The sequence below is a fragment of the Falco punctatus genome (assembly GCF_963210335.1).
Source record: "Falco punctatus genome assembly, chromosome: 9".
NCBI classification, from domain to species: domain Eukaryota; kingdom Metazoa; phylum Chordata; class Aves; order Falconiformes; family Falconidae; genus Falco; species Falco punctatus.
In genome coordinates, this window is record NC_137589.1 from 32,067,452 (window position 1) to 32,644,167 (window position 576,716).

Consider the following 576,716-nt stretch of genomic DNA (forward strand, 5'->3'; position numbering starts at 1 on the left):
TGGTAAAGTTGTACTTTTCCTGCTTTTTTTCCTATTTCACTTCTGCTTTCCCCACTGAGGCTGATTAATTCTGGTGGAGTTTCAGGCAGATGCATTAGATACTTTTAGGCTGAGTTTTAAAACCAGCTTGTTAAATAAATGTTTTTGGTTTTCACTGTTACTGCCAAATCACTCCTACTTGGATCTTGCCATGCTCCCGAAGGAGTTCTGAAGGCTGGCAGACAGTGGTCCTGTTGAAACAGGAACTCAAACTTTATGCCCCTGAAAAAGAGAAATTTGTAGCTTTAGCTTAGTGACAAACAGTCCTTCAAACTCTGGAACTTCCTCTGGTGTTTGACTCGGTGTTTGATGTTTTTTCTATAGAAAGAAAACAACCTAAATCATGTCTGGAGATGTCTCCAGTTGATTAGTTGTGGGTATTTTTACTCCCTCTGAGCCTGGTTTTATTTCACTCATGGGAACCATTTATACAAGCAGAAGAACATGCATGCTCTTGAATTATTTTTGTTTAGCTAATATCTCTAAAATATTTTTGTAACTGTTTGAAATATGACCTGTGCAAGTACAGGGTGATAAAAAGATTTGTGTGTCATTTTGCATCTTAGGCTAACAGAGCAGGCCAGAAGACTCTTTCTATTGCATCAGATATTCTCACCTCCTTGGTCTCTGTCAGTGCCAATGAGTGCTACCTCACTAACTGTCAAGCCTGGGAGTGCACTTGCATCTCTCAACATATTGTTTCTAATCTGGTGTTTTCTAACATACTATTTTCACCAGCCTTTACCAGTTTTTTTTTTTCTTTTTCATACTAAGGTGGTCAACGTTGTATTTAAGAATCAGTTACTGACTGCAGTTCTTCATAGTTGTCATTAAAGAGTGATGACTTCAGGCCAAAATATTGTGAAGTTAGTGAAAGTCTTGACATTGATTTTCATGCTTTCCAGTGTCTGTGCTATGTATTAATTTCAATGAACATTGGATCAATCGCCTCAGAACACTCTTAACATTAGCCAAAAGTGGAAATAAGGTACCATGGAAACAAAAGATTTGAACATAAGCCATAGATGAGAACTTCTTGTCGCAGATGAATTTACTTAGTTGACTTTCATAGAAGCACAACTATTAGAAAAGGCACGTTAACCTAGGTGTTAATGTAAGGGTGGTATATTTTTAATTAGTCTACAGTGTATAAGAAAATTAGTCTAGTAAATATTTCATTGGTAACTGTAATGAAATATTGATTCTGATTTCTCCATTAATCCATATTACTTTGATTCTGTACTCTTTTGAATTTTAATAATTTAGCAAAATCTTTTAGTGGGCACATCCCCCTCTAACTACCCCAGGACAGGGGGGAAAAAAAATCACTGTGGGAACATTCTTTTTTACCTTTTTTTCCCCCCTCCCTGTGCCATCTCTTCTAATTTGGTAAATTACACAGCATGTCATAACCTCTGTTTTTTGGGGATTTTTTTAGATACTAATATGAGTTAAGCTAATCTTTTATGGAGGAAAACCTTGAAAACCTTTCCCTAGACTTTTAAGCCTCCAGAATGACTGTTCATAGCATGAGCTGATTAGCACAAAGTCATATTTCTGAATGATGGTTTGTAAAAGAACCCAAATCCCTCTTTGTGGGGGGGAGCAAAGCATTCTTATTTCAGGCAGAGGATGGCCTGCTTCAGTGAGGCTAGAAGCTTGAAAGAAAAGCCAAAGCAACTGCTAGAAATAAAGGAGGATACAGAAGTTGTTAGTTATCAAAAATCTTGTTCCTTTGCCTGTTAGCTTGTAAATATGGTTATGCATTAAGGTTAACAATCAGTATGTCTTCTTATCCTCATACAAATCTTTCCAACAATAACTAGATTTTCTTTAAAGCAGCTGAAATCAAAGCAGTGCTTTGACTAAGTATGCTGACCATTTACCTCTATTTGTAATTGCAAAGTATGGGTTTGATCTCATAGTATTTTCAGTAGTACATCAGCTTTTCTTCTTTTCTTTTCTTCTGGAAAGTCAGAGTACAGAGTGGCTCTACCAGTTCCTCAGTGGCAACTATGTAATTGCATGTCAATAAACACATAATGATTAAATAATAGTTAAATACTGAGTAAATGCCTGCAAAATGTATATCCAGCTTGATCTTCTAAAATCTGGTGTCAATGGCCAGTGGTAATTTCCTTGCGCTTTATTTTCCTGGAAGTAATGAGCTTATTCTTTAGTTCCTCTCAGTGCTGGAGAAAACTGCCGGCATCTGAAGTATTTACAGTAGAAACAAGACAAATATGGAAGCAAAGACATTAACAATACCAAAGTCTTACTGGCAAATCTTTGGCATAGCATTTATGGCACACTCTTGGTCATCAGACCAGTGAAAGTAGTAGCTAATGACCAATGTAGCAGCTAATTTCTGTCACATGGATATTTGTTTGAGAAATTAGCCTGGGACTGAGCCAGCTGCTATTGAACAGTTTCACTAACTTTGCAGCTCTGTTAGTTTGAAGTCAGGAGCGCAGACGTGGCCTTGACAAGCATATGATTCTGTGCTGCACAGCCTGTCCTGGGAAGCTGTTCAGTTCTTCTATATTTAACAGATGAGAATGTCTCCAGAGTTCATCAAACACATACTCAAGATATCTCAAGCTGCAGCTGGCAGCTGTGAGCTTTGTAGTCCAAGGTGAATGGGACACTAATTAGTAAGTATATAGAGATAGCAGCATGCACAACACCCACTTTTTGAGCAGAGAAAATTAATTAATAGTCAAGAGAAGGAGAGTCCTTCCCCAGCTGCCTCCAGCTCCACTGCTGCTCTCTGCCCACAGCCTACCCACATGCTTCCAGGAGAGGGCTGGAGAGCTCCGGCAGGCACAGCTGTGAGCACCAGGGGAGCCTTTCAGGGGTGGCTGGCATGGGGGAAAGCCAGGTTACCCCTGGAGAAGGTCAGAGTGAGACTCTGGACTGCTTTGTCCCCTTCCAACCACTTCAGGTGCTGTGAAAGCCTTGTAATGTGGCAGCCACGGGTTATGGGAACTATCTTAATGCCAGAGAAAACTAGCAGAGAGCAACACCCAGCTGACAAGCAACCTCTCTTCTGGTGTCAGCAGAAACTGAGAGTAGAAGAGAAGACAGGACTGAAAACTGCTTGAACATCCAGTGGAATGAAAAGCAGGGAGTGACCCTTCTTAAAGTGGGAAAGAGCAAGATTAATGTGCATTTTACCAAGAGATAACACTTTTGCAATGACTATTAAGTATCTAGAAGTCCCTAATTCAAAATACTCATACTTTAACGTAAATCTTTCCACTGACTGCCATATTTTCAGTAACTCTTGGCTGTATGTTTAATAGCTGCAAGAGAAATTCTGTTTAATGTATGTAGAATCACACCCTTCTCGAATATTTTCTTCTTTCAAACAGCCATTCTTTCTGGACTTAGAAACCCATTTCTTTGGGTAGGAATCCCATCTGTATAATTTTGAATTATCCAAGATAAGCCTGGGGGATAAAATTAAAAGCAAGGTTTGATGAGGCTGGTTCTTAACTTCCTTGTCATTTGGTTATCAGGGACATTGATTCTTTAGGTGGCTTTAAGTCTGACAGCTCATATTCCTAGTAAATCCAGAATTAGTAACTCTGTGTTCACAGAGATCTCAAACTAATTTTTGTCAGAGACTTTTGAAAACGTAGGTTACACAAACTCATCTGTGATTCAGTAGCTTTGCTGTCTCCTCCTATAAATGAGCTTTTCATTCTTACCCTGCTGATTTTCCAGTGCATTCATCCTACTACAATATATCCTCCTTAGTTTCCACTCAGGCATTCGCAATGAATGGGAGGGAAGGTGAAAGCTTCACGCATCACCAAAGTAGCGTAAGAAGGGATGAGTTACTCAGATGTCTAAGCAAAAGGATAGTACAATCATCTGGGAATATTCAGAAAAGTGTATGGAAAATCACAAGCTGAGGTTCTGTGGGTATAGAGGAAAGTGAAGCTGCCCTACAGTGGGGAAAAAAAGACAGCTGTACTCTTTACTCATTACTATAATATTGCTTGAGGAATTATTTCAGGTTATGCTGCTAATAAAAAAAGACAGCTCTGCTCTCTTAGACTTCTTTTATAAGCCAGGAGTGGTTCTGCTTCTCACAGGATTGTTCTCAGAGATGAGGCTGAAGTGTTAATGGTACTAGCCAAGATTCATACATGTAAATTTAAGTCTTCAGGCCTCGGAGAAGGACTGCCCTGATGTGACCTACACTGAGTCCTACTCCTTAAAGGCTGACCTCTGGAAAGGACCACACAACATTCTGGTGGTGCTACAGCACATATACATGCCTGAATTGTGAAGCAGCTGACACCAGGTAATCTGTCATGAAAAGATGAAGGGGAAAAGAAAGGTCCAAAATGGTTTCACATGAACACAATGAGTTCATATGAGGGTACATAGTTCTGAACTGTGAGGGACCTAGTCAGCTGTGACGGCGAGCAGTGCAAGGTGGTGTGCAAAGATGGGTGGTACCAAAGCCTCCACCACCATCTGAGGTCTCAAAGTGTCCAAGTCTGCTGGTGCAGATGGGAATCCTGATAAACTGACAGACGTGCCATAAAAGCTTTACCTGTGGATCTTGAATCTCAGTTTGGGTCACTGTCCAAAGTACCAGATCTCTCTCTTATGGCCCAACGTTAGCCTTTCTCACACTGCTGCATCACTGGGGATTTTCACTTTTGTTGGCTGTTTGTCTGACAAATCAATTTATACAGCCACAGGCAGAAGTAGAACTAAACACATCCAGGGGCTGTTATGCTGCTGGCATTCCAGAAGCATGGATGGACTCCAGGCAGAGGCATTCCATTCTCTGTGGGATGGATGTGGCTTTGAGCTTGAGGTGAAGACGACTTTCAGTCCAGATGATGCAGTTCCAGCTTTCTCCTACTGAGGTTTAATTAGCTTCACAGAAATGCAAGTAGTGAAACTGCAAGCCTGAGATGGTTGCTTGATAAACCTTTGGGATGCTGGGATTCGATAAGTGGAATGACCCAGCGACATTACAGCAATTTTCTTTGCTGGAAAAGCACAGCCATAGTATTCTTAACTTATAACACTGAGTTGCTTTTTAGAATGTCTCTCTAGTTAATACCAAAGTGCAAAGTGATGTTAACCATGATAATAAGATAGCAAATACTGATGGAAATTTGATTGCAAATGAGCGATTTGTGTAGCAAATAAGAATTAGATACCCTAATGTGTTAACCAAATAAGAATCAGGAAACACTTGGGAAATTAATGTGTAAAGTAGGCAAAATAAAGGATTCAAGGCATGCTGGTTCCTGGAAGTTTCTTTTTCTTTCCCAGTTGTCAAGACATAGGATGAAGTTTATAAGGGAAGAGAGACCCCACTTCTTTTGCCTCAGGTTTGTTCGCAGGAAACTGTTTTTAATTTTAGAAATAAACCACACCTGAATTTCCAGAGTAAGCCTGTAGTTCTTGTAACCACCTCAGACAGATGTACTCATTCAGGCATTAGCAAACATCAACCCCACAGCTGTAGTTGTTTCCACAGTGTTTCCAGCTATGTTCCCCAATCTAGTTTAAAATATGCTGTCACATTTGAACTCCTGAGAAACTCTGAAGTACCTTTTCTTGTACTGTTATTTGTATCTCCAAATAGCAGAATCCTGTTATCTTGGTAGCTAAGCAAAGTCAATGTCCTACTGCTGTAAGCACTGAATGAATGCTTGAAATGAGACCCTGACCTCCCGAAACAGGCTACAATTTCAAGGGACCAGGCAGAAAGAAAATGCTACCTTTGTCACGTTTAATACAGGATTAATTGCATGAATACATAGTCTAACTGATATGGAGAAATAGTGTGAAATGGGGACGCTTAACACCGACTGTGATTGTATATGTCTACTCAGAAATGTGGGTATGGTGACTAGTCATGGGTGCGGTGTCTGGTCACATAGGCACACAGCTCTGAGGAGACAACTACAGTTTTTGAGGAGACGCCTGCCCCTCTTCCTCTAACAAAGGGGAGACGCCTGCCCTTCTTTCTCTAACAAAAGGGGCTATTTAAAAGAGAATGAGAGAAGATGAGAGGCATTCAAATGCTATCTAGAGGGAGGGAGTGCTAAGTCTCCTTGCTGGAGAAGATTGGATGGTCACAAGGACATGAATCACCTTTCCTTGCTGAAAAAGATTAGATGGTCACAAGAACATGAATCACCTACAAACCTGCAAGACCACCACATTCCAGGAAACGGACTGATAAGCTAATTAACATACGAAGCGGGGTTTAGGTAACAAATATGTATAGGCGCTAATTGAATATTCATTTGTTTCATTGTATAAATGTGGGATGGTTCGTCACTTCGGGCATGCACGCTTGTGGAGGAGCGATCCCCCGTGCATCTGCGCGCAATAAACATACCTACTTTATAACTTTCGAGTTACAGAGTCTAATTCCGTACGTCATAACTTCCTCACAGCAGGTAGGAAACCTCTGGCAATATGGGCACGGCACGTAAACCTCCTGAGCCCCAGTCCAACATTTTATCTATTCCTCCCTCATGCATCTCCTGTTGCCCTTTATCAGAGGTCTTTGTTCCTTAGACAAAAGCAGGGAGGGGTTGACTTGACAAAGAAGGCAAGTCATAAGGTTTAATTTGTAGTTTCCCATTCTTCTTTTCCTTTTACTTAATAGTATATAAAAATTGTTTTAGAGCCTCTTAATGAATCCAATACTTTATATAGTGCTGTAATTACTTTGATGTAAGTGTCTAAAAACACAGCCAATCTGTCTTTTACATGGTTTAAATGCAAGTGAAGCACTTATTTCTCCAGTAAATCTGCTCTTCTAACAGAAACTGATTTTCAGCTAGGTAGGGGAGGGAGGGGGGGAAAAAAAGGTCATTGATATTCTTACAAGCTGTCTGCAAAGTATTATTATGAAAATAATTGCATTTTCAGCTAATCAAAGATGTGTTTAGGAGTACTTGGGCTGCAGGGATTACACATTCAGAATTCAGACAGATTTCAATAGCTGTATGCCCGAATCTTTCAAAGAGGTCGGGATATGCTTATACAGTACAACAAATTCTTATTTTCTGTTAGAAAAATATTAGACTTAGAGTTGCTTTATCAGATTAACCAGTCCTTTCCACACCTCTCTCCTCTTGAGATAAGGATTATTAACTTTAAAAAAGGAAAAAAAAAAGAGGGGAGAAGAGAGGTCAATATCTGTAATAAAAAAACAAGAAAGAATTTGAAAAACAGAAGATGTTGGTTAAATTTTTACAAACAATTAACAAAACATGGCCACTAGAGAAGGTGGCTTTGGGTGGACATAAATACATCATTTTTTACAATACATCAAGCTGGGGCACAAGAAGATAAAGTCAATGAGAACCAAATGGTTGATGAGACTGAACAGAAAATTACTCGAATTATGTGTGAATTATCCTAATTAACATATGAAAAGATCCACCCTTGAGCAAAGAAACCCCCTACTAAAAGCCCCCTCCCCACAAAATGTGTAGTGAAAAACACACCACTGTACCTTTAAATGGAGACGAGGCTCGTAAGAACCGATGAGAATTAATGTGACTAAATGTGATTGTAAACAATTGTTTGAAGTGTATTTAAAGTATTACCATGTGTTAGCTCTGCGGATTAACCACCTAGCACCGGTCTCTGCACAGGCACACAATAAAACCAACCTCTCAACTCTGTGTGCGGATCAGCTCTTGCACACCGGGTGAAGAGCCTGGATTTGGGATAATGCCTTCACTGCTGGTACTCAGGGTGATGGAGGAGGTTAGTGATGGATAAACATTAAAATTAATTTAATCCCATGTGATGTCTGGCAGATGTTCATCTGCAGATAAACAACCCAAATTTCATTCTGAGTGACTGTGATTTTGTGGTTTTGGGGTGTTTTTTTTTTTTAAGTGTTCTAGATGATAGAACGATGACCTCCCAAAGCCACCAAAAATGATCTGGAGAATCTTCATCATCAGTTGTTTCCTTTCTCTATTCCTGGGACCAAAGAGATTCTCTCAAAGCAAGGACAGTCAGTTCACTGACAAACTCAGCAGCAGCATGACAGGAAAGTACTATGGTGCTGGGCAAGGCAAAATTAGGAGACCTACCTACCTCCTGTTTAGCTCCCTCAGGACTTGCACACCAGTATCAGAACAGTCCAACAGAGAAACTGTGTTGTTTCCTGGGCCCATCTAGTCCTCAGGATCATTCTGCCACAGGATTTTGCGTGATGGTAGCCCTACAGTTACATGTTCATTAATATTACCCGGAGATAGAAATGTAATATATGCTGATCAGAAGTTCACTTCCCTGCTGTTTGCTCTCTGACAGTTTAACAGCAATGATAATCCAAGTTTAGGCAGGCATTACAATGGAAATCCTCCAAATGAAACACAGGGATTAGTGGCTCCTGAACAGATAGCTGTACAGACGTTTCTTGTGATCATTACAGCAGAGCACTCGGCATGAGGGGAGTGTGCAGGGAAGTGCAGTGTTGCCACTTGCTTCCCTCGAGTAAGCTTTGCTGGCAGTTCGCTCAGTCTGAAATTAAGTTGTGATGTAAGTAACTTAAACAAGAAGACTTAATTTTAGCATCTTCAAAATAGCTTCTTTAAACAGTCTTCCAAGGTTCGTGTTTGGTGCGTCTGAAGGAAGGGCTGCGGAGTGTGTGTGGGTGCTTGCCGTGCCACCTTGCTGTGCTGAGCAGCACCCAGAGTTTCAAAGAGACTGGAATATCCAATAACTGAATTGAAAAGCCCTCTTCATGTGGTGGTAGTGTATAGAGTAGATTCTTCTTCAGAGCCAACATTGTCAGCAAAATTTGAACCTCTGCTCTCTGGGCTGTTACCTCCTCCTAGTACTAGAAGATAAGGTTTGTATTTTGTCCTCCCTTTCACACAAGGCAAAATATGACAGCAGTGAAATGCAGGGTGAGCGTTCCCTGGTGTTCCACTTGCAGTACCATGAGAACTATAGAAATGCTCCTCCTGGTCCTGCGCAACCTGTCTAGCTGCCGGAGTAGCTCCAGCTGAGACTGGAGCCGTACAGAGCCGTGCTTTTCCTGTGAGCTGCAAAGGAGTGATCAAACAAGCCTGAAAGGGTGATCCTTCCTTCTCTTCTTCATGGATAAGGCAAAAGTCACCTCTGGAACAAAAGGACTAAAGACATAAGGCAGCATTGAGTGACTTATTCTGTAGCCTCTGAAGTGTCTCCAGCATGCTGCCTTGGCATGCTACGTGTTGCTGGCACTTCTGGAGGCATGTGGGTGGGAGGGGACACACGCAGGGCCCTGCTCTGGTCAATGTGCAGCCCCATGAGCACATGCCTTGGCTGCACCACTGCTCCGGTTCTCTGCATGACTGTTTAGTGGATCTGTTGATCCACTTGAACACAAAACCACAGAGCCCAGGAAAGGAAATTGAAGCATGCAGAAATTCAGGTGGTCTTGGGGGAAATAAATTGTGAGCCTTTTCTTTCACATGTAAGATCCTCCAAGTTTGGTTGTTGGGGGTTTTTCTTTGGTGTTTTTTTGTTTTGGTTTGGTTTTTCTGGTGTGGTTTTTTTTTATCACAGTTTCTTCTGTTGCAGAGGGACAACATCAGACCTCAGAGACCTGCTTCATGCAGCTAAGCTTGAGGAAATATCTTCATAAGAGCAGTTTTCAATAAGTTGTTTTTCAAGACCTGTTAAATCAAAGTGGGTGGCAGGAAATCAGAAGCTTGTGTGTCCCAGCTTTAATCTTCCAGCTCATCTGCATTGGTATGAAGGGTAATGAGCATTCGTGAGTCACCTCATTCACATTTCAATTGTACTTGCGTATAAAAGTACAGGGTCCGTTTATTGCTAATTAACAATTACTTTATTATATAAAGCTAGTTGAAATTTACTCACAGATCAAAGTTGTATCTTGTAAATAATTATTTAATAACTATTTTATTTAGTAAAACTTAGCTAGAAATTAATTTCAAGTGCCTTTACTTGCGGGGGGGCAGAAATGGAAAGACATAATGTTCTCTTCAAGCATTCCGGTCTCAAGATAGCTTTTTCAATAGTGGGGAATAGTCAAAAGTAAAACATTTTAGAAGTCTTAAAAAGCTATGTTCCCTTTTACTGTATGAACTGACCCACAGAGGCTTTATAAGGTTATGGCAGGAATGATGAATGGTCTTGCTTTTTATTTCTATATAATTATTTTTTAAAAAAGAGATTTGCCTATGTTATGAGTTGACCAATATTTAAGGCTTGCAGGGCTATTTCTTTTAAGTGGAAGCACTGATGTTATCAGTCAAATAACCTTTAGCTATTTCTTTTTTTATTAACCTGAGTACAGCATGTGTGGAAGAACAGTGGTAGGCAATTTCTTTGTGCAGAAATCCCCACCTGTGTGTCTCTAGTGAGCTCAGTACCCGATGAAGTAACCTCCCTTCTTCCTGCAACCTTCTTCCTTGCAGCTTTTTCTCTGTCATCCAACTTCTTGCTAGCTCTCAGATGTTACCTGAACCACTTATTACAGTCCACCCACATAACCAACTGTTCACGCCTTGAGTGATGATCTCCTCTTTGTAGGTTTTCCTACTGAACACAGGCTTTTTGAACATGAAAGCAAGACCTTACTCAATTATTTGATGAGTTAGTAGGATCTTTGATTCTCCAACTGCTATTTGCATAGAGGTAAATGGCTTTTATTACTGAATAAAAAGCAGTTGTTGAATTCGGCACCTTCCACCATAATATTTTTTTTCTTATGTATTGTCTATCCTACTTGTATAAGGCAGAGTTATAGATCTGAGAATATTATTCTGATTGCTGAATGTTGGCTTGAAGGGTGGTACCAGGGTACCACAAATGTCCATGGGATAGTTCTTGGATGTTTAATTATTTTTGCTGGGTAATGGGACTGAATAAATAAATGAAACAACAGTGATCAAATAGATTCAAATCTTACACAACTGTTATCAAAATAAAAGACAAATGTTAAACGTGGTGGGGCATTTCCGTGTTGGGCATAGGGCTGATTACATACTGCAGTAGAATGTCTGTACTTTCTCTTGAAAAGTCTTTTTGTTTGTGATGCTGCTTTTTTCTGTTCTTATCTATTTCAGTTACTGCATCTTTAAATCTGCTGATCTGATGTATAGTTTTGGAGGGAGGCTGAAAATTTACAGTTCTGACAGAAAGCAATGCTTTTCCTGGTAGGGTAAATAATCCAAAAGCACAGCAGCTCTTACAGCAAACACAAAAATTTCAAATTCAAGAAGAGCTTGCTTTGACCTGCATGTTCTTAATGTAGTTTAAGAGCCTTGGAAGCAAGAGAAGAGCCCTTTTCTGAAAACTAAGCACCTGAGGTAGCTAAAATGCCTTCAGTTTTGATATTTGCAAGTAGAAGTTCACTTTTCTCAAATCTTAGTCAAAGGCGCATCACAGCATACTACTTACTCTTCTTTTTTACCCAGTAAAAGATAATCTGTGTCACTTTATGAGTGGAGGAGATATTTTTAGATTTAAATTACCTGCCCCTTGTATCCCCTTCCCTGTATATGAATCAATAAGTAATTTGAAAACTAAAACACTAGATCTGGTTGAATGGTTTGTATACAACAGCTGTGACAAAAGACAAAGAGAAAATGACCTGGAAACAGTCAGCTCGGAAAATCCTGAACTGCAGTTGCACCTAATTGATTCAATTGGGTCTGCATTTGGTATAGGTTAGCATTCAAACTGATCCCAGGAAGTTTTTCACCTTTCATAGCATGTATTTAATGTTATACACATGATTAGGTTGCAAAAAGACAGACTGATGTATGAGGGCTGAACAGCAGGACAGAAGAGGAGTTCCCATCCACAGGCATGGTTTCATCCATTATCTGCTCCCCAAGGCATGTTGCATTTGTTACTGGCAAACTTTAGGCCACCCAAAAGGGTCAGGGATATGGACTAGTTCTGGTATTGCAAGTCACAAACCTCCCAGATGATGAGGGAGCTTGTATCATAAAGCAGATTAAAGATCATGAGTTCTAAAATGTGACAATGAATTCAAAATCTCATTTGTCTCTGCCTAGTATAAAGCAGATGAGCTTTCTACTGATACTGTTTCTTTTCACGTTTGGTTGTTGTTTTCTTTTTTTTCCTACAGGTCAGGAAGCTCAAAACACTTCAGTAGATTTACTTTTTTAAAGAGAACAAAGTTAATGTATTTAATCACAAAACCCAAGGAACTATTGCTTTGGAGGGAAAAATGCAACAGAAAACAAAAGACCTCTGTCTCACAAAGGTAATAAAATAGTTGACTAGACTATAGCAACTTTAGCTCATGCCAATCTGGCTCAGTCATATAATTCAAACATTTTTACAAACAACGTAATAGGAAAGTACACTGCAAGAACTTCAATAACAGAGGAGAGGAAAAAATAAATTAAGCAGAAGGGATTGCAGTGAGATTTCTGTATTTAACCTGACAAATTTTCAGGATATCACAGGTCTCCTGTACTAAAATTGATTTGAATTAGCATAATCCTGTTTTATCCATGAGTTTACTATTCTTGTTACTGTCTGTCAGCCTGTCATTCATTGGTTCAGCTTAGGAAGATCTGAGCTGGGGACACCTGATGCTGGGTGGTGGTGGATTATGCTTCTTTTCTTTTTTATTTTGGTCTGTCTGTAACTTATGAAAAAGAGTATGGGGATGTGTGATGACAGAAAGTAGCTACCATCCCTGCATGTCCCCAGAGCTCTGCCAGTATGGGGTGGTGGTCAGCCTTACTTCAAAGACTGAGCATAGATGTTTATGTTTGTAGCAATGTGGATTACCTTGAGAATTTTTAGGTAAAAAGCTGAATAGAGGAAACCGGATGACATTTGTATCTTTTGTACTGGTCCTACAAAATCCTATAACTGGAATATACAATCTGGAGTTGATCCTGATGGTAATTAATCTGTAAATTAAGTACTTACTGAGAGATACTTCAGATGCAGACCACACTTCTGCCCTATAGCAGCAGTGAGTATGTTTATTTTTTTTTCCCTAAGCTTCTGTGGAATTCTGTGGGAGGCCTGTAGCTTTTTTAAAAAATAAAAATACAGCCTGAGTTGTATTAAAACGATGTCCAGAGGAGACTGGATGTATGTGTAGGGTGTAGGCTGCTTTCTAGTCTCTCTGTTCTTTGCTGGGAAACCATAAAATAACTTGCAGCATTTAATGCTGGACCTTTATCTATGCCTTGACCAAGATGGTGACAGTACACATAAGCACATGGCTAAAGCAGTGAGAAGTGAATGCATCACCTTGATTTTATTGAACTTGGAAGGGGTTATAAACAACGGTATATATGAGGCTCAGACTGAATTTATGCAATAGGCAAGCACTATCAAAGTCTTGAGATGAACATACTGGCCTGCAAGATCACCTTTTTCAGTTTTTCTTCCTTCCTGTGAGATTCCCTAGTTTCCTTCTTTCTTACAGGAACATATTCAGCTCTAAGGTTGACTGATGGAGGAAAAAATGCTAGAGGTAACAGAGGTGCTGGTATTCTAACGGCAATAAGCACACGCGTAACTTTGATATGCCCATCCCAAGTCAAATCTCATCATTGGACCACAGTGGTCACTGCAGCAGAAAGGACTATATTTGTCTAGAATGAATGGAGTTGACAGGTGGAGGAGATCTATTTGGTGATATTTGTCATTAGAGGTCTGTAGGACTATGCGGGACCATGGCATTGTTATTCTCTGAAGAAAGCAGTAGATGCATCTTGTCAGTGTGATGGATTCAAGGGACAAGGATAATTCAAAACCACTTCTGTTTTCTCTGCTGTAAGAGGTTTTAAAAAGCCTAGTTGAAATCTGACATAATTTTTGATCTGCATTATTCTAGGGAAGGAATAGAAAGGAATGCTTTATCTGGTATACTTTATTGTAGGAAATACAGGGACTGTAATTACAAAATGAGCTAAAAGTGGATTTAGGGGTGGTAAAAATAAATCACGTGGGTAGACTGCTTTTACTGCTATGTCAGTCTCATTCGCATTTCATTTTCAAAAGACTCACATTCTCTTGTGTTTTGTTTTCCCTCTTCCATAAGCTTTAACACACTGTTTGTCTAGAGGTCCAATCCTGTAAAGATCTGGGGAATGATCACGCATATAGAATTTCCCTCCTTATCGTTCAAATATAGCAATTCATAAGATCCATTCCCAAAAAAGGACACACAACTGGGACACATCAGGATGCATTTAAAATAAATATGGGGCAAAACTCCTTTGCATTGAGGAGAAGGAAAATAAATCATGTAATGACAGATTTCAGGAGTTTCCACAGACTGTGTTTGTTTTCGTTTTGGTTTTTTTTGCCAATCAGTACTATTCTGTGAATCCAGGAAGCACTTATGAGACAGATTTGCTGCAGCTAGAGATCACCTTCTGTTAAGTGTACAGGTGGCTACTCTTTGCTAACAGGGATGGTAATAAACAATTTTCCTTCTCTCCAGGGAGTTTAATTTCTCTATTTATTTATTTTGCAAGGAATTTGTATTTTTAGTGGCTTCATTATAAATGCAAGCCTGTTTGAACAATCCATGTTGATTAAATGAAACACTGGGAAACCTATTAGCATAACTGGCATGTATTAGTTGTGAGACTGCTTTGGCTTTAGGAACCTGAATAAGTCTTGTTTGTGCTGATCTGTTGTTCTAGCAGCTGAAATGGTTCCCTCTGTAAAGCTGATGTCAGAAAAGATTAAATGTGTGCACAAACTAATGAGGCTGAAGAATTACGGCCAAGCTTAAAACCAGGTCAGAAATGAAGTTCTGGTCCTCTTTAAAAACTCTCCCTGCAGAACAGTTGTAGAAATGTGAAAAATGCTCTTTGTTACTTCCTTTGTCAGATTTTGCTACCACCTACCACCATCAAATGGTAGACTTTTTTTAAGAAGGAGAGTTCCATTCATCGTTTCCTTAAAGCATTTACTTTTTATTAAGAAAACTTTAGTGACTGGCATATATTCTTTAATTCCTCCTACTTTGCATATCTACCTGTATTCACCATTTTGTTGAATTCAGCACAGCCATGAATGGAAAACAGTTGTCTTGGGAAAGAAATACTAAAGCTTCCCTCGACTAATCACTTGGATAGCAATTCTTCACCCACAGTCTTCAAAGCCACAAAAGTCTGTCATTATTAGGACTTTTCCAAGCCAAACTGCAAACTGTTCTCTTGAGTAGTCTTTTTAAGAGTGACTTGGTAACCTAAGTTTCCTGAAAAAAAAAAACCACAAACCAAACAACAAAAAAACCAACAAACCTGAAACCAAAGTTTCAAGGGTTTCTGTGATTACTGCTGGGACAATGGAAGATGGACTTGGTCTCTGCAGGCTGTTGCTTGGAGATGTCAAGCTTGAGGATGAACGTTAACATTTTGCTTGCTGATGTTAAATCCCATCTTTGCAAGAGGATGGAGTTACACTCCAGAAAGCATATCCTTCAGCCTCTGAGACTTTGCAAGCTTGCAGCCTGACAAAACAAATCTGGTCAGTGAGGAATCCCCAGGCATTTCTCCAGCACAACTTGTTTTTAAAAGCACTTCTCTTTCCTTACTGTCCTTAACTCCTAACACATGTGGGCAACCCATTTTCAGTTAGATCAAAATAATTGTCTGTAACTCAGGCCATTTTTTCTGTTCCTTCCTTTTTTCTTTTTTTTTTTTTTTCCCCTTTCTTCCTTCCCTCCCCAGAGTTACTAGCTGGCAGTGTGCCTCTGCTCCCTTGTGCTCTGGATTGAAGTTCAGGAGTGCCCTAGAGCTACTTAGCTGAATTAATGATGTCCAATATGACCTGTTAGTTTGAGGGTGAGAGGGAATTTTCCAAGATGATGTATACCACACAAGCTCTGTTCTTTTGTAAGTGCCCCATTATGATCTTAATTAAATGGTTATAACATCCTGGAAAAAAAAAAAAAAGAGTACCGCATTACTGTAACTTCCTTCTTTATATCCCTATTGCTGGGAAATGTTCAACAACTTCCCTGTTGTTGACCTTGTAGGCTCATAATGTGGAACTTCTCATGACTCAAGGGAAACGGTTTAAGTAGTAAGCCAAAGGAGGAGATGGTTCTGTCCCATTTTAACATGTTCTCCTCTGTGTGAGGTGGTGACATTGCACATTTTCAGTATGACAGGTTATGTGCTGGAGAGGGGTGCCAGGTGTCAATCTTAATGTCATTCAGAAACATACCTTTTGAAATGTAGGAAAAAAGTCAGTAAAAAGAGAGAGGGGTATAACTGAGAGTTTTAAAATACATGACATTCAATGCAATGGTAGTGGATAGTTAGAAAGCTAAGACTGCAATAGGAATCACGGTCCCAGCTTTAGAAGAAATGTAAATCTATCATGGGAATGCTGATCTGGAGTCTTTGTATAGACATTAGTGATGATATGATGGTCTTGATGAGATAATACTGCTGGCAAGCAATTACACCTCTACTGATAACAGAATTGCAATACCTACATCTGCCTCCTTTCTTAAATTCATATATGAATCATCCCATGCCAACATCAGAGGAAAGGCTTTGGGGTTTTGGGAGATTTGCAGTAGGGAGATGTTGTTTTTCTTGTCACTTTTCCTCCCTAAAGAGAAGAAGTTTTAAGTATTCAGAGCTTAGAACTCTTATTTTATTTTTCTATTCAGTTGAGGTCCTGTATATCAGACTTCTATGTTGGGAACTGTAAAACCAGTGGTGAAATGGCTTGGTGGAAAATACTACACCAGACTTACTTCTCAGAGCATCCAGCCTATTCGTAATTTACGTGTTACCAATTTTAAGATGCAGAGTTTTAATAGACTTCTAAGTTTCTTCCTGGCCAGTGTATAAATATTCACAAAAAGGAAGAATTTATTTCAAAATCACTGTTTCTATTTGTTGCAGGGATTTAAATAACCTCATCACAGACAAATATCAATGTATCAGCAATGAGAAAATAAGAAAAAAAACCTCTGAATAGCATCTTTTAGATGGTGCTAAATTCTATCCTAACAATATTATCCATCTTATCCCATCTATGAATGAAAAATGTCTTTGCCCTCAGAAGAATATGTAACACTCCCCTGCAGTTTGAGATTGATCACACAGGGCCTTTGCAACCTGCAAAATTAATCCTTCAAGGCTTTGTTGTCACATTGCGTTAAAAATCTTCTGCATGTGTATCATGAAGATCTTCAGGTTGGAAAATACCTTTAAGGTCATCAAGTCCAACTGTTAACCCAGGACTGACAAGCACATCACTAAACCACGTCCCTAAGCACCACATCTACACATTTTTTTTAAACACCTCCAGGAATGCTGCGACTTGAAGCTGCTTCCTCTTGTCCTGTCGCTTGTTATCTGGGAGAAGAGACCGACCCCCACCTGCCTGCAACCCCCTGTCAGGGAGCTGTAGAGAGCAACAAGGTCCCCCCTGAGCCTCCTCCTGGCCAGGCTGAACAGCCCCAGTTCCCTCGGCCGCTCCTCATCAGCCTTGTGCTCCAGCCCCTTCCCCAGCTCCGTTGCCCGTCTCTGGACACGCTCCAGCCCCTCTGTGTCCCTCTGGCAGTGAGGGGCCCAAAGCTGAACACGGTGTTCCAGGTGCGGCCTCACCAGTGCCCAGTACAGGGGGACGGGCACTGCCCTGGTCCTGCTGGCCACACTGTCTCTGATACAGGCCAGGATGCTGTTGGCCTTCTTGGCCACCTGGGCACTGCTGGCTCACGTCCAGCCGGCCATCAGCCAGCACCCCCAGGGCCTTTCCTGCCCGGCAGCTTCCCAGCCGCTCTGCCCCAGCCTGTAGTTGCTTGGGGTTGCTGTGACCCGTGTGCAGGACCCGGCACTGCTCCTGGCTGAACCTCATGCAATTGGCCTTGGCCCTTTGGTTCTGCCTGTCCAGATGCCCCTGCAGAGCCTTCCTGTCCTTCTGCAGATCAGCGCTCCCTCCTGCCCAACTTGGTGTCACCTGCAAAATTTCTGAGGGTGCACTCAATCCCCTTGTCCAATTTTTTTATAAAGGTGTTAAACAGGACTGATCCCAGCACTGAGCTCTGCGAACGCCACTTGTGACTGGTTGCCAGCTGGATGTAACCCCATCTACTACCACTCTTTGGGCTCAGCCATCCAGCCAGCTCCTAAACAGGCCAAAGGCAGCCTTCCAGAAGTCCAAGGTAGTAGTTCTGTTGACCCCCATCCTTACTTCTTCAAGGACTGAAGACACTATCATTTCTATGCCCAAGGCAGCCTCCAACTATCACATCACCCACTAGTCTTTCCCTACCTTTCCTGGGGTACAGCCCAGTAAACAACTTGCTCTAATAACTTGGATATTAGAATGGATGATTTCACTGGCTTCCACAGGTATTCGCAGAGAAAATACTGACCTAGCATATGTGCATGTAAAAACTAACGCTGAGATGCAGTCAGGATGTGAGAGGTCTTCAAATCCCAACACTGAGGGTAGGTGACTGAAATATGCTGGTGGCAGCACAAGTAATTTGTTCCAACTTTTCATGTCTTACTGTGTTCTTTGTACCTGAGCTAAACTATACCTTAGGTACCAGTGCTGGAGGACTTTTTCTTCCTGGTGCAGTAGTTCTGCTGCACGACTGTTGCTAAACAGTACTCGTCCCAGTTATCTAACACACGTAAGAAAAGGTTATTCAGTGTATGTATTCATTTGTATGACAATTTTCAGAGCTATTAATGAGTCAGTTATTTCCATGGGAAAAATATTTCCTCATAAAAATTCCAGTCAGATCTAAGGATTATTTTTCTTCTTAAGACTAATTGTTCCTTGATTGAGTCATTTTAATACTAGCATCAAAAATGATCACAGATAGTACAGAATTTCAAAAAGAGAACTGAGACTGCTCAACTGAAGCTGATCACACCAACCAGCTGTTAAATGGCCAAGTTGTCTCAAACTAGTCTATAGCTGTTCAGATGAGAAAAATTTAGAAACTTCTGTTCAATTTCAGATTCTTTCTTACAAAGAAAAATTAAGTTGTGGAAATCACGGATGTGAGACATCCCATAAGAAAAAGAACTTGAAAAGGAAATTGGGCCTTTGTTTGGGTAACAAAAATTATCACTATGAAGTATAGCAATCTGATTAAATCTATTAAATCAGATAAATCACAGATTGACTGTTCCCCTGAAACTTTTTAAGATAGTGGGGCAGACTGAGCCTGACACAGCAGCCCCAGTTTTACTCTCCAGCACTTCTTGTGAGACCTTCTTGGAAACCCACCTGCAGCTTATCAGGGGCTGGGATCTAAATCTTTACAAGTGCTAAGATTCATCAGTTACAGTTTTCCATTTAGGGAAATGTTAATCAAATCTGCTTTTATCAGGTGCGTACAAAACAAAAGAAACATAAAAACAGGCTCTGGGTTTAGGCAGGCAGATGGCACTTTTACTCAGTTCAGCAGAGAAAGACTAGAATTCGCAGTTGTGGAATAGATCTTTTGTGAATTGCTGACTTCTATACAGCCAAGTGACACAAACTCCATTGATCAAAGGCAGTTTCTGCTGCTTGGAAATGCTCTTTCATGTCCTGAGGAGGATGAGCTGATGGCAAATCACAGGAGTGGAGGAGGTAGTAGAGTGCTGCATATTAGAATCAAGCAAATCCAAAGTCACTGTGACTTATTTCTCTTTTTAGTTTGTTTTTTTTTGGGGTGTGTGAGGGAATGCTAACAAAGGATAGTGAAGAAAATTAATGTGGGTTTAGTAGGTTACAGTTTTCTACCAGGCCCTTGCAGACAATCAGTCTTCTGCCAGGACTGTCATGTTAACAAACCTTTGCTATTTTAAGTGACAAAGTTTTGATTTGGTACACCAAGAGGTTTACGTCATCTGTTCAACGTACATGTGGAAATAATATGGTTAAAGAGCAGGTACATGACTGAACACAGTATCTCACATAACAGATGCAAATTGCTTCTTTCCTTTTGTAATATCTAAGTTTTCTGTATCCCTTTGTTTTAGTTGTTTCAAAAAGGTATTGAAGTAGTTCTGGTGATCTATCTTTTCATCTGCCTATCTACATTTTCTGGCTTTTATCACAGTAATATTTGATTATAGGATCTGACTCAAAAGCTCCCAGATATTAAAAGATGTCTTTCCCTTGGCTCAGAGGCTTCCTGATCAGCTCCTGCAGCCGGCTGCAAGGACTGCAAAGTCCTGATTCCTGTAAACAGAGCAGAGCCAGGGAACTAGATCCACCCAGAGTCCCACCAAAGCTCAGTGTCACTCAGGTTGTCAGATGAGAAAGATTGTTACAAACTACCAAGCTCTGCAGCTCCCAGGTGAGCTCGCTCTTTGTGTGATGATGCTGAGGTTTCTGTATTTTTTATTTTCCTATCCTTAGTGGATAAAAAAGGAATTTAAAAAAACTCTTTATAAAATAAAATCACAAAAAACCTCATAAGGAACTGCACACAAAACAAGCTTCACTTATCTGGCTCTACCTTCTTCCTCAGAAGATTTTTTTTAATCGGATAAAGTAAAAAATAACAATGAAAATTAAATTCAGCAGAATAATCTTTTGATAGAGAAATCAAATTATTTAATGTCAAAACTGCTGAAGCAGGATGCCTTGAGATTGTTAGATTTTCCTCCCAACACACACACACAAATGTGTATGCATATACTTATCTGAAATGCAGTTCTGGAAAAATCTAGCAGATTTTGCATTTGTTGTATTTTGCGATAGGAGATGATTCCTTTAAGGAAAGTGCTTTTCTTTGTGGGTTTTTTCTTCCTCTTCTAACCAGCTCTACTCAGACTGTGCAGGAAAAACTTGTGTTCACTTTCCCTTGAGTAACTGAGGTTGTTCCATGAGATCATGCCCAACATTTATGAAGAGCTAACACTTGCCACCAGTTTTAGACCTCAGCATGGATCTGTTATTTCCTTAGAAAAACAAAGCAAAGGGAGATCTGAGGGAGCTCATGAGAAGTATAGGCAAAAGGCGTTAACATTTCATTCACCGGCGTGCATGAAAGGCCTGAGGTACATCTCCTTACCTGGTGACCGAAGGACATCCATGCTTGTCCTCTGGGGCATGAGGGCTCCAGAATGAGCAGTAGCATGTGAATCCCTTGACCTTATATCTACCAGCGCAGCAAATGTTCTTTCCCTGCAAATTTTCCTTAGAAGGCCTCCAATGCATATACTCTCCTCAGCTTCATTGGGAGAGATTTATTTCTGCATGGCAGGGAGTGATGAATGCATCTCCCACCACCATACACATATAGCTAGCTGTGGTCTGTAACATCTTTTCTGGTGCATCCAAGAATGATTATGTGTCATGGTTTTCTTGCCAGCTCCATGGCTTGCGACTAACAACAATACAAATGTGACTATTAGGTGTATCACTTTACAGCTTTTTGATCTCAGTTGCATAATTGGGGTGACCATCTTCTTTTCTTCCTTTTAAAAATAAATCCTTAACTTACCCTGAACTTAATTTTATGCCTGAGACACTATGTATTTCGTGGATGCTGTTAAGTGCTCAATGCAAAGAAGCGGCAGTGTGTGTAACTGGAGGGTTATGGTGTCATCTGCGTGGCTGTTCCTTTTGCTCTGTCTGTGGTTTGTGATAGTTTATAACACATATGGAAAAGCTTAGGGAGCAATTAAGCTATTCCATCAAAGTAAATAACATAGATCGTGTTTATCTTATTTAAATCTTTGAAATGTAAAATAGAGACAGCTTAATGGTTACAGTCCAGTTTGAACATAAAACCCAACTAATAAGCAACCCTCTAATCTCTGATTTTAAAGAGAATTACACTTGGTTGTTAATAAAGTAAAATAGACTTTAACCTGGCCTGATGTGGTCGAAATCACATCTTGATGGTAATCCAATACAGAAAGGTAATTTTTGCTTCTTTTCTTGAATTTATTTTGAGGGCAGATGAATGAATTTTATTTTTCTCTGATCAGAACATTCACATTAAATAAAGCAACTTCCTGAACTCCAGAATTTTGAATCTGCTTCCAAAAGAATTGATTTTTTCCAAACCAATTCATTCAGTTTGACTGTGAAATCGAAAGATCATTTTATTCTTGCAGATCTAATTTGGGGTGTTGATTGTTATTACTAAGGTTATCACTAATCTTTCTAAACTGGGACTTACATGGTTGGCAGCTGTTACAAATGTCAGGAGTCTCCATATGTACATATAGAATAAGATGTCCTGGAAGAAGTCTTATAAGGAAGCTCTGACTTTCTTTCATTGACTTTCATTTCACCTTAGAAAAGTTTTAAATCATGTACTTCCCTGTAAACCAAGGGAGTCAGAAGCACTTTTTTGATTAAGGATGGGTTTATAAGTATACAGTTGTCCTCCCATACCATGGCAGTTTTGGGTTCAAAAAGTCCATTAACATTTCTGTTCTTTCAGATGTTTTCATCTACAAACAACATTACATTCCTATCTCCTATGTCTGAACTTTTGAGCATGTTAAATAAAAAGGTGCTGTGAGGTGCCAAATATCATGGGTTAACACTTTCAAAATCTACAAAGGGTTAGAATAAAAATAAAATAAAATAAAATTCTACCAGGAATACTAAGCTCTTTGTAGCCTTTGATTTCTCCTACCTGCATCAGCTCATCCTGGGGACAAGCACAGGGTTGGCCTTTTTAAGACCTGAAGTTGGCTGGTCAAGAACAATAAAGGTTAGAAATTAAAAGATTAGTCAAACTCCATGAGAGCTGTAACAAGTCATGCAGATCTATTTTGTTAACAGTCAGGACTGCTTTGCCATCCAGGTGTGCCTGGTGGGTAAATGCCATCCTTTCTTCCGTAGCCAGCCTAATGTTAAAGTTTTAAAGGAAATCTGTTACAGGGAAATGCTGCATAAACCCCTCCTTTGCCTTCTGGGGATCTCAGTTTACGTCCAAATGGAAGGAGACAAAGTTCAGCCATTTCTAATACATTACATGTTGGTTTTGAATGCCCTTTGTGATCACTCTGCAAACAAAATCTAGGCATTATTCCAGGTTGGTATAAATCCTGAAGTGTCTTGTGTTTAGCTAAGGCCTTGTCTCCTGATTCTCCCCCTCCCCATCTCTTCTGAGGGAAAACTGCTCCTCGGATCAGCCTTCTGTAGGTCTGGTGAGGGCAGGACTGGCTGGGCTGGGGCAGCTCCCCCCAGGGACAGGGTCCTGTACCTCTATGGTGGCCACCAGTCTGAACGTCCTTCCCACAGAGAAGGAAGCAACATCTAACAAGACCCCAAAGGAACTTTAACTTTACATTTGAGATGTGCTGTATCACCAGGCAGCTGGAGTCAGTGGTCCTCGAGCACAGGGCAATAGCAATCCTGGACAAGTGCACTCTGTGCCTTAGCCCTGAATGACTTGACAGGCTGCAGAAGGGGTGAAGCAGGGAGGGCATACAGAAAGACATAACTAATCCCACCAGTGCTTAAAACACTGCTTTGAGAGGTGATTAGAAAAGTTTGAGGCTATGCTTTCCTCCTCGTGTTTAAAATCTCTGCACTTTCACACAATGGCGTTTTCTCCATTTGCTGCATTGCTTCTCTTCTGCTTGGCTGTTGGTATATTTGAAAGTTAATGGGATGTTGAGCCTATAAGAGAGGAGAGGGAGGAAAAAGAAGAAAGGAAATAGGGCAAAAAAATCCAGGGACAGATTTTGAAATCCAAATCCCGTTCTCAGACTGATTTTTCTTTTTGTTTGCTCAGCTGCTTTTCACAGCCGCCTTACTGGCACAGACAAATCTGAACAGCTTGCAGAACAACATGACAGGAAGATGGAAGGATAATGTGTGTTTAAATATCAGTGACCAGCCTCTCTCTTGTCATTCTCAGCATGAGGAAAGCTTGTTATATACTGCCTCCTTTAATCATCTCAGACAGGGCTTTTCCTCCTGCCTATCTATCAAGAGGAGAGAGGATCTTCCTCCAATTGTTAGTTGGAGTGACGGACAGGTGAATTATTAATATTGTTTGCCGCTGACTTTCCTTGTTATTCTTATTTGTTAAGTCCCCAGCCGATGTGACCCCAGGTTTTTTTCAGTCTGCTGAAAGCCTGACCCACTCAATCACATGCAGACTGCACGTGATGACGGAATTAATTTGAATTTGAGAGGTTTTGAAAAAGCGCAGAAAAAAGGAACAACTGTGGCACATGGAGCCCAGTTAAACAGAGCAGAGAGGAGCTGGAGGAAGGCTGATAATGCACAGCCTCCAGTTAATGAACTTGCTGCCAAGAAATTCAGTGTCTACTGTCTCCTTGGGACTCTGATGTGTGTCAAAATAAAAATCATACACCTTTGGTAAAACCAGACCTTTGTTACAGCCAGCATCTGAGATGATTAAAATTTAAGCACAGAAAGGACTGTGATAAAGAGAAAAATGGCTCTACCCTTAATTGGACATTGTGTTTGTCTCTTGTTTCCCGATGAAGGAGGTTTTTTATTTCCTCAGGCAGATTTTGATCTCTATGCATGCATGCGTGTGTGTGTATACAAGCTTACCTGCACAACATACACAAACAAAAAATCCTATATGAAAAGATGGAGTGATTGACTGTAAATCAGGAACCACTGGCTGAAGGTTTCACAAACGAGTATAATTTTGCTCCTTTCAGACCAACACAAAGGTAGGCTTTTCCTTCTTATTTAGTATTGGAGCCAGTTAAAACTATGAAGTGCTTATTTCCATGTCGCATTTCTGGAGTAAGAGACATTGAAACGTCAATTTTACTGAAAATAAATTGAAGTGTGGGGGAATTGTTCATAATTTAATTTTTAAAGTAAATGAAGCTACCAATTTTGAGTGCTCATGCATTCAGAACTGGATTCAGCCTTCCTACCTGTAACTCACATCTGAGACCCTAGGCTAAGCGCTGAGGCTCTCAGTTCAGGAGGAAAGTGTTCCAAGAGGATGAGAGGTTTTTCCATGAATGAAAAAATCCTCGAACTATCCCAGGGGAATTCCTGGCTCCTCTGGGTGGGAATCAGGGTAACTGCAGAAGTCTAAGTGCCTGTTCCAGAAGTTGGGGTCACCATAGTTTCCCACCTAAGTGGTTGCCAGATTTATTGTATTCTATTTTTTGCATGAAAAGAATGAGCAGTTGTGTGTGTATGTGTGTCTGTGAATGGGGAGGCTTTTTTTTTTTTTTTTTGTATTCTTTTTTTAAATCAAATTAATCAGTTTTCCAGACTCTTTCCCCAAAGGATCAGTTTGAGGTAGGTGCCCAACCTAAGGCATTAAACCAGCTGAACAGAGGTCTTACCTGTCTACACTAAAGCAAATATTTTAGGTAAAAGTATCAGCCAACTTTAACAGCTATCTCTGTTTAGAAAAAGCACTTAAGCAGCCTAATGTTAAGCATATGCTTATGTAATTTGCTGAATGGGGGACCGTATGCTGTAAAACGCATGTGGAATAGGAATGTGAAGTGGGTAATAATAATAATGAACATTTGCATAACCTTCTACACTTTCAAAGGGATGTAGGAGCTGGAAGTACAGAGAGCATCAGGGACAGGGAGATATGAAAACGTAAGGTTGTATATTTAAGCTTCCTTTTTTGCCTGGCTAAATCCTGCCTTCAGTTACAAACCTTCTAACCTCAGTAAATGCAATCAAGCTGGGTTTACTAGCTAGGCAGGAAGAGTAATTCAGCCCAGGGTCTTGTATGTAGGCAAAGAGCTCTTCCAAAAATGAAAACCACCTCTCTGTTATTATTAGTTATTTCCATTTTCCTCTTAACGTACTGCAGAAAATATTGCTTTACCATGATGGTGTTCTGTGCTCCAAAATAGATCGATCAAATCAAGTCAACCAAAGATGGTATTCCTGACCCTGGAGAGTGATTTACACAAATCCACAGAGGAAAAAATCTGGAAGCAAAGGGAGGGAAATAAAAACAACAAAGATTTTAAATGATATAGACACATAAATTAGCTTTCTTATGGACAAATGACTATATGCACCAAACCTTAGAATCAGTATTTAATTAACCTCTTTTTAAAAAAACATTAAGTCCACTGGTGTGTGACAAACAGGAAAAGGAATTAAGGTTTGGCAAGATGTCAGGCAACAGCAGAGATACTTTAGAGAGACGAGGTTGAAGTTAAAGGGAGAATTTTGCTTTAGGACAGTGTCTTGTTAATGGGTCCTATTTCATGAGCATGGTAAACAGGAACCTGGGATTGGTTTCACTGAGCCAAGCCCTGGGGGGTTCATAAATAGCTTCTCAGGCTAACTGGATGCTGTGACTCAGTCTCCTCATGGAAATTAAATGAGGCAGCTCACAATGTCTGCTGCTGGCCATGGCTGGAGGTAGGATATGGAGTGGATGGACCAGTCAGGTTTATGTGGAAGCATGAGAGCTTGAAACAGAGAGACCAATTCATATCGCTCCACTTGAGAGGTTGAGCTCCTCCTTCAGCCACTATCAAACATGCCACACTCACTGATGGTTAAACTTCATTTGGAAAAATAAAAAGGATCTTAGAATTTAAATTCTTTGTGTGGCTTTCTAGAGCAGTTTCTGTCTCTCTCTTCACTTCTGCTTGAATCTGGTTTCCTAACGTACCTCCTGAAATTATATGCTTGAAGTGCAGCAATAACAAAACGAGTTAGTATTTGAATTTGAGGCATTGAAGTCTCAGTTGCACAGTGTAGCAAAAAAGATTAAACCATTATTGGCAGCCCATCTGTCTGCCCAGCATCCTTGAGGGCAATGAGGCTATCTGAAGTGTGCCCCCATTCCTGGTTGAAGGACAATATAGGAGACAAAGGACTGCATAGGTTCATGCTGTGCTGGGCAAGTTCATGAAAAATAGATCCACTGATTGTTATTAAATACACAGAAACCATGCCTGGCTCAAGAATACTCCAGCCATCTGATGGTTAGAGAATGGAGATTGTTTTGGGAAAGCACTCTGCTTACCTTGCTTTTTTGTTCTGTAGGTTTCCAGCCAGTGTCAGAGACAGGAGAGCAGTCTGCACAGCCCCTGCTGTGATTCACAAGGGCTGCACTTTCTTCTTTCTTGTTCTAGCCTTAGGATCCATCCCAAAACAATTCACAAGGGCTGCACTTTCTTCTTTCTTGTTCTAGCCTTAGGATCCATCCCAAAAGACTGCACTGAATTTATCAAATGAAACTTGTTTTGTTTTGTAAAGAATAGGCTGTGCCTGATGTTCTCAACGTTAGCAGGAGATGTTACTCTGGAAAGCAAAAGATCTTTGAGTTAGAGAGTCAGGTTCAGCAAAGTCATGTTTTTAGCAAACTCTGCTCAAGTCACATATCTGGGGAAATTCCCCCTTCTGGACATGCCCTGGGCAAGAAAGAGGGTAAACAATTGCAAAGGGGAGGGAAAACCTGCTGCTGCAGACCTGTACTCTCCCACATTGCTGTGAGTGAGGCTGTGCAGTTCACAGGGACTCAGCAGAGTGGAAAGCAATGCCATGGTCCCCGCATCCCCAGAACAGGCTGGTCACACAGCCACTGCCACGCTTTAGATGAAACCACCAGCAGCTGCATTTGACACATCGACAATGCGCTTGTCCCTGTCGAGCAGGGATTTGATCTTTTGTCAGCATGGAAGAAAATTTTCTAAAGGAGGTTAATTAATAAATCAAATCAACCCTGAGGCATCTAACAAGTGTTGTTGTATTTAACCTGTATTAATCTGGCAAATACTAAATAGCACATGAGTTTTATTTCTTTAATGACTGTTAAAAAAAACAAAAACAAGGGGAGTTGACTATGTCAGGTTAACAACATTTAATTAAAACGAGGGAAGAGGTAGCTGTAATTTGCAGCCACCACAGAAAGGAACCAGATAGGAGAATACTGTGCAAATGTATGAAGTGCTCCAGCTTTTAATTAAAATTGCAGTTCTTTAAGATAGCTGTGTGTCAAATGGATTCTGGTTAATTGCTGTCATTCCTGCAATACAGCCAGCAGGTTTCTTCAGTGGCTTCATGTCCTTAATAGAAACCTATATGTCAAGGGACATCTTTGTTTAAGGGTACGTGCTGGATGGGTCATGTGAGGTCCCCATCCCTCACTGAAGGTGATACAGCACATACGAATAATTATACCGTAGCTGTCTCTCAGGAAGGCACAATCCATAGATGGGATAAAGGAGATGCTGTTAGTTAAGCAAGCTCCATGTCCCTTCATTTGAGGACTGATATTTTAGCTATGAAGGCAAAAGACAGTTTGCACTTTGTCGTGATACTGATGCTCACAGAGCTGTTGGAAAGCTTTTGGCAATGATCTGGGGAGTCAAGAGACCTCAGCTTTCTCATGGTTGATCTATTAATTAGCTGCAGCTCTTGGTCACCTCATCTTATTCACACCCCTTTATTATCTCCTGTGAAATAATGATCCATACAATCCTGAAGTGGTGTTTGAGATCTACACATACAACTATCATACTGGTAAAACTGGCACATCTGCAATGTCCTACGAGCGCACACACACACACACAAGCAAAATGTGAGGGAATCAGGTAAATTCACTGCAGAAACAAATAGTTTGTGAACAATTTACAGTGTCTAGAAAATTCAGAGTTGTCTAAGGTACTTTTCAGTAAGCTATTCACAAAGCAGTAACAAAGTGCAACCAAGCAAGAAAGAGATGACATCTGCTTAGTGCCAAGAAACAGATAGATGACACTTGTTAAATTCACTGTCATGCACATATTGGTAACTACTTGTACCAATACAGTTGTTACTGTTTCTTAAGCTACCAACATACACAAATATATTTGGAAAAAGTTAATTTGGAATTTAGAAAAAAAATATCCAATTTGTTAATAGGATTGTGCTGATTCAAACAGTGTCAGGCAAAATCTGAATTTTAGCTCATGGTATCTTCCTTTACAGGTGACTGCAGTCTCTCTTGAGCTGTCCTTAGTGGTTTGGTGGGGTTTTTTGACATAAAATCTCCTAGAAGTTTTAACTTTAGCTGCCCTAAAACCTAGTTATTTGCCTCCTGTCTCTGCGTTCTCACACTTTTACCTCCTTGGTGTTCAGTTATCCACAAAGAAAAGAAGGTGGGTTTTTACAGATTTCATACTGTGCTGGAACAAAGGAATTTTCTCATTGCTAGAGACAGAGGATGCATGAGAAGTACATTCACTACCAGACTCACTTAATTACTTTATTTCTCTGGGAATCGGTCCACATCTGTTAACTATGGTGTTAGGGTCGCTCCCACGTTTTGTCTTCTGTCATTTTAGGCAAGAAAGTCTTCTAGGCTATTATTATATAAAGATAAGATACTTACATATTGTGGCCTTTATCTCAGTTCACTGCTGCAAAGAAAAGGAGTATTTCCTACTGGCTAACAAACACTTTTTGTTTAATAAATAGCTAAACAGTATCAACAACTATTCTAATGAATGTTACCTGTCAATTAAATTATGAGACCATAAACCATAAAGAAGTCTTCAGCTGCAGAAAATTACTTTCAGGTATACTATTTCACATGTTTCCAAAGCTTGCTTTTCTGTTTTTAGAGCAAATGTCTTGAGGCAAACCCAGGCCTTTGTTGTTTATCATAAAGAAGCCAAAAAGCAAAAATAGAGCGACATCTATTTAAATTTAATTTGCTTGTCCCTTTCTAAGCAAAGATTTTATATATATATATCTTTAAATAATGCATTTTCTAAGAAGCTAAAAAATCCCATACTGCTCTGGGATAGCTTCATTAGACTGCACTTTTAAATCCCTTGGTCAGATTCTGCTCCCACAGACATGGCTGTAAACGTGCTGTAAATTCACTGAAGTGCCTGTTCATTTAACTCGATCTCACAAAGCTGGAACTGGCCACCAAATTATTTATTTATGGATATCACAACCCCATCGTCACTTAAAAGTAGATGTTTTTATTTCATGTTCTTGATTTTCCTGATTTTTAATCATTCATAGAATATCATCAAATATTGATGTTCAATCTATTAAAAATGCCATAAATAAATAAGTTATGTATACAGGCCTGACCACAAACAGCATGGTCCGATATTCCAGTTCTGTACACCAGAAACTGTCTTCTGTTTGAAGTATTCGGCTGAGCCTGGAAGGTTGTGGGTAGATAGCAGACCTCTATCTTAACTGCTGTACCATAAACATAAGACGACCTTTCTCTTGCTTCTTGGTTAAAATAACTCAAAGTATCTCTGGAAGGGAGTATGAATAAACTTACTGGTTTTCATCTCAAAAACAAAAAATGAAAAAAAAATGCTAATGACCTTTTCTTACTTCCTGCAGTCTAAATGTTGTGTCTTGACACATCTTTGGGGAAAGAGAAACCTAAAAGCAATTAAATCACTGAGGCTACTTGAATGCCCAATTCTGATCTGTTATTACTTTGTGAAGTTGCGGGAGGAAAAATCTCGGTTAAAACCCAACATTTTTACATTAAATAATCTTAGAAGAAAAAGGTTTATTCCTATTTTCAGTTCAGAAGTCACCCTTTAAAAAGAAAAAGAATAAGTATACACTCAGCACAAATATTTAGGTTAAAGTTTTATTCCTTGGAGGGGTGTTTAAGAAAATGGGTCCACTCACAGCCCTGATGTTTTACTGTTTGCATTTTTACCACCTGCAAGCTGCCATAAGCCAAAGGACCTGCCAGAATCAACACCAGCTCATGATAAGGTATAACCAAGTATGCTGTCTCTTTTGCCTTCTCCCTAAAACACGTTTTTAAGCGGAGTTGGCTCCATGCTTCTCAGAACAGCTGTAGGAGACAGGAGATGTTGTTTTGTCAGGTGCGTAGCCCCTGGGCTGGGAAACCCCTGCCATAGCAAGGGGCTGGGGGAGGTCTGGTATGGTCAGCAGGGTCCGGCTGCTCCCTCTGACACTGTGTAACGGCGGGGACACACACTCGCCCACTGCAGTTAGCAGGGGAACAAATTGTCACCTGAATGGCTGTGGTATAGCTGCTCGCTGTGCCTGCATCCGGGAGGCAGTACAATAAGGAGTGGGTGAGGAGAGCCCATCACCATGGGTTCCTTGTTAATTCCGACATGGAATCGATCACATCCCACCATTCATATGAGATCACCCGAGAGCCCTGGCTCTATTGCCGTTTGATGTTTTAGGAAGAGCACAGGCTGTTGGGGGAAACTTTTTGGCTGCTGGGTCTCAGTTTACCTAAAAAGTGCCCAGATCAAAGAATTCTTTGCTATTGCAGTGACCGACTTGACTGTTAGGGGTTTGGCCTTGAAGTAGAGTCCTCTGTCCTTGTTGGTGTGCCCAGGGCCATTCTGACAGTGCCTGTGGGAAGTGGGCATGTGGGGATGACATGGGCTCAGCTGAAGGGGTTCACCGGAGAGAGCAGGCTCAGAGCCCCATTTCCTAAAGAAGGAGGCTCATGCAGCCACTCAGTGCTTGTGGGTATGGTTCTTTTGATTTCTCTCTTGCCCTTTATTTTTTATTAATGAAGCTGCTGGGCAATTCCAACCATGCTCGACAAGTCTCCAAGAAGCAATTTCTTATAAGCTTAAGGCAAATAGGTGGTTGGGCAAAGAAGAAAGTCCACACACAATGTGTCTTTCCATCCTCTGCCCCCAAGGTGATCACAGACTGGGTCACTCTTGGAATGGCACATCTGCTGATACACGGCTTCATGAAAGAAGCTTTGATGTGCCCTCAGTTTCCTTCTCCATAGGCTGGCTCAACTCAAACAGTGGTGAGAAATTGTGGACGCTGGGCTTTTCTCTTTGGCAGGTTCTCTGTCTTCACAAGAAAGTGAATTAATAAACCTGTGAAACCCTAGGCAGCTGGCGATGTGGGCTCTCTTTGTGCCCTTTGATCTATGCACCCATGGCTCTGTGGTGATGCTTACACGCTGACAGGTGATTTGCTGGGGTCTCTGTTCTTTGTCGTGCTTGGTCTTGGCATGAAAATTTCACAGCTGTTAATGAGATACATTAGCCACGGAAATCCATCCCCTGTGCATCAAGTGCTAATTAGTGCCAGCCTGTCACAATAGCAAGATGAGTTGCAAAATAAAGCCATCAAGTCCACTCTGATTCTGATATATTACTTATTTTCCTGTCACTGTGGCTGAACAATAATAATTAAAAAAAAAAGTCAGTCTGGCCTCTTTGGCTTCATGTACTGTGGTGATGATTTCCCTGTAATTAATGAGGTGCATTATCTAACTCCCTCACCTTGCAGTTGGAAGAAAAGTCCTTTTTTCACACTTTCATTGTTTCCAAAGAGAAACTCCCTGAAAGCCTCGGGAAAGCACAATCATGCAGAGCGAATGGCCTAAAAGGCAGGCTACATTCATGGTTCTGCACAATCCAGGGTCCTTTTGTTTGTCAATTTAATTAGATTTAGTGTTGGTGTCCCTACCCACATCAGTAAACACAGCATCGACATTTCAGGTCGATGCGAAGGAGGTTGTGAGACAGGTTGTTGGGGCCTGATCCTTTCCCATCTGGGCCCCTTTCCACAGTTCTGTCCTTGCAGAGTTGAATTAACTGCTGCAGTTTTCTAAGGCGGCACAAAATTTCCCATATTAAAGTTAGCTTTAGAAACAAACCATGTGTGTGGAAGAATTTTAGAGAATGGGTCTTTATCACAGTTTTACCTGGAACAAGCCTGGTGACAGTTGTCTTGCACTTTCAGACTTTGAGATGCTGAGGCTGAGATCAGTCCCACTCATCTATGCATTACTGTGCCAGACATTTTTTCTCTAGGAATATTCATCTGTCTCCAGCAGTAAATTTTTGCAAATGGCTCGATTCATATTTATTGTATTTTGTAGACTCTGTCTAGAGAGTAATGATTGTGATTAGAGTAAGTATCCTACTATTAATAATGAAGCAGCAAAATGAGAGTTGGCATAAAACTCATGTGTGTCCATTCATCTGTGTGTGACTTGAATTATCCAGCAGTAATGGGAGAAATACTTTCTTTAGTGCCATCTCTTTTCTCCCTTTCTCTCACTCTTTTTCTTCTTTTTTTTTTTTTTTTTTTTTTTTTTTTTTTTTGAGCAGTATTTATGAGGTGATAAAGTTGTACAAATATTGTAGGAGGGAAAATAAGAATGATCTAGATCAGGAGAAAATGGTGAATTACCTTTTAATACCATTCTCTAGTCTCTCCCTCAGGTTTCTTTCCAGTAGGATTATGCTTAGCACCATTGAATAATCAGTGTTCTGGCTGCTAATTATACTTATAATTGAAGACTGCTTCTTATAGTGGCCAGGTTTTTTAGAGCACTAGCTTTTGTGCTCAGCTCAGTAGGACCAATGTACTTTCTCACACCTTAGCTTAGAATGGTCCTGACCAGTGGTGTTTCAGCTGTAATACTTAAAAGGAAGCAATAATAAATTATTGTATAGGATACCCTATTTTGGAGCAGATCCCTTAGCCTAGAAAGCTATGCCTCACGGCATTTCAAAGTCAAGACTAATGCTACTAATTTTTTTTTTCACTTCAAATGATTTAATTTGGTGTGGAGCCTGTTCACAGGGTAGGTAGGATCTGGCTTTTTGTTGGATAGTTTGCCTTTCTCTGTTATCTGCATTGGGTAATTGGTATGATTTAGACCAGTAGCAGAGAGGCCATGACAGCTTCCCCAGCTATTGCTTGTTTGCAGTTTTCTGGTCTGTTCTTCCTTTGCAAATAGGTCACTTCTCAGTCATGCACCAGCAGGCTGTCAGCAGTAGCAAAGGGCTGTGTTGAACTTCTCACATGTAAGCTATGGAGACTGTTGAGAAAACAACCTCTCTGAAATGAAGAGGTGAAATGAGCACAGTAGAGTGGAAGATCCTCAAGCTCAGCATACTATTTCCACCTTGCTCCCACTCCCTGTTTTTGTTCCCTCCAACTCCTTTGAGATGTTTTTTTTTAGTTGGTTGGTTGGTTGGGTGTTCATTGGTTTTTTTTTTTTCCGTTCTGTCATGGTTTAACCCCAGCCAGCAACCAAGTACTACACAGCCACTTGCTCACTCCCCATGCACGACCCCCCACACCCACAAACCCACCCCCTGTGGGATGAGGAGCAGAATCTGGAAAAGGTAAAACCAGTGTGCTGAGATAAGAACAGTTTAATAATTATAATAAAATTAGTAATAGTAATAATAATAATAATGACAATAACAGGAAAGGGGAGGGAGAGAGAAGAATAGAACTCAAGGGGGAAAACCCAATGATGCACGGTACAATTGCTCACCACTGACTGATGCCCAGCCAGTCCCCCAGCAGTGATTAGGGGCTCCTGGCCAACTCCCCCCAGTTTATACCCCAAGCATGATCTATGGTATGGAATATCCCTTTGGCCAGTTGGGGTCAGCTGTCTCAGCTCTGCTCCCTCACGGTTTCTTGCACATTTGCTTGCTGGCAAAACATCTGAAAAGTCCTTGACTTAGAGTAAGCCCTACTTAGCAACAACTAAACCATCAGCACGTTATCAACATTATTCTCATACTAAATCCAGAACAGCACTGTACCAGGCACTAAGAAGAAAATTAACTCTATCCCATCCAAAACCAGGAAAAGTTCTGATCAAACAGGGGGGGCATGATTTTTATTGTTACTGATATTTTTGATGGGGGGTGGTAGTTGTGGTGGGTGTTTGTTTGTTATTTGGTTTTTTCTCCACAGAGGGCGGACTCTGTCAACAACATCTCATGTAACAAGTTCATAACTGGAAGTGCTAGTGTGTCCAGGAACTTTTCTTCAGTAAGTTCTTTTTCTTCTTCATGCTGCATACAGCTGCTAGAGTAGCAAGGAAAGCAGAGAAAGGTTTGCAAATCTGAAAGCTCTGTTGCTCACTGTTGTCTGTCTCTACTTTAATATGGAGTTGTATTTATTTAAGGACCTAAATGCCATGCCAGGTTCCTTGAGTTTTTCTTGTTGTAAAATTCTTCAGAAAATTTCCTAAAATTTCACGTCCCCTGCAGGAACTGACTAGTGATGTGCTATCTTTTGTTTTCTTTTATTTATTGTTTTATAAATAAATAAATGGGAGAAATAGCTATAAAGTAGGAAGGTAACGTAATAGTGGAGTAATTGTAGAAGAGGCAGATTGGAAGTTGAATGTAATTGTCAAGATCATACAGTTTTTATGTAACCTGATGTAGGTCAGATATCAATAGGGTTATAACTTTAATATTTATTTTTTTAATCTATTACCTCTTGCCTTAGAAAAATGACATGACCAAGGTCACACAGGATCCTGAAACATAGCCAGGTCACAAACTAGGAGCTCTTGTGTCCCTCTCCAGTTGTTGCTGTACAAATTCACCTACCTTAAACTGTGTTATGCCATTATGCAACCCTTTATGATCCTAAGTTTTAAGATCTCATTGGATAGTTTAGTTTACAGTTATTTTGTTTGGGTCATATTGAGTCTGAAAATGCTCCCTCAGTTGTCCCTCTGAATCATGAGAACCCATGTGCTGAAAAGCCTACAAAATGGGAAGTGAATGACAAAAGGCCTACGCCTTTATTTTTGTCTGCATTGGAATATGTCTTAAAGGAAGGCCTGGTCACTCTTTAGGCTGCGTCTACTAGTTATTTTATATAGCCTTTCATATTCAGAGCTTCAGGGTGTGTGACAGATAGGTAAATTTATAGAAGACATCTGTGCAAAAGCATGGCTTTCTGAAATGATAGGAATTTTTCCCGTAAGTAGGTCAGAGGAAAAAGCAATCCAATGTGACAGTCTTTGTTTAATTGTCTAAAAACAATCTGACTGATTAAAAGAATGAGAGCATACAACAAAAAAAAATCCCACATGACAGAATAAACAGCATTTGAAAGAAGGCAGTTTGTTTTTTAATATATGCTTTAGTTTTTATCATTTATGGCCCCCAAAGTTGTACCCCTTTGAGTTAATTTAGCTTTCAAAGAACACAACTTGTTTTGTTAATTCAATCTGTTTACATAAAACACTCTAGCAAAGGAGTTTGGCAGAGTTTGTGTTGTAAATACAGGGATCTTTTCTGTTAATTATATGCAAATCAGCTTTGTTAACAAACACTTAAATAACTCTGCCTTGTCTTCATTAGCCTGGGAGATACAGTACATTTCTCAAGGAACTAGGCAAGGAATATTAATCAAAGCAGCTTGTAAGCTTTAATGAGCTTATTAATTGTTGACCTCTGTATTTGCAAGAACTGGTATTAAAAGTGAAAGATAACTGAGACATTTTTGTGCAGAAATATTATGCAGATATATATGGGGAAAAATGCCACGGTCAAATCTGGGTCATGCAAAATAAAACTGCAGTTTAACTTCTAACATATTGATAACTCATGTTTTCCTAAAAAAAACCCTATATGCTGGTTGATGGGAGTTTAGTGGCAGAAACATTCTTCCTGCACTAAAAAAGTTTCAACATTGTAGAGGAAGACAAGAAAAAATGGAATAAAGTTCACTTTTGTAGTTTCCCAGATGAGGGTTTTTAACTTTCAAGGTCAATACTGAGGCAGTCCTGAATTTGCTTTCTAAATAGACCTCTTGAATGTCAGGTGATTATAGCTATTAGTTCTGGGTTTGGACAACATCTTAAGGCAAAAGTAATCTTGAAAAATACAAAGAGAAAATGAGCATGGGAGCAAGGCTGGGAAAGATCTCTGTCTTCCATGGCTGGTTGACCTTGTCAGAATCTGCCCAACAAACCCATTAACGGTAAGTGGAAGGGTGAGACCCAGCCTGGGGAGTCTGGTGGTGAAGTTCACTGATCCCTTCGTTGAGTGGAACCTTTAAGTCTGACCCTCAGCAGTGATCAACCCTCCTTATCATGCCTCCTAAACAGAGGAACATATTGCTTCACACGTTAGCTAATCCTAATGTTGTGGAAAAAGATTAAGCCCTCTTGAATTTCCTTCTGCTGTTTTTCTGACCTCAGTGCTGGCAATAGCCTTTAATGCTGTGTGCAGGAGCAGACTTTGGTGTAATTAATCCTCTAATTCATTCTAATAGCTGCCTAGCCATGTGTCAATAAACAAGGAGGACACATGACAATAAAAATATTTTTCAGGGTAACATGCAACGTTGTTTCAGAGAGAGACAGACAAGAAGGGAGGGAGATGTATAAAACAAGAAAGAAAAGAAGGCAAACCACGGACAAAGATTAAGTGGCATCTTAGCAGAAGAGGCAGATCTTGTGTTGCCACCTGATCTTCCCCAATTTGATTTGGTCATTTCTGATTCTGAAGGATGAATGAGTTTCTAGGGTGGGAGGATGAATAGCTGACAATTAGCTTCTGGTATCTGAGTTGCTTTGGTCTCCAGCTCTGACCCTTCTATGGCAACAACAGGTGATGTCACCTATTTCCTTTCTAGCACTGCTGTCCACATGGAGGCATCATAAATCCTTATAGACTCATTCATCCAAGAATCTGTACCTGTGTAGCAGCGAGTGACAAAGCTGGCCAATGAAAATAGTGGAAACTAGACTGTACCTCATTTGGTGCAGCAGAAACAAGGATGAAACTTAAGAAAATGTTCTGCTATCAGCTAGTAAGCTGTTCCAGAATTTTTCTGGCCAAACTTTTATGAGATGGGGAAGAAATTAAGATCAAACAGTTCTTATGACCGCATTTCAGTTTTGAAGAGAGTTGGAAATATCTTGACCAGTTCTACTACACTCATCATGGATGAGAAGGAAAAAAGAATTGAAGAGAATTATTTACTGAGATATTTCTAAATCCTGGAACATCAGAGACTCAGAAAAGCTCGGGTGACCATCACATTGCTCAAGCAGAAAAGAGCTGCAACACCAGCCCATCATATTCTTAGTTAGTCTTTGTCTTCTTATTCCAGTTCTTTCAGGGTTTAGATATCTCCTTGAATTTTTGAGCCAGACACTCGTAACAACTGCAACTACTCTCAGTTTCATGTCTGCAAAGTGCTTGTGGCAATAACTCTGAGCGACATAAACCAGACCAGTTGCATGTGGTGGTTTTGGGGTGGTTTTGGTTTTTTTGTTTTGTTTTTCCCCTGTGAAAAAACATGCTGCTCTCAACCAGTCATAGACTGTCTGGTAACTCTAAAAGGGTAATTCAGTCTCTTTCATTTTAAATCTCTTCAATCAGCTCTTTCTTCCCACCATCCCTACTGGCATTGATTCATTTCAATTAAGATTCTTCTGTTCAAGTACTATAATTAGCCCCTTTCACTACTACTTCTCATTCCCTTGGATTATATAGCTAGAACTAAAATCCATGTGGACTAGTTCAGCTGTATTTGTTCACCTGGAAACTGGAAGAGAAAGAGCCCAAAAGTCCCTAGTGAGGCTTACTTGGGACCAGGAAAATATTTCAGTGCCTGTCTCACTGAATTGATGGGTCTGTGTGGTTTGATTTGCGTTACATACTTTCTTCCGATGTTATTTTCTACAAATCTTCCTGCAACCTTCTCTGAGGAATAGAAATGAACCTAAAAATAGCTTTCTGTGAGGTCCCAAAGGGGTCTAATATGGATCCATTACTCAGAAGTGGCTGTAAGTTTCCAAAAATGGTTTTAAAGTGAGTTGTTAAACATGCTTTTATCCTTGAAAGTAAAGAGTGTAAACAATACCAGCTAACCCAGGTAGCTGTTATGCCAGAAAGCCTTGACCATGCTTCACTACATGCCAGACCTTCAGTGATGCTATGAGATACCCATCATGTGCCAGATTTCTCTTCATGACAGTTTCCCTACTTATACTCCTTGCTTTAGGGAACTGCAGTTTGATGTACCCATGCAGCTACATTAAAGCTCCTGAGAAAGGTGGCTCCTACTCACTCACGCAGCAGCGTGGGTATGCAACCACATCAACTAAAGCAAAGCCAAAACAAAAGGCACACAATTATGATGTTCACAAGAAACACACAAAATCTGATGGAAAAAGACAATAAGGACATGTCTGCTTTTAATTATTTTTTTTAAATGGGATACTTTTAGAGCTTGATGTCCATATTTTAGTTCCACTAGTTGGTTTTTATCTTCTTTGCTTACAAAAGCTGAGAAATAATACCTAGAATGCCATACTCAAACAAAGAGGCAGGAGGTGGGTGCCTTGCCTGGTCTGAAAGCCCACACTGTTTGATATAAGACCTTTTAATGGTCAATATGAATGCATTGCCTCTCCTGCCCTGTAATAAAAAAGCCACTAAAAGGCAACATGGGAAAATATGTACCTTAAACTCCTTGTACTCATATGCACACAGAGTTTATTGTAAAATCTGGAGTAAATTGTTACCAAGCTTTGTAAACATGGAATTTAGCACCACTACATCTAAGTCTTGCATAAAATGTTTGCAAAAGGCTCTGGTAGTCCTCAGGAAGAAGGCTGTATACATTATAAACGGTTAATGTTTCACAGGACAGAAATTCATTGAAGCACGAAAGTGCTTGTTTGATTATGTTTTGCAGTTTTTTTGGTTTGGGATTTCTTTTCAGGGTTTTTGGTTTGTTTTTTTTATTATTTTTGCTTGTTGTGGTTTTTGTTTGTTTGGGTTTTTTTGTGTTTGGTTTTTTTTTTTTTTTTTTCCCCCCTATGAGGCTCTGGAGGCTCACTCTTGCTGGGAGTTAAGGGAACTGGAGTTTGATGAACCATAACCTATTTTAGACCTTGAACATTCAGGTTCAGTGCTGCTAGGGTTTGGGATGCCTTTTACTTTAGCTGAGCAGGTGGGATGAGTCTTGCACCTTAAGATACTTTTCCAGACCAGTGACTTGCTAAAGAGATAAGGAAACCTGTAACCTTGATTGGATTAAGAAAGTGACAAATAACCTTTCACCTCTGTCTGATCAGCTTTCTGTATCAAAATGTGAACATGAAAATAAGAGCATTAAATTCTGAGCCTTTCCATCCATGATCAGAAAAGCTTGCATGCACTGAAGAGACATTCTGTATCACAGAAAGCAGCTGTGTTTGAGGCCTGGGATTAGGCATCATTTGGGAATATTTGAATCCAGAACACATTTTTTTGCTTCTTTCAGTGTACACAGATCTGATATTCTGAATCAGATGAGGAGAAAGACTCAATTTTTTCTCTAAACACAGCAATGTTTTAATGAAAATAATGGGAAAAGCTTCTCTGGTTTACACATTTCAGTGTAATTATTCAAGGTATGAAATAAACTGAAATTAATTGGAAAATTTAGTCAGGCAAGAGACATCTAAGTGCTTGTACTGCTTATTGCCAGTTTCTTACTGAAGCCACAAGTCTCTTATTAAAGTTAACACGTAAAATATACATATTATATATATACATAAAATAGCTCACATTTTAAATTGAGAAGTTGTCCGTCACAGTGAGTCAACAGAAGCAGGATAGACTGGACTTTGATCCAGCCAGAGTCCTTTTGGTGTCAGAATAGTTCAGTGGTTAGCAGGGAAGAGCAAATCATGTCCTTAGCCATGTGGCCAAAGAAGGGATTGAGGGTTTTTTTCATGTTCATGGTCAAGTGTTCAAGGACACATTGGTTTAAAAGGCATCAGAGTAGCCACAGATGAGAAACCAGGGTACCTTCTTCTAATAGGAAAGATGGCAATCATTTTTCTGGGAAGGTGGAAATCTACATCATTGCAGACATTAAAGAACTGCTTGCACTGATAATTATAAAAAATGCATTACATATAACTGATTCTTACTTCCTGAATCTGGGTGGGGGAGGTAGTCATCCTGAGGTCTCTTTTGACTCTTTTTCTATATTTTTAATAATTATGTTATAGAAAATGACTCATTTTCTGACAGTTAAATATGAGTGTGTCTGTGTGTGCACATGCACAGGCAGACAAATGTGAAGAGTGTGAATACAAGTGCCTGCTGTGTGGTTTGAAATTTAGAGTGGAAGAACTATCCTTCAAAATTATGATCAAATTAGGCTATCTCATGAAAAAAGCAGCTTGGTGTCCTGCATCAGCAAACTACTGGTAGAAGGAAATACTAATAAAGAAACAATAGGAACACCAGAGCTACTCAAAAGAGTTAAAAAAGCTTTGGAAAGCTCCTACTTTCACTCCGCCTGTATTGCAAATGAATGCAGTGAGGGAAAGGGCAGCAAAATACTCTTTCTGCCACAGCTGTGTGCAGTTACATTTAAGTGAATGCCCAGAGCTGCAGCTGTTGCTGGCCCTGGTGGGCTGAGGATGTGGGTTTATGTCCTGCTGTGGGCACAGCATGTGCCTGGACTGGCCAAGGAAGAAATTTTCAGAGCAGCGTGGAGCACAAGCTATGATAGCACCCACTTGTCTCACCCACAGGTAAGGTTTATAGCTCAGTCCTGTGCTATGCTGGCTCCTGGAGGGAGCAGGTCCTATGTGTTACTCTGCCAGGGGAGGCACAGGAGGATGTAGCATGGCCATGTTCTTCTGGCCTCTTCCTTCTTTTGGCTTCATCAAACCTGGTATAGCTGTGAAGCTGTGTTTCCATCACCCAGCCTTGCCGGGGCTGGCACAGCCAGAGACCCTTGTGAAGGTGCAGTGAACACCTGGAGGAGGAACTGCTTCTTTTATTTCTTTCTTTTAAGTGTTTCTGTTTAGTGGTATTCATTTCTCCATGACCTCAGCGAAACGGAAAAAGCTCTTCTCCCTGGGGAAAGAGCAGTCCCATGGGAATTCTGTGATGTGACCCTGTAGGTGTGGCATTGCTGCTTTTTTTCTATGTTCATCATAAAAAACACATCTGCAGAAATGTGTTGAGAAGGGAATTTATATTTGCTATCTCTCCTAAACCTGGATGGGATGCCCATAATTCATTATTTTTTTTAGTTTGTGGTGGCAATGAAATTTCAAAGTGAACAACTCAAGGCAAATGGTTTTGCATTTCACAATACAGGCAGAATTTCCAGTATTTTCCCAACACTGCAACTACCTCAAGATTGTATCTTTAATCCTGCCAGTTTGGAAGTAGGACACAAAAAGCAGAGTTCTCCAGTTGATGGGAGGTTTGATGCCTTCCTCAGTCTTTTACCTGCTTGGAAACAGTAGCTATAGAAAGCTCAACACTGGCTCCAGTCAGCAATAAGACATTTGTACCAGGACTTTAGATTCTCTTTCCAAGTTCCTGTCCAAAGTATGTGAATTTCTCCATCTTCTCTCTTTCAAACATATCCTTTCCTGCAGCACCACAGCATTGATTTACAGGCTAGATTTTCTCTGCAGTGTAAGGCATGACTAGAGTTTAATACTGGCTCCTTTTTCTATTTGACCGTTCTTGAAAAGAGTATTTATCTGAGTGTAAGGGAGAGGCGTGCAAGGCTAACTGGATTGATGAAAATTCAAACCCTGTTTTTCCCACCTTAAATCTGGTTTTATCTGAGCCTGATAGAAAACTGAATGGTGCCAGTTCCCAGTGATGCCTTTTGCCAGCTGTGAACCAGTGCTCTATATGTGATTTTCGCTCACTATATGTTGCGTCCTGTGCCCTCTCTGCATGGGCATGCACAACCTTGATTCTTAGCAAACCTGCCTTTTTTTGCTGCAGATGTTGGTCTGTGAGTCCATTTGCTTTAAAAATAATAATAATAATAAATCAGTTCAGTGCAGCACTTCCAAGCCTGATATTATATGCAGGTGCCTCCGGCTAAGGTTCGCAGACGAAAACTCTAGAAGGTGTCAGTGCCCTATATGCAACCTTTGGTATAGCATCAGATTCTTTCCAGCTGAGGAAGCTAGACTCATTAGCACAGCATGCATGTGTTCCTGCTTACCTTTGAACTCGGGCCAGTTTTGATCAGATGATGATGGAAGTGTGGATATCTTGAATATGTTTATTTTTTTTAACCTATCAGATAGAGCAAGCAAGCACAAAGAATACAGGAAATTCCTTTCAAGATGTGAATCCACAGGCAATCTGACTGCAATAGTTCTGCCAAATCATATGAACTCCTCCGTAAAACCTTTGATGCTATATTTGCTTTATGTTCCTTTGCATGAGGAAAACAGACTTTACCCTAATTACAGAGCTTTAATGATGAATATCAAAACAGACATTCATTTCAAACTCTGTAAACATCATATTCTTTACTCCCCTTTCCCGGGATTTCAAATATACACATACAGAGTTTTGAGAGTTTCCAGAGGAATTTCCACAAAGCTGATGCAGATGGACACCTGTATGTATACTCAGGTCTTCTTGGAATGTAAGGAACTGCCACCATCGCCCAATGGCATCATAAAATCTGTCAGACAGTGCTGTGAGAGGAAGCAGAAATAGTTTTGCTTCTTTTTCACGCCCCCCCCCAATCTTGTTCTGAATGCCCTGTCTGGTTGCAGTCCAGGTAAAGACAATGCAAGCTCTGAAAGCTGAGCATATCTGAATTTCTGCCTTTGCACTTCTGATAATAATAATTAAATAAGTTAGTGTGACTGAGTGTGACACTGAAGAATCCAGAACAGAAAGAGAAGTAGCTCTTCTGAAAAACTGCTGGACTGAAATGAATGTCAGATTCCCACAGCAAGTAGATTCCTCAGTAAAAGGTAACATGAAAATCTGTACTTCTGCCTCTCTTCCACAGTTGCAATAGCAGCACGTTTTCATTTCCTTGGCCTGGAGTTCAAGAAGAAGGTTTTTTCTGGGTTTTGCTGGCAATTATAAAAGGTGCAAGTGTTGTAATTAGCTATTAAAATGCATACTAATGTCAGGGCTTTAGATGATGTGCTCCTGTGATTTGTTAATTCATTTCTGATGTGGAAAATCAGATGGAGTTTTTTTGTTTTGTTTTGTTTTTTTTTTTTAAAGGGGTCTGTGGATCATTACCTAATGAGTTGGCTGGATCTGCCTGGCCATCATACCATTTCACCTTTCATGTTGCTGGACCCTTTTCGCAGGACTGAATCTGAATGACAGAAGTCACGGGTGTACTGCCCTCATAATGAAAAGGTCCTGGATTTTATTCCCTGACTCCAGCCCTCTATATTGCAGGCCAAGTTAGATGAGCTTCTGACCTAGGGTTTGTTCTCACCGAGGTGTCACTAGCTGTGTGTGATGAGGAAGAAGTGAAAAGTTCAATCCAGCCTTGTCACAGGTGTCAGTAGCAGCCAGAGAAAGATGAAGATTGATTCAAACTTTATCTCTTGCTTTAAGTGCTTCTTATGACTGCTCAGCCCATAGTGTGGATCTCCTCTCTGCAGTTTATCTCTGATCATGTTAATGATTAAGTAACAGCAGAAGATAGTTTGTGCTTTCTCAGCATCATCTAGCTCTGCTGTCAAGGTGGGCTGCTTCAGCTTGATTTCTTTTTCCTTTGTTATTGGGTTTTAGAAATGACTGTTATAGAACAGCCAAGCAACTTTTGTTGTCTTCATACTCCAGTGAAGTTGAGACTCCCATATAGACCACTGAGAGCCATAGGGTAAGTCTGTCCTTAGGTGAACCTACCCTAGCTGATGCTACAAGCAGTTTTTCCATATAAAAGTAGCTCTTTGGAACAGAGAAACAGTATGCCTTCCAGAGCTGGATACAGCAAGTCATAAACAAATAAGATAACTTTGATTGATGCTTAGTGTTTCCTTAAGAGAATGATTGGGTGGATTTACAGCATAAACTACGTTTGATTAGGTTTGTATCCTTTTGTGCTATTTAAAATTTCTTTGCACTTCAGTGTTGCAAGAAAAATGCTCTAAAATATTTCAGTAGCATTAACAGAGCTTATAACAGAATGAACCCAGCACTACAGCATTATTGGTTTATTAGATTTGCCTCATTTTAACTTGTGTCCTCTTCCCCCTCCCAGTGATACATCCATTGTCAAATGTCAATATTAATATTGTTTCAGCTGAAGTGATATAGTTGTGCAACAGGAGTATAGCCTTGTCAATAGAACTGGAATTTGCACTTTCATTCACATGCATGAAAACCTCAGAGATTTAATTTTCAGGTCACATGTGATTCTATTGATTGAAGTCTACAGGGGTCAAAGAGTAATCTACAATTTTTGTCTCCTGTGCCTGTGTTAGAGGCCTGTGCATTGTAGAGAGGATAGTGGGGGGTAAATAAATACAGCAGCTGGTAGAAAATTCATGAGATTCTTCTCAGAGTTTCTTGTTCGGTTGGTTTTTTTGTGCTTTCCCCCCTTTAATATCCGTTCCAACTCTGAAACTAGGAGATATTGATCATTTCCAAGTAGGTAAGCTTGCTGATTCCTTCAGAACCGTAAATGGTATGGTAACAGAACTGTATATTTAGATTGGCCTTGTGTGAAAAATTATGTCAGGAAAGAAAATTATTTTCTTCCTCAACAAAAAGCCTAACTTGCCCTCCGAGCCTTTAAATCTTATCTTTGCTATAGCAAAGATGCAGACCGTAACAGTTTAGGTTCTGTAGCTTTAATTGCTCATGCTGTGTTCTCACCCCATCTTACATGTTTAAGTTGAGTCAGAAAGGGTCTGTTTCTTCTGAAGGGAAAACCTAGATGCTTCAGAGGTCATTTCTCTTCTTTTAAGCTGATTGCTGAACTAAGATACTACCCTGCAGAACTGAAGGCACCTGCAGGAAATACTGTTTATTTGACAGGTGGATGTAATACTGCATCCCTGTCTACCTCTAGCTGTGATAATCTGCCTCCACTGTCATCTTCCTAAACTTGAATTTTGCATCTGGGGTAATAGTAGAACCTAATTTTTCTTTCCCTTTCAGTGATAATTCTTCATTCCTGCTACTTTTTAACATATACTTTGCTACGTAGTTCCACTGCAGCAATAACTGCATTTCTGTTTCAACCAGGTGTTTGTTTCATGCTTTTTCCATCAATAACTCTGTATCTATCAGTATCCTAGTGAATAATGTGACTAATTGGTTTGGTGCTGCTTTTTCTACCTCCTACTTGGTTTATGTCTTGTCTTATTCTGATAGTGGTTTGAAGGAAAAGGAAAACTTTACTCATTTATTTAAATTAATATTTAAATTAAAAATATCCATGTAGCTCTTAGTTTGTGTTAGAAAATTGTAATGTCAGATAGTGTGAAACTGGAGGAGAAGAGGGGATTGTTTCTGGCAGTCCCCAGTTTCTAGTATAGTTCATTATGCAGCCTTGGGACAGGACCTAAAATAATTAAGTTCTGTGCAACAGCAACCTTTGCCCTTTTGAAAGAGTCATTGCACTAGAGGAAATGCTACTATAACTGTTTGCGTGCGACATCTATTAGCTGTGTTACTGTCTTGGACCTGAAGCAATGGACTGAATTGTGACTTCAGAGGATCATAATATAGGAACAGCCACCTGCTTTGCCACATGCTGAAAGAAAGCCAAGTTGGAGAGATATTTATTTGGAATTGCTATTTTACTGTGTTCCTAGTATAAATTAAACTTGCAGTATCAGAGAATAAACTAGGACAACTAGGATATGGCAACAAAGCTTCAGTAACTTTTAATAACAGGGACCACAGTAATGAGTAGGAAACCTGGAAACAGGAGATCTTAACCATTCAGGTATATTCCATTGATTTTTGTTCTGGGAAATGAAGAGTAAGACTGAAAGGTAGTGGTGGTGTACCTGGGGGGGAGGTCTGAACTGGTTGCTGGTCTTCTATGGGCTGGAGAAGACTGGAGCTGGAGATCCCTGCCATAGAAGAGACAGAGACTTCTGTGGCAGCTTCCTTTCTGCTAAAACAGAGACACAGCCTCATTTAATCTTTGAGAAAATGCATCTTTTTCAGTTTCCAGATTTTAAAGTTGTAGAGCTCTTGAAGTTAATGAAGATCTTGGCCCTTTTATTCAAGTTTTTTATTTCTGTAATGGAGTAAGGAAGAATGAAAAGGAAAGGCAGGGATCTTTGTTTCTTGTTGGTGCTGTCGTCTTGGAACAGGCTGGATTGAGGTGGGATTCTTGAAGCATGGGACTAGTTCATATTGTTATCTCCCCAAACCCAGGGAGAGCTAGCCTGGTGCAAAGAACATGTATGAGCTTTGGCTCTTCTTTAGAAATAGACTCCCCTAGCTTAGTGAGGAGATGCAATATGAATGTATAGCCATAGATGAATATTTTAAAAACAGCATTCCAAGACTGGAAGATTTAAAAAAATAATGTTTCCACATCTTTCCCTCCATCCACCTTAAGTAGGAAGTAAATAAATCCAGAACATATTTTTGGAATTAGTTTCAATATGGTTTTTGCTGCTTCGTATTCTAAGTCACACCTTCATGAAAAGGTACTGTCATGGCATTCTAAGAGACTCTAGTGGCTTATCTTATTTAATGCTGCTCCATCAAGTTTGCCATGTGAACATAATCTTGTAAATGAAGGAGCCAAGGCAAAGATGATCAGTGTCAGACTGTGACATACATTACATGCTTTTCTGATCATCTTTCCTCCATGGAGATCAAAGGCTGGAATATACTGCCAGATTAGCAAGGACCATCTACATTTTATTCATTCATTTATTTACAGAGATCAGAAGAAAATGAAAGGTTGCTTAAAAAAATGGCTATAAAAGTAATTGAGTATACTTTTTTTGGTTAGTGTGTGGAGTTTGAGTACCCCATGATGAAATGCTAATGCAGGAATCCCAAGATAAGAGTAATGTCCAACACAAAGCTATTTTATCTGTGTATCAAAACATTTCTTTGCTGTGTGCAAGAGAGTGCTGCAATGAGAAACTGCAAGAATTGCACAGCAAGATGAAATCTGTAGTCCTCAATGTTTTAGTATTTGCTGGCTCAATTTCATTTTCATCAGGGACATGAATGCTGCTTTTGCCAGGATGTTGCCCAGTTACATTTTATTCATGTCAGATTGGGACTTGCATAATGAACTCTCACCTCATACTACTGTGTGTGTTTGTAGTCCAGTTTGTTTCTCTGGGAACAAGAAACACAACTGGTCAGTCTGACCTGTGATCTGGTGACCAGATTTGATGAGGGAAAGTGTGGATAAGAGTGATGGTGAGACCCATGGGATGCCCAAAAGATCACCTACAAAGGTCAGTCCAGCCATCATCCTGTAACCTGATGTTACAGCTGCCTACTTGCTATAGGATCTGGACTTTTCTTTGGGGCACTCTCTGACATATTGGAAAGGAATTTACTTAAAATACTTGGTTATATCTACACTAGTAAATACCATTAATTTTTTGTAATTATATACACAAGAAAATTGCATATATGTTGCACGTGTAATAGCAAGAAAAACTTCTTACCAGTAAAGGTCAGAGGTATTATTAGCTGTTTCTGTAACAGAACAGAACTGGTGACTTGGGTTAGCTTTCTTTTGTTTTATTTCCTAGGATAAATTTAATCCATGCTAAGAAATTATTTTAGGATCACTTTCTTTGGAAACCTTTTAAATTAAGGTAAGGTCATAGAGATGCATCAAAACTGAAGACTGAGAATAGTACAGCTTATCATGAAATGAGATAAATTCATAATAATACACACAATTTATACAATGTCAGAGATGTTCAAACTCTGTACAGACATTAACTCATTAAATGGGACAATGATTACAATCTGCCACAGCTTTGATTGATAGAACTTGAAGCCACACTCAGTTTAATTCTAAATAGACTAGAAATTCAACTTCCTTAATCTGTGGAAAAGGGTTTTTTTTGTGTGTATATATGTGTGTGACACAAACCCCACATAATTGTGTGTGAGAAATATTACTAATGGTTAGTAGATTATGAAAGGGAAAGCTTTAAAAATGAGATCCGTAGCTGTTTATTTCCACATCCACACATAACTGTCGGAGGGTCACAACATAAAAAGCAAGGAAGTCTCTCTCTGCTCGCTTTCTATGACTGGACCAGAGGAAGAAGGCAAAGCATCATGTTCCTGAACCATCCAGAGCTGATTTTGGAGGGAGAAGCTGATTCTGTAGTTTGCTTTTTAAGTTCAAGTGGTTGAAAATTCTGAAAGTCAAGTCTAAGATGTGATCCCAGGACGTGTTTTACAAAAAGGCATGAGTGGGAGGAAGTCTTGGATGACTCAGCAAGTTGCCCATGGGCCATCAGTGTGCCCTGGTGGCCAAGAAAGCCAATGGGTTTCTGGGGTGCATTAGGAGAAGCGTGGCCAGCAGGTCAAGGGAGGTGATCCTCCCCCTCTCCTCTGCCCTGGTAAGGCTGCATCTGGAGTGCTGGGTCCATTTCTGGACTCCCCAGTTCAAGAGAGACAGGGAGCTGCTGGAGAGGGTCCAATGGAGGACTGTGAAGATGATTAGGGCATCAGAGCATCTCTCTTATGAGAAAAGGCTGAGGGAGCTGGGCCTGTTTAGCCTGGAGAATAGAAGACCAAGAGGGGATCTTACCCGTGCCTACAAATATGTTAAGGCAAGTGTTAAAACGACGGGGCCAGGCTCTTTTCAGTGGTGCCCATTGACAGGACAAGGGGCAATGGGCACAAACTGCCACACAAGAAATTCTTCTGAATATAAGGAAGAACTTCTTTACCTTGAGGGTGACAGAGGACTGGAACAGGCTGCCCAGAAGGGTCACGGAGCTTCCTTCTCTAGAGCCATTCAAAACCCATCTTGATGAAATCCTGTGCAACCTGATCTAGGAGAACCTGCTTTAGCAGGGGGTTGTATGAGATGATCTCCAGAGGTCCCTTCCAACCCTGACCATTCTATGATTCTGTGAATTATCTCAATTGTGTGCGTTTGCAGGAGAGAGATCTCCATCTGAGCGAGTCTCCCCAGACTCACTGATAGTCAATAAAATAAAATAATGGCTACTCTGGCTTAGCTTCATCTGGCCTCTTAGAAACATCTGTGGATTTTGTGGGTTTGTTGGGGTTTTTTGTTTTGTTGGGGGTTTGGGGCTTTTTTTTCAGAGCTGTGTCTTAGGAGATTCATTTGCCTATTAACTATAAATGGATCTTGAAAATGCTTAAACAAATGTCTACCGATCAGCCTCTGGTGTTGGGTGACATTAAGCCCACTTCTGTTTACCAGAATTTTGAAGGTTATTCCCTACTTCCAATGAGACCTTAACATGAGGTACACTAAACAAAACCGACCTATCTTTCACTGGCTTTTGTGACTGTTCAGTGGAAATCCCAATAAGCCTTCTTTTCCATATTGTTTATAAACCTAACTCTATCGCCAACACAGAACAGCATCTTCTCCCCTGATGAAAAGTAATGTGGTGTTTGAAAATACTAAGAAAAGCAGTGTGCCGTTTCTCCTAGCACCAGTGCTATTGCCAAATGATGCCAAATGTCCTGTTAGCCACAAACTGCCCTTACCTGCCCTAGCAGCTGTAGTGTAAGATCTGGAAGCTGTAGTGATGAACCCTCTTGGGTGCTGAGGTCTGTTGAGTGACTTGGGGCAAGTTGTCCTCTTGATTTGTCTGAGAGAGCAGAACATATCCTGGTGGTGACTGTTGCAAAGCAGGTTTGGGGGAAGGTGGCTAAGAGGAGGTGAAAGACATGGCTGAAAAATAGGGGTGCTTGGGTTGGGGGTTAAAGGGCATGGGGAGAGGGAGAAAACCTCAACATTAGTCAAATTGAAAGGCTGACGTGCCTCAGGCAAGAAATCAACAGTGACTAGAAACAGGGCTGCTTCTCATAGCAAACCTGCTGCCTGCTTTCTCCAGCTATATGATCTTCACAGCTACTGGCCTCTTGTATATTGTGAAAAACTCAATGAAAAGGTGTGTCCACTGTCTCTTGAACCCCACTACCTCTATTACTGCAAATATCCTGTGAACAACTTCTTAATGGCTGACAAGTTGCTGGTTGTTCAGAAACTGAGTTGAGAAAATCTCTAAATAACCCTCTAATACAAATAAATTGCAATTATTGACTTTTAAGGATATTGACAACACAGTTTGACCCCAAATGGCCAGAAGACATAGTAATCTGTCTTTGTCTTATCAGTTGGGTTTTTTTCTTGTCCTTTTACTTTCCAGCCTTTTACCGTCAGTTGAGAAATCTCAGGAATATTTGATTTTTAAAAAGACTTGAGTATTCATGTGGAGAGTTGCCTCTTCATCCTTCTTCAGCATGTTAGGCAATTTGAAAAGCATTGAAAAGTAAAATAGTCCTAAAAAGACTATTAGCACACCGTCTCACCGGAAGCTTCCTACTGTATTTTGTTGATGTGCAAAATGCCAAAAAAGCACATTTGTTGGCAAAGACAAGCACTACCACATGCTTTTGGAAACAAAGTTTTCTTATCAATCTGCACATGATAATTTCACAACTGGAGAGCAGCTTCTCTTGTGTGTCAGTTCTGGTTAGTGTGGATACAGCCATAAAACAGGATTTTTGTTGTGCCTGATGAACAGTGGATATGACAGTGCTGTTTGGAGGAGCCAGGAAAAAACAAAGTCTTTTTGTCTGTTCAAGGTATACCACTAAAAGTATGTTTTTCTGGGTGTGCATTGTGATCCCTGGGGATTATGGCATGAGAAACAGGAAAATGATAAAAGCCAAACAGTTACTGATACTGTTTCTACTGAAGAGAGCAGATGTGTATTTCGGCAACATCCAAGAAAATAAATATGCCTGAAATAAATAAAATAGCTTTTTTCACTTTCCTGGTCAACTTAATCAGGGAGAACAGGACCCATCTACATGCTCATCTTGTCTGGAAATGCCTTTCATTGGTTTTTGCCTGCTTGGAGGATAAACTCCTTTAACTGCCTTTGTTTCCTGAGTTGCTTTCAGCAGTTGATAAGAATTTCCCTAATCTCCTGCTTTAAAAGCACTCAACACTGCCCATAAGCAATCTGATCCCTCTGAAGTTTCCTCTTCTCATGTGCACCTCATATCTCAGCATCAGTGAAGGGAAAAGAGTTATCTGCATTATTTCCATACAGATGACTTTAGCTGAAACTTTTGGCTATAGGGCACAACAGCTCAGATACCACAAGATGCGTCCAATTTCCTGGGCTTGTTTTGCTTTGAAGAAATAGCAGCTTTGTGATCATTTTAATCCTCGGAATTATTTGTTCCTCCCAGCTGCAGGAGAATGTGGCAGTGGGGAATATGAAGTCAGGTTCCCCTTGCCACCATAAATTGTTGATGATCACTGCTATGGAGGAAGGATTGTTCCCTCATATTTACAGCAGGCATGGGAAAGATGGTGGAGAAAGGTAATCTGTACTTTTTCATTGTCTCCCCATTTCTGCTGACAATCGTGTTACTTTGGGCAGGTCCCATGCAGACTCTGTTCTGAAGCTCACTCCCAGCACAGCAGAGCTACTGACTACAGCTCTCCTGGCATCCTTTCACCTTGCCCAGAAATGCCCTGAATGGCACTGCAAAGATTGGAAGGTGTTACTTCTGGATTGGCCCTTGCTAGAAGTGGGGGAAAAAAGTAACAAAGGTGAGCAAAGGAAGTCTCAAATACATAGGCAGCACTAGAGTCTCCTCCACATACCCAATCTGAAACCTTCCAGCTCAGTTAAGAGGAGTAAAACTGTAGTGTGTTTTGGTGCCTATCTAGTTTGTGGTTTTCTTGCCCATTGGGTGAAACACACAGTAAAGTTGTTCTTTTTCTGTCCCTTTTAGATGTTAATCACTCTTGAAAATTTGCTGTGTAGCTGTTTGCTTCAATAGACTGATACATGTTTTGAATACCTGGTCTCCACAGTGGGGTTTTGTAATGTGGAAAACTGACCCTCAAGTTTTTGGAGAGGCCAACCTTCTGTGTGCATATATCCATTAATAGTTCATTTGATCTGTCTGTGTTCCTTCATCAGGTGTTTAACTGCTGGCTGTTGATCTGTGGTCATTCATAGTTGAAATTGAAATAAAAAACAAACAACAACAAAAAAACGCAAAAGAGAAAGAGCAAGTAAGGGAGAAGAAAGAATGTGCTTAACATGCTGGTAGTTTGTGCTGCTTCAGGGTTTCCACACCATTTGACCTAGCTGTAGGGAATGGAGATGATTCAATGGATTAAATATATTTACAAAAGGCTGTCCTCACATTTCAGGCTTCTTTACAATAATATTAGATATTAAAACACCAAAGCCAAAATACAGCGAGAAGAGAGTTCTCCCTCTCCCCACTGTATGTTTTCAGACCCGTTTGCAGCCTCTCTCCTAAGCTACCCTGACCTCTTCAGGTGGCTTTCTGCAGCCACTTTGAGCCTGCAGAATAAAACAAAACGTATTCCCACTTCAACGAGGGTTAGCTTTTGAATATGTATGTGTAAATGTATATGTGCCTCTCTGGGGCACGGCAGCAAAACACAACCTTGAGTGTTTGTTTGCCAGTGATGTCTGCGTGCTGAGAACTGAAAGGTCCCACTGCATTCAATAAAATACATGTTTTGGGCTGAGGGCATCATTAGCAGCTTGGTATTGCTCGTGGCTGGGAGTGGAGCTGTTCGCTGCCATACGGTGTGTCAGTGGGGATCATGCTAATGATCTGGAACGGCAGGGCACGCTGGGCACTTGGAGGGATGTCATGCGTTTTGGGCAAGGCTTTGGGGAAGACTTGCTTAAAATGGAAACACCACTGCAGCAGCACTACTTGAATTTTGATAAAAACATATAAGTTTCAGAAATCTGTTTTATTGATATTTACTTGCTTTTCAGTGCACAATATTGTGATTTGTGTATGAAATGTATACTTTTCTTGTAGTAGCAAATATGTAAAAGCATCTTAAAATCCTACATTTTCTCAATATTTTAACTTTGATGGAAAATGTCTTATACTGTTCATTTATGTAAATTTTACATGAACTGGATTTCTTTGCTTCCAGCAGTCTAGGGTGGATGATGGATAAAGCAAGTATGGATTTCAGTGTGGCTGTTGCCTGTCATTCCAGGTTCCTATGCGAAGCCCCAAAGGTCAAAGCTAATATTTCCCTGTGTCTTCAGATGTGTAGTATTCTCTAGAAAGTTACCTGATATACGAAAAATGGAGATGGGGAAAGAGAAACAGTGCCAGGGAAAAGTCTGTTGATTTTTTTTCTTTTTTTTCCCCCCAGTAAAACTGGTACTTTCCAATTAAAAAATATCCAAAGCATTTCCACTTTTAATGTACTCCTAACTTTTTGTTTGTTTTGGTTTTCCCTACTCACTAATGGGAAGAGAGCAGAACCAGAGAGAAACTTCTTCATTCATCATTTCATGATTTCTCGCTTATGGAAAGAAAATTTTGAATGTATACTCATGAGCACACACACACTAACAAATCCACTTGCACAAAATTGGCACATTTCTGGAGTTTATTTTTAATTTTTAAGTCATTTTTTTTAAAATAATCTCGACCTTCAGCAGCAAATCGCAGCTTCTGACTAGCTCTGTGCAACTGATCAAATTCGTACCTGTCCATTGCAAGCTGGACAGTGAATCACCTGTGGGGCAAGTGAAAGGCTCCAACCTTTCAGCCAGGCCAGAAACAATCCAGTCCAGATATTTCTGCCCTGTTCTCTCCATAATGTGAAAAGGTGAATGGGAAAATAATGAAACAAGTGCCAGTTTCCCCTAAGCTGTGTCAGCCTGGTTTGAATCTGAAGCCAAATTTTGTATCAGAGCTAGCTTCTAAGGTAATGCAAATCCAAATAGCTTTAATGAGTTCAGTTTACAATCTGGTCTTCAGTTATTATTTAATCTGGAGAAGCCAGCTTGTCTTTGCTAATTACACACTACAAATACCTTGCCATACTTTGTTCATTAAAGCAAAGAAAGAAGTTCAATACATATAGGTTAATGACTTTTGGATCTGTTCAAAAGCTTGTCCTACAAATGCTTTGAGGTCAATGGGAGGTTTCTCTGTGCAGTCAAATTGCTGGAGGTTGGACTTTGTCAAGTAATAAGAAGGAAGAGTAATTAACAGATTATCTAAACTAGCAAAGCAGGGACAGGTTCTGAATCTATCCTTCTCTATCAGATCAGGAGTGATTTGGCAAGGGCTGGAGACATCAGAAACTGGTTCTGCTTTGTCATCCTCTGCTGATGCTTTGCCACATCAGACCTGCAGAGCAACAGGCTTGTAAACAAATATGTTTACATTGCCACCTTGCAAAACAAAATGCTACTGGCTTCAATTTAGATGCCATTAAATCTTCAGCTGGAGACTGCTGTGTGACATTTTTGATTTTGCATGCATAACATAGTGTAACTCCACAACAATGTCTGCTCTCCCTATCGTTCTTGAGCAAAATAGCTCTCTTAGCTATGTGGGTGTTGATGACAGATGTTTCAGATCAATCACTGGAAAGAGATAACAGGAGTGTCTTGGATCATTACAGGACATGAATCTTTAAAAGTAATTATAGGTGGTAACAACCACTATGACAATTGAGTCCCTCCAGCCTGCGTTTCACCGGAGAAAACAGCTACGTGTGATATTTCCCTGTAGGAAAGTGCTGCTGACTGCCAGATCCTGCTGGTTTTTGATGTGAAGTCACATTGTGCATGCTAAAAAGGAGAAATGTTCTTAGCACAAGTTTGTTGTTAGCATAGCAGATCTAATTGGAATCTAAGGAAGCTGGCAAAGCAATTGGATGCTAATTTTCTCCTTTTTGCATAATTGAAAAAGAAATGTTCTTCTCTTTGTGTGCTATGCTATTGAACTGTCATACTTGGCATGTCATACATCCATGATGTATTTTATATAATCTTTCTTAACAGGAATATAATCTATACTTATTCTTTGAGAGCTAAATTCCTGTTGGTCTCTGTTGGATCTGAATATAGACAGATTAAACAATAAGGAAAGACTTTAGGATTTGGCCTTTTCAATATAGAAAGATAATACTGAATCTAAATGGCTCTTCAGAATTTGAACTCAGAAATTGTTCTACTTCAGTTTGATCACTTCAATTTGATTGAAACACTGTAGCATCTAGTTTGTCTACCTCACTAGAAACCATTTATAAATTCTGGTTTGAAAATGAAGATATCCTGGTGTGCCGCAGTGTAGGTAGAAGCTATGCCTGGAGTCATCTGCTCTGTATCCTTCTTCTCTCATAAGCTTCAACTTCAAGCAGAAGCACCTTAGGGTAATGAGTTTACTCTAAGAGATCCATTGCTCCAGCATCTCTGTAGTGGGGTTACACTAAAGTGAACATGCTCAAATACAGAAGAAGCCAAGAACTGATGCTAGCTTTCAAGATCACTGAGGCTAGCGTGGGACAGGGAAGCTACAGAGATATGTAGGAGGTTTGGACAGTAAAGAGAAACATGGTATTGCAATGGGAGTATATGTCTTAGCTGTGAGACTTGCTGTCAAGGGGTAGTGCCCATAACAGTCTCCAAGCCAGAAGTTTTAGCAGAAGCCAGGACAAAGGTAATGAGCATTACTTTCACTCAGACCATGGGTGCACACGACTTGGAACTGAAACTGCAGCAGCTGATTTAGCATCTAGTAGCAAAGCTACCAATCCTTTTTGCAACAAGGGGGACTTTGCTGCATTTCATGATATTAATTTCAGCTTAGTTTGTCCAGCAGTTGAAGTAATTTTGGATTTCAGTCTTCCTGAGCCTGGAGGCATCCATGAAAGTTCAGCCCATCTTCTGTTCAAGGCATTTAGAAGAGTGTCACCTGGAACTATTGGGACAGATCGCTTTCTGTTTTGTTTACAAACCTGTCATAACTGCTTTCTGAGAAGTTTTGGTTTTGTTTTTTTTTGCACCTGTCTTCTTTTAATTTTAACCTGACCATATTTTCTTAGGTGTCTGATGAGAACATCATACGAGACTGAAAAAAATAGTCTTCATTAAGGTCCATGTTTATTAAATACACTTTCTGCTACTTTTTCACTAACAAGAATATTTCTGACAAACAGTGAAATTAGACTGGTTTGATATGGTCCAGTTTTGATAGAACCACTAGGACAATAGGCTTTGTTATCTTCCAGTGCTTGCAAACAGAATGTGCAATACTTTGTCCCAATATCTTTCCATGTTCTCTCAAAGACAGCATGACCAGTTTGTAACTCTTTTAGCTGAATAAACTATTCAGTTGCCATTAATGTTGTGAGATATCTGCCCTCCATGATTTGTCACACTAGTCACTGAAGATTCATTCAGTGAGTCCCCCAGATAGTTTAAGGTTATTTTTTGAAGACCTTGATGACGTGCATGAATGCAAGTTAACTAAAGTGATCTTGAATTCTTCTTACCTGCTTCCTGTAAATATGGTGGGCAAACTAAGTTAGTCTCAGTTACTGTTAGTTAATATTCTCCTTCTCTTTTCCTCTACCTGAAAAGTACTTTAACTTTAGAATAACTTTTTGCCCTTTCAAGCAGTCTGCATGTTGTTGCAGCCCTTTTCTCCTGTAGCATGCCTAGCATCTGGAACAGCCTTGCTTTCATCTCTGCTTCATCAACTCTTTCTTCCTTTTTTTTTCTTTTTTTTTTTTTTTTTTCTTTATTTTCCCAGCTTCCCTGGAAGGCTGTTTATTATTTCTGTCTTTACTCTTTGCTTTATTTTCCTCTTCGTTTTATTATTGGACTTTTAAATAATCTCATTTAAAATTACAAAATACAATGGATTTTTTTCCCTCATGACAGATACCAGAATAAAGCTGGACTGCCTGGTGAAAACTGTGGCTGGTGATCTCTCCCTTCTACTGACATAAAGCTTAATGTTAAACATAGAATATATCAGACAGATTTCACTGAAGGCATCTTAGCCTTGTTAGTAAAGCTACCAGTTTTATCACATAACACAATCAGAATGGGAGAATGAACACAGTCTGGGGAGCCTTATGCCTCAGAGATGCAGAAATACGGGGGAAACTGTTGCTCTGCCTGGAAAAGAAACATTCCTGAGAAAAGAGGCAGGCACAATAACCACATTTGAGTTGCAGGGAAAGGCATGCAGAACATGCTGTGAATCAGGGGAAATCATATACAACAATAAAGTATCCAAAGTCAGGGGCACAGATGAACTTGCATCTTTAAGAAAGCTGAGGTAATTTCAGTTACTGTAAGATAGGGATAAACTGGAACTATGTTTTGTTTACAATGATTTGTTCACAATGGAGCATATGCTGGCACGGGTTGCTTGAGGAAGGAAAATTCTGAACAAAATAGGGGAGATGTTCATGCAATGTAAATTGGCCTTGATCTACAGAGAGAATGGGATCTTTGGAGTGAGACAGAAGTCTTGAAGTGAAATTGCCCGCTGCAACAGGTGCCACAAGCACAATACACACAATGTGTCTCATATTGTCCCCTTATATGCCCTATGGCCACAGAAATCAAGGTGCTCTCTTAGCTTTGTCTAAATAAACAGGATTTCTTCCTTATGTTTTAGGGCCAGTTCTCAGTGTTTCCTACTTCCCTTTGGACTTGGATCCATGTCTCACAGTGAATCTAGTTTCAATTATCTACCTAGGTTAGATTAATTATACTTCAAGTATCAATGCCAAGCTTTTAATTTAAATTAGAAAAAGAGGAAAAAAGATATCTAGAGGAGAAGCTTTGCAGCAGGCTGCATGTTACAGGCTAAATTGCTAGGAGGCAGCTAGAAGGCTTCAGGAAATATCTCTGGGCCTAAATTACTCAATCCTGCTCATTCCCAGTAAATTCACACCATCAGGAGTCTGATAAGAGGCAGTTTAAGTGACTCCTTAATGAAGTGCTTCAGCAAGTGACTAATAGGGAAATCTGCGTGCTGCGTTAGCTTGCACAGGCTGACATTTGGTGACACGGTATCTGCAGGCAAATGCACTGGTGTCAGGTCAGGGGAGGAGAGTCTGTGAACATTTCTGGAATGGTCTCTAAGCATTGACCTTATCCTGAATAAATGCTGTTGTTTAACATTAGTATTCAGGAGCAGCAGAAGTATCCGTGGTGCTCTCAGCATGCTGAGAAAGACAAAGACCCTTCCCTTGGTAATGTAGTATAAATTTTTGGGTACTAGACAAACCCACTGTGGATTTAGTACTAAATCACCTTGTCACAAACGGCGTTGTGTGTCAAGGTAACACTAAGTGCCAGGCTACTATAGAGCTGTATAAAAGAACTGGTAATGAATAATTTGTAACCTCTCTTTTTTTTCTGCCTTACTGGAAAATCTCATAGCCTGACAAATGTCTCCAACAGGTATTATTATTTTAGTAATTTTATTCAGCCAATAACATCATCCAACAACTTTTGTTTGGAATCTAACACCACCCCTGGAAAAATGGTGTTATTTTTGCTCCCTGATTAGACTGAGGGGATTTTCAGGCAAAGTTTGTATGAATACTTGTGTTTGCCAGACTAATGTTTGTTTTTTGTTAGATCTTTCTGTAGCTTTAGCTTAAACGCTGCAAGAGGGTTTTTGCTTTACTAAACAACAAATATTCCAGCCAGACAGCTAACCCACAGAAAAAGCCCACAGTCTTTCAATAATAATAATCTATGGTTGAATGAAAGTAATTTTAGACATGTAAATATAGAGTGTAAAACAGGATTCCTTCATTGTTACATAGGCATATTTTAATGAAATGTGAATCAAACACATATTAATCAAGTCATGTTGTGTATTCTACAAGAAGGATTGTATTTCTGCTTGTTACAGAGCTGGCAAAACCAGTTTGTCTACACGGGAAGTATTCCTTTCCCTATCTCCTGTGGTGTTAAGAAGCTGCTCTGATGTGACTTTCCAGGTGATATTTACAGCACAGGTATCACTAGGAGGGACAGAGCAAAACCAAGAACAACAATAGAAAAAAAGGCAGGAGGTAGAAGAGAAAGAAAGAAGACATAGGGATGAAAAACACCATCTGAAGAACAGGGAACTAAATCAGGAAACACTTGCTTCTGCATACTGGAACCCAAGCAGAAGGCAGACTTCAGTTTCATCACTTCGTGCATTGCTAGCTTTTGAAATATATGGGAAATTATTTTCCGTGTATATGGGAATGTCTACACAGAGTAATCTGGAAGATTTCTTGCCACTTCTCCTACTTTAGACTATCTATGAAATCTAATGCTAGGTTTCTGCCTGGAAGTGGTGTATTATAAAATTTTTTCAGGTGTCTTGGGTTTTTTTTTTACCTGATTTTTTCCCAGCTCTGGATTACATCTACATCTGTGATAGGTGCCTGGTGTACTCTGTGGGATTACCATTATGTAAAACTGTGCTCATTGTGCTGTGGCTGTTGTTAACACTCAGTGAGAGACAAGAATTTTTAGTTCCTAGCAGCTGTAATAGTTTAGCATTATGCATTTGGGTTCAACACAGTCTTGCTTAAAGGACGATGGCCTTCTAATTTCCACACAATGCGGGGGCAGACAGGATGCAGAAAGAGCAGCAAAAGTTGGTTTGAGACCCCAGCCTCCAAAAATGTCAAGGTGTTGGTATTCCTATTCAGGTCCCTTTCTTTTCAACAGATGGACTGTCCTTGGAAGATAAGAAAAGATGAAGGTGGACATGTCCTTATATACAACTGTGTTGGTGGCTATTCAGTAGCCAGGTTGTAATGGCCAAACTGAAATAGATCCCTCAAAGTTGGTGATTCCTTTTTGACCAAAGAAATTAAATAGCAAGAGGGATGGTCTAAAACCAGTCTGATTCTGCCCTTGAAATACAAGAGATTTATTCCAAAACTCAGAAATATACTTTACCAAAACTTTGTACCACATCTCTTCAGTCACAATATCCTTTCCTAGTTGCTCTTACAGTAGATACACATCACCTCAGGGTGTATATAAAATAATGAGTTAGCCTGAAAGGAACAGTTTCCAAGAAAATACAGCAAGCTGATGATGGACAGCATATCAAGCCTCTGTTGGCAGCAGGCCCCTGAGGTGTTCTGAGATCTAATTGTCCTACGGGTTGAGCTCTAAAGAAAACTTTCTAAGCTCTATGAGAAATTTCCTTCTCCTTAGACAACACCTTGCAAAACACTTTTTTGGAGTGTTAGGCCAAAGCTTGTAGGGCCACACTAGTCACAGATATACAACCTCAAGCCTGTTTACAGCTGTACTTGTGAGAGAAGTTTCTTGCACTTCACTAAATTAAGGTTTTCCTTTCACTGTTAGGGATTTCCTTTTTCTTTGCTGATTCCCCATGATACATAGGGAATAGAATCCATTAAAATAATCAGTTCCATGCAGTTTGACTCTAAAGCTCAGTGGATATTTTATTGTGTCATTCAACCAACATCAACTGAAGATCATTAATGACCTAATACAAAATGCAGGAAGCAGTGGGCAACAGAAGAGCAGTTCTCATCAACTTTCCCAGCCTCTGGCTCAGTCTGCAATGCTCACTCTTTAATTTGTTTCCTTGCTATCAGAGTGAATCTTCTCATTACTGTGTTCCTGGATGAGCTTTTGTAGAACCACATTGCTCAAAAACACCCCATCCTTTCCCTGACCCACCCCCCTCCCACCCACCCCCCCCCAAAAAAAAAAAAAAAAAAAAAAAAAAAAAGGCCCCAAATAAGCAAGGACAGCTGGTAGCACAGCTGACTGGATCAATGTCAGAGAAGAGCTCATTGTCCATTTAATTTTCCAGAAATTTGCAGATGCTGTGACCAGGAACAGATGCACTAAAGAATGGTTGAATCTGGAAGTAAAATGAGTCAGCAGCTCTGAAACGAGATGAAAAAAGTGTTACTCGAATTTGAGAGCATGTGTCTGATTAAGTTGTTGAGGGAACCTGAGTTCATTTAAGTTGATCACCAAGTTCCAAAGACTCCTGTTATGGTCTCTTTGAAAGAGAAAGAAGGATAGGAAAAAATATCGAGTGATATTGGAAAAGTAAATTAATCCTAATGCAATAACTTACTAGTATCATTGACTTTATAAGCACATCAATGCTTCTTGCCCACCCGACATCCTGAGTCTCTTGGTCACTGAGGCCAGGGCCTGACGGTTTTAATTGTTTTTTTCACTTCCAGCATCCTTGTGTCTTACAGAATGAAGCCTTGTTTGGCTAAAGAGATGACAAATACAGACTGCTCCTAAATTCAGGAGAAAAGCATTCTGCTTTGACATCTGATTAGAAATAAGGGACAGAGGCAGAGGCACAAAATATATTAATGGTAAAATATAGGCTTTTCATAGCCCAAGACCATCTTGTTCCAGCTCCTCTGGGTTCAAGCCATATTCCAGGTCAATGTCTGGGTACCCCCTCCAGTGCTGGGCTTGAGTTAGACAGCCCTGAGTGTATTAATTTTGGTGGTTGAGTGTATTATTTTGGGATTAACATTGGGTAAGGGTACTTTTGTACATTACAGCTTGCAAAACAGGCAGATCAAACACAGGATTAGAAATAACTGGTCACTGTAAGAAGCAGGGAGCTCCACAAAACAATTTCAGGCATATAGTCAGTCTAGCTTTGAATTATTCTGTAAAATGAATCTGAAAGCCCTAGGAGATCAATAGTGAAAGGCAGTCTCAGCTTATGTTTTTAGAATTATTTGAATGTATTTTGTTTCTTTTGTTGTCTTTATTTGTATGGGTGTTTTCTGAAAATAAAGTTAGAAATAAGGAGTCATTATGAGACAAAGAACAACATAATCCCTTTTGTTCTGATTTTTTTTCCTAAATGTAATTTCAGCTACATAGTCCCATCTAAGGAAAATTTTGCTGTTGATGGTTAGTTCTTTCCAACAAAGAATAACTGAATTTAAATAAAAACAATTTTGACTACTTTAGAATTTAAATTCCTGTTGTTAATGCCATGCCCAACACCTGTTTGGATGGAGTGTGTGACAACACACTGAACAGAAATGCAAGTGACTCTTGGGATTCATGCCTATTAATGGATTTAATTCCTTTTGGGTTTGCTGAGCAATTGCAATTTCCCAATTCTGTTAAGATCTAGCATAATCTTCAAACATTAAGATCACTGCCAATAGGGATGTTACTTGGCTTCAGTTTAGAAAGTTCTATTGGATTTTAAAAAATGCTATGAGTCTGTTTAGTATTTGTAATTATTTGTGCTCTTGTTTGTGCAGTTCTTTATGGAATTGTTTTACAATATCCTTGTGCTGTGTTTGGTTACAGTCAGAGCACTGTAGTTCATTGTAGCATCATATGTATGTGACAGCTTCTTGGATGTGCCCTGTTTTGTTCTACTTAATTGGGAGGTGGATAATTTACAGCCTCTGGGTCATCTGTGGCTTGTAATTTTGTTTCACAGACCCTGTGGTAGATGATAATTTTATTCTGGATGACACCAAGTTGCATATTAATGGAAGGTCTACCAAAGACGCTTGAGAGGCCTGTCTGGATGAGGAAAAATGTCCTTATCCTAATCCAATGTAGCGTTCAAAGAAGTAATAATGGCAGGAAAACAAAAATTTTGTTTTGTGCATTGCTATGTTTAGATGTGGATGAGGAATTTCCAAGTATAATCTCCATAGTAATTTAGACCAGCTCTCTTTCTGCTACGGTACTAGAAATCTGCCATTAAAGGACTTTTAAGATGTCCTTGAAGCTATTAGCTGGTACCATAATGATAAACGATAATGACTCTGATGGCTGTCAGGTTGTGTTGCCATAGCTGTGTCTCTGGGAGTGTTCCTCCTGTGGTTTAGGTCTGCTGTCATGGCTATCTGGTAAGGGGGCAATGTTTTTAGCATAAATGTCACTTGCTCTTCAAATTGTCATGGCACATGGACTTCCTGCAGAGGTGCCCAAAGAGTCTATGGTAAGATTTGTCCCTGCCAGGATGAAAAAATAAAGAAATAATAATTAGCTCCTGAAATCAATACTGGGAGGGGAGGGCCACAAATACTGGTGTTTACCCCCATGAAAAGCACATTTAGGAACAGCCAAATCCCAGTAGCATCACAAGGAACAACCAAACACTGCGACACTTCACCCTTCTTTCACATACCCCCAGGCTGGGCTGTGGCTGGAGAAATACCAGCTGTTCACTGAATCACTTGACCTCTCAGTTTTTGTCTATTTTCTTTCCCCTATACCCAAACCCACACAGGGGAAGCTGCTGCCTCTGCGCAGCCGCCTGTGTGGGTTTCAGGTGACAGCAAAGCAGTAGGAAAGAGATCTCAGGACTGACACATGGCATCTTCCCCCGCAGTGACCCAATGAGAAGGTACTTTTGGAGCAAGTATTACAACAAGGACTGGAAGACTTCAGTTCAGTCCTTGCTGCTCAGAGAAGGAATGGGTATTACCTTTTTCCCCAGCAATTTTTAATTATAGTAGCAGTTGCAACTTCAACAGATGGTTTGGCTCATAGAAATTCTCCAAAGAAATTAAAACATCACAGGTTGTTGAAAGAGGTAACTATCACCAGCAGATGAGTATTAGGACAGACTTAATCAAATTTCTTTTCCTAGCACCCATCAAAACCTTTGTTTTGCCTGTTGCAACAGTTCTAGAAATTTCTTAATATCTGGCTTTACCCATTTTCCTGATCTGAAACCCTTGGAAAGATGGGCACCTTCTTTTCCCACACTGGTCCTGTTTTTTCCACAGCAGTGGTGCTGCATTCTTCATTTGTGGGTTTCAAAGCAGAGTGCTGTAACTATCTGTGCTCAGGGCCTGAAAACAGACAATTTAGTGCATCGCAAATCAGTTTCACACTCCATTTCATTAGCAGCACCCTTGGACTGCAAGTTATAAATAATTCCAACAATTCTAAACATCAAGAATGCTATGAATTATGAGCTTTTCATCAGAATAACATGTAGGATCAATAGAAACAGAAGGTGTCTAGATAAGCACATTTCATAATTACTGCTTGGATCTGCATAAATCAATTTACTAGCACACTTCTGGAAAAAAGTTCATTTTTTTAAGATGTATTAAAATAATGGTATCTTGATGGAAGGTTACATCCCATCTCCCTCTTAATAATACCTCTTAAGAAATTTAATTTCAGCTTCAAAAGGAGCTACATTAAATATCAATCCTGTATAAATGGATCTGACAGATTTATGTTTCATTATTTTATTTTATTCCCTCCCCTCCCCCAAAGGAAATGAGCCAATCATTTTGTTACTCTTCAGTTCATCTTCCTTTTTCTTGTACAAAGCTATCTCCTTGAAATAATCAAGCCTCTCTGACAATCAGTTAATAAACAGACACTTAAATATTCTTTTCTTGCAGCTTAATAGGCAGGCAATGAAGTTGAAAGACATTGCATAGTGCACAGCATACTTGTTCCTTTTCTCAGATTAATCTCATAAACCCTCAAGCTCTCTAGTACTTTAGAGATTTATTTCAACTGTCTAATCCATCAGTTGAAAACAAGATATGAAAATTCAGTAGTTTAGATGGAAACTTTCTTGTGTTGATAAGTTTGATCATTCTTTTTTGGGATAAGTCCCATTTGATTGGGCTCAAAATGGAGAAATATCGCTGTATCATTCTATATGGAAATGGCCAAGAGTAAGACTAGTTTTTCCAAGGAATTTTGATTTCTAGAAAGTTATTTTCCTTAGTCTGTTGTGTTAGGAGGTGGTAGCGTAAGACTGGAGAGGAACAAATAGTGCGTATTTGTTTAAGAAGTGGAAAATGATGATGCAGGCCTATTTGTCAGTTCTTTGTAGCCTTCCAGTGTTTAAAATGCTTTTGTAGAAAGAGTAATTCAAGATGTCAAAATAGCTGAAAAATGAGATCAAATAAAATATGGGTTTCCCAAAGGTAGATCACACAAGACTAACTCAATAAGTATATTTGATGAGGGAATTTCCCTTCTAGGAAAGACAGGTGTTCTTGTCTTTATAAAAGCATTTTATAAGTTCCAAAGAAGAAAAAAAAATAGAGAAGGACAAGAAAAGGGGAAGATTAAAAAAGAAATGCTGTGGTGGAGGAATAAGAAATTAAAAGATAATAAGCAGTGTTGAAAGGAGGTATGTGAAGCTTGAAAAAAGTAACCAATACAGTTCATAAAGGACACATTTTGGAATTGATTGTACCTAATATTTTCAATAATAACCTTGTATTAACACACTGCCACTTCTTAGGCCAATATGCTGATGAAATGAAGATAGAAAGTGTTGTTAACACAGATGGTCAGTTTATTGTACAGAAAGAATTTGAGGACTAGAGTCTTAATGTTGGGATGGAATCAAGAATACAAAATGTATTTAAAAATACATATAAAATTTATGTGTTTAGAAACTAAGAATGGGAAAAAATTTGGGTTTCTCAGATGGAAACACCACAAGGAACACACGAATACACTCAAGAGTCAAGTATAACTGTTAACCAAAATGGTGCTGCACATTAAAAAGGCAAAAATCCTAGGAGTTAGGTACCAATTCTGTTATATAGAGATTGCTATCTAGTCCAGGTTGTAAAAGGAGTTCACAAAGTTTTCCTTTTTCACATGTGCAATATATATATAAAAGCTCTTGGTTGTTTTTTTTCTTCCTTCTTTCATTATGGGCTCAACAAATGAAAGGAGCTGTGTCACTGCTGCTCTTTCACAGCTGAATTCGCCACCTGCTGACCCCTTGAAGGGAAAGGATGGTGTGAGGTTTTGGATGTTGAACCAAACTTTACCTCCTTATATAATATACTTCACTGCTACAAGGGAAAAATCCTCAGAGGAGGAGGGAAAAAGTCTCAGCTGCCATGTTTTTTCCTCTGGCTATTGTGCCCTATTGGTTTTTGGTTTTGGCTTGGCAAACAGTTTACATGGCCCTTTTAAGCGTGCTAAGTGTTTCTCAGGATCAAGAAAGAAGCACAACCATAAAACAAATGTCAGGCAAAGTATTTTCATTCTGATAATAAGAACAGGAGTGAAAAAGTTGCAAAATATTAGACAACATTTGTTTTTTCATGATCTTTCTTTTTTGCCTTTGTATGCCTGTCTGTCTTTCTCCTACCTTGCACATTAACTACTTAGATTAGGGAAAAAAAAATCTTACTAAATGTCCTTACAGATATCTGGCTATGGTTTATAGCTAATATTTGTAGGTACATATAAACTAGCATTAAGAGTAATAGTTCAGTCTATTATTCTTCAACTCATGCCTTTTGGCAACGTTTTGTCCTGAGTCTTTCTGACATCGCCTATGGCATTAAGAAACAATCAAGTTAAAATCAAGATTGGCAGGAAAAGCAATGTGATACTGCCTGTGTGGTTATTTGTTCAGTAGTATTGTACCAGTGAAGGCTGCCAAGCAATTGGATTACACCAATTTCCAGTCAACCAAGTTGAAGTACAGTTTGTTGCAAGGCCCCAGTTCAGCTATAACCTGTATGGTTTTTTGAAAGGGTTCTTGAGGAAACTGCAAGATAGAGATAGGAATAATTAAAATGTGCAGTTAAGTCACTTAGAAGTGTGCATAATGAGGTTGCTCCAAATCTTAAAAGATTATCTTTAAATTATCATTCAGAAACTTCCTTATCATGCAGTAACAGCCTCTTCTCCCTTACCACTTAGGAAGAGCTCTTGAAAAAATGCACCACTCTAGAGAATTACACACTCCTTTCAAATAAAGGAACAACCTGTGTATATATGTGTCCTCTGTGAATGTATCTTGGCATCCTTAAAATGCATATGTTTTCACATGACCTCTTTAAGACAGAAGGAACACATCCAAGGCATTGTTTATGAGGCCTGGGTTGTGTACTCGCAAAGCATGGGGCTACTGTGGTATAAGACCTATCCCATTCAGGTAGTCTATGGGATCTCTGTGCCTTTCTTTGCCACTCTGCACAGTCATGCTATGACAGATATTTCCTGCCACAAGCTACCTCAGTGGAATTGAGATCATCATACCCTCCCCATGGACACCAGCAACTGTTCTAGCACTTAATTTTTCATGCCTGAGCAAAACACGGCTGCTGCCTTTCTTTTTCTAGCCCATAGCACCTGTAAAATACTGCAGGCTGGGGAACATCATCTTCCAAGACCTGGATTTAAAGCATGTTTGGTAGGAAGCTTTCCCTCACAAAGATACAGCCTGTCTCTGGGGTCCCCTTTATGTGATGTATGTTCACCTCAAGCTTCACCATTGTGACATATGTATATGGGTGCTTTAGCAAGACAAATTCCTTTGAAGCCCCTTTTGCAGGAGGACTGCTTGAAAGATGTCTCTGGTTGGGACAAAGCATGTCTACAAGGCTTCAGCATGCATCTGCTATAGGACAGTCTTCTTGTTGTTATTGCCTCCATGCTGTAAACTCTTCTGAGCAGCAAGTAGATTAAGAACCACATGGTGCTTTGGGTACTGTCTTTGAAAGAGATGATCCAATCCCTGTGTGTGGTGAGCATTTGGGGGAAGAGGACTTGGGGGTAAATGATTTGGCGAATTTGGCAATGCAAACATACCTGAAGAATTGAGTCCAGAGGCACCAGACACTTTGGTGTCCTTAAAACACTGGTATAAAGATCTAAATATGTCTGACAGTCCCAGTCATCTAAGATCATAGGATCGGTTTGGAGAGCTAGTGTTTGTCTCACAAACGCAGGCTGCTGCTCAAACCACAGGATCCTTCTCTCTCTTAAAAGAGTCTCCTTTTATACAGAAATCATGTTTTTGTGGACCAGGTTTTATTCTTTTTTTCATTTGCAGTGGGCAGAAATGGACCCCTGTTTTACTCAGATTTAAGAGTGTAGAAAGGCCATTAATTTCCCCATGGACTGTAGTTCAGTGGTACAAGCAGTGAACCTGATTTTCAAAGGCTTCATCACTAGTATTGACTGCCTGCAAGCACTACTCAAAATCAGTGTTCTTTCATGCCATCTAGATCATAAAAAAGGCACTACAGAGAGAATTTTAACTATTCTCTGCAGGTGTGGAAATGACAAAACTGGGCACTACTCTTCCTAAAAGGGACATTTTTCCACATGGATTCAGCTCCCACCATGTTAGTCAATGGCCAATATGTTATAATGACATGTCCTGTGGAAATTATTAAGTCAGAGCAATCATACAGCAAAGAAATTAAACTCAATTCATGTCAGGCTTCGCTGATGTGTTTTTGGGTTTTTTTTTAGGGGAGGGATTTTTTTTTTCATTTGAGCTCTGCAGAATACATGTTTTATTTCACTGGCATTCAGAGCAAATCAGCAAACATCATGATGCCTTGACAAGGGGAAGGAAATGGTGAAGATTCTAGTATGTATATTTAGGGGGATCATTTTCAAACAGAAGGGGGAGTTCATGAAACTACTCTGCTTCTCTCCTGTCACCTAGTATTTTACTCATTCCATGTGAAAAATGACCTTCTGAAATAGCTCCTGCTGCTGACACTCATGAAAATCACACCAAATGGATGCAGGGGGGAAGTAACTTGCAGCCAGGGAGGAATACATTTGGTTGAGGCTTGTCAGCACCAGTGTATTTTCAAAATATTCTGGCTGAGCAGGTCTCAGCCTCCTGAAGATTTGAGAGATGGAAGAAAAACCCGAATTTTGACTCTCAGACATTCTGATACCAGAAATTGGGGGTAGGAGGAAAGGGAAGGAGGAAGGACAGATACAGGAAAATTAATAAAGTTGAATATAAAACTAGCAAGGTGGTGACTGTAGCACCCGGCATTAAGGCACTGAACCCCAGAATCCTTAACCAGGAGAGAAATTCTGCAAGCCAGTCAATAAGTTCCTTCCCCAAAACCCTGTTTATGTCAGGCAAGCCCATCCATTTTTCATCAGCTACTGCAGGCAACTATTTGTCAGGAATGATTTAGTCTTACTGAAAGACATGCTGATGCAGGGGTCTCAGACTGTAACTATTGGCACACCAGGATATGCCAGAATACAAAACACTACAACCAATGCTGATTTAACCTACTATCTTCTGTGGTGACAAATAAAAGAAAGGCCTGGAGCTCTGTGATCCAGGGCACAAAACTGACAGCCAGGGAAGGCTGTTCAGGTACTGTGTGGGATGGCTGTCCCCAAAATGGTAGGGAGGCAGGCTGGATAAGTGTATGATGAGGTCTTGCTTGGAATTACAGCCCATCTGGTATCAGCTCCCTGAGTTCGGAGAGTACCTGTGGGAGTGACTTCTTTGAATCATTTTATGGTTCATTGACTCAGGAGAAAAGTGTGGCTCCTCACCTGTCTCTGTTGATTTGGACACTGTGGTCCCTCACCTTGCTGGTGTCTCAAGTGTCAAGCAGAAGTAATATGTGTATTCCTGTGCATGTGCCTATGTATACATTTATGTGTACATATCTCTCTCCATATATGTGTGTGTGTATATGCATATACATGTGTATTTATTTAGACTTCTATGATAGACACTGTTGCCTACTATGAATCTACCAACATAATTTTTAATGCAGTATTTTCTACAAGGTCCTTTGGAAGTCTGTGTTGCTTTTTAACGCTCTTCTGAGTCACAAATGACTGGTTGAAGATGGCTTCAGTAAAACCTCCTCTTGAATATGCTGTGTCAAGTAGAGGCTAATAGCAATGATGTCTGCACATGGTATGCTCAGTGGACTTGAGTCTCAAGTACTGTTCCATAGATAACTTTGATTGCAATTCTGAGAGAATCTGGAGAATCTGAATCTCCCAGTTACCTGAATCTTAGCTTTGACTGGAACTGTGTTTATCAACAGTTTTATGAGGATGAGCCAGGCAGTTACTCTGCCATAGGACTGAGACCAGAGGCTGCCTGAATAGTTTTATGGAAAAGGTACATCTATCCTGCATGCCCAGCTCATGTCTGAGCCAGAATTTGTGCTGATGGATCCCTCTTTTATTCAAAAGTTTTTCCCTTAAGCAGGGTTGTGGCACTGTCACGATCATTGTAGTCAGAGAAGCACTAATCTGCTGAGTTCAGTCACAGGTCTTCCTGGGAGTGGATAGGTTATGGAGACCAGAGCCCTGACAGGGTACATACAATTTCTTTTAAGGTTAACATCATTTTTAGCAGGTCATTCACTTCTTTGAGAGAAAACTTTAGATTTTGTCACTTTCCAGAATAAAAGTACATTCCTGTGTCCTTACTTGGTGGGATCATGCTGATTTTCTGGCTCCTGAGGATCAAGGCCAGAGATGAGATGGTTTCCACAGCTGTGGAGTGCACATCCCCATGGCTCTCTCTGCCTAAGCATCACCCACCAGCAAATACAGGCATATGCAAATAATTGGGCTTTCAGATAGGCATCAATTCTGACAAGGGTACATTTATTTTTTTCAGCTGACTTCTGTAGAAAAGAAATTCTTCCTGGTGGAGAAATTCTTCCTGGTGTTGCAAGAAGCTGCTGTCTGTGGACAGCTAAGTTACAGTCAGTCCCTTGGGCTTGATTCTGACATAGGGGACTGTTATTCCATGGATAATAGAACTCCTTTCAGCATTAAGAACATCGATGTATCTGGGTTTGGGCAACATTTTACCCTGAGCATGAGGCCATAATCAGTAACATGTAGGTAGTACTTACTAGCTGTGGCAATAAGTCCTTCTGAAATTACAGGAATGTTCCTGCAAATAAACATAACATGGCTTATATTTTTAGTGCAACCTGTTGAGATATCAATGGCTTTCTATGACCAGACAAATTAATTTTCATTAGCTATTCAGATGGATAGTTTCTTGACTATTACAGTTCTGTAGCTTTTTCAGCTTGACAAGTATAATATATTTCATCTAAGCACATGTGCAAAATAGTAAAATTTAGAACACATGTTGAGTCTAATTTCACTTTAAAATTATAACCTGCTATCTTTACACTAAGACAGGACTGTCACTGAGGCACAAGCCTGCTAGGAAAATCAGTTCAAATGAAGCACAAGTCTTTTTTCATCAGCAATCTTGAATCCAGACATGAATTCTGTCTGCCTCTTAATTTTTCTTTTATTTATTTGTTTTGTCCTTCAGATATTGAAGAAGGGTTGCCAAAAGCTTTGTTAATCATTGGAATGTGAGGAGCTAACCTTATCAATCTGTTTCCTGTGTTCAGAAGAGATATCATATGCCTGAAGTAACAATGTGTTACAGAGTCCATTTCCTTGGATTGAAATATGGTAAATAGCCACTGAAACAGATCAATAAAAACCTAGTGATTTTGAAGAAAAATGCCTTTTTAACAAAACAGATTATTGCTTTTCCAATAATCAACTTTTTAGCTAAAAAATTTTAGTTTCAATCAAAACCCTCACAACAATTCATCTTCTTCCTTTCATCCCAAATCCAATCTTTATGTGAAAGAAAATTTCTTCAGAAATTGTTGATAATGAAAACTATCCTTGGATATAATTCTAATTATGAAAAATCCCAACAGTTGCTCAAGTAGTTCTAAGGAATTTCCTTTCTTCATCAATATCCATGCTAGTGATGTAGGTAGTAAGGAGAAAGCAGTCAACTTAAAATACAACCTGAATTTAAACAGTTATTGAGCTGAATTTGCAAACTAGGGACCATTTTTTTTTTTGCTAGAAATTTATGATTTACATACAAATGCTATGCAATTTCCTGTAATTTAAATACCAAAGTGAAAATACTGTATCTAGAGGTTACAATACGATACTTGAGTGTAAATGAGGGGAATTTTTTTTGCCCATTTAAAAGGAATATGAAAAAAGATTGTTGATAAACTCCAATTGAATTGTTTAGTTTGAGTTGCAAGACCAGTCTAAGATACTATTTTTTAACTTCGTGTCCAAAAGACTTTGGAAATAAGGTAAATGTACAGTGTCCTTGATAAGACAAACTACACCTATAATACACCCAGGTAACCTCCTGAATTACTGCATCAGTTATTCTGCCTTTTAAATATAGGCTAGTACATTTTAGCTGTGGCTCATCAAAATTCTGATTTTATGATATGATTATCAGAGGTAGAAGTGGGAGCTTGAAAGTCAGCTCTCCCTTGCTGGTGAGCTATCACAGGCAAGAATGAGCTGAAGGCCTCCTTTATCTCCTCTGTAGTGTAGCAGGACAGCTCAGGGTCTGAGCTCTCGCAGCCTGATCCTCTGTGAAGAGGAGCACATTCCTGTTTACTCTACTTTCTGCCTTCCATCACTGTAATGGAAATTATGAGGCTGAAACCCATCAAACTAAGACGGTATTCATTCTTTTTTGGACTGGGTGGAGGAAAGGACTGCATCCAATTTTTGCATCTGTAAGGCTGAGTTCCTCAGAGGACTGGCAGAGGAAAAAAGTCAGCAGACTTCCATTTCCATTTTTTAATGGCAGGTGAAGAATGACTTAGATGTGAAATGAGTGGGTTGGCATCATCCCAGTTACTTGCAGCTTTGGGTTTGTGTGAGGAAAAGATGTAAGAATATCAAGGTGTGATTCATTATCTCAGCCAGAGCATCACTGACGAAGGTGTAATAATCTCAACTAGCTCTGAATAGCGTTTTTTAATAATAGTTCACAATTGTTGCAATGTTTTTACTGATGGGAAATGCAGTTAATGAGAAATTTCTGGTTTTCCCTCTGAAAAAGTGATAATATGAAAACTCCTTGCTGGCTAAAGCATAAAATATAAATCTAGTTTGTTCTTTCAACATACAAAAAATGTCCATGGCATGTTCTGATGATGGTGACAGTGACAATTCTATAAAACACATGTTGATAATTATAATGCTGTGTCTTGAGCTTACATGACATGATATGGATAAATAATGACCTGTCTTACCACTGTGACCCAGATATAGGGCTCAATGTTCTGTGAATGTAGTGCAATAATGACTAAGAACATTCCAGTAATAGTATAACAAAAAGAATACAATAAAAGAATAGCTGCGTGAGGTCAGGCAAAGCCCCAGCCATTCTCTGGGTTGCTAACAGCAGATGATGCTGGATACTTTTGAAAATATTTGTGATATACCCCTCCAGCTTTTGACAACACTGAACTGGAGGTTATATCCCTTTTAACAGGTACCAGTGAGGCCGTATCTTACTTAACTTCTACATTAATCCATCAATACTTTGACCATCTACAAAATACTGTGCCAACAAGGTCCACAATTTAGTTACATGATGTTGGGAATTGTTCTGTTCTCTTTCTTTATTAGTGGCTACAGGAAGCACCACAAAGGTTATACCCTTGGTGGCTTAAATTGTTTTCCTTTTTTTTTTTTTTTGTTTTTTGTTTTAAAAGAGAAAGTAGAAAAAGAAGGAAGTCTAGCCTGACAATGCTATCTGCATGCTATTTTAGGCAGTGAAATTTATTTATCTATTTGTCAAGACTTTTTAGACACTTTTTTTTTTCCCTCCAATGCTATTTCAGATACAACAGAAACACAACTTTCAAAGACAGGAAATATAGGTGATGTACACAGATTTTCTAGGCCAAGTATAATTTCATTATGTACTTTCAAATGCAAATTTAAAATACTTAGATAGAGATGGATGGCCAGATTAGACATATGTGACAGACAGACAGATAATTAGCAATAATAACTGCTGTATAGAAATGAACAATTTAGCCAGCCACTGTGTGACAGTTCTGTAGATGAAGTCCTGAACTTGCTTTAGAAAAGAGGTTTTTTTGTTCCCTCTCACCTGCTTCCACCACTGCCCTCTAGCTTAGAACCAATAGGCATGAAATGATGTTCCTTGTTTGAAATGAAACTAGAGCAGCTTCATCCTTGAAGCTACTCAGAAGTAAACATTTAAGATTTAAACTACATTTACCTTGAGAGCTAGAAGTAGTTAACACAATTTAAAGACTTGAAATAGAAACCAAAATTAAATGTACTGCTTAAAGGATTAGACCATCATCTTCCTGTACAAACAGCATAAACAAGGAAATCGTATTAGCTCTTAATGTAATTAGCTGAACCCAACAGTCTATGGATAAAACCTTTCTATGCACTGCTCAAAAAAACAGGGCAATCTTGGGAGGACTTAGAACTTGACAATTTGCATGAATTTATAATGAAACAAAATTCATTGAACTGATTAAATGAAATTCTTCCTGTTATCTAATCCACATAACTGTTAGCCCAGAAGAGATGAAAGCTTTACCTTCTTCCACACTGAGAAAAAGCGGCAAAAAAGAACAAAAAATCCATATCCACACCGTGACCTCATTTTTTTTCCCTTCTGCTAAATTACATAATAACTGGAATTGAATTACTTTATTTCTTATTGAGGGCAGCACAACCTTGGGAACATTTTCAAGCTAGATAAATACACCAGGTACCTGATCCAAAGGCCACTGAATTCAAAGAGAATTTCCAAGGTTTTCAATAAGTCTGCATCAGAAACACATTTCATGATATTTCCTCACCTGTTAGATGGCATCATTCATTAATTGTTATCAAGAGATTTATCTGAAGAGGATGATGTAGGTTATGAAATTATAAATAGTCAGATACAAATGTGATTTTTAAGTAACTATATAATCACAGCTAGACTAATTCAGGAATCGGATTTCTCCTCTCATAAAATTCATGTATTTTAATTCATGTTTTTATCCTAATTGGGAAAAAAAGACAAAGCACTGAACCCTTTCTTGGAACAATTTTTTTTTTTAACATAATCCCATTTAAAAATGTTTAATTTTTGTTTGGAGTAGGTCCAAAATTAAATTGTCTTAGCTGTAACAGTGCAATATGTGGGAACATCTCAGCAGCAGTGACTGTTCATGAGACAGGTAGTATGGCCATAAAATCGGTTCCATGGAAAAGAATGTGAGGAACATTTATGTGAAATACATTTTCCATTAGCTTAGGCAAATTTAACCCAAATTAAAAAATGTTTTGTTTCTATTTGGCTTTCCTGCCCAAGGGTAAAATTGAAAATAGTCGTAACTAATAACATTGAGCAAAATGAAACTGCAATTTTGCAGAAGCCAGCACTTGTAATGAACTAGTTCTTACAAGCAATAGACCTAACAAGGTCTGTTTTTCTATGAGCTTTACATTTGACTGTATTGGATTTCCTACTACATCTTCTCCAACCTCACATCCTCCTCAAGTCAATAGTTTATCTCCCTTTAGACTACTTGAAAGCCTTTGGTTTCCCTACTTGATATGAAAAAAACTTACAAGTACCAAACAGATTTGTATGGAAGTTCAGGGCAGACATAACTGTCCCTTGAGAGTATTATTGACCCACACCCTGTAGGGGTGCTGAGTGCAAGAGTCCTATGTCTCATCAAAATAAGTTGAAGTTGGCCAGCTGATGAAAATTAGGTAGAAATGGCAAACCCAACAGCTCTGTCATATAGTTTTCATATTCCATAACCCTTATCAGGTTTGGGGAAGAGATTTTGGTGAAATATTACTGATCCAACAAGACAGGATAATCTGCTGTTATCCATTGCCTTGCAGAATGTACACATTACTCATCAGGAAATACTGAAGTGAAGAGCAGCACTGTAAGTAAAAATAGTGCTGAGTAAAACACCATTGTCTTTGACAGGATTTTTCCCTAGAAGAATAGGTGGAAAACTGAATGAGCTGCAATTGCAGAGAGACTAATGGTCATTTTGTCTAACTAGACAGCTGTTGAACTACCATTGCCTAACGCATTGCTTTTTTAAAGTGTTTGGAGTAGGAGTGAGACAAGGACCACTCTTATTTTATAGGGTTGGGGATGTTTATTATCCACCACAAGGTACAATCATCATATTTCAGGTAGCCAACAAGTAGCCCGGTGTTGTGTGAACATTTATGTGAGAGAAGAAATATAGTGATGGAAACACATTTTGCCTTTACAGTCCAGTCTTGTATATTTGACTGTATACAGTCAATGTGACATGATCAAGCTCTTCAAATTTACTCCAAAATTACTTCAAAATTACTCCCACTTCCAGTGTCTTATTCCCTTTTATAAAGTAGGGCTGGACTTGAATCAGCCAGAGGAGGTTACTTCTGCATCTCTGCAGAAGCAGAAAACCACAAAAAACAGTAAATTCCTCTCACAGTGGCAAAGTGGTGCCAGGTGCTGCTGTCATTGGATGACAGGGGACATAGCTGGGGGTGGCTTAATGCCAACAGCCCCAACAGATCTGCCTAAACCTCCTGGGCTGGGCCTGCCTGGGAAAATGCCCGAGTTAGAGGAGTAGTCAGTGGAGATGGGTTTCCCTCAGCAGGAAAGGGGATCTGGGAACAAGGGAAGCAGGCAGTAGAAACAAAGCCTAGAACAAATAGCCAAACATGATGATTGACACTAAACAGGGAGTCTGTGGACATTGCAAAGTCTCCTGCAAGGTGCAAGAGAGGCTAGGAAAAGCTGTGACTAGAAGGGATTTTTTAGTATGGCAACTGCAACACAGCAATCCCTTGAGTCCAGAGACGGATGCAGTTGCCTCGCTGCATCACTCCCACTTGGGGTCTGTAAAGTTCATTGGCATGAACTCCAATAAAGGACAGAAACCACAGGGGAGCACCTATGATTCCCAGGTTTGCTGTCTGGCATGCGTTTGGCCTGAGACAGTCAAGTAACAGCTTTCAGGTTGCCCAATTGCTTTGCAGAGCTCAGATCCTCACACAAGAGTGACAACGTGTTACACTTTACCCCTTCATAACAATTCAATTCAGCCCATACGATGGAGCTCTAAATAGACTGAGACTATTATTGCATGGAACTGCATGTCTCCTTCTTATTTATTAACCCTGTTGAATTTCCTAAATTTGATCTTAACACTATCATGATAAGGAGCCTCTTGTTATGAATCACTGTAGATTATTAGGTACTCTGTAGACATATTACAGGGCAATCCATACAGTGCTGACTGTAGCGCTGAGCTATTGCCAAGCAGAGCGAGATAAAGCATACTGTACATCCTGGATACAAACCGATGGCTTGTCATAATCTCTAATTTATCATGGCTGGGGACAGCTGTTTTTTCTTCCAGTGGATGTCAGTCTCAGCAAGTGAAAGAACTATTTAAAAAGTTTCTGTTCCAACAAGTAATGACATATTAAAAGCATTACGACAAGGGTGTAATTCCAATTGCTAATTTAGCATTGAAGTAATTTTATGTTCTGTGGCAACTACTGTGTGCGAACAGTAATTCCACATCTAAAGGAAATAAATACATATATTTCAGAAGGGCAGGAATCTTACCCAGTTGAAATGGCACTGTTTTTTAAGTTGCATTACAAATTGGATTCCAATAGGAAGAACATGGAGGGGCAAAATGAAATAGAATAATCAAATGGAGTCCTTTGGCAAAGAAGTATGTAAAATCACAAAAGGTGTAGCTGCTGTCAGTGGTGATGGAAATATATCAATCTTTGCAAAGATTTAGCTCTGAGCAAAAGCAGAAAGAAACATGCACAAGCATGCTGTTTGTGGGTAGCAAAAATGTTAACCTGAGCAATTATACCAGGCTTTCCATAGTTAGTTCTTTGGGGTCCTTCCCCACCTCCCTGCAGAAACACATAATCGGTTAAAGCAGATTTTAACAACAGTGAAATCCTGTCACTGCTTATCACTAAAGAAAGATGTTGGGTTTGATAGACAGAATGAATCTCCTGTGTGATCTTCCTTCACGATGCAGAGTAACAAATTTCTTCAGGTAATTTCTCCCCTCTCCCACCCTGCTGAAGCATGCTGCTGCCAGCTTAGTAAATACATCTCATTAAAAAAACACTCAGACTTGATTTAAAATTTTCAAGTGGTGGAATATCTGCTTTGTTCCATGGTAAATTGTGCAAATGATTGGTTATCATGACTGTTAAAAATAAAATCAAGGCCTGTTATGAGAGTAAAACTGTCTGGCTTTGACTGCCAGTCTCTAGCTTTTGCTCTGCCTTTTCCAGGATAATTTAGAACTCTCTCAGGTGTGAGAAATATAATTTCTGTATGTGGACCAAATTCTTAGGTACTTACTATGTGACCTAGCACTCAGATGTAGTAAAACCACACAAACTTTTAGGGAGTTTAGCTTGTTTAACAGTTCAGATTAGTGTAAAAAGCAGACCCCCTTGGAACTAAACTTGTGGTTTTATTTAATAAAACAAAAAAAAAGTATATCAAGCTTATTTAACTGGGTTCTGCTTTTCTCCTACTAAATAAACAACTAACAACTGTGTCTTTCCCAACTGAATTTTGCTTCATGCTCATAGTTTGCTCTAGGATTTCCCTACCGTTTCAGATAAGAATATAATTTTTCTGTAGATTCTGTTAAAACTTTTGAAAGCAAATTTACAAAGTGTGGATAGTGAAGCAAGGATGAAGCATTAGGGTCTGCTTCTTCTGTTACTGAGTCTCCCAGAAATATCACCTATAACCCTGGATCCCTTTGTCTCCTCTGGTGTATGGAGACAATAATTTTTCACTACCTCCTTTTATGAAAATATTTCTATAATTAATCCAGAGCTATATATTAATGAGGCTCATAAGATAATCTAATCAGAGATGCATGAATATTTCAGATTCAAACAAACACATAGCGATTATTGTATACTGTGTATTATCATAGAATCGTAGAATCACAGAATGGCTTTGGTTGGAAGGGACCTTAAAGGCCACCCAGTTCCAACCCCCCTCTCACAGGCAGAGTCACCTTCCACTAGACCAGGTTGCTCAGAGCCCCATCCAGCCTGGCCTTGAACACTGCCAGGGATGGGGCACCCACAGCTCCTCTGGGCAACCTGTGCCAGTGCCTCACCACTCTCATAGTGAAAAATTTCTTCGTAATACCCAATCTAAACCTACCGTCTTTCAGTAAGACATTAACTCTTGTCCTATCCCTACAGGCCCTACTAAAATATCTGTCCCTAGCTTTCTTGTAGGCCCCTTTAGGCACTTGAAGGCTGCTATAAGGTCTCCTTGGAGCCTTTTCTTCTCCAGGCTGAACAACACCAACTGTCTCAGCCTGTCTTCATAGGAGAGGTGCTCCAGCCCTCTGACCATTTTCATGGCCCTCCTCTGGACTCATTCCAACAGGTCCATGTCCTTCCGATGTTGGGGGCCCCAGAGCTGAATGCAGTAATGCAGGTGGGGTCTCACCAGAGCTGAATAGAAGAGAAGAATCGCTTCTCCTGACCTGCTGGTCAGGTTTCTTTTGATGCAGCCCAGGATTCGGTTGGAAAACTCTTTAAATGTCATTTGTTCATAGCTTACATAATTCTGATGAAAATAGAGTAGCTATTTGCTACACATTCAGTTTCAATGGCAAGTCTTGGAGAAGGTTTTTTCACCTTGCAATATATTAGGGGTGGAAAGCAACTGGAGAGTCATTGTAGCTCAGATGCAGCAGAACAGCATGTCTAAGGGCGCCCTTGAGGCAAGCATTTTGTCTGAACTAGGCTGAACAAGGACATGAATTTGGGTTTCCCCTGTGCTGACCTAAAATTCTCTCCCAAATCCTAGAAAACTTCCTGTCCAAACTGAAATTAATATCCTTGCACAAAGTTCTAACTTCAGTGGCTTTGCACACTCCAACAGCTAAAAAAAATGTTTTTAATGGAAATTCTCGACTATCTGTATTCATAGACATTCAATTCAGAGGGAAGTTCAGAACAAAAACTATCTAAAGGGACTTCTAAATATTATACAAAACCAAGTTTCTACTCCTTTAAAGGCAACTAATGGGAAAAGGAGAAAAATCTACTTCTGAATGGTTTTCTTAGCACTATTTGCATTTTGCCAAGTTCATACTGTATTGTAAGAGGATTCTCATGTTATCAGAATCAAATAATTCACATCCTTGTTCAGCACACATAGTGAAGAGTACTGTCTATAAATCCCTTTGGATTACCACATGGCTTTGAGCATGCAATAAATCTTTTCCCCTATCCCATCACCTCCTAATCTGCTAAAAGTCTTCCAAAAGATCAGAACCATTAAGATGTCATTTTATAATGGAGGAATTATAGCCTAATTTAACAAACCTGTCCTGAGGTCTATAAACTAGGACTCAAAAGTGAGAAAGAAATCCTGTGCTGAATTCAATCACTGCTTGGGATTCGTTGCCATGAGAGCCTGTTCATTGGCTGACTAGCTGCCAGCCTTGCAAACTGGCTGATTTTCCTTACCAGGTTTGAACTGATCTGTTCCAATAACTATTGCTTTTTGGATTTTTTTATTATTTTTTTTTTGTCCCACAAGTGAGCCAAAATGCAGAACCTTCTTGCAAATTCATTTCTATTAAAAATTAATAATTCCCTCTGTAGGTTAGATTTGTCCTTTCTCAACATGTTTCAATGTCCAAAACTTGTACACAAAGGTTTGTAATTTTAAAAATGGCTGTTAAACCATCTGGAAGCAGTCTTCCAGCTTAGAAATTCATAAATCTGGCCTTTCTTCTAGTGCTCTGTAACTTGAATATAAGGAGGTACCTCATTTCACATAAATGTATTTGTATGGCATGCAGTGCTGGCCGAGCCTCAGATACATTTAAAGTATATAGTGCTCCTTACAAATAACTACTTGGGCTCGTATATACTTCTACACCCTATGATTTTTATGCAGTCTTTACCTCTTTCCACCTTTCATTTTCATTAGAGTTAGTTGACTGGATGGGAGTGTAATTAGGATGAAGGTATTAGTGGCTAGTAAGGGGGCTAGCAAGCCCCCAAGGAGCTCAGAAAAACAGATCACTCCAATATCCCTTTCCCATACACAAGTGTACGTTCATGTACACTGACATGTACAGTCTGGCAATTGCTCAGTTTTCCATGGAAATTATGGAAATTGGACCAGCAGTAGCTGCTTATCAAGTCTGAATTCTTTCCATTTACAAATGCCTTTGCCTAAGGTAGCAAAACAGTAAAGCCTGCCCTTTTCTTCTCTCTCTTTCTGTCCTTCTGTTTGGCACCACTCTCACCCTGCAAGAGCCTGAAAGAAACATGTGCATGTGTGGGAGAACTTTCTGCTCGAGGAAAATCAATAAAAAACCCTTGGTGACTTCATGAAGGATTGGACCCTGCCTGTGGTACCACTCACCAAATCGGAGGGTGACTGTTCAGCCCTCAGCATCCATAGCTTGGAGGAGGCAGTTTCAAATACCTTCTTACAATGGTAGCTTTTTTCTCCAAAGTATGAAAATTGATTACTCATGCTTAAAGCCTGCATAACTGTAAGCTATGGTAGGGGTCATATATTATTAGTCCCTTCCCAGATTTGAGCTACTGTGTTTGACTAGCTGACCTCCCATGAGACAACAGTGAAGTATTACCTGAGCCAATGACACACAGCACAGCAAGCCTCTCCTGTTAATCTCTTCTAAATTTCCCAGCAATTAATTCCACTGAATAACCTCTTTATTACAGTATAATCTTTCCTTAAATTTATAATAAAAAAGTTCTAGGAGCAAAAGCAGAAAATGAAATCGCAGCTTCAGCCTAAAAGTAGAAGTGACTGCATTCCTGCAGTATCATTTTTGTTCAGGTTTCTCTGCCCTGTTCAGGTCCTGAATGAAACCTTACATTAGTTTATACCTACTTTAAGGAGCGAAACTAAGGAACACTACTTAGAGAAATAGTTCAGGTGCTGAGATTCCTTGGAATAATTCCTCTCTATCTTACTGTTTTTTCTGTGATGTGACAAAACCTTTCATGAGACCATGGGCCAAATGGGTTTAGTCCAATATGTTCCCTGCAGAGTTGCTTTCTCTCCACCTCACTGATGCTAGGGCACTTGTATCCTGGTGACATCCCTTTCTTGCAGTGCTTTGCACTGTATGACACTGAATCCTGCTGTACTGAAGCACAAATAACGGGTATGCCCAGTACAGGCCATACAAAGTATGAGCAAAACATATAGGATTTGCTGTCAAAGCAGGGAATGCAGATCAAGTTATATCTTGGGAAGCAATGGCATGGTCAAGTGTATGTGAGGGGGCAGTGAGAAGTGCAAAGTGGGGCATGGTATATAACTGTGTCCTCACACTCAGGACAAACTTCTAATAGCTACAGGAAGCTGGAGCCACCTTCTGTGCTGTGATCAGTGTGGGAGGCTTGGTGGCATTGTCAAAATTCTTATCTGTACAGCACAGCCAGGTGGCATCTTGAAATTCCTGTGTGCTACCTTCCTATTTCCTTTTCATTCCTTCAATTCTCACCTTCTCGAAGGAGCTGCCATCAGAAATTGTTGATGCACATTCACTGAATGATGTCATTATTACTTTTATTATTTTCTGACTGGGACTTTAATTGAAGTTGATGGATCTAGACACCATAATCTCCTGACATGTAGCTCCTGTTTCTCTGAGTTCACATTTCTATTGTTGGTGTCTGGGTAATTAATAAGAAATACTGTATATATTATTTATTCAGTATTCTCAGTACAGCTATCTGGCACTGCTTGATGAAGGGCCAGTTATATAAGGCAAAAGTACATTTTTTTTTAATGCCATAAAATACTTATACCCATATATATATATATATATAATTGTAAAATAAACATTACCAACAACAGGTGGTTTCATGCAATTTCATTAAAGTGTCACTGCTGTGTAGAGTTATTTTACCCAGTGTCTGGAGTCATGTTTATGAGCTTAACTCTTGCAAACTATTTCCAACATACCTATAGGCATATATGTGGTTCAAATCTTGTTTTCCACCACTAGTTATCATCAGGTTTCAAAGCTTTTCAACCACTGTGTTCAAACAGGACTCACTCTTGTGATGCAGTCATAAGCTTGGTCCCATGCACTTAACTTTAACGGTAAGAACAGTTTCATTGCCTTCAAAAAGCACTTCTGTATTTTCCCTATTTCTGCAAATATCTTACAAATTTTAAAAATCTATTGGAGGGCAGATATTTTCTTCAGTTTGATTCTTCTTTAAAACATTTATGTGTATCTCACTTCCCTCAATACCACCCTTAGACCTTCAGATATTCACTTTTCTATTACATGGACAACTCTAATTGAATAACTTCTGCAGAGATGTTTTAACTTGAGGTACCCCTTCTGTCTTACACTTCCTTCTTATATCTCAGTATTCGAATAATTCTTGTATGTTGTATTAGACTGAAAAAAAATTCAAGAGTAACTACAAAATAATAAAGACTCATTCAAACAAAAGTTCAAATGGGCTAAGTGAAGTGCAATGAAAATTTGTCCTCTGCATTTGATTTCTTGATTGATTAACAAACACTAATCATACCTCCTCTTCAGCAATGAGGAGCCTTTCAGTGGAGAACTGCCCACTTGGGTTCTTGGGTTGACTGTGTGAATCTTCCTCAGCTCTTATAAAGCAGGTGAAACAGCTTAGATTAGCCATGTCTGAAGGTTATTTATGCTGTCCTGCATGAATTTAAATGCCACCACATTAAAAGTGTTCACACAGTTAGTCCTTTTCAGGTTTTAGAAACCAATTACGAACAGAGGTTGACAAAAGCAAAGCTTCTCGTGAAGGCAGTTAAAATTAATCAAATACACAGAGTAGCTGGGTGAAATGAGGTGTCTTATAAAGTACAAAGGGCAAACCTAGAACTAACCTTAGATATAATTTCTGAATCTGTCCTATCAACCGTGGACTGTTTACTACCTATGGGAAGATCCTATCAGAGTAGTGGGAAAAGCAGGTTTACTGCTGTGTGTAGGAGAAAGCTAAAAATATATTGGCCACAGTTGAAGAATATGTTGAGGAATGGTAGGAATTACAGAACATGGGAGACATCCTTGCTGATCTTCAAGGATATGACATGCTTTCCAGGTGTATACATGCTGCCAGTTGTTACAGGTCTCAGCAATAGTGCAATAGTCCCCAGGCAGCCAACTTATGGTACATATATGGTACTCATGGTACATATTAGAGGACTAGGACGATGGCTGTCGATCGTATGCAAGTGAGAGTCTTAAACTGGAATTAAAAGGTAGTTTTTGTTCCATTTTCTTCTCTACATTGCAAAACTCACTCAGGTACTTTTGTAAAAGTTCCTGGAAGCCATCCATTATATCTTCATTTTCAAACCGTGCTCTAGGTCTTGAGAAATCTGATTCTCTTCCTATCACTTGGATTTCAGCCTGGCCAGGAGTATCATGAGGAAAGACCACGGTCCCAGTTCAGCTGCCCAATACAGATATCAGCAAACACTAATCAAGATGAATAATCTGTCTTTCCACAGTGAAATAAACCAACTTTCCACAATGTCTAAAAGAGGTTTCACTTTGGCTTGATTCTGAACTAGAGGTCTTGGGTTATTTATTACTGAGAGTGGTCTGACCTATCCTCTTCCAAATTATCACCTCACTGCTTCACTCGAAAATCTTTAAATTGCTGTGGAAACCCTTTTGTTTTCTTCTTGCCCAAGATAAAACAACAGCCATGTGTTGTAGAATACCAAATGGACTCCAGGCTCTTGTAGTAAAAATCGCATCATAAGAGGTGATGGCAGCGCTGAACTCTCAGATATGTCAGAAAAGGATGGCAAGGACAATATTCTTCCCTCATTACACCTCATCAGGTCACATGGTACTTAGCTCACAGGCTTTTTGTGATAGCAGCAAACCAGCTGCCCCTCAGAAACCTCAATTTTGATTGTGAAGAAATCTGACAAGCTGGGACAGAGGTAGGCAGCCTGAAGGAATATCACAGCTGGGGAGTCACATTGAGGGTTCTATGAGTATTCTTTCACCAGTCTAGTCTTGGAAAAGTGCATTTGCTACAATGAACATGGAATGGCTGAGAACAATTTAGGTGGCAACAGGTAATAAAACCAGATTTCCTATGGAAATAGTTGTAGGTCTATAAGCTTACATTTTTATTAACATTTGAGCAGTTTCCTCAAATAAAAGGTATTAGCTTTCCCCTGCCCCCCACCTGCAATGAGGAATTCAGTGTTGTATTGGGTTTGTGTGACAATGCTTTGGTAGCATAAGGTGGAACTGCAGGGGTGGCTTCTGTGAGAAGCTGCTAGAAGCTCCCCCTGTGTCCGACAGAGCCAATGCCAGCTGGCTCCACGATGGACCCGCCACTGGCCAAGGCTGAGCCCATCATCGACAGTGGCGGCACCTCTGGGATAACGTATTTAAGAAGTGGAGAAGAAAAACAAAACTGTGCAACTGCAGCCAGAGAGAGAAGTGAGACTATGTGAGAGAACAGCTCTGCAGCCACCCAAGTCAGTGCAGGAGGCCAGAGGGGCTCCAGGAGCTGGAGCAGGGATTCTCCGGCAGCCTGGGGTGAAGCCCATGGCAGGGCAGGCTGTGCCCTCTGCCCACGGAGGCCCACGGTGGAGCAGATCCCCCCTTCAGCCCATGGAGGTCCATGGTGGAACAGATCCCTCTCTGCAGCCCGGGCAGAGCCCCCCTCCGGGGCAGTGGGTGCCCGCAGGGGGCTGTGACCCGCGGGGGGACCCACACCGGAGCAGGGCAGAGTGTGAGGAGCCCCCTGAGGGGGCAGGAGCAGCAGGGACAGTGTGTGAGGGACTGACCCAGCCCCAGTCCCTGCGCCGCTCAGGGAGGACGGGAGACACGGTGGGTGAAGTTCGGCCTGGGAAAAAGGGAGAGCTGGGGGGAAGCGGTTTTAAGATTTAGTTTTATTTTTCATTATCCTACTCTGATTCGATTGATAATAAGTTACATTAATTTCCCCCAGCGGTGTCTGTTTTGCCCAGACGGTGACAGCTGCGTGCTCTCCCTGCCCTTATCTCCACCCAGGAGCCTTTTTCCCGCCCCTGCCCCGCTGAGGAGGGCAGTGACAGAGCAGTTTTGGCGGGAACCTGGAGTCCAGTCAGGGCCAACCCACCACAAGTGTGCAAGACATGTACAGAGAAGACTCTCTAAGACTGGATGTGGGGCATCTGGAAAGACATGAGAGAAGTCACAATAAAGAATGATTATAACAAAACCTTTCCTAATGTATAGTTCTCAAATATTTCCTTGAATGTTGTTTTTAATCTGAACTTGATTTTTCTCATAACTTACAGGAAATGACAGCAAAAATTGTCAGTTTTCTGCAAAAAAAAAAAAAAAAAAAAAAAATCTCTTCTTCTTAAGAAATCCTTCCTCAGATTATATTTTTTATTTTTATTTTTATTTATTTTTATTTTTATTTAAAATGTTTAATGAAAACAAAAGTGGTTCTTAGGTACATCTAGCAGAATTAAATGAAAAAGACTAGACAAGACTAATCCATCTCCCTGTGTTCCTAGTAGCTTTATTTACTCAAAATAAACCGGCTTATAGGAGATGTTCATAAACACAATCTAGATAATAATCTTTCTAGGATCTTCAAAGCATGAAATAAAATTTTCAGTTAACAATTCAGGCCTCTCTTTTTTTACTTCCAGCAAGCAACTCTCTTCTTCTGTGAGGATGTGAAGTTGGATTTAGAGGCTAAGTGGCTGAAAGTAGAGAGATCAGACACCCCCTTATCTTGAGCTTCCAGCCTTGTGTTAGGTCATAACTGAAATAATGTAACAGTGAGCCAGTTTAAATTGCCCCAGAGGTGGCATGTTGCCTGTAGATCGTTCTTCTGGTGCAGTCTTAGCAGAAGAACAGTCAAAAGGCCCTATTTTGTCATATTCTATACAATCTAATACATAATATTGTTGAAGTTCTGCCAGAATAGCTTTATTAGAAGCATCTTGGTAATGATAAAGAGCAGCAATATCAGCTGAGAATATGGGGGAAATAGGGAAAACGTTTTTGCATCAAAGGGTCGAGGTACTATGCTTGTTCTGACATATTCTGTAAGTATCTAGAGCACTGGTTAAAAAGAAGACTCAAGTGGGAGAGTGCCGCATATACCTTAAAGTCTTTGTCTTACAGATCTCTAAACAGATGGGACAAAAAAAAAAAAAAAAAGACCACCATGCCTGTCTAACAGATATCTGAATAAGTAATGTCCTGCCTGTACCACCCAGGGAGTCCATAGAATTTGAAATTAACTTAGACTGCCTCTGAGTTTCTGTAACCACAAAGACACACTATGTTTAATCTCACTGCTGAACTCTTTTGAATAAACACGGATACAATGTTTTTCATTTATTCAGGTTGCTGTCCCATTTGCTGGACAATTTTTAGGCCATCTAGCCCAGACTATGGAGATTTATTGCACCAGTACAGATAGATTAAAACATGTTATATGTCCAAGACCTCAACATTTGTAGCTCTATTTTCCTTAGCGGGTTCACAGTTCACTTTACCCTGGATCTGAAGAGTAAGAAGGACACTTTGCTAGTGTCATGATCCCACGAGGTCTTCCATACCTTGTTTTATAATTAAGAGGCTCACAGAGAACACTCAATTACCATCCCTTAGAAAAGGCAGATGATCCAGCTAATCTCTGTATCTCAGGGATTCTGGGACACCCTGGAGAAGTTCTGAATTCCTTGTCTTTTCCTCAAGCCTTCTTCCATTATTTTTTTTTAACCTTCCCATTTTGCTGCTATTCCCAATAAGAGGTTCTGCTAGAAGTTATGTGCTGGGCTTCCTGCCACTGAGCTGAGCTCACATGGTGTTTTCCAACATTTGTCAGGAGCTGAGGTAACATGTGATTAAACTGTTTCCTTTCTTTATAAATAATCAAAAGTCTTCCAGAATGATATTATTATGAAAACTAGTGGGAATCGGAATGCGAATCTGTTTAAAAATGACAGTGATGAGTTTTGCATTGCACTAGATCCAACCTGAGGGTAGAGGGTTGCTCTATCTCATTTGTACTCGTACAGCGCTGAGGGAGAGCATGTTTATACATGATGATGACAGAAGCCCTGTGACAAACTCCTTTTACTATGCTGCATCTGCACCACTCCCACAGTTAAGATATGTGTCCTTACTTCATTATACCACCAAATGGAATTTCCTAAACTAGAGCAGCTAAGATCAGTAACTGCAAATATACCCATAATCCCTATTTAAAACACTCCAAGTGAGCTCTTGCTTGCTGCCACTGCTTATAAAAGGAAATTAACATAGAAATATCTTCACCTTACCCTCTGCTTAGACACCAGGAAGACTCTTCTTTCATGGCTGGCTCAGTGCCATTGCCTGTTTGGCTGTCTTTGGTATTGGTCAATGACCATACCTACTGACAAATATCATGAGTTCATTCTTCTCAGCTTGATCAAATATTCAGAAGAAGAGAAAGGGAAAGGAGCACTTCCTACAGCTCTTCAGGTCATTTTGTAAGATTCACGTACTTACCCCAACAGTATAAGAGGAGGATATGTCTCTGGATCTCCTGAAAGAAAGGTAAACTCCAGCCTCACCTTTTCCTATATAATCCATGTTGTAGAATTATCTATGTGGGGGTGAGTGAAGGGAGTGCCACTTTCTTTTCCACAATACAGGGGCTCTGATATTGATATTATGTTCACCTAACTCCACTTGCTGTCAGGAAATTCACCTTGAAAAGAGTAGTACCTACAGTGGTATATCAACAAATTTTAACTGCTCTTAACATGGAGTTGTAATCATGTGATTCCCATACCACCACACTGTCAGAGGAGAAGTTACATTATATCATGGTAGATATAGACCAGGTGGTGAAATCTACCTTTTGGAAAGAATTTAATTCAAGATTGGTCCACTATGACTCTCATGGGGCTTTGAGATATCCTAGACTGCATTTTCCTGATTGGAAACAGTAGTCAATGTGTTATTACAGTTCAGCTAATAAAAATATTACCTTCAGAGAAGTCTGAAAATACTTGGTTTTTTGTTTGTTTTACTAAATTAAGTAAAAACAAAATAAAAAACCAAAAAAACCCAACAACAACAAAAAAGACACACATACACCACCCCACCACCACCCCAGATTTCTGTAGGAAAATACTATCTTATAGAACTTTTTCCATCAAAATTTATTTTGTCTCAAATTTTCCAGCAAGTTTCATTGCTCAAGCTCATGATTTAAACTTTTACCTAAGCCTTGCTCAGCAGTTGCAAGGTGGTAAATTAACTGTGAGTTCCTCTTGGAGAAGGTCCCATTACTAGTTTTACTCTGACACTATTTTGTTAGGAAAGTATTTTGAACCAGAATCCTAAGTAGCATAAATCAGCATAGTTGGGATCCTGCTAATGAATTCAACTGAACCCTATGAATTGGTCCTGCTGTCATACACTACACTTCTTGCTTTAAATTCTTCACAGAAAGCTGTTTTCACTTGTTTCTCTTTTGCAGAAACAATAGCACCAACTAAGTGCCTTGACAAGAAAATTTCAGTGCATTTTTGCTAGATCCTTAGTTTCCTGATAGTACTACAGATGAAAGCAATGTGTCCACAGAGCATGAAGTCACTTGCTGGGTTCCTCCATCTTAGCCCGTTCTGCTTGTATTTGAAACCTGGAGTACCCTGCTTCCACATGCAGAAGAAAAATGTACACTGAGAATCTAAGCAGTTAGGATAATAACAGTGCAATATTTGTACCCAGCCAAAGCAAAATCCTTATTGCTGCATGGCTGCTTCTTGTTGATCAAGATTTGATCATGGGGGTGGACTAAAGGACCTCTGACAGTCCCATTAGTGTCTTTTGTGATTATAGACTGCTCACTGCTTCCTTTTGACTTTATATTTCTCCTTTTTTCTCCCTTGCTACGATATTTATCTCATTTTCTGGTGCTATGCTGTATAAATGATATTAACTATAACAGAAATTCAAATATTTGTGTGCTGACCCTGTGTGGTAAATACCCAAAATGTTGTGAAACCCAACCTTAGACTGCCTCAACAGACAGAAATAAGGACTTCCACAGGGTGCCTCATTCCACCCTAAGGTCCTTGTTTAAGACAGAAAGAACAAATTACCATGTAGGGATTCCTACTACTCTCACTGACTGTTTAGGGAGTATAGGTGTTTAACGTTTAGACACATATGATTAGATGAAACAAATCCTCACCTGAACTTATCCCCCACAATTTCTCTGTAGTCAATGGAGGGGAAAAAGGAAGGGAATACACATAAAATGACTTAGTCTGAAGTGAGTCCTGAGTCAAGAAGAATTGCTTTCTGCATGTGCTTACCTCTCATTGATTGTAGAAGTCAGTCCAGGTCTCTGATTCAGACTAGATACTCCTTGTTTTGGTGGCTCAGCTCAAATCAGGTGAATTGTGCCTGAAGAGAAATACAAAATCACACAAGCCAATTATAGTTCTTGTAACTGAGCCAACAAATGTAACTCTTAAATGGTTTCAGGTACTAGACCATGACATGTGCCGCATACCTTTTTTTTCTGCAATCCTGACTTGAAGGACAAGGGACACTGTGATTGAGAGAGACGTTGAAAAGTGGCTGCTGAGGGCTGTGAGAGAAGAAAGTCAGATAAATCCTCTGGCTTAAAAGCTGAGACTGACAACTGCCTTTAGAAGCTCCTCAGCCCTTCATGAAATGCGATGCTTGGCTCTCCAGCCAGGCAGCGCAGCAGCGTGAGAAGAGTTGATAATGTCACTGCTCTGTGGTGGCAAACGGGAACACACTGAGTGTCTTCTCCCTACAGCCCTCCAGATCTCAGTGGAGTAGAGCTGAAAATATGTTATCTTGGGGGATTAATGGTTCCCTCACTTTTTAATGCTGCTGAACCCAGTTATTTCAGTTCTGTTCCTGCTACTTAACTTATTCTCCAAAGAATTATTCATTCATGGCTTTCTGTAGACCTATAATGCGGTCTCAGAAAGCATTTCAGGAGGATAGGGATTTGATTAGGTTGATGCATTTCAAATGTCAGAGGTCTCTCCACCTCATCTAGAAGAAATGGATAGAGTTGACAGATGTCTTCTGTGATAATGGGAACAGCATTATTCTTACAACATTTTTATAAACTACCTCTGTTTATTTTTTCCTCCCCCTCTCCCTTTATTTTTCTCTCTCCTGGAATAAACACTGGAACAATACAGGGAAATAAATAAGGAAATAGACTTGACCTGGGTCACCTAACTTAGTTTTTTATTATTAATTTTTTGTTATTTACATAATCTTTTCCCCAACCGTTCTTCTGTAAGACCACACAAATATCCACATGCATTTTCTGGAACATTTATTGATCTGCATAGCCAAAATTCTAAATTCTTCATGAGATAGTAATATTTTTTCTTATCCTCTGAATAGCCCAAATATGGCTAGAAAGTAATGTATCAGGCCATAAAAACTGGTATGGTTCTTCTAGAAAAGGATGCAGCCTGAAATTTCTGGGGAGGGTATATGGGATGACTGGAATCTCAGAGAGGACAGACAATTGTTGTGAAAGCTGTATTACCAAAGCAAAGGGAGGTTTCTGCAACAAGAAAATCTCTAAGGAGCATCAGTTTTCATTTTCTCATTTGATTTTCCAAGGGGAATCCAGAGCCCATCTGATGGCTCTGAAATTTCCAGTACAGCAATCTAATCCATGAGACAAAAGCTGCACATATATTTAGACTCCTAATTCCCTCTGATTTTTAAATATCTACATGCCACCAGGGACCTCGGCTTAATAGTCTAGCACTAATTCTCTTCGTAGTTTATTAGGCTCATTTGTCTTTCATGCACCTGCCAGTGGCTCTAGGCTTCCTACAATTCCTTGGCAAGGTTACATCTGTGCTTTGGCAGTGTGTTGCTCTCTGCAGCCCCGCAGAAAGGACAGTCAGAGGATACCAGGTGACCTGGTGAAGCTGAGACTTACCTTCTTTGTGTTGACCAATATCATAAAGTTATGTTGCTAACTTAAAAGAACAAACACGGGACCAGCTGGTTTGTCTTTATGCCCTTTCCTCCTTCCAGCCCCAGGGGTCTTGCCCAGTAACAGTACCTTGTTATGCCAACTTGAAGCCTTTAGGTAGCTCAGAAGACGCAGCCTTCACCCAGGTTCAAATAATAGTGGAGGGTGTCGAGTAAACGTTGAGTCATTTCTAATTTTTTTGTTGCAGGTATAACTACTAGAAAATAGTAATTTTTTAATGCTCAGAATTCCCTGTAACTCTGTGGCCTGTTTTTCTGGGTAATTTCTCTGGTACCATGGAAAAAAATCCTTAATTATGACCTGTTTCAGTAAATTTTTGACATTAACTCTTCACTTTGAATGTTGACCATGTTACAACAGCATCCTAAGATGCGTGCTACAAACTGATCCAGACATTAATTATGTTGCAGCCACATTAACCAGTTCCATAGGTATGTGTTATATGAGAGGTGAAAGTATTAGGAGAAACAACTTTTTATGAAGGCAATGTACTTTTATTCCTATCTATTATATAAAAGGGAGCCTCAGCCACCAGCAAGTGGCTTGGTAAAGAAGAACACTTACAGGCAAAATATAATGTAGCAAGTGTTTTTAAAAAAAGACATTTTAGACCACCAGGTAATCAATAAGCTATTGTGTAGTCCTCATTTCAGAAGGAGGTTTCTCATCTGTTGCCACAGACCAGCCTGCCTAAAAGCATAATGTGCTGCAGCTGGAGGCTGTAATTTGTTTGATAATCAAACAGATACAGTCATCCTTTCATCTTGCTCAGGAGTTCCTTATAAACATGTGCAAAACTGTCTTGTTAACCTTCCTCAGGCTCTTTCCTAATCCTTTCTTCTTGGTTTTTAAACAAGAATATAAAAGATTTACTTCCTAGATTTTCATAATCATCTTGTTTTAGTATATCACAGTGAACCTTGATTTACAGCAAAAGTTTATTGCCAGAGCTGTAATAAAACACTTGGGCAATGATAGCAACAATTATCCTGCTCCTTCTGCCACTCTCCTCTTTCTCTCTCTTTTTATTAGCTTGGCTACAAGCATCTGTTGTGAGAGCGATCTATAAAGCCTGGGAAAAGGAGTATTTTCTTCCCTGACTTTCTCTGGTGCTCTGTGATTGAGCCTGTCAAGCCCCAGGTCTGTATGAGACTGAGCTTTCCTTCTTAGCTTTATTCTTCTGGCTCTGTGCTATATTCTGGTGCTTGGGGGTAGGTGGGCTTTAGTTGTGTTGTGTTGTTTTGTTTTCAGGTGAAAACTTTGATTGCTTTATCAAAATATGATATTTGGGTGGGACAAAAGAAGTACATTCTCATCTTGTGGTTTTTTTTTTTTGTTTGTTTTGTTTGGTTGGGTTTTTTTATGGCTGTTCTGTTGGAGGAAGAAATGCCTCTTGCTTTGTGCATTTGTTACAAATCTGTGAACTGGATTCTTTTAAGGTTTAATTTTTAAAATACTGTCTTTTATTAACACAGTAAATGACAAGACTTCAAAGGCAATGCTTATGCAAAGTAAGCACGTTACCTCTTTGGAAAGCAAGGTGATGATAGTTGCCTTGCATTCAACTACTGAAATCCAAAGACTCAGAAATACCTATGTAATTTTTTAATGTTATTTTTAAATGCGGTTTTGACCAATTCTTTGTCTTTGCTTTGACCAGCTTTCCAAGCTAGTAAGAATACTGTATTGATACCTGGCACAAAGACCATCTGTGTTGTCATAAGACTGTCTTTTCCTTCTCAAGACTTGCCTAATTTAGCATTAAATTTAGTTAAATATAAATATTCTAGAAGCTTAAATAATAGTAGCTGTAAGCTGTAGCAAAGATAATGTGATGTTGATAGGCAAACAATGTCAGTAGAAGAAATTTGATTGTTAGACTAGCTAGCATATTTGAAAAAATAGAAAACCATTTGGGTGCACAAATGCCTTCTAGAAATGCAGGTATTGATAATGATAAAAAATTTTTTAACACTTGTCCTGCATTCCTTCCACTGTTTAATTGTGTTGGATTGCCTTTGAGGCAGATGCTGTCTGTTGGCACTGCATCTTACAAACTGCTTAGCACACTGGTGTTTGTGAGGTTCAGGGCAGCAAGGAAATGGACATAATAAAAAAAGCTTGTACTTTATGTGCCACTATACTTTTGAAGCTTATGCTTTCCCTGGATTTTCATCCACTTGTCTTGGTAGTTATGTAGGCTGCTTTAGTTTGTAGGATTTTCCAAAGATTTTTTGGAGGAGGGGTGTTATCTGTTTTTGTTGTTGTTGTTGTTGTTTTTAGATTTCCTTTAAAATTGGAGGAGATCGTTAAACCAGGCATCAAGCTGCCAGGATGGTCCAGAAAAATTGTCAAAGATGGTCAGAATACTTTTGCACTTCTTTATTCAGCTAGAATAAAACTTACTCCATTTGAAATCTTCTTTCCCACCCACACCCCTTATACAGGGAGTCAGGTGGTTTTGAAAAAAGTGTTTTTAATCTAGCTACAGTAGAAACACAAATGAAACCAAGCAACTGTCAGTTTTCTAGCAGAGAAAAAAAGCAAAATGTCACAGAACCAGCATCAAAACCAATAAATGCATTAATTCGATTACATTCTTTCCACTGGGATAACAGAAAAGGGTACTAGCATAACAGGAATGAAAATAATTGAGGTCTGATTGAAAGAGCTACAGCCAGGATGTTAGAAAGTAATTCCAATAGGTGTGTCTGAAGAAAAAGGGAAAGGATTTTGATCATGCATATTTTTATTATAAGTGATGTCCATTTTTTTAATTTAAAATCCAAGTGCTCAAAAAGTCTAGTATTTCTTTTTATATATACTCCCATGGATGCCATCACCAGCTGCATAATACTGAGCAGTTGTGTGGCCCAGCTGGTGCTGCAGCCCCAGAAGCAGTTGTGCACTCAGTGTCATGGTGCAGGGGGGAGGGCAGTAAATGCTGAGAGTGTCACCCATCACTGGAGTGATGGGGTCTCCAAAATCCCAGGCTGAGATCTGAGAGCTGGCTGTGACTGCTTGTGGTTTACAGTAAGCTCCAGTACTGCAGTAGATGGACTAAATTAAGGTCCAGAATACCAGGTTTCTGTACCTTGAAAAGACCAACAACACGGATGTGAGGAGGTGATAGATATGAGTTCACTATAAGCTCAACATGCACTTCTTTTGGTGTCCTTTGTGAAAAATGTTTCTTTAAAGCTTGTAAACCTCTGCTCATGGTTGCCAAATGAGGATTTGCTGTTAAAGATCTCTGCCAATCAACATTTGGAAGTTAGAATACAAAATCTGCTGAACTTGAAGAATACTGGTGCTTGGATTTCTTCAGGCACTCTGGGACCAGCAAACTTAATGTACCGTCTCTTACAGCTATAAAGCTGGATAGATTTATTCAGCTTCCTAAATGGCCCTATAGGTAGGAGGAGGATCCTAATGATGTATGACAAGCCTTTCATTACCAAATAATTTCATTTGCTTCATGTGTGTTAAAGCACCTTATAACTGCTCTGGAAACTTGAAAATAGGTTTTAAGCAGGTTTTAAATTAAAACAGATGGGGGGATTGGTTATTTCAAGATTGGAGGTTCTTTATAGCCCTAATTCCACAAGCCTTGAATTTTTCTTCAATTGATGGAATTCCTTATGCTAGGAGAAGATAAAATATTTGCATTAAATACAAATTGTAGTTGTATTTACATGTAGTATACAGAAGGCAAGTTTAAGCAAAGATAGTGTGGAAAAGTACTATACTCAGCTATAGTACAATTTTTTCAGTATCTTTGAAAATATTCTGTAAAGGAGGCAAGTGTAGCTGCTACACGTGTGTAATTGAAGGAAAAGGGGAGAAGCAGGAATCTGCAGACCTCATGCTGGAGATTAGTAGCAGCATCTGGAACAGTACTTGGCTCTTACCGCTGTGAAAAGTCATCCCCACCACCTGTTGCACACTATTTTGTGACATTACTACATGCCAGGGAGGTGGTGGTGCGTGTCATCGCACAGTAAGTACAGTTAGGATCCCATACCTGGTCCAAAGAGTTAAAATCAAACAATCGTGTCAGCAATAAAGGACACTTTAATCCAGTCTTTCTAAGAGACTGAAAACAGAGCATTTTTTACTCAAAGAAAAACGCCTACTTCAAGCAAAGATTATGTCCTGCACTGGGTAGGTTTTATAGGGAAAAGAAAGATTTTAGGAAGAGGATATTGACCAAAGAGAAAGCTAGTCTAACCATATGATAGAATTTTTTTTCTTTTTTTAACCATTGGAACAGGACTGTTCTGGAGTCTACATCCGATAACGGGGGAAACGCCTCTTTAATTCAAAGATGGAGTTGGTCTATAGATGTTATCTATAACTGCAGAGACTAGGCTCAGTGTGCCACACTGTTATCTTTTGATGAATTGCAATTGAAAAATTGCAGCCAACATAGATATGATGCTGAAGAAGACATGTCCAGACCATCCGTGAGAGTGCTGTGCCTCACCTCTATCCACATGGCTGCCCAGCTAATACAGCCCTTGTGGAGAGGGGTTCCTAAGGTGTTAACTCACCTTGTGGGCTGTGAGTATGTGAGACCCAGCTGCCGCTCTAAGCGTGTGCTGTGGAGGCTGTATTTTGAGGCTAGCTCACAGTTTCCAGTGAGGCTGGTCCCTAGTGCATTTCTGGGGCTGTCCTTGTGAGCCAGCGTGGATAAGGCTGAAAGGAGCTGTACCAATCCAATATTTCAAGACTGGGCTTTTCCAATCAAATGCTTCAGAGGCAGGGAAATGATGACCTGGCAGCAGTGTCATCTTGGTTAAGGAATCTCGTCGACGACTACTAGTTAGCCTTCTATGTCCAAGCTTTATGTGCTGTACTAGATCAGCAAAGGAGGAACAGGCAAGCCTCAATTAGTCCCTTTGGGGCACACTGTTATGCCCTGTAAATTGTCACAAAAGGCTATGGTGACAAGCCAGAAAACTTCAGAGTCCTACACATTTGACTAATGGTCCCAATTCTGCTACAACTTCTTCCCTGAGTGCTTCTGTGGTTCCAAACCAAACTGAATCTCGGTCTCCTTGGAAATGAAGGGGAATGATGCTGTTATACAGGTGCTTGAAGAGCAATCCAGGACAGACCTAGGAATAAGTTTTCGGTTATAATGAAGCTGGCAGGTTGCTGCATCATCAGTCCCATGATTGCTGGAGTGCTGTCTTTGCTTAATTAAAAATATTACTCAAGAAGCAGTACTTCTCTTCCAATGAGCTAACGCCAAGCTGTTCCAGCAATCCTAAATAGGTTTATTTAAAGGGCAGCTCTGATGGCATTGCTCCCTCTGGTGGCTTTCTTGCAGACGGAGTCATTTCACAGTGAGGATATTTCCCATTCCCAGTGGCCCTTCTGTAAGAGCAGCAGACTAAATTTCTTCTTAGACACTTTGGATCCCCACCAGAGATCACAGAATCATAGAATCATTTAGGTTGGAAATGACCTTTAAGGTCATCAGGTCCAGCTGTTTACCCAGGACTGACAATTCCCCCACTAAACCATTTTGCCAACCGTCATCTAAGTGTTTTTTTAAATGCCTCCAGGGATGGCGATTCCACCACCCCTCTGGGTAGCCTGTTCCCATGCTCGATGACCCTTTCAGTGAAGAAATTTTTCCGATTATCCAATCTAAACCTCCCCTGGAGCAACTTGAGGCCCTTCCCTCTTGTCTTTTTGCTTGTTGTCTGGGAGAAGAGACTGACCCCCACCTGCCTACAACCTCCTGTCAGGGAGCTGTAGAGAGCAGCAAGGTCCCCCCTGAGCCTCCTCCTCTCCAGGATGAACAGCTCCAGTTCCCTCAGCTGCTCCTTATAAGCCTTGTGCCTTGTGCTCCAGCTCAGTTTCCCTTCTCGGGATGTGATCCAGCACCTCTGTGTCCCTCTTGCAGTGAGGACCCCAAAGCTGAACACAGTATTCGAGGTGAGATGCAGCAAAGGATGCTCTAGACCTGAAGTACAGGGAGGAAGGAGAGAAGGGGTCTCACAAGGAATTTGATTTTGGTGCCTAATCAGGCCTGGGTCTTCAGCATTATGAGGAGGAGCTGTTAAAAATCAGCTTGGGATGCTACACTTCAGGAAAGAAAGATATATTTACAATGTGCTGTGAACATGCAAAGACTGTCTCACCACAGCCCTTTGTATCTCTGAAATTGGCAGTTCTTTTTCTGCCCATAAACCCATGTTGGTTTTTCTGGACAAGAATACCACAAGGACTTGCATACAGAGTTCTGAAGTATGTTACTTAAATGCTCAATTTTGTTCATCTACTTTCTGCATCAGTCTTAAACCTTTATGCTTATGTGTACATCTGTACTCTGTCAGTCCTATCTGTCAATCAGATCTATCATGTATTCATTTATGTTGCCATCTTTTCAATAATAACATAATTATGAAAGTTATACTGTTGGTATCATGAGGCTTTCCAGGTATCTTATCAAAATGGTCACTGCTCTGAAAATCTGGGAATGAGTCTGTTTACACAACAGTCTAACATAAAATCACATCCTTATAATCCTATTCCCCAAAAAGTGTCAGGTTATGCTTTATTTCTTAATGAACAAAAAACCTACATTACACTATATGAGTAAAACCAAACTGAAATCAACTTACCCATAATTCATTTATTTATGTCACAGAGCTCTCTAGGAGACCTAGTAAATGAAGAGCTTGTCTATTGCTCTTTTGTTTGCTTTATGTGATTTGGTTTAGTTTAAATTTCCCAAATGCTACCTTGGTGATACATGTGCTTTCAGGGCTTTTCATGTATAGCCAGCATATTCAGAGGTAAAAATGGCAACAACATTGTCCAGGCTTTGGCAGTAGACTCAGGTGTGCTAAAAATTCACTTGAAAGGTGTTCTGACCCTCCCTGTGACACCTCGGAGCAATTCTGCTCACCAGCAAAAAAACAGATTTTGTAGAAAGCTTTCTAATCTCTGGTGAAAAACTCCAAGGAAGTGGCATTCAGTATAACTATGAAGACACTGTCTCCAAATTTCAGATTATTTCTTCTGAATTAATAGAGACCAGGGTTGGCCTTGGTTTGCACAAGTGCTCTGTGTCAGAGCTAAGACTTCAGATCTCTTGAGATAAAAGGCATGAGATACTGATGTTACAGGAAAATTACAAAATGGTACAGCTGGGTCTTCATTTGAGGCTAGGACAAACATTAATAGATGAGCTGTAATTTTGCCTGAGACAGTTTCTCTCTGGAGTAATGTGACTGGCAGGCTCTCCCTCTTCTCTCAGTAAATGAAAATATTTTTCTTGTCAAACAAAATGAATACATTCATTTTGAATGGAAAGACTTTCTGTTCTCTTTTTGATATATGCTCCACTCTAAAAATAAATAAATAAATCAATGTTAATTGAAAACTCAAAACAAAAAAGAAATATTTCACTTAGGATAAAATAAGCCCTCCTACTTTTTAGTTTTCTGATTTTTAAAACTTATTAAATATTTTCCTAACATGAAAGCGTCTCGGTCTCTCAGTTGAGTCAGTGAGCCAGTCACACCTGTTGCTCCACTGTTTATAATGCTGGAACAATTTTATTTTCAGTTCTTTTTCTTTTCTCTTGTTATTTTGCAGCGGAATACTTGCCTGTCATTACAAGAATTCATAGCATATTTTCATGAACCTGAAACTAGTTTCCTTGTTTTAAAAAAAAAAAAGAATGGTTTCAGATAATAAAAAAAGAAAAGGAATTCAGAATGCGCAATAAGACCTTCAAAGTTTCATGCATCTGACCCACCTATAACCGAAAAGAGGAGAGTTCATGCCAGACTTCAGATGCAGAAGCTGAAGTCTCCCAATGTCACTGAAGTAAATCAAAGAAAGCCTTGAAAAGCTGGCAGGGAAAGTTGGGCATCTTTTCAGGCCAAATAAAAGCTTGGCTCAAGAGGGACTTGTGAAAATGAATATTTCATATTCTGAAGGCAACATACATTTACAGAAAATGAAATCTTGGTTAAAACACTTTTTGAATCATGTTGAAGTGTTCATTGTAAACTCAAAAGGTCTTTCTTGATTTACTTGACTCAATTTCTGAACTTTTTTTTCCTTCTGTTAATGGCAACCCATCGATCATTTGAGCTGTAATCAGATTTTGCAGAAGGCCACGGGCATCATTTTCAATCATTTAAACTTTGCCAGACTGCCTCTATTTCTTATGAATCACAGGGATTAATGCCAAAAGACTTTTCCCCTTTTAAAAAAATTAGCAAGTGTTGATTGCTTCTTTCTTATTACACCTGACCCACTTATCACCAATTAACTGTTACATGGAACCATAGAATGGTTTGAGTTGGAAGGGACCTTAAAGGTCATCTAGCTCCAACCCCCCTTCCATGGGCAGGGACACCTTCCACCAGACCAGGTTGCCCAAAGCCCCATCCAGCCTGGCCTTGAACACTGCCAGGGATGGGCACCCACAGCTGCTTTGGGCAGCCTGTGCCAGTGCCTCATCACTGTCACAGTGAAGAATTTCTTCCTAATATCTAAGCTACATCTGCCCTCTTTCAGTTTAAAGCCATTACCCCTTGTCCTGTCACGACAGGCCCTACTAAGAAGTCCCTCTCCAGCTTTTTTTGTAGGTCCTTTTAGGCACTGGAAGACTGCTTTAAGGTCTCCCTGGAGCCTTCTCTTCTCTTTTTTTACAGCTCAACAGACAAATGGATGCTTGATAGTAAGAAACAGTCACATCCAATTCTAGCCTCATCTACAAAATTACCTATGCGTCAGAACCTCAAAAATTATTTGGGTGTCTAAATTCCTTTGAAATCAATAGGAGATATTTGCCTAAACTATGAATGTGTGGGTGAACAGTGTGAGTTTATAGCTAGAGGAAGTATGGTGTGTGTGTAAAATAAACTCCCAACAATATTGTTAATAGTAGTTATAGCAGTGGTAATTTGCTATTAGCTAACTTAGATGTAATATAAACGTTTTGCTCAAACCATTGTGTCAGTATAAACAGATCCCTGGAAACTTACAATTAGAGTCTTTGTTCACAGATCACTATAACTTCATGCTACTACTACATTTGTTGCAAAAGCACAGTTAAGTCGTCACTGAGTGTTTGTATGTGATGCTCATGTAATGCTTGACAGCTATGTTATTATCGCCTCTTAAAAATCAGAAACAACATAGTTAAAATAACAGTCAGATGAGACTGACTCTGTCTCTCAGATGACTGATACCAGAGTCATCCATATAAATGATTACGAGTGGGGAGAAGTAGCTTTTGAATGTGCTGGTTAGATCATTCAGGTAATAGTGATGCAGCAAACAAAACCAAAACAAATGTACAAGGAAGTGTTTACTTAGAAAAGATGGTGGATGACTTTGACTTTTCTCTGAGCATGTGTATCTGAACACAACATAGACCAAACTTTGCTAAGATTTGGTCACTTCTGGCCAGTTTTAGTGGTTACATCCTCCCTAGTCTTTTCTCTGGTTTGGGAGAGCGATGGCATGGAATTAGTTGAATGATGTTCCTTAGAAAAAAAACAAGACATCATCTCTGTTTAATGCACAGAAAACAGGAGGGAAAGACATTATGCTCTATTCTCTATCCATTGCCATTTTCACCTGTTTAAAGATCTCCTTCCTTTTCTAGCCATGGGTCAGCTCTGGGTGAATTATCTGATGTCCTTTCTCTCAGGTGTCTACACCTTTATGAAATAAGTTTCACATCCCCTGCAGAATGGGAACTCACAAGTGTTCCTCCTTTGTGGGCCAGATCCATGTCAGGAAAACTCTACCTGTGCTTTGAACCACTTTGTTCTGGGTCTTGTCCCTGGCTACAGAAGTCGCTGTGTAGAAGGGCTGTTTCAGTTGTAAAACAGTCATCTATGGAAGAAGGCTAGCAGAGGTAAGGACAATACAGGGTTTATTTTCACTATATTGTGCCAAATAATTTCTATTCAGATCCTGAGAGAAAAGACTGTATTTAAGCATTTGGAATAGAGATGACTTCATACATCAGGACTTAATTCCCCTAGTCCTCCAGGGACAGTAAGTTTCTGGCCTGAAATGTAAAACTTGATTTTGTTTATATCTGGTTACTCAAGGAAAATTACAAGATTTAAAAAATTTTGTTAATTAACAAGAACATCCAAGAATTAATTATATAATCCCAGATATTTTAACCAAGTTCTAACTTTCCAATAAGTGGCTTCTCAAGTCAAAATCCACATATGCTATCCTTTTAAACCACACTGCAAATACAATCTTAAAATGATTACACAAAATGCTGCTTTTCAGCTGATGTGTTTTTAAAGAATTTGAATCAGATGGCCTTTGCACTAGCGAAATGAGAAAGTAAGGCAGTCAGCTAAGCCATAGCTTTTTTTTTTTCTTCTTTTCAGTACATGTAAAATTATGATTGCACAGGTAGAATATCAGCTGTATGTGTCAGGGTGATCAGTCACACAATCAAATGCAGGATCATTCTTTACCATAAATGCATTAAAAGAAAATCAGTCACATAGATTCGGCTTTCAACAGAGCAGCAGGCTGAGTTCTATTCATAACAAATCAGCTCACGCTTTGGGGGAAACTACAAATCACTCCCACAGCATTATGCATTAGATTGTCCTTTGCATCCCTCCAAGGAAGACCTAGTTTGAATTCACATGTATTCTCTCCGCTGTTGGGCTAACAGCGGCAGGTGGGGGCGGCAGAAAGGAGTAATCTCCTTGGAAGGACAGCTTGGTTTCTTTTCTGGGGGATGGGGTGGTGGGTTTTAGTAAGCAGGTTTTTGTATTTGCTTTTTGTGGCAGGCAAGCATTGTAATTGAATGCACGGTAGGTTATCCAGGTTTAGGTTTATTGAATTTATTATGATTTAGCTGGAAATCTCCGCTTTCTATCACTATGAATTCATCATTAGTATTGCTAAGGCATAGTTTGTATTAGTGGCGGTGCATAAAACTCCTCACTGAACTTAGGACCAGTTGTACCAAGCATTAGGCAGCAGAAAATAGTAATAAATATTCAGTAGGAAACTGAAATGGTCAGGTCTCAGTCTATGCCTTAGGAGAGAGAATCAAAAGAGTTTCAAAATTCCCCCAAAAGCCATGGTTGCCTAGGAACATACATGCCTCCACCTTGAACAAGCAAAAGGATTATATTCATTTACATCTTGTAACCAAAGAGGCTAAATTCCTCCTCTTCCTCTGCCTGCTCTGCAGCCTCAGCAGGAGAGTGCTGCTGTGCCCTGGCCAGCTGCTGGCCCCACACAGCTTAGAGGAACTGAGGAGAAAGATGGAGATTTTGCTGGCCGGTCTCTGCTGAGCTCTTGCTGCCTCAGTCATCATGCTCACAGTATTTTTTTAGCTACTTTAAAGCTAGCTCTGGTGCAACACCTCCTAAAAACATAGAATGAAGGACCAGGTGATGGCACAGCAGGCAGAGGTTCCTTGAGCATTGGGATGGGCTGTTGAGAAGGCTGTGGCTTCACTGCTGTGGCACAGCTACAGAAATCCCTGCTCGCTGCTGAGCGGGACTGGGGTGTGCAGACCCATGGCTGTGCTGAATGTGGCTTCTCACCATGTCACTCATCCCACTCTCAGGAGAGCTGCAAAAACAGGCAGCACAGCTTTGTGTGTGTCTCTAACGCCAGGTGCCTGTCTCAGTCCGCCTTCCTTCTTCCTCTCTGCTTCCCAGGACAGCAGAGGGCTGGCATCACTTTTCAGCCCAGAGGGGTAACATTTACTTTTGCTTCCACTGCTGAGAAAACTTGAGCTGGCTCTGTGAACCCTGCGCTGTCCATGGGAGGGATGGATGTAACCTCCACAGATTTAGGCACCTCTCCAGGTGGACACTGAAGTGAATACATCAGGCTTTGAATTGCAGAGGCTCAGAGGTGGACACATCATTCGTTATGCTGCCTCAGCTAAGAGGGTGATGAAGTCTGGTAGAAAGGCAGAGTGGGCAGCAGTCAGCGCTTCTCTTGGGCACTGTTTCAGTGCCAATCACTAGAAGCTGCAAGTCTAAATTCAACTGTGTCAGCTACTTTGCAAAAGACTTTGCATCAATTACTGGATGGAATTTCCCTCACTGCTTTCTTAAACCGTGCACCTAACATCCTCTCCAGGTGCTGACCTCAGGTTTATGATGTGGTCTTCAGAAGGCGGCTTGACCACTCTTTTCATCAGATCTTCTGGCTGAGAAGCCTTTTCTCAGTCTACAATCTGCAACACAGCTGAGACACCCACCAACAGGGAGATTTGAATTTGTTACTGTTCCATCAAGAATACATGAAGTGGAAGATGGGAAGTAAACATCTCCTTTGTTCGGTATCCTTACCATGAGACCCTCCTTTTCCAGCCAGTTCAAATAACTCCTAAAGTGAAGATCTTGCACTTTAGATTAATGACGTGATGCAGACAGTAGATGAAATTAGTAAAGTAATAAGCAATTCCTGCAAGACCATCTGACCCATCAAATATGTGCCAACTGCACAGAGGATGCAGCTTCAACTTTATTTTCTCATTAACTCTCTTTATGGCCACAATGAATATGAAGCTAGAGCAAAAACATTGTTGACTGACACAAAGAAGCTACGGGTTCAATTATTCAGCAATGCCCCTATGAACTTCTGGAACCTGAACTTTATGGAAAGTAACTGATAGATCTGGTAATGTTAACATAAATATGTGACATAAATCCATGTGCAAGAAATTATCTCCATCAAGCATCAGAACATGGATTTTTCTTCCAGATGGTTCTTGACTTATCAGGAAAAATGGTAGCATCAGAAAATCAAGCTATCACTGCAAGCTGATATAGTTTTGCAAAAAATTCAGGTACTTAAAGGTCAAACTGCCTCAAAAGGTTAATTTGTTAGAACAGTAAACTTAAATGACATGTCTAGATTTGGGAATATCAGTATGTTTATTTTTTTTTGGTAAAACTGTTTTGTTTTCCAAATACTATCTTCTCTACATATGCATTTATCAACCTTTTAAAGATACTTTGATTTTTATACCCACACACATATCCATAGAATACAAATAAGAAAAGAAAGAAAATTTATTTTCACCTGTTCCAAATATCAGAGGAAATAAAAAGGTGATAGTTCAGAATGTTTCAAGGAAAAAAAAAAATCACTTTTTACTTTAACACAGCATTAGATCAGCATCTGGCTCTCCTCTATGGAGGCAGCTGATAATTTCTAACAGAAGACAACCTCACATGCCCTCCTGGCATTCACTGGCTTAAAAACCAGACATGTCAAATTATTTTTTTTGTAATGTGTTTCCCTCAAATATTTAGAAATAAAAGTCAAATAGAATATATCAAACACTAACTTTAATTTTGTACAGCTCTGCCTTTGAAGACACAAACAGGGGAAGCCCTGTCTGCTTGAGTCTGTCCACATTTTGTACTGAACAAGCAGGAAGTGCTTCATGATACAAAAATGCCCAGACAGCGGTGTAATAGAAATACTTGGGTACATAACTTAGTTAGTGTCAGAACTGCTTCTCAATTGAATCTTCTTTGGTGTTTTCCATGAAACATCAGGGAATCTAAATTTCTTCCCCAGGCATTGAAATGAAATTGATCACCTACTGTTTTAAAATCACTAATCTAATGTTGTGATTATTTAAAAATCTTTTGGAAGAAAAAGATGAAACAGAAATAGATTGAAAGCATTCTGGCATCTATGTGAGTTAATTAGGAATCACAGAAAGGGGAAGTAAGTTTTTATTGAATTCTGTATGAGGCAGGTTGTAACCCTTTTTCCAGCACCTGATGGAAATAGATTATATCATTGTCCTACCTTCAAGATCAAGACACCCACCTTCTGCTCCGTGACTCAATAGCGAGTAACAAGGGGAATGAGTTATGAAGCCACAGTACCTGGCTTGACTAATGAATTCTGTTGTTGTCAGAGTGCTCCTTCCAATGTACCGTGGAGAGTGTGAGAGGGGCACTAGAGGAAGAGGGAGAAAGGAGGTGGAAGTAAAATGATGTTTTTGTTGATGAAGAATCAGAATTGTTTTACCATCCATATGATGGGCATGTTTAAGCTATGTTGCATAGACTGATATATTACTGCTTTGGAAATGAAGTAAGAGAAATCTTAAGAGGTCCTGAACATTTTGATGGAGGGAAAAGGCAACGAGGTGATCATAGTAATTTCTAATATGAATGAAAGACAAAAAATCTTTATAGGCAATGAGACTCCAGCTGCTTAATCAGCATAAATTTTTTATGCCTGTGCATGGCTAATATTTGTCAGTAGGATGTCTTCTCTTCTTTAGTACGTGAAGGTGTTGAGTAGTGAAGAGTAATCTTTGTAATAGTAAAACTGAAGAGCACAGTCACCTGTTCAGACCGCCACCAGTCATGACTCATGCATTTCAATCCTGTTTCAGTAGCATAAACTGAGCTCCTAGGACAGTCTTCAAGAGGCTCAAATGCTTCTTGAAACAGTTTCAGCCACTACAGGCCAATGCTTTATTATAGCTACAGATAAGATCAAAGTGGACTTATCTGAAACACCTTTCCAGCTTTGCCCAGGTTATGGGTTGTCATGGTTTAACCCTAGCTGGCAACTAAGTACCACGCAGCTGCTTGCTCACTCCTCCCTTACCCAGATGGATGGGGAGGAGAATTAGAAAGGAATGTAAAACTTGAGGGTTGAGATAAGAACAACTTAATAAGTAAAGCAAAAGACATGCACACAAGCAAAGCAAAACAAGGAATTTGTTCACCACTTGCCATTGGCAAGGATGTGTTCAGCCATCTCCAGAAAAGCAGGGCTTCATCATGTGTAACAGTTACTTGGGAAGACAAACGCCATAATGCCAAAAGTCCTCCTCTTCCTTCTTCCTTCCCCAGCTTATATATACTCAGCATGTTGTCCCATAGTATGGGACACCTCTTTGGCTAGGTCAGGTCAGCTGTCCCAGCTGTGTCCCCTCCCAATTTCTTATGCTCCTCCAGTCCCCTCACTGGTAGGGCCTGAGAAACTAAAATGTCCTTGACTTAGCGCAAACACCACCCAGCAACAGCCAAAACCATTGGTGTATTATCAACATTGCTTTCCCACCAAATCCAAACCACAGCCCTGAACCAGCTACTAAGAAGAAAATTAACTCTATCTCAGCCAAAACCAGGACATAGGTGACCCCACACAGATGGACTTGCAGTTTCAGTTGCATTAACGCAGACAGACCAACCAATGCCAGACTCCAAAGTGGAAGCTGACAGGCTCCCAAAGCCCATACCTGGCTGTCCTGGCCGAGAGCCTAGGGATTCATATGGGACTCCTGTGAAGTCTGGCACAGTAGGAAGGCTGCCAGGCCACACAGAGAAACTCTGGATGCTTTGCAGGACCCTATCTTTAGTGATTGTAGTGGATTTTGTTGGAGACTGACTATGTATGGGGGACCCAACACATATTGCAATTCTGTATGGCTAGGTAGTGGTGTGAATTTAAATGATGTTGCCTCATTTTTGCTATCCCTTTGTGGTAAAATAATTTGAGAGCTAATGAAGACAAAGAGGACTGTAAATGTAGTGGTCCTGGACACACATAGGATAGGCTTCTTTGTCTTTGGTGATAACACAGACTGCCCCTGAAGACTTAAATCAATGTGTAGGAGTTCCAAAGCTGAATTGGATTTGGTTGTTTCCTTTCCTCTTTTTGCCCAGTAACTCAGAGGACAGAGCACTGGAGATGTGTGGTCAGCTCTTTCCTATCCCTACTTCAGAAGTTTGTATGGGTAAGGCTGCCCAAATGCAGTATGCTTCAGTTAGTGAATAACCTTCTAAGTGCCGCATGAGTGCTGCCCAAACAGTACCAGTCCTTTTTTGGGAGGAGAGAAGGAGAAGAGCCTAAAAGAAGAACAGAACAATGGAAATCAAAGCAATTCAGAGGGGATTTTTCTGTCCACATCACAGGAACATGTCAGGCAGGTTTCTGATAGCAAAGTGTAGCAGCAGGCTGAGATAGTAACATTTCTGCTAAGTCTCATACATGAGACATGTCAAAAGGAACAAACCAAAACGAAACCAAACCACACAAAAAACAACACCCCCCCAAAAAAACCCCTACAGAGATCTTGTCATTGAAGTTCATATCATGCTAAGTACATTCATTATCCTACAAAAAAGTGCTGAGGACACTTGTTTGTGTACTGAAATTAACAATTGATTTTTCATCCAATACCCACACCAACAAATTAAAGGAAATATCAGCTCTGATAAGGTTTAATTGGGGAGGGTTATTACTGAAACAAATGGAAAAGCATGTCTTCTGTATCATACAAAATGTTCTGTTCAATCTGAAATATCTTTTTCATATTCTTGGCTCATAAGTAAAGCCAAGGAAATTGTTTGTAATATTAATAACCCACTGGAGTTTTTTGACCTAGTAACCCAGTGGATAGTACAGTCACATTGTAAACTCTATTCCTGGATTTAATCCCTTTCCATTCCCATTTGGGAATACTATAGACAGAAGGCTGTCAAGTCTGATAACTTCTTGTGTATGAAGGACAACCTGGTTCTGAGTCCTATTCGAAAACCCATGGCCAGGCAAAAGTCTCTCCCATAATACAATAAAAAGAACTCACCACTAAGAGGAAACTCATATGGGTGGGTTGACAATCTTGTCCTTAAATTGCTGTCTTCTACATCTCTTATGTCTTTGCAAATTTCCATTTCAAATTCTTATCAATAATCTTATGTATCTTGGCTATTGAGGGCTATACCATGTAAGACCTTTTCTGGGAGCAGACAAAGTCCTTGGCATCCTGTTTCCCAGCTGGGCATTCCGTACCTCTTTCTACACACCTTGTGGCTGCATCTGATACAGTGCTAAGCAATCCTTTTCTAGTGAAAGTTTTCTATTTTTAAGCATATTGCTGCTTTAAGAACAGGGAGTTTTTTCAAGCTGAACCCCATAGCCAGATGCTCAGCATATTACAAGTCAACAGATTGTCTGTAATGTTTATCAACTGACAAATGTACACTCAGAAGTAATATTGTAACCATGATTTGAAGCAGATTGAGAAAGAGAATATGCGTTGACTTTATGAAAAGGAAGTTGGGCTTGCTGTTTCATATTGTTACTATTCTGGTTTCGGTGAATCTTTTTTTCAGTGTCAGATTCTCATCTCTTCTGTCCTGTTGAATCAGACCATCCAGGTCTCAAATTACTGACACAAGTTGCTGTCTACAGTACCTTTTCTATTAAATCCCCACTAATCCTCAAAACCTCTTGAAAGGTTGTCCTTTTACCTTCTCTCTCAGAAAGTACTGCTGAAGCCAGTAGTTTGATAATTGAGGATTTTCTTTCTCTTCAGAGGAGGGTTTTATTTTTGCCATCACAACAAATGAACTTCTCTGATGAGTGCAGGAAACAAACTTCAAACAGGTATTGACCAGGAAATTCCTTCAAATATACTCCCCTGTAAGCTAGATCTTTGGCTGGTACAAATTAGCATGCTTCCTGCAAAGTCTGCAGAGCTGTAACAGCTGCAGGTCTGGAGCAGAGCTTGCTCCCACCCTTCTTAGTGAATGAAGAATTGTTCTCCACAGTATGTTCTGCAATGTTTTAGCTGCAGCTATCCTTCAATGTCTGTTTTGTGCTAAGAACAGTTTGATTATTTTTCCCCTCCAACTCCCCCCATTGATCAGACAAAGCGTTGCTTTTAATTAAGTTTTTTACTTACTGGAGATGTGTTGCAAGTATGGAATTATTCGTTACTTCTCCTATTGGGGTGCAAATCTATGGGATTTGGAGACAGTCATAAGTAAAGGACAGCACAGAGAGGTACTGGAATGCTGAAGGCGTGGAAAGAGAGAAGGTCAAGAAAGAATTTATTCTCCAGAGCTGATTGGCAAAAACCCTATTTTTTTTTGTCTTTTTCTGTAGCTGATGCTTACGCTCCTTCCAAGTATCACCATTTTTAGCTCTTTCTCAGGACCCTAGGATTTTAGCAATAGCGTATTCCCCCTTGCTCTGTTTGTATGATGCTCTGGGTTTGTTTGGTTTGGTTAGGGACTTTTTTCTTTTCTTTCTTTTTTTGGGTTTGTTTTTTTTTTCTTTAGTATTTTGACAAAGCACTCAATCGTCTGTAGTGTGTATGTGCCTGTGTGAAGGGCATCTGCTTCATTGCTGGACATTAAGTGGAGTGGTTGGGGTTTGTAGGCTTACTTTAAATCATGTGTGGGCTTGCTGATTCAGTTTGGTTTCCTCTGTGCTCATGTTCCTGTATAATTCCTCATTATATACATGAGTCACCTATTATTGTTCCCTTTTGTATACTTTCTCCACAGCAGAGAGGAATTAAAGAAAAGTTCTGGCTCAATGGAATTGCTCTTTTGATCATGTTTTGCTTGCCCACACTAAGCCCAGGGGATTCGAATGAAGGAGAGCAAGGGAGCGATGGCATTGTCCCTCCTCTTCCTGGGCCAAGCTACAGTCTTAACACAGACACTCAACATGCAAGTGTCCTTTGATGTCTTCTAGCTCTAACCACAAGCAAGGGCTGGTGATAACCTGCATGACATTAAATAGAGATTTCTTTAGGGTGGAAAGCAATGATTTTTTTACAACTCCTTAAGTTTTGAGGAGTCTTTAAGGATTTTCATCTCCGTTGAGAAACAGAAGCTGTATTGAACAAGAGGCAACTTTCTATATCTTTTCCCCATCTGCAGTGAGCACACTAAAATTTTTCTTACTAGGACCAATTGTAAACATCAAGCATAATCATATATCAACATAAGACATACTTTTGGAGCTCAGACCAGCTTCCTCAATGTTTCTGGTAGGACCCCAGAATAATTTTGTCTTATGTAACATCAGAATTCCTTTGTTCTCTGGCCACGTTTATCTAGCAGGGGGTACATGGGAAAGTCTCAGAAGTTTCTTATCTCAATTTGTATTTAGGGTCTTGAAATTCTTCTTCATTAAAAGCTGCATTGATCTTCTGGATGTAATTACATCTGTCTTCCTGTAATTATTAATTTCTTAATAGCTTTATGAAGGGCTCCTTATTCCATCTTAAGTGCCATTTGGATGCCCTTTTTCCTCTTACACAGATTGAATCAGTAATAATAAAGTTTACAGAAGTTCAGCAAGTGCTCTACAGATATTGCATGCGGTGATCATTTCACTCACCTGTGAAATGCAGCCATCTCTGGAGTGGAAGGCACTGAATATTTTAATAGAATCTTGTGAGTACAGGATGACTTTATGAAAGAACAGGGTTAAGAAGTGTAAGTAAGCAACTCAGATTTGTACTAAACTTCTGGGTCAAAGAACTTTCTTGTTGTTTCTGATCCCAACTCTGGAAATATAAGTTGGAGGCTCCTTGTCAGGAGGAGGATTTCCTTTATGGTCTGATATGTCAATGATCTATCTCATCTTAGATAACCAAAACCTGAGACATTCAACAGTATTTGTGTCTTTGTAACTATGTTGACCAGGTCAACCTGCTGATTTTATTTAGCTGTTAAAGACTGATTCTTTTCTGACTGGAAAGACCACCACATTGGACCACATGGCAACAGAAAGGTGCTTTATTCTCTGAATGGGGAAAGAGGAATTGCCTGTGACCCAGCCAGAGAGGAATGGCCCTTGTCCCTCTGCCTGTAATACGCAGGTGCTGTTTCTGTTATCAAATTACCTCTGTCAACACCCTGATGTAACTGGTATTTGTTAACCCATAATTAATGGTCTATTGCCATGTCTGTCACATAATAGTAGTTCTTTAGGGCACCTGGAGGATTATCATAAATGTTCAGTATCATTTGATAGAAAAAACACCTACGTATTGATTGACAGAATCCCTTACTTTCTTTGCCTTCCTCAAATTCCCTTCTGGTTTTTATCTGCTCACAAGAAGTCCTACTGATTTCCACTTCTGCATTTTGTTGCCCAAGGGATGAAAGTAGTCAGAGAACCTGTGAAATTTCCTTCCCTTATGTGGGCACAATACATGTCCAGTTACTGAGAAAGGGTAAAGTGTTCTCTTTTCAGGGTTTCTGATTTTCCCTCTTCCCTTGCTGTCAGCAGGAGGGTAATTCCAGTGCCCGGGCAGGCACAGCCATAACAGGCAAATACATTGTGCTTGCCCCCACACCACATCCCTACCTGGGGCAGTGATGAGGAGAGAAGCCTCACAGCCTGCTGACAGCCGGCTGCAGAAAGCACCCCTGGGTAAGTCAAAGTGACACCGATCCCCTGCCACGGCGCTGCCTTTGCAGAACGGTGTTCTTTGGCATCAGGGGGACACTTTGGATGGGCTGTCACAGGCATCAGGAAATCTCAGGGAAGAAAGAAATCTGAAGCACAGAAAGGTAGTAATCAGCTCTGGGTTGATCTGCATAGATGTGGTTCGAGGGGACAATTAATGTTACATTTTAGACGTCAGTGGGTGCTCCTTCTGGCCATGGGTGCACTCACCTTCCTGGCAAGAGCATACATTTGCAGTCAGTGGAGGTTTAAGAGGTATTTCAGTCCTTGGTCTCACTGTTAAATCTTCATTTGCGATGGCACTTCCCAAGATATAGACTTCTCTCAAAACTCTCTTGTGCCAAGAGCCCCACTCCACCTTTTCCATGAAGGGTACGGAGGGCAAGAAGATAATAAATACCCATCATACTTTCATAATTTATTAGAGACAACATCACTGGGTTTAGAGTGCCAGCAGTATAGACAGATAACATCAGTATGGCTACACTTATTTGAAATTTTTTAGATCATAAAGCAATAACAAACTACTTGCACTTGCACAGGTCCCAGCAACATGCCTGAGAAGTTGAACCTCCTGCCTCACCCTGAAATCCACAGTATGACAACCGAGTTGCTGTGTTGCACATGGAACTTGCAGCCTTAGCACAAGACTGGGTAAGCTCTGCACTACTAACCCATCACTACTGTCCAGGCTTTCTTTCTATAGAAAGAAAACAACTGCCTCTGCTGCCCAGCCCACTAAGTTTTGGGAAATGCAGCTAATGTGTATCTGTATAATAAATACCAGCTTTAGTGCTTTGAACCAGCTCAAAAAAGTTGGCAACAAAAGAGTTCTTTAAAAGTATCACTCTTTCACATACTGCAGTAATTATACAAAGTCATGACAAACCCTACATGCAAAGGAAAAGTGCAAATATTCTTTGAAAGTTCTTGCCAAACCCTACGTGCAAAGGAAAAGTGCAAATATTCTTTGAAAGTTCTTGACCTGCTTTGGGACAAATGGGTTTCCTTTTGCATCCTTTAAACAAAACAAAACTATTGCCTTGCCTTTGTTTAGCTTTCCCTGCTAATATCAGTTAGGATTTAGTCTGACTTTGATTAAATTTTCAGTGAGATTCTTTCTCTTTGTTTAAACTGTAATGAATGTAACCCCCTGGTCATTTACTGACCCATGGAACAGCACAAGGACAGGTTTCTTTTGCTGTTCCAATAGCTCCCACTCAAGCTACTGAGGTTACAGTTGCTTCTTAGGATGCTATACCTGTTTTTTCCAGACAGATGCTAGGTATTTGCCTGTGCTCTAAATACCTGCAAAAGCAGTACAGATCAGCTTTAGGGAAGTGGCACACAGGTGAGCCTGAAGGAAGACACCTTGCCATTTAGGAAGTCTTGTTCGCTTGAGCGTACAGCAACTGTTCAGCACCCAAGTTCAGAGTGCACCCAGGGAGAGCTTATGTCTGCTTGCAAAGAGCCTTTCACTCTGTTACCTGTTTGCAGCCACATTCTGTCTTGCTGAAGCTGATGGTTTTTTTGGCATGGATTAGATAGGAGTATGGTCACACCAGTGTTCTTGGTGCTAAGGTGTCCAGTAGGACTGGTAGCAGTTTTAATATGTTAAGAGACAGATTAAGAGCCTATCCTTGAAATCACGTTCTATTCCACCCTACTGACCATCTCTTAGCTGGCAGGAATTTACTTTTTTGAGCTATTTAAGCTATTTAATAAATTTAATTTTATTTTTAGTTTGAAGGTGTGTGTGTGTTATTTTGTTTGTGGTTTTTTTTTTTCTTTTTAGTGGAAGACCATTAAGCAACTGCAGTAAATAATGTCAAGATGTCGTTGAATACTAAGGGTTTGGAGGTTTGTTTTTTTTTTTCTTTAAACTGGGAATATACATAACATTTTATATGGGGGTTTAGGTGTTTTAGAAAGCCAAGACTGATGCTTGGGTTGACATTAAAAAATAGGTATTGCTTTACTTTGTGTCATGTATATCAATAATATATTTCCATAAAAGATAGATGCTTCTTTTTGTTTGCATGCAGGGTAAGGCATTGTTTTCACCATGTATTTAGATTAAGAGCATGTGTCTGTGTGTTTGAAAACAAAATGAGCCTGGACTCAATACAACTTACTTGCTTGGAAATATTTAATGGAGCTCAATGTGAGAACTGCTCCAAGAGAAGGTTTGAAAGAGGGTGTCCTTTTTCTGAACAGGTTGCAGCTGAAGCACAGGAAAGGGAGTAGCAGAAAGATGTGGACCTAAATATTACAGTAGCACTGTTCCCAAATATGACAGGCATTTAAAATCTTTCAGCTATCCCCTGATGTGAGTTATTTCCCTGTCGACATCAGCTCTGGTGCAGGATTGTAACACTGCACCTGGATTCAGGTTTTTGAGTTCTGGTCCTGTTTCTGTCGTTGATCCCGAGTGTGTACATGTAACCCAGCCTCACCCACATCCACCCTCCATCTAATCTTCCCAGCCTTCCAATGGGAAGGACCGAGCAGCCCTTTTGCAAATGTGTCAGAAGGAAGGGTTTTGAGGTAATGACTTTTCTTCTGATCAAGACTAAAACCAGAAAATGATGGGGAGAAAGGGGGTGGAATTATGTTATGCTTGGACAGATTTAAAAACGCAAAGAAGAAATAGGAGCTATTTCAGCATTCAATGTTACATTTAAATCTGCAGAATGGATGCCCAGAATTCAGTCTGAAATGAAAAATCAAAGAAGCCTTGCTCCACATTTCCATTACGTATTATCAAACCTTCCCCAGACCCTCTTCCCCAGTGAAATCTCAGCTGAACGCACATGGGGTATTTCTGTAGACAGAAATTTCATTCCCACAAAATGACATTCTGCATTTCCTACTTTATTTCATCTATGTTTTTCTTGAGCAGAGCTAATCTAATCACAGATTGACAGGACCTATAAGTATTGCCATAATAATAACAGTAACTAGAAGGACTATATCAAGTGTGTCTGCTTGTTTAGCCATACTATACTCGTAACATGTTTTAAGCCTTTTGCCATTGTCTCAATTCCTAATAGAGCTAGAAGGCAGCATCTGCAACTAAATATTTCTCAACCCTAAAATAAACTTCATGGAATGAAGCAGCAACCCTGGAGATAGCCATTTAGGTCATTTTTCAGGACTCTATGATTGGTGTTTCATCACAAAGCTTCTTGTATTTACTCCCAATATTATTTTGCTTGATTGTGTTCTTGTCATTGCAGTTCTTATTCTAATATGCTTCACATATTTTCCTTGGAATATAATCCTCTTCTATGTGGATTTGTGCTAGCAAGCTTTTCCAAATGCAATTTATTTTTCAATTGGTTTATCAAAGAGCACAGTCATCTACCTGGTTTAAATGAGCTCATTAGGAAATTAGAACTTTTAGCTGCTTTTAGAATGTAGTTTCTATTATTTTTAGTCAACTCTTTTTCTTTTTCTTCCATGCCAAACTCATTGGTCTGTAATATAATAAATTATGCACACAGACAAATGCACTGAAACAAAATTACCTTTCTTCTCTGTAACAGATTAGTTTTAATTTGTGCATACAGTGGTCTGTCTTCCTGTTGATGTATCCTGAGGATAGGGAAGAAATTTATGACAGTCCTACTGAAAAGGCTAATGGAAGTCAGAAGCATTTTCCTGCCCTGTGGCAGGTTTCTTGGAACCAAGAATAAAATTGGAAAGTGTACTGTGTTGTGATGCTGGACATTTAAAGTCAATTCCTAAGAATTTTCAGCCAAAGGACTGTACTGCCATCTTTGAAACTTTGATTGATTTCAATGACTGTGGAAGAGTGTTTCATATAAAGCATTTTTACCAAGATTTAGGCAAATGGAATTTTGGAATGAAATCATTAACAGAACTCATCTAATTTAGGAGTTTATCATATTAATCAACATTTTCCCTCTTTCCCCCCCACCCCATCCATTTCCAATGTGGTGTCAGAGTACTTTTTAAACTCTCCATGACTTATTTTTATCTTGTTAAGTTCCTTCAGCTCTAGAGAAAAAATGTTGGATCACCAGTTGTAATACTTCATTTTTAAACAAATGATACACATTTTTCTCCCCAAATCTTCTAGATTTAATCTCTTTTTCTTGTAATAAAACAACCCAACTGTATCTTATGAATCTATTTTAAGTGGAGTTTGAAATACTTCAGCAATGTGATTACTTAATCTGTGTATAATTTTACCTAGCATATTCTTCTGGACCAAGTTCAGACTGACATCTAAGCACCTGACAGTCTGAGAAAGACACCTTGGTGACAGTCAAACCTAAAAGCTCAGATGTTAAGAATGTTTCATTTACTGTAACCTTGGTAAATATGGATACCTTAGATGTATGGTAAACGTGTCCTGCTCTGCATCAGGAAATGTGAGTTTAAGTTTCACTTTGCATTTGTTTGAAGAAGAAAGCTCAGCTGCTTTGCTGGGATCCCAAAACATCACAAAGCACCTTTCAGGACTAGGACTTTTGGCCCATATTTGCTAAAATAATTCAGTGTACCTTATTCCTACTGGCAGAAAATTGTCCAAGTTTATTAGGAGCCTTCACATTATCAAAATCAGTGGGGTACTGAAGGGCTAAATAATTCCATGATCTTAGTCTTTTTTCTCTTGTTCTTCAACATCCTGTTTGGATTAAAAAAAAAATGAAGATAATAGCAGGTTTTTCTGTCACAGAAGGACTGGGAGGATAGACATGTTAAAGATTATGAGATGATCTCAGTGAAGTGAGCCCTGCAAGGTTTTTGGTTTTTTTTTTAACATAATTAACATATTCTGCAAGACAAGTATGCATACGCTCACTTTAACATGCTTTGCAGTAGAAGGAAGAATAGAATGTGTGCTTAATCTGAAGCTCATGCTCAAGTGCTTTGTTGAATCAGGCTCTGTATTAACAATCCAGCCTCTTCTAAATAGTGTTTCTCTATTACTATGTTCCTGATCAGACTGAGCAATGTACTCTTTAATTACATCAGAGACACTGAATATCAGCATTCAGCTCAGCCACAGGTAATGCTTCAGATTTCACTGTCCTCTTATCTAACAGATGTGACATCTTTACATTAGAGTATCTTATTCCCTAAATAACAAGCCTCCCTTATAATTAATTATATATGAAAAAGCAAGAAAACACAGCTCAGAAAGATATTTTTTCCAATAAAGCTGCAGAAAGAACAGAATTGCATTTTTAAATCAGACTGAAATCAGGCTCAGAATTATACATCTTCTCACTTATGGAGACACTTCATGGAAAGTGGAATGAAATTCATAAGAGCATAGCTCTTCTGATATTTCATTTAAATCAGTGGAAAACACAGGTGCTCAAAACTAGGCTGACTTGGAGACCTGTCTTTGAGTTTGGACGTCTTATTTTGCAGGCAAACAAGATGACTACTGAACTGTTTCTGTGCAGTGAGCAGGTGTCAGATCAGGGAATAAGCCTCATAAGCTGCAAGAGGCTTTCATCTGAGAGATGTCTGTAGAAATATCACCCATATCTGATAGTCAGGCAGATGAGTAAGGACTGGGTCCCTTCCCCTAGCAAGGATTTCCTGAAATGATTCCTGAGCTGACAAACACTCAGGCTCAATTCAGAAGAGTAGGGGCAGAACTGGGAAGGATTTCATGGCTGCTAGTAGAAAGAATTACTGCCCTAAAGAACAGAGGGATCTAGAGGTCAAGTGAAGGAGAAAAATATCAGCTGAAAGAAGGGACAGGAATAAAAATGACACAAACTTTTGAAGCTTACTATGGAATTTAGATACACAACTCCTGTTTGTGTCATGGGCTGCATATCTCAGGCTATGTGCACCACTGGGATGTGGCACAGGCTTTAGGTCTCATATCTGCTGTAAAAATCCTCAAATTCCACCTTAATTCAGTTTGCAGAGATTAATCAGACTTCTCCAGAGCTGTGAAAAGATCACTACTATAGCATTGAGGCTGAAAAATTACCAAACCTGCAACTTCACTTATCATGCAAGTCCTGTGCAGACAGAGAGTAAGTGACATTACTGTCTTGTTCACCTAAACTTTTCAGAAAACATTTAAAAAGAAGAAGGGTCTCACACTTGTGCCTTTAACCAAAGAGAATAGGGAGTACAATTAAAGGCAATATGAAAACAGGGTTTGAGCCAGCAGCTCGACTCTAACCTGACTTTATCTGTTGGTGACTCAAATTGGCATCCTCCCCTTGATAAATTAAATCAAGTTTTGATGAAAAATACAGATCAATCAAGTTGTGTATTTAAGGTTTCTTGTATAAGCAATGTGAAACAAGACAATGTATCCAGGCCTACTGTGCTCTTTATAAATCCTTTAGCATGTTCCTACTTGGAGGTATACCTTTTACAGGAATTGATGATTTGGAACAGGTTCATCATTCATTTCACTACAAAAAAGAGCAGGAGGGTAGATATGATAAATTGGTAACTACAGGCATCAACATATTTTTAATGCTCTTGATCAATTGCTTCCCTCAGACTTTGTCTGCAGTGCAGGGTGGTTATGGTAGTCTACAGGCTTTAATATAAAGAAGTGTTTAAACTAACAGTTGTGGGTTTTCTACATTTTACTGAGTAGATACAGTACCATTTAAAATCTACAGTATCCTTAAAAAGCCCATAATGACTGCATTTAAACTGAGATGAGACTGCACTGTCAGACTTGCACAACAATAAGTGTCTGTCACACTGTTCAGTCTTGCTGCCCCGCTATGTTGTACTAATTCCTGCTTTGTAAAATCTCTCTAGTAAATTAAGATGCTCCGTTCCCAGTTTATGGCTGAGTGGCAAGAAGCTATAGGTATGCCACCAGACTTGCTGTTGAACGATTCTTACATTTTTCATTATTTTCCTACAATGAAATCCCACCTAATAAATCCCCTCCTCTGCCAGTCTCCTGGAGATGTTTTCAGAGATATTCTGCTTTCACATATATTTCGTAAATCTTTCTCCTAAAGGCTTAAAGTAATATTCATATATGTATATTCCAAATGGCTTTTATAAAAAGAGCTTCCTTTTCTGTTTGAACCACTCCGTTTCTTTTTCAGATCTCCCCTCAGCTCGATTTCTGTCACTGTTATCAGGACACAAGGTTCATTGAAGTGAACAAACATTAAAAGGCTTTGTATTACCCCTTTCTCCTTTGAGATGACATTATCTTACCTGAATTAGGCCATGTACGCTCTAGGCAATGAGAGATGATCTAGGGGTAACAGTGGCACAGATCATACAGTCAGATTAAGAAAGTGGGACTGAGTAGTCTGCAGAAACAGAACAGAGTGTTTCAGAGACAGCATCATACAAGTGCCCCTGTACTACTTTGGGATGAAGTCTGCAGCTCTGAGCAATGTTAGGCAGTTGTATTGTGTTGGTTATTTCTAGCTCCAGCATTTGCACATCGCATACCATTGTATATGTCCCTGAGGTTTTCAGAGGCCCCTGCTATCATAACAATCTGTTTAACTCTCTGGAGCAAGGCAAACAAAGTACAGAAAATACTGTGTGCCAAGTCCTGTTTCTGAAGCGTGATTTTTTGGAAGACATTGGGAAATGGCAAAAGTTCTTTTGTATAAATAGTCTTAGGTTTTGTCTCAGCATTGTTTAAACAAAAAGGTAAGAAAGGGTACCGTGCATACAGGGAAGCTCAGTTTCCCTGTGATCCCCAAAGCCAAAACCTCCCTTGGAGCAGTTTCAACCTAGCTACACCAGTCATGCTTTGTTGTGGCCCATTGCTAGAGATGCACCTTTTTTGAGGCATCAATACTACATTCATTAGTGTGACACAGAGATGTGTGTTGCCACGAGATCTTGTGAAGGCTGTAGATACAGAGAAAAATGCTAATGTCTTATGTTGAACTACTTTCAGTTGCAGTGTTGTGAGAGTAAGAAAATGTTGCTCACATCAATGACTACTTAAAGATTGATCTTCAAATAGTCTGTTCCTTACAGAAGAGCTGAATGCATGACTCGGAAATAAATGTGTTTAAAAGCTCCTCTGCCATTTACTTGTTACAGAGCATTGGATCATACGTCTTGTGCCTACCTAAATTACCCAAGTTTGAAAGGTGAATAGATACTTTTCCAGGAAGCTAAGAATTAAACACCTCTCTCTCTCCTTCATCACAAGCTCAGTCTTTAATTCATCTTATATCCACTACTAGTCAGGCACATGCCAAAGTGAAATGCTCAGTTCCCACAAATGCACTTTATTTCATAAAGTCATATGGTTGGAAAAAATTTCAAGTGGTCATTTAATTCATCCATCTGTGCTAGTGTTAAATCTAATGAGAGTTGTCCAGTCTGCCCTAAAACACTTTCATCCTTGTTACCTTCCCAGGATGTCCACCTCAGTCCTTCATCTTCCTTTCTGTTGGAAAGTTCCTCTTTAAAGGTAATGTGAATCTCACTTACCCAGTTCACATGTTAACTTTCAATGTGGAGAACATACTCTTTTTTTTTTTTTTTTTTTTTTTTTTTTCCCACAATAGCTTTTTAGAGACTGCTACTCTATTTCCTCCTCAAAATTCTCAAACCTGCTTTTTTCCATTAGAGACATGTTTTTATGTGTATTCTTCTCAGATGATAAATATTTTTTTCATTCATTGCTGAAAACTGCTCAAAGTATTCCTGCTGAGCAGTGTTCCTGCTGTATTGAACGAAGGAGACTGTCTTCACAAATGGTGGACTTTCATGTTTATATGTGCTGATATTTGTGGAAGGGGCTGATCATAAATGACCTTGAAACTGTTATCTTCCTCTGAACTATATCTTCTGTTCAGAGAGCTTGTAAATATAATCTCATTTACCCTATTCTGAAGTTATTAATAATTTGCAGTTTTCTTAAGTGTCTTGTGTCTCTGTCCCTGTCTCTCCACCTCTTTGGGGACCTGTGTTTGTTTGGAGCTTTGCTAACTTATTATGTTAGTGTTCTCCAGGATGGCATGTTCCAGCACTTGAAAACTCACAGGATTTGCGTGAGAAGAGTTTCTCAGCCTGAAAATCAATGGCTTAGGTGCATAAAACACAATCAATCAACATATGCAGGAGATGTACCTGTTTCTCCAACAGTACATTAAAACCAGCAGAGTTTTTGAGTCTGTAACTATGACCAGGACAAAGGAAAAGTCTGAAGAGCTATGAAGACTTCTTCCCACAAGGGTTGATCACTGTCCATGCAGATGATTTGTTTCTGAGGCAGATGCTGGTTTCTGAGAGGAAATAGCGCAAGGAATCATCAAAAGGCCACTGGTATACAGTGCTTAAGGGTTTGCCTTCCATTGTAGCACTGCTTAGGTTTTACATATGCAGCTGAAGAAATATGTATTTCTGGTGGCTCTGCGATTCAGTGAGGATGGAAATAGCATTTGAAATTTTGAATACAAACCCCAACAGAAATGACATCCCAGTGTGAAGCAGGCGCATTTGTTATTCATTACTGGCAAGCTGGATATCTGCTACCTCACAGCTTTGACTATTAACAGTGAGCTGCTTAACTGAAACAAGACATGCATGTGAGCGGATGTCAGTTTTCTTTTCCAGTCTGGAAATGCCAACATTTCCCTCAACTAATTTCTCTGGCTGGGTAAATTTACAGCTTAATTTATGCCTAGACAACAATCAAATTTTGATTCAAGGTGCTAACTTCTTTCTCCTGCCACTCTCTGTAACTCTCCACTCCTGACAGAGGAGGAGATATTAGAATCATAGAATCATTTAGGTTGGAAAAGACCTTTAAGATCAAGTCCAACTGTTAACCCAGGACTGATAAGTCCACCACTAAACCACGTCCCTAAGCACCACATCTACACATTTTTTAAACACCTCCAGGAACAGTGATTCCACCACCTCCCTGGGCAGCCTGTTCCAATGCTCGATGACTCTTACAGTGAAGAAGTTATTCCTAATATCCAATCTAAATCTCTTCTCGTGTACCTTAAGGCTGTTTCCTTTTGCCCTATCACTAGTTATCTGGGAGAAGAGACCGACCCCCACCTGCCTGCAACCCCCTGTCAGGGAGCTGTAGAGAGCAACAAGGTCCCCCCTGAGCCTCCTCCTGGCCAGGCTGAACAGCCCCAGTTCCCTCGGCCGCTCCTCATCAGCCTTGTGCTCCAGCCCCTTCCCCAGCTCCGTTGCCCATCTCTGGACACGCTCCAGCCCCTCTGTGTCCCTCTGGCAGTGAGGGGCCCAAAGCTGAACACGGTGTTCCAGGTGCGGCCTCACCAGTGCCCAGTACAGGGGGACGGGCACTGCCCTGGTCCTGCTGGCCACACTGTCTCTGATACAGGCCAGGATGCTGTTGGCCTTCTTGGCCACCTGGGCACTGCTGGCTCACGTCCAGCCGGCCATCAGCCAGCACCCCCAGGGCCTTTCCTGCCCGGCAGCTTCCCAGCCGCTCTGCCCCAGCCTGTAGCGCCGTGTGGGGTTGCTGTGACCCGCGTGCAGGACCCGGCACTGCTCCTGGCTGAACCCCATGCAATTGGCCTTGGCCCTTTGGTTCTGCCTGTCCAGATCCCTCTGCAGAACCTTCTGCCCTCTGGCTGATCAACACTCCCCCCCATCTTGGTGTGACCTGCAGACTTGCTGAGCATGCACTTGATCCTCTCATCCAGATCATCAATAAAGATATTAAACAGGGCTGGTCTCAGCACAGAGCCCTGGGCAACACCGCTTTACCAGCTGGATGTAACCCCATCTACTACCACTCCTGGGACTCAGCCAGCCAGCCAGCTTTTAACCCAGCATAGAGTACACCGGTCCAAGCCATGAGCAGCCAGTTTCTCCAGGAGCATGATTTGGGAGACAGTGTCAAAGGCTTTAACTGAAGTCTAGGTAGACATCATCCACAATCTTTCCCTCATCCACTAGGTGGGTCATTATTCATTACATGAATAGAAAGGAGTTATTTCAAAAGTCCTTTTTGGCTCCCCAAGATGAAGTGTTCTTCATGTGCCCCACTTGTTCTCTGTTTTGTTCTTTTGGCTCCATCAGCACCAAAATGGAGGTATCAGAAGCATTTATTTACCCAAAGAGTATATCATGTCCAGCAGTACTGGCTTCAGAGTCTCTAACAGTGGAGCAGGGGATGTCACCCAGTGGCTGCAAGTCACTGGTCTGAGCATAGAGCAGCCCTGAAAATATTGTGTGGGCAGTTCGGTTTTGCTTAAACCTGTGATACCACCCCATGTTGGTCACCTCTTCCCCGCTGCATCCACCTATGTTCTCCACTCCTAAAAGTCTCCAACATCACTTTCCCAAGTAGGGAGATGTGGGGGAGTAATAGTAGCACATTAAATATGCCTGGGAAGGAGGAAAAATACACAAGGAAGAAATTCTTGGGGAGTTTTTATGAACAGAGTTTGTGTCACAACCCACAGTCTGCAGGAACACCTTGCTTATTTTCATGCTTTGATCTACATAAATTAATCCAGCATAGATCTGGATCCCAGAATTTTAGGAACACATCTAGCATTCTGTGTCCATGTGGTGCTAAATCATTAGTTTTGCTTTTCTTTGCAGTAAAATTAAAACTCAGCAATGTGTAGAAGTAATTCCTTGTACTCTGCAATTGTGACATTTGCCTTTTTGGCTGAGACAGGAGATTGAAATGGAGATGCTAAGGAACGTGGCGTTCACAGCAAGGAACAGCTAAGGTCGTCTGGGGTTCAGTGTTGTGAAGGCAGAATTTGTAATGTGTTACTACTGGGTTTCATATTCATTAGTGTTTGCACTGACATTATGCTGCCCAGTTTTTTAACCTTATCAAGTTTTTCGCAACTTCCAAGCAATTTTCTTTCATCAAAAAAAATAAAAAAGTCATCCTCTGTAAATGTTGCTAGTTCAGTATATGATCTGTAGAAGCACAGATTTTAAGTCTGTTCTTGTTGATCTCCTAAGCTGCACAATCCAAAGAACATCACCTAATAATTCTTGCATCAAACCTTACATGTGGCCTAAAACAATACATGTCAAGAATGTGTCATTGTAATGTGGAGACCTGAGTTGCTGAACAACTGTAATATTTTCCCCAATATGCAGTTTTTGACTAAAAGTAGTAATACTGAACTGAATCTTATTAAACACCTCATTTCACTTTGAAAATGTGAAGGCATTTGAAAAACACTTCATACAACCTCCTTAAAAACACATGTACTGTTAAGCATCGTGTAGTAAGATAAATTTCAAGCACTCCAGATTGACAGTAGATATTTTTTCTATGCATCTAATAAATTTTTAGTGTGATATAGTAGATAGTGATATTGGTAGAGGAACATTTAGATTAATTGTTACTAAGGGAGTAGTCTTTCTCAAGAGATTTTTATAAGCTTCTTGTACTTGGGCTGAAAATACCATGAGAACATCCATGCTTGTGAATTTTGAAATGTTTTCTTCTACTTCCAAAAAGGACTTCAGAGTACAAAGGATCTGTATTATGAAAAGTGTTATATTCAAAAGCCTTCTTTTATGGGCAAAAAGAAAAAACACCTCACATATGTATATATATAAAACCAAGAGTTTATTGTTAATATAATAGAATCTTCACAAGTCTTTTCATTAATAGTCCTGATCTAACTATTACTGAAAAAGAAAGGATAATAATATAGTTAGAATTGTTATACATACACTTCCTGCTTTCTACCCTTTTCTTGGTGTTATGCTTCCCCTTTCCCTGCTCCTCAGGGTGCTGAGATCAGTGGTTTCATTCTGGCATTGGCGCTGCTGGGATGTTGTAGCAACTTGTCAACATCTGGAGACGGAGACCTTTGCAGGGTGGGATGTCATTCGTATTGGTGGCTTCTGTCTCCTCAGTCTAGGATCCACTTGTAGTCATTTATATGGTTTCTAACAGAAGTTTTACACCTCTTACACACTTTTACACATAATACAGGACTGTGCACCTGGCCATGCCAGAATATTTCCTCAATATTCCATTTCTGCACTGGCTGAAATGTCTTTTCTTCGACATGAACGTAGGAAAAAAGCTGCTCTTGTAAGGACCCCCTCTGAGAAAAGGCTTTGTTTGTTATCTGGGTGCCAGGTTGGTGTGATTATGTCTTAAAATGCAGTGCTCTGAGATCACCTGCAAATCAATTCTGTGCACACCTGTCTGCAATGAGGGGCATGCCCAAAGCCTCCCACAGCTTAAGTATGGGGGAAGAAGATACCTTCTCAGATGAGCATGGAGCAAGTGGACAGCCTGATGGAGTGTGAGCTGGCTGCAAAGGTGATTTGCCATAAGTAGGCATTTTCCAGGGCAGAACTTGGGTGGATAAGCAGTTGTATATAACCGGTACTTAAGTATGCAAAAAGGTCTTACCTGGGGTCTGTGCCTTCCTATGCCACAACTCTTGCAACCACTTATAGAAAGAAGAAATGTTTTCCTGGCCAGACTAATGTGACTTGCTCACAATGGCATGAAGAGCATGGGCTCCAGAGTTCGAGTCAAGAAGAAATTAATTCCTCAGGCACATTAGCAGTGGCCATTGGAGTTTTTAATTTATTTTTTTTTTTTTTTTTTTTTAGTGTGGGAAATACTGCATTTTGTATCAACATCTGGTTATTTGCTCCTAATGAATGTCTTCATCCTGCAGGCCCAAAGCATTGGTTGTGCCTTTGAGATCTCCTGTGATGCACAGTACTAGAGGAGTTTGTTTTTGTTTTGGTTTTTTTGTTGTTGTTGTTGTGGTGGTGGTGGTTTTGGGGTTTTTTTGGGGGGGGGTTGGGGGGAGGTGTGTGTGGGGTGTGTGGTACTAGCAATCTAAAATCTTACTGTGCTTGGAAAAGGAGGAGTCAGGGGTTGTTCTGGGCTTACTGGAGGGGCAGCTGATGTGCTGTTGGCCCTCTGGAATTAGTTAGTAAATGACTAGAAGCAATAACCCATGTGGCTGATGCTCTTGTATCTGTGTCCTGGCCAGTAATTATAGTCATTCATTGGTCAAAGGCACGAAAATTATTCCAACAAGAATGTGACTGAACAACTCTGAGGCTTTATAACATGATTCAAAAGAAGGAAGAATAAGATTAAAATGTTTCTATGGCAAATAACAGGCCATTTCCTTAATATGCAAAGCATTTATTTTTATGCAAGCTGTGTATCTGTGGTTTCTCTGGACAGGAATCCAAAGCAGCTGTGCTTTTCTATTTGAAGTCCTCCGCAGGTTATAATGAAGCATGCTCCCAAACTACTGAACAGCATTTAAGGCTCTATTTTTAATCTTGTCATTCTTATCTTGTTCCAAACTGCCCAAGTTTGTACCTCATGCATTTTAAGTCACCACCAGAATTAATAAGGAGGAGGAAAGACATAATTCTGTTGTTCCATAATGCAGCCAAATTCCCATTATTTTCTTCTTAACCACGCACTGGAAGTAACTGCCCTCTCACTTTTTTTTCATCTGTGAAGGGTATAAAAGCAGAGAAGCTCTCACTAGAGCAAAGAAGCAATCAAAGATACTGAAAATGCCCAGAAACCATATCTGTGTGGGTAGAAAGAATGTGTCCTAGATCCTGTTCTGTGTGATTCCAGTGTGTTAGTAAAAGGCTGGAGTCAGGTGAATAATGAGGGGAGTTGGTTCATTGCCGGACTGAAAAACTACTGCCATAAAGAAAAAGTCTCCTTTCTTAAAAGAGACATTTTCTGAAATCAAACGTGCCATTTTAAAAAAGCCTGAATGCTTCATTTAGAAAGGACTAGAATGAGATGGTCTGGTTTATCAAACTGCAGTGTCTGGGTGTGAAAATACACAAAGTATATGGGACGGTCCTCAACACAAAATCACAGTAGGGCTAGAGAATAGACCATCTGCCTAAAAATTAAAAATAAAACCATCGCCCAGCTCCAGCAGGGCTAGGTGCAACCATAATGCTGATGAGGAAGAGAGCTGGAGGAAGGGACTCTGCGGTCCCCTTCACCTTGCAGGGAATCTGTCCCTGTCCTGTTCAGCTCTCCTGGCCTGCCTCAGGGTGTCCTAGGGCTTCTCAAATATCCTTGTGTCCATTTTCTAACAGCTCCAAACCAGGAATCAGCTGCTCTATGCTTTCCCACTTTTTCTTTCTCATTGCAGGTCTGATCTTGCAGGGAACTAGGAAGACATTTCAGCTCTGTGGAAACTTGCACCACATCAGGATAAGTCTTTGGGAGAGAACAGCTAAGGACTTCCTGATGCAGAGGCACAGGGCTGATCAGACCACTTCCAAAAGAGGTATGTTCATCACTGATGTGGTGCCCAGTGTCATCTGTCTCCAACATTTACTCTTCTCCACTGACAGAAGAAGATTAGTTCTTGCTGTAGCAGCAAGGACTGTACTGCGAAGGATATAAATTAGCATTTCATCGTGCTTACCTGCCATATCTCACCTCATAAAAACTCAATTTCTTTGCAGTGTTTCCCTTTATTTTAGTGGCACTCTTCCCTTCAACATATACAGGTTTTACCATCACAATATTGCATCTTATTCCCTGAAGCATTTATAGAGCGTGTGTCACAACTTTAATGGATCAGGAACATAATTATTCTTATCATATTAAAACTTTGACTGATGGCACTTGGCCATTTTATTTTTTACTTTTTTTATTTTTTATTTTTAATCAATAAATTGCAACACAGAAAATATTTTAAAACCTACCACAACCTGACAGGCCAGAATTCTCCTGTCAGCTACATCTCAAAATATCAAACTTTACTGACATTTTGCTTCAATTTCTTGCTGGGTGAGAAATGCCTGGGAGCAAACTGAAATGATCTTCTAGCAGAAAGTGCTAGTTCCCTGCTGGGATTTGTACATTTTTAGGGTCTTAATCTAATATACTGTATAATCTAACAATTTGTTTGTGTGTGAATGTAGAATTTACTTGGACAATGGGAGAGGAAGATTGTTAATATGTTTTGTACAAATATGGGATCAAACAAACTGACACGGTGTAATTTCCTTGACTGAGAGAGAATATGTTGCATTGGGGTGGAAATTTTTGTTACTGTTTTTTCCAGAAAATATTTCTTTTTAAATTGCTGGTTTAGGTTGGTTGAATTGGTGACACTGAATGATAATGGCCAAAATCTTTCAGATTGTAAATGGGAAGAAAAAAATAGTAAACCCTGAAAAATAAAAACAATTTAGTCAGATATTTCCAAATGAATAAATACATTTTCAAAAGCTTTGAGATGATATCCTATGTTGAAAATTGTCAGGAACGTAATACAAAGGAGGGGTAAGAAACAGGTTAAAGATACACCCCCGCAAAACAGAGGACAAAAAACTTTCTTTAGAAGTGATTATAGCTGTCATTTGACTGACATTTTTCATGTTCTTTTTTCTCTCATTGCATAACATTAAAATAATTGAGGATCAAACCCAAATATATAGTTGTTCAGGGGTTTTTTGGCATCTAATAGTTAAATTCAATTACTTGCTGAGTTTCCCTGGGAGATCAATGGATGCTGTAAACCCTACAGAGTGGCTGTGATCATGACATATTCCTTAACAAATGAAGTTAATAACTATGCACTGATATATAGAGATTTTTTCCTAGGGAGGCAGCCCCATGCTGTTTCCTGTTTTCTGTATGTGTTGCCTCCATGACTGAGTATAGCATTAGTCTTTAAATTTGCAGGGATGAATTGAAGTATATATGATAAATACCGCAGATGATGTATAACCATGAGCAATACTTTACTACCCAAAGGATATCTACCAGCTAGTGAAGGGCCTGATAAGTTGAAGTAGAAAGTCAAACCCAGAGGAAACTTTCAAAATAATTTAAGAGCATTACATGCATTCATCCACGTACTCAGAAGACATGTAGTTTTCCCCCATGCCTGCTGATATAGTTCAGGGATGCAGTTCATCCTGGCTAACTAGGTGAACACATCTCAAAGGAATTGGATACAGTTTCTGAATAGAAACTCCCTACACACCAGCTTTCACCTCTGGAAAAGTCATTGGCAGCTTCCAGAAGGAAGATGTAGCTGGAATGTGGCAGTACTAAGGAGGAATGGGAACAGGGAAGGATATGTATGTTCTGATTGCAAATACAAACATGAAATTGCAAAAGAAGAACGCCAGAACCAGCCTGTCACTGGCATCAAATGCAAATGGAGCTGATGGTTTTCTCAGCCCTGCTGTTTATCAGGTATAACGAAACCTTTGACCTTCCCTGTTTCCCAGAGGGCAGTGACTAGGGATGTGGTGGATCACATTATAGCAAGCAAGCCTCTTTGATTCTGCTGGGATGGCTCAATGTGTCAGGGTATATTAAAGCTAATGAGCTTGAAAGGAAGGCAAAGGACTGAAGAGAAAAAGAGATCCCCTTACCCCACCTCTTCTCATCTCAACATGATTCTCTTTTATGGCTTTTTTGTCTCAGACTCCCTGTTTGCCTGCCTGCAGATAAACCTGGGTCTCTAATAAACAGTATTTCCAGGAGGGAGTCAACGGCTTAATACTTTTTTTATTTCCCATGGTCCTGCTTGCCTTGCCAGTCCGCAGCTAATGAACAGAAAAGGCTATTTCAGTTTTCGTATCTCAGAAACTTCTGAAATGTAAGCATCTGAGCATTTCTTTGTTGAGTTTTGTGGGTCTTTTAATAATCAGAAAAAACAATCCTTTTCACTTTCCCTTTTGACTTAGTTAAAACATTCGGACTGGGATTAATTTCTTCTCTTATCTGATTGAGAAACACCTGTTCTAGTTCTCATCTAAATGATGTTCAAGGAGCATGCAAACTCCATGTATAAGGGCCAGTCACAATAAGGCAAAGTATTCTATAGAAAATTATGAAAAAAGAATATCCTGAAACAGAGATAGGTATGTGCAGTGTGGTCATTCACAACAGCTAGCAAAAGATTCTAGCCAGCCTGTTCAACTAAAAAGCCTATCACCTACTGTATAAGTTATTTGGGTCTAATTTTTCTCGAATAAGATGATCAAAATATTTACATTGCATCTATTACCTATGGTTTTCTGTTTTCGCATTTCAGAATTTCATTTGTAAATATTTTTTTTTTTCTCCACTGCTTGAACAGTTCTGAAGTCAGGTAGCAGTACTGGGAACAACAGTATAACACATCCAATGAACTCATCGTTCTTTCTAGTTGTTAAGCAGGATTCGGAAGCATCTCCTGCTCACCTAATACACTTGTTGAAGAACCACTTATCTAATGAAAGCAAGAAGTAAGTGTCTTAAAGTTTTGTTGGAGTTCTTCCCAGAAAATGGCCTCATCTTGAGGCTTCTAAGTGAGCTTTGTTTCCCCTGAACAGGCCTTTGAGGGCAGGACTAGTTTTCCACTTGAGAAAAGACTACATGCCTGTGACAGTTACACTTCAGCTGGCAGGCAGTAGAGGAGTGTGTCAGAGCTAAAAGCATATACTGCTGCTTGAGTTCAAGAGAAGCTTCTGCAGCTGGCCTCAGACTTTGGAAGCATGTTCTTCTGCTCCCTTTCCTTTCCATGAGTGTGGCACATGGAAGGCATAGCAGTCCTCCAGAACGTACTCCCCCTTGTACAGCTATCCACACACCCACAACTACCCACTCAATCCTCATAAAGGAAGAAAGGACCAGCTTAATAGAACTGCTGGAGGTGTGTAAAGAAACTCATGTGCCTAAATTATTGATAGAGGATTGCAGACCTTTATGTAAAATAGACACACATACATTTTTAAGCTTTATGCCAGCTGTTAAATATTCATGATTTTTTTTTTTTATTTTAAAAGCTTTTTATCAATTTAGCCCTGGTTATAGAACCCTGAAGGGAGGAAAAAAAGAGTACAAAGTTGTTAGGATTTTCTGGGTGATCAGTGATGCTGTACGCAAGAGACAATAATCCTAGTCTCAAATCTCAGTCCTCAGAGTAAAGGAAGAGGCCTAAACTCTTCCTTTCCAGCCATGGCGTGGCACGCTGCCAGAAAGCCACACAAAAAGAGCACAGAGTCCTTTGTAGAGTATCTTCAATGGCCTGCATGCACAGATTAGAAATAAGGCAAGCTACAAAGCAGACTTTTCCAGAGGGGATGGAGGGCTTACTTCTTGCTGTCCATTTTAGCACTGTGGCACTAACCTATGGATGTGGGCTAGCTCCATTCAGAGGAGGACTGATCAGATTCTTTAGCAGTCTAGCAATTGTCAGGAACCTGTAGCTCCAAGCAGCTTCAAGTTGACATTAATCTTCTTGAATGGTCTGCTAAAGGTTTGCAGCAAAGGCTCCAGAGTATTCTAGCCAAAAGGTTGTGGTTTGTTTGTTGTTGGTTTTTTATTTTTTCTAATGCAATTAACACCACTATCCATTTGTCCCTGGAATGTTTTCCTGTATTGTACTGTCCTGCCATCCTGGTGTTTTTACTGCAGTGTCTAGTTAATTAGCACTTGGTCTGTCTTTCTGATACTTTGATTCCAGTCTCATTACATTATGCAAATCTGCATCTTGCTGAATCTGCTGTGTTTTAGGCCACACGCTGAAATAATCAAACCCCCTCTGCATCCTATTGTTGTTGTCCTCTCTATTTCTGGGTTTTATTAATTTCTGTGCATATGTGCGTGTATGCGCATGCATGATTCCTAATTTACAAGCAATTGAAATCTTAATTTCAGTTCTCATCTAAACAGTAACATTGCCATTCTAAGTAGATGGCATGAAAAGACCAAGTTTCATCTCCTAAGCATTTCTGACTGAACCTCCTATTTTGCAATATATATTTATCAGTCTCGTACTGAGTATTGTGTCCCCTCATTTGTTGGTGCCATTTTTTTTTCTCCCGGAAAGAAATGTCTGAACTAGACTGTGAGCCTGATCTTGCAAACTGAAGTAAAAAAACCCCCAACATTATTTCAGCATCTAAGAATGAAATATAAAACTGAATTATAAATCTGAAGCTTGGAGCTTGAAATTTAAGCTTAAATAAGCAACTCTGGGAAAGCAGGCATATGCTGTCACTCCATCACCTGCATACAGTAAGAATAAGAACTAATAATAAATAATAAAATTATTTACACTGAGATCTCCAGTGTGATGGGAATGTTCAAAATACCTGAGAAAATTAATTCCTCATTCAAAGACTTTTTCGGTCAGGAATGCTTACAGACAGACCGTTGCATACATACTCCCTAGAAAGACCGAGATCTTGAGAGGACTTCACAACTGGAATTGTGTTTGGGTTTTTTTGGTGGTTTGTTTGGTCTTTTGGTTTTTTGGTTTTTTCTGGTGGTTTGTTTTGTTGTTGGTTTTTTTTTTTCCACAAAAATGTCGAAACCATGTTCTTGGCAGTCTAGTGGACTGTAGGATATCCAATATTCAGCTGATTTCTCTGGTTGTTAGTCAAATGCCATAAGAAGGTTGTTTAAGATCAGCAGGATAACTGGGATTGCAGGTAAACTTGCATTCCATAATTCCACGTTATATTTTGCTTTATTAGTAATGACAAATGCACCTAGAAACCTTCATCAGTGAAAAGAGAACACTTTAAAATATGGCTAACGCAGAAAATCATCTGTCCATCAGAAATAACTGCTGTGAGTTAGACCTGTTTTCTTGGCCGCTAAAAGCAGATCTTTTAATTAGCTGTTAACTAGTGTATTCTCTCCTTTTACCCTCCTACCCTTTGGGAGGCCCTTAGAGAGGAGCAGATGCTGGGTGAGAAGGTCCTATCTCTTCTCCAGGCCAAAAAGGGTGGTGTTGGAAGGTGGGAAAATAGGCAATGCGGTTCACTTGCATATAGTCAAGAAAGATATTTGCCCTCAGCAATGCCATTTTGTTCTTCATACTGAAAAAAGATCACAGGGGCTTTTCTCTTCTTTACTGTGCCTGTTATCCAACAAACACTAATTCTTAGATTCTCTGGACCCTGGCAATATCAAAGTAGTATTTGTTTCCTTTTCTTTCTCCCTTTGAGCTGTTACAAGAGAAGCAACATTTTGAAGGCAAAGATGAAACAAATTTCATTTCCTTATTTGTCTTATTAGAACATCTCTGAACAGAATGGATCAAACTCTTAATTAAAAGTCAGCTTATGCTCAGAGATTAAAGAGAAATTGTTACTGTGAGAGGAGACTTTTCATGCATCTCCCCTTTCCAGAAAAACTGCAGGGCATACCTAAATGAGAAAAATGGAGTGAAATGACACAGAACATGCTCCATGTTGGAGATTTGTAGTGATCTATGATGACGAAAGCAACAAGGTCAGTGGCAGCCAGACAAAAATGATGATTTGCTAATTCTCTGGACTGGTTTGACAGTATTTCCAACTCCACAGCAGACATTTCAGACATTTGAATGCAAAACTTACCAATGCTACCTCACCATGGGAGGTCAGAAATTTGACTCCAAACAAAAGCTCATAAGGTCACCCTGAGCTGAGCTGAAATTTGACAGAAAGCACCTGTTAGAATTTCTTTGAGAAACTCAGTATCAGCTTCTTTCTCATGTAGCTGTCTAAGAAAGCCTAAAGGTTTAAGAATAATTAAGAAAGATTAGAATCTTATTTATTTTCTTCACCATAGTTCTATCATAGCTGAAGTACAATGAAAGTTTCAGAAGCAACACAGAGACATTTCTTAATAGCATGTAGGCAGCTGCCTGGTTAAAAGTTTTCGAAGAGGACAGTGCTTGCTTTTCTTTAGTGTTCAGTCTTTCATACAGAAAAAAGCATTTGCAAAACTTGTACATTCTTCTGATTGATGTAAGGAGGAATCTATGTTCAGACATCTCAGTACCTCAGTCAGCAGAAAGGAGGAAAGTATCACTCCTTACTGGTCAACCTTTAATCACTGGGTTTTGGAGCATACTTCAGACCTTTGCTAATTACCTGCAAAAACACCCAGATCAGTATGTTTTTTTTGAACTATTGCCTTTCTTGTTTCAAAGAGAAGAACAAGCATTCAGAACACCTGGATTCTATTCCTAGTGTTTTCCTCACTTTCTTTGTTTGGTTTTTTTTCTGGTGTGCATCCTTTCACACAGGATTTGATCTCTCCTCGCAATAATCCTGTAAAGCTTTAGTGACTTTTCTGATGCATTAGGAACATGAGTTAGAACTTGTAAGTTATTTGAGATCTCGGGTATCATTTGCAACTGTCCTGAGAAGCCCCTGAGAGTCATTGGGCTGAACTAAATACTCATGACTCCATTAGGAGCATCTCTCAAGGGTGAGAATCAAAATCCACTTTGAAGCATTGTCACCCTGTTGTTTTCAGTGATCTTCTGCAGCTATGAGCTCAAAAGAGATGCAGCCACTGACATTACAACAGACAATGTGTTTTCTACCATGGTTTGGGCAAGACTCTTGTTGAGATTAATATTTTCTCACCACAGGAGATGATACAGCTGAGGGAGAAAGGGAAGAGACAGATGAACTCTTGGCCAACTCGCTTGTTGAGTGAAACTGGGATTCTGACAGAAGCAGTTAATTAGGAAATCATTTATGAAGTGATTATCAGTGCTGCCTGCCTAAAAACACAATGCAGCACTTGTACTGAAGCAAGCAGAGTGTAACTTTATAGTGTACTTGTGTTGTCAATTACTTGCCTAATAGGCTTATAATTGAAACCACTGTTATCATGTAGTTTCCATAATAAGCAATAAACACCGTAAAATAATGCATAAAGCCACTCCAAGTCTATAAAGAGCATATATAAATCATGTCATCAACAACAGCTTACTTTGTGAATCCCAAAAGTTGATTAAAGATAATGACGCTTCCCCAAGGAACTCTTCACAGAAACCTTTCTGAAGTTCAGGAACTTTTGCATGAGAGTCTGGATCTTAATGGCTTTAAGTCAGAAGTTTTAAAGCCTAATCCAAAGCATATGATCTCAATGGACAGTTTGCCTTGACTTTGTGAAAGTTTCAACCAGGCCTTTAAAAGACAAAGCATGCCCAGGTCTTGTGCAGTACTTCACACACTGAACTTCACTGGCAAAAAAAGAGGAGGAAAAAAAAAAAAAGTCTGAAACAAGCTTCACTGGCTGCCTTACCAGTAGCAAAGCAATGTTTGTCTTTCTGGTTTCATCTGCTCGATAACTTTTCCTCTCAAAGTGCTTGGAACAGGAAGAAAAGAAGGCTCAGGTGGCTGGTATTTCTCTTGCTCCATCTATTTCTAGCGAAGCAGTGGAGGTCAGGATGACCTGAGAACTTCAAAGAATCACTTTATCTTTGCATCCTTCCCACAGCATAACTGAGTTGAGAAAGCAATCCCAGGCCAGGTAAAACTAGAAAAGGGTTAGGATGTAGAGATATTTAGACATTTTACTGGCTAGGGGACTACAGTTTTAACATAATCCTCACAAATTTGGCCAACGACCATAATTAACACAAAGTTCCTCGAGGGGAACAGTGTTGCACATGCTTCAGGCTTCTTGGGATTAAATCTTGAAATTAACTGCAGGTTTTCCTCCTAGCAGACACTTTTCCTGCCTGTGAAGATAAGAATTATCTCTGCTTGTGAACCAGTTGATGAATCAAGCACTTACTCAACTTACTGGTAATGTCACAAAGAGCAGATGTATATAATACATTCTGGGAGCAGACAAAAAGGAAACATATTTATCCTCCAGACAGAATTATTGACAAGAAATCCTGACCTTTCTTGGTTTATAGAAGTAATTTAACTAGCCACTTCTTGCATCATGTAGCAGCTGCGTTAGCTGCAAGAGAAACTTGAGCCATTTTTCTCCTGAAAAGCCCAGTTAGTGACTAACTACTTGAAAGCAATCCTGATGAAACAACATGACCTCTTCCACTTTCTTCCCTCTATTCTAATACCTTCATTGAAGTGAGGAGATTTGACTTCATAGAATATTCAGTCTTGCTCAAAAATATAGGACTTCCACCACCACCACCACCACCCCCCAATCTTTATGATTAAACAGAATACCTTATTCTGCTTTGGTCTAATTTGTATAATAAATTAGCTATTTCACTGTCGATTTCTAAATTATAGTTGAGCCAGTTAGCAAGTTCTACTTCTTACTGCACAGTGAATTCTTAGCTTCAAATAACTCCTGGATGTACATTAGACTTTGATTTTTTTTTTCCTGTTTCTGCTAAAATGTCCTACCTACATCTCCTTACTATAAATGACAACAGTTTTATTTCCCTTCTGTTGCACTTAAGTCAGTATCCGTTTCTGTCACCACGTGCCTGGTTCAAGGACATTCAGCTGAGTGTGGGCTATTTTCAGGTCAGTTAGATCTGAGTAAATCCTCGATGCCAGTTTCTTCCATGGTCTTGCAGATCACAGAACCATGCTCAGACCCCTCAGATGGGCTCTGCCTGGAGAAGTAACCAGGTGGTAGCATTTGGCCTCTGGAGCCTGCCTTCCACTGCACCACGCTTCTGTAGCTTCACCGGGTGTCTGCTGGCTTCTCAGGTGTGTGTCTTCAGAGACACAATGCAGACAGAGTCAATTAAGACAGAGGAGAAAGTCTTAACAGAACTAGGAAAATGCAGCATTGAAAACACTGAAGAGTGGAAGCTTCCTAAAAAAGCCAGGTGCTGGTAAGTGCCTGATCATGTCCTGTTTTACACCTCCTTAGGAGGGTGCATTTTTCTGTCTGCATGGAAGTGGTCCTCATCCAAAGTGTGCTCCCTAAACCAGAAGTACTCTGCTTTTAAAAAACAAGCTCTTCCCATATCAAATGATCAACTTGGAAGTTTCAGTTTCTATACCTAGTCTCAACTCACAGCTTTCTACAGCTGCCTGCAAAAAAAGTTGCTTTTCCTCAGATGTGTCACAGAAACTAGGAGGGAAGCTCTCTGGGCTGGGGCAGTGGCTTGCTGTTTTTGTGGTGAATGTAATGTGTCTTTTTGGGGGGGGGTGTAGATGGCTTGCAGAAGTACAGTTGACGGCTTGGGCAGGGGCAGCGCGGATGTTCTTAGAGCATCACGAAAAGCAAATGTTCTATCTAATCTCATACAAACATATCGCATGCTGTCACAGGATGTTTGCTTATTCTTGATATTTCAAGGCTTTCCACAGTACGTATTTGCACAACTAAAGAATATGTGGACCCTAGTCTTGTCTGGGTCTTGCGCAGTTGGTTTAATTCCATTATTAATCTTGTTTGTTGTAGCCCATTGAGTATCTTGTGCCAAGTTCTGATGTGAAAGTGGGAAGTGGAAATAAGACAGCCTTTCTACCTAATCCATTTGTGACATTTGCCTCTTCCAGCTGTGACAGGCAAAGGAGTGGATCAAACTTTCCCCAGAGGTCCAGCCCATCCAGCTGGGCAGAGGTTACAAACCCCTGGCAGATGGTCTGGAGCTTTGTTGTTCTAAGGGTAAATATTTTGCACCCAGGCCAGGACGAATTTGTTCATTTGGCTTGGTTGTCAGAAAATTTAGTTTCAGAAGGGTTTATCCTGGGGGAATAGATGTAGGAAAAGGTAGGATGTAGATGCAGCCCAGTGGTGCTTTGACCTTCCTTAGAAGACAGCTTCACAGCCAGGTCCCCGTGGCAGTATGTGCTTTGCTCCCAGCTATGCTGCTCTCTGTCCTGTGCTGCCCAGAGCACAGCCCTCTTATTTAGCTCATTTAAACTTTCCCCAGTAAATCAACTGCTACAGCCCTTCTCTCTGAATACCCATTTGTCGATCTCTCTCTGGTGCCTTGGACTGAATATAATATTCCAGGTGCAGTCACAGCCAAGCTGTACAGAGGAAAATTATTGGCTTTTATTTTTGCTCCATAATGTAATGTCTCTCTGACCGTAGCCTAAGATTGCATTACCCTTCCTTTTGCTGCTGTATCACATTGCAAATACATCTATGATTTCTCGATTGCTAGCCCTCAATCTCTTTCAACGGTACTGCTTCATTCCATTGAATATAACATTAATTTGTTAGTGTTTATAGACCAGTGAGTGCTATTGTGTGAGAGGTTGGACTAGACAGTGTAGAGACAATATAATACCAATGGCAGCCAGACAAAGAGAAAATTGACGATTCAGAAATAGAAGGGAAAGGAGGAACAGGAGACAGAGTTTGGTGAATAATAGATCTTTCATTTCTGTGGTGGACCAAGAAAGACTTTAAAAATTGCTCACAGCTTAATGGCAACAAACTTTTAAAAACACAAGCATAAATCCTAAACAAACCAACAAAAAAACCCCAAACCGACTGATTTTGAATTTCACTGAGGTATTTTGTTTAATTTGAAATTAAAAGTCTTGAGACTTTTCTTTTTTTTTTGTTTGTGTACTTTTACTGTCATGTAAAGTTTTTCTTTTTCACTGTTTTCACTGTTTTTCAAGGGAAAACATTTTTAGCTTTAAAACTCCTTTGTTTTCATTCTTCCACAAAAATGGCAGTTCAAAGAGAAAAATCTGTAATTATTTTTTAATATATATTTTCAAAATATCCTCTGCTTTTCAGTTAACTCCATTAACCAAATCTGATATTAGTACCCAAGTTCCAGTCTAGTTTTTAGCTGCTTCAAGGCCAATTTTGGGAAAACTGACTGCTAATTCAATATCCACTTCAATGCATAATACATGATCAGAGAAAGGAAAGAGCTGAGCAGCTGAGGGTGCAACAAGCAAGAAATAGAGAATCAAAGGGTAGGAATACTGCATACAGAGGAAATGAGAGATGGGGGGAAATCATAAGTAGAGGAAGGATTTGAAGATTCACAGTGAGAGAAATAGGGATAATATGCTAGAGAATGGGAATAACGCAAAAACCACAGACTATAATTTCCCCCCATCTTAGGCCAGAACTGAGGTTTCTAAGTCAGGTGCCCTTCCACTGCAGGAAACAAGGCAAAAAGCCTTGACAGGAGAAGATGTGCCTGAGATCAAATTATCTCTTAGATCGATGGATTCTCTTCACTGAAGGCATAAGGTGCCAAAGGTGCCCATACTCCCTAATCAGACTTTCTGATTAGGTGCTTACAATTAGGTAGGATGAAGCCAAGTAAGGCCTTTTAAAAAGTGCATTTATAGAGTTTCATGGCCTTTTCCTCGTATGCATCTGTTATCTAAGCTTGGGGAAAAGCCTGATGAGCCAGGATGGCTTATTTACAGTGTTATATAGAGAGTTGCATCATAGGTCATGGAATAAAAGGATAAATTACATATACCCCCTCATGGTTCCTTGATGAGTTATGTAACTTGCTGGCAAGAGCACTCAGGCTACTGGCATGGTTACCTGGGCCCTGCACCAATGATGCCAAAAGACAGTGGCTCAGGTAATCATACAAAGGAAGACTGCAGAATAGGTCTGAGTGCCCTAAAGGATCAATTGACCTCAGTCCTGCTGCATTTGTGATCCTCTCAGGAAAAATATTAAACCTTCTTTAGGGTTTTGCAGTGGGACAGATGAGCCAACATCCTGGCATCTGTGCATTTTGGTTCTGGATCTTCGTGCCCAGAGGAAGAGAACAGACAGATATGCCAGCTCTTTGTTTAGCTGTGGGCTGCAATGCGGACTTGATTTGGCCTAACTGACCTGGTAATCCTTACACTTGGGCTTCCCTGGTACAAAAGCTGGGTTGCAAACAAATATATTCCAAGGTCCAGGGTATTTTCCATATCCTCTCTTCACTAGCTTTATGCCCATGATAGTGTAACTGCCATTTCCAAGTCCAATGCTTTCAAAATACTTATTCTTTGCTCACATCTGAAAAAGTCATGTGCCACCTACCACTAACCTCTCTGAAATGCAGGTATGCAGTGCGTTAATGCCACCAAACCAGCAACAGAAGTAAATGATAGTTGTTGCAGACTGCTTTGTGTGACCATTTTCTGTTCATGTCGATACTCAGTTGCAGTAATTGCCAGATCCTTTTTATTTCCAAAAGAAAGCTGACTTCCAGAATAACCATTCTGCATGCAAGTAAAATCAGAGCCAGCAGGCTGCCGTAGAGATTCAATATTCCATGCTCTGAAATAGAACAAACATTTGCATGGTATGAAGTGTTAGGGTCTTTCTTTTTTGACTGCCACAAGATTAAATTCTTAAATTGTTTTCACAAGAGCTAATGAATGATAACCCCAGAGTCAGTGCATTCCTGGGCACCAACCAATGTCAGTGGCCCACCAGTTATCTTATCAGGACCTACCAACCAAAAGCTGCAGCCTGATGCTCACAATTCCAGCATGAAAAGCTGCAGCTGCAAATTTCTGGAGGATCAGCTTATACTCATGCCCAGGGAATGCTTGCCTGGACATGCTCTTTGCTCTTACACGCAGGAATCTCTCGTCTCTGCCACTGAATCACACCATTCTCCATTCTCTCTGCTGTGACACAATGTCCATGAAGAACATTTCCCTTTAACTGATGTTGGGCCTGAAACAAGTCTCCCTTGTGTCTGTTCTGTGAATTCATTGGTCCATTGCCAAGGAGAGTATTTTTGCCAACAGATATCAAATCAGCTGATACTGAAGCTTTTGAATAAAATGAACTTAGAATCATCTAGCCATAATAACTAAATAGTTATTTTAGTGGTTATTATGTCTTTAATGTGAGACATCTCATCACAGAGGCAGATTGCATGAATCAAAGTAATTGTACGTTGTGGAGACTGGTAATGATGATTTTAGCTGCCTTCACTAGACAAACCTCTTCTGAGCTGTTGTGTGAAATATGGAGTGAGAGAGAACAATTCTGTTGTGGCTGAGGCACTGAGCAAAAAATTTCTGTCTAATGTTTTCGTTCTTCCCAGCACTTCTTTCCTCAGTGATTATATCTGCTGCTTCGTTTTTTCAAAAAATAGGGTACAGAACATCAAAGTATTTCTTTTTAGAATGTTGAAAAGTTAGAATAAGGACAAGTCTAGGAGTCTAGGCTCTTAGATCCAAAAAAAGCAGTTAAACTTCACTTCTCATCTTTAAATCAATCTGTAGCCAGTGGAGCTGAAATTTTCTTGCTTCTCAGATTGCAGATTACCTGTCAGGACATTACTTTTGCCATGGGCTGGGGCTTTCAGCTCATTCAGGCTCTTGGCTCTGTGGTGCAGGACATGGAAGCCCAGCAGGGCCCATTTGCAAGGCAATCTGAAGTTTGGCTGCCTCACTGGAGCACAAACAATAAGTAAGCATCCTCACACTTCACAAAGCAGTTTGGCAAGAAATTGGGCAGGGATCTACAGAAAGCTTATGAAAATGGATGCCACTAAGTAAATCATTTTGATTGAACAAATATTACATACCTACTTGATCATCCTTACAATACCTTACCTATGATTTTCTGAAGTCTTTTTTTAAAGTGGTGTACCTGCAGAACTGACATCCAGCTCTCCAAACTATTTCAAAAGGATCTATAACTGCAGAATTACACACAGGATCAGATCCCCATCCTGTGGTGATAATATATTAAGCTATTACAAGTCTGATTGTCTTTCCCTTATCTATACATTTTTCAGACTGTTGCATCAATATATTAATATCCATCCATGTTTATAACTTTAGGAGGATTGCCAAACATTTAGAAATATAAAGAAATTCCTCTTTTAATTCATATAAATTGTGGTGTAGCAATTTGATGTCACAGGGAGTCTTAATGCAAAGTGATCCCATAAAATTCAACCACGAACCTAGTCTAGAATCAACAACTAAAATAAGTCTAGGAAAAAGTACTATGAGTGCTCCTGAGTGATTCTTTCCTTCTATATATTCTAATATTTTTGGAAGATGTTAAAGCCCTTGTTGAACTCTGGATCAAATACAGCAAGCTGTACCTTTCTTTCTGAGTTTTTCAGTTCTCTTTGTTAAATAATGGATCTGAGCAAACCAGGCATATCTCATGTGAAATTAGATATAGCCCCTTATGGGTCATGTTCAGGCAAACCTTATTGGCAGTATAAAGTTAATATTGAAATTAATTTAGATGAGAGTATTTTAATCTATATATTTATGATTGAGCTAATTTCCTTTGCAGCTAGAGGAAAGAAAGTTCTCCAGTGATGCTTTTCTTCCATTCTGAGACTTTATATTCAAATGTCAATATGCAATGTTGCAAGATGGATATTTATAATTGCTCTGATTTCATTAGCTAAAAAGCCAGAATTAGATGGTAAAAATTAGATTTTAATGAACAATTTCAGCATGAGGAAGTTATGAATTGGTGTCTTGAGGATATCATCATGACTTAGAAATGAAGCAAATTAGACAAGTCCAATAGGAAAAAAAATGGCAAGGTTGAGAGGAGATTAAAATAACTTCAAACAGATCAGACGGGTAGAAGGAGTAGAGGAGAATATGGAACTAGCTTTAAAATCTTAATTCTTGTTTTAATACTGCAAAATAATTCTGAAAATTGTCGGTAAAAACTGGGGAAAAGACTTCAACTAGCAAACGCTGGGATGAGGGGAATAAAGATATCCAGCAGAGCAACACATGCTGCTGCTCCACCTATCACTGGTTTGGAATCAGGGAGGCCACCAGCACTGGAAAAAGCATCTGTGCAGACTGCATACATAATCCCCTCTCGTGCTTCAAAACAGGCCCGTAGTGGATTTACGCTTTTGGCCTGTGGATGAATGTGTTGGCCCTCATCTGCAAGTGAGCCTGGGCTTAGCCAGTGAGAAAAATAATATCTGACATTAACCAAGGTTTTGATGATTAGGGATGAGAGGCAGCTGTTTACACACACTAAATAAAAAGTAAATGTCTTTACCATATACTTTCCAGGTGTAACGTGGATTACAGCCACACTGTCGTAGACATTGGAGTTGGACAGCTGTTGCTGATGGTTGTATGAACTGAATGGCTGAGGTTGAGAAAGAAAGAGAAAGGAATCTGGAATCAAGAAGAGATCTGACTCCATAAAAGGCCAAACACTCGGAAACAAATCTGAGGTGTCCTGAATCTTAATGCAGTATCATCCTCGTTAAACTGTGTCATGGCCTAAAGCAAATGCTCAGTGAAACTGCATTTTTACTGCAGCCATTTTAAAATGATGGCTCTTGTGGCATACGCACGTCTCATTTGTTATATACAGTCATGCAAGCCATGCAGATGACTGTTAATGTTACCCTCTCTTCCCCTCAACTATTAAATAAACTCAGAAATTACAATGACATTAAAAACACTTCGAGCAATTTTATGTGATCATTAAGTCAGAATATTCCACTCCGGAGGCTTCTGCTATTCAGCAGCCTTGAAATTACTTAGATCAATTAAATGCATTATATTTTATATTGAATATAGGAATGTGGTTTTTCACCATTGTGGGGAAATATAAATAATGAAACAAGGAGAATCTCCAGCAATCTCTTTGTAGTCCTGTGCTGCTTTTCTCACATCTGAATGTTTTCACGTGGTTGGACTTGCTTTTTCCTTCCTTGGTGAAATACAGTTATGTATCTTTATAATCCGAACATTTTAGCAGTAAGAAAGCCTAAAAGTCTCCCTTACTCTGCCATCTCTTTTTTTCTTAGCTGATAGAGAGGAGAAATGAGCATGCATAAGGCAGGTTTTTTTAATGGTATCAAGGTATTTAACCAAATCATCAAAACTAGGAGTCTATCTACTGTGTATCCTGGAGAAGAACCTGCAAAGGGTGCTCCGTTCTACTGCAGATCTGAGCTACCCCCTTAAAAGACGTTCTGTATCCACTGACAGCACAATCTGAGAATCACCTTCACGGGACAGGTCTCTGCTGGGGGTGTGAGTGTCATGATACTGAACAAAACTACTTTACTATCAACATTGAAAAAGAAAGAAAAAAAAAAAAAAAGTAGAGCAGTAGGAGGATCAGGCAGAGAAAGTCTGAGTGATTCATTGGGGCAGGTCACTGCCAGACCTGGCAGCAAAACCCACACCTTTTACTGGACAACATCTGACGTGTAAAGTCCCTTTAGAGAGAAGGATGTAAGACAACATCACACTTTGTCATCAACTGAAGCTGACATTTTATTTATTTATGTGCTTATTTACCCATGCTATTAAGTAGTGTAATATTGTTTTTATTGTGAAAATCATATGTTCCTTTATATTTTATTCAGAAAGTGGGCTGTTTGCTGTTAATCATCATTTTACTACTAGTCATTAACTAACTAGGAGAATGTTTATAGACTCTGGTGTCATCTTGGCATATGACCTTGCAGAAAAGTAGTCATTAGCTCCTACTAATAATTAGTGTCCAGGTAGAATGATCAGCTGGTCAAGTACAAAGCAAGAGTAGCTTCAGAGAAAGCATTGCTTGCTGTAAAGTGAGAGGGTTAGAAGATAGTTTCCTGGCTTACAAGGAAGCTGATTGAAAGGCTGTGTAATTAAATCTGTTCTGTGCTGTGCCTGTCCTGCAGAACATAATAAGACTTACCCAGAAAATGGATCTGATAACCTGGCACCCAGTGCCATGCTAATTCTCATGCTGTTGTGCAGCCCAGCTACTAAATTATAGTTATGCAGGATTAATTAGTTCCATTCTCCACAAAGCTAATATTCAATGTAAATGAGGGGGATTAGCAGGGAGTTATTTGGTGACTTACGAGAAAGGAAACACACATTTAAACAAGGATCTTAGGACATATAAATTAAAACCCAAGGGATTTACGTTCAAATATCAATGGCCCGCTGCATCAGGTATGGTTTTGCTTTGCCTTGGCACTGAAATATGTTTGCAGAGATACAGCTGTGCTCCACTAGGTGCAGCTAAACATCCTTAGGTATTTCAGGAGTCATCAGCTTCTACGTTATAAAATCCAAGAGGGACCCAAAGTGAACTTCTAAGGGATTACTTGTATGATGTGGATATTCCTACATGCTTGAACTACATTCTCTTTAAGCTTCTTTTAAATAATATATTTAGGAAAGAAAACAAAATCAGACAAAACCTGTAAGCATTTGATGGCAATCTGAAATTGCCCAGTGATACTCTGAAAGCTCTTGGTGCATTATTCTAATGATTAATATCTTCCCTATTAAAAATGTGTATCTTATCACACAGATTGTTTGTTCAACTTTGGATTCTAATCCCTGGGTTTACTGTAGCTTTATCAGTTTCAGTTTCAACAGTAAACTGGTTCATTCTCCCCACTGAAATCCATATGAAATGGGATGAAGCTACTTCATCTCTTTTATAAACCAATAGATTGAATTCTTTAAATATTTGTCTTTGGGGCATGTTTTCCAGTATTTTGCTCATTCCTCTTTTCAGAACAATTGTCAATATCCTTCCTGAAATGCAGGCAGATGCCAGACCTGGACATAATATTGCTGCAGTGATCGCAGCATTATCAAATGCTGAGGAAATCTAGCATCTTGATTTCTACTCAGAATTCTCTTGTTTATGCTGTAATGCATATTTGTCCCCCGCGTCTTTTGTTGGCAACAACATGTTCACTTGATTCAAGAAAACTTATCCTTGTTTCAAACTTACTACAGGGGAATTCTTCTCTTCCCCATTTATGTAGGCTGTAGCTATGTCTAGCACCCTTCACTCCCCTTCTATGTCTGCTGGGATACATTAGTTACAATCAGACTGATTTTCTTAGGAGGTTAAGGTGCAAGGACCTTTGCAGCAGGAGCTAGACTACCAAGTAGTGTGTATATCAGGTGACTCTGAAGCTTTGTGAATGCCAGATGGCCCAAGCAGTGACTCTAAATACATTTAAGTGAACAGAAAAGGGGTATACTCTTTGTGCTCTCTTCAGAAAGGTAGAGAAATGTACCACAGATGGCTGAATATTTATGTTGTTTCTTGTATTCTACCCTAAGAATCTGTGAATGGATAATGCCTAAGACAGACAGACTGAATCTGATCCACTGCAGCGATACCTGTCTTCTTCAGGGGGAAGCAAAGGAAAGAAGTTGAAAGCTAACAAGGAGAATATGGTAAATTAAAATTCTGTCCCCAAAGTAAGCAGAACAAAAAAAAACTACAAATGAGAAAGGTGTTGAGGGGTCACAGAAATGCAGAGATATCTTCAAGTGATACTGCTCAGTCCCCTGTGTTTTGCTCAAGACTGGGCTTTGATTGCAGCCCTGCCCTCTCCAGCTGGCAGAAACGTGCCAATGGATGCATATGTACCTGTGCGCAACACTTGCCACACTAGACATTGCACCAGGGCTTGAAACGAAGACTGGAAACTCAGGTCTGCCCTAAGACCAAATGTGGCAACTATTAGAAACAGACATTTCTGTGGCAGTGGCAGAGAGAAGACTGTGGCAACTCCTGCAGACCATGGACTTGCACAGCACAAGCTTATTTCATAGAATAACAGAATGGTGTGAGTTGGAAGGGACTTTAAAGACCATCTAGTTCCACCCTGCCCTGCCATGGGCAGGGACAGCTTCCACTAAACAAGGTTGCCCAAAGCCCCATCCAGCCTGGCCTTGAACATTTCCAGGGATGGGTCATCCACAGCTTCTCTGGGCAACCTATTCCAGTGCCTCACCACCCTCAAAGTAAAGGATTTCTTTGAAACATCTACTCTTCCTAATATCTAATCTAAATCTACCCTAGTCCCAGTAGGATATACAGTTTGGAAGACATAATTCTTCACTTTGTGAAGAAGAATGGTGGAGGGATCAGAAACAAGACAGAGCCAATAACTTAGCTGACACTGCAATCAGCTTACATTTATCTCTCTCTGTACCCTGCTCTAGCTTTTTTCTGAACTGGTTCAGGGCACTTGCAATCAGAATCTCAAAATACCTCTCTCTGCCCATGCCAAGGTGTATTTAGCAATTACATTGCACAGGGTTAGTGTATTTTTCTAATGAGAAGAGGTGCTATGAAAGCTTTTATGTTGTTTTCTTTTTTATTTGGTTAATATACCTAGTGTGTGTGAATGTGCATCTGTGTAATGTTTTGTTAATGTGACATTTATTCTCCTTTCCTTCCAGCCCCTCCTCAAGCATGTCTGCAAATCAATCTGGTTTTGTGTTTAATGCAAGTTATCAATCATCTTTTCATGAGCAAATGGTTTCATATTAAGGGGAAGGAAACATTCTAATGTATTCATTCTATTATTGTTCCTTGGAAAAGATCCAGATTTGCAATAAACCAGTGATTGGAAATGCACAAAGTATTTTAATATCCCAATTATTTTGATTTAACTTCCTCTAATAGTTTAAATTGATACTGAATTTATTTAGAAGCCATTACAAAGGAATTCCCCCCGCCCTCCCGCCAAGTAGTTCAGAAACACATACTGAACTTAAGCTGAAGACAAAATACATTGTTCATATTCTAAGCTGCCAACGGTATGAGAAGGGGAAGCTTTTGTATGAGAAAGACAGGTGGAGGGAAACGGAAAAAAAAAAAAAAAAAAAAAGGCAAAAAAACCCCCCAAAAAACCCAACAAAGCTGCTATATATAATTCAATTATTATTTAAAAATTCGTCTGATTAAAAAAAAATGTTACAGTGGCAATTTTTCTGTCTTCAGGAGATGATAATCAGACACCCACTGACTTCCTACATTACTGGAACTAACACAGATTTGACTACATGAAAAGACCTACTCAAAAATTTCATCTCTCCCTGCCTACGTTTCTTTTTTTCCATGTTATCTGCATTTTTACCCTACTGTTACAATCATGCTTTGCACTTTTCACATAAATTCATCTGAGGTCTTCACAGGAATGCTTTGCTCATGTCCAGGATTTCTCAGCATCCTTTCACTTCCTGGATGGACTGAGAAGATTTTAAGGTGATAATGCTCAGTCCTCCAACAGATAACCTCAGAAACCTGAGAAGCCATCCCTAGAAGGCTCATTGCTACAATAAAAGTCCATGGGACACTTCCTGCCTATCTGCCAAGAGCTTTGTAAGGACATGTACAGGCATGAAAATGTTATTGCCAGGATCTTCCCGAACTGAAGCTGGCAATATAAACAGAAAGTGTGTCAGTCCTGAGGTACTAAGTCTTTTCTGGATCTTTCTTGGTTCTAGAGATATCAGTAACATCTACAGATGGGATCGGCGTGGCCTGTCAAGCTCCTGGTGCTACTGACACAGTAAGAAGGCATGCTTGGCTTGACAAGCTGATGGCTCCAGGCCTGGATCCCCAGAGGGACTTTGGACTACAGCAGGAAAAGCTGCCATTTCTACATTTAGGAGTCTTATTCCTTAGTGGACTGACCTGTTCAATCAATTCCTTTGCAATCTCCCTCCAACAAGAAGCAAAGCTACTACAGTTTTATATCTTTTTGACCCTAGCAGAATCCATGGCATTACATTAGCATAAAGTCAAAGGAGAGGAAAACTGAAAAAAAGTGAGTAGGATCTTTATTGTAAGTTAAGAATTTATGCCCAATGATCATTTTGAAAATAACTGTAGCTTGACAATAGCTATTGCCTGCAAACAAGCATTCTGGATACCACACAAATACTTACGAAGCAAATTCATGATGACACAGAGGTTTCTCAAAAAAATTGGCAAAACATTGCTTATTAATTTTGAAGTGCTAAATAGGCAGCATTTTTTAATGCACATTAATTCATGACATAAATTTTGACGTATTCAGAATTTTTAAAAAAGTTTAAATAGCATTGGCATTTGTTTGAGAAATGTACTCTATATAAGAATGACCATGGTTTACTGCTTTCTTTAGTTGCAAGTTAAGAGATGGGTATTTCATGTCATGCTATGTCATTTTATGAAAGCATGTGGATGAAGTCCTTGAAATTATTTACCTGTATCATCTCACCACCTAGCTTTAGGGAAAAAAGTCATACTGTTTATATTAGCTTACCTTGACAGTGAATGGTGTGAGTGGAAGAAATAGCGATTTCTGAAAAACAGTCAAGAATGTTCTTTATGCTGAAAGAACAGCCACTTAAGAGTTAGCCAATAATAATCATGAGGCACTACTTAAGACTTCCAGAAAAAAATCTACTGTTGTTGTATCCTTTCTTTTGAATTACCTCTGATTTTAAAGTGATTATTGTGGAGACGGGAAATTATGGCTCTTGTCTAGGAAGATTCAAAATCTTGATTCTGAATTGTGACTGAGTACTCTGGAAATGGGGTAAGCACTACCATCTTCTTTTTGTAACAGTGCACGCTGCACCCTGAAACGCAAAACTTGTTGTGGGGGCCACTGAGAGGAAATGTGACTATTAAGGCCAGTACTTAACACAGACAGTTAGGACAGGGGGAAATCAGATATTTTCATCCCTATCTAACAAAATCAGAAAGGAGGGGAACTACAGGGCAGATCTTCCACATCTTTCATGCATGCACTAGTAGGCAAAGAGTAGACTGTACTCAGAAAACTTGGGTTTATGTTTCACAAGCACCTGCAAGACTTTCTCAGGCAGCTCTTCCTGGATGGGCACCTTTCTCAAGGATTTTGGTTGCATTTAGGCAGCACTAAGCCACTCGGCTTCGGTCCAGACCATGCTGGCAAGATCTATGGGCTAAATGAATGTGCTCCTGTACGTATGCAGTGCTCAAACATATGCCATACAAAGGATAAAGGACTTCTTTTTTCTTCCCCCCCCCCCCCCCCCCCCGCCCCATGTTGTCCAGGAGAGCAGCCTGTGATCTCTGATGTGCTTGGGCAATACTCAGCAATCACCTTCCTGGACTGCAGACTGGGGTTAAACAAGACCTAAAGCCATTTCAGATGGAATATCTGCATCCTGGATTTTGTCATGACTATTCCTTTGTCTCTGATGAAGTGAAGGAAGAAAAGCATAATTTGTTGATGCTGTGAAAGACAGTGATGGTTAGCTAGGCTAATCACAATGCAAAGGAATTTAGTCTGGTGGTGATAACTTGAGGTTTTTTGTATATTTATCTAGCTATCTACCTGTCAGCTAAGCAAGTCTATGATTATCTGTATTTGAACTACTGAGCAATGATCTAAGTTTTCTATAGATGCAATCATCTTTTCCCAAGTCATGGAACATTTATTGAATCCCTCAAGATGTTTTAACTCAGATTCTTAATGCAAATTTTTCCTTCTTGAAACAATCAGGGTGTTGGAGTGTGTCTTTGTCCCTCTGTTCAGTCCTTTATAAAATGTAACTAATAATTGCACTATTTTCCTTTGACTGTTGTAGCAATGCCTTATCTACTCGGCATTCTCTTTGAAGAGAATACCCTCAGAATAAGGTCATTTCAGCTTTTCTTTTTTAATTCTATTGCCTAGCCAAAACAGTTGCTCGTTTTTACAGGTGTCACATTTTCATTGATACAAAAGATGGAAGCCACTGGGCTTCCCTACTGTCTAGTCCCTAAGAGATGTGGTCCTGAAGAAAGAGATGCCTTTAAGTATGTCTGATTGAGTTAAAATCAGTGATTCGGTGTACAGGAGGATTTCTTTTTTGATGCACATGTGTAACTAAACATAAACCTTGTGATTCTCTCTTTAGCATGCTACTACTGTGCATCTGAAGCAGTTTCCTTCCTTGAAGAAGCAAGGTTTAAGCTACTCACTGGAGCATCATTTTGAGCATCCTGTCTTCAAAGCAAATGTAAGATTCTCCAGATGGTAGCAGTTACCCTTGCCTGTGAGAATGGGATGTATCCTAGAACCGTAGCAGATCACAGGAAATGTGTTTACCAGTTAGTAGTGTATCTGTACAGCATGTATGCCCATAAGACGTTTCTGACTGGAGGAGTTTCTAAGCTCTTTCATACAGCATGCAGTTAACATTTCTTTCCAAAAAGAGTCCTCAGATGCATGTGTAAAACAAATTTCCAGATCCCTTCCTCAGACTATTCCTCCCTGTCTCCTTTGTCTCTGCCACTCCTTTCCCTTTAATAATAATGGAAACAATTTACATCATAAGCTAAAAACAACTTAATTTTCTTGTACCTTATAGGAAGAAAATAATGTTGAAAGCAAAATAAATGAATAGTGCATGAACTGCTGCCACCTCTTGGTTATATTCATCACTCCAAGTATTCGGGGCGTATTCATCTAAATCAAGAATATTAGGGCATTTCAGTTATTTTTCCCTTTCACCTCACATCCAGCCTTGAAAACACAAAGCAAGACAGTATATATTTTTTTTTTCTCCAGATGCTATTGCTGAAATTGTCAGTTGCAACTATTAAGGTAATTTTTAAAGGTCTTCTACCAGTATTTTTTGTGTGCTTAAGCTAAGTCCTTTCTCTTTCTTTTCTGGGGTTTAGGTTTTATTTAATTTTAATCTCCACCTTTGTTAAGCTTCGAGGCATTCAGTTGGTTATTTTTGTACTACAACAAAGAGAGTTAACTTTATTTCATTGGCATTCAGATAGTGAAAGGCATGAGGACAAATGAAGGGAAGGGTTGTGGTAGTGGGGAATTACATATGCCTAAGTGAAACAAAATGAATTTCCAATATATTTTTTTCCATGTTTAAAGAATAACACACTAATTTTATTCCTTATCCAGATGTGTGTTCTGATTAGAAGCTCACTGAAGGTAATGGCATAACTCCAGTGCACTTCAAGAGCATTTGGACGATTTCTAGTGAAAAATATCAGATTTCTATTGAAGTTGTCAGTGGAATGACATTGGTTTCTCCCACCCAATACCGTTCACCACAATTGTTGCATGTTTAATCAGTTCCTGCTGATTGCAGTAGGACATCAATTGACCTTTTCTAGGTCAATTGCAATGTGTGGACAGCTAAAATATCCTGTCTGAGCAGTCATTAGATGCCCTCTAAATGATGAGATACATGATGAATGGGAACAAAATTCTGGCAACCTCCCAATGACAGCCACCGGGGTAGGACTTTCACCTGTTCCTCACTTTTTCCCAGCCTTTGGTCCCATTCCTGTTGATGTTGTACTTGCTTATTAACGTGCTGGCTTGTAGCTGTACCTTACCAGGCTCTATGGCTGCACCGCAGCCTATCACTTCAGACAGCAACAGAGAAGGATCAGCAATTTGTACTGAAAATACAAACGCAGAAGGTCTAAAAGCAACCTAATTGAAGCACTCCTGAGTTAAACCAAAGGCTACGTTAACACCCAGGCTATAATTAGCAGATCCTCTCACTTTGCTAAGTGAGAAGGCTTATCCATGTGTCTGTCAGCGTAGAAGCAATAGAAACCACCATCAATGTGACAAGCTGTTGTTTGTCATGTCCTACTGAAAAGCCCTTGCTGAACTGAGACTTTACAAAAAAAGTTTTTTTATTTGGAAGACCAGAAATTGCTTGGTCTTTACCCTGCTGGCATGATACATCCAGTCATGGCTGAAGATCTCTCTCTTATGGGATGTTCATGATTCTGCAGTTCAGGGCCCAATGACTCTTTTATCTTTGTTGTCATAACTAAATAGTATAATTACACACAAACACAGCTAAAACCCGCAGCATTAAGTTTGAAAGGACTACAAAGGAACAGTGTCTTCCTGTGTAGCAGCTCTTGCTTCACTGGCTTTTATGCATGAGCTCGTTACATGACAACTTGCCGCAGCCTGATTTCCTTACTCACTGAAGTGATTAAAGCAATACCACCCCAGAGACCTCTTGTTTGCCTGCACATATCACTGCAACCCACTCAGCTTCCTCCAAAGCAAGGGCAGAGGCCCGGTGTGCTGGAAAATTGGCAGGGTGAGGTCTGTTCTCATTTCATAATGGAGCCATTCTGTTTCCTCTCTCTCCAGCGTTCTGAAATTTCTTCCTGATGACTTGATTAAAGGATATTTTTTTTTTAAAAAGAAAGCAGCTTATCTAGAAGAGCGTGATATATACCATGAAAAGTGCTATAAAGCAGTGCTTCACCTTCAGAGCAGTTCAGAGACAGGTAAATAAAGTGCTTTGGGCTGGGAGCTGAACCATGCTGGTTCGATGAGTGGATACCCGCCTAAGTGTGATGGATAGGCATGAAAATGGCTGCAAATGCCACTGTAGAAGCATAAGCAGGACCATCAGTGCTCAGATCCTATTACTTAAGCAGTGCTTTTCTCAGACTGCTTAGTGCACCATCACCTCCCAGAAGGAAGGTTAATGTATGGCTGATCTGTGGAACAACTTATCAGCAGGCATTCTACCTGAGGAAGCAGAATTCATAGTGATTATTGTAGACTTTTCCTTACCAATGCCCTGCCTACAAGAGATTACATGACATTGCTCAAAAAGCAGGCAAATGACATAAGCAAAACAATTTTTTTTCCAGCCTATATCTTTTTTTTTTTTTTTTACAAATCCAGCACATCTAAAAATAGCTCAGCCCTAGAACCAGGTGAGTTCACACTGACAGATTCCTTCTGGATATGAATATCTAAAGTTAAGTTTCCAAATTGCTCTTTCACTGTGGTGGGTTTTTTTGGGTTTTGGTTGTTTTTTCCCTATCCTGTCATTAGACTAAATGGAAAAAAGTATTATACCGTTACCGTTTGTGTTCAACCTCAGACAAATCCTGGTGGCTTCCAGACCTTCTCCAGGGATTCATCTTTCCTGTATATTCGCAGTGGTAGAGAAAAGGTGAGTGCTGTGGTCTTGTTCATTATCTAGTTACTGAATGGGGTTTCTGTCTTGAGGAAGCTCTGCAGAACCCTCTAGAATACCTTTTATTTTCTCACATAATTCACTTTCTTCTGAAAGTGAATATATATATATTATTATATATAAATATATGTATATTATACCAAAAAGACACAAGTGCTGTAATTAAGAATAAATGTCTTTCTAAAGGAAATGTCTCAGCTCAGCTAGACATCACTAAGCTCAAAGCAGGAATTGGAGTGAATTTTTCTAGTTTGTGATGTTTTCAGTGCTCAAGACACCCACCCCATCTTCACTCTTTCTTTGCTGGCTGGATGCAGGAACAGGCTGTGAAAGGGGATACCTTCAAGAGCTCCTGCCTCATGCCCTGATTGCCCTGGTGAGTAAGTCTGAATCAGGATGTGCCTGGATTGCCTATGAAGTCCACTTGCCATAGGAATATCTCTACAGAAAAAAAGAGCATCTTCCTCAAAATATCCCTGGACCATCCTTTCTGGATCATGTCTTGTGGTATAACCACAACAGGAGAGGCAAGAGTTGGGGAAAACAGAGCATCCCCACAAGAGAAAAACACCACTGTGGGAACCTATTCACCTTTCCTCACCTGCCCGTGCCAGCACATTGGAGCAGACCCAACGCCAACGTCCCACAGCAGAGTGCTGCATCTGCAGGGCTGCGTGGGCTTGTCCACACAGGCTTCCCAACCCTGGGGCCTGCAGCGCTGAGTTCCAGAAGGTTCCTCCTCTGTTTGTTATTCTGGAAAAGATCTCAGGCTGAACTAAACTGCTTTTGCTGCATTTCAATATAGCAGGGAAGGGTCCAGCCAGACTGACGTGAGCTCTGCGGGGCCCTCTGCAGCAAACACTGCTGGCTGCTATGGACACAGCAACAGAGATACAGACGTTACACTGTTGTTCTGCGCTGGTGAGTAAAAACGCTCTGTGAGGAGAAATAGTGATGTTCTATTCCGGTGAAACCAGCATATTCAAAACTGAACTAAGAACTGGAAAAAAATATTTTTTGAGAAAATGCCTGTCAGAATTTCCCTCAAATGAGTGTACAGTGTGGTTTCTCCTCTCCCAAAAATCTAATTCTTGGGAAAATGTACAATTTATTTAAAGCAGTAACACCAGTTTTGTGTCCCAGCAGTGAAAAGCAAAGATACAGATGTTGCTAACTATGACCTAGGTAGATTGACATAATGATGTGAGCAGAATTTAGCACTTACAGTCTGTGGGTAAATGAGGGATGCTGGTTTCCAAGGTGGCCAAGTGCTGAATTCACTTTTAGAAAAATAAATGAAAATCCCATTGAAAAGCATTTTTGTTTACTTTTTTTTTTTTTCTTTTCATAGCTGGGAAGAAAACATTTCCCTAGTTGATATAATAATATTCAAATGCAATTCCCTGAGAAATATCCTAAGATATTGAATTTGAAATTAGTTAAATGATTATTGGCTGAAACAGATTTTAAAACTAAGATCTACTTATGAGTCTTCAGGCTAAGGAGTTATTAGTGAATTTAATTAACAATGGGATTCTTTAGTAACTTCAATCTAGTAGTAACCCACAGGTTTGTCTTTTGGTAATTGTTATGTCTGCTGGTTAATAGGATAATCATGACCATGTTTGCAACAACTGAGAACTCCAATCAAACAAACAAAAAAATCGCTAATAATCATCCTTGGTGTTCACACAGGGTTTTTCTGGAGGAAGTTTCTGCCTGATTGAAACATATTATTTATAGTGATGGTATACGTATCTCAAAATCTACAAACTGTTGAACAAGATTCAGCAGAGGAGGAAGTCTGGCAGTCTTTATCAGTAAAATCTTCTGATAAAGGGAACTAGGCTTTTATTTTTCTTCTTTCCTGTAAGTGTCTTCTAAAAGGCTTTAAGATGCCATCTTAGGGGGAAAAAAACCCAAAAACAAAAAATAAAAACCAAACCCAACTGTTCTAGTAAAAAAGATATACTTTCTGATTTCTTAATAAAATAGTAATATTTTCCAGAAAAGAATGTGACAAATTGGGGTTTTGTTTAGTTTTCTCTAGTGTCAGCTCATTTTTGAAAAACTAGGACACCTTGTGTTAAAAACACAGCAATGAGGTATTTCTAATGCATGTGGATAGGGTTTTGCATGACACCTCCCAGTATTTTGCTATTTTAGCAATTAATCAGCAAAGGCCAGTGTTAAATGAAGGTCAACTGGAAAGACCAGGGAGGCATATTCTTGGCAGGAGGCCTTGAGAACAGCTTTCTGGAGGAAACTTCGTAGCAGTGCTAGAAATCAGTGACATGCTAGTTGATAGTGTTTCTGGTAGGTGAACGTGGGGTGTTCCAGGCAGCACTTCTAACAGGGAGTGCACCTCTGAGACTTCTCACCGAAAGGAGCTTTCCTGAGAACCATTTCAGCTGGACTCCCTCAGCTGGACCTGGTGCTTGCTGTTCTCTATATGATTCACCAATTTCACCACTGACCCTAGCTGGGGGTTTGCTTCGCTGCCATGGTTATCTAAAATGGTGTCAGTTCTTCCCAATGCTACCTATTGAGAACGACTTACGCTGAGGCTGGAGGAATGCCGAAAAGCTTCACACAGAAATACAATTCTGCTACAAAACTCTCGACCCTAACCACATCTCTCCATTCCCTCCGTTTTGCCCCTCATTCAGCTGATAACTGTCTAGCTACGATGCCCGTGACAAAGGAGGCTGGAGAAGATAGCACAGGGGTATAGGATGGGAAGGGACCACATGAACCGCCACATCAGGTTCCCTGACATCTCAGGCCATCGTATCAGAGCAAGACCTGGCAAGTCAATGTAGAAAGGGATTCCTGTGCATTGGGTAGCCCCCAGGACAGTCTCTGTCCCTGGAGGCCCCTTCCTTCCTTTCTTTCTGCAGATGCCTGTATGCCAACATCATGCAGCACTTGGGTAATGGAATTTATTTTTTTGCTACAGTTTTTCCATCCTGGGTTCAAGCACTTAGTATCAGTTGTAAAGAAGGTAATAAGTCCGTGTGAGTGGAAATGCTTACAAGGTAAATACTTTCATCTTTCAGATTTGCTGCCAAATTCTGCATGACAATGGGCCTTGATAACTCTGATGGTCTCTCAAAGCTGGGCTTATAACAAATCTTTTAAATTCATCTGTTCTTCAATAATAGAAAGAAAGTCTTTTTAGTTCTTTGAAAAATATGACTAGAATTCACACAAAGGGTCCTCTGTATACTTCTAAAGGTCTCCTTTTACCTATACACTTTACAGTCAATTGCAAAAGCACTGAAATATTCAAAGATGACAAAATCAAAGGCTAGCTAGTGTCCAGTTAATCTAGCCAGCAGGTGTCTGTAGATAGCTGGTGGAGATTCTCTGTACTCATGATAATGCTCTTCCAGACATCATCTAGTAAGAAAGGAAAAAGAGGCAACAAATTATTATTATTATTACTACTACTACTATTATTACTGTTATTATCATCATTATTACTGTTATTGTTATTATTGTTGTTATTTCCTCAGGTACTCAAGTCCTAGCTTCTCTATAATTTAATTTATGCATGACTTTTCATGAATACTAGGGAAAAGACAGTAAGATCTGAAAATGGGGTCCAACTGCAGAACTGGAAATTCTCATCATTTCTCAATGTTATCTATTAGTTTCTCAAGAGCTGAGGCTTTCTGCAGGTTTTGGAAAAAATGCATGTTAGTATCTTGCTATGCACAATGTGTAATTCAGAATTTTGAAAGGGAGACAATACCATAATCTAGGTTTAGAAGCTACTTCAAACAAATCAACAAAAAAATGTTGGCTGCCTGCTGCATTATCATCTCAATTAAAAAGGATAATTAAGAGAAGTATTACATAGATGAAGGAAAAGTTCAAGTAAAACTAAGGACTGAAGGTAAATAAATCTCCTCTCCCTGAAACCAGAACATTCTTTGAAATTAGGAAAAAAAAAAAAAAAAAAGGGTGCAATAATTACAGCTAAAAGAATAATTGGTTTTAATTAATAAAAATATTTAGATTAACAGGAAAGCAAAATAGATTGCTAGGGCTGGATCATAATTTCATTTTTATTAAGAGCTGCTAAATGTAATCCTCCTATATCATAACATACACTGAGCCCTTAAGGAATATCAGCAACAAAGTGTTGCTGAAAATAAACTAGTGTTTATTTCCCCCTGAAGTTAACTCCAATAATCCTGATTGTGCTTTAGAAGAAATGAGCTCTTGTTGTAACTGTATCAAAGGGCTGACAAACTTTAAGAACCATTGTAAAAGAAACAGGCACTTCTGTTTTACAGATAAACGCCAAGCCCAACTGAAGGCTGCGGGCTGTCTTTGGGTATTCCCATGCAAGGAGAGGAAGGCCCACAGCAGCAGGCAACGCAGTAAGTTTTCAGGTCAACATGGCATGAAGACGTAGGGGGAAAAATAATCCGGTAATGAAAAATGAGTCGATGTGGCTGGGCAGGTCAGCCTGTCCCATGGGGACCAGCAGCCTAACTGCAGTGCTTTGCTCTGCAGCCACATCCGAGCCCAGATGGGCATGCTGGTGCTGACCCTGCTCGGGTTTAGCTAAATGTGATGGCAACTGAGATCAATAACCAGACTGGTGTATTTTGGGACTTCAGGTGAGGAAGAAAAGCCTCTGGACTCAGGAAGGGCCTCTTTCTTGTCCATTAGGGAAATGTTTTTCAAAGCGTGAATGTCAGCTGGGAAACGAACTGCTTTCTGTGGCTTTGAAAATTTCCTCCCTGAGCTGCAGATTATTTTGGGTACAAGCTGTCTTTCATCCTGTGACAGTTAGTAATGCCAGGGCTTCTACTCACTAATAGAACATAATTAACCAAACGTACTCCTTTAAGTTCATTTGTAGTGGAAAACACTTCCATCTATACGAGCCAACACAGAAGTAGGGAAAAACTTAGCCCATGAACATCCCACTCCAAGATTTTGTTCAAGAAATCGGTGTCTCAGAGGTCAGTCTCTCCAGTCCTGTGGCTCTGTAGCAAGGTCTGAAGAAGGATTTTGCTTGTACATTTATTACTGTTTCTTCTGGATCTCTTGAGCAAGCACTTTTCGGAGACACACGTAGGTGCAGCTGTTTCAGGGCTTGCAGCTCAGACCAAACAGCTTCACCTTGCACATCAGGCCACAGAAGGAAGGGCAGAAACCTCAGAGCTCTGCTATTAACAAATCATAGCTTCAGGGGAGCATAAAGGAGGATTATGGTGGTTTGAATCTCACACTCCCTAGGTGGGACTAGGCAGGTGTGGAAAGTGGGAGAAAGAGTTACCTGTTGTGAAACAGCTGGTGCAAATATTCCACGCCATGTACAGCACCCACTTCTGTATAGCGCTGAGCCTTATCCACTCACCTGATGTGACATGAGGCAGGAATCACAATGGGCAGTCCGCCCGTGTATCTGCACATACTGGAGAGGTTAAGGAAGGTTTCCAGCTTCAGCCAAAATGTCAAGAGAAGGACTCTGCATTGACACGGCCTTAGCCCCAGGAGAGATCCTCAGTCTGGAGTACACCACAAATGCAGAAAAAGTGGAGATATGCTACATCCCAGACCCTCCTGGTGTGGAGATAAGGGTTCAGCCCACCAGTTCAGGCTTTCTCTGTGGTGACAGAATAAGGATTTTCTCCCCATGCAGGCAGAGTTAATAATCAAAGACTTTCTCCCTTAAAGCACTTTATAACACTACATTTAAATGTGCTGCATGCATTATTCATCTTTTTGCAGCAAGCAGCAAGAGCAGAGGCAGCTGCCAGTCCAATTAGTGTTTCAGAGCTCTACCCTCCAGCTGCCTCTGAGGGGCACAGCAAGGACTGAAGCGGTCCATGGGACGAGTGGCCCACGCCTTGGGGCTGGGGAGCAACTATTTGCCAGTGTAGCTGCAGTCCCAGAAACACCACCATAGCCGACTTTGTCTGGGGAAGGCTGGAGGAGGAATTTGTTATAAAAAGGGAGGGGGCTTGCTTGCATCTATCTTGTGCTGAAGGCAGGCAATCATGACACCCCTCCCAACAGCTTTCCTACATTCCTTCTTTTGGACCTTTGTCTCTCAGGGCTTCTCAATAAAAGATTACAAAAACTAGAAAACTTTGTGATTGTAGCTTATTTTCTCCGCAGTTTGGTGGATACAGCACTCTGCACGTCAGACTAATGATTCGGGTTGGGATCCTTCTATACAATTAATTTCAATATGAAGCACATCAGCAATATCCGGGCTACTATTAGTGATACTTGTGTCCACAATGTCTGGATGTGCTACAGCCTCAGAGAAGCTGAGGAAATCCAACAGATATCTGGTTCCTATTCTCTTTACGCATGGCTGAGCTTAGTGGGAGGTCATTATACAAACCTAGGCATGGCCCTACTCTAAGTGCTTAAGAGTCAAGGTTACACATTTGACTGGATCTATTTTAGTTGCACCTCTCTCCCTGCTAACAAAAGCTCATAAAATTCCTAGAGAAAACGTCATAAATTATCACAAACTTCGTAGCTCTAAGTTATCCCAGCAGAAAGTAAGCCTTTGCACAGACAGGACACCATGGAGCTACTGTCCTGGAAGGCTGGGTGGTCTCACATATGTTACTGTACCTCCTAGGACACAAACCAGTAACCCTATACTGAGTTGGGCTGTTTAGGTGCTGGGCTGGCCATATCATTGGAGCTCACATACACAGTGCTGAGTTCTCATGTAGAGAAGGTTCAGTTATGGTCCACTTGTCAAAATGACAGAAGATTACAACGTGAGGCTCAATCTGCAATACAGAGGTGGTGAGAAAACTTGTTCTTTTATTTTGTTCATTTTATCCAGTTACAATATTACCTGTATTGCTGATGTGCATACAGCACCTAGCACTGGGGTGGCTGTACCACAATGCAAACAACAAGGAAGACATCCTGAAATTCTCACATTGAGAAATACGTAACACACATTTCCTCTATGACCTGCTTTCAGCACGGTGAGCAGTACCAGATAGCCATATACCCCAGCAGGAAATTAGGGACAAGAAAAAGCTAAACTTAAAACTGCAGATGAAACATACCTTTTAGGCTGATGACCTGGTACATGATAGCACGATGGTCTTGTTATTCAGAAAACAATTTGACTTTAGTATTTTCTTCTAGGTATTATGGCCAGGACCATATCAACACTCTAAACTAAAAGGATCTGTTCTAGTTCAGTTCAAGTATTACTTATTCACATGCTTTATTATTCTGTTTCATAGAGAAATGCAAGGACAGCATCTCATTAACTGAAGGAAAATAAAGTTTTCTTTTTTATTGTAGTGAACATGGTAGCTCTGCAATCAGAGGTAATGTTTAAAACACTGAATGTACCTAGAGATATAATATGGCAAAGAAACTTTCCATGCATTCAATGAGAGATGACAGCACACAGATAAAATACTAATTCCTTGTTATCAGTTCTATGTACCACACTAAATGCAATTGTCAGAAGTTTGCAGCAGAAGTTGACAAGACCAAGACAAGGTTCATTTAGGGTCACCGGAAATTCCTGCTTAATTTGCATAACCATTTCAGCAAGTGCTGTAAGGATCTTGCTTTCCATCAAAAGTTCAAGCAATTAAACGCAGCAAACAACCGAGGCTCAGATCCTCAGAAGTATTTAAACACTAACACCTACTGATTTCCAGGAAAGGTGATCCAGCAACTTACCCCAAATTTCCTGCTAGTGAAGTATAAATCTCTCCTAGGAGCCAATATGCCAGTCTCATCCGTATGTCTGTGTTACGGCAGTTAAGATGACAGTAGAGAATCAACATCAAATTAGGAAAAAACTTGGAGGTTTTAACAATATTTTAAATCCCCACTCTTTCTGACAAACAATAATGAACTTTTTTTATTGTCTCAAGGTATGATAATATCCTCAGAGAAAATTCATATTGGATTTTTTAAGTATTTGGTATATTCTTTGTTTATTGTCTCAGTGTTCAGCCATTAGCAGTGAATCGCTGTGTTGTTATACAAACCAGAAAACAACTACAAATAACAATCAGTCTCTGCCTCGGGACACACAACAAGCTGAAGAGAATGATCTCAAAATGCTTTAGAGGTGCTTGCCAAAACCAGACTTACCGTTTATGGCCAGGACAGACGCCTGATAATTCAGGTGGGCACTTAAAAGATAAAAGCAGATTACATCTACACACACATCTCTGAGGCACCTGCACCACGACCATGGCTGTGACAGCCGTTCATCCAGGCTGAATGAAATGTGAAGAAAGGCTGCAGTGTTCACTGTAACATTTTAAGCTAGTAATTGTAATTATAGCGGGATTTTTGCAGGGTGTGAAAACAACACACTCCTCAATAAGCAAATTCATCGTTCCTGGACTTAACATGCAATACCATGTCCTGGGTTGTTTACAATACACAAACACCAGATCTTTGACTCTTCGTGTGTGTATGTAAATTCTTATATCAGGGGTATAAAAAAGGCTACAGAACCGAACTAGTAACCCATTGTAAGAAGTAGAACAAGCTGGTGGTTGCATCCTGACTTAAAAAGCAGAGAAGCTATGTTTTCTTTCCTTTTCTTAGCAACATGTCACTGTCAAGCTGACAGAAACTTCCTATGCTTCATTTTCTTCACATGTAAAACCTGATTAATCAGTAATGCAAATAATTTAAATGTTCCCTTATCAGTGTTGGCAATAGTATAGTCAAAAAAGGTATTCTTAAGGAACCTTTAACAGAAAGTGTGTATGGGGAAGGGTAACCATGGGCAGGGATTGGAGCTGGAGTTCCAGGGAACTGCTCAGAGCTCTACCATTGCTTGTTTGGAAACCTTCTGGTTTTGCAAACAGCATTGCACCTCTGCATCCCTCAGCTTTATAAAGCACTTTGACTGAGGATGCAACCTTCACATTGGCGTCTTGTTACTAGGAACTATATTTTCAGAAGCACGCGAACACCACTCTCTCCCACTTCTACTGAACATGCCTTTCTTTTTGAAGGAATCAACTTCCTACCTTTTTAATGTAGTTGGAGATCCCAGTCAGGGACAGGGAGCTAAAAAGAGTAACTTAAACACAGGCTTTCATTTAGAGACATAATCTGTTTAATAAATATGACTGTAAAAGCAATAAACAATAGCAATTATACATTACGCTACATCGTATTTAACGAAAGGGAAAAAGAAGATGAAAAAGTACATCAAAAAAAGTAATTTTAAAATTAGAAATAGTTCCAACACTATAAGAAAACTTTTTGATTGGCTTACTATAAAAATAAGTTGGCTAATGTTGGACTTCAGTGGGGAGTATTATACAGTTGTTGCCAAAACTTTCCCATCTTCCCTAAAGCTGTAGTTGCAAAGAAAACAGCAAAGCCATACAAACTGCTATGTTTCTATCTTTTAATCTTCAGAGAAACTACAGAAAGAGGCAGAGGACTCTGTACTGTGATGATCCTTTAACTGCTAGGGGTCTAATGTTCTCACACTTGGTATCGCTTTTTTTCTTTGCCAGCAAGTAGGTTGATTTGGGCTCTGCCCAATTTGTGGCAGAGAAATTCAAACCTACCACCACCACCACCACCACAGCCCTGTCCGGAGACTCTGGGAAATGCCAAGAATGCTGCTTTCTCCTGTTTTAACTCAGGTAGCCATGTACAATGTCTTTTGAACAAAACCCACTCATATTGGGAATCAGGATGCCTCCTAGGTGTGCTGCACTGATTATGAACTGGCGTCTATTTGCCTCCACCTAGCACAGTTAAGTAAGTCTGCATTGGTTACTGTCTTTCTATCTTTGCGCTTCAAACCAAAGTCCTAGTGCTGAGTTTACCTGAGTTGGGTTGGAAATCAACAGCTGTAATGACCACAGGTTAGCCAGATACCCTCTTGGGAGGACTTACTTGAGGATACTAAGCCTGCTTTTCTGCTGACGCCTTACATAGTCTACCTGAGTATGTCCTGCAGCCCCATTTCTAGTTGCAGTGTAAGATACAAGGTCATGTTATTGTGTACAAGTAATCAAATTATTATTCTGTACAAGAAATCAAATCTTGTACTAGTGTGGTTCTGTGGTGCTGGGGCTCATAATGCGTGGCAACAATCTCACACCAAATCCTCTTTTATTCTCCTTCCTCTGCCTGGAGTGGCAGGAATTTGCAAATCTGCAAACAAGGGCTGTTGCCAAGAAGGCCATAGGAAACCACATAGACCTTTCCCTGCTCCCTATTCTTTGGGCAAGGTGTCTTTCAAAAAATTGACAGGCCTCGGGGTGACCCCCAAAAGGCAGAGATCTCCTGGGACTTCCCCAGACAAATCCAAACATCAGCACTAAATGCGGCTGAGGGTGTTACTGAGGCTTTCTCTCAGCCAAAACTGCAGGTGTAAGGCTGGTACGAAGTACAGTGTACGTTCATGCTGGCAATAACCTCCTGCACCTGCAGTATGGACAGACCTCCCTGCCTGTAATGCAGCTCGTTCTGTTCCATTCAAGGTTAGGAGGCAAAAAGTTATCTTTCAATGGCGTTATCGGTGGGATGTCTTGGTGTGAGCAGGCTAAAAAAGCTGTTAAAGAGTGAGCCTGGACTTGGGGTTGGGATCATCCCCACTTGCACACAGCCTCCTCGCAGCCATGGGGCACAGGCAGCAGCTGCAGCTAGAGGAACGAAGGGGAGTGTCCAAAGAAAGACACAAACCAGACAGACCAAGAATATTTTCAGTGCCTTTAAACTCCAGTGTGATTTTTTTGTGTCCTATGAAAGTCTGCTGGGGCAGCTAGCGCTCCCGCAGCCCAAAGTGCTAAAAGAGCAGTTAAATCTAAAGCCAAGAACCCTAAATGCCCCTCCCACCTCCCCCAGCCCTTCTCCCCTGACATCCCAGCCCAACCCTCTCCCTAGAGACCCCCATGCACATTCTTGGCCTACATCATTATGAATGTTCTACAAATTAGAGACAGATCAGAAAAAAGTGGAGGGGTGAAGGGAAGGGCCACAGGAGTGAATAGTGGTACTAGTTCCTCTCCCCCCACCCCCCACTAAAATTGAACACCTGTACAATGCAGTTCCACTATGGTCTCAGTATAATGTCCACATGCACAGGCTTAAAGCTAAAAACCCTTTGTCATCTGAAGAATTAAAAAGTCCAAATGCAGTGAGTTTTCCTCCTTTTTTTTAAGATGTATATCGGTGTCCTCAGTTCAACCATTTACATAGGTAGGGATTTCTTTTGTGCTCTGGGGCTCAGCAGCTGTGGAAATACTTCCTGCGGCAAAGAAAGAACAAAATAAAAGTCAGTACATAACAAGTGTGTTTAGCCAATGAAAATGTTTGAAGGTATCACCTTGCTGGCCTTTGGGTTCAACTGTTCCAGACTGACATGTTCTTCCCAGAAATGCTTTCTCGTCATTCAAAACACTGAAGGTGATGTCCTGTTCTTTTGCTAATGAAGATGATTCACTCATGTTGAACAGAAGAAGGAGAGGCCAGAGCAGAGGGTGGAGGGAAGGAGGGGCTGAGGTCCTCAGAGGAAATGTGTAACTCATTTGCAATGATAAGGTGCTGGAAATTTCATAAATAACCTTAAGCTTTGCATTTGCAAAAGAAGAGTCTAAACCATTCACATCCAGAAAATAGGGACTGCGGGTTTTTTGCTGCCAGAGTTTGGAGAGAAAATTAAATGATCCAGGGACATTCATTCAGATTCCTCCAAGGAAGGATCCCTGAATGTTAGTCAAAGGGGTTGAAAAAACCTGGCTTCTGAACAAGCATACAGAAGAGAAACACCCAATTACAGTCTTGTTTTGTTTTCCCAAAAGAAAGAAAACTCATTAAAAAAGAAATTGCTGATTTCCAGAAACAGATGAGGTGGTTGTATAGGAAAGTGAAGAGCCTTTGCACTTCCTATTCTGTTTACACCTAGGTCCAGACCTTTTCATTTTGTCAGTGAGCTCTGATTCAGTTTCCTCATTCATCTTACTGACAGGATGGAAAAACACTCTTAGGAAGTTTGTTGGACTGATTCCTTTTGATAAAGAATTGAGTCCGTGTATCCCATATATTTACCTTTTGTGCTCGCTACTGCAGTTGTAGTTGCAAACCAAGGAATTAAAAAAGGCCAGTTTCTGATCCAATACAGTGTCCAGTAGCACAGCTGAGAAACACACAGAATGCTGGCCATTGTAGAAAGCCAGAAGTACTACAATTGCACCAAATGAAAACCTACCCCCAAAATTTACTTTTGACTAGTCTTACCCTAGAGGCTTCAAGCGTTTATTTTCCAGCACCAGGCTGCTAGCAGATGACGGACTCTTCCCACTTCAGTCACCTGTGACCTGTTTCAGTCACCTGTGACAATTTCACAGTGACCTGTGAAAACATGTTTCCCTGCCTCTGGAACAGCATGAACCATGGTCATTACACTTTTAGAAAGGTGGAGCTCAAAGCCCATCTAACTCTAGAGAAAGAGTTTCAGACCTGAAATTGGGTGTTTCTCCCTTCACATCTTACATCACTTTTGCCTTGGAGGTTTCTGGGGGAAAAAGAAAAAGAAAGCCCAAACAAACAACAAAAAAAAGAATTGTTAAAGTTTAGGACCCACCGCTCCGGGTCTTGGCTTGAAACCTCTTGGTGATCCACAAGCCTTTTGGAAGTCCTCTGTCCAGACTACCTTGGTTGCATTTCCTTTCCTTTGGTTCTGGACTGTGGCCTGGGGTTGCTCTGTATGGGGAACACCACATGGGAAGGTTGGTCCCCTCACTCCATCCTGTGTTGTGCTAAGCAGGGATGTCCAGGTCTGCTGATGAATAGCTGCTTAAAAGCTTTTAATAGCTACAAGATCTCTCCTTAGTGAGCAGGTGAGGAGAGACTGGTATTGATTGCAGTGGGGTTTCCAGCTTAGACATCAGTTTCATAAAGAGACATCCTTCTTTTTCCTCTCAAGTGTTTTTGCAGGCCACAATCTTAGCACATCACATTCCTTCCTTTAATTGCCCTTCCCCTTGCTCCCTCTCTGCAGTAGCTGTGACTCCAAGACTGCTTTAGAAAGAACTCCCATTCATTTTAGGGACATCCTCAGGTGGGATCCAAGATTTGGTTAAGCTGATGAAATTGTGCAAATAAGGGATCTCAGTTATGACTATGCTTCACTCCTAAGTCAAAACAGCTTATAAACTTTAATCTCTCTAAATTAGGTCCACGTCCTTATTTGAAGGGGCTGAGCCTGCAGAATTATCACCTCACAAGTGAAGCTGAGCAATGTCCCAGCGATGCTGGCTCTAGCAGAACATGTCCCCAGGCTGAAATATCCCTGCTCCATCCCAACACTTTTACTGTAGTCAGGGTAACAGAAAACATAAAAGCATGAGCAAACATGTGACTGATCCCAGTATGCCCGCTTTGAGTCTGTTCACTTTAGGTCCCATCAAAGTCTGCTTTTCACATTTTCAACCACAGAGGCCTGGTAAGACATCAGCCTGAGGGCAAACCCAGCTGTCCAGTGCTGAGATCCCAGGTTTTGCTCGATTTCCCTGGGAATCAGCCAGGCTAGCATTGCTGCTGGCAATAAGGTCTGGCACAGCACAAAGACCACAACAGTAAAAACATCAATGAGTATTTAGCTTTTAAATCTGACTTACCGAATCACCTGCTCACCTCCACGTTCCAGGTGAGGGTGGATGAAGTTCTCCTGGACATGGGGTTTAGCCCCGCAACTGTATCAGCCCCAGCAAAATAAATTAAATTGCCTTACAGCAAAAGTTAAGTGCCAGCAGGATTTTTGAGAAGGGGAGGGGATCTACACAGAGCAACTAGGAGAGAGAAAAAGCCTAAAGTTGTTTCCCTCCCTTTCATCACATGGCAGTGAGGGAGAGGGAAAAGTTAGCAAGGATTCCTGTAGCAAAACTACTGCTGCGGCAGAAGAGGGTGGGAGGAGGAGTGTGCAGGAATATGGGGAGGGGGGAGGCTGAGAAAAGGGTTAGCCAATTATAAGTCAAGAGTCTGACCAGCTGCGGGATGCTGCAAGTTATTTACCTATGGGCTGGACTTCCAACTTCTCATCTACTAGTTGCTCAGGGCTCACCAGCTCACTTTGAGGGACATTAGGTATGCTTTCCCTCTGACTGACTGGACTGACCATCTCTTGATCTTTTTCATTCTGCATCTGTGCATATATATTAAGGCCAGGAATCTTCCTAAAACATTAACAGAAACCATCATTGTGGGGTACTCTGGCAGATGATGTAGTATCAGCTTTTACAAACCAAGAAATAAATCACTGCAAAAAACCAAAACCCAGCAAAACAAAACCCAAACACCTCAGTGAAAGGCAGCAATGGGGAGAAGGCAACGGCTCGGGGAGGGTCATACCTTTTGAACTTGTAGATTACAAACACAGCTAGTCCCACGAACACGACAGAGAGGAGCATCAGCATAGCTGAACCACTGTGACTGGGAGTGAGGTCCACCAGGGGAGCTGCAAGAGAGGGGGAGAACGTTAGAGCCACCCCCAGCCTGGAGTGAAAGTTGCACCCTCCAGAAGCACAGTTCATTCTCCCCTTATTGCACATGTAGCAGGTCCCATCTGTCCACATGTCTCCGGGGCTTCCCACCCTTTCTAATCCACCTGGAAGTAAACCTGGGTTCAGACCACTTGGGGTGCTCAATCTACCCCTTGATGTCCAGTTCCATAGCTTTCCCCTTAGAGGCCTTTCTTCTCTGGCCTATTAGAGGACTGCCTGAAACATATTTCCTCATATTGCAGACAGTTACCTAAGGTAGTTGCAAAAGGTGTTACCTGGGTACCAAAACTGGCATTTTCTGGATGATCCTGGAGCTATCCACAGGCTAACTTGTTGTGTTGACTTTCTATTTTGTTTAGAGTTAGTGTGGACAGCTCCCAATGCCTAGTGAATAATGAGCAACTGGCTCAATTTTACTGAAGCAATGATGCTCACCAAATATATTGTTCTCTGCTCAGTCCTGTTCCTTCCTGACCAGAAGTGCAGTGCCTTCCACAGACACTGCCTTATCATGGCAAGCTCTTCTCACACCTCTGACATTTTCAATTACTTCCTTTATCCCTTTCCTACTCTTCTGAACGTGTTCTACTCTCTCCTGGTGCCCTGCTCTCTCCCACAAGTCTTCCATACAAGAGAGTACACAGGTTCAAGAAAAAAAAAAAGAACACCAAAACCAACCCTAACCAATCAAAAAGCGTTTCTGTGCTTCTCCTCAGAGTTTTGTTCACCACCTTTTCATAGCTCCTTGCAAAATAAGGCCACACAAAGCAGCCAGAAGCATGGCTCTCCCAGAAATACAAAGTAAATTGTATTAAATAGAGCTTCCATCATTCATATACACACAGAGAAACAGAAAGGCATCTAGCACGCAAAAAGGGACACACATAGGTCCAGTAGTCTCTGTTCTTCGTGCAGACACTAATAAAGACACTTAGACAGACACGCAGCTGTATCTGAGCCATTATACAGAGCTAATGCACACGGCAGATACACCCTCACTGGCTGTCTCTATCTGGCATTACACATAGAACAAGGTGTAGGTAGTGCCTTCCTCTGCAAGGCAATGAAAGTTAATTTGAACTGCTGCCATACACGTCCTCTTTCTCTTGCCCCTCTTCACATCCTCTGAACAGACCCATCCTAAACCAGAGCCAGAAGACACAAGAAAACATCCACACACAAGCAAATACTTCCTCAGGCACACACATCACACACACACAGGCTTTCAGCTGTCATGTCCAGCCTGATAAAGTCAAAATTTACAAAGAGAAGTATGAAAACTTCGCCTTCCCACACCAAGCAGGCATGAGCATAAAGCCTCAGGAAGGTTAGGCACTGGGATGAAATGATCCGTTCTTATGAATTCCTCACACATCTCCACTCTGCCCCCTTTGTGTCTGTATTTTTTGTGTCTCTGCAGTTCTGTGGGATGATAAACTGGCTCTGCATCCCATTCAGGCTCAGCATCACTCATTGTTCTTGTTATAATGCTGCAATGAGAGTCTGCTAATAAACAGTTTTTTAACTGCTTTGTGAGGAATATTGGTGTATTTTACTTTCCCTTCTAAAATTGTTGTCTTTTGAGTTGGGGACTTTGGTTTGTTTTTTTTTTTTTTTTTTTCATGAGAAGAAGGAATGAGCATGATAAATGAATTGCAGTCTGTTGTCCGTAATTGCCATAAATGAATCCCTCCTCCACTGTGGCCTGAGCAACGAAGACTAATGTATGAAATGTGCTGAGTCCAACGCCTGTCACTCTTCTGCACTCCAGGGAATGCACATGCTCACGTACAACATACACACACACACAAGAGGCTCATTTCTACAAGTTCTGCTTGAATACCCACACCAAGCTAGTTTAGATTCCTGCATTTAGGTTCCCAGCAGCTCCCCTGCTGCAGAAATTGCTGCTGTGCATGACCAGGCACACACACAGGGAGGAGCACGCATGTGCACTGGGGTGTGGGAACTTAAATGTAGGTGTATGTACACATACATATGCACTTAAAAAAACACATGCTGAGCTTTGTGGTTCAGCCAACTACAGCCCATAGCATCCTGGAGTCCAACACAGGGTCACAGTGAAAATTCTGGGAAAGAAGGGATGCAATAGACCAGAGCAGCACCTCTGGGCCTTGCGCATCCTGCTGGGTTGTGTTTTCTAGGGATTGCTTCTGGTGCTGGCTTGTGTTTTCTAGGTCTCCCTGCTTTGTTTTGTTTAATTTTTAACAAAAGTGTGGATTTCAAAAGAACAATTCTTCTTCCTTGACAACCAAAGCAATAGTTTTCGGCAGCAAAGTACCATTCTTTTGGTGTTCTGCCAAATTCTAAACCGTACCCAAATTTTCATATGATTAAATTTGGCCTTGTATTTAGACAGGGAACTAAGTCATGACCTCTGCAGCTTGATAAGGAGCTATATTCCCTCAAAGACCTCACAGTGGCTGCTCTCTGGACTTTCTAATGTCTAGTTTGGCAGTCCAGGCTCATTTTGCATTCTTACTGAATCATATTTCCGCAAGAGACAAAATCTTGTAGTGTTCCTATAGGGCAACGTGCAGCCAGTTACAGCAATCCAACAGCTCACCAGTGGTTTCAAAGAGTACAACAAAGCCCACCTTGCAGGACAAATGACTGTTTGCATCTATCACGGACAAAAAGTACTCGGTCCCAGTGTGTGTCTAAATACAAATATAAATGTTCATTTTCAGTGAGCACAACTAACATGTATTATACAGCATCTCTGAGCCAAACAGACTGTGCTTCAGCCTGAGCTAGCAAGAAACAGGCCAGCACGTGTCCAGGGGCCATACTATTATTTAGCATGGCAGTATGCCACACTGATAGATCCTGCCTTTTGGTTCATTCAGGGCAGCAGACAAGGTTTAGCAGTTCAGAAGAGTGCTACAGTACCTCTGCTAATTATTTGGCTTCAGGACAGGAGCTACCCAGCTTTTAGCCAGCTCTGAGCATGGAGGTAGCAAGTGGGGACCCTGTGCACTCCCTCATGCAGAGATGCCATAATTCCTCTCCAAGAAGCTGCAGGAGGCTCCTACATACAGCACAAAACTTGGATCTAGATTCATCTTGTATTAAAGGCAGGGCTGGATATGTGATTTTAAATGTCATCTGTTTCCACTACATGAAATCAGGAATGTCCTTTCAGTAGCAAGGGGTAAGGATGAGCCTTTCCCAGGAATATCTGATGTGATTCTTTCTAAATATAATTTTTTAGAAAACGCCTCAGGGATATTCAGAGCCAGAGTAGTCATGCCTAAATGTTCATTTGGGATTCGATCTTGACTGTAATGAACACTGACCAAAATGGAAAACATCCATGTGCATTGGCAGAGCAAATGCCCAGAATGAGCAATTGCAGGTAACTCCACATTTGAAGCTCACATTAAGATGCTTTCAGGTGTGTTTCTTTTAAGAAAGAGGCACTGAGCATTTTCTGAAAGTACATATAGTATCACTAATCATCATTGAAAATTCAGACCAAGGATGGCTTCTCTGATAACAATCACTATGTAAAATGGATATGAATTTAAATATTAAATGTAAAATCATGCAATTCTTCTGTGTCATATGTCTATTACATTTTTCTCTTACAGTCTACAGGAGAAAAAAACATCAAAGTGACTTCTCAAGCTGTTGTGGGGTTTTGTTGGTTGGTTTTTTTTTTTCTTTTCTTTAGAGGTTATTCAGCTGTGCCGTCTCTGCTGTTTCATGCTTTTGGTTCTAACATGTCTAAAAGCAAGCATCTGTTCCACAGCTAATGGAAAGCAGAAACATGTAGAAATATTCCCAGGGCAGATATTAGCAAGATCTGCTTAGAAAAAAAAATGAAATATTGCAAACACCGGGACTTACTTCTGGAGGGGTTTAAATGCAGTTGCATTATACCCTTTCCTAGCAGCCACTTTGCCCTTTCCCTTTACAGACAAGGCAGAACATGGACTAACACCAGTTCGGGCAGACCTGTTCTTATCGTAAGAAGCTGGTATAATTGAACTGAGGCTTTTGCTAACTTTGCAAGTCAGCAAAAGAAGCTGATACGAACTGATCAGAATCACCAGCAGCTCCTGAACAAAAGGAATTCCTAAGAGTCCTGAGCATGAATTTGTTCATCCCAGCTCTTGTAATAGTTAAATTGGGCCTGTGCTGTGAAATGAGGATTTAACATACAGAATAGACAGAGATGCATGCAATTAAATATCAGGACTTTGGAGATGGCTAGTTAAAGCCCAAGCTGCCTAATCTTATGTTTGTGCATGTATAAATTGACTCTAGCCTTTCAGACTGCTGAACAACTTCTGAACTGTGCTCAGCTGCTTTGAATGTTTGTTGACTCTAGAATATCTGAGTATCTCCAAGGTTAGTTGATAACCTTTGCACCCTGTGATCCAGGCTGAATACACCATGGTGCTGCTTAGCTGCTGAATATTTCAGAGACAGCCAAGAAATACACATTTGTACTGCTACTTATCTGCATTTCCAACAACAGCAGCAAATTATTGCACGTAAGTAAACAAAAGGATTAGTCATAAATGCAAAAGTCACTATATCTTTTGGGCATGATAAAGAAAGGGGAGGTGGAGCAGGCATTTTAATGTCTGCCCATACACTGAGTTGTTACTGTGAAATAAAAATAAGAAATGTTTAAAATGCAGCTGGTAGCATACTACTACCATCAAGGAATACATTGCTTTCTGTGCTACAGAGCAACAGAGAGGGTGTACACAGAAAGAGGATACTGACCTGCTGTTAAATGGGCAGCATGGACAAGGATTCGAACTCCCGGCTTCAACTCAAAATGGACCAGGTTTTGGTTCAGTTTCTGGATCAGTCTTTCTGAAATCTGGAAAAAAGGAGAAAAAAAAAAAAAATGCATTTGTTTCTTGGTCATTGGTTTAGATTGCCAATAGGTGGGTAGGAAACGGAGCTGCATGCAAAGCAAAGATTTTGCAGAGACACCAGACTTTCCAAGCACAATTTCCTGTCACCTTACAAAGAGGTAGTTTGTGAAAGCTGAACACATCTTGCCAGTAATATGTCCAGAGTGGTTTGTGTACAGTTGGCAACGACTGATAGCAACAAGTTGCCCTGTCACACCTATGTAGGAGTGGCCCAGCAGCAAAAGGGAATTGGGCCCCAAGGAAACATTGCACCCACACATGGCAGTGTCTGCAGGACCAGCCAGCAACAGCATATCAGTGAATTCCATTTACTATTCAAGCAAAGAGAAACATTTCGATAGTTAACACTCCTTTGCTCATAACAAATAACTTTTTGCCTCTTGAGTGGTTCACTCCATGACCTTAAAGCATGTTCATAATATCATATACCTGAATCACAATGATTAGTTAAAGTCCTTGGCCAAGCTTGCACTTACATTTCAAGTCCTAAAACCAAATTTCATTTCATCCATCTTTGAGTTTCAAGCCAACTGCTCCCTAATCCTTAAGTATGTATCAAAACCTGTTCAAATCTGAAAGTTTTTACTGATAACAGAGTGTAGCTTAAACAAAATGCATGTTCCATCTATTCTTATGGGTTACATGCAGAGAGAACATGCTCTTATCTCTTGCATAGGCGAGACATTCCACAGAGCTTTTATATCACTAGATTATCTGGCCATAACTCTAATGACAATAGAGCTGTAGCAGAAATGAAGCAGGTTGTTCCTCCTTAAAGGACAAAACAGAAAAGATGAGCATTTGCTCAGCTAAGACCCCATGAAATCTGTATTTTTACAGTGAAGAAGCCAAGCTTTGGTCCAATCTGTTCCTAAACATTCCTTCTTTTGTCAGTTTGTCACAATATGCAAAAAGCCATTTTCTCTATATTGCTCCTAATTATATTGAAGAAGTTCGCAGCATGTTGCCATTAAAAGCAATAAATCCAGATAGATTAATAAAGGAATGGAAGCCTATAGACACGGTGCTGATAGGTTGTTTTGAGTCTTTGGTTCATTTGCTATACATTTCATGTATTTTACATTTTCTTACAGCAGTGAACAGTTTTCCTATTGAACATAACCAATGTTCTGCATGTTGGTTTATTAGGGAGAAGTGGTTGGAAAACAGCAAAAAAATACCCCCACTGCATAATGTTTAAATGCAGTTGCTGAGAACGTTGTGTTTTTATAGCCATACCAAGATCAAGAGGAACTGTATTCTGGTGCTCACCACTTAATTTAATTTGTTTTAAATAAATCCTTATTCCTTCTTGAAGATTAATGAAAAATTGTCAGAAAAAAGAACATTCCAATAATTTTTACACCATCTTTTTCATGTTCTTCATTTTTGTCTGGTTGAATTATTTCAGTAAATGCTATCCAGATATGATTAGATGTTCCTTGGCTATCATTCATCACAGTATGAGATTTATCTGCCTCTTTTATTTTTTTAACATTCTTAATGGTTCTTTCAATACTCTTGGCTTATATACTTCATTTCTGGCTGCTGATCACTTGAATAGGTGCCTTTGGTCCAATATCAATTTGGCAGTAACTCTTACAGGCATTTTATTTATATTTTTTAACATGTCTCTTTAAAGTTTACAATTTTTTCATGGGTGCCAGAATGAGCAGTGAATATATTTCTTCCAATAGCAAGAAAAAATACCACCTGCTTACAAAGAGCCATCTGCTGATCTCAGAGCAGCAGGGATGGTGACACAAAGATGTACAGTACATGAGAGAAAGCCTGGGAAGGAAATTATATCCCTCTTTAAGAATTTGAGCATATTAATAACCAAGATTGACGACTATAAAGAGTGCTTCATCTCTAAAACTGGAGCAACAGATGCAGATCAATATGCTGTAAACAGGTACATTAATGGCTCATGTAAATAACAGGAGAAATATCATCCTGGACATTTCTAGTCCCAAACATGACTTGACAGGTCTCCTCCATACCCCTGCAGGAATTATCTTGCTTTGTGCTCTGAGATCCTGATGTTGTTGGGGCAGATGAGCCTCGAAAAAAAGCAACCACAAGACAGTAAACTGAAGGAAAGAACAACCACATTGTGTCATTCCTATTCAAATTCAACATTGTAATAGCTGCACAAAATGGTCAGAGAAACAGTAAAGGTAAAAGCTATACATGATGCCTTCTATACATAAAGAGGCTTAATGTGATCTATAACTGAGAACACAGCTAGCAAATGTTTCTGTCTAGTATTGGAGAATGGTTTCATCAAGGATTTGGGCAAGACATGGAAGAATGGGAGAACCTCAAGAAAGTCATCATGAGAAGGGACCAGAGACTTTGTTGGGCACTAGTGCCTTACAGGAACACTGACATCTCACCTAGCCTACCTAAGGACTCCTGTGGCACAGAGTGAAGAGGGCAAAACAGCAGCACTGGCAGGGGCATTGCAGGGGAGAGTTGCTGTGGCAGCCTCCCAGCAGGAAAGTTGAGTGTGTGAGAGAAAACTCAACCAATATTCTTGTCTGGCGAGCCAATGAAAAGGAGTAATAGGGAGGGAAGAGGCAGTAAGAGTGAAGTAGTAAGAAAAAGAAAGAGAGAAATAGTCACAACTGAAGTTTATTATTAGTGTATTGTATTGCTACCTGATCATGAATAAGGAGCTCATTATGCTACATCCTGTACAAATGCAACTCGGAATAAAATGATTTCTGCCTGAAACCATCAGTGACCTCAGCAGAGGCTTGAAATAGCCATCACTGTTCCAGGACTATATGCAAAATGTCAAAACAGGCAGCAACTGTTCAGGCTGCTCAGGGTATACAGCATATTTCCTTGGCTCAATTAATTATATGCTCTCCCAGTGGCTTTTTGGGTGCAGCTTTTTTGCCTGGGTCTTTACAGAATCTGAACAAGTCAAAAAATGTGTAACAGCCTGAGACCTTCAAAAGCACCAGAAGTTTTTATAAGAATAAGGCATCTGCCTTCCTCAGGCAGCTCTGGAGATTCCTGACATGCACTTCTGAGGGAAGAACAGACATGTTTTTAAAATCCCTGCTTGCTTGCTACAATATTTTCATTTCTCTTTATGTGGTAAGTTGGATTGTTTTTGATATAGACATATAGACAGTATAGAAAGAGGGAGAAAAGTGCATTTCTGTTCTCAAAAATATCTGAAATAGAAATCATACACAATGCTTTACAAAAGTCAGTATTTGAGGACAACAAGTGGGTTACACACAGCTAGAGGGCCAAATTGGGATTGAACGCTGGTCTCCAGAGTTGGACCTGACAATGTTTCTGGTCCTCAAGTGGTCCCAAGGGGATCTGTAAACCACAGATCACTCAGGCCACTCACTTTGAGGTTGGAGAATTAGATCTTCTGCCTTTCTTATTCTATCAAGTCTATTTGTAGCTCAGTTATCAGACGTTAACCTAGTTCTGACTCACATAATCTGTTTACAACATTAATAAAGTGTCTTTGAAATAAATCGCACAAAAACTGATCTCAGTCATTGAGATAATGAAAAGTTTTCAATTGGTCTTATGCTTCCCTTTATTTCTGCATTCAAAGTGGTACTGTAGATACATTTTTGTTTAAAAAGCAGATAAAGAAACACAGAAGTGCTTTGGCCTGTTTCACAAATAGCTGTGCAACTCCCGTTGAACAGGTAGACCTTCAGCTTGGGGACAGGTTGGCTTCAGGCCTGCCCCTGTTCCCCTCTCACTGCTGGAGATGCAACTAACTCAGCTGAAGACAAAACTTAGAATAGCAACCTTCTAATTTATAGTCTTCAAGAGTCTCCCTTGTGAAAATAATTAGCTTTCAGAATTAGTTTTGGTCCTTAACTGAGCCTCATTGACTTTATCTGCTTCATTTGCAGAATTAAGCATGATGTGCAAAAATAATTCAGTAATAGAAACCATTCTTCATGTATCATTTTTCATCAAAGGACACATAATGAATAATAATAACAGTCAATTTGTGAAGGAAAAAAAGAGATTCCAATTTAAAAATGGAACAAAACAAAAATTAATTTGGCTTCTCTTAGCATTTTGTCAGAACTAGGACTGTGAAAGAACCATGTGCACCAAGAAACAGAATTATCACTCAGAAGGGCATTTCCCCATACTTTTATTGAATTTTGAAACCTCTGGTGTAAATTGGTTTAGACTAATTGAATGTGATTCAACTATGCCCGTATGTACCAGCTAAGAATCTAGATAATTTTATAGATACTGTGTAAGGATATCAACTCAAGAGTGCTACACTTCAATTCATGGAGCAAATCAATAAACAACTAGGGAAAGAACTATGCACATCGATTGGTAGAAAGTGACTTGAACCATCATTACAGAAGTGAATCAAGAGTCAGGGCAAATGTGCATTACTTTAAACTGTGCCACTGGCCCTGCATAACCTTGGTTACTTCACATGAGGCCTCTAAAGCTTCCTTGCCTTAGCACTGAAAAGAGCACAATCACTGACTTACAGGGTCCAGCAGGGATTTCTTGAGATCTTTTAATGAATGGTGCTAAATTCAAGCTGCTGTGAGTATCCAGAGGTACTGTGAGAGCACAAGGCAGAGGACATTGCTATGGTTACTCTGGGACAAGATATGAACACAGAGAGAGCCTGGACATAAAAGCTTTAGATGAACAAAGGTCACCAGAAGGAGTCTTGAGAATCGAGGGCTGCTCCGTACACTGAGCAAAAGATGAAAAGGCGGGAAGGATGATGGCCACACATGGCAGGAGTTAACTCAAAGACACTAAGACAAGATATTTAGACAGCCTCTTCTGCGGCACACAAGCAGCTGATCAAGAAAAGCTGGCTAAGGAAAAAAGCCCTTGGTACAAGGTCTTCTGGTTCATGTTATTCCATTCTCTCCCTACCTGCCTTTACTACTTAAAAATGGGCCCAACCTTCCCTAAGCACCCACTGGAAGTCTTGGGCTGCATACAAAGGTATAGATGTTAAAAAAATCTCTCCTAGTAAACACTAGACGATTTAGCCTTCTTCCTGGAATTTATTTTCCAGGACTGATTGTCACCATTTTTGGTAAGATTTGAAGGCGGTCACTGTAATGATCTTGTTGCTAAAATATTTTGGTGACAGGTACAGATGAAATACATCAAAGCAAAGAAAAGTAGTGAAAGTAAATATGCTAAAACCCTAAGGCTTAGGAGGGTGGGTGGGAAAAAATGTATAAAAATAGATAGAAGCTCCATCAGCTACAATGAAGCAGAAGCAAAACTAAACCTGCTTTAAAGAAAGAATCCTAAGACATATACACATACAGGCTTCCTACTCTCTATAGTGTTAAATTCGCCAGAGGTATTTCATCTCCTCAGTTCATTACTGCCCATTTGATATTCAGTCACCCATGTAATTTCCCATCTCTTCGGCTGGATACAGATACTGGCCACAGCTGCGACATGTTGAGCACAGTTGGCTACCAACCAGCTGATGTTGCCATTTGCCAAAGACTCCATCATGCTTGCTACATCACTGATACCTCTTTTCAGAGGAAAAGAGTAATGGCCTCAAATGGCATTAGCTAGTTGCTCCTACAACTACTTTGCATTCTGCTTTTACAGTTATTTTGAGTGGGCCAGGTAAAAGCACACAAATGGAGAACTGAAGGGAAACACACCAAAACACTGAAACCTTTACTTGATATGAAAACATCACTTTAGAATTCTCATGTTCTGCTTACATCTCATTTGACTAATAGGAGATACATTTGCTGTGTTTGACAAAAAGCCTCCACTAGCAAAAAATGTGGATGGAAGATAATTTGTGAAATTCATAAATAAAAAAGATAACCCGTTAGAATCTTCCTATTGAGTAAAACCGTACACTGAAATAAATTGAGTAAGCATATCTGTGTATTTGTATCACTGCCCTCTACTGAGTTAAGAGTAGAATATCTTCCTACCATGCATTTATATTGAATAGGATTAGTGCTAAAAATTACTCAAAAATTACTTGAAATGCTACTAATTAGAGGTTTGCCCTTCACTGAAGAGAAAGAATTCAGTGCTTTTGAAGCAGCAGATCTGAATTCTGTAATCGTCACATTCACCAAGCCCATCCATAAAGATTGTGTAACAACTGCATACTGGCCCAAGCAGCCAATGGTGGTTGTGGGTGGCTGTTTTTGCAAGACTTGGGATATTTTAGTTATGCGGCAGTGACAACATGCAAATCAAACAGCAGCATTTTACAGCTGCCAATTATTTCTACATTTTTAAGCAGGTTGGTTGTCTGTCCTCAGTTACTATAAAATGGGAAACGAAGTGCTCCAACTGGGGGGAAAAAAAAAGTAAAGTCACAACATTTTGGTCATAAATACAAGACTTTAAATATGCAAAATGCTTTGGGATTCTGCAGGATGAAAGGCCTTTTGATTCTTATAAAGCTGTGAAGAGTAAGCTGTAGGTTTACACTGACTACAGAAAGTGGAGTGGATCAAGCAACCTGAAGTCCTCAGAAATTCTGTAATTTCGTATTAGGTGAAATTGTCCCATGCTGCACATTAAGAAAAATTTCCCAGGCTCGTATGTACTGGGGTTTTTTCAGCTGTAAATAGCAGTTAAACTTTTTAAAAGGTACTTTTGTCTCCCATGGGGAGACTGCATCAGGAATACAGAGTTCACATTTCTAAATGAAATCTGCAAACAGATATGACAATAATTGGTACTGTGTGTACACAGAACAAAATAATAAACCTGGGGCACTTGAATGAGAGTGGTACATCAGCTCAAGGAGAACATGACATCTAACATCTAACTGCAGTCCCAACAAGAGCATGAGATTTGCACCATGAATGATGATAAATTAGCATTTAATTTAGATAAATAAAAATTCAGTATGCTAAATGCATGCTAAAGACATGCACCACCCTAACGGAAAACTGCATGGAAATGTATATTTGTCAAGTGTGATGTAGAGCCTAGGACAGCTTCCAGTCCCACTATTACTGTACCCAACAATTCATGGCTTACTCTGATTAGATTCATAAAATATGAGTGGCACAGAGTAGTTTAATAGACTTTGACAAATGGGAAATTAAGACCTAGATTTTCAAGGGACACTGGACATCTAGTTGCCTCTGAAGTCAATGGAAACTACATACCTAGAGACCACAGCATGGCTGGACAGAGAGACCCAAAGGTGTGCTTAAGAAGCCAAATGAGTTTGTACCAGATAAAACCAGCTTAATCTGCCTCAAGAGAAAACAGCGGCAAAGTAAACCGCCATGGTTACTAGGTATGTATCACATTTTCTGGCAAATATGAAAGTCCATGAAACCACATGTACCCGTCATTGTTTTACCCATGGCAGCACAACGGTCTAGCTCAGGTGATGAAATACAGCTTGGTTAAGCAAGTTGCCCAAAACCTCACAGATGCTCTGTAAAAGACATGGCTTGCAGCAATCTTGCGAGTTTAATGTGGGGAGATGTAGTTTGAATTCCCTCTTCAGCTACTGTTTCTATCACTTTCCCCTTCTTCCCACTCCAATCAGCTGTCCTTAGCTTTGCTTGTTCTAGCTAATGAAGGTTAGCATGCACCACCTACACGATTTACATGGCTTCTGCCTTTCAAACCCAGGCTGGATGAGCAGAACATCAGGACTGCCAAGTGTCCCTTGCCTCTCTTCTGGTACCTGGCTTGTGAATATGATGGATTCAGGGTTGTATCACCACATCCATGTCATATGATTGCAACTTTAGGAGGCTCTAACAGGAGGGGAAGAAGAGGAGGGGGCTGTAGCACGCTTCATTCTCCTGTGCCTACAGTGTTCATGGTGGGTTTCACGCCCTTCTACGGTATTTCACTCAGTTTCACCAACTTCTGATTTTGAGAATGAGTTAGGTTTTCCCTCCCTTGGCTACTGAAACAAGAGCTTTTGCATAATAGAAACATTAATTTCTGTAACTCTGTCCCACCTGATCTATTCTAACTGCAAGTGTTCCAGGAACAGAAACTATTTGTCACTGTGTCTCTGGACAGACTCACCATGAGTCTCATGTTGGAGAGTAGCTTCCATGTGTGATATGACACCACGAAAAAAGCAATCTACATAATTGCTTCCTTAAGGAACCTTATTCCATCGCAGTTTGTACAAACTATTTCCACTTTGTTCCTGTACACGTTAAAGATTCTCTTCCAAATTAGAAAAAGTCACACAGAACTATAAATCCTTTGGGCGCACACCTGCAAACACACACACTCACACACATGCCTTTGAATAGCTTGTTGCTTGCTCATGAACACAAGACAGATTTTTGTTCCTATCAGAAAAGAACACTATACATTATAAAGTACCTAAGAAGCAACTTAAGCTGTCATCAGCAGAAACATCTGCTCCCAGTATTCATCCCGGTGACTTCAAGCACAGAGAGGTGTTGAATGGACTCTGAAACACTTTGGGAAAGGGATAGTGAAGGATCACAGGCCAAATGGATGACAAAACAGGAACAGTATCAGAATACACTTCAGACCTGAAGGCAGAAACAGATGTTTGGGCCCTCCTTAGGCAGTTCCCACTGAAAACAATGCCATTTTCTAGTAGAGTAATTAGGAAGGGGAAAGCAGTACCCACAGACTAGTAAGAAAAACATTCTGATCATCCTGATGGGAGCCAGGGAGATACTTCTCCACAAGAAACAGCTGGCTGAAAATGGCAAATAGTTTCTGTCTCTTCAAAGGTTACCATTTGGACCCTGCAGGATGCCAGAGAAGCTGCTGGAGTCCCACTGAAAATGACATTTCTTCTTGTCCATAAAAAGGGTCAGGAGTGCACTGTCAGGGCTTCCTTTCCCACAGCCACAGAGACCCCATTTTTACAGGGGGATAAAAGAAAAGGACAAAGAGAGGGAGTAATTGGCAAAACACAATAAGCTGCTGAGTGCCAGAGGGGAGCTGGGTCAGATATAAATTTGAAAGTTTATGGACTGGCTTCCTTGCCAATTTGTGATGAATGAAAAGAGAAGGGGGATGAAGGAGAAAAGGGAGGAAAGGTTTTGTGGAGCAGTAAATCTCCATCTTTTTTGTTTATTACATGGGTGGTGAAAATTGCAGAGGAAACTAATTTGTCAAAAAAAAGAAAAGATGATTGCTAAGGATGCTGAGCAAGGGAAAGTTTAAGAATCTGGGTGACCTAGTGGTTTCAGGCCCACAGCTAAGTTAACAAGGCCTTAGACTGCTGCAAGAGGCAGTTGCAACTGCCAGTAACAGGTCAGGCGGTTGAAAAGGTTGCTAGAAAACAAGAATACAAGGAGTGGAAGATATTGTTGATAGATGCACTGATGGGAAGACTTCACTTATTCACAAATCGAGGGACAAACCCAAAGAGAAGTGCTAAACCCCTTGTGCCATACAGTGGAGCAGCAGGCATCCAGGAATGCTGAGGATTTCACCATAGCACTGATGCTGGTATTTGTGAGCTGACAACACCCTCTACCCCAATGTTCATATAGCTCGTACCGCCATGGGGCATGTCTGCTTGAGCCACAGACATACTGTATGGAGAGGCAGAGGTAGGGTGGTGCTTCACCCACAGTTAGTTATCTTTGCCCCTGGAATCTGAAGTAATAAGCTGAGAGATATTTCAGGATTTTTGGCCAGCATAGTGTTTCATCTTTTAGTCACAATCATGCTAGGGTCACCTGGTGGGCAGGACCTTTGAGGCCTGCAGGGAGATACAGTCCTCCAGTTGTCATAGCCTGCTTCAGCCTTGCACAGAGAAAACAATTTATAGTGGCTGAACCCCACTGCCAGCATCAGGAAGAGGACAGGCAGATAATCCAACCCCATCCCTGTGCCTTAAAGTAGTGAAGTTCTGACCTGCACAGGTCTACCACCCAGCTCTGTCCTCCAGCGCTTTCTAAACTCTTGACAGCCTCATAAAGTTTGGCTTATGAGGCTACTCCGGTTCCTGTGGGCAGGAATCATCCCCTGAATCCTTCCTGCTTTTTTTCTACTTCCATGAAGTATAACAGAACTTCTAAGAGGAGAGACTTGGTATCATGCAAATTTATGTCAATTTAACATTATTGAGGAATCCAAATGGAGTCTCAGCTTCTAAATACAGCTCCAAAGTGTTTGGGCAGAGTAAAAAAAAACAAAAAACAAACAAATCCAACACCAAAAAAACAACAAAAAAACCCAAAAAGAGGCTGTAGCAGATACCACAGTCATTATATAGATGCCGATGAATCAGATGCATTTATACCACAAGTACTTGTTCTAACCTGCCTTGGAAATCCCATATATATATATATATATATATATATATATAAAAGTATATATACACAGTTGGACACAAATAGAGAAATATACACTTATCCAAGTAATGGACACAATACCTGCTCTAGGTCTGCTGCCGTTCTTTTACTTTCTCCTGTGGCATCTTGATATGGTAAAATGAAGAGTTCAGCAGAGGTGGGCAGACCAGGGAGCACTGCGACCAGAATATGCTTGCTTGAAATACCTGTTGCCTGATACACAGACAAATAATGAACAGATAAAGAGCGGGGATGGCACTGAATACTGAGAGCTTCTTTGCTCAGGCATCACAGTACATATACAAATTATGTAGGGTATATCTGGTACAACAGGGAGAAACTTGTTACAATCCACTGCAGGTAAAAAGTCAGGGATTGATAATTTCCCGATCTAAGCTATTTTACCAATGTTCTCCAGTATAATAGGCAGGGTCCTAAGGCAATAGCGATAATCAAACATGTGCTAAAAGGAGCTCCTATATAACAGTTGCATATGGCACAATTTGCTTTGTCTAAATTTAGCTACCTTAAAGTTATGACTATCCCAAGTTAGTCCCTGAGGTTCTGCATTTAGTCAGTGGTAAGAAGCTGCAAGTTAAGGGTCCAGTATATGGGCAGAACTGCACTCTGGAGGTGTCATTAGCCAAAACATTTTAAAAGCCATGTGGAGACTCAGGGAGGGAGAAGATGATGAACCAAATTTGAAACCCAAAAGCCAAACAAATTCTTATAGCTCACATCCTGAGTCAACTCCAAAAGACTTTTTTTGTTGTTTTTTTTGTGCGTGTGTTTTGTTTTGTTAGGTGTTACAGATTGTATTAATGTGCAGATTTGTATTTTTTTTTTGTCCTGTTGCCTGAAAATCTTAAGCAACCAGTTAAAACTCAAATCTCCCTTTGACATAAGTTAGCCAAAATTCAAAGTACCCCGCAGGCGTCGTTATTAGGGTCATCTCTGGTCATGGGTTTCAGCTGCTGTTACCATGACATTGCCCAGTCAGACTGCAGCGTTATTCTCCAGAAAAGAAGCCAGTTTGTCCTTCAGAAGGTTTCATGAGCCAAAAGAAGGCGAAACATAGTTTGCTGAATCTTCCTCCATTGCCTTTTTGTGTTCTGGATTATCCAGCAAATGTATTTAAATCTCAAGGTTTTTTTAATTTAAACCTTAAGTTTTGAGGTGCTGAATTTAGCAGGTCACTTTTAAAGGAGTAAAAAAAGTGCCCTCAGGTACGAGGGACAGCCCACAGCAGCCTGACGCAGCACAGAGACTCCCCTGCAGCCAGGACCTGCAGCCTTCTCACACAGTAACTGGACCTAAACCACAGGGATTCTCCCTGGTAGTTCAGGAGGAAAGACGTGGAGCAGCTGCTCATTGAAGGAAATTATGGATGGAGGATAAGGAGTCAGCAAAAACTGATTAGAAATCACTAGTACTTGAGCTAATTCTGTGGCTATCCCACGCATGACTGCTGACAGTCCAGGGAATACCCTGTGGAGCTATAAAAACTGAATGCTTCCCCTCCACTGCACAGCAAGGAAAAACCCCTCCACTGCTCACCAAGGAAAAACATGGGTTTGTTGCTGTTGTCTTTTTTTTTTTTTTTTTTTTTAATATGGATTTAGAAAAAAACCAACTGTAGCAATGTAAAGATCTCACATTCTTGACAAGTATTCTGTGAAGCCAGGGACTGCATTATTTGTGCTGGCCTAACAATTTGTTCTATGATGTCAAGAAAAAGACACAGGATTACTGGTTAATGAAAAGTGTTTGTTTTTAGAGTCTGGCAATGATTTTTTTTTCTTTCTTCCCCTCCTTCCCCCCCCAGAAGCTTTTGGCTGATCTACTCAATTCATTCTTGACTTCATCAAAAGTGGGAGACAGGACTCAGAAAATCAATGATGTGAGCAAATAATTATGATCATATATACAAAATAAGATATTCTGTGATAATATGAAAATATCCTTACTCTAGAAAGAAGCTGAGATTTTACTACAGAATTATAAATTCTTATGCAGAATTTTTATCCAAGACTATGGTACTCTGTAGTAAGAGTGTAATACTTTAATAAAAGTTCATAAATATTCTATAGCACAGCTATAATTTCCTATTGAATTATTCAGTTATTCAAATAATTTTAATACAGTTTACTTAATTTCTGTACAAATCTATCTGTTTTTTCTTTATTTTTTAAAGAAACCTCTCACAAAGGCTTGTTTAAGGTGAATCATTTAGCTATGTAAAGAGGGATAATTAGCTATCAATTTTTTATGCTTTTTTAATTCAAACAACAAAAAGATTTTGTGTTTTCACTGCTCTGCTTTTGGAATGTAGCCTTGGTACTGTAGTTTTATAATCCTTTTTTTTAATGGCTTGATTTTGTTTTATTGACTTGTTTATATTCTGAAAATTCATCCTGAAGATAAATGGATCCTTGAACACTTGTTACAGACATACATAAGTCAGAAAAACCACGTCCAGAAAAAATGTTCTTTTTTTTCCTTTCCTCCTCTCCTCCTGTCTTTTGAGGAAATTGAAGAAAAAAATCTCAGAAACAATCCAGACAAGTTTGTGTGATTAGTGCACAGTGTTTTTCCAGTCATTTTAAACACAGAGGATGCTATGAGTGAACATATAAGCTTGCTAATATAATCTACAAGCCTTGTATCCTTTCAAAAACTGAGTATCTTTATTTTTTAAAAAAAGTAGAAACCCTGATTCAAATGGTTCCTTTCACTGTTTTTCTGCTGAGCTGAGAAACCTCAACTGTTGTCTCTAACTTTTCTTAGCCTCTCAGTTTGAAATCCAAATCTTCAGCCACACAAGTATATTTTTATGACATCCTGTTCCTTGGTTAAAGGCGGCACTTCAGAGCTTCTCCACAGCGTTGACGGGAAAACCAGCATCCAATCCTGACCCGTGAACCTCATGCTATGTGAAAGACATAAAGCACTTACTGTGGTCTTCTTCTCTGTAGTAAAAATTGTTTTCTTTTTAGTCTCCTAAGTTTCCTGCAGCGTATTTGTAATTCCGTTAGAACAGCACTACTTTACACTGCTGTATAAGAATAGCAGTAAAAGAAGTAAGAATTCTTTGCAGCTGTAAAGGCATTTGTACAGCTATAGGCAGGTATAAGTAATTAGTTTTCTATATGGCCTTTTCTCAGAAATATTCCACATAATCCACTGTCATTAAAAAGAATAAACTGAAGGCTGACTCTGAGCACCAGATTGTCATAGCATGGGACAGTTTCAGCTGCCTAAAATTTAGGATTCTGGCCTCAAACACCAGTCTAGTCTCCTTTTATAGCTGGTAGAAACAGAGAGACACCTTGAGAGAACAGCTGATCCAGTTGGAACATAAAGCAGGACCACTGCAATGCAGGTTGTGCACGTTGCTTACCTCCACCACAGCTCTCTTGACTACTCTGCCAATGTCCCTCCTCCACTCTGGGATATCTGGGTTGTAGTCATCCAGGTTTGGAGAGAATGATAACCGCAGGGACTGAAATTGCTCTGTAGATACAATGACATGGTGGTGAGTAAAGAATGAAACGCCTCAGTGCCAAACGAGCGGGCAGAACCTAGTGAAACCTGCTGCAGCTCACATTTTGCTTAATCAGTCTGCAGGTGAGGCACAGACTGTCAGAGAATCCAGCAGTGTGTCTGAGAGGTCTGGAGAACCCTAGAGATTCACTGCTCCAGTGTCACAGAACTGGAAAAGGTGATCAGCCTTTATTTCAGTGGGTGACTACCACTGGAAAAGGAGCTGTGTGGGGAATGTAAACAAAATGCTACCTTAATCTCAACTTCTGAAGCAGGCATGCCCTGTGAAAGAAGTTGTGATTGTACTCTCATAGACATGCCCCAAACACTTGAAGGTTAATTGGAAGGGGACAGGGATAAACTTGGGGAGAGAACTAGCCTTGGAAAATGTACTTCTTAATCCCTGTTGCTGTTAACAGAGATGCTCACACTGATCACTATGACCACGTGTTTAGCACAAACAGCTAAAACTGGGATTCTCAGTGGTTCTCAGGCTCCATTTACACTGTGTATTTGTGTGCCCTAACTTCTTCTGAGGCCTGAGTACAATATCAAGCCAGTACAGATTTCTGTACAGAACTGCAGCACAGCATTGACTTATCTTTCATATTAAGCAGCTTTTGCAAGAGTTAAGAGGCCTCTACCAGCCAAGAAGGGGGAAAACCAGCTCCCAAAATGACCTAACATTTTGACAATCATGTAGGGTGACCAAATAGTGATAAAGCAGGTGCAGGGGGCTCTGGGAAGGAGATCAATGTTCTGCAGTCATCACAGTTTGGACTAATGTCAGAGAGTGGCCTTCAGAGATGTTATGCTGAATGGATAACACTGGAACTGAGTTTATAATCTCACTCAAAGCATCCTGGAATAAAGACCACATGTTGCTGCCAGCTAACCTGGCGCTCTAGGTCTTGAATATGGAGACTCCTATGTGAAATGAAGGCAGAAGAACTCACCATACACAGCAATAGTCTTTGTGTCCTGAAGAATTGTGTTTCCCGCTGAAACCTGAACGGTAATGGTGTTCATCCCTTCCACAGAGAATGTGAATGTGATGCTCCCTTCCAATGTGATCAGCGGCTGCAAGCATATCAGAAAAGGAGAAATTAAAGCAATTTGGCTAGAAAGGAAAAGCAAAAATGAATTTGGCGCTCTGGCCTGTCGGGATGGTTTGTGGAGTTAGTTCCAGCTTGGAAACTTAAGACCTAGAAAGGCTGCCATGACACGGAAGCCAATTTTCCAGAGAAGACCCAGCAATCCAGATGGGGATGTCCTCCTGAAGCTCAGAGTAAAGTACCTATAATTTCCAAAGGAACTAAGTTTTAAGATATCCCTGTAATTCTCTCCCACCTAGCATGCTGGCTGATCTGGATCCCATGTTCAAGTGTCCATCTTTGCTGCACTCCCCAGAGAGGTCCAGATCCTAATACAAGGGCCCACAAGACTCACTGCTCAGGTATCACACTCCTTAGAGATCTAGCTGTGATTTGTTTCAGGTGACTCAAGGAGGTTTTGAGAGAACCAGGAGGCAAATTAAGATGGCCCAGTTTTTCTCCCATGTTACCCTTAGACAAGGAGATGTTATTTTTGGAAAGTGATGGTGTTCAGAGAGGACACAAACCCCCTCAGCTTGCTTCACTCTGCAACCAGTTTATCAACAAGTTGTGTCCCCTTTCAGCAGTCTCTTCCCTGCCTTCTCTTTTCACTTATTAATGAACTCTGGCTGAGATCTTCAAAGCACCCAGTATTAAGTCAAACTCTGTTGCCATTGTAGTCTGTAGTAAAACTCTCATTTCAATGAGAACAGCGCTAGACCGACCCTGATCACTTAAGAGCTTAGCAGATCAGAAAGAAGGTTAAAAAGTGACAATTACAACCTGTAAGTACCTCTAGAGGGAGATGATTTCTGATAGTACAGACAATTCTTTAATCTACACACAAAGGTAGCTTGAAACCGAAGCTAGATAAATTCAGACTACAAGCACAGCCTATGTGTTCAACGCTCGGCATAATTAACTGTAGGGAAATAGTTGGGGGAGAGGGTAAAAAAACCGAGTAGTGTATTCTCCATCATCTGAGGGAAATTATTAATGCAAAACAACAACAAAAAGTCATGTTCTGCCTTAATCACAAAGAGTTAAATAAAGCAGAAGGTACTGATGAAACCTTTTGACCTGCATTATAGAGAAGATCACCACTTGTGGTTGAAGGTCACCCTTGGTTCTAAAAAATTTGTGAAAATCTCTCCCCTCAGAAACTAATTAGGGTCTCTGGGTACTTCAGCCACAAAGATACATAAAATAACAGTTGTAATGCCCATGCAGATTTCCCAACACAGCAAGCATAGAGGCAGCAGAATGCAGTGCATGCTGGTTTTGTATCTGAGCTGAGCCCAGAGGCAGGGAGGTGTGTTGGGAACCATTTATCCACTAGTAGCACATGATAATAAGGTCTTCATGCACATGTGGTTTAGCATAGACTGTGATGGCTCAGTATTGGGCTCAGCACATTTAAGGGGAGGCATAGAACTGATGGCAGTCTCTTCCCTTGTTAGTCACCAAAGAAATGAGGTTTAAACTCTCGGGCTATGTTAAGTCAGTTCCAGATACAAGAACAACTTCAGTTTGAAAGGTTATTATACTAAAAAGAATCCCAAACCCATAAGGTGTTTTTTTGTTGTTGTTATTGAACAATGAAGAGTAGGGAAAAACACAGTAATTCTGGATTTTTGTTCACTACATCCATTTTGGATGTAAATACAGGGACAAAGCTATTGGCAATTTGCATGAAATGGCAAGAAACCCTACAGCTAAGTCTCAGCAACAACCACAAAGCAGTTTTACATTTCACTGCCGGTATGTCACCGAACCACCAGCCTCCCAGTTTCTGGTTTATAATTTGTTGCTTGTGTGACTATTCAGAAGCATTCCCAGATCCCTCCCTCCGTCCTCAGAGGGCTTCTCCAGGATTATATTGATTTCAGTCCATAAGGAATACAAACCTCTGTGTTGTTCCCAAACCACCAGACATAAGTAAGTGTTCCCACTTGGCTTGGCCACAGTACCGCCGTGGCATTGACCTCCTTGTTCTTTGTGGTGACAAATGGTAGGGCTAAGTGAACATGTTCCAAGGGGCCTGCAGAGACAGAAGCAAGAAGTGAGTCCCCCTTCCATCAGAAATGTCAGCCTGAGGGAGAATGGAACTGAGGGGATATCCATTGGTTTAGGGGGGAGAAGTCCTCCAAATCACTGTCAGGCATGCCAGTTAATATTTCTGCTTGGTGCCATTTCTAGAGGCTGGCTTAAATCTGTTCCTCAGAGAGCAGGAGTTACCCATGTACCTGAGGCTGAAAAAGCTGGACTCTCTACTGCACAAATGGCATAAACTCAGGGACTTTATATGCAACTTCACCAAAAGAGGCAGAGCTTTGTTACATGAATATGGCCTTCACTGGGAAGACATAAGAATGTGCAGGGCAAGTGGCTTCAGTGGATATGAGGCATCTCTGCTGCTGCAAACTGCTATGATATGGTGAACTTCAGCAGTGGTGTATCCATTTATGTCAGCTGAAACTCTATCTGAAGGCAAGCTATTCACCAAGCATCTTCATTTAAATGTTACCTTATAATACCTCCTTTTCCTCAATAACTTCTTTTATTTCTTTAGTATAAACAGAACATAATTCATTCAACAAGTGACATTATGCCCAGGGTTACACATTTCCCATCTTCTGGAGACAGATGGGCCTTTGTTGTTACATCTTGTCCTAGAGATTATTTTTTTAAAATGTGTTCTGACTGTTCACTTAGAGAACAAAGCAACTGTCCTGAGAGTGACAGAGAAAGAAAAAGAAAGAAACACCAGGTGACATGGGGACATGGATTTCTTAAATAAATGAAGACCACATCTACATGTACTACATCTGCAAGCTCCCTACTCATGAGAAGCAGAGACCACAGCCTGGGAGAATTGATTGTCCTTATGGAGCTCAGATATGTTGCTAGAGGGTTTTATGTATTTCAGGAGAGGGATTTCCAGGACATAACCCATGCAAATATCACCATTTACACCTTACTTTTCAAGCTAAAGGAACACCACACATTTTGGAGCAAGCACCTCGTACCCTACACATCTCACACAGGCAGGGAGAGAAATATGAAAAAAATATCCCAAATCAAACTGCATAAATAACATCAGAATAAACAAGGGCCAGTGTTCCTGACTTATTAGCAAAATGCAGCTTTCTCTGGGCTGTAGACACAGCCGTTGCTTAACCTGAAGCAGCCCAGTTAAGACTAATCAAAGCCTGCTATAGACCAGACCACAGTGCATTTTTCCTTTTAGAATCAGCAGTCAACAATCTTCTTGAAAATTCAAGAGAAGCCAGAATTTCACCCTCATAATCTTAACAGCATTCCCCTGCTCAGATATATTTCTGTGACTGGGCTGCACCTGCTTTCAGCACGACCCAGAGACCTGAAAAACAGCAGCTTCTCAGGTTAAATATTTTGCAGCTCTGGTGTTCTTTGGGATGTTTGCCAAATGCCCAGTGTCAGCACAGCCCTTTAAATGAACAAATGTCCTAACACCAGATTTGGTGACAGCAGCGACAATGGAGCCCATGTAAAGTCTAATATACTCCAACATAACTGCATAGCTACTCTGAGCACATCTCAAATGACCCTGCACTGCAGAGAGTGCCCCAGTACCTCCTTGGACCTCCACCATATGCCTGCTAGGAAAGCACATGACAGAATGGCTCCAGGAAGCCAATTCTGCTTGAGTGCTGTGCGTGTAGCTGGGTCAGCGGCTGAAGTGCCGAACTACTGTCTGGCCAGCAGATGGCGATAGCTCACTCTGGATAGGCCCTCGGCTTGGTGCCGCTTTCTGCCAGGGAAGTTTGTAAAGCGTTCAAGAGAATTAATTCAATTCCTGAGCTTCGTGCAGGACCGTGGAGACTACAGACCTTCACCTGCCCTAGGAAAAACTGTGTACAAGTCCAAGACAATAGGAAGGGAGAAGCTTCCCAAAAGGTTCCCTTGGGTAGGGGAGTTATTCTGAAGCGTTCAGGAAAATGCATAACTATCCAGGGGAAAATTCTGACCTGTCAGGACAGTTCAGAGACAGCCTGTTGGCTGGAGAAACAGTTTATATACAATTTACTGTACATCCACCCCAAAATACTTCTACCTCACAATAGTCTGCAGTTTTGAATGCCTGGACCAACTACTATGCACTGGCCTCATGGCTGCAGAAGGATGAGGGCACAACACAGAGGCTTTACGCTCATCTTAGAGATCACAAGCACTGTGATTCAGTGCCTGCACTTTTCCCCTCAGCACATCTGCTGGCCACAGGTAGGGAAGGGTGTTGGAATGCCCAGACAGGCTATATGTGCTCATATATTAACCCCGTAGCAAGGGGTCACACAGTTCATAGCCCTTCCTGAAACTCTCTGGATGTTCAGGCTGCACACTGCTTTTCTGTGGGTCTTAGCAGCGTAAGGTGTGCGTCTATTGTAAGGACAGATATTTTTACAAAACTTCCCAAAGGCCAAGCTTATACTTCACAAGCAGAATACTCAGCAGAGAGCTGAGTAGCAATGCAAGCATTTAAATAGGATTTAGAAGCTTTTGTAAATCTGTATGTTAGGCTCTGGAGAGGACTGGATTTACTGTGCAACTCTGTCCTCAGCAAATCTAATGCTACTCTGAGTAGCACCACGCTCAGTCTGCAACCTGTTTTGAAGTCCCTAATTCTTATCATGTAGAGAAAAATGAGACATATCCCTTAGAGTGTCACTTCTCCAGGGGGTCAGACACGTATAATCTGGGACTGGCTGCAATAATCATGCAGTATTTAAGTCCTGTGCTGGCATTACTTACACAAAACACAGAAACATACACTATCAGCTGCTAAGTCACATGAATTTATCTGAATATTGCTTATTTCTCATACTGCTTAAACAATCAAAATAATTCTTAAGCTTTTAATGTCTCAAGAAAATGGATTAAAACAGCTCCTGCTTCTCTAGTGCTCCCTCATAAACCCCCAGTATTCCACAGCTACACCTCCCACTGCTCCCATCTGTTGATATGATGGTGCACCATTAAAGAGCTGCCCTCTTCCCCTGAAGAGGCAGCTGCTTTCATGCTGCATGAACTACAAAACTAGAGTTAAAGTGTATGGAATGTGCTGAATTATCTAGAAAGTATATGGAGTTAATTTGGTACAGGGTATGTGGTATTTCTGTAAGCATAACTTTAAGTTTTGGAATTTCCTGGTTTTTTACAGTAAATCTGGCACAGAGGCACACAGCTGAAAACACAAATAAGCCACAAAAAAACCACCCCACTATATAAAGAAAATGATGGCTCCACACAAAATCCATTTGGTATGTTACAAAATTTCAGTAACAGGTTGACCCTTTGTGTTCATAACCATGTCCGAGAATAAATATGAAAGAACACATTGCTGGTTTTATGTAAGGACTTGAGATACATTTCAATTGTAAATAGAGCCAGCTGAAGTATAGAAAAGATTAAAAAGAATAGCAGAAAAGCAATGTGAAGATAATATTTTTTCTTGAAATACTCTTTAACACCAGGATTTTGGTTCCTATGACAACAGGAAGACTGAAATACACTGGTTCCCATTCCAGAGGTGGTTGCATTTCATTAGAGGGCAAAACACATGTACAAAGTAAAAGTCAAGGCTTTTAAAAGTGATTAAAGATCCTGGATGTCTTTGTATTTCTGGAATTGTAAACACGCTAATGAAGGTGCATTCAGAAAGGGCTGGAGACTCCTTTGATGTGTCCCAAGGTAGAATACCCAAAATCAGAGGTGGAACATGTCACTATTGCCTGTGGCTCCCCTCCGTCTGGAGTCCTTTGCTGGAGGACAAACACTCATTATATCCCAACACGCTGCTTCCAGCTGCAAAGCCCCAAATGTTATCTCTAAGAACAAGTAATAATTATTTAAAGAACAACAGAAGCTAACAATGAATATGAACATACATACATGTTACATGCAGGTAGAGGACAGCGTTGTCAGAACCCAGGCTATTTTCCACCAGCACAGTCACTCGGAATATGCCCACATTCTGGTAGATGTGCTTGATCCCATCTTCAGTCGAGCTGAGATTGGCATACGACACAGCAATGCCGTCTCCAAAATCCACCTGAATGAGGGATCTCTGGAGGTCTCCCTGTGGTGATAGTAAAGAGAAAGGGTCAGAAAAGACTGCTTTTCTTTTGAGAGACTGGATCAGTGCAATGACCTAGACCAACCAGAGGACAGTTGCAAGGTCTGATGTTACCAGAGGAAAGGTGGTCACTTCATCAACTTGCTCAGCAGTCAGTGAAGAAAAAGTTGCACCCTCTTGAAGGTGACTCAGCTGCACTGTGAAGCTGTCCTCCAAGGTGTGTGCTGTAGCCCTGCTTTCCCAAACATCAGGGGGACCAGAGGATCTTCTAGAAAATATGCTGGCTCCTTCCCCTAAGTTTTCTTATAGGGAGGAACAGAGTTGTAGTGGGGAATGGTGTTCATCTCAGTAAGTGCTAAGGACATGGGTAGCTATTGAGATTGCCTCAGGAGTCCTTGGAATGACTCACACAGTGAGCTTTTGTATCTTGTGTCTGAGGTGCTGACCAAGATCTTATGGGTCAGGATTAAAGTGAGGGCAGGGACAGGTGACATAGGAGGGGTCTGTCTGCAACAGGGCACCGGGCCAGGAAGGCCGAGCAGGTGAGGCCCTCTATAAGATAGGAGCTGCCTCACACTCAAAAGCCCTGGTCCTCATGAGGAACTTCAACCACCCTGATACCTGTTTGAGGGACAACACAACAGGGCATAAACAATCCAGGAGGTTCCTGGAATAATTTGATGATAACTTCCTTCTCCAAGTGATACAGGAGCCAACAAGGCGAGGTGCTATACTGGACCAACTCTCACCAACAAGGAGAGGCTCGTGGGGAATGTGAAGCTCAAGGGCGGCCTGGGCTCCAGTGACCATGAAATGGTGGAGTTCAAGGCCCTTAGGGCAGCGAGGGGGGTGCACAGCAGGCTCACTGCCCTGGGCTTCAGGAGGGCGGGCTTTGGCCTCTTCAGGGATCTCTTGGTAGCCTACCATGGGACAAAGCCCTGGAGGGAAGAGGGGCCCGAGAAAATTGGTTAATATTCAAGGGTCACCTTTTCCAAGCTCAGGAGTGATGTGTCCAAACAAAGAGGAAGTCAGGCAAAAATGCCAGGAGGCCTGCATGGATGAACAAGCAGCTCCTGGATAAACGTAAACACAAAAAGGAAGGCTACAGAAAATAAAGAGGTCACTGATGACAGCCAACATGGCTCCACTAAAGGCAAATAGTGTCTGACAAATTTGGTGGCCTCCTGTGATGGGATTACAGCACTGGCAGATGAGCAACTGGTGTCATCTGCCTGGACTTGTGCAAAGCATTTGACACTGTCCTGCATGATGACATCCTTGTCTTTAAACTGGAGACACATGGATTTGATGGGTGGACCACTTGGTGGATAAGGGATTGGCTGGATGGTCACACTCAAACAGTTGCAGTCAACGGCTTGATGCCCAAGTAGAGACCAGTGCTGAGAGGCATGCCTCAGGGGCCGGTGTGGGGCCAGCACTGCTGAGCATCTTTGTCAGCACCACGGACACCGGCACCGAGTGCACCTCAGCAAGTTTGCTGATGACACCAAGCTCTGTGGTGTGGTGGGCATGTTGGAGGGAAGGGAGGCCTTCCAGAGTGACCTTGACAGGCTTGAGAGGTGGCCCCGTGCAAACCTCATGAAGTTCAGCAAGGCCAAGTGTAAAGTGCTGCACCTGGGTTGGGACAACTCCCAGTATCAATATACAGGCTGGGCAGAGAATGGATTGAGAGCAGCCCTGAGGAGAAGGACTTGGGGGTGTTGGTGGATGAGAAGCTCAACACAACCCGGCAATATGCACTTGCAGCCCAGAAAGCCAACTGTATCCTGGGCTGCATCAAAAGAAGCATGACCAGCAGGTCAAGGGAGGTGGCTCTCTCCCTCAGCTCTGGTGAGACCCTACCTGCTGTACTGTGTCCATCTGGAGCCCCCAACATCAGAAGGACACAGGCCTGTTGGAATGAGTCCAGAGGAGGGCCATGAAAATGGTCAGAGGGCTGGAGCACCTCTCCTATGAAGACAGGCTGAGAGAGCTGGGGTTGTTCAGCCTAGAGAAGAAAAGGCTCTGGGGAGACCTTATAGCAGCCTTCCAGCACCTAAAGGGCCTACAAGAAAGCTGGAAAAGGACTTTTTACAAGGGCGTGTAGGGACAGGACAAGGGGTAATGGCTTTAAAGTGGAAAAGGGTAGATTTAGATTAGATATCGGGAAGAAATTCTTCACTGTGAGAGTGATGAGGCACTGGCCCAGGCTGCCCAGAGAAGCTGTGGGTGCCCCATCCCTGGCAGTGTTCAAGGCCAGGCTGGATGGGGCTTTGGGCAACCTGGTCTGGTGAAAGGTGTCCCTGCCCGTGGCAGGGGGTTGGAACTAGACTATCTTTAAGGTCCCTTCCAACCCAAACCATTCTAGGATGATTCTATGATTCAAAATCATAAAACCCAGGAAGATAAGAGACATTCTCAGGGAAGGGTCAACTATATCGAAGTGGTGTTTTGTCAAAAGAACCGCTTCAGCCTCACATGATAACAAGAGCTTACAGCAGCTTAAGACTTGCTCAGTGGCCTAATTTAAAATGAGCTGGACTTGTATATATTTCAGAACAGCTACCAACACTATTGACACTAAGTGGGATCTTTGGTGCTTGCCTTAGAAGGGAAGGGCTAATAAATTGACAGAGCTGATTAAACTCTTCTCCTCTTGCCTAGAGATTATCCCAGCAAAGTAGGTTTGTGGTATAACTCAGACTGCCACTTTGTTACATTAGTCTCCTGGGCTGCTAATCTAGCACATTTCAGAATTGTTACAATAAATTACAATAAATAGATAATTAAATAAAAAGCCCATTTGGGAAACAAACAAACAAAACATTAGAGCAAACCAAAAGCCAAAGATATCAGGGATCTGTATTCTCCATGACAGAACAGGGATCCGCTAATGAGAAACAATCCTGAAACAGGTTTTAAACTTCCACTCCTGAAACAAGTCCAGCTTGGTGCATGCAGCATTGTCAAACTCTACGTCAATCACCCAACCCAAAAAGGCTTTTGAAACCTTTTTTCAAAATGCAATGTAATTTCCTTACCAACAAAAAGCAATTAAAATATTTTTTTTGGTTGCAAACCTGTTTAAAAGACGGAAAAGTGAGTCATGCTTCCATATAAAAAAATCCATATAACCTATGTCATACACACTAGAAACAGTTGTAAGATTTTCTCACCTCACAGTGCAGTGACATGCCTATGGTAAGGGCAGTTTCTGACAGCCAGATAGTTACACACTGACCTGTATAACAACTGTGGCTGCTAAAGATCCTCTCCCTTTCAGGTAAGATGCAAGTACCTTGTCTTAACTTTAAGCGTTCTCATGCCTTTGGAAAGTCTCCCTCTGTGGCTCTGCGTGATGCTTACGGTGGGTACGTTCACGCTGGCTGGCTGTTGCTATGCAGCAGCTCGCTCCACAGCCTGGCACGCTGAAGCAGCTGCTGCTGTCTGGAAGAATGCTGGTAAATTAATAGCCGAGGGCAGTTCATAAAATTGGCTGAAAGGACATTTAATTTACTTTGGTTTCCTTTTCCTTTTTTTTTTCTGTGGTGGTTGTTGTTGTTGCTTTTCTTTTCCCTTGAGAAAGAAATAGCCCTCTGGATGCCCAACTGGCATGAAAGGTACCCATGTAAACCATTGGTGTCAGGCAGGTTTCCACATCAGAAAGGGAAATGTGTGTGTGTGTGACTATGGGAGGGAATTGTAACATAAGCTTTATATTCCTCATGGTCTCTCAGTCTTTTTATAAACTGTTGTGAAAGCAGAAATAGCAGAAGATCGCCTGAATGGAAAGCAGAATGAGTAGAGCTATACCTGGAGATGGTTCCAAATGGATGAGACAAAAAATAACTGTGTTGCTCTGTTCTGGAGGACCCCAGAGAGAAGGATGTGGCAGGGAAAAGACATCCCTTGATGGAGGCACATGTTTGCGTATTCTCACACATACCTCGTGCCATTTCCCTCCTGGTGTCCTGAAGGTAAAGACAACCACTCCCTGTTCACTTGAGAGAACCAGTGAGGGCAAAGGAACCCTGAGGTGCTGAGGCATTTACTGAGAAAACCAACATGAGTATCCTTTTAGAAAGAAACATGAGGGTCTTGCATGTTAAATCAGCTCCAAGGTTGCCCTTGGGTAGTTCTTAACTAAGTTTCTCCAAGTAATTAACTTGGAAACATCTGGAGTTTTCAATCTGGAGTTGACATACTGTCAAACCTAAGAAAGGTGCTTGAGCAATGCAAACTAGTAAGGCCTCCACTCAGCAAAGATCTTAGCAAATTCCCCATTGGATGCTTTACTAGGAGTTTAAGCACCTGCTTACATTCTTCTTTGACACACCAATCACTGAGACAAGAGCTCCTACCTGCATAAGAAGATCAAACTAGGGTGATCACACCAGTCCTCACAAAGGGCCATTAGGAACACAGGAGATGGTCTTAAGTAGGAGTTATGTCCTTTGTTGAGCTGAGTTATTTGAAAGAAAACATCCAATTTCAAACATGTTGCAGTGATTTGGGCACTCCTGACTGCCCAAGCCAACAGAGGACATCAAAAGGCATATAACTTCACGGATAGAAGTGAACATATATGACCACCTCAGCTCTAACCGCTTTCAGAGGGGGAGTGTATTCTCTCAAGGGCAATGCTGGACTCAGACCAAAGACATAGATCTGTGAAGTACCCTAAGATGCTCTCCCAGTTCCTCTAGGTCCATCATCACTAGGGTTTTAGCCATCTTTTCTAACTAAAAATGAGATTATGTCCTCAAACAGTGAAGCCATACTGCTGGGACAAAAGCTGTTCATACTGTTAAAGCTGCACCACCACAGCGACCCTGCTGGCTTTATCATCTCTGAGTATGGCTGAGGTCATGCAGTTGAAGTCTGTTTCAGGTTGAGGTATATTCCTCTGCATATTTGAGACAGCAGCAGAAGATGAAAAGGGTGAAGCATTTTAGAACAGGCCTGTTTCTGCAAGTGTCAAAATTTATGTTTTAATGAATGTTTTTTCTCTTGTCTTCATTTTGTCCATAGTCATGAAAACCGTGGTGTCTACAGGTGCTGCCAGGGAAGGGAGCCATTTCTAAGGCATGCAAGATTTAGGTTTCAATTTTTCTTCCAAATTCCCTAGGGAGAAAAGATGCTGACAGAGACATCTGAAAATCTAATTAGAGAAGAGCTGCAGCCACTGTTTCCCCTGTCTTTTTCATTTGCCTTGGCCTTTCCTGTTTTGTTTTAAAACCCTTTGAACTGGAAATACATTTTCCATTCAGTAAGATCCAGGCTATAACACTTCTCTAAAAATGCCACATTTTGAAAAGCTGACATTTAAAATTCTAGCTTAGGAAGTGGGAGAAAAAAGTCAGGAAAACAAAAAGAGTGTGTTTTGACTTGTTCTAATGTTTTATATGTGCCAGGTAAGAGTGTGGGCAGAAAAAGACAGGAAGAGAAAGTGTGTGAGCCAAAAATCAAAACATTTCCCACACAGCCCACACCTGATCTACACCAGCCCCAGCTGCCTCTGTCACAGGCAGCTCTCCAGATCCGCTTGCAAGTGGCTATTTTACCAAGCGAAGTTTTATTCTGCAACAATTTGATGCAGATACATACATCTTGCAAAAACCTCTCCTGTTCCAGAAGTTTTTCCAGCTTCTCATCATTTTGACAAGGCCAATACCACATGATAGGGGTTTTCTGAAGCTTTTAGCTTGGATAAAGCAGACAGAAGACTCCCTGCATTACTTTGGAAGCCACAGCAAAGCACTTGGATGCTATAAGCACTAAACTTTGGGCAGCCTCTCTGGCCTTCATTGTAAGAGGTCTTTAATGCCAATGCTCTTAGGCATCAGGGGAGAAATTTAACAAGTAGGCTGCTTGTGGTGATACCTCTGCATTCAGCTCCTGTATTCTAATCACACTAAGCTAGTCAGCCAACAATTGCCATAGCTGAAAAAAATGGAAGTACTTTTGATGGATGTTTTTTACCTTGAACTAGGTATATGCAATATGCACAAGCTTGGATATAACCTGAAGTACACTGCAATCTGGATACAGGCGTTAGTCTAGCCAAAGACTTAAGCAGATGCTGAACTTTAAGCACACCAGTACTCTTTTTAGCATGAAAAGAAGCCCTGTCAATTAAAAACAAGTTTCCCAAGGCCCTGTATTATGCCCTTTACCTATACAATATTTGTTACTAAAATGTAAATCAGATATTAACTATTTTCTAAGGGATTTTCTCATTAAATGTCCAAGGGGGTTCCAAGTATACACAAAAGATTCTCCTCCCTCCTTCCCCTCCCTGCCCTCCCCAAGCCAAATGTGCATTTTACCTGTATCTTGCCAAAAGAATAGAAGTCTAGAGCTTACAGGAGACCTGGATGTGAAGCTTCCTGCATCAGGGTATATCAAGAAACAGATCATACAGTTTGTGACAATAGTTTTACACTTTGATTACTTTTATCCAGCTCTCAATATTTTAGTGTATGTGAGTGTATCCCACCTAGCAGGATTCTCTCTCAAACACTATGTTTGAATCTTGCCCAGAAGGTTGTAATAATGAATTTCCTTATTGACTTCCAGTATTTGTTTCTAAATGGAAGTAATAAAACAATGAAATACAGTTCAAGGTTTTTAATTTTGATTTGCATGTTTCAGATTCCATTTTTAAGTCTTTAGTTATGCACTGGTTTGTGCATTTTCCTTCCAGATGTTGGTAGTGGATTTAATTATCCTTTGCAAGAGACAGATACTACTGTGGTTGAGTTGTCTTCGTGAATTAATGCTTTGTGCTTTCTTTAGATTAATGCTTTTCCTGCTTTGGCATTTTCCTGTTACCATCAGAAAACATCCATCAAAGATTATTTCCATTGCAACTGAATATCTGTGCATGGGATAACTTTAGTCTAGGTCTGTTTAAAGCATATCCTTAATTTTAAACAGATATTCAAGTCCAACTTGATCAAGTACTGAAAAACATGTTTTCCCATGTAAATTCCTGCTTTCAAAGAGATGCTTTTAACTTTTTAAAAACAGAAACTGAATAGAAATGTGTCTTTTAGCAGAGAAAATAGCTTGATATTTTTCAAATATACTTCTTTTTCTACACCAAAGCAGTTAATTGTACTAATCAAATCATTCATTCTGACTGCCAGTTGTGCCAGTTCAACTCAACCATGAGCTTTTTCTGCAGGACTAGACCTGTGCTCTACAGGAATCAATAAGCACAACCTCTCAGCATTAGGCAGAACATTTCAACTTGTGTGACTGTAAGTGCATTAGAAGACTGTAGCACTGTCTGTCATCATGAAGGTGAGGTCAACTTTCATACATTTTCATGGAATTTCAGCAGTGAATTTAAAACTGCATGAAAGGCTCCGATTTTTCCCAACCAGCTTGTCATTATCAGTAATACAGAAAATGCAATTATAATTCAGATGACAGTGGTATGGAGGAGGGGATGTACTGATATTTCATCTGTGTGTTATTAACAGGAACGTGGTGGTGTTAGTGAGATAAACAGCCATGATGAGCATATGCATTGAAAGTTAGGATGAAGGTTTCGTATTTCTGTAGTCATTTCTAACTAACTTGTGATAGCAAAAGAGCTAACACAGTAGGATACCACAAAAAATACGGACTATGCTTTTAAGTACTGCTAGCCTTGCATCTTTAATTTGAGTATATCAACTATCAAAATAATCCTAAACTCATCTCCAGAGGTTTCAGCTGAATTGAACTCTGAATTGCACCGAACAACAGTGCTGAGGTGGGAAATGTTAATGGTATTGTCCCTTCAGCAGGACCTCCAAGCTCATTAAACATACCCGAGATATAACATACTTTGTACAGCCATTTATTAACATTGTCATTGCAGAAAACCATAGTGGTCTTTAGAAAATTCAGGGCTCTGTTTGTATATTCACATGGTAAGAGAGAGTTCTCTGGCCTTATGAACATTCAGCACATAAATGAAAGGCATGAAAGGCAAGAGGAAGAAAGTAAAGCTCTGTTTTCAAATGAGGGAATAAAAAACCAGAAAGGTTAAGTTTCTTACTCAAGGTCATGCAGAATGATCTCAGAGTGAGGTTCAGGAATGACTTCAGATTGCCTAAATTCTAGCCCATGGCCAAAACTGTAGGAACAAATGAGCTTTCCCCACGTATTAGTCTAATCCAAACATCATATAGCAGCAGCAAGCAGTCCAAAGCAAGCCAGAATCTACTCCCAGTGGAGTGACTTTGTCAAGTGAGAACACAGGCAGACCTGGAATGTCAAAGAGGTTTGGCTGTCATTTTACCAAGATATAAAATAAATTAGAGGAGGCAGTTTCTCTGTGAATTATCTGTAATGAAACAGCCAAAGCCCTGAACCTTTCTGCCCTCAATGTCGTTACTGTCCATTTCCTCAGCAAAGATGTATGAGCAACCAGATGAACAAGTTTGAAAGCCATTGTGTTGAACACCGTTGTTCTGGGGGCTGCAGCTTTCTGTGTCTCCGATGAAGCTGTACAGCAAGCACAAGTGTCTGATGTTCATACAAATAACTCAAACACACAAATAACAATTGGGTTTGCAAGGGGCAAGAAACCTACACGACCATGTGATGAGGAAGGCACACAGAAACAACACCTGCTTAATAACATTCCTCTGTTTTCTACAGCAGAGCAGCAGCATCTGTCGAGGACACTGGGCTGAAGAACTTCAGTAGGAAAACTGGCTTTGTGATTCCTGGTTTTGGGTTCCTTTTGTTGCTGTGCAAAAATAAAGGATTCAGGTTTAGGCTGAGAAACAACTCTGTTGTTGCAGTGTGAGAGGTACCAGCCATGGGTCTGAGCAAACAGCCCTGGCCAGGGCAAGGATTAACCTTTAAACTGGCAGTATTTTGAAGCAATAGGAAAATTTTCTTTTAAGCATAACTAGCTTTCTCCTGTGCTGCCATGTAATGACAAAGATGCTGTTGCTATTCTCCTTAGCTCAACAGAAATTTAAGAGCAAAATTACCAGCTTAAGTATGGTACTTTGCTTATTAAACACTTCCATAATGCTTCGTACAATGGGATGCAAGCTAATTAAAAAAGGAAATATTGATGCTTCCTGGCTGTTGTCACCCAGTAGGAGTATCATGATGATTATACCCAGATTAATAGGAGAACTAATCTGGACAAACCTTTCCAATAACCGGAACAAATTTATTAAGTGCAATGTGACTTTGCAAACTGTTTTTAAGAAGTCATACTGAAATCCTAAAAGGTGATAGGAAAGTCAGACCACTTTGGAAAGCATTCTTACATTCAGATCATTTAAACATGAGCTGTTGGTTGGTTTTGCTTTTAATGATATTTATATGCTGCCAGATAGAAATGCTTTACAGGCAAATTTTATGTGAGTCAGGGTTAGAGAAACTGGGACAGAATCCCATCTCTCAGAAACCAGCAATGCTCTATGCACTGCTGGGTTTTGGTGCCTGCCCCCTCTCCACTTGCACAGACTTCAGTGATTAGTTTCCTTTTGTGTCTTCTTCAATAGCAAAACACTTCTGAATGCCTTGTCCTTGTTGCTCTTCAGACAGCTTTTACTGACATTGTGTTATTGTCAGAATGACACAGTTCCAGCCCTCAGCATCACCACAGGCACAAGCAGGCTCTACAAGAAACCCATGAACTGTGGTTCCTTTCCCTGAATCCCACACCTGAATGAAAAAATCAGTTTTCTTCTGCTGCCATTTGCCTCTCCCTACGTTTTTAGTAAGCCACTACAGAGACACAGTGATTTTTCAGGGCCTCGAGTGAGTCTACCTCTGCAGCTTATTCTTCTTTTCAGACCCAGGCGGGTCTTTAGATGGAGCAGAAATCCCTAGAAAGATAATAGGAGTACAAATCTAAAACAGACTCTTGTACCTTGGATCACCAGCTTCTTTTCCTTTTTTTTTTTTTTTTTTTTTTTTTTTCCTGCAGGTCAAGTGGAGTATAGGCATGAAAAAAGAGACCTGGGAGGCTGCAGTGTATGGAACAGCTCTGCAGATCTGAAGGTTTAAACAAACTATCTCAGAGGGATACAGGAGATGTTAAGGTGCAAAGGGACTACAACATAAGCAAAGACTGCTGTTTCTTTACATCCTAAAAGATAGTAACTTTGACACAAGCGAAAGAAAGAGTCCTCACACCAGGGTGTAGCACTTAAAAATACTGATCACCACTCCAGGAGACAAAATTTGAATAGAACACACTTTCTTCATATGCAATTGTGAAAAACATCACATGCATACACAGATATATCCAGCCTTTTTTAGCTTGCCTGGTACCTTCTCTTCAGCAAAAATGGAGTGGCAGAGTTTCTGAAGATGCTAAACATCCTGGATTGTACTATGCTGTATACTTGTGCAGGGCAGAACTAAATAGAAAGTAGCAAGTTCTTCATTTATGATGCTTCTGCTTTGTTTGCAAGGGAAAGAAATTTCCCTTTCAAAAGTGGGGTTGGACTAAATCTCCAGGGATCCCTTTCCAACCTCAATTGTTCTGTGATCCTATGATAATAGTATCTATTCTAGAAAAGGGTGGTTGCTCTTTTGCTAGGTTAACTTTTCTAATGAGTGTGAATTTTTGTTACCGAAACAGTTAATTTGGGAAATGATATAGTCTATGTACAATTATGAGGCTATAACCACTGTTTATTTTCCCATAGCTTGCATACAGCTGGGCAAATTTTCTTCTTTGCTGAATATTTCTTTTGCTGCAACATCAGCCCAAAGTCATTGTCAGACTGGGTCAAATTCACCCAAAGGTTTTGTCTGTTGCTCTGTAAACTCTTTATATTGTCAAATCTAGAAGCAGGAGGTCAAGATTCATCTAGCAGGGAGAGTAATCAGAAATGCTGGAAGTTTATCAATACTATTTCAGCCCTCGAAGCAATTCCTAATGTCTTCCTTATCAGATATACTGAAAGAAGGGCCCCTTTTAGATGTTCTCAGAAGCTGACTCACTCATGAAAACATACTACTCATGAAAACATACTTCATGTACTCCCTGATACAGAGCATGAGAAAGACACCACCTAATGGAGAAGGTGTTGCTTCCAGACTCTGGAGAATACTGAAGCAGGGCTATCAAAAAAGATCAGAATCAACAGAAAAGACAGGACAATTCACAGCAGGTCCCTGTATGACAGAATGGCCAGGGTATTTTTACAGGACAGATGTGCTGAAATACAGAAGGAAGAGCAGGACATTTGTCCCAAGTTTCCCATATTGTGGGGGATTACCTCCCCCCTGACTATTGTAATAATTCTTTGATAGTTTTGTGACTGACTTCTCAGACTACCCATCTCCTTCTCTCAATCTGTTTTAAAATTTTGCTGAGAATAGAAAAGTGATACAATGAACACTTTTTTTTTTCCCCATTTTTTTTTAAAGCCTGAAGACTTTTAATCTTGTTTTGGACTTTTTATTGTTCATCTTTAAACACAGAAATCAATAATTTATCCAGATGCAGTTATATGTTTATATGTTGTGACAGAATGTACACTAGCAATGTTGTATGGCTGTCACTACTGAAATAAAGTGGCCACATTTTGGAGAAAATCAACATTCAGCTCAAACAACTGTTTCAAGTTAGCTATGATTTATTATATGTTATTGCCTTTACAAATCAGGACACCTGTTTGCTGGGGAAAGCATCAATAACAGAGATGTAAAAACCCCAACACACCCCTACAAAACTCAGCTCTAGAGGTCATCCTCATTTCTCTTTCCTCACTGCAGATGACATTTACTACAGAGAGGGTCAGAAGTAATTTCCATGAATGCTCTAAGCTGTAAAGGGATGTACGTTGTCGCCTAGTGTAAAAGCATAGTTGTTTTAGGATTTATTGGCCAGCTACACAGTAAAAAGGGCAGAAGTTTAAAGAAATTAAATTGGATAAGGAAAAAAGATAAAATAGTTACTTTGTGAATGCTATTATTTGGGCACCTACAATTAAGCATAGATAAAGAAGTGCTGAGAAAGAAAAACAGGCAAAAAGATTTTAAATGCTTTTTTCTAAGGGTTCAGAAATAGAGGGAGCAGAACAATGAAATATCTAGTTAAGTTACAGATGTAACAAAAACAAAGGCTCTGACCAGAGTCTGAATCAGCTTCATTATTTGCAATCAATTTCAGACTAAATGCTGTTGATGGCATCTTGATATTTCATCCACAAACACCTAAACAGTATGTACCAGGGACAGATCTGCACGTGTACTTTTAGTGATGTTCGGTTGAAAGCCAGCGGCAAGTAAAAATTGAAATTCCATTTCAAACACAGCAAGAAATCAAAAGCACAGTTAAGGGTGGGGATCAAGATTAAAATCTGCACTCTCCAGTTCTACTGTGAAATTCCCAAAACAAACCACTTCCCAGTTTTTATAAGCTTCTTCCAGCTATTATCCTATGTACTGCAATACTCTCATCATCTCCATGCATCATCCGTTACATTTTAGAGCAAGCTCCACCAGCTACATTGTGAAGCTGACAGACTTTATCCCACCCTCTCTTGGTCCACACCTCTTCACCACTTTGCAAACTTTGGCATGAATCAGACTCAAATAGAGCCATGGGCCCGGGATACAGCATAAAAATAGAACCCACCTCTTCCAGCTGCACCAGGAAAGTGACATTGTGTCCTTGCTCAGCTGTCAGTTTGCCATCAGATGTGATTATGCGAAGGCCCTGGGGGGCTTTGCCAGGACATTGCTGTGGTTTTGCTGTGTACCGTTCTCTCACACCATCCGTGCAGTTATTAGAAACAACTTTCCGGTATCTGAAAAGGAAAAGAGAATCTGTGGAAGATACTGACAGGGAGCATAACAGGGTTAACTGGGAACAGGGAGGCATTTTTGTGGTTTCTTTTGAATAAAACAGATTCCCAAATATTTGAGCATTTGTCTCAGCCAAGCATTCCTCATGTGCTTAACAAATAGTTAATATTGTTGTTAATGGCAGGTAATATTTTCTTGCATAGCACACCTATACACCACATTAATTAATTCCTAAATTAATGAACTGTCTAAACCATAAAATTATATGATGACCTATGTTATATATTAAATAACACTAAAGTTATAAATAAATTAAATACACATTCAGTATGAAATTGTATTCAATTATTATACTGTTAGGCATAGTTTAACAGCTTTTTTTCCACTTCTCATCAGTTGTGAGGCAACTCTAAAGATGCAACCCCCAAGAGCTACAAAAATAAGGGTTGAATTAGAAAGCAAATTCTGCCTGTCTTTGAGTGTACAAAACACCAAAACACAGCTTGTGTTCCTTTCTTTGCTTTAATCACTTGCATCAGAAATGAAGTTTGAGGGCAGTATCTTAACTTAAACTACATCTTCCACTGACTTCCAATAGGGCCAAAGAATAACCAGCAGTCAGGCTAGATGCCCATCTGTTACTTCACATATAAATCAGTTTCATTTCTTTCCTCTAATTTATCTTCCACCATTTCTCCCTCACCTCATCCCACATGATTTTAAGAGGAGTCTTTTCAGAGACTTTAGTGATTTGGCCTTTGCCTTACAGTTTTCCCCCCAAGCTTCTTTAAGGCATCATTTTTCAGAGAAAGCTCTGGACCATCCATGATGGAGATCTGGAGTGCCAGACTGCACCCTAAAAAAATCAGTGAAGGACATTCCAAGGGCTTCAGTCATCTTTGAGACACCTATAATAAATGCAATCTGTGGTTGTCATTGGCTTTAAGTTCATATGGGCGCTTTAGCTAAATAAAGTCTGGTGTGCCACTTACCCGGTGCTGTTGAGGTAACTCTGTCCGAGGCTACAGTCTTTCGATAAGGAAGATGGGTTATACCAAAATGCTGGTAAGCACTGCCCATTGCTGTGACGTTCATATCCATAATCACTGTTTTAGCATTAAAAGAAAGTGCCACACAAGAAAACAGAAGAACAGACACAGGTATTGTTAGCTCATGCTCTCCGCTATTGATACAAGTTTTGATTTTCCTCAACCCCTTTACTAGGATTTCTGATGTTTTATTGATAGAGCAGATTCTTCATCCCTCTTTTAGCTTTTTTTGGGGGCAGGGGTAGAGTCACCTTGTAAATGTCCCAGTATAAATAAGCAGAACCAGACCAGGTAGTTTATGAGCTATTGTGTTAAGCGTTCTCCCTCTACAGTCGAACAGTGCTTCTCAGGTTCAGCTCCAGATTCAAACATAAAAGCTAGAGATCTAAGCTAAGTTCAATCACTGCTGTCTCAGTCACACCTTAGAAAACTGAGGTGTTAAACAGTTGATTGTATTTGGAAAGTATATCACATGAGCTGTAGAGGAAAACATACAGCCCTGAGAGAGCTCTCAGCTGAAGGCATTAAGAATGTCTTTGGTAATGGAAAAGGAGGCTGCAATCTTCAATTCTACTTTTGTTTGAAGAGGAAATGTTAACAAAAATCAGGTATTAGAAACAATGAGTCAAACTGTAATCTTTTATCCCAATTTGGAATTAGCTATGACTAAATTTGCTTTGGTTCCACTGAACAACAAGTTCAAATTGGTTTTGATTCCAGGTAAACAAAGGATCTATAAAAACTGTTATTGTGGAACAAAGAAAAAAACAAAAAACCTCTTTAATCAGTATTCCATTCACATGTGGGTTTAGTCTCCAGCCATTGAATAATGAGGACTGTTTGGTTGGAACATAATTCTTATTCCTTTTACTAAGCTTTCTCCATAGCCATAACAGAGAAGTTAATGGGATGTCATTTCTGAGAACTGCTACACAGACTGCACCAGCTCCATTCCAATATTCCAGTTGCAATTTGATCCTTGATCTTAAAACGGCATTTCTTTGCAAAGCACTTTTTTTGCTTATTATCTTTAATGTCTTGGTATCAAGTAGCTTGATATTCTAAGAAAAGAGGATTAAGGCAACATTAGATTATGTGATTAAAGGCTTATCTCTGTGTACGTAAGAAGACAGAGAGGAAAAACAGGAGGCAGAGAAACCCCAATAACCTGATCAGAGCCAGTGGAACCTCTGACCCAGCATCTCCCAGGGCTCTCACAGGACAGCCATCAGCCCATGGCCAGGGTGAGACCTACTAGATCTTCAACAGAAGAGGTTCTCCCTAGATCACTTAGCAGGTCACTGAGTGGGATTCCTGCACACAGCGGTATGGGGCTCATTATGCCATGTCAGGGAAGAGCATCTGGTGTCTCCATGGCTGTTTTCCTGGGTGAGGAGCTATCTCTTCTCTGTGTGCATGTGGCGGTCTAGGTCTCAGCAGCCAGGCTTGGACCATGAGTCACAGGGATCCATGTGCCCACACTGCCAGCAACGGGACTGACTGGAGCGTGTGCAGACTGTGCAGGCGAGCACCAAGCCAGATAAGCCAATGAGTAGGATAAAAGACTTGGGAGCTAGGTGTTGCTGTAGTCCTAAGCCTGGGCTGGACACTAGGTCTGTGGATTGGTTATTGGAAAGACCACGAGGTCTGGGGGAAAGGCTAGTGGTGTAAAGCCATATAGGTCTGGACCTGCTTGTGAGACCTGTTATGTATGTGTCTGTCTACGCACGAGGCACCCAGGGATATCCAGTTGTCAGCAACTGGGGATACAAGGCGTCCAGGGGCTAGATACTGGACAGACCTGGTTGTCTAAGACCAGGTACTGGTGGGATCAATATTGTATGTGTGTTTATAGTGCAAACATTTTCCAGAAATGGGATTTGATCCTGATCAAACAGAGAGAGGAACAGAATGACAACAACTGGTGTTTGTGTGAGTGTTATATTTTCCATTTGTGCTGGTTTGTACACCAGACATGTACATATGTGTACAAGTACTGTGCGTGCATGCATACGTGTGCCTATCAGGAACAAACGCTCAAACTTGCTACGGCTTGTGTCAGGGGACATGGAGCTACGGGAGCCTCACCTCTATCAGGCTGCTGGATACAGCATCTCCTAATAGGCAACAGTGCAATTAATCGTATTTGTAGAATAATATTACAAGAAGAATAATGCTCAACATAATGAAGACTTCTTTCAAAAGTCTTTTTCTTTCTGTACCAAGGCATGATGGCTTAAAACAAAAATCTGATGAATCACTATAAGACAATTTTAAGAGGTCTGGTACTGATATAAGATATGAGAGCAAGGAAAAAAAGGAGAGAATATTTTGCAATATGTTTTTGTTAAAACTTCTTATGCTTGTTATCAAAATCAGAACATTGAAAAGAATTTTTTCACCACTTTTTACTCCTGAACACAATTTTTCCTTCTGAATCTAGAAAATAAATGTTTTGAGGTAATCTAAAAAAAAAAGAGAAATTAAAAAGATGACATTAAGCAAAAGCAAATTAAAACTGCATATCATGTGGGAAAACTAGACATCTATTAGACTGCATTACTGTTGCAAAGGAACATTTTAGCAGATGTGGTGCTGGGGATATCTACAACAAGTAATTGAGAACATACCCTAGGAAGCAGCAAGGAAGTAGATGACCTAAATGGTCTTTTCCTCAGCTATTTGATTGAATTTTCATCAATCTGTTTACTCAGATGCTAGTGGCTGGATGTAGTTTAATTGCTTTGGAAGCATCAGCCAGTCTATTCTTTCACTGCCATGTGCTTCTCTAATCATCCTTGTTGGAATACGAACACTATAGCTGCAGAATACACTTCATAACAAAGAATAACACCATTCTGATTTGCTTAGAGAAAACAAATATTTACATACAAGTGGGACTCCTGTATTTTCATAATTCATTTGTCAACACTCTGTAGCACTGTATTCCTAAGTTATAACGTGTCACTAATTAAAAAGCTGTAACACTGCACACCCACAATGTTCTGTAAATAGTTAGGTGAAAACAAAACAAAACAATACAGTGAAATTTGCCTCAGAGGGGATCAGTACCCACAGTCCAATTTAATGAAGTAGTATTAGTCTGGAATTTCTTACTATACACACGTCTAGACTCATGCCATAATTTTAGTCCTTACTAGTATCTGCACATCTGGACAAGCCAAGCTTGACTTAACTAGGCTTGACTATACTTGGATCGTATTTCTCAAAGACCAGAGAATGAAATCATAGGATTTTCCACAGCAGAAATAGTTCTAAGACAGAAGTTTCACAGTGTTGTTTTCAGGCTTGCAAATTGTCTGGCTCATTAAGGCCCTGCAGAAATGTCATCCCAGTAAATGACATGAATTGCTGTTCCATATCTCTCTACAGATGCATCAGCCGCCCGTTCACCTCCACAGTCTTGGAATCTAATAAATTCCTTGGCTACAGCCTGGTGCACACAGAACACTGATGTTGACAACAAATTGCTGCCTACAATTTGGCACACCAGGCTTTGTAGCAATCAACAAGCATTAGCATGAATTGGATTGCCGTAGCACGAGCCAGTATAGCAAAACCTGGAGACAGGGAAGGCATCAGCTTTAGACTGCAATCAGCTAGCTAAGCCATTGCCTGGTAACTGGGAATTGGAATTTGCATATATTGATGATATTTTGTGCCTGCCTGAAAAGAACTCAGGTGAAATAGATAATGCACCTCTCAAAAAAGAGTGGAGCATTTATCAGCAGGGTTTGTTTTATCCACATGAAGTAGCCTGTCTTACAGCTCTCACTGATGATGGTTTTACCCTGGCCAATTTTACTGGTTTAAACTGGAATCCAATTTGTCTTAGTCAAGTAGGATTGCAAATCTTTCTCTGTAATTACAGACAGATAAGAATTCATTCCACAACTTCTGTGTCCCTGCTCAAAGCCCATGGTAAATTCCCTTATCCCAAAAGATCATTTGCTGCACAGGTAGTAATAAAAAGAAAAGAAATCCCTTAAGAAAGTTTGCAGTTTGAATGCAGGCCTGACAAACTTAGTATCATGGAAAAACTGTAAATCCCTGTGAAATTATCAAAATCCCACTGTTTTAAGATACAGAAATAAAATTAAGTCAGACGAGTGAATGCTGTGCTCAGACATTCTAAAAATTGAGATAAGTTAACATGTAACAGGACTTAACACTAACAGCTTCACCTTAAGGTCAACTATGCCAGAACTGAAAATGCTACTTGTGGTTTGGTATGCTGTGCTTTGAAAGTTTCTAGACATTAAATAGGGTGGAATTGAGGTATCTGTGATTATAGTCACCTTTGAAGTGCAGTTTCCAAAAGCCCTTGTGGAAAAAAATAGCGGCAGCCACAGGCCTTGAAAAGTCTTATCGCCTTTTTATTCACTTGATACTATTGCTTAATATTGAAGTACTATGCAAGTATAATTTGTGTTAAAGGGTAGCTGTGCTTGCTTCCCCGTTCTATAGGATCTGACATGAGATCTGTCTCAGAGAAGGATGGATTCAGCTGAAGTTTAAATTATGAATCTATGAAAGCATATGATTATAACTGCATCACAGTATGTGGAGTCACGTTATACCAGCTTATGTGAACAGGGAACCTAAAATCCCCAGAATGTTTCCAGTAAATCCATGCCTGGTAGAAATCTAGGCCCCTAAAGATGCAGGGACACTTCATCAACTTAGCATAGTGAGTCTGTATTTTCCACAATAATTCAAAATTAACTAAAAATTAATTCAAAATTACTACTCCTTTAGCTAATCAAACCCACCTCAGTGATAAAGCAAAGTTAGTTAGCCTAAGGATGCAAATGTATGCGTATTTCCAAACTAGCCCCTGCAACATTGTCTGAACTGGTGAGTGGGACCACACACAGCTGACAGGCTGGTCACACTCAGTACCTGCCTCTGCCTCCCCACACTTTGTCAGGATGGTTTCTTATGATGCAGGACTCCGTAGCTTTAGCAGAAGAACCAAACCTAGCAGGCGGGTCTGTCATTTAAGTGCCAGACAATAAAAAAAGAGCAAGCCAGATCCTCGCTGATATCCGTGAAATAAATAGACCTGATTCCCAGTTGCACTAAGGCTCCTTTATGCCTCTCCGGCTATCCAAAGTCACCAGTGCCAGCATCAACAGGTTTATACTTCCCACGAAGGTGTGAGATATGGGAATACCGATAGAAGAAGCCCTCAGTATTAATGACAGTGGGTTCAGGGGAAAGACTGACGGCGAGGTGCTTAACTCAAAGTTTCTATTAAAGGGCTTGGGAGACAGGTAGCTGAAGGATGAACACCAGCAAAGATTTCCATCTGTGTCTGGGAGGTGTTTCTACTGAAGAGAGATTGCCGTAATAATGCTCAGACGGCAGGAAGGAACACAATGTAAGGAAACCGGGGAAATTAATGCTTTAATAACACACAAGTAACGGTGTCATCCATTTACCCAAATCAATGAAATGAAGAAGGACATCCTCGTTTCCAGGCCGTTGCTAGGGCAGATAGCGCAGGGCTCCGGCACAGCCCCACTGCCCCTATTCCTGAAGCTCTACTGCCCCCTGGCTGTGAGCCTCCGCCCCTGCACGGAGAACAAATCCTGCCGCTTCAGCCCCGGCCACTGCCACTTCTGCTTCCAGCCCATGGTAAGAGATCTCTGCTGTCGGCAGAGTTCGGGTTCCCAAGGCTAGATAAACTACAGTCATTTCTAATGTCACTCAGTTTTGTTGCTGTGTAAAAAAATAAACAAATGTGCCCTTTTCTCTCAGAAAGAGCTACCATGGGCTGAATACAGATGTGAAATGAACCTGGAGTTCTATATTACCAGCAGAAAAAAAAAAACAACAAACCTTATAAAATCTATATGTCTTTTATAACTGGCATTTTTTCCCACTGAACTGATAAAAAAGCACTCACAGGATTAACAGCAATAACTTTGCCCCGCCACCACTTTACTTGACCACAAAGATACATTTATTTTTTTTTTTAACTCCAATCTCTGACAAACTTAGATAATGAAATTTTCTCCATACAAATTCAGTTTTCAGATAGCAAAGAAAGTCCTACTCTGGGGCAGGGATTGTTGTCTTCTTCAATTCTGTATATAAGTGTGAGTCCTGTAACCATTGATGTTAACACAAAAAGCTGCTCAATTCATTTCAAGACTGCAAAATCAAGTCAGCAGCCAGCTAAGAGGCTTTTCCCTGCCTGGGGGATACATGTCCCCTTCAGTCTCCTTCAATTAAAAGCCCTGCCCAGCAAGAAAAGAGAGAAATGGAAAAATCAAAAGCACTGCTGAAATGTTGTTAGTGAGGATGATGAAAGCGTGTCTTCCTTTTTCAGGAAGGACCCCACGGAGGACATCCTTCCACAGCAAGAATTCATTCACCAGTTTTCCTCCAAACGCTACTTTGAATCAACTTCTGCAGGGTGCATCAGCAGTGCAGCCCAGCGCAGAGTTCAACAAGGCAGGCACTGAATGCTACGGCACAAAGCGGCAGCTTTGCCTTTCTTAGCAAAGTGAAACTGGACGGAAATTAAGTAGAGCCAGCAGAACTGCTTTTTTCTTGCCATCTCTTTTCTCCTTCCTTGGTAAACCTCCATCTTCTGTTCCCTGTGGCTTTTTGGCCCTTCTCTGGCAACTGTATGTAAAACTATGCTCCTGACTGTATTAAATAGATAAATAGGTGATTAATATTCCTGGTAAATATTTCTGAACTGGATTCTTAAAGCAATAATTCAGTCTTTTTTCCTCAGAGGTGGTGGGGAAGAAAGCTGAAACCAATAAAGTAAAAATCCGTAGCTGAGGACTGTAGGAATAGCAAGAGCTCAGAGAGAATTGGAGGGGATCAGGACAGTCTGCTCTACACCAGCAGTGATATCATCATCAGGAGGAAGGCACTTCTACGTCAGGAAGGCTTTCTACCAGTCAGCTCAGCACAGAGACCTGCAGTATTTCTGAGGGTGTTTTTCTCAGGCTGCTTTTAACAAGGTGACTTTTGCACAGTCCTAGTTTTGCCTCTTCCAACAGATTTGAAGGGTCTTGTTGGGGCATGTGAACTGCAAACGTCTGTCGTACATCCCCAACCATCCAAGCTTTCTCTTAGAGATTCTGTCACAACCCAGCAGACCTTTTGGAGAAAGTTTCCTCAAAGTGAATGCAAAAGAAATAAAAACATGTTTCCCCCATCAAATGTCACCGTGATACTTTTGTCCTGTACCTAGCAACAAAGTTTTGTAGTAGCAAACCAGACAATCCATTTCAATGAAATAAAATCATACTTTTCAGACAGAGAGAAGTTCAGGAAGGAAAGCATATTTTTATCAGAAGTGTTCCATGAGTGTCTGTACCTTACAAGTGTCAATCCCATCAGTTATTTTCTTGAGACTGAGCAGGAGCTTTGTACTGCATGTTCTACAAGAGGGTCAAAACCTTCAGGGATTTTCCTCCCTATTTGTATCTCTTTTCCAGTTGGCTGTTTTGGGTTGTTTGTTTTTTTTTTACAAGAGATATGTCAAATGGTTGAAATCCAGGACCTTTGGGCCCCCAAATGAACTACACACAGGACTTGAGGTATCTGCTCCATAACAAAGAACTCACTGGAAGATGGGGAAATCATCAGAAAACCATATTCAGAGAATCAATGCCCAAGTATGCTCATAATTCTTATTGTTTGGTGCAAGTGGATTTACATTTTTGACACATGGAAAAGCCTCCTGTGATTCTGTGTTTTTATATAGAAAAATTGGTATTACTACAATTATGGGAGGGTGAGAAGGGAAATGCTGTAAATTTCCATGGTCCTGGAGGGAACTCCTATAGCAAGAAACAAAATATTTGTGAGATTAACCTCTTCAGGGTGTCTGTTACAGATTCTGGGTTTAATTAATAACATGGCATAGATCTAGCTGAGTAAGGCACAAAGAGGGCTTACTAGCACTGCCAAAGACGCACCATTTCTCTCTTCTGAGATACTCAGGACTCTCTCTGACTTGGAGAAGACAGGTGATAGAGAGATTTCAATAATGTGGTTCCTGCCTTTTTTGTGCAAATTGCTGTGAGTCTGCAGGAATCTTGAAATTAAACTAGAAGCTGAACGTGTTATCAAGCCATTCATAACTCACCGATAGACTCTTTTCCATAGCATAAAGCTGAGGAGAAAAGGCCTCAGAAGGAGATTAAGCCAAATCATGAAGGCAATGTCTGTTGGATGCTATCAAACATGATGGTCCAGATATAACAAAGGACCCAGGAATTCCCTAGATAGCTGATTTCCAGAAGCTGAAGGCCGATTTTGTGTATGCATATATTTACTTTTACACATATATACGTGTGTGTATGCATGAAGAATTTATTTTTTACACACACTACGTATGTCTTAATTACTACTTTCACAGCATCTCTGGTCATTGTTGAGGTTAGATGTGCTAAATGGACCTTTTATCTTAATGCTGCACAGAGCTCAGATGTAACCTCCAAAACAGTCTGTTCAGCACCAGTTTTGTGGGAGCCTCAGCAGATTACAGATAGCTATTACACCTTTCCTTCTTTTGACATACCTGCACTATCAGGAAGCAACCTATTTGGCCACTTACATGTTTATTAATTTCTACTCTCTGAAAGCTCTGCATTGGTGTGGTAGAAAGGACACTGTTCTTGTGCCCATTGCTCACCAGTCGAAGTCTGCCTCTGTGCACACGCATGGCTCCGAGGTCATAGCCCCAGCATATTTTCCTTGCATGCATTTCTTCTCTGACTTGCGCTTCCTGTAGATCCTTTTTGCTCCCATGATGCAAGCTTCTCCCTGGAAACAAAACCAAAAATACCTTTCTGTGACACCCACCAGGCTATTTTTTTCACTTAGTTTTCCAAGCCTCTGCAATGGGATCTGTGACTCAAAGGAAGAGGATGGCAAGTCAAATGCCATGTCAGTACGCTGGTGCTAATTAAAGCTACTGAAGCTTTAACTGAAACTAAACCAGCTTTTCCAATACACACTAAAAAATGATCTGAGGTTGCTTATATATTTGTTCTAAAGCCAATAAGCAATTGATTCGGGCCCATTTCTCACTTATAGATTAGGTTTCAGCAAGTGAAAACACAGCCTGATCCCTCTGCAATCTAAGAAACAGAGCAGGTCTACTTCTTTGGTCTGACCTCTTTAGCAATAGTTTTGTTCAGTAGAAACTAGTAATACATGTATATGTAGATATTTTCTATGGACTATGAGTTCAGGTTTTACAGGGTTTGACTTGTTATGTGGATGCTAAAACTTCCTTGTCTTTTTCCCTTCTATCTTCAGCACCCTGCTAAATATTTCTACCTAGGGAAAAAGGCTCAGCCTTGTAATCTCAATAGAAAGCAAATGAAAAGGCAAGAGTCCACAGCAACCTTCCTAAAAATAGTTCTGCAAGCTCCAAAGCCAACATCCTCAAAGATATGCTGTAAATCCTTGGCGTTTTTGCTTATGCAAGCACAAGAAAGTAAAGAACAAATACAGTGGGGTCTTACTTGTTACTTTTTACTGTTCAAATCACTGTAGGAAAGAGAAACTTTCCATGGCTTTGATTTGCCCATGAAACAGAAGGGCCTGAATGGCAACTGGTGTAAAATACTGTGCCTCCTTGAATTTCAAGGAAACTGTACTGATTTGAACATCTAAAGATCTAAGTCATAACCGGTATTTTTAGTGCAGAGTTGTGCCTTGTGTGAGCAGCTACTCTGAGTCAAGCTACTTTCATTTCATATTCATTATTAAATTCTTGCCCAGCAAGAGATATACAGAAAGACAGCCTTTGATGATATAAATGGGTGTTTCGCTTTAGACTTCAGTAGAGCCTGTGGAGTTTATATAACCACAGGATCTGGGTCATATTTTATTCTAACTTGATATAACACAGGCTGTTGTGTCAAACTTGGCAAAGCTGGGAAGGTGCCCCAAGGCAGGTGCAGGCACTGTGCACAGCACCTTACCTTACTTAAGCAATGATTCTGGGAGTGATGCAGCAGCTGCATCCAGGATGCAAGGGACACGGCACAGGGCCCCAAGGAACTGAGGAATAAAGTGTCTTGACTCCCACAGCAGAATTACCACTGCTGGGAAAGACAGAACAAGGGTGAAACCAAGTGAGTAAGAAACGAGGCTAAGAGGGCAAGAACTGGAGAAACAAGTGTGAGAGCAACTAGGAGGACCTTAAGACACTGAGGCTCTGAGGACAGAAAGATGTTGAGGAAGAGAAACGAGGCAAGAACAGGGGAACTGGATGTGAGATGTAAGAATGAAGGAGTTCAGGCCTCTTTCACTGGCAGAGCTTCTGCTGTTGTTCATTCTTCAACTCTGCATAAGTCTGAGCTAATTGCCTACATGGACAATCAAACCCAAAAGACAGCTGTCCATCCGTCAGGGATCACAGAGTGCAATCTGTGGCCAACACAACTATGCAATAAAACAGGCTCATCCAGTTAAGAGACAATCTGATACACCAAACTAACAGGAAAAGACATTGGATCATGCTGATCTTTCCCAGCCTCCTTGCTTCTCACCTGGCTATGGAGTTGCCAAGGCCTGTAGTCCTCTTCTGCACACCTCCGATCAAAAATGGACTTGTAGTCTACTTTCACCAGCTGCCACTCCGAGCGGTGGCTGAAATGTCCAAACACTCTACAGAATACAGCAGAAAGAGCATGCAGTAAAAGGTAGAACCAGATGGAGCCTGGTAGTTACAGAAGTATGGTCACCCACAAATTTTCAACAGAGATTAATTGCTTTAGGAGTGCCAGTCCTACAGATTTTCACTTGACTGACATAATCAAAGTGAAATTTAGGCTGCTAAATATCTACAACACTCTTAAAAATTGCATGTAGCCTTTATTCTGTGGAACAAGATCCTCCTACTTGCATCAATCCCCAAATCGACTAAACATATAAGACTTGACATGGGGTTTGAGACAGTTATACCTATACGAGTTTGGTATCTCAGTTGTAAGTTTTAGGAATCCCTTCCACACAAATTAAAGTCAGAACCTGAACGGAACATCCTACATACATCTCTATTAAGTCGTGTCAGTTTCCAAACCACATGTTCTGTTTATTACTGATCAGTCCATTTTTTACAGACAGCAACTGAATTTTTCTCCTGTTTTTGCAAATCTGATCTCAGGTAAAATGTCACAGTTTCTGGCAGGGTGAATCCAGATTTATGCACCATGCAGAACTCAGCATACCACACTGAAACTAATCATAATTTTTCATGAGTCAGCCTCTTGGCAACATTTTGTCATTCATTTCTGCAAAAGAATGTCTTCATTTTTCCGTGTCTCAGTTAAATAGAAAGTAGCAGCAAAAGCACAGTTATAAAAATACCCCACCATTTTTCTTTCAAATATTCATCTGTCAAGAGTAACTCTGCTTTTAATCACCTTCAATTTGAAGAGTCAGGTTTCATGGTGGTAACCTAAGTGATAATGTTTTTGCAGCATGCAAGGAACCATGTTGTCATTCCCTCAATCATATCACAAATAAACATTGATGATTTAGCAAGAGAAGACCGCATACTCCTGGCCTCAGATCGTACTTGGTTTGGTCCCCAACCAGAAATGCTATTGTGTTGTGAACAGCCTTATAAGACATTTATCGTGCAGTTCTCATCAACAGTAGAATGGTGGCATGCTCACTTACGTCATGATGAGAGTCTCCTCTCCAGGTTCCCCTAAAACTCCATCTACAAACAGTGGGAGGGATGTGAAACTGTATTTGCTCCAAGATCTCCCTTCATCAAAACTTAACCTAGTGGAGAAAGCAGAATTAGTGCCTTCTTTCCCTACTCTCCTCCTACTTTACTTGAGGAGACTCTCTAGTCCACTACAGCTGCTATAGAGAAGTGGGAAGCAGCTTCTGTTCTTGGATACTGCATTTTTAGTCCTTTAAATAACTTTTTGGGGAAGCATTGTAAGAGCATCGATCAAGGTTGTTTGGCATTTGGCAACCCTTGGCCAATAATTAAGTGATAGAAACTAATAAAGTTACCTTAGAGATTGACGGTTTAAGGGCAAAATGTAGCCTAGGGCGAGGATATTTTAAAAATAAGCAAGTGATTTTGAGCTTCATATTTTTGGGTGCCCAACATAAGACATTTTAAGGAGGTTAGATTGCTGGAGCACAAGAGCTTTGCCTCTTCTGACCAGCAGTCTTCCCTGTAGTGGGTCTAAGTGAAAGCTTGGAACCACTCATAATTTCTTAAGACTTAGGTCTATGTGTTTCAGATGTTGATATGACACTGACTGTAGAGGAAGTGAATTATGCAAAACAGCATAGAACTATATTCTACCTACCACAAAAACTCAAAAGTGCTACCTAGCAAGGACACTTTTGCTTTATTGGCTGAATCTATTCAACAAAATTCTGGTTTGTAAGTGCTGCTTGCCACATAGAAAACAAGTTCATCAACAATTTTGAAAACAAAGAGTAATTTGGTAACTTAATAAGAGACAAAGGCATAATCCAGATACATATTACATACATAAACAACTCAAGAAATCAAGTTGTGGAATTACATTGACAATATCTCAGATCTGGCCAAGCTGAAACTATGTAAATTGGAATTGCCAGGATATCTAAGCTTTATCTGAGTTAATATTTGCCAGTATCTTAACTGATCTTTTCTAGATTGTAGTTACAGAAAACTCTAGATGCAGCCTGTTTACCTCCTGGCATTTGAAAAGAGGGACAGCAGATATTTAGCACAGATGGAATCATTACCAGAGATGTCTGATAGGCAGAGATGTGTGTTTCATCGCAACCAGTACTCCACCTTGATCCAGGTACAGAACACTGTGCTCTTCCTCAAAGATCTAGAAAACAAAGCACATATATTTAAACCTATTTTCCTTAGTATCAAGAAAATGTCATCATTCTTTGAGTACAATCATGACAGAGGACTGATATACACTGAGGAAGTTACGGAGTAGAGGAAGACATTCTGTATAGAGACAGTTCCTGGGTTTCGTTTTTTATTGTTTGGGTTTGGTTTCATTTTGTTGTTGTTGTTGTTGATGATGATGTTGTTGTTCTGGGGCTTTTTTTGGTGTTTTCTGTTAATTTTTTTGTTTGTTTTTCCAGGTCCTTGTAAAATGCATTCTGCCTCTGCTTGACAGAAAGTTAGAAACATGAATTTTTGCCAGGATCAGCAATTTCCCCCTTTCAATGACTTGGTTTTTTTAAAGAAGAACTTCATGCATTTGCACCTATCTGGCCCTGTCTCACAGAATTGACGTAGGTGGAAAGATGTGAGCTGGTCAAACACTGTAAAATATTTAGATTCTTTGAATATCAAGTATTTAAAAATACTTTATTTTCCTTTGTCTTCTTTTGTATTGGCTTTCTGCAAACATCTGCTCTCCAGTTTATATAGCAGCCTTTGTCAGTCTGGGAAAGTCACTCTTTCTCTCCATGACTTGATACGCCATGCAGAAAACAGGGTAATAGAGCTTCCAGTCCTGAAGATAAACGCATTAAAGGGTAGCAATGCTTTGTTAACAGGTTGGATTCCACTAAATATTAGGAACTGGATTTAACTTCCTCATCCAGTTTCTTTTCACAATTAATGGAGAGAGAGGTAGCTTCAGAAAGAAGATGAATTGAATTATGTCTTTTTCTCCATTAGCTTAAGAGCAAGGCAAAATAATCTGTTTATATGGACACTGAACTTTGGACAACTCAACTTCGGTGAAATGACTCCCACAGGGAGTAACGGAAAGTGGACCAGTATGACTGCTGATTCTTGGGGAAGTGTTATCATGGAAGGAGAGAAAAATGGTTTGATTGGTACAAAGGATGTACAGTAGTAAAATAAAATGCATTCTCTCCTTTTAGGATTCATATTTTAATGTGTTTTCTTTGCTACAGGTTTAAATTGAAGTTAAATTATGAGTAGAATTATAGACATAATTTTCTGTTATATGAAGTATAACAACTTAATCTTTTTCTTTGAGCATCTCTCTACCTCTCAGAAGGGAAGTTTACCCTTTTGTAAAGATCTGCAAAAAGCTACTTTGAACCAAAAGAAACAAAAATTGGCAGTTTGAATCTACATTTATGATATTTTCCTAGATTACTATTTAAAACTGTGATTCTGTGTCATTTACCTGTCTCCAAGTGTTCCCAGCATCAGAAGAAACAAACATGCTGATGTCATTGTCTGATAGTTCAGTGCCTATATTACCTGTAAGATAAGCATTGATTAGTGATGCAACACTCTAAGAAACAGTAGAATTAGCAAATCAGAGGAGTTTTTATTTAACTTTTGCAATTATAGCACTTCTAGTTTTGGTAAGAGAAAGAGCAGGAAGGGAAAGACTTTCAGTTTGAAGAAAATATATACAAAAGAATCAATCCATACAGCTCTACACACCTATATATGCAAATCAAATGCCCTGATTTGAATCTTATGTTTATGACAGTAGAGGACTAGAAGTGGTCTCCTTGGTCTTTGAAGGCCAGTTTCCTTAAAAAAACATGTCAAGTTGAAATAAGGACTAGCCTGCCCTACTTCCCAATACTGGTGGTGTGACACCCCACAAGCCACTCAACACCCTCCAGACCCATCATAAACTCAAGATTCTGTCAGTGTTTGCACATCATACACAGGCAATCTTTAAATGTTTCGTACCTGAAGCTACAATAATACTGGGGGCAGTGTCTCGACTGGCGATGTTTCCTGAGGTATAGGGATTCTCTGAGACCTTCAGGTGAAGATGAAGGGAGCAATAGGGCTATGGAGAAAGGGAAAATAAAAGTAAAAAGTAGACACAACATGAAATGCATGCTTCTCTTTCTACAGGCTTAGAAATACATAGTGCCTTTCTGTACTACTTCCTAATCGTTGCATTCAGGCACCCCTTGAGAGACATGGCCACTGTCCTGGTTTGGTTGCGAGAGCTTTGTTATCATTTCCTGACGCAACATGTTCCCACTGGGAAACTGATTCACTAAGCTGAAACCCACTCGCAAGGACAAGATCTTTGAGGCTATACCCACAAAGGAGGCAACCAGGTTTGCAAGGGCAGGTAACGGTCTGCCTGGCTCCCCTGGCTCCTAGCTTTCTTGAGAAGCAAGCAAGGTGGGAGTTATGATGAAGTGACTCTCAGAGCAGCAGTGCCCAAGCTCTCTCTGAAACAAGAAGCAATTTAACCCTATCGGTGTGATGCTGAGTCATCACCAATTAGCCATGAGAAACAACTTAATTCAGACAGTGTCATACCATTTCTTGACACATGACTCTGTTCTGCACTGCACTAGGAAGAAATACAAGAAATACCAGGACTGGAAAGTGTCAGTTTAAAAGTTGTTTAAAACAATGCTTCATCACCCCCTCTGGATGTGGCCTTTGAGATTTCAATACAAATACATCCATAGAAACCTCACCTATTTGTTATTGATTTTGTATGTCAGGTACTGGGATATGACAGGAATGGTACAGAATAAATCAGCTAAGCAACAAGGTAAGACAGACAGGCAGATTTCCAAAGTTGCCGTTACAATTCCTTTCAAATTTGTAGTGTGACAATTTCTGAAAATATTTTTATAATTTTGCTTTCTCTTGGGTTTTATTTTCAGTACTTTTTTCTTCCAAACCTCATGAAGAACCCTTCATGAAGCATTCTAAGGGAAGGGAAGTGGAAAAATACTGGCAAGAAAACCTGAAGCAAACTAACCCAGCTGAGGGGGACATCACACAGGAACACAAACATAGCAAAGCCCAAGCTTTAGCTTGCACAGCTCTGCAAGGTGAGCAGAAGAGGTTATGCAGAGGCTCTAAGGAGGCAGGTCTTTCTGTCTAATATCAGCTGCCTAAAGGATAGACCTGCAGCCCCAGTAGTTTTGTAGGCTTTATTTGCAGGACACCTAGCCCCATAAGTCACTGGAGCAAGACCACTTATTTATGCCTTCTCAAAGTAGGTGTCTATGACACTGAAAGGAAAATCCCCCTGTGGAGAACAGCAGGGGTGTTTTTTTGGCAAAGGCAAATGAGGGTGGTGAGGAGGGATGGAAACTGTCACTTATGTGAGACAGGAAAAGCGGGCATGAGTTGTGCAGAAGGGAACACAACCTGCCAAGTTGAATGTACTGAGCAGCCTAACGCTAACTGACAGCCTTGTGAGGGCAGCCGCTGGGGCAGCCCGGGGGCGCAGAGAGGGAGTGGAAACCAAATCGAGCTGACGTGCATGCAGGAAGTGGAAAAGCATTGCAAGAGCACGAATTCTTTCCTTTTACATTTTTATACGTTGTGAAAAGACTAAATACAGAACATATTTTTTAAACATACTCCAAGCCCACTTTAGCATTTTCAAGACAGTAGCTAATGGCAGCAGCTCAGCCAATTCCCCACTCTGACAGAGATTAGCCCTCATTAGACTCAAATCTATGTGCTACCAGAGGTTTTCATTTCAAATTGTCTCATTTCAAAGATATAGTACACAGAAATGGAATATATATCTGAAATATCAAAAGCCAGGTCACCTGTCTAAACAGAGCAATGGGATTTCTAGTGGCCTAACTTCTTATCGGTTGGAGTGCAGTAGTGCTTCTAGTCTCTAGTGACAATTGGATATAGTGTAAAAAACAGCGTCTCCACTCTAGTCAAACATCTAAAGTTACTTCCCATGGCCATCTCACATCCTTACTGTGGCAGCATTCTCTTCTCCATCCCTGGCGTATACCTTCTCCATCTATATCCATACATAGTTCACCTACAGATATTTATCCAGACCGGTTTGTGTTCCATCACATTGTTGGTCCCTTTGTGTTCTTCCTCTAGCTCCCACAGCTTAACTAACATACAGACATCTCAGCTTTGTTTTTTTGAATTTGCATCAATTGTCTCTATCCTTTTTTTTTGTTACCAGCAGGCTAATGAAATCATCATCATCATCAGAATCATCCCTGTCATTGCCTAGCACCCAGGTGTGCTGGCTGCTGCACAGTCACTAAGGGAAAGACCACCACTGCCATGATGCATTTACAGCCTGGATAGAAAAGAAAGTATGAGCGACATAGCCCATTGCTCTGCTCACTGCCATAGTTCTTAGAGTCATACTGGAGTTTATTACTTGCTTCCTAATATTTTCAAGCCAGCCCTTTTATGCTCCCCTCTCAGGAAGTTCATCAGTCCTTAGTAAAATTTCTAATAAATATCAACAAACCCACCTCTTGACTGTTCTGCAAAGCCCACTTGAACTGTCCCCAACAGCATGACACACACAAAACAGCTATTAGTGACTGGCCCTGATCAGGAGTGGGGTAAAGTATTACAAGGGTGATGCTAGGCACCATTCACAAACTGGGGGGGAGTCAACAGGATTGGCTCACCTGTAATAGCAAGGAGCAATGAAGAAAGACAGACACTTGTCATCTAGAGATACTAAAAATCACTTAGAAGCTTAAATTGTTCTGTAGCAGATGGCATGAATGCCCCACCACCACTACCACCCTTACAAGAAATGAGTCTCTGTCCTGAAATCCTCATAATCCATACAGACAAGACAAACAAAATGTGGGAGGGAATAAACAGATGTCTGGGGAAGGGAGGCACAGAGAAAATGAATGACTTGCCCAAGATCACATAGGAAATTTGAGATAGGTCTAAAAATTGAATCAAGAGTCTTCTGAGATTCAGCTCAGTGTTTTTTACCACAAGACTATCCTTGAAACCTAATTGATTAATTCTTCTAGACAGATGCCCATAACTTGCAAGGTAGAATTACTCCTCGGTTAACCACTTCACAGCACAAAATAAGTATCAGGCAAAACCAGCATCTTTGGGATATAATACTTTGGCAGCTATTTTATGAAGATTAAGCATATTCAGTTTAGAAAAAAAAGTGGTATAAACAAGAAAAATAAAACTTTGGGATAGATGATATTTCATTGCTTTCCTCTATCATCGTTATTCAGAGCCATCTCACAAAAATGCAAAGAAATTCTTTGAGTTGCTTTGAAAAAAACACCTCAAGCGTATTGTCAGTAGGGGGAGGGTTCCATCTGGCTCACTTGTATTTCAACCAGATTTGCTCCTAACCTCCTTAGCTGCCAGCTTAGCTGCTATGTACTTATTTCTGCATTAACTCTCCCTTAGTTTAGGTTTACAGACCAGATGCACAGAGGACACAGCATTGCACTCACAGGCTGGGGACCTTTTTGTCACTCTGGGAAAGGGCAGATCCCATTCTGCCAACAAGCTGGAACATACATCATTGCTGTGTCCCGAGCTATTGCTAGAGACAATTACGCTGAAAACCAGCAATGTGAAAGCATCAGTATCTGCCATGGAGGAAGGACGGGAGCTCAGCTAGGTATACAATGGACTATTAAGAATTCCCTTAGCTATGCCATAAGGAAAAGCAGAATCATGCCAGGAGATGTAATGTGTAGAAGGAAAAGGAGCAACCGCTGTAAGGAGGTAAAACTTCTGATGATGCAGGGGTAGACAGTGTAGCTAAAGAGGTGAGTGGAGTTGGTGAACTGTTTAAATACTACAGCTATGTCACATTGACAAGGAACAGAATTACCTCAGAGCAAGTGACAACCACTTTTCTCCATGTTTTCCCTCAGCCCTTATGGTTCCCTGACTTATTGCCAAGCATGTACATTTCCAGTGGTTTTGCGTCAAAGATTTCCCTACCACTCCCAAATTCTGTGGTCTCTTCTCTATCATTTCTTGAATTCTTCCATTCCATATTCTGCTTTAATCTTCCCCCACCATTAAGTGTGAAGCTCAAATCAGTTTCTAAATAGCTTGGCTCTCTTTTGCAGGATTGTCACTTCACTTTGTATATTTTCTGTACCATTACTCCCTTTCTTTTGCAGGCAAACTGATTACTCTTGTAAAAGACCTAACAAGTATGTTTGGTTCAGATTTCACCTATGTGCTTCCTTGCAAATTTGAGACCCTGTATGCTCAGCTGACGATCCCTGCTCTACTACCACTCCACTAGCTTGTGACAACCTAAGCAGGAAGGAGTCCTCAGGCAGGCTCAGACAGTGAAAGAGGCCTCTTGCCTGTTTTAGCTGATGTTAAGGGAAAAGGAAAACCAAACATGGCTGTAGATTCCTCTGGCCTTCTCACAGGGAAGGGCTGGCTAAGTTCCTTCCCTTCTCCTAGAAGTGCAAAGACTGAGATACATGGTTCAAGTCATTGAGGATCTGTCCCTTGCCACCCTGAAATCATGGACCCATTTCTCCAGATGCCCACAGATCTGAGATGCTTAACCCAGCCAGAGTCACAGAGCATTTAAGAAGCGGTTGCTTTCCAGTGCAAACAGGATAACAAGCCTACATTAAGGCTGCACAGGTGGAAGCATTCTCAGAGCAAGTACATGGCTGCATAGAAAGCAAAATAAAAATCAACCAGTGTTTAAACAGTCGTTTGTGCATAGTGGAGCTACAAGGATGTAAACACAATCCACAGAAGACCAAGAGCTTCTTTGGGTGAGGTCTGACTATATCCCTACAAGTGCCTACACTTCTGCCCCTGCTCATGACCCCTTGCCTGACTTGTTCAAGTTTACCATCTTCAAGGGAATTTCAGCTTGTCCAGGAATATCTGATCTAATTTTAACTGAAATGAATTGTGTTCTCAGGTGCCCATGAGTATAGTAGCAGTTACAGTACGGATGGGAAGGCTTAAAGCAGCCATAATCCCTTCTCTCCCTAAAAAACATCCAGTCCTGGTTTATACGCAGTCATACAACGACTTCCACTGGATTGTGGATAACTACAGTAGCAGCATACACTTGTATACAAAATACACAGTTCCTGCAAACATCTTTTCCATAAGGACTCCACAGAGCAGTACCTCTGATTCATTTATAGCCACAACAGCAAGTCAGATCTCTCTTGATCAGTGCACAGCAATGCCAAGAAAGACCTTTTCTCAGAACTCAAACTTCAAATTTATGCAAAAAGAATAAAGTTTACTTCGAGTGTTTACTTGCCTGCATGTTTTTTATTTCTTCTGCCTTGTTCACTCCCTAAAATATTACACTATCATATAATAAAAATCTTGGGTTTCTGACAAAATTGGTCATAAGGGTTTTACCAAATATGTTCACTTGATTTAAAATTAGATTACAATCTATTTGAAACACAAAGGCTTCTACACATGGTCCCTTCCAAAAAATTAAATTGTTTTATGTCTGCAAAGTTTTCTGAATGTCATCTTTTGGGTTTTCATCTCATAAAAAGATTTAATTTAAAAATACACTTAGTTACAATTTTTAAAAACTTAAAAGAAGAAAACAAATACAAACAAATGCTCTAAAGTAACTCTTCTGTTTCACCCCCAGTTCTCCCTATTTATTTTTTTCCAAACTGGACAGAAAATGAAAGGCTTGCATTTTGGCTCAACCAAAAAAAAAACCCAAACCATTTCTTTGAACAGCTTCAGATACCAACTTATTTATTCTTTGCTCTTGCAGTAATGCATGGGGTTCAGTTAAGAGATTAGTGCAGCATTCAGCTACTTAGCACAAAATACAACAAGGATTCAGATTCTAACAAACTTAGAGCCTCAAAATTAAAAATGACAATTATTATATATTTTTTTTTTATGATGGAAAATAACATGCAGGTACAGGACAGCAGGAGGAAGAGCAGATTAAATAGTGCCCCTGATTCTGCCTGGAACCATGTTAGAAATTGTGTGATATAAAAGCTATTGAGAATGCCAGAGGGTGGGGTTCGGAGTATTATCCCACTACTGCGTATAGATTATATCAGCTGAAAAATACATTGAGATCAGTCTAAGCTTTCTTATTTGACAGAGATCTCCAATTCTATTCACACTGCTTATATTTCACTTTCGCTGTTGGAAACAGTTTGCATATAATGTTGATTAAAGACTTGTCTGCCTGTGGATCTATATCAATAAGTATAGAGACAGATACAATATACACCCAGCACATAGATATACATATATTTGGATGAATGTGTCGATTCTGGCTTCTGAGCTTAAAAAGATAAATATTAATACTGCCAACAGAGTGGCCTGAAAGAAACCAGAGCCCTCCTTTCCTTTGGGCCTGTCTCGTTATGAGGTCCCTGGAAGTTCTGAGCTACAAAAGCTCACTCCTCCCATCTAGTGTCCAGAGAATCAACTGCGCAGAAACAGCATCCAGCCTCACCTGCCTTTTGAGGGGAGACCATCAGTTCTGCAGAAGGAAGCTGATCTACGATGATTCCTTTTGTTCCAGAAATGAAATTCAGTTAAACTACAATGCCAGCTCTTGCAATACCACCCAGCAGCCCAAGTCTTGTGTACTGCGCTTTTAATATGCAGTATTCCTTCCATGAGATGCACTGCACGGAGAGAGGTGCCCTCTCCTTCTTGTGTTACCTGGTAGAAAAAGATTGTTCTGGGACATTACCACCCCCCAAGTTCCCCCCCAGGTACTTACTAGGAGGCAGTGAATGGGGTTTCCTTTCAGATCAGTGTCCGGAGCCTGCAACAAACTCCAGTCTCTTCCTTTATTGTAGGTGATGAAAGTTTTCACTTGGTTGTCAATCTTCTTGTTAGCCAAGAACATTCCCTTTATCCCTGCTACCTAGGAAAAATTGACATGGCTGAAAAAATAGATCAAGCCGATGCAGGTTCTCTGCATGTGTCTCTCTTGCCCTGTCAAACCCAACAGAGATCTGGCGCCCGTGTCAGTACTGTAGATTTCAGGGCAAGAATTGCCAAGGAGCATCACAGGAAGGCAAACTGAGGAGCTGGGGACAAGATAAGACCATCACAGTTGGAAAGGAAAAGAAAGCTTATATTTCAGAATCAGCATGTGAACATAGTAAGATGTCAATAGCATTATCTGTAAAGTGACAATCTCTCAACTGTGTAGGCATCCTTGCCCCGAAAGACAAAATATGTATAGAGCAATCATTTGGCTCTTGCACTGCAGCAGCAGGAAACAGCAGCAATTTTGGCCTTGCACACCTATAAACTTCATGTTCTGTGCTTCTATCCTCATACAGACTGCTTAAGACACTTCATCTAAGGATCCCAATGTGTTTCATAATTATCAGTATTTCAACATGATAACTTGGGGCACAGAGGTATTTTTATTACAGTTTTGTATTTTGAGGAAGCCAAAGCACCGGTGACAAGCAAGGCAACCCAGAAAGCTAGTTACAGAGCTAGCAATGATATTCTCATCCTTTTATTTTTCCTGGTGTTTTATCCAACAGCTTTACTCCATAGACCTGCAGGAGGATTTTGTAAAGATGTGATGCTAACAGACTCACATTGGAACCAAGCCCAAAAGTGTCTTAGTGGGGAGATAAAGAGTCAACCTCAGACCACAATTCACACTGCAGAATGTTCCCATCTTCTCAGCACACTGAAAATCAATAGCCCAATAGCTGCTGCAGCTTGCGAATGAATTTGTTAAGCTGCCATTCTGCAATCTGAGTGCTGCAATAAAAAGGGAAGCGAAATCGGGAGAAGGAGGAGGAAAGTGAAAAACTTTCTGATTTCCAGCAAGTCTGTTCAGTCATCCACCCCATCTCTTCTTATGATGTAGAACTAGTGCACAGAATCATTCATCAAGACTTTTTACTCATAAAGATTATTACTTAAATGGCATCATGAGGCCAATGGTTACACAGCAGATTCAGAGGCTGTTCCAGCTCAACTGATTTAATTATGTGGCTGGATTTGTGTGCTACAGCTCCCATTGAGTAGGACTGTATTGCACTTTTGGTCACATGCTGTGGTACTGCTAGTGGACAGTGCATTGGTACAGAACATTGGTGTACTTCAAATTGTCTTTAAATTAAGTAGTTAACTAATCTATTGTTGATATAAACATAAGAAGATAATATTTTCAATTTATTAGCTGGATTGTTTGGTGCTACCCAACTAAGTATTCAGGATTTCTTTGTTGTAGCAGAAAAGCACCCTGAAAAGACAAGGGTACTTTGTCTCCCAGTGATACTGCATGAATAGACAGGGCTGGAAAAATAGCATAGTTTTGCCTTTACTACCAGAGGCCAGAGCCTATAGCTCCATTTGTACTTTTCTTTGTTGTTGTCCTGAAATAGTTGTATTATATAGTCCCTGTGAAATAGTGGCCATAAATGATTAAAGAGCATTTTATATATCAGGTGATAAATGTGGTCTGAAATCCTGTGATTTTTTCTTTTTATGATTCCAGTCATGGGCTGGGACTCAGAATCCTTTCCTGAGAAAGCAATGTAAGTTATACTGTCAGTCTTGGACAGCTTTATCTTAAGAAAAGATCACACACACTATACATGTTTGTGTGCTCTCAGTAGGAAGAGATACACCTATTGCATAAACACAACCATGACATGCACAATGATCTCTGTTCATCCCTGCTGTTCATAGAATCGTGAAAAAGAAAGACTCATTAAAGTAAGTGCATGACCAACAGTGGTCACAGAGAAAAGCCCTCCATTAGCTCCCACGTGAACATTGTAGACAATCCTCACTACCCTGAATGTGTCGTGTGCAGATAGAAATGCTGTCTAGAGTTTTAGAAAGATCCATACCAGAGACTCGAACACACAACTCAAAACACATTCTTCACTCCCCATCACCAACTTCATACATCAAACATACTTCCCATCCAACAACCATCCTGCTAAAAAAAAGTAAGTCCCAGAGTAACAGGCATATATACCATAGCTATAGACACATGTCCTCACAGTCTGTTATCTCTTCAGGTATGGATTCCCACAGGCAGGATTGTCTTCTTGCAGACCAGTCCAACTACAGAGCCAAGCAGAGCCATACCATATCAGTGGAGAGGTGCAGGAATTAGAAAGGACACTCAGACCCAATGGCCAGTGATTTTTGCTGTTCCCTTGCTCTAGGAGATGGTCAGGCTGTCTGGGACAGCCCTTTTATGACTGAAGACCCACTGAATGCTGAGTCCAGTGTGCTACTGATGAAGTGGCACTGGAAGGTGGTAGAGAGAAGGGCTATTCTTTTACCCTGCTCTATCCAACATGCAGAAGGGGGACTAGCATCCCTCTAGGAGCAGCCTCATCTTCTACAAGTTCCAGCAGCAGAAGAGCCCACAACTGAAGTAGCAAGGTCTCAGTGAAAGTCTCCTGGTGACTTACAGAAGAGAAGGGAAAACGTGATGAGGCACCATGAAAGAATTTCTGTTTTCTCTTTATGCCCAACACAATTCCTGATTGAGAAGCATTGAGCAGTTTTACCCTTGATGTAGAATCAGTTTAGGAATCTACAGACACAAACGCATTGACTACAATGCAACTAGAAGAACTTACTTGTAACACCTAACAAACATGCACACAGACACATGCACATTAAACAGGGCTTCCTCTGGCATCTTCTCAAATAATCTTGCTTTTCCAAATATATCACTGTCACCACAGGACTCAATTTGCAATCTCTTCACTTCGTTTTAATTTATCTATGGATTTTTTTTCTTCTCTCGTCTTCATTTACCCCTAGAGCATTCATCATTTGCAACAACCCTACTCAGAGAATCATGCTGGCTGGCTTTCTGTTCCCTTCCAGCTAGAACATCAAATTGAAAGGAAGGTTTGTGCCAGGTTCAGTGTCAGCCAATATTCCTTCTATCTAGATAATCAGCAGATATGACGCTACAAGTCTGATTCCATCAATTTCAATCCAGGTTACTGTATGGTGTCAGCCTAATAAAACAAAACAAAGGCTTTTCTTTCCCCCTGGGATGTAGGACACCTTTACATAATGCAGTAAAACTGCTTCTCAAGCTGACAGTAATAAGAGGCAACAGTTTTTCCATGGGCTGCCAGCGCTGCAGAGAGATTAATAGTAAAAGTCTCCAAATGACTGAAATGCCAGTGCCCATCCTCCTACAGTTCATCTGCGTCTACATACAACACTTGCACTCTCTGGACAATTCAAGGTGGTATCCAAGTAAAGGGCAGCTGAAGGCAAACTATACAGCAGAGCTAATATTCAGGCAGCGATGGGGAGATATGGGAAGCATCTTATTTGCACAGAAACTCAGATCTAGTTCATGGTCTTTATTCTAAATGGTCAGAAAACCCCCTGGAGGAGACCTGAAAAGAGAAGCTGACCCTCAAACCAGCAGCTGAGAACTGAATTTCTACTTAGCTGAGTGCTGTCTCCAGAACTAAAACAGGCAGCAGGATAAAAGATGTGTGAGGGCACATTAAAAGCCCTATTCTTAGGATCAGTTGTTATAGAAGACAATGTAAATTGGACGGTTTACAGGGGAGCTTAGGCAGAATGCACTTGTCAGAAAAAGGCTCAGAGGTAAAAGGGACATCAACATGAGGTAGGAGAGTTTCCATGCTCATGGGATAGCCCTAGAGGGCGTTTCTAAAATCACTTCATTTCCCAGAATAGTCCAAGTTGAGGAGGGTGACAGAGCTGAAAACTGCTGTCTCCCCTTACCTCTAAAACAAGAGATTAGAGGCTGTCAGAAATGCAACACAAATTGGAGAACAATGCTATTCAAAGTATTGGGAGCTTTCAGAGCCATAGGCTGGACCAATGTGGGTCAACAGGATTTTGGCTGAGAAGGCTAGAGTTCCTCTTAGGGACTGAATGTACTCTTCCATGACCTCTTCCGATACCTATCTGCCTATGCATGAAAGAGGCCTGAGCGCTTCCTCACCTGAGAACCTACACAAGGGTACGGCAGTGAATCTGTTCATAATATTAGGCTGGGCCTGAATTCAACACCTGTGTAAAACCTGGCGTTGAAACTCAGCTGGCTCCACTGAGGCCCTTAAGCAAAAGGAGGACAAAGCTATGTGTTCAGTCACTTTTTGGCTCTGTTCACATGCATATTACGGGACTGGTGCGCAACAAGGAAAGGGTACTGGCATCGTATGAGCTCCTGAGATAGGAATAAAGTGTTTGGAGTTATGACATACCTCATAGAGGTCAATCATCACATTCCCCTCCAGCCCTTGACTACTCTTGACATTTTCCAAGGCCAGGGTGAAGTACACCCCTCGGGTGTCGGAGATATACAGATTGTATGTGTCGTTCTGGTTCCACTCTTGAACAGCTGCAAACACCTGATTCTCATCTGTGCTGATAACATGCATGTCCTGGGGAAAGAAAAAGAGATGAAGGTTACTAGAGGGAGCTCTGCTCTGTCATTTTCAAGGGCACCAAAGTAATTGTGGGGATACAAGAGATATATTTAGGCTGGAGTTTAATTGGAAACTGTAGACAACTGTAGACACTCTTGTAAGCGGGTAATTCCATCCAGGAATATTTTACACCAGCTTTCTTCTGCGAATTTTCAAAGCAGTAATTAACTGATGAGGTGTTAATTGAACATTTACATTGGCAGTACAGTGTTACACAGCAGCACTTCCCCCCTCCACCAACACTTTCATTTTAATGAGTACTTTGTTTGGGGGAGGAGGGTGGTGGTTATGTGTTAGCTTTTTTTGGCACCTGAGTGATTCCACTTGTAATTGTGGAATCACAGATATTAAAAATGTGGTGGTGGTGTGGTGTGTTTTTGTTTTTTTTTTTTTTTTTAAGAAGAAAAAAGCAGCATGTGAAACATCTGTTTCTTGCCTAGCATTCAGAAACCAAGTATGCTTGGGGACTGATACAGGGAGGATCTAACGGCTTAATGTCTGCAGTCAGTGCTGCTGCTGCAGTTTATTATTTCCAATGACAGTGTCAACTAGAAGCCAAGGCCCTGGACTACTGTGCTACACACTCCCGCCACCCCAAAATATAACAGAAAGTCAACCCTAATCCTTACAAGAGGTAAAGAGCAGAATTGTAGTTAGATCACTAGTGTTATAAGCGAGGTTCTGGTTTACTTTGTTCTGTATATTACAACAGGCAGGAAGCAATGAAAAAATAGCATAATTAAAAAAACAAACAAACAAAAAAAAACAACCCACAACAAAAAAAAAACCAACAAAAAACCACAAACAACAACCAGAAACTATTAAAACTGATTCCCTCTTTCAATGCCTGGAGAAATTATTACCCTGTGGAAAAAGCCACCAAGAGAGAAACTGTTATAATGAAAATCCCAGGTTCTATGTGCCCAGCCCAGGCACCCTGAGTTCTTTGGTGCCATAAAAATCTGTGGAGGTAGGAAAAGAAATGCAGATTTCTTAGCACCAGGTGATTCCCAGAAGATTCAGCTGTTCTGTCTGTTCTGGGCAGATATCCCAAAGTTATTCTGCTCCCATGAATCTCAGCCAGAGCTTTCTATATGCAAAACTGGGAACTTCATTAGAAAATATACTCTTTGGAAGCTGATGTTACTTCTTTCTTCTGTTACTAATAGCCTTTGACAATTCACTTTGTCGTGGTTTTGTAGGGTGAATTAATACCTCCAGATGGAGCCTTGTAAAGTAAAGATGAAAAATAATATACTGAGGAAATCTGATCTATAAATTTGAAAGTGGATTCACCACCAAGTTAAGATTCAGAACAGTTGTTTCTTTGTCCAGATTCAGATGTGAGTATGGAGTGGATGAATATTCATTTGATTTACTTGCTGCTTTGAGCTGGTGAAAAACTAATCCCAGAAGATGGGCTGGTTTTGGGGAGGAAGAGATTGGCTTAAGTCCTGAGGTAACAGGAAAGGCAACATAAGGCCCGCTGCCTTCTACTAATGGTGGTTGTGAATAGATATCTTCTCTCAGCTCCAGCTGTGCTAGTAGAAGTTACTGCTGCAGCTGTTTTTCAGACTCCGTATTTCAGACTGTCAGCCTAGTCAATCTGCTGGTAGACCTACGTGAGCAAGTGTTCCCAATGTGCTTCATTGGGCAACATTGGCTAGCATAGCTCTAATCCCAAGTTTAAACTTTTGCAAACACGCATACACACAGGGGCAGACCACTCTATTCAAACCTAGGGAGAGATTACAGAGTAAAACTTGCTTTGTCTGGTGAATGTACAGTTTCATTAACTTTACATTTTAATCAATAGTTTTGCAATAACTAGGGGAGAGGTAAAAAGATATTTTGACCAACACAAAGGAAAACTAAAGGCAATTTCATAAATGCTTAAGAAGCAAACAAGTTAATCTATTCACTAGATGCTTCCTGAATTTGATCAGACCATGCCATAAGATGCAAGTCTAAAGAAGATTCCAGTAAGGGCTGGAGAAGCAGAGGCTGAGACAGAATTGTCATAATATACATATAGTGCAGAGAGTCAAAAAAGACAGTGTTCCAAATGTTTGCCTTTGGGGGTCAATTAACTTTTCCTCTTAATATGGTCTTGTCCAATAGATGCAGTAACATGGCAAAGCTTTGATAGAAATGGATTAGTATATGTACATCAAAGAGGTCTTTCACCCACATCAGGATTTTTTTGGTTTTCACACCGGGGAAATTAAAATTAGTCATTGTATCATATTTGCTTCAATTTGTTTTTTTTCAGGGTGGGGTTTGGTTTTTTGGGGGGGAGGAATAATACAAAAAGACAGCCTTCATCTTGATACAGAGCAAGAGCTTCACTGCATCTTCCACTACAACATTCATTCTACCTCTCTACAGAAAGGGAAAAGGACAGGAAAGAGAAGCAAGGCACCCTTCTCAAACTCTTGTCATCTTCAGGGGCTCCCCATGCATCTGCCTACTGAGAGCCTGAGATTTCCTCTCTCTGCTCCAGCACACAGTGGAAGTACATTAATATGCTGTTCTATTATCTGTCCCTCTTGGCTTTCCAAAGACAAAAGTAAGAGCATGATGCTGTGCATGGGTTTGATCAGGTATCTACTCAAATGACTAAAGGCCAAGGCTTTCTGAATTACTAAACATGCTTCAATTGCCCTTTTTGCACTTGGTCAGGGAACTTTTCTTCCTAGCAAGTTAAACAGCAGGCAGTGTAATGCCTGTTTTATGCTGTCAATTACTGGGACTTTTTAAGGTCTGTATTTAAGGATTTTTTTGTGTGGTTATTGCTTCTTCTGTCAGGATGTACATCCTGAGGTTGAAAGAAAGTGTTGAATTTAAAGCAGAGGTACAACATGCACCCATGCCATCAGTATTCAGCCCAGCACCAGTTAAGGACAGGTCTTTTGAAAAGATAAATCACTTGTCTTGCTTCAGTATTCACAGATGTCTGCCCAGTACATTGGTTTAAAATGGAGTGAATGTACCCTGTGTGCACCTTTAAGGTGATTATCATGAGTGAAATTAGAGTCTGTGACAGAGCCCACCTTGTGGTGTTGTGATACAGAATAGGCAGTGCCAACCCACAGATCACCATCACTGCAGAAATTAACAGGTTTCAATAAAGACTATTTACAGGTTTAACACAACCTGTATGGACATATGCAGGCATCTTATATGGGAGAGAGTTTCAAGTTAATTTAGGCTTTTAATCAAACTGGCTACCAGGCTATCAATGCCAACAAGAAGACTATTTCAGTTTTGATTTGCTAGAGGCCATTCCTGCCTGAGCAGCTGTATCGCTTGCCAAAGCTGTCTGCCGTCACGGCCCTCCAGTTCAGGAAGAGCGACAGGCAAAGACATTGATATTTCCATCTTCAGTTCCAGAAGTTGCTTAGTACTGTTTACCATGTTTAGCTCCTCTTTCTTAGCTGAAGGAGATAAAAGAGAATTTAGGCTTAAAAGAAGCTGTTTGTTTCAATTCCTTGAAAAGTATAACTTTTTGTGCATTTTTAATAAAAGCGGCTATCTTGCTTTGATAGCAGCCTCCAAGACAGCCACAGCTCCACTGTAGCTCCTCCCAAGCCAAATGTAGCTCTTCAGTCTTTAAAAATATTCCAAGATTATGACAAAGCATCTTATCTCCTTATATATCTGCCTTTTTATTTCGGTCAAATAACATGAATGTATTGCTCCAATTCCTGTTCTCCGAGAACACAGTGCAATTTAATAGTAGTACATTTTCCCTGGCTCTCCAGAGATCTCTTTGAAAAAGTGGATAGCTGGAAAAAATATGTGGGCTAAAGGAGACAACCAGTGCAAAGCAAGCCGTCTCTCTACAGATAATCTGAATCAGCTGTAAATGACAAATTTGATTGGGGTGTTTCAATAACCATGCTAAAAACACAACTCTTTTCCTAAGGGCTACTTCAAATTAACACCTGTTTAAATTGTATCTGAACTGACAGTAATTCCTTCCTGCTAGGAAAGGAAGTTTCCAACCAACCTATCTTTAAACATGACTAAAGATTTCGGGGCAGACCACAGATCCCCTGTGTCAGAGCCAAGAAGATATCATGGCTTCTGGTAGGGTCCTTGAATGTCCTGTAAACTGGGTTTTCAGGTGATCTAAACAGGAGCAAAGGGTACAACAGCACAGTAGGTCAGGTATGTCATTGAAGGCCTGGGTTTGAGCTGCAGTCTGGTTATATGAAGGTCACCTTGTCAGTCTACTACAAACAGGTCAATTGGATTGAGGAACCAAAGACAGGCAGTTGTAATATTAGCCAAATTATCCCTCTGAATATTTCCACCTACAAAATCTGTTGCGCTTTCAACTTCTAGGAACTGGCTGACCTTGCACTTTCTTTTTCTCCTTTTGACATTCCTTGCTTAATTTCTGGGAATTAATTTGTCTCCAGATGTTAGACCTCACATAGAAACCACAAGATCATTTGCTACCTTTGAGCTTAAATTTCATTTAAACCAGACTATATCAAGAATGAAGAGACCTCAAAAAAAAAAAAAAAAAAAAAAAGTAAAAATCCTCTCTTTGTTAAGAAGCTGTTAGGAGCCCAGCTGCAAAATGGCGATTTCCTCAAAACGGAGCTAACATTTTATACAGGTCTTTTAAAAAATTCAGCTCTAGAAGGCAGCAATAGCCTTTCAAGCTCCACTGCTAATTCACCATTGTTCTTAATTAGGGAAGATATGGAGCAGACACACAAAGACATCTCTTTGCTTGGTTCCCATTAAAATCTGCTAATGAGGCAAAGCACAAAAAGCAACCCACATAGGACAGGGACAGGAGAAGGGAATTTTAAGACCAAAAAAAGAGAAAAGATAGTCTACTCCAAAACTTAATTAACTAACCATAAAGAAATGGTAATTGACATGGGCCGTGGTATCAGTCTACATTTCATGCTGATGTCCTTGACTAGCCAAAGTGCTGAGCTTGTTTTCAGCCCTTTCTTGCTTGCAGTTCTGGTAAATGAGTTTTCACGCATTGTATGTCATCTTCCAGTTACTGTTACTTGTATTGGATTCAGGAATTTCTGTGCAATCAGAGTATCTGTAAGTTTATATGGGCATTCCAGCAACAGCAACCTACCTTGGGCAAGGAGTACTTTGGCAGCTTCATCTGTGTGAATGCATTCCTCCTATAAGAAACATAGTAATGTGGTCTTCCTCCTGATGTCAACTACGAGAGAAGCAGGAAAGTTATCTTCAGGATTTTGTAAAATATTTTTTTTTTATTATCAGGGAAAAACATCAAGCAAACGCTGTCAAGAGAAATACCATGGTGTTGGCGGCAATGGCTTAAAACTGCAGCTGTAATAACAGCTGATGAATAAACATTGATCTAACTGACAGTGGCTGAAAAAGAAAGCAAGAGCAATCTCATTTTCTGCAAAGAGGGACAAAGGCCAGAATTTCAGGTGAAAGTCTGGAGGAAGGAAGTCCTGACTTCACTTGGGCCATTATGCCATCTGCTGATACCACAGCTCTTCTCTGCCTTACCACAAAACACTCCTCTTTGCTGTCTGCAGAGCTGCTGTGTAGGTTGTTGGTTAGATCAGCAGACTGGCAGACATGGTGCTTGATTTCTTTTTCTGCCTCCAGTTTGGTTCCTATGTGGTCCTGTACAAGCCATCATATGTATTTGTTATAAGATCAGCTAAGCATTGACAGATCTTGAAGGCAGGAAAAGCTCAGCTGATTTGGCATTTCTGTGAATCTGGCCATTTATTCCTGTGCCCAAATACTGATGGCAAGACCTTGAAAATTCTGTGTTACAGCAATGTGAGGTTTAATTTCCTACCACCTATTAAGGGGGAAAAATGGACAGAAAAAAAAAGCTGTCAATGTTATCTGGCTTCCAGTGCTGCTGAACGTATAATCAATGTTTGTAAAGTACTTTTAAATCCTTGGATGAAAGATACTGAAGAATAAATATTCCAAGGGATTCTCCATGCAGAACTTTGCTTTAATTGCCTGATATCTGGGCTTATCAAGACTTTTCTTCAGTACTAAGTGTTTTAAAATGCACTGCAGTAGCTTCAAATGCAAGATACACAGAGGATAGATTCATACCAGATTAAGTAAAATCAGAACTATATCTTTTTCTAAAGCTCTGCAACAAAATTTTTAAAGGAATTGGGCAAAATTAGGAGAAGGAAAGCCAAAAGCATGGTTTATGAGAAAGTGTGAGTTTGTAAATAAAACACGATGTAGTGGGAGAAATAATCCCGCATTCCCTATATCCTTGTGCTTTTGAGCCTACAAATTCTCATTCCAAATGCCTTAGTTGCAGAAAGCTAGACAGAGACTGAGGAAGGTAGGGAAGGCTAGGGGAGGGTGCTCAGGGTGTTCATCTATTCTTTCAAGCCTTCACAGCCTGGTGTAGGGCCCTTCATCCTCTGAAGAACAGTGCCCGGGATAAGGCAGGCACGGTCCAGCATCTGCAACGGCATGTTATTTAGTTGTTTGTTGCCAGCCAGATACATATGTAACCACTTCAAGAATCCCATTTTGAATTAACAGCCAACAGTGAATTCACTCACTACCTTGAACAAAGCAAAGGTTGTTTCCAGGGATTATAATATTATTATTTCATACTTGTAAGCATCAATTATTAATGATTGGCAAGTAATAGCTCTTTGACTATTTATATTTATTTCTGTTTAAGAATCCTACAAAGTTTAAGGATTAAAATGGGAGCTTCCAAAATCCAAATATTATATGATACCTTCTCGAACTGTATTATGAACATGAATATAAAGGTGTGGAAAGTCCCATCGGGCATTAAGGGGAACATTTTAACAGGCTGCCTCTCCTCACATGGTCCTCCTTACAGTGCAACTAGCATACAGGTGGAACAAAGCCAAAATCTGACAGCGCTGGGAGCACTATACAACAGTTTATAGACAGAAAGAGAAACATATCAAAATAGAGGGGCTATCCAGAAAGGTTGTCAACCTCTCCAGCATTAACTTCAGATAAGGTAAAGGGGTTGGCCTTTCTAAAGTGTGTAATAGCATCAGGTCAGAACATAGAAGACTAGCAGTCTTGAAGACTACAAAACCAAGGCATCAGTTATGAAATAATGAATCAATTCACATATGAAGAAAAATTTCCCAGCTCCTGTGTCACTTGAGCCACAAATACAGTCATTGTGAAACGAGAGACCATGGCTGAACAGTGAAGCATGCCCCTGTTTTCCTTACCACATAAACATTTATTCCATTTATGCCTCAGACACACTAGGCACAAAAGCTGTTCTGGAACGTATGTCCCAGATTTATTTGTGGATGATTTAGACTGGTGCTTATGACTGAGTTCATTAACTGAAGGTAATTAGCAATCAACTCAATTTAAAATATCTGTCCTTTCTCTTCCCTCCACCCCCAAGCATGGCAGAATATAAACTGTCTGGAAAACCAGTTTACTCCTAATGATTTCCAGTTCATCTCCATGTTCCCTGCTATTCTGTTGTTATTTTTGTTCTCTTCAGCTGTAATTAAATGGACACTGGCAGCAGCTTAGTGAAACCCACTCACAGTAGTTCAGATCTATTCACCAGCTCTCACCTGGAACACAGCTTGGCTGAGTACATCTCATCTTCTGCCTTTTCACTATAAACACAACTGAGGCATAACAATAAAGCCTGATTACTACTTCTTTGGTTCTTTCTCTGACTCCCTCCTTCCTTTTCTATTTCCCTCTTACGCTCAAAAAAGCTTTCGTCTACTCCCTTTTAATAGCAGATGATTGACAGATCACTTCAAACTGGGGGGTTAAAGCAGCAACCTAGAGTGCCGATGAGATTGCAGGGAGTGGCACAGAGCACTCCACTTACATATGGTGGAGGTTCCAGTCAGGAACTCTGTTACCCTTCAGCGACAAAATACTAGAGGTAAAAGGAACATTATTAGCATTGTAATGAACAGCAACAATCCACTCAGTGTCTTTATTATTTGGATGCAGTATTATCTGATTAGTTGAGAGCTAACACACATGCACACACATGCAAAGAACTGGAAGATAAAATAGTATAATATAGAATAATAGAATATAAAATAATAGAATAAATAAGAGAAGAGGGTGTTCTGCACCTGAACAAAGACATAATCATCCTGGACGATCAAGGAGTTATGGTCAATATAGCCTGGAAAGGGTTTGTTGCGAGTGGCTTCACTGCAGTTCTGCATCTTGCAGGTGATGTATTGGGCATCTGCAAGGAAAAGAACAAAACCATGATACTTGAGATCCTGAGCTCAGATTCTTCCTAATGTCATGAACCTGTTTGCTGAGGTAACATTTCTGCTTCCCAGCCTCATGTGACATGAAATGATACGATCCATTCAGTGCAACAAAACACTTCTTTCCCTTTCACCCCTTGTAAATCCACTCTTGAACACTTTCTTCCTTTAAGTTCCTTCCTTCTTCACCTGCCTCAGCCTCCCATTATTTCTTTTATTCCACCATACATCAGACCTATACATTGCTCCTTCATACCAAGAGAGAGCCCAGTGTAACTGATCTGGTTACTCCACACCACTCTTGCAACTCTACGCTGGAAGTAGACCAGAGGCAGCATTTGAAGGTGGCACAATGTATTGCTTGTGGCTCAGGTCTGACAGAAACCTAGTCAAGGATATATGATTCAGCAGTGTTACCTGCCCTTCTGTGTTTACTTGGATGCCACCCAGGCTTAGGCTCAAAGGACTCACTTAGGAGCTGAGTGAGGGAACAAGAGACCTGTGAAGGACCCTTTACAGAGGCAATAAACAGCTCAAGTCCTCTGACCTTCAGAGTAACTATGGGTTCTGAAGAGTTGTGTCTGTGCTGCAGGACACATACTCTGTGCTGAGCCTCTACAGTTTCCCCGTCATCCCCATGGTGTGGGATTTGCTGCAGAGCATGACAGCTTGTCGACGGTCACGTGCTAAATTAATTTAGAACATGGCCAAGGATGATAGCATACACATATATGAGCATACCTTCAGACAACACTTGGCCCATAGCGTTACCACTGAGAGCCCCTTCCACAGCACATCTCTGTTTCCTACAGTAGTTACACTCTGCAGAATAATTCGGATCACCTTGCAAAGTAATTCAGACCACCTCCTGTTCAGGGATTTTACCTACTTCTCTGTTGACAGTGTAGGTAGATGCACTCTGGCAGACTTGGGCAATCATTCTACACTCTCTTGAAACCAGAGGTCTTAGCAGTTTCAGTCAGTCATATGTTTCAAATGGCCTAAATGCAGTCCTAAAGCCATCTCATCCACTGTCACAGCATGGCTTGTCCTCTACTATTCTGAAGCACTGCAGGCTACTCATCTCATAATCCATCACCTGAAGAAAAACAATTTCAATTTCTTTATGGTGGTAAATTTACCCTAAAATACAGAACCGGATCCTCACTATTCAGTTTGGGCTCTTTCAAGATCAATTAAGAAATTGCACTTTGTTTAATGACAAAGCTGATTTACAGGAAGAAGGATTTTGGCATTTTAGTATTAGCACTCATATGACAGAAACACTACATGGCATTTAAAGTGAGAACGACTTCTAATCTTTTTTCTTGTTGAAGAAGCACAGCCCCTTGTTTGATATAATTACCACCTTCTGATCAGAGAAGTAGCATTTTACACTGAAATAGAAATGGCTGGATTTTTACCACCTCATATTTAATCTTGGTTTTAATTAAAATCTATCATTTGACATTTCTTTCCTTGCTTCTAAGGGCTGTTGACTTCTGCTTGAAACAGACATGCAGGGTAACGAACCTTTAGGAAAGTTTGATGAGGGATGATTTTACCCCAGCATTTGCAGAGTTCTTGGAATATATAAGTGCTAAGTATTATCAGTCACTGCAGTTTATAACATTTTATGGTTTTGCAGCTCACTGCAAAACATTAATTAACATAGCCTGGACAGCATGATCAAAATGTATTTCCCTTTAGAGGGACATGATTTTTTCCGCGTTAGCCACGAGAGGGCAGGGAACTTACGTTACTCCCAGCCTGCTCGTTCCAGTAAGCTCAGGAAACTAGCCTTTCAGAGCAGCTCAGCCCTCTGCCCCTCTGGCCCCAGGAACAAGGGGGACAAGTAGGCCAGAGCCTCTTCCACCACCCAATAGCACTATGTGCTGCAGCATGTCCCCTCTCTGTCATAAGACGGAGCACAAGCATGCATCTCTGCACCTGCAACACAACCAGTTCCCACTCCTCCTGTTTAATTCAACCCATGATATCATGAAGGGTAACCTCCCACACCTGCCCCCACAGAATCATAGCATGGTTTGTGTTTGAAGGGACCTTTGAAGGTCATCTACTCCAACCCCCCCTGCAATGAGCAGGGGCATCTTCAACTAGATCACGTTGCTTAGAGCCCTGTCTAAGCTGACCTTGAATGTTTCCAGGGATGGGGCATCTTCCACCTCTCTGGGCAACCTGTTTCACCAACCTCATTCTAAAAAAATTCCTCATCCTGTCTAGTCTAAATCTGCCCTCTTTTAGGGCAAAACCATTACCCTTTGTCCCATCGCGACAGGCCCTGCTAGAAAGCTTGTCCCCATCTTTCTTCTAGGCCTCCTTTAAGTACTGGAAGGCTGCAAGAAGGTGCTCCCAGAGCCTTCTCCAGGCTGAACCACTCCAACTCTCTCAGCCTTTCTTCATAAGAGAGGTGTTCCATCCCTCTCATCGCTTTTGTGTCCCTCCTCCGAACCCACTCCAGCAGGTCCATGCCTTTCCTGTGCTGAGGACTCCAGAACTAAACACAGCACTCCAGGTGGGCTCTCTCATTCTCTCAAGAAGGTTCCTGAGTGAAATGCCTGGCAATCCCGATCTTAAACAAGGCAGCATTAGTTGAAACAGCTGACCCCACCACCCCCTGTCTGAGCTGCTGACATGACTAGGTGGCTTTCCACATACGGGACTGAATCACCCAGCACAGAGCTATATAGGATCAGACCTCTGACTCCTACCTTGTTTTCTTCTTTTTCCACCACCACCATTGTTACTTTTTACTTCCACAGGCACACTGGTCATCTGGGAAACACTAAGAGGAGACTGCAGCGCTGCCTTACTTCCCATGCAAATGGGTTATCTCTCCTGGGAGCACAAGGAGGTAACAAGATGGGTGCTCCTTGGACCAGCCAGCAAAGAAGATTAAGGAATCTCCTTCCTCAGAAATTTTAAAGAGCAGGCCAGACTGAAATCTGTTAGAGGCAACCGAAGTATTTTTGATCCTGTTTTGATGGAGGAATGGGGAGTATGTCTATTTCTGCTCTGATCACAGAAGTCTGTGCAGCAGTGATTGTACCATTGATGAAGATTTACTAAGGCAATTCCTGTGAACTTTTACAGTGCAATTCTCCACGGCTTCAGTTCTAAAATGCCAGTAATAACTACTAAAGGGCAGAGCACTGAAATTGCTTAAGCTAATCTCCCAACCACCCAAGCCCTGAGATGTGCACAACAAGAAAAACTCCCTCTGCTACGGGAGACAGAAAGAAGGAAAAGCAGGCTTCTTGCGGCGTGTGGATCCTGCTTTTTTCCTAAGGGAAGTTTTTCTGTGCTCACATTAACTCAAGGATTTAATTTTGGCATTTGATTCTCATGGACATTTTATGTGATTCCATTGGCAGAGCTTTGTAATTTAGCATTAATTAATGTCAATTAATGTATTCTGTTGCTAAGCTCTAGAATTAATTTCATTAGTTTTCCCGCACAGATGTTTTCCCTGCCATAGGTAATTAGGACATTATGCTTTTCATTTCCAGAACCCTCACCTCCAACAACAGCTGCTGTTTTTAATATACAACAACAAAGTCATGCTGTGCCTGGAGAGAAGAACATAGCAACTCCCAGCTCTTACACTCCCAGACACTTTGATTTTGACAGTTTTAGACACCTAGAGTAGGATTCTTCTCAGGGAACAGCAGCTGTTTCTAAAGAGGAAGCAAGAAAAGTCACAGAACACAAGAATGGAGGAGACATCTTGTAAGGGAAACCTCTGACAAAATTAATCTGTCTCAGTGGTGAAAGAGAATTGCAAATGCTAACACATAGCAAAAGTTATGAGCCAGGGAGACCCCGTCCCATTAAATACTTCAGTCTTTTCTGTTTAGCTTGAGCTCCATGCTAATACCTTCTCAAGGGAAATGCATTCAGTCTTTCCCAGAGATATTTCTTGGCTTAATTGGTGGAGATGGAAGGTTGTTAGTTACTGGAGGCTGGTCAGCCTCTGCAAAAACACACAGGAGAGTTTCAAATCCCTTCCTAAAGCAGAGTAGGGCTTTCTTCAGGACGTTTTGTTGCAGAGTGTTACTTTGGATGACATACCAAACCCCAATACCCACTGCTTTCTTGTCTAAGTTTGCATGCATATCTTTCAAAAACCTTATCTGATCACAAGAGGAGTCAGAGAAAAATCACTGTACTCACTGCAAATGTATCTTTTTTGGTTTTCTTGTCTCTAATTCATTGAGGAATGTGTCCTTCTCTTGACAAATAAATCCACTAAGGACAAAACAGTGGTTTATACAAAGAGCATCCACATAATCTATGACTTGTTTGTCTTCCAGATTTACTATGGAGTATCCCAGTTCATTACTGAGCAGCTTAGACATTAGGGATAGTTTCTGCTTTGGAAGGATGATGCATCCTGTAACTAATGAACCACAAGAACATGGTAGCAACATATCTCACTGAAAGACCCAGGCCTGTAACCCCTCTGCCACAGTGACTAATAACAGAAGCCTAGAAAAAGTTTTAAGAATTTGTCCAGGAGCCTTGGCAGTCCAAGTACATCTTCAGCATCCACAACCTGCCATGGCAATTAATTAAAAAATTTAATAATGTTCTCCCATACTTTCATATTTCTACTCTTTTTTTTGAGAAACACACAAAATGACTGTTCTTTATCCATTTCCATCTGGTCTGAATGTTGATTTGTGAAATGTTTACGATATGGGGAATATATTCGCAACTGTCCAGGACTCAGCAACTGCAAAGCAATTAACCAGTAATGAAGCTTAGTGAAATGAAGCCATCCCATTTACTAACTACTCACAAATCTGTTTTTATCCTGCTACTACTCTTTCTTCGTTTACCATTAGAGTCGGGAATCTTTCTTTACATGGGAAGTATATCCTCTGCCATTTCTGGCATAAGGCTATGATTAGAGAAACTAACAGATGTCATTCTCCAGGACAAACACTAATCATGATCAGAAAAAAATACTAATCACAATCAGGAAAAAAAAAAATCACTGCACAGATTTAGGGCACTTTAGGAATTAATTCACCACACTAGCTATGTTAGCAAAACACTGCCAGGCGAGGTTGCCTACTTGTTTTTTCCGCTGCAGTGATTATTTTATTCTTCCTAGCAATGTTCTATGAAAACAGAAATTGAAGTCCTAGCACAACTTTGCGATTGAGACACTAGTGGCCAGATGCTCCATCCCTGTTGATCAGCAAGCAGAGCACTCCTGACCCCAGGTGAGGCATTGGCCTTACCTGTAATCACAGCAGCACCTTTCAAGAAGTTGCTGTGAAAATCAGGACAGCAAAAGAAAAGCAAAGCGAACAAAAGTATTTTGTAACGATCAGAGGAACTCTTAATTTTTGTCAGCCCATTACAAAACCCATTAGTTTCTTTCATCTACACTCTAAAAAAATATTAAAATTACATAAATTAAAAACTTTACTCAAAATCAATTGGTATCTATCTACATAAGCAAATTGTATCTCATAAATATAATAGTTGGTTTTCTTTACTTGCATCTATAGAAACTGTCACTTAAACATTCTCTGAGTCAGCTTTGCCATTCTCTTGAGGGCCAGTGGGTACCCAGTTAGTCTCCAAATGCCTTGTAGGAATCCATTTTTCTAATTCTCACCAACAGTCGGGATTCCTCAATAGGCACCACCTGAATAAAAATTACCTCCCCAAGTCAATTAGCTTGAATCAGGCCTTACTGGAATAACCTTCCCTCCCCAGCTCAAAACAGATCAGGCCACTAATTAAGGATCTTTCAGGACTTGTGTATTCTTTACAAACCTTAAACTCACATGTCATTATGTTTATACAACTTCTGTAAGCACTTCAAGCTGCATTTGGGCAAACATAGATTTAACTTCCACCAGTCACTCTGCCTGCTGACTATGGTGGTGAATGTAACAAAGAGAAGCTTATCATGTAGTTAAGAACTGTAGGGGATTAATTGTCTTACTGGGGTGCTGACCTGAAATCAGGCAAAAAAAAAGTCAGAATTCCTGCTGACTTTGCTGACTTATCTTTGATCCTGTTCCAAAATCGAAGTGGAACACCAGGGACAACCCAGTGTACAAATGGAAACGTGAGATAAGGTTCATATGAACTTCTCCCAACCAGAAAAAAATTACCACTGTGCTCTCAACTCCAACTTGATTTGGATTTGGCCTGAAGCCTTTAAAAAATAAAACCATCACACCTGACATGATGAAAATTTGCCTGGTACTCTCCAAAATTTACACAACAGTATTAAAAGCATAAATGGCAATGATTAGCTCTGCAAATCTGACTCCATCAATACTACTAAATTGCACAGTCTGTACTCGGTTTGTTCATTGCTACATGCACCCCAGTTTGGTGAGACACAGTGTGCTCAGGAGTTCAGATTTTTCTGGATCATGATGGGGGAAAAAAATAAGTAGGGAGCATGTGAGCTCAGGTACAGCATTGCTAGCCAGATCCTCAACAGCTGTAAATCAACATGCCACTGAAGTTTTACTGATTTATACCTGCTAAGAGACTGCTATTTTGGTCCTTGCAAACCTTTTACATTATGTATATAAACACAATAAATAAAATGCACAGACAGACCATAATCAGGGAACAGAGATAGAGAGTTACTGGTGCTCTAGCAGGGAAAGCCCAATACTAAGGCTGTTGCTGATACATATTCCCAAACAACTCTGCCAGGGACATGGGCTAACACTATACTCTGCTAACATTTCTATTTTTTCTCACCTAAAGCTCCACTTGTACTACTCAGCTTCTGCTGGAAAAGATACCAGCACAAGAATGAGTTGTTTTTTTCTCATTTGTACTGAGTTCAACAGGTTTTTGCCCAGCCCTCATATTTCCACTGCAGAATCTTTTATTTTATTGTACAGATTGCGCAGTTGTTTCCACACCACTCCCCTTTCCTTCTTTCTCTCTGCCTTGTTTTGGCAAGTCTACCATTTCAAATTTAATCCATTTATTGAATTTTTACACTTGGTTAACTCTCAAAAGAGATATTCCAAACAAAGCATAAATAAATAAATGCAAAAATATAAAAAACAAACAAACACAAAAAAAACAAACTACAAAACACCATGAAAAAAATATTTGCAAATTACCCTTAGCTTGAAAAAAAGATACCTTTCTCAGTTCAGCACATTTCACCCCATCACCCCACTGGCAGTGACACAGCTGCTTCATTCCAGAGAAGGAATGTTTGTTCATCCATTGGAGGGTCATGGTTACTTTGTCCAGGAAAAGGAGACAGATTTAGTATTTAGAAGAAGGCTCTAGTAGCCAAGAGATCTGTATATAGCAAGTCAGTCATGGTAACTAGAGTAATGGACCATGTGCACACTCTTAGCCTGTCTCAGTCTCAAAATCCTGTGACCTGCAGTGCTACCAAATGTCTTCTGGTAAAAAATGCTGTGATATGTTCCAAGGTTACTGCTTCCAGCTACTCACTGTAGTCCCATGCCAGAGACCAATGCTTCCTGGAACAACGGGCAAAACAGAGCATGCACTTACTGAAAATCCAACACATTTTCTTATATTGCCAATGAGCTGAGCTGGGGACCTCCTGACTCATGAGCAGTTCCATCTAAATGACTGGTTTGCAAGAGGGGTCCCCACTGGCTGAAGGTGTGACACCACCACTATATTCACATTAGTACTTCTGTCACTGCCTGAACAGAAAGTCTTAATTTGTGGTGCCCTACCACTAAGCTAATATAAGCATGCAGAATCATTTACTAGAGCTCAGTTGATGAGCAATAATTTGTTATTCCACAGTTCTTTACTAATATGCCTGACTCCTCAGTGAAGGCAGTTTCATCTACCTGTTTTTCGGTTTCCATCCTAAAAGCTGTAATAAAGCTTACTAATTTGTTAAGCACTCGAGATATCTTTTGCAGAAATGTGCTATAGCTGTGTAAAATGTTCTTATTAGAGCCTAAGAACTCAAACATTCAACACATTTGGAGCATGGCATCTTCTCTGCCCACTGTGAGCTGAACATCCCTCAAAATCATCACCAGAATATAGCTCCTTAAACATCAATTGCAGTGCTTCATCTCAATAACCTCGAATTCTTAATGCCCTATAACAGTAATATTTTGTGCTAAAATATACACTGTCCTGTTAGAATAATTCATCCTCATTTAGCATGTCCCAAGAAATAGAAAGCCTCATATTCCTAGCCTTGCTGCCATGTCCAGGTAAGTGAAATTGAGAGGAGAAATAATAATCTGAGATCACAAATGATAAGAAATAGAGATAATACATCCTTTTACTTTTACTAATCTTGCATATCTTGAAATGGAGACCTTTAAAACTTTATGGTTTCTATCACAACTGTTTCTTTTCAAAATTCATCTTCCAAAAAATTCTCTTTCATGCTAAATTTCAGTGAGTTAAAAAACTGGTTACCTGGCAGTTACCTTTTCAGAGAGTTTGTAAGTTTCCAATGACAAAATACACATAATACACCATTGCATTTAGAGATACAATTCAGGGGAGAATTTTATCCATTTTTAAAGGAATTAAATGACTGCATCATTAATACTTATATATTGCAAATGGTAAAAATCTGCTTGTTATGTTGCAGCAAAGCTGCTGTTTACAGGGGAAAAAATATGAAATTACAATGATGAGATCTACGCAGTCAGGCTTTCAGTGTGACGCCTGCCTGAGGCAACCCAGTGTTGTGGAAAAGAAATACATGGACAAAGATCTGCAAAGGCAGTCAAGCTCAAAGATAAACCTTGAGGAAGCATGGATGGAAGGAGAAAAGGCTGGTGTCTGAGAGAATTTATAACCGATTTTGGCGTTGCAGATAAAGGAGGCTCCTGGAACGGAGAAAAGTACAAGAGGCAAAGCAGGGAGGGAGAGGAGCTGATGAAAGTGAAGGACAACGCCAGGACAAGCAATAACAGTGAAGAATGCACTTAGGCTGGTTGTTAAAAGGTTCCTAATGTGAGACAGATGAGGTACTTTCAAAGGTAGTACCTAAGGCAGAGTACCCCTGGTTTCTTAAAACTGCAAAGCTATGAACAAGGTGATATTTTGTACCATGTGAAATAACAGCAGCTAGATTCTGTGACCCAGGAACTTCTCTCCAATGCCATGTTCACAAGAAGAAAAATCACATAGGAAGAAAGAATAGTGTTGTATATACTAACTCCAATTACTGATTATCACATATTCTTCTTTATCATGTTCTTGGCTCCTTTCACAGCCTGTTAATCCCAACTTTTTGCTCTGATGTAAAGACTTCACTTCTGACTGACCTGGCTTAGAACTCGTATTAGGGTCAATCACTAAAAAGAAGTCAGATTTCCATCATGACATTGTTTGGTTAAAAGAATATGAGGGCAGTCCAGAACATCAAAATATTTGGAAGCTGCTGTACTTACGACCATCCGCTGTTTTTGCCTCCAGATGCACAAGATCAGGCTCTCTACCAGAACCCATCACAGACCTGTAAAAAACAGATTGACACAAAGGCATTAAAAACAACAGCTAGTGTGAACGTCTGAGATTAGTTCCACAGGAGATCCTGTTTAGCTGCACCTATATTCACACTCACAAGTAAGAGCTGATAATTTTGAAAGTATTTTGGAGTTTTCCCTAAGATAAACTTGAAAATTTGAAAGAAATTCTACCATTTTATTGAATCAATGCCAATGTACTTATGAGTTGTTTATTTCTGATCCCTTTACTTCTTTTCACCTGGAGACTTGCTTCTATTCTCATTGGCACCTGACATTTGATGTGTCTCCTGATTTGGTGAGAAGGATGCATTTCAGTTCTGGGTGGGATACAGGAGACTTTAACTGATGGGATAACAGTGTTTGCCAGCATACTAATTATTGCTGTTCCTTTATATTGGACATTTTATGCACATTTGCTTAATTGACACTCCTAATGATCAACATTCCCTCATTAATTAAGATATTTTAAAACCCCATTTCATCTTAAGACATTTTATCATTTCTGATCTAATAAAAACAGTGTTCCATTAATAAAAGAAATTTCAGATTGACTCAGAAAATGACTGTTCACTCTGAATCAACAAGCAAAAACATAAAGACATTGAGCACTGCAAATAAAGGGTTTATGGGCTCATTTTGCTGCCATTGTTGAGGTTCTCCTAGACTGGCACTGCTGGCCTTGAGAATTCCCTGGGACAGTCCAAATGACCATTGGTTTGATGGACAGTCTGAATTATGGCAGTACTGACTGCAAGTATGTGCCAATCCCATCATACAGCAGCCTCAGCAACATCTCTGGCAGTCAGTCTTGTTTCTGGTCTTGGTCTTCTCATCCAAGTCATAACCCTAGACTAAGGCTAAGGGTTAAACAAACAGTTTCTTGCTAGTTCCTGACCTCCAACTTAATAGATGCATGAGGGAACAGCATCATTCATTTCCAGTGATAGACAAATTAGATGCTGTGTTCTGTTCAAAGCCTCATTATTTTTCCGGAAATCAAAAGTGGGATTCAAACAGTGATTTAGACCTTAATTCAGTTCCTACTGACTGCAGCACCAGCCCTTAATCATAATGAGCATGAACTAATAACTATTACAAAAATGATAACAAGACTATTTGTGTCCTGATTAATCCTTAGGTTTGCTTGACAAAATCTGTAACGATTCTCTAGTTAGAAATGGTTTGGATTTTTTTGTCCTCCTTTGCTGGGAAGCAGAAGTTTCACTGAAGACTCTGAGCCAGCACTGCTTTCACCTTTTCTCCATTTTCAATAACATTTATGGCAAGGTCTTTTTCTCCTAAACATTCAACTAACATTTAAAATCTCTGCTTCCTGATAATTGACACCTAGTGGGTGGGAAGGGTGTACCTTCCTAGGGCTTTTTCCTTTTACCTGCTGTCATCAGCAGACTTAGGGGCAAAATGCTGGGCCTGCTAGTTACAATTCAGTTCAAGATAGATAGATGCCAGCGACAAACAGCTCTAAAAAAACCGCAGAACTATGTTTCTGATTTGGCATATCTCCTTTTTATTCTTGTTTATTCAAGCGGGCTTTAAGCACACCTGGAACTGGGCTATTACAGAAGACAAAGTACAGCTTTGTCAGTGCATTCCTCCTCCTGACCTCACACTGCCCCCTGGGGATGTGAACTCTCCAAAGAAACAGGGATTATATCCCACAGATTTGAACATTTTGTCTCTTCAGAGACGTGGAATAACAGTATTCAGCCAGCAAAGAACTTGTTGCCCTAGTTTAAGCCTGTGAGTCTACAGTCAGATGCTTTGTGAGTTTCCTCCTCACAGTGCTATCCTGACCCCAAGAAACAACGCTCTTGCATCTTCTCAGGCAACTTCTCTTCAGAATGAGACATCTCACTGATGGATGGGGCATCATTGTCACTGTTGTTCTCACTTGTGATATGAGCCACAATTTACATCAAACTCCTAAATGTCTTAAGAGCAGCATATAAATATCTGGACCCACCAAGCCCTGAAAGTTAGAAGGCTACAGATGTAGTGACCTGCATGTAACTTAGTCTCACACTACAACAGCCAGTATTGGGACTGCAGAAGCTTCAATTCAAGGTAGAATTAAGCCATCATTTGTCCCAAGGATGTACAGAACAAGGATGGCTGAAACATGACTGGTGATAAACATTATTCATCTTCTCAAGGGCTTCCTTTCTTTTGATGTCTCCTAACTCCTGCAAATTAGAAATATGATGACAAATTAAGAGGAAAACTACAGTCCAGAGAATCTAAGGGAGTTCCTGAAGTCAAAGAGGACATCTGAGGCAGAGGCAAGAACCATATCCAGGTTTTCCCATCTGCTAGATCTTTCTTCCTACCTTAAAAAATACACATACCATTGCTCTGATTTATAATAGGCTTAATTTACTTGTGACAGTGCAAGGTCACAGTCAGGCACATAATACTAAACGATAACATGAACAATCAGTTGCAAAGGACAGGCAAAATACAAATACATATCTGCTCAAATCAATATTAGCTGTGCACAGCTGACATCCAGAAACATATCACTCCCATCTGGATTCTGCTGAGAGCTTACGGACCAGAATTTTTGTAATGTCACATTTTCTTGTATCATGCAGTCTTGTTCTGTGGTAGCCCTGTGATATTTCTCTATACATAGCTCCATACCACCTGAAAAGCCACTTAAAGTAATATTCACCTTAACCAGTTATACACTATAGATATTTAATCCTGAGCCAGTCACAATCACACTAAACTCTCTTTGCAGGCAGTGAGGAGAAACACCCAGTTTTGCACCATGGTTCATCTGAGCTGTGTTAGATGTGACTTCATGAGAAGACAAACTTTATCCTAGAAAGGGCTGTTTTTCTCCGCTGAATATAAGAGGTCTGGACACCTACACCACAGACACCCACATGCGATCATATAAAGGTCCCAAAGCAGGTAACACAATACACCTGAAATACGTTTATTACTTATATTTAAAAACATGAATTACAGATAAACTATGGATTGTAAGTGAAGGGGAAAGAGAATGCCCTGAGATATATTATATAGCTTACCTCAGCTTTATTATTTACTACATGGCATGTGAAATTCTAGAAGAAATTCAGAAATGCAATATTGACCACAGTGAGCATAAATAGGAGAAAAATACTGTGCTCTCCGTTGAACTGCAGCTGGGAACATGCACTTTGTAGGAAGATAGACATATCCTCTTGCATGCGTAGGACAATCAGGTCTTTAAGCATCTACTGGAAATAAGGTATAGGTAACTGTGGAATATACATCAGAAATCTTAAATTTTTAGTATCTCAACCAGATCTATCACAACACTACTGAGCATTCAGCTACATTATTAGTGGGTCTTCTAGGCTTCTTCATTTGGTGGGGGGAAGGATCATCCTTAGAAGCTGAGGAGGACAATGTACTGAGTATTACTAACAGTATTAAGCCCATGGCATCAGTATGAAACAAACCTAATAAACCTAACAGATTAGAAAGACATTCCAGTCTCGACTGTTGACCGGATTTGAAGGTTCTTATACCAAAACTAGAGTGATCAATAAATACAGGCTTCACACATGGAAGAAAGAAACTACATACTGGATTTGCCCTAGATAACACTAAGCCTGAAACTCAGTGTTTCTAACTTGATATAACTGCCAGCTCTACTTCATTATCTTTTGTGCACATGGTCAATGCAACCTGGTCAACGTACACTTCCATGAGCTAAATAAGAAAAAGTGATGTGCATTCAATAGCTTATAAACTAAGCACCCTGCAAAGAACAGGGTACGCATGAACAAAGCTCTGGGATCCACTCATTTATCTCAGAAATTTCACTAAAAATAAACAGTAGCCCAAAACTTTGTCATGCCCTATTTGAGCAATTTTTTTTAGCTATGCCGGCAGCACTTTCTTCTCATATTTCTCAATTCTGTTCTTCCCTTTCAACATCTGTTCTCAAAGGCCAATCACTCATATGTCCACAAACTTTTCTTCTTGTCACAGCCTATGTTTTCACTTTATGGTAAAATGCCAGCATGCCCTTTGTCCGTCCCTTTAATCTCAGGCTTTCTGTAATACTCCCTGAAACTTCAGTACACCAGGGATATGCTTGCAACACTTGCTGCTGAACAGTGCCTATTGTATTTTTGTGATTAGCTTTTTGTGTTTGGTTGGTATAATTGTCTGGATGTTTTTAAAAAAGAAGGAGGAAAAGAGAAAAAATAGACCAAAAAAAATATTTTTTTTTTTTTGGAAAACGAGGATTTAAAAAAGCCACGGGGAGTGCAAGGCAGTGACCCCACTGCCTTTACACAGAAGATGTTCACATTATGAAAAATGTACGACCCCCACAGTCCTATTACAAAGTTGCTTCCTAAAATTTTAATCACCATCAAACTTGCTAAATAGTCATCTGCACTTGAGCACTTCACAAATCGATATCACTGGCTGCAATGCAGTAATTGCTCTGAATGCAGATTCTACATCTACCGTGAGAAGCAGCACAGGGTAAAGACCCCGAACCATCCCCTGGTTTAGAACTAGGCTGAACTAAACAAAAGCAGGCTGGCACTGCCCATTGCACAGCAAATGCTAGTTGGCATATTTCTGCAGTGACCAATCCCTTGCCATCTCTGTCTGAAACATTTCTAAAACCTTGGCTTCCTTGGCCTGTCAACTCTTCTGAGCCAAGGAAATTCAATAGAGACCCTGTTACCCTGGGGTTTCCACCTCTTCTATCTTTTTTCACTTCTAGGGACAAAAGCAATTGTTTATGGATGCTGGGAACTGATGAGGCTTGCAAGGCAGTCAGACCACTCAGAACTGCAAAAAGGCAGCATTGTGAAGATAGCAAAAGCTTCCACTTGATGTACTTAATTTCAAACTACCATTTTTCATAAACAAAGAACGTGAAGCACCGGACAATAAGGGCTCCATCTCAAGGGCTTATGCATTCTGGAAAGTAGGTTTGTGTGCCTTTGGTTTTAGGTACTTGATTTCAGACACATTCACACCATATCTGGGACTACAGGCACAAGAAACATGATAACAAACTATTGGTATATATTCCTTGTATCATACATGCTCACAGCAGCTAAGATCAAAGGTCTTTTAAGCTAGGCAATAAAAGACAATGTTATTTTACAGAATCTTCAATGTAAATGGCCCAGAATGAAAGGCTGGAAGAACAGAAATGCTACTATGCCCTTTTCACAGACAGAACCAGTGCAAATGTCATTCATTCTTCATATGCAGACAGAGACATTACGCAGCTTTCCCACATCTCAGAGGAAACAAACAAGTGCAAAATCAGGACTCCTATGACTATCCCTCTCCTTCTTTTGGAGGTAACCAGGTAAGATTTGTTCTTGCAACAAAGCATGGCAGATGAATTACAGATGACAGTATGACTCTGCTAAGGTGGGCAGGATGGAATTCACATAGTTCTGGCCGTTTTGAGCTTATTGACACCAGCACAGAGTAGACTAGAAATGGCTGCAATGCAATACCAAGCAGGAAAGTGACGCATCACTTGGAAAATCCAGTTTGACCCCTCATCATTAAAAATGTTCATTTGCCTCTGTTCCCTCTCTTCCCATTCCTGCAACCTGTCCCGATTCTCTTTCTGGACATTAGACTCTAGTTGCATTCTTCAGATGACTTTGTGCTTAATATGTTATGTGTTTTCAGATGTCTCCCAACCTTCATCATTCCTTCTTTCCAGCCCCCATTTGAGCACACCATATACCTGCATTACATAGAAAGACTAATTACCTGCAACAGACAGGCGAAAGAGAGAACATACTCTCAAAAATCCTTATGCCAAAGTTGTCCTATTAACATAAATATTCTAACAAGCTTTATCCTGTCACAATTGAGCTATAAAGTTGCTCTCTTCAGTGCATGATAATGGCTTTGTAATTCAATTATTGGTAGAATTTGCCTTTGGGGATTTATCTTCTTCCTTTAGCCTCACCACTCATGTGGATCCCTTATCGTAAATCTTACGAATGCAAAACCAGCTCCCCCATTGCCTCTGGGTCACATCCTGCCACTTCATGTCAAAAAATTGACAGCTTATTCCAACTTACAGAATGGCAGGGGTTTGGTTTTGTTTTAAAGGACAAAATGAAAACAACAGTGGATGACGTTCATGGAGTCCTCCATAGCAACAAATTTTTGGTTCCACTTCTGTAACACTCTAAATCCTAATTGCCATTCATAAAAATAGTAACATGTAGCACCGAACAGGGAGCTTTTTGTTCAAAGGATAAAAAAAATACTTGACAATCAACCTTTAAGTAACCTTCCCTGCATGCTACTGATTTGTTCAAGACCTATGGAAAAGTACAAGACCAGTAGACCAAGTTAGAAATAAGGGTTGAGGAAAATTTTTCTTCTCAGCTTTGTAGATAAACTCCACTGATTAGTCAAGAGCACAGTGACCTCACTGATTTGACCAAGATCACACAGTTGTTATGTGGCAGAGACAAAAACAGAGCCTGAAAGTCCTCTGGGCTCTTTTTTCTTTTACTACTATGTTGACTCCATGAGGACTTTGCATATACTTTCTATTGCTTTTTTGCTTGCAAAGGTCAGTGAATCTGTGCCAGGGAGCTTAGTGTGGGAGGGAATTCTTGTGGTTTCTTTAGTTCAGTCCCTATTATGTGAAATTTTTACAAATTTTACTATTCCTGGGATAGGATTTAAAGATTGCTTTCTAGCTTTAATATCTCTTAACCAGATTGCCCTGACATGTTTTAGAAACACAGGGTCAGATTCCAGACAGGCATAAATCTGCACTTCATACCTTTCTATCTGGCCAATTAATATCCCCTGAAAATGATCTAATTAGATTTTCCTTACTACATCTCTGTAGTATTCTTTCCCACATTGTACAATTAGATGAAACAACATAATTTTGTGCAATTCAACCACATCACCCACCAGTCTCTCCCTGTTTGTAAACAGCAGGTCCAGCAGAGCATCTCTCCTGCTTCGCTCACTGACCAGCTGTGTCAGGAAGTTATCCACACACTCCAGGAACCTCCTGTTTCCATTGTGCTGTATTTCCAGCAGACATCTGGTAGGTTGAAGTCCCCCATGAGAACAAGGGCTAGTGATCTTGAGACTTCTCCTAGCTGTTTGTAGAATGTTTCATCTGTCTTTTCATCCTAGTCGGGTGGTCTATAACAGACTCCCATCAGGATATCTGCCGTATTGGCCTTCCCCCTGACTCTTACACATAATCTCTCAACCCTACTGTCACCATCATTCAGCTCTAGGCAGTCAAAACACTCCCTGACATACAGCACTACCCCACCACCTCTCCTTCCTTGCCTACCACTTCTGAAGGGGTAGTAGCCACCCATTGCAGCCCTCCAGTCATGCAAGTTATCCCACCATGTTTCCATGATGGTGATTATGGCACAGTCTTCCTGCTGCACGATGGCTTCCAGCTTCTCCTGCTTGATGCTCAGACTTTGGGCACTGGCATAGATCCACTTCAGTTGCGCTATCGATCTCACCTCCAACCCTGGCATGCCACCCCCAGGCTCATCTCTAACTAGCTTGGTTTCATTCCTTTCGCTATTCAGGTGAATATACCTCTTCTCCCTATTCACAAATGGAGGACAAGACTCTAAGGGGAGGAAGGGGGCAGAGGCAGGTAAATGGTCAAGGTTCTATACAGTTATGACTTTTAGTAGAACATTCAAGTTCCTATTTTACTCCCACCTTTAGAGTCCCCATGAAAATCAAATAGGGCTGAGAACATTTTTTCCTCTTACATGGTGGAACTCTACCAAACAGGATTTGGGACTGAGGAGTTATATTTTGCTCTGACAAATCTTGATTTGACTATGAGTAACAAGTTCTCTCAAGAGACTAGTGGGACTAGAGAATCAAGTTGTTATAGACTCAGAGGACTAGAAGTCTATCAACCCCTGCTATGTGACTTACCAATATTCTCAGCCTTGTCTAGGAATGAAAGATATATACTGTGGATCTGTTTCTTAAGAACTAAAACTTGTCATAAATCCAAAGAGTCTAAATGAGCTTTTAACAGCAACAGAAAAAGGATGCTGCCTGTCATTTTTCTGTCCTTGCTGACCCACATGGGACTGGAAAGTTTCTATCTCTGGAAGCCAGAGAGGAATGAAATCCTAATTCCCCAAAAAAGTCTATGAAATTTAAACATTCATTTATACCAAAACAATAAAGCTATGTTAGGGTCCAGAAGACTGTGAACTGTAAGCAGAGATTTTCACTAAATCTATTGAAAAGCCAAGTGAGATCTTTAGCGAAAATTGCCAACCGAAAGTATGCTTCCTTGCACTCTGGCTGGGCAGGATGCAACACTGACCTTTCTGGTGAGAAAATGGTAAATGTCAGGGGCACTGAACGGTGACAAAGTGCTCTAATGTCTGCTGCTCACCATCAGCATGTTAGCAGCAGCAGCATGGTAAGGGCCAAGGAAGGGCACAGTTGCAGATTTGCTCTTTGCTCTGGTCCCTGGCAGTGTTGCTTGCCTGCAGCTCATCTGTTATCTTTGAGCTGGCAGCCATGAAGCTGCCTAAAAATATTAGCAAGGTAATAGCAGCCTGTGTTACAGAAGCAAAGAGCTTCGGTCTGACTTTCTCCCAAAGCCAAAGTGGAAGCAAAAGTGTAGTGTTCAATTCAGGGGGAAAAAAAAAAATGGCAATCAAGCAAAATTCACTACTCTTGCTATTCTCTGTCAGTCACCTGCTTAATTCAGACTTTCTGAAAACTGTCGTGGGTCTTCTGTGAACACACCCCCTCTGGCATGTGCCCATCTCCACCATATTTAAGCTATGAAATACATATATTTTTAATTACATTTCTAGTAAAATTCAATTCATTAGGTATGGCTCGTGTGTTAGATCAAGTGGATGATTTTCTGGATAAGCTGTCAGAATGCCCTTTGATTGGCTTCTTCCCTGTCAGCCTCCAGCAGTTGCCCTGCAGCGATTAAAAGGTCTTGCCCAGCAATACACAGCATTATTTGTAAACAGCCCAGATACCATGCCATTTAAATTACCTCAGCCCACCTGGGTGAGTGTGCTAATCTCACCAAGCCAAGATCTGACAAGAACACTTGGACAGCTCACCCAGCTTGCTCTGACTGCTTGAATATAATGAAGTTTTTAACAGGGCTATGACACTTTTTTTTTCCCCGGGTTTTCAGCTTTCAGCTGCTTGAATGAACACAGAGCTTTTAAAATGCAGTCTCTAGCCTCCTCTGTAAAAGAAAAGATATATACTCTATAATTCTACTTTGAAGATTAACTTTCTTTGCCATTGCTCATAAAAGAAACACATATATAGCCCTATCTACTCATCTGTCCTCCCAGCTGCTTACCAGTTTATCTTTTTCTCCCTTTCAGTGTGTGTGCGTATCTTTGTATTGTTTAAGGGGAAAGGTTGGTTGGCTGCTTTTTTACAATGTTTGCACCCATTTTCTTCTCCTTCTCACACTCAGGAAAAAAACCAAGACAGAGTGGAGCCATGGCAACATCTCTTACCAAACTGACATATCTCCTGTAAATTAAGGGAATCATTAACATCATGGACAATGATCCTACTGGAAATGAGATATACTACAGTATGTGTTTACTTCTAATCAGCCTGTTATACTTATATGGTGCATGAATGCCCTGAGCTGTATCTTTTGCCTAATTAAGACACTGTAGAATCATAGCCATGTTTGGGCTGGAATGCACTGTTAAAGATAATGTAGTCCAACGCCCTGCCACAGGCAGGGAAATCTTTCACTACATTTGGTTGTTCAAAGCCCCATCCATCCTGACCTTGAACACTTGATGGGGCATTCACAGCTTCTCTGGGCAAGTGTCTCACCATCCTCATAGTAAATAATTTCTTCCATATATCTAATATAAATTTGCCCTCTTTAAATTTAAAACTGTTACCCCTCATCCCATACCTATGGTCCCTGCACCAGCAGAGTCTGTCAATTTTTCTTGTAAGCCTCCTTTAAGTACAGAAAGTCCGCAATAAGCTCTCCCTGGAGCCTTCTCTTCTCCAGGCTGAACAACCCCAACTGTCTCAGTCTTTCTTCATAAGAGAGGTGCTCCAGCCCTCTCATCATTAAAGCTCTCTGATCTTGAAGTATAGAGTGGTATTTCTTTTATATTTCTCCTACTTGCTTGTCTGAGTGCAATAGCCAAATAAGTTAAAAATAATAAAAATCAATAACACTTAATATAGTGCTACAGTTATATATAGTTAATACATTACATACATGTATATATTGATGTATTACATACATTATATTAAATACCGTATAAGTTAATAATTGTAATTTGATGATATAATTTACTAGCTGGGCTTTTATATTGTTCATTTTATGTTAGTTTGTAAGACACCTCCGTTATTTGGCTTTATTTCTTTACCACCACCACCCCCACTAAGTTTTTCAAGGTAAGGTTATGATTAGAATTAGCTGAGAATCTTTTCAGAAAATGTCTCATTTTGCTTTAAAAACCATTACATTTTGCAGACACTTTAATGAGCTTTTTAACCTTTTATTTTTATTTTTTCAAGGCCAACTCTAATTGTGATACCTTGACTTTCAGAAAAAAAAATTCTGGTTGAAGGCATGACTTGATCTGAGGACCAGAATAAAAATCTGGCTATTAATGAGCAATTTCTGCATATATATTTTGGCCATACTGAACTATAAGAACTTTGACTAGCCTTTTTTGCAGCTACTGGTCATGAATATGTGGATTTGCAAGTCACAAGGTATCATTTTTGAACTTTGACTAGATGACTGGACCACTTTATAAAAGCAAAGTAATTCCCAATATGACTGGTTTGCCAATTGTGTTCACATTTGTATTCACTACAAACCAGCGTCCTTGCCAGCAAAATTCCATCATAGGGGTATGCTGAAAATCACCAAGTATCACAAAAATAAACTCAGAATTATTTAGATAAAGCATTTACCCAACTCTTCTAACTAGCATCTACTGTGTTCTCTTCCCCTAATGCCAACTATATTAGTAAACACTCTGCTATCAGCAATAATCCATTTATGTTAACTTGCTGTTTCTGTATTACCCTGCTGAACTAATACTGCTTAGAATACTCCTTGCTAGTAATTACAGTAGTTTCATAGAGCAGAGTTCCAGAATTACTAAGCACCTTGAAAACTTCCATGTGTTTTTCTGTCACACTACATTAAACAGCAAAATCTCAAGAACCTGCCAGAGAAGTAATGAAAAACATGAAAATTGTTGATACAGTGCAGAACTGCAGTGCCTTGGAGTTGTATGCAGTGTGGTCTTTTATGTTTCCAGCAGACACACAACATGTGATTGACTCTGAGTGGATTATGCTTTCCTCAGTATACCACTTTCACATACCTATATTATGTAGACAGGTATGTGATAAGATACCCAAATAACAGCAATAATTAGAAGTGTAAATTTTACAATAGCCCATCACTAAAGCCTGCCCAGCACAAATGTGTCCTTACAACCTCTAAATGAGGTAGAGAATTACAGATCTTTTTTTGTCTTTTTTTTTTTTTTTTTTTTAAGATAAGAAAACTCCAGTCACCTCTCATTTTAGAGGTTTGACTTTATCTGCTCATCCCCTATCTGATATCTTCCTCCAAACAGTGACATTACAATCTCTTTCATCGCAAGTGTGGATGTCAGGGCATCACTTAGAGCTGCCAGATGGAAGAATGAAAAGGGGGAACAGAGGAGCTTTGAACAAAGATTCTATTTTCACGTTAATGACTCCTCTTAATGAAACAGAGGATACAAGAACACAAAATATGTAGGAGCTACAAGGAGCTGAGTTGTCTCTACACAGAATGCTTTCTCAGAGTTATGCAGCAGGCATCAGCAGACTGCTTTAATGTTGTTCTTCAGGGGTTTAAATTTCTCCAGGGTGGTAGTAGGAGGGGATTCACAGAGCAGTCAAACATAAGCAAATGAAAAAGAAAGTTATCTTCAAAACAGATATAAGAAATGCAGCTGAAACAGATACTACGGTTTCTCTGACAGCATTTGCAGGCAGAGCCTTCCCAAGACTAAAACTAGCAAGCTCAACGGTGTTTATTCACAAGCCTTAATGTTACCCACAAACTATTCAGAAGACCACATGACAGAGTAAAACGGCAATTAAATTATCAGTGAGCAATCAGGAAAATGCATCTTTGCTTTCATCAACCATTCAAATCCAGATATTCCCTCCCCATCAGAAGAAGCAGTGTTAAGTAAATGCAGCCTCAAGAAGGCCTGATGCCAAAGGCTTTGCTTCGTGTGTTCCTGATCTTAGAAAAGTCCCAGTTTGGATAGTCCTGAAAGCAGTCTGTAACAAAGCAACTTCTCAGCCTTCCTTAGATATTGGAATATAGCTCTCGTTCTCCACAGATATTATAGCCCTTATTCTCTGCACAATACAGCTGTGCCCTGCTCGATCCCTTCAGAACTATTTGATTTAGAGAAAGCACCAGGAACAGGAGAGATTATCCCACAGTCTGCTTTCCTTGACAGCTGTGACTTGAAGACATTTTCCTTCACTATTCATTTCTGCCTTTATGAATGAGTGGAAGTCAGTCTTCCAACTTTTCAGGTTGATTAGACTCTGTATTTTTCCAAGCCAAAATGTCTAATAATTAATTAAAACAAAGCATAAACATATCGTAGGGCATTGAACAAGGCTCCACCCAACTTGTATATCAGCACTGGCTATAGAGATGTAGCTGTAGAAATTTGATTTTCAACTGTACATCTGCACCCTCTTATGTCCCGGTTCCCTTTTGCTTTTCTTGCATGGGGAGTCAGCAGTGGCCACACTCTGCATGCAGAGCGCTGCCCTTCTGATTCAGCACTTCAGTGTCTATTTTGTCCTCAGGTACTTGTCTGCACAGAAATGTAAATGCATAGAAAAGCTCAGTGTTGCTCTTTGTGGTGTACATGTTCTCAATTGCACATGCAAAGCTCTGTTTTCTACCATGGATGGCTTTAAGGACAGGCAGTGTCCATATAATTGCAGCTAACTACTTTTTTTCCAAGGTGATGGTGATCATAACAAATAAGCCAGAATGAGATGCAGTGTCTCCACAAGTTGTATTATGCTTGCCTTTGATAGCAGAAGTATGGTCTAGCTCACACCGAGGTGTGTTATGCAAGAGACATTTTGTTCAAGGTGAAAATACAAGCTTGCAGTCTCATGTTTTGTTTATGGCCATAGGGAATTAGATAGGTGGTTGGAACACCTTTTCATCTTTTCAACTTATTCTTTGCCTTTGAAGCTCCAAGCCTGAGTTCTCTTATTTGTTAGGTTCTAAGAGGCCTTCAAAGTTTGAGCTCCATGGAAAGGGAAAAATTATCATTTTCATCATTATTCTTATTGCGGGCATCCATCAGCTCAACTCACAATAAACCACTACTGTAAGTAATGATGAGAAACTTCAAAAGGTTTGGAGTGCAGTACAAGACACAGGGATCCAGGAACAGTGACATTCTTTCCAGCTCTCTGACCTGCTTCAGTGAGTACAAGTTTGTTGGATGTCTCAAAGACTGGGTCCCCAGATTTCTAGGACCTTCTTCTTTCATTAGCCCAGAAAAATCAAGTCATGTGTGGGGCTGTGTTTTTGCGTCTGACACTTTGAAACCCTGTTAGGAGTCCTGTAGGAAAGAAATAGGAGTGGTATACACATGCCTGTCTATACAAACACTCACACAAAAACAAGTTTAAGCTAAAAATTGAATTTATTTTGCAAAAGCTTCAGCTAACATGGGTTCTGAGAAAGGATTAAAAAGCAGGAGCAGCAAACAAAATCTCTGGTATATCCCTTGCAGACCAAATATAAATTCAATTTTGGAAGTAAATTTGACCTAGAGCTCTTACTTCTTTCATAAATTAAAAGAAAATATTTGACTGAACCTCTCCTGAATCTTGATATGCTCAAAACCTGTGTTATTGGCACAAACTTATATTAGAAGCTACCATGGGAGTCTCATTTTAATCATCTGGTTGAGCTCCTCCTGACTTCAAGATTACTATTTTATCAAAAGCTTCTCTTTTAAAGGCCAGATTCACAGGACATGAGCCAACTTCTGCTCACAGGTGGACTACTGCTTCCATAAAGAGCTGATGAGAAGTCTCAAAAATTTACACCAGTGTAAGCAAAAAGAGGAGTAAGGCAAAATATAAAAGTGAATTTATCTTTGACTTAGACTATGACAACCCTATTTGCAGGAAAAGTCCTGTGTCTCCTTTGTGCCTTGGCTTTCTTTTCCACATAAGTCAAAGTTACACTAATTGCCATCACGTGACAGCGTGGAGGTGTTTCAGTTAAGTATTACACTACAAGTGTATTTACAGAGCATTACAGTGGTTATGCAAATCATCACTATGGAAAGCAAATGCAAAGAGATCTGCCTGGAATCAGAATCACTAGAAGAGAATCAGTACACCAGAACCATGGGGTAAATTTGTGATGATTAAAACTGAAGGAGATGAGACTCCAAAACCAAAGAAAATTGCTAGTAGCGAACTGCAGAATAAAGTTTGGACATAGATCCAGGGGCTATTTTTCAGAGGCTGTGGCTGCTAGAAGCATCTGAATCTGAAGTCAAATCCTCCATTACAAACACCCCATATATTAAAAAATGTGAGATGCTCAGATTCTATCATAACCATGTAGGCTACAGCGCTAAGTGAATTTGTATAGTGCAAGTTAATGCAGCACAGTTAAGCTTGCATCAGTGACAAAGAGCTATGAATATTTCTTTAAGGTAACTTTGGCGTAAAACATACAAATGCTTTGCCATTGCTGTAACTGACTGACATTCAAAGAGTCAGTGAGAGGAACTCACACATGGCTGATACATATATCTTGAAATCTAACTCGAAATTTGCACTGTTACTTAGAAGCAATATTGCAGAGTATTTTAAGCTCCTAATGAAGAACTGTGTGTGAAACAGAACTAACAGCAGCTAAAAGCATTAACACCAGCCACTGGAGGATGTCCACTGTTACTAGTGTCAGAAATGCTAGTATCCTCAAAGACTGCAAGTCTTCAAGCCTTTGGCCCTCCCTGGTAGCAGTACCAGAATGATATCTTCTCTATATTTGGTGCAAAAGCAAACAAGCTTCTGCTGTACAGAGTTGCAGTTGAACTCAAAATGTTCACAGGAAATTATAGAACTCTCCCCTCCCAAATTAATGCTTTCTTCAGACTATTATTCAGTATATTTCAGTTGTGCATCATCACTAGATCAAAGACCCCATTTTCAAGTGCTGTATAAACACGTAACAGGAGGAATAATGCCCTGTTCATACTAGTTCTAAATTAATCTCAACAAATCAGCAGTGTGGATTGTATTCAGCCACTTTGCCTTCAAGCCCCCATTTCAACATTTCTGTATGTATGGAGCAGCTATGTATAGGAAATGAGGAAGGGTTTTTTGCTCTTACCAGTAGAACCTGTTCGGTGCAACTCCCTCATGAAGAAGCAGCCATCTTCTGCCAAACTCCACTGAACTGAATAACTGAGGATAAAAACAAACAGTCAGGAATCACAGTAAAACACAAAGACAATAGAGAAATTAATCTGAAGAAGCCTGCGTCACTTCTCAGATAGTGACTTGGATTTTTACATACTCCAGTCTCAAAGGGACACACCTGAGGCAGCTGAGAAGCAGCAGAGGCAATACTGAGCTGTGTGGTGTGAGACACGACTGGTATTAACTGAGGGACCACTGTACGGGCAGAGCCAGCAACCTGCCATGACTGAAATCTCACCATCTAGGTCTTCATGGCACTCCCAGAAAATAAAATTGTGCAGTGTGGGAATGCTGCCTTTTCCTTTTTCAAACTTGTGGTGGACACCAGACATACAGCAGTCTGATATCCTACCCTAGCTCTGACAACAGATATAAACAGTTGCCTTCTTTGATATTATGTTAGGAGGTCATTCTCTTTCCACTTACTATAGCTATCCCTAGAGAGCTTGTTCAATCTGGCACCAAAAAAGTGCTCTAATATGTCTAAACTTCTCTTGCAGGACTGAATGAGTTTAAAGAGCACAAGTTACTTGTACCACAGAAACCCTCAATTCTCTCTTTGCTCCTGTCCTTCTCCTGCAAACAACGTGACACCTTCTCTTATTCTGGTTACACAAACAATATTCAAACACATCAATCACTTCAGAAAATCTTTCCATGAAAAATACCAGACCAGACTGAAAAAGGTCAGCAAAAAGGCATGTTACAGGTATTATAAATACTTTGACATGTGTTTGTAGAATGATATACAAATGTTACTGTTAGAGAGCACTTACAAACAGCTGCTCTCCATAAAGGCCGCCATCAGATAATTCTCAGAAGGACAGTAGAGGGAAGGCTCACTTCGATTCTTTCTTTTGCTTTATTTAACTTCAGATTTCTCATATGGAAGCACACAGCAGCAGTCAGCCATATACTTTACTTGCAGAGTCATCTTATTTGCCCTCCTTCCCTTCCTTGGTAGGCTTGGTAAGTCCCCTTTTCTGGAAAGGAAGTTGTTGGATCCCCTTTTTGAACTGTGATCTGCCTTTTCACAACACCACTTTCAGGATCTTGTATAAAATATGAACAATCTGAATCTTTATGTGGAAACCTTGACAATTTTTTTTGTTTTGAACAAGTTGTGGCAGTGGACTGGCACGGAAGAGGAAGATAGATGTCTGTGAGAATGACTGAGAAAGAAAGAAGCTGATTTTAAAGCTTTGGGTTATGAGAAAGATGATATGAATGTATTTTAAGAATTATGAGACTGAGATGTAAGAAACCTTGAGATCTACTTCTTATTCTGCATTACATTCCCAGCACAAACCCCTATATCTCTCAGCTTCCCTACTGTAAAACCTTGGAAGGACACAGAGAAACTAATTACAACAGCTTTTTGGTAAACAGTAGACTAGCATATATTGAAATCTACTTTAAAATATGAAAACTAAAAATTCACCTCTTTTTCTCATCTCCCCTTCTCTTGAACACTGTCAAAGAAGAGAGGTGGAAGAAGGGGGAGGGGATAAAAGATAACAAGGGTAAGAAAAGGAAAACCAGTTTAGCTTTGTGGATAGAATTGCATCCACTTTTAAAGCTTCAGTAGTGAGTTTGTGCTTTTTCCTTATGTAGAAGATCCTAGACACATTCTTATTTGAAACTTCAGGAGCTCCTAATTATAACTAAGGAAAATGTCCACTTTTTAAATTAAAGAAAACCTTTAGGAACATTTAACAATTACTTTTGCAGAGTCCTCTGAGGTCACCTAATAAAGAACCTTACCATTACAGAGAGTATTTTTCCCCCTTCACATTCAAAATCCATTTCTAGACCTGCTTTCATAATTGCAGCAAAATTAAAAACATAACAATAATACTGTCAATCTCTCTCTCTAATGTCAGTGCTTTACCCCTCATGGCAAAGTAGTTTCTTCCATGCCAGGTAATACGTCTTTGACATAAGGGAGCAATCCAAACAACTCAGCAAACACCTCTGTGTTTCCAGACAAGGGATATATAGGATACAAGCTTTCCATGGACACTGATGTTCAGATGGCTGAAACCGTCACAGTAAATCTTGGTTTTCCCCTTTAGTATCTCTCATCCTACTCCTTCTCTTGTTTCCCTAAGCACATCTTTCAGCAGGTTACCTCCTTTCTGAATTTGCTGGTGATAGTAACAGTATCCAGAATGCATTAATTACAGCCTGCAAAACCTTTCTCTGTGCTTGTGTAGCATCCTCCTCCATGCCTGCTGTCCCACTGCAGCACCAGGTGGTTGAATGGCCCCAGTGGCACTGCTTCCCTCCAGCTATTTCAGCAGAACTCTTCAGAGGGGCTGTTCACCTGGTGCATCCGACAAGTCCCCCAGCAGAACAGAAGTTGTGATGCTGCACAGCACCCGGGGAGCCCTGCTTTCTATTAGTGTGTGCCCTGAATGAGACATGATTCAGGCAAAAAGTGGAGAAATGCAAGACTTCCTAAGCTTGTTTCACAGGGAGGAAACTGATATAGTAATTCTACTGTCAGGACTAGGCTCTCAAATTAGAGGCCAGTGCCCAGTGAGCTGGAGACAGTGCATGAGAAAAGGCAACAGCGCTCAAAGGGAAATATCAACTCCCTGGGAACCCATGCCCAAAGCTGTCATTGTCTTTGATGAGACACTTTAATAACCGGGCTTTAGAAGGTTTTTGCTCGTTTGCTATTATCTCAGCACCAATCTCAGCCTTTACTCACAGCAGCACAAGCAGCACTAATCTATCTTTAGCAAAGGGGCAATTCCCCATCTTATGTATCACTGCCCACAAAAAGAAAAAAAAAATCCTTTGCAGTGAGGATGTTTTCAGATATTTTATTCAAAGTATCATTCATTCTGGACTGAGTTTATTTAGTTGGACCAGAAAAAAGAAATATTTGGAGGCTAGGTTTTTGTCAAGTATCAGTTAAGATACAGCTGGGATTATTTTCCCCCATTTAGCAATTATAGTGCTTGTATGGATATTTTTCAAACCCAGCATCATATTTTTTTGTTGTTATAAAAGCCCTCTCTCTCTCCTGGGACTCCTTGTGACAGACTTACGCATGCATTCCCTTCAGAGATGACATTTTATTTTCTTTGGCAAGCACTGTTGTCTGATGACAATTTTCATTATTAGACTGAAGTTAGATAATATTCTTCGCTACACTTCTTTTTCAACCACAAATAGAAAAGGAACCTAGTACAATTTCAATGTATGTTTTCATCTGAGGACCAAGTAGTGATCTGACATTTCTGTTTTTACTGAGACAAAACAGTTATGAAGTACAAATCTTGTATTGATCTCTCAGATTTGACCCTTGCTCATCAGGGAATAATTCTCTTCTTTCTTCCTTTTCTCTTGTATATTTATTTTTCTGCGTAATACTTGAGTACTTAACAATCATTAACAGTCTGGGTTTGCTTTGTTTCTCTTTTTAAAATCCTAATATTCTGTGAAGTAGAAACCTCCCCCCTACCTCTTTTATATTGGAAAACAGAAATGCAAGGGAAAAGGAAAGGCTGTCCCAAGGTTACAAATAGCTTCTGAGGCTGAGGGATTCAAATAAACCACCTGAACTGCAAGACAATCCCCCAGCTACAGAAAGAGCCTTCTCTCAACATGACACTACTGTCTTCTGGAGTAGGGAAAGCTGACATCTGAAAACTGAACTTCTTTCCTTATCTACACCAAACACTTACCTGTATGCTACTCTCCCTTCCTCTTGTTTCCCAACCTGTGTGAGAAGTATGAGAGCTGTTTGCGTATTTCATAGTGATAGCGTAAGCTTCATCTTAAAATATTTTGGAATATCTGCATAACAGCAAGATACAATTGCCATGTAATCATCTCGTTCCCTTCTCATTTCCTGAACTTTCCAGCACTGATTTTATACTTAAGTAATTTCTTCGCATTTTGGTCTGCATTCATGGATAACATTTTCAATTTGAGATGGTCAAAACATTCTTTAATATACAGATATTTTTAAAAACAAAAAAATAGTTTGTAAACTAAGGATAACTTCCCTATAATCCAGTGAAAATGCAGAAGAAAAAATATTTTAGAAACGTTTGTAGTTGAAAAAAACAAAGCATTTGATGAAGAAGCAGCTGTATGCATAAATTCTTAGTAAAAGTAAAATATTTAACAGAAATCAGTCAAAACTGATTGGTTTATTTACTTTAGTTTGACAGTTTGCACTATAAATAATAACTACATTCCAGAAAATGTAGGGAGAAAAAATACTGTTTTTCCAAAATGTTCCATTAAGAGTAACAGGAATTTAATTTGGCTCAACTGATCTAACTGCAATATCACTTCTAGAAGGGAAAGCATGTACTAGAGGAAGAGGAAAAACTCTACACTTCCCTTCAGCTCTGGAAAATCTCTCCAAAGCAGAAAGCTCTCAAGACCTTAGCTTTATAAAACCTTCTATCTTTTGGACAGCTCTGGACATTCCGTCATGCATCCTTCTTTGCCCTTCTGCCCTGTATTTTTTCATAATCTACCTGTGTGCTAGTTCAGACCTGTAAAAGAGCTCTGGCCCCTCCCCTTCCATCATGTGATTAGATCTATTTTATTCTTCCCTCATTTGCCCATGTGTCGTACCTCCTACACACCCTTCACTCAGATTTCTAAGCTCTTTGGAGCAGAAATCATCTTCTGTAGCATGTGTTTACACAAGATAAAGATTGCTGGGGGTCTTAGTAACTATTATAAATACATGGAAATTATAAGTGCAGAGAAGCATATGGCCAAGTTTTCCCCATAATAGACATATCAGTAAAAGTTTCCATTATTCAGGATGGTGGAAATTAGACGATTTTCCTATATTACGTCTAATACTTTTGGTTGTCACCCACAAAGCAGCACAGATATCCAGGAATTTTGTACTTTCTTCTGGAACAAGGTGGCCACTGTTGGAAACATTGGATAAGATGAAACAATGGTTCTGCCGTAAGATTTCTACATTACACTGGCTTTAAAAACAGCTTTCAATAATTCACAGGACTTAGAAAATATTTAGATACCATTCATTCCATTCTTGTCATTGTTCATCAGTGGCTTATGTTTTGTAAGTCTCTGAACTACTATCACATTTGAACACCAGTATTAATATCAACAGAGTTGGTATTAACTTGTATGCTAAATATACATAAAACTTATATGTATATGTCCTATATATAGCTTATGTAAATTGACTATCAAAAGAGGATTCAGAAGGTAATCAGCTCCTTCAATAGTTCTTCCAATGGACATGTCTTAGTAAGCAATACCTCTAATAAACAAATACTGTAAAGAACACAATCTTCTCACCATCTTACAAACTGAAAAACTATAGATAAACTAACATGTAATATACAGACTCATCCTTAAAACACCTCTTCCAATGGGACTGTGTGGAAGTCACAAGTGCTATAAAACATCAGACTTTCACTCATTTTTATGGAGCTAAAACAATGATACTGAGGATTCATCTTTCTCGAATCTACCAGCAGTGTTATTTGGCTTTGGTTTGGGTTTGGTTTTTTTTTTTTGGTTGGTTGGTTTTTGGGGTTTTTTTTGTTTTGTTTTTTTTTATTTTATTATTAGTCTATGTGAATTTTAAACACTCCAAAACAAGTAGCTAAAATATGTACTTTGAGGGTCTAATGTTCTTTAGACATCAGATAAATTTGATTCATTCCAATGTAATCACCGATGGTATGAAATTATGATTTCTAGGACCCTGTTGTCTACCTGAGTTTGATTGAATTACGAAGTCGAGATATTCTGACATAAACACATCTTTAGAACAAACAAAATGAGCTGTTAACAGTTTTATAAGGTATTGCACCTGGACATACACTTTAATAAAACCGTACTGTGCACCACTTGTTTCCCTTACAAACACTGGATTTCCCCTGAGATTTTCCCAGACGAAAAAATGGCTCTTACAAGTTGAATTGTTTATTTGGCTGTTGAACCTGATGACTAAAAGAAAGCCTGGTATCAACCACATATTGCTAGTAAATGCAAACTTGTCTTACAGAGAGCAGTCACCATTCCTCCCCAGGTCCAACAAGCTCTGTGCTCCCCAGAGCCAGTGGGTAATTTTGCTACCTGCATATTCATCAAAGTCACCATACCAAAAAGTTACATTCACAGCAATCTATATATCATCAAAAGATGACAGGAAAACATTCCTCTTTTAACATCTGTCTTTGAATGTAAGGTTACTGTCCTGGGTTAACCCTGGCTGGATGCCCACCCACCAAAGCCACTCTACCATTCCTCCTCCTCGGCTGGACAGGGGAGAGAAAATATAACAAAAGGCTCGTGGGTGGAGATAAGGGCAGGGAGAGCACTCAGCTGTTACCGTCTGGGCAAAACAGACCCCACTTGGGTAAATTAGTTTAACTTATTACCAATCAAATAACAGCAGGATAATAAGAAATAAACCCCAAACTTAAAACACCTTTCCTCCAGCCCTCCCTTCTTCCCGTGCTTAACTTCAGTCCTGATTTCTCTCTGTCCTCCCTGCAACGTCCAGGGAATGGGCTGGGGCTGGGTCAGTCCCTCACACGCTGCCTCTGCTCCAGCGTGGGGTCCCTCCCACCGGAGACAGCCCTCTACAAACTTGACCAACACGAGTCCTTCCCACAGGCTGCAGTTCTTTGTGAACTGCCCCAGCGTGGGTCCTCGGCCAGCGACCCTGCCCCAGCCTGGGCTGCTCCCCGCAGGGCCACAGGCCCGGCCAGGAGCTGCTCCCTGCGGGCACCCTGTGCTCCGGGGGTGGGCCGTGCCCGGGCTGAGGGGGGGATCTGCTCCACCGTGGGCCTCCATGGGCTGAGGGGGGGGTCTGCTCCACCATGGGCCTCCATGGGCTGAGGGGGGGGTCTGCTCCACCATGGGCACAGCGTGCCTCACCATGGGCTTCGCCACGTGCTGCTGGGGAATCCCTGCTCCGGTGCCTGGTGTCCCCCCACCCTCCTTCTGCACTGCCCCCCATGTCTGCAGAGTTGCCTCTCACAGTCTCAATCCTCTCTTCTCCAGCTGCAATCTCTGTTCTGCAGGGTTTTTTTCCCCCTTAAATACATTATCCCAGAGGCACTGCCACCGTTGCTAACAAGCTCAGACTTGGCCAGCAGCGGGTCTATCTTGGAGTCAGCTGACATTGCTTCTGTCAGACACAGGGGAAGCTTCTAGCAGCTTCTCACAGGAGCTACCCCTGTAGCCCTCCTGCTACCAAAACCTTGCTGTGCAAACCCAATACATTTACACTTAATAACTACTGAAAATCTGAATGACCCACCAATTGTGATACAATGCCATTTGAAGGGTCATTATGCTACACTTTCCATCATCCCTTCTGTTCTCAAAGATTTATTTTCCCAACCAAAGATTTCTGTCATCTGCTGAGTCCCTCATAACTTCAGCTTTATTTTAACACCTATACAAACTGCTGCAGATACAAGTGACCCAGAGTGCCCACGATGTTTCATCATTCAGAATTTAAACTAATTGGATATTCTGATTAAATATTTCATTCTGATGCTTCTTCCCATACTGATCTTGAATCATGCGGTAGTTCCATGTGCTTCCTACGCTGACGAGGATATTCAATTTTATGTGCTAATTTCATCTCATGCAAAAAAACATAATGCACATACCAATTCAGAATCTGACTAAAGAAAAGGTGATTCAAATTACATGCTGGAAGTGACATGAGGCAAGTAAGCTGAGCAAGCTGGTAGTTCCCATTATTTTTCTTTTACTTAAGGAATTCCCCCTAAACAAGTTATCATGGAATATGATACGAAGTCTACCTGTTGATTGGATTTACCAACTTTGCTATTCTTAAATTCACAAAAGAAAAAGCTCTCTTTCTCTCACTTATAGTTTGCATGAAAGCATCGTTTATTCTTTCTGGACACAGATCTGACCAAAGCAATTCAACCTACGCTACAGTATTGACCTAAAAAAACATATGCAACTGGAAAACTAGCTCAGAACATCTTTGAAAGCACTGGGTTTGATTCAAATTAATCTCTAATTCCCTGAGAAGATTCCTGCTGGTCAATCCTCATGACAATTTCTTCGCATATGCTGACTTCTTGCCTCTTACACTTCCTGGTGCTTCTATGAGACCATTAAAACCAACCCTCTTCATAGTGTTTCACCATCACCCCTTCAGACTGAATTTACTCACAGAAAAAAATCTCCAAAACACCAGTGCACCTAAACCATAGATATTGTACTGATGAACCATACAGATTTTTAGAGATCAGTTTTTCCTCATCTGCAGTGTAGTTTTTTTAAGCTTATCTCAAGTTCATCAAAGAATAAAACATTCCAAAATCACAGTTTAGCTTTCTATAAAGATAACAGAGTCAAACTGGATAAAGACAACTCTTACTGAAGATGCATCAAGATAATTTGAAATAAATGCAAGCAAGTCCTTCTTATTATCCTCATTCATTTATACTGAATAAGTTCATTGCTGATAAATTGTACTTTACTACCACCACAGGTGCATTTGAAGAAATTCTAGTCTTCTACAAGGTTTCAGTCATTCTCATTGTTCACGGGGCATTATTAAAGTGATATTCCACTGTGAAAGACCGTATTTAGATATAAAACCTTCAGGAAAGCAAAGAGCAACAGGATACACACATGGATTTCTTCAGTTTGGTGATGTACTGCAGTTTAAGTCTCTCTTGCATTTCTTTGGAGTCTGCAGAATAGGATGCAGCTAGTGCACCAGGTAAGGACTTAAGATTGAACATGTTTACATAGGTAATATATAGTAGTCCTTTATGATCTTTCAGACCCTTACTTCATTGGATCTACCTGCTGGATGAAAAAATCATCACAGTAGGAAAGAAGTTTCCACAGCGGTGCTACAGACATCTCAAACCATGAAAAAGAAAGAGCAGGGACTTGGACACACACACGTGTTGTCAACATGCGTCCAGAGAAGCTTACTTGGGTATCAAATAAAGTACATTAAAGAAATTACTGCACAGGGCATTTCTTCTTCAGAGCAGTCAAAGGCTGGGAGGTATGCTGCTATTCCCTGAATCACATTATTCTTCATTTAAAAGAGCAATGGGGCAGGCTTTTCTCTTCCTACATTGAATTTAATAGAACAGTATGTTTTGTATAAACAAAGAATGTGAACTCGGGCATGGTACTTGCTTCCTAGAACAAAGTGTAAGACTCATGACCCAGGCTACAAAAATGGGCTACAGGCCTGATACTTATTTAATTCCCTGATCTCTAATGTAATTGTAAGTTCCAGTATTAAGATGTTTAAATAACCTTGAAGCAATTAAGTTCATAGGACACTGCACAGACTTTGAACATTTTAAGTTGCAGCAATGCATTAATCATGCCACACAGAAGCCATCAATAAGGTTATCCAATAATTGGTGTTTATTGAATGCTGATGGAAACACATCAGAGTGATAAAGCTTTCAGATACCTGCTTCACATCCCATTCAAACACCAGTGAGGTCTGCAGCTCTGTGGCTGCTTTTGCTAATGAACTGCACACTACTTTCATGTAGACTTGTTCTGCAATATGGTTGTAACACAGCAATTTCTTTTGTGTGTGTTCATCAGACCAAAGCATCCTGGAGATGACTCTCAGCTTTCTTCTTACCTATCCCTCAATAACTCCTCACACATGCTCGCGTATAAGCCACATCAGCTGGTGTTCTGGTTTTGTGGCAGTTTGCAAGCAACTGTATTAGCATGACGTCTCCATTGCATTCAACTCATACACTGAAAAAGTGGCAAGGAATGCGTTTTCACCAGCAGATATTTAAAGAAATCTGCCTGGCATATATGTTTTAAAGCCAGAAGGAATCACTAGTATCATCAGTCTGTTCTCCTCCTAACAGATGCTGCACAATCTTTACCACTAACTCAAGTAGTAGAGAGAATTATTCAGGCCAACAACTGATGATGGAAGTAGATTGTATCATTGGGAAAGACATCCAATCTCAAGTCCAAGGGATGATGAATTTACCACTCCTCTTAGTATGTTATCCTCAAGGTTAATTCACTTCTCTGTTAAAAAAATCCTCTCTCTGTAACAGGTAACAGGGTATCCTGCACTTGCTTTCTGTTGTATTGTGAATTTACTAGGCAGGTTCATAACTGCTTAGATACCTGCATTAAATACATGTATTTTTGTTTAGAAAATTTTCCCATTCTGATATAACACACAACAGAAAAGGCTTATTACACCAGAATTTAGAGTAAAGTGTCAGAATTCTCATGCACAGATGCATACCTTTAAAATTAAAAATAAATTATTATTAGCATTTACATTATCATTACATGTTTCTCATGAAAACCTATGGCTTCAAGTGAATTTAGTGTAGACACAAAAGACACTTTGGAGAGTATAGTCAAAACAAATGACAGACAGAGGAAGGGAGAAGCGAGTCAACTACGGAAAAGTGAAGGGAGCTGCTCAACACCACAGAGATCAGTGGCAGACCTATTGATATGGATTACATTTCGTTATTCCTAATCCAGTGAACTATCCAACTCCGATGGAAAGGAAAAATGTAATTTTTTCAAGGAAGTAGAGAAACTGGAGTTATATAGAGCACAGAAATTCCTGCAGATAAACAACACATCTACCCGTAACTGTAAGTATGCATCCAAAGATCCCAAAGCAGTGAAAGAAAATGTTTGTTGGTACAGAGGGCTGATGTTTATACAGATGGATAAGCAAGGATGTATTGATTTGCCTGAAGATGAGTGAGTCAGTGGTAAAGAGCACAGTGATTACTGCTCAAGTCTTTCCTTCTGTTTCACTGATCACACTCCTGGCCCAGAATTTTACCTTTTTCTCTGGACTGCCAGGCTGTTCCTGGGCTCTGCTAGTTGATGTTTAATTTTTATTTTTTTTTTTAATAATTATTATTTGTTAGAGGAGGAAAGAACATTAGAGATTCCTCCCACTTATAATTCCATTCTTCATTTTAAATTGTTACCCCAGCACATTATGCTTTGTGAGGTATGTAAAAGACCAATGGGTACTCTAGGAAACCATATTTTATGACATAGTTTGTACACTGGCTTATGGCCAATTAAAAAAAAAAAAAAAAGATACAATCTGACACCACTATACTTCTTACTGAGACAATGCTGAGGAATTGACTGTATGAGAAGAAAGGAGGAAAACTCCCGATAAAATAGCCAGATGAATAGTTTTGATGTCCCTTCCTTATTTATTTTCAGTATGCTTGTTGACACCAAATGCTTAGTAGTTTGCCTAGCAATAGCAAGGCGTATTTGCCAAGAGTTATGTGCAAGATGTGTTATCAGGTTGCCTGACGGGTGTCTGTGCTTAAAGTCTTCACACAAATGGTGTGCACAGCCCTAGCTACAAATGGGGATGTTTCTGTGCATGACTGATCACTTACTTGGAAACATAATCAAATGGAAAGTCTTAAAAATAGGGGTTAACATTCACAAGGCCTTTGTGTGGAAGGTGCTTTCCATTCCCAGAACAAGTGCTGGTAACCCAGAAAGGCTATCTAGGATCGTTAGGAAAGTGCAACATTGCAAAGGCTGGGACAACTTCTAATGTGGAAATTCCTTATTACTTTTCATCTTCAACAATACGCACCAAAGATAATCAAGTCTGCTGGAAAACTGGCTTGGTTGATTAGTGGTGCCCTAGATATTAACACAAATTATGTAGACCGTTGCAGGAGTAATGCCGTAGGGAAAGGGGGAGTTATTCAAGTAGGATAATGTTAGCTTTATGCAGACTAACTCCTTGGTTGTGTCTGTAGCCTGTCAAAGGAGATAGGCTTTTCTAGAGAATGATTCAAAGCGGTTAACTTACCACTCTAAAGAAGCTTTTTCCCTCTCCATCAATTTTAGACAGAATTAGCCTCCCTCAGTTAACATCAGCCCAAGTGAATAGTGATCTAAATGTTCTCATCAGTGTGGGAAACTAAACACCCCAAAATTATGTCACTTGATGTTGACAGCAGGGTTTAAAAAAAAAACAAACAAACAACCTATGATGCAATTTCCGATAAAATAAATCTGGATATTATTCCCCCTTCTCTGGTCTATGTAGGTAGTGACTGTTACCACTGAAATTGAGAGGGTGTAAACAGAAACAGACTAATTTACATCAAAAGGAGTATTTGGAGGTCTCTGGTCCGACCCTTTTCCAAGCAGAGCTACCCTCAAAGTTAGGTCCTAATGCAGTAAAATGAAAGGTTTTAGAATTATGAAGTGCATCCAAAACAGTCCATCACATCTTGAAGAGTGAATATTGGCAATTTCTATGGCAGATAGTTTACCATTAGACACAAGCATTAGACCAAACACACAGATAGATGGGGCTGAAGGTATTCTTGAGAGTTGGCCTGTTCTCTCATAGAAATATCCTGTGGCCATATGCATCCTTATCTATTCTAAGTGGATACTCTGTTATCCCTGATATAAGAACACCTTTCTCTTCTACTTGAATGCATGAGGAGTGAACCTCCTTTACTGTAGGAAAATGAAGAAGATTATATGGTTTCATGACAGTAGATAGATTGTCCCACAAGCAACAGAACCCTGATTTGCTAAACTTCAGCACTTCAACTACACAACCAAGTATCAGTCCCTAACTCATTGATCTCCAGTGTGACATGTGGTCAATAAAGGTAGACAAATGGAATCAGGTATTTGGGAAAGGCCAAAAATGAAAAAGGTAAGGGGGAAAAAAAAAAGTTAAATGTAAACCTCTTCATTTACTAGTACTGAGCTGACAGAGCTCCTCTAGTATGGGGCACCTTGCTCTTCATTTAAAATGAGAAAGGAGAAGCAACAACAATAACTCCATTTTAAACCTGCTTTCTCAGCCTCTGTTTCTGCCTTTTACTGCTTGACTGCCTTTGCACATTTATTCTCGAGCTGGGCAATTACAACCCTGCATTTTGCCCATCTGACTTGTGTTTCCCAATTTCACCTGTATTTCATCTCTCCAAAGAGCTGTTATTCACGGCTGATTACTAACCATTCCTCTGTGTGTCTGACCCATCTGAATAGCAGAAGATGTCTCCACATGAAGTAGAGGCTCTTACATCCCACCCTCTGATTACACAGCAAATCACTTTTGAAGATTACATAATAATACATAAGCAATACTCCCATAAAATACGGCTCCTCATCCTAAAAGCAAGCTGATTAAACCCACGAGAGCTCACACATACAAGACCTCCAACAAGCTTTTGCCTCACCAGCAAGGCTTTACTGTGTCTGAAGTTTTCTCCCAATTTGTAACTTCTGTTAGGAAGAAGCATGCAGTAGTTCTGCACTTAAGTGGTCAGAATCAGCCATGTAACAATTATACTTCCAGCCAGAACAATGAAAGCAATCACGAAGCAATTAGTGCAAGCGGCAGATGGTTTGCTGCTCTTTTTTTTGTCAAGACTGGCAAGAAAAAGTCATGACTGAGTAAGGGACTGTTCTGTCAGCAGTGGTAATTCAAGTCTGCTGCCCAAGGCAGAGACACAGGGGAGAGAGATGTGAACAAAAGCAACCCAGTCACTGAAGCTTAATGAGTTATTGCTCATCAGCTGAACCACAGTAATTAACCACATTCACCCACACACAACACCCAAGAAACTGGGACATAAAATGACTTCAGTTAACACACATTTCCCTACCACTGAGTAAATCCCTATTCAACCAAACAAAAAAAGATCTGTAGTACTTATCATAGTGATAGACTCAGTGGGCTGTGAAGAGATTGGGGGATGATGCTATGTGACCCATTTCCTGTTCATTACAGCTGAGCAAGGAGAGGCATGCAATAACTGTTAGCTTTGCCCTCATCAGTCCTGAATTGGACGGACAACTTCAGAGAACAAAAGCAGTCCAGACCCAATGTGATACCTGTCTCTCCAGCTCTTGCTCTTTTCACCACCTGATTGTCATGGTCCCACTTGCTGCAATGACAAGATGCAAATGGATGGCAACAGTGCTGTGGCTTCCTAGAGGGATGTAAACAAGTTTTCTAGTTGATTCCCACCTGACTGTCACCAGCAAAATTAAATGACTGAGACAATCCTAACTGCAACAATCCTAAATGCCTCTTCAGTGGCATCAAAGTCTGTGATATCAAAATGTAAATTCCTTACCATGAAGATACATTTCCCTTGCTTCCTTGGGTAACATTTCGTCAGTGTGCACACAGTGCCTGAATCCAAGGAGTAATGGGGTCTTTTTCCTTAAACACAGCCTTAGCATGAGATCGTAAAATTGCAACAGCAGTGTTGTTTGTTCCAAGCTACACCGCAGCTCCCATTGTAATTATCTAAATACAGGCAGGACCTCTTAATTATTCTGAGAAAATTCTGCCTTTGGATATACAAGCATGAAACCAATGGGAGTCATTTACACTTAGCCACAGGCCGAACTTGACCCTTAGTTTGAGTAACATTTAATTTAGTTCAAGCTGATTAATACTCTGCCTGTTGGTTACCCTCTACAACAGTTCTTTGCCAAAGTTTGTTGAATTCAGAAAATGTATCCTTTAGGCTCTCAAGTAGAAACCAAGCCTGTGACTCATACCAATACAGAATACTTTTAAAATTCTATTTTTGATTTAATTGGTGCAGATCTACAGACATTGTGCTACATGATTTTTCTCTCACAGCTATAGTACTGAATTACCAAAAGTTACCTAACTTGTTAATCAATGCTATAAAACAAAGAAATTTTACTATACAGCCTGCAGCCTCTGACCCAAAACACCCCATACACACAACTACAACATCAAGCCCATCAATTCAGATTGAGGCACAAAAGGGTCTTATGTTCTTATATCTGGATTGGTTTTCTATAGGAGAAGAGTGAGAGTTTCCTATGGAATACTGACAATATACTTGCTGGTAGACACCTGCCATAAATTAGATGAGTATTAGCTGTATGGACTCTAATTCAGAATTATTTCCTGAGCAGGCTGAATACAACAGCTGAAATTCATATTCTACTATATCCTATTTTTACTTGACAAATTTACCACCAAAAGTTTCATTAACCCTCATGATAATATATTTCCTGTTACTATCACACAGTAACTTTTGTTCCAATGGTCCTAAAAGAGAGCTGAGACCTGATTCTGTTGAGTTTCATATCAATCCAGAGAATTCAACAGCCACAAGGGCAAGGAAACATTCTGACTTTGTCTAATTACGTACTACACACCCAGAAATAATTTAAACTGCACCTTCCTCTGAACAAATTATAGCCACAGTACGCTCTAGAAAATGCTGTGAGAGGGGTGAGTGAAAAACATTCATGGAAATGCCTTTACAGGAAGAATTAGTCAGGCAAGATCCATTTCTCATAGTTGGGAAGGATATTATGGTGCAGTCCTAGAAGGATACTGGTTTTGAGTTTAAAGCACAGGACTGAACCTCTCTTCCAAAAATTCCAAGATCTTTTTGTAACTTTACCTACCTATTTAGCTTTCTTATGCCTTTATTTTCTTAGACTTAATGTAATAGTAACAACAAGCCTAATTTAGGTTAAAGGAAAATTAGCTGTTTAATGTTTGTAAAATTAATTGAAGTACACAGAAAACATCATGGAATTCAAACTTTTATGTTAATATTTACATTAATGTATAATCCAAACTATTCAGCCAATAGTTTTATTATCGGTTAGATTCAGATTCTCATAGATCCATCACATGTAAAACAAAGACAGACCACTACATTACTTTGTAGAAAGGCTTATATACTAGGTGTCAAGGTATTTCACTCTTTTACTCCATTAGGAGCTCAGCAAATTGTTTTGGTCTCTTTCCAGTTTTATTCAAAAACATCAAAACGTCAGGATGTGAAATCTGCCATTTCTCAGAGCAGTTTGCTGCAATGGCTAGTTACTTCACAGTTGAGTTTATCTGCCATTGACTGACTACTAGTCATCAATTCTTGTTAGAATCTCTTTTGCTAGGTCAGAACGCTTACCAATATGTTTTGTCTTCCCCCATGGAGATATTTATGCACAACAATATAGTTTCTCTTCCATCTGCTTTTTGGTAAACTAAACAGATTGAGCTCTATAAAGTCCTTCACTGGAAGATGACTGACTTGTGAATATTGATGTACCTGATTTTCAAATAGTTCTAACAATGAGGTCCCCTACAATCAAGTCCCATTCTGTTGTCTCAACTTGGGCAGCAAAACATCAAGGCAAATTTCACAGCATATTTATTCAGCTGATGGATTACCCATACTGAAGGAACTAGAATTCAAAGGAAATTGATTCACCATTACTTTTCTCTTAGAAAATCAAAGGCTACTTGAAAATATGCCAACCAGATAGGAACGAGGAGTGTCTTGTACTGTTCTTGGAGTTGGTGCTAGGCTGGAGCAAGAGAATTGTTAAATAAGTGGCCAAACCCCCTCATTAGAGGTTGTTATGCCAATTGTCAAGGATCATAACTGTCTTCTCTGCACATTGCCTTTCACATGATATTGCCAGGACTGATGAATAAATTCAGGCTGCCAGGTCAATCCTAGAGGGCTAGGCTCCAAAAACATAGTAGGTGACAATGTCTCTTTATTTTGCCCTTTACATTGAGGCTTACTAAATGTTTCTTGCTTGGAAATACCAATTTGGTATTTCCAAAGATTGTCCTGGTTATCACCCCAAAGAATTCACCTCTGCAGCAGTTATGTAGAGGGATCGGGAAACCCTAGGTTCTTCCTGAGCAAACAAAGAAAAATGCTACCAATGATTCTTACCTTCTGATCTTGGCTGTATGCTAAGATCCAATCTTCCTGCTTGGGGTGGAAGAGAAGACTGTGGATGTAGAAGTTCAGACGGTATTTTTGATAGGTGGCCCCTTCATCAGAACTGATTAATAAGCTGCTCTCAACTTCTGGATCAGTCAACAGCATAATCTATATGGAAAGGACAGATGAAAATACAGTGGTGAAAAGAAGTCAGATCGAAAAGTAGGCAAGCAGCTAGGAACTTCAGATAGGCTTATTAAATATGCCTATTTCAAAATGTTTCAGTGTAATGTCAAAACTAAGCATAGCCAATCTTTCAGTAAGGCAAATAGTATATTTCATCTACATATATAAACACATACTTCCCACTAATTCAAACAGACCTAAACAAAGCTATACTTAGATTATCTGACAAATCAAACCTGAAATTTGTAACACCAGAGTGCAAACTTACTAACTTACCAGACAGCCACAGTGGGCTGCTAGGGTCTTCATGAATGATCTATTGAAGTGGCAGACAAAAAGTTAAGTGTTAAGAAAGACAGGGAGAGAGTGGAGAAAGGCACATAAAATTATCTCTAATGGTAAGGTTTGTTAGACCCTGGCAGAATTTTCAGAGATTATGACAGTTTCATTGCCTGACATGTTATAACCTGGCTGTCTGCAACAAGCAATCTTGCTTTGGCAGGAGAACACATCTGATAACATGCTGGGTTCTTTCCATCTCCAGTTTCTATGGTACTGTGAAATATAGATTTGGTAGTGTACCAAAAATAATCGCCATGCAGTAAAGTTGCTTTCTAGCTTTGTCCAAGACTGTTAGTTCAGGAACGACAGAAGATATACAGCTTGCAGTTGTAGTAGCTACTTCTCCCCATTAACTGTGGCATTAATTGGCCTGCATTGCTGATGAATCAGAGAGAATAATGAGATACTCCTCTTATGTGTCTTCACATGATAGAATATATGGGTTTGAGCAGCAGAAAGAGATCGTTCCAGTATTTCAGCAAGCAACAGAGTAATAGCCCTAAGGAATGGGAATGAGTCACCATGAATGACAAACATGAAAAGCTCTGTAGCATATTTGCCTGGCAAGGTATTAAAGCCTTGAATTATTATCTTTTTTTTATTATTTATTTATTTTTATTTTTAAAGTACTGGTGCTGCTGTTGCTTTGCAAATTGCAAACACTGATGTGTTCTTAGACAAGCCTGAAATGAAATGATCAACATCTGGCATTTCTCAGAGCAAATTCTTGTTCAGCTTTGGGCACTGCAAAAATTACGCACTTCTATTCCTTCTCTTCCTTTCATTTAGGCAGGCAGAGTTGGATATAACTTAACTCACAACCTAGGAATTATAGTGTGCCATAAATCTTCATAGACATCAGATGCTGAAGATCTATTTGTATGTGAAGGTGTAAATACATACATAATCTACACAGGAAATGTCCTTCATTATTGGGTAACCGCCAGAGGATTTTAACTATCTGTAGAAATGCCCTGGGAGCTAATAATTTGGCCCGTGACTTGGAAGTTTGGGGCTCTTCAAAATCCCTGAATTTTAATATCCTGAGTTATAACCAATTACGTTACAAGTGGTAACCTGTTATGTTACCACACTATATCTCTAATGTAAAATAGGGTAATGTTTCCATTGTAGCATAAAGGTGCAGTCTCCTTTTGCATCTCTGATTTACTTTTGAAATCTTGTGATGAAAATATGTATTATTAGAATTAAACATTCTTATTTCCATTTAACACTTTCAAGTACATCAAACATACCATCAACATGACTTCTAAACTGAAGATTGCATGATAGAAGCTACACAGAAATCATTAACAATGTCAAAGTGTCAATATAGAGATCATCTATGATCCCTAAGTAGCCTATCCAGCTTCTGAAGCAAAAAATTAATTGTGGTGTTCATCAGTCGGTCCTTTTTCTTACCAGACTAATTCCTGGGACAATGTTCCTATGTTAACATTTATTTATTCAGTACTATGATTCAGGCATTATGATTTTCCTATTTTTATGACTTCCTTCTTGAGTGGACTTTGCTTATGTTGGTATTTGAAAATATCACAGCACAGCATTAATTTGGGCTACAGCAACTAGAGCAGAAATAAGAACAAATCAATGGGCTTGATCTGAGCTCCCTGAAGTTAATAAGAGCCTTGTCATTGACTTTGGATTGTGCCTCTAAGGCAAGCTGTTAATCAAGATCCACTCTAGTCTCACATATTTCCTTCTACCTACACAAGGAACTCATCTGACCTCATCACTGTCACATCCAAGCACATCACTGCCTTAACACATTTTCTGTCAGGCCACTCCTCTGAAGTGTGAAAGTGCTCTTATCTCTATTTCTTAGAAAGGGAATTAAGAGACAAACTGTTGAGGCACTGAAGCACCTAATTCCCCATTCAATCAATAAAAGCTAAGTGCCTAAACAGACTTGCCAGCACTTCTGACTTTGGCTTTAATCTGCTAACTAGCACCCTGGGCTATTACTATTGTGTTTTCAGGTATCTCTGGTCTCCAGAAGCCTTAGCTGTTGCACTGTGACAACCAGCCATTCTGTACATATGAAGTGTTTCATATGTTTTGCTATATATGTCAATAGCAATAGTGTCTTAGACACAGCGGAGATGTGCAGAACTGCTGCAGATCTATGCAAGTGCATACGGAGAGCGGGAGACAGGGGAGGGAGGTGAGAGATGACTCTAGCCACTAGCCAGATTGTTACCTGTGAGACCAACCTTCAGTGCTTTCACCAGCGGTGTCTGCTCCACTGCTGTACCCTGTACTGCAAATCACTTTGCACAGATGCCATAAAACAAAACAAGTTAGAATTGACTGGGCAGACTTAGCAATCATTACCCACATCACGGACAGCACCATGTTTCTTACAAGGTAAGAAAAGCAAATTTAATTACAACATATCTGCATGTAAATAATCAGTTCCAAGCCCAAAAGACAGCATTTATTGGATAAGTAGCAGAAACTGATACCTGTATGAAAAATCTGTCAAAACAAGAGGGAAACGCTGTGGAATCTACATGAACCTCTCAGATCAGACCAGGAGTGGGCTTCTGAAATGAATCCCCCAAATTCTGTGAGGAAACCTCTATAGCCAATCCTTACCTACTGGCTCATACCACAGTGAACTCTGAGCACAGGAACTGAATTCCCCTTCAAGGAAACTAAACCAGAATATACATTTCAGGTGTGCACCTAATGTGCTGCAGCCACTGCTGGATGGTTAATTCACAGTATCAGGTTAACACTACTCTGAAGTCAGAACCTCTGCCTCCAAAATGCCCGTATTGCAGACAGATGCCATCTCAACATCAACCATTTCATTCCACAAACCCACTTCCACTGAGCTGCACTACATGCTAACATTATTGCAGCCACATTAGCTTAGTTTTATTGCCTAAGTTGCCTGGAGCATGAATGAGAAAGGAGGAAAGTACAATTAATTTTAATGTTTTCGTTGTTGCAGCATATGAAATACAGAGTAAATACATTTTAGAATTTTCTTTGAAATAAATGAAGCCAATTTCTGCTTTGAAGTAGTCTATTACCCATTGACTTGATGCAGTTGCTTATACAGAAAATAAAAGCAGAGACATGTTGAACAGGAAAAGCATGGAAAATAAAAGCAGCAACAGTAACAAAGTGAATCTAGGTTTAGAAGTCATAAAATTGAATATCTAAGAATATCTAAGATAAGAGATTAGAATGGAACTATGTTTATAATATCCAATTTCACTGTAGAAAGCATGTTGGATTTCCTTAAATGTAAGGTCCTCAAAGAAGAGATTGTGCTCTGTTTCTGCAGTGCCTAATACAACATATTATTGCTTTCCCAGCTAACACTGGTTTCTGAACAAGTATATTCTGGACATCACTGAGGAATCAACATGACTTTTGCACATAAAAATCACAACTTAAATCTATCCAAATTCTTAGAGCCTGTAGGGAAGGAGAACTGAGCAGATGAAGTCTAATAGGATTTTTGAGGGGTTCCCTTGCCAAAGGGTCTGATGTTGTCATGGGATAAATAACCTTTCCATAGATTAATTTATGATTAGAAGATCAGCATCAAATGTTACGAAAAAATCTTTCAGTTTCCACAATGGAAAGAAATGTTCATTTTGAATTTCCCTGATGCTTTGTGCTGTTCAATGTATTCATTAACGATTTGGAAAGAAGGAAGGACAGGTAGGTGACAAAGTTTGCTGATGGCAGTAAGATATGCAGAATGATGAAAACAAAAGCCAGCTATGAAGATCTGTAAAAGGATTTCACAATACTCAGTACTCAAGCAGTAAAAGGACAGGTGAAATTCAGTGATGATGTATGAAAGAAAAACATACAGATGAGGAAAAGCAACCTCAGTGTAATAGACAGAGCAACAGGCTCCGAATAAGTAATTCCTTTCAGGAAAGGAGTTAGGGTTATTTTGTGAAAAGGTCTGTGAAAACAGAAGCTCAGTTGTCAGATCCTATCAAAAAAACTCATTACAGCAATAGGAATTACTAGGAAAGAATTAAACAGCATAACAAATAATGCTATTAGGCCACTGTAAAGAGTTCCCACAATTTTAACACTGGCTGCTATTCTCATCCTCCATCTTGGGAGGAAAAAAAAAAAAAAAAGCACTATAGTAGAAAACATGGTATAGCTATAAGGGTAATCAAAGAAAACTATGAAATATTTTTCATACAAGCAGCAAAACCCTAAACTATTCAACTTCCAAAAGACATAAATGAGAAGCAATTTGACCAAAGTCTACAAAACTATGAATGTCCTGGAAACGCTGAGATAACAATTATTCACTCTGTCATAATACAAAACTCATAAGCATCAAATGAAATTATCAAGACAGAGATACAAAACACACGTGAGGCCATAACAATGGAAGAGATATGGATGTAATCCATCTGGACTTCTCTAAGGCCTTTGACATGGTCCCCCATAACAACTTCTGTTTAAATCAGAAATACGGATTTGATGGATGGACTGGTTGGTGGATGAGGAACTGCTTGCATGGTCACATCCAGAGGGTAGTAGTCAACAGGTCAATGTCCAGATAGAGACTGGTGACAAGTGGTGTCTCTTAGGGGTCTGTATTGGGACCAGTACTGTCTAATATCTTCATCAATGACATATATTGGGATTGAGTGCACCTTCATCATGTTTGCAGACAACATCAAGCTGAGTGGTGTGGTTGACATGCCTGAGGGATGGGATGCCATCCACAGGGACCTCAACAGGCTTGAGAGGTGGGTCAATGTGAATATCATGAGGTTCAACAAAGCCAAGTGCAAGGTCCTGTACATGGGCTGGGGCAACCGCTGGTATCAATACAGACTGGGGGATGAAGGGATTGAGAGAAGCCCTGAGGAGAAAGACCTGGGGGCACTGGTGGATGAAAAGCTGGACATGACCCAGTAATGTATGCTTGCAGCCCAGAAATCCAACTGTATCTTGGGCTGCATCAAAGTAAGTGTGACCAGCAGGTTAAGGGAAGGGATTCTCCCCCTCTATCCAGCTCCTGTGAGACCCCACCTGGCGTGCTACGTTCAGCTCTGGAATCCTCAGCACAGGAAAGGCATCGACCTGCTGAAGCAGGTTCAGAGGAGGGACACAAGAACAATAAGGATGGAACACCTCTCTTATGAGGAAAGGCTGAGAGAGTTGGAGTGGTTCTGCCTGGAGAAGGCTCTAGGAGCACCTTCTTGCAGCCTTCCGGTACTTAAAGGGGGTCTAGGAGAAAGATGGGGACAAGCTTTCTAGCAGGGCCTGTTGCGATAGGACAAGGGGTAATGGTTTTGCACTAAAAGAGGGCAGATTTAGACTGGATAGAAGGAACAAATTTTTTAGAATGAGGTTGGTGAAACAGGTTGCCCAGAGAGGTGGTAGGTGCATCATCCCTGGAAACATTCAAGGTCAGCTTGGATGGGTCTCTAAGCAATGCGATCTAGTTGAAGATGCCCCTGCTCATTGCAAGGGGAGGCTGGAGTAGATGACCTTTAAAGGTCCTTTCAAACTCAAGCCATTCTACGATTCTGTGTTTTTTGGCCCGGTTAAACCATGAAACTCCTTGCTATAGTTTTCTGTAGATGTCAAAAAGTTTATATGAATAGGAAAAATTAATAGATAATGTTCCTGGAGGAAAAAAAAGAAAATAAAAAACTCCTACCAATTCAAAAATATCACTGTTGGCTGAGGAATCTAAACCACTGATTCTGAATTCTGGGAAAATATATAGGAAAATATCATTATATACTTCCCTGACCCAACACTTCCCTCTCAACAGAGAGTGCAATTAGTTAAGATGGCAGTCTGGTTTAGCATGGCTGTCCTTACGTACGTCACTGGAGAGTGAATGAAAATAACTGGTAACCACATTATCAGCTCAGGCGGGCTGATCTAGCAACTTATGTGAAGAATTGGGCCCATCATTTTTATCTTGTCAGTTTTTAAACTACCTCTGATTCCACCATTACAGAATAAAGCTATTAACGCAGGAGTAGGGAGGCATACATACCTGCCTCTCACTTCCAGCAAAGGCCCTTAGTAAAGGGAGACCAATCTCAGAGTACTTCTGGTCTGGTTTATTGTCGTCTTATGTTAAACCTAAATGAAGAATGAGGATAAGCCAAGATTCTACTTCTGTCCAGCAAAAGTAATTGCTCTCTGTTCAGTTCAGCGCTCAGCAATGATCAGAATCTGCCTACTCACACCATGCACAGCAAGCACACGCTGCACTTCCTGATGCTTCAGACTGATTCAGTTTTTTCTCTGTAAAAAAAGTCAATAAAGTCAACACAGGCTTTTGCAACGAAATTCAAGGCATCTATTAATCATCCACCCTCTGAAAAGGGAGAAACTTGATTTGCTTTTTCTAAAAGTGACAAATGAAAACCAACCATAATTTATAGATTTTAAACAATGCACACTTTTTTCACCCCTTTTTTAGTGCTAACTCCCCTGAGGCAAATTTCCCTTGACAATTGTGAGGATTTTTGCCATCCTCACAAAGAAACCCAGGAATGCTTTAGAAAAGAATTCTGATTTTGCTTCTACAAATGGAAATGTGATCCTTATACAACTGCCCTAAGTGCTACATTCAGTGGCTTAGGCAAAACAAGTCCAGAACTGCTCTTTTATTTTAGCCCAGTATATCTCTGCTTGGACCATCTTTTCCCTAACATTTTATAGGAAAGAGCATAGTGTCAGTGAAATAGAATGGTATGAAAAAAAAATACAAATACATTTCATAGATTCACATGTTCTTTTATTCACTTCTGAGGTATCAACAGATCTGAGTTATATCACCTGACAAGAAATAGGGATGAAAGTGCAAATCGGGTTTAATCTACTGAAAGAACCTTCACCTTCCTCACCTATTACATGCTTCATGCATAGACTCAACACTGATGACACACATGGAACAAGTGACATTTCTCACAGGAAAACGTAAGAGTAAAGTAAGGCAAGAGAGGAAATCAGAAAGGAAAACTAGAAATGTCCTACTCTTAACAAAACCAGGGCATTCCCTAATTAAATTCCCCGAACAGTTGCATTTTTTTCCAGTTTCTCTGCATGCTAGTTGCATCACTTTAGAGGATTGTGGGGTTTGTTTTTTTTTACATGGTAACTGATTGCAAGAGCATCAGTGCTATGGAGTCCCAGCATAATGAAATGTAATTTCTGCCACTTTACATATCACTTCTGAATTTGGATTGCCATTTACAAGGCATGAAGATTGTGTGAAGAAAGAAGCTGATTCTCCAGATACAGTGATTCACACATGCATTTTAAAGCAACATGCCCTGCTTTTAACTAATCGAACTAGTGCATTGCTTAAGCTTTTTCAAGACTTAGAATAAGAAATAAAATTAAACACGCCAAAGAAAGGATCTGCTTTGTCTATGACATTGTGAAATAAATGCAAGACAATGGCAAAGCAAATTAGACTAACTCCTTTTACAGGACTGAGTTGCTGGAAGCAGTAAGTGGTTTCAAGAGCAAATAAATTAGGGACAAAATTAGCAAAAAGAAGTAACTCAAGCATTTATTTGGCTATTAACGGAGAAAGAGGAGACTGAAGTCTTTGTGAAGTTTAATAAGCTTTACTCATGGGCTAACATCAACTGCTGTAGAATTGTGCTCGTGAGTAATGCCACCAAAATTTGGCTCAAGTCACCACTTTAAAATAAATTGGCTAATAGTATTAGCACCTAAATGAAACCATGAAATGAGCTAGAGCTGACAGTTTTGAAGCTGTCTCTAACGCCAACTAAAAAACAAGGTTAGTTGCTGAGCAATTTCATTAAGATACCATTAAAATAATACTCCAATAATTCAATCAAGGCACTATGAAGTGTTTTATTGCCAGAAGTTCTTGTTAACTCAGAAAGTGCAGTAATTCTGGGGAAAGAAAAGACTTCAGTGACAGAATTACACTTTCAACACTGAAGAAAAAGAAAAAATTGCCTTTGAATGATGACCTGGTTTGGAATGGTCTCAAAAAAAGTAGAAATGACCACTTTAATAGAAGGAAAAGTTCTGTGGACAGGTTATTTTGCAACTATAACTCAGTGACTTAAGAATAAAAAGGTTCTTATTCAACAAAGACACATAACTGAAACTCATTAAATCAGTCTCCACTTTGCTGATAGGGAGAGTAACACACTCCATATCTCCCCCAAATAAAACTATACTCATGCTTACTAGACAGTGTAATTTAAATTCAGACTCAGTCCAGACCTGGATGGTGGAAACTCTAGCCTCATGTGCCCCAAGAACTCACAGAAGGTCCATAACTGCTAGGATGCTACCATCTTCCTCAAATCTTGTCTGTTTAAAGGTAAGAGAAATGATGTGGTAAAGGGTTCAGATGGTGAATTCATCTTGTTTGCACACATGAAAGATTTAGTACTCATTGAGCGATAAGACAGTCTCGTCAGGAGAATACTAGATGGCAAAGGACTATCTTTTAAGAGAGAAAAATTATCACCTGCCAGTATTTTTGAAAGCTAGGATTGTATGCTGTTCCTAACAGAATTGTTGAGAACTGCATTTGGCATCTTGATGAATGTGGTTTGAAATAAAAAGCTGGCTAGTGGCTGGAAAAATGAATCCATTTACCTGTTCTGTATTAGCAAAGAAGTTCATTACAGGCCAAAAGTGACTGCAAAAGAAAGCAGACAATGAAAGTTCTGGTTTTTACTACGTGTGGGAATCATCTGGCTTTCTTTTACCAGACAGAAAAAGTTAATGTGTGTATCAACAGCAACATAAAAAAATAAAACAAACACTGTATAACTCCTCTTTATCCAAGCCTCAGCCAGGGAAATAAACAGTCACTTCCAAAAATCTGCTGATTGCCTCTTCAGTTGTACAGAATAATACCATTATTTAGTGAAAGTGCAAAACAATCTCAAAAGGAAAAGAAGAAATTTTGGAAGAAAGTTTTTACCTTAGGAATATGTCTGCCTCCCTGTTTTACACTTAGCCAGAAAACAGCATGCATCTATATGTGGAAGTTATCACAAAATACATGAGACATCAGTAGTTCTTCTGTACAAAGTTTTCTGTTGAAAGGCTTTGGAATACTAAAAGTATGAGAGATTTTACTAACTGTTACAGCATATGCTTGTAAGTGGCTAAGCAAAGAGCATTGAAAAGCCGCTGAACCCCACCACGTACATATGCTAACCAGAAAAACACCCAATTAAACAAGAAAAGACATTTCATCTGTTTATAAAGAACATTCCTCTATGCATCAAATGGAAAACAGCTGTCTTAGCAAACGCATGTTTTAAAATTACATTTCCAGAAACTACAGCAATCCTGTTACCCTATGCACTGAATAAGACCACTGATGGGCTACCTTGGCTGAACATGATGTTTTTGTTATGGGATTTAAGAAAAATATGGCCTTAAACACTTATAAGCTGTCCAATCCTCTGAGTTTTGTCTCTAGACCATTTTTGGTTGAGCATAATGTTTGGAGTCCTATCCAGATGCTTTTTAATGGACTTCTTTTAGTAAGTCATAAAAAGTTTTTGACTAATAACTGTGAGCTTCAAAAAAACATATTTCTGATTGTTCCAGGTGAATAAAAGTTTACTGCAGCTTACTGTTCCCTCTTCCCATCTTGACTGAAATAAGTAATATTTTGTAATAAATATATAAATAAAAATCTTTAATTTTCTCAATACCTAAATATCCAAGTTAAACAAAAACTTCTTTTTTTTCATGTTTAGGAACACTTCAGAATTACAACTACTGTTATGATCTTCAGTGATAGTCACAAGCTTAATAGCTGGCATTTCAGTGTTTCTTTTTTCAAGCATGGTACACAACAGCAGCTTTTCATTATTATGTGACTGTTGTCTGAATGCCAGTAAGTAAGTACTAGTAACCTTCTCTATCTTGAACAAAGCAAACCCAAATTAGTTTTAGTGTATTAACTGTATTAATGAACAATTGCTATTATTGTTGCTCAGCTTTCTCTGACTAATCCCAGTTCAATGTGGTTTCTTCACATTATCAGAATTTTCATACCACCAAAGTCTGAAGTGTAGGGCTGGGTCAATGCAATATAGACTCTTCTAAAACAAACATGAGGCTGAGACATCTGTGCAGATGTGATTCAGTTGTTCTCGCTGCTAATCCTACTTAATATGAATGGAAATATAAAGGAATTCCAGAGGTGCGGGGGAGAAGAGTTTTCCTAAGACAAAACAGCATACAATAACCACTCTCCTTACTTGGAACTTCAGAAAACATCTGAAGCTCCGGGTGGGATGGGACTGATCCTGTTTCTACCAACATCCAAAAGAGGGCAGTGCACCGCCACACAGCCCAGCTTGCTCCTAGCGGCTCATCTGCCTGGGGACATTCATCAAGTGGACAGGCTGCTACCTACAGCCTTTTCTCTCTGCGGCTGAGCTTTGGCAGAAGCCCCATTCTCAAAGGTGCCTCACCTTGGACCAGACTTGAAAAGATTCAGCTACTTCTTTTTCCATTAAAGGTGAAGAAGTTGCCACATCTTCAGGTTTTCTCTGCTCTGCTGAGTCACTGCTTGTGGGCTCGACTGTGAGCAGAGAGAAACATCGACCTTCACCTTCCCCAGAGTAAGCTGCAATCCCAGCAGCTAGGGTGAATTCTTAAAGTATATGCCTTTGCTTTGAGGCAATAACTTTTAACTACAGGAGGAAAAAGATGAGATGGGGGAGAAAGAGGTCCCTGAAGATTATCGTCACTTTCAAAATCTAATCTTTTAAAGTGCAGCTTCCATTTCCGTTACTCAAGAATTAAATGAAAATAAAGATTCTACATTTTGTCCTTACTTGAATTAATGCACCTAGCGTCATAATGAGGACTGTAAAAAAAGAAACAAACACATTTGCATCATCCTTATGCAAAAATAGAAATGTAATACTAAAACCAATAAAGAAAAACTTTCACTACTATAACTTCATAGACTACTGCAGGATGTTTCAGAGCTATATTTGCTTTATCTAGAATTATAAAGTGATTTATAATTTATATTATTTAATTTAGGTAGGTAAAGACCTCTGGAGGTCTTTTACTGCAAACTCCTGCTTCATAGTGAGCCAGCTTCAAAGGTACAGATAGATCCTCAGAACCTTGTTCTGTCAATATTTAAATACCTTCAAGGATGAACATTCCATAAACTCTTTGGACCTATCCAATCTGAACCTGTTTAGTTTCCATTCAGCGCTAATCTTAATTTTAAATATCTAAGGTTATAATGTCAGTTTTATAACAAACAGGAACACATTCAGTTTTACATTCCTTTTAAATTAAAGATCCATCTTAACTTAGCAAGACCTTTGGAAGCTGGAAGTGCTGTATAAGCCCAAAGCACCAAGGTTAGTTTCACCTGCCATGATCCTGTAACAGTGCTGAAAATAGAATTCGTCAGGCTCAGCTTCTAATCACGCGCATAAACATTAGCTCTGGAGCAATCAGTTCTGGGGGAAGGAAAAGATTAAGCTTCTTGGGTTTTCAAATCTCCCTCAAATCAAATTCCAGATTCTTATCTCTTTGTTCCACAGTCTGTTTGGTCTGATTTAGTAGCCTGACATGGAATCAAATTTTCCTATTCCTGTTTCATTATTATTACACACTGCTTTCTCTTCTTCTGCGTACATTTGACATAAAAAGCTTTATCACTGAAAAGAGCTTAAAAATCTATTCCTTAAAACTTAAGTAACATACAGTAGAAACTTCCATTCTGAAATAAAATCTAATTATTTACAATGATTGTATATGATTATTATATTTTGAGAAGAAATAAACTTGGGAAAGCTACAGTACTATAGGCACTTTATTTTGGACAGCGCAATCTAGTTTCAATTATTAATCATCTGTTATTTTGCAACAGATGTTCTGCATTGTACTGAATGGGGAAAAAAATAAGTGGAGACATTCTTACAGACTTACGTGCTTCGAAGTAAAAAGAAACCTCAGCTTTGTAGAGATCTGGAATGAGTTGTGTTCATACATATTGCCTGTACTTAGTTCTGTTGCTCAGTTAAGCATTCCTTTCATTAAAGAATCTCATGAGATTAATTAGTTAATTTTCACACCAACTTTGTGGTAGAGAAGGAAAGTGCACTTATCAAGCGGGAAAATTACTTGGACAAACTCCACTAATCAATCAGTGGCACAAAAAAGAAAGAAGCCACTTGCACTGTAAGCGTATTACAAACAATAGCTATCTTCTATCCCCAAATATCGGGCCCTAAGGGTCGTTAAACCTAATCAAAGCAAGAGGAGAGTTGGCCTAAAAGTATGGTAACCTAATAAAAACTACAAAAGGGACATGGAAAAGAGGAATGCTAAGAGACCAGTTAGTGATAAATTCACAGTCCGCATGATCTTTCCTCTTTCTTGTGATATCTCCTAAAATGTACTTGAACTTCAAGTGCTTTGAACTTAATCCCAAAAGACATCAAAACCAGCCTACAAGCATGGGTGACTTATACACCCTGAGATGTAAAGTTTATAGAACACATGCTTGCTGCTTATAGACAGTGTGGTGCACCCCATTATTGAGGTATAAGCAGGGATAGCCTGGAGCAGGAAAAATCTTTAATACAGTGTGAAGATGGATGATTAGATGGCTGCTCAATATGTTTCAACCCCTGGCTACAGGAAATCAGGAATTTACCTGGCCTGAGAGATTTACTATTTCAAGAGTTTTTAGTCTGTTTAATTTTATTGGGCCTCATGAACACTCAAATCTTTGCAAGACTTTTTTATCAAACCTTCAAGAGAGACTATTCCAAAGTAAATAAAGCTCATCATAAAGGAAGCTTGTCATGATACTCATCTTTCATGTCCCCGCTTTCCATATGATGCCTAGGTTTCCATTTCCCCTAGTTACGTCTCTTTTATATCCCCCTACAGTAAGGTTTCTTCTTGGGAGAGATGTTCACAGGTGTTTCACTGTCTTCAGTCAGCCTCTATCCCAAGACATATATACATGCTTTATAAAGAATGCTGTATTAAGAATGATTATGCCACTACAAGAAAGACTCAGACTCACCTAGACACAACTATTACGGTAAGAAGATGCACGAAAACAAGAGGTGCAAGCAGAGGAACAGTAATACCAGACTGGCTACCGGAATGAGGATAAATTGACAGATAAGAAAACTGCACACTTTTCAGCCCTTAAAACAGAGGAATAATAAATTATCTCCTGCTTTCTCTCAGCCTTCCATGAATTAGAACAACTGGGAGGGATAGGAGGGAGGAACATTACATTCTAATACTGCCATGTGAGGCAACAAGACCCACATCTCACCTCAAACTTTCTGGCACAGAGACCTTTTGCACAACCAGTGTTACATCAGTGCATGCAATAATAGCTAAAGCTCATAGAATTATAGAATGGTTTGAGTTGTAAGGGACCTTTAAAGATCATCTAGTTCAACTGCCCTACCATGGGCAGGGACATGTTTCACTAAATTAGGTTGCTCAAAGACCTGTTTCAGATCTATCTGGCCTTCACCCTGCCTCTGCCACATGCAACTCCATTACAGTGTGAAATTGATTTCCTTGCGTCAGGGACATTTCAGAAAAATGAGAGAAGAGATGGTAATGGTGACAAGTTGCAGCCATGAATTTAAAAAAAAAATGTTAACATAGTAAGCAATTTTAAATAGCAATGTTGATGGGCTGCTGATGGTCTCTGCTGTATCGCAGTTAAGCCAAGCTTGGACAGATGGTCAGTTCACTAAATACTTCGTTTCACAGCCAACCGTTTCAAGGCATGCCACTTGCCTCTGGCTAGCCCTGGCACCTGGGTGGCACTGTGCTCTTTAATATTTCAGAGGCCCTTACTCTTGCCTGTTTCGTATCATAACCAAAGTGAAGAAACAAGGGGAAGGAAACATCACAAAGCTACATGCACCTCAGACTGTGGGCAGAGGAGCCCTGCTGGTTCCAAGGACATTATTAACTGTACCTGCACACCTCCATCTCTCTGCACAAGATTGTTATCCCTCTGTTCCTTACAAAAGCTCTCGTCTTAAAATCTACCAGCTGAAACTGTTCAATAAATATGGCTGATTTTATCCAAAGCACTATAACCGGTGTATCAGTTCTCAGGTGGGAGCTGGTGCCTCCAGCAAGAAGAGTCCTTATGAACCACTGGAGCTAGTAACAACTTTGAATAGTAGCTGTTTGAACCAGGTAGGGTTGGGAAGAAACTACTGTTTTTCCTTAATGTGTTTAGCCCTAACTGGCTAAATTTTTGGGACTGACTTCATTGTAGCTGGTGACATTATACCTGTCTGACACAAGTATCAGATCCTTTAGTATCTGCTGCTTTCATGTTCTGAAAGTAAGAAGGTATAACCTTAACAGAAAGTATAACAAGATAAAACTTTGGCGTATTTGGTTGTTCCCCAATATATATGTTCTGGGTGGTATAAAGGGAGCAGCGGGGGAGAAATAAAAGTACAGGTTTTCATTATAGTTATAAATATTTTGAAAAAAAGTAATTCACATATCAGACTTTTCTTTTTCCCTGAAATTATAGGGAACTTATGCGAAGGAAAATGAAAATTTACATACAGTAAAAAAAGCAGTAAGTTTACTAAATTGTCTGCAGAAATAAATGGTATTTTCAGATAGTGGGAGATTTTTTTTCAATTTTGCTCATATATTTTATAAAAACTCAGACAGTATTTTCAAATGTTACCTGAAAAACAAGAAACTGTCTGCAAAAAGTCATTAATAACAATCTCATTTCATTTAGGACTTTTATTTACCTTGTGGCTGTTCTTGGGGTGAGAAAAGGTTTCATTTGGTAATGTTTACATTGCTACTTAAAGCTTTTCTGTGGAACTTTGAGGTCTAGAAACTTTATTTTAACAAAAAATTAAAATCCAATTTAAATTCTACCAGCTGACAACTATAGAAAGACACTTATTGTAATACTCCTGACAAAATCATGAGAGCTGGCACCACAATTCCTGCGAATTACACCTCTTTTCTCTTGGGAGATGGCTATACAATCTAATAGTTCTTAGTGACATTTTCTGCCTAGATTTAAATGGAATTTCTTTCAAGTAATTATCCATCTTTCAACACACTTCTATTCAACAGATTATCATAATAGCTGAGCATATATTTGCTGGATCACTCTAAACTTTGGCATGGTACTGGTTCTGCTACTTCTTGATTTTTAGGTGTGGAGATGGAAAAGATGAGCGCAGGGACAGGAATTCAGCATGAATGAAGTCTTTTGCTTGAGGGTGTGAATCAGTATAATTTTCCTACCCTAACACGGTCATCAAAACAAGGTGGGGAGGAAAATCAGGAAGAAACTTTGTGGTGAGTTCTCTGGCAGTGATGAGAGTAAGCAATGAAATCCCCCGCAATTTAAAAAATAGGTTCACTACACCAGACCAAACATATCAAGCAGCATGTTGAGTCTGTCCTCCTGTGCAACTGAAGTGAATTTCAAAAGGCTGTTAGAGAAAAATCAAAGATTCTACAAATAAAATCGGTGACATGTGGGAAAGGTAAGCTTAGACTTTGGGCTGTGAATGAGGACAGCAGAGGTTCTTTCTCTGTTAACTACAGTAAAGAAGACAAGCATGCATTTAGAGGAGAAAACAACAAAGACAGCACAGAGTCTCCCAACTTTGCCTGTTTATTTTCCAGTTCTCGCCAATCCGTATAAAGCCTCTTCAGATTCATGGCACAGTTCTGTTCTACTACCTACCTGCTTCCAAGCTTTGGGTCATCTTTATCAAGGATATGTGCTCATACAGCTGCAAATTCTTCCTTACTCACATAAGCAAGTGCTCCTTTCCCAAATATATGACATGATACTTCTATACCTTTGAATCCCAAAGCAGTCTTTATGCATTGGCTTTGCTGAAGCTCCATGCTTTGCTTCATTTTGGATTGTTCTATGGCAATTCCAAAATGTTCTTTAAAATTTCTCCTTAGTTTAGTTTCAATTTTTCCCTCTGACTGAGAATAAAGCACAGCTTCACAAACTATGTCTACAGCTAGTTCTTTTTATGCACATTTATCTGATTTGCTTCTCTCCAAAGCATTTTTTGTATTAATGCATTAATTTCATAATCACTTCAAATTATGTTCCAAGTTGCATGAACAATTGGGGAATTAGCATCTGCTTGCAAGTTGTTAGCTTGGCTTTTTATTTCTGTTGCTGCAGTTGATGAACTCAAATTATCCTTACTGAATGTGCCTAAAAAGAATTCCACCTCCAACAATAAATAATTCTCTTTACTTTCTGGATTGCTTTTTGTTAAGGGAATTCAGTGTAGTCCGCTAAGCAATAACACAAAACTTTTTTTTTTTTTTTCATTACCAGTTTTGGTGTAATGGTTGAATTGCTATGTAGAGTCACTCTGCAACACTCTTACACGGTCTTTCACATATGCATCTAGGTAGCTACTCCGTTAATTTTTTCAATTTGTTATTACCCTCTGGTTACCATAATGCTGGGTCTCGAATGGAACTATCGTGTCACAGACCACCTGTGATATCGAAGCAACTTCAATGTAAGCATTAAGATCACATTAAGCAAGGGCACCATTGCTCAACCGACAAGGACAAAGTGTAGCTGTTTTTCAGAGATGACTTCCTGAGCCTATTCAGACATATGTACCTGAAAGCTGTTCTGGGTCATATCAAGATGTTGCAAGAGCATGGAGGGATAAAATATTCATGAGGAAATGATGCCCCGTGCCTCATTTCCCCCCTCGCACATACCATACAACATCCAAGATGGATGACAGTGTAGAAAATAAGATGCTTTTATAATAATACTACGTTCCAGAGTTGCTGATGCTTCTCCTCCTTGACCCTCTTATCTTTCCCTTTTTTTTCCATGCAATTTGCTCTCTTCTAGAACAAGTCATTTCCTAAAAGCTTTTAAATGAAAGTGACAAAATGAGTATGATACATCAATTTGCTGGGATTTTGTTACTACCCCACCTTCAATTCATGATCTAATCTACATTTACAATGTCTAAAGCAAAGGATCAGCATTCTTGGTTTGTCTTCATATACCACCATGGTAGGCATGATCAATTAGCCCAATACAGATGGCAAACCAATTTTTAAAAGAGAACCTCAGCAGGTGCAAAAGCCTACTGCGGCTAATAGAGCATGATTAGAAGTTAATGGCATTATTAGAGGTTGAACAAACTGAGGCTCTACCTTTCTATCTTCATCACTTAGTGCACAGTTTCATCAATGAGAACAAAAGTAGGCTCCGGGTTTTTTTAAGAGTGCTGATTTTACAGAAGTACTGCAACAAGTTTTATGTTTTGATGTTATTACCTCCAGAGCCTTCTTTAAGACTGAACATCACCTGTCTATGTCTCCGGAGACATCCTGAGACTTCCTAATGGACAGTTCAATCTATACCCCTCCTTGGCTTTTTAATAGCGTGACTAAAGCTTTTAGAAGTCACACAGCTGTGGAGCTTGCAAGAAGGTTTTCTTGCACAATAGACTTTATAGCTAATTGCCCTTCTATAATAGTCACTAGAACCAAACCAGGTCAAAGCATTACTAGATTTCTGCATGAATATTACTACAACAGAACGTACCTTTCTACTTAAAATACAGCGTATGAGAAGGGCCATAAAAACCTACTCTCATTTCAGTTTTTTTTAAAAGGAATAAAAGATGGTGGGTACTTTAAAATGACCTTCCTAGCTGTGTAGCTGATCTTGCTAAATCAGAATTCTACTCATTATTAGACTGATTGCCAAAACCTTACAGAAGTAATCCTGCAATAGCAAAGAAAGAGAGGAATCATAGTTACCAGCATTTTTAAAATTGACTGTTTCAAGAGCACACAAGAATTTATGGTATTTTTGCTTTAGTGACTTGATATCATTATCGAGTCAAACTCAAAAATCACCTTCTGCTTCTACTCTTAGCAAAGTTCTTTGAGAGCATGAATTGTCCTTCTATATCATACTTCACATCAGGTATTTGGGTGTCTGTTTACCAAACTTCAATTAATGTTTGAAAGGCTGAGGCACTAATGACTTTAAGCAGTGCTATTACTCACAAGATGACAAAGGAAACAGACTGGGCGTGTAATTCTTTAATGACTTCAAACAGCTGGGGATGTTAAACCATGTGATAGCTCACTTCTAACTTTGGAGACTATGGAACGAATTTAACTTGGTCACCTAGCTGGCTTAAAAGACGGCAATGCATTTTTGTTATCAGAAGCCAATGGTTGGTATCAGTTTCAGCAGCAGAGATATGCAACAATGGCTGTTGAGTGCTAATGACTTCTAATGAGAATTTGATCAATAGTATTTCTAACGATACAATTCAAACTGTAATGGAGCTGCTTCTGGTGATAGGGAAAGTAAGTTAGGAATTATTATATCATCAGCCACCACAAATTCCAGTGTATCCTATTCCTTGTTATTCCACCTGCTGCTTAATATGCAAAATGCATTTCTTCAGTTGTCTCTGCCCTGTCCAACCCCTACATTAAGGACGCTGAGGATCACAATGCTTAGATGCTTACAGTTGCCTACTAATAATCATTTGTTATTTCTATACTTAAATGATAGTTATTGGATGCTCCTAGCAATTGTTCTGCATTTCCACTCAACATGTAAAGTCACCTTTTCTTAAACTTTCTCTGGCCATGATCAGCTCACAAGGAAAAAAGACATGATCGGCCATTCTGGCCACTAGAAATACTATCACCACTGCCATAGGGGGCAATAACATAATACAGTGCAACTGATTTCTCTGTAATATCTTTTGTGTGTAAGTTGCAAAGGTGCCCCAAACGTATAATTGCAGAGGGCAGTACATTCCATAAAGTAAAGAAAACAAGATGTGATAAGCCAGTGATGGAAAGAACACATTCCAGACAAATTGCAAAGAGATCACACAAGTATGGGGAAGAGTGGAAAGCTGAGGGAATAGGATCTAATAACTTTACTACAGAGAAGGTTTAGGTAAGTCAGAGGCCAGAGAGAAAGACTTCATTCTAAAGTGAAAGTTCAGATCTGACTTGACCCAGTTAAGACAAAGGCACCTGAACTACGTGCAGTGAAAAGCGTTTTGTGACAAATGTGTTTAGTATGAAAAACAGTGAGAACAGAGGTGAAGCCAAATAACATTGTGAAGTCCCTACTATGCTGGATCTTTTTCTGTCATAGTCAGTTCAAGTCATAAAAGTGTCAATTACATTTTGTTCATGCATGTTCAAAGATCCTCAAATCATAGGGATCACACAAAGGAAACACACCTGTTGAATTTCATTCCACATATGTGGGTGAATGAAAAAAATATTTTGTACTAAGAAAGCTAGAAAAGAAGTAAAAATTGGCTATATCAATTCCCACAAAGCAAGGTAAGTGTCCTTTATTTTTTTTTACATTAGTTGCCCATTTGTACACATTTCTCCTCACTTTCACTAAGGAGTAAGCACCATCAAATTTATCACACTGTAAGAGTAAGCATATGGACAGTTACTATGCAGTAGTTAACATGCCAGAAATCAACAGCCCAACATGCCTGACAGTAACTTGTTATGGAGACATAACCAGAAGTATAAATAATCAAGGACTGGCAGTCAGAAAGAAACAGACAGGCAAAAATTCAAGAGTCTTAGTAGTCTTGGCAACCAACTCTAACCACAGCCTCTGCTCGTAAATACATTATTAAGCCAAATCATTAGAGATAAATGGAGCATTCAAAAAATGTATTCTTCTCTAGATTATGCACTAACCCTGCTAAAGGAATACTTCGGGACAGTACAGAGCACTCAGAGAGACAGAGTTCATGCTGAATTTTCTGCTACCCTTAGTCTACTAGTAGAAGAAACCTTCTCTTGAGGCTATACTATGTTCTAGGCGAATAGAGAATAGAAGAGCCACTAGCATACACTGAGCATCCAGGTCCTTGAAAATGAAGATATGATAGATTTATATTGTCACATCAATAAACTCAAAGAAGGTCTTCCTGACTATAGTGGGTCATCAAATAGTGCTCAGAATTACAAGTGGTGTGGTTTTGTCATAATTATGGAATGTGGTGAAGACATTCTTTTTCACATAATTGCTTAATCTTCTGGAGCCTCCCACAAGGTATTTGCCACCTCATCAGTTGACATGTCACTATAAAAAACACAATTCACTGAATTGGAGCTAGGAACATGACAAATAGCAGACTTTTCCAGGGCTTTTTATTGAATAAGTTATTTGAAAAGTATTTCCTTAATCAGCTCTCATAATATTATTCTATTGTACCTGACCCATCAATAAAGTGTCAGAGATGTCTTTTTTCCCCATTTCCCCAAATTCTAAGAGATAATGGTGTGCCCAATTGTTAACATTCAAAAGCAGAGAAATTATTAACATTTTTAGATCTAATTTGTGAATTTTAAATTATTTTTACTTTAGAAATAATTGGCATCAAATTTACATCAATCTCACAATGCTAATTATATCTACCTACCATTGATTTCTATAAGGCAAATGATCTTCAGAAAATTTGATTTCCTCGCATGCGTTCATTCAGTTATCCTTTGAATATCATAAGTATAGCAAGTGTTCTCAGCTTCACTTTTAATCATGGAAAGGTAAGTCACAAATCAATTAAACAGCACACTCATTAAAAGTTGTAAGAAAGCCTGTGCCAAACCTCAAATGCTTGAGTGCAATACATTTAATAGATGACTATCCTTCCTATAACATATTTATGGACCAAGTATCTTCTTTGGGGGACAATCAGCCTATAGCCATGCTGTCAACAAAGAAAAGAGTTGTTGACAAACACGAACTTTGTGACATTTCAATGCCAATCTCTGAATAGTTTTGCATACAGTGATTCATTTTAAAAAGAAAGTTAAAATTCATCCAGCCGAATACTCCAGTCTGAGAAAAAAGTCTCAGGCAGAGAGTACACATTACGGAAAGCTGGAGGTAGAATGGTTCCTTCAGGTCACTAGCTCCATACCTATGCTTTTAAAGAATATTTAATTTGTTTTATATACCTTTTGTCTTTTTGTTGAGTTTCAATAATCCTGAAGAACAGGGATGTTTACTGTTTCCACACACTGTCATTGTCAGATAGGTCTCAAAGACTTGCAAAAAGTCTTTCTGAACGGCTTTATGAAAATTGTACATCCTCTCTGATGTTTGATCCAAAACTCCCTGGAGTGAAATCTCTCCAAAGGATTCAAGTCCATGGAGGTCTGAAGTTATTTATTAATTCACAGAACACATTAAAAAAAAACAAACACAAAACAAAAAACACAGCAAATGAGTATTCCCTCACCTCTGTTCAAGTGCCTTAAGCATAAATGCAGACAGACTGTTAATTTTGATCGTGCACATAGTTTTGAGCCAGTGTAACCTGAGGACTGTGAGACGAGCGGCTCCGGTGCCAGCACAACCAGCAGTGGAGCGCTTCAACGTGGTGCACCGGGGGTTCCTGAGCCAGGGGAACCTCAGGAGAGTTGGGAGAGCCACCAGGAGCCCATGGCTGGCAGGACCAGGAGCAACAGTGGCCAAGCCTCCTCACACATATAAAAGCCCTTAGGGAGCATGAGTGACCAGACCGTGGCATGGCACAGCAGTTCACGCAGAATGGCACCAAAGCCCTGCCAGCTTACCCAAGGAGCAATGGTATCCACCCAGCAGAAAGCCATGGCCTCTTCAAGCTCCGCATCCACTATGACAGATGCAGCTGCCCAGACAGAGCTCCGGTGGGAACATGCAGCCACCCAGGTGCTGGGCTGCAGGCTGTGCCCTGCTCTTACACCAGTACTGACTGGCTGGCAGCAGCAAGCACACTGGTGGGAGGTGTACCCAGGCAGAGGATCTCTGCTTAGTGACAGAGCTCCAGGAGGAGATGAGTAGGTTGCGGAGTATCAGGGAGTGCAAGATGATCTATATACTATATATATATATACACACTATAACAAGGTGGTCCACTTAGTGGATGAGAGAAAGGCTATGGCTGTTGTCTACTTAGAATTTAGTAAAGCTTTTGACACGTTTTCCCACAGCATTCACCTGGAGAAACTGGCTGCTCAGCTTCAATGGGTATATTCCACATTGTGTTAAAAACTGGTTGGACAACCAAGCCCAAAAAGTGGCAAAGAATGAAGTTAAATCCAGTTGGCAGCCAGTCATAAGTGGTGTTTTGCAGGGCTCAGTGCTGGGGCCAGTTCTGTTTAATAACTTTATCAACCATCTGGACAAGGGGATTGAGTGCACCCTCAGCAGGTTTGCAGGCAACATCAAAGTTGAGGGAGAGTGTTGATCTGCTTGACAGTAGGAAGGCTCTGCAGAGGGATCTGGAAGGATGGGTCGGTAAGCTAAGGCCAACTGTATATGGTTCAACAAAGCTAAGAGCCAGGTCCTGCACTTGGGTCACAACAACCCCTTGCAACGCTGCAGGCTTGGAGAGGAGTTGCTGGAAAGGTGCCTGGCAGAAAAGGACCTGGGGGAGTTGGTCAACAGCTGGCTGAATATGAGTCAGTAGTGTACCCCGGTGGCCAAGAAGGCCAATAGCATCCTGCCCCGTATCCAAAATATAGTGGTCAGCAGGACTAGGGATCATTCCCCTGTACTCGGCACTGGTGAGGCTGCGCCTCAAATACAGCGTTCAGTTTTGGGCCTTTCGCTTCAAGAAAGGCATTAAGACATTAAGATGTTGGAGCATGTCCAGAGAAGGGCAAAAAGCTGTTGTGAAGGTGAAGGGTCTAGAGAAGGAGCAGCTAAGGCAACTGGGGTTGTTCAGCCTGAAGAAAACGAGTTTCAGGGGAGACCTTATTGCCCTCTATAACTACCTGAGAGGAGGTTGTAGTGAGGTGGGTGTCAGCCTCTTCTCCCAAGTAACAAATGATAGAACAAGAAGAGATTGCCTCAATTTGCACCAGGGGAGGTCTAGATTAGACATTAGGAAAAATTTCTTCACCAAAGGCATTGTTAAGCATTGGAACAGGCTGCCTAGGGAAGTGGTGGAGTCACCATCCCTGGAGGTACTTAAAAAGATGTGTAGATGTGGTATTTAGGGACATAGTTTAGTGATGGACTTTGCAGTGCTACGTTAAAAGTTGGACTCTATCTTAAAGGTCTTTTCTAACCTAAAGTATTCTATGATTCTAAGTTTTCTAAGAGCACTGACCAATTCATGTAAAATTTTATCAATAATAACATTTGTCAATCTAGAGATGGCTGGTTTCTGCATAGCCAAGATGTAATGGATAGTATGTCATATTCTTGGTCCTCTAATCTCTCCACAGCCTAGACCAAATTTCATGAAATCCAATAAAGTCTCATTATTATATGATAACAATTAACTTTTTCTTAATAAGCCAAATTTACTCCTCCACACATCCCGATTTCTTTATTAAGCTTAAATAGAAATCGCATCCAGAAAACTTCATCAATGACTCAGATTCAGACAAAAAGCCACTAAGGAGAACAATATTGCCCAGAGCATCCTTTCAGCTTTAGTTTCTTTATAGGTTTATGGGTCATTTGCAAATCTGTTCTGACAGGAATATTAGGCTGCTATATAGCTATAGCAGAAAATTCAGCAGGGATTTAAACTCTAGTGAATGTTCAACATTTGCATGGACTGTGGATGAGATAGCTTTTATATCAGCACTTGGCTAGCTCTAAAACACCAGCCAGCTTTTCTCACCCTTTAAAAAGAATTTTAAAAACCTTTAAAAAGAATGTCTACTTTGTGTGCTAAACAACTCTCTAGGAAGTTTGTTACCTGATTATATACAGTCTCTCAAACAATTATTTAAGTTACAAGCATCTGGTCAACAGTTGTATGTAGATTTTCCCCTAGTTCCAGAGCACTTGCAAAGAAACATGTAAACCTTAAGGCTTTCTAGCTTTGTAATCCTACTGGCACATCTGTATTTTTTTGTAGGCATGTATCTGAGGTAATTACATGATTTTTTCAGCTGACAAGCAAAACATGTCAGATGACTAAATTCTTCTTTGATTCAGGTGCCCATTTGGCACAGTTTCCCCCCTTTTATTATACTCAGATCTGCCTTGTCCATGTTCTTCTGCATAATAAAGTCGCTGGGACAATTTAGGTAGTGAGTAAAATGGCAGAACTCCAGAAAACTCAAGTGATTTCAACCTTCTTATACTAAGGCTCTGAGAAGAGCCAGAGCAAAATCCAAGCATGAGAACTGTGCCAGCTTCCACATTTAGCTGTGCATTGCCTATGAGGCACTGAAAAACTATCCTGACCTCTGTGAGTGTAGTCACTAGACGTATTCTTCTCTCCAGAGTCTTTCAGAGAGTTGGTGGAAGGCTAATTAAGGAGACTGACTCAGTGTGTCCTGTCCATACTGACGTTTCTCTTCTCAAGCCCTCTCACAGCAGTAACATCAACTAACAAGACAATACAGGTATGGAGAAAAGATAAAGAAACTTAAATCCTGAGTTTATTTTGGCTTCACTGTCTGTTTCTCTGATGGGAGATGATAGGGAGAAGAGTAGTCACATTGCTGCACATCAGACATGTCATATTCACAGCTCTGGATGCTCTGGACCAGCAGAGAGAAAGAGGGGTTTTTTAGATACTGCCTCAGAAAAACTAATGTCACACTAATATAGTCTGACAGAAGTCACAGGTATTGGGATCCTCCTGTCTTTAGCTGCAGATTTTCTTGCCCCTCCTCTTTTGTTAACATTGGCACTCATTCAACTCAATCTTCCTGCTGGTTTATCAACCTGAAACAGCCACTGCAGGGACACATAACCCTAATACTAGAACAAATGAGAAATACAACTACTGAGTGGTGTGTGAAGGGGGACACAGGGGACCTGCAGTAACCCTGACATAGACTGGCTTAGGCTGCAGTGGAACGCCACCTTTCATTTGATTGCTGAACCGTTGTCCTGATGGGTCTGTGGTCTTGATTACAAAAGGGAGTCAAGAATGGTAACCTCATAGCTTTGCAGTCTTAATAACTGGCCAATACAAGGCAAGGTGAACATGCTTTGTACAAGTGTTTTGTCCCTTACTTGCAAGGTTAATAGCTAGCTTGATTTGTATCAGAATAAGGTTTTATTTGGAAGCAAATCATTGTGTCAGGTTACATCAATACTGCTTAACCTCCCCAAATTCTTTTCCAGACCCAGAAGAATCGACTCTTCTTCAGATCAGAATAAGGGGCTTTTCAATCTAACCCCGTTTCCTTTTCCACTCTAACTTACTCTATTCATCAAAGACAAGAGTCCTCAATATCAGAAGGCCCCAGACATAAAGCTCTAGAACAGTGCCAAAAAATCAAAACTGATTGAATGGGTAGTCACAGATATAGGATTCCATACCTCAAAGGACATCGAGCCTAAAAATAAAAGTTTTATATCTTTGGAAACATGGAATTCTCTGCCTTCCTATCAGAGCACTATTTTTACAGCCTCAGAGACACTGTAGTTACAAAGAAAATGTTAGGTCCTTTTCCCAGAGAGCTTAAATTATTTCTATAATGAGAGATGACAACAAAGAGACCAACCATGTTATGCAAAAGCCAGGATTACAGAAGATAGAAATTTTTAGATATTCTGTTAGATATTCTTAATATTATTATATTCAGTCCTCTTGCTTTCTTGCTTGCTATTTCTTATCTGCCTTCAGTTCACACCCCATCCCTTACAAACCGTGGGATCTTAAGATTCTGCTGCCCTGAAAGCAAAAATTTTATACTCAGCCTCATTTTAGTGTTCCATTCTCAAGGATAACTAGTTACGATAAACATCAATACTTCATAAAACCTAGTCACAATTTTCATGGTTTTTTGAAGAAGCATCACCCAATTTTGATCTCGGTTACACTAGGACAAGTCAGGAGTAAATATTCAGGCTTGCAGTCACTTCATCTCAGCTTAACAGCTTACTGTGTGTGTTACTCAAGGTATTTACCTGCCTATGCACATGCACGTACTTTTATCTCCAGTACATGAGGCATAATTAGACTTAGTTTAAGCATTTTTTGCTTTGACCTAAACCAAGGTATGTCCTTTCCATTGCTTGCAAATTAAGGGGACTTGCATGGATGTTGATGCTAATCAATTCATTAGCAATTCACCTATCAGCCTAGTAAATTAGTTTTATGTAATTGTATTCTTGAGATTATAATTCCATATTGTCACTGAAGTATAAAATCAGTGTAAAGAAGTTTGAAGTCAGCATGAAAGGGGGAGGCTCAGGCTACAGTCATTGTGAAAATTAATTTTGTACAGTGATCACATACTAGAAGTCATGTAGCTGATGATCTGGTCCCCCATCTTTCTTGCTAGAATATGCTTATTTGCTGAAAAATTTGGGAGGAAGGTGCATTGACCTCATATTTTAATATCTGTTTCATAAAAAAAAAAAGCTAACATAAAAATAATAAAAAGAGGTTAAAACAATTGTAACCTATTTTGTATAACAGATATTCCTATATTTAGAATGTGTGTGTGCAAATATACACATAAGCATTCGTGTGCAAACACAGCGTTTTAAGAAGAAAATGTTTTACAAATTGGTCAACATTTTAACATGTAAGATGTTCTAACCTGCTAGGTCTTAAATACATGTCCAAGTCATTATAAATAGCTTCAGGCTGTGTGCCTTTTCTCTCCTTTTTCTTTTTTTTCCCCTTTTTTTAAAGGGGAAAAGTACATGACCTTTCAATGTTAATGAAAAAAACTTCTCCAAAAGCGGACAATATTTGCAGCACTAAAACATTCCTCCTGAGCATTCAACTACTGAAGAAACAGTTAATAGTTATAAGCAACATTCAAAACCATTAAATTTAATTCCTCTGAGAAATTCCTCGAACACTACCTAAAAATGAGCAAGACCAGCACTACACAGATCTCAGAGTGACCAAGTTGCATTTTAGGAGTCAATTTTGTTTGGGTTCGTTTCCCTCTTTTACAACTTCATCAGATATCATCTGTATCCTCAGACAGAGACTAAACACCCTGTACAGGTTTGGTAGCCCATGTTCAGACATGTTAAGAAATCAATAAACAGAATGTATTGCCTCTATCCTTAAATATGGGATTAGGTGGAATTAGGAAGAGCAGGTGTAGGATTAGCAGAGAATCCAGAGTAGACTAAGGATTACAGACAGGATTTTAAAGACCTTGTAAATAATCAGATCTCCAACAGACTTCAGAGCTGGTTCGATGTAGCAAATAATGTTTCACAGGGTTTTCACTGGAGTTGTTTTTAAGAACATCGGAGGGAGCTGCGAGTTTTATATTTTTTTCCTTTTCCTTCTAAAAACAGTTGGATGTGGATTAAACCAATATGGATATACAAGAGATGAGAAGCTGAGAGTGCACAATCCTCCTGAGATAAGAACAATGCTGTGTCATACGACATGATGAATCACTTATAGTCCTCCCTTTAGAGCAGAGCCATGTCTGCTCCTACAGATAAACACAGGTATACATGCAAGGACAAGAACAGCAGCTGGTAAACAAAAAAATCATCAAACACTCTGGTGACAAGACTGATTGCATTCAGACCAGCCCCCTGACTTACTAGTCATTTAGTTAATTCCCTATTTTCCTTTCAGTAAAAATTGCAAAACATGGATAATGCCACATATCTAAGTCAAAACCAGGAAGAAAGCAACAGATTCTCAAAAAGCCATATGCAGGACACAGTCTGTTCAACATATCCAAGGAAAAGCCTACACCTCATGACAATGCTGATACATGGTTCTGGTTTCTAACAAGCAAAAACAGACATATTTTTTTTTTTGCAAATCCTTTGTGTTTCAGAAACCTGAAGTTTCAGGAGAACCACTGTAAAGTCACATATCTTGGCAACCTCAGAAACTACTTTCATCTGACACATTTTCCGGGGAAAAACATTGAGAAAGCCTAAATGTTTTATTTTAACCACTTCAAAATGAAATATTTAAATATATATAGGTCCCAAAACATTACCTTGTTTTGCAAATTTCAGCAATTTCATAAAAAAGAAGCCGAAAATGTTTCATTCTCCCCACAACTGACAGCCAGGAGGAAATCAAACAAGTTTTTTGACCCTAAATTATATTACCTCCATCTTTTATTTCAGTCAAGTGAAATCTCAATCTTCCATAAATACTATAAAAAAAAGAACAAAATACTAACTCCACAGAACACTAAATATCTAAGTCCTAATTAGGTGTGTAATTCCCACCACAAGCAAAAGAATAAAAGAGTTGGTGCTAACCCTCCTTTACAGACCTGGGCCTAAATTCTTTAGAGAATTTAATCCCCCTCAAACAAAGATTCTTTCAGAACTGTAAGGATTAAGCTGGAGGGCCTGGGAATGTTATGCAAATGATTTAATGCATTGTGCTCGCATCAAGAAAAAAAAACCTTGATTTGCAAGAACACCCTACCTGTGATTCTACAAAGCCTTTCTTGTTAATCTTCTCAATCCCTCCCCCACCTTGACTCCATCCTTTCTTTTCTTCCTTCCTCCAGTTCCTTCACTTTTACTATCTTTTTTTCTCTCATTTTTGTTCAGATAGATAGATGATGGTCTGCTCTCTGTCTGGTTCATTGCTTTGTACAGCTCTTTCCAACCACTTCACTCATTATTACTCGTGTTAACTCAGCATCTCGGCAGCCCAGTCATAGTCCAGGAGTCTGTTGCTCTAATTAACATGCAAATATCAACAAAACAGTGGTCTTTGGCACAAAGAACTACAAAGAACAGTATGTGCAAAGGTGCAAGCTAAAGTCAGGCAAAAGTAAGCCCAGATCCAACTATGATCAAGTTTTGTGTGAATAATAGAAGAAAAAGAACCCAAAAGAGGAAACTCCCTCTTTTGTTTAATGGAAGTATTGGCATAGGATAGCAGATATTCCCTAGAAAGCATCTCCTCCTGTGCATGATGGGCACATGAGAAACCATACAAAGGCACTTAATTGAAGATGCTGCAAGCAGAAGTATAAACTAGCATCATAGGTTAATTGGAGGCAGCAGCTGACCTCCTAATATGCAGTGAAGTATAGCAAACGTAGTGAGATCTGGAAAGTGAAGGCCAGCAGCCCCAATTTTAGTGTAATATAGCTGGGGAATATTTAAAAAAAAGATGTGTCATATGGCTGAAGCCAAAAGCTAGATGTCTGATTTCCGCAGCTGCATTCTGAGTAAATCATAGATGGGCATGCCACATTTGTCAGGGCCAGGGAAAAGGACATTGCAATAATTGAGATGTGACACACTGAAAGCCTGAATAATAGCATTAGCCCTGTAAAGAGCTGGAAAGGGCAGCATTTTAGAAATATGAATGCAAAAAGAATTGGCCAGGCTATGACACAACCTGCATAGAAAACCTAGCCTCATATAAAGCAGCTTTATGGTTCCCTACAGCTGGAGTCATAGGATGGATGGATGTGTTTCTCCTTTCTAACGACCACCACCTACAGAGCCAGTCATCTGGATCAAAGAGGAGGTTGCCATTCTGCCCTTCAGCAGTCCTCTTAATGCACAGCAACATATTAAAACAGTAAATGACTTCCTTAAGGCATCTGAGGAAGATATCTCCTCCTCCTCTCTAGTATTAACACTTCAAAAGCAGATAAATCCTGATTCACAGAAAAGGACTCGGTGTCCCCATAGACTGGCACTTGCAGTGACTTATTTGGAAATCAGCAAGACAGACACTGAGTTTTGCTGGTTCAGAACATCAGGCAAGCGGCTCACTCCACAGCAATGAAGGAGAAGCCAGAGAGGAGTAAGGTTCAGTGCAAACTTAAACGTGTGTTCTAACAGGCAAACCACTACTGAGTTAACAGCAAAGAACACAAATATATATATACATATGAGAATATGTCTATTCATTACAGTAGTATCAGAGTACATACTATAGCTGCTAATACATAGCTACACAACTCTCTCATGAGAAAAGCTACAGTTCCCAAACCTTGACAAGAGGTAAGAAATGAGGAGACCTTCAGTGAACCTCCTATCTGTGTCCCCACCTTATCAGAAATTTAGGCTGGCATCAGACTTTGGTCTGGTCTGTAAAGAAAAGGAATCCAATTCTTATTTAACTCCTGTGAAGCCAGAGGAGCTAGGCATCCATAGACCTTCACAGATCCTGACTTACAGTGACTTCACAAAAGACACAAATTAAGTCTATGGTAAAGTAAAACAACACCAAGCAGGGTCATACATTTGGATCTCTTCATCTGCAGGTTAGAGTATCACCCAGTAGACCTGTGATACCCAAACAGCGACAAGCAATTCAACTGCAAGCAATTCAATGGCATGCAGTCAGAAGCGGTATTATACTGCTTTGCAGCCCTGTGAGTAGTCTAAACTGTGACTAGGAGGAAACGAGCAAGAAGAGACTTCCCTAAAATCATCTCTGTGCTGCTGTAGAGCCTGTCAAGTCTATCTTGAAATGACCAGGAGCCATTACCAAAGTCACAACTGCAAAACCATCCCAGACCTTTTCCATCTCCTCTACTCCCTAACGTCTGTGGGATGAAAATTTGATATACCGCACTGAGGGCTGGGATAGCTGGCCATTAGGACCCAGAAGTCCATCCTTTCTCCTTTGGTACTTATATATCTGTATATATATGATCGCATGTATGTATTCCATCAGTATGATTGTATGTGTGTATGTGTTTGTACTCCATCAGTGTCACTTCACTTACATCTCTCTCTAGAATGCATTGGGTAAATTACTTATGTAAAGAACTTTATGTCACCATTGTTGCAAATCATGCCATTAATTATTAATATACATCATCCACAAATACTCCCTTCAGCTAAGCTTATTAAAAATGATTTATGACTTTTAATTAATGAAAAATTAAGTGCAAGGAATTGCAATCACAGGTGATTCAATCTAATCACAAGCATGATGGTCTCCTTTGCTTGGCCTCCATCAACTGCCTATATGCTCCTGAATTTCCATTGACTTAGCAAATGTACACGTTCTTAGCAACATTTTAACTGAATCTGAAAACTTCTGAGGAAAAAAAGTATTGTCAAATTCATAAAATAAAAGGCTAGGATATACACTGGGATTCAGAGTCCCATTTCACCAGCGGTCTTACAGATGTAAACAAATTATTTAATGGGCTTTTAGGCCTTTTTAGTGTTCCCATCAGTTGTCTGGTCTTGACAATTCAAACATGGATGCTAAGGGCAAAGAGACCGCAGTAGTCATCATCTTATTTCATACATAATACTGAAATGTAGAAGACAATAGCAACTTTGAACTTCATACAGACAGAATAACCGCAACAAATTTCTTTCAGATGTAAAAAAAATGCTGAATATGTTTAGAAAAATTAGATACTTCAATACACACACAAGCCAGGAAAAAGTTACCTAAATGTGTGAATACGCACACGGGGTAAACAGGATAACACATTGAATACTCAGGTCCAGTCGCTTGTCTGGGCAGCATTTTTAAAGCTCTCATTTCAGATGATGTTACTGATACTTTCTTTTGAACATCAGCATAGAGATTATTGTACAAGACATCATAAATCCTTTTTGTAAATGGTGACCCATGACTAAGTTTTATGGTGGATGTCAGGTGTACAAGAACAACCTAGGAATGATATACAGGATATTAACTGTTGTTGACTGCAGTACTGGTTTCCTGATATGTGTGCATTGTTGACTACAAAACTACCAGAAGGATTTTGTATATATTTCATTTTATTTATCTTTTTGATACGGTAGTTCATGCACCAATCTCTGGCAGGGAAAACCACAATGGTATCTGAGTAGCATATAAAACTAATACGTTAACTACATGTTAAATATGTGGGCTTATATAGTGAGCTTGAGTACAAGTCAGAGTGAAATACAAAAAAATTACACTTACTGGGGTAACTGCTGAAACACCTCAAAGGTTTGCACCCACTGAAATGACACATTAGAGGATCTGATGAAGTCTCATACACTGCCTGTGAGCCCAGCTCATCCGCAGGCTCATAAAGAAAATCCCACGTTCTTGCCAAATATTTTGCTGTGCTATGGTTTTCTATGCTGCAATGGCAGGATACTGCAAGAGGACACTCTTCTGACACACTAATAAGAATAACTAAATTTTGCATTCAAAGTGGATCTTTTTATTGACTTCAGTAGGTTTTGGATAAGATCTGAGACTAGTAAAATGAATGTTAACCAAATGACACCCTGTGTGGCTGATTTTCAAACAGTGGAATAATGATTAAAAATTAGGTCCATGGCTTACAGAAAGCTTTGCTATATTTGTGTTTAAAAGCTTGTAAAACATTCCCAGGACAGGCTTGGATTAATTTTTTCCAAGTTTTCATTCCAATTCAGTTAGTACTTAATATTGCACTAAATTAGCAATTGTAATCTAGGAAAGTTAAACCAATCTTGTTTACCATGATAATCAAATGTATATTTTTTCAATTTACCCCAGCTATAGTCACAATTGAAATCAGGACAAAACATGTTAATTGTTCTGATTACTACTTAGCTTAACAAGGATATAGTCTAATAATCAAACCTTATTCCATAAAGAATTTTTTGTTTTCTGATTTTTTTTTTTTTTTTTTTGCTTTTCCTCCTGGTTTCCTATCCTACCTCTTGCTTTACCTACTTTCCTACCTTTTGTTTAGCTACTTTAACTCATATTATTACATGATGTTGTTATATAGCACAGGGACAAGGGACGTGTCAGGGCCATAGACAAACAGTTTTCAAATGGGCATATTCTTAATACTGCAAGAAGCAAGGTCACCTCAAGTTGGTGGGGCAGCAGAGGTGAAGTCTCCCTTTCCTCCTTTATGTTCCTGAATCTGGAACAACATTGGTGGAGATATTAAAGCAGTTTCTTTCACACATGCAACGTTCCATATAAATGCAGCTTTTAAGACTCAATAAATGTTTTTACTAACTAAAGTATAAGCACATTTCCCTTTGAATATCCTTTGAAAATATCCTTATCCTCCCCAGATATCCTAGGTGTGGATTACATACTTACGACAAATGTTAAAATAAATAAACCCACTCCTTAAAAAGTACCTCTAATGTTATTGTAGTCACTGTGTTTGATTGGTTGGTTGGTTTGGGTTTGCTGTTTGTTTGGATTTTTCTTTAGTGAACGCCTCCAAACTATACTTAAAACTACTGTGTTGACCACTTACATTCGTTAAACTTGTCAAAACACTGTGCAGGAATAATGCTGGCAATTTCTATTCTCTTGGGCATTTTTTAGCTTGGCTAATTACATTCTCTCTGCCTAAATTTCCCCTGCAGCTTCAGGAGATTATTTCCTTCTTCCTTTCCCCACAAACATTTTTTTTTTTTTTTTTTTTAGTTTCACCACATGCTGTTAAAATAGGCCCAAATACAGTCTGCCCTAGAAGAAGATACATTTCAGGTACAATGGAGAAAGGAAATTGAGACATTTTTGTTTATTTTAATTTCACTGCTTCTTAGAAATGTTCATGATTAAAAAAGAACACTTATCTTCATCAGAAGGACTTTAAGTCCTTCACTTTTTTTCCCTAAATTTAGAAAAGCCAGTCTCGTTATCATTTATCATTGAACACATCTATACTGTATAAAATCCATAATGCATGGACTTCGGAGACCTGGACTTGACATTCTCTCTTCCCTTAGGATTAACCTTCCTACCAGAGCCTTCAGATTCCATATTTTTCTCTACTTGTAATTACTATTTCTATTCTGCATTGAAGTTGTCTTTCTCAAAGACTGTCAACCTTGGAAAAGCAGTATTTTTCATCTTCCATGCCTTCCCTCTTCAAAAAATCCCCCCAAAATACTGATCAAATCTAATTTCAGGAGCAGGTGGCAGATGAAGTAATCCTTTCACATACAGATTTAGACAATTAGTCCATAAAACACTTTGCATTGTTGGCTTGTAACAGCTGAGACTGGCTACCAGGTGTTTTCAGATGTGCTTGCGTGCATTTGTGTGTGTGTTTGGGGAGAATGATGATGACACACCACTGATCAAAAAAGAATTGACAGTGAAAAGTCTTTCAGAAAAATACAAGTTACAGATATTTTGAACAACTCTTTTCAGTCTAAAACCTCCTTGTTACCAGGTTTAGATTTTTTTTCTCAGTCCACGTGTAAACAAACATGGAAACAAATCCACAACGCAGCCCGTCAAACGCATCAACCCTCACAAATGCATGTTCTCACCCCAGAGAGCACCCTCTCACCCCAGCTTGCTTGTCTAAACAGCAGCAGATTTTGTTGTGTGCCAGCAGTGCCAGCTGCTCAGTGCCAAGCCCCTTTTAAATGCCTTTTTTACTTGCAGAAATTTTCAAAACTGACAGTCAAACGATGTAGCAGTGATGAGCTATAGCTCAGTTCTTGTGGTTTTTTGTTTTTTTTTTCCTTAGCAAGTCTTTGAAGAGAGAAGCAATTAGCCATTAAAAGCGAAATAAGTCAGATGCATAAGAAACCCTGGGATTTTATTTTTTCTCCTCTCTGCTCCCTGAATAATGCCAAGATTCCTCCCTTGCTTTCAAAGGAAAATACCGAAGAACACCGAGAAGAAAAAGAGAACAGACACACAACTGGTAAATGAGCCTTGAAGGCAGTGATTATTTGTCTGGAAAACAGGAGGTCTGAAGCTTCTTTGCTCTTATGCTAAAGGGATGCAGAAGGTCACTGAAAAGGGGGGGAATCATGAAGAGAAGGAGTATCTTAGGTTATTAGTCTAGCTAATGATATATCTTCAGCACTTCAGTTGGCCAATTTAAACTAGGCTCATTATGACCTGTGATGCCTTTACAGAGATCTCATACTAAAAATGAGTTTTAGGACCAAGGTGGCGGGATAGGTACTTTCCAAGAAGCATGGTAGGGAGACTGGAAAGAATATTTTGAAGAACACAAACAAAAGGTCTTTGGAGCTAATGACAGTGGGTACTTAACAATACCTCCAAAGCCCATAATGATGAGAACAGTCAGTCTCCAGTCATTGTTAGACGTTTCACATGAAATAATTTGGGAAGGAGTCTGAATCTGTATTGTGCATGTGCTTGTCACACCACAGGCTGCACTTGGTAGTCAATAAACTCCTTGTTGCCAACTTGAAGCAAAGAGCTAAATGGACAATGAAGATTGTGACACCTTTCCCTGACAAACCATTCACAGGTGGCTATCAGCAAGTGAAAAAATTTAGAGGCTGAGCTTGCTCTGTGATTAACTAAAACCTCAAGGCTTGCCTGCTGGCTGGCTTCCTACCTGCCAGCCCTCACAGGGCTGAGAGGAGTGGGTCTGGATAATCCTTCCCTGTGTTTGATCCTGAGCAGTCTGACAGGAACAGAGGCAGCTTCAGCCAAGGTCAATCTAACCTTTAAGCCTGTACCCACTGTATTCTCACTTACTGAGTGACTACCGGAAGCCTCTCACCCTTACACTCCCCTGCAGTGTGGTGGTGACCTGTTTAACCATCAGGTCCACTGATTTGCCTGGGCATAGACTTGCCAGTGAAGAGGCTGATGTACAAGTATGGTCCAGAGAAGGAAGCAAGACATGCTCCTGTACAGTCATGCATAAGGCTGTCAATCTAGTTCAGAGAAATTCATCAGTTATTTGGGTTGCCAAAGCACCAAAGATAGCCAAAAAGCTACGACAACCTACTAGTGACTAAGATAATTGCAAATATTCACAGACCGAAGGGGGAAAGGGGCTCTTCCACATATTCAAACAGGGGAAAAACTAATTTTTGCTGCTCTCCACAAATCATTAAGGTGGAACATTTTATCTGAATTGAAACACATTTAAAAGGAGAATTGCATATAAAGAGTATTCGCTGAAGGTACCCACTGAGAGCTGGGTACCTGCCTGACCCTCTGTGCCTCTGAAAAATCACTTTCTCCCATGACACATTCATCATCATTAATACTATCTCTGATCACAATCACCCTGTCCCTGGAGAACCCCTAGGAAAGAACCCATGTGGGATGAGTCTGACCCAGAAGGAAGAAGCACATGGGCTAATTTCACTTTAGATTAAACTCAAACTCGACTGCAGCAGCCTTCAGTGTGAATGATTTGATAGATTACTGAGTAATGTTTTATGACATTTAGGGATGGATTTTTCAAGAGGAGAAGACTTCTTTTTTTTTCTGATGCTTTGCGTTTTAAGGAGAGAACAAGCCCTTCTGCTGCTTAGAAGTTGAAAGCAGATAACCTAGAGAGATGCTGTACTGGGGTTTGATTTTTATTTTTAAACTGTCTTCCACCCCAGCAAAAATAATGTTGTGATCTCATTATCCTTGTGATGAATCTGCTTCACTCACGTTTTCATAAAATATTAGTGCATCTAGCCTAGAAAATGTCTTTTTACTGAAAGACATGTTTTTTTCCAGCTGAAGCAGTACACACTGTATATCTTTCACATAGCAATAATGTAGCACCTATTCATATAATTCCAAACAGAACCTATACACACAGTTTTACTGTGGCTGTAATTTAGATATATTGAATAATATAACCTTCTTTATAGTGGGCAACTATTTTTTTTATTATGCACATGAATTGACTATTAATAAAAATTGTTTGCACTTAACGCAGCACCTCACCCAAAGAAACTCTTAGAATTTCTCAGTGAAATACATTTCTGTTTTGCAGAGGTCAAGACCTAGCACTTCCCAGTGTAAAACACCAATACAGCTTTTTCAAAGTTATGTGGCAAGCCAGGAAGCAGATAAAGAAATAAACCCAGATTACTTGAATTTTAGATTATTAAAAATTCTTACATTTCTTAAAGTCACCTCTCCACTGCTTTGGGAAGGTAAGAATCCTACAGATATGAATATAATCCAGTTAACTTGAATACTGACGTCAGCTGAGATGCAGTTATACGTGTTTTAGCCATGTAAGGAAAATGCTCCAAGTTCTTGACAGGCTGTTGCAACCTATACTCCTATTGGGGGTAGCTGAATTAGCTGAAAGCTACCTTGGGCTGTGCCAGCCTATCGCCTGTAGGAGTCAGCTACAAAACAGAGGTACAGCCCATGGATAGTTTTGTGATTAAGATGCCCTAGCCTGTTATAAATGTATATAGATTTATCTACATCTACAGTGCTTTCAGGGAGCTACGTAAAGAAGGAATCTAAACCTTGAGTTCTCTTGACTTAGCTCCATGAGGCTACATTGCTGAATATGCAAACTTGTCACACTGCATCCATTGTTCAAATTGTGGAAATAACAGCCAAACTCATCCTGCCTGCAGATCTTGCCTGCTTGTAAACACCATTGACATCCTCAAAGAACCACTTTATGGTTGACTTTTCTGACCAACGTCAACCATTCAGTGATGATCAATCACATGCTATTGGCCTAGCAGATCCTCACTGAAATAAAGGGAATCCTGAGGCCCAAAGAAGTGTTTTGTTTTCTCCCTGAGTTTCCTTTTAGCCTACACCTACATTCAACATGTTTGCAAATCTCACCCTCAGAGTGGGCTTAGGCTCATTCTTGAAGGACACTGACTGAGGCGGCAGCCATACTCGGAACGGATGCATGATTTTAGGGGCTCTAATATCACAGAAACAGACTGAGCAGTGGATAAGTGTTGGAATCTGGAACACTGGCAGAAATGACTAGCCACCTTAGACATTTTTTACTTACCTCTTTACTCATGACTCTGCTAGTGCTTTGCAGCATTTTCTTTTTATTTTCTTTTATTCCTAGCCCTTGTTTGCTACATCTATAACCACAGCCTCGATCTGAACAGCTAATTACATGACCCTATAATTACAGGGTCAAGTAAAGATGCAGGTTGACCCAGCGAAAAAATAATACATACAATTATTTTTTTTACTTTTCTGCCTCTGGGTTTGTGGCGCTCTGCTGTGACAAGCATAGTACATGCTGCTTGCCAGTTAACATACACTGCTTGATCATTATCAACCACTAGGAGAGAAAGAAATGCTTTTATAAACCTTCTTTTGCTGTTTAATTAGATGTGACCTGCAGAGATACTGTGGGAAGGAAAGTACACCTACCCAGTGAAACTAGTGATCATAACTACAGGCTTTACCTGTATGCCTAATTCACCTCAGACGATGTTAAATTCCTGTCCAAATTCTGCCTGTAAGGATGACCCTTCTGACTTAATTTTGTTGTAAAGCAAAAATGTTTACTGTAATACATGACCTATATAAACGATAGCAAAAGGATCAGGGTTACCCATCAGCTTAGATATGTGATGTCAGTGAATAAATAGCATATACCTGCACTCATGGTAAGGCTAGAACTGAAGAGAGACTTTTTGATTACCAAGAATTGAAATTAATAGCTCTTTGGGACACACAAGGCAATTCACATGGTTCAGAGTTACTTTTCAGGCTGCCTGCCAAATCAGGAAAATGGTACATACACTCCTAAGACATTTAGAAATGTTTTAATGGAAACACCTTAGTATGACATGAACCCATATGCCGAGTCCAAACCTCTAGCATCTGCTGCCTCCTTCCTAACACAGCCAATAACACCTCCTGTCAGTTTGCAGCATGAAGACAGGTTGGGAGATTTCTCAGAGTAAGGCAGTTGTTTCCAGAGAACTGTTACACAATGGTTTTCCCTAGCTGTCAGAGTAGTAGCTTGGTATCCAAGAAAATGATGTAGAAGTTAAGCAAAAACCCAAACTCAGACTAACCCAGCTAGAAAGGCTTACAGAGGGTGAAGACACTGCTTCTGTAACAAAAGTGTGATTACAAGCTTCAGGCCAAAGTCAAACATTCTTTAGACACCAATAACTTCAGGCCAGGTGCTACTCGACCCCATAAAGCCTACAACATATTTTGTTCTTCTATTCTTCATGAGAAAGGGGTTCTTGGACCCTTTTGTTTGTTTGTTTTTGTTTTTCTTTAATGTTGTTGTTTTCTCCACCATGATCTTCCATGGTTGTTTTCAGCTATGAAGGAAACCTTTAGCAAGCAAAAAGTCTGATGCGAGTTCTACCTCTTAGCATTCTCAGGAAAGCTTGAATAAAGGAAAGCCTCAATACTTCAGTTTATATTAGCTATAATGAATCAATGTTGGTTTTATCCCCCATATAGAAAGACTTAATAATTAACTGGAGTTGCTTTGGATTTCTGATGTTAAAGCACATAATGGCACAGATGATAAACTACCTCTTTATCATGCAAACCTAGTTGCCTCTTGCTGGCTTCAGATGACAAAGTTTGCATTCATCCCTGGGGGGTTGCCTCCTAAGTCATAATCTGATGGCCAGGAGAAAAAAAAAAAAAAAATGGAAATAGGTAGAGGCTTTATTTTATCCCTAGGGAAATTTCAAACCCTTCTATAAAATCTTTTTATTTTTACTTCTTGATATTTTTTATTTCCCCATAATATATGAAATAGTATCTAGCAGGGCTTGACAAATCTGTTCCTGCAGTTAATAAAGCTCCCAGTTCAGGAAGTTTTATTTTTCCAGGTTTATTAGACATAAAAATCAATTTTGAGCCTGATTCACATCTAAAACAACCTTCTGGAACCAGCAAAAGTAAACAAGCAAACAGAAAGAGCGTTAGAAGTCCAGAATGGTATAAGGGACTGTCAGTATTTCCAATTATTGGTAGCCTTATTCTAGGGAAGATGGTGGAAAAGTGGTTCCCTCAATCTGCAGAGACAGCAATCTTAAAATAAAAGTTACATGTGAAACCAAAATGCACAAGCAACTCTTTCTTAGGACCAGGGATCCTCCCTTGGACTGGAGAAGAAAGGTGTATCTTTTGTTCCTTTTCAACAGTGAAGCTACTCAGTGGTCGTTTACAGCTTTGGTTCCTTTAAATCTCATCTGGGGGGGGTGTGGGGGGGTGTGGGCGTGGAGAGGGGTGGAGGAAAGGTTTGAGTCATTGTGAGGAGGGAAATGTAATGTTTCATCAAATTCCACTCAAGGAAGAATATGGGCCCAGGAAAAGCATTGTTTTTACAGAGTTTTGTAGGTGAAGGAAAAACTAATTCTTGGTCTTATTCACACACATTCCTAGAATCACCTGTGACTTATCTATGTCACCAAGTTTAAAGTTATTTGGTGCCGGCTACGGAATCATTCTGCACAAAAACGTTGAAGTGTGGTCTACTAACTTGCTAGAGTATGAAGACTTGAGCAAAACAAGTGAATAAGAAACCAAAACAGAATGCCTTGTACCAAAAACAGGAAGAAAAATGAACCAGACTTTGCTCTACAATTATCAGGCAAGGAGATACTGGCAGATATTACACTGGCTTATACACAACATGGCCATTTTCTAAGCAAGTCAAATTCTCTTGTAATTAGGCTTGTGCAAAATGGTAGACACTAGATTTTTCTGAATTCTTCATCATAATAATTATTTAGAAACCTCTGGACAGCTTACTAATGTCTGTTTTATACCCAAGCATCTATACCATAACCCTGTATACTATGCTGATATTAAAACTGAATTGCCTTCTCTGATACACATCACGATAATATTACTTTTTTTCCTTAAGAAGTATTGAAGGTTTGGCAATAGGCTGAACATGCAAGGTTTTCATGTAACCTCAAAGATCACATACAAGAAGAGATGACAAAAACAAGACACCTGAACACATTTTTTAAAGTCGCGAACTTTCACAAAAAAAAAAACAAACACCCAAAAAAAAACCACAACCACAAACAAACAAAAAAACCCAACCAACCATGTTCTGGTTTGTCATAGAATCATTCAGGTTGGAAAAGACTTTCAAGATCATCAAGCCCAACCATTAACCCAGGACTGACAAGTCCATCACTAAACCATGTCCCTAAACACCACATCTACATGTTTTTTAAACACCTCCAGGGATGGTGACTCCACCAGGGCCTCCCTGGGCAGCCTGTTCCAATGCTTGGCCACCCTTTCAGTGAAGAATTTTTTCCTAATATCCAATCTAAACCTCCCCTGGCGCAACTTGAGACTATTCCCTCTTGTCCTGTCACTTGTTATCTGGAAAAGACCAACCCCCACCTGCCTGCAACCCCCTGTCAGGGAGCTGTAGAGAGCAACAAGGTCCCCCCTGAGCTGCCTCCTGTCAAGGCTGAACAGCCCCAGTTCACTCAGCTGCTCCTCATAGGGCTTGTTCTCCAGACCCTTCACCAGCTTCATTGTCCTTCTCTGGACATGGTCCAGCATCTCAGTGTCCCTCTTGCAGTGAGGCTAGTCTGACTAGTTCTCCAGACAGACATCTTCAATAAAGAAAAAGTCTCCATACTCCATCAGCAGTTGCTTCTACCCTCAAAAATTCCAGCTGAAAGGGGAAACAGGAGTTGGTGGAAAGACTTAATAAGCATGAAAGTATAATTTTACGGTAAGAATTTTAACGACAATACACAGCTTTGTTAGTAGTAATGCGGTATTTACAGTCTTTGTTTCTAGTGGTTTGCAATACAGGAAAGTACAGGCCTTGGGGCTCAAGTCATTTGCTTGGTACACAGCTGTCCAGCTTTCTCCCCTCAACTTTCAGAGCACTGTAGTTAGTTACTAGCAAGGCCAACAGCATGTCTGCCCTTCAACTGCTGGCAAATCTCTGCTGTAGAGTAATTGGAGCCCATTAGCTGAAGGAAGAAAACAAAAAGAGGAAGCAAGCCATGCCATCATGTGAAGCACTTATTCTTTCATTTGGAATTTTCTTATACTCCTGATGACAAGCATAAGAGAGATTAATTTAAAAGCTTCATTAAAACTATGCTGTTTTCCTCAAAGTGTGTGTGTGTGTGTGTATATATATATATATGTTCTGGAATTTTCACTCTTGCTACCTTTAGCAAAGTTTCAGTGATGAAGAAAAGCAGACAAAACCCCAACAAATTCTACCTGGCAAAGAGCCATAGCTCCAATTACAGCAAGCACTATGGGAATAAAAGTAATAGATTTTAATTGGTGCCCAAGGGGAAAGGTCAGTCTCCCTGGAACAATGGGAGTCTTTGGTGGTAATTGACTGAATGCTGCTGTGAGAGCTTGTAAATGTCAGTAACACACTTGAAACAGTAGCAAAAGGAAAGGTTTGGAATCCTGGAACACAAGGAAGAGTTTTGCTGGTAGAGATATTACAAAAAGAGAATGGTGAAACACTTCAACAAGGGACTTGACTTGGAAGATAGCTCTCGGCTCCAAGGTTCAAAATGCCAGACATTTTCAAGAAGTCTGGAAGAAATGTATTTATTTTCAAGATAAACAAGGAATATTTCAATGCACACTGGTGTTAGACACACAGGGGTCTGGGGAAGCAGATGGTTTTTGAACCTTGCCCACTGCTACACTGGATGACTGACTTAAGCTTCTTCTATCCCTTTGCAATGGCCTAGCGCTGCTTTTCTCCCAACGGGCTTTGAATGATGTTTCCTTGTTTCCTTTCAGCTCTTTTTTTGTTGTTAAAAGGTTTATATATTTTTTAACAATACAAATAAAGGGTAACAACTTGCATGGATAGCATGCAGTTTGGGACTCCCTGCAAGAAAGGAAAGGTATAAAAGGAGATCAGATCTTCCAGAATTATATGAATTAGGAGAAAAGATGATTTTGTGGCTAGGATTTCAATCAAAATCCTGTGTCTGTTCCTGCCTTTGCAGTTGATTATTTTCTGACCTTAGAAAAACATACATTTGATCTCAAACATATATTTGATCTCATTCATAAAGTCTGAAAATATTTCTTCTCAAGCACCTATTAACGCAAAATGCATAAATGACCAAGGGTCCCAAGATGTAGGCAGAGAAACTCTTACACTTTCTTCCCCAGCTGATACTGTCTGGCTGCCTTTGGTTCATCTGCAATTGTTCTTTGCTTTCTGGGAGCTGAACAACATTACATTAGAGAGGGCATATGGACATGTTTGCATTTCTTTCCTAAGTGCCAGAAACTAAGCAGAGACTGCTGTCCTGAAGGACAGCTATGCAATTGCTATGCTATCACGCGCACTATTTACCATTAGTAATAGTGATAAATGGGAGACAAGTTGTGCGTCAGAACTCAAAGGAACAGATGCTGTTCAAACACAGAGAAAAAAAAAAATCTCTATCTCCGAAGTTCCTAACTTATAAATAGGACAGAAGAATCCGGGGCTTGATGCAGAACAATGAGTCACAAAAATATGATATAAAGTTGTCAGTCCTGCATAATGTCCAGAAACAGCTGTAAACCCACGGCCAGACTCATTAAAGGAACAACTTCTAATAGATTATCTTCACCAGAAAGCTATACCCAGAGTAGACAACATGCTCAAGAGTGCACAGAAAGTGCTGAACCTATGAGCAAACAGTGTCCAGCATCCACACCACGTGCTCAAGGCTAAATCCTCTAAAACATTCTGGCTGAAAAAAACCAACACACAAGATAATGTTCAAACTTTGCGCAATTTGCTGTGCAAAGGAGTCCTAAAAGAGGGAAAAGTGATTTTTCTAATCTTGTCTGAAGATACACCTCCTAATTTTGCAGCAAAATTAGTCACCAAAAAGTGAGGTCAGTTCTGTTAACTGTGCAGTTTCACAGAGAATATATCCCATTGCTTTCTTTCTGTATCTTTGGTCTATCGGGGTGGGGGAAATATTGATGCAGGCACATAAACATCTCATCATTCAGACACAAACCCCTGAGAAATGCCTGCACATAGGGAATTTGGGATGCAAGGACCAGATCACAGTTCATTCTCATGTTTCTTTGTGCATATTCCTGAAGTTTGTCCTCCCAAGGGACTAATGTCTGAAAGTTCTTGCTAAAACTAAATTGCTCAGTTATCATTAAGTTACTTAAACTTCTAATACCATTCTCCCCTCTTTTTTCGATGGCCATTTGTTGTCCACTGAATTCAATTCTAATTCTCCTTATTTGCTTTGGTGAAGGAATAAGATACATGGGACTGAAAACTGTGAAGAGGCTTTATGTGTACAGAGAGGTATAAAGAGACCTAAATACATGTGTACAGAGGAGAATTCAGTGTTTTGCTGTATTGAAACTGTTAAGGGCAGACTTTTGACAATGAAAGAAACAAAGTGATTAAGAATATAATACAAGATCATTATTAAGTTCCATTGTTTTCAGTAGCATTTATCTTGGTAAATCTCCTAAGAAATTAAAAGTGCAAATGTTTCAAAACAGAATGATTTTAGCTTTTCATCCCAGAAACACTGTCAATTTAACATTAATCTCTTCAAGACAGAAAAGCCTTGCATAACCTCAGTATAAAAAAAAAAAAGTTTGAGTAGGAATAAGTGAATTTTTTCTAAATAGCAAAAAATTATTCGTAACATTCTATATGCAACAGAACACTTCATAAATTTGTTTGTTTGTTGTCAAATAACGTGTTATTTAAACATTTCTTATCTTTTGAAAATATTCCACCACCTCCAGTTTTTAAACTGTACTGGCAGTTTAGGAAAAAGCAAAAAACAATGTGTTGGCTCTCAAATTTCCAAGAACATTTTGCAACATTCAACATTTACTACCAAGTATTTCCCTCAGATCCACATATGCCTTTCTTAGCAAACATATACAAAAACACTGTGAAGGCACGAGTGTGCCCTAAACATTCACCATGATGAAAAAATTATTGGGAAACAGTATAGGGCTTGATCCACTGCATCAGAATACACAGCAAGAACTCCAATAGTTCTATATGAGCCTATTTTGGTCTATTTGATTAATGTCATTCTTTCTACACTGCCCTCAGCACTGTCTCCAATTATTGCCATTATCACGATGATCACTTCCTCAACAGCTCTCTCTCCTTTGCTGTCACTTATCCCTTAAAAAATCCTACCTTTAAAGAACCACTGACCACAATTCATTACTTCTGAACGTGGTAGAAGAGATTCCTCCACAGAAAAACTGGGTTTGTGCAAATTTGTGGGAGACCTGTACCCATCTGGAAGCCAGTCCATGGTAAAGAGAAGGATAATTCTTTGTGCTCCTACCTATACTTCACTATGCCATTATTTTTCAAGCTGTAGTAGCCATTGTATTTTCTTTGCTCCCCAAATTATATGGCCTTCCTAAATATTTTAATTACTTTTTTTTTTTTTTTCTACTAATAAGAAGAGGTGGAGAGATAGGAATCAAAAGACTAGAGACAAAAATATGGATTACAGTGTCTGATTTTCAGTAAATTTTGACCCTTAAATTCTCTTTTGTGTTACCTTTGACTCAGGATTTTTTCCCCCTCTTCTGGCTCTGGGATATCTCTCTCTGTCCCTGCAACAAGAAACCTAAACTTTTCACTTAGTAGCACTAAAAGGAAATAGCTCATTTACAGTTTCTGCAATATCTTTTAATACCAGACACTGAATTAGTCCCATTTTCTCCCAGAAGCTTGGCTGCTTCCGCAGTGAGCTGTTACTCTTGATATGATATATGAGTTACTATTTGTTAGTCTCTAATTCTCATGCTATCTGCATACAAGTCAAATTCCACATTTTCTTAGCATCAGACAACTTTCTAATTATATCCATTAATCCTTGCCACCACTCCCCTTCTCTAAATTCATAGATTTATGAACATCTATCAGAATTTTCATAATCAAGACTATTTTTTTTATTTTCTTCTATTTCTTCTCTTCTCCTTGTACTCCAAGTACAGCCAGACAGAAAGTGTAACACTCAAGTATCCTGTCATTTAGTCAATTTCTTCATCATAACATATCTAGACTACAGGAGTGAGCAATTGCAATCTGCTGATAAACATGCCCTATAGATTACGCTAATTAAAAGATAATACGTATGACTCTGTCGCAGACATGGCAAGGGAGGGCTGAGTTCAGAGCTCCTGTGGTCAATAGTCATACTTTTGTTATTGTTACCAGTTCCAAACCCCAGCCAATCAACCATCATATGGCTTATGCCGCAGTATCACGCTATTTTTCCCTTTAAGGCCAGCTTCTGAAGTCATGCAGTAACAAGACAATTTCCACATTTTGCAACCAAAGAATTAAGTTCCTACCACAACACAGCAGTGAAGAGATATAAAAGTGAGATTTAGGTATGTATCTTTAATGGCTCAAAATCCAGAAGGTAAATGAAAACAACCCTACTGCACATATTTTCAGTCCAACTTGATGGGACACAGAACAAGCTGATTTTCAACTTATTGGGGGTAGTTTATCACAAGAAAAAAAAAAAATCAATATTATGGCGGCTGGCTTTCTTCCTGGTTTTCTTCTTTTCTTCCTTATGGAAGTGGATGGAGCTACAAGTTTGACAATAAGACAGGTCTGCTCTGCAGTTGGATGCATTCTTGCTCTACCATCAGTTGCAGCTGCCTTTATTTAGGCTGCAGCTAGCAACACATTCCTCCTCTGATCTCTAAGCTGCTGGCATATGTCCTGCTTTGCCAAAAGGGAAAGCATCTGTTCCAGAATATTTGGGAAATCACTGAAGAATTAAAAAAGGATGAAATAATTGAAGGACATTCAACAAAAGATTATCTTGCATAAACCTTAACTGCCCAGTTTGTATAAAACAGGGGTCAGAATCAGAATGGAAACACCACCTTTGAAACCCTCCTTAGCCTGGGTGAATCTTGGCTCTAAAGCCAAATTCCATGGCTCATACTACCCTATCATTAGTTTCAACACTCTGTGTGCCCTTGGAGACTTCTGTGAGATACAACAGCATAATGTAGTACTTTTAGCGGGAAAATGTCAAAACTGCCATGATTTTTGATAGGCTTACAAGAGCAGCAGCAGAATAAATGGGCTTTGATTTCACTTCATGTCCAAGAAGAGATGTAGAATGTAGAATAATGGCAAGGGCTTTGCGTGTAATGGCTATTGTAAAAGCTGTCACATACTATAGCCACAAATCAGAAAGTTTGGTAGTGAATGCTGCCAGACACTTCAAAAGTCAAAATACTCATTTTGAAAAATGAGAGTCTGCCTTCACTTTGTTAACAGGGACCAAATGCTTGTTAATTATTGGTTTCCCATGAACTCAGCATTAAAGACTAACAATACAGCACCAGCTCTTCAGTCACTGCCACTTTACAGGTCTTTATTGACTCCAGTGAAACTCTACTGAACTGCAGTTGTGTTAGATCATATCCAAAAAATATGTGGAACAATCTACCTTTTTAAACTAACAAAAAATTTAGCTTTATCCTTCTTTCCATATTGGGTGGTGCGGGGATGGGGGGCGGGGGACAGGGGGCAGGGGACGACGACAACAATCTTCTGAAATGGAAATCAAGTCTGTACTTGATTATCTAGTGCACAGGTGGAAGCATTAGTCTTGAATTTACAGATATTACAAGAAATTAAAATTGTAATATATGTATTGTCATAAGGATATAACTTTCCAGTCACCACCAACAGTGGCTTCTAATAGTAGCAGACTTACTTCACCATTATTCCTGAACTGCAGAACATGAAAAATTTCTTTCTTTGAGGGGTGAGACATCCCTCTTCCTGTGGATAGTGAACCAATTAAATGTGTATAGTGTTATTAGAAGTCCATTGAACCACCCCTGCAATCCAGTAATTCTGACCCTTGTAGGTTCAGGATTTCGACTCTTTTCTCATCAGGAGGTGAAGTCTTAAACCAAAACTGCTGAATGAAAGACTTGGACCACTGTATTTAGAGAAAAGATATAAGTGAGGAAGAACAGCTATGTTCTCCCACTGGAAGACCATTGGAGAAAAGGCATGTGTAGTCCTATCTACACCAAACTGCCTATCAGAACAGCAAAACCACATGATGAATCCCACCCCACATTCTCTTGATTCCCCCCTTCTAAAAGATTGTCTCTCAAGTGAAAGAAGAATCCATGAATTCATAGCTATGAAGCTATGAAGATTCATTTACCTATGGTCATAGCATAGGAGTAATTTGAAACAAATCGAGGGGCTTCTTCATATACCTTCCTATGCTATACAGGGTTTAATCCTCTAATCCAAACAGAAGTTTTCATTTGATGAAATGCATTTTTTCAATCTGCAAAACACGTCAGTACAAAGTGGCTCCTCCCTTGCAAAAGATAAGAAAAATCTTTCATTAAACATGTCCTTGAAATCTCCTGGGCAGTACATAATTTAAAATAAAATAAACAAGAAAAAAAAAACCCACACAAGAAAAAGTAAACCACCCAAAACCCCCACCATTCACATCTGTTACACAATGCCTTTTTGGTCTCTTCTGACTGTCTCTTTGAAGGCTGCACTCACAGCCTGCAGCTAACAAGGACCTTTCCTTCCAAATGAAAGAGGAGAGCAGCAGAATAATTGATTTTGTCTCTGCAAGACTGGACTGCAATAGCACTTTGGGCTATTGGCATGATTGATCGACTATAGACCCTGGGTTTCCCACTGTGCCTAATTTACTAAGGATGCCATCCCTTGACAGCCACGGGATCTGGTTCAGTCTACAGTGAGGTGTGCTAAGAACTCTGCTGAGCTCCAACCTCCCCAAAACAAACTGATATCCTTCACACTAAGATTTACAGAGGCCTGCAAGGAGGACACCACTGGAAATAACTGTTTTTCCTTAAGTAAAAGAAATCAAGACTTGTCATCACATCAGACTTTTGAAAGCTTCCATAGTGAGACAGGTCACAGAGAGGATTTTTAGAAGTGTTCCAAGTCTGATTTGAGCAACTGAGAGTAACAGCTTCTAAAGAAACAGCAATGTCAGGTGGAACTGTTCATCCCTATGGATATTTACCTCAACTTTAAGGACAGCAGGTGCAAAGGGCAGTGGAAAGCACGCAGTTTCAGGTCTTGGTGTTTACACAACTCGGCAGTTCACATTCCAAAACCAGAAGCCTCCCCGAAACAAGCGAACACCTCCAATACCACAGGATACAAAATAGCACTCAATCATTCCCATTTCAGATAATAAGGGTAAATCTTCTCCTGCCTTGACTGATAGAAACATTTGTCAACTATTCTCTCCACCACCACCCAACGCTAGAAAGAACAAAAGGCTGGGCTGCCATTCCTTTCATTTCGAAATCATTAATAGAAATTAATTTGAAGCAGTTAGGGATCTGGCCAGCATTGAAACCCACGCAATTATATTTACAATAAATATTCGTTATCTTGGAGCTACACACACAACAGGACGGTGCTTAACATGCTGTGATAAAGGTGCTAATCACAACCGCTAAATATAAAAGAAGAGGAAGGCATATGTAATGCATTGATCTTTAGACAGAAAGAAAAAGAGGACACTACTGCACAGCAATTAAAATCTGAACATTTGGAGGAATAAAGGGAAAATTCAAGGCAGGCCTGCAGAAAGAAAGGGAGAGAGAAAACAAAACAAAACAAACCCTAACAAAAGTTCAAACCCACAGAAAATATCTGATGGACTAGCCCTATTAATAGCGTAAAAGTTGCTGGCAGATACTATCACCCAACATTTTATTAATTAAATGGAGATACATGGGTACAAGTGGTTTGAAAGTACAAAGAACAAATGGGCTGCACAAACTGGCTCTTTGCAAAGAACACAGTGTACTTCATACAAGGATACAGTGTCTAAATTAGCCTGCAGCATTTTTTGAGTCAAAGAAAAGCTTTAGTTAAACCAATTGTAAATCCCCAATACCACTCATTCACTTTTTATTTGCATAGGTCCGTGATTTTCCATGCAATGTTTAAAAGCAGCCTATACCAAAGGCTCTGATAAAGACAGAATATAAAATTTAGTGCATGTGAATGACAAACTTCTGTGAAAATGGATTTTCAAGATATCAACTTGGATATCTATTTTTAACCCATCAGTGCCATGATTCCCAAACACTATTCCTTCATGTAGAAGCATTTAAATCATTTTATTTCCCCTCACAAAAGGCTCAGTGAAGCTAACAAATAAGCCAATATTGACATACCTAAGCCTACGGATTTATTGCACACTGGGGATTCTCTCTTCCAGAGACTTGTTGACAAATACTCAAACAGGCTCTGTGCCTTTGGGAAGATCCCTGTGTTACAATTCCCTCCCCAGTCCCCTCCCAATCTATACCATTAGTCATATGACCAGGAAGTACCATAATTCAGTGAAAGGATACAATACTAAAAACCAGAGTTTCCACCTCTCTTCCTGCTGTAACTTATACACGGCTATGTCACTCACCATCTTCTGTAATTTACTTAAGAAAACACTGTAATTCAGAAAAATATCATGCAACAGCAATAGGCCATCACTTTAAATTGTAAGTAACAGCTAACTTTGTTCTCATTTTTATTTCCAAAGCACCCTTTTGTAATACAACATTGTCTACAATGTCTGGTTAAAGGATTTAATTTTGTTCAATAAAGAGACAAGAACTAGAATTCAGATGCTTTTAGAAAGAAATTGGCATTCATAGACTGTGGGAAGCTCTGCAAATCCTGCGTATTTATAGATACATTTTTTTTCTAGATGGAGAAGAGCAAATAAATTACAGCAAACAATTTATTCAACACATGCTGCTGTTTGTTCTTTTCCAGAATGTGAAAATCATCAGAAATTAATGAACAAATTTATTAATTATTTGAATAAATCCAATTACATGCATTCTACAGTTCATTGTTCCAACTGCTCTGCAAGGAACAGACAAGACTATGTACAGGGTATACTTGTTTTTATTAGAAACAATCAGTCTTGAGTCAGCAAAGTTCCAACATTTACCTTCTGTTTCAATGAGACCATTCCTAAAACTTAAGCATGTGCTAAAAGGATTTTTTTCAGAAGGCAGCTTCAATAAATTAAGTCCATGCTGCCCCACTAATGAACCACTGTTGTAGCAAGGTCTCTTGCCCAATAGCTTTAAGATTAAAAAATGCACCATTTATTTTCCACTACCAAAGCAGCGTTTTCTCTCTGCTAAGGAATGCCTTGCAGAACAAAGAACATAGAAGGCTGCAGCTGCAGTCAGAGAAAGCACTTCCCACATATAATAAATATTTAGGGAAAACATGCTGTTAGCATTTGCCCAGTATTAACTGCGGCAGCATAAAAAATCTTCACATGAACAGTATGTGTTATAAAGTTCATGGATTTTAGCATAGTTGAGTCCTACTTTTAAGAAAAATGTCTGCAGCTCTCACCCAGCCCACATTAGTGAAACAAGATGCAACTTTCAAAGGAACCAGAGTTTCTCACAGTGTTATCAGAATTTCAGGGGGTGGGAGTGGGGAAACAGGTCTCAGGATCCATAGGTTTTAATTGAAAGTGTTCTTGGTGGCAAAATTTCTAAGTACATTTCTTTCTGCTTTCCATCCACAGCAGGTATGATAAAGACCCTGAGGTTTAGTATTTTTGCTTTCATTGTGGAAATACAACATAGTTCTACACTCTACTCCCCATGCCCTCTTAATCTTGGAGGACTAGCTAGGTGCCTAAAGTTAAATATTCATTGGAGGAACGGCCAAATGTTCTACAGAAATAGACAGCATAAGCAAGGCTTCCAAAAGTTCTCCCCGCACGCCTAATTCTGCTCCTGCTGAAATAAATTTTGGAAAATTCAAGCTTGGCCCATTACACAGGTCCTTTCATCCCTTGTGTCGCAGCTTTCCTCTGGCACTGTCCCATACTGATTAGAGGCCAACTTTATCGCAGTCTACTGCCAGAACAGGCAGTTCCACCCTTCCACCTGAAAGCTTTATCCTTTCATCTATTTGTTTTTTGAGCTGGAAATGGATTAGTTTTCAGGCAGATTAGTCCTTGATCCAGCTCACCAGATGGCTACACAAACAAGGGTGGCAGTGTGAGGAAAGGAATGGGAAGGTGCAGCCAGAGGTGGTTTTCAGAGCCAGCCTGCATTTAGGTTGGTTTAACATGCTTGCAAAACCTTTAATTTCATCTTAGGTTTCTCTGAACCACAATAACTAAGTGATCATGCAGGTTTTGCCCAGCTAAAACCCCTCTTAGTTCTAGAGAACAGTATTATTACTGTCCAACAAACATCAGGCACGAGTATATATATACACACACCTTCCACACCACAATCTCTGTGCCAAGAGACTAACCTTTCAAACCTCAAACCTGAAGCATATTTCAGTGATCTGATGATTTATTTTTTAGCTTCTAGTGAAAAGTGTCATATCTTCATCAGGGATCAGCTGCAATGAGAAGAGATCACTCCACCGATTTGGGACCATTTAATCCCAATTCAACCTGATTTTCATCAGGACACTTGAACTCATACTGTTTCTTGATTGCTTTGATTACAATCATTTATCTCTCTACTCCTACACCTTTTTCCGGTCCTGTATAATCATAGCTATGCAGGTAGGTATAAGGAATCAATCAGGTGGCATTACAAATGGTAGCCAACTTCTGTTTCTGAGGGTCTTCCAGCAAAACCTAACTTCATCAGAACAGGTAAGGACTGGAATTCCACAGCTATAGTCCATTAACCAGAATACCATTAAGAGAGCACTTGATAGATGTCTTGTTAGGACCACATGAGGCAGCTGCCTGTAGCAAAGAAGTGGAATGTATGACACTAAAAGTCCACTCTAGCTTTATGTTCCAGTGTCTGCAAACATTGTTTCATCAGGGGAAGGAAGAAAGTCCCTGAACATCAGTCAAAGATTCTTGGTTATGAGCAAAACATTGTTCACAGGGCCAGATGGGGGAGTAGAGGGTAGGATTACTTATACACTGTCACATGTCTACACCCCAGCTGGCGGTATGGACTTCCACTTAAAGTCAGTTGGAGAAAAGAAGGTGACATTAGGACATGATTTGTATCAACCCAGGGTCAATTTCTTAATAGAACAAATGACTCATGCCTAGAAGTGCCTGTTCCTTTTGAACAGTTAAACATGAACTACTCCCTGGATAGGACAGCTCCCTCTTCCTTTTACAATCTATCTTAAAGAATACATAGGTGTTTCAGTATAATGAAACCAGCATCATAGTGACCTCAGCTGCCGGAATATACACAGCCTCCTTTAGAGGTGGGTCTTCATTAGCATTTTCTGCTGATACAATTCAGTTTTGCTTCTAGTAACTTGAACTATCCACTAGGACAGAAAGCAAGGATAGAAAACTATTCTAGCCAGGTTCATATTCCGTCTGATAAAGAGCTTGAGTCAGGCCTTCCACCTGATGCATATGCACTATAGCCTCACAGCTAGTAAGTCAAGCAGACAATGGTGTCACCACTGGCATTTATTTAATAATGTTTTGATTTCATTTTGATTCTTTTCTTTTCTGGACCAATATATGAGGATATCTGAAATTAAATTGCTAGTAATTTCAGGACGATTGAAACTACTTCTTAGTTTCCACACCAAAACACCAAAAACGAGAGTTAAACCCTTCTTAAACAGCATGTGCAGAGTCTTTAAACACAATATTTTTTACTAGTATATGCAAGAATACGAGTCATCATCGTCAACTGTGCTTCATCACTTCCTATTGCATACGTCCAAAACACAAAAATTTTATCAAAACCTGATCTCAAAGAAGGCATCAGATATCTTTTATGAACATGTCAGCATTCTAAATTCTTAATAAACTGTTAGTCAGTAGGGTGCTTGCATCATTAAAACCTTCAGGGCTTCAGAAAGCATTTTCTCTGCAGGAATTTGTCAAATCCTGTTCAGTTAACTATTGGGAGCCCTTAAAAGAAATAATGTTACATACAATCTGGTCACTGTAGGTGCATTTCTGCCATTCTAATGAGTCTCACTTTCAGACAACAAAACGCATCACGATTCAGGAGGTAAGCAACAATTAAATGCATGACGCCTATTATGCCTATGCATTTAATGACCATATTTTGTTAACATATATGCCATCAAATACGCTGGTAGGTAGTATAGATAGTACAAGGTGGCTGATACTTTGGTAAAGCCGCATATATTTTCAAGGGGAGGGAGGCAGAGTTTCCAGCCACTTAAATAGTAATAGATACTAAGGAAACTGGGAGAAATCACCGGGACAGAAATTGCATCATAAAGTCAAAACAGGCCAACCCTGCTATCACCTACCTTACGTTTGTTTGTTGGACAAACATACAAGTAGCTCAAAATAGTCTTCAGACCAACTTTATCATTCAGTTTCTCATACGTTGTCCCATAATCTGTTGACCTACAATTCAAAGAGACATTTCATAAATACAAACACTTACTCACAAAAGCACAAGTCACTTGGCGGCTTTTCAATATAAGTCATGCTTTACATAACAGAATGGCTCTCTAGAGCTTTTTGAATGATTCATGTAGTATATAATGATACTTAATTATATACACACAGCATCATGTGAGTGCTTATAATTTGCATTTAAATTAGGTTAGGAAAAATTAAACCAGCATCTTCCCAAAGCATTTTAAAATCAACATGTACGATAAGAAATGCTAAATTCTGCATATAGAAGACTATAATGATAGTCAGAAATGCCAAATAGCAGACAGCAAGAGACTAAAGTTATCAATTCATTGTATACTTCAAGCTTAGACTAATTTTGTTAAGATGAGTCTTTTCTAAGTATATTCCAAAATAGCTGCTCCAGCTGATTGTTCAGTGAAATTGGAGTTCAGTTTTCTGTGAAAAACATTGATGTCCCTTTGAAAACCTAACTACACAAACATTACACCTAGAATTTTTATTTCTTTTTTCCACATGAACTATCAGAGAACATGGACACATGTGCTTTATTCTTGCTTAAAGATATATATTATATATAATAATATATTTCTGATACAAGGGTTGCCTATAGAGACACTGACTACATCTCTTAGGAAAAAACAAAACAAGTGAATAAGACTGTGCAGAGTTCCTGTAATGTCTCTCCTTAACATGTAATTGGAATCAAGATCAATTATCAACATAGCTTTTGTTCATTATGCAGCTTGTCCTTGCCTGAATTATGTCCTAATATCCAAGGCATTTAGATAATCAGCCCAAACCAGTACAGATGGTATCCACACACTGCAGAAAAGTGACATGTATCCGGGTAACAGAGACATTTAAAAGTATAACATATTCTTGCAGATAATAAATCTGCATCTTGTCTTTGAAACATACAAATGGGTCCATATAGAACTTCACTTGCAAGTCGTAACATGGATTTTTCCCTTCTGCTAATCACTCCAAAACCAGTCATTCTGAAGTAAAGACTAGGCACCCGTTATTTCCAGGTTCTCTCATATCTGGGAAACAATGACTAAATTCACAAAGGTATTTAGGACAATTAACGTTTACAAGTCGGTGTGTGTGCATCCCTTTTTACATGTGCATGTGTGTAGGGTGCAGGGTGTTAAATTTCTGGATCAGGTTCTACACCTACATTCACACTACAGCTTCTGGGATTTCAGATTTTGCAATCAGTATATGAATAAAACAAGAAGGCAGCTGCTTGGGGTTTTACCCATTAAGATGAATTGCACTAAAATGTGGATTTGCATTGAAGTTGAGTCTTTCTATTCAGGAACATTATAGAAGCATTTGCATGTATCAGTCCTGATCATGTAACAATTGACTTATGGTTTACAACCATAGCTTTTTCCTTTCCCTCCTTCCCACCAATAAACATATGCACCCCTGTGCACATGTATGACCTTTGTTGGTTAGAGCATTAATGTCAACTTCTCATCTACTGATTGATCTTCCCTTTACAAGATCATCTCTCTCAGGAGCACATGTAAACTAACCGAGCTATCTCCTCAGTGGACTGAGAATGAGAATACCGTTACAGTTATTTCTGTTAATAACTCAGAGATGTGCCAGAATTCAAGTGAAAGAAGCTACAGCAAGATGCTGAACACAGTCCTGCCAAGAACTGCTGGTTCACTTTGGTTACATTGTCCACCTCATCACCTGGCCTTCTCAGGAATTAGTATTACTATTGTGGTTTGCCTCAAAACCAAAACTGTGAAGTTTGGGCTGATAAAGACACATAAATATTTTAAGCACTAAATCCAACCTGATGAGTTAGGAAAAACATATATTAAAGAAGTAATGCAGTTCTTTATAACAGTGACAGTGATTTCAAAATGAAACCCTTCAAGAGGGGATAGGAGTAAAGAGTATCTGACACATAATACTGGCTTTAAAATTTCTAAAGAATAACAGCCATTACCCCTGCCACAGCACAGGCAAACAGATGTCAAAGGCCTATTGCAAATGGTAATCTCAGAATTGCCAGCCACTTCTTATTTTAAATCTCTAAGCAATTATTTTGCATTCATAGTTTTATTTACAGGTAATGTTATATACAGATGGAAGCATGTGCTTCTGTCAACATCTATAAAAGCTACTGAAAGACTTCAAAGAAAAAAAACATCATTTTTTGCAGATGAAAAAATACACAAGAAATCAACAGAGCTACTATTTGATCTTACTTACATTATCACGTTCTAAACTAGCAATAGCCAGTCCTACCTGCCCAGTTACAAGCTGCTGTTTCTCTTACAGCACTTTACAATTACCCTTAATTTTACCAGGGAGGTAAATGTTATACAACAGCAGATGGGCACCTAGAAGTGTTTTAACACAAAGAAATGGTGACAGATACACAAACAGAGAGCAGCAGAACAAAAGAATTGTATTGAATGAAACACTGCATACACATGAAGCCTCTGTTGGGACCTAACCTAGGGGTACCACCAACCTGCATTTATCTTATTCCTATTATATGTATGTATATGAGCAGGCATTGATAAGCAGCCTGGATAATGAGCTCTTCATTTGTCTTATTAAATGGGCGTATAAAGCAGCACGAGACTCCTAACCCATGAAAATGTTGTCAGCTGTTTGGTGATCCAGGAAGCCAGCCTAACCTGGAAGTGTTGCAAAAGACAGATGCACCTCAGCAGAGTGTAGGCAGTAACAACAGTGTAGGATCAACAAATTCAATCTCAGTTATCTGAAGGGGAACGGATATGTAACAACCAACATCTCCCACGCTTTGTGCGGTAGGCTGCTTCTCTGAAGCTCTGCAGAGAAAACTTGGGTTTAGTGCATATGTATAACATGAACAGAGGAAGCAAATGGTTGGAAAAATCATCTGAGAAGGACTAAACCCAGGACCTGTAGAGCTGAAAACACAAGAATGAAACACTACACCTGCTGATCCATCTGCTGAAAAGCCACAGCTACTGAACTAACTATATGTAAATAAGTGAACAGTAAGCTCTACTTTTTTAGCTCCTGTGTAGACATGCCTGTTGCCATAGTTTCTCAAATTTTTAGGGGGAAAGGGTATGTTTATATGTTTATAAATGTTTCATCAAATTAATTTACATCCCTGTGTAAATTGTTTCAATTTGGCTTGATTTTGCTTGGTACAGTTAGTACAGGCTAAGTCAAAATGAGTCCAGATGAGTCTGAAATGGGAAGCTCTGCAAAGAGATTTGATGTGTGTATAAACCTAACAAAATATGGGGGGGAAGATACGTGTTAGGATATTGTGGATGTTACTGAAATGCAGATGATACTTAGTAAAAAAATAATATTCAGAAACAGTATTTAGACTCAATTCTGAACCTCATACCTGTCCCACCATTTTAGTTGTAATTGCTTCCATTAAATCCCAGATTCTACTGGTAGCTGTTTAGAACCAGACTCCCTATTTTTTCAGAGTTCAGAAAGACATTTCTGCAAACACCCAAGAAGATAAACATTTTAATTATTACTAGTTCATATGACAGTATAAAAAATACCAAAACTGTGGGACTGAAGCTCTGACTCGCCAAGTAATAAATTAAAACAAAACTAGAAACATGTAGAATAATTTATATTTTGCAAACTATTTGCAAGAAAGTTGACATTTAAATAACTTCATTATTATTCATTGACAGGGCTTTTCCCTCTCCTCCCATCAGGGTAAATGACATTTCTATTACAGTATTATAATAAACTCTTGCACATTTTAAATAAAGCCACTGAATTCCATTAGTCCACCTACTGTCATGAATATATCTCAATCCATTCCTCCCAATATTTCACAATTATAATAGGCATTCTGAATCAAGCAGTAACATGAACCCTATGGAAATTTTCTTCTTTCTTAAGAAGCATAGACTGAAATTCAGAGGACTGTCAGTTTGAATATATAGATTAAATAAATTCCCTAGCAAGTTGCTGTTTACCCTTCTTTGTTACAAATTTAAGGTTGTCTGTACTTATTTTACACAAGATGTTGAAGACTTGAAGAATCAACTCTGTTCATTGTTTGGTCAAGGTTTCTTTTGCAACAAGATCTTTCTGGAACAGTCCAAAAAAAAAAAAAAAAATAAAGAAAGAAAAAAAAAAGAAAAATAAAATATTACATGCAGACTTTAAACTGTATAACATCATGCATCCTGCCTAATAGAATACACTTTCTTCCCATAAAAGATACATTAAAAGATACATGTTAACAGATGAAGTTCCTTGTTATAGCACACATCATTAAGAAGCAATCACTTCAACTGGCACCATTTACTTTTTTTTTCTTTCTTTTTCCACCAGTTACAGCTTGTTTGCACGTATTAAAAGGAAGACTGCTTCCTCTACCAACACCATGAGAAGATTGTCTATGTATCATTTCCTCTCCATCCTTCCTCCACATTTCCAATTTGCTGCTCTAACTGCTGTCCGAGTGGCAACCAGCCCTGGGAGGCAGGACCAGAAGCATCTGTAATGTGGTTAGGGAGCAGCAGAGGTGGGGCAGCCTGTCATGACCAGAAACAGCGTGAAGAGATGGGCTCTAGCCTGCTTTAGCCTGCTTCTATTTCTGCTCATGAATTCAGCCTTGGCAGAAGTCAAGTATTTTAAGAAAGAGCAATGACTATCAGATCACCTGTTCCAACCTCCTGCATAACTACATTTGCCATCTGGTTTGCCTCCAGAGGGATTGGCCCCTTAAGCACAAGATTTGCCAGTTGCTATCATATTGATCTCTACATGAGCAGATTTTCGGATAGGAGGCTCTCAGATCGCAGAAGGCAGAACTGTGGAGTCACAGGTCACATTTACAAAAGGCTTTCACTGATGAGGTTTCTGAATAAAGGAATAATTAAGACATTAAAAATTATCTTTCACATCTGAATGTGAAAAGTACTACAGCTAGTAATTTTGGAACATATTTGTAATCCTATGTGCAATGTTTTAAGCCTGTTTGTAAACTCTGCTGTAGAGTTGTTGACTTTTGCATTCTTTCTCTCTGGGTATCTTTCTAGGCTGAGGTGCTATTCCCTCATCACTTAAATTGAAACTCTTTCCTTTATGGTTTTATAGCCAAGCACTAAAGTTTCCCATTGATTTTTGCCATGCCACCATGTTTCACAAAAGCTAGTAATGTCAAAGTGTTCTTCAACAGCTAACTATTTAAGTTCACATGTTCTTCCTATTAAGCCTTTCACAAGCCCTTGATAGATAACACTTTTGGTCTGATGCCTGTTTTGATTTAACTCCTTCATGTGTAACCCTGGTATTTTTTCGAGAAAGTAATAATGTCTGATCTCAGCTTCTCTCTCAGGGAGGAACTGGTGGGTTTTATCCCATTCTTTATTTTCACAGAAGGTTACTCCTGCTTTACAAATTACCTTGCTTCACCTGGACACTTCTCAACACCAGCTTTTTCTAAATCGATGTATAAATAATTCCCCAAGGTCTTGCCCATTTCTAATGGCAACTGTTTGCCTAGCTCATAGACTGACACATTGTGAGGGGAGTTTTATGCCTCCACATTGAAGAGCAGTTGCAAGATGTAAACACAGTGAATCCTGACTCCTTGGACACAGTTTCCATGCAGCAAAGAGGCAGACCTTGCTCTCATTTCTACAAGTTTCTCTCCTGAGGTGACACTGAAAGGCTACCGGTGGCCCCCCAGCACACAGGTTATCTATCAAATTAAAAAGGCTGGGGAATTTTTCCCATGGAAATTTTATGGTAGAACATAAGATTTTTTGTAAAACTCCTGTATTACACTGAGCAGCCCAGGCCTTTCAACACTGAACCAATTCGTGTCCCTGACATACTGCCTATGCTAAAGGCCTTTCTGCAGCTTGGGACCAACCATATTGTGACTTTATGCTTTCCTTGGCCTCTTCTTCCTCACTTTATTAATGAATCTTGGCTGATTTTTGGCTATAACTCATTTGCTTTAAGCAGGGATTAAGCTAAAGTGAAGCTAGTTCAGAGAGGCTTTTTTTGCCTTTGGAATTTGGTTCAAGAGGGCAGTGTTAAGTGGTCTGACAGCAGTGACAAGCCAAAGGGTTAGCATTTCTTTAAATGTCTGTAATGGCACTGCACATGTCACAGCATTAAAACACTTCAAATTTACCCTGGCAGGTTGGAATTAACTTTCAAAGATATCTCCAGGGTAAAGGAAAAGAAGATATTTCAAAAGTCAAGAGACCCACATGTCTCACTTCCTAAGTGAACACATTTCTGATGACTTTTTTGTCATGAGGCCCTCAGCAGACTGTCAAGTATTACTGTTCCCACTTTCTAGGTGGGGGAAACGGAGGGAAAGACTAGATAACTAATCCTACGTTTGAAGGAAGTCTGTGACAGAGCCAAATGCAAGTTCCCTCAGGCTCCACTGACTTCCCACTCCATCCTGACAGCGTAAGTTTTCTCAGGTTTTGTATGTGTAAATAAAGACTGGAAAGAGCCTTAATATCAATGTCAAAAGGAAGAAATACAAAATTTAACACAGTTTAAATGTGCATTTTAAAACAAATTTAACCCTCAATTTGAAAATGTCTTTCTTCCAGTTTGAATTGTGACTGTAGATTTTACGAGAAATAAAGCTATGATTTTTTTATATGAGTTTACTGAAATGTGAGGATTTTTTTCGCTTATGAAAAGAATTTTCTTGTCACAAAAAAAAGTTTCCCACCTACAAAAAACATCAAAAAGACTTGCAGGATGAGAAGGGGTAAAAAACATTACAAAGAAACAATAGGAAACTATGAAATTGACATTTCTCTGCATAATCAGTTAAATTAACTCCATTTTCTTTCTTCTCCTTTTTAATCAACTTTCATTTGGAATAATCTGAATTAGCAGAAATATACACACTCAAATTTCTTTGGCTTAATATAGTTCAGCTGATTATTGCTATAAATAAATTGAAGATGTGACAAGCAGAAGAAGCAGCTCATATTTTATTATCCAAATCCAGAGCTTACATATTACATTAGACAGTTATTCAAAATTTTACTCAAATCAGAAAGGAAGGAAGTAGGGGGGTAGGAGGGCCAGATGTTATCTGTAGGTGACCCAGATGAGTTGATTATTTCCACTTAAAGTAATGGTGGAAGAAAAAAAAAATATTTTGCTAACTTGCCTTCCCTGCCATTTCAGTTGAGAGTTAGCAACTCAGTTTAGCAACCTGAACAGAGAATACCTGTCCCTCTGTCTCTATCGTAGCCAAAGTAAGGATCACCCATCCCTTTACATATATTTAGTAAAGGCCTGCCCAAATCTGTAGCCACATGGCTAAACCTCCACCTGCTGATGCAAGCTGTAGGTATAGGTCACTTTCACAGTCATCCCCAGTCCTATTACGATTTGGGCTGCACTGAGCACACACATGGTTTTGGTACAACCCAACCATTATGAATTCAGCAAGCCACAACTTTCACCATACAACACATCTTCCATACCTTTCAAAAGGCCATGTAGAAGAAAAGCCCTTTGCAATTTGGAAATTTTTAGGAAAACAAGTAGTAGTACATCTGAGACTTTGAATCCCTCTGTCAAGGTGAACCAGAGATGATGGTAGGAATCCACCAACAGCATTAGCTTTGGAAAAGGAAGTGGGCCAAGGACTGAACTCATGGCAAAAGAACTGTGGACTTACCACCTATTTTGCCTGGCTAACAGACCCCCAGCAAGAGTGGATGTTGCCACCGAGGGCAAGGTAAGATGGCAGTAGAAGGAACTGGGACTTTCACCTCCATTCCTTGAGCAGCAGAGAGGATGACCCTCCAAAGCTCTCCCCCTCAAATGTCCCTTCTAACTTCTTATCTTCTTGTGGCCTGAAAGACTCATCTCCAGTTCCTCACTGACAGAAGCAGAAAAAGCCAAGAAGAATGTAGGGACACTAGCAATCACAACCACTTTATTCTAATCCAATGCTAGGTGAAAGTTTTCAGTAAGAAAAAAAGGAACAGCCCATCAAAGCAAGACCTCCACTTGGCCCTCTCAGTGAAAGACTCAAGAGGATGGCACTAGTGGTGCTCTGGCTGAAACACTAGTGCAATCTCTCCTGTTCTTTCTATAAGCCATTTTGTGCCATGGTGCCTGGATGCATATTGGAAGGATCAGTAACTCCAGTAGTACCACTGATTCTTGGGAGCTAATTTATATATACCAAAAGCTGATAGGTTACTTATACCTGTGCATCTGACTACGTACACTCCAAGCATTTTCTCCTTCCCTCTATAAGTCCATAGTACTGTTTTTCAATATTTTTTCCATTTGCATCAGAGCATCATGTTCAATAAAGAAGCAGACCATGAAGAAAGAAATGAAAGTTTACTGGCAACAAGCTTGTTCCTTGCTACCTTAAGAAAATTTTTGAGGAATGGTGGACTACAAGTGGAGAAGACAGCCCAGAAGATCGCCTTGTCCACCTGACTTATTTGTCTAAACCAATGAACAGGTTAGGAAGCAAATTTCCACCCTTTCTTCACCAGAGTATTTTCCACCAGGAAACACTGCAACTCAGAATGAAACCATTCCCATAGGCCCAGCCTGACTCAAAGCTTATGGTCATCAACAACAACAAAAAAAATAATATTTCAGCTTACTGGTGATAGACATTAAAGTTGTTCTTCCTTACGTTTAAATTAAAAGATGCCTTTTAAATTAGAAGAATTGAGAATGGCTAATGATTCTTCTTGCCCTATGTTTATACGTCACATACTAACATCACCACACCCTTAATGCCAGATTCTTGCTTATGAAGTGGTTCTTTGAGTGTTGCATCTTCCCATTTCCATCCCAGCCTGGTATAAATCACACAAATAGCTAGGACTGTAGCTCAGTAATCATCACACTATTAACTTTCTAATTGATGGTAATGGCCAGAATAAATTTCAGGCACCACAAGGGGTGGTTAATGGATTTTGTAGCCTAAGGGCAGAGCAACAGGAAGCTTTCCCATTAATCAGTGAGATGAGACAACCATACATGTCCTACACTTCCCATCCCATCATAACACTGAGGTCACTGCAGCGTTGTTGGAAAGATGGGTGTTACCAAGCAAAAAAACCCACTCTCACAGCAGGCTGAGCTCAGTTACATGGTTTGATATGCTACATCAGCAGAGCTGTGTTAGCATCCATAGCCATGTTATACATCCAGAAAACTCCTTTAGTCCATCTCCAATTAAGAATAAGAAGGAATTTTATTGTGTCATAAAAATATTGCAGGTCTTCTCCGGCTTTTAGTACATACCCTGCAGAAGAGGCTTTCTAGCTAGCACCATCCAAGCATTTGCAACACAATATGCAATCTTCATTCTATCCTGCCAGTGCAAATCAACAGCTAGAAAGCTTAAAAGATCCTGACAGCCCAAGACATTATATTCAAAATCACTGTCCAAGTCCCTTAGTTTTTATAATGGAGTAACTCCCAAGGAGCAGTTACATTTTAAAACCAGCTAAAAATGTGCCTCATGCATTAATTTATGTTAAAGTTTGTTGGAAGATGGAATTCCCATCCCTTAAGCAATACTAACAATTTTTGGGGTTTGTTTTTTTTCTTCTCTGTTTTAAACTATCATGATTTCCAAGATCTGGATAGAGTAAAAACACAGGAAAAAAAGATTAACAAAAAAAAATCAGTGTAACATCCCACTAGTACAACTGTTATCATTATTCATTGAGTCCAATATTTTATAATACAGTCTGGCTGTCACCCTACAGGAGAAGAAGCTCAAACAAAACAAGGAGAACATCAAAATGAAACATACTTTCAGTTTCAAATCATTCTGACATTTTCTGTCAAGATTTCATTTTTAAAATATTACACAAGATTTATCTAATGCTGCATTTCCCAGCAGAAAATTGTTCCACTTAAGTTTCAATTAGTACTCTGAGTCCTAGTAGTGAACATGCTAAGCTGTTAGCTAGACTGTTATCCTAGTCTAGCTGTTAACTAGTTTGTTACTCTACCACATCATCTAATAAAGAATTTGTTGTTGCTGGATTTAAAAGCAGTGCTAGTGGATTAATTGGATTATTGTACCCAAGAATCATTAATTAATACTTTAAAGCAGGCAAATACAATGAGTGTTACTTTTCATCTTTTTAAAACTATTTGAGTGATGCAGCTGTACCATTTGTGTCAGTTTCAAATAATATACATCACCAAGATCCACGCAACTTTATTTTTACCTCTTGGTTGGTAGAAGCATATTTATCACTATATATCTCAAGGATCAGCACAGTTATAAAACTTGCTGTTTATAGCTACTCTTGGGGTATCGAGCAAGTGACAGTAATTTGTTCCTTTGACATCTAACCTTAGGTCAAGTCCAGTAGCAGAAGATGGATTTTTACAGGAAATGAAATGAAAGTACACAGCAGAAGATTAATACCATTTCCTAGGCCTGAGGAGAATGCATGCTCCCAATCACTCTGCAGAAAAAATGGTCAAGAGCACGTGCTATGTATTAAGAATAGAGCAAGATGCGGTCAAGGTAAGGTGCTCAAACACTCTATTAGCAAACGGATACACTGGAATTTGTGCATAGAGGAACTGCAGGCTGATAGTCCAGAAATAAATTCAGCTCTTCTGGTTCTTTGATTTTGAAAGTTATCTTTAAGAAAGTGCCAGCTACAGATAAAATAGGATCTTGCTTTTATGCTACTGGTAAATGATAAAAGAAAGTTAAAGCTAGGCTGTAAATTCCATATCAGAAACATCTTGCACAAGATCAAGTTACTATTTTGCCCTGCATTGCAAAAACGTCTTTTCTTAATTATATTTTGTTTGTGAGAAAGACTGCAGATCGAAACACCTTGAAAAGATTCCTTGACACTAAAATCTTTACAGATGGGCCATAGTTGTCCATTACTCACAATTTATATTCAAATGCCTTTAAAAAATAATAAATAAATAAATAAAGGTGATTTGACCAGAAGAATTTTTTCCCCCAAGCCACCTTTTTTTAATTTATTTGGAATTAAAATTATAAGAGAGGTCTTTCCAAAACTATGCGTGCATAGACATTAATTATACAATCCAGTCATTAAAATAATGCTACCAACGGGAACACAGCCAAACACCTAAGAAGCCCTCCTACCTTCTTATAACAGACCTACCATGCTTAGCCACCGCTAATTCCCTTAAGGTGTGTCTTTCGGCATGCTCAGTAAGTCAGCAAATTTCAGCTTCACTGACCCCCAAATCTCACACATGACCACAGAGGCCATATAAACCCCCAAATTTATGTGTAATGCCACAACCTACCTCCAAGAGAGTCCACCACTTCCAGGCATACTACTGTTCTATGCTAACATAATCATTCAGATACTAGTGTAATAGACTCAATCAGGTTGCAATATATGTCTCGTACTGGACAGTGGGCTAGTGGTGGTATACATTGTTCATGCCCACTCACATTGCTATCATAAGAAGTGGAGGTGGCATTAGTGGAAAAGAAAATAACATGTTATATGTTGGACACAAGACCTTAGTGTTTACTCCCAAATTGTGGGCAATGCAGCCTGCTTAGACCCTAACAAAGAGCAGCTTAGCTGGCTATATTTATGGAGTATTATTTAGTGCCACACAGAAGTGCTCTATGTCCAAAAACAGCTGGAAATAGCCATGCTAATTTTACCTGTGTGGTGCCAAGTCTGGAAGAACAAGAGTTATTAATTACAAAAGGTTTAAATTTGCACTTTGAATGACAAAGGTCACACAGCTACATAAAGATAACACCCTCAAAAAGAACCTTCATAAGTTCCCGGACATTCATCTGAGAGATGCTTGCCATGTCCTGTCCTTCTGCTGCACTGAAAGTCACTGATAAATGCCCATAAGTGGAAGGTCTTCAATTTAATTTTGATTTATTAGGGCCCAATTAGAACAGACACTTCAAGTAATAGTTGTCACAATAGCCAAATACTAGAACTATCATGCTGCATGGTGTGGAAGGGAAGGAGGCAAGAACAGGTGTAAGATTTTAAGTGTACAGTTCAACCAGGGAAGAGATATTTCTGTATCACAGGTATGCCAAAAAAACATTTTCAGCACTATCTAAACACACACACACACTCCTCCACCATCTACCAAACAGGCTGCCAGAAATCTGATAATTTGTTGCTTAAAGGTCCAGTAGCAGGTGAAATAAGACCAGACAACTGTGACCAATTCTTCCAGGTCTCCACAGATCAAACCCCTGCCAAAAAAAGCACTGAATTCCTCTTCTTCAGTGGATTAGAATTCAAGCACTGTAAATACTCAAAAAAAGTAGTCAGTGATTTTTCACTGCTTCAGAATAAAGTTCCCTGTTCAGCCCATCTCATCTTTGGGTGAATAAGGCACCTTAACCTTCACGTCATGTGTGGGTTTTTTTCTATCTCTATCCTCCTTCCTCTGTTTTAAAATTTATGGTTACCATTTAGGCTGATTTCAATTTCCATTAATAATATGTGCAACTGATGTACATTTAAGTGAATTTAATCATGTTGTAGTGACAGGTTTAGCTTAAAGCAGAGCTTCACTTAGAACTATCAAGTAAATTTCTCTTGAAAAGGTCAGTTTAACATTTAACAGGAGGGGCCATTCCAGACAAATTAGAATTTGCTCCACTTGTTTCAAGTGCAAACACTTTTCAAGCCAGCTTCAATGATTCTATGTCAATCAAACGAGAAAAGTGTCAGGGGACCAAGGGAGAAGGTTCACTGATCCCTCCTTACACAGCCAGCCAAAGGCTGCTCAGACACGTGAGTAAAACAGAAATATTCTGCCCTACTTTTCAAAGACTGGGGCTGGACTGAAGCGAGACCACACCATAGAAAGCAGGGAAGGCAGAGCTGGGAGAGTTTAGGTAAGCCCCTGATAAGTCAGACTTTTAATTTCTAATTGCTGCAGCAACAGGAATGCCATAAGAACAACCTCGTGTGCTACGGAGAGGGGCTATTGGGCGTGTGTCCCATGAGGATTTTTAGTATTGTTCCTGTGCCTGTCAGAGACAGTTCAGCTTTCCCAAACAGTGGCACAGTAATCGGAGAGGTGATACCTGTAACACTGTCTCAGTGGCACTCCCAGCAGAAGCCCAATTCCCCTACACCTGGAGTTGATCCAGCCTCCAGGCTAGGAACACAAGTGTCCTGCAGTAGTCACCCAGACAGCTCTACTACAAAATGTTTTATTTATTAAAAGGCTTTACAGTAACATTACCACAAGTCCTGAGTGGAGCACATGTGGCAGGTACTGCCTTCCGTGCTCTGGGTGGGACAGAAAACCAGGACCCTGTTTTGTTTTGTTTTGTTTTCACCAGGGCACTTCTCCAGAGTTCAGGTCAAACTGCTATGTGGAGACAGGAAAATTTTCTACCCTTTCAGGAGCTGGCCTCAGCAGCACAATCTTAAGTTTTACATAGGTTTTATCAGGGGACCACCTCATAAAGTCACAGGTTTCTAGATTTATAACACTGCAATATACAATGTAAAACCAAGTCAGTTAAGTTTCCCAGTTCCAATTGACAGTAGCACAGGCAATTAACTCACCTCCTCTGCCCTGAATTTGCTTTCCAATATATTTATTTTATGGTGTCTAATTCCCGTAACAGAAAAGAGAGGGAACAAGCAATCCCTGAGTTCCTTCTTTAGTAGTTTCATGATTTTAGAGGTCTCTGACATATCCCCATCAGTTCTCACATTCCAGATCAAAGATTCCTGGTCAGCTCAATCACACAAATTACTCCATACCTGGCCCATCCTTACTGCTCTTCTCTGAATCTTTCCTACTTCCCTACTAACACGCCCTTTTTGAAATAAGGCTGACCAAAACAGGACACAAAACAGTATTCCTGCTGCTATTGTATGGTTGTTGAATCAAGACCTCAGTTCTTGAGTTTCACTACTTAAATGAGCTTCAGGATGAACCTTCAGGTTGTCATGCAAAAGGTGCTGCATAGCCACTTAACTGATGTGAATCACACATCTGAGCTTTGAGGTTGCTCAGCAGACTCAGAAGATGCCTACTCCCATGGATTCAGCAGAATCTTATTGTGCTAAAAGTCCCTGTGTTCACACTTTCTCAGAGGCTGCAAGACTTATCCTGCTAGAGACAGAAAAATACTCTGTGGAAACCCAAAGCAAGTTTGACCCACAAAGGGAAAAAAGCAACTCCTTTGTTGTACCCTCTCTGTACCCTGCAGCTGGTATCATCACAAATAAAAAGCAAGAAAAAAGCTGTAGCATTTCAGTCTTTGAACCAGTACCTCTCTAGAGAACACATATTGACACAGTACCTCTTAGCATCTCCATGTTGCTGATGAGCCTTTCATTGTCAATAGTCACTGAGATTAAGACCTCCTGCTACTGTCCCACCTATACAAGAATGTAACGTGTCCTAGTAGATTTTTTCACTGAAAAAAATGTTTTCTCTAAGGATTTTTTACATCAGGTGACAGTTTCTGGATAGAATCAAAACATCCTCCGGGACATACCAAACCTTCCCAGCCAGCCAGTGGGATGAATGACATCGTCCATTTAGTGACAAGTTTCACAGTCTTTTCCACTTTCATGTTTTACTATAGTTTCAGAAATATAAAATTCCTCATAGAACAGAAATCCTATTTTTCCAGCCAGCTAAGTAGATTCATCGTGGTGTAAATTTCCACTGTCAACTCTCAAGCTCTCCAGGAGTCCTGGAGAGGCCTCAGAGAGTATCTTTGACATCTGTATTGTCACTGCCTGAACAATCTTCATTATTTCACAGGCCTATGCTTCTGCCTAGGAGGAGTGGTTGGAGAAAAACAAAACCAAAAAAAACCCACACATTGAAAGTTCAGGGATAAAATTGAAATTCAGTCATCTGCAGGGTCAGTTGGAAATGTTTCAGACAATGTTTTCACCTTAGAAAATCCCAATCTGCGGAAGCAAAACTTTTCAGAAAAGAACCTGAACAGAATCTCCTAGCAGAATATCAGAAGGACCAGATTAGTTAGTTCTGGGGAGATAGCCACCGGAGATGTGAAAGGTCCAGGCTTTAATGGAAGAAGAGGACAGTGTATATCAAAACAGTCAGCTAAAGTACAGACACTTTTGTAGCTGTCTAAGCACTAGAACAATCGTTGGGATTGTTATTGCAGCAACCACCAACATACTGAAATTATTTTCAGTCAAATCTTCTTTTACACCAGGACAAACGCTGAAATACAGTAATTTTTGAATGATATGAAACTTCAGCTTAGGAGCCTTCTCCATCTGAAGACAGGTCTCTGAGCTGCTGTACTAATTATTGGGGGGTGATGTCCTCCTTCAGCCCTTCAAACACTGCTTGTGTGTAGGACAGAGAGATTTTTAGTAATGCAACCACACTCATGATTACGGCGGAGAGTAATACATTCACTAGCAATTTGACTAATCAAGCTGACAAAGTGATTGGGTTCAAAAAGGGAAGGACTCTCCCACCAGCAGCTCATTAAAATTAATTAAAATAAAAATGAAACTCTGTTTCTAGTGTAACAAAAAGGATTTACTGGTCCATAAAGGGAAGGAAAGGGAATAGCCTGGATAATCTCAACTATCAGCAAGATACACACAATAAAAATCAGGTATAGGGTACAGCTAAGACTGTACTGTCTCTTCCAGCTTCATCACAGTGAATCCGCAAAAAAAAAAAAAAAAAAAAACCAAAAAACAACTGCAAATAAGAAGTTCCATAAGGAAATCCTTTGTACCTACAGAACCATTCAGGTCAGGTGATTGTAAACACTAGTTGAAGATGACAGGTTCTCTTGTAGCAATGGAGCCAACTGTGGTTCTGAGGGAGGGCCATGACAAACCTCAGAAAGTGAGCTAGATTTTGGATGAGAAATATGTGCTTGCAAGAAAAAAGCAAAGATACTTTGAAAACTGAAAGCTGACTCATCCACACACAGCACAGCAGTGGTCCCATGAAGTTATCAACAGTGTGTGAGGTTGCTGAGAGTCAAGAAACAGTCTGGGTGGCAGTATAAGAACATATTAAAATACGTATACTTTTGTGGGAATGTTTTATTTATAAGAGTAGAACAGAACTGTTGGAGAGAATGAAATAAAACTCCTGTGATTAATTTTTCATTTATTTCATGTTAAGACTTATTGGGAAAAAATCCTAAAGTTATTAATGGTTAAAATACTCTAAGTTTTATTGGATCCCTGAGCTGCTAACAATTTTTATAAAGGACATTTCAAAATGGTGCATAGGAGATGTGATATGTTTTGTGGTTTGTGGGATGTTTCCTGTAAGAACAAACTAGTGGTATTTAAGAGGGAAGCTGCTGGTGAAGAAAAAAGAGGAAATAAGGCAAGGGGAAAAGATGGCTCAGGAAAAGCTACCTCCTAAACAGCACTTAAAGGTCATTAAGGGACACTGACAGAATCGGGTAGAGGAAGGGTTTTGACCAGAGTGTGAAAGGAGAGGAACCAGATTACAATCCAAACTAGTTCAAACCACCCAAAAATCCCTCAGGAAGGCATCTAAGCAGGACAAATACTCCCAAACCCTGTAAACTACAGCCACTGAAGGAGGGACTAGTGTCCCAATACCGGCTTTATGGCTTGGTAACTGGTGCAGGAGGGTAGAAGAGGGAACCTGAAGGTGAGAGAGAAATTGTACACTTTATAATTTCTTGTTGCAACATCAGATACAAAAACTCTTGCTACTAAAAATTGCCCTGAACTACTTCACCATTGCATATACCAGATATCCTTTCATCACCTTGAGATTTACAATGTACTTTCTAAACATTTCCTCTTACTGTTCAAACAAAAAGAAACCTTCAGTTTGAGGTAGCTTACCCTCCTATTCACCAGTGGTCTACAGACACCAAAAAAATAGAGCATATGTTACCAAATTTCTTCAGCCACATTGATAAACATGGAAGAATACAAACTGCATTTATGCCAAGACTCGGGAATATAATTGAGTTCTGGCAGGACAGATGTCACTATCAACACTGGGAGCTCTTATTGGCCAGGAAGTGGAAATATGGCTAGTCTTGGGATCATGAAGCTCTTACATTCCCACTTCTACAGTCCAGACATTAACAGTCCTTTGGGAAATTCCTGTGGAATAGGTCCTAGTTCTGGTTTACTGAGTTTCTTTCCAGAGGGAAGGAGATGTTTAACTAATGCCAAATGTCACCATTCCCAAATGTGATGTTACTTAACTATCCAGAAGAAATGGTCAGCTGGGGCAAAATGCCTGGTGGTGTGTCTGTGTTTGAGCCTGAAGGAGCTCAAATGTATCTTCTGAGGGCTGTGGCAAAGGGAGCAGGAAAAGGAATCTTATTCTGTAGGGACACAGAGAAGGAAAACTCTAGTGATTGCATTGCTACTCCTGAAACTCAAGGCCTCCTTTCCCCTCTGTGAATTAAGGCTACTGAGCTAGATCAGAGGCTGAACTGTCTTCAGCTACTGGTCTTGTGCATAATTATTAACTCCTAGCTCATCTAAATAAAACCTTCAAATAAAACACCACCTTTGGGTATTCAGGCAGGGAGATACCTGCTCAGCTAATGAGACACTGTTGTCATAGGAGCTAATCAGCATACCTATATCCATCCCAGTGATTGATATCAGCTGGGGGATTATTTCAAAATGAACTAGGGAATTAAGAAACCACACCTTTGGGACCTGCTAGAATAGAAGTCTTTGGCTGACAGAGTAAAAAAGATGCAGGAAATGAAAGCAGCAGCTAAGACTGAAGTTTGCTTTAGAAAATTAGGGGTGAAGACAGGCAGAAGTTACTCTTGTGACAATTGATAGGCTATCTGATTTGTAGCACTGATGGGCAACTCAGTAGTTAGGAGTCTACTTTAGGGGAAACACTGGTAACTAAACATAATAAATTATTAATCCCATAAAGTCAGCCTAGAGTGCAGTAAATGACAGCACTAGAACACAAACACTAGGTAAATCACATACACTCCTGCCAGGGGACTGGGACTAGATCCCTGTTCTCTGTCTCCAGACAAACCCACTCCTAGTCTATTATTTCAACTAATGGAACAGTCTTTTTATGCTGAATGAAGACATTATTACTTGTCAACTCTGTGACTCTTGCAGAAGTGCACTAACAGTGCATCTTCCTTACTGTACCACTGGGCATTAACTCAGCTAATAGTGCTAGCAAGTTCTGTTCAATACAGAGGCAAGTTCAGCTCCTTGAGTATAACTACTTCATTTTTGCAGGACTCTGTCAGTAGAAGGAATTATGCTGCCAGCCCTGCTCCTACAAAGAATCTAGGCCTCTTGGTAGTGTATCTTACCTTTACTTCTTTTTTTTTGCATTTAGACAATACAGAGTGATATTTAAGATCTAGCTGAGTTTCTGAACAAACTCTTCTGTGAGCTCAGTGAATTAGCAGCAGCAAGCCTGGGCCTTTTAGCAGGACTACTGGCAGCTCATGATCTGAGCAGATGAAATTAATCTCACACAGGTCTCTGCCACAGCTGTACAGCAATATTATAGCCACATACCAGGCAGAGCTGGTGACTTAAAAGTCAGGGCAACCACCTGCACCCACTACACAGAACCACAGAGCAAGAGAGAGGCCATGGCACCTTGCTGCAGAGGAGCAGGAGCTAAGCTTGGTCAGGAAAGTCTAACAGTTCCTGTGAGTTGCCTGATTGATATTTTTCCTTTTTGTCTCCCATAGAGGGCACAGCGATCCCAGTAACACATGAGCCTTAGCTGGCCATTGATCAAACTTACCCACCTTCACCCATTTGATTTCTCTGACACAACACAGCAGCTGCCAATCATATTTAACAAAAAAAGTCCTTTAGCCTCACTCAAATTCTTCTTTAGAATTTACCTCTGCCTTAGCATCTCCAATCCCTTGGACAACAAGCCTATTCAAACTATTGAGGCAACTAAGTTTGATCCTCCATGGAGCCCTCTGGGTTCACTAATCTCCATTACTAACTTTAGCCCCTATTCACACACTCCAGATCCCTCTTAAAAATCAGATGCCAACAGCAGATGGTGTGAACTCCTCCAAGAAGTAAGGCAGCAAGCTGTGAGTCATGACTGATGTGCCAGCAACACTTCCTTCCCCATTGCTTTGGGCTCACCTGTCTGCTGTATCCACCTGACTTGCTAGATACTGAGCTGCAACAGTCTGAGTGCAAGGGAGGTACATTACTGGTAGATGCCCAAACAAAAAGGAGCATACCATTACAAATACTAAGCCAATTTAGAAGAACTTTATGTACTTAAGGATGGTACAGCAGAGACAAAATAAAGCAGAATACATTCTGTCTCTTTGGATAGAAAAAACTGGTAATAAGCCTGATCCAAAGCTTACTAAAATCTGTACAAGCCTTTCTACAGACTTAATGACAGTTTACAGTGGAGTCTGTATAATTATCATATATAATTACATAAAAGCCTGTTAGAGATTTAGTGATTGAGATGACAAATGTTTATGGCATCTGCACTGAGAAAAGTTCTGGGCTCTCATGTGATGTTCCATAAGAAAATATAAATGCATTATGGAGCTTTCAGAGCACAACTTAAAACTTCTTGAGACTAACAAAGGAAGTGACAGAAGCAGGGAGGCCAGAGCAGCAACATTTTAGAAAGGAGAGGAAGAGACAAACCTATGTGGGAGGACAGGATGACAATGCCCAATGGGATGTTGTTAAGGCATGAACATGATGACTGTCAACTATAGGCCAGATACACATGTAAATTAAGGCTGTAATGCATCTGAGATGTTGCTGATTCACTCAGCATTCTCTCCCTTCCTGGATGGATTTGGGCTCATTAAGTGCAGTTGGAAGATATCAGTTCCTATGTGAAATAGAACAGGTGCCAAAATAAATGGAATTATGTGTCCAGATTTGCACCAAACATTTCGTGTACTTTCACTATGTGCCAGACTGAGCTGTCCTTCTTGTGTTTTCCAAAGTAACAGAAATCCCTCCATCACGAGTAGATCTTTAAATTTACTAACGTAGATGTCAATGTTCAATCTTTAAGGACAGACAGGGAGTTCCTCCGTAAGGGCAGGTAGACACAGTGAGTGTCAGTAGCATCCCATGCATGATATGGAGCCACTGAGAGTAATGCTAGCAACAACTACATGCTTCCCCTTTTCCCCAACTTTTCTCTCCGTCAGCGAAAAGATATTTTGCAACCACTAGAGGCTGACTCATCCTATCTGATGGTGAATGTCTAGGCCTTCCAGAAGCTAAGGCTGCCTTTCATACTGCATCTCAGAAAAGAGGATATAGTCTGCTAGAATTTTAATTCCTTCTGCTTTTTCTTTTCTGACCAAGATTTCTGCAGGTACTTTTGTAAAGGCTCTTTCACATAGAAAGTCAGATCTATCAAACAGAGGAGGAGGAGGTAGATTCAATTCCCCACATCACATTCAATCAGAAGAAGGTAGGACAGTCATCATTAAGTTCATTCAGAAAATTAAATTCATTAACAAGCCAATAAGGTCCCTATTGTAGATTCAGGCACAGTAACTAAACAGGAGTCACTGATGTGTTGAATCATGTGTCCCAAGCAGCTGGATCGTCAGAGTCAAGGTCATTGGCACACTTACTTCTCTGAAGAGAAAAAATATTTCTGATCTGGTAGGAACAAAATGGCCATCCTGGAAGCAATACAGAGCTGAAGATCATCCAGGAGCACCACTGATTTATTCTTCAACATTTCCTTTTTCTAGTAAGCAGCATGGTACTAATCTACACAGCACAAGTTTATTAAAGAACCAGAATTTTTCCTTACTACTTAATGGAGTTATCCAAAGTTATCCCTTTTACTTTCTCTATTCATTAAAAAGATAAGGCAATGCTTAAAGAGTAATCAATAAAACTCAAAGAAACTCTCTGTTCTCCATCCACCAGATGGAGCTCCTTGCCCTAAAGGCTACACACAAGTGCAATTTTGTGTCATTTACTTCTTTTTCACTTCCATAGGGTACTCGATCCAACATGGTGAGTGGCAAGTTCATTTTATAAGATAAAATACAGCTGGTGAATTTGCTTTCATCACACAGCAGGACTTCACTAATATAAAGTGTAGGGAAAAAACTGAATAGCTAAAGGCATAGGAAACTTCTCAGTTCTCAAGCATTAATTCAGCTCTCACTGCAGTCAACACAGACCAACAACCACCTGATGCTTTTCAGCTGGCCACATTCTGGATGCTAAAAGTTTGTGTTGGTTCAAATGATGGATACATTCCAAGATGGAAAAATAACGCCAACATAAACATACCCACCAAGGGCTAATAAATACCTCTATTAAACACTTCATCTGTTTTATAAAGTCCTGGAGCCAGAAGTTAGTATTAGCTCGAAGGCTACATCAGGAAAGTAACACAAGGGCTCGGCCTTGTTCTTATACCCTTTCTTATCTCATATAGGTTCACACTGAAGACAAGGTACTGGTCAAGCAGATCTTTAGTTTGATCCAAAATAGTCCTTTGTACAACTGAAATGGATCTCTCTTATTCAATGATCAATGATACTGACTTGATGGGATTACTTACAATAAGAAAAGGCTAAAGTACTATTAACAGGAGTTAATAGCCTCAGACCTTCCTTCAGCTAAATGAGATGCATTTGGATTTTGTGCTTGGTTTGGAAGAAAGTTGCAACAGGCAGCTCCTCTGTCACTGGAACCCATTTCATGACTAATTCTAGATCTCTTTCATTTTCTCCCATACCAAACTAACAAAAAAACCAATTTTTTTTTTTCAGGGCACTAACCAGCATTCCAGGAGTTACTGCACATCAGAGATAAACCACACACATTAAACTAGGCTATTATATCTCTATAGAAGTTTTTTTCAAGCAATTTCAACAGAAATTCTGCAAATTAACAAGCCTTGTTTACTCTGAGAGGTTTATTCCATCTGTCTAAACCAATTGACTCAGCAGGTTTCTTCTGAAACAATAAAGAGCAACTGAATGTAAGAGAAGCCAACTGCCAAACCCAATGCCTTTTTAATTACATTAAGAGAGGAGATGGGCAATGAATTTATACTTATTATAATACTGATCATTACTTTCTAATGGGACATAGATTGAAAAGACTTTATAGCTACACTTACTGTATTTTCAACCACATTTTCTGTTTACTTTGCATTTTGATACTGCTAGAAATCTAAGTGGTAATAGTAGCTATCAAAATAATATCAATAGTGAGAAGAAAAGTATAACAAGGGTGATGCTGATTTTATATCAGTGGCCAGAAGTTATTTCTGGAGCAGATCAGCAGCTAGTGGAAAGTGGTGCAGTTTGAGTCTGGTCAGTGAATTAATACCCGTTTCTACAATTGGAATAGCTGACTCCTTATGCAGCCCTTCTAACCTTGTCTAATCATCTTTTGCTTTAAAAACTAGATTTCCTCCCGCACCTCTCGTCAGTGCTTGCCATCTTTTACCTGGCCTGAGCAATCTTTTGCCCACCTTATTCCACTATTCATGATATATTTTCTTTCCTTTATTTCAACTTCCAGGTCACTGTCCCTATAAATAGTCACCAGAGTTGGTTCATTTGCAATTTTAGGCATTTGCTACATGCATGACCTTAGAGGGATGTTTCAGATCTGTTTAAGTTTATACATATTCTTTAATTCCGATCAAAATGTCACCAAGTTAGCCTTGTACTGAATGAGATAATTTGGACTGAATTAATGTAAAATAATTATCTTTGCAAAATGAAAACGAGCAAATACAGCTATGGGGTAAAACTACTTCACAATAGCAACACTTCCAAAGAGCACATTTACCTACACAGTTCTGTTCTAGCCCAACATCAAGGTGGGCATCTTGTGTCAGAGCAGAAGTTCACTTAGCCTAGAACCCTGCCTCTGATGATGGTTAACACAGACATCTGTGTAAAATCTCAGGAAGCATGAATTAGTATTTCTTCTGAAAACTCTCCTAGCCTCCAGCAGTTAGGATTCTGTGACTTTCTGAGCCACAGATGGCATCTTTTGTAGGCACATTTAGATTGTTTCTGGAGCATACTATACAGTGCAAAGCACTGTTGCACTTTCCATTTCTTTCAATTCTGCCCCAAAATCCCATCCTGGGTGCAGTTTTGTTCAGAATTGTACACTGCCACAAAAACCTTTTCGTGCTAAATCAGTGTCTTAAAATAAACATTTCCTAATTATATTTCTTTAAAAATTCAACTCCTGGCTCCTTCGCTTGCATAACCTTTGATCAAAGCACTCCATTTTGACCCCTTCATAATCGAACATGATGTCCAGTTCTTTGCCTATCCCAGCTCCTACGCACTGCCCAATCACAGCTCTTTTCCATGCTGTAAGTAGATAGTATAGCTGTGAGTACAACCTTCAGCCCTTGTACTATTATTACGCCTTGTTGGACTAAAATACATTTCTTCAAGTGAGCCCAGCTTACTAAGTAATCCATTTGCTCACTGTGACTACCTCAGGTATCTTTTTGATTCACTACTCCGCCTGTCTTAAAACTTGGAAATTATACCAGATTTATTATCAGACTAATGGCAAAAATGCCTTATATCACTGCATCTAGAACTAACCTTGCAGAATGTCATTAGAAATATCTTGACAGGAGAGGATTCCTTGCAGCTGACTTTTGATACACACAAATTTGCTGATTCTTGATTATGCCTAACCAAATATTTCACCATCTAATAGCCACAAACCCATACAGCAACAGAACACAAATCTCCCAACCCCAGCCAGTATCCTGTTCTCTGAATCACGCAGCATTTTCATATCACAGTAAGTTCATTCATACTCTACTCACTCAGATCACAAACTGGGGTGATTAACTCCCAAAGAAACACTAAAGAAGTAGAATCCCTGTTCTGAATCCAGGGCCCTTCTGCCCCAATCAAACAAATTACTGTGCTGAGAAAGAAAAGTCAGGAGATTGAAAAGAACTCTTCCAAGTCTCTCCATAAAACTGCATTTGGCTTCCAAATGCTGTTGTGCATCATCTTAACAAAGCACTTAGGGAAATAAATCAAAGGCTATTAAAACACTTGTGACACCACACTTGCTTCTTTGAGTAACATCCACATCTTGAATTTACAGTACATGTGTGCTGAGTAGCTGGTGGACTTTAAAGAAAAAATAAAAAAATGTATTGGCTTCTTCCTCCTTTGGCTCCTTTACCAGAGATAAAGCAGACTGGGATTGTAATGGGCTTTTCTTCCAAAAGAGCATGGTGAAAGCTGTTAACATACAAAGAGAGATTACAAAGAATAAGACCATTTACCTTTGAAAAGGGAACACTTAGAAGGGAAATTTACTGAGGTCTTTGAGTTTCTTTCTTAGTACCTTCATCGTGACTAGCCTCTAAATTTTATGCTGTCTCATAACAAGAGAGCACATCGTCACTCGAACATTGGCAGGGAAGTGAAGAGAAATTATATTTCCACAATACCTGTAGTCAGTCCACACTGCTCACAGCAAAAGGAGGTCAGCCTTGCAAGTCACAGACGTGCTTACTGGAAAGGGCCAATAATTTAATAATCTATAATATAACTCACATTTTTAACTAAGTATTAATATTAGTATGAAAAGTCATCAAAACTCATGTTTCGGGGCATAAGCTGATTTCCCTAGTGGGGCAAGAAAGAAGAATCATCCCAAAGGTAGTAGTTTTCTTATTGAGAGTTTAACACTATAATAGCTGTCATTTATTGGGCACTGCTGGAGGCAGGGTAGGAAAAAAAGCAGACCATCTCTTGAAGACTCTAGCAAGGAAACACTTTGAGGAAGAATTGTACAAAATTTTCACATTCTTACCTACCCCATAGTATGGAAGGGTATTGCTTCTACCTAGGCAGTGCTACCATGAAGTAAGGAGGAAAAAAGGCTGTAGTTCTGCCTCCCTCACCCCCCAGAAAACACAAAACTGGAAGATATAAGCATATAAGCAGTTACAAATACAGTTAGGAAAAAAGGTTGTTTCATACTTTCATAAAGAAACTACTATTACAACTGAGGTTCACAGAAGGTTTCATTTTCCTGCTACCTCTAGTGCTTCTTCCATCTAGTGGTTATTCCCAGCAATGCTGCAAAGCCCATGGTTGAAAACAATCTCTGTTGATTTTCCTTCCTTGGAAGGAGAATTGACTATTTTAAAGGAATTGTTTTGAATCTCATTTCTTGCCTTTTTGCAAGGATTAGCTTCTGTTTGGGCAAAATCTAAACTAAAGATGTCATAAAATTGATCCAAATTTAACAACACACCTTGCATGCAAAGATATCCAAGAGTTTCTCAAGGTTCTGTTAGGTATTGGATGAGAATATAGAGAAGTTTGGCTTGGTAAAGCATGAGCCCAATCTTTGTTAAGCTTCAGCCATGGATAGATGGAGACCGTAGGCTTATGCAGCTGTGCACTCACTCTAACTCTTCAAGGACTGGGGTTTTTTTCAAGCCAGCTTCATCCAAAACTCTCAGCAAATTTACTGCAGATGCACAGGTAAAAACTCCATTACTTATACATGTGATGGTGAAGAAGCTGGCCTAAAGCTGTAGGTAGGAAGGCTAGGACTCGCAGCTGTAGTTCTTATTCCACAGCTCTAAACAGAAGATACATTGCTTCCTACAAGCAATGACTGAAATAAATAGAGGACACCACAAATGTGTGGTTTACAGTCTCCTAGATAGATTCTTAAGAGCTGAGACAGCCTGGAACAATGTAAACACACCCAAAACTATCAGTAAGAACACAGTGACTTGTTGGTAAAGCACAATGAAAGCCTACACAAGCATACAGCTTCCTTTTACCATCCTTCTGTCTCACAGAAGGATTATTCAGTACACAGTTTTTCTGGCCTCCTATTTCCTTTTCAGTTTATTTAAGAAAAGGTTTTGTATTCAAATGTAAAAGCACAACGGTGGCCCAATTTCGATTGCGGTCCCTTTTTCCCGGAGGTTACAGTCCCCTCAGACTGGCAGCTGAGTGCTGTGCGGGTTTTAAAGCCTGCTGTTTAACAAAAATCTCTCAGGGACTCAAGAGCGGTAGTCACAGCCTGCTGAGGAAGACTGACAGCTTTTAATCAGTGACAAGGAACCTGCCATCTCCTCAGGCTGCCTTCCAGTGCCTGTGTACTTTCCACCCAGCTGTGTTCCTCCCTTATATATGGGAAATACCTGGTTCCCGGTTAACTCTGAGGGGGTGTCTCCTCGCCTTCTGTTCTGCCTTAGGAGAGAGCACAACTTTGTAGCACTACCACCATGAAAAGGCAAAACCACTCCAGTTAAATCAAGTAAACAAAAATTATTTTTGTTCACCAGCAGAACAAAAAGGTGACTGGGTTTTTTGGGTTTTGGTTTTTTTATTGCTGGAAAGTGTAATCATGTAAGCCACCAACATTCAGCTGGTTTGCAGGAAAGCCAGGCTCAAGGCTCTGCTTGGCCTGATCAGGGCTGTGATCTGAACCTCAGCCTCCGGTATGGCAAAGCAGCACCTACACATCCAGTTCACAGAGGAACTGGATTTTGATTCCCCTTCCATCCCATTCTGATTTGCCTATCTAGCCAAGATACTTTAAGCATCAAAGAAAAAAGGTATCTCAGGAACCAAGCGTGAATAATCTATGTTTGGGCTTTGCCATCTGTGCAGCTGTTGAAGCCATTCAATTTTCTCTTCACTACATGAAAACCAGGAAGTGGGGCTTTCTCCCACCACAGAAAAACTGAGATTGTGAGCTGTCACCTGACTCCAAGACCTCAGGCTTGAAGGAAAACCAGAAGGAAATTAATGGGAACACATACACAGACATGTACATAGAGTCCTAAAATACAGCAATAAAAACACATTAGTAGAACAAACAACACTGTTTCTGCAAGAATTTTGCCTTGGGGGAAGATCAGGTATCAGTCTTTATCTTTCCTTATGAAGTCATTTAATACACAATACATGTGGCATCTCTGAATTTCTGTCACTTTTCAACTCAGCATCTCATAGATACACTATCTAGAATGCAGGATCACTGAAAAGAGGTTTTATCTTCACACACAACTACACAGCACACACTAAAATGCATGCTAGGGAAATTCATGCAACTTCATTACAGAGAAACACATTTGGGGGAGTAGGGAGAAATAATGGTGAAAGAGAGAAGGAGAGGCTTTTACCTCCCATTGGCAAAGCACTGTATCGGTTTAGAGTGCGTTACAATTGATGGTCATAATTGACAGGACACATCTTCACCCACCACTTAATTCATCTCACCAGTGAAATGACTCGGCACAATAGCAGTGGGAGACTGCCAGCCAGGATAGAAAAGTTCCTGAATCCCCACATACCCCTACGAAGCCTTCATAAGGGGAAGTCGAGCTGCAAACTAATTCTTTGCTGAATCAGGAATCAAGTCTCCTTCAAGTTGTCCCTGTCCCACAAGCACAAACCTTCTCAGTGCTGAGTACACATAGGCCCTCAACAGTACACCCTAATGACAAGAGGCAAAATGAACCTTCCTTTCCCTAATTGTTTCAGCTGCCTGCAAAGCACAATATTCACTAACAATCCTGGTGCAGACACACAGATCTGGAGTCTCAGCCAGTCACCCTGGGCATTCCTAAGGACTCTAGGCCTTCCTAATGAACAGCCTGTGCACTGATGTCCTTCTCCCCACTCCCCCTCTGCCTCTTCAATTTTTGACACAAGAAAAGCCCACTGCTGCCGAGAACTACACTGTGCTCCGAAGTACAGGAGCTGCTAGCAGGATCACACTCAAAAGCTGGCTTTGCTAACACTATCTGATTAACACAAGCTGATTAATTACAGCCCTTATGTCTCCTTTTCTGTTTGGTCCAATTATTAATTGGTAGGTTAAAGAAATCAGAAAAAAAATGACACTTCCAAGCAAGCCTCTATGTTTTAGTGTAAACAGTAGTCAGTTTATGCTGCACAACAACACTCCATCGATTTATATTTAAATATGCATTTTTACAGCACAGTTTCCAGGTGTTTCATGAGATCCTTCAAGAGAGACCTACTGACACATGTCTGGGTCTTTCTGTAGTAACAATAAACTCTGAATGTTTGCCTGATAATTCCCAAGATGCAGAAATATTTGGGACCTGGATCTGAAGACCTTAGAGTTCAGATCTCAAGCTAGTAAAACTCACTGAAGTATTTTTTTTTTTGTTCACCCAAGCTCAGCCCCAAATACATTCTTTCGTTTCTGTGATTAGTGGAGGTTAAAACCCTCTAAAACGCTAAGTACAGTTTTACCCAGCTTTACAAAAGGAAGAGCAACTGCACAGATATGAAATGGATGGAAGTATTGGAATATAAAGGGTGTTTTGCTTTCTGTTTATGAACTGGTAACTATCGTGTTGTTTGTCTTTCCTCTGACATATCAGCTCCAGTCTAGCTTGTCTGCAGTTATTACACAGCACACAACAGATGGATGAACCCCACGGATAGTAACCAGAGATAGTTCTGCTGTGTTGTACCAATATCATTTGTGCAAAAAGGTACAGTCTAGGAAGCAGATGTGCAAGTTCATCTTCTAATTTTCAGAACAAGAATGACAAACTGGATTTAAACACTGTATGTCTATAAAGTGACATGAACAGTGTGCATCTGTTATTTACAGTATATTGATAACATGTCAGCATTAATATTCATCATCTTGATTTACATGTTTTTTCATGCAGAAAATGGATTGGGGTTCTTTTTTCTTTACTTGATAACACTTCTACCTTTCATGACTAGCTGCAACAGAGAACACGTTTTTAATATGCTTAATACATTTGCATTGTCATTAGTGCTGAATATTTGATCCACGCAGACCAAGCAATAAGGAGTACATCACTAAATCCTTAACCCAATCTGATCCTTCAAAATATCAGGGCATGATTCTTCAAGCTATGTCAAGGCAGAACTTACTAAAGATTGACTAAACACACACAACATATTATGCCACAAAATGCAAGGGTGATACTGGCCCTCATTCTTCAGGGAGGTTAAGAATGAGGTAAAATTCAGTAAGATGTACGATTCCTGCTAAACTAGGTTCCATTTAAGCATCTTCTGTTGGTTGTTTCCTAAGTAGGTCTTGTTTGGTTTTTTAGATTATTTTTTTTGATTGGATGGTTGTCATCATGTCATCCATTTGTGTCCCTCACCCCCCAACTCCACCTTTATGGGAGCTTTTTCTGATAGCAAGCAAAACATCCCAGGAAACTTTAGCTACCAACTAGAGGAGTTGGCTGTGCTAGAAGTTTTTATTACTGTTAGTCACTGAGGTAAAATGAGCCCTCTCATGTAAAAAATTGATGTCTATAGAAACTCCTGGGTCCCTAGGGGTCCTGATGGCTAAACAGAATGTCCCATTACACAGGAAAAACACTACAACCAGCTCCCCACTCAGTCAGCGCATGAAATCCATGTTCTAAGCCTGCTTCCAGTGCAAGCAGATCTCCTGCTGCAATCAAACCACAAAAAGACACTGCTTCCTACGTGAATAGCTGAGTGTGCAAATTCATTCTTCCCTCCCCACTAGATGCCCTCCAGCATCTATACACAGAGAAGCAGCGGTTCATGTGTTTGCAGGAATGAAAATGAAAAAAAAAATAATAAAAGACACAAGGAAATTTCATTGTTACAATTTCACTAAATGCCCACGGGAGATAATGTAGCAGCATTTTTTGAGCTCTGATATTCAGTTAAGGGAAGTGACATACACTGAGCAACTGAAACACCATATTTATAAGATGAAAGCGTTTCAAAGAGTCCTTTTCAAGTTCCCCTTTCCCACAGAATTGCTGGGTAAAATGTGCTTAATGAGACCTTACTTTTCCTCACTTTGTCAGTTCCTCTCATACAGATTTGTTTCTCCTACTTCCTTCAGCTAAAAGACCCTAAGCTGCTGTTGCAGAGCATGCTGTGTCACTAAGCCACATGTTATGACCTCATTAATGTGGCTCAGCAGGTAGAAAATAAATGTGAGTTGAGAACAGCCCATCTGCAAAACAGAAGTAAGGAACCAGCATAAAATGTGCGGAGAATGATGAATACAGTAACAGACATACCCTGGAAATTCCCCTCAAAGTAACCAAGCAAATACTGACAGTCCTTCAAGTCTCCTGTTGCAAGAACTCTCTGGTCTAGAGAAGAAAATCTCCACAAACACATCAACAGTACTGAAGATGATATGGGTGGCTATAGCTCTGATCTGTAGAGACGGAACTCTTATGTAGCAGAGCACCAGAAAATTACATGTACAAACATAAATATGTGAAGCTTCAAAGCATCTATAGTATTTATAACCACATAGCTGGGGTCAACTCACAGCCAAGACATTTCAAACAGGATTCAAGGGAGAGAAAGATGTCCAACAGAAGGCCTCTTGGCTAATATTACGAGGTTGTATTCAGGTATGATCCTTAATCTACATCTACCTCTCTCCCTGAGGCTTCTATCCCTAGAGCAGCTGCAAGAGAAAAGAATACATTCCTATTGCTCCATTTTTCCTTTTCTTTATCTAATATATTAATGCAAACACATCCCAACAAGCTTTTTCACTAAAATCCTCCCATGCATAATGGTGGTTATGGGACTACTCAAAATACAGACATTACACAACGGTACTTAGACCTTAGTACCACGTTCCTTGGTCTACCTTAGCCCAATATCCTGTCTCTGGCAGTGGCTGAGAGCAGAAGAGGATAAGAACACAGTAAAAACAGTGAATCCTTTATTTCATCAAGTTGTCCTATGGAATAAATGATGGCTATTCCTATAATAAGAGACAGAGATACTCTGAGGGTACTGATTCTTCCCTGGCTGACATACTCTATTTCCCTTCTTGATGCAGGATGATGTGCAGTGGTGGTGTTGGAAGGTAAGGATAAGTAAACTGATGGAGGGGTTAAAACAATAGTTCAAAGTTAAACAAAAAGGCCATGAAAAAGCTAGAAACAGAGCCTTGGAGAACTGAGAATTTTTACCTTGCTGTGACCTCTGTAATATTTACCACCAGGCAATCTTCCAAATATTGCAGAAGCCAGTTAGCTAAATCAATTCTAAGCATTCCAGGGAAGGGGGGTGGGGGGTGGGGAGCAACTGTTAACATCCCCTGCTTTACATATGGGAAGTTAAAGCTAGATCTATATAAGGCATGGGTATTTTTCAGAGTCCTTGAGATTCCTTTATGGCATATGTGCTAAAGCTTCCTTATTACAGAAACCAGGAGCAGTGACAGACAGGCTGGAAGTGTTAAGCACTCCCCAACTGGGGAGGCTGAGTTCAGGCACAGTGTTGGATATACCCAGAACTAACAAAGCAACAGATCGCAATTTAGAACGTAAATGCTCTCAAACCAAGCAAACTCTACATCTTCCTACTTTCTGGCTGAAAAGCAAAGTTTAATTACTGCTATTTTTACACCAAGTTCAATGAAGTTACTCATTCCTGACCAAATGCAGAGCTATAAGAAGGCAAAAGAGGTGAATGGCAGGATTCATTGCTTGTCAGCTTCTCAAGGTCCTGAGGGAAAGTATCCTGCACACACATCTTTCCAGAGCATTATACTCACACAAACAGAAAACAGATCAGTCCTCCCCCACAGGTGTCTGCAGCTTATGGATACCATAGTCACTGTTCTGACATTTTTATTTATCGGAAATGTAAGCTTATCTTACTGTAGTGGTAAAAAACATCTTCTCCTAACTCACAGCTTAATCCGTTTTGTGATCTGAGAGATATCTAGGAGAGGAAAAGAAATAAATCCAATACACTCAGTTAATTGCTCAGCGACAGATAATCTTTTCTTCTCTGTTTTCTTCCTCTTCTATAAAAAGAATAACAAAAAGTAAATAAAAAGCCCTCAACTAAAACTGTGGGGAAATTCCGCTGAAAGGGCAACAGTGTAATTATAAAGTCAGACCCTGCCTGATGCAAAATCTTATTTACTGTGTACAGAATCAGCAGCTCACTTGCCATCCGAAGCTTGGTGAGCACAGAGTCTTAGCACTCCAGGAGACTGTATAGATTCTCCCCATCTCTTTTCTCTTACTGTATTTCATCCCTTCATGTCTGTCACCTGTGGTCTCTTAATTCATGGGTAATTTTAGAAGGGCGATCTCCATCCATTAGTGCTGCAGCCAGCTGTAGTTAAACTGGCTGAAAAATTACAAAGAAATGCCATCCTAGCAGGTAGTGTGTTTATAAAGAAGACAGATTCATATCTTGTAGGCGATGGCATAGTTGTGTTATAGATGGTTACAGTCCCATCAGTCACAAGACTGCTTAAATCACCCAACTACACCTTCAAATGACAGATGTGCTTATAACCAGCTATAGCATAAATGACTCATGTCTGTGACATGCTTCTAAACAGCCCCTCATCATTCGTCAACCTTTTGAGAATGCACTAGGCACAGGAGGCAAGAGTGGTATTTCCTTGTCATGTATTCAAGGCAGAGAATCCTCTTTGTTTGTGGGTACCTGCAGAACTACCTGTCTTCCTCCTCTGTCCTTCAGAAATAGAGCTCTTGACATCAGAAATCAAACCAGACATGAGATCATGCTTTCTTCCATTCCCCAGCTTCAAACCTAAAGTCATGAAATAAACTGAAGTGCAAGATATGATTCTTCCCTTCTTGCAATTCTATTTTTTTCTATGCTTTTCAAACAAGCAGGTAGATTTAAATTACTGTGTCACTTAAGCAGTCAGGAAGAGCAACAGCTAATAACCTCTCTGTCAGGTACATTACATAGTAAGATATGCCCATCTTGTCGTTTCTTTCTGTCACACTAAGAACAGAGAAACTGTGCTGGGATCTTCACAGCGATATTTATTAGTGACCTGACAGCATGCCTCATAGTGAGCATGGATATAACAGCAAAACCAGGCTCAGGACAGAGCACAACGTGACCACCAAGGGCTTATGTAAGGCAACAGGATTGAGGAATGACAATGAAGTGCACTGGCAACTTTCAGAGTAGCCATGAGCAATAAAGAGCCAATCAAGAATAATGAAGCACTGCAAAGACAAGTGGGTTGATTTTAGCTGTTCTGGTCTCCTTCAACATTTCCCAGTCCAAAACATTTGCCCAGGGATTCAGTATGGTCGACCACGCAACTGTATTCAAATCCTGACAAATGACATTTGCCAAGTGAACCTGAAGCTGACGGGTTCAAAGTAAGACAAGTAGTTCCTTAAATAATCTATAGAATTCCTCACTCTAAGGTGTCACTGGTACTAAATTTTTTAACACATTCCAAGATATATTAAGAAATTTAGTTCATGGGATATTAATCTCCTGGTATATACCAAAACCAAAAAAACTATTCAGATCCTGATAGACCTTAAACTGAAGGTTGAGGGAGGACTCTAAACTTCAACCCTAAGAATGAATGCTAGGAGAATAGTAGGAGGAAGTGTCAGATATGATAATCCTGTTCAAGTATTCTTTCTTAAGACTTCTATTTGGTAATAGGATACTGGGCTAGGAAAACCATCAGGCTATTACTATGTTGTTAATCTCATTCTGATGTCAGGAATGTCTGAAGTCCGAAAAAGTGCACTGCACAGACTAGCTCTAGGACTGCTACATTGCCAAGGCCTCAGCTTCTGGTACATCCTCCATTGACATTGTCACAGCCCATTCATTTTTTAATTAGGGTAAAATTTATGCCATCATGGCATGCTCCACAGAAACGCATTCTGAAACAGACAACATAAGGTCATCAGCACAATTTTGTGCCCACATTCATACACACCTCAACAAGAAGGGTGTTTTCCACTGTGATGCAGCGTGCCTATATTCAGTCTTAAAATAGTATTTCCCCACAAGCCTGCACTGCATAACAGGAGTAAAGTAGTTCTTCAGCACCGTCAGTAATGGGGAAGGAGGTGCCTCCGCATGCTGAAATGCCATATCTTCCCCAATGACTGATGAAACAGGGTTGAATATTTCTCAGGATTAAATGACTGAGGGTAGCAATAGGAAATTAAAAAAAAAAATCATATTTATGAATAGCCTTTCTCAAAACCATTGAGAAATGAAACAATCTAGCCCAAAGCCCCTGCAGAAAAGCACTGTCAAAGCCACAGTCCTGAAAGTCCCTTTACTATGGTGTGCACACCATAGTACAGACAAAGATAGTAGAGAAAATAGGTTCATATTTGATCTCAAGCCACAGCAGCAACATATACAAAATGGAAAGATCTGATTACTCCCCCCCCCCGCCCCAGCAGTACGACAAACCATTTATCCAATCCCACACAACACTAATAATTTTGAGTGTTCCTGTTGCTGTTCAGAACAAATCTTAAAAGTTTTGTATTTCTTTAGGTTTTGAGGTTTAGATTGGGGTTGGTTGTTGGGTTTTTGTTGTTTGTTTTTTTTCTTTTTGATTTATTTCTTCAAGCCAGGGGGTATAGCATTAGCCTGTGCTCAGAATATAGTTGACGTCAAATCCCTCCTCTATCATCCTCTTAAAACCCTGCTCAGTTCCTTGAGCAGAAAGTTTATTTGTTCTACTTCCAACCCAAAATTCTTCCTTGGAAACAAAAAAAAACCCTTTCCTAAACAAGTTTATCAAAACAAGTTCATCCTAACAAGAAGTGTTAGTTTTCTTGCATTCCAAATTAACATTCTTGCATACCCAAAGTTTTCTTGCATCAAGATGGTAGCCTGTCCACCTTCATCAATGACCTGCATACAAAACTCCTAGGCTTCCAACCAAAGTTTCACAGCTGGGACCACAAGAAAACCTCCCTTTCATGTATTACACCTCATGAAAGTACCACTAGGGACACATGAAGTAAACACCCCTCAGATCGTCTTTTCAGAGATAAAAAAACAGGCACCATCTGCCCTCATTGAATCCAGGTAACAGCCTTAAGAAATAGACCATTGACAGCTCTTTCCTTTGGTTCACAGAATGCATGATACGCTTTGAAATCGTAAAAGTATCAAGGCATCCCCTATAAATCAGTCTAGCAGTCAACATCACACAAGTGGAAATCAATTACCTGGTTCTAATATTACCAGTTCTGAATAAACAGACATTGAATACTTGCTCATAGGTATTCACTCAGTCTTAGTAGGACTGACTTTTCATAAGGATCATTTGGGCAGTAGACAGCCATAAGATCCTTCATTACAAACAAGGACTTAAGGCTGTTGAGTTCTCCTAAAAATAAACCCACTGGCTGATTTGATTCTGAATAAGATGGGACAAGAGGAAATCAAATGATAGCACATCCATGAACTATGTTATCTAGCTGAAACAAGACAATCAGTCTTCAGCCTCTTTGTCCCTGAGTATGAAAGAATAGAAGCGAGACACTGAGGGTTTAGCTACAAACCTTCCAGCACATTTAAAAAAATCCAATTAAATTCAATAAAAGAATTGTATCAGGCTCTTCCTATTTAAGTAAGGTGGCAATTATTAACTTAATTTCTCTCCATACCTCCAAAGAGAGCTCTCTGTGATGCTTCCCAGGTTGTAGTCATACAGCTTTGTCAGAATTAGAATCACCTGAAGGCAAAAGAAGAAATCATGGTTAGTCTCAAACAATTACAATCTCATAGAACTGAAATGACCCCAGGGAGGAGTTAGGATTACTTTAATGGGTGCTTAACATAATTGAATGAATTGTTAAAAGCATTTGCCTAAACTGACATGGGAAGTATTTGCAGAAATATGTGTTAAGCCAATTGGACCTCTTCTTGCTCAGCTCCTCTGCATAATGTCACCAACAGGTTCTTCCCTTAACCCCAGGAGGCAGACTGCAGTGGGAAGAAGCTGACATACTAGATAATGTTTCAGGATACAAGATGAGATCTGCTGTATGCAGTAGAAATGGTGATTACTTTTTGCTCTGTTTCACAAGCACTGAAACTGCTGATCTTTTTAACAGTTGTGATGCACAGATAACCCACTGGCCTGTCTCCAGTCAAACTCTTTTTGGTTGCAGCAGATGATATAACACAAGCAAATGATCACCAGTTTTGGCCTAGGAGACTCAGACTGGACATCAGGGGTAAAAAATATCCATAAGGAAAACTGGGATGGGCTACCCAGAACACCTGTAAAGCCCCCATCCTTGGAGGTTTTAAAGACCTGGCTATACAAAGTCATGGCTGATCTGATCTATAGCTGGTGATAATCCTGCTTTGAGTAAGAGGCTGAACTAGGGACTTCCAAATGTCTCTAACAATCAACACTTCCTATGTCAGTGAAAACTTTAGATTTAGCCAGAATGCAAGTGTTTCCAGGTTTAGGAATTTAGGTTTTATTAGCCCTTTTGATAAACGGCTTTTCCCTCCTGACAAAAGAGACACTTAAAAAATAAAAATATCTTATCGCGGAGAGGAAAGCAATTTTAGCAAAAAGAATTTCCAGCTAAACATTTCAGCCTGCTCTTTTGTTAATGTCTTAAAAAAATAATTTCTCACTTTCAAGATGATGAGCTCTTTTAACAAGACCTACATTTGGGAACATAAACTATAGACCATTACTATTGCTACTAATTTATTTTGCATTTCTCCCTGCCAGGTCACTGCATATTTTATCCTCCTCTCTAGACCATTAAAACCACAGTAAATTAAAGAGGCACAACATTTATCTGACAAACCCCCTGATCTATAGATCTCTTATTATTTTCAGCCCAGTTTCCTAAGAAACAAGGCTCACAGATACACATCCCCATGCTCCCTTGATAACATCACCAACTTCAACCAATTTGGCAGAGAAGCAAAGGACTAGAGGAAATTCTGTCCCCGTGCAAGATGGCACCAGCATGGCAGAGGAATAGCTACCTGGTTGCTTGCACTGGGGGAGAGGAACAGACCTCACCACTGCCATTTCCAAAGCCAAAAGCCATCCTACCTCTTACACAACTATAGCCCCGAACCAGCCACACCAGGAACTGCCTCTTTCCAATATGCTCAACACGTCAGACAGAACAGAAAAAGTGTGGTAATGTGGGAGCCGAAGGTATAAGTGAGCACATAGCTACTGCAATAGAGAAAGGTATCGGGGACAAAACACACACATCTGACAGGCATCTGTTTCTGCAGCACAACTTGTTAAATCACTCGCAGCATGTAGAGAGGCTGCGCAGAGCATTTCCTATCTGCATGAACACAGGTCACATGCAGGTGATGGGGAAGACAGGAGGGGCAGCTGAAAAAACAGTTGTTTACCAGGGCTGGCCATCACCAAACTCTCTCCAGGAGAAAAGCAGCCTCCCTTGTTAGTTACTGCCATTTTAATCTTCCAGCTTCCACTATGCCCACTTACTGCTTTACATCCCAAATGACAACCTCCTTCTGCTATCCATAAATAACTGGCTGCGAACTCAAGCTACTGAAATGCAAACTCCATCAGGCGGAAGACAAGGCAGGGGGGAGACACTCCAGCTTTGTACTTCAGTGACATAGCACAAGTGGCTCCATGAAGAAGCCAGGACTGTGGAGGAGCAGGGCTGCTGGCAGCCTGCCCTGCTCCCCCGCCGGCGTGGGGTAGGCCCCACTGCGAGGCCCTGTCTTGTGGGGGAGCCACCGGCCTGCACTGCCCCTTGCCCTGAGGTGCATGGTCATGGCAATGCAGAGGGCAGCCCTGGGGCTCCCTGAGCAGACCAGGGCCTTGCCCCAAGCCCCCTACACAGAGCCCAGCCCAGCCCTGAACTCCTGGATAAACCCCAGCCTGTCCTTGGGTCCCAATTTCTGCAGGGGATCATTCATATTGTGCCCCACCAGCCCTGACCCATGGCCCCACAGCAGCAAGCCACCCCTGGCCCCTCTAGCTGCCCTGACCACCAACCCCAGACCCACCGTGTCCTCCAGCAACACCCACCTTGTGGCAGCTGGGGACTGACTTACAGTGATCCCAACCCTCTGAGCACCACATTTCTCGGAAACAGCCCCACAGCAACTCCCGCCTTTGCCCAGGACCCAGAGGACAACATGCATCCCCTGCTACCACGAGGGCACTTCACACGACAGCCCTGTCCCCCCAGCTCTGCTTCCCAGGGCACCCTGACATGGACACACACCCCCCTCGCTCCCCAAAACACACAACCCCACTGCTGCCCAGGGGGTGCTTCCCTCTAGTCCAGAGGGTCCCTCTTTGAAGAGGCAGCCATCGTGTGAAGCGCCAGCCGCCTGCTGAGGCATCAGATGGCAGAGCTGCAGCAGACACATATGCTACACAAAGGTTTGTGTGAATTAAGGCTTTATAAGTGCTAAATTGCAATCTCCACCCTCCCAGGAATGCTTATCGGTCACTGCAGGGCAGCTGTCTGCTCCAGATACAGAACCTTGTCACTGTCATCGCTCACAGCACCCTTTGAATGGGTCTATAAATCCCCTACTTAACAAATAAATAAAAATTGGGGGAGGGAAGGAATATGAACGGATGTGTGCATAAAGTCTTTCTAAATAAGAACTTTCCTGACAAAATGTACCAGTAAGCTCAATGAGGTTCGGCACTAGCCTGCACGGAGACCTGCTTGGAGATGTCATGTGGGAGTTGCACAAACCCCTGGCTTCAAGCCTCCCTTGAATCTGCAAAGCAGCTGGACAGTTGCTTATATCTTTTTCCAAGCCTTGTTGTCTTCTCTTGGCCCTCTTCTCCTCTGCTTGCCAGAGGAAACAGAGATGTAAACAGCTAATGAATGTTTCCCCTAATGAATATTTTGACATCTGGCAGTTTTAGAAGCAGACCTGAAGATAGCAGGAATAGAAACTGGAATGACTAAATAGGGAAAACAGTGGGGTTCCCCCCCACCCCCCGCAAATTCTTTGCCACTCTCTGATACAGTCTTAGGGAAGTTCATACAAAATCAAGAAACAATTTCCCCTTTTGTAAAACCCAAGAATTAGTATTCCATAAAATTAGCCTGATTCTAAGATTAGCAGTGTGTGATTACTGGTGCTAAATAGACTGAGAATTATTTTCCACAAATTACTCAGATTTCTACCCTTTATTGGAAACTGAACAAAATTCACAAATCTCAAAACTTCTATGAAAGAACACTCCATTGAGAATTTTAATCTCCTCACTTGAGAAAAAAATTGTAATTGACATCCCCAAAAGAATATGAAATGACAAAATTTAGAAGTCCCAATAGAAGAATCAAAATATTTCACTTCCAGAGCTGAAATGTCTCTTTTGTTCTTTTTTATTCCTCCAGAAATTTCAGTAAAATCCACATGATCTTAAGAGTGCTGTAGTTCTCTTGGAACTGAGCGGAGGGGGGGACCCAGCTACCTCTCATCATACTTCTATTTGATACAGCTCTAACAATCCTTCTGCAGCGACATCCCTTGGCCCATCCAAATACATGTTAGTTGCAGAATAGCTACATCTAGAACCCTAAATAATATTGCTATATCCTGGCTTCTTAGTAAATTTAGCATAAAATCTTAGCATTTAACATCCTCGAGATAATATTTGTATTTGACACCACACTGTGGCAGACACATGCACCAGTTTGTTGGGCAATAGCTTAGGATATCCTCACCAAGCAGAGATATCTATTTCCAAAACGCTTTCCTACAGGAAGTTTTCTTGCTTTTCTAGACCTGTATCAGCTGTTGAATATCTTTAAGCCTTCCTCTAGTTTCAGGAGTCTCCTTGTGTCATTTACTGTCATTCAAATACTAGCAATAGATCTGCTCAAACATATATGTGCAAAACCAACAAGTCATTGGGCAGAAAATTATGTTATTTCTGCCCTGCAGTTCAGTATTCCCTTTTCCCCCTTGTAATCATATTTGAATAACCTATGCAAGGCCATGATTTTGGTTATATTTACTTTTTCAGAAAACATATTTCTCCTTTGCTGTTCTCATTTCTTTGCTATTTAGCCTGCAAAGGTTAGTTCATGTTTAAGATTGTTTCTTTTCCTTCCCTTCCCTCCCTCCCCGGGGCTGTCACTATGTAGTACTGAGGAACCTAATGAACAGAGACATGCATATTACATTGTTCTAAATGTCAGAATAGGGGCTGCAAAGAAGCACAGTAATGAAATGAAAAATATTGTCTCGCTTTTTTTATTTCTTCCTTTGTTTTTGTTTTGTGGGCCTGTGTTTTTCTCCCTTCTTTACCACTTACCAATCAATGCAAGCTAACAAGAGCAAGAAGAAAAGAACAAACAAACCAGAGATACAATGAAAAGGAGCTGAAAATCCAGTCATGCTGGCTCTGCTGTGAATACAGATAACCCGTTCTATCGCATAGAAAGGCAAGGCTTCAAAAAGCCTGTTCTTCATTAGGATCAGCAGTTGAAGTGGGTTATTCTGCCACAGCAGGCAGGAAAGAAGAGAGACAAAACTTCATCACTTCTGCATTGATAGCTCAGAACAAAAGCAGGTTCACCACATCCCCAGTGAGTGCACTAACCATGAGGTATACCACTAAAAATGTGTGAGTTACTTATACAAAGTGGAAAAGTCCCAGCAGGCAAGAAATGGACAGAAGGCTTGTTGCATTAGCACCCACCTGGGAAAAGATACTTAAACCTGGTGCACCTGTCTCCCAAAGGAAACCAGTTCCCAGCAGCTATGCTAGGAAGGACAGGACATTTGCATCGTGGACACCATTATGTTCTTCTTCAAACCAAAACAGCATTTTCAAGGAAAATGCACTTTATTAATCAGTCCTGATCTGTGATTGCTTTTTAAGACTTGGGATGTGAAGGCCCACCTACATGTTTCAAGATGCAAATCAGTGGCTGGACAGAAGAGACTGCCCTGCCCCCAGGGCTCTGTTTAGGCCCTAGGAGGCGCTCTGCTATCTTGGAAAAATTTCTAGAGTAAGCATTGTCAATTTTTTTCCCAGACCAACCTTGGCTTACATTCAGCTTGTCCATGCTGCCTGATCACACCCTTCCTTGCGCTTCTGACCCAGGTTTAGTACTGGCTTACATCTTTGTCTTGACATCGTTTGTTTTCAGCTGGTCTACAACTGCATCGAGCAAGGCTCACGCAGGGTATTGACCAAAGTTCATCCTTTACTGCAGTGCTAGTTCCAAATGTAATGCAAGGATTACCTTTAACCGAACTGTTCTCTCTGGCAAAATGTATTTAGTCTCAGTAAACAGTGCTGAACTAGCTGGCCAGGAAGGTAGCGAACTGAAGCCTGCACACTGCTGCTGATCAGGTTCATAACACCTTGGGAAGGAAGCAGCAGGATACACTCCAGCTGTGTAACTGTGCTGCTGCTACTGCACGTCCAGAAAGCAAGCCAGCCAGCCACACCAACCTATCTTCTGCCACAGCTACACAGAAACCAGTACCTGAGACAGCTAATGGCACACTAGGTCAGGGATCTGTAACCCTTCACCCTGCTCCTAACAATTGCAAATTTATTCCTAGGAACCCTACATGAACCCTATGTTAAAACATGTCCATACCTACTCAAGCTGGGCTAAACAATAACATGGACAGGAACAATCGTTGTATTCGAGGCTTCATCACCATTATTAAAGACTCACTATGCAAAGCGGTCTGTGATAATCCAACTCAATGTCATTTACACCAACAGTGCTCTCACCTGGGATACATTTTATCATCTGTATTCTCACCACCACCCCCAGCACAACAGGGTACTAAATTTAAACAACTTTTATAGCTCTATGGTGACTTTTCAGACAGGAAAACACAATCATATTTTTAAAGGTGTTCACTATAACTTCTTGGGCTCTGATTTTTATAATGTTACCCCTAGACTGACCTAAAACTGTGCCAGAAAGATTTTCCCTACAGGATTCAAATGCTGATTTCAAAATCACAACAAGCCTTTGTTTATGAACACAAAAGCAGCACTGCTGTTTTAATGTTTTCAGACTTCCATGCTTTGCATGCATGTTTGCATCTGTTTCAGTCAAAACTGCAGCTGTCCACAGAACTAAAAAAACATTTAATCAATAGTCCGCTTTCTTGACTTGCACACCATCAGCTCTCAGCATTAATTGTGTACAGACTGCTCCTTACTCATCATATTGTGGTAATCATTTGAAAGTGGTGCAAATGGTATATTTGATAAAATATTTCTAACACCTGACTGCAAACCACTTACAACAGCTTTCTGAATCAGTCTGAGAATTAGTTTCTTCTATAGACTGTTAGTGCCGTGACCAGATAGCTCTTTTTGACCACTGAAGTCCCAGAAAGAAAAAAGGAAAGTTTCCCCCCTGCCACTCAACAAAAGCCTTCAGGATGCTGTTATCCTGACTTCTTATCCAGTGCCACAGATTTTTCTGTCTCAAGCCAGTCTTAGGAGCATATTAAATTCTGTAACAGGATAACTGAGATGGGTCTTCATGAACTCCAACACTAGCCCTGTATTAGAACTAATAACCTGACAGAAAGCTTCGAATTTCAGTCATGTGCCAGCCACACACTCCACACTGATCTTCAGGCTGTGCCACAGTCTGAGAAAAGAGCTTCCTTCTCCTGTGGTGCTCTCCACCCATGCAAGGTGCATGCAACAGAGCTTCTGCGACTCAAAACACTGCATGTGCAGTTTAGTTGCTCTGTTGTTACAAGCTGCAAATATCTAGGCATAGGGACTGGCTCTCACAGGCACAGAACACAAGGAGTCCTTCAATATAACAAAATACAGTTAATAAGGAATTGTAATACTTATAGCGATGTAAAAAATGGTAATGGTGTAACTATCCTTTACAAGGCTCTCCTGATGAAACTGTCACACCGCCTTCTAATTAGGAAGAGAGAAACAAATATCCAGCCACAATCAAGACAGTTTTAAGTACACCTCAATGTGCAGTGATCCATGAATCCCTCATTAAACTCTAGAGATCCTTTCCATCGCCCACTTAGCAGGAACATAAGTCAATAACAAAGAAGCACTAAATTAAGTTTTCACAAGCTTGTTGGTCTTCTATAATACAGCAAGAAGCTAAAAGACTTGAAGCTTTCTTACACATTGTATGTTAATAAAACCATGTTTCTCAGGCTAAACTGCAATGGTTGAGAGTATGCGCCGTTCAATCAAAGACTAGGAATAACTGGATAACACCTGTCTGTTTCCTTCTTCATCTCTACCTTCCTAATACAGCACAGAACTTTAGGACTGGAGGAAAAAAAACCCAACCAACCAACCAAACAAAAAAAAACCCCAAGGAACACAACCAGAACACAGGAATATTCTCAATGAGCTGTTTGGTGAGGCAGCTATGTGAGGAAATGTCTTCGAACAGATTCACAAATAAGTCTGAATAATTCATGATTGAGAATTTTACAGGCTGCTCATGAATAAAAAAGACAGACTCAAGAGAACTCATTATTTGGGGCAAATTACTTGTACAAATCTTGTTCTTTGTATTATTATTATTATTTAGCAATTTTGTTCCAGGCAGCAAGTATGGGGGTCTCTAACAACTATACAAGTACCAAGAATGATGGAGACACTGTGATTTGCTTTCCACCTGGACTGCAGATCAACAGGCTCCCTTATATAAAATACATTAGCAGGCAAAGGAAGAGATGAAAAATGTGGTGATAGAGGATGGCCACATGGTTACACAACTGGACTACCAGCTCCCCATTTACCAGTGCCTTCATTATAAAAGATCCATAAAGTAAAAATCCCTTCACTTTTCTGCATCATCCAATGGAGAGAAAAAAGATCCGATATTGCCCACTATCCCATCTGTGACAGGAGGCAATAGCAGTTTAGAGAGAAAGCATTAAAAATCGTCTATGAAGAGACTTACTAACTGTCAGCAATCAGATCACACTTCCTAACTCAAAAATTATGAGTATTTTTCCAAATAATAAAAGAATCAGAGAAATCAAGTAAGGATGATCAAAGATATGGAATGGTCTGGCTTTTAGTGAGAAATTACACCAGCCCTCAATCCAAGAAAGAGACAACAAAGGAGATAAGACATCTGTAAAGTCACGAGTGTCCTGACTTGATTATTCACTGTTTTTGAGTACACAAGACCCAGCACAACAAATAGAACTGGGACGTTCAAAATACTACATATACATGAGTAGGATCAGTTCAAGGGGAAATAGGAGAAGTTCAGGGAAGAAATGTGCACTGAGATCAATTAAATAAAAGTATTTCTAGTACAATGTTTGTTCAAATTTTCCCAGGCATGCAATTTTAGCCACTGTTGGAGAGGAAATATGGCCACGTATGACAATTCTTTTGCTCTTATAGCTACCATAGGTAGCTTTAGCCCTTGTGTATTTGTCTAAATCTCCTTATAGTTATTTGTATTTTTGGCATGTATAAAAACCACCTGTAGGCATGAAATCAAATGTTTCCAAACATGGATACTAGTATTTCCTTTCTTAGTCTTGTAAGGCATCTTGTTCTGTAGAGCAAGATGTATGGCAGTTTGTATTATACTCAGCTTACAGGGGTCCCTGGCACAGTGACAACTTTTAAAGGAGACAACAATATGAATTATAATAAATAGAGGCAAAATGAGGCATCTGTCTCCTTCAAATCTTTTAAAGATAGTTCCATTCATCATGCTTGTCATCAAGATGAAACAGAAATTTGTTACAGTCTAAAAAGAATTTAAAATACTACCACCACCAAAGTAGAGAGAAGGAAATTTTGTTTCTGTAATAGCTAAAGCCCAAAGGTCAACACACTGAGTTACTGCTTCTCCTGGCTTCTATGGGGACCCAAGCCTAGGTCTACCACATTCCAGAAAAATGCCTTAGCCACTGACAGCCTGAATAACATAAAAAGAGGAAATAATTCTCTGCTTTGAACCCTTTTTCCAACATTGAAATCCATTTTTACAAATTCCCCTTTCATTCAATGAGAATCTATTTTATGGAAATATTTCTGAGCAGCTCCACACACAATTAATGAACTAAAACCCCCACAAAACCCAATAAATTAAAAGGAGTAAAAGGAAATTTCAGGGAGTAAATTACTGTAGGGAAAAAAAAGCAAAGATAATCAGATTCCAAATTAAATGTAATAGTAGAGTTTCTTCCAGTGGCAGAAGTAGGCAGGAAAGAGGGGAAAGAGGACAAAAATAAGCAAAAATACTGCCTGTCATCTTGAAATGTTTTAATACAAAGGCAAATGGTTAAGAAAGAGACAAGGTTTCATTTCAGAAGACAGAAGTTGGTATAGAGAGAATCGATTACACACTATAATTGCATTGATGCTTAAAAGCCATTAGCATGAGGGCTCTGTTCGTGTTTCAAGAGGGAAATGCAGTCTTCTGTTTATCCAATTCACTGAATACCCACATAAATCTTCGGGGGATTATTTCAGAATTAAGACCAGGGAGGCTGAAGCCCTAAACTACTTGGAAGGAAATTTCTTCTCTTACTCCTTATTATATTTACTGTCAATCAGCAGTTCTTGCTTAAACACACAGTGATATAGAGTGAACACCCAGAAAGGGTGAAAGGGTGAACTGGAGAAAAGCACTAAGCTGTTCTGCGCCTGGCCTGCTCTCGGGCTTGCTATTGAAACAGTCAAGAGACATTCCAGAGTCTCAGGGCTTTGCCCAGGGACAAAGTTTTTAAGTGCTGAGAAGCCATTTCTGAAGCAAATTTGGAAAGCCTCCGTATCTACAATTAAAAACTTATTTCTGAAGTTTCTCAGACACCTGATCTTACATGCAAACTAGTGCTCCAGCATAGCCACCGGCAGCTAAGCGAGAGCAGCATACAGCACTTGGAAAAAGAAGGAGCATGCAAGAAGAGACTTTATGAAAACATGTCACTCGGCCATTAGGATCCTACTTTGCAAGCTATATTTATGGTGGCACCCTCCTGGTTATGGTGCAAAAGTTTCCAAAGGATTTAGAAATACCCATAAACTCTAGTCCAGTCATCTAAGCCTCCACTTGGAACACAATTCACCCAACTGCCTGAAGAAAGAATGAAGAGAAAAAATATCACAAAATGCAACAAAGCTGAGAAAGGCTGAAACTAGGGGTCTTTCCCTGGGAAAGGAACTATGTCCTGGGGGAAGACTGGGGGTAGGTGGATACACACAACCGAAAAAAACTGGGATTCATGTGGTATATGCAATACCCATATTGCTTATCCTGGAGCTCACTACAGAATATAAAAATGAAAAATTAGCATGCAATGAATAATTTATTTAGCAGTTTACTGTTGTTTAAACAAATCACTTTCATCAAAGCAATGTGTATTCAAGCAATAAATCACCGTTTAGCACTCTGTCACAAGCAAAAGATACCACTTGACAGAATTATTGAGTGATGTTGCATGGCCACCAGGCAACTACAACAGAGATAAGGATGTTGTCCTTGAATAATAGACTGCCTCCCTCTCACCCCAGGGAAGAAATTGAATCTTTCAAGTAAAACTTTCATCCTGGGGCAGCAGGGGTAGTAAAACTTATGACCATAAGTGCCTTTCATCTTTAGGTCCCAGAAGTGCCCTGAAAATATTAATTGATCACTCCTAACAGCTCTGTGATGTAGGTTGGTTTTATTACACACATCAAGCATGCAGAGTTTGAGCGTTTGTTATGGAAGGCAAGGAGGGAATACTTACTCTGATGAACTCTTGGGTCTTCATTCTTTAAATCATTCTTCCCTGTCCTTTAATGCATGGAGAGATGGACCTCATAAGGTCCTGACCTGCTCTAACTTTAAATCACAGCTTCCACTCTGGCTAGCTCTAACACAACATGAGTCAAATTCAAGCTTTCCATCTCCTTCTCTATAATGCTACTGTATTTTTGCATCAACACAGATGGGAACATAGACCTTTTCAACTGATCTTTAGTTGATGATGACTGACACTACACTAACAGACACAAGGTATGTTTCCCAGAAACTGAGAAAACAAACAAGCTTGGTGCAAGGATTATTTTTATTCAGCACAGTCTTTTGTTGCCCTGTGCTGGGGACATCTGTTCTTCCAAATACTGGGTCTCCTGAAAACAGTCTCCTAGCACTCCCTACACATCTTACACCAACAAATAACAATAAAATGCATCACTCCACAGACAAACATGGTAGGTCTTATCTTATGGCAACCCTTTGTTAATGGAGTTAAATTAGAAATTAATATGGTTCAGGCCTAGGATTCAGAAAGGGCTTATGAGCTCTCTGGCTGCCAACACTAATGTGGTCACTTGTTACCCCTCAATAGTGCTAAGAAGAAAACATGCAAAATCAAGTCCTTGTGTTCTCAGCTTCTCCCAGATCAGCAGAAATCTCAGGGCCAAATTCAGCACAACACTTACTTTAGTTTGTGTGTTCATCACATGAACAACAAAACAAAGTAAGCACTTGGTTTGCCACGAACAAATGAGACAAACCATCCATTCAGCTTGCACTCACTGGTCACCACAGCCAAGGAAGTGGGAGGAATAGAAACATAGGGGTTTCTAGCATCTATGAACAGAATCACCACCTACTCTACAAAAAGACAGGGCAGAATGTATGGACAACTGACCTTAACTAATTGGATGTCTTTATTACTGAAAATTAGATGACATCAAAACTCCAGAGAAGTTAGCACAGTCTCAAAGAGACATTTCAGCCATTACCCAGTACATTTTGTCATTTGAGATTTGTCTGATTATACAAGGAAAGTTCTTCAGCTCCTTGCATTCTTTCACCCCTTCCAGCTGCAACAAAATATGCCAGCAGCAGCTGTTTGTAATAAGCTGGAAGGTATCTTGAGACCAATTGTAATGCAAAGGTCATATTTTCTGAGCTGTTTATAGACAGTAATTTGTAAGGTTGTAATGTCACATGTTGTCAATAATTCAAGGTGGGAAATTGAAACAGTTAATAGGTCATCAATTCTTCACTTTCCCACCTTATCTCTTTCTCTCCAAGGAGCTGTTAAACCATGTTTCATCTGAACATATTCCTTGAACCTCAGACTCAAAGGTTTCATTTGTTTATGGAAAGAAACTTAGGATGGTAAGATGTAAGTAATCCCTTAACAGGCACCCAGGGATCATAACAGACATAAAGTGCACATTTCAGACTTGGGATATAAATTCCTGTTAAAGGTCTATTCTCACTGGGGCTTTATATTCTGTAGAGCAGGTTGATGCTGCCAGAATGAAAACTGTTGTATTTTAGCAGAGAGAGGCAGACTTAGTCAAAAACAACTTGTTAAAGGAAGCAAGATATATTCAAAGTAATATCCTTCCCCCAGTTCTTTGGGGAAAACCAAAAAAGAACCCCTGTCATTAAAACATGAATTACAGGTTGTTTCTTTTTCTCTTCTCCCTCATCCAATTTACTGCCCCCAACTAAAGATGCACCAGCTCCCATTGGCATCATCAACTCTGACAGCCAGCTGGGGCAACCCCAGTAACAAGCACAAGCACTGATATAACAACAATGTGTAAGGTTTGCACATTGGAAAGCTACATCCACTGAATGGGACCTCTTGCTGCATTCCCACCTAGGATCCCCACAAAATTAGTGCTGGCAAAAGAGCACTTCAGAAGACTGAAAACATCTGCTGACCTGCAGCACTGGTGCAAACTTCCTCAAGAAGCAGATCACACAAACCTTAAAATGGAGCTGTATGGTCATAGAAAGTCTAAAACTATGTCTTTTATGACAAAATAATGCAAGTGTCCCTGGTCACAAGGTACAATTCATAGTCATCATCTGAATTCATTTCGTCATCTGAGAAAACAGAAATCAAAATTGTGATGGTAAGACATACCTACCTGATTAGAGAAACTTCCTCAAGACAAAAGTTTAGATTATTCTTGGTCTGATCTTATTTAGAGCACATACACATAGGAAAAGCTGAAGAGCATAACAGGACTGGAGAAAAGATAGAGCCATGCAGGATAGAAAACCTGTTACTGAGCCTCCAGTCAAAAGATCAAATCAGCTACACCTGAGCTGGCTCACGAGTTATCTGCACCAGCTGCAGACTCACCACTGACTGAAGTGCAAAGACAGCTGTTTATATTACACTCTTTGTATATGGACGTTGCAGTTTATCTGATACCTTCATAAGGTTCAAAGAACATTCGGCTCACATACCCATGCCTTTGGGAAGGAGTTCGACAGAAATGAATGATTCCATCTTTTAATGGGCCATATTATTTGTAACTACTATGTAAGTCAAGACGTATAAACACTAAATATATTTAAGGAAGGTATTAGGCCTGACAGACTTTCAGCAGCACTGTGGCCGAAATGACAGTCCCCTCATTTAAAAAAAACAAAACAAAACAAACACAAACAAAAAACCAAACACACACAAACACAATACAGCACATATCACCCAAGGTTTTTATTTTTTAAAAAGGCCCTCATTGCCCTCTCTACCTTTACCTCCCCTGCAAACTCCAGTCTCACATTTCTCTTGCTATATTTTTCAGTCATGCTGGAGGGGAAATGTGGAGAGATTAGATCTGGTGGAACAGGTGGAGGTTTTCCATTAAGCAATGAGGGATAGGTACTGCACCCCTTCAGGACTCTGAGCAAGACAAGGAAGGATGAGGGGGATAAAAGGACAAAACAGAATAAGAGGAGCATAAAACAATCGAGGCTTTGTAATTACAAGACATTCCGAATTGGGATCCTTCCTATGCGTCAAGAAGAAAATTCACTAGATTTTAGCTACCTCCTAGTTGTAAAATAAAAAGAAAGGCACATGCCTGTCTCCTGCAGAGGCTTCATCTCTTAATATTAAGGGGCAGGATGGTAAGCTGCACCTCACATCTCTCTCCCACCACACACATTTTATCAGGAAGCTAACTCAAAAGAAGGGGGAAGTCAAAGCAGATTACAAACCAACGCACAAAAATCTTACTAATCCACTAAGTTAACTGCTTAAGCATGCATGACTAAAATTCAATTTTATTAAGGATAACAAACATAAGCTGCCTTCTGTCTATATCCTCAAGACTTCAGCAAAAAGTGTAGGAGAGGCATGGTAGCCCAAGTGACTGGTGACCTTCATCTTCATTTCTCTTCCTTTGCTACTAAGTGGGATGTAGGGATTCCCATTTTACTATATATGAACTATTTAAGTTTGGATTTTTCATGTGATCTTTTCAGAATGAAAAAGCCAAGTCAGTTCCTGACTTCCTCTCTCAGCAGAAGGTAAAACCAAGAACAAAACCAAGGCTACTGAATGGAAGCCCATTACCAGAACTGCAGCACCCAAATCACTGACTATTTTTTATGACCTCTAATTAATGCCATCTTCCAGATCGAACAATGATGATGAAAGTCATCCTGTGGAATCAGATGTCCTTTTGGACTTCCAGACATGATGCTAAGAAACAGCACTGGTTTAGTCATTCCCACTAGTGAGAGTATCTTCGATCTCTAAAAATGTGTGAGCTCCTTTGCCTCTCCATCACTTCCTTCAGCTCCTTCAGCTCTGCTTTGGGCCAAACCCCCAGCTCTTACATTAAACAAAAGCAGACCAACACACAGGTGCAAGGAGGATTTCCTTATGGGGTATCATATCCTGATCCTGGAACTAGCCCGCACATCCCAATCCCCCTGTTGGTTCCTACAACATATCCCTTATTAAGGTTGTTAAAAATGGAAAACAGTGTATTAACTATAATTTTCAAAATTACTATAACTTAAAAAAAATTACTATTAGTCCTTATGAACAAAATTAACCATGCTGCTGAAGGGTGTAGCATAGGAAAATGGCCCGTTCCTCTCAACACACTGCAGAGAAGTGTATTGTTTCATCAACTGTGTCAACGCATCAGTGAAAGCTGGGGGAAACATTTTGAGCTCTTCTGAGAAGTCCAGACTCTGCAATAGAAATGTTTTAGAGTCAAAACTTTGGGGTTTCAGGATTTCTGGGTGTTCTTCTATAGCATGTTAAGATCATACTAGTTCCTTCCTCCAAATAGAGAAGTATTGATTCCCAAGCTCTACAAGCAAGATTCATCCCTTGAAGTCTGACAAGGGATCCAGACACTTGAATCTCTGCCAAGTCACAGATAATCTGGGAGCACTAGACCATGGGTTTAGAGATTTCATTTCAGAAGCACTCAACAGCTTTCCCACAAAAGAAACACTTTATTTCTGCAAACCTACAGCCAAATAAGCATCTCTCTCCCACTTCCACCACATTTCTGATTTTCCAGCATTGCATTCCCAAATTCTAGTCCACTGATCTTTCCACTCAACCTTATAAAACTCTATCCTATAGCAAACCGATCTGCTCTCGGCCTCAACTATGGACTTTTAGAGATCTGAATATTGTCCCTAACTGGACATTGCTTCCATATCTTTCTCACTGGCAAGCCATCACCCCCCACACTAAAGAAATATCATGGAATCATGTATTAGAACAGAGTTATAACAGAATTATTTCTAACAGAAACTTTCAGCCCTGTCACCAGTTCACTGACCCATCTACTAAACTAATTTGTCTTACACTTACAGTCAGCCATTTATCAAGACACAGGTATGGAATGAAGCTCTGACTTATTCCATTTCCTTAGACTTATGGTTTACATTTGACACATGTGCCTCCAGGGAAGCATATACAATTTTTCCCACCATCTCTTCTGCTTGCTAAACACCTGTTCTCAGGGAGAATGGTATTTCCATATTTCTGCCTCTGAGCTACACAAGCAACTGAATAAATAGGTCTTATGGAAGAAAAATATTCTCATCATGTCACCTACCACCTTTATCCTCAGCTGCCTGTACCATAAAGCTCAGTAGGAAAAGTAGATTATTAGCCTTTACCCTTGGCTTGCTGTTAATCAAGTAGCTCAGCGTTGTACCATAAGCACCACTAGCAGTGTATATCCCCCAAAGACATTAAAGAGGTAGGAGACAAACTGGTGTCACTCTATAGATTTCCAGTAGCGCACCAATAATTTCCACCAGTTGGGGATATCATTCAGGGAAGGCAAGACGTTCTGAGAAATTCCTACAACGCGGGTAATGCACTCTGAGGACCAGATCTTTAGCTAGTGGAAAGCAGCTGAATATCATGAATTATTGCCTCCAATTTCCTTCACTGAAAGATTTGCCTTACTGAAAACACACACAGCTGGGAAAGCCCAAATGAGAGAGGTTATGTATCCAAGGGCTGCAACTCTTCCTCCCCACAAACTGCACTAAGCCCAGAAGACCTGAAAAAAAGTCTAAGCTGCAGGAAGCTCAGTTCTCCAAGGGCTTTCCTTTCTTTTTCCCCACTGCTGAGAAAGTTTAATGCATACATTTAAAGGCTATCCCCCAAACTGAAACAAAAAAGAAATTCTGTTAGTACTGAACTTAGTAAAATTAAATTTGTCAGAAAAACTAATGTAAGCCACTTCCTAATTTGCAGAGGATAACACTCCTGCTGTTTGCAGCGTACTCACAGAATACACGTACCTGACAGTGGAGGGTGACTGGGGAAACAACACTGTATGTTACTTTCACTGTGAAAAAGCTCCCTCAGTTTTATCACAGGTCTTGCAGTATCTGCTGTACTAAAGAGTTGCCTGATGTTACAGCAGGGGCTTATGTGCAATTTTATGAAATAAAAGCTTGCTTTCCCATTTGTGTTAAAATGACAGAAACTATGACTTTAAAAAAAAAATAAAGTGTCAGGAAGCAGAGACAAACATACAAATCTTCCATCTGGAAGAAGTCTCATGAACCTAAAAGCTGTCATTATAATTTATTTGAATAGTGAAGCTGTAATAACCAAGACACAGCATTACCAGACAGTGGCCTCTCCTTTTCTGGGGTAAGTTGCAGGTAAGTTGCTGAAAGGTATCAGCTCTGCAGATTTACTTGTGACAATCCAACATAAATTTGGCTCTAAGTAACAAGCTTCCTATCATTTTAAAAGGGATTATCACCACACAAACGCATCTAAAGATTAAAGACTACTCAGCTGCAACTGACTGACTTGTCGTTAAACCACTAAAATCTTTCCATAAAAATGGTCTAATCCTTATTCTTTTTAAACCAGTTTCTTTTTCAATAGAAAAAAGAATGTTAAGCATTTTAGAAGATTATTAAAGCAAAACCAGGCTGAAAAAGAAAAATGTCACATTGTTTCCCAAAGAACTCTGGTCCTTTGGCTTTAATTTTCCCCAACAGAGAATACATGTTATTTAGTGTTAACTCCATGTCGTAATTTCTAGCACAGTTTGAAAAGGTGCAAAAAATAGCAGCACAAAATTAATCAGAACCTTTGGCTTGAGAAGAAGCAGATAAAGAGACAGTTACTCTGGGTCACCAATACCAGTTTCACTAGGAAAAGGCAGACACCTGGAGTCAAAAAGAGAGCCAAAGAGTTGTCATTTTCCCTACCCCTTCCTCCCTCTATATGCAGAAAGCAAAGCGATTGCTTATGTCAGGCTAGTACAGTGACAAGGAACTCTACGCCTGGCAGAGAAAAACATACAAAACGAATGAAATCTTTGCCATCGGCTGCGCAAAGCCCAGCTCAGCCCAGGCAGCCGCAGGAGCGCTGGGAGCAGGGGATGGCCCAACGGCAGCTGCACCCCGGACACCCCCAACACTCACCCCCAGTACCTCTACAAACCCCTGCCCTGCTCCTCCACGGGTAGTTCCTGTAAGAACTGCCAGGTAACACAGCAGCAACACACTGATGGTTGTCTTCATTCTTATTCGACAAGAAGCATTAAAATGCTGACATCATGCACAGGTGAAAAGTTACACAAGCTGGAGTCACTCAAGAAAACCCCTTTCTCTCTTAATTGGGAGGATGTGTGAAAAAAATCAGGAGGGAGCAGAGCATCTCCTGGTTGAACAACTGAGCGTTCAGGAGTAAACCTCTCCGATATTCAGTTGTCTTTTCCAGACCCGCTGTGCTCACTGTCCTTGGACTTCTGAACCCACATGCTGCCACAGCAAAGAGTAACTGGTCCCACTTAGCCCACCTGCACCAAAGGATAAGCTATTGTGAAAAAAACCACTCAGTAAATAAAGCGCAACCAATTTTCATTGCAGCTTGTGTGGATGAGGAAATCATGGTCATAATTTCCACACCCAATTACCCAGCTTGCACTGGCAATTACACTAATTCCGTGCACAAATGAGACATGGCACTGCATGAGCACGTTGTTTATGCAGTGATCTGCATTTTCAATTATTATTATTATTTTTCAATCTGGCTCTAAAGCTTTTAGTGGCTGATACTGAAAGACCGGTAAACAGAAAGATAGAGATACTGCTGTTCAGCTGAATAACAAATTCACTTTCTTCTTTTTCACTTCCTGAGGACCAAAGTTCTGATTTCTGACTTCAAGTACTTTGAAAAAAGCAGTGCATAGATAGCAAGGGAATGCAGCATTGTAGCAACAAGCCGCTTCCATTAGTTCAGGAGCACATTACTGCTTCAATTCTAGATTACTAGCAAAGCTGATTAATGCAGTTCGTCATTCCATATGTACAACCAACAATTCACAATAAAGATTCAGAAGTTGTTTGGGTTTGGGTTTTTTTGGAGGGGAGGAGTAGAAGGTCAACATGGTATGAAACACAATTCTGTATCTCATATCAAGTGAGTCTCACCACTTACAGGAAATAGAAAAGTTTTATTCACTGTGCTTTGCCCTTCTAAAACTCTTTCCTATATTACTTGGTAGAAAACAAGATAAATGTAGGAAAATGGAGTAGGAAGAAGAAAAGTCCACATAGGAGATTAAAAAAAACCAACAAAAAACCCACATACAAAACACACCCGCATGCAACAGGAAAGAGAAAAGCTTTCAAAAATCAAGTGTTATCATTCAAAACCAGCAGTTTGTTGGGGTTTTAGATGCAAATCAAGACATTGATATCTTCTGAATTTTGATAGAAAAAATATAGCAATGAAAAAATAATTTTTCTCAGTTTAAGATCTAACCCAGAGTGTCAGATATGTTTATCTTTCTGCTTCCCTGCCTACACCAAGCAGTGATGTGACCCTGCACCATCAGATGTCCCTAAGGAAGCATTTAACAACTATGTTAATTGTTTTGGGCAAACTTGGTCAAGGAACAGCAATGCTACTTCCCTGCAGCAGTGCAAATCCCTGTGTCGTCAACACAGCTATATGTATTTATTGAGTACTTTACCACTACACTATATAAACATATCTACATATGCAAGCAACTCTGAGCATAGATTTACAGGCTCAGTTATGTGAGTACCCTATCAGCAGTCCCTAGATTGAGGGCAACTGCTCTGCAATTAAATAAAATACTTTCTACTTACTAAACAAAATGGTATATTTAAGAAGAAAAAAAAAAAGAAAAAAGAAATTAAGTAAATAGACTGTTATGACTGCAGGTTCTTAAATTGCTTTTAAATGCTGATGATTTGGCTAGAATAGAAGCAAGCAATCTAAACTCTCTTCAAATGCACTGTTCAATCTCAACTGAACTTGTCTATTTTTACATTTAAAAGGCACAGTCTCATTCACTATTCCCAAAGAAAATCAAACTGAATTATTCAACAGCTTTAAAAATCTCCAAACAGCTGTTTTCTCCACTTATTCATTTTCTTTAGAACTGTTCCATCCTTCCCTCCTCCTCCTCCAGATATAACCCCAACCAACAAAATATGAAAACACACAGTGAAATCCCCTGCAGCAAGGGGCTCGCAATCCGTTCTCCTGTGAGATGTCTAATTTTTCACATTTCAAACAGTCGTCTGTTCCAAGGTATCATTAGTTATTCCAGCCAGCGCAGTAACAGACACACAGACCCTCCACAGGATTTCAGTCCCCCATTCTCACGAGTGAATTAGGCAACTAAAAACATGTGTGACTAGAAAACTGAATTTTTCCACCTCACCCTAATGTGTTAAATCAGAAATGATGTAATTCTCCTTTGCTTTCTACTTACAGGACAAATCATCTCATTTTTTTTAGGGTACTAAAGAAATTAAGGAAGCTACAAGAAAAAAATAGGTTTACCTTGCATTTTGACTCTAAGCCTGTGTCTTTTTTTTTTTTTTCTGTCCATATCTAGCTTCTGCAAGCCTGTCATTTACACTTATGAGTCACCTTCTATTGGCAGCTGTTGTCTTTCTTTTCAAGGGAATGAAGGAATGAGGTCCCAGAAATTTGTTTCTCAAAGAGAAATAAAAAAAAATAATCAAGTCTAGTCAGTCTTTTCTCTCTCCCTTTTTTGAAGGGATATAGCTTTAGATATCTAGAAACAAAAGGATGGAGATGTCCATGTAAATATATAAAGTAAGAACTCAGTATATCACATCTAGTTGACTTTGAACTCTTCAGGCATCATGCAAAAGATAAGATGAGAAGTTTCTAAGTGCTAGTGTTCAAGTGAAAAAGGGGACAGCAACATCAAACAGAAAATTAAACTGTATTTGTGGACTGTTGCTTTGTGTTTCATTCCATGATATTTTCACTGGCTGTAACATTGACATTTATTAGCTCTTGGCCTGTAAAGCAGAAACAAGACTTATCACAGTCCTAAAATCAGATATCAAAAGTAATTCTTCTCCCTGGTTCAGATTGAAATGACCTCAGAACCTGTATAAGCAGTGACACAGCCCCCCCTTCTTCCAAAAGCCAGGTCTGAGAATGCAGCTGCCTGCAGAAAGCAAGCTATCTTCAGACCTGCAGCATCATTTACAAGGCCACTGGAGTAACACAACACAAGAATGTCAGTTTTAGGCAGCCCTGTAGTCTAGAATGTAAGCAATGGAAATCAAAATCAGCCATACAAAAATCAATGATCAGCACCACAAGCCTGCACTTCAAATCCCCAGTTTTTGTCATCCTCTTTAAACAGAATGCTGTCATTACCTGTGCCTCATTATTTGCACATGAAGATGGACAGACAAATTATCTCTGTTAGCCAGCAAAGCATTATGAGGCTTATGTGGGAGCTTCTGCTGATTCCTTAGTTTGAAATGCAGCAGTGGCTAAAACACAAGCTTATGGTTCTCAGAAGAGGCCTTATACTTCATAGTCTCAAAGACAGACATGTCCATATCATCTTTACGACCAAATATGTTTTCACATGCACATTAGCAGTGCTTAGTTTGGGTTCTGCTTCATAAGCTGTAGTCTTGCATCTGCTGAGCACTAGAAAATCTCCTATAACCTTTGGCTATTTCATGTAAAAGGCATGTGGAAGTGGTGGTGTTTTGGAGCGCTGCCTGGCATGAAAAGACGCAGGAGGAGATACAGAGCAGCCTACTCAGCCCACTGCTTGCAAGAAAGACATGCATCTGCCATCTGCTCCGAGTCTTCTTTTAGATACCATAGTGCAAGGCTGCACATTACCTAACTGCCCTCAGTTACTAGGCATAATTGACTTGCCCAGGGTATGCAGCTCAAAAGTGTCACTGTAAACTGGAAATCTCGAGCCAGATGTTCCAACTCCCTGCCTTACAGCCGAATCATCCCTGAGTTTCACACCAGAAAACAGTACGACTGTAGTTACATAGCTCTGTTGAACAAGTGTCTCTTAGTAACCAGCTTTTTATTTTCTGTGCATCTTTTTCTTTGCAAGCTTACACCTTACCTACTGAAAATAATAACAGTTGTTATTAATGCCCTTGCCAGAAGAGAGGCAACACATTTTGTAAGTGCTTTATGCGAAAAGTCCTTAAGTTTTCAATAACAATTGAAATAAACAATTTCTAGAAATTTTAATATGGTGCTATGTAAATAAGTTAGTGTAAAATCTCATAGTATTTCCTCTGGACTGAGTCTTTGCAACCACTACAAAAACTAACTGCAGGAACAAAATCTGATGCTGATTTCTTCATATTAGTTACAATACAAGTCAACATTTATGATTTTTCTTTTTGCTCTTGATACTTACGGGTTCATGTTTATTGTAGAATAAGATTGATGTGTTTAATAATTCATTAAATTGCATTCCAGTATGCAAGTTTTGTAAATGTTGTGATAAACTGTAATTGAAGTAAGTAATTTACAAACTAGACACAAATCCCTCCAAAGTGTTTAGTTTGATTTGGAACAAGAAAAAAATACAAGTCACCAGTTTATTTAAAGCAAGCAGCCAAGACTCAGTGTTATGCTATAACCAAGGAGCAGTCATACAGCCAAGCCCTGATGTGTTTTCAGGAAACCACAAGAAAGTATTTTGTTTCAGCCAGAAAAGGAAGACAGGTCCATAAAACTGAGAGTTTAATGCAACTACATGAGACCACATCACACAGAAAGGCCATGGACACAGAAAAAAAATTTGGTCAAGCTGTTACAAACAAATTGGGTTTTCCCCAATACAACATCAAGCTGTGCCACCAAAACACAACTGGTATTTACTTCAACACCTTTTATTGAGTTGTAAATAAGAAAGGCCCACTCATCTCTCGACCTTGTCAGTCTCTGGGAGATTTTCCACATGCTACACCTCAGGATATACTCTTCAGCCTCCTGCTCTGGCAACTTTTTTCATCTGCACACACACAAGTACTTACAGAAAGCATTCACACAAATTCACAGAAAGGGCTTTTATCGGCAGGCAAAAATATGTTACTCAAAATGACAGTGTTTCTCAGTAACAGCATAACAACTGCTTTAGGAACAGAGGTGGGAATTAACATCTCGAGAAGGAAAAATTACATGACCACAAGTATTCCCCAGGAAGAAAGTGGCAAAACACTGTGCTGGCTAGATTTGGCACATCACACAATACAATACCCTCAAAGCCCAAAAGACCATTCAGATCCTCAAAGCCCACAATATGATCTTAGTCAGAAACTGCTGTGGTATGAAGGTGACCAGCTGGAGATGAGGGGATGAGACAAACAAAGAACGTGGTACTGGGATGAACACACCCACATGGCTTATAGCTCAACACCATACAGCTATGCTTCCTCGCATTACTTCTGGTATTTCTAAGCTAGTGCTGCCTGAGAGTTGGATTTTAAAGGACTCTGAACTGGGCTGTCAGTACAAACTGACAAATTTTTCATTGACAAAGCTTTTTGGACCAAAACTGCAGTGACAAGAAGTTATTTCATTCATCTATTTTCAGTTGAACTGTTTGCTCTTTTTATGTTCAAAAAATACCAAAATTCTAAGAGGGATTCCATGTAAATGGCATATATTGAACTTTTTTTTGTAATAGAAATTATTTCTTTGGCTTGAGAGCCCCTTCAGTTTTGCTAATTAACACATTGATGATGAACACTTCACACTGAGTCCGGTGGTCCATCTCGAACAAAAGAATTTAACGGGATATCGAGTACTTTGAGGGAGGGACATTGCAGCCTTTCATGGTTCCTAATTGTCTTTCTTGGTCAAGCCATACAACACCCTTCTCCCTGTTGTTTGCCTTTAAGATGACTAAAAAAAAAGCATCAGTGACCCATTCAGCTGCACCTTTAGATGGAACTCCCACTGCTTTAGGAAAAAAAAAGAAAACAAACCACACCACAAAAACAGACAGGTTCCCATGGGCCATGTCCCAGCAACTGTCTCGATCATTTCAAGCAGAATGTGATTCTACTAGCTAAAAATACATAATGGTTTTATTTATGGAGTTCAATATCCCTTGTAAAGAACGTAAGGGATGACAGTCTAGCCCTAACTTTGGACTTAAGAGCTTAATTTTAGGTACCACAGTTTGACAGATATTAACTACTCCTTTCTGCTCAAGGAACCTGAAGTGCTTCCACATATGTTTTTCTGCTATTAGTCTTTTCAATGACACATTTGCAACCCTACTGGATGCTGCATAAAACATTACCCTGAACATGTAATGTAAAAGTCAATTTTGCTGAATTCTGTACAACTTTGGTTTATATCAAACACTGGAGGAAAACTTTGAGGGGAAAAAAAAACCCACCACAAATAAAAAAGCTCATCAGATTTTCTCAGCCTTGGCACTATAAGGTGTAGTTTGAAGGTCTGAAATCTGTAAAGTCACATTATCAAGACAGCAACTGGTATGTGAAAGCGTTAGATCACTGCAGGATTACAATAAAGTTATCTCTGTGATGTAGCACAGCACTGCCAGAAGTAATTAGTACTCTATCTGAAAGATGTATATTACCAGCAAGAGATCTGTGATTACCTTTAGTTGGGCTAAGGAAAGACCTGTGTTTATCCTTATTCCAATTCATTTCTATTCTTTCCTATCCAGCTTTATCAGCATTGGGATTAACATCAGTAATAGGGTTGTGTGCATATTTACACATTGTAATTAAGTGCTGGGGGAAGACGGAAGGGAGCTCTTTAAGATCATTTATTAAATTGCAGACACACTGCTAATCAGAGTCAAAATTCAGGGAGAAGTTATTAGAAAATAAAATCCCACTCCAGGATGAGAAAACAAGAGTTCTCTGGAGCCCTCCTTGGATAGATGAATTAAGCAGGATTCACCAATGGCATCAAAGGGACCCTGCAGAAAATGCTAGAGTACCCATCTGAAAATCTGAGTTAGAGATAAGGCTGGCTCAAAACTCAGTGTTTCAAGCAGAGGAGTAGTAATCCACCTGTTAGATGCTACCCATCATGTCAATGAAAGGTGAAGATCTTGGCCATTATGGCCTGAATTCAGCAAAGCACTTAAAAACATTCTTTACATTGAACACATCCTTTGTATCATCCCAACCTAATATACTGCAAGAAAATATGCTTAATTCTGAGGGCAATTTCCCTTGCACTGACAAGATTTAAGCCTCTGCTTAACTTGACCTACTGCTAAAACTGAGTATCACTGATGGCAATGCACAACTGCATATGCAGGTTTGCTGTCAGTGAGCACCTCGCACCAAGAATTTTTGTTTGACATCATAAGGCTGCAAATTCGCCACAGTGTTTTTCACCAAGATCTCACTCATGAACTGATTTGCATAAATTTGCTTTCCAGCAAGCATTCTGAAAGCTGAAGTCTTTTATTAGGTTTCATTAGATTTACATAATTGATAGAAAATAGTTTGGCAGAGATTACAGACTGTACAGAAATCCAGCTAAAAAAAAATCCTCTGGCTGTTACACCAAGATATGTGTTATATTTGTTACATATCTATTGATATGATTTATAGCATGTGTATTTATATGGTTTATAACACCTTCCACTTACTAGCACACTAAAATAAGCATTTGAGGCTCAATCAGGATGTCAGTTTCTTCCAACATGTTAGCACTGAAGAACATCAGGTGACCAGACTTTTGAGTCACTTATACCCACAAGGTTTCAGGTGAGCTATGTTCAGTGTCCTAAAGATGTCTTTTTTTCTGAGGACTACCCTTGAGGGCCAATATTTTTACTCCTCCCGTGAAAAAAAAAACACCACACCACAAGCCTCCTGCCTTGTTAGTTACCTTCTTGCTTTCCACAGAGCAGGTACATTTTAGTAGCAAAGCCAGTACTAGCTATATTAATGTTTTAAAATCTTTGGCAATTAATTGCACTTATATAAGTGCCAAAGACTTTTATTCTTCGGACTGCATCTTACTACCCGTTCTGCTGGAGGCAACCTTTGTATGCCACATGCACATATACACAAGCCAAAACCCAGAAATAACTGTACTCGGCAACAGAGCTACAAACCTCATCAGGGAAACCAAGTACATTATAGACATTAATTATTTTCAGCCACATGCCCTCCTCTGTGAAGTGGGTAATTACTATCCCTATTTAACACAAGTGGAAAAACTAAAGGAGAATGATTTGCCAGGTCAAACAAGGTGTACGGCACGGAAGAGAGTGCTCATAACTCCAACCCAGGACTCTAGCCAGAGCACTATTCTTTTCTTCATATAACCCATGTAATTAAATTATTTCAGTCCACTATGCAAATTACTAGAAGTCAATATGATGAAAGCAAGGCTATAGTTTCTTCCTCAAACATAAATAACAGGTCCATCTTCTCACTTGCCTACTTTTAGTATTCTCATGAATATTCACATTGGAGTTTCTCTCTCAGAATGCTCTGGAGAAAGAAAAAGGAGTAACGACCTACTAAAAAAAATATCTAATTACCTACTGCAACTTGGAGTCATTTATTGGCTGTAATGTGATTAACTGCTTACATATAGCCTGAAAGGCAAAAAGGAAAGTCTGTGGACTGAGTCCAAAGTGAGCAACCAGGTTCTGATGATAAAGAGAGATCTGCCCACAGTAAGTAGGTCTGAACTGGCAACTTGACAGGAGCTCAAATGATTCACTTCATTTACATATATATTTGGACTTTTTTCTTTTTTGAGGGGTAGATTATAAACAAGACTAACTTCCTTGCTACAGGAATAGAAGCAATTTGTTAGCTGATTTCATCAGCAATATAAACCTGCAGCTAATTGTTTCTCTTTATACCCTGGGGTTACAGGAAATAATTTTGCTGATGGCTTAATTCAGGGGGAGAATTAATCCCCATAAACAAAGATAAGTGAGGGATCCACAGCAGAGGAGTGCCACACTCGGGTTCTGCCTCCATAAACTATGAACCACCTCAATTACAGAGATGAGAGTGTTTTGCAAGAACTGATTAAACCGCACTTCAGCTCCTGCTCCCTTTAGGGTGGTGCTTCCCTTCAGCCTGGCACAAATCCCTCGCCGGTTAAAGCAGAAGGCACTAAACTTTTATCTATGTGCTGTCAGGATAAGAACTGTCCTGAGATCTCTCTAAAATCACTAGGGGAAGGCAGAGCCTTGCAGTATTGGCACTGACTCTGCAACCAAGTTTTTCCATCAGCCTCAGGAACCTCCGTTCGTACTCCTGTATCACTGCTTTTCCTCTTCATTTTGGCCTCCTCTCTTTTTTGACACCCACACCTGCAGAAATTCCTTCTGTTCAGGTCTGCTCAGAGCTTACTGCACTATCTCATAGCTGAGCAGCAGATCACTCAGCAATACTGTCAGGCATAGCTAAGGAATGTGGTGTGGAGATGCCATCTTGGCTCATCAGTCCCTCACTAATGCCTTCACATGTAAAGCCATTTCTCATTTACAATATATCCTTGACACCATTTCTATTTACATTGAATTAAAATTAATCAGCCGGGTATTTGCCACAGCAATCCATGTAACTCAGCCTGGCAGCATGACATTATCACTAGCTAAGCAATATTAGCTTTGTATGATTAGGATCTCCTGGGAACTCATTCTATGAGAGGACTTCAGGTGCTGTAGTCATAAACCATTATGCTCCCTCCTAAGCAACTATATGACAACCTTTTCCAAGGACGGCATCAAAAACTGGAACAGTGGCTCAAACCTGATTTATAAGCCTGAACATCAAGGGTATGCAAGTCCTTAAATTATCATTTCATCCTCCAGCATGAAATCCTATACTACATTAACCCTTGCAGTAGGTGTCATAGTGCTGGTACCCTTACTGCCTACTGTCAGACATTGGACTGTCTGTGGACCACCATCAGGGAGGTTGTCATTAACATGGCTTTTTCCCCCACTTATCCTACCCTCAACATGTTCAATTTGCCAAACCTTTGATTCAAATTATCCTCATCTGTTTAGTAATGTTTCAGTTCCTTCTACTGTGGAAGCAACCCTGCTTTGCTGCTGTCAGGGTAGTTGTCCATGCTGGGCTGCTGGGTATTAGCTTGCTGGGGCTGACCATAACATCTTCTCATGACCTGCTTGTCTAGTAGAAGTAAACATCTGTTTACACCTGCCAGAGTTCAGATAAGGCACACGTCACAGGGCTCTACCTCTGCCAGAATCCTCCAGGACTGTGAGGCAGAGAGCGTTCTCCTCATCCTGTCATATCTTCTAAGGGCTGGCCAAAAACCCCCACATTCCCTCAAAATTATTTGCTGACAGATCGCAGCAAACAGATACAGTAGTCACAAGCATCTGGGTTGTTTTTCCTTGGTCTGTCATGGATGGAGACCAAACTCAACTCTTCAGACATTAACCCTGGCTTTGGGAAAGGGGTCTTCAAAATCTCCCCAAATAGCTAGAATATTCTCTTAGGGAAATCATCAGTAAATCCTGAGTAGATCTGTCTTCCTGACTGAAAGCTCTGCCCATCAAGGAGGAACTGCCCTGAGCATCCAAGTCACTAGCAGATGGTGGCCTTCAACTGAAGTGACTTATGTGAATCCAGAAGATTAATTCTTACAAATTTTAAATGCATCATTGACATGGACAACCAAGTTGGGAAGGATTTATGTTTCTGACGTTGTCCAAGTCACTGGGCCCAGAAGCCATTACCTACATAATGAATCTGGACACTACTTTTACATCCATTAGGGAGGAAAAAAAGCTACTCTTTTTATACAGTGCACTGCTTTACAACTCGTCATGGGTCTTAATCACAGAAATAATAGTTATTGTAATATTAACAGCAAGAAAGATGCGCTATGCAACAGGGAAACAGATACTCAAATACCCCCAGTGTCTGTCAAAGACTAACACAAAACTAAGCAAAAAGACACCAATGCATAAAATAAAAGCTTTAAACACAAAGTTTTCTGTTTGCAGTCTAAGGATGGGGATAGGAATCAAACCCAAGTGAGCCTACACATCTGTCTCTAACAAAAGGAGTCATATGTTTGACTCAATCTGCAAAACTCCTAGACTTTCTAGACAGTTATGCATGTGTACATGTATGTAAAACCATTTATATAAATTTACACTTGCGTGTGAAAAAAAATAATCTTGTTAAATCAATGCAGTGACATCCCCCTTCATTTTTTCATGTATTTCACTGAAACAGGGATTTTGTGGAAAAAAGTAATTAGCCCACCTGACACAAATTTTTCCCCTCATTCAAGTATTAGTTTTGTTTTGTTTTTAAAGATAGAGCTTTTTCTTTTGCTGGTGTGGAGGTATTTGTAACAGTTTGGCGAAACTTAAATGAACTTGAGAAACAATGTGAGTTGCCAGATCAACACCATTCTTAGTGGAAAAAAGTCAGGAAAAGATAAGGATTTCCTTTCAGCTTTACTTGGAAGTCTGCTACTTCATTTTTTTAATTAGACATATTGCAGAAAGTTGGATTAGTCATACCATCTCCTAAAAGCTACCAGAAAAAGCCTTTCTAATTTGTTACTGATATTACAGATAAGTTCTAAGAAGATCTGAAGAATTTGACACTCATAGTCAAATTATGATGGTAAGTAAAACTCAAGACATTACCTGTGATCTTTGAGAGGCGCCTATACCTGAAATAGGACTTGTTTGAGAAAACATTGTTAATTTATGTTAAATTTAGCAAGGGAAGAAGGATGTTAAAAGTGAATTTTCACTAGGATCTACAGAAGAGAGCAAAGGGCCAAATTCTGTGAATAAGTGGTTCACAGTCATCATTAGGCATCAAAAACTCCAAAAGGATGACTTCACTGCTTTCACAAAAATCTGATTCAACCATATCAGTGGAAGTGCAGAGTTTTTGTCACTGCTGCTTGTGCCACCATGAACGTACAGGCGACTGCAGGGGAACAGGCTGAGGCTGCATTCTAACCTGAGAGACATGTGCCTAAAATCTTCCACATTTTTGCTGTTGCCACAGAAATATCAAGGACTGGGCCAGCATGCTGCAGACACACTAAAATAAGAATATAGAGAAATACAAGCCAGTCAAGCATGGGATAGAAATCACTCTTCTCAAAACCAAATACTTTTATTCTCACAGCTACAGTCCTTAACAGCTGGATCAGCTCAGCACATCTTTCAGAGCACCAGCAGGAATGGCTGCAGCCATTTTTATTATGGTTTATATGTAACACATATATTTTCTCAATAAATCATCCATAAGCATGAGCTGCTATGAAATAATAAAATGCACCAATGCATGCTGCAATGACCAGGAAAGGTCAATACAAAGAACAGAAGGTAGCATGGATCACCTATCATGAACCATGCTAAGAATCCTTTATTGCTTCCAGATTACCTGCACCATAGCCGTCTTTCCTAGCCATATTAAGAAAAGATCAGAGGGATGATGAACATTAAGGTATCCAATTAATTCCCCAGCTCCAGCATTCTCTCAAATATTTCCCCACAGCAATTACCAAGTCAGCATCCTCTGTGGTCATGACACTTCAGTATGTTATGCCTCTAAATATGTGTTAGGAAAAAAAAAACTTGCTAGTACCAACAAGATCACTTCTGTAAGCGGCTGTGTGGGTGAGAGTTAACGAATAGCAACAGGAAAGTGATACAGTCCAATAAACTCAGTACCAGCGGGCCAAATTCCTTTGAAATATTAAAACAGTAACATTTTATATGTATAGTAATACGAAGTATTACAGACTAGAGGAGGATGCGAAGCTACCAGCAGACTGCATTTAAACTGGAAGAGGAAAGTAACTTGGTGTTTGTCCTTATTACTATGGGGAAAAAGAAATAATCAGTGTAGCGCATCTGAAGCCACTGCATTTTATCAACTCAGGTTTCATTTTTGCAGCCAAAGAAGGATTTATGCTGATTGATTGAAAGCATCACCTAGAGTTTGTGCTATGCTTTATGTATTTATTTGCCAAAGAAGGCAGCTCAGTGCTCATTAGGTATTTATTGCATTGACCAGTTTTACCAAGGTTTTAAAAGTGCTATAAAACAGGCTAATAAGGCGAGCAACATTTATATTTATGCTTAGAGAGGTTACAAATTAATTGATTGAGTCCAAGGAAGCTTTCAATACATGAGGTTTTGAAGTCCAACACTTAGAGGAGCTGAGGCTCTTCTACACATTACCTATCTTCTTAAGGATATTAAATGGGAAACTTCCCTGTGTGAAAAGAAGCTGCTTAGAAAGTTTGGTTTTCCACACAGTGGACTGGGAACTTGCAATAGCACAATTCTAGTACAGCGTGATGTAACTGGTACATCTCTATAACCTGTGGACAGTAGGAGCAAATTAGGTTTTGCACTGACGATCCTGTGACAGAGGTCATCTCCACAGCCACTGAGAATGAACAGATCACGGCTAATGAATTGCACATCTGCAAGTGCAAGCATGTCCTGGTTCGGATATGTTACAGTATTTAGAAACAGGCCTATAGGGAACATTTCTAAATGAGCACAGTGCAACTGCAAGCCCAGGACAGAGCAAAGGCACCATATAGGTCCTGCTCCCAGCTGGGACTGGAGTATGTCAACAAAGGTGTGGCAGTACTTTGCTTTGTGTACCCTTCCAGTACTCTGTAGCATAGGGACAGCCAGCAGAATTTTTTATTTACAGAATAACAGGGCAATATTTTTTCATCTAATACTGAACCAAACCATCTTGTCCCACGCTTCAGGAACTGTTAATTTTCAGATCAGATGTAAAGCCAAGATCCTAACCCCAAGATCATTACAGATCCATCCTATTACGTTTGGGTTTTTTCATTAATGTTACTTCTGATGCCCTGGCCATACTGCCATTCAGGCAATTGCTATTTGCTTCTGTAAATTCTTCCCTTTGTTTTAACAGGGCCTAAACAGGCAAAATTCATCCCTATGTAACACCACTAGCATGTTTATCCCATTCTTCCCCCAGGTTTTCCGCTTCCTGTACCGGGAACACACTGTACTTGTGCCTCTTTTGGCAGCAGCATCACATTATGTCATTTCAGCAGTGGATGGTGCAACGACATGTGCAGAGTGGAAAAGGGGTTTGGTGAACACCTAGACTGAATATCATCTTAGTGCTAAGAATTTCCGAAGTAAGCTCAAACATACATCATACAATGTTAAGTCAAAATCTTCACAAGCATAAGGAAAAAAACCCTAAACCTGAGACCAATGCGACTTTTAGCAGAGTACAGACGCAACCTCATTGATGAGTGATTGGCAGTCGAGCATGCAAACACCAGACTGCATCATGCAGGACTCTGGCGCCAAGTCCCCAGCTTCAAGACTTAGGGAGATGGTATACTTCTCATCTCCTTCAGTCTAGTTTTTAAGTGAAATTATTATATATTCAGGAAGGTTGCTATTTACTAAGGGTATGCTTCATTTCTTGGAAATTAAGTTAAATTTCAGGAATTTAGGTTGGACATCCTGACACTTTCTCCAAACAACGGTAAGAGAGGTACTCCTAGAGAAAAAAAAAATCATTCTTACAAAAACATGTAAGACATTTTCTGGCTCATCCTCTGTCCAGCAGGAACTCAGGCACTAGCTTTTACACTAGGGCAGATTTTTCTTGCCTAACTTTAAGCACAGAAGAGGTGTTTTCATTTAAAAGGTTATTTATTCAGAGCAAGTGTAGCAGAGACTGATCTCTCCATTCTCCAGAACTGACAGCGCAGTCCCTCCAACAAGCACGAGCGGTAAGTATTTGAAGAAACCTTTAGCCAGCTGCATACAGCACACTGCATGAAACAATATTCATCAGGCTTGCAAAAGTGCTTCATTCACTGAGCAAGCAATCAATTGTACGTACTATCAGATGATTTAATCGCCCACTTCTGTGCCCTGAGCTTTCCAAGTTCTCCCTAGACACTGACGCTTGCCAGTTATTCAACTTTAAACATATATCATTATGCACAGGGTGGAACGGCCTTTCCTTGACGTTATTGTTTAATGGCACAAGGTAATAACCATCAAGTTAACTATGTGAAATCCCAAAATATCCAAAGAAGAGAGGAGGGGCAAGGGACGAAGCCTGCAAGCTGTGACCTGTTAAAAGGATGTTGGCTTCTGTTCAGGTTTCAATAATCCATAGGTATGGGGTTTTCACTTTTTACCACTTCAAGCTGTCACAGGCCAGAGAACCCATGTCCTCGCTCTCGGGTCACCAGGCAGCATATGCCAATTACTTTTCAGTTTCTGGGCAATCAGCAGGTCTCTAATCTGCACACAGCATACTCAGATTGCTCAGTGCATAATGAAGTACCTTCTTTTTGCAACCTCATCTCTCCATTAGGTAAAGCATGGACAATTTTAAAGAGCAATTTTAAGATTTTTTCTCTCACTGCTGAGCTAGCACAGCAAATGTATCGTCACTCACATTTTCCTCCTTCTCATCATCACTTGTCAGTCACAATTAGAATTGCTGCTCAGTTCCTGGGTTGTAGCTTATGAACAAAGGCAACTTTGAAAAACAAAAAAAGCCAACTTCAAACTGTTTGATCTCTCCTTTCATCCCCAGCCAACAGCAAACAACACTAAACCACAACAAAAAACAGATGTTCATGCATTCAACAGAAATGATCAGAGCATGTCACTGTCTTAATCCAAATATTAAAAATGCAACAATCAAAATGAAGTATTAACAAGGGACAAAGGACTTACAGAGTACCCAGGAGTGTTCCTATCATTACCCAGAAATTACTTCTAAGGTTATTGTGCTTTTTGGAAGTTTAGTAACAGATCATTAAGTTTATACAGAGCAGAGGCTTTCATTCCTACGTTTTGTATGGTACTAATCTAGCTATAAAATTTGTCAAATTTTTATCAAAATTTATAAAAAAAGAATATTCACTACATTCCGGAAGATGAAACACACTCTGCAGATTGAACGTTGGATGTAATTCAGTCAGTAGAGCTATTCATGTTCATGAGATATCAAAGGTAGTAAATGAGGTTCGGCTTTGTACAGGATGAGTAGAAAAACATCACTTGCCTAATGGGAACTGTGTAGCTATCACTCCACCTAGAAATACTTACAATTTGAATGCAACATGACAACTTGCTTTTCATCACTTCCCCATGAGCTTTCCCACTGATGGGACTACAGGATTCACAGCAGTAGCTGATGGTAATACATGGCCACGGATTAAGCTCAACGTTGGAGACATGCACTACTTTAGCTTCTGTCTTCAAAAGAAGGTTCAAAGAGAGACCAGAGATCACAGCGCCCAACTTCTGAAACTGAAGGAGGACAAACCTCTACTACAGGTGGTGTTCACACCGCCTCTGTACTTCCATAGCAGTGACATTCATTTCAATAGCTGCTTCGGGCTGATGCTGGTTAGAAGGTCACAATCCAAGTTTCCATGGGTACCTTGTTCTTTTTCTCTTTCCCCTCCACTTTCAGCAAAACATTAGTCCATGTGGGTCTCAGACATGGCCTCCCAGTTCAGAGAAAAAGTTTAGAAAGAGACTGCAGGAAAAGTTTTCCTCATACCTTAACAAACTGGGACTAAAACATCAGGAATAAAACCCAGGGCTACACACTAGCAGTAATCAATACACCTATAATTTTAAGATTATGAAAATTTAAGATCTTTGCTCAAAAATGGCAAAAACCCAAACAATGTTAAGGGGAAAGGGAAAGAAAAACCACCCACAAGTTCCTTGAGAGCAAATAAGTCTAAATGCTTTTGCAGTGGCTAAGATTTTGGAAAGACTACTCTGTTGATGGGCAAACAACATCAGAGGTCAGAGATGCTATGTATGCATGTCATTACCTGCAACACCATTTCATGCAGCTGACACATCTACAGCGAGGACCTCCAGCTGCCAATGTTTACTGAGCTGAAAAAGGTCAAGAAATAAAACTGACCTTTTCATATGGGCCTGCTGGGTAAACATGAGGCATGCTTAGGCTCGAAAATGGATTAAGGGAGGGGGTGAGGGGTGGAAAAGAAAGCTCTTATAAGAGCCTCCATGGGTAAAATCCAGCACTGTCTCCACTTTACCTAGTGAGATCACAGCAGTCTATTGGGCTTCACTGTTGGCTTTCAGAGTAAGAGCTTCTGGCCAGCTGTCACATTTGACAGCAGGAGTGGGTCCATGCAAAGATTGGAAAGCTCTCCTGCTTGCTCACCTAGGAAGACAGGTCCAAATCGAGCCCACAAATGCACTCTGTACCCTGCTGCTGTCACCACTCATGAGACACACAGGAACAGTGGCATTAGTTTTGCATTGGGTCTCAGTTTCGCCACAGTCCTTCCTTTAGGGAGGATGAAGCACTTAAATCTTTCAAGGTTAGGTACAGAAGCCGCCTCAGTTTTGCATAGCCAGGATTTTGTCAGCGAGCTCTTCCTACACCCCATCTCTTCAGCAATCAATCACCCAGGCATCAGCTTTCATTTCAGCACTCAGCACCATGTTATCTCTTCCGTCCTTAACACTACTAAGACTTCTTTAAAAAGTGCCAATACAACAGGATTGCAGAGTCATATTTACCTGATACACAGAACATGCCAGACCCAACATCAACACGCTGCTTCTCTGGCTTTCTACAGAAAACACTGAGCAACTCCAGAAAGCTCAAATTATGCAAAGGCAAGCTTAGGGCCAACCCTGAGAATTTTTGAAAAATCTCAGTCCAAGGGTTAACATCCAGATTTTCAAGAACTGAACACTCGCAACACTAAAGATTGCATGCAGTATGATAGCAGCTGCTGGGTGATTGCCTCCTTTGAAGGTCTGGACCATGCATGGTTAAATACTGGGGGGGAAGCACAACACCAGGAAAGGCTGGGCTTCTAAAACAACGCAATTTTGCTCTGTGCTTTCAGAAGCTTTGTCTCATTGCTTCCAGACTGTGGAGGATATGCACAGCATAGAATCAAGGTCCCTACACAAACACAGAACCAGCATAGGCCTCTGTGAAGTGGCAGGTTCAGTGCTGGACAAACACAAAACCTGCCCTATTGAAACCATAGTAGGATTTTTAGGAGGCCAGCTATCCAACTTGTTCAGCACGAAGGTATTGTGAAGCCACAAATAATCATGGACAGCAGCCAACAATATGCAAGTTCCATAATTCTTTCTATTTTCTTTAAATATAGCAAAACACTGACTCAAAAAATATATCCATCATAACTACGTAATTCTTCAATATCATTATGTTAAAGTTCATGTTTTTTATGATGTAACTGTGTGCCGATGCAAGTGACTGTCACACCAAGTCAAATGCACAAAAATAAGCAAGCAGAAAGAGAAATACAGGCTGACTGGGAACACATTTACCTTTAAAACTATCTTGCCATTTGAAGAGCACGTCCTTTCACAAGCCAGAGCAGTACTTCATTTCATGTGGGGTTTTTTTATTTTGCTTTTTTTCTAGAACATTCGAGTGCATCTTTAATGTATTATTCAAACAGAAGCAATGATTAATTAATCAAAACTCCGTTGTATAGGGAGAAGAAAACCGGGCTCTTGAGCAACACCCGGCCAGATGCTCTAACTTAAAGGGAATCATAAGGGAGGATGTGTCAGCAATAGTGCTTAATTATGCAATAAAAAATGATGGGATTTCAGAGACAGCTTTTAGGGTTTTAGCAGCATCTCTTTTCAGTGCTTCTCTTCACCATATATAGGCTACGCGCCTCCTTCCGTATCTCAGCTATCAGAGCTACTGCAGCAAAGAGCGTTTGCTCAAATCTCATACAATCTGGCCTGCATAGAACCACCAGCACCTGGATTCAAAACTGAACCATGGACTGTCCCTAAAATAGGCTGCTTTAAACGACAAGTGTCTTTCATGCGTTCCTCAGTACTTTTTAGGCACAAAAGACAGACCTGTGTAACAGGGAAGGAGTCAAAACTGGTGTCAGGAGGGCTGGTCTCTGCTTTTGTCTTTGCTAAGCTCTACAAGCCAGCTCATTTCTTGGTGTTTTTCTTTCCCATACTACATCTTCTTAAGATTGTGAGTTTAAGACCTCACAAAAAAAATAATTCAAAACTGTTTAAAATGTTTAAAATTCTCCTAATGCATTAGCCTAATGCCGTCTAGGACAGGTTTGAGCAGGGCTGTTTCAAAGAGGGAACCAACTCCTTTCCAGGTTTGTGGTGGGCACAACAGGAATCATAACCTGCAATACCTACCAAAAAAAAAGAAAAAATGCAAGCTAGATATTAAGGGAAACTTTCCTTACAGCAATAAAGCATGAGAATAGGTTATTGAGACTTTCTATGGAGCATCTACTCTCAGTAGCCTGGACATCTTGAAGAATAGGCTGGATGTACTTCTGTCACAAACAGTTCAGGTTGTTTTGTTCTTGCCACAGGCCAGAGATGAGCTACACAATCTCCAATGATCTCTTCCATCTCTATTTTTCTACCATTCCATACTTTTTATTATGAGAAAGTTTAAAATTGTCTTATCTTTTCCAAAGCACTGAGCTCTTCATTGTTTCCATTCATCAAACTATACTTACCTTAATTGAATGATACATAAGAAATAGGCTTTTGAGATTTTTTTACTGTTTTGTGCAACATGACTTTTACCTTCTGGTTAATATTTCCAACCAGAAGTTACAGGAAAACAGTTCAAAGAACTGATTATTTTTTTCCTGTCATTTAGAACATGAGATAAGGGATTAAAAAGAATGTAATAAAAATAGGGAATGAAGCAACTGTTCACTGCTATCCACCCTAGAGCTCAAAGGCCATCAACTCAGCTCCAACCAGTGTCCTTATTTCCCTTCAGAATCACTACCTGAAGCCCATAAGTTATCAAAAATAAAAATTGCAAAATCTGAAGGCAGAAAACTTACCATTTTGAAGCTTCACAATAAATTACACTTTATTGTCTCCTCCCACCCCATATTTCTTTCTCTAACATACTGCATCCTTCCCAAGGTCACACCTTTCTGCCACCACAATCGCATGCATTGTCAAACTGTCACATCGTGACATGGTAATGATATAGACAGCAAGGGAAATAGACTCGGGGAAGAGTTATCCAGGAGGAATAGACCGCTGTAGCAAAGATGGAGAAGGAAAAGCATAGCAGTTTACATTTGAGAGGCACAAGAGGAAAAGAAATTGCAAAAACACATGTAAAACTTTTAGCTCTCATCTAACATTATGTCATTGTTTAGGTAACGAGAAACCTCCATAGTCCCTTAGCCAAGCTTTCCATTGTATCAGCACTGGACATGCTGGAGACTACAGAGATTCTCACCATCTACCTTTAAGGTTATTGTAATGATGGTATCTGCCTTTTTCTGTAATGCAGATCAAAGAATATCCTTCAGACTCTCACATTAAACCAGACAGCTCCTTTGGGCTGAAAAATCTGTTGTACAGAAGTAGCAATCTTGATGAAGGGTTTGTGAGATAGTGGATCTACCATATCTCTTAGATAACTTGTTCCAGTGCTTACTTAGCCATACTGAATTTTTTTTTTTTAACTTAACTACCTAAATGGGCAATATGATTTTTGCTTTTCCCAGGAAACTATACACCTGTATGCAGAAAGAGGCCATTATCACAAAAAATAAATGCAAAATAAATAGCCAATAATACACAATACAAGCAAAGGTAACTGCTTGCTGGAACCTCTTTCCAGCTGGGAAGTAATTGGCAGAGATGGAACATCTCCCACTAAAGATGCAGCTAGCTGTCTGTTCTGAATTTAAAGATGCAAGAGCCAAGTGATGGTTCTGTTTAGTTCCCTTACAAAAACAGCCAGTGAAATCAGAGTCTGTAAAAAGATGAAGCTAATTACACATTGCTTGCTCTTTTCCTGAGAGCTGACAATTGCTAAGGGCAATGTGCAATGGTGCAGAGGTACCAGAACCCACTCTGCCTGAATGAGCCAGTATGTCCAAAAGGCCTCAGGTGAAAAGAAGGTAACTGACACCCTGGAAGATGCTTAGCCTTTCTGCATGACCCTACCCTTGAGCTAATTAGCCCTTTCAAGAGGCAGGAATAATTACTGTAATTTCAGTATTAAGCTACAAACAGCACATTATCTCCAGGTATCTCTGCTTGCCACTGCAGTAAGACATACCTTGAAAGCTGGACAGCTGTGCTCTGCCCAGAGTTCTGTCCATAACATATTGAGGCCAGCAAACTGCTAGATCCTTTTGAGAAATTTAATTTCCTTGATTATTGCTAGTCCTTCTGCATATGCTCTCTGTTGTTATAGATTAAATATTTTAAGACCTATGCCATAATGGCTTTGGCTAGTTTCATTTTTTTTCATTTTTAACATTCATGGTGACAGCATATGATGATGCAAACTGGTTGTTATATTGTCTTTCTTTGGGTCAAGTGAGATTAATTTTACCTAATTCTAGTCATGACAAAAGTTATCCTATAGATTTACTCATAACCTGATCTTTTGCATGCCAGTGAGTCAAAAATGACCGGTTAGCAAGTGCTAGCTAGACTGATCCTTTGGTTGGTTGTGAACACTAGCATGTCTTAATCCAGCCAGTCTAACCCCTTCAAGTTCCTCAGCAGCTGAGGATCTCCCTTAAACTTCTCCATTTCCCTAGGAAGGGAGATACGGAGACAAACCTAATCAAGTAGGTATAGGATTCTGTCCTCTCTTCCAAGCAACCTCCCCGCTGCCCAGCGATATTGTGAGGAGTTAGCATCAGAGTCCAAATAACCCTCAAACCAATACAGACAGTCCCAAGAAGAAGCTTGAGCTGATTTCCTCTCCCCTAATCAGCTCCTTAGACACTTGCTTAAGGCACCTTTATGAGGTGTATGTTCAGGAAGTTTCTGACTTACTCTACTTTGTGGGCCAGCTCTGCAAAAGAAAAATAAAACTACAAAAACCAAAAAACAAGCCCACTACCACGTTTTCTTTTCCAAACAGAGCAGGGAAGAGAAAGGAAAAAAAATACAGAAAATAGTTATTACAGACCAAAGCACTGCTTTCCACATTTGCACATCAGATGTTGGTAATGAAGATGGGGAGGGTAACAACAAGACAAGGCTGGCAACACTGTGAATTCTCCAAGGAATTCAGTCCATGTTTGGCACCCTTTAAGGAAGATGGGGAAAGGAATTTTAGCACTTTTTCTTTGCTCTAAGTGGAACAAAGCTATTTAATTTTAGAACAAAAATCACCACATATCTTTTTCATCTAAGGGTAGGCAGGGAAGGTTGGATTACAACAGTCATAAACCTAACAACCAGAACCACAGGCAAAAAAACCATGGCTGTGCCGCTGCTTATCACCAAACAGTGGGGACAGGTGGTAGTTTTGGAGCTGAACCCACCTCCACCAAGCCAGACGCATCCCCAGCCTCACCACATCCTCAGGCTAGCTCAGTTTGCATATGTGGTCCTAAAACTGCCAGGACAGCAAGGTGCCAGCTTTGCTCTAGGGCACCTTTGACTCCCTGTGCACACTTTGGTCAATTAGAAATGACTTTGCACTTGAATTCAGATTTCTGTGGAAACTCCTGCTTTTGACACAAAATCAAGTAACTGTCTTCATTATGGATACTGTAGGAGCCCATCTTTGCATATCCAGATGCAGGGGGGTCACAACCCTATACAGCCATGCTGCCAGGTGTCTACCATGGCCAGTTACCAGCCAGTGATTGACTCTCTTAATTCAAGTGCCTGATCCCTCCTATAACAGCTCCTCTTTCCCTTGGTGGCCCCACAGTCCAGCTAGCAGATTAAGCTTCATTCTGAGTATCTAGGGTAGCCTTTGTCAGCTGCACCCGGTCTTGCACCCATTCTTCATCTCCATTTCCACTACCAAAATGCTTCAAGATAATGGAAGTGGCCCTCCACACTTATCAAGGCTGAGTGTTTAAAAACATATCACTTACGAGCTCTCCTTCTAGGTCTTCCCTTCTGAGAACTCCAGCCAACCTCAGTATCTCATTTCTGAATAGAGGAGGGTATCCATTCTGCAGATCTGCTGACCATGCTCCTGTTAATACAGGCCAGGATGCTGTTAGTGATCCTCATTACCACAGCACTTGGCTGGCTTACCTTCATCTCACTGCCTACCAAGACCCCCAGGTGCCTCTCTGCAGACCTGCTGCCCAGTCAGTCTGTTCCCAGCCCATAATTGCTGCAGGGCTTTATTTCGCTCCAGGCTCAGGACCTCACATTTGCCCTCGTTTCATCAGTTTGCTGTTGGCTCACTCCTTCAGCCCGTCTAGGTTCCTCTGAATGGCAGACCTGCCCTTGAGCTACTGACTGGTACCCCAAATCTGGTATCAGTTGGGAAATGTTATCTGCAACAGTTTTTGCGTCGCAGCCCACTCCTGTTTTCCCCTATACACACAGGTACTGAAAATCCCATCCTAATCACGGCTTAGCTTCCTCCTGTACTGCCTGACCATATAACAGGAGCTAAAGCATTAAAATATTTACATTACACTCTAGTCCTCCAGGAGCATGAGTGAAACGGAGCACAAAACCCTCTAACTCATCTGCCTCTGAGGCAGAAAACCAGCATTTTATACATTGCCTTTCAAAGTAAGGGCTCGCTTTCCCTCCATGCAACATCCAACTCGAGCAGACAAAGAAAATTGGATGCAGCCTCACTCAGGATTGTTTTGACGTTCCCCTCAATGTTGTGTAAAAGCGAAGTCACACCATGCCACGTTCGAAAGTGGCTTTGACTGTTAGAAGCTTCTCCCAAAGAGGTTTGCCCAAACTCCCCTCCCTTTGCTCATTATCCTTTTGCCCTCTTTCCAGCGCATCTGACTGCATCACCTCTTCAGCATTTAATTATTCCCTTTTCCACCCAAGCCGAAGACTAAGGTTTGCCCTTGGACCCCTTTGTCTGCTCCACACTAGCTCATTAAAAAGTTGGTGTTCGACAAATTCGAGAAAGAGAGGACAGATAACAGGAGATAAAGAGGTGCTATGATAAACCTGGAAGCGACAAAACCGCTCAGTGTATGCAAACAAGATCAGTGTTTATTTCTAACCCTTCCAGACTAACATTTGTTTGCTCAGCTATCTAGAAATGGTTAAGTGTGGACAGCAATAGTGTTCTGCTAGTCAGCAGCATTTCATGAGCTTCCTAACAGGTTAAAAAAAAACCAAACAAACAAACAAGCAAAGAGGAAGCAGCGTTTCTGTTAAGACTCCCTTACAAAAGAAGCCTGAGCTTTTCTCCATTTTCCATCTACTACTTTGCTAAAATGGCAACAGGAAGAACCCTGATAGCTCTGAAAGGACCAACACTGAGACTTCTCAACAAATGCTTGTCTGTCACAGTGAAACCAAGTTCCTGAGCATAAATTATTCATGTTCAAGGACAGAAGTATCAAAGTCGGTAGCCCAAAAGATTAGGACAATTCTAGCATGGCACTTTTCTCCTTTGCAAGACAGGCTGTTTCTGTTATTTGTAGCTGAGGTTTGCCAGGGAAGTTAACTCAGCCAACACATCTAAAGGTCTTTTTGGATCTCTGTTTTACTTCCCTCCCTATTACTGTTCATCATACAAAAAGCTGCTTTGACATTTCCACATCATTCATTCAGACCAGGGTCACAAATACAGAATTCAGGGGTTCCAGATAATCAAACACCAGCAGACTCCAGACCAGGATTTCCACTAAATGGGAGATGAGCACTGGAATTCACTTAGGACTTTCTTAAATGGCAGTCATGAGAGGTGTGATGGAACCATCTTTGGTTTTGTTTTTTTAGGGGGCAGGAGGGGGTGCTTTTTTAGCATCTGCAATGTTCTTTGAGTAGCTTGGGCAGTTTTTAATGCTCTGTAATTGATGCTGTTACCCAATGATGAAATTATATTGTTCAGGGTTACACACATGGGGGAAAGGAAGAAATAACTGGAAATGAACTGGGATGATTTTTTCCTAAATTAAAAGATACCATTTGAGGGAAGAACGAGTTACAAATTCTTCCTTTATGAGAATTAGATCATGCATTTCACTAATATGCTCCTATTTAAGATGCAGATCCACTAAGGCAGCCATAGAGGTGAATCAGTTTCCACTCTGAATTAGGGGTCAGATTCACTTATTTCTGCATTTTCTATAAATCTAGTATAACCCCTGGCTAAGACACACTCCCGGCTGTCTGCAGCTAGCCTCTGGGCTGCTTTTTCAAAGTTTCTCTTTTTGCATTTTGATACAAGATACGATTTACCCCTTCATTAACTTGCCTCAAGTACAAATGGTTGGACTGTATCAGGTCAAAAGCATTTGAAAAAAAAAATCCTTCTTTTTGGTTGATTTATTCAGTGAATCAATATTCTTCCTACTCAACCAGTTCTACTCTCAAGGGAAAGTCAGATGTTCATGGCCCTGACCTTAAATATTGGCCCTTAGCCTATCACTTAAAATGATAGACAGTAATTACAGGATTGGAGGACATAACTGTCAGTTGAGGAGGAAAAAAACCCACAACAAAACAAAACAAAAGGGAAAGTCAATGATGATTGGAAAGAAAATACAGATACACTGAGATCTGGCTAACAGGATCTCACTGGGAGGGTGATATATCGTAGCTTGCCCCAGATAAAAAATATACTGGATGTGATATTTTTATGAAAACCTATGTATGCTTCAGGCTGGAAATTCTGAATATAAAGAATTCCAATTCAATTCCTTGTATGTCAGACACACTGTCCCTTCTTCCCTCAGCTCAGCTGGTCAAGCCCTTGGAATCTCAAGACCTCTAGTAGTACTGCTTTCTTTACTTTAGTGTGTCCAAAAAAGATACTGCTGCCAGATTGTATGAATTCAGATCCCATATTCCAAGAGAGCACCTTGCAAACCGGTTAGCACTATCACCTCATCTGAGATGAGCAGGACTGTTCGATCTGTTTTCCCCTTGTGTTTTTTCTTTAAAAAGAACAAGCACTAGAGTGGTCACCTGAACTCCTCAGTATCACAGAAGCCATGCTTGCACGGTTCAAGAATCAGAAGTCCCCAGTGATCCTGGCTACTCACCTCATTGAGACCTGAGAAGGACTAGGCTTGCATAGGGCAGGTGCTTTTACCTCCTGAAAGTCACACAGCTAGCTTCCAGATGCTTCCTTCTGCGCTTCCAGTCTTTGCTTTTCAGAAGTTAAACTGCAGCTACAAATTTTTAAACCAGAATAGAAGAGCATTCTTCCCTGGAATACCTCTGCCTGGGAAACATTTTGTTGGCGTAATGCAGTTTGCAAAAGAGACAGTCTGATCCAGCCTGCAACGCAAAAGCTGTGCCTCAGTACTGCTAGGAAGCACAATACTGCTACAAGCATTTTTAATAAACAGCAATTATTTTACTTTGCTACCTGACTCTGAGACCAACAAAACTAAGCAATCTAAATACGAAGCATGTTCAGGATAGATTTCCTCCTCCCCCCACAACAACACATGCCACAAAATACACCCCACCCCACCCCCCCATAATCCATGCCAGATAAACCCTTTGTGTCCTATTGCCCTGGTGGCTTACTGTCACACAGCAAACAAGGCTTTGGAGCCATATTTAAGTCAGAATCAGAAGCTTTAGACAAGTCTGTTAAAACATTTGAAAACAAATCCCATTAGCAACTTAAGAGAGTTCTCCCACTAGGAAAAGGCAAATGTAGGCTTTCTTGGTTTCATAGTACCTTGAAAGAAGACAGCTGAAGTTTCCCAAAACAATACCTCCTTTCCCAAAACATTTTCTGCACACTCAAGAGAATTTCTTAACAAAAGCAATTACTCTGAGCTCGATACAGGAGGCCTAGTAGTGTTGTTCCTAGTCAGACAAGGGCATGGAAGATTGACATTTTTCAGTACTCATGTGAGAAGACATAAATTTGTGATCAGAATGTAAAGGCTTCTGGTTTTGCCATAATTATGCCAAATAATAATAATAAAAAAAACATTCTGTTTTACTAGGCACAGGAGAAAGGCAGGAGCCTTCCTGTTTATCTGAAAAAAACCCAGAACGTTCAGAAAATTCTGCGCCTTGAAATGGCACATAGGTTGTGATGGGGTTTTCACTAAACTTTTGCTTGTGACAATATGAGTTGCAACGTTGTAGACCTCAATTACATGAACATCACCACCTCATTCACTTTTTCCTCACCTCCCACAAACAGATTTATCCAGAAGACATTTTGGCAGTTAACACAAACACGAAGTCCCCAGACCCTTCCTGACCCTTACTACAGAAGGAGAATTTAGCAACGGTGAATTTAATTTGCTTTTCCAAGTACTTAAAGTGAGTTGAGGTTGACATGCAGGGGAAAAAAATATTGCTTTGCCTAAAATGGTTCCCCTGCCAGTGCTGAAAGCTCTTCCATGGTGCTTATCTCTGCTTCCGAGCTAAGCAAACAGAGCAACATTGGAGACTTGAGCACTTGGTTGGCACATCAAGTATTTCTATGCAAAACACTTGTCAAGCATCTTCCCCAAGGTGATCTCTAACCACCTTTTCCACAATTTGAGCAGACTAGCTTTTTCAGATAGTTTGCAACGCATTCACGAAGCAGCCATATGTCCTTCACCTGCAAATTGCTACCATGCATTTTATATAAAATAATCAGTCTGAGTTCTTCTGATTGGACAGGTGTGTCCTGTCCTATCTCTCCATACTCTTGGCTACCTAAGCACAACTCCAAGATCTCCTCTACACATACCACATCTCATTATTATTTTGTTTATATATCAGTATAGCTAAAGCAAAAAACTCCCTGTGGATGTCACTGCAAATCAGCATAATGGTATATTTTACTTGTGTATCTCATTCCAATAAATCTATGAAACTATGCTACACTGGTACTGATGATTTCTGATTACAATCCCTAGAAATAAAAGAACCTGAATTTGAAACGTTTACCAGTCCAAGGTGATGTTTTTTGACCCAGTGCTATGTTTAATTTACTATGTAAGTCCTGACTAGCAGATACAATATTTTTATTTCAAGCAGTGAGGGCTGTTTTTTGTTTTTAATAACATATATAAAAAAAAAGGAAGATGTTAATTTTTACAAATATCCAGTTGCATGTTTCAGATGCCTTTTTTTTTTTTTTTTTAATAAATGGACAATTTCAAGTCTGTGATTAGTGCTGCATTAGAAATTACCTTACCTGGGGAATATTTTTCCTAGGTAACCATGTACTAACAGAGTAAACAGCAGGGTTAGAGCTCAGCAAGTTCTTGCCTTTTTTCTTTTTTTTTTTTTTTCCTTTGAGACCTGTGACAAGGTTTATGACAGCTCCAGTTCTTCAGCAGAGAGAATTTTTTGATTCAGTATCAAGCAAGTCCATCTCAGGTCAGCTGAAGCATGGATTTGCTTTTTGAAAATAAGTAGAACTGCTTATTCATAACAAGTGCCAACTATATTTCAAATATCTTTAACATTTACCTTTACATGGTAGTGTTACGGGATGCTGGAAAAGTACCATCCCTAGCCTGAAGATGTATAGCCTGCTTCTGGACTGCTGTCAGGCTCAATAATGAAAGTAGGAACAGAAAACCTCAGTAAGGCAGTAGATCTTTGATGACCCCTCTTCCAACTCCATATGTAAGTGGGTGATTTAAGTTGGACTCTTACAGAAAGATCTCCAAGGATCTGGATATGATGGTGATTGAATGGCCCTTTCTCTTCCTGATCAAAGAGTGAAGTCAAACTCTTTCTGTCTTTCAAGCAGTTGATTTTCCTCAGCTATCCACTACATGAATAAAAACCTTTGAAACAACTGGTCCAAGAGGAAGTACATCTCACCTGTCAAGAGAGATGTGGCAAGAATAGGTCTGCAGACTGCACAGGCTTTTAAGTGTTCATAAGCTTTTTGTGCAAGTATGAAAACATTATTCTCAGTTTCCAGATCAAACTGCCACACAGAAAAGTACTGTCTACATGAGGGAAATCATACCTGCAGATTTTAAGAAGTCCCCTTTATCCTTTAAATACTGGAATAAAAAAAAAGAGCATGCAAAACTTCAAGATTAACAGAATCACTGGTGACAGTCTGTCTTCCAAGGATTGTGTCAGCAGTTTGGGGAAGATCTGAGTGGGTACAATCTTTAAGAGATCTTAGGTCATTTGTAGTGTACAAGTCACGATTCATTTTTCACAGTAGACACTACTTGTTACTTAAAACAGAATCCATCTGAGATCATTTTTGTTCTTTAAATGCTCATTGTTCAGTCTGAACTCACTGCACAGACCCGTTACACTCAGCGTAGAAAGACAAGCAGCTCCAAAGGGGGCTCTAGCAACTCTGTTGGCATAGCGTCTGCAACAGACTCCACATCCAGCCTGCAGCTAACTACATCTTACATGTCCCAGTTGAATGCAGACTGATATGAAATACTGAACGAAATATGTCTAAACAAAAAATGCTATCATTTCTGCATTGCAGAGCCATTGCTGGATATTTATACCTTGACAAGTTTCCCTGTTCTAGGATTGCTGCTTCAGCCAGCATCCCCCACACTCTGTGAAACACACAAGCTTAAATAGAGAGTTTGGTCTAGCAGCAACAGTACTTGAAGATCAATAAATTTTTTTGAGGCCAAGAAAGAGCAAGACCCCAGCACAGGACAAGGAAACAGACTCTTCTGGGTTTGATCTCAACTTGCTTTCTCACAGCCTCGGACAACTCAGCAGTATCAACATTGCAGCAAGGGTAGAGTCAATGAAATGTCAACATACACAAGTTTGAGAAGAATTCCCAGTTCCCACTGATGTTGGCAAGAAACTTCCCTTACAAGGTTAACTCTTACTCGGGCACCTAACTGCACGGAGTGATATTAAGGCCTCATTACCTCAACTAGAGTTTTTATGTACATTTAGCTTTGTAACCAACAATGATAATTACGTTTCTTCATGCTTTTTAGGGAGCTGTGTGGAGTCATTAATTGCTCTTCACTGTGAAGAGGAGCACTGTTCTACACCAAGTTAGAACAGAATCACAAGGCGGTTTAACACAGCTGTAACTGGTAAGAATAGACTTAAAACCAGGAAAAAAACACCTCCTGTTAGATTACTAAAATACATGCAACACAAACATTTGCAGAAGACAATGAAAAAAGAATGGAAGACACTTAGAGAGACAATGGGAAAAGAAGCCAGTCCTGCTTTCAGTCAAAGACTACATACTCTGGAGAACTTGCCCCAGTTCTCTGTTTGGCCACAAGCTTTCTTGTCAAAGCTTAGTCCATCTGGTTTCCCTGTACATCTATTCCACCTTCCACTCTAAGAAGGATAACAGCATTGCCTTTGTGTTACCCATGCTACAGGGGAGAATAAAAATTATTAGCCTGATTTCAGATGAACTTGGATACTCATGGCAATCTAGGTACAACTACAACTCTGCATGAGCTTATTTTCTTGCCAAAAAAAAAAAACTCAACAGTGAAGGTGCATCTTTGCTTTTTTCTTCCTGAACACTGCACGCTCCTGGAAGAAGGGGTCTAACTCTGGTGTTTGCAGAGCCCAGGACACAAAGCCTGGACCACAATCACAATGCAAAGAACAAATCCAAATAGAGGCCTTTCATGCACCAGAACTTAGAAGCTTGTTGAAACCCAAGTGCTTTGTGTGAATATTTCCTTCAGCAACACTTAATTCAGCAGTAGCTAAGAACACAGTAAGTTTAACAATTAGACAAAACTTTTTATTATCAGGTGATAAAATAATTTGGTTCCTCTTTGTTCCCATCACTCCTGTCTCTGCCAAGACTGAATCCCTTAGAAATATTTCTTATGAAATGTATCCACTCAAAAATAATTCTCCCAAGGAAGAATTACTAAGGAAGAACTTACATCTATATTTCATTAAAGCTGAAAAAATCTTACCATAGTAAAAGGTAATTTAGACCATCCACCAAGAACTTAGCACATAATGCCAATGACAAATTTAAGGAAGTAGCCTGGGTTGAGTCCATCTTCTTAACAAATAGAAGCGTGGGGAACTTTCTATTGTATTTCAAGAAAGTTTCAAGTGAGGAGCAGACTCAGCCATGCCTAATGAAGGCCTGATCTACAGCTTATAAGGAGAATTGTTCCAATAACCCTTATGAGCTTTGTATCAGGATCTTTGAGAAAGCAATAATTTCTTTTTATGTCATACTTCCAGACTTGCAACTCTTGCCATCACCATCAACAGTAAAGTTTATAGTCTTCTATGTGGACTGGATTTCAGAGGATATTTGTTCCTCACTCAAACTTCTGATACCTTTGTGGAAAAAACAGCTGTTGGTAATACTTGACATAAACATTGTGACAAAATAGGTAAGTGATTTTAAAAATGTTAGTCCCACACAACTGCTAAGTGCCATAGTGAGAATTAGCCCCATGTAGTGTTGGTGGAAGGTGTGATAATGGATGGAAGGTGGTGAAATCATGTACAGAGCAACACAGACACAATCCAGCTCACAAACCCAGCCTGGGGGTGAGCACTGCAGACCTCAGGAGAAGAGGACCTTAAAGCACAAGAACCACAAAGCTCAAGAGGCATTTTAGTGTCCTTTCAAATGAAACCATTTTTACAAAAAAAAAAAAAAAATCACATTGAGGGATTTTATTTCTAGTTATATTTGGGTGTGTCCTCTTTTTTTATTATTAAGCGCTTTTTTTTTTTTCAGAGTTAGCATGATCCACATACACTAAAATAACAAAACACAGTTTAAAATGGCTTTGTCAAATATCTAGTCAAGGTCCCTCTGTCAACTGTACTGAGTTCCCTACAGCTCCAGCAGTGAGGCAGACCTCGTTCAAAACCATTTACTGAGCAGCACTCCTGAAATATGCACAAATACCATTTTGCACATTTCCCCACAATAGTCGTCCTTCTCCACCAAGACAGAGTCCAACACGTGATGCAATCTCTGGGTTTACTGTTGTCAGCTCACTTATTTGCTGTTTTAGCATTATTCAGCACCTCACACTGAGCTGCCTTTTCTTACTGTGAAGTGCTGCTGGATTTGTACTGCAGTGCTATTCGGTTTCCATTTAAAAAAGAAGAAAGTGGGGGGTTCATTCTGGTTTTAAACAGGCTGCTTCTATCTTTGAAAAATGAATGCTTGAACAGCCTCTGAAGGGAGACACTTATTTTCTTTTTAAATAGCAAAAAGCATTTTAGTTTGGGGTTGGTTTTGGGTTTAGTGGTTTGGGTTTTTTTTTTTGTTTTGGTTTTGGGGTTTGGTGGGGTTTTGCTTGGTTCCCCACCCCCACCCACCCACCCCAGAGTCCAGACAGAGCACCCAGTGCTACAGCAGTGAATTCAAACAACGGCCTCATGGGCAGGGTGCACTGGGTGCAGTGTGGGAGAAACAGGGAGTAAGGGACTGCTCACGACTCTGCTCGTGAGTGGGTGCATCACTTTTCCAGGTCTCATCTGAATGCAAGGCCTCTGGAAGAGCTTGCCTGGTCTATGGGTTTTCATCACCTAAAGGAATTGTTCTAGTTGTCTAATCTGATCTTCCACAAGGAGTTTAAAGCCATCCTTTGAGGCACAGTACAAACAACCTTTATTAACCTGTGGAAATCTCAAAGTTTAGATCCCTCCTTTTCTTTGAAGTTTCACCCACTCCGATCATTCTTCTAAACCTTTTTGTTCCCTCTGTCCAGACACCCCCTTCCCTCTTCCTCCTGCAGATTGCCCCCCTGCACCCGTCCCCTTAAAAATCCCTGCATCTCCTGCACGCACCTGGGCCACATATTACATCCCTTTAGTTCCAAAATCTATTCTGGTGATCCTGTGCAGGCAGGAGTGGTGATGTTTACAACCTGGAGGCCCGTGGGAAGGCACAGCCAGGACACAGAGAGTCCCTGGCGACTGCGTTCCCACCGCACAGACTGCTCCTGTTTTACTGCCAGCGTGGCTTCCTGCTCACCTGCAGCAGGCTGAAATTCCCATCTTATACAGGACAAGTGCACATATCGCAGACAGCATCTGCAGATCCCTTGTCACACTCGGTAGGTGATATTTATATGCCAATTTTCTGAGCAGTTGTTTCGTTGGTAACATTTTGTGAAGTAGGTTGTACTTTGCAGGTTAGAAAACAACAAGCACAAATGCTGCTGTTATACCACGTTACATGCCTTGGATATAGGATTTGCAAGACAGCTGTAATGGTAACCTCTGTTCCTCAGGTATTCCATCGATTCAAACTTAATGCTGCACATGTGTGAACAGAATCCAAAACTAAGGCCAAATCTGCCAGAGCTGAGCCAGCTCCCATCAACAGAGGGGGGATTTGTAGCAGCTTAGGATCAACAATTTGAAGGTTTAGTTTGAACGAGCAAGGTTTTGATCTGTAAGCACTGAACTCAAGGGGACATAGCAGATTTTCAAACCAAAACCCCAAATCCCAGCTCTTTAGGCTAGGGATGTTCAGCACACTTACTGATTTTTCACGGCTATCCAGAGAGGCACAGATGATGCAGTGTTGCCTATTCTGACCCATACGGTAATGTTTTCCGCAGCCACCTAACAGCAGAGCTCTCTGTAGCATCTCAAGCCAAGTACACTGGCTCCTGTCCTGATGATGCAATACACTGTTTCCTTAAACTGCTCTCCTTCCCAACCACCTTGTAGGGACCATCCTTACGGGTGAACATCTGACGGGCCACTGAATGCTCAAACCAGCTTCTGGATGGCCCCACATGACTCCCAGTGAGCGTCCAGCCTCACTGATGTTATTACAGTGGCGGTAACTGTATGAGGATATCTGCTGAGGTGCAAGACCATGGGGGCCAATACTGGCCCTGCAGGACCTTGGCAGTGGTCCTCTCCAAAGGGTACAATTCAGTCCCTGAAAAGGACCAGACTAACCAAGATGAGCACTTTTACAAATACTAACTTCATTTGAAGATACACAAACAGTAAGCAAGCACCCTGTTCTGTCCCTAAGCATAGCTCTTCACTAGTAGCCCCAACATTCTTCAGGGCTGGGTCATGGCCTTTTGATGTAGTTAAACTGAGGCACGAAGAAAAACCAGCTTTTCTTCTGCCATCAGATGTGCAGAAACGAAACCTATGAACACTATATTAAGACTCCATCCAGTTGGAACCACTGAAAAAAAATTATATTCCTGGGGGTTGGGGGTGGGGGGGGTGGGGGTGGGGTGAGGGGTGTGTTGCGGGGAGAGGAATAAAAATGTTTTTGAGGGATGGAGCATTTCTTCTACAAAAGTGCAGCAGAAGCTTCACTATGAGTGGTCTTGACTATCCTCATAACTGACCTTCCTTTCTTTTTTATAACACTGGTGAATAATTAATGGTTTGTTTTCTAACGTAACTGGCTGAGGTTTTAATTATTTTGTATACTGTGTCCAGAAATGCCTATCTTTAGAAAATGCTGCATCACTTCAGTTTTTCCAGAAGGACTTATTTTAATAATGGAACAATTTCCCATGTCTTGGGCAGGATAAGCCACCCTAGCCTCTCTCTCTTTCAAGCTGGCACAACATAGAAAATGAAAGGCAGCAGTCCGGTCAGCTAATATTGCATCCCACTAGGCACCTATAAACTCTCCAAAATATTTCCGTCCCTATGCACAAGACCCCACACAGCAGCTACATGATAAGTACATCACAGAGTGGTGGGCCACCTAGTAACTAAGGGTTCATGGCAAGGCCAGATTTTACTAAAAGCTACTGCTTTATGTCAAATTTCTCGGGCACATCTGCAGCCTTTTTCCTCACAATAAGATTAGCTGTTCCAGGTACAGCAGGTCAGCAGATCCCAGCCACCCAGACAATGGCAGCGCCGTGCTGACATGCATGAGGCTGAGGTCTGGCAGAGACAAATTCAGCCCATCCCAACAGCCTTCCCTGCCAGACGGTTACACCTGCTGAAAGGGATCCTGCTCAGGGTGTAGCTGAAAGGAGCAATACAGGAAAGACTCAGCCACATGGGCAAGCCCAAGTTCACAAGCAGCATCCGAGAATCATGGGCCAGCCAGGGCACCGCAGGCTCCCCGCTCCCTGCTGACCCCCAGCGCAGCACCACACGCAGGTATGGCGCAGTGCCCTTGGGGCCACAGTGCAGCTCTAGACCAGCCTCTGCAGGCTGTTGTCCTCTCCAGGATGCAGCGCAGGACTCATTCCTGCAGGCAGACCCAGGCAGGTAAATCTGTACTGAACCACACAGAGATTGCCAGCCGGGCCATTCGCTGCTCCACAAGGTATTCCTTAGGAGAGACATACATGTTAATATCTTCTTCCCACTGCCAGAAGCCCACTGTTTTGTAGGGTAACCACCCTCTGATTAAGGTGATCTGGATGATAAAACCATTTACTATGTGGGCAAAACTAGTTTGTCTATAGAGATCTAGTCAGGCACTGTCACAGGGAGAGATCTGACCTCTCCGAACTTCCTTCCCTGCAAACTAAAATGCATGGTTATTCTGAGCCCAAGACTCAGAGCAATCTCACTGCACAGAGCAAATAGATTAAACACAATGACAAAATAATCTGAAGATTAACCCGCATCACCCCAGAGCACAGGCTGGCACCTCTAGCTCAGATGTACATTTCCAAACCAGGATTCCTGCATCAAGCAGAGTTCAACAGTTATGTTAACACAACCAGACAATCTAGAGGCTACTGAATATGGAGAAAAAAACTCCCAGGTAGACGTACAGCTCTGGGCACGCCAGAGACCTGTTCTGAGGCTTTTTGTTATTTCTCTGACATAAAAAACACCGACAAATGAAGCTATTCCTGCTCTGAGTATAACCAAATTAACACAAAGCTGTTTCTGCTGCTTCCCAGGCAGAGACATTGCAAGCAAGGCAGAAGAGAAACTTTTCTGCCAAGTTACTGGGTTCATTTACAAGGAAAACTTTTCCCCCCATTCATCTTTTCAGACTCGGTGGGCAACCTGGCACTCTCCAACCCAGCTGTCCAGCCTGCAGAGCCAAAGGGAGGCTCAGCTCTAAGACAGCAGAGGGATTTAGTAACCAATTGCAAAATGCTTCTACTGAATAAAAGCCTGAACCTTAAACAGCTTGAAACATTTTTCATGTGCAGCTTCAATCCAGGAAATTAATCAAAACAACACAAACAAAAGAAGATACAGCTTCTGAACAGTAATACAAATATATGCAGGCAATCCAAATAATTCTTGCTGCTTTAATTCCCTGGAGACACAACTGCATATATTACACAAAGCTTAGATATTAAAAGTCTGTGTTTCCAAGCAATGAAATTGCTGCCATAAACATCCCTGGATCCATTTTTAGAACTACTCTAAATAGCCCATCTCTGTCTTATTTTGCTGTCAGGGTTCCAGCATTTTTGTGAGCATCTTGACACTGTCTCACCTCTCCCCTTACCTGAGGCATCACTCAGGATCCCTCAGGCTTGACAGCCAGGGCCACATTCCCTGCATGCCTTGGTCATCCTGCCCACATTAGCTCCCAGCTCGCTTCCCTTTACATCCTTCACGGCTTCACTTGCCATCACGAGTACCTTCTAAGTATAAACCACCCCCTTGTCTAGCATCTACCACACTGGGTCCTTGCTTTAAGTCCTGCATGCTTCAGTGCAAATACTAATGCAAGTCTATGCTGTGCTTCTGGCATTTCTGAAGTGTTCATTAGCATGGTGACCAGATATTGAGCAGTTAGAGCTGTTCTAATCTTCCTCATTGCGTACTCATTAAAGCAAAATCCTTTCCTAAGACACTTTTTGTTATTGACTGTTCCTCAAATATTTGAAGAAAATTACTAACAGGTTGGGAATTCTGTGTCAGAATAATTTGCAGAGGGAAACATTCTTAAAGTTAGTTTTCCACAAATCATTTTCAGATCCTTTTTCTTCTTTCCCTTCTGCATCTAAACGATATTTTCTACTGGGGGGAAGGAAAAAAAAAAAAAAAAGAGGGGAAAAAAATCAAACCAATACATGCCTAGCGAAGGTGATGAGTGACATCTAAGCAGGCTGATGGAAGAAGAGTACCCCCATTTCTTCCTCTCAGCTACAACCTGCTTTCTTTTAGGTATACTCATGGATTTCTGTGGAGATGGCCCTGCCTGCCTCCATCTCTGGCAACTCAGTTGGAAGGTTCTTCTTGATGCCACTTTCTATCTGTAGACAGATTGGGAACGGCGCCTGAAGCAGCAAGAGAGCTGTATTTAATGTCAGTTCTCCCTCAATTTTTTTAACCCTTTGGAAAAATCCTTTTCACACTTACGAATTTAATATTAATGAAAGAAATGCCAGCCAGCTCTACTGGCAACTGATCCCGAGCAGTTCCTATATCAGCTGTGTTAAGGATATTGCCAATACTGTTTCCAGAGACAAACCAGTTGTCAGGGCTTCTGCTCAGTAATCACATTCTGCATTACCTTTGGGGAGCTTTTAAGAGTCAGAGGCCATCAGCAGCTACATCAGAATACTAAAGTGTTACTGTGCTGTTTTCTATAATCTCCCAACATGAGAAAACTGTCTTCTCAGTAAAATGCTTTCCTGTTCTACACTTTTGACCAATGTGATTTTCTAAATGAAAGCATTTACACGACATATTCATAAGACAACATATTTAAATATGAAAAAGCTGAGCAGGTACGAACTACCAGTCAGCAACTCAGCCAGTAGGAGCATTTTTATTAACCGCATTATTCTTTCAAGGAATGAACCCCTTAGCCCTGCAAAGAATTTAAGTAGACTTGGGTAGCCCCGTTCAATCAGCAAGATCCCACAAATATTTACCTCTTTTCCTGACTCAACCTTTACTTTAGGTAAAAGTATTTGAAAACTCTTTCTGCCCAGACCTGTAAATCCTTCTTTATCCAAGTAGTCCTTCTTGCAGCCCTATTCCCTAAAGCTGCAATTACTTGTTGAGCAAAGATTAGCAGAATTTAACTGGCTCAGTGAAAGAATCAGTTTTCTACCACTGATGCACAGCAGCCATTTAACAGTGAGGATCAACAGTACAAGAAGCTGGCATTAAAAAAAAAAAAAAAAAAAAAAAAAAAAAGCACGGCATATAAATTCATCTGGAAAAGGAGAAACAAACAAATACTGGAAACAAGTTGGGTCACAGAGGCTGACTTCAAGTGATCTCACACAGATTACACATAGGAGAAAAGGCAAGACTATACTGTCAGTAAATAGCTACTTTAGCTTTCAATTAACTGCCTATTCATTGCTCATTTTCTCCGCAGCTGCAAGCCCAAAAGCCAGACTCTGCATCTGCAGTGTAATTCCTGCGCCCATGGATTCCTCCACCTGTAAATTGATGTTACTCTGCATTTACACACTACAGCTAGTTCCCAGCTTCAGCTGAGCAGCACCCAAGAAAACAGAAAGGTAGCTCAGAGGAGTTTCTCACTCTGCTTCACCCAGACTGAAACAGGGAGAAAGTGTTAAACTCCTGAACTGACGATAACAAGACTAACCACAGCAGGAGCACTGCCTAAATGGTTGTATTGGGTCTGGCTGAGCCCCACGGCAGCCCTCACAGTGCTGTGCTTGTACTGGCAGCTAGAAAGGTGGTGGTAACACACCAGGGTTTTGGTACCTGCTGGGCAGCACCAGCACAGCACCAAGGCTGCCCCTCCAACATCCCCCCTTACCACTGGGCTGGGGGTGGGCAAGGTCTTGGCAGGGGACAGAGTCAGGACAGCTGACCCAAAGTGACCAGAGGGATATTCCATACCGTATGGCGTCTGCTCAGATATAAAAGCTAAGAGGAAGGAGGGGGGGGGACAGACACACACACGTTCTTTATTTACAATGTTTGTCTTCCAGAGTGTACTGAAGCCCTGCTTCCTGGGAAGTGGCTGGACATCACCTGCTGATGGGAAGTAGAGAATAACATATTTTGTTTTCCTTCACTTCCAACACAACCTTTGCTATTGCTTCATTAAACTGCCTTTATCTTGACCCACAGTGGCTTTTTTTTATTATTTTTAATCTTATTTTCTCCCCCTTGTTCTGCTGAGGAGGGGAGTGATATTGCATCTTGGTAGGCACCTGGTGTCCAGCCAAGGTCAACTCACCACAAAAGTGCAGATGTAGTGAGTGATACACGTATTCACACACATTCACATTCAAAGGCCATCAGATCTGTTGCCCGTTCCCTGATCCCTGTCCCAAGCCCTCTCCTCAGGCACCTTTCTTTGCAGTAAGTGATTTCCCAGCTGCTCTCCTAGACGTGCAAGGCATTCACCAGCACAGTTGAAAGTGCGGTGCCAAGGTGCCTCTGCATTATCCCCAGCCTGTCTGTGGGAGTCCCAGAAGGCAGTGTGCACAAAAGCTGGAACAGCTGAAAAGTCCTACAGAACTCTTCCCTATCAGGCAGCCTGTCAGCAGGAAGGAATTACAGCAAGGGGAGCTGCAGCAGAGCTATCAACTCAGAGAGACCTAGGATCAGCTAACTGGTTTTGACAGGCTCTCCTAGGCTAAAGCACTGAGGAAAATCCATAAACCACACCTACCTTACAGGAATGCGTCCAGATGCAAAGGGCATGACAAGGGAACGACTGAAAAGGAAAAAGGGATGTGGGCATTGTCAGGATAGCATCACACTGAAGCAGATAAAGTGTCCAAGTGATTTATGAGCCTTGATCACAACTCCTCTTCCTAACAGTGCCCAAGTTCAACACTTGAACCCCACTGCCTGTCTCAGCTCCTCCATCATTTCCAAGAGACAGGTCTGCACTACCATGCTCTGGTTTCCATGTGCTTTCCGAACCAAGCACAGCTTTTGCGAGCTGCCCTGGGAGTTTGCAGGTGAACGTGTCTGCAAGTCTCCCCTCCTGCTGCACCGCTTGAACCTACTGGCTGACTTGGACCAAGTTTTACAGCTACGGTAACACAGAGAAATCTCTCAAAAAGCCAGGCAGCTGGGCAGAAAAGAGACATCCAAGAAACATCCCCTGGGAGCACCCTTTCTAATGGAAAGGCCAAGCTTACCTGTTATTGAACACCTGTGAATCCTGGAGAGAGAATTAGAAAGAGAAAGAAAACCTTCATGAAGTCCTGGCCCAGGGGAGAAGTTTCAATCAGAGCTGGCAACGAACCACAAGACAAAGCCATTGGAAACCAAGCTCCATTACTTCTACTGCACTTGTTTAAACTATCTCTTACCTGAAGATCTCAGCAATTTAATTAAGTAAATGGCCCTCAGAGGCAGGTAAGTATCATGATGCTTATGTTACAGATGGCTTGCACTGAAGCACTGAGCAGTTAATTGAGTTACCCATGACCAAGCAGGAGGAGCGGCATGGGAACCCATGAGTCCTGCCTTTCTGGTCTTTTCCTCTAACTAATAAAGGCACATTTGCAGGTCTTCACAGCAGTCCCACCGCACAAAATCCAGACAGCCCACCTGTGCAGGAGGCCAGTTGGCATGCTGTGATGAAACTGGCAAGTCCTGACTTGTCCTGAACTTCTTCCCACTCTGGCTCAGTCTGAAGACTGCCGTATCTCACAGCGAGTTCGCCCAGCTCTGCCTCTGCTTTGACTTTGCATGAAAGACCATGGCCATGTGTAGGCTAGGCTTTGTAGCTTGGTGCAAGAGCAGTCATAAACATTAAACATTGGGCATTCAGCAGCTCACCCACCTCGGACCGTGAAGCCCATGTCTGGCAGGCTACCTTCAACCATCCCAGGCTCTGGAGAGCACCCTCCAGGGCCAGCCTCTCTGACTTACTGTGCATATGGGCAGCAAGGTTGGCCTTGGATGCAGTCCCAAAACTCACAGCAGGTGGGAGTTCCTCCTGCAGATGTCCAGGAGAGTGGTAACAAAAGCTTGTCCATCTTTCAGTCAGCTGTTCCTGATAATTAGGACTTCATTTTCATTTTAAATAATTCCATCATGTCAGGTCTAGTTATTTCCAAATTGTGTTTTTCTTTCCAGTTTCTAGCCCCATGATTTTTCTTGAGCTCCAAAGCACTCAAAGCTGAGATTTACCTGAGGTCAGGGCATTGCTTCCCAGCTGGCTACAGGTAGGTGGATAGCACCCTTGAGGACAAAAATGAAAATATAAAAGAATGAAAAAATAAAACAGATCCTCCCATTCCTAACTTTACATCTCCCAGTGCTATAAAAGATGTTCAGTGTTAGTTACAATCTGCCTCTCCTAGCAGCTGGAAAACTGGATTGTGCATAACTAAAACAAGACATTAGATATTTCCTGCACAGAACAGTTTCAGTCCCCATTAGAAATAGAAATATAGGAGGACACACCTCCAGCTATAAAATCTATTGTTCATTAAAATAGTACTGCTGGTAACATCATTATGGTTAAATAATGGTTCTAGCAAACTAAAAAGCATGGTATACAAATAGCTAAGGGATGAAATCAAAGAAAGGAAAGGTTCTGTGTATTGACTAAATAAGGGAGCATGACAAATTAGAAAGATGAAACAGATCAGAAAACATAAATGGAGAAATACATTTTGATTCCATTAGACTGCATAAATTTGTCACTGGAAATGGAGTCACCTATAGCTGGACTAGGCAAACTATGGGACAACTTACAGTAGAGAACAGGCTCTTGTTAAGCTGTTTAAATATTTGTGCTCTGTGATGTTACAGAGGTTCTACAGCCCACCAGAAAAATTAACTGCTGGGTTCCAACCCTGTGCACAGATCTGGAGCTAAAGGCACGTCTGTTCACCCAAAGGCAAAGCACAGCACATCAGCTTCATTATCTGGTCCCATGATAGTATGGTGGGCAATTCCGATGGGAACAGTCCATTACTAATGCTGTAGTAGGGCAACTGCAGCATGTCTATTCAAAGACAACCAAAAACACATCAAGCACATTCTCAGATTTGTATGGTTGTCTTATTTTTATTAAATCATTAATAAAAATTACAAAGTAATAAACCCCCAGTTGGATAAATGCTAGTTAACACACACATGGTGCTTTAACACTACTGAAGTGAAATTCATTCAGTCCTAACACACCAGTTCGATTAAGCATGAGGGATGATGGTTTCTCTGCAGCTAATCCTCACCTAGCTCGCTCACTCAGAAGTTAAGGAGAGAGACTGATTTTTAACTTATCGAAGATAGAATTTTACAGCATCTTCGAGAAAAGGAAGGAAGCACATGCAGCATCACTTCCAAGGAATGGCAGTAGCAAGTGGATACAGAGGAGAATTTCTTATTAAGTTGAAGCAAATACACATTGAGTAGCTGCTGTTTAAGACTCAGCGACATCTCATGGATTATCAAATGAGTTTTTAAAGACAACCTGTTCAAGAGGAGAAAAGGGGCAAATAAAAAACTCCCTAGACTGGAATTGACTCTAAGTATAAAACATTTTACCCCAGGCTGTGAAGAGGGGTCTTTTTTTATTAAACCATGCTTGTGCTTCAAACAACAGCAAGTCACTAAGCGCTCAAAGAAGCTGATCATCTGCATCAAGATGCCTGAAGGCAACCTCAATCTTCTGGGCACATGGAACATGGGCAATGCCAGGAACTATGTTATGTTTATGATTTGCTTCTTGTAAGAAGAGCCCAAATTCTCAACAGAGGCTGGAGAGCAGCTCACGGAGGAACCCAGGGGTCCTGGCAGACAGCAAGCAGAGAGCACAAGCCAGCCCTGTGCCCTGGCAGCAAAGGTGGCTGGCAGCCTCCTGGGGTGTGAGAACACAAGCCAGCCAGTGATTGAGGGAAGCAATTATTCCCTCTGCTCAGCCCTTGTTAGATGCTGTGTACAGTTTTGGCACCCCCAGTGCAGAGAAGCCTTGAATAAAGCACAGTGAGCTCAGGGCAGAACTGCTCAGGCAGTGGGGCTGGAGCACCTTTGCAGAAGGGCTACAGGAGCAGGGTCTGCTCATCCGAGAGGACATGGCCTTGGGGAGCCCAGGAGTCACCCCCCAAGCCAACAGGGCACTCCTCAAGAGAAGGCAGGCTCATCATAGTGGGGGATGGTGGGAGGAGGAGTGACCAGGCGTTGAGACATGAGAGGTTCAGCCCGGACACAAGGGAAGAGCATTTCCTCCTGCGAGGACAGCCAGGCAGCTTGACAGGCTGCCCACAGCAGTTTTACAAACTCTATCTTGGGAGGTTTTCAAGATGCAACTGGAAATAGCTTTTACTCACCTGGCTGGACCTCAGGCTGTCCCTGCTTTGGGAAGGAGACTAGAGATTTCCAGAGGTGCTTCCCCATCTGAATTGCACTTCTTGGGGCACTCTGCTGCAAATCCCACAGTCCGTGTTCAAATGTGCGAGCATGAAACTGAAACCTCAGAGATCTCTCTTGGGTTCTACATGTAGGCTGGTAGCTTAACTCACAGACTTCTGGCTATTCTTTGGACCCAGAGTTTTGTTTGCCTGAACGGGTAGGGATGCACGCATTTGTCCCCACACAGCAGAAGAGGAAGCTCTGATGTATGAGGGTTTTTTTTTCCATTTTAGCATAGCTGGCATTAGTGCACATTTTGTGCAGGAGTGAGCCTGCAGCACTGAAGTCTGCACTTGTATCTGCTTGTAACAAGGACTAGCCCCTGTGCTAGCCTGCCTTGTCTTTGTTCTACCTGATCCACAGATGCTCAAGTCATTCTTTGGGATTTGTTTTTCCATGAATCCCCTGAGTGCTGCATATTGTGAAATAACTGGGCTTGGTTCCAAATCAATTTTGTGATTACATAAGCACTTATCACTCAGCTCTGAATCACACAAAATGCAAAATTCCAAGTATATCAGCCAAAAATGACAAGTAACTTTGAAATAGAATCAATCATCTGGACTATCTACACCTGTATAGCAGAAACTACAGACACATCACGATCGTAGCTTGTGTTTCATTTCAGGACACTGACAGCATCAGATGTGGCTGATCGGTGCAAAGGAAACAAAACTAAGTTAGCTGGAAACAGCACTCCTCTTCCCCTGGAGTGAAGCAATGGAAAACCCAGCTGTTCTTTCCCCAAGGTGCTCTGAATCATCTGCTTCTACTGATAATTAGAGAGTAGTAAATAATCACAAGTCAAATTTTCTTTATTATTCAATTGCTCATAAGTGACTTCAGTTGTTCAGCTGAGTCTTTTCCCTGTCACAGCCCCCACTTCCCCATTCCAGCACCACCCGAGCAGCCTGCTGCAAGTCCAACTGCCACGGCCACATCAATGACTTAATACCAGAGGAAGGAAAACACACAAACCGCACCTTGTTGCTTGCCTTCTACCACTCCTTCACTACAAGTCTGTTTTCTTAATTTCTGCCTCTCAGTCCTTCAGTGAATATGGGGGGACACACAGACGGACACATGGGGGATGGGACACAAAAAAAACCCCACCAATAGTTTCTTGCAATTCATGTTGACGATTGAGAACTGACCTCCCACAAAGAGCTTAACTGCTCCATAGCTGGGAGGCCCATGCTCCTTTCCACCTATTTCATTTTGATGGACCAAGGCTTCCCAGAGGTGTACTAACATATTTATGCACTGGGTGGGTTATCCCAACAGCCACCAATAAATCTTATTATCTTTCTTCCACAGGTCTTGATAGCATTGAGTGATTGATGCACTAAAACTTGGTATAAACGTGGAGATAAACATCTGCCATTCCTTTCCTTCCTTGTCTTTACAGCATCAGCATTTTAGAAGTGACAACCCATTGTTTCACTTTTAGCACAGCTGTCCTAAAGCTGCCTGAAGAACAACAAAAGTGATGCAGAAACATTAATCTTTCCTTCTTGGGAGAAAAATAATGGCTTTAAAGAGCTCGTCCCCTACCACAGCCCCCCTGCTGTTTAAAGGGAAATACATGTATAGCACTCAAAATTGGGGAAGATAGATGACTAACAGCAGCATCTGAAACAGTGGTACCCAACTTTAAGCTTCTGGAGATTGGTATACCAGGCTGAGGCCACACGAAGCAGTCATGCCTTCCTTGGGAGGAAGAAAAAGATTCAGCCAGTCCAGAGTATTATGTGCTCTGTACTTTTACCTACTGATCAGCAAGGCATGCAGACCACTGATCTAGAGACTCCAAAAGAAACACAACCATCCTGTGGAAAGGTTCTACTTCAAAGAACTGACAGTGGAGCAACTTTATAGAAGCTGTCCAGCAGGGTCATCAAGCTATGAACCAAACCAGGTACCCTAATTCCATTCTTGTTTCTATCCAAGAGCAACCAGTTCCTCCAGCATATAGCGATCTGAAATACATGATCACTTTGTCTGCTAGAATAGAAATTACCTGGCAGAGGAAAAACCTGAAGGATGTAAATAATAGCTATTGTTTCAAACCTGAACGCTTGTGTGGATTTTCCCCTGCTACTGATGTTCTCTTCAATAGTTTCTTAGATTCTGTCCAACCCTGGGCATGAGCAGGACTGAACATTCCTCCCCACCTCCCGCAACACCAAAACCCGTAGCTCATGCTTGGGGAAAGCTGGAAGTGGACACACACAGTCTTTCAATGTCCTTTCTCAGCTGACTTTCTTTGGTCCACAACACATGACAAAAGACACCCATATATTAAAGTGAACTCAAAGCATACGAGAATGCATAGCAAGCAACAAAGACTCGTTTATGAGAAAGGACCAAAAGATAAAGATATTTTGCCAGAGCCAGATGCTGCACCGCTCTCCAATAGGATTCAAAAACCTGAAGCATAGCAGGGAACTATGGTGTGCTGGCTGCGGGATAAGCCTGGGTTAAAATACATTCTGACTTGCGAAATTAATTTATTTGATCCCAAACAGGAATGCTATGATGGGACAGGAAACTGAATCAAAACATCTCGAGTTCCAGCCCTGGGAGGCAACCACTAATCAATCATCTGACTCAAAGGAGAAACAAAAAAGTGGATATTTAGTGAAGTCTCAGTATCACTTTTCCTTCTGATAGTCCCCTTTGTTATTAGTGATGAGAGTTGATCAGAAAACATATAGCTTTCTCTCCCAGGAAAACAGAAAAATAATCCTTTGAGGATGTTTATTGAAATTTCTTGATTGAATTTTGACGTAATTGATTTCTAGATTGAGTTTTCCTTTTACCTTGTTTGAAAAAAGACTGTTTCTTTAAATTTCATTTCAAAACAGCATTCAGGGTATAGGTGGAGAACATAGAGAAGAAAGGGGAATAGGGACTACTTTTGCATTTTCTATTTCTTACATATTTACAGTAGAAAAATCAGAAAAGAGAAGGGGCAAAAATCCAGAAAGAGTAACAGGGTTAGGATGATACTATTTTTTAATTGAAACCAGAAACAGGAGTTTTAGCCAAAATAAAATGAAGGAAATAGTGTGTTTAACAGTTTTATTCATTTCACTTGACTAAACCATACAATGCTGTCAAGACAAACATGATTTTGCAGTAAATGTTATCTTCACTTCCAAAAGATATTAGCATTTGAAATATTTAATATTGGAAGAAAAAATTAATTTCATCATTTTTTAAATCCCTGGGAATAATTAAACCAGCAATTCATCAGTTCCACATGGTTTAAAGGAAAGCAGATGTCCAGTATGCTACATTAGTTTGTCACACTGGAGAATGAAAGATGAAGCCGATAAAAATTTATTGGCTAAATACCACCACCACAAATTTGCCTCCCCTTTTATCTTGGTGAGAAGTTAAATATACTAAACTGAGGAGTTTAAGAAGTGCATTAAAGTACACAGAGGGGCTAAGCATGGCAGCAGATTGACTTCACCTGACTGGCAATTTGGCCAACATCAGAGGTGCATCAGGACAGCAGGGGATGTTGTTGCATTATTGTAAAACTCATGTCAGCTTTTCCTCTACCATTTTAAGGCCACAAAACCAGTAGGTATTTGTTGTCAACTAAAGCAATCACCGGAAAAATGTCCAGGATCAGGAGGAAGCATCAGCTCCTCTCCCACCATAGCAGAGATAGATGACTGCAGGTAAGAAGCCCACACAAGGCAGTGTTACCCAGCCTATCCCTCATCATCATCTGTAACAAAATAAAAGCAGGCATTACAGAAACTCCAAAGAAACTTACTTAAAAACACCACATAAAATATTTTCATCCCTAAGTGTTTCTTTCTATTTAGTTGTTTTTTCCAGTTTTGCTCCCTTCTCGCCACAGACTCCAGAGCAGCAGCAAAAAAGCACTTGAACTGTCAGCTCTGATGTGCCACGCCATGCTTACACCTGGGAGAGCTGTGGGGGTGCACGGCTTGCTGACAGCCTCAAGAGACACAAATGGGGCACCTGAGCTGCTGGGTTTAAGGCACCGGTGACTTAGGGGTCATTTCAGCAAGACCCGGTCAGTTTGCTCTGGCATTTGAGATAGAAGTTTGTCAGGCACATCCTCTCCCAGAGTAATCATCCACGGCATTAGCAGCAAGTTAAACACTCCACTATTCCAGCTCAACAAGTATTTTAATCTATTAGTGGAAAATGAGATGCCTCCATCCATATTATAAGAGCGCACACACCCCCTGCCTATATATAAAGCCCTTTCATTTTATGATCAGTACAATACTTCTGTGATAGAGCAGGCTATAATATTTTATTAATATTAAACTTGTCCACCTGGGAACCTATACAAATCACTGTAATTTTGTCTCACTAATGTTTGTTATCAATCTTGTCTTCTCAATAAAATGGGAGCAAAGTATTGCCGAAGTCCCTCTCACTGATTTTTTTTGGTTTTTTCCACCCTTCTGTCTCCCCCTCTTGTCTGGGCTTCTGTCCAAAGTCACAATGAGTTGAAAATAGAATGTTCAGAAAGTATTTTATAATTCTTTAATCACCAGACTTTGACACACTTTAGTCATTTGGGCCAGAGCATTTTGGAATAAGCAGATCCCATGTAGAAACAGAAGCAGGGCAGCGAGGCAATTAATCATCTCTGCATTTACACTCTCAGCAAAACAATACAAAACCAAAAGAATGGCTATAGAGAAGAGGGAGGAGGGACACCGTCACCTCGCTCTGATGGGCAAATAATTGGCTTGGCTTTGCTTCTGCAGTCACAGCGGAAAAGTGCACAGCTCGCACCGGTTAACGCGCTCGCGCAGCCTCCGGGAACACAGCGGCGTGTGGGCGGCTCGGGGTGTCCACCAGCCTTTCGGCAGCAGGCTGCTGCATTTCTCTGCACTTAGCTCTTCTCCTTGCATCGAGAGAGGCTTTGTATCTTTAAACAGGGAGTTTGATACCTCAGCTTTTACACACTGTGTAGTGCCTAAGGCTTGCTAACTACAGTTTTGTGCTAGTGTTTCAAACTCCGCAGCAGAAGTAACAGTACAGACGAGTATGTGCTGTCTTCCCACAGAACGGCTGTGGAAAATATATTCCCAGTGTATACTGCCCCATGCATACTCCCCTACTTACACCTACATGGGAAACAATTTCACCAGTGGTTTTGGTTTACAAGTTCCTATTAACAGTGCCCCTCTAACTACGCTGTTGATCTATTTTAATATGAGCTCAGATAACTATGTCCAAGCAGCTTCCACGACAGCACGAGCAGGCTGCCCAAAGTGTCTTGCAAATGGTCTTCAAATCAAATCGCACCAAAAGGAACACTATTCTCCCCCTTTCTACTCTAGCACCTCTGGAAAAAAAGATCTTGTTGCAGCCAGGAGTAAACTGAGGCACAGAAAGGGTACACGCACAGAAACCTGGGAATACAGCGGCATCATTGATCCTTCTGCTCAGCCACTCAGCTGAGCGACAACTCCCAGAAGCAGAATGCGCCCCCCAGAACAAAGCTTACGGCGATACAGAGATCTACCTAGTACAAGGTAAGTCTAAACAGGGTCCAAGCAAGTCAGTCAGTGATTATTCCCCCCCAGCTCATGTGGACTTGAGCATGCCCAGTGCTTTTGCAATATACCCAGACTAGACATTGAAACGAAAGGATCAAAGGGTATGCAAGTCTGTTCTTATGATGCCTCTCTTCCACACAGCAACAGGTTTCCTCAGCCAAACACTTGCAGAAAAGCACTTTCCCCAGACATTATCCTTCTCCTGTCCTCACAAAACACATCCACATGCTGACTTAGAGGAATCCAAAAATTATCCTTGAGAAATCTTCCAGAGGCCAAATACTTACACCGTGGCTTCTGATTTCAGGACACCTGCTCTGACATCCAGTGGCCTGGGTATTTGCAAACAACATCCCCTGCACGCACACACAAAACTGTGCAAACTCAAAACATCTGAAGACTTGGGGAAAACTTGGAAATCACTTCTCACACCTCCAAATGGCCATTCAGAAAGTTTACTGAGCCAAGAAACAAGCTCTCCCCAGTGCCATCACTGCCCTGGTACTGCCAACAGTAAGTTCAGTCAGTTAAGAATTACTTGTACAGAAACAAGATCAATAAAGCTATAGCGTGGCAAAGGCAGCTCATGCAGGCTCACAGGGGGCATAACTAGGAGTGATGGGTTGAAATTAAGCAGAAGGAAAATTTTGGCTGAATAGCAAGAGAAATTTGCTTTGCTAATGGGTCAATCAATTAGACTGAGCACATACCTCTCAAGGGAAGCAAGCGGGGAAACCTGTCACTAGGATCACTTATAACCGAGTGAAGGAGCTCCGGAGTTTGTCACTGCATAAGCAATTCTGCAGTTCGCATTTCAGGAGCGCTGCAATTCCTTTTAGCCCATGGGATCAAAGCAGTCCAGCTTACACGATGGACAGAAGTCTTAACCCTTTTGTATCTGTAACAAGTCCACATTCCCAAAGGTAATAGACCTCTGCTCTCCCTCTTGTATTTAATCCTCCCATTCTCTCAGAATGGCATTCATCTAGCTAACAGTCATTGAATTTTAGGGTGTTGATTATCTGAAATCTAGCTATCTTATCACTTTTCACTGACAGAGCAAGCTACTGAAATGGGAATTTATGATAGAAAGTACTTAGGTCTCTCCGATAGCCATCCAGAGAGTTTGGAAGAATAATTGTCCAATTTTAAAAGAGCTAAACTTTTACTGATTAAGTTACCTGTGAGACCTTAGCTTCTTAAAATGCTAATTCAGTTAGCTGCAATCATGCAGCCATGCCATAAAAGACCTTTACTTGTTTACCAAGCAAAATAGTGACTAAAAAAGGATAAGAGTTTTGTTTCTAAATAGGAGGCAGCAGTGCAAATACCACAGAGTGAAAATTAAAAGACTGCATTGGCAGAACAGCGAATGGATGAACAAGATCTAAGGATAATTTTGCTGGACATTAAGGAAAGATTTTTCAATGGACATATCAGAAAGATTTAAGTGTTCTCCAACAAATATTGTAGGGCAAACCATTTAAAACTTGCAGAGAAACAGAGTTTGGTCCATCAGTGCAGGGACTATTGTTATTCCCACAGTAGCAGGGATCAAACCCTGTTGACTTAAGAGACCATTACCTGCTGTGTTCTTGCAGTATCATTGCTTATCAATAATGGGATTTGAACCTTGGCCTGCTGGCATGGTGCTCTCAGCAAGAAATTACTTGTTATTTAAGGAGGAGTGCAGGGAAGACAAAAGCACCTATGATGTACAGCTACAGGAACAGCACAAAAATGCAGTGGGTAAGAGTACCCAGGAAAAGGGAAAAGCCCATAATGTAGCAGAATAAGCAAGAGTTATGAGATAATTTCACACTAGATGTCTCAATAGGCTCTACACATGCACATTTCCTGCAATATGCTAGGGAGACCACCAACCTGATCAGGAGGAGTCACAGTGATCAAACCATGCTTGTCCTGAAATTACTGATCATGACTATTCTCCTACCCCAAGAGGCGCTTTAAAGTCAGTCTTGTGCCAACAATGATAATTCCTCTGCTTTTTCTTCAAGCTACGGAGTTTTCTTTGTCCTAAAAGGATCAAGAAGGTCAGATATCCTGCTCTTCACCCAAATTTCTCAGACACACCAGTGTAGATTGACTCAAGGCTCTAGATGCGCCTATCTCCTCAGCTGCGAATTGTTTCTCAGCTGTTGCCCTTGTCCTATTGATGTGACAGAACCTGCCACGGCCAAGGTACCATTCTGACATTTGAATCTTTGTCTGCTTGCCCCCTTTTAAATGGTTCACTGCATTTCTTGAAGATACCTTTTGAAACAAGGCACAATCCCCCAAGCACAAACTCCAGGCCACTATAAGTTAAAAAGCAAGCAGGTTGTCCAGGCACATTTTTCACATTAAGCTATAGCTAGAAGTCAGAAAAGCAAGTGAAAAAATACAGGACTTTGCATATTCAAATCAGCAAAGGAACCAATACCTCTGTTTCCCCAATAGATGGTGCTGATAATTTCTGTCTCAGATATTCATAAATAAAAGGTGAGTGTCTTTTGTGGTGATGCTGCAGCGAGAGAGCTGTGAAATGGGGCAGAGAAAGCAAAGAGCAGAGCCCCAGCAGGAACTTTGGGGATTCCCATAATAAAGATGTGAAATGAGAATTCTGGCTTAGCCCAGCTGTGTCGCTGGTGCTTTCTGATTTCTTTTCATTGCAGTTTAAGTTCCTGAAACCTTTCCTGACTCTCTGTAGCGCCCTTTTCTTATGTTAGTAAGGATGAAAAGTGTTAAACTGGTACAGGCTTTTGGGGGAAGAATGTACTGGCTTGTAAAATGAAAGCAACAGGAAAAAGAGCTTCTATTTTCTGTCAGTTCTCTGGAATTAATACAACACCCAAGCTGTAGAAACAACAGTTGCTTAGTATTACTGGTCATCAACCAGTAGAACAGTATGCTTTTTAAGAACCTATTGGAGTTAAAAATATTTTCCAAATTTCCCTGATGTTTCCCACCAACTTCATAAAACAAGGATCTGGTTGAAAATATCTCTAAGTGTTAAAAATCTACATCAGGGCTTGAGAACTGGATAATTAAGAAATTCACTTCCCCAATTTAGGCAAAAAGGCAAGACAACAGAATATGTAAGTAAAATAAAAATACTTTATTGATAATAACTGCAGCATTAATTTGGTTTAAGAGCTCTTAGGAAAACTATTACCTTGGCTGTCCAATTTTATAATTTTTTTTAGCACACCAGAGCTGTTTCATTTTTCCAACAACTTCCCATCCTAGGCTCAGGCCATTATCCTACATGCACAGTGTATTTTGTCTCAACTTACAGTCCCAAGTGGCCGTCTTAAAACTTTAATATTCCTCTTGTATTTTCTCAGCTACAGCTTTGTCAGCCACAAGGGCTATTCAGTTGTTCCAGACCCCAAGGAGTGCCAAAGCAGACATTAAGAATAAACGACAGGGTCAAGTAATTTTTAAAACCTATATAGTTTACTCAGTTCCATAGGTTTATGCATTAGAACCAAAAAGTAACAGGAAAGTCAGACACAGATGGGGTTTTAACAGCAGAGGTGCCATGGTCTGAAATGTAATGTTTTTTTTCCAGGAAAGCAAGAGCAGGAATCAGGCAGAAAACATCCCTGTGGAGCATATAGCAAATGGAAACTGCATTCAGTCATTTATGTTCTCTCCAGATGAAGTAGCACTCATGGACAATACCAGAGGGATCTGGCCAAAGACCCACTTCACAGAAAATGATCAGCACAGGAACAAAACATGGAACAAAAGCCATCCTTTGCCTGACACTTCAGGAAGGGGTACTGCTTTGAGATACACAGGCAGTGGGTATTCCCTACCCTATACAAACGTGTTGAACACTTTGTAGCTGGTCCCAGTATTCCCTGCACTATGCAGAACAAACATAGGGGAAAAACCTCAAAGAAGACCAGTAGACCCAGAGAGCCAGGGCACACACCTCAGTACGTGCAGTATTCCTTGTACCACAGTAATTTGTGTTTGCACAACTCAACCAGGTGTCCTTCAGCAAATAAGACTACTTCTTCATTAAATACTCGAAGATCCAAGTCTGACGAGAAATACATTCCTGGATATGAGAAATACTGCTGTGCACAGTAACCTCCTCTCACTAGTCTCTTCCCACTCTCACAGGCAACGTTGTGAAACTTAACTAGCCACATCAACCTGTGGGCATAGTCCCATTGCCCATCCCCTGTTGCTCCCAAAACAATCTTCACCCTTTCCTTGCACCAGGAAAGGACAGGGCCAAGTGAGGACAGTAGGAGCAATTGCCTAGATGAGCTTCATGGAACTAACCGCTGCAGAAATGGTCCTTATCTAATTCAGTGAGCACTTTCACAAATTTAAATTAATGCTTCTTGCTGAGCTCTGTTCAAGCTGACTGTCACACTGAGAACAAAAATCAAGGGAGTAGAAGCAACATCTGGAATGAGCCTCTGAAAGAATTACATGTGACCAGAATAGGTGCTTTGCCAACGAGCCCTAGGAGATCTTCCCCCGCTACCTTTATATCTTATTAACAGGGTATTTTAGTGCACCACAGCCTTTGAAGAGATTTAGATTCATGGGTCCCACGGGAAGCAGGGCAAGGATTTTAATATGCATGCTACAATTCAGGAAACTGAGTCACCACAAGGCACAGGGAGTTTCTGGAAAACATAGGAATTCTGCAGCACAGCAGGTAACTGAACGGAGAGTTCCCAAATCTCAGCTTCGACCTACGAGCACATGAGCTGTCCTACCTCCCTTCTGCCTATGAGGCAGCTCTCCTAAAGTAAATACACATATACCCGAGTATGAAATCAGATGCAAATCCCTTGCTCCACAGAACTCAGAGGTATTCTGGAATTAGCACGAGGGACAGGAAGAGTACTCTTGAGCTTCAGATGAATAGAAATCAAGCTAATGTACAGCATATATTGCCGATTCTCACATGCTTGAGTTTAAGCTCTGATCCACAGAGAAAATGGCTCTAAAATATTAACCACAGTCATTATGGAAGGCTCACTTCTGACAATGTGTCTTATGAGTCATTTACCAAGAAAAAACGGATGCAATTTTAGCCAGTGTTAAAATTAATCTGCTTTTATCAGAGAAAGGAAACTAATTCCACCTGCCTAGTTCTTCTGTTCTCTGTTTCCAGAGAAGAGTAACACAGAGAGTAGCTTTTAAATCACAAAGCTTTTTGCTGAACCTGGTATTCTGTAGTTTTTACTTATTGAAGTTAAAAAAATATCTTCCCGAGAATAAGGCCAGCCACCCAGCCCAGACAAGCACAATTCCTACAAGGCCAAGGTCATCACCAGTGCTGACCCTGATGTGACTCATATTGGGTGCCAACAAGAAGACTTTTAATTTCTTCTTTGGGGAAGGTCAGTTCTCATGAGCCAGTCAAATCTGGGATAACTGGAAGGAATAAAGCAGCAGTAACATCATGCTATACATTCAGCATCATGCACACACAGTCCCCAGAGTCACAGGCAACCCTCCAGCAGCTTTATAAACCCTTTCACACAAGTTCACTCAAACTTCTCTCCAAGCTCTTGAGCTTCTGCTCCAGCCCTGCTCGAGACAGAGATAAAACTTCAGCTGTTGCATGTCCCAGAGTCAGAAGATTAAGTCCTGGGGAAAGAGGAGAAAGACAGGAGAGCCATGAGGAGGCAGAGTTCCCACATAAGTTACCATCCCTTTAAAGCAGTGCTGTAAGTTGCACATCACTGAGCAGCCAGCATATCCCCGTCGAAAGGCTCTGGGCTAAAGTTGTATGACCCCATTCACACCACACAAGGAGCTGGCTCTGGAGATGGAGCAGATCTCTCCAGTTCCTGTCTGTCTTCTTCAGCCTCTTTTTGCATCCAGAAAGCATTAATGTTTTGCAGCAGAACTGAAATATCATCACACAGTCTCCAGGCTTGAGTTCTCTTTAGATTGTTGCTATTGACAGCAAACCCTGGGAGAATTATTATTTTTTATTAGCATTATTATTTTCCAGTACTGCATGCATAACAATAGCTCTCTAGATACAGCGAATAGATACAAGCAAATGAATGGAATCATAACTGCCTCATGTCTTTCATTTAAAAGAGACTCTGAATTTAGTCCTTTTGTTCAGAAACAAATTTAACAAGAATTTAGGAGCTGCGTGTTGGGGCTGAAATAAATCAGGTGAATAGCAGGAGAGGGAAGGCTTGCTATGACTTCAAAATACAACGAACACAGTGATGGCACTTGGTAGAATAAGAAAGCTAAAGCTGAATTTAATACAAATAGCTCCATCATTATCAAAGTTTCTGTACAAGCTCTAATGATAATTCAATTGCATTGTTCACTGGGGAGAAGGTAGGTGGAGATCATTTAATGTTTTTTAATTAGCAAAATATTTCATCCTGGCTACAATTTACCTTCTGTGTGAAGGAACAGAAGCGGTGGCAGTGGCAGGTTGAAGCTAGCAGTGGCTGTGTGGACAGACTTCCATTCTGCTTATGCACACACTAGGGGAAACTATTCAGTGGTGATGGATACCATCAACGGGAAGAGTCTTGACAAGATTTCTGCATGGTTCTCATGATGTCCGCGCTTTCCATAATGGATGTGATTGCTGGAGCATTTAATTTCTCATAACAGGACTGAGCTGGGAATAAGATTTTTCCCACACACCTTAAAATACTGTTTTTCTATTCCAAAGTGAACACTTCAATTTCTTTAGAAAGCTAGGGCTATTTTGAATTGGATTAAAAGGCAGGACAGGTGCCAAGTCCTGCCTTGAACAAGTCAGCTCCTCACCTGAAGAGGTTGACAAGGAAAGCCTGGCACCTCAGTGGAAATGCAGCACAAGATAACCACTCAGATCTCCATCAAGATGGTCCCCTTATTCCAACATGATCAGAGCCAAACAAAAAAACCACAACAAACTAGACCTGCTGATTCTCTAAATGCAAAAACTAATGGAAAGCCTAAAAACTCAAAGCCCGGAGTAGAAATAACAAGACCCAAATAAACTGATTTCTGAAAGTGACTTCCATGTTAGTCCAAGAGTTTATGACAGCAGAGCAGCTAATGCACCCTGTTATGTCTGCAGAGAGCAGTTCTATACAACAAGCTCTCCCAGCAGACAAGCAGTAAGCAGACAGATTATCATGACTGAGGTATCTATCTGAAACAGCTGCACCATCAGTTGCATGATGCTCTGGCCCATGAAATGGCTGTGTCTTAAACTTGCTAGACTGACAGCTACATCACTCTCTGAGAAGAAACCATTTGTCATTTCCTTACATATGGGTTGGTGATACCATTTCTCTTGTGACATCAACATGAGTGGTGCTGGTGCAACAGGTGGAAGAAGAGGCAGCTGGGATGCTATCACCTGTCCATTATTCTTCACCAATGGAAGTGGCCATCCTCACTGTCTTTCGGTGTATTCAAACATGCCAGGGGCTAGACTACACTAATAACCAAAGTAATCCAAACACATCCTTAGTAAAGATCACCAAAAGGAGCGGTACATCTAGGTACAGATTTATTTTCACATCTCATACAATAGAAATAATGCAGAAAATTCAAAAACCCTTTGACTTCAAGGCACATATTTGAAAATCTTCTAAGCAGAACTGTGAACAGCAGTGCAAGATCTGTCCCTTCCACTCTCCAGAAGGAGCTATGCAATATGAAGACAGAAGGTCTCCTGCCAAAACACTGGCTAGAAAAAAAGATACTTGTGGGTTAATGTGGGTGTTGGCAGATCCTCAAGAGAAGCAAGCCAAGCTTTGCTTCACTTTCACAAGTTAAAAAAGTTTGAACGAATGAGGAAAGAAAAAAGAGAAGAAAAAAAGAAAAGAAAAAAATCAATGGGAATGGGAGAAATCACCTTTGAAAGAATCCAAAGGGAATCACCTGCTGATAAGGCGGATTGTGATTCTTGGGCAGACCAGATTCCCAGCCCCCTTGAGATGATATACTGCAGGATATCAGTTGTTAGAAGCTGCCTTTGTGCCTTTATAACACACCAACCCATTTAAGATCAACCCTTCCCCACAGGCTGCCAACATCAGCTTAAAAAAAACAAAACAGGAAGCAATGCCATTGTGCAAGCTTCTGTGGGCAGAACATGCAGAAGCTTCAGCTGGAAAAAGGTCAGGATATAAGTGAAACATCTCACACTACGACAACTTCAGGAGTTGCCACACATTAGCTTACCTATAATAACTGTCCACATGGGGGCTTCTCACCTTGAAAGAAAATTCAGTTTATACATCTCTCAGCATAAGCTAAGGTAAATACAGGTCAGCCCCTCAGGTAAGTTGCTGCAAGCCAAGGGTATGCATGGTATTGCCCCTCCTTGCCTCAACAGTGACAGTCTACTAGACCACAGGTCTAAGTCTCAAATCCAAGCTAAGCTGCAAACATTCTGCTGCGGCTGCATCACCAGCCACAGGAGAGCTTGTTTCCAAGGCTGCATGCTCGAAAGGTAAAACCACACCACCAGGGTTCCCCACTCGGACCCAGGCAATCCTTTGTCCATGCTAGCTTTTGTCACAAAGATATAGGAGGGCTTAAAGGCCTCTGGGTTTATTTACATCATCCTCCTAAAGACATAAGCTGCTAGGCTACAGGCTTTTGTAGCCCCCAGTTATTTCACTCCTTTCTGAGTCCAGACAGCAGCTCTCCAGCTATAAGAACTTGTACCTCTACAAATAGCAAGGCCGTTCCCTGCCAAATCCAAGAAGGTAAACAACATACATCTCTTCTGGCAAAATGTCTCCACACCAATTTGTGTAATTACCTACATCCCTGAAGAGGGTCTTGTTCACATATTATATCTCTGACTCTAAGCACTGAAATACAATTAAACCAGATGTATCAGACACGACTTGCTGGCTGGCTCATATCAGACCTCCACAGGTGGTGGCTAAGAGAGAGGACTTTGATTCAAAGATGCTGAGAACAAATAGCACAGTATACGCAGGGAAAGTCACAGCGTGGAAAACTCCTTTTAGGTAAACTCTTCCATCTACATCTCACCCTCCAGCCACCATCTCTGCCAACTGAGTACTAAATTTTGGCTAGCCATGTTAATATCTGCCAATTTACCTCCTTAGCTCCTCCAAGCCGGTTCACCAGCAACACAACATTCACCAGTGCATAATCAAGCTTCTTTGCTTTTATCCTGGTCTTGTCCTCTTTCTGCCCCTTTGCTTCCAGCCAGTGCTTCTACGTCACTTAAGTCCAAAATCCCCAATAGAAAATCAACACTCCTCTTCAAAAAGCTCATGTTCTTTTTGAATTAAATCAATCCAGCTTTTTGCATCTTGACTAGGGAAACATTCTTTCTCTCTAAAGTCTCTTTTTAGCCAATTTTCGAGCTAAACCACCCTTAAAACTGATTTTTTCTGATTACATTACACCAGTTCGCAAACCTTGTCTTGTCTCTACTTTTCCCATTGCCTGCTCTTTCACTTCTCAAGGCCGTGTCCCACAAACCCAGCTCTCTGGCACCATCACCTTATTCTGCTCCATCAGCAAATTTAATTTGCTGGTCCATTCCCCACATTTTCCAGGCAACACCTTAGCACACTGCTATCCAGACTTACCCTCCCCTATCTTGCCATGTCTTCTCTCATTCTCCGATTAGTACCCCCTTACAACAAGAAAGGTTTCCTATCTGCTTAGAACACATTTCTTCCTTGGCATCTCTTCAAAATCAGAAACCACACTGATATTTTTTTTTCAGTTGTTGAGGTCACTGTACATCAGCTTTTTCCAAAACTGACCAACAGCCACAGGTCAGCTTCTCTGCTAGAAAAAAGCTGTTCTCCAAGAAGCTACTTCCAGCTTCATGCAGTCCTACAAAAAACCCTCATGCATCTACTCTTACCCCTTATATCTCCTCCTCCTCCTTAATTACTTATTCCTTCCACCTGGGAAGACAGGGAATTACAGCCAGCTGAGTCCCCTTTCAGGGGCCAATTTACACCCTGAGGGCTTCCTTCAAATTGCCTTCTGCTGCATCTCACCACACTCTCAAAATCAATACTCATCTCTTGTGTGTTTGTACCTGTCTGTATCTTCTTTATTATTATTATTTTCCTCTTAGAAGTTAATTATCTAAATCACAAAAAAACTTACTAGGCTGAATTGAGCGATCACATAATCAATGCATTTGTAAACCTCATGTTTCTGCTGCTTCTTGTTGCCTGCTCACACATTTAAGGAAGAGCTAGCTACCTAGTCTACCTCCTGCCTAGGGAAGCCACCATTGCAGTCAAGACACCTGACTTCCACGTAAAGCCATCCAGAGCATTCCTTACAACTGTTTCTGCAGTGGTGTGGCTGTAGCTGCCTCCTGGATCATGGCTGAATCTGTCAGTTCTTTGAGCCAAGAATCAAATATTTGTCTTTAAAGCATTTCACTGCTGTAAAAGGAATGTTGTACAAGATTTGCAATTAACAGAGAAAAGTCATCTCTTTGTTCCACGATAAAATGACATTAGCAATTAAAACCTTTAGGAGCTCCTGCTTGGGTGGGAATCGCATACTTTAGGACAGGGGTCCTCAAACTACAGCCCGTGGGCCAGATACAGCCCCCCAGGGTCTTCAATCCGGCCCCCGGTATCTACAGAACCTCCCTGTCGGGGGCTGGGGGGGAAACCAAGCAGCCGCAGATGACTGCCTACCACTTCATCTGCGTGCCGGCCCCCTGGTTAAAAAGTTTGAGGACCCCTGCTTTAGGATCTCAGCTGTCAATCTGCTCAGCAACAAAAGGGATCAGAACAGTGAAAACCACGCATTTGGGTTTCCCGATGATCTTCCTGCAACCTATTCTCCCCTTGAGTTTCTGGATAGTTCAGAAATGGCCAAGCTGCCACGCTTCTGACGTTCCACAGAGCTATCCTTAGTAAAGCTGAGGCTGTTTAGGAACAAAAATTTCCGTTGGATATTCAAGTTACTTTCACCATAATTTTATAGCAGCCAATGAAGATCATTTCATAAAACACAAAAATTGCCAAGATTCATTTTAAAACAAACTTCCAAGCTACATTGTCTGTCTAAACGTGTCAGAAGAAAACATTACTGTTCTGTGAGGGATTCAGACAGGCTAATGCTTCATTTCTGTCCCAAGGGGGAAAGGAGACACCATGGAAGTTCCCAGGGAAATGAGTATCAGTAAACCTTTTTCAGATGATAATAAATAGCACCAAAGCATTTCATTTTGATAATGTCAGAACATTAAACATTCATTTAAAACATATATAGAGATGTGGTTCCTGATACTCCAGACGTTGTAGTGATAAAATCCCCACAAGTACTGGCTCAGAAAGGAAAATGCTGTGTTGCCTTTGAGGCTACGCACTGACTTACCTTCCTGCAGTGCCCTTACTGCCCAAAGAACTCCCTCAGGAAAATTATTTGGTGACACTCACCACGTGACTAAGGAGACACAGCAAAGAGGAGACAGGTGGCATCAAAATCTCTCCAGGAGGGAGAAAGAATACAGCTTGTTCATAGGGCCTATTCACAGAAGGGAAGGTGGAAGAGGATGGAAGAGCAATGGACTTTTACACCTCCTGGAAAGGAGATGATGTACCACATAGTGTCCCATATAGCCCACACATTATTATAGATTCAGTATAAAAGATGTGTCCATGATATAGCATTAATATCCTGTCATAATCTTGATGCCAAAGCAAAAGTCAGCTGGGAATGTTTCTCACTACAATTTCTGGCACTATCAGAATGCAGACAATTTTGGTTCATATTTTAGTGTAGCAAATGTCACTGAAAATGACATACCCCCAAGAAATTTTCTGATTTTGACTAAACTATATTTTCTAATGGAAAATTATTCTGACAACTTTCTTTTCCCAAGTGTCTTTAATACTTGTGTTTAATGATTTATGTGTCTCAGTGGCATTTTCAATTTACTGACGTCATCTGTCCTTTGTAAACTCAACACAGAAGGTGAATATTTAAAACTGTATGTCATCTATCTTCTTTTGTCCTTACTGCGATACTGCATTCATTTCCCATACTTCATTATACTATGTATTTCTACTATGAAATATTTTCATCTTCTAGCAGCTGCTACTGCATAACATACTTCTGCATCATCTGAGTAGCTTGTTAGAAGGACAAATATAATAATGGGTTAAAGTTTAATTCATATCGTATCATCCCAGTTCAGACGTCAACCACACAATTCCATATATTTAAGCAGGAGCACCAAATTATAGACATCTTTCCTTTCCTCTGAATTCTCTCCAGCAAATATCTCCATCTGTTTAATGATACAGTATGTCCTTATTTAAACAAAATGGTGTCTATATAGAGAATTAAGTACAGGTTTCCTGAGTAACATTTTATAATGAGATGCTGATTTCTTTGTACTATATTCTCTGCTCATAAAATTCCTCAAAGTAGCTCTTTCCCCTACTTGCTCATAGTTTTGTTTCTCACCAAAATCCACCCTGTCAAACACAAGATTTCTCAGAAATTACTCTTTCTACCTGTTCTTTCAATACCTCGGCGTTAGAAAGGAATAGAGATGGATTCTCCTTCTGCTTGCCACAAAGCGGTTCTTGGCTTCATCTAAGTACATCCTGATTTACATGAGTGGAAAAGGCACGCAGACACAGACTCAACATTCCTCCTCAACTATTTCATTCTGAGATGGTGCCAGATGCAGTGGAGATACGGAAAGCATAGAGCAAGGCAGGCAATGGAAGTTTCTCCTCTGTTGTGTGTGCAGGTCTCTTTCAATCTGACAGGGCACTGGTGATTTCTTAATTCTTTGGAAGGACCTTTGCAAAGTAGTGCCTCGCTGATAAGCCTGCCTTAAGACCGTGAATAGCACTGAAGAAAATCAGTGCTGCTGTGCTAAGCACAGATATTGACAGCAATTTTACAAGGACATGAGCATAAGTAGATAATCCAGAGCACAAACATTTCCTGGAAATACTTGCTACATTTAACATCACTTTAAAAGTTCAACGAAACATCAGAGTATCTTTGGTTAACTCTGCTTTAAGAGAAAGGTGATGTTCACCTGTATTGAAGCTGTACTTTATCTGTCCTGTCCTTTGTGGTGAAAATACAGATGTAATGAACCTGCCAAGACAGGGCTGTTTCCCTGAGTAGGGCTGAAAGGGACCAGCACCCAAACAGGACAGGAGAACAGCAGAAATCAATTCTAACTTAGGAGAAAACTGAAAGAGGAGGTGGAGAAGCAAGTGGGAAGCACCAGAAACATTTGTTTTCTCCCTCCAAATCCATGCACAAATCAGACAAACCATCAGTATGAGTATGTTACTTGCTCCATTGGATGTTGTGTGTATCTGTATCTTGCGTGCATGGGAAAATCATAAAGACAAGCTTTAACATTATAATGAATCCTGGACAGTGGCAGCACTTAAATTCCCTAGAGTGTGTTACACTTAAGAACACACACACACACAAGGAGATGCAAACTGACTATTTCTGGCCTTCAGAGCAAGGGTGGCAAAATTGGCCCACATCTCTTTAAGGTAGGGATGCTGAATTTTGTCAGACCTTAGCTGTGATCCTGTCCAGCAGCTCCTCAGCTATCCAAGTAGCCTATTGCAATCCCAGCTTCTGGCCAAATTCTGAGCTGTGTTACAAGGAATGAAGTCAAAGGAAGCTGAGGAAAAAAGGAAGCAGTATGCTTTCTATGGAAGTTTTTCAGAAGTTTCTGACAGCATAAGAGGGAAGAGACTACAGGGACTTGTACAACCTCAAGGAAACTTTGATTACTAAATCCATAGAGCCCCAAGCCAGTTGTTGCAGAATTGGCTCATTCCAATCAACAGCAACAACAGCAAGAAGAAGGTAGGATTTATCTTCCAAGTTGGGGAGTGGGGCTTTTTAAGATTTCTCAACTATTAGTGATTCACTTCTTCATAGTGACCTGGTTCACCCAGTCTTTAAGGTGAGTCTGGTCTTGTTCTCAGCTTTGTTCTGTAAGGACAACATTTGGTGTCACCTGGATTTGGAAGGAAGGCTAACGGGCAGGAGTCTCCCAGGTGATGCTGGAAGATGTGACGCACGTTCCCCTAAACCAGGCACTGTGGTCGTACAGCCACATGCATTTCCTGTTAGGGCTGAGTCCACCCTGCATCCTTGTTGTGCTTATACTGGACTTGTCCATCTGGAAGGCAGGAGGAGAAACAGCAGGTAACCTAGCAGAACCACCACCTTCATGCTGAAGCTTCAACGCATAGCTCTCTGCAGAGGGTATTCCTGCTGAGAGTCCACGAGGGACTGCTGGCTGTGCAGCCCCCACTGCTAACACCTGCAGCATCACATAACTGCTGCCTTGTCCTGCCAGAGTAGCAGAGGTGTCTGACAGCCTCAGTGCAAACTGTGGTGGCTTGTGGGCTGGCCTGTTCATCATGACAATTATTAGGGTTAGATTCGCCTTTCATTAATAAACACATTCCCTCTCTAGCCCTTCTGCATCAAGGGAAAGTGTCAGCAGCCGCACACCTACACACACAGGTGTGTGTGGCACTTTCCTCGTGTGTTTATTGTTAGCAATTTTTTTAGGAATCACACTCCAAATGTGTTGCTGTCTCAGCTGTCACTGCTTGTCACATTACAATAACGATCGCTGCTTTCAGAAACCAGTTCAGCTTGTTTAATCATCGCTTCCCTCCAAGCTGTCCATCACAGGGTGGTCGCCAGGCAACAGCATCAACAGACAGGACCGTGGGTGGCTGGTGAGGAGGAGGATGAGGATGGAGCACACCAGGGTTTGCAGGGAGGAAGAACTCATGTTCCCATAGGAAAGGGAGGCACAGGAGCTGCTGAGTCTACCTGATGGGATCCCAGCCTGCAGCATGATGAAAATATCAGGGATTTCAGTGACCACAGAACCCAGTATTTTGGTGGAGGAAGAAAAGATGGCAGAACCCTGGCCCATGGCACAGTAATGCAGAGCTGGGTTCCTTGCTCTGGCTCTTGACGGTGTTCATGGTCCAGCTCCCTCCATCACAGGTGGGATGGCAGGGACTTGCCACCCTGCCTAGCTCACAGGCAAAGCCTGTAGTTAGAGACAGCTGAAATCAACCACATTTATTGTTTTAACAACTCTAAAATTAGTTGTTTGGGAGTGGATGAGGAGTTTCTGAAGAAAAAAAGAAAGACCACATGTCAACTTATAAAAGTTGAAAATAAAATGGAAGGCAACAATGAACATGGAGCTTTTCATCCAAAAGATGAGCTGAAGAATGCTTTGTTTCGGCCTGCTTTGTTTCATGTTGTTTACCAAGAGATACACAATTAAACAGTTATCAAACTGATGCAGATCTGCATCAAAGCATCTTTGAGTTACAATAACCTAAATAGTTGTCAATAAACTTCAGCAACTCTTCTATAGAGATGCTAGGTCACTGGATCCAGGCTAAGTCCAGATCTATACTCTTCTTATCTCTAGCCCAGGTTCTGTCCCTCTTAACGTACTGAGGGGAGTATGGAAATATGCACAAAAATGAAGTGGAGGAGGTGTAGTGCCATCCCTTCCCGTGGTGCAGTCCTCAGCCAGAATACCATCTCAGGGGATAAATATCCTCTAAGCTCCTTGAACTACTGACATTTCACCACAAATGTATGATTTTGGTATTATGTTTAATGCATCTATTGTTTTGCTGGTGTGTCTTTTATTTACTCATTTAGCCTTTCCTATTAAAGAAGAGATCTATTACGCTTCAAGTAATCAAAGTAAGATCTAACTTTGATTTGCAGAGAATCATCTCCAAAATCTGATTTTCTTTCCAATAATGATTAATTTAAAGCTTTTATCTTTTGTCTATAGAAAGGTATTTTTTTTCTTGGAAACCAAAACTAAAACTCAATGGAAAGCAAATTAATTTTCCGTATCATATTCTTTGGCATATAGAACTTGATCTTCATATGATTTTTGCACTTGAAAAATATATTTACACTTACACATAGGTAAATTCTTCCAAAAATAAGGTCCTCAAATATTCAGTTGAATATTCAGTGGAATTCACTTTTCCTAGGTCTGTTTTCAAAGACTATTCATCAAAAGTGACTGGAAGCATTGTCGGCCAAGGCAGGGAACATTAAGCGGTTTCTAAAGGTTTATACTGACCCAGTAACACACATAGAAAGGGAGCATATGACCTTTTTCATCTACTGAAAGTACACCTTGGATTTAAAAAAAAAAATAAATCTTCCATGCAAAGTCTATTCCAAATGATCCATATTCCCACATTACTGAGGATTTTCCCACTGATTTCTGAATCAGGAACTTTAAGATGACTTCACTAAAAAAAAAATAAAATAAGTAAGTGCACCTGAGAAAATCACATATTGAACAGGGACAATTTATGAAGAGAAAAACAAGCCTACATTTGTTATATAAAATATTTTCCTGGAATTATTTTCTCAACCTTAAATGTAGTGGGGGAGGTGAGAATGAGGGAGGAAGAGAAACATTTGGGGAAAGACACTGGATGTCTCTGTTGGGTTGTCTAAATAGCCTGAGATTTTCTAAAGATCCTTTTACTTCCTCCTGAAGACCTATATGAAAATGATTTGAAAGAGCTCATGGCACTGCTGTCCTTAAATAATCACCACCAAGGGTCATATGAAACCAAATACAAATAGGATGTGAGCACTGACACTGAGTTGGGACCCAGTGGTCTAAAGGATCGAGAGCTTCCCACGTGTAGCTGAACACTCTCCACCCCAAAAAAATCCAACCAAAACCAACAAAAAACAGCCCTTCCATGCCTTGGGAACACATTTGCCTTGAAATGCTAACACCAAATCATCCCCTTCCATCTATTCTCCTTCATCTCTTGATTTATCATATTTGTGCCAAGCATGGAAGACTGCAAACGAGCTTTTAGGTTCCAAGAGGCCGGAAGAAGCAACACACAGGGCATGGGGGAACACATTCCTGGTGGCAGTCTGAAAACTAGCGTGAATGAGTTTCAGACACTCTCCCCAAACACCAGCCCTATCTTTATGCACTAGATGCAATCCAGTATTTTTACCACCCAGACAGTCCAAGAGTATCTTCCCTACTTGACTGCTGCTGCATTAGGGAACACAATACCATGGGGGGAAGAAGAAGCCCTTTTCTTTTTATGATGACGGAAACCTCTTTGGGAGTGAAGGTGGGTGTGGTGTTTGCTGTTAACATGTAATTTGCTGCCCTATGTACACTTTGTGGTCTCCTCATCCTGCCTTGAGGCTCCTCAGCCACACTTCCCAGCAGCACAGCATGGGTCAATCCCTGCATCCCACGCAAGCCACTCACTTGAGGTGGGCTTTGTCTCATCTGGGTTACCTCTGAGTTTTCCCTCCAGGAAAAGAGAAATGACAAAGCCTGTGACTCCCTTCACCTTCCTGCCCCTGCAGAAGCAGTTCTGCCCCTAACCACAGCAGGGGGTGAGAGCACTGGAGGCCCTGCCCCAGCACAGGTTGCTTAAGGTGGGGATGCTTGGCACTGACATCCCTCCGCAGCAACAGAAATAGGTCCAACTTCCCACCTTCCTCCCCTGCACTGCCTAAATCTCCATCTCTTTTCTCAGCCTTCTCCTTCCCTCTCACCCCATGTCAGGGACCTCAGCACAGCCTGTCCTGAGCACATCCCTGGCACGGCAGCACATGGGGGGGAAGTTCAGAGGCAGCTTTGAGTCCCAGTGTGTTAGCACGGGAGAACATCACTCCCCTATTGAGGGACACAATGTGAGGTTAAGTTCCCAGAAACCCTCTAAAAGAAAGGAATTACATTTTAGGACATATCCTAAAATACCCTGTTCCTTCTCAAAGTACTTTTCTATTTTGTTCCCCAAGGAAAGAAAGCACAATATGAAATAAAAGTGTTATTGTGTTACCAGCACTGAGAATTAGGGATTAAGGGCTCTCACGTTAACTGTTGTTTGATTTAAGAGACAGCCAAAAATATTGCAAGTGGCACAAAAATCATTTTACTGCATCAACTTTTATATGCATTTAAAATTCCAAAACAATTAGTCTATCACCCAATGCTGCCATTTGAAGTGGAATCAAGGCCCATTTTCATTTAACATAGAAATGTCAATTAGAGCTGCGGGAGTCATTGATTTTTTGGTTTGCTGGCCAGAGAGAGAGAGAGACAAGTGCCTTGCATCAGTCTGATGTTTTTCTCCTCCTGTGAAATGAAAACCTGAATGCAGCTTTGGTTCTGCTGAACAAGATCCAGTACACACAGCTTTTGTGATAATGTTAGTTGTCCAAATACAGTTTGAGATGCTCTACGATTCCCAGGCATGGGCATCCCAGGATACAGGACCCACAGGACACCCTTGCCCTGTGAGGCAGCAGCTAGAGGCAATACCATCTCAAATGTCACTAGATGCCTCTGTCTGGGACACTGAACCTAGGTTTTTGAATCAGCAGATCATTTTTAAACACAGAACATAAGACTCAGAAATTCATTCAAAAATGACACCTTGAAACAAAGCAATGAAATAAACGTTAGACTTGCACAATTTTTGCTTGCTTGGGGCTGTTAGGAGCCTTGAGATGAAAAGGAAAATCAGTGTGATCCTATGAAATGCTCTGGCCAAGCTACAACAGCATTTTCTAGAGGAAGAGGTCTTTGATGGGGCAGTTTCACTCACCTCACTGGAGCTCTGCACAACGTGAGGGTTGCATTTAGTCTGGTGTAGTAAGAAAGGCCCAGAGGACACAAGACTGTCCAAGGTCAATGCTAATCTTGCAGTCCTTTATATGTAAAGCTGTATCACAACTGAATGGGTCAGAATGGTCTCTAACTTCTCCAGAATGACTTGAGGACTTCTGACCTCCTTGCTTCCCCCTCTGGACAGACCTCATCGTGGTTGCCAGGCCAAGGAAAGGAAATACATGTGTCTCATTTGAAGTCAAGAGAAAAGAGAGAAAACCCTTTTCCTTTATAAAGTACAGCATTAAGAAGATTGAAAACTATAACCCTATTGCTTTATGCAGTTTATAGCCCCTCGGTATTGCACAAATGCCAGTTGCGACTGTCAAAGCTCTTCCATTATTCTTCTTAATCTCCCCATGTGATGGGATTTGCATATCCCACCTGTCAGTCTGGGTGGAAGCTCCTCACTGTCTCCCAAATTCTTTTACAGAGACCAGATTTACACAATGACAAGCCTTTCTTCTAGTCCTCACAGATTCTCTTTCACCCCCTGCTTTCTCTCAGTGCATGGCTATTCTTATTAACAATTTCCCACATATCCTATTTCATAGTCTGTATATGAAAAGCCTATTTTTTATTCATTCATGAAATATATTTAGAGATGGACTGCAACACAGAAGGAAATACTACAGTTATTGACTATTTTTTGCCAAATCAAACGTACACCCCCCCCCCCCCCAAAAAAAAAAAAATAAATTCAACCCAAAACCCCTCAAAAACCTTCTGTTGAAAGCAATAAATTCCTACTCAAAGTTGCAGGAAATTTTCCAGTGTTTTATCTCTTTTTAAGTTTTTTAAGGGAGGCTTCTTATCTAGAATGGATGTGAAATATTTTGTGATCTACACAGTTGTAAGCATAGTTCAGAAGACCAACATTTGGAATAGGGGACTTTCAGCAATACTTGACTTTGACTTGATTTTTTTCTGGTTTAAATTCCCATTTGTGTTTTCTCATTTTTTAATTCAGCCCTTCCTAAATGTGTTCTCATTAACTCTAGCAAGAGATTAGCCTGAAACAGCCTCAGCATCTGGTACATTATACTATTAATACTATTATATATTGCTGTAGTATGTAAGCCATACATACTACATCTCACTGAAGTATTTTAATGCAGGCATCCTCCTCAGATGAATCTTTTCTGGGACCTGTTTCCTGCACCCTAGGAACCAATCTAAATGCAAAGTGACTGACAGTGGGGTCATTCCTCACTGTGGGTCTCACTGCACATCTGGTTCTGGGCTCCACATCCATACTCATTTTCTGAAATCTCCTCTTTCATAATAATGCAATCACCGTGGGAGAAACGGAGCAATGAGCTATCGCGGTGTCATACAGCATAATGCCGGTCAGTCACAGGGTGATGTTGGCAGATTCTTCATCCACCCCTGGTAGTTTTACATTGGAGCTGCAGCTCTGCCAGCCAGGGAAGGACAGAGGGTACCAGCTACAGCCTGTTGCATGAACACAGCATCTGAGCAAAGAAGTGACAGAATGAGATGATGTGAAAAGTGACATTTTGATTGCAGTCCCCCCATTCTGGTCTGAACAGAAGAACACCAGCAATTTAAGATGTTTTTGCTGTGCCTTTACTGTCTCACTTGCAAAAGGGAATACATTCGCTATGATCTGCATGGAAGTTTGTTAGCAAAAACAAAAATCTGATTCAAATTTGAGGTCCTGAGAACCTGACTCCTAGAAATTCACATTTCACCTTCCACAACCTGTCTTACAAGCAGATACAGAAAGAACAGTGTTTGCTTGATTTAGCAAACCAAAGGCTGAAAGGGAATATGATCACTGCCTGTAAAATAATTCCAGGGGGCATAAGTGCCAGAGAGGGGAACATAACTTTTTAATTAAAGGCACATGCACAAATGAAGGAAAAAAGGAAGAAAAAAAATAATTTAAATTACCCAACGGCAATGTTAGAACAGAAATCAGACAGAAGTTTCTAACAGCCAGGCTTGGAACAGCCATCCAGAAAGAAAGGAGAAAATAGGAGGGTGGGCTGGAAGAAACCCAACTGTTTTTAAGATGCAGTTTGATCAGTTTATGGCTGCAGGATGCAGTACCTGCTGCAGCCCTGTGCCGTTCTTGAAGTTCCTAAGTTATAAAGTAGGCTTGAACACTAACTGAAAATCCAACAGCAGGTTATTCACAAGTACCTTGTCCAGGAGGAAATAGTGTATTGGAAATATCTAAGTGCATTGTTATTCTGCCTTACCTGTCCCCAGTTTGTCCTGTCAATAACACCAAGTAAAATCTTGCAAGTACTACCTAAAGCTCTCCCATAAAAGACCTAACTCTTCCCCTGTTGTCTAGTGTAATCACCTGACAACTGCAATGATGACTTTGCTGGCTTCACCCTGCACTGGACCCATCAGTTGTATTGATTTTCTACTCTGGATGGAATATGAAGCCTGTCTGCCCATGGTTGTCTTGCATCTGGTCCAGACTCAACCTCCATCAGTCTGCTGAGGATCTTCTGTTGTGGAGGACCTATGAGAAGCTCACTTTTGTCTTTTCAGCCATGTAAATCATAGATGTTTGAAACAGCTGTTTAAAGGTGTCACGACCATGTAAGAGCCAGTCCGCAGGTGTAGATCAGGGTACATGCTCAAATTCTTTGCCAGACACTTTGAGATCTACACCAACATCCAGCCCAGGAGAACACTGTCCAGTGCAAGGCAACAGTAAACTGTCTTATTAAGTGAATGCAAAACCCATGCTGCTTTCCTTCACAACACCAAATTATAGCCCAAACTATAGTATCAAGGCTCTTGCTCAGCCTCCCTGATGTTCTATGTCCTCCAATTGTTTTGCTCTTTCTCCAGGGTACTTTTAAACAAACAAGTAAGGCACTGATGTCACTCCAAGCCAGCCTAGGACAAGCAGTCTTGGCTTCTTGTAAGCTCTGAAAACCATCCATATCCTAGAAACTCGTAATGGACATCTCTTAGAGATTTGCTTCTCTCCATTAGTACCAAGCCTCTCCTTTAGCTCCACACACAAACCTCTGCTAGCTGATTTCTCCTAGTCTACAGCATAGCATTAAGAGAGCTGTGGGGATTCCAAATCTACAGTGTTTGGATACACCACATCAGGAAACACATTTGATGTCTCTGCGAGCTAGGAAACCTGCTAACTTCCACACCGATGACTAAATTTTCCAGTGGTGTAAAAAGGCAGGAGACATCACTTGTGTGTCTTGTAGCAGAGATTTGAGAAAGATTTTCTCTCTTAGGATCTTTTACTCCAGATTCTACAGAGGCTGGTGGAAAGACTCTCAGGGTGCATCAATACCGGTAAATTAAGCAGTACCAGGACAAATTCAAAATTAAGCAGTACCATTCACAGACTCAATGTCTATATTCTTATTATTCTGTCAAAATGGTTCCAGTCTGGGACTTAGTACAAGCCAAAAACCATTTCAAGCACCCATTTCAGCTGCAGCCAGTCTTCCCTGTTTTGCAGACTGGAAGAGCTCAGGATTGTGGAGATGCCAGACAGCCTTGCATGGCCTCGCTCACCTCCACTGAAGTCAGAGAAAGCCTGAGCCCCACCTGTATTTTAAAACAATGGGAGATACAGTCCCAGTTTCATCCTTTTCAGTCAATTGACAATACAGGCTCCCTACCTACGCACTCCTCTGCGGAGCTTCTGCTGACTCCACCATTAAAAAAGCCAAGGTAGGCAAGAGGAATTAGGACACATGTGAAGCGTGTCCCTACAAATGTGAGCTGGGCACACTCCATGGGTCTAAGTATGGATATTGTGCTGGGGGGTAAGCCGTTCAGGGAGTACCTAAAGTCACTGATGGGCCAAAATAACCCCTGATGTAAGGCAATTTATGTTAGTGGAGTTACATCTGGATGACTTGGACTATTATTTATTTATTTTTATTGTACCTGTGGCAGACTTTACAGCAAGCTCATCCTCAGAGCAGAATGCCATCAGTTAGATGGTACACACACTCAACAAGAAATCACAGCCAAGCCTGAAAGAAGCTGCAAACACCAAGAACAAGCCCTTAGAGAACTCAGGAGTCCCTTTCAGAGGTCCCTTCTCCTCCATCAGAAGCATTGCAATTATATCCAAACCACTACCAAAATAAGGATACAGGGAACCACACTGAGGCTGGCAGAATCAGGTACATTGCAACAGAAAAACTTGTGGTGACAGTGCTTTAATTTTCCAGGTTTTCCACCTAAAGGAATGTCAAATATTTTGAGCTTTGTTTTGGATTTTTACTGTACTCACGCAAATACTGCAAACTACAATCATCTTCATAGTGCCCCTGCGCCTAGGTGCAAGGCAAAAGCTGTTTCACTTAAAGCAAAAAGCAGCACTTAACAGAGCACATAAGAATGAAAACATGAAGAGGTGGGTTGTACGCACACACAGACCCCCTGCCACAGCGGGGGAATGCAGGCAGGGAGGCAGCAGTTGCTGCTGCTGAAGTGCAGCCTGGGCACCAGGGTTACACAGCATCCTTCATGAGCAGCACCATGGGATTCTCTGCAATCCCCATGCAGGCAAAACTACATACACTGTACCCTAAAGGAAGCATTTCACCCCAGCCTACTCCCAGCTCCTTCACACATGAGCGCCCAAAACCTCCATGCAGAGATATCGGGTCAGTGCCACTTCGGGCTACCTACTGAACACACCATTGCTTCAGCTGAGCCCGGACAAGCCCGTCGTGCATCCAAGTCCTGATGGGACCCAGCTTCATTTAGTGCTGTGAGGGGGGTGCAATCACAGCACAAGATAGCACAGCCCTGCCAGAGCCCCCAGTAGCAAGGTGGGAGCACAACCTCAGGAACGGAACCTGCAGCTCTTTAGGAAGGACAGTAGCAAAACATTTCCCACAGATCCCTGAAGACATTAGTACACCAAGACACTCAAAGTAAATCAGTCCCTGGCATTAATAGTCCATGTTACCACAGTGGGCAGAAACATATATACATGTATATGTATACCTAGAGCACAGGCATAATAAAACAAATATATAATAGAAAGATGTGTGTCTTGATAAATGTACAGATGAAACATAATTGCAGTGATAGAGCAGGAAAACTGATGCCAGCTGGATGACTTTCTATGTCAGAAGCTTTTTCTTAGCAAATGGGTCACTTTAAACCAGCGTCAGCCTCAATTCAATTTGTATGAACAGACCTGAGTTCCTACAAGGCAGCTTCTGTTCACACATCTACATAAGAGGCAGGCTAGCTAAGTTGTGAAGAAATGGGAAAGTCCTTCAAAACAGAGATGACAAGTATTCCTCTGTCAATTAATTGATTTAAAAGTTCCTGATGAGACCACGTCCCAATTAACTAGGGCTGAACCCCACAGCGTGGTGCTCGTGACATCCACTGTAATTCTAAATCGGGTGGCTGTGATACACCTCAATACAATCTACACCAAAAGGAATTCATAACGATTAGACCATTATTTCAAAATGTTACCAGGCTCCTAGCACTAAAAGCTGAAAGGGAGACCAAGGATTTCTGCCGAGCAGCCAGAAACCTTCTGGCATTACAGCTGCAGACACCTTAGAGGAGAAGAGCTTGAGTCCCCTTTTCTCCTAGGAAGTTGTACGGGCAACAGCCACTAGCACCGGCTTCCCTTTCTCTCTTATTAGCATTCTGCTTTGCCCTCTCTGAGAGGCAAAGTGACAGAAGTTGGAGCATTCAGCAGATCCCCCCGTTCCTGCAGAAAGCGGCTCTGCTGCCTGCCCCAGGGCTCAGAACCCTGGCCCCGGGGGGCTGGAGGGGCACAGCGCTCCAGTCCACTTGGTAACTGATGCCACAACTATTGCGCCAGCCTGGAAACGAGTCACCTGCTTCTCCGGCTGGTTTTGTTCTGCTTGGCTTATGCGGGAGCCGTTCTGCTGCTATTCCCAAAAAGGGCCAGGTTACAGGGAAGAAACAAGAACTGTCGCGTTTTAACACCTTGGCGACAAGAGGCAAAAAGCAGCGTTATCCCCTGCGCAGAGCCACCTCGGAGATGAAGTCCTGAAGCCCCCTCCAGCATCTCTCTGTCAGCAGGGCCTGGGGCTGAGCTGAGCTGGGCCCCCCGGGCGGGGAGCAGGAGGAGCAGCACCGGAGGGGCTTTCCCCGGCCTTGCTTGCAGCTGAGCCCCCCCGTCTCCCCGCGGGGGTCCCCCTGGGGGGAAGGCGGGGTGCAAGGACGACACCCCCCCAGAACGACCCTTTCCCTCCCGGCCGCGGGCGGTGGCAGCGGTTTGTCCCAGTCTGCCTCCAGGGTGATGGAGGAGGAGGGCTGGGGGGGGCTGCGCTCAGCGGGCGGGCGCTGGAAAGTTTTTTTGCTTCAGAAGAATGGCCCTTTTGAAGCACTTCTGCCCCACTGCACACTGCTAAGCGAAGCCAATCCCCGGCGCCCGGAGGCACAAAATCCCCCCTCGAAGAACCCAGGCCCCCCCCGCCCCCCCCCCCCCCCCCCGCCCTGTCTCACCGCCCATAAAAACGAGGAGAAAAAAAAAAAAAAAAAAAAGGAAAAAGAAAGAAAAGGGGAAAAGGCCAGAGGCAAACCCGCCGCCCGGCGCGGTACTCACGCTGCTGTTGTGCCCGGACCAGTGCACCATGGCTTGGTTGTGCGCCGAGTCGCCGGCGAGGGCGAAGGTGGTGCTGGCCAGCCGCAGCTCCTCCAGCCCGAAGCGGGCGGCGCCGCTGGCCGCCGGCTCCCGCCCCGCAGCGCCGCCCGGCCCCGCGGCGCCCCGCGGGCTGCGGCCCCGCCGCCGGCCCGAGCCCCGCAGCCCGCCCGGTGAGGGGGAGCGCCGGCCTCGGGGAGGCCGGTCCTTGGCGGGAGCTGCCGCCGCTCGGGGCCGGCTCTCCGCGGCCGCTCTCTCGGGCTGCCGCCTCGTCGACCGCCGTGTCTCCCAGCCGCTGAGTTGGGTCCCCGCGGGAGCAGGGGCGAGGGTCGCTTGCAGCCCGGCATCCTCCGCCTCCATCCCGGCCCCTTGCCCTCTCTCACCTCCCTTCTCCCCGGGGAACCGCCTCTGCTCCTTTTCTCCTCTGTCGGTCCTTAAATGCATTAATAATCCCTGCTGCGGCTGCTGCTGCTGCGGCTTCACCTGGGAATGGCAGGATCTGCAAGTTATTTCTGCACCGGTAAAGCCAAAAGTGAAGAGGAAAAGCCATGTCCAGTACAGGAGAGCAACGTGCCAGGCTGGGTACCAGCCAGCAACTTTTTCCATCGCTGCTGACTGCTGCTGAGTGCGAGGAAGAAGGAGCAAGAAAGAGCGAGCGAGGGAGCGAGGTGCTGCCGATTTACCAGCCGCGGGGTAAACACAGCCACAACTCCACAAAGTTTCAGACTCTGCTGTATTAGATGCAGCCGGGGCGGAGGAGAGGTTGCTTTCTTTTCCCCTCTTTTTTTTTTTTCCTTGTTTTCTTTTCCTTCATTTGCACTTTTTCTTTTTTTTCCCCTCTTCCCCCCCCCCCCCACCCCCCTCGCTCTCTCGCCCCCCCCCCCAAGACTGGCGTTGCTGATCAGGCTTTTGATGGAAGGCAAAGCTACAGCCACACGGGGGAGGAGCTCAATTGAAATCAGAGAGAGAGGGAGAGAGAGAGGAGCAAATCCTGGCTGGTGGTTTCTCCCGGCTGCCTCTATGGAAGTCACAGCTCGCTCCTCTCCCGCTCGCTCTCTCTCTGCTCGCTCTCACTTCGCCGCTTCTGCATCACACCCCGCCAGGACGCCCCGCGTGTCTTCCGTGAGTGACTGGTTAACACCCCCTCTCTCACACACCCACACGCCCAGAAGGACTTACCCCAACTTTTAAACTCAAATCTCCCATCTTTTCCTCCCCTGTGCTTCCCCTCAGCTCAAACCTCTAAAACGGGCTCCCCAACACACTGAAAGCACTGCACATGGACTGGAAGCAAATGTGTAAAGCGAAGAAGCAATACATAAGTATAAGCGTACATACATGCGTGTATAGTCTTTCCAGAGGAAATATTTTAACTCCATTAATTAAGTGGCCTTAAATGTCTGAGCAGGCTCTGAAACGTCCCTCTCTTTTCCCCCAGTGCCTGATGTAAATGCCCTGCAGTGGCTGGGAATAGGCATCCGTGCTTGAATTCACAGAGGGAAAGTCACATTTCTACCCTGCCATTCCCTCCTCCGCCTTTGCTTTGCTGTACTGTCATTTACAGTAGCTGCCGATGTTTAGATAAATCACTCAGGCATAGCAGAGATGTACTCGCGTAAATGCTGATGGAGACAGGGACAAGCTTTTGGAAATGAAATGACAGAAACCGGTGGTAGGAGTGGGGGAAAGAGAGAGAAATTCCCCACAACTGGTTTATCAGTAGAAAAAAATCCCAAACCTTTCTGCTCTAGCTGTCTCTCACATTTTCAGGACCAGCAGTTTCTCCCCCCGGAGCTGTGCTCCCCTCTCACTCACTGGGTCTCTTCCCCAGGGAGCAGTCACTAGTCATGGCCAGAGGAGATCACCAAGCCCTGAGTGCAGGGGTTGGTGTCTGCTGGCCGTGGGAGCCACCAGCCCCTTACCTCAGACTGCAGCCATCCTTGGTGACTGCCCACGCAGCAGGACAGGGGCCTGAGTTTAACAGGCACTTGCAAATACCCACAAGCTTTAAGACTGGAGGGTATTAAAGGCTCTTCCACTGGAATTTTATTCTGTCCCCATCTGCCTGCTGTCACTCATTCCCATTTGATTTCCAGGCGAGTCCATTTTTTAATTAGAGTTTTTAACATTTCCTTCCTGACATGCAAGGCTTTACTGTATTTTTTGGCAGGGCATTTCAGAAAGAGATTTACACATTTGTTCAACATTCTTCTGGAGATTTCACTCAAAAGCTCACAGGTGACACGTCTTGGGATATTAGCACAAGACCACAGGCGAACAGAGACTCACAGTAGCTGAGGCTGGGCATAACTTCTTGCTGCTTACAACAATGATGGATTGTCTGCAATGTAACCAACAGACCTCAGCTAAATCTGCTGTAAACCAATTAACTGCATACCTGTTTCCAGATCTCCCAGCTAAAGGGTAACTATTAGTTACAGCCTGCCAGTTGTAATAATTAACACATTGCGCTTAAACACCTTTCCTAAGCTTAAAGCTCTTCACAAAGGCCACTCTTATTGTATAAATGGGGGAAACTGAGTCGTAGTGTGATCCGCAAAGCAGCAAGGATTGGGGATAGAGCTACCTTATTATCAGCCCAATCCTTTGTCTTCTGTACCACAGACTGACCAGATCCATCTATCCCAAAGGATGTACTAAAAAGTGACACCTTCCTAGGACAAGTCTCTCAAAAAGGCTTTAATCTGAAGGGGTGAAATTTGAAGAAATGAATGGGTGAGTCAGAAAAAAGAACGTGGAGGGACCTTAATAAAGGGTCAGAGGAAATTTCCTCTGGGATTGTCATAGAAGTATGCATGCCAATGAGTGGCTAAGGCTAATGAGAGAAAAAATCTAGCTGTCTCATTTAGGCAGTTATCTCTGGATTGTGATGAGTGACCAGTGAGTGATATGGATGTGCCTGGTAGAGCATGTTTCATACGCTGTGAGTATGCTACACCTGCAGAGCTCCTCAGCAAATGCACACAAGGGTCAGTCATGGAGAGAAAATGTGGGCTCCAACCCGAAGACCACAGCCAACTGCTTCCAGCATAATCCTTGTGGGTGGATATAACAAGCCTTTTGCTGATCTGTATTTCCAGGAATCATCAGTTTAGGAGATTCGAGCAGCAGAAATTGCACCTGATCACTTATGTTTAATAGCTATGGGTAGACCTGTCTTCCCTAAATTTGTCTAATCCTCATTTATACTCCTGGTGTCTGAGACATGCCGTGGCAGTCAATTTTACAATCTGATTTTGTGTGCTTTTGAATACTCGTGGTCTACACTTATCTGAGAGAGACATTTTAAATTACCATAGTCTAATCTTGTTGCCAGCCATCTTTCTGCCACAGATGATGCGATGATTGAGCCATCAGAGATAAGAAGCCAGAGTCTTTGGCACAAAAGAATAATCCCCTGTGCTTGATATAAGGGACAGCTTTCTGAGTTGGGAGCTACAGTAAGCCCCTACACTGTCGTTGGAGAAGGGCTGAATTCATATACTCAGCCAAAAAGCAGCAGTGGTATGTAGTGACTGAGCTCCATGGCTGTGCTCAGGAGAAAGGAAAGGCTGCACTTGTGGGTATCCTGACCTGAGGTTACACCTGAGCTGATGTTTCAATAGCACAGACTACACCGCATGTCCAGCTCCAGCCTCTGAGGAGAACATGTTTTCCATCAGAGCCGCTGCACTGCCTCATCAGGAGACTGCTCTTCTATTTCACATGGCCAATATTGCCTTGGGGGAGGGGAGAGAAGCAAGCCCCAGGAGCTGTGGAACAGAAGGCAATCATTGGCACTATAAAACATGATGCTGTGACAGCAGATGAAAAGTGAAAGTCTCAGCTGGCCCCTTCAGCCTCTGCCTTTACTAGGATAAGCAGTTGCAGGGAGTGCTCCTCTTTGCCAGGGAGGAACTAGCACAAGGAAGAGATCTGCACGAACATAAGAGGGTTTGAGGAAGTTCTCACTTTTGGGGTCAGGAAGCACAACCAAGAATCTAGTGAAGGGAGTAGATACCAGTTCTGGGTAGCTGTTGCAGTGGAGCAAGCACCTTCCTAAGGATTTATATAGCCTTAAGAAAAGAAGCAGGAACAGAATAAAACGTGGATAAGTACACAAATCTTCACTTGGGACTGGGCAGACTCAGAGACAAGTGGAAATATGGGCTTGGTCAAGGACATAAATCCTTACAAGAATGATTGCAATAATCTGCCATCTGCAGGAATCCTTTCCTCCAGTGTGTTTCACACTCCCAATCAGAGACTACTTGTAAAAATGTGGTCCCAAGATACTTGCTGGCTCCACAGGATTCCTGTCTTCTAAAACATGCTAGATGATGTACTCGGCATGATGGAAGCATCTCAGGGACTATGCCAACATTGCCTGCACTTTGATAGAGTAGAAGGAGAGAAAGAGGAATGAAAGAGGATGGAGAGAAAGAAACAGAACTGGATGGACTTAACGAGCTGAGCTTTCAATACAGGGCAGGTGCATAACATAGCCTGGTTTATCTTGCACTCAAATGCCTTTTAGGCTAAGCAGTGTAATCTTTCACTAGTAAATATTTGTGTAATCAGGATTTTGTGAATCTACACTCATTTTAAATCATCAGTTTTCTCTGTAAAGACTGTGTAATGAAGGGAGCCCAAGAACACTGCTCCATTGATTCCTATCAAGCCATGGTGAGTGATGAATACTGTAGTTTGACATTACACAATATTCCTCCAAAAGGAATCTCTGTTTGAAAAAAAAAAAAAATTGCAAATCAGGATACAACAGGGCTTGTTGCAGTTTCCCTTAAGGAAAAAAAAAAAAGATGGCTCTCAACTGTAAATATCACAGAGATCTTGGTGTGTTGTTTGTTTTTTTTTTTTCTAAACAAGGTGGATGATTCATTCCTTAAATAAAATAGAGACTAATTATATACATCAAAACAACTGTTTCCAAGTGCCTCTTATTTCACTGAATGAATGGAAATTATTTACCTATGTGGCAATCATCAGATAATTGTTACATAGGTAGTATCAGAAGTAAATCCTACGACCTCACAAAAGGGCAATGCATTTGGCACAAAAAAATATTTAAAAAATAACCTGGAACTAAAATAAAATCTGTACCTTCTTTCCACTGAGTTTCATTTCCCTCACTCAGATTATTTTTGGAAAGGTGATTGAACTATTTATTTTTAACACTAATAATCCCTCTAAATTAATTAACATGAAAGGTCTCCTTTGTTATTCTAGACAATCAAGCTCCAAACCAGTGACATCCCAAAATTAAGCTGCTGCAGCTTTTAACAGGGGCTCCCATTCATCTGCAAATGTGATGCGATTTTGCTTTAGTTGCCATAAATATTAACAGCAAGGGCTTTTTGTTCTTTTACTCCCTCTTGCTGCAGCCTGTTGCAAAGACTGAGGTTTAAAGTAATCTCAAAAAAAGTCCAAGGTTTTGCCACTTTATAATTTAAAGAGCAATTTTGCTCTGCTAAATCCTCAGATGGAGAATTCAGATAGCAGTTCATCTGGCAAGGAGAGTGGGGTGGTGAGCGGACTGGATCAGTGTGATTGCTTCTAAGTGCAGGAGGGTGCTCAGCACCCATACCTGGTGCCAGTTTTCCTTAAAGCACTGTTTATACTGAAACATCTAGTGATGTTTAGCAGCCAGCAGCTCTCTCTGGGAACAACAGGAGTTGTCTGGATCTTTGGAAAATCTCTCATGTAGGCTCCTCTGTTCTACTTCTGGATCCAAAGGGTTTTCACACCATCCCAGCACAGATGGCAAACCACACCAATGGCACAGACTTTGCATTTTACTCTGTAGGTCCAGACCTCCTCCCTGCGCTTATAGCTGCAGAGACGTCCTGGGCCAGCTTTGCACAATGATTTCAGCCATAAACCAAGGGTGGATTTGCCATGGGAGGAGAGGAGCATGTGACCCCCCCCCCCCCCAGTAAGCCTGCACTCCCAAGTCACGTGCTGAAGCAATACTCATGTGGCTGCACAGCTAGCACATCTACACTGATGTTGAATCCAACCCTCTTTGACACTGTATCTATCAATCCTGGGATTTAATGCCATTTCTTCTCTAGTGACATCTTCTCCTCTGTGCTGGCCTTGCATTTCACTGCTCTGGTGATTGACTCCCCTTGTGATCTGGAGACGTCCACCCATTGCCACCCTGTGCTCCTGAGTGCTGCCCCCCCTGTCAGAAATTACCAAGGGATTTAGGAGCCAAAAACACCCTAGGCCACAGAAGGCAGTTAATGAGAAAATATTCTGCTTGAAATTCCCAGCTGGCATTCTCTCTTGATCATCTTTTGCAGCCTAAGAAAACTGGAAAGCTGCCCTGAAAAGCTGGTCTTAGTTTCTGCTGGGTTTCGTAGTTTAGTTGAGTGTAAAGTAGAATTGCAAGGACTGCACTTATGTCAGGACTGCACATACTCAGCCAGCGCCCTGAGCTTGCAGCTAAGGGAAAAACTGAGCTGGAGCTCAGAGGCAGAATGAGCTTTATTATAACAACTTTTAAACTAGTAAACATTGGCGGAAGGAGGAAGCCTGAGGTGTATCTTGTAGTCAAGTCATTCACCAGCACCAATGTAAATGATAACCACAGGGATGACCCAGCAATTGTCACATTTCATCCTGACTGTTTTAATGCAACCCCATAATACCCAGAAGGTTTTTGCCATCAATAACTGCAATGTACGCTGTGGATGCTTCCAACCACATGAAAGGCAAGAATGTAACCAGGAAAAATGAAAATAACTTCAGCAAAAGTAAGTAATATTTGACCAACCTGATTTTCTTCTGTTGCTAAATAGCAGGCTATTGTAACACCAGCTCCCACAGCAGTCTCACGGTAAACTAAGGCAGTATGGGCAAGGCAAAGCATCTGACAGAGGTTTGAAACTTGGCTGGACCATTAATCTCAAAGGTTAAGTACCAACTGACTGGAAAAGGTCTGGGGATTGCACTGGGATGTCTCCTTGCAAATAAGGCAAACTGCATATTCATCTGCTTTGATAAAGCATCATCAGGACATCAGAAGAAACTGCAGTCTCCTTGTTCTCAGGACTGGGGAGGCTGAACATGCAGTACTGTTTCTGGTGTGGGCCCCCAGTTTAAGAGGGACATGGAGAAACTGAGGGAGGTTACCAAGCGGAGGGCTACAAAGGTAGTTAGCACACAACCTACAAGGAGAGGGTTGAGAGCTGGGCTTCTTTAGCCTGGAGAAGAGGAGGCTAAGGGCCGGTAAAATATCAGCCTACAATTACCCGAGAGGGAGTTACAAAAGTAAAGAAGCCAAACACTTCTTCGTTGTGGCAGGTGCTAAAACAAAGAGAGGAGAAAATTAGTGTTTAAAGCGTTTAGACTGAAAATTAGGAACAGCTCACCCAGGAAGATAACACCACTCCAGGACAGGCTCCTTAGACTGTAGAATCTCCCTCAGGAAGACAAATCTATGGCCAGCCTGCTCTAGTAATGATGGCAGCCTGGCTTCAAGTGGAAAGTGGGTCTCTCACAACCAACATTTCTTTGAATATTTGAATCTATGAGAGGTAAAAAGCTCAAGAAGAAGACACATCTACAGCTAAAGGCAGGAAAAAATCTCTTCCCAAGATAAAGCCAATAATCTGTTCCAATGACAAATGGTTTCCAGGTTCAGCATGAGCTTAGATACTATCCTACAGTGAAATTCAGATTCGTCCAGAGACCAGTGCAGTTCTCCCATTAGGTGCCTGTGTCTCCAGCACTTATTTAACAAACCAGTGGGGACTCTTTCAGCCTCTTGGGTCCCATCCCACCTACCTTAAGTATTGTTATCAAGTATTGTTGCCAAACCTTTGCAGAGTCCTACAGGACTCCCAGCATTTATTTGAGAGTGGGGTAAACTGGAGTTTCTATGTCTAATGTAATGCTACTACTGGTGGTAGCATCCACTGGCAAATAAAAGCCAGGGATAGCTGTGCTGCACCGTCCTAGATATGGCTATTAAAAATCAGTTGCAAGTCGCTTAGCTGTGCCCATTGAGTCATTTCATTCCCTCATTTTTTAGGCCTTTCCAGTACCTCAGGAGAATTGTGGCTGTGGGATGCCTCTCGTTTTCTCACAACCTTGAAAATCTGCAGTTTGAGGCAGACTGATCAAGTGCAGATAATAGTTTCCTGTGAACAATAAATATCACTCAAAGTATCTTCTGTAGAGTTAGGATACTTCAGTAACATAAATCTTCTTAAAAGCCTAACATGTGTAAAAATCATTTGTATTTTCTCCCTTTTCCAGAAATTACTAAACTTTAGTCAACACTGGGGAAGTTCGCCTGACGTTCTATCAGCTCTAGGTTTATCTGTATCGACAGGACAATAAAAATTCTTGTCTATCACTCTGCTGTTGTCACCTTTGGCTTCTTCACTTGGTTGTGGAAGAATTTAATGGAGGTAAGAGAATAATGATGAAGAGAAAAAGATTACAAACTTAATGGCCTGTGAATGGTGTTTATACTTTGTCATTATTACAGATGGTGTTTCCTTGCTTGTGCACCTTGCTTGATTTCTCTTAGCCAGAAGTGTTGACAAAGTAGAAGTTGCAGGTACAACTAAAGATAAAATGTCTGGTAGAAGAAAGAGAAGACAGAGAAAAAAATATTATTCTTCTATCCTACCTTTCTACTGAAAGAAAAATAAAAATGGAAAAGCAAGAGCTTCTGAAGCTGATTGAATATGTGAGCTTGCTCATTGACAGTATTTTATTTCAGAACCAAAGAAAATGACCCAGCAAAAATTTCTGTGAGGCAACTCTGTCCTGCTTCACTGATGCATCATTTCTTAAGTCATAGTTAGAAATCCTTTTCTGAAGACGGCTGTATCAGTCACAGATCAACCAGCAGAGCTTGTCATACACATACTCCCATGGTACAAAATCAGGAGAGAGAGATGTGGCCATCAGTTAAAACCGGTTTTACTAACACAGCTCATTTCTGCCTAAATCAAGTTAGAGGATACACACATGAATTTTTGCTGCTAGATAATAAGCAGTGCGATACTTTCCAACAGACATCCACATCTGAACATTACAGTGCGTACTCAGAGACACCTTTCCCACTGGGGCAGCTGGTTGGAAAGTTAATGGTTTTGTAGGATCTCCCTGGCCAGAAACGAAGGCAGATGAAGGGAGGAAAACTTCCTCTGAACCTTGGTAGCTTCTTCAACAGTTTGTCAGAACTGTGGCAACAGTCTACCTGTTTGTAGCTTGGTGGAACAGAGACAGATCCACCCTCTAATGAGGGCAGAAGAAGCAGTCATGAGAGATAGCATGTCAATCCCATGTTTGGTGAGAAACTCCAGTCTTTTGACCAAAGAATCAGAAGGAAGGACTTGGAATAGGTGGTGGAAAATCAGGAGAAAATGCAAAGGAAATCTGTGTTTCCACATTATCGATCTTTTCATTGTGAATCATGTAGTGAATTTTGAGCTCCTGATGTTATGGTTTTGTATGAGATCATCAACTCTCTTCCTTTGTTTTCATTTCTTTCTTTAAAAAGAAAAAAAGACTAGTCCTCCTAACTATGAAGAACAATATGAAGACAAGGCTCCTACTGGCTCAAAATCTAATTTGAAGTGTTTCAACACAAAATACAAAGCCAAAGGAGTCAAATTTAAAGCTTCCTTATAAGCACTTTGAGAATGAAGGTTTCCCTCCTTAAAAATGGTGTTCTAGATCTAATTTTGCCTGCCTGAGAGATTTTAAAAACGGTTATCTTTAAAATATATATGCACATATATATACACACATAAAAGGAAAATAAAATAGAATTTTGCAAGCTGAACAAACTGTTGTATTCACCTTGAAATGAATCTTTGATTTCTGACTCTCTTTTTTCCTTTTTTTTTTAATTCAATTTGGCCAGGGAATTAAAAATTTAGTTACTCATATGGCCTTAATTACTTGAGATGTTTGCCAGAACACTTTGCAACACAAAAGAATGTATTTCTCTACGTTTGGTACTGGGTTCATTTCTTGCCCAGAGCTCTGAGCAAGTTTTCTGGGACATTTGTGGGTGTAGCACCTGGAAGATTCAGCTATATAAAGCTCGTATACAGATATTTGCTTTGGGTAAACAGAACCCTGAAAATGCTAATTTATTTTAGGGTTAAATTTGATATTGTGGATAAAGGGACTCTATAGAATAATTTCTAAATTAATTGGAATTATTTCAGTTTCCAATCAATGCCTTAAAAAAAAGAAAGAAAGAAAGAAAGAAAGAAATCCACTCTCATTTTCAGTCAAAGGACTCTCTTTTAGAAGAATCAAATTTGTGAAATAAGGGTGATGGCCAAACAATAAGTTTGTTTAATACACATATACACTCACAAAGGTCAATTGATATCCCAAGCAGTGAAAGGAACTCATGAGTGATGCTTCTGCTGATTTCAGTGCAAGCATTCCCTGAGATTCCATTTATTTTGGAGAGTGTTTGCATGTAGATGGCTCTGTGTGTTTAATATCTATTCTCATATCAAGAAAGCATAGGAGGAAAACTCCATTTGGATGTATTTTCATGCAATTAATAATAATTCAAGTTTTGTGCTTTTCATATGCCAAAACTGTGCTTGTCAGTGTTTGGAGCCCTCCAAGCGCATATATTAGTCCAAGTCCGAATCACTCTGATTTTCCTCCATTGGAAACAATGTTTGTTCAAAAGACGTTAAGTGTTCTTCACTTTTGTCTTTGTTCAATCCAAAGTAATTTTTAACATTTTAAGCAAGACTCCTTGGTATCCTGTTTTAAAACAGTTTCAATTTTCCAGTCTGGCCGAGTCTCCATGTACATTTCAGTTCGTTTATGTCTGATTGCTATCAGTGGGAGTCTTTTCATTGATTTCAATGGAATTTGGATCAGGTTCATTTGCAGCATAACTTCCATATGTTTGCTGTCATGGAATAAGCCAGCTATCACAGCAGCAGCAGCCAAGGAACTTGAGAGAACAAGGAATAAATCCAGGATCTTAGATCTGGCTTGGGAGGAGCTTAGGCAAGTCCTGGTTTATTAGTGGTGACTGCTCTAAATAACACATCTTGAGCGTCTGCCTTCTCACTGCAGTAAAAGCCTCTTTTCTGATTCAGTCTCTCCCAGAAGTCAGCCCATTTCAATATTTAATATGGTGCCTCGGTCTACTGAAAGATTCCCTTATCATGATTTCAAATCCTCGTTGACACACCAGGCATTTTGCTGCCTTCAACATCTGCTGAAGGACTCTTTGAGGTGCAAACTCAACATCTTTTATGCAGTCTGGTTCTTTCTGCAGCTTCCAAAAGAGGCAAAGAACAAATCAACAAGGCATGGGGCCTGGACTCTTTTCCTGTTTTGTTTTGTTTTGCCACATAGGTGCATCTCTCTGAACAATCTTATTTTGACTTTGTTGTTGTTGTTTTTGCCAAACAACATAATTATCTTGATTGGTGGGTGGCCAGCAAAGTTTTAATTAGATCCAGGGGGATTTCAGCAGGACGACGTACTAAAAAAAAGGCAAAACAATGTTGCTAGAATTATTGTTGGGTTATGTTGTGAGGCATCTCCTGTAAAATATGACGTTGCCTCTTTGCATTTCCAGTTCTGTCCTCATTTCTCCTGCCTTGCTCTTTCACTTGGTTGATGGGCAATGGTGAACTGGCGTGAACAACCGTGTACTGAAGCAATGCTGCCAAGCTGTTGCTGCTGCAAAATGTCCATCAGCTCAGCCCCTGCCAAACAGAAGCACTGATCCTCCAGCTTGTGCCAGGTCAAAGAAATGAGGGATGCATACCCAGCTTTGTTGGAAGGGGGGGCAAGTGATTTGGGGCGGGTGATTGGCATGGACAACAGTGAGCAACACTGAAGACAGGGAAAGGACTGCACTGGGGAGGTCTTTCTGGCTGGTTATGGTTATTAATATTTGACTGGAAAAGGGCTGGTTTTATTTATTCAGTTGTCTAAAAATATCCCAGTAATGAATTAACCTGAATGGGGGGAGGGGGACAGAAAAGCACATATTGATTTTCTAAAAGCAGGCAGGAATGTTGTTATTTTCCAATTAATGTTCAGCATTAGAGAACAATCCAGCTGGAAAGAATCAGCTAAGCAATACCAAGCTTTTTGCTTTCTGCATTTTTTCTGGGGATATTTTTTCTCATTTAACTTCTTTAAAAAGACCATAAAAACAACTTAGGCCATTTCTTTGGCTGATGGGGATTAACTTGTTGTGAACTCCACCTGGCGTGACTATGAAATAGTCTGGCAGGGGGTCCAATAGCTCATGCTGAAGCAGAAGGCATGTTCAGTTAATAAAGGCTGTCCCTGCTCCAGTGCTGGAGAAAAGTGTGAGAGGAAAACCATCTGAATGCGCCATTGGTGATAAAGATGCATCTCTGTAAATCCCAGAGCAGGTCTGGGATTCTGGTGGGACTGGTGACCTGTAGTCTTATGCTGGCTGTCACCCTTTTCTTTCTACTTCTCTTTTTTATTCTATCTGTCATTATGTGCATGCCTTTTCCTTCTTACGGCTTAGCATACTTGAGGTTCACCAGATTCAGTAACAAACAAGTGAAAATGACACCATCACAGCCAGCCACCTTTCAAGTCCCCCTTAGTGACCACTGACTGAATGGCTACAGCGGAACGATGTGACCAGGAGTAGCTTTCAGCACAAATCCAACGGGCAGCTTAGGGTCATGCTAGTGACTCTCCAATGAGACCCAGCACATGTTAGATCCTGCAGCTCTTGTTACGTACCCAGAGCAATGAACCCTGATAACAGAAAAGCTATGGGAAGCAGAGGAATTACCACATTTCTAAGTAAACATGTGCACACAGAGGTAAACACACATTCACATCAACTGAGATTCTTATGGTTTTTAACAGGTTTCTGAGGGTTTTATCTGAATTTTTGGGTCTTCTAAGCTTTCTGAATTTTTATTTTTCTGTCTTGTGAGTTGCCTTTTTCAAATAACTAACTTGTGCTAGGGTAAACTCCGCTAAGTTCAAGCAACAGCAGAGCTTGTCTGGCCAACAGCATCCACTGTATTTCTATATAATTTGTTCCTCTCCTCCCAAATGCTCAGGGGAATCTGGCTGTAGAAAGTCCACATGGGGACTTTCCCCTGTATACAATTTATGGAAACAAGTCTTGAAATTGAATCCTGCTCTTGTTCATCTTGGACTTGGCAAAGCTTATGGAAAGCTACAAGCACCCCTTTACTACTGTACAGAGATGGAAATTTCACCAGTTTTTCTCAGCAGTTTTGCATAAATTTCAATATATATATTCTTATTTAGCAAATATTTATTTAGCTATCACTGCAGTTTTCCTTTAAGGGTCTAGCAAGGGCCCAGGGAGAGTGACAAAACCACCAGCTTTTGCTGAGAAATTATATGCCCTGCAGTCATACTATGTATTTAGAGTCTGGAGACAAATTTTAGGGCCTGGATTTATTTATAGTGTTTAATAGATGCTTTGATAATTATGTGCATGGGAACGGAAAACAAATTCTCCAGATTAAAAAGCATAAAGAAGGCTTGTTTGGATTAACATGATCAACTGAAAGCATCCATTTGATTCTTGTATATATATAATTTACTGAGCTGCAAAATAAACATACTCCACTGTTCCTCCACTGAAGGCTCCAGCTGTAAATATTTCATTACTTTAAAAATGTATTGCTATTAGATAGGTCTTCTAGGATTCAGTAGAATCAAGTTTTAAGTAATAAAATAAAATTGTTTCAGGACACCTTTTTTTAAACATACAATTTCAGTTGGATGAAAATTTCTCTGCCACCTGTTGGGTGCTGGCAGAACCATCTCACAAGTAGGTTTTTTTTATTAGCTTTGAAGGAATAAATCAATTCTTGCTCTCAAGAGTGTGGATATAATTACATCATGACCTCTCTGTCTCTCACTGTCCTGTTACTAGATTACAGGTCATTGTCACCTCTGTGGAAAACGGTTCTGCTCCCTGTATTATGCAAGGGAATGAAGACTAGATGAGGAAATGAGGGAGTTCACCAGGAAAACAGAAACATCATCCACTAAAGCAGAGAGGCAGAGCACAAACTCCCTCTGCTCATAAAATACCTGAAAATATTCACAAGTAGCTGGGGAAAAAACTTGTGACAAAGGCTTGGGGTTGTCATGGCATGAAGATCCCATGGGACTAATACAGAAAGACAGGCAGTGACCTAAGTGACACCATCACTTTTCTTTGCACAACCAGGATGCTTCTGGTGATCTTCCTGCCTTTACCTATAATGGCTGAAAGCCATGCTTTTGTAGTGGATTTCAGGATGACTTCTTCCTGAATTTAATTTTTTTTTAAAAAATTAAGTATGGAATTCTTCAGTATTTTTCCACTGTTGGAAAGCTTTTCATAACAAACCCAAACATCTGGGGCTTTCGTGGAATGATTTGATAGTGCTGAGGTGGCTCTTTTTGTTCAGGAATTGATGGGGTTTATTCTTCAAAAATCTGACATCCTAAGCACAGGATTAAATGTGGGTGCATAGATAGATGGGAAGATTTTTCTACTGTATGTGACATACCAAAACCACATCTGGAAGGAGTTCATTTGCTGCCCATGTAGAACTTTGGCACTGGGTGCACTGACTATTTGACTTCTCAAGAATAGCTCCCCACAAAACAGTGTACCTGAACATCATGAAGTACCATTTTTTCCAATTTATTGTTGTGCTTCTTGAAATCCTTAAGGACTCCCAAACTGAGCATTGAATAAAGTCCACAGTCCCCTCCCATAAAAAGTTAGAGTCCAAGTTATCCAAGTGCTTAGAGAAGTTAGCCTATACACAGAGGCGTTGAAAACTGTCCAACATTAAATCAGCATTAATGACATGGCTGGGGCAAAACTTCACCGCAAAAAAGCGGAAGGACTAAACCTTCAGATTAAATTGTTAATGTTGATTGTTTTCAAAACATGGCAACAGATATCCCCTCTTCCTCTGCTGAGTATTCACTCAGGAAAAAAACCTGACAAAGGCATTACTTTGCAGATTTGCAATCTCTCCTGAAACTTGTTTTCTTTTTCTAACACTCCCGAAAAACTATTTTGGTCCTCAGCTATGAATTATCTTTGTAAAGGAATTTCCTTATGTAGGAACAGCTGCATAGGTTGGGTTTTCTAAGGTTGACATGAGAGTACTTTGTCACTTGAAGAGTTATTGAAGACTCTCATGAAGACATTTCAAGACAGTCGTCTTCTGCAGAAATCTGAAATAACTCCAGCCAATTTTACATGTCATCAAAACTCAAAACATAGATACTCTGCTGCAATTTTTATCACTATTTTCTCATTTCTAAGCAGTATTATAGCTGTTCTGATGAACATTGAGTTGCAATATTTTTTTTTCTTCTCAAAATGTATTGTAAAAGTTTCATGCCAGTGGAAAATCACATACAATCTTCAGATACACATTCTGAGTCTTCTTTTGGAATAATAATCTGAAAATGAGATAATTTTCCCTCTTATGCTCATGTATGCAAATTTGGCACAGGGTACCTGAGCTGAAATTATGAACTGAGAACTGATAATACATATCACATATGGTACAATACATTAAAAAAATTAATATATTTATGGAGCATTTAGGGAGCCTAGAAGGACTTTCAAGAGGATGCCTACAGCATTGTTTCCTACAGCAGTATCAGGTAATTTGTCACCATTTAAGCTACATCCTGTTCACAGCAACTTTTCTTCAAAGTGCTGACATAGATTTCTCAAAAGACTGTTGAACTGACTTCTTGGATTCCTCAGCTAAACTGTTAAGAGCTGATGGTACATTACATTGGAAAAATGTGATGAACAGAGAGACATTATTGCTCTGACTGCATTCAAGCCCATGTCCACCTCACTCTCCACCACTTCTCTTCCAGGTTCAGTTCAGTGGTAATTGTTACCTCCTTCTGTTCTCTACTGTCCTGTAAGCTTCCTCACAGCAATAAACTTGGAGGATGTAGCTTGGGGAAACTTCATGACTAGCTGACTTCATGACCGGTGACTTCATGAGCTAGCTGAACACTCAGTTTGTTACCTTGTGGCACTGCACCTTGATCACATACCCTGCATAATCACCAAGCAGACTGGTGGGCCCATCTGTGTCAACAGCACTGTAAAGGCCTTATCTTCAACTGAGGTAACTTAATGTTGACTCCAGTGGGGCCACCCTGATTTTGCCTCAGGACGTGGCCTCATGAATGTCACCTAAGAGTCTAGCTCTGTATCTGCAAAAACTGCACTTGGCCTAAGCTCAGCCTAGCTCTGAACAATGCCTCATTTTAAGTATTCACTGCAATGGAAGAATGGTCTCAAAAAAGACCATGATGTTGGTGAGCCTTGCCCTCCCATCCTGGCTTATGCCTCCCCTGGGCTAAGAAGGAAGGTGGACTGCTTCCAAGTAGCACACAAAAATTATCTTGAGGTATGCATGTGGCAGGGTAAACTTATGGAGTCTCATGCTCCAACGAATAATCTCTAATCATGCCTAAAATCATGGTGGTTCCTGCCTTGAGGCTGGTTATCTTTGCAATGAAGGCAGTTAGCCAAGGTCCCCCAGGCTCATGTGCCTGACAGCAACAATGAAGAGAGCAGATGCCAATGAAGGAATATAAGCCATGGACAGTCATGAAGTAATACTTCTTCAGAATACTCTCCGATCTCCAGCAGTTTACAGCTCCGGGGCTTCACAAACCAAACATGGTTCCTACATGGGCAGTAATTCTCAGTGGATTCCCCTTCATGAACTTGCCCAGTCTTTGCCTGAATCTGTGCAAAATCTACATATCCCCAGCATCCTGCAGCAAGGAATTTCATGGCTACATCCTGTATGAAGAATTACCTCTTGCTTTCTTTTGAATGTGCCAGTTGGTGACTATTCATTCATGTATCAGAGAGGAAACAAGTGATCCAACCTTTTCGCACGAATCAGGAGCAAGAACATTTCTCTATTTAAAATTATGCACATCTACTAGAATCTAGCCAAGCACTGGATAAATATGACATAAAACTAATCGGCATTTCATATGCTTCCAGGTGAAAGTTTAAAAAATCCAAAGCACTTTTTTTTTTCACTCCAAATCATCCCAATTTCAAGGGCATTTATACCCTGGCTTTCCACACAACACTCAGCTAAAGTATGCCTCATTAGCTCACATGCGAGCCTTCATGCCTCCATAACCCAAATTTCTTTTCTCACCTTCCTCAGATGGTATTTTTTCCCCTCAGTGCTGAAGCTTAAATTGATTTACTGCCCCCAAATACAATTCTGATGCTCTGCAGTTTCATGGCCCTTTTAAACTCTCCTCAATGGCAACGGATATGGAAGCACTGTCCAGGTCCTCGCATTTAACATCGTTTGATTCTTCTCTCCCCGTCCTCCATCTCCCTCACTTCCCCTTATTTGTATTCTCATCAGTGTCACATTAAATGCCATGGAACACGCTTTTAAGGTAATAACAGGCCTGAAGTTTATGAAATAAAAGATTGATATCAGCTTCATAAAACTCAGGGGAAGCAATATCTTTTCTGCGCCTTGCCATCCCTTTAACGGCAGCTACCTTTATGCATTGTGGAGGGAGAGAACAGTTTTTAAAAAAAAGAGAAAAAAGAGGATATCTCCAAACAGCAGTGGGATTTTGGAACCTGGTATGCCATTAATTTCTTTATCGCTTTAACAGCAAAGAAGTTGCGCTTGCTTCTTTGTGTATTTCAGTGGTGTGTTTCTTTCAAGAGCTTGGCAATCTTTTTCCTTAAATGTCACTAGATTCTGAAATGTTCAGGCTTTGTAACCAGTGGTTTATAGCTGTCACACACTGAAAGGGCAATGGAGGAAGGAACTGTGTATTATTACAGATAAACAGAACACATGCCAGTTATCAGAACGGAATGAGAAACAAGGTGGTGAAACCAGGCTGGAGTTTTACACCAGCGTCCAAACTGGTGGCATCTGGGTACTGCCTGTGAAACCTGTGCCATCAGGCTGAATGATCTCCCTCACCTGCTCTATCAGCAAATTGGTTCTTCTGAATATGGACCTGAAGCCCCATTTGGATTAGGGACATGCTCACAGTATGTATGTATTAGAGGCTTTGGATACAGGACTTGATTTGGGATCCAACACTTTCTTCAGCTTCCAGTCCATCAGATCTAACCCCTCCAGAGCAGTACCTGTGTCAAACACAGCCTGCTGCAATGGCAGGGGGTGAGGATAGACTGCAGATCTGACAAAGCTCAAGGACTCTGACATGGCAATCCTTTTCAGGGTTATACACCAATTCAACAGCATGAAGCTTTTGAGCAAAACCTGCCTGCCTTTATTGCAGGAGGCACTGGAAAGACAAGCAGCAGTAGCAGACAGCCAGATCACTCAGCCTTGCAGTACCAGGGGCACTTGCTCACCAGGAAATTGCCCATATGTCTTAAAGGGGTGTCTCCCATATCCTTGTATCTCTCCAAATCAGTGCTATGTAGACTTTAGCAAAGTTATTGCCAAATATTTTCTTTCTCTAGCCCATTTTGCTATCCCCAATTCACAGCTTAACCTTTATATTACACGTTGGAAGACTGACACAGGTACATTCAAGATAAGGAAAGCTTTTTCCTTTTTATTTTTCTTCCTCTTTTTGGGGCAGTCATTGTTTGTGTTTTTTACCCTTGATAATAGATCTGAAATTCCACAGAAAAAGTAAAAACCATTGCATTTCAGCTTTCTGCTTCACTGCCACTGAACACTGGATTTCACCCCATTTTTTATTATTTTTTAAACACTGCCAATTTAGCAAAACTTACTGAAATGGACAGATGAGGGGTGGGAGAACCTGAAGAAGCAAACTACCTTGCCAAAACCATCCCACTAGTCCCACCAACTTGTCAGTGGTTGCCAGAAGCAATTGCAAAACAACAAACAGGCTTTTTATGAAGGACAGCAATTTTATTTTTAAAATGGGTCAAATTGTACCAGCTCCACCTCCACCAAGTGTCAACAGGCAAATTGCTGTAACACAGCTATCCTAGCAGAGACATAATTCTTGGCTTAATAAACTCAGTGGGGGTTTCTACACAGGCTTTTCTCTGATCTCTGGAATAGGCCATAGAGACACTTAACCCACAGCCCTCCACAGGTGTATGCCAATAGATGTTCCTATAAAAGTGTTGCACAACATCCCAAGATGGAAAATGAGATGATTTTGAAATCTTGAGTTCAAATAATGTATTCATTCATTTTTGTCTGCATCTTTCTCCCCTTTTCCCTTTTCAGATTTTTTTTCTGTCTGAGGGAAGGGTTTTCCAGGTGTGAGCCCACCTCAGCTCAGTGGCTGATGACTGACCATACAAAAAGGAAGGCAGCCAGCAGGGTTGCAATGTCAAAGAAATGGGCAGAGGATTAATAAATACCAAAGAGCTGGGTTGTCATATAATCACAGAATCATAGAAACATTCAGGTTGGAAAAGACTTTTAAGATCATCAAGTCCAACCATTAACCCAAGACCGACAAGTCCATCACTAAACCATGTCACCAAGCACTGCATCTACGCATTTTCAAACATCTCCAGGGATGGTGATTCCACCAGTGCCCTGGGCAGCCTGTTCCAATACTTGGCCACCCTTTCAGTGAAGAAATTTTTCCTAATATCCAATCTAAACCTCCCCTGGTGCAACTTGAGACCTTTCTCTTTTGTCCTGTCTCTTGTTGTGTGGAAGAGACCGACCCCCACCTGCCTGCAACCCCCTGTCAGGGAGCTGTAGAGAGCAACAAGGTCCCCCCTGAGCCTCCTCCTGGCCAGGCTGAACAGCCCCAGTTCCCTCAGCCGCTCCTCATCAGCCTTGTGCTCCAGCCCCTTCCCCAGCTCCGTTGCCCGTCTCTGGACATGCTCCAGCCCCTCTGTGTCCCTCTGGCAGTGAGGGGCCCAAAGCTGAACACGGTGTTCCAGGTGCGGCCTCACCAGTGCCCAGTACAGGGGGACGGGCACTGCCCTGGTCCTGCTGGCCACACTGTCTCTGATACAGGCCAGGATGCTGTTGGCCTTCTTGGCCACCTGGGCACTGCTGGCTCACGTCCAGCCGGCCATCAGCCAGCACCCCCAGGGCCTTTCCTGCCCGGCAGCTTCCCAGCCGCTCTGCCCCAGCCTGTAGCGCCGTGTGGGGTTGCTGTGACCCGCGTGCAGGACCCGGCACTGCTCCTGGCTGAACCTCATGCAATTGGCCTTGGCCCACCGGCCTGGCCTGCCCAGACCCCTCTGCAGAGCCTTCCTGCCCTCTGGCAGGTCAGCGCTCCCTCCTGCCCAGTTTGGTGTGACCTGCAAACTTGCTGAGGGGGCACTCGATCCCGTTGTTCAGATCATTGAGAAAGATACTAAACAGGACTGGCCCCAGCACTGAGCCCTGAGGAATACCACTCGTGACCAGTCACCAGCTGGATGTAACCCCATTTACTACCACCCTTTGGGCTCAGCCATCCAGCCAGCTTGTTACCCAGCGCAGAGCACACCCACCCAGGCCATGAGCAGCCAGTTTCTCCACGAGATGTTGTGGGAGATGGTGTCAGAGGCTTTAGTAAGGTCCAGGTAGGCACCATCCACTGCCTTTCCTTCATCCGCTAGGGGGGCAACCTTGTCGTAAAAGGAGATCAGGTTTGTCAAGCAGGACCTGCCTTTCATAGACCCACACTGGCTGGGCCTGATCCCCCAGCTGTCCTGCACGTGCTGCATAGTGGCACTCGGGATGATCTGCTCCATAACCTTCCCCAGCACCGAGCCCAGGCTGACAGGCCTGTAGTTCCCCAGGTCCTCCTTCCCACCCTTCTTATAGATGGGTGTCCCATTGGCTAACCTCCAGTCTTCTAGGACCTCCCCAGTTAGCCAGGACTGCTGAAAAATGATGGAGAGTGGCTTGGTGAGCACTTCCACCAGCTCCCTCAGCACCCTTGGGTGAATGCCATCTTGCTCCATAGACTTTTGCATGTCTTATTTTCCTTGACCTTCCTTTTGTTTGTGATGTATTTGTAAAAACATTTTTTATTATCTTTTACAGCAGTGGCCAGTCTGAGTTCTAGCTGGGCTTTCACCTCTCTAATCACTGAATATAATCAATGAGTATAGGCCTTTCTCCACTAATTCCAACATCAAGACCATCAAGCTGTATTCTTTAGTCACAGAGATGTAAAAATGAAGTATTTATCAGAAAAGTGCTTAATAAACCAATGTTACGTATCCCAAAGGACTTCAGAGCATGATTGAAAAACTTCCACAAACATCATAGCTTGCTCTGAAAGGGTAATACAGACACAGCCCCTAAGCTAAGCATGCTGTAGGATGCAGAGTGAAAGGGCATGGCAGAGCTGAGTCAACCATCAGAGGAAATTGAGTAGAAGAGCCTGAACTGACTATCAACCATTAGGTTCAGAGCAGGCCCTTCCTTTCTGACAAATATTAAAGAATGAAGTATTCTTTCCCCCCGGGTGAGGGCACCTCTCTGGGCATGGCACAAGTTGACTCAACTGAAATAAAACAGTTCTGTAAGTACCGTGGATTTGCTACAGAAAGTTGGCAAGGCCCCCACCCAAAATCAGATCCAAGCTTTGGAGAAATACATGAGTAGATTGAATGACCTTTGTTGGTTGGAGAAATATCTCCAAACTAGTGAATTAACATCGTGGACCAGAGGATTATTCACCAAAAAGCTAAGGGCATTTTTCACTGGTATATAACTACTGGATTGAATCTCTAGCCTGTACTGCTGTTGCTCTCCCAGCCCACCTCTTACAGCTGCCAGGATTTGTTTTTTTCTCTGCTTTACAGTCTAACGGAGTTAGAAGCATATCCAACAGCACTTCAGGAGCCACTTCTGGCACTTGATAAACAGCTCTGGATGCAGCACTGTTAGTGTGTCTGGAGACACGTGCTCCTGAGGCAACCTCTGTTCCTGGGTGTGCTTCTCTCTGCTTGGATGTCGGGGCTGCATTCATCTGGTGTCAGAGGCAACGGCTGTTTAATAACAGGACGTATCACAAGGGAGCAGATGAGGGGAAGATACACGATTTACTGAATAATAATGCCAAAATTCAATGCACCAGAGCATTTTGATTTAGCCATTCCAGGGACTGGCAGCCCACAAAGCAGCACTTCACCTGCTACAAGAACATTGCAAATCTGAGTAAGGACAGGGAGAAAGTGCACAGATAATATCCTGGGACATGGAACAGACAGATATTTAAACCCATACCCAACTGCTTTGCAAAACAGTCCCTCTCCTGCCACCACAGACCTTTCCTTCACTGCTATTTATCTGAAAAAGGAGACAGTAAAAACAACTGAGAAGAAGAAAGAAGTGTGCTAGGTCTTTGGTTCATTGACAGGAGCCAGAACCAACAGAAGCAATCTCATATGGATCCCAGATGGATGGGAAACAGATGCAGGGACCTGGAAGTTCAGCAGTTCTAAGTATGGACAAGGATTTTCTCAAGGAAAATGTCAAAAATCACTGTAATAGAAGTTCTTTCTATCTAAAAGATTAATTTGGTCACCCTGAAGGAGGGTGGTTGGATCCAGTTGCTACCCAAAGCAACTTGAACCCACTACAGCCATGGGGGCACTTAGCTCCAAAAAATGGTCAAAAGAGCCTGGGAAGGCAGCACAGACAAATACTTAAGACCTGACTGCTCCTCAGAAAACCTCTGCAATTATTGCAGCTCAACATCAAACTATACTGACTACAAGCAATTATTTTTAAGACATTTCTACTCTTCACTTCTACCTCCTGAGGACAGAAACACTGTCATCTTTTTTACAGCTCTAAAAGGAGACTTGAGCAATTAAGTATTTGTTTTACCATTCAGTTCAGAGTGGGTGAAGATTTCAGGTATAAACTGAAGGACCATCCATGGACGCAATGAAAAGCAGACATGAAGACCATTACACAATTAATTTTGGTGACCTTGCCCTTTCTCCCAGTTTGAACTTTCAAAAATGTTTCAACTCTGAAACAAAGTACACATCTATAATAAGTGTTTTCTATTCCCCACTCCATTCTCCCCTGCCTTTTGAAGGCCCCCTCTGTCCGGATTTTATCTCCAGTGCTGTACATCCCATGTGTGCCACTAGTGTTTCCACAGAGATCAATATTTCACCAGCTCTTAAGGATACACACTTTGAGGCAGTCCAGTAGGAGCCCAGTTATACAGACGTACAGAAGTCAAAATGAACAGGAAAATCTCTTTGGTCCATCTGAAGATACAAATTATACCCAGACTCCTACATTTCCATAGCAGAGCATCTACACTACTTTTTTGAGCATTGTGTGTGCATATATATACACACACATATAAACTCTACATGTATGATACGTATAAATATAAATACACACACACCATGCATGTTGATATATAAAGTATATGCATGTTAATGATTCCCCTGTTTCTCTGATTTTCCAATGTTATTAGTCTCATTTCTGATAACAGAAGTTAGAAGCTGTGAAAATGGGTGGGTTTGAATATAGGACTTTTACACCTTCCCAAATGCTAGTCTGTATAAAATATATGTGTGGGTTTACAGCTGTTTGCCCCATAATAGTTATACCTCTAATTCTGTAGTTGAAGATCTTGAATTCAGTTTTGTCTATGATCCAATAAGGACTCATTATGAAAGAAAAAGGCAAGAGTTTCTCCTTCCTCCTCTTTTGTTACAGGAGTCCCAACAGGCACATCATCATTTCTATAAAGAACCCTACGGGCATGAGTTTAACTTGTCTGCTTCCTTACAAAATTCTGTTGGAGGCAGTTTGATTATAGATAAATTTACATATGGAAGGGAAGAGACACAGAAGAAAATGCTAGAACCTCACTGCCCCCTGCAAATGTCCATTGATTCACTCAGCTTTGTGGCTCTAGGATGTTCTGATTTCAGTGTACCACTGCAACATAATAAAAAGTTAGGTTACTGGTATTTATTTATTTATTGCTGGAGACAGAAAGACACCAACAGTGCAAGGAGAGGAAATTGTCTCTTGGTAAAGATTGAAACTGTGATTTTGGATATTGTTCAAAGACATGGTCTAATTAAAAAAATAAATTCAATTAAAGAACTACAAAAAGATCTATGTGTCTAGTCATCAGTCATACATTATTAAAACGGTTCAAGATACTGTGTGCTATTCTTTCATCCCCAGGAATTTTAAAAAGAACAATACCCAATACAGTTCTAAAATGAAGAAGTGGTCAAAAGTTTTGAAATTTAGTGTTAGCAGAATGTTTTCCTAACGTTGCTTTTTCACAACAGAACACTTTAAAATACTGTTGCAGCTCAGGCAGAAAGACAAAAATAAATAAACCTTGGGCATCCAGTTTTATAGAATTGCTAAGTAAAACAGCTCAAAGGTCCTGCATTGCAGCAAAAATGTTGCATTTGTTGTCTCTGATTCTGCAACATCTCATGTCAGGACTAGATTTTAGGAAATTTCCTCTTAGTCTATCAGAAAGCTCATGAGGAATTCCTGAGAGAGACCCCACTTCTTCAGTACTCCAGGCAAACATTTGACTGTTTCGGTACAGGGGAAGAAAATGTCAGGCAAACAAGTTCTAGCATAAAGTCTAATTTTATCTGTGTACAATTTCATGTGGTACTGGTCTCAGTCTGTCTTTGCTTAAGTATTCTGCATGTAACCCAGTAAACAGTGTACATGAAAATCCTCTTCTCTCAACCCATACAGAATATGAAAGGTTATAGCCTCAATATACAGATGCTCTGCTTCTTAGATCAATCTGTAGATCTGTAGCTCTCCAATTCCCAGCATGTAAGTCAAGTACCCACACACATTATGTTACAAAAGTGTTGTAGGAAAGATGATCCTACAGTCTGTGGCGGAAGCCAGATCTCTTCTATTCCATCTCTCCTGCACTCCACGACCAATTTGCAACCTCCATACTTCCGCATTTACATGGACAGGGAGTGTGAGAATCCATCAATGTTTGTTGCATTTTATGTACTATGGTACCGAGGTCTTCTGTCCTATGGTCAAACCCTTAAGCAGCAAAGCCTTTTCCTCTTCCTTCTGTCTGAGGACTGTTGTGACTTTTTTTTTGGATGTTACATCTGTCTGAAGAATTATACACGTACACACCCTGGGCTGTCTCAGACGCTGCTCTTTGCATTCAGTTCTCCAGCAAACAAGTAAAAATGCTATACAAATGAGCCTGATTGACAGAAAAGCCTACAAATAATGTATTGATCAGGAAGGAACTAGCATATATTAGAAAACACTTACTTTCCCATTGTTTGCCAGATGGGAAAAAAACACAAGAAACACACCCCTCCACACATACACACTAATGGCAAACCTTAAAAATACCCAAACTTCAAATTTTGGACAAAATCATGCTTATGGGTTTTTTCTTTCCATGCAAAGCCAGTTTTATTTCCATTAAGTTCTATGTTCCACTTTTTTCTTTAGAAGCAATAAATAAATACTGTACCAGAGCCCAAAAGGAGAGGTAATTAAAAAGACCAAAATAATTGACATATCAATAGTAAACTGCTAGCGAAAGAGCTGAAATTTAAATTGGAGTCTAATATTCCTCCAGCCTTTGCTAATCTTTGATGCTCAAAGGAACAAAGGAAGGAATTCTTTTTAAAAAATATATGATTTTTACATGACAATTCCACCACACCCACACCACCACCACCCCTTTTTTTTTTTTTTTTTTTGGCTTGATTTCCTAAGATAGTAAAGTACCTTGTCAAACTGTTTGTCATTCCTCCCTTAATTACTTCTGAACACACTTGCCAATTTCAACCACATTTGAAAGAGGGAGATAAGTCCCAGGAACTATCATGTTTTAATTTCACTGAACTGCCTGGGTATAGAAGTGAGATGTGAAGGACTGACTTCATCTGAAGAGGGGCAGGAAGCCCCCAGCTGCTGCACACCCTGGCTGGGAAGGAGGGCTGGCAAGCCAGCATGGGCAGGGATCTGAGGAAGCCACAGGCACACAGAGATGGGTAAAGGCAGCTGCTGCTCTTCTGGTAGGAGAGGCAAGAAGTAGAAAACCACACATAACCTGACTGCTCTGGCTCTGCTGCTTGTGAAATTCCCAGTTAATTTTTCTGATCCCAAATTTCATCCCCCTCTATTTTTGCCTTTCAGGTGATTTTCTGTCACAGATTCTAGATACCAGAAGTTTTCATTAAGTCAAGGAAGAAAACAGCCATTTATGAAATGCCATGTCATGTGGAGAAGGATTATTAGGATTATTACTGGGTTGTTGCTGTTATATTAGTAGTAGTAGTATTGTTATTATTGGTGTTGGTGTTATTATTATTTAAAAATCTCCTGTTCATATTCAGCTAAGACATGATTATGTAAAACAAAACAAAGTTTTGAGCAAACCTTTGCAAGTCTTTGTTTTTGTTGGCTAAACTCCCTTCTGCTTCATCACAAGGTAGACTAGACTAGCAAATTTGTAAAATCCATGGAGAGCAGAGGCTAGAATCAGGCAAAGAAGGGATTGGGAGACAAAATAACCATGTTGTAGGTTGTAAAAACCATACTTTCTCATAAAGAAAGTGACAGGTATATTGGGGAGAAAAAAAGGATTAATTTCTTTAGCTGTAAAGATCCTCACAGTCTATTACCATCAGCTTGTGGAAGCCAGTAGCCATCATGGCAGATGTCTTTTCTTTTCCAGTACTTCAAGAAATTAAACTGTCAGTCTTCATTTCAGCTTGTGGTTTCACCATGATATGATGCTGTGCTTAAGAAGGTTTGAATTAAAAACAAGTCCCTTGGCTTCACTGTCTCCCATATTGGGTAAGAATCTCCTGATGAAATCCAGGATTTTGCGTTCAGGACATCAAGGCAAATGAGGTTTGGCAAGCACAAGGTCATATTGTATTTTTGGCAATTAAATACTCCTACTGGAAACCTGGAGGACATCCAGAGCCTAAAGCTCTATTTTATCATTTGGGCTGGGAAACAAGTACTTTAAACTATTTGAAGATCAGACCCCCTCAGTCAAGTAGAGACAGCACCACAGGGACAAACTCCCAGCACGGCTGTACATAGTTTGGCAGCTACACCCAAGATAAATCCTATTTCTCTGCCTTTCTCAAAAGGCAACAAAAAATTACTATTTAGAGTGTCATTACAGTATAAACTTGCTTCTCTTAGTCTTTCCATAAATTTTGTTGCACTGATTTAACACCACAGTTGCGCAAACTGCTAGTGACTCTTTGTTTCCCCAGGGAGTGTAACCTTGCCGGGGCAAAAGGAGGATAGAAGGAGCCAGTATCTGGATGTGGAGCTCATAATTCAGGTGTCAGTGTGTACAGCTGGAGCAAGGGATGACTTTCCCCCCAACGGTTCATGATTTAGTGGTGACTCAGCAAAATCCTCACCAGGCCGAAGGTGGGAAGTGAAAGGGTTTCCGGTATTTAACTCTGAGAGAAACCTGGCACAGACCTCCACCAACACTTTAAAAAAAGAGTTATTGCCCTTCAGCCAGCAACAGCAATTCACATTTCAGTGTTTCCTAGAAAAACAGCCAAACTGTTAAGTCCCTGCTCCAGATCCAGTGGAGATCGGTGGGAATTGCCAGACCTTCTGCCTTTCTAACCTCCTAAAGAGACTCATCCCACCTCACCCTGAGTTTTGTTGTGCCTCTCACTGCAAGTCGCTCAGAGATGCTTTAAAGGCTGGTGTCATACACTGAGGCCTCTGAGGATTAAGGGCTATATAGGCAAGAAAATATTTCTTCCCAGAAATGGCCCCATGCTCTGAAGCATAAGGATTGATAACCTCTATAAATTTTCTCTTTGCCAGTGCAATTGCTGATGTTATTCATATTCATGTAAGTGCCTAATCCTTTCCTGAATTATTTGCCTTATATCAACTTGAGTTCACAAAATAACTTTATAGGTAGCTACCGTTTTCACCTCTAAACTTTCCAGAATGCTCTTGCCAGTGGACTTTTAGCAAAATACTGATTTAAGGCTTGCACTCTGAAAACCACAGGCTCACTTTTTATGGAGAAAATACACCAGACAGGTTTGATGGCTTGCCTTTCAGTAACAGCAAAACTCATTGACCAGAGACAAAAGTGACCCTGATTGCAGAGAAAAAAACCCAAAGCATGAGAAACTGTCTTCTAAGGAGATTAAAAAAATGCACTGGAGAAAGCTGTTGGGGCTTTGAACTCCTGGACAAACCCTTCCCTGTCCTGAAAACTTCTCATCCATTGGTTGAAGTAGATGGGAATATGCTTCTTTGCCTTTAAGAGCTGCAATAGATTTTTCTGCACTTATAAAGCAAGAAAAGAAGAGATTTAAACTCTCAGAAATCACACTTAATTCTTCAGAACTGAAAAGAGGAAGGAGCATATCCCACGTCATGCCATGTCTTGTTACCTGTCCCATTGGACAGCACTTACAGGCTCATCACTTCTTGCTTCAGCACCCAATAACGTCAAGCCTGCTCTTACAATTGTTTATACAATTACTGCACAGCTCTGCATAATTAGCAGAGCCTCTCATGTGCTTAGACACAACAGACAGTGCGTTTTGTTATGTTGGCTGTTACAACAATGTTTACCAGCACTAAATTAACTTCAGGAAGAAGAAAACAAATAGAAAGAGTTAACAGAAAGTAGGTTACCATGAAATGAGGAAATTGTTAATTTAGCATTTCAGGTATGTCTAGTGGCTGCTAGTGCAAGGGCTCTCAAGGAATGCAGAGTAGGCAATGATTAGCTTACAATGTCTCCATTGCAAGGCTGTCCAAACCTGGTCAGGCACTATTGTTCAGTGTTCGTTTTTGGGGGGTTTTGGTTTGGGGTTTTTTTTGTTGGTTGTTTTGGGTTTTGGGGGTTTTTTTTTGGTTGTTTGTTGTTTGTTTGGTGTTTTTTTTTTTTTTAATTAGATAGTTACAATACATTTTTCTTTTAAAAAAGACTTTTAGAAATGGGATTTAGGAACACCCAGGTTAGATCAGCATAGATATTAATCCTGGCCTCAAGTACTTCAAGAAGATCAGGGGATGGGCTCATTTTGATGGCATTTGGCATCTTGAAAAAATAGCTTTATTGTGAATGGATCTGCCCAACCCAGAAGATCTATTTTCCTTTTGTTTTGGACTATGATTCATTATTTGGCATGCTGGAGGTTCATTTGCACTGAGAGAAAAATAAAATCACCAGCGATATGAGACTGGTACTCTCTTCAGTGTATACTCTTCTATTTTAAAAAACATGCACCCAGGATGTGTTTTTCCTGAGCAGTGTAGCAATAAACCAAAGCAAGTAGTGTCCTTGGTCAAAAATCACTGCCAGAAATCAGAAAGCCTGTCAGTTTATGGATTTTTATCCTTCGCAAATTTCCTCTTACTATCCCCTTGCTAGTCCTCTTAGCTCTCCTGTTTTCAGAAGCCCTACAGTCTGCAGACCTGAAATAACTTCTCCACTTTTCTGCAGGAAGCACACCTCGCTCCGGTTAATGTATTCTGACTTCCCTACAGCCCAATGCTATGGACCGTGGTTTCAGGGTCTGAAGCTCCTTCATTACCTCAAGCAGTTTAACTGGCTTTTTCACTGGACTAGATCCCCTGTAGCATCCAGGAGTCTGTGACTGACCAGCTCAAACACCACTGGTGTCCTTTAGCATTACAACGCCTACTAAAATGACATTTTGAAGTGCAGGAGAGAAGAGCGGATCTGTTTCCCTGCTCAGGTAGAAAAAGTCTAGAAAGGACATTCCTGTGCTGCCCATTTTTCATCCTTTTTGTAAGTCCATAGGGGTGTTTGCCAACACTGATGGATTGATCAGCTTCTAGAACTGACATCCTTCCTTGTATCCAATTAAATCTGCACATGCACTGACTTCTTACACCTGCTCTCTTCCTCAGGCTTTCTTCCCTTCTCTGTGGGTAGGTCAGAGAGAGTGAGATTAAGATTATACAGAAGAAAGAAATTAATTCAAAGAAAGAACTGAAACTGAGGTAATGGAAAAATCTGTTTGCAAGAATATGACTGTTCTTTTGCAGATATTGACAGAATCCTAGAAAGTGATAAACTGGCAATGAAAAACAACTTCTGTTTGAACTACTAACCACAGACAGAAAGAACAATTAGAGAATTTACACTAACACAATCACTAACTCAATCAGTGCTTTTACACAGCTCGCTGTGCTTGTTCTTGAAATCAGAGCAAAAGAAAAAATAATTTCTGTGCTGCAATTAAACATGTGAATTCATTTATATTTTTCCTCACCAAGTGCCATGATGAAAGAGGGGAAATGAAATGTAACTTTATGGTTCAATCAGTCAAAGCTGACAACCAACAATAAAAAGCATTAATCTAAATTAGCAGTGTAAGAAAAAAATGACACCACACTGTCTTCAGGATTGGATGGAATTGGTACCTATCACTAAAGGCCACCTTTAGTGTGAATTCTGAGTCACTGTTAATTTGCAGGGATCATGATTGCAATTTACTATTGCACATGATACTTCCTGCTTTTCAAAGCAAATTGTCCAAGTATGTGTCACCAATCGGAATGTTTTTAGAAGATGAGGATGTCAGCTGAAAGCATAAAATTTTATCATGGGACAAGTAGTTAGCTCTTTTAAATAAATTAGTTATTTTTCCTTTCCCCTTCCAAAACCCCCAGTGTTTTTTAATGTGCTGTATCTCTCCCCCGTGTCCTGCTGGACAACTTTCCAAACCATTCTTGCTCCCTTCCCAGAGCTTCTACATGGCAGAGAGTAAGCAAGCATCTCCTACTCCTCCATGGTCACACACCCGAGCTGGTCTAGGCTTTTGTTTCTCATAGACAAAAGCGGTGGACACACCACTTCTTTCTAAACTCTCTGACTTCAAAGGGTTCTCCAAGAGTTCCTACAGCTGCAAGCACCTTAGAGCCATTCCCAGAGGCATCCTATGCAGTTTATCAACGCAGCATTCTGTGTTTGGTAAACCCAGCTGGGTGTGGGCTGCCTGCCTGCCAAGCTGGAAAACTCTCCATGCAATCCAAAAATTGCAGGACAAATCCAGCAACACCTTCTGGTCTAACCCTCTCCTTCTGCACAAGTGGCACAGATAGCCCTCCCTCTTCAACCTCTCCTACCCATGCTCCTGTATGAGTCCTTTGCAATGACCCGTTCAGACACAAATTACTCTTCGAAACGCATATGTAATCATTAACGTGCTCAGCCCTGATGAACCACAACAAATGTTTCCACAAATGTTCGTTTGTTTGTTTCTCCAAGACAATGTACAGTGGAAATCTCTTGCAATCCAAGTGCTTTGACTAGAAGGTTAAAGAACTGTTATTTTTCAATTTGATGCCTGCCTGAAGCACCTGATTCCAAAGAGTATTTGGATCCTAAAAAAACCTACCAACAACCAACCAGCCAAACAAAAAAAACCCACCAAAAATCAAGAAGAAAGAAAACCATATATATTTTTACTGGATAAGCAAAGACCTGAAGTTTTTTCTCATTCTGAATGTAAACCCCAGTCTCTTCTTTAATTTAAGGGATTCATTCTCTAGCTAGACACTGTAATTTGTTGATCAATGGCAGAGATTGGAGAGGCCACCTTTAGCTCTCTATAGAGTATTTAGGCTCCTAACACCTGCTTAAGAGCATTAAAACTTCCTGTGACACGAGTAGAAATTAGTTGCTCTTGATGTGTGGAGCAAAATTTGTAAGACTTGGCACAATCTATACAATGTGAGAGACCTTCTCTCTTTACAGCCAATGAAACCTGCTCAGTATCACCCTTGGAGTTTGGGAAATGTTTTGCCGCATCCTGAGTGGATACCTCTCTTTGTGGATGAATTGATGGATCACACCTGACTGACTGCACTTACAAGAACGACACCAATTTAATGGGAACCTGGGCACTGGGTGCAGTTATAAATGCTTCATTAAGCTGGTGAGATGAAAATCATCTTGAGTTTCAAACTGACTATGTTTAAAAACCCTGGAGAGAAACAGGTACTTCCAGGTTATAATTTATTTAATTTTAAAGTATTTCTTCAGAGTAGGATGTATAAAATATATTCTCAAAATACCTCTTCTGTCCATCGATTCCAGAGAGAGGAGAGGATGTCCAGATTAAGAAGAAAACCTCTACATGTAGGTGTTTAGGTGAATGCCATTTCGAGTCAAGGATCGTCACAAAGGCCATGATGGTAAAATCCTCAATGGGTTATTCAGTTCCAGATTAGAGGTCAAATTTGGTCCCAGGTGGAGTCATTTCAGCTGTTCTGTGCTGTCTTTCCTGGACTGCTGCTGCAGGACGGTCCACATCTGGATGTGTACCAGCTGCTTGCGGGTGTCTTGAATACCCTAACATCTCAAATGCCTTTACTTCCAACAGAACTGGGTTGACACATGAACCAAGAACTTATATTTCCATTAGAGCTGATGGGGCTTTAGCCAATAACATCTGTTGAGTATGGAAAGCTGCCATCTCTCTCTGAAGTTTATACCTATATTCGTAGATATACCTGAACAGCTAGCTCTCTTTACTCTACTCCCTGTAGTGACTACATCTCCACTGACTGAGAGGAACCCAGTGAACACCTAGATATGCAGACATCTCAAAGAATGTGTCTTAATATGGAATGGAATCCTACCCCAGAAGCATATTTTCAGAGACCTTGCAATGGGCATTATGCCTGGGAAATCCAACTGTTCTAACAGATGCTGTAAAAAATAGGGGCAAAACCTCTGCAGACTTCCAGGGAGAAATTCCTCTGGTGCCGACTGTTTGGAACATCTGTGATTTTTGTAATTATTGCCTGTTTTTCCTGCTCAGATGTGCCCATGCCCAGATAAACCAGTTGTTTCCAAAATGATAAACAGATGAATAAAAAGCTGAGAAGATACTTGCTGTTAATTATTTGCATTTAGGGAGGGGTATAATTAGTTTTACAATTGCTAAAGTAGTGACAGTAAGCAGTTGCTATCTCAAGTCCATCCATAAATAAGCTTCTATGTTAGTCAGTAATTAGAAGAGACCACATGTGCCACAGATTACCGTAGCTGTATAATGAGACTGGGGTTTCTTTTGCTTTTGCTTTTTGGGTTTTTTTTCCAGTGCTTTGTGATTTCTTGTTCATCCATTCTAGTTGGCACCCCTGTGTTCAGAACTTCCTTTATTGGAAAGAAGAGGTTCACATTGATCACAGCATTTGAAAGGGACCATTTGGGATGACAGCTAAGGAAATTATAAAGGTTCTTAAATTAGAATGCAGCCCATTCCCAACAGAAAAGAAAAAGTCAACACAGAGCCAATTCTAGCAAGGTGACATTCTTCCAAACATCATTAACTGCAAAGGCATGGATTTCAGTAAGAATTTGATAGACTTCTTTCTTAGGTTGCCAGTTTGACATACATTTATCTTGGAAAGGAAAATACAGACACTAATCACCTAGGAGAAAGAGTCTGGTCTTCTGAAAGAAGTGCTAGCAGTAGGCAGCTCGGTTTCTAGCAGTCTTCCAAAGGTAAGAAGGTGTTGGCAGAGCTGACAGTGACGTTAACATGAACTCAGGGAACAGCTGATACTCAAAATACAGAGGATGGCATTGCTAGTATTGTCAAAACAGAAAACAAGTCCATAACTGCAGAAAGTGAAGGGTCCTCACTTGTAATGCTTTGAATTCTGAAGAGCTCATCAAAAATATCTTCCTAACCTGGACACAGACAACTTTTTAAGTGGCACAGAAATAACAAACCCTAATGGTGAGTTCCCACTGCACCAAAAGAGGCCGTTTCAATCTCTCCTCTAGCAATGGTTACAAGTTGGTGTCAGTAGTGCTTAAGCAACTTTTCATAGCCCTTCTCCATGCCTGTCTGCTTGCTCTTACTCCTGCTGCGTGCCATCCACGATGCCAGCACAAGAATTTGTGAGGCCAGGAGGAGAACCAGAATGGAAAACTGGTTCAACTGAAAAACAACCAGATAGGCAGTGGCCCCAAGGGACAGAGGGTGGAAGTTACTTGTGTCACCAAAGCAAGCCAAGTATATGTTTTATCAAATGCATTCAAGTATAAATGCATTTCTAAGTACCACTCGCATATCCAGTAACCAATACATGTGCTGATACGGAACTTGGTTGCTAATACACCTTGCCACCTTCAGTCTCAGTCTGTCTGTATACCTCCATTTCCCAAAATCATATATACTGTGATACCTGCCTTTTGTTTCATGACCTAATGAGTACTCCAGGATGCCAGATAACACTGCCTGGGCTGCAGATTTAGGACATTTCTCAGCCCTGTCTGAAGGGATCCTGAATGCAGTCAGGTGCCTATCACTGCAAGATACTTCTTGTACCTCATTGCTTGCCTCCCACCCCAGCCCACAGTGCTTATTTTAAGATTATCCTTCACAACCAGTGGAGGCCGCCTCACAGTGAAGGTCTTCTGTTGTGTCTGAAGTGTCCTGCAGAGGCTCACCAGCGCCAGCTAGCATCCCTAAATCCACAGGACGCTCACAGGCACAGTGACAGCTAACTGCACAGTGTTGCCATGCTCTAGAAATGTACTAGTACGCTTAACATACACACAGACACATACACAAATGCTTCCGCAACTATATACAGACATTACATCATGTCATCTTTATTATACCCACATAATAAAGGAGCAAGTGCCGTAGAAATATTCAATTATAAATGTGTCGGTTTTATAGATCTGAAAGTTTTATAGTTTTAAAACTTTCACCTCTGCTCATGCAGATGTATTTTTTTAATAAGTTTGGGAAAACTAATCGGAAAACCATGAGAAATATATCTATTTGTTAATGCTCCATGGCCTGCTGTCAAATGACTGGTGCAGGAGCAAGTTAATAGCCTATACATTCTGCTCTGGGAGATTACAGATTTTTCTTACAACAGGATTAACACAAAGGCATGATTATCCTTTCAATTCCATTATTATGTATATCATAGCATAAAGTGGAGTTCATCAATGGGATTGCATATCTTTTGTATTGTGTTTGGTGAACCTGGAGTTTACAAAGCAACTTGCTGAAAGAGAGGGACACAGGGTAAAGAAAGGAAGCAAATATATCAAAGCCACACAAACTGGAAGAGTTAGGAATGGATTGCATGTTTCTCAGTTCTTAATTTAGTGTATTACCAAGTACCACAGGCTGTTTCCCCTCTGTAAGCATCTTTATGACCACTACTATGACAGTTCACTAATAAAACAGTCTGTTTTATAGATGCATGTATTGGTGCTCCCACCTTTTGCCTTGCACTTGTGGGTCAACTCATTATATAAGGGGCACTAGCTTTTATTTCTCCCTAGTATGAGATGAAATCAAGTTCTTTGGAGCTTGGTTTTTTCAATTTGCAAGAACGTGTTGTCACATTCTGCATCCAGAACCCCAAGTTCACAGAACAATGAAAGATCATTTTTTTATTGTGTAGGAAAATTATCCTTTTTACACCCTGCTGGCATATTTTTGTGAAGAGAAATGTATCCCCAGCTTCGTGTAAGTATAAATGAGGATATTAACTCCCTGCCTCATGAGCCAGTCCTGCACTGAGGTGGCAAAGCATGTCAATGCTCCATAAAATATCAGCATGGGGAAGAATAGATTCTGCCCTGTAATAATAATCAGTATATGACTGAAACTAATACAAACTAGGAGATGGCAGGCTTAGGAAAGACAACTGCTTGCAGTATACTGCTGCTAGGGTAGATGACAGGTGTATCAACAGTACTGAGTTGATGGGAGTGAAAAATAGGCTGTTTCCCTCATCTTCCTGAATGGAAGTGCTCTGGGTTGCAAATGGAAGATCTCTCATTTCCCTGGAGCCCCTCTGGGGATGGTGCTACCCCCTCAGGATGGACGCACGATTTCCAGTGGCATGGTGGTTATCCAGTGGGTTTACAGAGGGCAAAGGACGGTCACAGCCTCCCTGCTCTCCTGATGAATCACTCCCTGTTTAAAGATGCATGACTACAGACCAAAAATACTTGACAGCAACCTCCAGGTTGGAACTGAGCAGGTGAAAGATACTGCAAAGGGACATCTCCTTTCTCTGTGATAAAGTGATTAAGTGTTTTTCCCCTCATTTTTTCTGTCCTCATTATTCTCGAAAATGAAGGGGGCAAAAAGTAGTAACAAGAAACAGTGTCTCCATCTACTCTAAGCAAATTCACTACATTCAAAAGCTGTTACAGTTACTACTGTCTTGGTTGCTGTGCTGCTCAAAGGACCTTTCATGTCTTTTACCACCCTCCAGCTTCACGCTCAGCACTTCTAACATCTCCAATATTTTATCTGATATTGAGTTTGTCATTTGCACCTACAATTTCCTTCATTTCCTCCTTGGCTCCACTCACTGCTCACTGTCTGCCAAGGTGAAAGTGGAAGACACACAGGCATTTTCCTTTCACTATTTTCTTTACTGTTACTGTTCCTTGGGTTTCCTCTCTCCTGTGTGAATAAGTTAATACCTTCTTCGGCTGGTTTTCTTATTGTGTTTTGCCTTTGTACATGAAATCTCATCACTTTCTTGTTTTCATTTGCTAGTGTCCCATGTTGGGACTCTTGGAAATATGTCCTTACCTCTACTATCAAAGGTATTTTCAAAGATATTTCAACACAATCAGGTCCTAGTTTCACCAGGAGAAAGGATATCAGCTTCGAGAACCCTATCATAGGAAATAACCACCATCCATCCATAGCCCTTTCACAGAGCCAGTTATCTGAAAATACAAAACAGAAATTATGATTCCCATTGACCAACAAAGAGAACAAGATGCAAAATTTAATGGTAACTGCTGGAGTAAGACAGATTATCACAGGATGAAGGTTCCCTGTTATCTCAGTGTTCAAATGACCAAAATATCTACACTGAAAAATAATGCAGAATTTAGTGATCATCCCCATCTACATCAGACAGCTAAGAGAAAATTCCTCACTGATTTTTAATCCTTTTGCAAGTGAGTAGAAATGCTTGTAGTGTGTACATGTCCACTTCATGGGAGGTATATTTTGGTCCATATGCCATCCCTGTAGGATTACTGGGACACAAAGCATTTGAAATCAGAAATCAGTGAGTCCCCATGGGTGGAAGAAGCACAGTCAGAATGGATGAGAAGCAAATCCTCCCACATTCAGTTATCTAAATTAAGTATGTGTAATCACAAACACTGAAAAGTGTTATGTTACTCAAAATAGCCCAGACATAGGATGTCACCATTCCCAAGTAAGGATCTTCAGATAGATCCTTAGAGATTCTATAGAGGATTGTGGCCTCCTATAGCAACCACAATAAAGCAGGTCCAGCCAGATTCACACAGGTTAATGAACTTTTTTTTTTTCTTTTCTTTAAAATTTTCGGGAAGTCTCCTTTGGGGGCAGAAGTAAGGAACAACAATTTTATCTTAAAGGACTGTCTTCCACTTCAGATTTCTCTCTGCCAAAACCAGGGCTCAAACAGTGCATGAAAGAGCAAAAAATTCCTGGGTCAACATTTCTCTCTGACCTTGTTTCTCCTACAGATTACAGCCAAATTGGGCTACTCACATTCAGATCTCCCTTTGTGAGCAAGCATTAATCTCATAAATTAAAAGGCAACTCACAGCACATGTTGCCCACAAAACAGAAGCCCACCATATACTACATATTGGAAGAAAGAAAGAATTATTATTACTTTGTAGGACTCAGCTAGGGAAAAGCAGATATATCTCAGTTAGTAGAGGTGGGTGCCTGATTATTAAAAATACATTAAGATCAATAAATGGATAACTGAAATGTCTATTAAAACATTTCCACCTAATATAAAAGACATACATAGCTGTATAATTGAAATATATTTTCTGTCCATACTACTATGCGATAAAGAATTTTGATGAAAGTATAAAGCACAGAATAATATTGCTCACTGTTAATTAGCCTAGCAAATAGGATTATTATTTTCTTTTTAAGTGATTTTTGTGCCAGTATGCACTAGTATATGACTTCTGATTTACAGCTGGAGGATGAAAAACTCTATCAACCTGCCACTAGGCAAGTAGGTGGAAAAAAGAAGGGCATGTTCTTCTCACTACCAGTGCTCTTCACTCTTGTTTGGAAGGGACCTGCTTTTTAGAACTATCAGCAAAATTTTACCTCCATAACTCTTCCCTTCCTTAGTCTCCTTATCCTTGCCTTCCTATCCTTCCCTCCATGGTCCTTTCCCTTCTTTAGTCTCTGAGGCATTAATGTTGTGAGCATTTTCTTACTGTCCAGAAACTGAAGCACAGCATCATTTTAAGCAAATCATGAAATAGATTTGAGATCAGTGCTGGTATAATCAGGAAAATAAAAACCTAAGGTTTCCTGGGCTGAAAATAGAATTCTACATGATTAAGCAGATAGCCTTTTGTAATATATATAGTGCATAGGGACAAAATGTAAAGGGAAATATTTCATAAGCTAACATTTTGGGATACTTTAAATATGAATCTAAATTTAACTCATGCTATGAAATTGTCTTACCTTGTTTCTTACATACAAGCTTTAGATTCCAGCTCTGCTTCTAAGCTTTAGTGGTAGGAACCCACTTCTAAGCATGCTCAAGGTTCAGACTGAACCACAGAATAACTTCCAAGAAGTCAAACTTAATACGAAAAAGACATTGTTTTCTATTTTTGCAAGCACCACATACTTTCAGAGATGGATCTCTTATTTCTGAGGAGACTAGTGGGATACCCTGTGAAAAAGGACAAAGAGAAGCGTACACAGCTTTAGGGAACTCTTATATGATGAATGCCTTAATTTCCTTATCTTTGCATTCAAGAAGGATGGTAAAATGTAGTGTGGATTACCAGAAGCTGTCAGCTTTTCACTGTGTCACTTCAGAAAATAGAAAGATTAAGGTTGAGCAGGCTGCATTTAGATCAATCCCCAAAACACCACCAGAGGTGCCAGGACATGTGGGGCAAGACTCGGGATGGATGTGTGTTACACAAAACTTAGCAACAAGAGACCTGAGGTGTGTGATTGCAGGGAATCCTTCCTGGCTCTGCTCTAACTGTCCTGGGTGCCCTGGGGAAGCTCTGCAAAACAGGTCCCTGGCATTATGGACAAAAGCCACCTTAGATGAAAGTCACCTTCCAAACCATGGAGCTCCCACACAACGATCATATACTGCCTGCTGGGAGGGGAAATCATGTTTGTTTGTTTGACTTCAGTGGCCAAAGAGGAAGGAAAAAAAAGCAAGAAAAAGAAATCAATTTGGCTTTGGGAAGATTTTGATGAGTCAGAGATGTGCTTGCTGCAGAGACACTGGAAGCAAGTTGAGAATACCCTGCCCTTGAAAAGTAATTGGCTAAAGCTCAGACTTTTAAAATATTTTGGCATTGCTGTACTCCACATTGCAACACCCTATTCCCTGAGGAGCTTCACCCCCACTGAGATGATGTAAATCACATACATTTTGACTGCACAGGGCAGGAACTCCGGAGTTACCATGCAGCAAACCCAGTATGTCCCCGCAGAACAAAGCTCCTGGGCAGGGAGCCTGAATAAGCTGACTCTTGCAGGCTTGTTGGTATCTAAACCCTCAGATTCTTTTCTCCAGAAAAGAGACAGAAAAATATTCAAGACCACACCTAAGTGACACCACTGTCTGATGGCTATTGAGTTACACTGATTCTCAGCTGGAGACAAATCCAATCCTAATGCTGGGGTCTGGTGAACAAGGTGACCTACCAACCTGCCACACTGAAGTGACTTGAACATGCTCTGAAAGGGAGTAAAAATACATCCACACACACAAAGACAATAGCCTCCCCATGCCCCATCCCAAGGTATTACTCCGTGCTGTTTGGATTTTCTTGTTGTTCATAAAGAAGATGGGTTTTTAGCTTTGGATAGAAGGAGAGACGGCATTAGCCCACAATGCAGTTGGCTGTGGTGAGCACTCTACTTACGCTCAGAACACGCTGTTAGTGCAGCAAGCCCTGCACTTTCAATTAAATCTCATCAACAGCAAGTTAATACTATAGCCTCGGTCAATTAGCTGCAGAACTAAACCACTGTAACTTCCCCTGGAGCACAAGTCAGCAGAGCTCAGCAGGCTCAGGAGACCAGGGTTAAAGAATACCAGGATCTGTCGGTTATAACAGGTATTGCTCAGCACTTAATAAATTTCATTCAGGAAATCTCAGTCCCAGGTAAAATCTCAAGTCTGTACTCACAGGTGTCCTGTTCCTTTTGGGGGAGAGCCACCAATACTCAGAACCCCTAAAATTCAGATAAAAACTGTCACAGCCTGATCATGGATTATAACAACACTTCCCCCCCCCCCCCCGGAGAAAAATGGCCTTTTATTCTAAGATGTAATTTTGTTCACCCCTTTTTTTTTTTCTCCTCCAAGAGAAAAACAGGCAGAGAGAAACCTGAAGGTCTGGCAATTTATACTGTGGGGATCATAAAAAACGGAACGTTTTAGGCTTTGTGGTCATAAACTGGGTTTGGGAAAAGAGATAATGTTTGTTTCTTCTTCAGTTTTTTAAGGGAAATTAATTTTCTTCTCACTGCAAAACACTGCCTTTAACATGCAGGGGATTTCTTAATCAATTTTGAAATTTCAGCTTTCTGGTACACCAGAAGTTTTACCACTTTATGAGCTGCAATTGCATCGTTGCTGCCATTTACTTCTATGTCCAGGGTCACCATTCTGCTCCTTGATAAATAAGAACATGCAGAAGTCCTATTAGTGAAGTTGGATTTATGAGCAGGTTTGAGTGACAGATGTTTGCATGTCATGAATATGAGAGGAATGAGTTTCTAAATATGACAGACAGCATTAGACTTATGGATTTATACTCTATAAGAAATACACAGCCACTAGAGACCTCCTGAAGTAGAGAAATATGCAATGTAAAGTTAGAAATAGGAGTGCGTTTCAGAGAAACATACAACCTGAAAATCTCAGCCACACTAGTTGTTTGATACTGCAGGTAATCACATGATAAAAATATCAGGATCCATCTTAAAGCTGTTTCGGCTCTTCCTTCTAGATTCTGCAAGACCACTGCAGAAAGCCGACTGTAGAAATTTTATCTATCTCTTTTTGAGGGAATATTTACTTTTAACTGAAATAGCCTGTCTTCCTCCAAAATGTTCACCTATCAAGATACAAAGTGAGACCAATGCACTTCAGGCATTGGTCTACCAGGCTAAACCAGACACATTGCTTTAATGTCCCTCTAAAAGATGGGCTGTACTCAGGAAGGAAAAGAGGGCAGCACATGGAAAAAGATGCTAAAAGGAAAAGGCTGGGACAGGGTTGGAGGTGAAGAATTACAAAGCAGGATAATGAGAAGGAGAGGTTTCAAACAAACCCCCAGTCAACATAAGGCAGAGAAGACTTCGTGTCCTTGCATCCTCTCAATGGCTGCTCATGTTTCTTCTAGGGAGGTATTTGGCCAACTTCACCTTTCAGTTCTGCATTTAAGCTATAAAGCCGTGATGAGAACAGTGGGCACCACTAGAGCCTGTAAAGCTTCCAACAGACAAACATCTGGGATTGACAGATTTGGGGAATAAAGCAGATTTTGAAGACGCTATGTTTCATTTCCAGCTGTGGCTCAGTTCATTGCCCATCAGTATAAAAAACAGGGTAAGAAAAGATGCCTGAGCTTATTACCCTGGTTGTTGTCTCAGCGTTGAGGTATTTCTTCCTTTAAATTTGCCATCTTCCTTTTGAATAAACTAGTAAGCTCCCCTCCAACTTCTCCTCTTGGGAGACCATTCCAGAAATTAATGGAAGCCACTGCTAGACAGTTTTACTTTATATTCTGGCTCTATTTCTCTTGGCTCAATTTCATCCCCTGAAGTCAGTATGGAGAAAAAGATTCATAGATTTTTTTAAGGGCAGAAAGGACCCTAGCGACTGTCTAGTGTGACATGTGTAACACAAAGCATAGATATTCGTGTTACTCATTCTGATTCCAAATTCATAAACCAGAGTGCTTTTTTTTGGTCTTTTTTTTTTTTTTTTTTTAGGAAAGATAAATCCAATGCTGAATTTAAAACTTCCAATGATACAAAATGTATTGCAGCCCTTAGCAAGTTGTTCCAGTGGTTAGTTTGCTCACTATTCAAATTTGCACTTCATTTTTAGTTGGAATTTGTAATTTGTCTTGTTTGAACTACCAGTCATTGTTTCACCTTTGTTTGTTACACTGCAGAGGCTTATCAAATTTATTCCTTCTGCCCTTTCCCTCCCCCCTGCAAATATATTTAGACTGCAGTCAGGTCATCCTCTAAGTCTTCTTTGATAACTAAATAGAGCTGCTTGAGTTTTTCACAACAAGGCACGTTTCCCAAGCCTGTAAGCATTCATGTGGCTCTTCTCTGAATCCCTTCCAATTCATCAATATCCATCTGAAGTGTAGACACCAGAACCAGACACTATTCCAGCAGCAATCTCACCAGTGCCAAATGCAACGTTAATTTAACCTCACTACTCCTACTGAGTTCTCACATTCAAAGATACCACTAGCCTTTTTGAACTATGGTCAGTGAGCATGAAGTGACCCCCATGACTTCTTTTCTGCCACTGCCTTCAGAAATATTCCATATATGTGCATATCCTATGTTTTTATTTTTCAGACATACAAACATAGATTTGGCTCAGGTGCCAGGTCACTCAGCAATCTGTTCCCTTCCATGCTCCCCCAAGTCAGTGTTATTTGTAGACTTAATCCATAATTGCATTCTAATTTTTATTTCCAAAGTGTTGATATATTTGCTGAATAGTGTTGGCCTGAGCAGATTCCTGTGGGAAACACAGACATTTGACAAAAATTCGCTTTTTGTAATTAGATTTTGAGATCCATTATTTAACATTGTTTCAATGCATTCAATGTGTGCCCCATTGATTTTGTATCACTCTAGCTTACAAATCAATGCATCATGTGAGTGTCACTCCAAATGTCTGAAAGAAGTCTATTATATCAACAATATCACATTTAGAAGACAGATGTGAAATTTCATTTTGAAAAATATTGCAAATTCAGTTAAACAAGATCCTTTTTCATAAAAACATGTTGATTGGCATTTGTTATCTCCCCTTCATTAACTCTTTTATTATTAGACATGCCTTTATTTTGCCTGGGCTGATAAACTTGTAATTACCTAAATCATCCTGGTTTCGTTTTTTCAAATACTGGTATTGTTGTGATCGTATTCACCTTCTCTGGGATATTCTTCTGACTTCTCTGACTTCCTACAATCAATATTAGTGGTCATTGACCGCTGTTTTTCTTTTTCTTAGCTCCAAGCTATCTGTATCTGCTGATTTTAAAAGTTCTGTTTCACACTATCCTAGATTTTTGTTCAAGTTGAAATTGTTTCTTCATTGCTGATCATCATCTGCTGTTATTGTTCATTGACTCTGAGACCTGGAACAGAAAACCTTACTAAACTTTATTCCAGTATTGTTGAAAAGTCCCAGTAATGTAACAATGCTATTGTTATGTTTCTCATATTTTTGACATACAAAAAATATATTAAAATGTTCATGTTTACATCTGCTGACTACAAATTTCTACGTGTGTCTTTTTGCTTCCATTTGTCACTTGTATATACATATATATACACAAACACACATATTGATTTGGCTGTTTTCCTTTTCATTCTAAGCAGACTTGGGAGCTTTTTTAAGCAATGTAGTGTTTTCCTCCAAGTATGTTATTGTGACTTCTTGGCATTTAGTAAAATGTTCGCAAACAAGTCCCAATTATTTTTTACATTTTTCCATTTAAACGCTGTCTCCCTGCAAATGTAGCTCATAATTGTTTCTGTCTCTGAGAATCTGACCTTTTTAAAGCACAAGGTACAAATATAAATTGTTTTGAATTTATTCTGTTTGCACTGAAGACATGATCACACACACCTCCGTCATGGTTCCCAGATCAGTTTCTCTTTGACTGTGAATATAAAATGTAATACAAAATTCCCCAGTGCTGAATGCAGTATAGCCACTGAGCACAACAAAGGATATTTTAGTACTATCAGTGTGAAACTTCGAACATGCTGGTCTCCTCAAAACAATTTCCACCCCATATCCCTTACAGAGGGATGTTTAAGGAAAAGTTTACCTTGTTCTCTTGTGCTTTGCTGATTGGTAGTTGATAGCAGCAACAAATGTTCATCTTATTCTTTGAGTATTTTAATCTGACCTGTAAATGTAGAAGATCTTTCTCAAAGCTGTCAATGGTACAGATGATAATATTCTTGAGAAAGTCAACTTTGCTAATTTGAACCTTCTAAACTGGTTATAAATAATGATTTTCATAATTCCAACATGTAAACAATTTTACTTGAGTAATACACATCAAAACAAATTTGGATTCCTAAACAAAAAATTACATTTGTTTGTTACCAAAGTTCCCAATAATGGATAATGACACAGTCCAGTCTTTCTAATTCTCTTTGTGTTTTGTTTTGTTTGGGGTTTTTTGTTTTAGTTTTTTGGTTTTTACTTAATATCTTAATTTTGTGCCCAGACAAATGCATCTTTGATCTTTTCCCTCCTTCCTATGTTGTTTCTTCAGCCTGTTCCTGATCAGCCTGGTGAGCATGGTGACCTTCAGAAAATTGTTTCCCCATTTACTGAGATAGAGGGAGATGATGCAAAATTGGTGGCTGCCACCAAAAAAGTACAGTGCAAGTTTTACAGAACTCCTTATCCAGCCAGCAATTTCTTTCCAAAACTTTCTGCCTTCTGTTTTCTGTCTTCTGAAACTTAGGAAGAAGACTCATCACCCTTTCTTCTCTGGTGTCACTACTGCAAGTTAACTTAAAATAGATGGTACTGTGCAAATGAACCCCCCAAAAGGCCAATGCCCAGTGCTTCTCCATCGATTTTGAAGCCCAAGCAGTTCTGCTTCACCAATCAGCTCTGGGAACTTCATACTCCATCATGTGGAAGACTTTCATATGTCATCTAGGATAAATTCTTAAGAAATATAAATTTGGATTAAGACTGTTTTGCGATTGAGCTTGCCAGCTGGGCTGATCAGACCTTTCTGGAGGGTTCCCAGCAATTCTCTGCTCTAGTCTACCCACTGGAAAACAGCAACATTTTGGAGAAAGAAGTGGGAAGGAGCAGCACGGGGACCATGAAGATAGGACACACAAGGAAAGCAGTGTGAGGAAAATCTCAAGCCACTCAGACTTGAGCAATAATGGGACTGCTACAAAAGACAGCCCGGAATCAATAGCAAATTCCCTCTTTAATTCCTAGCACTATCTGTCCTGAAATGTGTCTTTTGATGTTTGTTTCAGTAATCTCTGTGGATTTGGCCGATTCCTAGGTTGTTAACTTCAAATTGATATTTAATCCATTTTAAAATCCATGCCTACCCATGTTAACTTACCCATCACTGGTTCAGTTTTGAATGAGCCTTGCAAAGAAAATGAGAAAGAAATAAGAAATACTCATGCTACAAAATTCCAATGCTTTCTGATTTTTATTATTACTTAAAAGAAAAGCCTCCACTGTACTCTTTTTCACCTGAATTTTTTTTTTGCCTTTGAGGTGCTGAGATTTTTCAAAAGGCTAAAAAAATACCAAGAGGTACCAAGTAGTACCAAATAGCACGAAGATTTTTTCTTACACATATTAACAATAGGAGGGTGTATGCATGTGGGGCTGTGTATCTAAGTATGTAAAAGGAGGCCATATGCCTTAACATGGGATATTCTTTGTTCTGTAGTATATTATATACTACAGAAAATGTTATTTACATGTATACAAAGAGAAATGTGTGTGCACAAAACTGTGATGGCACCATCTTATAGAACATGAAAAAAATTTTTTTGAACTAACCACCTCAAGAGCCAGAAGTGCAATACTCAATAGCAAAAGGCAGACATTAAACCCGGTATTATACGAACGAGTAATGTCAGAGTAAGTCTCACACACACACTATCAGTGGGTTACATAAATGTGTGGAAGAGAATGTATTTCTCTATGAGTTCAGATTTTTTCATACAAAGTCATGGTGATTATTTGGGAAATGCTAAAATTCTGTCCTAGATATTGGCAAGAAAAGGATTGATTTTCTAAATATCAGTAGATGAAGTCAGGCTAATGTACTAATACTTTTTTTGCTGCATAAAGAATAAGGAGTGATGGGTAGATAAGAAGTAGTACTTACCCTCATCAAAAATATGGAATTATAAAATTCCTTGAAATTGGAGAGGATACAGATTTTTTGCTGAAGGCTTGGTTGAAACAAACCCCACTTTATACCTCTGCTGCACTTTGCTGAATGACATGCAGCTGTAGCTCTGGAGAAGAAGCTAGGTCTGATAAAGTGCAATGTGACAGAGGACTAGACTGCCTACGTTGCCCAAGTCAATCAGTATCCTGAGGCTATGCCTGCATTTGTGCTTCACACTTTTGAAGTTTGTTTTTACAGCTGTGGCAACCAGACAGCCTTCTAGTGCCAGGTACAGTTTTGCAAACATAAGTTTCTTGATATTAGAAATGATCCTGAGACTCCAAAACCTGTTTGCTTCATGGGGGGACACTTACCCTTCCTGATTCATACCCATTCTTTCTGCAAGTTGTGTAACTTCTGGGTTGATGAATTCTAACATGTTCTCTGTTGTGTGCAATGTTCTCTTATTTCAGTTTTAGTTTTCTTATTGCTTCTGAGCCGAGGGTACTTTTTATTAATAGATCAGCAGTGTCTTTCCTTAGAATGCTAAGCAGAGATATAGAGATACATTTGGATAATTATGTTTCTTTGTAAAAAATGTGGATAGAAAATGTATCTTTCAATTGCAAGAGTGTGCAAAATTGCTTGATGTTTATCGTATCCTGGACTTAAATTTTTCACATTTGCTCTCAAGTCTTTGCTCCTCAGTATTGTCTTGTGTCAGTGAAGTTGCTAGTGGCATAAGGACTCCAGGTGAGTCTTAATTGCAAGATTAAAATCCCAATCTGAGTTCCAGCTGAGGTACAGAGCATGAGAACCTCTAGTGCAGAACTAGAGGTTTTTATTCATCACACCATGAAGTCACAAACCAAAAGAGGCATTTGGATTCTGGATTCAAGGTTTTGTGCAGTTTCTGCACCAGGAGGTCTATTGCCTAGGTGCTGTTCAATCAGACAGTTCCTAAGCTTCACAATCTAAATGGACAAGGTCAGCAAAAAGGTTATTGCCATTTTAGAGAATTTAGGGCATAATGATTTTAAACGAGTGGCTGAGCACCCTATGAAGTATCTATGTCAGACTCAGGAATCAAGCACTGACCTGTTACCCTTAACTGCAAAAGCATTTATAAAAGCCTCTCTAATGGCCATCCTGAAAACAAACTTACTGTGTGGTGATTCACCATAAAAATGTTCATTAAGTACATGATCAAAGGCTCAATCAACCTATAACTGCAATAATCTTTTAGGTGGCCCAGACTCCCTGCTCCAATGGTCCTTTGTTGTTTATCCTCATTCCATCTCCTGGGTTGTTTTTAGCCCACTGCTGGCTCTCATTTACATTTCATTAAAACAAGTCAACATCTGATTTACTACACCTATCGCTCTGCAAGGGCTTGAGGTTTTAAATGAGAATTCAGACTTTGAAATTATAGCTAGCATCAGAGGAAATGTGAAGAAGGCATCACTCTCTATATAGCTGTTGAAGAGGTGGCCCTGGGGTTGATATCTCTTTGCAATCCCTAACAATAGACAACCCACTCTATTGTGTCACATGCGGTGCAGAAGCGTAAGGCATGAAGCCGTGAAGGCAGAGAGGTCAGAGGAAGAGAAGGCATTTCCACTGAATGACGAGACAACACTGCAGCAGGACAAGACTCAATAATTAATAATAATTAACAATAATAATAATAGTGATGATAATAATAATAATAAAAGAGTAAGATAAAAGACAGGCATGCAAGCTGTGGAATTATTTACTGTCCAGGAAGAGAGAGGATTTTTTCAGACAGCAGAGCAGAAGAGGCTGACTAAATTATAACCTTAGCCCCCAGCAGCAATCAAAGAACTAAAGTGGAAAGAAAAAAAGGAACTCAGGGGGGAAGGAAGGAATGTGAAAGAAATAGAAATTCATAAAAAGCCTCTATCAGCATGGGAAAGAAAGCAAGGAACTCAAGGAGTGAAATCAGAAGACAGAAACAAGTCAGAGGAAAATGAGAAGTAGATCAAAAAACCATGAGCCCTGGATACATTCAAATGAAGGTATTTTTCTAAAAATTCTCAGAAATATTCATAATGCGCACAACGTGAGGCTGCGCTGGTCATATGAACTGGAATCACAGCAGGGAAATTACTACTGAAAGCTTTTATTTTACACATGGTGCTTATTCAAACAAAAGCATCTTCACACCAATCAGGTCTTTGGAGATGCAGCAAAAGATTTCCATACCCAGTCTAGGATTTGACTAGACAAATATGTTCCGGTAAAGAAAACTGAAAAAAACCAGAGTTGAAAATGGAGAAAATACGCAGTGGAAATAGAAACCCCAGTCACCTGCAAAATCTGTGTAAAATTCCTTTCTCAGCTGACTAGTTAACAAAAGGCACAGAGTTTAATATTAGCTTAAACTGAACCTTTGCTAATTGACACTGTACATACACACTATGAATGATCTCTTAAGAAAAGCTTTCAAGGAAGAGGTCTGTACTAAGTTCCTACTCACGCCCACATTATAAAGGGTTTAGTAAAAGTAAAACCAACTCATAATAAGCAGAAATTGTCTAAAACATTTCTGAAAGGGATGTGGTGAGCTAACTCAAATACATATGCTTACTGACAGCATAAACCATCAGTTGTGATGGTCTATTTGGCCTTAAAATACTCCAGAGGTATTTTAAGTTATACGCATGACATGAATGGGATGTCATTTAGGAGGATGGAGACTGTGATTAGCAGATACTTTTTTCTATTAGCATCAGTTGCTTAATTTTTTTTAAACCACATTTATGGAGACCTGACACTTTTATAGTTAATAGATTCAGATCAAAGACCTACTAATGAAACTGCCTGGCTCTGGCAAACCTATAGCTTTATAACACTATTGCTACTATGAAGGAGAAATTTCAAATACTACAAAGCATGTGCTCTGTAACCAACTGTGTGCTTTCTTACCACTCACTTTTTTTTTTTTTTTAAAGAAAGCAACCATAAGTTCCTCTGAAGAAGTCCCATAAAGTAGAGTCTATCATGAGAAGCTCTGAAATGACATTTTGCCATTTCCAAGAAAAATGTTCTTAGACTCTGCCTCACAGCTCTGCTTCTACACACCTACAGGTGGCACTAGAAAATGTCAAATACTGCAAGTAGATCCATATACGAAGGGTATGTGCCCAGGAGAAAACCAACACCTGATGTATCTGACCAAGTGAGGTCTTCCCTGGGATATGCACCCTACCTCTGGAACAACTGGTGACCCCTGAGGGATCCACACCATATTTTTTTTACAGAAGACTCCACTGGTGAAAGGGATGAATGGTCCCTCTGGGACTCTTTATGTAATTTTATTTATTTTTCGCAACATAAAAATTGGATCCAGTGCAGATCCCCTCCAGATGTATGTACAAGAATGATAAAACATCAATTAACAAGACACAAAATTGACTAAGAACCAGCTCAAATAAATTCCCTCACACCTGTAAAATTAAATTAAACCTTCTCAAACTCCTGGCCTCCAGCAAAAGCCTGAATGAGTAGATAAGGTTTACAATACGTCAAGGAAGCTTAAAAATAACTTTGTCAGATCAATAGAATGGAAAAGAAAACCCCAGGACTGAAGGCAGCTACTGGGAAGGATTAATGGACACAGTGAAACCATTACAGAAAGTACTGGGAAGGTTATTGAACTCTTTTATGGTACCTCATGGGACTTGTAGCTGAAATGCCTTTGTAAATGAAGTATCTTGAGAATAACGTGTTTTCTATGATGCCCCATTAGTGCTTATCTGGAAAGAAAATGATCTATCAGGTGCTTATAAGAGTAGGAGCAGTTACTGGAGATGCAGCAAGTGGTGAAGAAGCACCTTGGAGAAGACGAGGAACAGGTTGGAGGCTCTGCACTCAGGGCAACACAGTTTCTTGGTTTAACTACTTCAGACTTGGAACTTTAACCAAAAGTTTGTTTTGACCAAAAGATTAAATTTTCCCTACTTAGAAGATGCATTTTCTGACAGGAATGTAGCATTTAATTGAAAACCTCTGGTTTTAGTTAAAAAGCAGTCCTTTTTTTTCCAGTTTTTACAGAAATTGTTCAACCAGCTGTATAGCTGCTATACAGCACTTGAAATGCAAATAAAAAGGGCAAGAGCTGTACTTCAGCACCAAGTCTCAGCAAGATTGATACAAAAAATACAGGAAATATCTCCACTGCTAGGGAAGTCAATAGTAAAGATGCAGACTTCAAAAGAAATCAATAGTATGACAACATCCCTGCAGAATGGACCTGACTCTTAGAAGCGATACCTCTTTATCTGCTGACATACACACTATTTTTAATCTAATTATTTCAGCAACAAGGAATCATGTCTCAAAATCACGACAAGTTTAAAAGGAGGAAAATTAAAGAAAAATATATTTTTCCAGTTTGGTGGTTTGGTTTTGGTTTGGTTTGGTTTTTGGTTTTTTTCTGAAAAAAAGAACATGCCTTGTAGCTTTCTGCTTGCAGCTCACATGTTCACTTTTTATTGTGACTGAAGGGTCAAAATAAAATTTTCTTTTTAATGAAGGCTGATGTTAGTCATAACAATATTTCAGAGGTGACTGTTAAGAAAAATATCAAAACCAGTGAAGTGAAATAAGTTAAGTTTGCAATACTGAATATCTATTACTCCATTCTTTCCTTTCTTTCCTCTTCTACTATTGTCCATTAGAGTACGAATTCAGGACATTCAATCAAAAAGGCACATATGAAGCAGTAGTGTTCAACCTTGGAAATGTTTTCATTAGGCTGTTATCATAGCTTATATAGCTATTTAACCTATTATTTATTCTGCTGTGGTTAGCCTTTTTTTGAATGAGAAGTAAATAGCTCTCATAAGAGCAGAGGTCACCTACAAAATGATCACTGTAGAGCTGATCAGTTTGCAGTAAAATATGCTCATTCTTGAGCATGGTGTGGGATTAGTGGCAAGTTATCACTTGCTGATAACCATTGTCTTTGCTCCCCTCAGACCAGGGGCAAGAAGCACATCTCTCTGATGGTCTGACATGTTGCTGGCAAGAGCAACAGAGCAGGATCAGGTCAGTGTGTGTTAACTTTCCTTCAGTTCTCCTGCGGTTAAATTTGCTATGTAGTGCCTATACCCTAATCCTGCCCTCCAGAAAATATTTGAAAGGATGCAGACCATTTCTGATTCCTGGAACTGCCACCTATGGTAAACGGAGGGATGGAGAAATGATGACAATGAGGTGAGAGATCTGCAAAGCAATCATGAGAGCTGATTAGGACAAACCTCAGTAACAAGTATCACAGGGATCACAGGATTCCCTGTGTGGCCTTAACTGTGGATTCACTACAGTGAGGGATGACAGCTGGCAGAGACAAGGGGCATAGGGCTGTGGTTATGGACTGCCATCTCTTCCAGCCCCTCAGCTGGGTAAGAAGTCTGGGGCCAGAAAGGCTGGGATGGCTCCACTGCAAGCCAACCATGAGACGACATCTTCATCTTTCTAAACATCAACACCCTCCTTCTCCCTGCATGTTTCTGTTAAGGTGTGTAAAAAGCTTGGCATAGTGTTTTCCATCTCAAGCTACCATAATGACCTACAGGTATACCACATCCTTCCTGGTCTCCAAACTTCCAGTGCCTGACTAAACTATACTTTCTACACCTCAATAATGCATTTCAAAACCATAGTGATCCTTCCTGTTAGTTTTTTCTAAAGCCTAACCTGGATCTCTGTCTGCAATGTAAGCCCAAGACTCCTTGTCATCTCCACAGCAGACACACCGATCAAACCCTGTTCTGTGTGCAAGGTGCTCTCAGATGTCTCTCAAAGCTCATGTCTTCCTCATGCTAGCAGTTCCATGCTGCTTCTGAAGCCACTAACCAAAAAACCCTCACCCAACATCAGGGACTAGCAGCCTGGACTACCCTTACAGAGTCCCTTCGGGTCAGTTGGCTGAGCTGGGCAGAGACCCAAAGGCTTACTTTAATGTATGGGATTTATTTTCTGGTGACTGATTGCTTCCTCAATAAATTAGGCAAATGCTTCTCCACTGAAACCAATGACTTATTGAGGAGCCCTTAAAACAGTAAATCCATTCCTCTGTCATTTTTCTGGACAGTAATGGTACTGCTGTAGTCACAGAAAAATATAGAGCTGCCCTTTGCATTGATGACATCCTCTTTTAAAAGAAGAAGTTACAGTTGCTAAAGCAGCACTTTTGTAGACACAGTAGAAAAATCATTATTCTCCCCATCATCTCAGTCATTATTACTGATGAGGACATCAAGCCAGGCTTGACGGATGTAAGCATTCAAGAGTTCAGCATACTGTGGAGGTCATACATGAATAATGCTGCATTTCCTGAGGGCTTTTAAGTCTAAACCTTTTGGGTTCCCAGAAGAATGCTAAGGGTCAGTTATTTATGTGTAGGTTCCCAAACTCTTTCATTTTTGTGTTGTCAGGCACATTAGAAACTAAAAATATCCATGGAAATCCCACAGTCTAACAGAAAACAAAACACCATCTTTGGCAGCAAAGAAATGTGAGAGGTAATCACCAGAGACAGCTGAAAAATCGTCTTGTTATCACATCAAACAGGTGAAAAACTGCATTAAACAATCTCAGGGAGCATGCTTTCCTACATATAACCTTCAAGTTATAGGTTTAAACAACTTAATTCAGTACTGTAAGAGAAGAATAACAGAAAATGTATCCCAAAGGTCCTCTCTTCTCTAATAATTTTGCTTCCTCTTATCTCCCATGGTCTGCACTGTTTCCTCTAATAGTTCCCTACCTCTGTGTCTGCCTTGGCTCAGGTTGCATAAAGACTTTTCAACTCCTAATAAAGGGGTATAGTTTGTTAGAAGTGCAGTGTACACACATGAAAATACATAAAACTGCATTAAATGGTGATACAGTACCCTCATGTTCCCTTCAAGGACCAATTTGCAGACCCTAACCAAGAGCAGCATTCTTTTGTGCCAGGCACTGCACAGATACATCAGAAAATACAGACCCCATAGCAAAGCTTTAAAAAACCATGGACACACACACAGTTGGGTACCTCTTACCTTCAGGAGATAATTATTTTACGTTGAAAAAGTCACTGTTGTGTCTTTATAGTAAAAAAAAAATAATCAAAGAGGAATATAATTCTGGAGTAGAACAATTTTCTATTATTCTTATGGCTAGAAAATAAGGCGAATGACTTGGAGTGCAGTTGGGTTCTCATGAGAGACACCAGTCTACTTGATTGACAGAGAAAACGGTATCCTTTAATTCCCCTTTCCTTCAGAGAGGGAACATGCAAGAGATCAAGCAATGGAAAATGAGAGCAGGTACAGAGCACAGTGTGACACCTGAAGTGCCCAGTCAATCATAGACCAGCATCCCTCCAGCATGACCTGAAGGGACTCCATCTAGTATCTGTTTCCACACACATTCAGCCCAAGCCTGCCCACCGAGATGGCTAATTACTACTCTGATATTAAATCTGTAGGTGCCTAATGGAATGGAGGTGCAGCTGAGGTCACCAGTTCTTGCCATTGCTGAACAAAGTAGGCAGAAATCACTTGCATCCCTCCATCCTTACCGATTTGAGCTGGATTCAAACCAGGACCTACAGGAAAGGTGAAAGGCACCTGAAGCTGTTAAGAATCTGCATCTCTGAGAGCCTTGATTAATTAACCTAGAAGCTGTGGTGATTGCTCCTCTGTACGTGCCAGTGAAGTTGAATGAGGGAGGATTTCTAAGCCCTCCCCCTACGCCTTTGTGCTGCTTTAGGCACAATTCTCTTCCTCCCTGGTGATGGTTTTACCAAGCAAAATGCTCAGTTGGCACCAAAATGATCTCCTGTTCGTTTTCAAATTGAAAGCCACTCTGGGGTGAAGGGCCTGCTTCAAGGGGGACACAGGTGAAGGCTATTGTAATACCTTGTCAGAATTAAACAGGATTCAAGCAGATCCTTAGGGAGGCAGGAAAATCAGGGCCCAGGAAGGCCAGAGAAGAAATGGTCTTAGTGATTTGAGAGACATGGACCTTCCCTCGAGGCAACAGCCCTTCAGCTGATATTAGCAGGCATGATTCTGCTCAGAATCAAGAATAAAATCACCTACCTTAGTCCATATTATCAACATACTTGGAAGTGCCTGAGAATGAGTATCAGGCTATTAGTTGGTACAGGTGAGAAAACTGAGGCACAAAGGAACTGAACTACAGCTAGAAATTGAAAACAGGTTTTCTGAATTCAAGAATAATCCGCAGATTTCCTCCTATGTCTAAAAGGTCCCAGCCACACAGAACAAATGCACTACAGCCAGTACTTCTGCTGTTGAAGACAAAAGCAAAGGAGCAAATTGTTCTGCTGCTTCCATCTCTTGCCTTTGAAACTTCACCTGGGTACACTACCCTTCTTCACTTTCCATTTCAAATAGCTGCCTTCTGTTGTTAGGTGCTGTCTTGTCTCTTCTGGCAATTCCCTACTTAATCTTGTTTTTTAATGGTGAGTTAACTCATGAACCTGGCCTGAATAGAGTGCTAAGTGGGTCAGCACCCTTCCGGCTAGTAATTTGTAATGTATTACCTTGTCACTGCAGCTTGATGCTTACTAAGAACTTGACTCATGTTATCTAGAACGAGCATTTCATGTTCTCAGGCAGTTGCAGCTTCAACAAAATACCGCTCAATCCACCCAGCAAAACTGATCTTGTGACTTGAGATCTGTGGGGACAAGTCACCATACAAATGTCAGGGATTGCATAATAATCAATAGTTCCACGGTAAATTTCCATGAAGCAATAATGTCAGATATTTTTAGCAATTACAACTACTCTCAATTCCTACCACATGCATAGCTGAAATACATCTGTTTGCACTATGATGTGAAGTTAATCTCATCATTAATAATTCCTCTCATATTTATCTTAATATTGTTAATTACACGGGACTTGCTGGCTATGAGTACAAGACCGTATGTAATTTGTCTTTTTTCCAAGAATTTCCAGTGCAATTTACCATTAATTACTTGCTGCTTAATACAACAACCTCCCCCAAAGAATAATTCCAGCATTATTATGGCATCTTAGAACAGTTGCTAAGGCTTTTTATTCTGCATAATATGTCATTACCAAGAAGGGTGAAAAAAAAAACCCTACAGCCATTCTTACATTCTAAATGGTATGCTAATAGACAGCAAAATTTGGATAATTTAACAAGATAAAGGCTGTCCTTGAACTTTACTTATTAATGATAGATCCTATCTTAATTTTAATGATTTATGAGCATGCTTATATAGCATATTCTCTAGTGTGGGCCTTATCCAGTGCCTATTTGAGGCTTTGGATAGATTTTCTTTGGCTTTAATGTCCTTTTAATAGGCACTTTATGACCTGAGTGTTAAAAAGGAACATGTTCTGGCCAGAAGCTGCTCGGTATTGCACAGAGCGTTTAGCAAATTTCTAGAGGGAGTAGTCCAGCTCTAATGTGGAGTTGTATAATGTAAATAGTGCTAAACTTTGAAGTCTTTATAGCTTTTAGAAGACTGAGGTCTTTGTAGGTTACAGAAGACTAATATAGATATTAGTCTTATATCAAGATAATGACTTGATTCTGTTTCAATAGAGTAAAAGGATTATCAAAAGTAGGTTTATGACAAACATTTCCAAGGATTAATTTTGAGAAATCATAGCTATGTCTAAATAAAAAAGTAAACTTGGGGATACACTGAGAGTGTAGCCTCTTGATGCTCCAGGCAGGGGAGCTGATGGGTAATTCTGGCTCCTTTCTGATCCCTGTGTGTGAACTTTCTTCCTGCAGAAACCACCACGTCATGTATGGAGAGGCTATGCATATTCAAGGAACCCCCCAGTGTGGATAGAAGTCATTGAAATCAAAAGCATTCTTAGGTCCAAAAATACAGATAAACAAGATATATTGGGAGCACAGGATCTTGCCCTTGGAAAACTCACAGAATGTCTTTCATTCAAAGGTGTTTAACTGTCCTGCACCTGCTGCCCAAGCAAGGAGAAAAAACCTTCCAGACAGGGGGTTTGTGTCCCCCAGAAGATACTCACTGGAGAGACACTAACACAGGGAAAAGCCCTTTTTTCTCTCTGAATCTATCCATTAAGCTCCGGCTTTGATCATAGACAAATATCCTGAACAAAGGAAGGAAGGAGCTTTCTGGCATCACCAAAACCAGCCTAAATAAACCACAGCCCTGCCAAAAATCCAGACAGGAATTAACTGGTGCACAGGACCACAACACCAACAGATACAACAGAGCAAGATCGTTTGCCCATTACCTCTGTTCTCAGCTCTCCAGCCTCTTTTTGCACTGATTCCTCTTCCCCCCATGGAGCAATTGCTAGCAATAATTGTAAGCAGCAATTGAGGCAAACACAAGAGAGCAGCAAGAGAGCTAAGAGTGCTGCTTGGATTCCTTAAATATTCATCAGCCATTGATATGGCTCCCAGGTTCCTCCAGCTGCAAATGATCTAACAACCTGACGACCACAACAATATATGTCAATCTGACCTGTGGTACATCATATCTCAATCATTCTTCATTCTTTTCATTTTTTTTAAACTTGCATCATAAACCTAACCATAGCTCCTTTCTGTTCAAGTGGCTATTTCTATGATTCTAAAATTCAGTGTTGAATTAGTAACCAACAGATTGTAAACAAACTCAAAAGGCACCAGAATTTCACTTAACCTCAGCATACTATTCACCCACCCACGTTACAACTAACTAAAACTCAGAATTTCAAACATTTGGGTTATTCTCAAAATTTACTAAAAGGTTGAGGCTTGGAGGTTTTCCAGAAACCGAAAGTTTCAAACTCCTAGGTAATACCCCAATGCCTTTGTAAAAGTGCTTGCAATGGATTGGAATAGACTGTGCTAACCAAATTGTATGTTGTTATATTGCGAAGCTAAAGCACTGCTCCCGAGCCCCTCAGAAATGAAGCACAGAAAAGTTTTGTGCAATCAAGACTGTCTGTGATATATAGCAGCTTAGTCAGATCCTCATTTCCTCACAGAAAACTTTTCCATTACAAAAATACTTCAGTGGTATTCAGTCAGTCCCACAGCAGCAGTTTTTCTAGCATCAAAGGTGATTCTGACGAGAAAGGGGTAGAGAAATGTATTTAGTATGGCAAAACCCAGAGTGAGAAGAGCTGGTGATACCATTTTGTTCTGTTTTGGTATTGCCAACTCCAGAATTTCAAATAGTTTACTCAACAACTTCTATGTAAAAAAATAAGTAAATAAATAAAATAAAATAAAAAAACCAGAGTATAAATACAAATGCACTGGGGAACAAATATCTTCGAAGCATTGGAAATACAAGAGTGTCAGATCCTAGGAGAGAAAGAAACTGAAATGGAACAAGAAGGACCAGACAAACGTTCGTACTTTGACAGACTCCTACTGTGTATAAGAAACATGAAGCACCTTACTTTATTCAAAACCAGTCATAGGCATAATACAGGCAACATGTTCCCTCAGAGGTAGAAGGGGGAGATTGATGAATTGTAGTGATACCCCCCCAAAAAAAACCCCAAACCCCAAACCAAAATATGATTTATCTCCATTTTGTTAAAATGAGGTTGATATTTGTAAATTCTCCAGATGCAGACATCCCAGAACAAAGCCACCACTGTCTAGGACTTTTCATTGTGTTTCATGTCATGATCTACAAGAACTTTGAAGAGATATTGGTGTGATGCTGAAATCATCCTACTTATGAAGCTCAAAAATTTGAGCTCAGGGGAATTTCCAGCAGTCTTGCCACTCTGAAAAGCTTCTGACATTCAGTTGATCTTCTGATGCGAAGTTGATTGTTTCTGACTCCATCCACTAAAGGTCACTGGTTTGTATTCCTTCTCTGGCTCACTCTGTCTCACACATGCATGCACACACACTAATATTTTCTCTTATTGTCTGCATATTTTCTGTGGTATAGAGCAAAGCCAGACACCAGCTCAGTATATATCAGAGGATATGACACCATTCCTGAGAAGGATTATGCTGAAATGTTGCTATCACTCAACACTTGTAGCATCTCTGGGTATTTGGTGTTCACTTATCATGTTTTTCCTTGGGTCCCGCCAAACCAGTCACTATACATCTTGCATCTTCCAAATATATGTCATCTGCACTCTGTCAGGAACTTCTAAAAGTTACTTTTCCTATGGTAATGTCTTTCATGTGAGCTACCCCATTTTTTAGAAGCCATCCCCCTCATCCTAAACTGCCACCATGACTGAACATTGGATAAGTGTCACTTGAAAAGTATAGCATAAACTCTGTAGTTATTTACAATTAGATTTACAATAAGAATGAAAGACTCCTATGTTGATATCACAAAATGGAAAGGTATGACTATTACGTGCACATGGGGTTTAATTAGTCAGGCTCATATTATATTTAATTCTGAATCAGAAATCCATTTTTTCTCATAAACAGTAATATTCATGCTGGAGATTGTTTATCTCTGAATACATATAATTACTGTTTACATTTGTGCCTTCTGAGATGCAGCGCACACTTCTTGCCAATGCAAAGGTGCCCCAACTGAGGTGGAGTCCTGATTTCTTGTAGAGTATTTTACCTCTGGAGGGTGAAATGGAGATTGCCTTTTTGTGCTGCAGGTGGATAATTTTTCACAAAGTAGTGCAGTCAGGAAAATCACTGAAAAGGGATAATTACAAGCTGTGGACAGATGATGGGGTTTGTTCTCTGTCAATAGTAGATGCCAAATGTCCTTGTATTCAAGATCACTAGGCACATCACTATTTAATTGTGCTTAGCCAGAAAAAGAGCTTTTTTTTAGTTTAACACAGAAATAATGTCTTGTGGTTTTTAGAGGTAAAGTCTACAGCGGATGGTTATTAGTAGTGCATAAAATATATATTAATCAGGCTCCCAATACCCATTCTTCAATGAGCTCACAAGACAGCATACGTGGAATAGTCAGCCTTACCCAAAGTCTCTCCCAACAAGGAACCTGAAAAATGGATTTCTTTTGGACAGTTTCTTCCTATAGATTTTCTTCTATTGAAATTTTTTACAACATCAGTGACCAGGATGGAGCACAATACACAGACAGATAAGTTTGATTTGCAAGGAACACAACAAAGAACAGGAATATAATGCATGATTGTTTGTCCTCTGATAACATTTTGTTGTTGCAAAGACTTTTCTTTTTCCCCTTAGCTATGCAGAAACTTCACCTACTTCTTTTTGAAATGTGCCCCACTAAAATATGCTTTATGCTCTGTACAATTTCCTGTTCTGCTGAAATTTCCCAAGGCTGCTAGAAAAGCCTGAACGAGCTGAACAGAACTTCAATGTGATTGGTAACATCCACGTTACACAGGTTTGGGTATGTCTTGACAGTTTTGGCTGGTTTTACTTAGAGCATTTATTTAAGGGACATTCTGATTTAGTGTTTGTAATATCTCTCTGTCCATAAGCAGGACTTCTTTCCTTGTAGCACCTTGCTATTTGCTGACTAATACCACCAGCTATGGCAAGAAGGAATTTTGCCTTCATCGGGATCTGTATGTCTGGGGGAGTCGGGGGGTAGAGGTATAGGATATAATTCCAACAGCACTGAGAAGAGAATTAAGAGCCAGTTGCACAGATGCTGATGTGCTGAGCATGCATGGGGCTGCCAGGTACAATTTTCTCACCTGTTGGACATATTCTGGTAGTTGGAAGGCAGGTAGGGTGTTCTAGGACTTCTGAAATGGCACAATGTACTTGCTTAGGCAACTGAGTCCTGGCTAAGGTTACTGTAATGTTAATTAGCAATAGGAAAGAGGGAAGTCTAGGGATAGGAGATAACCTGGATAGCATTCCTTTCCAGCTGTACAAAATCCAAACTTTGAATAGACAGCATTTACATCCCATCCTCTTTAGTCAGAGATCTTAAGTTGCAAAAATCAGATTTAACTCAAATTGAAACAAATCCAGAGGTCTGGAGAAGTACTTTAAAAAAAGTTTCCACAGTCTGGCACCATTTGGTTCCATACACACCTGGCACAGTTTGGCATCATACAGTGGTTTGAGGCACACCTTGGACATAGCTCTGGAAATCTGATTCTGTGTATAGTTCTATAAGTGTGTCCTTTGGGTCATATAAATTTAGTGCTTTCAAATGTTCTGACACTGGATATTTGTCTGATTGATGGCATCAATTTCAGAAAGATATTTCCTGTAAGACCAATGCTTTTCTGATCCTTCTAAATACCGAGGGATCACATTAGAGGACAGAAAGAAGGAAGATGCTAATGGTCCATTTCCAGACTCCCCCCAGAAAATGAACCACCATCTTGCAAGCCCTTCCCCTTTTGCCTGCATAAATTTTTAAAACACAGTCTGTCTTTTGTGGTCTGAAGACCTGCAATTCTTTCAGGGTGAGAAGAATGCATTTCCATTAACTACTGAGTATCTTTTGCTGAAAAATTGAAAAGGAACAGGAAAATGCTCCTTGCATCAGAGTTACTTGCTCCTAGTATATGTTTCAAACTCCACACATCAGTGCTGCTGTTCCATCACATACTTCATTCAAGAAGCATTCATATTGCCAGTAGTGCATGACAGTGTCTTATCTTCCCTCTGGTAGAAAGCAAGTGAGGCCAAGCCAACTTCCAAAGCTCTGTTTCTTGCTTTGTGATAAATGTGGTCTAAGATACTCGCAGCTACATCTTTCTGCTAACTGAATATACGTCACACCGGTTTGGATCATTCTTATGGATTCAGACGGAAAAATCTAATTTACAATTCAAACTGAGAAGCAACTTTTGGACTAGAAATCTTGGAATTGTTTCTGTTTACCTGCAGATGCTCAGGCTTGTCAAGTACTGTTGCTTACAAAAGAGCAACCAAGCACAGCTGGCCTATCACAAGAAAAGTTAAATCCTGCTTTGCTGTGAGTGAAGTAGAGATCTCCCTCTTCAATATCTGTCCTTACACTAGTTACTACAAAATATTTTTACATTGCTGAAGTTACTGGTCCTGCCACGTGCCTCAAGATCACTGTTATTAACCAAGCATGTAAATTCTGTCATCCCAGCCTGCCTGCTCTGATAGCAGCTGCCAGCCCAGGTCCATCCATCCCAGGGCAGAACGTTTGGCTGTGTTATCTTACCATGCATCCAAATTTCAAAGGAGAAAGTCATGAGTTTACTGAGTCATGAAAGGATCAGTAAACAGGCTGGGGCTAAAGAGAGAAGCTGCACTGATGCAACAGAAAGCATTTACTATCAGAGTACTCATATACTCATACCCTTCAAGCCCATTACATCTTTTCCCTTGTACTCCAGTTGAACAACAGAGCCGTGCTACCTCATTTTATTGCTAGAAGCTAAAGTGACTTTCCAAAGGTCACACGGGAATTCCCCTCATGCCTTCATGTCTGCCTGCATTGTCTTTCCTTCAGTCTTCAGGTCACATTGCTATTTACCATTATTATTAATTCGGGTTTTCTCTTTGATGTACAGAACTTTTCCCTAGGAGAAAGTTTAATTTGCTTTCTAACTTGGTGTTTCCACTAATTCTCAACTTGTCAATGCTCCAACAGTCATATCTATTGTTAAGTATCTCTAGTTTTGAGTAGTTTTGTCATTTGGTCTAAATTTCCTTTCTGACTCTGGAGACTTCTGATTAAAAAAAATGCCCCAGAAACAGCTCACATTACTGATTAATGTGAACAAGGTCTTTCCTTTGCTAGCATTTTGTTATTTCGTGGATTTTGCCATTAGTTAGGATCATGGTTGGAAATTTTCAAAGCTGTGTTCCTTTTGATGTAGCAAGGGCAGACAAGGCCAATGGCTGAAGTATAAGCCTGTGAGAGCCGAGTACCTGATTCACAGAGGGTGGATGTATGCAGAGGGGAAGTCACTGGCCACCTCAAAGCCAGAACTCTGCCCTCCACACCTCAATAGAGTGGTTACAAATGAAAAGGAAAAATATTACCTGAAAACCAGATTTGAGCGATATGGAAGGAGTTAGACTCCTTTTCAAATATGTTTTTCCAACTAATACTCTTGCGTGGCTTAAAATTATCCTGACAGAAAAACAATTGAGGCAGCTTTTAAACTAATGATACAATCCCATGGATAATTTCCCCTAAATAGCTCAGAGATGTGACTGAATGATTCTATATATCATCTTGGGGAGCTATTTTCCTCAATGAGTTCTACCTGCTGGATATCACAATGCATTACAGACTGAGTAAAAGCCTTCGTCTGAAGTCAGATTCAAACTGGCTTTGGAGCAAAACATAAACCCTGAGGGTGAGAGTGCTATGAATATATTTAACACTTCCCTGTGATTCCCCAGCTCCGCATGTCCCTCCCCACACCAGGCAACCTACTTTGTGAGGCATTCCCATGAGCTACATGACTTTCAGCCTTTCTTCACAGGTGTTATTGACCTTAATATGGGCTTTACTGATACTTGATACATTGCCCAGCATCTCACAGATGTCTAAACAGCCTTTTCCAGCAGCAGATTTTTAGCACCTCAGGTTGCCATAACCTCAGGCTGCCACACTTCTTTAACAGCAAAAATTTGCCCCTGCTTACTGGCCAAATGATAGAATGGTTTGAGTTGGAAGGGACCTTACAGATCATCTAGCTCCAACCCCCCTGCCACAGGCAGGGACACCTTCCACTAGACCAGGTTGCCCAAAGCCCCATCCAGCCTGGCCTTGAACACTGCCAGGGATGGGCACCCACAGCTTCTCTGGGCAGCCGGTTCCACTGCCTCACCACTCTCACAGAGAATAATTTATTTCTAATACGTAATCTAAATCTACCCTCTTTCATTTAAAAGCCATTAATCCTTTTCCTATCACTACATGCCCTTGTAAGAAGTCCCTCTCCAGCTTTCTTGTAGGCCCCTTAAGGTACTGGGAGCTGCTCTATGGTCTCCTTGGAGCCTTCTCCAGGCTGAATAACCCTAGCTCTCTCAGCCTGTCATCACAGGAGAGGAGCTCCAGCCCTCTGATCATCTTTGTAGCCCTTCTCTGGACTTGCTCCAACAGATCCCCGTCCTTATGCTGGGTGCTCCAGAGCTGAGCACAGTACTCCAGATAAGAAGTACTCATGAGAGCAGAGTAGAGGGGGGAGAATCACCTCCCCTGACCTGTTGGCCATACTGCTTTTGATGCAGCCCAGGACATGGCTGTCTGAACTGAAAATGCATATTACCAGGTCACATTGAGCTTCTCATCCACCAATACCCCCAGGTCTTTCTCCTCATCTCATCTAAAAATCCTGACTCTTGAGGAATTAGAACAGAAAACACATGATCCATTTGGAGGCAAATGTGAGAATGGCTTAGGCACTAAAGCTAAAGTAAAATGTTTAATGTAACTTAATTGTATCTACAAAGAGGTTCTGATTCAAAGCTCGTTGAATTCAGAAGGCTCCTGCTAATTTCAGTGAATTCTGGAGCAGACTCTGCAACGACAATTAATGCAACACATCTGACAGTAAATCCAGACTAAGAAGGATTACTGGAAGTCAGAAACTAGTGTCTGGCTGGTTTACATGTAGCATGATGTGTGAACTTTTAGATAATCCTGCACTGAACTACCTGAAGGATCAAACTTTCATTATAAAGCTGATGATCTCTACACCCTCCTGAGAGGGTGTAAAGAGGCAATGGGAAACTATATTTTGACTACCAAAAGAGAGCAAAAAATAAGCTCTTGATAGTGTCCATAAATTTATAAGCCCAATATTGCTCATGTTCTTAAATTATCCTGGGCCAAATGCAAATTCTATGCTAGATACCTCAGGGAAAGATTCTTCACTGATGGCTCCAAAGTGCACCTCAAAGTCACAGAATTGTTTCATTACAGCATTCTTGTGAAAGAAGAATTATATGCTTATTTCCACTCTGGGAGGGTAAAACACACTTAATTGTAGGTGTCTAATAATTTTTTCTATTCTTTGAAAAATTTCCACAGGGTTCAGTAGTAAAATGTCTTTTCATTTTCCTGATATTTAAATGAATGTACAGAACTGTACTGTTTCCAGATTACAGAATGTTCCTAAAGATGTCATTAAAATATAACTAGTTTTTTCTATCCAGTTTCCGATCCATTTCATAAGGTAAAAGCTTCTAGATTGCCCTCACTGCAGTCTAATAGCTAACAAAATAGTAATAAGAATTATTTTGGTGCCTAAGTCCAAAACACAGCCTTGCCAATAAATTTAACCTTGCTCTAGATTGAATTATTCCTTCTTTAGAGGGCACATGTTCTGGATCCCTTGCCCATTTAATCCTTTACCATTCTCAGGTGAAAACATATTTATTTGTCATCTGTTGGGATGAAATTCGCTGTCTCACTTTCCAATTAATACATGTTTTCTTATGAATAGCTACTGCAATCTTTTTCTTAGCCAGCTCAAGGATGATGACAACCTCCTGGATGATGATTTCATATACTGCAGAACACCACATACTTCTCCATATATCTTATACATATTTTGTCTTCCATTGCAACAGTCTGGCCAAGCCAACTAGTGGAGGCTTGGCTAAACCCTGCTGTAGCTGTCAACTCCCAGAACCTTTTTGCGGATTTTGTGCTTCTTTTTGCCTTGGCCACTAAGTGGACAGGTCAGTTAGGACCAGACCAGGAGATTCACCTGTGTGACAGGCATCCTGCCATGCAACATCACCTTCACCATTTACCACCATTTTGCCATCCACAGACAACCTTTTGTATCACAGCCTGCAACTGAAGGTGAAAAGGGTGCTCGTAAACCAACAGCACCAAGCCCAGAGCCACATCTGTTCTCCTTGAAGCAGCTCTGCTGCAGCACAACATGCAGTGAAACAAAGAGCTGAAGCATCAAGCAAGTTGCTTATTTAAAAACAAAACCAAAACCAACAAAACCAAAACCAAAACAACAACACAAAACAACAAACAAGCAAGCAGGACACTGTTTGTGTTTCTATAGGCTGAAACATGAGCAAAAGCTCAGGAGGGCAAGGACAAAAGATAAATACACTGACTCATTTTCTGGCAGAAAGAAAGATTAGAGGGCCAAGGCAGCTGAGCCCAAGGTTCTGCAAACACCTTTCACACCGCACGTTTCAATGGCTGTGATAAAAAATCACCACAAGCAAGTTTCCATCTTTGCCGGACTGCAAGCTTCGTTCCTGGCTGTTTTGTTTGAGTCACAAATAAGCAGTAATTTATGTTTTGAGGACTAGCCTCAGCAAATAGAACCATAAAAACAATTCTCAGCCATTTGTTTGTGTATATATTATTTTTTTTCCTAAGGTTAGCATTCATTTTAGATGACACTTTTTTCCTCCCTTGGCTGAGGTGGGATATTTTCTCCATGCCTTTTATCAAACTGACAGGTGATATTGCTTTAAATTGGGCACTGCATCGTCAACAGAGGCTTTCTCATTTCAGACTCAAAGCATCAGTCGGGTGGATGAGAACTCATTTCGCCCTATATTTACTGAATGCAGATTGGGGTTTCAGGAGCAGGGCAAGCAGGAGAAGGGGAAAGGGACGCCCTGGGTGATAATGGGAATGAACAAGAGAGGACAGCAAGAGAACAACACAGCATGAAATAGGCGGGAATTTGCTGTAAGGTGATTAGATGACATCCATCTTCTTGTCTATAAACCGTTCCCACAAGCACAGCTTTCGAATCCACTTTGTCCCCTGTCCTGGCTCCTTCCCCACTAACAGAAGAAAAGGTGACAGGGGGTTGAAAGGATATTCCTGGTGGATCCCAGTGCACTGTGGATGTAGCTATGGGGGTTACAGATCAGAGGTGAAATATGATTTCAGACTGAAACCTTGGATTTCCCAGTTTCTTCTGCATACAACACCCAGCCTGGTGCACAGGAAGAAGCAGTTTAATGAAGAAAGGAGGGAGATTGCTTGGCTGCTCTGATGGCCTACCTGGTTAGCCCTCGGCATCTGCAGGATCCTAAGAACACATTACACAGGAAAGATTCTAAAAAGCAGTTCTTGAACCTACACTAAAAAAAAAAAAAAAGTTTCTGGACAGTGTGAATACACACATGTATTTGTTAAGCTGGAAATATGGAACACTTCATTTGGGAGATAACCTCTCAGAGAACACTGTGTTTGTCTCAGTAATATATCAACCGTTACCAACCCCGAAATTTTAACATACATTTTTAAGAGCTTTTCTTTTAAACATGTTCCTCATGATTGTTTCTAAGAGGCTGGCAACTTTAAGTGAAACCATGAAACTACACAAGCTTTGATATCGCTGTGTGTATTTCAACCAATTGCTAATTAGACTCACTTTTATAACAATTAAACTTCATATGTGAGCGGACTACAGATGCTGAGGAGGCAGGGAATTCTGCTGCCTCCACACATGATCTCCTGCTGCTAGAGCACCAATTAGCCAGAAGGAGGTAGGACGTTTCACTGTCACAAAAATGGGAGCAGGATTCAAGCACAGCAACTGTTGCTGAAAATTAAGGGAAGCAGGGGAGGAAAGGAGATCTGCCCTTGTTTTTTTTTCTTAGAGAAGTGATAAAGTAGCATCTGGGACAACACACTGCTGGAAACCAGAGACAGATGACTCAAATTCATGCCAAAATCTCCTTAGTGCTCTCTCCCCCCACTTCCCCTCTGCTATCTCTAACTGAATAAAAATCACCTGGATCTGAAGACAGGCAGGACTACATATGATTTAGACAGGCTGTTTGCTTTTTCTTTGCCTAGCGATCTCAATATTTCCCTGCACTCCCTTGACATTATTTATGGTGACCGGTACCTATCTCAAGAAGGACTTTATGATTCACATTTTAAGAAAAGCAGACAGGAGTCATCCATGTGAGAAAGTTTCTGAATATTTTTTGCGATTCCCCATGACTGTGGCAGGATCCCGTGGTCTGCCCATGCAGAGCTGCAGCTCACAGATGCATTCTGCAGCCCCCCAGTGAAACATCCAACTCCCCTTTCACCGCCCCTACCCAAAACCCCCTCAGTACCAAGTGGAGCCACAGAGCATCCCATCAGCCAGCTAATGTACCTCATTCTTTTCTTCATGGGTTCACCTAAATACTTTCAAACCAAGAAGTCAGGTCTTACTAGAACAATTAGTTTTGTAAAGAAGAGGCAACTCAAAGTGACTTGATGAGAGAGAGAAGCATTAGAAAGTTTAACAGCCTGGAGGTTTCACACACTGGAGGGCAGGTCAAAGCAATTGGCTGGTGTGGCTGCTGTCAGTTCAGTGTCTCTCTGGGGCACAACAAACTCACAGCAGTCCTGTCTGCTCCCTGGGAGGTTTCTCCTTCTGTAACCACTGACATCTGTCTGGGTGCCCATGCCCACTTCTTGCTGCTGAGTGGCACTCCTGGCTCCACAGCTGCGCGAAGGGGTCTCTGCTTCCTGCCCTGCCGTGAAGTCTGTGACCACCTTTCTCCTGAGGGATGGAGCAATGTTTCCTTCCCCCGAGATGCCTCCACCTGACCCAGTCACTCTGTTATTTTTTAGAAAGTGCCACAATGTCTAAGTGGAGAAGAAATAAATAAAATAGATACTGCCTGCTACATAAATCAAAAGGAGTCAGTCAGTGATCTTAAAAAGGGCCAGCGAGGTGTAAGGAGCAGTGCTGGAGTTAAACCTTTAGTACAAATCATGTCTGCTGTCACATCACCCCTGTGCTCTCACTCAAAGATGATTTACCCAAGCAAAATTCCCACAGTTTCAGGGCACTTCTGCTGGGAATTTCTACCTGGAAGAGACCTGGTGTCACCGTCTGTGGCACAACACACGTAAGCACATAAAGACTCAACACTGACATTTTATCACTGTGCCTTTCCAGATGGCAGAGAGGTATCGCTGGGCTTTCTGTACACTGCTTTCTGATAGATGCCACCAGAATTGGGAAGGACGTGAATATATGGAGGAGCCTGTCACCTGTTTTCTTCATTGGAAAGCACATACTTGTCATGAGCACTACAGGACACTCAGTCCCCAACTCAAAAGAAAGACAAAGTTTGTCAAGGTTTTGCTTCAGGGCAAGTAAACAATTTCACTTAAAAAAAGACAATTCTGTTTAGCTTTTAATCTGAAGGTGAGCCAAAACAGCCATTAGAAGTTCATAGTTGTTAATTGTTTAAGATATGTAGAAAATAGTTTCCTAAAATCATCTGAATTTAGAAAAGATCACGGGAACAAGGAAGGTTCTGTGACACTAAAAGTCCTGTGATGCTGTCCGATCTTGTGCTCCATCAACATCTAGAAAGATTTAGGCACATATAGCATGAGGAATGTCAAAACAATCCAGGTAGATGAGATGTCTTGTGTTATAGTAGTGATCATGAATAATTGAAATGTCATGACAGGCAAAGAGAGAAAGTCACATTACAAAACCACAAAATAAACCAAAAATTAATGCATAAAACTGAAGAATAAACCTGGATGCTACAGAAATGCAGTAATGCAAAGGACAAAAATGGAATAAGCAATATTATGCCATCAAATATTTAAAACAGCACAACAAAAATAGTTCACCTAATTAAACACTCAGAATTATGTTGTTATGCATGAGAAACACAGAGATTATATACATGTTCCAGAGGGCTGCAGGGCACTAAGCACACTTCAGACTGACTCCTGGAGAGAGGTCTTATCCATCTTCTGGCCAGACATCTTTCTTTTTCCAGGTCTGGGAAAGGTGTGCTTAGAAATGCAAGGGGGTGGGATAAGGACTGGAAAAGCAAATGTGATTTCTACCCAGAGTTCAAGATATCCCACACACTGAACTTGGCCACCCTGAATTTCTATTTAAATTCTACTTTGATCATGTAGCAGCACTGGCTGAACTGGTGGTTATCCCGCTGAGTTCTCTTAGTCAAAGACTCTCAAATTTTAACAAAACTCTTAGGAGAAACTTAATGCTTTCCCATAGCAAGAAGGAAGCAAAAGTATAAACACAGGTTAGTATATGTGATCTACCAAGGAACTAGATAGGAGACAAGCGAGAAAAGGCATCTCTTTCCTAAGCAGCTCATGCCATGGGGAAACCAAGCCTTTTAGGACAGTACAGGATCCTTTGTAAGAGGCTTTAAGAGAAAACGTGGGCTCCTATAATAGCTGAGCCGAAAAAAGGCCACTTGGCTACTCAGAATAAGATGACAGCAGCAGACCAGTCTGGCCCTTCCCTCATTATTCTTTGCTGAGCTTTCACCTCCCACATTCAGTCTGTGCCACACTGACTACCATCACCTCCCACTGCAATGACCCAGAGCCTGAGCTCTCCAAGAAAGGAACAGTCTGTCCTGGCCATTAGTAAAACCTATTCAGATGATGCACAAATTTCTCCTGGAATGGCAAAGAACTCCAGCCATGTTTAGCAAAAATCCTCCCAGAGCTAAAACAGCTCATTGTTATTGAATTCATCAACACCCACTTCCTTCCTCCTCTTGACGTCTTTAGGACCCTCTTACAAAATGCCAAGGAAAAATAGCTCCTCAGTTAACAATGTTTCCAATTCAGAATGTGGAGGATTTGGTAACAATAAGTTTTAACATAGTGTTTCCCAACAGTGATTTACATATGCATTCCTGTAACAAACCAGATAATCTTCCATTCAGTGAACAGCTGCCTTGCATATGGTATTTCACGGGGGCTGAATTTCTAAACGGATGTATATCCACAGGACCAGTGGAAAGCAGAGCCAGGAAGACATCATTTAGTGACCACAAACCCATTACTGATGCTAGTCCTCGGGAGAAATAGGATGTACCTAAATTTGTGCCATTTCTTCAATGGCGATGGAACAATACTGCTTGAGACCAACGGAGGATCTGATCCTGTTATTCATGATCACTATTACAACAGGAATCTTTCATTGACTCAGGCATACATTTCCCAAAGCGCTTAGCTAATTGGAGAAATGAAATGCAGCTAAGATTGGAGGATGAGGATGCAGCTCTTGAGGAAAGAGAGGGCAAAGGAAACTGCAGGCTGAATTTCTGTTCACATCTGAAATGGCAATGCAGTGGCACTGTTGCAGGGTTTTCTTCAAGCACACAGAGGCCAAATATAAGCTGACTGTCATTGCTGACCTGCACCACAAACATTTGCAATCTCTGTTGTCTTTGTCATCTCCTAAACAAAGGTACAGTGTGTCCCTGGCATTCTCCAAAGAGAAGGACAGCTTTTAGCCTCACCCTCTCACTCTGCAGATGCCCCTCTAACACCTTAACATCCCTGGGTGACACCTCTGCCATCCTGCAGAGACCTGCAGTATCTCATTCACTAAAGAGATGACTCTAGTAGTTAACCCCATGCAACCCAAGAAGAAAGCATCTGGATTTTGGGAAGACAAGAGCACCTATTAACCTGTATTAAGTTTCCATCAGATGGCTTGGGGAGAGATTTGGAAAGCCTCTGAAGTATATACAACAGTTATCTCCAACTTCATTGAACTTTTAGGGGTAGAAAGGCATACGATAAACACAGGTTGCCTGTGCACCCACGCCACATCAGCTGTCATCTGTGCAACCCATTCTAGATGCTAACTTATACAGTTACAAAGAATGAAAGTGGGCTCATAAATCACAGATCTTTCTCCAAACACACCCACAGGCTATCTATGCCACTAGAAGCACCCGCAACACAAGACCAAAGCTTCCATCTTGCAAAGACTTTCTAAATTAGGATCTATTATCTAAGTTTGTTAGTAATCACCAGGCAAAAAAAATGGTATGAAATAAGTTAAGAGCTGAATAAAGAAAGAAAAGTGCTGTACAAAAATTTCATTTCTAGCCTTCAGAGAATCTGTGGTACAGAAGAGACCAGGCACACAAGAAGTGCAAGGGAGAAACAAAGTATAGACAGGTTTGCTCAGGATCATGCAGAAGTGGCAGGACTAGGAAGAGAACTGAAGAGGTCTCCCAGGCTTTAGGAGACCACTAGGTCATATAGCCTCCCTATTATTTAACAGCCATAACATGCAGGGGGTAACAATACCAAAGCTCCCGTTTCAAATTTTTTCAGCAGGACACTCACAGACTTTTAATGTTTTCTTAGTTTGGCACTATACATGTTAAATGGGAATATCGCAGTACAGCCACACAGAACATCTCAGCCACATTACAGCACCCTAGGACATAGGACCTCAAAGAAACACTGAAGGTAGGTAATCAAAGATGACCATCAATGAATTGATTCTTCTACCATGAAAGTCCTCCTGTCAGTGTGATAAGCTAGTGTGCAAGCAACAGTTACTACCACTTTAAATTCTTTCTTTGTTTGGTGCTTTTTTTTTTTTCTTGTACCACTGCAAAAGAGGATTGTGTAGGTATTAAGTTTTAATAAAAGGTATGTCTCAGAACCAGTTTATCTGAGGGAACAAGGCATTTTCTAATTTCAGCATCAGTCCGTAAGCAAATAGGCCCGGTTTAATAAATCCGTTTTATTATGAGGGGATTTTTTTTTCCTTGCGAGTCTTGTTTGTGCATCAGGGAGTAACAGCAATAAAAACACTCATTCCACCAAAAGAAAATACGTTCATAATGTTAGTTAACAACTTATAAAAATGTTTTCCCTTGTAAAGAACACACCAGCCTGCAGTGTAACCGGAGCAAAAAACCCTACTGCTGGCCAGAGCTCCTGTGCCTCCTGTTTCCTCTCTCTTTGAAACCAGGTTTCAAAGTTAAACTTGGATTTTTCTCTGACCTCTCAATGCAGTCATATTAGCCTACAGACCATCAGGACTCTGACAGCAATAACTTTTCTCGTAGAAAAAGAAGCCTGGTGATTTTTTATATGAAAACCCAGACCAAGAGACAATGCCAAAGTGTGGTGTTGCCCATCTTCTTCTCTTGCCTGGTTCTAAGTTGAGCTTTAAGGACAATCTATTTGCTCTGCTACAGGGACACAAAGAAAGGGCAAGGGAACAATTCCAAGATACAGCTCCCAGAAAGTCATTACCAGGAGAGTGTTATCAAGGTTTGCTCAGCTAACAGAACATCATCCTTTCACTCACCTTTGATAGTTGGGATTTTCAAGATACCTTGCTGTCTAAGAGGAAGATTCAGGCATATCTGAAGTGTTGACCTGCCTCCACATTGTTGGAAGATGACTGGAAGCAGAGACTCTTGATTTACAGGAAATAATGCAGACAGGCAGCATTCCCTTTGTCCTGAAAAAGCAGACTTCTGCACACCCTAAAAAAGAGAGCAAAACAACTTCATGCACACAAGCTCAGCAAAATATTTGCGTCCAACAGCGATAGATATATTCCTAATCACACAAGAAATTTCATGTAACCCTGTAAAACTATTACCTGAAACTCAGTAGAGTCACCAAAGTGTTATTCTATTTCATATATTATTCCATACTTCCTTGGTATAACATTTTATAGCCACTTAGAGTTGTATTTAGAGTATACATGAGTGCATATTTTGCTGGATTCAGACACCTGCAGTTTGCATCTGTGCTTAAGAGAATAACGAATGATTCAGACTGCTTATCTATCCAGGGCCTTCCAGGTCTTGTCTCCATGTGTAATTTTATGTCACAAGGAGCATAATGCAAAATCTAAGAATGATACTTTGTTTTTCTTTCTCTTAAAAAAAAGCAGCAGTGTACCTGCTGGGTGCAGCAAGAAGACACACTCCAAAACACAGCTAGAAACAGCTGGAGAAAGTCAGGGAGAGAATTAGTAGACTCAGACTCTCAGACTGGACACCAGCTGAAGAAGCTGCTTCTTTGCTAACCACTTTTCATTCTGGAAACCTTTTCTGGCTCCAACAGCTTTTGCAGCAAGCTAACAGCCTGACAGTTAAGGTTTTGCTGGGTCCCAAACCTCCTATTTAAGCTGTGGTGATCATGTTCCAAGCATGATCAAATTTATAGATTTTAGACTCTGTTCTCAGTCCTTGTGGCTTTTGAATGCACAGGACCTTAGAGGTCATTTTCCCACTGACTTGCAGAATATAAAGAATGGAATGATTTACTGAGTCCTGAACTTAAGACTGTAATGTTTCTGAAGGCCACCATGACATTATCGTGTTGAGAGAGCAACTTATCCAAAAATATTACACCCATAGATGACAACTGTAGAAAGTCACTGTTAGGAAAGCGCAGGCTTTTCCCCTGTAAATAGGAATATGCTTTTTCTCTGGATTGAAAGGAACAAGCAAATAATATCAGATGTGAAAAAACAGTATTTGATATTTAGGAGAAAACTGCCACTGCTAAACTAGGTTGAGGTCCAAACCTCAAGAGCAAAACCCAACCAAGTCAGGGAGGAGTTTTTAAAAATGCTTTCCTCCTTGTACAGGAATAATGTTCTGATCAGGCCTTCAGATTTATTCATTAGGCACACAATTAGGGACTTTGGTGTTGTCTCTGCCCCATGTGAATTGCCACACACCCTTCCAGAAAACCCTGTTCTCAGTAGGTACATCTTCTGCCTGGTGAAATGGAAAGAGGGAAGGACCAGCACTGAATTTGCTGAAATTCATTACGATTCTGGATCATATGTCTGCATTGTGCTTATTACAGTGAGGTTTCTGCCAGTGGCATTTCCTAGGTGTGCAGTGTGCATATGTAGAGAGCTAACTGATGGACCAACCTGGTATGCAGGGGACTTCTGATGGTACTCAAGCATGGGCTTCAACTTTGGCTCAGCCAAGAAGAAAACACTCTGATGACACCAGCACTGTACTCAACAGCATATCAGAAGACTCCAAGTATACACACAAGGCAAATTCCCACCTAAAAGCAACCTCTCTAGCATGCTAAATCAACATTTCAGGATCCAGTGTAAAATCTGAGATGGAGTCTAAAATATGACCCATTTTTTGTTGTTTCTAATTAGAATGTGGCCAGCATAGTTTATACTGAGTCTTTTCACTGACACTTTTCAGAAAACTCTCAACTGATCCAGTTGGCTGAAAATCCAGCACAATTCCTCACTTTATCCCCTGAAAGAGCAGCGAGGCAGGCTAAAAAATCCCACTGGCTCAAAATAGATTGATGCATATGCTCATTTTCCTCAGACTTTTTCTAAAGCCCACCTCGCAGGCAGAGATTCCCTTGGTTGTTCCTAAGAAGAACAATTTGCTATGGCACAGCAAGCAGCAGTGTTTAGGCCAGGACAGATTGTTGGCCAGCAAGTAGGTGTGGGCATGCTGAAAACCATGTTTTTCACCCATATGGCCAACAGATGGGAGAAGAGGAACTTTTTCAAAAGAAACACAAGTCACTTATGCTATGGCTGCTTGGAACAACAACAACAGATGATACCAGTCACTTCTCACCAGGCCCTTCATGCCCTCACAGCTTCCTCCAGATTACATTTCCATCCTCCACTCCCTCTGCGCTTGTACCAAACTATAGATGTCCACACACACAAAAAATAAGAAAAAAGAAAAAAACCCAAACAAACAAACAAACAAAAAAACCCCACCAAAAAATACAATTAAGAAATAATAAAAGAAAAAATAAATGCTGTATCTTTGGAGAAAAGAGCACCAGGAGTACTTAGCAATAGAGTGACTTGCACACAGATCTGAGCAGTTATGCGCAAAATAAAACACTGATGTCTTTGTATTTTCACCATAAAGTATGCCCTGTTTTTCAGGAAACATTTAGGTAGATGGGGAATTCGGATACACCAAGAAACACACTGCAAAACTTTGAAAAGTTTCATATTTGGATGTGTGGTCAAACCAAAATTTTCAGAACAGATCCCACTTCTAACTGAAAGCTGTTATTGATACTTCGGAGAGTAAATATTCTGCTACTGCTCTGCAATTACTACAAAAAAATTACTGAAGGGGAAACTTATCACATGAAGTAACAAACAGTGCAAAACTCACACAATATGTTCCAAACGCATAATTCGTCAAGTGATGAGCATGTCTATTCAGGTCCCACTCCAAGTGTGCAAGGACTGGTTTCAAACAAACCTGAGCTGAAACGGAGACTAGCACCAGCAAAAGTGGTAGTTCTGCACCAGAGGTTCAAATCTCAGCTTTAGCCTTTCAGGTTTTTAGCTGGACTTCAGTTCTGGCTGAGACATCACAGCAGACTTGTGGTAATTTTCCTCTCTGATGGTTTTCTAGCCATTCCCTAAGAGAAGTTATCAAAAATATTGGCTTTTAAGGGGTCAGGTATTTGACATGGTCCTGAAAGGCTCACCAGTGTCAGGATCTCTCTGGGTACTGCAAATACGCCAAAGACGATGCCATGTGAGCGGGTGGAAGATAGCTGTAAGCCAGTTGTAGCCTAGGAACATAGCTCCTTACTCTCCCTCAGTCGTTCACAAATAAAAGGGGCAAATCACAGACCAGGAGACCATTAGGGATGAACTTTTGGCCACTAACCAGCTTCCTGAGTTATCACATCTATTAACATCTATTATCTTCATTTCTATTATCGGGTGCCCCCCCATCATTCCTTCCTTATTGGAATACCATTTCCCTTTGCACCAAAACCAGCACAAATGCAATCCACACAGCTTAAAGCAGGTAAGTTACAGAGTTCTGCAGAACCACACTGAAGCCTGCACCAAATTTCTACTGAAGTGCTTACAAAGCTCACACATTTTATGTTAAAGCAGCATACAAAAAATCCCCTCTTACAGCATAGCTGTTTCTTTATCCATGAAAACAGGGAAATGATAAAAGTATCATTGTATTTGGCACCATCTGGTGATTTAGGGCATGATAAGGACTGTGGAAGAACTAAGAACTCACCACCTTGGAGAGTTCAAGATGATCAGGAAGTTTCTTTGTCTACAACATGCATAGCACAAGAGAATCTTTACTGGTTCAGAGCATAGGATCATCTTGCACAGTGTTGTGTTTCCAGTAACAACCTGGCCTTTGTAACAAAGTATAAGAAGAGAATATAAGGAAAGTATTCTGTGTTTATATACTCCCAGCTTTTAAAGATTTGCAGATCCTGTGACAGACATGATGTCTGTGCATTTAGCAGCCATTTTACAATATTTCTGTTATGTTCTCATGGTATTTTAGAAGCAGTGGATGATGCTCCAAACATATGAGAAGTTCAGTCTTAGTTCTTGACCAGAATCATTTGAGATACAGGAACAAATTCCTTTTGAGATAAATTCAGATTTTTGGGCTCATAAAACCTTTAGGAGAGAAAAAAATCGTTTTCTGCTCTGTGCACTATCTGGCATCACGGGGACCAATAGTGGATTAAAGCATTTATGAACTATTGCAGTACAAATGTTAAGCCACTGTCCCTTGTGGAGTTGATCTCCAGAATCCTACAGTAGCGAAAACCAGTCATTCAGCTTTAGGAAACATAATTTGTGTAGGTCAGATGTGAATGGAGAGGTGCAAGGAAGCTTGTGCTTGCAGTTAGTCTCCTTCTGGTCACTGTTGTCTTCATTTTATAAACAATTTATTAGACTGAGAAAGACTTGTCCATTTTTACTCTTGAACTCTCTGGATCTCTTTGTTTCTATGACTCTTCCCATAAAAACCTAATATTCTGATTTTGCCAATTAAGTCTGAAATCCAGGGCTTTCACTTGAAATTCCTTTCCTCCACACATCCAGCCAAACGTTCCCGCTTGCAGGTTATTTAAATAATGTAATTGGATCACATTTTCCCAGGCTGCTTTGGTGATTCTATCAGAAGCATGTAGGTCCCCATAGAGCTCGCTCTTATCTTTAGCAGGGATAAGTAAGTCTGACTTTTTTTACTCTTTTTAGTGTGGTTGAATCTTAGAAATCAGGAATAATCTGTGATTGCTCAGCACTGCTTTCCCTTCCACAATGATTACATGTTTTCTCAGTTTTAGTCACCAAAATGAATGGACACTCTGCTGTGAGCAAGGTCCTTGTTCCCCAAGCCTTCTAGCAATAACACTATCTTTTTTGATTTATACTACATAGACTACATAAACAAGACTATTTAGAATACCCATGGTATCCTGAAATGCACCGGAACACAGGGTGGCTTTTTATTTTTTTACTTTATTTTTTACCTTCAGTTAAACTCCCAAGTCTCTTCCCTTTTCAGTATGCAGCTTTCAACTTCTCCCCTTCTGAAAGGTACCTTTTTTCTTCTTCCCATTGTTGAACCTTTTTATTCTGCTGTTATCTATATGAAGCTGCTTTTCAAACTTGCAGCCCTCGGAGTTAATCTAGAATCCAGTTTTTCATATGACTGTTGCAAAATTTCAATTATCCATTCCTACATGGGGATTTTCTTCTTTCTTTTTTTTCCCCCCATCGTCTCTGACTTGAGAATTTACCTTTTTGCTGCTGGCCTGCAAGTCATTTACTTAATTAATAACACCCTGGGGAGTTCTGCACTGATCTCTACAGTACATGTTTTCTCTTGGCTTGGCATGTTCCCTTTCCCCATGAAGTCACACTGTCCCTGAGCAGATTCAAAGAAGCTATTGAACCAGAGGGGGAAAAGAAAAGGGAAAATCAAAAAGAGAAAATCAATAGCTATGCATGGTTACTTGCTTTGATGATTTCACACCACCACCTGGCTCTTCAGCCAGAAGTAGATTAGACCAGCATCAGACTTACGTCGCCTTTCTTTATGTTATTGCACCAGCCCTCAGTGAGCTCTATTTAAGGAGCCACAGAATCTACTCACAATTTTGCAAGTCAGCCTATTCCATCTTAAGTTCCCACCTCCAGCCAGCACACAGTAATTGGGATGCTGACTTCTAGCTCATCCCAGTTATGAGACAAAACAAATTTGCTCTAACTGAACTCAAACTGTCTCACTTCGCAGTTGGGCTGTGCCAGGAGCATCCATGTGGACTGGTTACTGTGTCTTAACTCATGTCCACAGATGCAGAAAACTAATAACTTGCAATCATGGGAAAACCAGTTCCAGATCACAATGCACAATCAGTTTGGCATTGCTTTTTTAACACTTGCTTTAGTCTAAAGGAAACAATCTTTAAGTGCACAAACCCATTAAATGGACAATCTCACAGAAGCCTTACCAAAGAGTCATATGGCAGGAACAAGTACCATATTTAAGGAGAAAACTGTTCAATGCATATATTTAATTGAGAGTATCTGTGCAACATGGTACTCTGCATTCAGAAAACAGTGAAAGCTTTTGGTTGCAGACCCAACATACAGCAGAAAAGAACTTCCTCGTAAATTTGTGGTATTAGTAAAAGTGCAACTGCAATTGTTTTTCCTGACAAAAGTATACCACACTGTTAGCTCCATCTCTTGGAGGCAATGTGTAAGCAGGTCACCACAACCAAAGTCTGTGTTATATCAAGGTAACACTGCAATGTGCTGGAATACAACAGTGTATTTCATATGCTCAGATGTTAGAAGCAGACAAGAAAAAGTGCTAGCTCACCTTCTGTATTAGTATGAACCCTGTTCAAACACAGCCAAACCCTTCTGAGTCCCCTTGCAGATACATAATACAGACAAACATAATAAAAAAAAATGAGAGTATAAAAAGTTGCAGTATAAATTAAAAGTGTTTTACCAAGGAAGATAGCAAAAAGAGGATTTTGCCATAATATTCCAAGCGCTAACTTATTCCTCCACTCTGATGTTGTAAGTATTTCTTTTCTATTTGAACTGACATAGCTGGATACTAGCTAAGCATTTGCTTTGCTGTCCAATAAAAAGTTACTTTCTTGATAGCAAAAAGATACACTATAGTCTTCATTTCCAGAAATGCTGATCCTTTAATCCTAAGTCTCCACACGGACTGCTGCCTATTACTTCTATCCTTCCTTCCTCCCTGAAAGTGCCACCCAAGGCGGTCAGGCTGGACAGCAGAGACACTCCAGCGATGTGTTGTCTCTGTGTCATGTGGGTACCACTGGCTGTAGAAACCGGTGTTTCTTTACTGAAACACATGAATGAGCTATGCTCTGGAAGATCGTTCTCTTTTTGGCACAACATATGCTTTCTCTGTGTTAGATGCTGCAGCTATGAAGTAGCATGTGCAGGTGCCCTGTCCTCCTCATCCACATTTAAAACTTCTACATACCTGCCTACAGTTTGGTAGAGAGGAGGAAAGAAGAGGTGAAAGCTTTTGCTGCCCAGAATAACAGCATTTCTTAATCCTTTGCCTCACTTATGCATCCCAAGATCAAGAAACAAATGCAAAGTGAGGGAATTAAAAGGTTAAAGCAGGTATATCACGAGTGTTAGATAAGCATTTCAATTAATCATAACAGGATAGTAAAAGAGTTTCCAGGATAGCAATAACGATTGCATATTTTTAGAAATGTTTTCATTATTGCTGATTTGGATTCAACCCTTGGTCTGGCAAAGCAAAACACCATCTAGTAAAGATGTATCTCAGGTTAGAACTCAGTGGCAAGGACCCTTTACTGGAGTTATCGTTTGCCTCTCTGACTCTTCTTAATAGCAGTTTTCTGTCCAACCAAGGCAGAAGGTAGAAGGATGGGCTCAATTCGCTCTGCAATTTTCCTCAACATGTTGACAGTCATTATCCTCGATCCTTGAAGATTAGGATGACTGAATGTTTTCTGTGCGGGCCAAATATCCTTAAGACACTTGCTAGACCACATATTTCAAGGTCTGATGTGCTGCTTAGTCTCTTGCTAAATGCATTTCATAGCTCTGGAAGAATGTCTCTTTTTTTACTGCTAGTACCTGAAGCAAACCTATATATTTGATGACCTCATATCTTTAAAGGAATACAGACCAAGGTCAGTGGCATCTCCCTCACCTCCAACCCAGGCAAGCAATTTTCTTTAAGGAGTTGCACATTATGTTTGCCCAGATGCTTCTCATTGTACACAGCTACTGTTTTTTTCTAATTGGAGTGAAGCAATGCAATGAGAAACGCAATGTAAGACCAACCCTGAATGATCCAGCATGTTGCTGAAAGGGCATAAACCAGCAGTGGCCACTGTGGGGTGGATGGGAGCTTAGTGTAGTCCGAGGGCAGGGTTGCCACTCATTCAATATACGTAGGAACCAGCATGTATGCACACAGCTGTAATGGCAAGTAATGCCTCTAAGAGCTAACAACATGCCTCTTTCCTTGAGTTTCACTTGATCTGGAACCAGACTTCCCAAACACAGATCTGCGCTTACATACCAGCAGCTACCAAAGTTCAGCTTTCTTTGCTGGTTCCTGAGCTAACAGTAAACAGGACAGAAGTGGAAAAGTCACCTCACTTACCACAGGCAGATAAGACCCTTATTCTAAGTTATTTCCTACTTCTGAATCAAGAGAGCTATTTCCAGAGAGGGGATTCATACCCCTACAAATTTTCAGTATTGTACTCCATTATTGTATCAACCGACAAATCTTTAAAAAGCACAGCAAAGTACAAGACATACATAATTTTAAGTCCCAAGCAAGGTAATCCTCTGAAAGTATGTACCTAAACTCCTTACCTGGTAAATGGAGGGAAAGACTTTCAAATGCATATTGTAGTAACTCTCATCTACCAAAAGCTCCTACTTCTCAGTGCTATCAGTGCTTTACCTTTTGTGAGCTGTGTGATTCACGTGGCCTCCTTCTGAGATCCAGGGAGACAAACATACAGAAAAATGAGCCTGTCATACAAAGCAGTTAGATTTTCAAAAGCAGCAACAATTAACAACCACCCTCCACCCCAGGCTGATCAGATTTGCCCCTTTGTCTATTGGTGGTACTGAACTTGCGCTTGACAACAGCACAGCTTCTGTATTGCATTAATCTATTATTTTCTGTACAAAGCAGAAGACACGGACCGATGGGTGTCTCAGGAACTGCTGTAGAAAGATGCTACACGCATCCCTTAATTCCACTTAATGTGCTGCGGTGGGTCTGTTGTACTCTTCCATAGATTAGTGAAAAATGAAGTGGTGTTATGGTTCTTTTCCTTGAGAATCAATGAGGCTAACTTGGCAATGGTGTCCCTGACGAAGTAAGAACATTCACAATGTCAAGGATGAAATATTTAAGCTCCCATGGAAGGCACTTCAGAAACAATTTTTTATTTGCTCAATCTTATCCAGATTTCTCTCTGACTTCACAGACTGAGATTTGAGCCTAAGTGATGTCCTATAAAATGCTACTCATTGGATATTTATTCCCTCCAAATCTGGTCCCACAACAGCAAGGCTTCACAGCACTTTGTTTTCTTCAGGGTGACTGGTAAAGTAGGCAAAAAGCAGCTTGTGTACATACATATTACACTTATATTTATTTTGGCTTAAGTAAATACATGTGTGTGTGTATGTAAGCAGAATAAAATGTATGCATCTTAATTTACATTTGTCTCTAAGGAGGGCGTCCCAGCCAGGGTTCTACCCAGCATGCATTTATGAATGAAAAAAAAAAATCAAATTAGTTTTATCTGTAAGGATTTTAATTCTTTTTCTTCCACAAGTCTTCCATTTTATGCTATGTATCCTGAATTACTTGTTGTTTCTAAATCAGGAAAATACTCTCTTTGAACTAGTTAAAGAAACATCATGTTCACAATGAAGCTCCCACTTCTTCCCAGTTTTTAGGAACTGTTTCAGAGATTGATCTTTTTACTCCTCCAAGCAATAAATGTATTGACATGGTAAGGAACATTACAGATGACTTTTTGTGCCAATGAAATAGGGATAAACCCAAAAATCAAAACTTGAAGAGAAGGGTAAACAGAGTATTTTTTTTCTAATGAGGTCAGAGATAGAGCAGGGCAAAGGGAGTGTAAAGTGAGCGTAACTGGCCATGGCTCTCAGGACAGGACAATAATGAAGGGAGCAACCATATGTCCTGAAGAGTTAAACCACTGCTTGAAACCCAGGATCATCGAGCTTAGAAGAATTTGACATAAACACCAGGTTTACTTCAGGGCAAAAGGGAAAAGTTTCAGTGGCCATCATGCCATGTTTGATGATGGTATCAGTTGCATCTGTTGAATTAGCCATTTTTTAATATAAAAGTTCCTAAATTATTAACTTTTTCTAAAGTGATATTTGATGAGAAAAGTAATATCCGTATGAAGTATTGTTTCTTATGAAAGAGCTGTATAAATCTGACAGAGCATAATAATTATGCTGTCAAATATACAAGATTCCATTTTCCCTGAACTATCTAGACCACCAAGTTTCAGAGACTTTCAGACTATCATCAGGATAGTAAGATTTATTTCGTCTCCAAAGGCTCGAAGGACATTTTTGCTGAAAACACACACATCTAACAATTAATTCTTTACACACACACACCCCACACACACACCCCAGTACTGCTGCAGTTAGTTAGGTTTTGAACAATGGCTTTCTCTGATCACAGGCAGAGAAATGTTAACTGGCATTTATTCATTCTTGTGTTATCAGCTTGCCCAAGTGAAAGGATGTTTGTGGTTTGCAGAAGGCAGACCAGAAGATCTTCACAGTACGTGCCCACCTGCATTTTTTTTCCTGCAATAATGTGTCGAGGCGATGATGGAATTTTACCTTTATAGTACAATTTAGCTGAGTCACTCTCATTCTTTATTTAAGCAGTGTGGGCAACTAATATTCCTAGTTATCTATCTACCTTTATCCCACTGAGGAGTTAACGTCCATCTCCAAAACTCCAATTAGACACAGACAGATGCACTTTTATCAAGGACTGCCTAACTGGGTTGCTAGATGAGTTACAGTAGCTATGGGAACTATCATTTTAAATTGTCTTGGATTTCTGCATGTTAATTTTCAGTCAGAACATTGCATTACAGGAAGTTTTTGCATTAACTACTTTAAGAAGTTGTGCAAATCATTAATTCCTTCATTTCTGTCGTTTATATTGAAATTTAAGTCCTTTTCCTACAAGATTTTCTAGGAGACTTTAATTTGTAAATGTCTTCAACACAATGGAGTAGTGACTTACAATCTCTTCTCAGCCATCACAGAAATGAAAGGCACATGTGTTTAAGTACTGAAATAAGGATTCATTCTGAGATGAACCCGCAGCATCAGTTTTAGTTCAGCAGAGCTGAACTTTACTACCCTATCTTTGGCCTTGCTTCTGGACATTATTAGGCTAGCATTGCTAATATATCCATAAAATTAGAAGGATCTAGTAAGTTCCAATCAATTTTTTTTTCTAGTAGACATTTGGGGTCATAAAAGCATAAGGCAGTACTGTAAATATGAAGAGACTGCACTGAAGGAATGGCAGAAAGTCAATGTCTTCAGAAACTGCCCTCCAAAGATAAGGTCTCTTTTACTCTCCCTAAAGACAGTTCAATTTCAATAGCTAGAGATATCTCAGATCCTCCCAGGTTAATTACCATTTCTGAGACTACAAGAGCTAACTAGTCATGAGATACCTACCGTATCAACTGCTTCCTCATCCTCTATTTACCTTAATTGCGACTGAATTGTACATAATGTTCAAAATACACAGCTCTGACTAGTATCACAAAATTATACATACGTCAAATAGGAAGACATCAATCACATTTTAATTTCATGTTCAGATAAATTCAATAAACCATCTCCCTAAGATGACAGTTTGTGGGGCTAAAAAGGGTCTGAATTTAACTACTTCCTGCAGAGTAAAACCTCTTATGTACACATCACATCAGCATTTACAAAAATCTGTCAAATTGTCAGTTCCACTAATAACTTGACACAACAATTCATGTTTATGGAATTTAATGGTATGATTTTTGGTCTCTTGGATCTTGAAATTACACATATTTCAATTAAAAATAGGAAGATAAAACTCTCTAAACTTGCCTTCAGACTTATTTAACAAAAGCTTCCATCATGTTACAGTTTTAAAACAATTACAGTAGTGGATACCCCTTCTTTCTTAGTAATTCACATTGCAGTTACCACTGCACAGTCAACAGTTGCTATTAATAACAACAAATGCTGATTTTTTTCATTCTCTGTGACAAACGCAAGATCACCATGAAAGCATGATAGGATACCATTTATTGCCAAGCTCTGTGTAACTGGAAGGCCAACACTTGAAATGGAGAACATTTTAAGGCAGTTAAACGTTAAGAGAAGACCAAGCGTCCACAGCAGTGGTCTGATGCTAGAAGGCCGTATCTAAGACTACATACGCAGAAACTTGTTAAAACAAAGCTGATCTCCTGATCAGCCCCATTTAACAGAATTTTGATTTACATCACCACATCACTTCGGAGCATGTGAATTAGACTCCTTTAGCATGAAACCAAGCCACTTCAGCTGCTATTAATAGGCTTTCAGCTAATGGGACACCACTAAAGCTGATCCAAAGCAAAACTCCCTGAAATACCTGCAAGATCTACGTACTTTTGCAGCACCGTTTCCCTCTACACATCCACCCTTCTTGCAGCACATTGCTTTCTAGTGAACAGTTTCTCCAATATGTTTTCTTGAAAATTGTACCACTGGAAAAGGGTTCATTTTAGGCAAGAAGCAGAACAAGAGTGCTATTAAAACAGCTGGATTCTCATTTTGTCCTGGGTATTTATGTGTGGGCAATTCCTGAACTGGCTTAGTTCTGAATCAGAGAGGATAACAATATTTCAAAATTTTTCATTAAGTGGAGAAAAATAACAGATCAAAGGTTTTCTTCTGAAAACCTAAAAGCAAAAGTTTCTATTTCAAAAGCAACAATAAAAAAAAAAAAAAAAGAGGTAAATAGTTGAGACATTTAATATTGCATAAAAAACTTCTTGACTATGTTATTAACACTTAGGTGATGACAGGTTAGGACAAGATCTGAGCAAAGCAAAATGCATCAGAAAAAAAATATTCAGCTGCTGTGTTACTACAAAGCACAGTTACATTTTCCCATTAAAAGATTTCAGCCACCTTTAAGTCACAAAAAAAATAAAACCAACAAAAAACTCCGAAAAACAAAAACCAAACAAAAGGTATGTCTGGCATCTTTCAAATGAATATCTCACCAGCGCTGTGTTATTTGTGTTGTGCTCAGTCATCCTACCAAGGAGCAGAAACAATAGTTTGTTACTTAAAGGGTCAATCACAAAACAGCAGCAGGGAGTTTTTTGGGAATGCCCCATAGACAGCTCATTTCTCTTGCAGATGCTTAGTGAAAACGTGTGCCTTCGCCATCAGGAAGATGAGCTCACAAGTGACTCATAAGCTACAATGGGTCAGATTTGTCAGGGGTGTTAGTCTGGATGAAAATGCTGGAGCAATGTTGGCTGGCAAAACCTCATTCTTCGGGCAGTACCAGAGCAGCCCCCACCCCACGGGTGCTGGAAGGGCCATCGGCGTCAGGACTGAAAGGTTTTGGTGCATCTGCCAGCCAGTGCAGGGCCCTTAGGGCAGGTCCTCAGCACCCAGACCCACGTCTCTAGCCCACCCCATCCCTTCGACAGAGCAGATCCCAGCCAGCATTTAGATGAGTGATACCAGTGGAAGAGCAGATCAGCAGGAGCGCTGCCTGTCCTAGCAGGATCCCCTATGCCTGTCTGCCACTGGCAGCCCACAGTCTTTCTCATGGATGGTCTTACTGCTAATGGAGGAAACATGCATTGGGTTGTCAGCACAAAAGAAGAGAGATTAAAAGTTAAATAGCTGCTGAGACGTGGTGGAAAACTTGTACAACATTAATTTTAGGGACACTTCTGCTGAAATATTGTATCTTGAAGGAGACTGAGCTATGCCTCCTTTTAATTATTACACTTAATGACAATAAAAAGAAAAAAAAAAAAAGATCTTTGTGGCTCAGAAGTTCACCTGCCCCTGCTGCTTGCTTTCATACCTGAAATCAATCATGTTTGATTCCAATTATCCCCCTAGAAACTAATTGTGACAATAGTAGAGGAAAAGAATACTTTTTTCATTAAAACCTGATGCTGAAAATTAGAGTAACTTGGTTTCATTTCTGATATTATCATTTCTCCTTGACATGACTTGTAGCTGATGTGGAAACTATTTTTTTATTTTTCTTCACCTTAACTTTGTCCAAAAATTAAAAATTATTTTTCCCATCCAGAATTTTTTTAGAATGTTTGACCTGTCAGCCAGAACCTCCCTGTGCTTTACCCCCCTCCTCCAGGAGGAAATAGGTATACATAAATGTGTTTCTAAGTTAAATTCCATCGCTATAAAGGCTGATAATGGAGTGGGAGAGTCAGACCCAGTATTTTAATTATTTACTGAAATGCTGCAGAGAGTCTAGAGATGTGATAGCAAATGGCAGATCTGGCTGAGAAATACATGAACTGCCAAGCCACAAAATCCCCATTTTTCTGCAAATGCACTCTGTGTAATAATTACTAAACATATTGAGTCCTCCATACATAAGCAGAGCTCTCTCTAAATGGGAATGTTTTCAAAGTTCTCTGTGAGACTAAAGTACATCTTTATGACTAGGAGGATAATAGGACAAACTTCTTTTCCATTGTAGATAAAGAAGATGTGTTTTAAACTTGCCCAAGGGAAATTTCCAGCTGACCAATTACTGCTAGCAAAGATCTCCTCTATAAAATGGTATTCCTCTAGGGTCAGCTGGCTACTAAATGTGTTTTCTGAAGGCTGAAAGTACATAATTACTGAAAAGGACTTCTGGACCTTGCTGGCGGTTAGTGTTGCTAAAACACACATTTTTTTGGGGGGTAGCATATAAACAGAAATAGATGAGCTGGCTCCCAATATCTAATTATCAGAAGAGGTTCCAGTGCTTACTGTCTTTCCACTTGGAAAAAAAGTAACTAACAATAACAACAACAACAACAAGCAGCACACGCACCCCCCTCCCAAACCCAGAGAAAGCAAGCCTTAAATATATTTATGGGGCTATACCATCTGAGACTTGGCAATGGCCTCAGGAGTGTGGGTAAAAGAGGACAGAGGGAGGAAAGGGGCTTATTTATAACTCCTTATGCTATAAGCAACTGTAGCAAAAGCATGTTTGCAAATATTCTCAATCACAGTGGTGTCTTGAATAGCCTCAACTTCTTCAGAGTTACATTTCTCACTGATAAGGCCACACACTGCCAAAGGCAGACCTGAATGGTAAAGCTTCCCAGCTAGAGGGTATCTCATGACATCTGCCAAGGGAGTGGATGTGACCAGAATGCAACTAATTACTCATATAAACACCTGCATTTTGGGGCTGTTCTAATACTACCTTCTGAGCATTTTTTAGCAAAGCAGGAATTTTTCATGCAAACTAGTTCAAGACTTTCCCTCGGGTAAACCAGTGCTGAACTGTCACCTACTTCCATCTGGAAATTGAAGGGAAGCAAATTAAAGGACCGAGTCCCTTTTCAGTGTCATCCCAGGCTTTAAGGCTCCTGGGATTTGATTCCTTACAAAATTTAAAGAATTAGGCACTATAGTCATCTTGTGAACTAATAAGGCAAAAGGTAACTAAAATTCATAACTCCACAAACAGCTTAAAAACTCACTCAGCAGAGTGCTTCCAAACGCTTCTTCCTGTAGGCATGGAAAGGAGAGGGAATAGCTAAAAGCATCCCTTTAATGCATCTAACCCTTTCAGAACAAGCTGTGACATCTCAGTGTTCATGCCTGACTTCAGCACAAATTTTGTATGCATACAAAACCGTGGCTAGACCAACTGCTTGGAAGACGGATGCAGATGGTTAAATAATGCCTATGTATTCCTTAACTCTCACATACCACATACAACTTCCATGTCCCTCCCAATACCACAGGCAAAAATGAGGCTTCCAAGACATTAAAATAAACCTACACTTCATTAAAAGTTCCAGTCTCTTTCTTTCAAGTAAAACTAGACCAAAAGTTGGAGCAGCACAAAATCAGGAATTAGCATCTATGCTATGATATGAAACAAGGATAGAACTACTCAAAAGGAAAAAGAAAACATCATGAAGAAGGAAATAGTGTGTCATGGAACTGCCTTCAACTAGCAGCCAAGCAGGAGTGTGGTGATGCTTTTAAAAATGCACATTAGGAATAATCTCAGAATTTTGTTCACTGAATTTCCTGTAAATAGGAGACTACATCAACTTGTTCACACTGAGGATTTGTGATGGCAACACTGCTAAATACCATTTTACTTGTTTTGTCAACATTCCCATGTTGCACTTTATTACTCAACCTAAAAAAGGTCTCTAAACAAAAACTCAGTTTCTCCTTCATGTCATAGAGGCTATTTTACCCTGTCCTATTTTTTCGCACCCTGCCCTCCCCACCTCCCCCCGGACTCATTGCTGGTTTTGTCAAATAAAAGTTTTAACTATGGATGGAAAAGAGGAGAAAGAACTCGTATTTTGGAGGTCCTTCCATGGACGTCAAAAGATACAAGCATCTATTGGAAAAAAACTCTGTTAATATTGTGTTTTGGAGAAGAGAGGACTGATACAAAGTTTTTTGAAAAGTTGGCAGGGGTTTCCCACTAAAGCCCTAACTTCATTATTTAAAATGGCAAGATTCCCAGCTACTACTATATCCCACCTTGGCTTGTACAAAGAAGATGAGGTTCAGAGATGCTCCTCCTGTGTCTGTGGCAGCTGTATTCCATTGGTCCTCTAATAAAGTTGTGATGGGGAGTAGATATGGTAAAAAAAAACAAAAACAAACACCAAACCAAAGAAAGCAACGATCTTCCACTCTGAGGTTGTTTTGAGCAGTTTCCCCTTCTGGTTGGATGAAGCTGGGAGGAATTCCTTTGCTAGACATTCATCTTTTCCACCTCATGACCATCCAGACAGAACTTAGCATTAATACACACTTCAGTAAACCCAAACTAGTTTGATTTCCTAGCTGAAGAAATAGCTAAATAACACAAAATAAGCCAAGGATGGAGAATCATCTCTTCTGACAAATTCAAGTGCTCCTACCTGATGCTTGAGCACCACTTTGTAGTCATTGTCTACAGCCTGGACAAATCATAGCACCTATCACCTCAGTGAAGGAAAAAGACATAGAAATAGCTGGAAATGGTGCCATCCCTTGGCTGCTACGTTGTTCTTCAATACGTAAGAATTTGGCCCAAAACCTTTGTTTGATAGAAATTACTCCCCTGCCCGCTTCTATCTCCTTTTTCTTTCTCTCTCTCGCTTTTGTTTTGTTTTGTTTTTTTTTCCCCCTCTAAGATGAAGCTGCAATAAGTGTTATTTGTGAAATAACAGGTTCACTGGGATGGGGAGGTCAACCCTAAAAACTATCCTTCAAGACCAGACATGCTGATCAAATCTTCCCTGTTAAAAAAAGGAAGCTACTTGCACATGAGAGCAATTCCTGGGGCTGTAAACAGCTGAAGACACTTGGGGGAAAATTGTGTTTAATTTGTCAAGGGGGGTTATTTGTGACATTCTTCCTGTCCATGCCAATTGGGCAGTACTTGCTACATTAATTGCTGAATGCAAAGTACTGCCTTCAAAAATCCATTGATGCTATTACTTTCTTCTTTTTTTTTTCCTATTATTTTTCCTAGCACCTGCTGCTCCTCCTCCATTACTGGCCTTCTGAGTCTCAAGGCTTCTTTCACCACCTCTTTGGCACCCGTAGTTGGGGTACTGCTGCCAAAGCACACTTGATTTAAACAGGCAAGCCAGCTGGATGTGCCAACATCAACTCAACCTCCTAATCACACCTCACCTGCAACATGGAGTTCAAGTGTTCATCTGTAGGCAGCATTAGCTGGAAAAAGATACATCCACCCCAAACCCTCTTATTAGCCAAAGAAAAGGTGGGCTAGTGACTCACCAGGGTATACAACAGGTCATAGGTTGTCTCATGTATTTGAAATTCACCTTTCAGACCACTTCTACTTATTAGACAGTACCATTCATCTGCTTCCCAGGCTCGACAAAAGATCCTCATAAGCAGATACAGGACAGAGGAAGCTTCCATCACACTCCATAGGAATCAGTCCCTTCAGTTCCTCTTCTGTATGAAAACAGTCATCTACTTTTGAGCTTGTCTTTGCCAGGCTACCTTATTCCCATCTTTCAAAGGAATTCTGTGAAGTCTGATTATTTCTAGGCAGTTGGAGCTCTGGAAAGTGATGTGGTCTTTTCACAGCACACTTTCCACAAAGCCTAAACTCTGAGTAAGGCTAGAAACTCCCATTTTGTACAACTAAAATTAGCCCCACAACCTTGGACTCCAGCTGAGGATTTAAGACAAAATCCAAATTGCAGAGGCTTGTGATAGTGTTACGAGAGCTGGCTCCATCAAAGATTACAACCCTATGAAGATGTATCAAGGAATAAAATTAAAGTAGGGGAAAGCTTTGGGCTTTTCTGTGGAAAGTGACAGAGAAGAGATATGAAGGTGTTGTATTAATAGAAGAAATGCAAAAGGGAGGGAGTAACTTCCCTTGGCAGGGGATTCAGACAGTGAACTGAGATATTCCTTTGCTCAAACTCTTCTGTCTTAGCTGCAACATCTGTGCAGCAGAGGCTGTTTTCCTACCATTTCCTTATTAAAAGTTTGCCCTGGGAATCAGAAACACAGCTTTGATATTGCCACAATTGGAATCCTGGGCTCTGTGTCCTGGTGTCTAAATTACTGTGACAAGAGTAGTGACAAGTGACAGTTACTTTTAAAAAGCCTCAGACTCAGTCAATGAAAGTCAAACAAATAGAAAATATGTGAATACCAGGTTTCTTGGGCTGATGATATACACGCATGTGTGTGCGTGTGTGTAAGCTCCAGGCACTTCATGTTTAACCAAGTGCAATATTAAGTGAGTTAATGAAAAAGGAGTAGTGCTCTTCTACTAATGTAATGGACCATTTAAGGAAACAGAAGTATTGTGCTTACATGGAGGGGCCTAGAGTGAGATCTTTGCTGCCAAAATAGAGCCAAAAGCAAAACAAAGCTAGCCTACCAACCTAAAGTCAGTGGAGATAAGACAGAGGAGAATTAAGTTCCCATCTTCATGCAATTATATCCCTTTCCAATGGAATGAAAACCCTTTTTCTTCCATCTTGATCCTGCCCCCATCAGAAATGGCAACAGTCTGTTTGCCAGGACTAGGACTGAATCCCAGCCTTGTTCTTGGGCTCTAGGTTGGCAGAGCAGTAAGTATCCCTTACTTTATTTTAAGCTTGGAAGTTTCATATCCCAGTGGTACAAATGAAAATGGATGCTTCACATTTTCTGAAAGAAGAAGAAAATAACATTCATTTCCCCGAAGTGGAGACATCTAGAAAACTGTTTCTGTAAAGCTCCATTTCTAGGTTAAGTTAATATTTGGTAGGATTGGGAAGAGGATGGAGAATAAGAAAAGCAAACAAGTAAAAGAACCAAAATTTCTATGGAAAATGGTAGGTATCAAGTGTGAGTGTGTATTTGCCGGGGGTGGGGTATTTATTTATTTACTCCAAATTTGTCAAGAAAATAGATCAGATCGTATAACAGCTGGCAGTTCAAGAGCAAGATGTTCAAAGAGCTAGCACTAATGAGCTCACAGATAATTCTCACATTGGCAAGCACTGAATTCCCCAAGTTGACAGAAGTGCTGGCATTGCTAGGCTAAGACTCAAAGAGCAGTAAGGAGGTTATTTAAGGAAGAACAGTGGTGCAGTCACAATGTTGTACATTATCAACCATGTACAACATGTGAACTGTGGAGGTATTTCTCACAGTCAGTCCTATTTATGTCAGAAGCTATTAAGACTCAAAACTGTAGCTGTGGAGGTTCCTCAGCCCTGTGCCTGATACCAGCTGCTACTATTAAAACAATATTTTCAGAAGAGTTTCTTTTCCATTTCAGGACAAAATAAGTGACCAGAATTTCAGTTCCTTTTTATTTGGGTGCATATAGAGTGTCAAGGCCTTCCAAAGGTCAGAGAAAACAAAACAAAAAAAAAACCCTTGCAAGACAAGCCAAAACTGCAGCCGAATCTATCAGTACTCTGGGAGCTCAACTATCAACTTACACATAAATATAATGCCTAAAGATCTTGCACTGTCTAGCCTGGGGAGTTTCTTGCCTTTCCTCCAGGCTAGCATTCCCTAATTCTACTTATGTTTGAAACAAGAGAGCTGTTTGGATTTGTGACAGAATCATTTTAAAAGGAAATCAGACATCTTTGGAAAGCTGAGGGGATATCACTCTTTAAATGCAAGATGTTCCAAGATGCTACCTCTCATTTCCAGAGCACCCCCATTGGCAAGTGAGCTCTGCATGTGATTGACACCTGGTTAGCACTAAATAGGCCAAGGCACTAACGAAATTCACAAATTTACGAAGCAAAGTAAAAAATTGATGGGTTTTTTTGCTAGGTGTGGGGTTTTCATTCCAGTTCGATGCCTTACTCTATTTTAAATGGACAGAAATTTTTATACACATGTGTATTTAGTTGAAAGGTAAGCTATGAAGACTGCAGAAGTATCAGTAGTTGATTATAGAAATTTATTTATTCACAGCACAAATCCCACTAGGAAATGCAATCCATTTGCCAAAGAATCCTTTAAGCAGCCGTATCAAACCACAGTCACTCAAGAGGGAAAATTTGCAACACTTAACTACTTCAATCTAATTTCCAAAATCCCCACTATCTACAGTCTTTAAAGCCCAAGAGCGCGGATTTTGTATAATTGATCTTGGTGCTGCAGGATACCTAAGTAGAGGAGTACATTTCTCTTTTGGCATCATGTCTGAAAGATAGATGCTGCTGTGTTGGTAATGAAAGGAGCGAAGCGATTCCTGCATTGCCTGGCACAAAATCGTCTCAGCATTACAGCCATACCGAGACTCAATAGAAAAAGGCAGGAACAGCAGTTATAGACAGCAAAAAGGTTATTTAATAAAAAATGGAAGTTCAAGCAACAGGTTAGTTAATTTATTTTTTATTTCTTACTTTCTTACTTATGGAAATGTCATTGAATACTTTCTAATGTCTTACTATGCACTCTTATCATCTTTCTCCGAGTGCATAGTAAGACATTAGAAAGCCCCAAAAGCTAAGACTTTGAATATTTGAAGCAGCTTTGGGGTGTGACTGATAGTCCACACCGCAGCAGCTTCACCTACAGGCACTGCTCTAAACGCAAAGTCTAAACAGCTGCCTCCAGCAAGGAGAGCAGAGGCACAGCCCACTTCACACCATTCTGCGCACTGCTGAGCTTGCAGATCTCAGGATCATGGTTTATCCTTCTTCACGCTGGCCTTCCCTTATTCTATGGCCAAGATGTTTCATTCAAACCTGGCTTGCACAGTGCCTTGGGCTTTAGTGCCATGAGTTCTTCTTCGTTTCCTTGGTATTATTGTACTACAGATAACACCATGGCAATTGGATATGGTTTGGCATTTTAATTCCTGAAGTCTGGGTTTCAGGCATCCTCGTCCTGTGCAGTTTTATCAATGGTATAGGTGTTTTCTAAGATATTGTATGGATTTCTTCCAGTTTTCAGATCAAAATAGCTTTTAAGATTGTTAAGTAATTTCCATTCACAAAAAAACACGTTTTTTTCAGGTGCAAAAAAATTAATCCTGGTTTTCTTTTAAAGTGGGGAAAATTCAACTTACAATAGACAAAATATTAGAAAATCATTGACATTGAAGCAGTGTGGCTGGATATGACTTTGAGGTATCCGTTGGTATATTCCCCAATCAAATTGGAAAATGATTATATTTACATATATCCTGACAATTTTTTCTAACCTCTTCTTTACAAACTTCAATGACATTTCTATAAGCCATGTGTCTGGCATTTTTTAGATGCTGGGATCACTTCTATGGCCAGTCTTAAGACTGTTTTCAGTTTTCCCTCATTTTTCTCAAAGTGTGGAGCCCAGAAGCAAAGGAAGCATTGCAGCTGAGGGTTTTTAATGCACTGCACTCCTTCCCCTACATTTAGGTAAAAGCTCTCTGGGGTTTCTGTGCTGGTGTGATGCTCTTTGTCCTCATTGTCTTGTAACACAGAAACTCTAGATCCACTCCTGCAGAAAGCCTACTGAGCCTGGTAATTCTCAACTTTTTGTGTGGTGGGTTGACCTTGGCTGGACGGCAGGTGGCCAACAAGCTGCTCTGTCAGTCCCCTCCTCAGCAGAAGGGGTGGGGAGGGAAAATAAGATGGAAAAAAATTTTTGTGGGTCAAGATAAAAGCAGTTTAATGAAAGCAATAGCAAAAGTCACGCGCACACAGAAGCAAAGGAAAATAGAAGAAGAATATCTGCTTCCCATCAGCTGGTGATGCTCAGCCCTTTCCTGGGAAGCAGGGCTTTTGTATGTGCAGTGGTTGCTCTGGATGACAAATGCCATAAATAACAAATGCCCCTCCCCTCCCCTCCCCCCCCATCCCCCTTCCTCTTAGCTTTTATATCTGAGCAGACGCCATACGGTATGGAATATCCCTCTGGTCACTTTGGGTCAGCTGTCCTGACTCTGTCCCCTGCCAAGACCTTGCCCACCCCCAGCCCAGTGGTAAGGGGGGATGTTGGAGGGGCAGCCTTGGTGCTGTGCTGGTGCTGCCCAGCAGGTACCAAAACCCTGGTGTGTTACCACCACCTTTCTAGCTGCCAGTACAAGCACAGCACTGTGAGGGCTGCCGTGGGGCTCAGCCAGACCCAATACAACATGACACTTCACATTTGCTTTTACTGAATCACAGGCTTTTTTCCCGCACACAGTTCCTCTGACTTACAAAGTTCATTTTAAATTCTCAACGTCTGTGGCATCTGCAGACTTTCTGGGTTTCATGCCATCAGTAAGCTATACTGCCTACATCACGAAAGATGCTAATAAAATAATTATTAATAAATTATTAATGAAATAATGAGTAGCGCCAGTCGTAAGGCAGCTCCCTGTGCACCCAGTGTAACATATCCTTCCAAACTGATTTGGAACCGCTAGCAGGTACTCTGTGACAGCAATTTTCCAATAGGTAACTTGTTCACTTTACATAAGTTCATTTGGAATTTTTTTCCTAGCCTGCTTCTTTGAATGTCATGGGGAGCCTGTTTGTTTCCAGGGAATAGAGCTGTTAAAGTGATTCATAAAACGTTTTGTATTTTCACCTAATTTAGATAGCCAACATGCATGCAGCATCCTTAAACTTAATAGATTACAAAGACGCCTTCCCTCCTGCTTCCTGGCACAAGGAAAGGAGGTGGTAGCATAGCACATGAGGTGGTGGGAAAGCCATTACGAATGTGTTAGACTGATACAATAACCAGACCAGATGTCTCTCTTTCTCTATCAGAAAAACACAGCTGCTTTGAAAATAAATGACAGACTTTTTACAGACTAAAAAGAGATTTACAGCATAAAAACCCCACATCACTCAGTTGCAACCATAGAGACAGGAGGCTAATTAGAGCTAATCTAGAGCAGATTTGCCCTTTTGCAAAACAAGAAGTGCTCACATCTCTTGAAAACAGACTGGTCTTCAGTACATGTTCCATGTCATCCTGAGGTCTGTGTTCCCACAGACCCAGGTCCCTGATTGCAGTTGCTGCAGCCAGAACTACTGTGGATATAAGTGTCATTATCTCTAAGCAAGCATCACTAATTTAATCACTAAGGATCTGGTCTATTTTTTTTTTTCTTAAAATTCATTGCTTTCCAACCCTCCCTCCCCCCAGTTCAATCTGGTGATTTTCTGCAGCCATTTGGTGGTACATCACAGACCTGTGAATGTATTCTACATGAAGATTTAGACAATAACACAGCTAAATATTCCTCACCATGCAGGACAAACCTTATTAATCCTCCACTGGGACTTTGTCCTCTCTGTAATGCTCCACACATTTGTCTCATACAAGCAAAATATAGCTGGCTAAAAAATACCCAGAAAGGAAAGGTCACATTTACAAAGCAGGAAATATTGCCTTCCCCGAAAGAACAACGAAGCATCCAGTAAATCCTTAGTAATGAAGAAACAATAAATTTCTGCCAGTATATACTGGTCTTACGAGAGAGGAAAGTTAAATTACTGCCGTCTGTCTTGGTGACATGATCCCCAGACGGCTGGATGAAGCTTTTGCCTGGTTGCTCATTCTCATTCTTTAGCTTCAGTGGAAGATGAATCGGAACAGATGGGAGGTCCAGTTTCAAATCCATCATTCGTCAGCCCCTTTCCCAAACAAAAATTATTAGGTTGCCTTCAGGGTTCGTCAGCACTTGCTGGCTGCTTTGGAAAGCCAGTTGTGTTGTTTGGGAGTCGCTCCCCAAAGCACCGCAGTTGCCCTCCCACCCTGCTCCATATGCCCTGCTGCGCTGGGATGAATCTGAGTGAACCATCTCTAAACATTTCTGCAAACTCTGACACACACTTTCTGTCATTTGCAGAAAAAAAAAGGAAGAAAAACTAATCTGTATGTGGCCAGACCTCCTCTCTCTGGCTCTCTATGACAGAGTGCTACAACAGAGGAGCAGGCACTGCAGTTCTGGCTCTGCCAAAGCAATGTTAGCTGTCTGTAAGCATGGGATGTGATTTGAGTTACTGTACAAATTTCCCAGGTGAATTAAGCACTGTAGATATTAAATATAGATCTACACAGGAGAAAAATAAAACATCAGGAAAAAAAAAATCCTTTGCACTTTCACCCAGAAAAACAGATGGATGTGTTGGACGCAGTCTGTGGGAGTTAGTCATCTCTCTCAAGTTACTCATAAGGGATCTTCTAGACCCATTAGAAAAAAACTCTGCCATAAGGAAGATGCCATAACCAGAGTTTTCTCATCCACAGTTAGCTGTCATACCTGTTAACTTGTCTTTCCCAAGTTAAAAAGGAATTTCTCCGGGTTGAAAAAATGCTTTATGTCTTTTTCCATATGTAGTTAGATGTGATGAATTTGTAACAGATTTCTAGGGAAAACAAGTCCTCCAAGAATAAAGCAAACAATCGTAACAGTGGCATTTTCTTGAAGTTATGGAGTCTTTTTTTAATAGCTCCAAGACTTGATTCAGTGAACTAGTGAGGCATATACTGTTTGTGCACAGTGTTTTCATTTTCTTGACTTTCATCAAGGATTTACAGCAGTCTGAAAGACCAAGTTATTAGAAACAGTTACCTAATGTGGGAACTTCTGTTGATTTTGTCAGATAATTATCCATCCTGAACTATTTGCAGCTGTATTTCATCCTAATTTAGCTAGCACACAGTACTTTATAATCAATGACATACTCCCCAGCTTTGGAAGTAGATTTTTACACTTGATCTCTGCATGTTTGTTTCATGTGTTAGACAGCCAAGCTGCCTACCTAATGAACAACAGAAAGGATACACACAGTTTACCAGGAGAAAAAAAAACAAACACAAAATCCTTTATGACCAGAGTGCCTGCCAAACTTTGCGAATACCATTGCATTTAGGAGTAGTGAAATCATCCCAGTTTCCTAGGGTTGTATAACATTTTCAGTAGATATGCCAGTCTCGTTATTTATTACTCATGTTGTCCATTTTTGTAAATTGCTCTGACCTAAAATTCTCTGAGTAGAAGCCCTTCTTCCCTACTTTGAGGCAGGATATGGTTTATCAAGACTACCCTGGAGATATATTTGTCTAATAATATATTTTTAATCCATACCTTAATATATATCTTTAACCTCCCTTCCTGCTATTTTAGTCAACTACTTCTGGTCCAACAGTCTGTAGAAAACAATCAATATATACACATCAATGTAACAATAATCAATTTTATAGCAATCCATTTATTTTCAAATTCTTTAATGCCTCTCTTTCAGTCTCTTCTCTTCCAGACAGAACAAACCCAAATTCTGAACCTTTCTTTGCAGTTCTTTCTTACTTAGTCCTCCAGAACTTGCTCCCATTGGATGATTTTTAATAACTAGTACCAAAAACTCAATACAGAACTTTACCTCCAGAGGCCTACTTCAACTTAAACTGTCCTACAATGGGTTTTCTATCATCTGAAGCCTTCAAAGAACCAGAGGAAAATGCGTAGTCATACTGCATGTCTTCTGCATCAAGCTGCTGTTCATGAAGAGAATATGATTTTTTTCCCCAGACTTTGTATTGTTGAGCCCTATTCTATAACCCCATATTATATTCTTTCTAGAAGTACTGTTACTGAGCCAGATAGTCCCTGTTTTGTGTTTGTGCAACCAAATTTCTTGTATGTGCCAATGCTTTACACTTCACTGCATTCTATCCTACTGCCATTAAGTCTGAAAGGTTGATCTAGAAAAAGATCAAGTGGCAGTAAATTTTACCAAGTAGGTGGAAGCTTTCATATAATTCTTGCATCTTAATTATACCAAGAGGCTGATACTCATCAAGCTCTGACTAATTTGATAATGTTTAATTAATTTTTAGCAGTAGAGATCACTTAGACTGATATTATGTTGTCCCTGTTTGAAACCTTTGACATAGTGGTGTGACCTTAGGAGGTGCCAGATAGCACAAGACAGAGCTGACTCTTTTTGAGTTTGATGTTTGAAAGTGTAGTTAAACACAAAATCAAACTCTCTCCAGGTATATAAAAGTTCATATGCAGTGCCTGAGTCCAGACACAGTCTGGCAGTTGACCAGAAATACGATGTCGGGTCTAGTATGTGCCTTGAGACTCATCACATTGGAGGCAGGAGAAGCTTAGAGCAGAATGATCATTAGCCCCCAAGGAAGCATAAACCACTGAAACAAAAACCCCCACCACTTGGAAAGGCGTATTATAGGAGCAGATCCAAGCCTAACACCACTCACTCAGTACAGCAGTTGGCACAGACTGTCTCCCAGTGCACACTGCTTGCAGTAACCTACTCATCCAGATGGGAGAATTACTCAGCTTAGATCAGAGAAAAGCAGAGAGCACACTCCAGTCTCACCAGCCCCAGTAGAATGTGCATCTTCCACTGCTGCTGTCCACTGGATCATCTGTGCAAGTGTGTGGCAGCATATGACTACTCAGACAGATAGAAAAAGCCATTAACTTTAACAACTCTGGTCCATGTGCCCTTCACACAGGGCACATCCAGCCTGAACAAGTTTCCATGACTTCCTCCCACGTACACAGGCCTTCCTCAGCCTCCACCATAGCTGCCAAACCAACCCCTGTCAGTTTTCCCTAACATCCTGGTAGACCTTACATGCAGCTGTTCCAGCCCTTGTGCTTTCTTCTCTAGGAGCCACCAGGGCTCAGCATGGTATTCCACGTAAAGTCTCACCATTGCTTTGTACTCAGTAACTATTTGCTTTCTAGCACTGCCTTGTGCCATGGAATTCAGTTGTTTCTGTCTCCATTGGATATTACTTGACAGGTTGAAGGGTGCTACCTATCTTTTCTGAAGTACTGCAAGATGAGGGCTCATAGTCATCCTGTGCTCAGCTAATCCACTTCCTTTTCCTCCTCTGTCATTTCTACTGCACAGTTCCCAGCCTAAATAAGAAAATCTTAAGATTAGTCCCAAAGTGTATGAACTTGCCCTTCGTCCCAATGCTCCTCCGTACTATCTCCAAATTTTGTACCATCACCAAATTCATACAGCACCAAAGTCCCTAATGAAAATATTACATAAAACTGAACATAGGTAACTGAACAACAAGTTCAAACCTTGTTGGCTAGGAGCCAACTTCCAGTCCAACTCTTCTCCATTTAAGATTCTCTTTTACCCAATCTTCCCTCATTTTTCAACCCTATCTTCCTCTTTTTAACTCACATGTAATCCTTCATGTAACTTTATGTAATCCTACATCAAAAGCTTTACTGAAGAAGGAAAATGATCTACTTTTCCCTTGTATAGGGGAATGGCTATTACAAAGAAAACAAAAACCCACTTGCTTAGTATGACTAACTTTTAGCAAACCTAGGTTGCATGTGCCCTGATTTCTATTTAAATGCAAGTCTTTCCTTGTTCATTTCCTCCAAATATGTTCTAAACCTCTATACACAGCTGGTATCAGACCAATGGAACTACAGGTGCTTGGAATATCTTTTTTCCTCCTAGTTTTAAATACAATAGAACATCTTCTCCACATCAAAAAACACATCTATAATTGCCCTTACTGGAGGTCTTGGCTTTACTAAACAACTGACTACAACAACAAATAGACATGGCTCTGGCTCCATTTGCTCTTTCCTTATTCTTGTATTAAAATGACTCAAGAATGTTTCATTGTTTTTCCATGTCATATGTTGCAGCTGCATCCTGCACCTGGGCTGAAGGTAAATCGTTTTATGCTGCTGTTGGTACTCTGCTTTTGGTGCCATTACATGATTTCATGGCGGATGAACATCTGATACATAGTCGTACCCTTCTTTTTCCAGAACACATTTATTTCAACCCTGTTCCTGGGAACTTTTGTCTTATACCCCTGCACTGCTCTTTCAGTTCCTTCCTCCTTCCCCCTCAAAAGGGAGAGACAGGTCTTTACTTCATAGGTAGAGACAGGCAGGCTAAGGTTGCTTCAGGCATTAAAATTAATGAATCCCACAACTAAGACATTTCCAAAACAATATGCTGCTTTATTTCTGGTAAAAGTTGTAACAAAACCATCTGACATGTTACCGTAAGATGTCAGTTCAGGTAGGAAGACATTTCTTTCAGTGTAAGTGGCTATGCCATTCATAAAAAGGAGTATCTGCTCTATGGCAATTTCAATAACTTCCCATAATTTCTATTTTATGTGTTACGAGGTTGGTTGATGCCACTTCACGTAATGATCTTCTATATTACACTACATTATAGTTATTCAGTAAAGAATACATTTAAAAAAAAAAAATAAGGCATGCGAGTGGCTTAGAGTATATCTCCCTGGTCTCTGCTATGAAATCTATTACTTTGTGGAATTTCAGTCTCTTTCTGCTTTTGAGGGAAAAGGATAGATTTTCTAAGGGAAAAAATAAAATCAAAGCAAAGACACAAAGATAATTAGGTCTTGAATTAGTGTAAATTAATATAATCTCCAATGATCTGACTAGCTTCATTTTTTCCTCAAAAACATTGTAATCAAGCAATAGTGCAATAGTGTAAGTTTTTGTTTGTGTTTTATTTTATGTTCTATTGTTTTATATTAGGATTTCAATAGAATAACCCCAAATCCCAAACCAATTTACATTCTTCAATCAAGGAATCAAGACAAGTCTAAAAACTACTAAATGCAAAAAAATGATAGGATCAGAACAAGGAGCTCAATAAAAATTTGTAAGCCATTGCAAAGATAGCAAAGAAGAAATTTCTTTTAGATCAGGAATCTCTGAATCTTCCTATTCAGATACCAACAAGCCTATACTTTCAATTTAAGTGTCTCTGCTATTGTATCATAAATTAACCCATAGCTGATGGTCATGTGAAGATTTATGTACCCAACAGCTACACCTGGATATATCCACCACAGCTCAGCAGTTATTAGTTTGCAAGTAGTTCCACAGGCAGCAACAGGCTTATGAATCAGAAGTATCCTTGCACTTTAAGTGGAAAACATTTCAGACTTGTCCTTCATTTTACCTAGACAGTAAAATTAGGACTCAAACCATAGTGCATCCAGTGGCAAAACTCTCACGATAAAATTCAAACGATACCAGTAAGTAACTCAGAAACATTTAACCCATTTTTAAAAACTATAACAATAAATCCTCATCTCTATGAAGGAGGAGACCTAAAAGATAATCTGCCTTGAAGATGACCTTCAGAGGGAGAAAAGAAGCAACACCTGAGAATAAGTGCAGGATGCCTGCCTAAGCAAGACTTGCAGAGGTCATTCTGCAGATGGATTAGTATAAATTAAGCTTTAAACAACTGTTTATAGCCCTTGCTGGATAGTTCCTGATTTATCACTGTTACCCAGGAATGCGCTGAACAGCTAAGGTAAATTATATTTAATTGTGATGTGGAGAGATTCACAAAGTTCTGGGGTTAAAAAAGGTGTTTTAAAACGATTGACGTAACTTACTAGCATGATCCTCTTGCAACACAACTGTGTGGAGTTTCTGCAGATGTTAAGTGTCCATTATGCAAATTAAAATGGTTATTTGGAGGAAAGGGAACTGAACCAAGGTTCAGGTCTCTCCTGACTGCTGATGCCACCCTTTGGTAGCCTTTGTGGATTTAGACAATATTAAGTCGTTCTCTAAAGGTTCACAATTTAAAGCAAAAGAGTAAGGAGGGTAAAGGTTTAAATCTCAGAAGGGAAGAGAAAAGTTTACATAAAATTTAGCTTTGTTACTGAGAACTTCATACGTGTATATACATAGAAATGTGCATGTGTATGCATATATACACTGCTGGAGAGGGTCCAGCGGAGGGCTGTGAAGATGGTGAGGGGACCAGAGAGCTGGGCCTTTTCAGCCTGGAGAAGAGAAGACTGAGAGGGGATCTTACCCGTGCCTACAAATATCTTAAGGGCGAGTGTCAGAGGACGGGGCCAGGCTCTTTTCAGTTGTGCCCAGCGACAGGACAAGGGGCAACGGGCACAAACTGCAGCACAGGCAGCTCCAGCTGAACATGGGGAAGAGCTTCTTTACATTGAGGGTGACAGAGCACTGGCCCAGGCTGCCCAGAGAGGCTGTGGGGTCTCCTTCTCTGGAAAACCCACCTGGACACAACTCTGTGACCTGCTCTGGGAGAACCTGCTTTAGCAGGGAGTTGGACAAGATCTTTTACAGAGGCCCCTTCTAACCCTGACCATTCTGTGATACTGTGGTATATTTACATACTTAAATATATGTAATTTCTTCTCCTCAATAACTGCAAATTCTTTAAACATTTAATTACAGCACAAAATAAAACAGAAACTGAGACCATGAGAAATAGAAAAGGAGGGGCACTTCAGTATCAAATACACAATATAAGAAAAGTGAATAGGCTGTTGCAAGCGAAGGCAAGCTGTGCGCATCTTTCATCCGCCAGATTTCTCTTTTGTTTGGCCAGCTAAAAATGTATTCCAAAAATATCATAAAAACTTCCACTCGATGTGATCTATGCTTTCATTGAACTATTCAGCTAGGTTTAAGGGTAGGACGTTTTCTAGGGACATTACTGCTCTTTGAGGAGCAAGGCTTCTTCCTCTGCTGAGTCCTTTTTCATTTTTCTTCTAGCTCAGACAAGAGAGAGAAAAAGACCAACGTGAAGACAACTCAATTCTTCATTCAGTTTCCTATAAGAAAGGCTGAGGGAAAGGCCTGGGTAAATTGTTACCTTTGAAGCTACTATTGTGGAAAGGTTATCTTGTAATTAGTTAAAGATTGATAATATCCACAGGCTGTGATGCTGGGTTGATAGGCGCTTTACAAATACACAAAAAGCAGGGTCATCTAATGCTTTTGTATTCATAGAGTAAGTCCTTCTGCCCTCTAAGAATGGGGAGATTGTACAATGAGAGAATTTGACCCTCAGGATGGCTTACAGAATTGCTAGTCCCCTCAATTACCCTGCTTACATATGAGGAGCTCAGAGAAATGCATCACACCATAATATGATTGTCCCTCATTCAATCTAGGAATATCATTATCTCTAGAGTTAATAGTACAATATTTAACCCAGTAGAGTGTATTTAGAGTTGCTATTAAACAACAATATTGAACTAAGCAATAACCAGCCCTTGTCTCAGCTATTTATGATTCCAGCGATATATTATATGCATCACTGGCTTTCTCTTCTGGCATCTGCAAACTCTTCTGACTAGTTAAATGCTCCAGCATTGATACTAGAAGCAGCAATCACTACATGCCGATTTGCTGCTAATGAAGGAAACAGATCCAAGACCTAGGGTCACCTTCCTTTATCTATCATGCATTTTAATTTTTCTAAAACAAGGTTTATTTGCTAGGAAGAGCAGAGGAGGAGGGGAGGAGAATTCTGCTGATTTCATTGTACCACTCTGAAAAGAAAGGCAAGATAAGCAGATAATCATTTCTCTGTTTTTAATTTACATGAGACCTCCCCTGGTACTTATGCCTGCAAAGGCAGGAAAAATTGAAGTGTAAAAAGCAGAGCTTCAGTGCTTCTTCAACTTGAGCCAAGCCACTCTGCATGCATGCCTGCACATAAGTCAGTGCTAGAAGTTTCCATCTACACATAACCACCCCTTTTTCCAACTCTTAACTCTTCATGCTACAAAGAAGACGACAGAAATCTCATCAGATAAATCCCATCCAGCAAGGAAAACCAACTGCACTTCTGTGTTCCCTCACATTGTTTACTTATAGACCCCTACAGCTGCCAATGGACAGCGCTGGCAGGCAAACCTGTTGTTGATACTGCCTAGTGGGCTCTACCACCACCCTTCCTGAAAGAAGAATTCTTTCCTGTAAATTGACAATAACAAAATCTTGAAGTGTTGTGGCCAAAAGCCTAGATTGGTACTTCCTCAAGCTAGACACAATAAAACCTGTTGGGCCCCATGAGGGTACCATGTTTATATGTTTAGACAGGCTCCACAAAAGATGTTGAAATATTTTTGCTTCCTTAGTTTCCCCTTCAGTTTAGCCAAATCTGTTGTTTCTCCCTTCTCCTGCTTCTGAAATGTCATGTTGTCTGGTTGGTGTTAAATACCCATCATGTTCCACCACAGAGGTGGCCATATTTCAGGAGGATGAGTGAATGGTATTCCTTCATCATGAAGTACCACATATATAAATAAATCAACAAAGGAGTTCAGGAGCACTTATGTTAGTGATAAGTCAACGAGCTGTAGGCACGTAAAGCTTTCTTTAATTCCCTCCCCTTCCTTGTCCTGCCAGAAACATCCCCAGCCCCCTCCACAACCCAGTACTTCACAGCAGTGTTTAAAGTAAAGGATCTTTCCTTGAGCAACCTACTGCTGGGGGTACCATGGAAGTGACAGATGGAGAAATCTCAACTGTCATCCTCCTAATGGAAGGCTGCAGTGATGATGAACACATGCAAATTCATTATGAAAATGAGTGCTGATTCCTGATATGATTGCTAAATAGATCCTTTGTTTTATCTCATCTCTTTTTTTCCTGCTCTAGCAAGCTCCTTGCTCTGCTCATCATCTGCAGCAGGGCAGAACCTCCACCTGCAGATGATATTGAGTGAGGATAGTTGATTAGTGTGGAAGGAGGCCATTTGGATCTTCGTTGGACTGAGCCTGGAGATACGAGCCCATGGAGAAAGGAAAAACTAATTGAAAGAGGTTGTAGATTTACAAGGAGAGAGCAGTATGAGGAAAGTCTAGGAATTACAAGGAGACTAAGACAGGCTAAGAAAAGCCCCAGAGACTTAAATACCTTCTTCCTACAATGATATGGATTTAAGACACATAGCTATCTGTTAGGAAGGCATTCAAACAGCCTCAGAGAGAGGTCTGAGGATGAATTACAACCAGAGTCACAACAGTCTGTGCTTTTCCCCTCTATTTTACTCATTTCCAGCAGCAGTGTTAAGGAAGATGTAGCTTTATGGTACACTTAAAACTGAGCTTAAGAGCACTGAAAGAGGTGTACATATATGCAGAAACGTGCAGGTAAAATATCATTAAAGCTCAACCATTCAACAAAATGTCTTTGAAAGATTATATTATAGACAGCTGTTTACAGATTTTTCTAAGGCCAAAATGACCAATGGTGATCCTGCAGTCTCAAGGTTTTGATAATATTAATGGCAACACTTAGGAATTCTTCTACTCAGCTCAATAACTTCTGAGGTCGTTAAAACTCCCCTCTTAGATAGAAATCTCATTGCAATTTAAAGATTGAAAGTCATGGAAAACCTTCTTTTTCCTGTGAGCAGTCATCCAAGGCTGTTAATTTTCTCTGCTGTTAAGAAAATAAATCGGGAATGAAAAAGATCTTAATTTCATTTTTAATTCACCTAGATTGAATTTCCAGCTACTGTTTCTTGTTACAACTTCGTCTAAAATTAATGAGCCCTCTCCCACCTCTGCACTATATACTAGATACCCCCCCAGAGATAATTAGAGAATATGATCAAGTTACCTCTTAACCTTATTATAGACAGGAGCAGCAAAATCTCTCATGATGTGTCCCATTCACTTCCTGACGCTGAACTTTAGGGTCCACTTTCACAAGTGAGGAAGCAGTTTCTTCTCACTGACAACGCACAGCGCTCTTGGGGGATTCTGCAATAAATGCCAGAAATGGTGGCTGTTCTCAAACACAGCGATCTGAGAGATGCGTGAGGGCTGAAACCACCTGCTCAGTCTTATGTACCTCAACATTCAACTTGTGAACCAACTTTTCCACATTCAGGTCACAGAAATCCTTAGCCTAGGCATGAAGATCCAAGCCTCAGCGCTCACATCTCTTGGCCAGCCATTCCCCAGCTGCATCAGCAGAAAGAAAACATGGACTTAGGAAATGATGTGAAGGGAGAGTGAAAGTGCAGGGGACACCAGTCAAGAAGGGTTCAGCTGACATTCCATTACTTTTACAAACCTTGACACTCAGGTTTCTTTTCCTCTTTTTGAAATCGGAACGACACCTGAACTAAAAAATCCAGTAAGTGTATGGGATCAACCCATAAACTTAGGCATGTAAAATATTGTTAGAGGAATGCGAGCTGGCAGTCTCATTCATTTTAAATAAGTTTACAACATAGAATTATGTCCTTAGTCTACATTCCTGATTGCACCAAAAAAAACGTGAATGCCAAACCTTCTATTAGAGGGCAAAATTAGCTTAGTGGGTGGTTTGTTTGTTGTTGTTTTCTTTCTTATTTCCCCTCTTCTCTAACCTTCCCTCTAGTAGGTAAAAATTGTTTTTTCCATTTCTTTTTCTCTTGAATCTCACCAACATTGTTCCATTTGCACTGTGGCTGAGTTTTATCAAGGGCTCAAGAGACAAATGTAAAGAGATGTTGGAAAAAGTCTTAGGGTATCTCTCAGGAGCATTTCTAATTTTTCAGGGTTTTTTTCTCGAGTTATCCATAAAACACCCACCCACAAGATGCTTTTCAGCTGCTACAAACAGGAAGCACTTCTAATGCAATGTTTGTGTTTGACTGTAGAGCTTCTTACCAACAAAAGAGAAACCATTTTAAGTCAATGGGGATTTAAAAGCATATACCCCATCGACTGTGAAAGGAAATTAGGACCTTAGCTGTCTGTTGTGGCTTTTACAGCTTTACTTGGTCCCAAAGAAAAACATCATGCTGCATCAAGGTACACCAGCAAGAGCAGAGCCCTTTCACTAAAGCAGGTTGAAGCAATTTAGAACCAAAGCAGCAAACAGTATCCATGCATGGATTTTTACAGACTCATAGCATTCCATACTGTTCCAAAGAAGAGTACTTTCTTCTGTGACTGCTTGTCTGTTAGAATTATTTAAAAGTTTCAGGCTTCAGCTAGTTGCTCCACAGTTATAATGCAGTTGCTTCTGTGGTAAATCACTGGAAAGTCCCCCCAACAGCGTTGGACGGAGCAGTGGAATTCAGGACGAAATGACAGAAAATGTTTAAATCAGGACACCCAGCTCCTAGCCCTTACAGCTCTTTAGAGAAGAGACGTGCGATTCTTAAACAGACCAAAGGCAGGATTCACACACCAATTTAAGTGGTACAAAACTGTATAAAAATTACACATCCAACTTCTCAGGCTGGTGTCCAAGCTTCCTCTCTCTGCAAACGAGAGACAAGTGTGTTCCAAAGGGCAGTTCTTTCTAGAACTGGTACCTAAAATAGGTGGATTGAAACGCCATGTGGTTTTTGTAGGGCAGAGAAGGATCCTAACTAATTAACCTGCTTTAGAGACATATGTTTTTTTTTGTTTAAATTATAAGACATAGATCTTCATTGCCATCAGTTTAGGTTTCACATCTCACACTGACTTCTCATCCTGGGAGAGGGGTTTTACTGAACAGAGAGTCACACAGCTATTAGATAATTAGCACAATTTTGTTTAAAAAAATAAGACTCAACAAGTGTGGCACACTACCTTCCACAAGAACAGGTATTAAGTCACAGTTATCAGTCCATCAAGTCATTATCGTCCCTAGTACCATGCTAAGAAACTATAGATATAAGGATGAAAGTTATTTTAGCCTTTGTGACATACAAAATGTTGCAAAGCAGCATTGTGGGGAAACTTCACAGCTGCTTGAATATATCTCTCCAAATTTTTTAATAAAATCTCAAATAAAGACCCAGGGTGGGAAGTCCTTAATCATTACCATGATCTTAATTGACATTGATTTGTTGTCCAGCTGAGAGATCTTTGTTTCCACAGGGAACACCTATTTTCACAGGGGAAGAAATGACATCAATCCAAAAGGGAAATAAAGCTAAAATTAAGCATTTTTAATAGCATGTTTCTGAATAACCCAATAATTGACAGGAGCATTACTCATCACAAAAGCTGAGAAGAAAGTCTCCTGAGAGCAATCCTTTTCTTCTCCTACTCAAAAATGCACATATGTTTCCTTCCATTCTTTCCTCTGGGCATAAGATGTAAAAAAGGAATAGAGCTTCCTAACCATGAACACAGTTTAAATGCAGTGTATGCTTGGATATGAAATCAGCAGTTCACAGAATCACAGAACTGTCAGGGTTGCAAGGGACCTATGGAGATCATCCAGTCTGACCCCCTGCTAGAGCAGGCTCACCTAGAGCAGGTTGCACAGAGCTGCATCCCCAGCTCTCTCAGCCTTTCCTCATAAGGGGGATGCTCCGGTCCCCTCATCATCTTTACAGCCCTCTGCTGGCCCCTCTCCAGCAGCTCCCTGTCTCTCTTGAACTGAGAAGCCTAGAGCCGGACCCAGCGCTCCAGATGTGGCCTCACCAGGGCACAGAAGAGGAGAAGGATCATCCCCCTCGACCTGCTGGCCACGCTTCCCCTAATACAACCCAGCCTCCCACTGGCCTTCTTGGCCACCAGGGCACACTGCCGGCCCTTGGGCAACTTGCTGTCCACCAGAACCCCCAGGTCCTTCTCTGCAGAGCTGCCCCCCAGCAGGTCAACCCCCAGCCTGTACTAGTGCATGGGGTTGTTCCTCCTGAGGTGCAGGAACTTAGACTTTCCTTTCTTGAACTTCATTAGATTCCAAGTAATTGTAAGCAGGCTGTACGCATCCATACATAGTAAGTAACAGAATGTATAAATAAGCATCTCTAGGAGGAAAGAAAACTTTAAAAGACATCTCAGGATTATGCACAGAGTACACAGATACGTAAGAGCAAGTCAACAGAATCCAGCCACATTTAACTGATGTAATGTCTCGTGCAACACTGATGTCACAGAGCCAATTCCATGAGCTAACAGGAGGCAGAACCTGACCTGAAAACTTAATTAATACTGTGAGTTAATCCAAATTAAGCCAAAAGATTTTCAGTGAATCTTGGTCTGGTTTTCATCCAGCTCCTAGAAGACATTTAGCTGTCACCTGGGTACAACCATGGATAAGTCCCATAATGACCCTGGACCTCTCAAACTGGCTTTGGATGGAGTCCACTGGGCTCTGAAGCAATTCACCATGACCTGATGACCTGGGAAAAAAGGAATAATAAATCTGGCCTAGCTCAACTGTGTAGCTGGTGGTTTGTTTTCAGACAGCACTCACTTTTCCCTGTGAACGAGATGAACCTGTGACCTGGTATGTATCAACAGAGCATTTCAATTCATCTGGAAGTCAGAAGGGATTAGCAGCTGCAGCTCCACTCTCTGACTGTACAGGGCTTGTAATTAGATGGAGTAGATGTACAGGATATGTTGCAGTTCTTGGCATTCATGATCTTCGTAAGTGCTCATTACAAGGAAAAAAACCCAAATAATCCAAAGGGAGAGCTCAACAGAAAAACTAACAGGTTTTTCAAAGCAATTCAGTTGCTTTTCTTACTGTCCTTCCACATAAATTCTCTCTGTTGGATGACACAAAGGGAACTGGCCCACTGGTGAATTATTTAATTCAGATTTGCCCCATTCTAATTTTAATAATAATTTAATTCCTTGGATTGAGTAACAGACAAATAAAGGGCCTAATTCTTCAGAGACATCATATTCTGCTAAGGAAAGACTTGTAGAACTTGAGACAGCAAAGAAAAGAAAAATAGCTTTCTTGGGGAGAGTAAGAAACTAGGCTTCTGGCTGGGTGCAGCCTCAACTTCTGCTGCAAAGCCTGATCCAAAACAGACCTTTTTCCTAGGTTCAGAGTATCTCACACTAGGAGCAAAGTACTCGGC

At 40.5% G+C, this 576,716-nt stretch overlaps 1 protein-coding gene across 4 annotated transcripts; it reads right to left on the bottom strand.

Annotated features, from left to right (window-relative positions):
* Nucleotides 1-149,918: 149,918 nt before the first annotated feature.
* Nucleotides 149,919-467,374, bottom strand: SORCS1 (sortilin related VPS10 domain containing receptor 1). Of its 4 annotated transcripts, XM_080403460.1 has the most exons (28): nt 466,511-467,374; nt 374,576-374,643; nt 338,983-339,082; nt 284,494-284,652; nt 267,639-267,712; nt 252,074-252,138; nt 242,493-242,611; nt 239,489-239,578; nt 234,148-234,327; nt 229,665-229,811; nt 222,881-222,983; nt 222,357-222,433; nt 220,972-221,063; nt 219,892-219,999; nt 218,757-218,874; nt 216,887-217,017; nt 208,141-208,254; nt 206,979-207,150; nt 194,176-194,362; nt 190,152-190,285; nt 188,107-188,230; nt 187,008-187,120; nt 183,689-183,820; nt 173,134-173,233; nt 168,221-168,326; nt 167,885-168,045; nt 166,455-166,573; nt 149,919-165,119 (listed from the first exon to the last, which is right to left on the bottom strand). In XM_080403460.1, the coding sequence occupies exons 1-28, from the start codon at nt 467,150-467,152 to the stop codon at nt 165,063-165,065; spliced, it is 3,792 nt and encodes a 1,263-aa protein (XP_080259586.1). In that variant the 5' UTR covers nt 467,153-467,374; the 3' UTR covers nt 149,919-165,062. The 4 variants fall into 4 exon arrangements, with proteins under 4 accessions (XP_080259586.1, XP_080259589.1, XP_080259588.1 ...); XM_080403463.1 differs by lacking the exon at nt 374,576-374,643 and having other exon boundaries at nt 466,930-467,374; XM_080403462.1 differs by lacking the exon at nt 167,885-168,045.
* Nucleotides 467,375-576,716: the final 109,342 nt, after the last annotated feature.

Bases quoted from the DNA above. Each gene is read 5' to 3' on its own strand.
- SORCS1 (XM_080403460.1), bottom strand. From the start codon at position 467,152: ATGGAAAAAGTTGCTGGCTGGTACCCAGCCTGGCACGTTGCTCTCCTG. The intron at 339,083-374,575 runs GTATGGAGAGAA...TTTGAATTGTAG, and splicing joins ACAGAGAGCTCTCTTTGGAG to GTCAACAGATTATGGGACAA. The intron at 165,120-166,454 runs GTGGGTCCTAAA...TCTTTGCCGCAG, and splicing joins TCAAGCCAAGACCCGGAGCG to GAAGTATTTCCACAGCTGCT.